The sequence below is a fragment of the Lepidochelys kempii genome, chromosome 17 (assembly GCF_965140265.1).
Source record: "Lepidochelys kempii isolate rLepKem1 chromosome 17, rLepKem1.hap2, whole genome shotgun sequence".
In the NCBI taxonomy this organism is placed as follows: Eukaryota; Metazoa; Chordata; order Testudines; family Cheloniidae; genus Lepidochelys; species Lepidochelys kempii.
This window is the reverse complement of record NC_133272.1, coordinates 13,605,503-14,182,218: the sequence shown is the minus strand read 5'-3', so window position 1 is coordinate 14,182,218 and position 576,716 is coordinate 13,605,503. Positions and strand designations below refer to the sequence as shown.

The 576,716-nt window shown below is 42.4% G+C and overlaps 2 protein-coding genes and 1 long non-coding RNA gene across 14 annotated transcripts in view; all 3 read left to right on the top strand.

The window, feature by feature from the left end:
- The window catches only part of AUTS2 (activator of transcription and developmental regulator AUTS2), a 990,679-nt gene extending 867,139 nt beyond the window's left edge, over positions 1–123,540 (top strand). For 4 of the 10 annotated variants that reach the window (XM_073315300.1, XM_073315295.1, XM_073315291.1 and 1 more), the window contains 15 exons: positions 31,792–31,840; positions 91,862–92,339; positions 94,817–95,070; positions 96,040–96,281; positions 96,733–96,777; positions 101,457–101,552; positions 102,890–102,961; positions 104,695–104,763; positions 105,325–105,354; positions 107,180–107,251; positions 111,528–111,669; positions 112,247–112,324; positions 113,872–113,955; positions 115,224–115,446; positions 120,398–123,540. In XM_073315300.1, coding sequence (XP_073171401.1) covers positions 31,792–31,840; positions 91,862–92,339; positions 94,817–95,070; positions 96,040–96,281; positions 96,733–96,777; positions 101,457–101,552; positions 102,890–102,961; positions 104,695–104,763; positions 105,325–105,354; positions 107,180–107,251; positions 111,528–111,669; positions 112,247–112,324; positions 113,872–113,955; positions 115,224–115,446; positions 120,398–121,640 — 3,177 coding nt within the window. In that variant the 3' untranslated portion in view covers positions 121,641–123,540. The remainder of the gene's footprint in view (positions 1–31,791; positions 31,841–91,861; positions 92,340–94,816; positions 95,071–96,039; positions 96,282–96,732; positions 96,778–101,456; positions 101,553–102,889; positions 102,962–104,694; positions 104,764–105,324; positions 105,355–107,179; positions 107,252–111,527; positions 111,670–112,246; positions 112,325–113,871; positions 113,956–115,223; positions 115,447–120,397) is intronic. The other 6 variants (XM_073315293.1, XM_073315294.1, XM_073315297.1 and 3 more) reach the window with 6 other exon arrangements.
- Positions 123,541–130,424: 6,884 nt separating this feature from the next.
- LOC140899567 (uncharacterized) lies at positions 130,425–133,745 on the top strand. The gene is made up of 3 exons (XR_012155384.1): positions 130,425–130,594; positions 131,523–131,675; positions 133,677–133,745. It is a non-coding gene; the product is annotated as an uncharacterized lncRNA (long non-coding RNA).
- Positions 133,746–216,393: 82,648 nt separating this feature from the next.
- Positions 216,394–505,364, top strand: GALNT17 (polypeptide N-acetylgalactosaminyltransferase 17). Of its 3 annotated transcripts, XM_073315115.1 has the most exons (11): positions 216,394–217,404; positions 286,348–286,531; positions 329,913–330,079; positions 340,361–340,535; positions 345,830–346,027; positions 410,208–410,325; positions 486,817–487,002; positions 490,045–490,182; positions 491,864–491,959; positions 501,327–501,494; positions 502,151–505,364. In XM_073315115.1, exons 1-11 carry the CDS (start codon positions 217,167–217,169, stop codon positions 502,277–502,279), a joined length of 1,797 nt encoding a protein of 598 aa, XP_073171216.1. In that variant the 5' UTR covers positions 216,394–217,166; the 3' UTR covers positions 502,280–505,364. The 3 variants fall into 3 exon arrangements, with proteins under 3 accessions (XP_073171216.1, XP_073171217.1, XP_073171218.1); XM_073315116.1 differs by lacking the exons at positions 216,394–217,404; positions 286,348–286,531 and adding an exon at positions 305,510–306,525; XM_073315117.1 differs by lacking the exons at positions 216,394–217,404; positions 286,348–286,531; positions 329,913–330,079; positions 340,361–340,535; positions 345,830–346,027 and adding an exon at positions 387,636–387,722.
- Positions 505,365–576,716: the final 71,352 nt, after the last annotated feature.

Sequence of the window (576,716 nt, the reverse complement as noted above, 5' to 3'; positions counted from 1 at the left end):
TAGCTTAATCGGAGTCCACCTCCCACAGAGAGAAAGTAGGAAGGAAATGAAATGTATATGTAAAGTTTCATATATTAGTTATTTTAAAAAATAGTCATAGATAAAATCTGACTTTAATGACACACTCAGAGCATAATGCTGAGAAATACTGCATGGCTAATGCATTGTTTTGTTTTTGTTTATTCTGCAGAAATGGAGGAATTTCATTTTTTAGCAGAATTACTAGCACTCCTTTTATTATTGACAAGTCTTAAAATGCATGACAAGCTGAGCTACCAAGTCCTCAGTGATTTTAATACCAGCTTCTTTGCAAAGCTAAACTGGTTTTCCAGTCCACTACGTGGTGGGCCACAGGGGTTTTACTGTAGTGTTATACGTATTTAAAGCTTCTTATGGATGGACTATAAGGTGGGTAGAAAGCTGGCTAGATTGTCGGGCTCAACGGGTAGTGATCAATGGCTCCATGTCTAGTTGGCAGCCGGTGTCAAGTGGAGTGCCCCAGGGGTCGGTCCTGGGGCCGGTTTTGTTCAATATCTTCATAAATGATCTGGAGGATGGTGTAGATTGCACTCTCAGCAAATTTGCGGATGATACTAAACTGGGAGGAGTGGTAGATACGCTGGAGGGGAGGGATAGGATACAGAAGGACCTAGACAAATTGGAGGATTGGGCCAAAAGAAATCTGATGAGGTTCAATAAGGATAAGTGCAGGGTCCTGCACTTAAGACGGAAGAATCCAATGCACCGCTACAGACTAGGGGCCGAATGGCTAGGCAGCAGTTCTGCGGAAAAGGACCTAGGGGTGACAGTGGACGAGAAGCTGGATATGAGTCAGCAGTGTGCCCTTGTTGCCAAGAAGGCCAATGGCATTTTGGGATGTATAAGTAGGGGCATAGCGAGCAGATCGAGGGACGTGATCGTTCCCCTCTTCGACATTGGTGAGGCCTCATCTGGAGTACTGTGTCCAGTTTTGGGCCCCACATTACAAGAAGGATGTGGATAAATTGGAGAGAGTCCAGCGAAGGGCAACAAGAATGATTAGGGGTCTGGAACACATGAGTTATGAGGAGAGGCTGAGGGAGCTGGGATTGTTTAGCCTGCAGAAGAGAAGAATGAGGGGGGATTTGATAGCTGCTTTCAACTACCTGAAAGGGGGTTCCAAAGAGGATGGCTCTAGACTGTTCTCAATGGTAGCAGATGACAGAACGAGGAGTAATGGTCTCAAGTTGCAGTGGGGGAGGTTTAGACTGGATATTAGGAAAAACTTTTTCACTAGGAGGGTCGTGAAACACTGGAATGTGTTACTTAGGGAGGTGGTAGAATCTCCTTCCTTAGAGGTTTTTAAGGTCAGGCTTGACAAAGCCCTGACTGGGATGATTTAACTGGGAATTGGTCCTGCTTCGAGCAGGGGGTTGGACTAGATGACCTTCTGGGGTCCCTTCCAACCCTGATATTCTGTGATTCTATGGCTACACCTGCAAATAAGCACCAAAAGCAGAAGAGAAAATGCACTGTATTATCTGGGGTTGCATGGGGAGGGAATTATCATAGGAGGAAACCTGCACAAGAGGTGTAATAGACTAAAAGGGCTGACTTGAAGAAGCACAGGCAATTTCAAAAGGATCATAGAGTGAAGAATCCAGCCTTCACTCATCCTTACAAGTGAAAGGACTTCTAGCTACCATCTCACTTCCTGTTTAAAAATAGTGTTGGTAGAAAATGTGGATAGTTAAATCATTACATGGGTTTAATTTGGCGGAGGGGGGGTTAGGCGCTCTTTCAGGGAATAAATGTAATGTTAATCTGAGTAAAATCAGGCACTGTACACCTCAATGTGCTGTAGTGTCTTGGTAATAATTATTTTGGGGGCTTACGGATTAAGCACAGGTCTGGGAGTCAAGAGACGTGGGTTCTATTCCAGCCTATGCTCTTGTGGGTCACTTAACATTTTGGGGCCAAAGAGACTTCAAGGGAGTTATTTTGGGTTAACACTGGAATAATGGAGATCAGAACCTGATGCTTGGCGCCTCAGTTTCCCTATCAGACCCATCTTTGTAAAACAATCTGACAGATCAAAAGTCTTCCAGAAGTATTATGTTATAGCTGTGTGGGCCTATATGCATGCAGTATGGTATTATTAGAATGAGTGCCATATTTCTTATGTGCAGTGTTTATATTTCAGTCAGCTAGGATAGTAAAAATGATTTAATGAAATCCTCAGCTTTTGAAAGATATTATCACACTAGAGTATGTGCTTGAAACTTTCTAGGAACATTTATAAATACATTTAAATAAGCATAGACTGGTAACATATGGTCTTCACTGCTGTGTGACGTTAACACCCAGGTCTTGTTGCATTCAATGATTCCGTGACTACAGCCCTGGAAAGTGATCCCCATGAAGTTGAGTTAGTGTTTGAAATTGTAGCCAGTTCAGCTGAGGATCCTGAACCCATATTGGCATTATGAAGAGAAAGATGCCAAGAGGTTGCATTGGTGCCTTCTTTAACCTATAACTGTTGTCAGTGCATAGAGTAATAGTTACACAGCCTGTGCTCTGTCAATAAGCCCTTCATTCTTGGCAGGTGAAACCAAGCCAAACGAACAGAGATGGCTGTAGAGTGTGTGAATATGTGTTTGTGTGCGCGCGTGCATGTATTCGGAGAATTGACATCTTGATTTAAAACTCTCTTAAACAATTGTGTTGCCCAGTGTTAAAATCTGCCACCAGATTGAATTATTATTGAAATCTGAGACCAATTCTAACAGTAGGCAACACAGCATGAGTACTCTATAGAGGCTTGAATAAGAAGATTCTGCTAAACATCCCAATTATTCATTTCTCATACAAGGGCTGTCATTGTCCAGTTCTGGTGTGCGGGTGAATGGTATGAAAACGCATGACCGTAGGAGTGACTCCAGACATTTAAGAGGGTGGGGCGGGGGGCGGAGGAGCAGTGCCAGTTGTCAGCTACATGATATGCCAAAGCAACATCATGCGGACATCCTTCTTTCGGAAATCCTGGCTTAGTGAGAGGATTCTGCAATGAGCTGGCTCCATGTACAAATCCCACAGTGAGAATGTTTCTTTTAATTCCACAGCTGAGAGTGCATTTTGCAGCCGAGAATGTGCGGCCAGCTACACGGTCTCATTAACGCTGCTGTAGAGTCCAGGAAAATATGGCACCATGGCTAATGTAACCTTGTCATAGATTTTGATTCCACAGTGTCTCAGAGATGTAGGGGAAGATCCTCGTAGCTACTGCAACATTCTCAGTGTATGATACCAGTAGTCTGGGGAGATATTGGATGGGTGATTACTAATTAAAAAGCTCATGAAAACCCTGAGATGGAATATAGCTTCATTATCACCATGTATCCATGTGAAAAGACAGAGGATTGTACTTTGCTTTATCTGTTTTGTTTGGATGTTGCTTTTGTTTGTTTAATCATCTAAGGCCTGAGAACAAGAGGTCTCAGTACGTCCTGCAATGTGGTGAACAACCTAAATTCCCACTGCGTTCAGTAAGACTTGGGGGTCAATCAGGATCTTCCAGAATGCAGACCATCTATGCAGAATGCCTGACTAATCTAATCACCTTCTATGATGAGATTACTGCTTCTGTGGATGAAGGGAAAGCAGTGGATGTATTGTTTCTTGACTTTAGCAAAGCTTTTGACACGGTCTCCCACAGTATTCTTGTCAGCAAGCTAAAGAAGTATGGGCTGGATGAATGCACTATAAGGTGGGCAGAAAGTTGGCTAGATTGTCGGGCTCAACGGGTAGTGATCAATGGCTCCATGTCTAGTTGGCAGCCGGTGTCAAGTGGAGTGCCCCAGGGGTCGGTCCTGGGGCCGGTTTTGTTCAATATCTTCATAAATGATCCGGAGGATGGTGTGGTTTGCACTCTCAGCAAATTTGCGGATGATACTAAACTGGGAGGAGTGGGTAGATACGCTGGAGGGCAGGGATAGGATACAGAGGGACCTAGACAAATTGGAGGATTGGGCCAAAAGAAATCTGATGAGGTTCAATAAGGATAAGTGCAGGGTCCTGCACTCAGGACGGAAGAACCCAATGCACAGCTACAGACTGGGGACCGAATGGCTAGGCAGCAGTTCTGCGGAAAAGGACCTAGGGGTGACAGTGGACGAGAAGCTGGATATGAGTCAGCAGTGTGCCCTTGTTGCCAAGAAGGCCAATGGCATTTTGGGATGTATAAGTAGGGGCATAGCGAGCAGATCGAGGGACGTGATCGTCCCCCTCTATTCGACATTGGTGAGGCCTCATCTGGAGTACTGTGTCCAGTTTTGGGCCCCACATTACAAGAAGGATGTGGATAAATTGGAGAGAGTCCAGCGAAGGGCAACAAAAGTGATTAGGGGTCTGGAACACATGACTTATGAGGAGAGGCTGAGGGAACTGGGATTGTTTAGTCTGCAGAAGAGAAGAATGAGGGGGGATTTGATAGCTGCTTTCAACTACCTGAGAGGTGGTTCCAGAGAGGATGGTTCTAGACTATTCTCAGTGGTAGAAGAGGACAGGACAAGGAGTAATGGTCTCAAGTTGCAGTGGGGGAGGTTTAGACTGGATATTAGGAAAAACTTTTTCACTAGGAGGGTGGTGAAACACTGGAATGCGTCACCTAGGGAGGTGGTAGAATCTCCTTCCTTAGAAGTTTTTAAGGTCAGGCTTGACAAAGCCCTGGCTGGGATGATTTAATTGGGGATTGGTCCTGCTTTGAGCAGGGGGTTGGACTAGATGACCTCCTGAGGTCCCTTCCAACCCTGATATTCTATGATTCTATGACCATTGATGTGCTACAAGAAGGCGCAGCTTGTGGTTTAGAACCATGTAACGTGTCCAGTTCTGCAGCCCAGTCAGATGCAAAGGGCACTGGAAAACTCATCGGAGAAGCTAGTCTTATAGTCACATCCTAGACACTAGAACCAGAAAGTTCATCAAAAGTACTTATTCACCCAAGATCTCCAAACAATTTTGTAGAGACAGGCAATCTGAATAATCATCCAGATATTCTGGTGCTTATCCAATCCCTATTATTGGATTACTATGAAATTACAGGATGTCAGTACATTCTAATTTTGTAATTTCTATCTGCTGTAGCATTGTGGGTCCTTCCAATCATAGAATATTTCTAGCTGGACAGCGTAGTGTTGCTTTCCACCAAAATGTGGTGTGGTTGACCATATGTACAATTTTTTAAAAAGACAAAAAACCTGTTTAGCAGCTACAAATGTTGTACTTTCATTAGAATCAGTCACAGCTCTGTAATTTCATGCTGTATTATTTCTGTTACATGTATAAGGGAAATTACTAAACCTTGTAATTTCTCTTTCTTTCTAAAAAGATACAGAAATAATGGAAAATGAGATGCCAAGATACATTAATGAATGAGATCTAGCCTGTAATATACAGAGTGCCTCAAAGGGACAGAAAGAGGAGGAGCAATCTTGAATGATAAAAATGGGGTATTTAGTTAACAGATTCCAAAAGTTAAGAAGAATAAATCTATCTTGTCATGCTTGAGAGAAAAACATCTCATGAATGCAGAAGGCCTCAGTCCTAACTTTAATCACATGAACAGTCCCATTAAAGTCAATGGGTAATTTGCATGTTTAATGTTAAGCATGTGCATAAGTGTCTATACAAGACTAACATCTAAGTCAAGAAGATGGAAGCCATCTAGGTGTTTGTCACTCCTATTACCATGGTATCTGAGTGCCCTGTATCTCAGCAAATGAATCCAAACTCAATATTGTGGTGTTCACTATCCTTCCATTGATGACAGATGGTTTATTTTTAAAGCCTCATATTATTGGTATAAAGATGGATGCAAGATATATTTAAAATGTGCTGAATATTATTTCTAACATTACACTGTACTCAGTTACACCTGTACAACCATCCTCTTTTCTCCAGAGCTACCAACATCATAAACTCTGATATTATTTGTGTGCAAGGGGACAGAGATGGTTTCCCTTGTCCATGTGTTCCCTCTCAGCAGAAACCCCTTTCTTAAAATGGAAGGCCAACATTTTCAAATTAGGCACCTAAATCCAAAGGTAGGCACCTAAATGAAGTGGCCAGATGGAAGCCAATAGCCAAATCAGGCCCCTTATTTAGGAGCCTAAAATATGGATTATGGTGTGGGATTTTCAGATGTATCTAAGTAGTATAGGAAAACTGAAAGTCAGTTGGACTTTTGCTTCTAAACCATTCCTGTTGGGAGTGAAGTTTGCAAACGTTGGCCTAAAGAGAAACATAACAAGGGGGGAAAAAAATCAAGACTCAGCATCCAGCCTTCCCCACCAAAAGGCAAGGAATTCCCGTCAGAATGCCATTAATAAGGTAGTGGCAATTGACTTCAATGGACTATTTAGGTGCCTAAACCTGTATACTTGTGTAAATGTGTTTAGAACCATGGTCTTAGATACATTTGGCCTACAAGTTAAAATATTTTAATTTATTTTTCCCCTTTTATCAACCATGGTGGAGTTGGTCAGAATTAAAACCAGCTTTAATTTTAAAGGTGTTCTTTTATGCTCAAATTTTAGAAACTTTTTATTTAGTCATTAGGCAGGTTACCCTGCTTGGGTTTGTGACCATTGATCTCTGAATGGCTAATCACCTGGAAGTAAATAGAAACTTCCTTCCATATAACTTCTTTGACATGGATAGCAAGAAATGCACACTGGAGCATCTGTGATCATTTTGCCTATTGAAGTGGGGTAGAACGGGGCATGGGTGGTTTTTTTGTTGTTTGATTTTTTTTTTTTTAAGTCAGATATGGGGAATTTTTCCTCAAAAGCTGGAAGGTTGGAGAGAGGTGACAGAGAGTGGTATTAATCTGCTCTTTCTTCTTGGGGATCCACCTCACCAATGCAGCTGGGGAAGTCCTAGTGGGACTTACAGGTTCAAGGCATTTATAGATTCAAAATTTGACCTGCCTTACCCATCTGCATATTTTTACCTTATAAGGTCTGGGGTGTGGGTATGGGTAGGTGTGTACAGCGGATTCTTGCTAAAGAAAAAGGGTTAGTTGAAAAATATAAAAGCATCTTGGAATTCCAAACATGGCTGCTGTGAAAGAAAATCAAATTTGGGACTTTATAAACCTGGACAGTATCACTTTCAAAGGCGTATTCAGCACGCTACTTAAGATGCATTAATCACAACAGCTGCTTTAAGTCCCTTATAATTTATTAGGTGTAAGGGAGGAAAGGTGAAAGTAGCTGTTAATAGGAGGACAGAAGTGATGAAGTTCAATCCATAAAGTTTCTGAAAGCGTGGGTGAGTGTTGTGTGCATACATCACAATCCACATGGCAGAAGTTGGGTGAGAGTAGACAGATACATGATGCTCGTCATGTTCACTTTTATCACCTGTCGTTGTGTTCATAGTAAAGTCATAAGAACGTAGGTGTCACATGTTGATCTCTTGTTCGGGGGTGGTTAGTGTAGATTGTGAAAAGGTTATGAAGCATAAATATGAGATGAAAAGCTGTGTGCGCATGTATGACCAGAGAGATTTTTAGCTACACATTCCATATCGTAACTACATTACTAACCATATTAGGATGGCAAATAGAAAAAAAAAAAGATCTATTAGCAAAAGCTGTCATTTTTCAGTAAGACAAAAAATCACTGTATCCAATTCCGTTGTATTTTCTTTCTCAGAACAACATATGTGGAAACATTTTTTTTTTCTATATTGTCAAATGGGAGAATTCCTTTTCTCTGTCTGTTTAGCTATTTTGGTCATGCTCATCATGATGCCTGATTATTCCCTTCATCATATTTTTCCTGAGGTTTTCTTTATTGGCATGAGCCATTACTCCTCGGTACAACTTTTGGATGGAGCGTCTCCGATCAAACTGGCACTTGTGTCTCAGGCTGTTTCAATAAAGGGGCTCACTCAAGAATAGAATCTTGCTTCTTCTCACAGGGGTTGTCGAGTGACATCCTGACAGGCAGTTGCTTTCCCTTGTTGTGTTCTAATAGCATTGTAAAAACAACAACAACAAACCCCCACCACCCCGTCTTTGTACCTCCTTGCCCCTCCACACACGCGTGCACGTTGTACTAAGTACTTTTTCAGTCCTGACTTTGTGCACACACAATGTTGTGCTGCAAGCATTAAAAGGCAGTTTAGTACTCAAAGGATTAAAAGCTCATGTTAAATTGAAGACTACACTTGGCATAAACATTAAAAATTGACAGAACACCCTGCACATTAACTGCACCAGGGCTCCCTAATTAGCATTTAAAAGTAAAACATCATTTCCTTACTGTTTCCTACTTATCATTTATAATGCATTTATTATAATATGGATGTGAGCATGAGGCTTTCCACTGTCGTCAGTGTGAAAAAACATACATTCGATATATGGGCCTATTTGGTGTACAGAAAGAAATGGGGGTTGGGGCTTTCTTAAGCCAAACTACAAATGCATGATGAATCAGCAGCAGTTAACTGACTTCATTTGGGGGTCTAATGCTGCCATGTGAGAGGCTACAGAATGCTTGTAGTGCTGGCCTTTCATTCACTTCCACTGGCACTGCGGTTTGGTTGTCAGTATTTTTACTATAGTAGGGTGTGCTGTTGTGCAGCATGGGGAAGCAGGCATATGTGTGTGGATCTCATGATCTGTCTCATCCTGAGATGCAAAAAATTCTTTCCACACTCAAATTTGAATGCACTGTTTGTAAAGCACCAAGTGCAATGGGGTGTTGGTCCATGACTAGGTCTCCTAGGCGCTACGGTGAAACAAAAAAAAAGAAAAGAAAATCCAAGCCAGGGAATAAGAAAACAGAAAATATCAAATATTTTCTTCCTAACTTTATTCTCCTATAACTCAGCACCTGCTGTGATGACAGTTTGCTCATGTATCTTAATACAGGTCCTTTTGGTATTTGAAAACATTAAAATAGCCAAATTCAAACACTAAATCCTGTGGAATATCTGTACTACTACGTATATAGTCTGTATAACACCTTGGCATACTGTACCATGACTCGATGATTTCTGATTTACTCCTATTCCTCATCCCTTAAAGCCACTTAGAGCTTTACTCATGGTTTCAAAACAAAAACAAACAAAAACACACAAAACCAACAAATATGCCAAAGGGCTTTAGCAAAACTTCTTACCACCTATGCATTTGGAGATCTGTATTTGGGCTACCTAAATTTTGCTGGATGTAATTTGATTAGGTTTGCAATTTGCTGAGAAGAGTGTCTCAGCAGCAAGACCTGGGTCAGTGAGCAAAGGTTCCCTTTTCAAGCACAATAAAATGTGTTCACTCTACCGGTCAATGCAACCGTCTTTAGCTGTGAATAGCTTTCTATTGATGTTGCATATTGGATCAGTCTCAGGTCCACTTGTAATGAGTGGGGAACCCTGTTGGGATTTTCAAAGTGGTGCAGGGGATTTAGCTACACCATGTCTGTTAAAATGAACCACTGTATATTCACAGACAAATCCAGAGCCAGAGCCTCATCTAGTTGCACTAGTCTAAATCCAGAGGAACTCCACTGAAGTCAATGTAAATGAAAAGAATCAATGAAAGGAATTTGACCTACACACACAGATTGCACAGCACAGAACTATGATGTTTGCACTTCAGAAATAAGCATCTGTACAGGCAATTTGCCCTTTTAAAAAGACTGTTAGACACACATACGAATACACACAGACACCTGAGATGACCCAAATGAGTTTTAATAATATTTATTCAGTTATAGTTAAGCAAAATGAATATGTCTGACCTTCAGCCAACCAGTTATTGGCATTGTTCTTATTTGTTCCTTGTATTATGGTCTATTTGGGGGCAGGGACTGTCTTTCTGTTCTGTGTTTTGCACCTATCACAACAGGGTCCCGGTCCATGATGGGGGCTTCTAGAGACTACAATAATACAAATAAATAACAATGGTAGTCGGATCCAGAGGCCCCAATCAGAATCTGGGCAGCAGATGTGAGGTGCGGTACGACTATACAGTAAAAGGTGTTCTCTGCCCCAAAGACTTTACATTCTAAAAGCTGAAATGCTGCCTGGTGTGCAGTGAGAGGGAGGGGATAAGGAACCTCCTGACACCCTATATAGCCTGCATAGGGACTGGGCAGGATGGCATCCATGTGCTGGGTGGTGCTCCTTCATTACTCCCTTCTGGGTACACAGCACCCTGAAGTGAGTGGAGCTTTGGTCCATGCCATTCACAACAGCTGACTAGCTGTGGCGGGAGTGGGGAGCAAGGAGAGTTGAAAATGCTTCCCCCCAGTACCCGGGAGCTCTGGGAGGCTGATTTAGTAAATGTTTTCCTGAGTTTAAATGTATGTGATCTGTACCTAAGTAATATGGTTTGTACCGTTTTGAGGGATTTTTGGTATAATAGTTTCTATTTCTTGGCTCCTCTGTGTCTGTTTTTTGAGGGTGGTGGGGAAGTTACTTAAAATGGTAAATCAGGGCCAGATCCTGCAACTCTTACCTGTGAGAGTAATCTTTGCTCCCCCAAATGGTCAGGTTGATAGTAAAGGAACGGCTTGTAAGAGTAAAGTGTACATTTGTGAGTAAAGGGAATAAGCCCGGTGCTTTTACTCTGAATGTAGTTTACATACCTTATCTGACTTTTGCATTTCCCTTACAGACTGTCAGATAGGTGAAAATGTATGTTTAAAACAGAGCAAGTTTCCACTTCACAATTCAGAGGCGTATGGTATTTCTGATACCAGGCCCTATCCGCTCACCTGAACTACTCACAACTCTCTATGCGTGGAAGGGATTGCAGAATTGGTCCCTTTTAATTTTTAAATCCATCTTCATTTTTCAGTATTCACTATTTATTTATTTATTTTTTTGGCCGAGGGGCTGAGGAGGTTTACTGAGAACTTGAACACACAAAGCTCAATTTTTCTTACTCCAGTAGGTTTAATGATATGTCAAGCTTCTTTTAGCTTTTTGTTTTCTTTTGCCCAGTTGGCACCATTCTTGCATTACCCAAGAGGCTTCCTCCTTATCTTTGCATGACTTGTTGACACGATAAATTCTTTTTGTTACCATTCTGAAGTCTCAAATCCTGTCCTGTTTCCAGTAGGGTCACTGCGGTGTGGAAGACAAGACTGCGTTCTGTTCATTCTCTGTGAAATGCAAATAGAAGCCCCTCCAGAGCCAGCAGGAACTTCAGCTGAAAGGAAAAAAAGGACCTCCCTGCTGTCCAATAGTCTGTTGACTTTGAAGTCCTGGGCCATCTTTTGTCCCTCCTAGAGGTCCTTTAATCAGGACCTTTGTCTTAGCCATTTGAAAAAAAACCGACACAGCTGGTGGAGTTGTCCCTGTGTGTGCCTAGCACAAAAGTCTTTGTCACACATTTCCATTGACCTGGACACTTTGTTTCTTTGTCTCTACCAGACAAATTGTTTGAATGAAAAAGAAGAACATTGTCATAGGAAAATGGAAGACTTCTTGTGAGCCTTCCTGCCAGGCCCAAGATAGAGATGAGGCTTTCAGTTTGAAGCCCTCTTAAAAAAAACCCTCAGCCGGCTTTTTATAGCCTTTTAATCTGTGCACATGTAGGGTGATATACAGAGGCTCACTGTAGTATGGGAACACCCTGCTAAATGGAAAATTTTATTATTATATTACTCATGATGTTTCTGTAAACAAAAAGATGCTGAACTTTCTAATTGCTAACATTTTATTTCTCTTGTTTACATGGCAATAATCTGGAAATTTGTTAAAATTTCCTAAAAAAGTAAATAGTCATAAAAAGACATCATAAATGTTACGTAAGTATTGCAAAACACTGAGGCACTTAGGTCAGGAGGACTGGGTATGGACTGAGGGCCATAAACTGGATTCTAATCCTGGCTTTGCCACTGATGCATTGTATGGCCTTGGACAAGTCACTTAACTTCTCTGGTCTTGGGTTTCTCGTCTGTAAAATGGGGAGGATGAATTGTGAAGATTCATGAGTTAATGTTTGTACAGTGCTTTGAAGATGAACTAAAAGCACTATAGCAATGCTAAATATTGTACCTAAATTCTGACTGCCATCTTGTTTTTAAGTTGGAGAAATCTACTTAAGTAATTCTATTGCAGAAGTTTTAGAAATGTATTTGTTCCAGTTTTTCTCTCCTTCTGAACTATGTACAGTTGAACTATTGCTTTTATCCCTCAAGGGTAGAGATAAAAAAAGGCTCCAACTTTTTAAAAACTCCCTAAAATATCCTCCCCCCCACCCCCCCACCCACAGGCAGTTACATGAATGACATGTACAAAATACTTGATGGGGTGATGCAGTCTAAAGGTTGTATTAGCAGTTTTTTGGAATGGCCTATGTAACTTATTCATGACTTTGCCACTTACAAGTAATGTGACCAAATCAAACTCATTTAGATAAAATCTGTTTACCAAACACCACCATCATATATTCTCTCTGATCGAATCCAAAGCCTGTGGAAGTCTTTCAGCTGATTGCTTTGGGATTTGAATTCGGCTTTATATGCAATATGGACTTGATCTTCCATCATTGGAGTCAATCAGTGGGAGTTTTTCCACTAACTTGGATGGGAACAGGATCAAGCCCTGTATAGAGAGGTAGTTTGGTAACAAAATATTATTTCAAAAACATCATCTACCTGAGTTTCTTGACATGTACGTTTTGATCTGTTACACATCTTCCTGCCATTAAATGAGCACCCTGCTCGGAAAAGCAAATTGTTAAAAACAATTTTTCGTTCTTTCTTTCGTTCTTTCTTTCGTTCTTTCTCTTTCAACATTAATAACCAACTGTGGTCAGTTCTGACAGTCTGTCTTAGAGCTATGTGTAAAGTAGACCATGCAGCGGTGTTATCAAAACCGGTTAAATTTTTATCATCACTCTAATGTATGATATTAGATACTCTACATACATCTCCTTCAATAATGACTGGAATAATCCTATCTGGATATAGATCAACTGATTAACCAAATCTCATGAACCAGTAGTAGCTCATCTCTAGTGTCAAGTTGACTATTACTGTTCGCCCACCTTCATGGTCTTATCCTTTAATTTTTATTTGTCTTGTTTTCTATCTGTCCCGTTCCTATTGTAAACATTCAGCAATTTACTTTCCAGTGGATATGAAGCTTTCATGGTTACAGATCCTTAATATACTCCATTCTATTTATGAAACACTACATGGGGAAAAAAAGAAAACAAATCTGTTCATTTTGAAGCATACGTTCTTGAATGGAATAGCAATAAAATATATGCTAGTACATGGCAACATGATTGGCATATTCATTAATAATAGAGGGACCTTTCATAATTTATCTAAAAACTCTTCTGTGCATTTCCTAGCTTTTCATTAGACTGTACAACATACCTTATGTACTTCTCGCTTATTCGCTTTGTACCTAACTATAAACTCAATCCTGCAAGAGGACTGGCCCCGACCTAGCAAGGCACTTAAGCACATGCCTTATTCTGAGCATATAAGTAGTGCCATTAGCATTAAAGGGGCTGCCTTTTGCTTAAAGTTAAGACAATACTTAAGTGCTTGGCGTCGGAATGCTCAGCACCTCATAAGATTGATCCCTACGTACCTCCATAGTGAGGGCACATCAGAAGATCTGGAACGTCTTTGTGAAGCACAGAGGTGCAGCCAATTGACTTTATGCAACAGCTGAAAGCAAAAGATCTCAAGGATGCTTGAGAGACAAAGAACTAGGGTTTTGTTAGAATCTTAAATGAAAGAAAAATAGGACTTTCTGAAAGCTAGCAAAAATATTTCTGGTGTTAGGGGGATTTTTTCCCCCAGAGGATGTTAGAAAGGTCCATTGATGTAGAGGTTTGGATGCAAGGATGAGGGTTAAAAGGGAGAGAGACTTGACTTTTTGACCTTTCGTTATGACCAACATGTATCTTTTTGACCTCCCAATGTGCCTTGAGTGTACTCTTTGTCAGTGGAAGCTGAGGCTGTGCATACTGAGAAACAGGAGCCTTGAGAAAGGAGGTCTTAGCAAGGCTCAAATATAATTTTAATAGGTGCCTTAGAAAAACTAAGATGATTGATAGATTTAATCCTAGAGGAATTTTTAAAATATCTCGTTCTTAGAACAAGAGGTAGACCTGAACTAATACTGCATCGGGACACCAGCCAGCTTCCAAAGTCCTGAGGCAGACCAGAATTTTGTGTGTCGAATGTTGATTTGAGTATTTCTTGGCATTACAAAATAAAATGAGCTATTTTCCTTTTGCTCATTATTGTGCCAAAAATACCTGTTGTCTACACAAACCTTTTCTATGGCCATGCTTTCCCCTCTCCTATGCTTTAGGAAGAAGCCTGAAAGTGTGATCACCCAAGTTACTTTCCTATCAGCAGACTGTGATATCCTAAACACTGAATTATGATCACACTGCAGGAGCAAACAATAGAAGCAGTTGGGTGGTAAGGTGGAAATCTCTTATTCAGATCCCTATCTGTGCAGCAGCAAACTATGTGTCTGAGGTTCTTTGGGTAAGGAAGAGGCTTGTCATGACTGGGAAAGGACGGAGCTGGAGAGTGCATCCACTTTATAGGATGCTCCCCTCCTAATCTGGTGGATTTCATTCTGCCCCAAGAAGCATTGAAACCTTTTTATACTTTCCTTCTAACCTATTAGAATGGGTGTGGAGTACTGGCATGTTGCCAAGAAAGAGAATACTAATACAGCAGCCAGGGGAATCTCCCACCAGAGGAAGAGAGTTCCTGTTAAGGCTGGGAATCAGATCTGGGTTCAGTTCCTGGCTCTGAACAGACTCCCTGGTGGCATTTGGGCAAGTCACTTCATCTCTGTGCCTCATATATGTGAAATATAACAATAGTTCCTCCCCATCCTCTGTCTTGTCTGTTTAGATTGTAAGGCCAGGGACATTCTCTTCCTGTGTGTTTGCACAACACCTAGCACCGCGGAGCCAGTAAAAACATGTCATACATACCATAAATAATAATAGTAATAAACCATTCTGCTGAGGAAAAAGAGGCAAGTGTCAGGTGCTCAGATGACATTAGGTTCCTGAAAAAATATAGCCTGACTTCCCCCTGGAAGCCCTGGACACTGAGAATATGATTCACCCATTGTGAGCTCAGAACCCCCGTCCCTTTGGGATGAGGAGGGAGGGCTGGACCTGATCTCCTCTGCTGACTTTTTACCCACAGGAGGAGACTTTTCCACACTAGATTGTCTCTCCTCTCTCTCTCTTTTCACCCCCTTGTCTTAGATCCAGCCAGAAAATCCCTCTTTAATAAAAGAGCAGGCAAAGATATAAACTAGGTGAGTGGCAGGTTTGCATTTATCCTTATAAGGCACATCAGCAGTAAATGTGGGTTTCTGGTAGGCTTATTTATTAAAGAGTTATACACTGCAAAGGAAATATAGCCAGTGTTATTTTCAAGCTCAGTGAACTCAAGAATGTATTTGTGAGCCTTCCAGTTATTATGACATCATTGTATAAATGCAAGAACAGGGACTTTGCAATGTCAGGCAGCTTTCCTGTCAATGTTAATTTACTGTCTTTCTGAGAACCAGATACTAAACACTAGAAGTATTAACATCATTTCAGCTCTTAAGTTAAACTAAAGAAGTCTTTTCATCTCTCCATTGACTGGCAGCTACTTAAGTAGATCACAAGCTTTATGCTGCTTTGTCTGAGCTAGAAGAGAAACTTTAATTGTTCCCGTCTTCCTATTGCAGGTATTGATTAATAAAATCTATTAGAAAAGATCTTTGCCTACTTTTTGCACCATCAAACAAGTACTTAACGACTGTATTACTCTGCAAATGGCATCACTTTAAAGCACTGGATTGAGCCCCTTTGTACTTACCTTTCATTCAGATTTTTTCATCCTGTTAGGAACAGGGAAGTTCCACCTGCACTTTAATATTCAAGAAAGAGGGGGTGGGGAAGGACGGAAAGGCTCTGGGTTTAGGAGTGGCATATTCAGCCTGTAGTTGGCAGCAGCCATGTTTATGGATGTCCTTGGGCAAAATTGCATGTTACAACTTGGGTGTAAACTGAGAGGCATTAAGTGGTAAAATCTGTGTAACTTGTGCATTTAGAGGGTATGCAAATGACCGTGACTTATGTGCCAAAGGGGAGGAGGAGGATTTATTAGAAAAAGTAACTCACCGGAGCGTGTACGGTAAAATATTCTTCTCTGCCACCTCATTTAATTATATTCCCTCCTTTGAACCTCATTCCCAGAACCCCCACTTTATTTTACACCCTTTTGTTAGTTGCCTTTCTTGCTACATTCTCCCTCCTTTCCTTCCCCCTTCCCCCACCTCACAAATAAGGTACACTTGTTTTACAGGCTCACTGAATGGCAAATCAGGGCCAGTTACACTGATTTACCACTTCCTTTCAGGGCTATTTAATGTCATCAGGTTTAAAGCAGAATTCCCCCAATTATTTCATTTGGGAGTTCTGCTTGAAGACCCATAGCACTATATAGTCCCAATGTGCAATTTTATGCCACTCTGTGTCACTGCGAAATTTGGCACGTGGGCGGATTTACATCCCGGTGACTGTTTTATATTTAGAACAGTTTGGGTGCTGGCCAGAGGTGGTTATGATAGTTTGGTGCTTTCATAGATTCATAGATATTAAGGTCAGAAGGGACCATTATGATCATCTAGTCTGACCTCCTGCAAAATGCAGGCCACAGAATCTCACCCACCCACTACTGCGATAAACCTCTCATCTATGTCTGAGCTATTGAAGTCCTCAAATCATGGTTTAAAGGCTTCAAGGAGCAGAGAATCCTCCAGCAAGTGACCCGTGCCGCATGCTACAGAGGAAGGCGAAAAATCTCCAGGACCTCTTCCAATCTGCCCTGGAGGAAAATTCCTTCCCGACCCCAAATATGGTGATCAGCTGAACTCTGAGCATATGGGCAAGATTCACCAGCCAGATACGCAGAAAATAATTCTCTGTAGTAACCACATTGGTATTGAGTTTAAATAATCCCGGTGACTGTTTTGTATTTAGACCAGTTTGGGTGCTGACCAGGGGCGGTTACGATCTGACAGTAGTTTGGTGCTTTCGTTCTCATTCCTACTGGAAGAGCATCTGAATGACTTCGCTCCTCCAACCAGTCTTGGTACCCTAAGCCAACAAGGGCTCATCTAGCTTGAGGTTACTTCTCTGGGGCAAAACACTTGGCAATCTTGTAAATTTATTTGAATTAAGACTTTCTCTGTTTTATAATGTCAATAATGGGAGTGCCCTGTCCACAACAGACATGTGTGTAGAAATAAAAATAATACTCAGCTCTGATCTACTGCTTTTATCCACAGATCTCAATGGTAGGAAAACTGAGGCCCAGATTGGGGAAGTGACTTGTCCAGTGTCACTCCAGTGGGAATGTGATCGAGCCAGGAATAGGCCTGATTCCCATTTCAGTGCTACTACACCACACTGCCTCCCTGAGATGGATGCATCTTTGGTCAAATCCAACCCAGAGTTGCCTTTTGGTGTAAATGTTGTAGGATCTCTGCATAGTAAACACACTATTGTGCAACACAGAAGGTGCTTGGGTGAGAGGAGTAAAGAAATGCACATGCATCTATTAAAATAGCCAGAAAAGGGCCCTTGGTCTCTTTCTTGTCTTGTTCTCTTCACATTCAAAAATGTTCACCTCTCTCTCTCTCTCTCTCTCTCTCTTTCATCTTTCCTAAGGGCAATGACTGACAGATTAATATATGTCTAGCTACGTGTCTTAGAAATCAAAAGGAAGGTGCTGTCAGAATCGCTTGTCAGAAAATGAGATTAGGCGCACTTGTCATTTGCTGAGGATTGCAGTGTTTCAGAGATAAGGTTGCATTTAATGAGTGTAAAAAGCCTCCTTGTGAAAAAGTGGGTGGTGCAGGGGAGAGAGAACGATTACTTTTCTGGTGTCAGCTGAGTGCTTTATCATATAACTTGATACTGCGGCACCCTGGTAGGTACTGATAATGGCTGCTGGGGCTATTGCACCTCTTTAGTTCCTCTGCAACTTCAAAAGTGATGACTTGTTACCTGATTTTAAACTCTTCTTGGATGTTGAAACCCACTATCCTAAGGGAAAGAAGCAAAAGCCTGTACACTATGGTTTAAAGACAGACCTGTGAAAACACACCGCATAAAGGAAATGTGCTAAATATATAGTCACTTTCCCCAGCAAACTATAAAGAATACTCAGTGGGTTTCAGTGAAATATGGAACTTGTCTGACAAGTGAAGGATAACTAATGAGAAACAGAGCTGTATCCCACTGAAACCAATTGTGTTTTGTTATGGAAAATATTTATCAAGCCTTTTTTTTCATTTGTTGGTTCTTCAAACAGTGCCATAATAACTCCTCTTACGTGCGGTGTAATACAGCTTTGCTCATATGCATTTCAGTTATTTGAATTCTGAAGAAGTTATTATGTTGCCCATTGGATCTGATCACACTGTATATGAATATTTTAGATGGATGTTTTGTTCATCAGTGTAACGGTCATTCTTTTGCCACGGGAGCTGGCTTCTACATGGTGCAAAGACACCAAATGTACAGCCTGATTATTTATAATTTCAGATCGAAAGATGAAGGAATAGTCAAAGCTGGAATTTATCTGATCAGTGAAAGAGATCATACAGTTGCCACATGTTTTTGGAACAATACTTCTGTATCAAGTGTACCTCTTTTATAATTATCCAGAAAAGCTGAGATTTATGTCTTATAGTCTCTTTGCCAAATTAGACACGATTTTCATTATTTTGCTCAAATTTTAGAAAATGAAAGAAATGACTCAGTTGGTTCCCAGTGCTGATTCAGCATTCCCTTGATTAAAAATGGTCTGATTACCAGAGAGCGGGATTATGGCATTCAGTGATGGCTGCTTTCTTCTGTTTTGTGAGATTCTGTTACCCTGACTATGGAACAGACTATGACAAATATTGAATACGTGAGCTAGGATATTAGTAAACAAATGTTTTTGAAATATTCTTTTAGTTTCAGAACTAAATGGCAGCTGGAAAATAGTGATAGATGATGCTCAGAGTATAATTTTTTTGAGTGGTGCATTTATAACACCTGCTTACCTCAGAGTTGGTGGGGGAAGGGTTTTAACGATATCTTCTTATTGTGAGAGAAGAGTTTACAAATGTACATCAGTTAAACTATGTAATATATCTGGTTAAAAAGCCACAAGAAATTCTCAAAGCAGTGAACCCAGGTAAATAGCATTTTGTAATCATAATGAAAGGTATATAGAAGAAATGGGGGAAGGTATATATTCCCTGGCTGGAAAGCTGTAGCCAGAAAACAGTTTGGCAATTTTTGTTTTTCATATTTGGGAGAAAAGAAGGAGAATGTCTGTCTTCACTCTAGCCTAAATATGTGACTATATTGGGAGAAGTTTGGGAGGGAAGTGGCAAAGTGAAATGTCTCTACAATTGTAGGAGTACTTGTGGCACCTTAGAGACTAACAAATTTATTTGAGCATAAGCTTTCGTGAGCTACAGCTCACTTCATTGGATGCATTCAGTGGAAAATACAGTGGGGAGATTTATATACACAGAGAACATGAAACAGGGGGTGTTACCATTTCACTAATAAATTGGTTAGTCTCTAAGGTGCCACAAGTCCTCCTTTTCACTAATAAATTAGTTAGTCTCTAAGGTGCCACAAGTCCTCCTTTTCTGGTTTAACTTGGATTTTAACTTGAAGAGTGGTCAGTTTGGATGAGCTATTACCAGCAGGAGAGTGAGTTTGTGTGTGTATGGGGGTGGGGGGGATGTGAGAACCTGGATTTATGCAGGAAATAGCCCAGCTTAATTGTCATGCACATTGTGTAAAGAGTTATCACTTTGGATGGGCTATCACCAGCAGGAGAGTGAATTTGTGTGGGGGGGTGGAGGGTGAGAAAACCTGGATTTGTGCTGGAAATCACTTCAGATAAGCTATTACCAGCAGGACAGTGGGGTGGGAATAGGTATTGTTTCATATTCTCTGTGTATATATAAAGCCTGCTGCAGTTTCCACGATATGCATCTGAAGAAGTGAGCTGTAGCTCACGAAAGCTTATGCTCTAATAAATTGGTTAGTCTCTAAGGTGCCACAAGTCCTCCTTTTCTTTTTGCGAATACAGACTAACACGGCTGTTACTCTGAAAACTGTAAGGAGAGTGATCTGGTAAGGTGAGCTATTACCAGCAGGAGAGCTCGGCGGGCAGAGAGGGGGGAACCCTTTGTCGTGATAATCAAGGTGGGACAGTGAAGCTTCCTTTCCCAGGCTGTTAATGGTTTGGGGAGAGAATCCATCATCCCTGAAATTAGTGGAAAGCACTCGGCATTATAGAGGATCAGGCCCCGCCCTTAGCAAGGAGGAGGAGAAGAAAGCTCTGCTGTTCAGCTCTGCCTCACTTTTATTCTTTGTTTCCATTTGAAACCCAAATCATAAAACTGCCTGCAGAGTGGCTGCCTCGCTGATGCTGTTCCTATAAATGAGAATTCCAGCTTTTATGCTAATTCAGTTTCAGGTTTCTTTGAACCTGCAGTTTATGGGCCTCTGCTTAAAACTGCAATCTGTTCTGCCTAAAAGAAGGGATTACAAAGTGTTTTTAGTTCTGCAAATGCTGCAGAAAAATAATAATAAATAAATAAAAGTTGCACTGTCATTAATACTCCCCTGTGAAAGTTTTCTGCTTTGTCAAATTGAAAACTTGTCTTGAATTTAAATGTTATTCTGCAACACTATGTCAATTCTGTTTCTTTCTAATTGCTGCTGTCAAGAATTTACATTTTGCACAGCATTCTCCCCCCGCACCCCCCGTCTTCCCTTAGTGTAAAGACCACTTTCCTCCCCTCCCCTTGCCCCCCGAAAGGCAGTCGAGCTTCACTTTCATCTCATGCCAAGAGCCCACCTGGGGAGGCAGTCGTTTACCTTGTAGGCTGAGTGTGTAACCACAGTAGAGCAGATTCAATCCCCCTGGCAAAATCCAGCCTATTTTTTTTATTGACATCTGTTGCCACCTTTTAATGTATACAAGAGCTGTAATTTTGTTTGTGATAGCATTCATCTAGGTCGTTACTAGGGACAGGTTTATTTTGTAAAACATTACATTATCTTTGGGTTCTTACTCTTTGGGACATTATACCATCAGACTAGCTGTGTGAAGCCGTTTCTTTAAAAACACTTATAGCTCCATAAATTCTTTCCTCATAACCCCCCCCCCTCCATCTCATATTCTCTAACAGATAAAATTATGTATATTTTCAAAGCATTATTAAGGACTTTATAGGGTATCATCACATTCACAATTCAGACACTGTAATGCTTTTTGAAAAGATAAGCCACTGAGAGGAACCATAAATGTTTCCAGTTTCCAACAGAATACCTAAGTATTGGAATAGCCAGTTTTCACATGGCCAGGAAATAAACTGCACAGCTTTCCAGGTGAGAGAGAGCTTGCCATGTATGATTTAATACAATATAATCTGCCATAAATTTAAAATTCATTTGCACGTTGCTACAGAGACGGGTAATTCTTTGGAACTACTGCACCGTTTGGAAGCAAAGCTGTCCACGTATTGCTCAGCATTTAGGCTGCTTCAAGTCGTCCTAACTAAGCTGCATTGGACCTAGATACCTCCAAGCATCTTTAAAAGACACCACAAAATTCTGGGGTCAGTTCTGACACAAGTTCATTGGGTCTCATCAGATGGCTGTAGGCCACAGCTGCTGCAGAAACAGTGATAACCTTCTCAGAGACCACAGATAAATTAAAATAGAATTTGGGCAAGGTCTTACCAGGGCAAGGGACAGAAATGTCTTAAAACCTAGTCAATCCAGATTTTTATTCAATGGAAAGGATTGGTATAATTGAAGACCTATTTTTCTGAGTCTGTAACCCTGATCCAAAGCCCACTGACGTCAGTGGAGTTTTTTTTTGTTGACTTCAGTTGGCTTTGAGTGAAGCCCTAAGATCTGATCCTTTCATTCTAAAGATTAAAGTGCGCATGCAAGCAGGAAAATTGGGCCCCACTACTTATCCACAGGACATGTATGATGAGCACAGGCATGCCCACTGCCCTGCCAATCTACTTTAGGGAGAGGAGAGGGTAATTCAGTGTTAGATTTCGTGTAGACTAAGGTTTCAGGTCTGAATAATACGTTTGAAAAGTCTTGTGTAGACAAGGCACAGTGGCTAAAGAAAAGTATACACTGCCTTGTCCACAACAGAACTTCCAAATGTGCTCAGATATGTTAGCTAACTTGGTCTAATTTTACACCTTTAATCCTAGACCAGGCCTTACTGTCCATGCAGTCCTTGGATACTTTGCTTATAGTGCTTACAAAAGCTCTGTTTATATTATTTTTGTAATGGGGATTCCTGTCCCCTAAGAATTGGACATGAAAGAGCCATTAGAGAGTAATGACTTTCAGTCACTGCCCAGCTCAGCTAGACTTAACCAAGTAGCTAGAAGTGAAATCTTCTGCATCCCATTACCAGTAGGAGGTCATGTAATCCATTCCATTGCCAATGCAAGATTGTTATTTACAATACATGTATATTAAGAGCTTCAAAAAGCTGTAAAATAGTGAGGGTCAGATTCTGTTCACTGTTATAGTGGAGTCCCTCTGGTAGTACACCAGTGTGACTCAGATCAGAATTGGACCATGAGACTGATCCTATCCTGAAGGATTAAAATTTCTATCACAGTTTGACTAAATAACACCCTCTGTTTAACAGCCATGTAATAATCACCCTGCATGTTATATTTATAACCACTGTGTTTATATGGGGCTGTCGTGAACACATTGTTATTATTATTACTGTTAGTACTATTTGTTTTGTTGTTGTGCACATTCCCACTTAGTTGTCCCAGGGGAAACCACTGTAGTGCATGCAACTGTACCTGAAATATCAATTCTGGGGCAAGGCACAAAATAATGTTGGGGAAAAAAGTCATCTTTCAGGGATCATACAGTGGAACCCTCAGGAACTGAGTGATCTCTGCATAAAATCCTATAATCATATATCAGAAACCAGTAGGAAGGCTTTTCTTAAGCAGTTGACATAGCTCTGCTAGCTTGCATGGCTTACTACCTCCCTACATTTTTATGTTGCAGCTTTTAGGAATCAACAGCTTTATTCATATATCCAAATGTTCCCCTGGGGCCTCATCCAAAGCCCATTGGTACTAGTGGAAACCTTGCCACTGACTTCTATAGGCTTTGGATCAGGCTCCAAAATTCTTAGGCCAGCTTGAGTCTGATAAAGAGTGGCAGAAGGAGGACAAGGAGTCTTCCCTGCCTTCAACTGCCCCCTGTGGGGGAACCAGTGCAGTCAGTGTGGAGAACATAGGCCCAAGGGGAGGGGCAGAATGAGACCATGAACCTGCTGACTCCACACATCAGCTAACAGAGCTGAGTCCATCAGAATTCCTCCCAGGCTTCTGCTGCTGCTGTGTACCCCCACATCCACTTAAACTGCAACCTGGACCTTTAAAATATAGATTTGCTGGGCACGGGCCTGGGAAACTGGTTGGTCCTGCAAAGCCACTGGAGTCCATCATGCTGTTATCCACAGATTCCTTTCTAAATAGCTGTTGGCATGATACACAAGTTACTGCCTTATTGTGTCTATATAATCTTTAGATTCGACTCCCAGTGAAGAAATGTTATGATCTCATTGCAGATGCCATAGTATAGACATTGTACTTGGATACGTATTGTTCATATGGACTACTAGTTTTAGCATAGTATAGAAATCAGTAGCAAAATTCCCATGGTTAAATCAGACCTGTCCTTGCATGGGTGTGTACTGGGAAGGTGCATATGTATAAACCTGCCGCCCCCTACCCTTCAACATACGTGAGTAGGAGGCAGCTATAATTTACTTCCCAGCGCCCACTCAGCCTGCTTTCTGTGCTCACCATCCCTAGATGGTAAAGGCGTAGCCAGGGATGCTAGCTAGAGCAGTGGTTCTCAACCAGAGGTACCTGTACTGAGAGGTCTTCCATGGGGTACATCAACTCATCTAGATATTTGCCTAATTTTACAACAGGCAACATAAAAAGCACTAGTGAAGTCAGTACAAACTAAAATTTCATACAGACAATGACTTGTTTATCCTGCTGTATATACTATATGCTGAAATGTAAGTACATTATATTTCAACTGATTTATTTTATAATTGTCTGGTAAAAATGACAACATAAGCAGTTTTTCAGTCATAATGTACTGAGACACTTTTGTACTTTTATGTCTGATTTTGTAAGGAAGCAGTTTTTAAGTGAGGTGTAACTTGGGGGTACGCAAGACAAATCAGACTCCTACAAGGGGTACAGTAGCCTGGAAAGCTTGAGAACCAATGAGCTAGAGACCTCCCCACGATACCCATGAAACATTGATATATACCTTTCAGCATCTGCACTTCTTCCCATCTCCAGCTCAGCTAACTTCGTAGGAGGCTTAACCGCTACTGTGTAGTTTGAGTGAATTATTACAGATGTAATCATAATAATGTATTTGTGTTTTTATTTTTGTTGTGGATCTTCCCAAGTGTCTGTGGGGGGTGTACAGTGGCTAGATTAATAAATATAGTTCCTGGTGGTCCTAACAGTTGGTGTTGGAACTAAAATAGCAGAAGTCTATGCAAAAACAAAAGAATCACTGCAGTGTCTGCTTAATCTCAGAGACCAAAGTGTCTCAGTTTAGTCACCCAAAATCGAGGCACTCACAATTTGTCAACACTTGAGAATTCTGGGTTTCATTTTTAAAACCAATGACACATTTCTCCTAGGGGATAAAAATGTCTAATTCTTTATACAATAATAATGTGTTCAGTATGTTGGTGCATGTATGGTATTAGTAATATACAATGCAATTTCTAGCATCTTTTCTTGTGCAGATTTTCAAAAGCTTTACCAATTGACGTTTACCTTCGTCTGCAATCTTAGCTGTAGTGGGCATAACCCACAAATGGGCTCACTTCATCTACCACTGAAACGTAGCCAGCTGTGGAGTTGAATGTGGCCGCTGTTTAGCAGCTGGCAGCAGTACTGCACAACAGTTTAGGTCTGGAAGTGTCAAATCCCTTTTCCTCATTGAAATTAATGGAGTGCTTTAGACAGTCAGGCAAAACTGGAGCTCAAGTTTGAATCTTGCCAGGATAGTAGGAATAAGATTCCTACATTTGCAAAAAGTGCCATGAGATCTTTAATGAACACAAGTGATCAGGGCCTTGGTTTTATAACTCCACTGAAGCAGCATGCACAGATGTTTAGCCCTGCTCATGTGCTGTGCCTCACATGAAGTGGAAAATGAAGAGCTGTTGTGTGAGCATCTACCTGTCCCTGCAACTCTCCTCTGGCGTTTGAGCCCTGTAGTCAGAACATCCATCCATAATTCATAGTCTCATGTATCCTATCCAGCTTCACTTATTCCAGAAACTTAGTCACCCTGGCACCAGATAAGCACCTGCACCCAAATGTTGAGAAAGCCATGCAGGGGAGCTGCTTCTGGTCCCAGAGTGGGACAGCACAGTTGCAGGATAGTACAAAGTATTAGGTAGGTAAGTGCTGGAGTCGGGGTGGGGGGGGTGGGCAGTTGAGCAGGGGTAGGGTCAGGCTGGTGTGTAGTAGGACAGGGCAGGCCTAGGGCTAGAGGGGAGCAGGTGCGTTTAACCATAGTGGGAAAGCATAGGGTAGGACGGAGTGGAGGCACAGGGAAGACAGGCTGGGGCACAGTGGGTCAGGGTGCCGAGAGGTCAGGCTGGGGCGCAGTGGGGCAGGGTACACAGCACGGAGAAGGCAGTCTGGGGCGCAGTGGGGCAGGGCACACAGCACGGAGAAGGCAGGCTGGGGTGCAGTAGGGCAGGGTGGCCAGGCTGGGGTGCAGAGGGGCAGGGCCTGGAGAGGTCAGGCTGGGGTGCAGTGGGTCAGGGCGCAGGATGGCCAGGCTGGGGCTCAGTGGGGCAGGGCGGCCAGGCTGGGGCATAGGTGGGCAGGGGGCAGGGCGGCCAGGCTGGGGCGCAGTGGGGCAGGGCGCACAGCACAGAGAGGGCAGACTGGGGTGCAGTTGGGCAGGGCGGCCAGGCTGGGGCGAAGAGGGGCAGGGCACAGAGAGGCCAGGCTGGGGCATAGGTGGGCAGGGCGCAGGGCGGCCAGGCTGGGGCGCAGTGGGGCAGGGCACGGAGAGGTCAGGCTGGGGCGCAGTGGGGCAGGGCGGCCAGGCTGGGGCATAGGTGGGCAGGGCGCAGGGCGGCCAGGCTGGGGCGCAGTGGGGCAGGGCGCAGGGCGGCCAGGCTGGGGCGCAGTGGGGCAGGGCACGGAGAGGTCAGGCTGGGGCGCAGTGGGGCAGGGCGCAGGCGGCCAGGCAGCGGTGCCGCGGGCCGGGCTGGCTGTCAGGCTGGCGGCGGAGCAGAGGAGCAGGGCGGGGAAGGCGGGCGGGAGGGGAGGAGCAGAGGCCGGGTGGGAAGTCCCTCTCGGAGCGCGGCGGAGTCTCTGCCTGTGGAGCGCTCCTGGCTAGACACGGCGCGGGGGGGGGCGGCCGCTGCAGCGCGCTGGGGCGGCCCTGGGAGAGGGTCCTATGCCGCCGCCGCCCGCCGGGAGCCCTTCGGCAGGAGCTCGGGGGCCGCTCGGGCGCCTCCTTTTGTGCGGCGCAGCGCCGGGGGCTCGCGTCCGGCTCAGGATTACCGGGTGCAGGGCCGCGGTGTGGCGGGGAAGGAGCGTCGGGGCTGGGCGGCTCTCACCCCCCTGAGCCGCTGTTTCCAATGGAATTCACTTGAACCCGGCCGCCGGAGAGCCAGGGGCCGGCGCCGCGCGGGGGGGGACTGGGGCACACCCGGGGGCAGCCGCTTTGTCTCCGAAGAGGGGGGGACGAATCCAAAGACTTTTTTTTTTTAAAAAAAGACACCCCCCCCACACACACCTCACCCCACCCCCGGCTTCCGCCTGCCCCCCCAGCCCAGGGAGGAGTGTGAGAGTCCGGGGTGGGGGAGCGCCTGGGATCCGGAGCTCCTCCAAGCGGCTCGTCCCCGGGGCACCGGGCGCAGGTTGGAGCGCGGCCCGACCCCCCCCCGCGGCTTGCTGCTGCTGCTCCGCCTGGGTTTCTTTGTCCTGCTGCCGCAGCTCCTTGGTTAGCTTTCCGCGGCCGCTGCTTTCCCCGCGGCCGCTCACGCCCGCCCCCCTCGCTCCCTCTCCTCCCTGGGAACCATCTTGCCGGGAGAGGGGGGCTGTTCCGCGCTCTTCGCTCGCTCTCCAGCAAGGATGGCTGGCTGTGTGCTTCGGGTTCCCCGCCTGGAAGGAACTGGCCTTTGAAGGATTAGTTTGGGTGTCGCTTGGAGACTTTTTTTTTTTTTTTTTTAAAAAGCCCATCTGGATCGGAGTTCGCTGGAGACGGGAGCACGCGCGTTCACACGCACGCCAGCACCAAAAATGCACTTAGGGCTGTCAGTAGCGCTTTACCCTTTGCGATCAGGTAAATCCCCCCCTTCCCCCCTTTGCATCTTCCGCTCTCCGCTGGCGGGTTGGACCTGGTTGAGATCTGACAGCCGGGGCAGTGCGGGGGAAGCTTGCACCGGTTCGAAGACTGTTTTGCCTGCACTTCGCTTTCTTGGGGCTTTATTGATCCCCTCCCTTTGGGTGGGGGGGGGATGTTCTCTGTGTGGTTCGAGGGGGTCCTCTGTCCGCAAGCACCGTCTCTGTTCCCACCCCACCCTCCCAGCAGGATGTGGGACTCTCTGGGCAGTTCAGGCATGTGCAATTTCAGATTCGCCCCAGTCTGGATCCCGTTCTTCACAAACGTGTTCCCTCCCCGGCGCCCCCCGGCAAGCCGAACTGGCGCGAGTTGGAGGAAGGGGCGCGCGGATCCCCTTCATATCCCCTTCGCCTCGGGGATCCCTGCTTGCTCCCTCGCCGAATGAGCTTCATGCTGCTTGGCACAGGACTGTCGGGACGCGCCCGGCCCGGACGCCTGGAAATGGCAAGCGGCATGGGTGGGTGGTGTGCACTTGGGCTGCGTTTGGGATCGCTGCTCTCGCGGTCCAGACCCGGAGCGGGGAGGGGGAGAGAGAGCTGTTGACAGGTCTGAGGTTGCTGGGTGTTTCGCAGCGTTATTTGGGCTGAAGCCTTTGGCTCGTTCCCTCACTGTTGACATTTGGTGGAGTTTGCGTGTGAGAGAGAGAGAGAAGGTGATCGGAGGAGGGGGAATTGGGGGAAGGTGCCCCGTACTCTGGGGACTACCGCTGGAAATAGACCACCGCTGGGGGGGGGGGGACGGACTCAAAGGCTCCCTCTGAACATAAGAGTGAGGGGTCTTCACTGCCTAAGTTGGGGCTGCGCTTCGGTTTCCATGCCCCTCGCTAACGGGGGCTTTGCATGCGGGTGGAGAAAATGGCAAATGCGCCCCCGCGCTATTGAGGAGTGAGCGGAAGCGAAGCAGCCTGAGCCCTTCCGTGTAAACCCGGCGGGTGGGGTGGACAGGTGCGCGGGGAGCCCGGTTCGGAAGTATTTCATGTGAGAGTGGGCGGGTTTGCAAGCGCTTAAACAGCCTCTGTGCCAGGGCGCCTGCCTGGACAGGCCAGGGTTTAGGAATACATCCCCTTGAATGGAAGGATGTTCCGAGATGGGGGGAGCAGGTTATTTTTTTGTCGGCCCCCGAGATTGCTGGCTTCTGTCGTTCGTGTTGTAAAGGGCTAAACTGGGCTTGGGAACTGAAATAAGCAAAGTACAAAGGGGCGGTTTATAATCCGCTTCAGCAGCATTTCTCACGCTGCCCAAGACAAGGCTAGAGGATGATGCTCAACAGAAAAGAGACGTTTTCCTGGCAGAGTGCGTGTTCTGCATGCAGGCTCTCACGGGTTTCCAGAAATGTGATGACACCACCAGAGACGGTGTCTTTCCAGTAACTCCTCAGATAGGACTCGAACAGTGGAAATCATCCGGATGGTAGTGAACGAACACACATTTTCTCATGGAAAGGAAATGTCTCAAATATCCAAGTCAGTCTCCGTTTCTTAAAAAATCAAGGTCTGACAACATACTTCCCTCAAATCATCAGTCACTAAAGTAGAAACACGCTATCGTTTCCTGCCAATAGATTTTCATTGTCGTCGTGCAAGAGATTTTAAGTCAAGAACACTTGCAGGCGTTGTATTTTAGTGGATTTTTTGCGTTCGTATTGAATGCTTTTTGAAAATGGTTTGTTTTTGTTAGGTGTAGGTGCCACTCGATTGGGCTAATTAATTATTGTAAAGAAAGTAATAATTGTATAGGAATTAGTTAATTATTGGACCATGTTTGGTGACGATTTTTTTTTTTTACTATTAGTTGTGTACTTTGCTGTTCACCCAATGAAGCTTCATATTTAAAAACAAAGTTCTAACTTGCTGTTCGAGCTAACCAGGCAGTTCTTGTCTATATGCATCCTAACACATGCGGTGTTGATGGGTTTTTTGGTTTTCTTTTCTTTTTTAAGTTGGTACTGTTAGAGTCAACAATGCAGTTAATAAGGCAAAAGAGGCATTCACTTTCCAGTAACCTCTGTCTTTGTAAAATTATCTTTAATTTATTGTATAGCCGTGCTAATAATCACATCCCTAATTTGGGTTGAGGTGTAAAGGTTGTTCATGCAGAATGTATTATGTACCACATTAGGTCTAACAAATGTCACAGGCAGACTTCACAGCAGAGTTTCTTGTGTTTTGTAATGAACCGGAAAAAATTGTCACCTGGATATTCTGAGCTTGGAAAAAAGCTCCCCCCCTCCCCATAGATCAAGCTTTAAAAAAATATTTCTCTCTTTTCCCATTGTTGCGGGGGGGAGTTATTAAGAAGCACACACATTTTCTGGGCTATTTCATTTTGAAATGCTGGAATAAAAGAATTTCAAAACCTATAAGCAATTTTTTACAATAAAAGTAGTTCAGGCTTGATTTTTTTCAAAAGCAGGATGAATTGGGAAGAACTTGACTTTTAAGGGGAAACTGATTTTAGAAAGGCAGTTGCAGATGAGATCCAGCCTGAAAGGCTATTGTTTGTAATCAGAGAACAGGATGATTCTCACGTTTATGAAAATATGGAAAAATCTCCTAATGTGTTGGAATAATGTCCAACTGTTCTTTAAAACACATGGCTTCCTTGATCTCTTCAATTTGTACTTTGTTCCCATGTTTTCATTAATTTCAAGAAGGGCATCACTGGATAATAAATCCAGTGTTTACAAGGTATTTAATTAGAAAGAAATATCCTAGCTTACCTTTTAAATAATACATACAACATTAATCTGGCAAAATCCAATTAGAATTGGGAGCAAATAGAGCAATTTTTAATAAATAAGAATATAAAAAAGATACTTTAACTTGATGTTAAATTAATGAATACTTGCTTGTTATTACATTATAATACATTGTATATAAACTGACGTGTGTATCTCTCTCTCTCGATAGATTTATATATATATCAGTTTATATATAATGCATTGTGTAATATAGTATATGTCTAATAAATTAATTTTGCTAGACACAACTTCAGAAATGACCTCCTGATTTAAGTATATATGTATAATTATTTGCTTTCCAAGTACAGGATGTTTTTAAGCTTTGTTCACTGAATGAAAATGGAAAACAATGCTGTATCATAGCCAAACACCAAGAAACTAAAAATATTTTACAAATTTTGCTGTCTGTATTTTCCCCTATGTCCTTAATAGAATATTTTGTTAATAAGCACATTTAATTGTATAAAATGTCAAACAGCTGATTATCCCAAAAAAATGTTGTACCTGAAATATGGTTAAATTTTAATAGCTTTATTTTTTGTATAATTTGTAAATTCAGATATTGTATAGATTTAAACTTTAAGTGTGTGTGTGTGTGTGTGTATGTATGTATGTATATACCCATATATGTACACACGTGCACAACAGAAACATAAATAGACTTGAACTTTTAAATGTTAGGGGAGTAAGTTGTTGGTAAGGAGAACCTTTACAGGGATATTTTCCCTTGGCTGACTTCTTAACATTTAGTTCTTGGAACAGAGATACACAGTTGTTTTACATGAAATTTAAATAAGGTTTCAGTTTTATTGATAAAAAATTAGTCAGCCTACTGATGTGAAAATTGTAGTAATAATTATGAAATGGGTATTTTTCAGAATAAGCAAAGATCAAGCTGGCATGATGGAAAAAATACAAAATAGTTATCAGTTTATGCAGATAGAGTAGTGTCTAGATTATTTTGACCAAAGTGAGTCCAATGCTGAGATATTTCCGTTAAACATTAATAATGTCTTGTTTAATAAACAGCACGTTATAGCAATTCAGACAAACACTGGCCTAAGTCTGAAATGATAAATACACTGGGTCTTAAAAGAAGAATTTTTAAAAAGAAAGAAACGCGCAGAACTGCAAACACATGAGACTGGAATGAGTAATTCAAAATTATGGTATCTGTCATAGGCTGCAAAATCATTGTCAGAACAAGTTGGGTTGCCTTATGTATCACAGTACAAAAATATATTTTGTGTGCAGCTAATATGTCGAATAAGGAATCATTTTTTAATTTATTAACTAGAATCTTTCCAAATAAATATCTGCACTGCAGGACAGTGAAACACAGCCAAATAGCACCATCTTATGGATGTTTTTTTCTGGAGCTACAGCTTTCATCAGCTTTCTTGTTTTGTCAACCTATTTTGGTTTTTCTAAGGTATATAAATATACACATATTTTAATAATATGTATAACGTGTACCTTCTTTTTCATTGGTATTTCAGGCATCTGATGCCAGCTCTGAAAAATTATTCAACACTGTTACAAATAAAGGTAAGACTGCAATCCCCATCATAAGCATATATATTTTTTCTACATGCATTTCTTTTCATGGCAATTTCAATTTGAGATAAAATGTAACTTGTTGTGCAGGAATGTAGCAATCAGCTTGTTAGTGCTTTTTATGTTTCCCTTGGTTTCAGACATGTTCTATATGCTTCATAATTGCTTTGCTAGAGCAATATAACATAAAGACTTTAAATAATGCATTGCCTGCCCGGTCAGAATTAATTTAAATAACAATATTAGGGAATAGTTTATTTTACAAATGGCTTTAATTTAAGCTCATTTAAATAACGGCAACTGTTTTCAAAATGTTTTAGCATGATTGTTACTCATCAGTTACATGATAGACATGGAATTATGAATAGCCAATTTGTACTGCTGACAGTAATAACCAGCCAGCATTTAGTATTCACAGGATAATAGTAATAAACCATGGCTTGCTGTGCCGTATGCTTTCTGTAAAGTTAATAAACGATATAGAGACCACTTTTAAATATGCAATATCCCATTCATATCTCCCAAACAGCAATATAAAGAGAGAGTGGCTAATGATTTAACAGTACATTAAAGGAATACTTGCCTTAAATCAGTGTCAGTGGGCTTCTGTGTAGTGCTTATCTGAAGCAGCATTGTTGAAAATAATGTGGGGGTGCTTTTCTTTTTGAGGGCAGAGTGGGGAGAGAGTCCTGAATCACTAGCTGAGCCAAGGTGTATAATTCAAAGGCTTTAAATTGCATAAAATCTATTTGATCGTTTCTCTCAAATCCCCCTCTCCCCCAACACCTGTTTAGTGGCAGTGCATGATAATTGCTTAGTAAGAAGGTGTGCGCTTTCAGCTCTAATCTCATACAGTCTTAAATTATAATTTCATTGGGGCACTGGAGCAAGGGTTGAGTAGAAAATACAGGCTTGATTATACTGAAATTTAAGCCTTTTCTGTTATCTAGGTGAATAATTTGGATGGTGACTTATACTGTGTCCTTCTCACATAGAGCTTTTTTGGTTTGGTTGGTTGGTTGGTTTTTTGTTTTGGTTTGTCCTGTTGGATCATTTTTAAATGTGAAAAATGCCACATCCTGCCAATTTCTGTACCTTTTGATTCCATAGAGCTGCGGAAGGTGTACCTGAGGGCATTAAGCAGCCCCTTATATTTGGGATTCCCATGCTGATACACTACTTCTGAAATTACTTTGATGCATATTGAATTATATCTATTTTTAATTGCCTTATGGACCTGTCTTCCTGTTTTATGTATTAACATCCTTTTGAAGAACAATCTGAAGGGGTTGGGTTTTTTTGGTTGAAATAGGTTATCCAACTTGGCAAACTTATGTTATCTATTCTATTTAAATTTGAATTTACAGCCATCCTTCCTCCTCCCTGGAAAATATAGGTCACCAAAAGAAATAAAAAAGAGGAAGACTTTTGTGTGTTCAGGGACCCCAGACCTCCAAACTACATGTGACTGCACCTTTATTTTGCTAATTTGCTGTAAAAAGCTTTGGAATTTGAGTAGTCCTTTCTTGGGATTGAGCCAGAATAGAATAGAAGCCAATCCAGTGAATCAACATTCCTGACTGATAGCCTGTAACTAGGCTGAAGGGATCTCTTCAATTGAAGGATGAAAAGTGATTGATGAAGACTAGGCCCTTGTTCCTCTTCCTTTCGTTTTCTTTTTAGAATCAAACACATTGCCCACATTCTTATTTTTGTTTACTTACCCAGTTTGATTTGTGGCATCTATTAGGTTGTGAATAACCATGCTTGACAGGGAGCCTTTTCTTCTGAGGTACTTTTCTTTGGTGATTTAGTTCCCTTGAAAGGATTAGGGTTTCTTTGTGTAGCCTAAAATCAACATAGGCTTTTCGAAGCTTTGCTTGGGAAACCATACACAAATAAGCTTTTTAGTTGATGGTAGATTATTCCTTTGCCCCCTTATTTCCATCAAAATGGCATCTTTCTTTTCTCCTCCTGAGTTTCCCCTTCAAGCCATATGCTAATTCCTGTTGGCAACATGAATGACAAGGGGGAGAATCAGTGCAAATCCAGGTGCTGAAAAACTAGGCTGACTGGTTTCATTTTGTTTTGGGTGGTTTTTTTTTTCCCCACTGGAAGAAAGAGATTAAGGGGAAGAGGGTGGAAAAAGCACAGGGGACAGTTTTGTTAAAGGGATTAACATTCAAACCGCTAAATATCAGGAAAATAATCTCAAAAAGATCCACTGTTTAGAGATAATGTCAATAATTGCTTCCAGACAGGTGCAGGGATTCTCATTATGGGCTGGGGTTTGTTGTTAGTCTGTCCTCTGAGTGTCTGCTGGATGTATGGTTGAGTAGACTGTCAAAGAACTGTCAGTTTGATGCATTTCAAGTTCAAGTTCTCTTTTTTGCAAAGTGGGCTGTTTGCTTTAGAGCCAGCTCTTCTCCTGTTTTGTCCAGTGTTCCTTTTGCCAGAAGCAATAAAAATCAGCCTAAGAAAGGTCAAATTTGCATTTGGTAAACCGCGACGAAAATCTTCAAAGCCCCTGGCTGATTGAACAATCTGACAAGGTATGGCAAAATGACAAGCATACATCCCTGGTCTGCCTCTCAAATATCCCTCAAAATTATCTACATGCTACTCAAATGTGGTGTTCTCTCACATTTATTGTTTTAAAATGATTTGCATCGGAAACAAAAGATTATGAAACTGATATGACAGAAAAAGTTATTTGCACAAAAGGAATGACTTCCACTGCATTTTAATTATTAATCGGTTGTGTCCTTCATTTTGGGTATTTGTCCTATACTGTATTCCCTTTTATTATGTGGTTAGTTATTGTATTCCAGTAGCACCCAGAGGCCCTTGTGCTAGTCTCTGTACGGACACACAGCAGGACACAGTCCTTGCTGCAAAAAGTTTAGGGCAAAATTTTCAAGCCACTTAGAGGTTTAGTAATCTACGTTTCCTTGAAAGACACTGAAAATAGGACTTAAGCTCCTAGGTCCAGATCCTTAAAAGATATTTAGACCCTTCAGTCCCTACTGGGGATTTAGATGCCTAAATACTTGCTGTTAAGTAACAGGTGCTTTTGAAAATGTTACTCAGAATCTAAATAAACAAGACAGCCAAAGAGTACAAGAAAGGAAGTACCATTTTAGAAATAGGAAACAAAGGTATAAAGAGATGAAATGATTTCCTCAAAGGCATACATGAAGTCTGCGGTAGAGCTGTGGCTTGAACTCAGATCTCCTGAGTCCCAGTCCAGTGCATTAACCATAAGACCTGCTTTCTCATTTGGGATTTGGCAGATTAAGAGGTATGTCCATGGTTATAGTCTGCTAGTGATGTTTGGCAGATCTCCCAGTCGATTTCAATCAGTATGTCTGAGTACAAAAATCAATTGCAGGATATGCCCTTTAGGTCAGTGGTCACCAACCAGTTGATCCTAGAGGATCGACCAGTCGATTGTCATCTCCGGTGGTGCAGTGTGGCTGCCGCTAAGGCAGACTCCCTACCTACCCCGGCCCCAAGCCACTCCTGGAAGCAGCCAGCGCAGCTCCGCAGCCCCAGGGGCGGGGAGGCAGGGGTCTCCCTCCACGTGCTGCTCCTGCCTGCAAACACCGCCCCCACAGCTCCCATTGGCTGGAAGAGCAGCGGAGGCAGTGCTTGCAGAGAGGGGCAATGCACGGCAAAGCCCACCCCAGGGGCTGAAGGGGCATGTTGGCCCTTTCCGGGAGCGGCGTGGCGTCGGGGTAGGCAGGGAACCTGCCTTAGCCTCTCTGCGTGCACTGCTGACCGGGAGCCGCTGGAGGTAAGTGCTGCCCAGCGGGAGGCCGCACTGCAACCCCTGAGCCCCCTCCGAGAGCCTGCACCCTGAACCTCCTCCTGCACCCCAAGCCCAGCCCTGAGCCCCCTCCCAAAGCCAGAATGCTGTACCCCCTCCTGCACCCCTACACTCTGCCCCAGCCCAGAGCCCCTTCCTGCACCCAAACTCCCTCCCAGAGCCCGCACCCTGCATCCCCTCCTGCACCCCAGCCCCCTGCCCCAGGCTCAGCCCAGAGCCCCCTCCCACACTGCGAACCCATCGGCCCCAGCCCAGAGCCTGCACTCCCTTCCAAACCCCAACCCCCGCCCCAGGCCGGTGAAAGTGAGTGAGGTGGGGGAGAACAAGCGACATAGAAGGGGGGGATGGAGTGAGTGGGGCGGGGCCTCGGGGAAGGAGCAGGGTAGATCCTGGTTTGCCCTTAGATTCAAAAAGTGATCTTGGGCATTAAAAGGTTGGAGACCACTGCCTTAGGTGCTTTAAAAGGACATACCAACTTTCCTTTGAGGTCTGAAAGCATCAACATTAACATCATTAATCCTGGCCCATGTATTGAATGTTGTTAACCAAATTTTGTAGTGTAATTTCCCAGAGTAATGAAGTTCCATTATCTTTCGATAACAGACACACTTCAAAGTCACAGTTCTGGAGCCGGCAATTTCTCCTACTGGCTCTGTACTCAATGTATGTTAACCCCTCTCCCCAGAAAATAGCCTTTCCTGTAGGGGAAAAAAATGATTCTCAAACTGTTGAAGTTTTATTCTGTATACTATACTGAAGTTTTCTTTGATCAGGAGCCCAGTTAGGCTGTTACAGCTTTTTATGTTCAAATTGTTTACAGGATGTTCATGTAAACTTTATGAATCCATCTGCCTTAGTGCCAAAGCCAGCTGTCAGGGAAATATTTAGTCTCTCAGCATGAAGTAGATAGATAGGTGTGGGTTACCAGTTGGCCATAGCAGCTGAAATGCTGCTCATGGCAAGCTCTGGCTTTTTAGGTTGCTCTGGAGAGAGATTGTCCTCCAGAAAAATAGGCACAAGTTCTTGTTTCTCCCGTATGTCTGTCTGGTACATCATTTCTTTAAGACCCCCTGCCACATCTGTTTTTGCAAACAGACAGGGAAGTGAAACAGAGAAATATTTCTCTTCCCTGATCCGGTTCACAGGAGTTCCTGTAGTGGAAGAGAGGTGCTTCTCTCTCCAGGTGAACCAATCTCACCCCATTTCCCATAGGGAGTGTAATTGGGATTCACCACTACATACAAAAAGCATGGACACAATCTCAGCATACCTAAGTATAGCAAAAAACCACCACCACCACCCCATACTGGGCAGACAGACAGCCCCCCTTTCTGCCCTTTACCCTCTCTTCTCAGGAATCCAGAGCAAGCTTCCCCAAACTACTCACCCACCACCACCTTCTCCTCCTTTTTTTGGCTGCCACCTTCACATCTCTGTAGATCTACAGAGGGCGGGTGGTGTGTGCATCCCCAGCCTGCTACTTCTGTGCTGTGTGTGTGGTGCCTCCACTACCCTTGGAAACTATCCAGTCGGTTGGCCAGAGAAGCCCGGGAATTATCGTACTGCAAGAGCAGCTCCCTGCCCGGAAACATTTTCTTTGTGCTTCCGAAGAGGGCTCACTCCGTAAATGGGACTGCGACCAAGGCATGTCCCCAAAGGAGACTTTGTGAATTGGGTCTGTGGGCTTTGGGTCACAAAGGAGTCCCTGATGCAGAATTAGACGGCGAACTCATCTGGCAGGCCATATCCATGACATTAAATGTTGCCATCCTGTCTGTTAGAGGCTAGGCTGAAAATCACAAACCATTTGATGAGGTTTGCTGTTTCGAAGACCCCGATGTTCTTGTAATGAGGCAGTGCTGCCAACTGGACTAGGAGAAAGACTGCTTTGTTTGAGTCTAACTTCAGAGTTTAAAAAAAAGTGTGTGTGTGGGGGGGGTTGTTTTGGGATTGCCTTTTGCTCTAATTTCTAGAAGAGAGTTAGTTAGCTTGTGTTCTGAAGGCTTTATCTGAACAAAAAGCTTGTTGCGTAGTGTTGCAACTGTGCAGTTCATATCCATCAGCATGAATACATTTTGCACTACTGAATGCAAGATGCATTGGCAGAGCCAGCTGTTGTCATGGTGAAATTGTTCTGGTGCTCTCAGTAAGGGAGCATAGGTCCACCTCTACACCTACATGCCATCCTCCCTCCTATGCTCAAATCACAGCCGCGGCCTCCTCTGTACACTTTCACTCTATCCTCTCCCCATCCGCAGTTACACTGTGTTCTTTCCCCACAGCTAAAGTTCTAGAGGAGAGTTCTCCAGGGCAGGAGAGTGAGCTAGGGCTGCCAAGTGTGGAAGAGACAGTAGCTATAATTAGCTATAATTTCTCAAATTAAGCTTTAAAAATACAATACAAGTAACTGGTTTCAGAGTAGCAGCCGTGTTAGTCTGTATTCGCAAAAAGAAAAGGAGTACTTGTGGCACCTTAGTGGAAATATTCCTTGAGTTGGAGATGTCAAAAATAGGATTCTAGGTCACCACAGAACTGTATTATGTTCGTGGGGGTGGAGGGGCTGAAGGAGAGATCCCGAGATAGGACAGATTCTTCTGCTGGGCTAAGAGTATAGTTGGATAGATTAACAATATTGCTACGTGGGTTAAGGGAACCACTGTTGTGGCTCCTTGTGGCATGCAGTAGTTTAGAGAGTTTAGTGTCCTTTTTCTTTTGTAGAGAAGCAAAGTGTGTGTTGTAAATGGCTTGTCTAGTTTTTGTAAAGTCCAGCCACGAGGAAGTTTGTGTGGAAGGTTGGTTTTACTAACCCACAGAGACCTTCCTACCAAGACTACAAAAAGAAGGATTCTGGGTGGACTCCTCCTGAAGGTCGAAACAACAGACTGGACTTCTACATAGAGTGCTGCCACCGAAGTGCACGGGCTGAAAATGTGGAAAAGCAGCATCACTTGCCCCATAACCTCAGCTGTGCAGAACACAATGCCATCCACAGCCTCAGAAACAACTCTGACATCATAATCAAAAAGGCTGACAAAGGAGGTGTTGTCATCATCATGAATAGGTCGGAATATGAACAAGAGGCTGCTAGGCAGCTCTCCAACACCACTTTCTACAAGCCATTACCCTCTGATCCCACTGAGGGTTACCAAAAGAAACTACACCATTTGCTCAAGAAACTCGCTGAAAAAGCACAAGAACAAATCCGCACAGACACACCCCTGGAACCCCGACCTGGGGTATTCTATCTGCTACCCAAGATCCATAAACCTGGAAATCCTGGACGCCCCATCATCTCAGGCATTGGCACCCTGACAGCAGGATTGTCTGGCTTTGTAGACTCCCTCCTCATGCCCTATGCTACCAGCACTCCCAGCTATCTTCAAGACACCACTGACTTCCTGAGGAAACTACAATCCGTCGGTGATCTTCCTGAAAACACCGTCCTGGCCACTATGGATGTAGAATCCCTCTACATCAACATTCCACACAAAGATGGACTACAAACCATCAGGAACAGTATCCCCGATAATGTCACGGCAAACCTGGTGGCTGAACTTTGTGACTTTGTCCTCACCCATAACCATTTCACATTTGGGAACAATGTATACCTTCAAATTAGCGGCACTGCTATGGGTACCCGCATGGCCCCACATTATGCCAACATTTTTATGGCTGACTTAGAACAACGCTTCCTCAGCTCTCGTCCCCTAATGCCCCTACTCTACTTCCACTACATTGATGATATCTTCATCATCTGGACCCTTGGAAAAGAAGCCCTTGAGGAATTCCACCATGATTTCAACAATTTCCATTCCACCATCAACCTCAGCCTGGTCCAGTCCACACAAGAGATCCACTTCCTGGACACTATGGTGCTAATAAGCGATGGTCACATAAACACCACCCTATACCGGAAACCTACTAACCACTATTCCTACCTACATGCCTCCAGCTTTCATCCAGACCACACCACATGATCCATTGTCTACAGCCAAGCTCTATGATACAACCACTTTTGCTCCAACCCCTCAGACAGAGACAAACACCTACAAGATCTCTATCAAGCATTCTTACAACTACAATACCCACCTGCTGAAGTGAAGAAACAGATTGACAAAGCCAGAAGAGTATCCAGAAGTCACTTACTACAAAACAGGCCCAACAAAGAAAATAACAGAACGCCACTAGCCATCACCTTCAGCCCCCAACTAAAACCTCTCCAACGCATCATCAAGAATTATAACATTAAAAAACCAGTTGGAGAACACTTCAATCTCTTTGGTCACTCGATTACAGACCTAAAAGTTGCAATTCTTCAACAAAAAAACTTCAAAAACAGACTCCAACGAGAGACTGCTGAATTGGAATTAATTTGCAAACTGGATACAATTAACTTAAGCTTGAATAGAGACTGGGAGTGGATGGGTCATTACACAAAGTAAAACTATTTCACCATGTTTATCTCCCCCCCCCCCCCGTAATAGCTCACCGTAAGTGATCACTCTCTTGTTACACTGTGTATGGTAACACCTATTGTTTCATGTTCTTTGTGTATATAAATCTCCCCATTGCATTTTCCACTGAATACATCCAATGAAATGAGCTGTAGCTCACGAAAGCTTATGCTCAAATAAATTTGTTAGTCTCTAAGGTGCCACAAGTACTCCTTTTCTTTTTGCGAATTCAAGTAACTGTGAGCAATGATATTTTTTTATTGGGGTGCCTGAAATTATTATTTGCAAATGTAATTTTAAGAGGCCTTGCCCATTTTTACTGATAGCTTAATAAAACTATCAGATACTCCTTTTCTCTGAATTTCTGATCCTGTTCTTTTAAGAATTTATTGGAAATGTTGATTTTAGCAAAGTCAAATTAATCCGGTATCAGTGAGCAAAATGGCAATATTTACAAAAGCATAATTTTATCTGTTCTGGCTCCAGTATTTATTTTGTAGATTAAGCTCTATTTGATTTTCTCAGAAAGACTTCTCAGCATTGCACTGCAAAATAACAGAAACCACAAAAATAAAGTCAAAATAAGATGGAAAAATTCTTTGGGATAGAGTGTTTTGATTACAAAGATTTTGACGTGAACTACTTCTAGATTAGTGAAGTCCAAGTTGGACTCTGGCATAAAATTTCATAAATGAAAAGGCCCGTCGACCTCCTGTATCTAGACTATTGTGAGTCACTCCACTGTAATAAACCGTTGTTTTCTCGGAAAATGTATGTTTATTTAACTGGGTCTCTTTTTGCTTCACAATCTGGATTCTATTCAGTCAGTTACCACTCCAATTAACTAACAATTATTTAACATTAACAGTAATTACAGACGCCAGTTAAGCGCCTACAGATGTCAACTGTTAGCTTTGTACCTAATCACTCAATGAAATGGAGAAAGTTCAACAAACATCAATTAGCCAAGCAATTAGTATGAGTTAGGAAAGAGCATGTTATCATGTGTGAGCTGATTCAATTTATTTTATTTTGTCAGTAAAACACACACAGAGAGAGACAAGCAGCAATAAATTATTGAGATTAGATAAAGCTGTATTGTTTTGTTGTTTACCCAAGATTTTCCCCCCATCTCTTTTATTTTCCTTACATAAGTTAAATATACTTTACCATGCATTTGTTATCTTAACAGATATATTTCATTTCAATCGGAAAAGCACAACAATGTTCTTTTAAGACTACAGACTCGAGACTATGGACCCAGATCCTCAAACATATTTAGGCTCCTAACTAGTATTGAAATCAGTGGACGTTACGAGCCTAAATACCTTTTGAAGACCAGGGCATGTGAGCCTGATTCTCTTCTCACTTTCATCAATTTTACACCTGCATAGCTGTCGACCTCAATGAAGTTACTCCTCTTTTACACACTAGAGGAGAATTAGGGAACATACACAGCTGTAATGTATATGTGATTTAAGAAAATATTGAACAATATTAATTGATTTCCCCCACTGTATTTCCTTTAAATTTATTTATATTTTAAATGCTATCTGATTGATTCAGTTAATTTCGGTAAATAACCTGGGCCCACCCAGCAATATGCTGTGTGGATGTGTTCTGTGCTTCTTTTGCCAACTCTTGAGACTTGGCCCCCTTCACACCAGTGGAAGATCACTCTCTCTGGCAGCCCAGTCTCCTCCTCCTGCAAGATAAGCAATTGATCAGCTATTTGTCAGTGCCAAGGTGGGTGAGGTAATATCTCTTATTGGACCAGCTTCTGTTGGTGAAAGAGACAAGCTTTTGAGCCTATACAGAGCTCTTCTTCATCTGCCTTGTCTCTCTCATGTCCTGGGACCAACACAGCTACAAACAACAGTGCAAACAGCTATTTGTTACTGATTAAGGAGTAACACCTCCTCTAACTGCACTGCATAGTTAGGCTCCATACTGCAGATTTACCTTGTGTCCTGCTCAAAAGTACTGATTAGGAATGGACCCTAATTTATCTTTATCTTTATAGGAAACAGCTTTCGTATAGTGACCAGCCTGACTCATTACCGAACAACCTAATTTAATTTTTTTTAAAGTGCCCTACTTGATAAACGGCCTTTTGTCCAGTAAGGATGTATTATATGGCTTTCTCCAAAGGTCTCTTGAGAAACATATATTGTCCTAATATGTTATACATTTTTTATGCCTCGCATATGAAGTATACCATTAACCTAGCCATACGAATGAATCTAACCTTCCTCCTCAATGGACTCTGTGGATTTTAATATCCCTCTTAACTTAAAGCCCGGCCATTTTGGGGCCATTACTCATGTTATTTTGTATTAAACTACCATCAGTTAACCAAAAAATAGATCGAGCATCACACTGGCCTACAGCTATATAGCAAAGTCTCGCAACCCTGGGTGAAAATATACATTTAATGTCAACAGATTTAGGGAGCAGTTTTAAATACCTTCAAAAGTTGTTTCAAAAACCAAATCAGATAGGCTTTTTATTTCAGTTGTCAACTGTACTCCTGAACAGAAATGCTGTTTAGCCTTGTCACAGCACCAGAGTATTTGTAATATGATTCTTCATGTAAAATAATCCCATAGAGCATGATGGTATGTATTCATTCCGGCTGCCCCATGGAAGTCAGTGGGGTTATTGATGTTAGTATTTACCAAAGTGTGGGAAAAGGAGTGAAGGTAGCAAAGACATACCTCCCTATTGCTCTCCAGCATGTATGTCTACTGTAGGAATACTTTACCAGTGTGGGAATGCTGATATACTGTACTGGCAAAGTGCTCCCAGTGTGGACACAGCTATACTGGTAAAACCACCCCCCATGAGCTATATCAGTAAAAGCATAGTTTTGCCAGTATAACTGCATCTACACAAAGGCTACTGCTTCCACAGCTGTATCGGTCAGGGGTCACACCTCTTCTCTCCCCTTATCAACACAGCTATCCCGGCGGAAGTCTGTAGTGTAGACCAGACCAGAGTCCCAGGGCTTGTCTAAGCTGTGTATTATGCTGCACTAGAGATGTAAATTCTAGTGCTCACTAACTGGCCCACGTGGAGCCTGCTAGCATGCACTGAAAGTTCCTAGTGCACATTAACATAGTACTGTTTGAAACATGCAAACATTAACATGCAGTAGGGAATTTTCAGTGCACGCCAGCAGGGTCCACACAGACAGTGAGTGACACTCTAGTGTGCACAATAATTTACTCCCCTCTAGTGTGGACTAATGCATGTTGTAGATAAGCTCTCCGCTTCTGTTTGAAGAGAGAGGGGGAAAAGAAGTAAGTCTCTAGATATTATGGTTGTGAAGAAACCCTTAAATGTGACCCAGCAATGCAGCAATATTTGCCTAAGTGTGTGAAGAGCCTGAAACAAAGGCTCTGAGGCGTGAACAGCTCTATTTATTTCAGTGGCAGCTAACTCAGATACCAGTGATATCTTAAATGTCAAAAGCGTTAACTCTTACACTGCTCATCAGGGCATGTAAGAAATGAGAGAAGGTTCATATTATAAAGACCTACACTAGCTTGTCCCAAAGTATGCAGGGGGTTGAAGGATTGAGTACTTATTAAATATAGCTGAGTAAATGCTCCCTAATTTGTTCTTATTTTGGGCCCCGGTTCAGCGAGGTACTTCAGTATGTGCTTATTTTTGAGCACTTGTTAAATTTAAGCCTCTACATTAGTGCTTTGATGGATCAGAGTCCTAGTGACAAATCTTGAGAGGCACTGAACACTTTGAGCTTCTCATGAATCTCTCATTATTTAGTCCTACTGCAGGTGTAGTTCCCATTGACTTCACATGAGACTGCACTTGTGTAACCGAAGGCAGAACTTGACTCAGGCCTGATCTACACCTAAACATGAGATCTACCTAGCTGCATCGCTCAGGGCTGTGAGAAATTTCACACCCTATGTGATGTAGTTAGGTCGAGTTGTAGATGCTGCTAGGCGAACAGAAGAAATCTTCCATCGACCTAGCTACCATTTCTTGGAAAGATGGATTACCTACATGGATAGAAAACCCCCTTCCATCCATGTAGGAAGTATCTACACTACAGCGGGACAGCCGCAGTGCTGTAGTATAGACATATCCTCAGTATCAGGCTGCATGTGAAATTTATTTGCTGTCACAAACTGTTTTCTAAGCTAAATTTAACTAGTTTGTCAGGAGCACACAGAGGAATGCATCAAGTGGTGAGTGATTGTGTTTGTGAAAGGGGTGTTGTACACTGCTCAACAAGCTGTTTAAATGGCCAGTGTAAACTTATACTTAAGAGATAACAAATAAATTGCTTTAAAGGCCATTTTGAACAGTAAATGGCCTTGAGTTGTATGTGCTAATAGACTGATGCAAGAGGTGGTTGTCCTTAGTTTTTTTTTTTTCTTCTACTGTCATCTGAAAAATAGTTTTTCCCAATCATTTCTTTCTTTCTTAAATATTAAGACCTGGAGTTTTAAGTGTCAGCTAGCTTTTTGGATGCTTTGCTTTTTGCACGACCAACTTCACGCCTCATTTTCAGAGGTGCGGAGCAGCCATGGCTCCCATTGATTTTAGCTGTAGCACTCCCATTGTGGAATTGTGGGAGCTTAGCACCTCTGCAAATCAGGCCAGTAGGTGCCTCAAGTTGAGGACGATAGTAACAGAGACACTTAAATATAGTGACAGGTTTCAGAGTAGCAGCTGTGTTAGTCTGTATTTGCAAAAAAAAAAAAAAGGAGGACTTGTGGCACCTTAGAGACTAACACATTTATTTGAGCATAAGCTTTCATGAGCTACAGCTCACTTCATCGGTTGCATGAAGCGAGCTGTAGCACACGAAAGCTTATGCTCACTGAATGCGTCCGATGAAGTGAGCTGTAGCTCACGAAAGCTGATGCTCAAATAAATTTGTTAGTCTCTAAGGTGCCACAAGTCCTCCTTTTTTTTTTTAAATATAGTGGATACTTTTGAAAATTTGAGCCTAAATACTTTGTGGTGAGTGGCTTAGAATAGAAAACGTCTGTTGCACATGAAATTGCATTCTAAGAAACATCTGTAAAAGGCTATCTCAAGTTAGTAATAAAAAGGAAACGTTTAATTTAGTTGATTTATTTTATTAGGTCAATCATGCAAACATTTCAACTTTATTTTTTAAAAAGAAACAACATTTTAAAACTAATTTGGTGGTTTAAAACACTAGTTTTACCTTTGCTTGCTGTTTCATAATTTGCTTGTTCACACAGTCATGCTGCCCTCAAATCTCACTGGGTTTTCTACCACAAAGGGGGTATATAATTGCAGAGTTTGATTCCACTATTGTTTGTAATAAGACATTCCAGGATTGGGTAATATTAAACAACACTATAGCACCTTTGTATATGATAATACTTCAGTAACTCTTTCTTTCTTCGTTCCTGATGCATTATTTCATAGTTGTTGAGTTGTGGATATGGATGATTGTGCAACAATATATGTGTTAGGGTTTTGACAGTGCATTACGCTTTCTCTGAGAGAATGGGAGAGAAAGTATACTAGTAGTGCAATATATTAATTGAAATATGTTTCACTAATTTGGGCTAGTTAGAACATTGAGGCGCAGAGCTGTTTCTCCCCGGTGTGAGCCCCTGAAAGGAACTGTGACTCAGGGAGTTGCTTCTGGGAGATGGAACTCAGATACTATGGTGATGGGCAGCAGTATAAAAACCTAAGATCAACGGGAGGGATGGGAAGAAGAATAAGTTACTGAAGCCTTTGAAAGGGTGATGCTAAGTTCTTCCCATCATATCTGGCCATGCAGTAATGGGGGTGTGTAACCAGAGCTCTGCCTACTCTATATCTCCTTCCTGCCCACTGACTCGGAGGCGGGAGTATCTAGACAGCAAGGGCTGTGTTCTGTACCATACCGAAACTCTGGGTTTCTCTTGCTTGGCAAGTTGGCTGATTGGGAAGCAGGAACTGTTGTGTACTGTGATGATTCTCAGGGTAACCAGGACTGAGAGTCGCCTTCTTACATCCCTGCCTCCAGCGTGAGGAAGTCTTGCTTGCTTGTGCTTCACTGGGCGTCAGTGCCCTGACACCACCAGCCTGTTAGCCACCCAAGTGCTCTCCTTTAGGCTGTGCCAGCCCTTACTTTACCTTGCAGGTTAACAAGTTCCTTTGAAACATTCTCCTGTTGTGTCTGGTTGCCAAAATGGTGAACAGTCCTTAGAGTACACAAGTTTACCTGTTTCAGAGTAACAGCCGTGTTAGTCTGTATTCGCAAAAAGAAAAGGAGTACTTGTGGCACCTTAGAGACTAACCAATTATAAACATAATAAACAATGGTCACATAAACACCACCCTATACCGGAAACCTACTGACCGCTATTCCTACCTGCATGCCTCCAGCTTTCACCCTGACCACACCACATGATCCATCGTCTACAGCCAAGCTCTGCGATACAACCGCATTTGCTCCAACCCCTCAGACAGAGACAAACACCTACAAGATCTCTGTCAAGCTTTCTTACAACTACAATACCCACCTGCAGAAGTAAAGAAACAGATTGATAGAGCCAGAAGAGTTCCCAGAAGTTACCTACTACAGGACAGGCCTAACAAAGAAAATAACAGAATGCCACTAGCCGTCACCTTCAGCCCCCAACTAAAACCCCTCCAACGCATTATTAAGGATCTACAACCTATCCTAAAGGATGACCCAACACTCTCACAAATCTTGGGAGACAGGCCAGTCCTTGCCTACAGACAGCCCCGCAACCTGAAGCAAATACTCACCAACAACCACATACCACACAACAGAACCACTAACCCAGGAACTTATCCTTGCAACAAAGCCCGTTGCCAATTGTGCCCACATATCTATTCAGGGGACACCATCACAGGGCCTAATAACATCAGCCACACTATCAGAGGCTCGTTCACCTGCACATCCACCAATGTGATATATGCAATCATGTGCCAGCAATGCCCCTCTGCCATGTACATTGGTCAAACTGGACAGTCTCTACGTAAAAGAATAAATGGACACAAATCAGATGTCAAGAATTATAACATTCATAAACCAGTCGGAGAACACTTCAATCTCTCTGGTCACGCAATCACAGACATGAAGGTCGCTATCTTAAAACAAAAAAACTTCAAATCCAGACTCCAGCGAGAAACTGCTGATTTGGAATTCATTTGCAAATTGGATACTATTAATTTAGGCTTAAATAGAGACTGGGAGTGGCTAAGTCATTATGCAAGGTAGCCTGTTTCCTCTTGTTTTTTCCTACCCCCCCCCCCCAGATGTTCTGGTTTAACTTGGATTTAAACTTGAAGAGTGGTCAGTTTGGATGAGCTATTACCAGCAGGAGAGTGAGTTTGTGTGTGTATGGGGGTGGGGGGGATGTGAGAAAACCTGGATTTGTGCAGGAAATAGCCCAACTTGATTGTCATGCACATTGTGTAAAGAGTTGTCACTTTGGATGGGCTATCACCAGCAGGAGAGTGAATTTGTGTGGGGGGGTGGAGGGTGAGAAAACCTGGATTTGTGCTGGAAATGGCCCACCTGATGATCACTTTAGATAAGCTATTACCAGCAGGACAGTGGGGTGGGAGGAGGTATTGTTTCATATTCTCTGTGTATATATAAAGTCTGCTGCAGTTTCCACGATATGCATCTGATGAAGTGAGCTGTAGCTCACGAAAGCTTATGCTCTAATAAATTGGTTAGTCTCTAAGGTGCCACAAGTACTCCTTTTCTTTTTACAAGTTTACCTGTGAGCTGCTGCACTGCTGAACCCATACAGATAGCATGTGACCTTACCCATTCCTGCTCTCATATGAAATGAACACTTCATCAGTGGAGAAGGGCCTGCTCCATAGCTCATTGAAGTTACCAGAAAGATTCCCATTGACTTCAATCAGCTTTGAATCAGCCCCTCAGGTGAGGTTTTTTTCCTGTTCGTGTAGGAGGATGTAATTGAGCGCCAAATTACCTAAAAGAAATTCAAATGTCTGAGAAGTCTTATTTCTTTGCTGGGAGGCTTCCTTACTTAAATCGTAAGCTTTTGTAGGAGAGAGCAGGGACAGTCATTTTGTTCTGTCTTTGTACAGCGCCTAGCACAATGGGATCCTGCTCTATACTATTAAATGCTATTAATTCTTTGGCAAGGTGTTATAATTGCCTGAAAAGGCTGGTGCTACCTAGCATGGCCTATACCTCAAATCTCTTCTGCTGTACATGCTTTTGGGGTAATATAAATTCAAGTTTGTCCTGTGTGTAATACATGATGACCTTGTTTTGAATATGTAGCTGCCTACTTCAGGGTTTTTGCATTTTAAAAGTTAAGATGGTTTTCTTTGCCTTCACATATTCTCCCCGGTATCTTATCTTATTCTGATAACCTAACTGCTATTGAGTCTTTCAACAGCACATCCTCTTAGCATCTAGCTGAGGAGATGGGTATTCACCTGAAGGCCTCATTATGCTTTGCCAGCACATTGTGGGGCCAAAAATAACTTGACAACACCTGCTCGACACCAAGGACTTTAAATGACAAACAAATAATTGGGTGAAACAAACCCTAAGCACAGTGCAGCTGACACGGACTGCTGTGTGCAGAGTCCTCAACAGTAACAGTTACAGCTCTGACTGGCTCATGTCAGAGCAAATCTTTGAGCAGCAGATAGGGATGACACACAAGAATGACAGCTTTGGAAATAGCATGCTAGTTATTGCAGCAAGTCAGGTAGGCCTCTCATGCAGGCTATGACAAGTTGCTGTCATTTTCATACAGGTGAATGGCTGACATCCTGCAACAGAGGTGGAACAATAGCATTTAAAAAAAAATAAATAAAATCAGAAATATGTGGTCCTCTAGGAAGGTTTATGTCCGGGGCAGGAAATTTCTCACCTCGTTTTCTTTTTAATCTGGCATTGTAATCTGTTTAAAATTGAGTGATGTGAAGGCTGTATATATGTAAAAATCAGATTGCCCAGTAAAAAATCACAAATAATGGTTATTAGGGCTGTGGTGTTTGAAACAAAAGCAATGTGTTGTTTTGTTTCCAAGGGCGCATGTTTGACAGTGTATTATCCCACAGAGAAAACTAAATACAGAAACAGGCATTAGTGCAACATTGAGGTTGTGGTCATCAAGCACTTAAAAAGTCAGGAAATCCCCCCAGTTGAAGGTTTCTTCACCGTAGCATTAACTCTGGGACATTGTTCCTGTTCATCAAAGGTCATTGAAGTCAATAGAAAGACTCCCATCGACTTAGGTGGACTCTGAATCAGGCTCCATGTTGTGCGTACCTAGTAGTTTCAGTTCCTGTTTTCTTTGTTAAAGGTCAACCTTTGCGTATGTGCACAGGGAACAGCACTGATCCCTGCTGCCTGAACGCAAGAAAAAAGGGTATGTGAGTGCTGCTAGCAGTGTCAGGCGACCTGACGGGGTAGCGCCATGGCCCTGTTTGCCCCCGCATATGGACAAAATCCAGGGCAGGAGGAAGTGTGTGCTACATTTCCAGAAGTCAGCTACCGGAGTCATTTATCAGCATAGCCATGGAATGATAGCCTTCTCCAGGGGCAGAATAGCCATAGAACCTGGCAGTAGCGCCAAACACATCCTCACCTACAGCAACACACCTGCCCCTAGTAAAGGCATGAGAGAAACTTTCATATATTGCTGTTTATGGGCCCAATTGTGCAGATCTTGGGATTTTTTTCTGAATTCACTGGGAATTTTGACAATATAAGGAGTGCAGAATCTGACCCCATGCAATTTTCTCTATGTAGTAAAGTACACTGGATATATAACTATAACTGTTGGAATTTCTTGAGCTTTGAATGCTTGATTTCTCAATGTCAATGTTACATTTTGCATTTATTGTGTGTGTGTGTATTTATATAGTCAAATTTTTAAACTAGAGAAATACCCTTTCTGTGTGCAGACATGAATATTGACAGCATACTAAAGAAATGATTATACATTCTGTGCTAACAGCATGTTTTGCTCTCTTTAGGGGTAGCCAATACTAAGCGTTGGGAGGGCACCATGCAATGTTGCAAATAGTTCTGAAAGATACTAACACAGACAGAAATTGTTTATTTACACAAGCGTACAGCAGTGCACTCATGACTTCCTTTTCTGAAATGTTTTGTGCTGCTTCGATATTTTACAGCTCTCAGTAAAAAGTGCAAAGGCAAATTCAAGAGAGTAATTAAATGAACTTCAGGGACTGGACTAGGTGACCTACTGAGATTCCTGCCAGTCCGACTCTTCTATGTTTCTGTGAAAGCTCAGAAAAACCTGCAGTCTAATTTTTAAATGATGGTTTGGGTTAGCAGTTTACTTGTGTTCATACTAGTTTTCTTCTTTCTAATAAACATGCATAGGTAAAGAAACATTAGCACATGTCAGAAATATCTGCTGCATATTCTTTAAGTTGACTTCTCAGGATTAAAGTAAATAGAAGTTAATAGTTCTTGCTCCCCCCCCCCCCCCCCGCTTATGCCAGCAAATGGGATGTTAGGAATCATTGAAAAAGGGATAGAGAATAAGACGGAGAATATCTTATTGCCCTTCTATAAATCCATGGTACGCCCACATCTTGAATACTGCATACAGATGTGGTCCCCTCATCTCAAAAAAGATATACTGGCATTCAAAAAGGTTCAGATAAGGGCAACTAAAATGATTATGGGTTTGGAACGAGTCCCATATGAGGAGAGATTAAAGAGGCTAGGACTTTTCAGCTTGGAAAAGAGGAGACTAAGGGGGGATATAATAGAGATATATAAAATCATGAGTGATGTGGAGAAAGTGAATAAGGAAAAGTTATTTACTTGTTCCCATCACATAAGAACTAGAGGCCACCAAATGAAATTAATGGGTAGCAGGTTTAAAACAAATAAAAGGAAGTTCTTCTTCACGCAGTGCACAGTCAGCCTGTGGAACTCCTTACCTGAGGAGGTTGTGAAGGCTAGGACTATGACAGCGTTTAAAAGAGAACTGGATAAATTCATGGAGGTTCAGTCCATTCCTGACTGTTAGCCAGGATGGGTAAGGAATGGTGTCCCTAGCCTCTGTTTGTCAGAGGGTGGAGATGGATGGCAGGAGAGAGATCATTAGATCAGTACTTGTTAGGTTCACTCCCTCTGGGGCACCTGGCATTGGCCACTGTCGGTAGACAGAATACTGGGCTGGATGGACCTTTGGTCTGACCCAGTATGGCCATTCTTATGTTCTTCTCTTCTTCCCTCCTGCCCGCCCGCACACGCCCTTTACAATATAAACTGTTTGGTAGAATCACGGCTGAAAATCAGTTTATTAGTGTATGTTCATTTTCCTGCTGCAACTTAAACTCTGTCTCTTATAGACAGAGTGTGAATATGTTGTGTTCGGCTGTTATTTTAATGTATAATAAACATGCAGATAACTTGCTCTGACAGGCAAAAGGTAAATGTTTCCAACAAATCAGACAGTTTCTACTTAAAAAGAAGAAGAAATAAGAAGGAAATTGCTTAAACCCTATTTACCTTTTTCCCGGAGGACAAACAGAAGGTGTATGCATCCACATATACTTTTTGACATGGTGTGTTTGGTTTTTCTATTCATTGCAGGAACACTTGGCCTACAGGCAAAGGTTTCAAAGGCTATTTGATGGAGTAACATGCCACTCCCTGCCCTTTAAACAGGAACACTACTCACTTATGTTATTCAATAACAGACATTGTGCTAAATGCATAACAAACTCTACAGGGTAATGATTCATTATTGACACACCATCAGGTCAAACTCTGCTTAGTTTTAGCTCCTACCTGTTTAGATACAACATTTTAATTTAAGAATAATGTAAAAAATATATCTCTTAACATTACAATATGCAATAGACACAGCAAAATAGCATACTTGGAAGGAGACAAACTTAGAGCTGGAAGTCCATAGGAAATTAATTATATTAAGAAATAAATCCTACCGCCCTATTAATATGAGATTGGTTTGTAAAATAAGATGAGACTTAAGTAACAAACCAATCATTTGGTAATACTGTACGGCTTATACAAATTATTATTAGACACTGAATTCTTCAAACCTTGCCCAGGGAAAAACTGTTATTGACTTCTTTAGGACTTTTGCCTGAATTAAAGACTTCTTGATATGGCCCTTAGAATTCCAAGGGAGCTTCATTTAATATTGTCCAGGATTTGTCCACACACAAACTTGCCCTGGGTCAATTAAACTGGTTTAGTTAAACCTGTATAGACATTCTTACTTCAGCTTAAGAGTGGCTTATTTTGGTTTAGTTTAAAATGGTTCCTTATCAATTTAAACTAAACTGAAATAGGCCTAGTTTAATCTGATATAAAGGTATTCACGTAACCTCTCTTACCTATTTAAAATTACATCTTGATATATTGTGATAAATTCTGTTTGCAACGTCACTGACGCTATCCAGAATAATTTGAGTTAATTTACACCATATTTCTGTGAGTATAAATGAAATCAGAATGTGGTCCATTATATCATTACAGATTCTGTTTTCTCGCGTTTGAAAGGAATTTAAGACCTATTCTAAGGAGTCATAACCTGGATAGGGTGACCAGGTGTCCTGATTTTATAGGGACAGTCCCTATATTTGGGGCTTTTTTTATATGGGCTCCTATTACCCCCTACCCCCGTCCCGATTTTTCACACTTGCTATCTGGTCACCCCAAACCTGGATGATACCAGTTGGTGTTCAGGGCAATATGTTATGTAATTACCTACTATCATAACTCTGATTTACCTAGAAGATACGCTTCACTTACATAACTTGAGCTTTTTCCTTTTTTCCCTTTAATAAAATACAGTCAGTGGGAAAAATGAAGGCAATGGGAATAATGAGCTCATTAGCGAAGGAAGTAGTACATGTTCTATCCAGTCCTTTTAGACAATTGTTTTCCCCCATCTAGTCCTCTCATCCCACTTTGACAATATACATACCAGCGACAGTGCATTGGTTCTTCTTTCTCTTCATACACATACCTTTTCCAGAGACTGAAGATTTGGCCCCATTAATGCTCACACTACTATAGAATTTAAGAGAGCGGTCTAAAAAAATCTCATAATTCTTCCTGCTAGTTCTGCGGCTGGCACTTTGTGAGAACTACAGTTAGTTGTTATCAATGGAGTGTTTGTACAATACCATGAATGATCCATATTGAATATTTTCACAGTCATCTTGCTGGATAGATCCTGAAAAATAAATTTTCAGGGTGTACAGATCCAGTATTTTGGTTTGTGAACATTTCTAATTAATAGGGTTGTGCATATCAATATTATAGATTCGCAAGCACGCCCTTCTAAAGCAGATGAAGCAAAGGATCACTGAAGCCAAATACAGCTCTAGCTTTTCATACAGTAAGATGCAAATAGCTCCTGTGTTGCAATGGGATACAAACATAAAAAAAAAATCATTATACTTATCCGCTAAAGCAAGAAAGAAGAGTTTTAGTTTGCAAAAATGATTTTTGTTGAGACATGCTCCTGATTGTTAAATGATTCTGGAGCTGGCAAATTCTGCTCAAGGCAGACTCTTTTCATTAAAAAGGGATTTAAGTAATTAAACTTGGCTGTCAACTGACAGGTTAATTGATAAGGGAAGTGGGGCCCAGTAACCTGGAGGTGAGATTATACTATGACTTTAAATCTTTATAGTCCCTGAGAAAACTTAGCCTTTCATTGGTATGTCAAAAAGTCATGCTGGCTCTTTTACAAGACTTAGTCTCTGGAACAATTTGCAACAAGTCCTTCATGTTTCAAAGCTGCAGTTCTTTTTAAATCATAAGGGTCTGATCCTGCAAATCTTTACTCATGTGAGCAGACCCATGGACTACTTACTCATTCACAGGATTGGACCCCAAAGAACTTTAATTTGGGCTGTCAAATACTTTAGAACCCAAAGGCAAATATGTATGATTTTAATTGCAGTTTATTTGTTTTAACAGTTTAAATGAGTAATCAAGTAGTTCAATGGATCTTGCTTGTAGAACCTCTCCTTACACAGAATTCTTTCTTAAAATGATAAGGTTGAAGTTGGAGAAATGTTTATTGATTCATAAGAATGGAGCTTTAGAACTGAGCATACTCAGTGATTTACAGAGCCAGGTTGGATGAGGATTTAGGCTTACAGACAGACTTGCTCTTAGATGGAATGTACTTTCTGAATATATATGGTAAGCGTGAATGACAAGCAGGATAGACCCTGAATGCTGTGGTACATCCAAGTGGAAACCATGTTTCCTGCAAGGTAGCAAGGAACTAATGAAAGACACAGCAATCATGTCAACACGAAACATCAGAGGTCTGTAGAAATCAAATTAACTGCAAAACTGCCTTAAATATTGTAAAAAGAAAAGGAGTACTTGTGGCACCTTAGAAACTAACAGATTTATATAAGGTGCCACAAGTCCTCCTTTTCTTTTTACGGATATAGACTAACATGGCTGCTACTCTGAAACCTTAAATATTGTAACAGCCCAACAAAGTGATTAAAAACAGGTGAGATTGAACATTAATGCTGCTCGTCCGTCTTTAGGGCTTTGTCTACACTACTCAGCTTTTAGTGACATGCCGTGCCGCTAGAGCCGTGCTGCTAAAAGGCGCGCGGTGTAGCTGCTGTTTGTTGGCGGGAGAGAGCTCTCCTGCTGACAAACACTTGCGCCCCCAACAAGCGGCGTTAGCGTTGTTGGCAGGAGAGCGCTTGTCATCGACAAAATTTTTGTCTTTCGGGGTGGGGTGTTTTTTTAACACCTCTGAACAACAAAAGTTTTGTCTTTCACTTGCCAGTGTCGACAAACTCTTCCTATTATGCCCAAAGTCTGGCAGTGAGAATGTCAGGTGTCCTCTAATATCTAGGTACAACAAGATGAATAAAAGTTGGACTAGCAACCTTAACTGTGGAATCCCTCGCAGCATGTGTGTGTAGCCCCAGGCCAAAGGGGTGTGCCAATGGCTCAGTATGCTGAAAGAATCAAAGGAGTGGGATGCACTGCTGACTGGGGGCATCTGTTTTGCTTTCATTGCTGTAAAATTCTGAATATGTTTTAACCTAACTTTTTATGTATATTTTTAAAGAAAAAGAACGAACGGAAAGGGACAAATTTTGTTCTCATGTACGTGTGCATAGCTAAGAGCAGAATGTAGCACACAAAATTTCAAGGACAGATGTGGCTCAAAGTGTAGTTACAAAAAAAACTCCTATGGATGTATAATAAGGGTTATTTTCATTGGTATCCTAAGGTCTCAGTGCAAGCTGATGAGACATGTAATTTACAATCCCGCACTCTTTGACAGAATTAAGTCCATGAGTCCTGGTGGATTGAATGTACCATTAAAATCAACAGTGTTAAAAGATAAAAGATAGAAGATAAAATCAACAGTGTCAAATCCCACCATAAGGTCTAAAACTGCCTCTTCTTTTTTTATTGTGCTTCATCTAAATGACTGAATAAATATCCATTTTTCAAAAAGGAAAAAAATTGCATTCAGATTTCTAATGTGCGTGCCAAGTTGCAGCTTGATGTGAATTACAATGAGCAAATTATAATCTTCGGAGACAAGGAAGGGATTATGGAAACTATAACTGAACCTTCCTAGCAGGCATGGCCAAAATGAAACTAAACTTGGCAAATGATATACACTTACATCGGGCAAGAGTTATTCCTCCAGGCTGTAGTTGAAATGCATTGATTTAGGAGTGTGAGGAAGGCTTGCAATGTGCTCAGATGGCCTGAGGTTGAAGAGAGGTCTGTCTCAAGTACTATCAGCCTTCTGCATACCACAAGCTGTACGCATCCTCCCATGTGTTTAAAAACAAAAAACAAACCAAAAAAAAAAAAAGTGAGAGAAATCGAACTTAAAGTTTACTTTTTTTGCAATGTTATATTTGTAAATCCTTTAAACAAATAAATGGGATTAGTAGGTGTAACCGCAATACTAAGATTTGAAAATTTGCCGATGATAATTTTGGTAACACTTGTATTTTTGCTGTTTTCCCTTGCGTTAGAATATTCTTTTAGTGCACTCTTCTGTGTTCATTTAGATTTGTTTCATGCCATTTCGACTTGTTCACATGCTATGGATAAGAGATCACCATAGTTGTAGTAGAGTAACATCCAGTCTCTGGGTTCCTTAGCCTTTTGCTTAAATTTAGAGCAATTTAAATATATGTTTTGGACACGTGGCATGGATATTTAACAGATGTATTTCAATGATTATACAGGCTTTGTCAAAGGCAGAGAGATTTCAATAATTAGAGTGTGTTTCAGATGGGGTGGTTATGCATTTTGTCTATTTTTTGTATCTGGTTGACTTCAGGGACACTCAGTGAACCGGGGACTGTGTCTGCACTGCAGAGCAATAGGGTTTGAACCCTGGGTCACGGCTTGACTTGGGCTCTGACCCTTCAGCCCTTCAGGGCGCTATGACTGTAGGTCTCTGAGCCTGAATCTGAGAGATTTGTGTGTAGACGGAACCAGGGTCTGGGTTCAAGTTTGAGTCTGAGTTTACATTGCAGTGTAGACATGACTCAGCCACAGGGAGCAACTGCAGTACCTCATGGGAGATGCAGTATGTCTGGGAAGCAGGGGAGAATGGAGGCATGAAGGCCCTGAATTAAAATCCCATGAGGCACAGCTCAGGTGGATGCAGAGATGAATATCAACCTGACCCAAAACAAAAACTTTCATTTTGACTTTCCCATGTAAAATTCCCCTGAAATTTAATTTGTGCCTTGGAAAATTTTAAGATCAAGGAAACCTTATTTTCTGAGGGGAAAATGTCAGAGGTCTTTGGCTGTGCCAAAGTAAACACAAGATGGTCTTAGAGTTTCCCTCATTCTCTCTTGTTATCCCTTTTGCTGTTTATTATGTCCACTGGTTACATCTTGTCTTAACTATATAGTCCTTGCCCAAAATAGCATACAATCTTGTGCTTTGTATTTGGAAGCTGATTTTAAAATTGGCAAATGTGTTTGTTAAAATGTCAGCCACATATGGCTGTTTTGGTGAAAACATCCAACTTTTCGGAATTTTCTGTCCAGCTGTACAGTGCCTAAAACAATAATTTCTTGATCCTTGTTTGAGGGCTCTAGGGCTTTACTGTAATATAAATAACACCAATATTTACACAGAAAAGTTGATATGTCACTTGGTGGAGAGAACAGACAGCATCTTACTATGGTTCTGTTAAGCAAGCAACTACTAAAGAGCAGCCCTAGAAAATCTAAAATTCATGTTTCTCCATTTAGAATTTCTGCCTTTGGAAATCAGTTCTCTGTGGTTACTGATACTCCATTTGCCCTAAATTTGTGTGAATTAACTACTGCAGTGACATAATCCACTGACATGGGCAGAACCTTCCTCTGCAAATCCAAGTGCTGCAAAAATCTAGTCAAGAGCGGATAAAAATGTAATAAAAAAATCCCGTGACCTAGAGTTACCTGCTCAGCTCGTTGCTGTTTGAGCAGTCCCAAAATGCTTGAATCTCCCTGCTTAAGCATCATGATGTCAAGTCAGAAAGATTTAATGAGCACAGTAGCATCTATGAGACTCTTAGTGATCTGTGGACAGTGAAACTTATTCTTTTGAGAGACAGGTGCAAAGGGTAACAGGCTGGATTAACTTTCTTATTTTAAAACACATAAATGCCTACATCTGTCTCTTAGCCCTTACAATAGTTTGGTTAGGTCGAATCATTTTTGTATTGTAGCTCAGTTGATTTCTTTTCCTTACTTCCTGCACAAAAATCATGATAGAGGTACAATAGACTAGGGGAGAAGAGCGTGGTTAGTAATTTTTATTTCATGGGATCCTGCCACACACAGAAGAACTGTGCAGGTAAACTTATACTGGACATGAAATGATGTTGCAGCTTTCAGAGCTGGTTTTAGGGGAAGGCAAGAGCCAGCAGAGAGTGGTGGAAGGAGTTTTCCCTTGTAAAGCACGTGTACTGGCCTTGAGAAGAATATAAAGCCAATAACTGTAATTGTTTTCAGAGTAGTTTTTGTACACTTTGTTTTTAAGCAGGGCAAGACATATGCCATTTTATAAAGTTGGCTTAGGGAGCTGGCAGCATGGACTGTAAGGGTTTATGAATGGAATGTAAAACAATTGTTTGTTTGTGTGTTCCCCACCTTCCCTTAGGAGTCCTCCTTTTTATATTTTCTAAACAATACAAAACATCCCTGGCAGCAGAATTCCTGAGGCGATTAGTGTCAGCTTGTTATCAGATTTGACAGTGGTTGTTTTCTAATCATGTGTTTGTTTTTCCCACGTAAAAGGGACAGTTTGCTGAAACTTGAGAGACACAAAAAGAAAAGTTGGTGCCGGCCATTGAGAGCATTTAAAAACAAATAGTCTAGTTAGCTGGAATCTCTTTTATTGTTTCGCTGCCTTTTAGTCACCTGGAGGGAGGTTTTGTAAAACATAGATGAGGTATGTGCTGAATTCATATTGGCTTTCAATGGGACTTGGGTGCCTAACTCACCTTTGGCCTGGAGAAAATCTCTTCGCTAGAGTCTTTAACGAAAAAGTATGTGAGCCTCCATACATATGGCTTTTCAGATAGCACCTTCCATCCAAGGATGTCAAAATACTCTAATTAATTAAGCGTCACAGCAGTCTTGTGAGATAAGTCTTACTATTCCATTCATAAACCTTTATATACAGAAGGGGAAACAGAAGCACAGAGAGGGATGTGACTTGCGCAAGATCACAGAGTGGCCGATTCTGGCACCCTCAGTAGTACCCTGGTACCCTAAGTAATACCTTGTTTCAAGTACCGTTGGTTTCAGCTGCTGTTGGAGTAAACTGTTACTCAAGGTGGCAAGCTTCTCATACACGAGAAGTCTGTGACAGAGTTGGGACTAGGATCCAGATCTCCTGGCTTCCTGTCCTGTGATGAGCTACAAATCCAGTATTTGAGACTGATTTAATCAAGTTCAGTATGTATTTTCCACTTGCAGTCATAGTCTCTCAACTGGTCAGACTGTGCAGGGAGTGAAGAACAGAGATTATTGTTATCTTTAGCCATGTTTCTGTGAAAATACAACCGCTCTCAGAACCATCAACATTTTTGCACACCAGCTTGTTTTCTCAGCATACTTCTCTGATTACAGACTATTTTACATTTCCCAGAGGAAAGCTGCCTACTCCCATAGCTGCATTTTCCTCAAAAAGTGAACATGAAAGATAAACTGAATCTGACCCTGAGGCAGGATTAACAACCTCTGATGTGTCATATCAGAGTGGAAGGGGCAGCTTTTAGGACCTCTGTCATCTGTTATGGCAACAAAATGAAACAAAACAAAAAGTCGTTAAATCTCAAATGCAGTGTCTCAGAAAGGGATTAAGTGGCTGAATGCACTGTTTTGACGGAAAGTAAAACTATGTCAAATATGGGCCTCTTTAAATTACTTCTTAGTGGGGATTGTGTTGGCATATCAATGCTGTTTTTGATCAATAACCGTTCCATGATGCGAGCAGTATTAACTATAAACAAGAAACATAAGCAGTTTTATCAATCGTCATTTGATTATCATCAAAATGACGTTCTCTTCTTGTGTATGTGGAGGATAATCTCAGCAGGAAGATTATCTATTGTAAGTGTTTTGCACTGTGATTTGGGTCTGTTAATGAAAAATATGAAGTGTGCATTTTGTTTTAATTTGGATGACTCTAGTCCAGTTCAAAATAGAAAAGGCAAATTATATCCTTTAAAAATGAGAGAGGATGTGTTTTGCAAAATCAATTTCTTATTCAGAACTGAGTGGTTTTAGCAGAAAAAAGGTTATGCACATTACGGAAAAGATATATATCTACTCTCTGAATCCTTAATGATGTATGACAGGAAGTTAGTAATGAAAGGATTGACATCAGTTTAAAGATTAATTCCTTGCATATTTAATTCCAAAATATATCAAATGATGGGGGGAAATGTTAATTGACGTGTAATACTTTCTTCTCTCCGATGGGTGCTGTGTTTTACTGAGAGTTAAATTGTGATGTTTGATGACTGATAACATATTGGTAAACTACATTCAATGAAATTAAACACCCCACTTACTCTCCTCGTAGCAGAAGGATGGGGACATTAACTTCATTGAATTGTTAGCCAGAGCTGCTCTGCTGTCCTTGCTGTTAACCAAAGGAGTTATGCAAATGTAAATTTCAAAACTGAGCATTAGGATTACCTCCTGGAAAGAAATATTACAATCCTGACCTGGGCTTTTCTCAAGAACACACCTTCCAGGTTGTAAGCACTTGGGTGTTGCGATCTTGCCTTTCTGTTTGTATTGTAAAGTTCCCATCATACTGTTGGAGAATAATAAATACTACAAATCACTTATAAAAAGGCATTCTTGCAAATATTCCGTGCTGGCGCAGAGGAGGACAAGGACTTTATTGCAGTCTATGGCCCTAATTCAGGAAAGCATCCCTAACCAGATCAACACATTTAAGCTTAAATTTTATACTTTTTAAAAAATTTAAGCACCTGCTTAGTCTCAGTGTAGCCAATTAAGGAAGGGTTTAAGCACGCACTTAAGTGCTTTTCTAAATCAGGAGCTAATACAGTAGGTTTTCAATTATGAGAGCTTGTGAATCAACCTGCCTAAGGCCAACAGTTGATTTCAACTTGCAAGAACCTTTTAGTCCACTTAAGACTGAGTTTAATGTTTTGCTGTTTTACACACACCAGTTGGCTTTCTGAGTCCGTAAAAATAATTCAGGATCTTAAATTATGCAGTCATGTCTAAGGAGCCAGTTTAGGAAAGCATTCCTATGCATCCGATGAAGTGAGCTGTAGCTCATGAAAGCTTATGCTCAAATAAATTTGTTCATCTTTAAGGTGCCACAAGTACTCCTTTTCTTTTTGCGAATTCTGACTACTATTCAGGTCAGCCCTTAAGCATGTGCTTAAATCATAGGGACTGTTGCATACGTTTCAATGCTGAATAGGGATCAATGTAAGCATGTACACAAGTGCTTTCTTGAATTAGAGCCTAATATTGAGCCATAGTGTGTCATAACATTTTAGCAGAACCCCCCCACTGACTGACCCAAAGTTTTTGGATACATCACATTGGTGCCCCATAAAATTAAAGAACTGTGAACATTTTTCCAATAAGTAAACCATATTTACACGTAGGGGAGAAGAAAAATTCACTCTCATATATATGGTTGAGAAAACATTTCTGTTGTACATGTTTATTACAGATTAGAAATATTTTTCATGATGCTCCGGGCCTGTAGATGCATATTTTCTTTGTGAGTGTTAAGTTTAGTAAAATCCTGATTGGTTATATTTGAGTTATCCAAGTATGAATAAAGGAGGGTTTCATCAATTAGGGTATTTGTCAGGCATTTCTGTTTTCTATACTGACATCTCAACTATAGCTTATTTCTAAAGCTTTAAGCATGGCTCAAGATGAGAGCTAATGTCTTAGACACATTTGGTGACATATTTGTTTGGTTTTGAAAAGATGAAGTTTAAAGGGGAATCTATGTGGTTTATTGGATAGAGCAAGTGATGTGGGACTGTGGAGATGTGGGTTCTCTTCCTGGCTTTGCCACTAGCTTGGTTAAGTCACTTCCCTCCCTGGCCCCAGTTTCCCTCTCTGTAAAATGGGGATAGTGCTACTGATCTCTTTTGTAAATTGCAGTGTTGTGTCTGTGTTGGTCCCAGGATATATGAGAGACCTCACCCACCTTATAATATCTTTTATTGGACTAACTTCTGTTGGGGAGACAGACAAGCTTTCGATCTTACACTGAGTTCTTCTATGCTCAAGGCAGACAAACTGGTTTTTGCTTGCCAAAGAAGAGCTCTGTGCAAGCTTGAAACCTTGTCTCTTTCACCAACCAAAGTTGGTCAAAGAAAAGAGAGATCCTCACCCACCTTTTTAAAGAACTGGGGTTCTGTGCAAGGAAAATGCTGTAGAAGAGCTAGGCATTACTAGTATTATTTGTAAAACATCAGACAAATCACATACAAATATGGATTTTCTCTTTTAATGTAGCAAGTGACGATTCTAGAGAGGTTCACATGGATGTGTGTTTCTGGACTATTACACATTGAAATAAAAATAGCTGCATTTATTTTGATGATTACGCATTCAGATATAGGTTATCAGTGTTTGTTTGAATGTGTTTCCATATACAACAGATGTGTAATCATTTAAATACAGTCAACGGAGTGGTATCAAAGTTCACTCTTGCCTGTTCCATCTGCCTTTTACTCTTAATAGAAGAAAATTGTCAATACAGCATTAGGGTGACTTTCAAAGGCATAGATTTAAAGCGATGGCTCCTACCGCAAACACCGTTTGTCCCTGATGAGCATATGGAATGTTTTGTGTGACACTGTATGATGCTAACTTCTGTGGTTTTACATATAACTCCGACATCAATTTGAAATTGCTGATTTTGTGCCTTTAAAAAAATCTCAGCCACAATTTTGTAGTAATTTGTTTGTTTTTTTGGCTCATAGTTCTACATCTGTTCTGCCTGTGCCTGTTTCGGCTGCCACAAGCCATATGCAGAAATACTGTAATCCTTCTGTATTGTACTTAAACTCTGGAGTTGGGATAGGAGGAACTGAGCATCAGATAAGGCGTATTTCTCTCGCGGATTGTTTATTTTAATTTAATGGATACGTCCAATTCAGCTGAAGCTGCACGGCTTTACTGCACATTACTATAGGCAGAAGAGAACAGTAGGCTGGAGAAATGGAGGTGGAAAATTTCCTATCTGCTGTGTTACTCAGCACTGCAAGAGACCGCATGAACCTGCTAAGGAAGTACTGAAGAGCACCTGGTTGAATCCATATGTCTTTCCAGCGACATAGATTGCATGCAGGGTTTTTGACAGCCTTGCAGATTATTATTTTTATTATGGGAGCACCTACAAGCTCCAGTCGCGGACCAGGGACCCCACTGTACTAGGTGTTGTGCAAACACAGAACAAAGAGAAGGTCCTGCCCCCAAAGAGCTTTCAATCTAAATAAGAACACTACCTTATTCTTTGCTGGATTGGGAAGATCATCATGACCTTAAAATGAAGAAGAAATATATTAATATAATAATATAACTTTGGTTGGCTCAGTTCATTGCTTATTGAGTAATCTTTCACCTCAAGACAGGTAAAAGTTGGAAACACAGTTAGTGCCTTGCATCTACCAGCCAGATAAGATGTAGTGAAAGGGTGATATAAACACATGGTCAGTTTAAAACAGAATCTTGACAACATCCCATGTATTTGTATTGAATAAACAGAAAATCTCTGTTTTTAAATCAGTGCAGGCGTGATTGCTAGATGGAGGGAGTCATGTTGAGAATGAAACTTTTAGCAGGATTACTAGTTTATTCAGAATTAGTTATCTTTTTTCGGAGAAGCATGTTACGTTTATAACTGGCTAACACCATCTATTTTCATTGCAATCCAACCCCTGGCTTGCTAATAACATGCCACCTCTTCTGCTCACTTTGGGAATCATTACCTGTTGTTACCAGATGACACTATCTTAAACTGGCATTCTAGGTGGCACTTTTCCCTTTGAGTAGAGCTTATTCAGTGCGCCCATCAGGAGTTAAGGAATAGTATGGTGCTAGAAGGCTAGGTGTACACAACGGGTTCAAATTTTGAAAAGCATGAACGCCTGTGATGTGCATGCATAGTGCACAATACATATACTCAAGTGGGTGATTTGCAAGTCATGTTTCTGCATGCATTTTTCAAAATAGGGGATGTATTTTGGATGAAGCACAAACAGAAGTCCTGGGCTCTTACTATCATTGAATATTCTTGGGTGCTTTTTGTTAGAGTTGGGCTGCTAACGCTGGTGTTCTGGTCCAGTTCAAACTTGGTTAATTATGTTCTGCCTACCTAAATTCTCCCTGCAGTTTCAGTTAGTGTTGCAATGAACTTTTAAACAACTGCTGTAATGCCTCCCTAAGTCTGGCTGCTTTGTGTGTGAAATATTTTTGCCTAATCTCTTTCGGAATTCTCTATGGGCTACTGACATTTTTCTTTCTTTTATGTATTAGTGACCCCTCTGAATAATTTAAATTTTGCAGGGCAGCACTTCGTATTATCATGAAGTATGAAAACCCCTCTGTTCATTTTTAAAAGGGGTGTAAATGCTTAGAGAGATGGAGAGAGAGGGAGAGCTGGGAAGAGGAAAATGTTCCTTAGCCCTGGTCTACACTAGGACTTTAGGTCGAATTTAGCAGCGTTAAATCGATGTAAACCTGCACCCGTCCACACAATGAAGCCCTTTATTTCGACTTAAAGGGCTCTTAAAATCAATTTCCTTACTCCACCCCTGACAAGTGGATTAGCGCTTAAGTCGACGTTGCTGGCTCGAATTTGGGGTACTGTGGACACAATTCGATGGTATTGGCCTCCGGGAGCTATCCCAGAGTGCTCTTTTATGACCGCTCTGGACAGCACTCTCAACTCAGATGCACTGGCCAGGTAGACAGGAAAAGAACCGCGAACTTTTGAATCTCATTTTCTGTTTGGCCAGCATGGCAAGCTGCAGGTGACCATGCAGAGCTCATCAGCACAGGTGACCATGATGGAGTCCCAGAATCGCAAAAGAGCTCTAGCATGGACCGAACGGGAGGTACGGGATCTGATCGCTGTTTGGGGAGAGGAATCCGTGCTATCAGAACTCCGTTCCAGTTTTCGAAATGCCAAAACCTTTGTGAAAATCTCCCAGGGCATGAAGGACAGAGGCCATAACAGGGACCCGAAGCAGTGCCACGTGAAACTGAAGGAGCTGAGGCAAGCCTACCAGAAAACCAGAGAGGCGAACAGCCGCTCTGGGTCAGAGCCCCAAACATGCTGCTTCTATGATGAGCTGCATGCCATTTTAGGGGGTTCAGCCACCACTACCCCAGCCGTGTTGTTTGACTCCTTCAATGGAGATGGAGACAATACGGAAGCAGGTTTTGGGGACGAAGAAGATGATGATGAGGAGGAGGTTGTAGATAGCTCACAGCAAGCAAGCGGAGAAACCGGTTTTCCCGACAGCCAGGAACTGTTTCTCACCCTAGACCTGGAGCCAGTACCCCCCGAACCCACCCAAGGCTGCCTCCTGGACCCAGCAGGCAGAGAAGGGACCTCTGGTGAGTGTACCTTTTAAAATACTATACATGGTTTAAAAGCAAGCATGTGAAAGGATTACTTTGCCCTGGCATTTGCGGTTCTCCTAGATGTAGTCCTAAAGCCTTTGCAAAAGGTTTCTGGGGAGGGCAGCCTTATTGCGTCCTTCATGGTAGGACACTTTACCACTCCAGGCCAGTAACACGTACTCAGGAATCATTGTACAACAAAGCATTGCAGTGTATGTTTGCTGGCATTCAAACAACATCCGTTCTTTATCTCTCTGTGTTATCCTCAGGAGAGTGAGATATAATTCATGGTCACCTGGTTGAAATAGAGTGCTTTTCTTCAGGGGACACTCAGAGGAGCCCATTCCTGCTGGGCTGTTTGCCTGTGGCTAAACAGAAATGTTCCCCGCTGTTAGCCACAGGGAGGGGGGAAGGTTGAGGGGGTAGTCACGCGGTGGGAGGAGGCAAAATGCGACCTTGTAACGAAAGCACATGTGCTATGTATGTAATGTTAACAGCAAGGTTTACCCTGAAAGAGTGTAGCCACTGTTTTATAAAATGTGTCTTTTTAAATACCGCTGTCCCTTTTTTTTTCTCCACCAGCTGCATGTGTTTCAATGATCACAGGATCTTCTCCTTCCCAGAGGCTAGTGAAGCTTAGAAAGAAAAAAAAACGCACTCGCGATGAAATGTTCTCCGAGCTCATGCTGTCCTCCCACACTGACAGAGCACAGACGAATGCGTGGAGGCAAATAATGTCAGAGTGCAGGAAAGCACAAAATGACCGGGAGGAGAGGTGGCGGGCTGAAGAGAGTAAGTGGCGGGCTGAAGACAGGGCTGAAGCTCAAATGTGGCGGCAGCGTGATGAGAGGAGGCAGGATTCAATGCTGAGGCTGCTGCAGGACCAAACCAGTATGCTCCAGTGTATGGTTGAGCTGCAGCAAAGGCAGCTGGAGCACAGACTGCCACTGCTGCCCCTCTGTAACCAACCACCCTCCTCCCCAAGTTCCATAGCCTCCACACCCAGACGCCCAAGAACGCGGTGGGGGGGCCTCCGGCCAACCAGCCACTCCACCACAGAGGATTGCCCAAAAAAAAGAAGGCTGTCATTCAATAAATTTTAAAGTTGTAAACTTTTAAAGTGCTGTGCTTAAAGTGCTGTGTGGCATTTTCCTTCCCTCCTCCACCACCCCTCCTGGGCTACCTTGGTAGTCATCCCCCTATTTGTGTGATGAATGAATAAAGAATGCATGAATGTGAAGCAACAATGACTTTATTGCCTCTGCAAGCGGTGATTGAAGGGAGGAGGGGCGGGTGGTTAGCTTACAGGGAAGTAGAGTGAACCAAGGGGCGGGGGGTTTCATCAAGGAGAAACAAACAGAACTTTCACACCGTAGCCTGGCCAGTCATGAAACTGGTTTTCAAAGCTTCTCTGATGCGTACCGCGCCCTCCTGTGCTCTTCTAACCGCCCTGGTGTCTGGCTGCGCGTAACCAGCAGCCAGGCGATTTGCCTCAACCTCCCACCCCGCCATAAACGTCTCCCCCTTACTCTCACAGATATTGTGGAGCACACAGCAAGCAGTAATAACAGTGGGAATATTGGTTTCGCTGAGGTCTAAGCGAGTCAGTAAACTGCGCCAGCGCGCCTTTAAACGTCCAAATGCACATTCTACCACCATTCTGCACTTGCTCAGCCTGTAGTTGAACAGCTCCTGACTACTGTCCAGGCTGCCTGTGTACGGCTTCATGAGCCATGGCATTAAGGGGTAGGCTGGGTCCCCAAGGATACATATAGGCATTTCAACATCCCCAACAGTTATTTTCTGGTCTGGGAATAAAGTCTCTTCCTGCAGCTTTTGAAACAGACCAGAGTTCCTGAAGATGCGAGCGTCATGTATCTTTCCCGGCCATCCCACGTTGATGTTGGTGAAACGTCCCTTGTGATCCACCAGAGCTTGCAGCACTATCGAAAAGTACCCCTTGCGGTTTATGTACTCGGCGGCTTGGTGCTCCGGTGCCAAGATAGGGATATGGGTTCCGTCTGTAGCCCCACCACAGTTAGGGAATCCCATTGCAGCAAAGCCATCCACTATGACCTGCACATTTCCCAGGGTCACTACCCTTGATATCAGCAGATCTTTGATTGCGTGGGCTACTTGCATCACAGCAGCCCCCACAGTAGATTTGCCCACTCCAAATTGATTCCCAACTGACCGGTAGCTGTCTGGCGTTGCAAGCTTCCACAGGGCTATCGCCACTCGCTTCTCAACTGTGAGGGCTGCTCTCATTTTGGTATTCATGCGCCTCAGGGCAGGGGAAAGCAAGTCACAAAGTTCCATGAAAGTGCCCTTACGCATGCAAAAGTTTCGCAGCCACTGGGAATCGTCCCAGACCTGCAACACTATGCGGTCCCACCAGTCTGTGCTTGTTTCCCGAGCCCAGAATCGGCGTTCCACAGCATGAACCTGCCCCATTAGCACCATGATGCATGCATTGGCAGGGCCCATGCTTTCAGAGAAATCTGTGTCCATGTCCTGATCACTCACGTGACCGCGCTGACATCGCCTCCTCGCCCGGTATCGCTTTGCCAGGTTCTGGTGCTGCATATACTGCTGGATAATGCGTGTGGTGTTTAATGTGCTCCTAATTGCCAAAGTGAGGTGAGCGGCCTCCATGCTTGCCTTGGTATGGCGTCCGCACAGAAAAAAGGCGCGGAACGATTGTCTGCCGTTGCTCTGACAGAGGGAGGGGTGACTGACGACACGGCTTACAGGGTTGGCTTCAGGGAGCTAAAATCAACAAAGTGGGTGTCTTTACATCAAGGAGTATTTCAGGCAGGACTTCACGGAGGGTTCCAATAAGAAATGGTGCACCTAAGTTATCATTCTTATTGGAACAAGGAGGTTAGCCTGGCCTCTGATTGATACATGGCTAGATTTACCTCGCTGCACCTTCTCTGTGAGTGACTGCAGTGTGACCTAGAGGAATGAGTCCCCTAGACAGGGGAGGAGGCAAATGAGTACAAAACAAATCTGGTCTATTTCTTGTTTTGACCCACTCCATCTATCTTTTACATCTTTGGCTGGCAGCAGACGGTGCAGAAGGACTGCATGCCATCCACATCTCATGGCTGCACGGCAGAAGATGGTACAGTACGACTGCTAGCCATCCTCATCTCTTGCCTGCCTGGCAGAAGATGGTACAATACGACTACTAGCAATCCTCATCTCTTGCCTGCCTGGCAGAAGATGGTACAGTATGACTGCTAGCAGTCCGTATCGCCTGCCTGCTCACCATAAGACGGTTCAATAGGACTGACTGCAGGACTAAAGAGAATGACCTGGTCAAGTCACTCCAAATTTAGTCTCTGTGCCCATGTCTGCCCAGGCGCTCCCAGCCGACGTGGCCAGGAGCACCTCGGACACAACGAGGACGACTACCAATCGTATTGCACCGTCTGCTGCCAGAAGGCAATGGGTTGCTGCTACTGTGCAGCAAAGCCGTACCGCGTCTGCCAGCACCCAAGAGACATAGGGTGACGGTTACCTGAGCGGGCTCCATGCTTGCCGTGGTATGGCGTCTGCACAGGTAACTCAGGAAAAAAGGCGCGAAACGATTGTCTGCCCTTGCTTTCATGGAGGGAGGGAGGGAACGGGGGCCTGACGATATGTACCCAGAACCACCCGCGACAATGTTTTAGCCCCATCAGGCATTGGGATCTCAACCCAGAATTCCAATGGGCAGCGGAGACTGCAGGAACTGTGGGATAGCTACCCACAGTCCAACGCTCCGGAAGTCGACTCTAGCCTTGGTACTGTGGAAGCGCTCTGCCGAGTTAATGCACTTAATGCACTTAGAGCATTTTCTGTGGGGACACACACACTCGAATATATAAAACCGATTTCTAAAAAACCGACTTCTATAAATTCGACCTTATTCCGTAGTGTAGACATAACCTTAGAGTCTCTAATAAAGCACCTGGAGAGAAACAGCAATTCAGTTGCTCCACTCTTACATCATGTAGATCATTAAGATTTTAGAGGGCATTAACATTCTTACCTGCTACATGGCATTGCCAATATTAAAAACAAAACAAAACAAACTGAGTCACAGTGAAGTGGCATGACTAATTCTCAGACCAAAAGAAGATGCAGAATTACCAGCTCCCATGATTTTATTACTAGGCTCATGATATTTGGTGTTTTTCTTAAAACTCAGCTCCTGGAGTCAAATGAATATGTGAAAATCGTGACTTTCATTTTTTTTATTTTTAATATACATTTCTAGGGTTTCTTCCTGGTTTTGGAGAGAAACTTAAAAATGTGAAACCTAAAGGGTCAAAAACCAGAAGGAAAATAAAAAAGTTCCCAAATTTATTTTATTCGTTTATTTATTTATTTTAAACTCAGGATTTTTTGGTGGGCCTGTCTCAAAATATTTAAATGCTTGAGGTTGGAAATATTGGAAGAGCTTAGTCAAGCATACACAACCAAATGAAGCATGTTAGGTAGGTATATTGCTATGACTTGGGTATACTAGCCAGTGGTTACAGACAGTCTTTGTGTCACAGGTAGCAGCCAGTATGTCTCAAGCAGCCAGGAGTGAGCAGTGTGTTTTGGCTGTAGTTCTTTCTTGCAGTCGCTACAGTTGACTCTTGTGGCTGTTGCTGAATTGTAGCGGTTTATTCTTCTGTTCCAGCCCAGCTGCTGTTTAGTGCTTCACCTGCTGGTCCACTGCTGTGGTTTTTCAGTGCAGTTCTGTGGGGAGCAGATAACTAGGGAGAGGAAGTAGTTGACCATTTCTCCGCAAACATGTCAGAGGTGAAACAGACCTACCCTCTACTCTCAATCATAAGAGCAGGCCACTCGTCTTTCTTCCTCACTACGCCCCCCAGAAGAGAGACCCATAGATAAAAGTGAGGAGCCAAAGCCTGTTGTAGGGGGAAATGGTAAGGCCTTCCATAACTTTGGGATAAGCATCCTGCATTTTGACTGGTCAACTCCACTGCTTTTTTAAGGCCAGTGCTGAGGCTGAGTAACTATGTTCCCACAGGTGGTGCCCATAGTACGCATCTATTGAGCAATCAAAACGCAGGATTGCAGTAATATTTTGCCAGGTTTCCTGACGCTAGCAAACCTGTAGAATCCTAATTTTCAGAGTTACTATGCTTCCACTGACTCGCTCTGGAGCTGTGGGAGTTAAGCATTTCAGAAAATTCTGCCCTTAATGTTTTAATTAGCACGGGCCATCCACATTAGTTACATGCTGAGATATAACTCCTCCCTGTAGCACCCTCATGTTAGTCAAGTCCTCTTTGTGAAATGCATCCATTTATTTAAGTAAACATAACAACTACTTTGCTTTGAACCATAGGATTATTTTCTTCATGGCATATTTAGATGTAATTTCCAGGACAGATGCAAACACTGGTAGTCCTTATTCATAGTGTTTTACCCAGAATGGTGGGGAGTGGTAACAGCAACAGAGATAGACTTTCACCCCAATGCTTTGCGCAGCCTGTGTACATCGTTTGGTTTTAATCTGCTGTGTGATTAAAAATAGATGAATGTTATAGCAACAAAAACAGCTGAGGATTTGTTCTGTTTTGACGTATTCTCTAAGGTGGTTCTCTGTCTTCTAAACCTTTGCCTAGGGAGATTATTTAAGGGGACTTGGGGTGAAGAGGGCAGCATTGAGAACTGTGTGTATGAATTTCACTTCTGAATAGCTTTTAAAAAATTCATAATGGAGTTGAAATACCAGTAGCTAAATGCTATTTTGTGTAATGTGTAGGAAGTCTATCTAGTGATGGGAGAGGAACAGGCCTTTCTTTCTGTGTGCATCACATCTTCAGAACAACTTATAGAGTTTACTGATCAACGTGGATCATTGAGATCTTGCAAACTAGTCTTTAAATTTTCTTCAGTTTTATGTAAACACCTTCACCGTGTAGAAGAGTGGATTTGGCTCCGTGTTACCCAGAAAATCTTTGTATTTCGCTGTCCATCAGTATCACGTTCTGGAGGAGTGTGCAGAGTAAAAGAAGGTTTAATGGTAATTAAATAATCTTTCATCTATTATCCTGTTATATGGAGGAATTAGGAGCAACTACTCAGGCCTAGTCAACAGTGAATTTCATTCAAGTCATAATAAGACTATTATGGTTTGCCTTTGTCTCTCTTGGGTTGTAGATGGGGAGGCTGTAGATAAACAGCGTGCTTTTCCATAAATTCGCTGTGGTTCTCTGCATGCTCTGTAATTTTTGCTCTTCTTTGGTTCTGAAGGTTTCTACTCAATTATGTGAAGGGGGAACGCATAGGCTGTGCATCTTAGAGCCATACATGCCTTCATTTGTGCTTTGTATATTTCGGTTGGTGAATGCCTTACTTTGTGAGGGAAATTTTAAAATCTCAAGACATCAAATATAAATCCACCCATTATCAGACTGCCATTTTCAACCTTTTGAACATGAATTTTGGTGTGCAGCCCTATCTCTCTACTTGTGAAAGATCCCTAGCACTAAACTGGGAGGCCCACATTCTATGCCAAATTGGGGGTCTGCCACAGCACGATCTGGAGGCGCATGTCACCAGAATTGTATAAGATTGTGTTTAACATGCCTTGTGCAGGCAAGTTGGAGGAATTTAATTCACAGATAGGACTCTACGTCTAATTGGTGAGCTTGTTACTTTGCCACTCAGAATATACAGCAAAGGAGGCAGGTTGAAGACTTGTCAGCGCATCAGTCTGATGGATCCAAAGCAGGTGACTGCTGAGATTTGGTTTGTGACAACAAAAGCCCTATTTACAGTTAATGACCCCCCTCTAGCAGCTACAAAGAGCAACAGCGGTGATCCCTGCTGCATGTACATTCCCAGGTTTGTGAGAATATCTTACTCCCTCAGCCTTATTTTGGCAGTCTGGACTGCTTTCTATCTTCACGTGGAGGCATCCGAACGTCCTCGGGCTATTTTGTAAGATTAACAGCTTCTCTGGGTATTCTGACAAGGAGGAAATTTAAGGAACAAGAGTATTTAACTTAAAGCTAATCTGTTTTTTGTGAGAGCGGGAGGATTGGACCATTAAATTCTATATGCCTGGCGGGTTTATGCCACTGATGAGCAAAACATGCTGCAGAGAAAGCGAGCTGAAGATTGATGGTGTGTTAGAGCTGGACAGAAGGAACAAGAGCTTTTATAATGCTAGGTCTTTAGGCCTTTGTCAGTCAGGCTATATGATTTTGGGTTAATCCATGATCCTAAACATGGTTTTACGTATATTACGTGACCCTGCATTTTTTAGAGGAAGGACATGACGTCAGGAGTAGATTGCTCACAGCTTTGCATGGGAAAGGAGAAGGGTGTAAGGTTCACCGCCTGCAACAATGATTCTCATGTAGTTGAAGTTATTTCCCTTATCTATTTGAAGATAGTGTTGGAATATCAATCTACTCAACACATCTTCTAGAGGTGTTGCTAACAGCTATTTACAACCTAGTAAGAAATGTGTGCTTTTGACAGTCTCTTCCCTGTTAAACCTGATATCTTCGTGGCAGTTATATAGCTAAATAACAGGGTTTTCCTATGTCGGAGCACATCATTCTTGTGCTAAAATGGATGCAAATGTTCTCTTATGACTTTTAATGGGATCCTGCTGTTTTGCAGGGGTTCAGGCATGGTTATTTATCATTCCTGTTGTGCAATACAGCATTATATTCTGGAAACTGACTCATAAAAAGAAAAGACAGGTACAAGTGGAAGCTGATCACACTCTGTGTCTACATATGAAGAATTTGTGATGCTGATCCATGCTTTACTGGAACTTAATGTTTCCTCATGGTGAGTCAGTGGTTCATGGATGCCCATCTTCCTACCATATATATATATGTTGAAAAATGAGAAATATTTGTGGTACTTTTGGGATATGAATGGAAAATTATCCAGCTTGTGAGGTCTCATGGGACTGGCCTTAAGGAGAAATGCACAGCAGTCAAGCTCTTCACATGGGTATTATGGATATGCGATATTCATGCTTTGTGTTGGAAGAAGTGTCGGTTTATACAGGTTAGCAACCTCTGCCCTGAAATGAAGCACAGAGGATCTTTCCTGTCATGGCACATGGAATAAAAGGAGTTAAGGTCCACTTTGCTATTTCAAGAGCTTTCTTTGAACAAGCTTCCATACCACCATAAAAAAAAGTGCAGTGTAAAATGTCTGAATTCTAGCAAATTGGACAATATGGCGGTTCTTATGCTTTCATATAAAGTTTTATGCCTCCAGGCCTGTGACAAAAGTCAATAATATGAATTGGAAGACATTGATTATTTTTGGGGCTGCTGTTGAAACATCATATATGCTTGCTTCGGTCTCCCATCATCCAGTAAACATTTGTTTTCAGTTTGGCATCCCTTGTGGAAGGAATTTAAAATAGCGTCAAATTTAAAGTAATTTCTCTAATTTTAAAATAGTCTTTTTGAATAAGTAGACAATCTTATTTTTAAGAGGCATTTTTCTTAATTTAGAAACGTAATTCTACATATGGGTCTGTTTTTAATTACTGTGGAAACTATGGACCCTAGGTTGCAAGCTAGTCTATGCAGTGGGACCCCTGCTCCCATGTGGAAACCCATTGCCTTCAGTATAGCTCTGCATAAGCATAGGAGTGTGTCTGCATCAAATAGTTTGCAGGATTGGGGCCTTGATGTAGTTTAGAGCTTCTAGGATATTATGCAACAATATTATGTTGTTCCCTGGTATCTTTCTAACTAGCCATTCTGCTTAGTTTACCATACCTAAATTCTAAAGAAATTAAAACCTCCTCAACTGTGGGAAACTCTGGATCCAAACTTTGTGGATGGGGTCTGGTCGTAATCTTCCTTTTTAGAGACCCCAGTCCTGTGCCAAAACCCACTGTTGTGGATCTCTGTACCTCAAGGAGTCCCAGTGCAACCTGTCGCAGGATCCAGGCCTTTCACTTTCATTGAGTGCTTTTGCTTTGTACTGTTAAGCAGTAGCCACGTTCCACCCCAGATCTGGTTGCAGGAAAGTGAAGTGAGTCTTGTGGATATTTGTCAAATGCTTCAGCATTAGAGGCAGTATATAAATATAAGTTTATATACAAATATGAAGCACCAATAGTATTCAAACGGAATATGGTAAAATGCCTAAAATCCCAGGTGGTTAAACATCTGCCCTACAAGTCTATTTACATAATTAACTTCAAACTGTTTTATGTCTCCTCCTTCTGGAGATTTAAAAACAAACCACATAGTTTTCATATTTAAGGTAAAGGGACAATATTCAATCTTTGGCTAATTTCACAGATTTACCTCTTCTAACTCTTTATCCTTTACCTTTGTATTGTTACAACTGGGGGTGGGGGGGGCACTGAAGGGGCAGGTAAATAAAATCGTTTGGCTTTTATTTTCATAGGAAAATAAATATATTGGAGGGACTCTAGTATTAGCACAACATGCTATCATAAACGGATCAACGTTCAGGACCCTGGCATGATGTTTTGCAGCTTCTGTATGGGAGCAGCAAACTCAACTCCTTTGGAGAAGTTAGATCTTAGATTCATTCTGTAGTGGCGAGGCGAGTCACTGTCAGGTTTCAGATGGAACAAAAACAGAATTCAGACCAACACCAGGCCTACCCACTGATTCAGGAAAACCCATAATCAATGCTTTAAGTCCATCCCTATTCAGGATATCCCTTGGAAGTCAGTGGGATTTAAGCACATACTCGAAGTTAAGCACATGTTGAAGAGTTGTCCTGAATGAGGATGCGTTCCAGAACTGAGGTCTTAGAGAGGAGTGGTATAAAGAGGGGGAGAATAAAACAAATTGTTACAAAACTATTTAGATACAAGTGAAAACTGAGCTAGGCAGAAAATATTCACTGACTCTGAATTTGACATCCAAATATTAAAATCCAGATGCATATAGCAGAGGACTGAGCTGAATAATAATCTGTGAATAGACTTTTTAATATTTGTTTTTGATGAATTCCAAAGACAGAATTATTCAGGATGACAGAGAGATTAGTAAATACAGCATTGCAAAGTTCTTTTTGCCCACTCACCGCAGGCAAATTGATATTTTGCTTGCCTATTTTTTATATATATATATTTCATTATTTCTATCATCATGAAGGATGGGCAAGGAGATTTTATGCATGGCCTGGTCATTCTTCATCACAGTTTTGTTGTACAATTTAAGCATTATGTATAATATATAAACCTGTAATTTGTTATAGATTTTAATCCCAATACTGCACATTTGTATGTATGTGTTCACATGTGTATTTGCAAGATCTAAATGTACGTAGTACAGATGCACACAGAATCCATGAAATTGTTCAAATGTGTTTTTGTGATTTCTTTCTTCAAACTGAAAGTTACTAAGAAGAAACCTGAAATCTTAAAAATGATGATTGAAATATCTGAAATTCTGGTGCAACAGCCAGGAATCTGTAGTAAATGTTGCAAATGAATTTCCATTATAAACCCAGTTTTTGGTGGCTTCTGCTAAAATATCCCTTCAGTTTGAAAGCATTGGTAGTCAGTTTCTCCAAAGTACCATTCAAACTGCTACTGACAGCCACCTTGTTAATCTATTTTGGAAAATCAAAAATTGGCCACCAATCCATCATTACAAATAAGGTCTTGAGCCTGTGCAAAGACTTATGCATGTGAGTAATTTTAGGCACATGACTAGTGCTGTTGATTTCAATGGGACTACTCACATGAATGAAATTAAATAGGCCCTTAAGCCTTTGCAGGATTAGGGCGTATAAAGTTGGTAGGTTGTCACTGCTATGAAGATTATGACATGAGAGGAAAATATGCAAGAGGATCTCACCAATCACGTTTCACTATTCAGCATTCCTGAAGTTACCAAACCATCTCCCGCTAATGTAACAGGAGAGAGCATTATTTCTGAATCAGATCTGTAGGACTAAAAAGCCTATAAATGAAACTCTGACCTATATTAACTTACCTAACCATCTAACCTACATTACAAGAATAAGGGGACAGCCCATGAAATTTAAAGGCAACAAATTTAAAGTCGATAAAAGGAAATAATTACACAATGTGTAATTAACCCACGGATCTTATTACCATAAGATATTGTTAAGGTAAAGAGCTGGAGAGTTCAAAACATATTAGGCATTTATATGAATAAAAATATGTTATCCACAGTTATGTAAGAGAGAGATCACTCTCACAGATCATGATATAAGCCAACCACTAACTGACAAATGCAGTAGGAAAGTCCCTCAGATGCATGTTATCGCCTAATTTTTCATGACTGGGGTGTTTACATCCTTCTGTGAAGGATCTGATACTGCCCTGTACTGACTGGACTTGATGGAGTCCCATTGGTGTGATGCACTACTGGCCAGTTCCGCCATCAGATCCTGGAATAGTTATTTGTCGTTCCTGTTTTCTCATCCAGTGGACGATGTATTTTTTACTGAGTTAACACGCCTAGAATGTGATGCATTTTTGAGACAGAATATACATTGAAACTCTTAATTAATTAATTAATTAATTAATTTAAAGGAAGCACTTCTGATTAATGGAGTGGCTTGTTTATTCATATGGAGAGCCTTGCCTCCAACAGCAGTGAAACCAGCTCTCAAAGCATAGAACTGCCCAGGATTATCATGAAAATTCTTGTTTTCCATTAATAGCATCATAAGGAATTAGAAACCTATTTTGTTATGGATTCTCAATGACAGTTGCAGCACAAATTCATTACCACACATACTGTATATTCCACATGACAGCTGAGCAAACTTATGAAATAACCATTGAGGATGATTATATTGGGTATGAGGATTAGCACAGCAGGCAGCCATGTTGGCACAGGGCAGGGTTTGGGCCAAAGGATAAATATACATTCTTTGATTACTGTTATTAATGGGAGGCAGCTAGACTTCAAGCAAAGACAAGGCTCACTGGCCACCTGTGAGCTAATCACATGGATTTGCCTCATTCTGTGATTCAGCTCACTTGGAACCTGTAATCTAATTCACAAAGAGAGATGAGAAGAGTAAGCAATTCATTTTCTGCCTCACATTGATGTGCTTTGTAAACTTTTAATCCTTTAAAAATTACAGTTCTGTGCAAAATGGAGAAAGCACAGTATGCAAGTCTTGTGTCTTTAAGTGCACCATTGACGGGCTACTAATTAGCCTCAGTAAGGGGCTACAAAAGCTACATCAAAGTGAGGAGCAGATGACATATTCAAACAGTATACTAGAGCATATATAGATTAAAGATTTAAGCTAGTAAGGAAAACACTTACCCTTTGGATTGGAAAAAGGACCTCCAGTAGGCAATATTGTCTCCATATTCAGGCCTTATATTCCATTGGTAGTGCCCCTTTCAACACACAAGGTGGTCGCTTTCCATAGAAATGTCAGATCCAGCCAATTGATCCACCTTATTATATTTATAGCAGAAATAAAAACATGGGTGATCATACTTGAAACTGGTCTGGATTGCATGTCTTTTACCTTGGGAATGTACATAGGATTTATTGGTTTATTTTTAGCCAAGTATTGAACTCACATTAATCAGAAGATGATTACTTTTCCTAAAGGCCCCATGATAATTCATGCTGATGTATTTTATGAAGTCTTTGTATGTGTATTTCTATTGGAATAAGGTTACTCTGCCAGACAGTTAGAAGCTGTCATTACTGTACCACTCTGCTACTTTAATTAACATAAAGCCCATGAACGACTAGAAACAAGTAAGTTGTACAATTTAGGGATGATTCTCTGTCATGCTACGGTCCCTTTACACAACTCTGGCATACATGCTATGCTTTGGCTGCGCTCTTCTTCCTCCATATGGAGGTCTGGGATGAAGAGCTTAAGTTAGAGCATACCTGAGAACTACATCATCCAGTTTAAAGGTGTCGTTAATCTCCCCTGAACCTGCTATTGGATCACTCCCAAAACATTAGATCGAGAAACAAAAACTAACTCAAAAAGACAAGGAGTACTTGTGGCAGCTTAGAGACTAACCAGTTTATTTGAGCATAAGCTTTCGTGAGCTACAGCTCACTTCATCGGATGCATACTGTGGAAAGTGAGCCGTTGCTCACGAAAGCTTATGCTCAAATAAATTGGTTAGTCTCTAAGGTGCCACAAGTACTCCTTTTCTTTTTGCGAACACAGACTAACACGGCTGTTACTCTTAAAAACAAACTCAGATAGCGGTCAGTGAAATGTTAACCTACTCCGTGCAGCAGAGGAAGATGATATTAAAGAGGGCACGCATGTCTAAAAGTGATATCCATGGGATTATATGGGTACCCAAATTCCATGCTTTATATTGTAAACTGATCACCCAAAGGGGTCAGGAAGGAATTTTCCCCTATTGTATGGCATTGTTTGTTTGGGTAGGCACATTGTGGTTTTTTATTCCTGCATCACAAGCATCAAGTACCTAGCCACTGCTGGACTAGATGAATCAAAGGTCTTGTCCCGTGTGCTAGGTCCTGTTGTATTATACTTGTATGTATTTCCCCGCCTTAGGTTTTGTAAGGCTAATTCAGCTCATTCCAATAACATTTGCTTTATTATATAGAACTTGTTATGCCATAATGCACTCTTCGCTATACTGGAGGTTGCTGTAATAGGAGCCTTGATCCTCCTCTGAGGTCTATGAAACGAGAGCCAGCCTACGGCGCAGCCTCCCTGATTGTGATTAACGTTTATACAGATGGACATGCACAAAGTGGAAATTCTCTGTGCTCCCGTCATCTCCCTGCCTCAATGTTTGAAAATTAATTTGACTAAAACAAATAGTCAGGTTCCCCTCAATTTGTTTGTACCGTTTCAGTGACAGAGGACAGCCGCAAGCCTGGATGTCGCCTGTCAGTGCCAGTAATTGGAACAAACCAGACAGTGCTCAATAGATTTAAAGAACAGGGGAGTAGGGAGAGAGGTGCAAGGAAAGGAGATGTCTAGGTGGAGCAAATCCTTGTAGTTTATACTTGGTGCTCCTTCCGATGGAGAATGACCGTGAAAGACCATAGGACAGCACAGGGCCCTCAGAAACACAGGTGTACCTCCCACTGAATTATATGGAAGTTCTTTGGGTAACCTCATGGCAAATCCTGTAGGATTTTATAAAAAATGAGATCCTTTCAACAGATGTTTTTGAATAAGTCTATGGAATTTCCTAGAACATTATGTCCCTGCTATATTTCCTATAGGGTGGGTTGTTTGGTTTGTTTGTTTTTTAAGCTATAGAAAGGAACTTATTTTCTGCTACATTTTATAGGGTTTTTTTATTATTATTATTTCTGTAGAATCTTACTTGCTTAATCTCTTTTAAATGCTATGAATGTTCCCCTAAGGACAGAATTTGGCCTATGAGGACATTTTTTACATGCTGAAAGAAGCTTTAAATGACAATATCAGTGATCTTGAAATAAAGAAACAGACAAAAACAAGGGGGACATATATCTGATTTCAGTAGAGCCACATGTTTTACACCTTCTGAGGATTTTCTATACAGGAAACTTGGCAAAGGGGAAATTAAGACTGCAGGCACGTCAGTCATTTGCATCCCAATTGCCTTTCAGTTATAATAGAGTTTTTAAAAAATACACTTAAATGTTACCAGGCTTTCACTTGGAGAAGTGGAGGAAGTTGATGTTCTGGATTACTGGAGCTCCAGAGAAATCTTGCGAGCCAGAGAAAACATGCATATAACGTATAGGCCTCAACTTACCACCAGCACATAGTTCTTTAAAAGGATGCTGTTAAGTAGCTTCACAACCCAAATTGAGACAGTTTAAAAAGGGGATAGGGATGGAAGGCTGGAGACGGTTGGTTTACACACCTAATACAATTAGATGTACTTGTGTGAGGTCTAGCCCTGTTCCCTTTTCTCACATGAATAGCCCCATTCAATTCACAGGTTTAGCTGCCCCCCCGATTAGGTGAACAAGTTTCTGCCCATGAACTCCTGAATTTACGTGGAAAGAGTTTTATTGTCATTTCAGACATCTCCTCTGCAATGTTGGAAGCTTAAGCAGATTAGTATTAAGCTAGTGCATGATTACACCTCACAGTGATGCTGATCAGTGGAGTTTCACTGTGCAAACCCAGTGTAACTTCCGGTAAAAAGCAAGCCACTGAAATTGTGGTAATTACTGTTTGATATTTTACAGTTAATTTCATAGAGGTGGTGATAGCCAGAGAAGCAAAGCAGTTTTAAAACTATGGTTTTGTATTGACACTGTCTTTAAAAATTGCTCTGAAACCCTTCACTGTAAGACCTAGGGGAGAAAATTCTTGGCGCTACAGAACAAATTCACAAAGGAAACACAGTGTTATGTGGCTAGTGAGTTATGGCTATGACACCTCTCTAGGGGAATAAATGTGTTATTCTTCCGTATAAACATATCACACAGCTCTTTTTGTCCTCAGTATATTAAACTGAGCTGCCATGCTAAATTCGATCAATGTTCATAAGGTGATACTTTTCAAGCTGCTTTTGAAAGCCAGTTTTTATTCAAGCTCATTCAAGTAATCCTGTCACATCCAAGCTGGGTGAGCTAATGTCATGAGCATTTTATGTAGCTGTGTGGCTGAAGCAAATCAATGGGCAAGGAAGGGGAGATAAAACCAATCTATTTTTCATCTCAGCGAAAGTTACTTGTATGTTAAGGTTAGCTGGAACCTTTTGAAAATGGGACATAAAAATCCAGCCTTATCATGGTGTCTGTTTCTGTTTCTTCTTCTTCTTCTTCTTTTTCCCTTTTTTTTTTTTTTTTTACTATCTAGTATTCAGTGTTTCCATTGATTTATTTTTATTCAGTATTTAAAAAAAAAAAAAAACCAAAACCCCTCCCTTCACACTTCTCCTTAGTGGTAATTGCAGTAGGTAAGCAGTATTATGCTATGTATAAGGATTGTATATATGTTATGAGAGGGAGCGTCCTATCCCGAGCAAACAAAACTCAGTGTTACATGTATTGGAATTAATAGGCTGAGGGCCTCACAGTGCAAGCGTTAACTACTCTCCGAGAGAAGGAAGGAGGGTCTTATTGTTACAGCATTGGCCTGGGACTCAGGAGAGCCAGGTTCTGTTCCCAGCTGTGTTACAGACTCCTTGTTCTCTGATTACAGCTGGTTCTGGTTTTTTAGGGTATCCAATTTGGGACACCTTGGACCTGATTTTCAGAGGTGCTGAGCACCTGCATCTCCCACTGACTCATTATAAGGTATTGGTTTTCAGTGCTTCTGAAAATCAGCCCAAGAGGTCTCAGATTCGGCAGTTGCACAGTGAGGCACCAGATTCAGACACTACTTTTGAAAATGTTGACCTTAGTCTTTCTGTGCTTCACTTCCCCTCCATCAAATGGGATAAATGCTCCTTTACTTCACAGAGACTTTCTGATAAATGGGCTTTTTCATTACATGCATTTAATGCATGAAAGGAATTCAGAGCTTCTATGTTGATGAGGGGTCACTAGAAAAGCCTCCAAACAAATAAATACAGTGGTCCTGTAAAAGTCAATGGGACTACTAACAGTGGTATAAGTTATGCTCAATATGTGTTATCAGGCCCTAAAGTGCATGGATGCCTGATAATAAAGATGAGGTACTCTTAGAGACTGAGGTGTCAAAAGAAGAGGAGCAACTTGTTAAGTTAAAAAGCAATAAGTCACCTGGTCCAGATGGTCCACCAAAGAGTTCTGAAGACACTCAAGTATGAAGTGACTGAGGCACTAACAAAATGTGCAACCTCTCACTAAAACACTCACTGTTCAGAGAAGTGGGGGGCAGTAAATGTTGTAGCTCTGTTTAAAAAAGGCTTTAGGGGTGATTGAGGAAATTTTAGGCCAGTAAGCCTTATGTCAGAATGTGGCAAATGGTTAAAGTCATATTTAAAAACAGAATATAAAAAATCTGGAAGATCATGATGGGGTCTAACCAGCATGGTTTTTGCAAAGAAAAAATGTGTCTCACTAGTCTCTTGGAATTCTTTGAACATGTCAATAAAATAGTGGATAGAGGAGAACCAGTTGACAAGGCCCCACACAAGAGGCTTTTAAAGAAGCTATGGGATGAAAGGCAAAGTCATCATGGGGTGAAAGGCAAAGTATTTTCATTGATCAAAAACTGGCTAGGAGACAAAGAACAAAGAGTAAGATTAAATGGCAGTTTTCACCATGGCAAAAAGTTGACAGTGGGGGGCCTCAAGATTCAGACCATGTCCTATGTCATTGGGTTTTTTTTAAGTGGCGGGGGAGAGGTCAGTAGTGAGGTTGAAAAATTTACAGATGGCACAAAGTTATTTAGGTTAGTGAGGATCATAGAGGGGTATGAAGAACTTTAGAGAAACCTAAACAAGATAGGTGAATGGGCAACAAGATGGCAAATTTCAGAGTAGTAGCCGCGTTAGTCTGTATTCGCAAAAAGAAAAGGAGTACTAGTGGCACCTTAGAGACTAACCAATTTATTTGAGCATAAGCTTTCGTGAGCTGCAGCTCACTTCATCGAGTGGAAAATACAGCAAGGAGATTTATATACACACAGAACATGAAAAAATGAGTGTTATCATACACACTGTAAGGAGAGGTTTCAGAGGAGAGTGATCACTTAAGATGAGCTATTAACGGGGGGGGGGAGTGGGGGTGGGAGGGGGAGAAAACCTTTTGTAGTGATAATCAAGGTGGGCCATTTCCAGCAGTTAACAGGAACGCTGGAGGAGCGGTGGGGGGTGGGGGTGGGGAGGGAAATAAACATGGGAAAATAGTTTTACTTTGTGTAAAGATGGTAAATGACATTCAAGATGATAAATGCAAAAAATGTACATGGACGGGGAAAAATGAACTACTCATAGATCTTATGGGGTTCTAAATTAACGGTATAAAGAAAGGGATCTGGGTATCATAGTTGACAGTTCAATGAAGACCTTTGCTCAGGGTGCCGCTGAAATAAAAAAATAAGCTAGAAGTTAGGATGCATAACGAATGGGATGGTGAATAATAAAGAGAATATTAAAATGCCTTTTTATAAATCAGTGCCGTAGCCTCATGTGGATAATGTGTGTAGTACTGGTCACCCCATCTCTAAAAGGATATTACTGAACTAAAAGGGGGGTCAAGAAGAGCAACAAGAAAGATCAAGGGCCTGGAAAAGCTTTCATATGAAGAGAGATTGAAAAGTTTGGGATTGTTCACTTTAAGGAGGGGATGAATAAATGGGGATATAATATAAGTATATAAAATGGTTACTGGTCTAGAGAAGGGAGATAGAACCACTTCTGTTTTCCCTGTCTCAGAACAAGACATATAATTCAATTAAAAGGTGGAAAATACCAACCTGATAAAAGGAAATATTTTTTCACACAGCGCCACAGAAAGCTACTAAGGCCAAGAACTCAGCAAGATTGGAAAAGGGATTGGACATTTATATGATTATCAAGAATATACAGTGTTATAATTAACACTGACAAAAACTTTGCTGAAGGGATATTAAACCTTATGCTTCAGGGCTTAAAGCAATCTCTAATATGAGGGGCAGATTACCCCACATCTGTTTATTGTGTACACATTCCTTTGAAGCATCTGGTGCTTGCCACTTCTCAGATATAGGATACTGAACTAGATGGCTGTTGAGTCTGCTCCAGTCTGGCAATTCTTGTGTTTCTATTTTGCTAAATATGCTGTACAAATGGTGTGGTTTGAGGGGACCCATATCTCTTTAACTTACATGTTAAATGAAACAAGGAGAGAAAGGAGACCCTTAGTACTCAAACAGTTTATTAACATTGAATGTTAATTTGCCTTCCTTTTCTTCCCACATGGCAAGTTTGTCATCCCATTTGAGAAAAGTTTCTTTTAACAAACAGTCTCTGGCTCTTAGCTAGCTATTGGATGCTTAACAGAGTTGCAAAGTTAATTATCAGAGTTGTGGCCGTGTTCCTATGTATCCACAAAAACAACGAGGAGCACCTTAAAGACTAACAGATTTGTTTGGCCATAAACGGTAAAAAAACAAACAAAAAAACCAAACCCCACTTCTTCAGATGTTGCATCTGAACAAGTGATTTTTTACCCATGAAAGCTTATGTCCAAATAAATCTGTTACTCTTTAAGGTGCCACCAGACTCCTCGTTGTTTTTAAAATTAATTATTTAATTTACAGCTTCTTAGTTGGATAGGTTAGAAAATCAAGAGGTGTGTCTGTTAGAAATTAACCTTTTTGCTGTGGTTATTTGTTTCTATAGGCGGTTGGAGCAGGACTGAGTTATCATGGTGTAGTTTTCTCTTCAGGGATTGCATGTATGTACTGTACAGTATTTTCCATTTGACAAGATTTTTGCGATAGAAGGAAATTTAGATGTTATGCACGTCACCTCTACTCTGAAAAGCTATGACCCTGTGTTAAGTAAAGAGGCTTTTTAAAAGAAAATAATCTAACATCAAGGGCTTTCAGTATTATATTCCTGGTAATTTAGGTAGCACATTTATGATGTGTCTTCTGTTTAATGACTGGATTAAATAAATTGTTTCACGTGAAATATTGGAGCGTTCTGCATTCTCAGATCAAGGCTAGAAGCAGCTCAATGACTGAAGGAGTGTCAACAAGTTGTTCAATTTCACTAAGTGGTTCTTTTCATTGATCTTCAGCTTTATTGTTTACAATTAAATCCATTTCAATGCAAAAGATAAACATTTTAACAGGCAATAGCAAGGTCTTTTGTACCAGATGACATTCTTCTCTCTTTGATAATTAAGTACAAATTGCGTCACAAGGCTTGCTATTCCCTTGTACAAATACTTGCGTAATACGGACTAATTGGTGTCAGCAGATGACAGAGCTGCAAGTTTTTTCTATTTTCTAATATGTTTTTAATTTGCATAATCAATAATTTTATTACTGTCCTTGGGACTCAGGATGAAAGATGGTTATGTGCTGAAAACAAAAAATTCTGTTTAAGGTGTACTTTATCCAGTACAATTGATGAGTGACTCTGAGGCCATTGTTCTGTATGATAGGTGAGATACCTAACAGGATGTCCTTTGTCCTTTCCAATAATAATTTCTGTTACTAGCTTATTTATCCAAATGTTTGATTAAGCAATGTATAATCAGATTTTCAATCTGAATAACTGTTGCAACATAGAATCATAGAATATCAGGGTTGAAAGGGACCTCAGGAGGTCACCTAGTCCAACCCCCTGCTCAGACATATATGCCTATATCTCAAGGCTAATCCTCAGCTGGTGTAAATTGTCACAGCTAGACATAATAGAGCAATTTACACCAGCTATGACAATTTATACCAGCTGAGGATCTGTCCTCTCTAGAGCTGGGTGAATAATTGATTTTTTGGTTTGCAGGCAGTTTCAGAAAAAAACAGGTCAATCTGAAACCAAACATTTTTGGCAAATTGAAAAATTCTGCAAAAAAAATTGTTTTGGGTCAAACAAAATGTTTTGTTTTCTATCTGGGCATTTTTAAAAAGGAAGCAAAAGAAACTGCCAGAAGTGGAGGAGAGGCCACTGCCACCCTTTAGCCCAGTGGACTCACATGGGAAATAGGAGAACTGGTTTCAGTCCCCCCATCTCTGTGATGCAGAGCAGGGATTTGAACGTGAGTGTCTCATCTTGCCAGTAAGTGCCCCTATCCATTGGGCTATGGGATATTCTGAGGGAGGTATTGCTCAATCTCTTCTGTTAAAGCTGTTCCATTGTGTGTGAGTAATTAAACAGTCTTTGGAGCATGGATTTGAACTTGGGTCTCCAACCTCTCAGGTGAGTCCCCCTGACCACCAGGTTGTAGAGTCCTTCTCACTCTCTTGCCCAATGACTATTCGAGTATTTTAGACAAAATGAAACAGCTTCAACAGGAGAAATGGAGACACATACAACCCAGACCACCATCTAGCCACCAGGCCATAGCACTCTCCTGTAGATGGGAGACCCAACCTGAAATCTCTTCTCCACATCAGACACAAGGGAATTGAACCAAGGTCTCTCACAGCCCAGGCGAGTGCCCTCATTACTGGGTGAAAGATTATAAACCTCAGCTCATCTGGCTGTTTTATGAATGATATCTAAGGCCTTTGCGAATGCAGGCTAAAAAAAATAAAATAAAATTGTTTTTGTCTGAAACTAATCTGTGAATTCATGCCAAATTTGTGAATCTTTTTGAGTCAGCCGAAACTGCAATTTTCTGCAAATAAACTATCCATATGAAAAAAATTAATCTCACTCTATGTCAAAGCTGAAGGAAAACAGAACAATAAAAAACAATAAAATGAGTTGTATATTTTCGAGCGGCCAGCTCTTTATCCTGTCTTAGAAGATTTTACAGTAACATGCCTGTGACACCACAGAGAATAGCTTATATTATCAGAGAAAGAAAAGAAAATTAATACTAATTCAAAATAGAAAAATGCTATGGAAATGTGAGTGAGGTTGCCTTGGGAGGCATGTTTGATCTCAAAGATGGGTATAACAGTTCTACTTCCTCTATTACTATGCTCTGTGATATTAGAGCTTTTGGGGCTTAGTCCAAAGCCCTGGAATGAATGGAAAGACTCATTATTGACTTTTAATCAGTCCCATAAGGACTTCTTAGCATGAAGCCCAAGAATGTGATGGAGCTAGTTATGGATCTCTGTTTCTGAAGCTGCAGATTTTCCAGAACTAGTCCTATAGATTTTCCAGAACTAGTCCTATAGATTTTCCAGAACTATTATAAATTAGAGTAACCAAAGAATTGCTCTAATCTATGCCATCTGAGGACTGGAGGATCTTTGCCGCATCAATGACATGCCTTTCACTGGTCTCAACATGCTCTCTGTGCTACCAGAGAAGTTCAGTAGGAGCAAATTGTATATCTACAAAGAGCTTCCCCTACAAAATGAACTCTAAGGTGGCCAGTTATGTCCAGGTTCCAACTCCTTCATACTGCCTGAGTTGTACGAAGGAGCCAGATTATAGAAGAGGACCTGGGCCCATATTTCCATGTTTTCTTCTATGGAGATTAGAAAGACTGACAAAGTGATTTCGGGAGGATGCCACATACATACTGTATTCATTGTACAAACCTTGGTGCTTTAATTAACATGTGTTTGTGGGCATTGTGTCGTTCTTTTGTATGCACATAGATATTTACAAGATATATTATGGATACTGATAGATATGAAAGGGATAAATACATATGCACACATATATTACATATTACAGATACACACACGAAAACACAAGTGTGTGTATTTTTATATATATATAATATCATAAACTCATAAATACAGAGTGTCAGTATTTCACATGCAACTCTGTGTTTGTATTACAAGTCTTCATTTCTCGAGGGATGTTTCGCTGATAGAGTGATAATCATGTTCTAACAGCCAGGCCTATTTCTCTGGTGTTATTGAGATGACAGAGTAATAATCATGTAGACACAGCAAACTTATTTGGTAACTTCATTTGGATTAATTTGGGATCTGTGTCCTATACCTTGAGAAATCACAATATTCTCTGCTTCAAGTGAAAAGTGGTGACATTAGAGAAATGGAAGGACAGTGTGAGAGAGAATTGAATGCAGATTCCATGTGCATGCCATTTGTCTGTAAGCTTAGCAAATGATTTTTTCCAATACTCAAAGAATCATCAGCACTTTCTTTTATTCTTCTTTTGATAAAACTCTCATAGCTGATTGGCACAACATCACGACAATAATGAAAGGAAATCTTATATCACCATATCAGAGACATAATTATTATTTTTGTAATTTACTGATTCAGCAAGCTGACTTTCCCCAAAACTGTCTAATGAGAGTGCTTTTTAAAAAAAAAAAATGGGACACCCCTGATTCTTTAATTTGCGTGGATGGAAAGAAACTCCTTTGTGGTCTAAAGAAGAAAAGAAAGCTGTGTATTGAGTGGCCAATGTCATGAAGAAATAAAGGGCTCTCTCCTTCCAGTTTCCAGTGGCTAGTGAATTAAATATTCAGAAATAATTATATGTGTAAAAAGTCTTAGAAAATTAAGGGAAAATGTGTATCTATGACCTTGAAATGCTGCTGCAGAAGATTTAAAACTCTCCACAAAAATCATAAAATAGATCGCATTGCTGTGGGATTTGAACTCTCTAAACGGATACTGTGTACTACAGTGTTCTTGCTGGACTATATACATTAATTATTGGTTGTGCAAAGATACATTTATTAGGAACATTGACACAAGAAAAACTCCTGGACCTTTGATACCATTTTGTGATAGATGTATAGTTGTATAGTATAGATGTAATGGTTTGAGAGAAAGAGCAGGTTCAATGTTTGACATCTCCCAAATAAAATAAATTGAGAGCAACTAAACGTTATGTCTTCTAAGCTGTTAACTAATGCACATGGGAATAGTACTTAAGGGGCTGCACATTGAAGATATACATACCAATGTGGAAAAAATACACAGGGGACACCACGACTCATAATGTCTTTTCTCCAGGGGAGGAGTAGGTATTGTATAAGGAATTTCACTTCACAGAAGAGGGATGTGCTGAATAAATTTTGTGCACCCAAGAGACACTAAAAATATCAGATAAGAAGGTTAAATGAATGGCTCCGAGAGCAAGGTATTTCCCCTGGAATTGAAGGTGTCACCTCTGCTGTGTTTTCAGACCACCACTGTATTCACCTAGTAGGCAGTTTCTAATGATAAAACAAATCCCTCAAAGCCACAATTGGCATGCCTTCTCACTAAAACTCTAACTAATAATTTAGCTCTTTGGGGACTGGGGACACGTACCATGTCATCCTAAGCAATCTGTTGCTTATTTTTTTCTCTTTCCATGCTTGGGACCTGTCTTAACAAACGTGATGATCTTATTCTGTTTAACTTTTAATAGTGTTTGATCAAACAAAACTGATCCAAAGAATTAATGCAAACTGAGTTTCAGTTATTGATAACCTACAATTTAATTGCTTTGAGCTACACCTTGGGCACACGTCACAGTCATTACTTTTTATTCTTATAAAGTCCCAGTACTGCTGTATTTTTCTGATCCAGATTCCCTGGATCTCTTATTACAAATAGCAAAGTTCCCTGTTGGTCAGCTCCAGGGACAACAAAAGTTTAAATGCATCAGTATCAACCAGCTCAAGTCACAATTCCCCCTGAGACAACGGCTTTCTCCATTTCCTGTCTGTACAGTTTCCAGTACCCTCCTAGCTTACTCCACCAAACTGCTTGCCACTCTGCTGATCTAGCAAATTGCTCAGTGCCACTGACGTACAGATTCCTTCCTGGGACACCTTTGTCTATGGTCTCTTTATTAAATTAAAGACTGATGATATCATTATGATATACATTATAAGGGCCACTCCAATATGGCAGCACTTAGAGGAAAAGGTCATTGCTACGCCACCTGAGCTTTCTGAACATCTGCACAAAAAGGAGCCATAACTGAGTTTGGCTTCACTGATGGGCATGAGGAAAGGGAGGCTGGGTCTTTCGGGGTTGGAAGGAGCTCTTTTCACTTGCTGAACAGGAACAGCAAGGAATGCCTCTTCCCAAACTCCCTCAGAGCCAGAAATAATAAGCAAAATGTCTGTAGGCGCAGTTGCTGCTCCATTGTGCTTCCCTCAGTTCCACAGCAAAGGCCACAAGAGACATACATTTGAGCCCACAGAGTATGAACATATCAGTAGTATTCCCCCACCCCCATCCGTTCAAAAATCATGAATCTGGTCTGCAAAATGATGGGATTGGCTAAAAAAAAATCATAAGATTTAAAAAGAAATAAATAAATGTAGGGGCTTTTTAAAATTGCCTTCTGGTTTCTGAGCCTTTAGGATGCACTCACGTCACGATTTCAGACTTTTCTCCCTAACCATGAAAGCTAGAAACTTATTCTTTTTGTTTGAATGGAGGGTCAGATTCTCTTTCAATCTCATGAAATCAACAGCTCGGGCTTTAAAAAAAAACAACACACCAATCCCATAAAACAAATATAGAATCACAAGAAAATTGAGTTTGCTGGCCATAGTAGACTTTATGCATAGCTTGTTTTCCATTATTTTTATTCGCATCCCTTCTTCAAGAAGTTAGAAACATAGCTATGAACAATTTCTCCTTCAATATACTGTATAACGTGTTATCATTTATGTATTCGGTTGTATTTTCCCCACCTAAAAACTGGGAAAAGGGTAAGGAAACGGTTTCCTCACTAGGAAGTATCTAGAACCTCAAGTACACTTTGAACGGTATATTCATCCTGAGCCCTAGGGGCTTTTCAATAGTTTTGCCTAAATTTCTTTTTCACGGTATTGGTGGTTGTCGAAGACATAGCAGGCCCAATTACTAAGCCCCAATTGGCTGCAGTGAGAATTGCATGGGCTCAGCACTTCTGAAAATCAAGCTCCCAGTGTGCAAGTGCAATAATTTTCCTTTAGAATCTCCCTCCAACCTTTTTATCACACTTGGATTAAATACACCTCCTTAAAAATTAAGGGTAGTATGATACCTTTCAGGTGAGAGATTGTTGTTGAGAAGTGATGAGCATAGGCTCCGCGGTACTAAATGTATAATAATAAGTCACTGATATGAATGGGACATGCCAATTTAAAAAAATCACATTGTGCTCTCTTATCTTCTGTAGCTATTATTGTGACAAGTAGCTCCTAAATAACTGTCACTGAAGGAGGTCACAAGCAAAAATCTTTTTCGTTTCCCCCACTATTTGATAGCACTCTGTGAATAGTTGGTTTCATTTTTTTCTCCTGTATAATCAGTCAGGCCAGGATCTTGCAAATACTTCTGCACGTTTCATTTTATGCATAAGCAGCGTTGCCAACTCTCACAAATGTATCCTGAATTTTTCCTAAACTGCAACTCCTGGGGTCATGGGATTATATGAATTTCTCAGTTTTATTTAAAAAAAAATGTTTCCAGCCCTCATGGCTGCAGAGAGAAGCTTGAAAATATGAACCTCAAATGTTTGAAAATGAGAAGACATATAACTCCCCCTCCCCCCAAAATGTATTATTAAAAAAATAATTTTCTTTAAGCCAGTTTGATGATTTTGGGGGGCCTAGCTCATGATTTATGAAGTCTTGGGCTTAGCAATACCACATATGAGTCGCCCTATTAAATTCAATGAGACTACTCATGTGTAGCTCTAAGCAGGTGCATAAGCGTTTGCTGGATCATGAATGTGGTCAATTTCTGCTGTTTATTATTTGTATTTTCATAGTTCCAAGGAGCCCTAGTCATGGACCTAGCATCCCATTGTGCTAGATACTGTGCAGATCTTTTGAGAAATAAAGGTGGCAGGGGGAAGATACTTTGGTACAGATCTATTAATGGTAAAAAGTGACTTTAAAACCACAAATATCAGGAACAGGTGTACTACAGGAAATTACTTTTAACTCATTTTTGGAAGTTGACTGCATTTCAAGTTGACGTTATCCCTGTAAAAGTCTACTATGAGAAAATACTGAAACTGCCTAGAATGTAATGGGTTCACATGGTTTTTCTCACTTCTTTGCATGCGTAGACATTTTGTCTTTCTTTCTCTCGGCGTTGCAGGTAAAGAATTAGGTGTCAGCACGCTAGCTGAAAATGACAACCAAGATGCTAGGGGGCCGGCTGTCCCGAAAATATCAGGCTTAGAAAGGAGTCAAGAGAAGAGCCAGGACAGCAATAAAGAACCAATACTCGAGCCTGTGGTGCCTAAAGACGCTTGTCCTCAGGTTTCTCAGACTTTGGCCCAACATCTTTTGGAGCCACAGCCTGAAGCACCTTCCCCAAGCCCTGTACTGGTTCAGCGTACAGAGGCTCCTGCCCAGCCACCACAGCCTCAAGCCTCACAGCCGCTGCAAGGCTCAGAAGAAGCCCAGCGTCCACCTGCACCTCAGCCTCAAGTGCAACGTCCACCCAGGCCACAGTCCCCTCTGCAATCTGTCCATCAAAACCTGCCGCTGGTGCAGCCTCACCCTTCCTCACAGAGTCTCTCTCAGCCTTTATCAGCGTATAACAGCAGCAGCCTAAGCCTCAACAGTTTAAGGTAGGCAAACTGTTATTTATTATGGCAAACAATAAAGGAAAGCCTATTAAAATGTGGCGAAGATGCCCAAATTGTTAGCTGAATATGCACATAGGAGGACATGCTTTTCAGGGCTTGTCTGCCTGGGACATTTAGGAAAGTTCAGAGGAATTAACTAAAGGTGCATAGTTCAAGCACATTAAACCCTTCAGAAGTAAAGCAGCCTTAGCTTGCTTTGGCTCAGCAGTTCTCAAACTTCACTGCACCGTATCCCCCTTCTGACAACAAAAATTACTACCTGGCCCCAGGGCGGGGGACTGAAGCCTGAGCCGCACCAGCCAGGGCTGAAGCCCTTGGGCATTGGCTTCAGCCCCGGGCAGTGGGGCTCAGACATCAGCTTCAAGTCCAGGCCCAGCAAGTCTAACGCCAGCCCTGGTGCCCCTGTTAAAAAGGGGTGGTGACTCACTTTGGTTTGAGAACCGCTGTTAGCTTAATCTCCTTTGCTGCTTTGGGGTGAAGACCTTACGACAAAGGAGGAGCTGCTACACTGGCCCTGTATATCTATCTTAAGTACTTACAAGACCCCCATTAGTGTAATTTCTGAGCACCTCACAGTCTTTAATGTGTTTATCCTCACAACACCCCTGGGAGGTATTATCCCATTTTTACAGCTGGGCAACTGAGGCACTGCGAGGCTAAGTGACTTGCCCAGGTCACACGGGAAGTCTGTGGTGGGGCAGTGACTTGACCCCAGGTCTCCCCAGTTCTAAGTTAGTGCCCTAACCACTGGATCCTCCTCCATCTATCCAAGCTGGGATTCCCCTACGCAGGAGCCAGTTAAACTAGCTTTAACTGCGGATGATACTAAACTGGGAGGAGTGGTAGATACGCTGGAGGGGAGGGATAGGATACAGAAGGACCTAGACAAATTGGAGGATTGGGCCAAAAGAAATCTGATGAGATTCAATAAGGATAAGTGCAGGGTCCTGCACTTAGGACGGAAGAACCCAATGCACAGCTACAGACTAGGGACCGAATGGCTAGGCAGCAGTTCTGCGGAAAAGGACCTAGGGGTGACAGTGGACGAGAAGCTGGATATGAGTCAGCAGTGTGCCCTTGTTGCCAAGAAGGCCAATGGCATTTTGGGATGTATAAGTAGGGGCATAGCGAGCAGATCGAGGGACGTGATCGTTCCCCTCTATTCGACATTGGTGAGGCCTCATCTGGAGTACTGTGTCCAGTTTTGGGCCCTACACTACAAGAAGGATGTGGATAAATTGGAGAGAGTCCAGCGAAGGGCAACAAAAATGATTAGGGGTCTGGAACACATGACTTATGAGGAGAGGCTGAGGGAACTGGGATTGTTTAGCCTGCAGAAGAGAAGAATGAGGGGGGATTTGATAACTGCTTTCAACTACCTGAAAGGGGGTTCCAAAGAGGATGGCTCTAGACTGTTCTCAATGGTAGCAGATGACAGAACGAGGAGTAATGGTCTCAAGTTGCAGTGGGGGAGGTTTAGATTGGATATTAGGAAAAACTTTTTCACTAAGAGGGTGGTGAAACACTGGAATGCGTTACCTAGGGAGGTGGTAGAAGCTCCTTCCTTAGAGGTTTTTAAGGTCAGGCTTGACAAAGCCCTGGCTGGGATGATTTCACTGGGAACTGGTCCTGCTTCAAGCAGGGGGTTGGACTAGATGACCTTCTGGGGTCCCTTCCAACCCTGATATTCTATGATTCTATGATTTGGCTGCTCTGTGCTTTGAGTTGAGGGGTGGAATCTGACCCACAACTGCTCAAGTTCTTGAGTTACTTTAAACCAAAATCAGGCTGTTTTTCCTTCAGAGTCCCATGCAGCAGAAGCGTGAATGATTATTACATGACATAGTGAAAAGTAAAACGTGAGCACTAGCTATTTTAAGACATTAAAAAAGTCATGTTGGAGTATGTTAAAGGGGGAAAAACTTCAACCAGTACATACACAAATATTTATTGCTGGGTAATCTACCTAGATCTTTATGTTGTGGGAGAAGAGAGGGAGTCATTAATTATATGATAAGCAGGTAGACATCACCATTTTCTCCAGCCTGTCTCTCATCTTCTACGATCTTTCATTTTATTTAGTGATAACTATCTCTATTAGTGCAAAGATCACTAATTTGAGCTTCAGTTACCTGGAACAACAGTTCAGAAGCATTCGTGCCGAAAGGAATTGACAGTGAAGTAATAAATGTACACAGTGGATTGTTCCTTTGTGTGCCATTCATGTATTTCTTCAAGGCTGATACCATTTAACTTTGGAACTCAGCCTCTTGCAACCTCAATTTCTCTGACTAGAGAGTAGATTGGAAATAAAAAGGGAATTTCAAAGTTACGGTTTGTTTAGCATGTTCCAAAAGTAACTTCTGGTGTGTGTGCAGGGAGGGGTGTGGGGCGTGATGAGGCTTTTCTTCTTTTCCTGCATTGCTTAATTATTCCCTCCCGCCTCTTTTCATTAACAGCAGCAGCAGGAGCAGTACTCCAGCCAAGACTCAGGCCCCTCCTCCACACACAGCCCACCACCCCTCCGCTTCACCATTTCCCCTCTCTTTACCCAGCCACAGCCCATTGCACACCTTCACGCCCACCCTCCAACCTCCTGCTCACTCGCATCACCCCAATATGTTTGCCCCTCCTACGGCTTTGCCTCCTCCACCTCCATTGACTTCAGGGACACTGCAGGTTGCAGGACATCCAGCTGGTAGTACTTACTCAGGTAAGAGTTGGATGTGTTACGGGAGAAAAACGTTTTCGTGGAACGACATACAAAACTAGCTCTTGGTTTTAAGTCAAATTATTTATTTTGACCAATACAACAAGGGTTGGCCGTTTGACAGAGGATGTACCCACTGACATGCTCAGGGCTGTGTTAAAAATGGAAACCATCAGTTCAGCCTGTCCCAATAATATTCCTTCCACCCTAGGAAAGAATATCTGTGGGAGGCTAAATTTTGTGTTTCTTTTTTCTCTCCATGGTAAAATCATATTTGAGTGCGTGCTCCCATTACATGAACCCTCTGGGCATCTGTCTTCACTGCAGAGTTAACCTGAGTTATCTACACGTGAGTTACTCCACTCGAGTTAGCATAGAGTGAGAGCAGCCACACTGCTATATGATACTTGAGGTACTGTGTCCACACCTGTGCGGTACTCACTCGAGTGTGGCAGTAAGACTTCTGTGAAATATTAGGAGAACCTCTCTCCTTCCTGGACCCATGGGAGGAATTGTGGGAAGGCACTGGAGGAGTAGCTTCACTCGAGTGACATTAGCCTGCATACATATTACGGAGTGGTCATGTTAGAAGCTGACAAGTTAGGTTCAGTCAGTTTTTAGCCTGTGTAGTCTTGCCAGTCAACGCTAGTTAAAAACAGCACAGTACTTGAGATAAGGACTTTTGTGTGTTGACCTGTCCCGATTTAGAGACAACACTCAAGTTATAGCTTGAGTTAACTTTGCAGTGAAGACAAACCCCGGGAGAAAGGGGAAATTGAATGGTTCTATTGCCTCCAGTGCATTTTGGGAAGATCCAAGGAAGACCCTCATGTTTTGTGACGCGGTAGTTGGGAGAAGATAGTTTTCTCCTCATAAGGGAAACCTAAACTTAGTTCTGGCAGCCAAACCCAGCAACCACCAGGGGGGACTGCAGAAAAGCTCCTGAACTCACGGCTTTATTCTTTGTTTCAGAGCAAGATCTTCTTCGTCAGGAACTCAACACACGATTTTTGGCCTCCCAGAGTGCAGATCGTGGGGCCTCTCTGGGGCCACCGCCCTACCTGAGGACCGAGTTCCACCAGCATCAGCATCAGCACCAGCACACACACCAACATACACACCAGCATACCTTCACGCCTTTCCCACACGCCATCCCGCCCACTGCCATCATGCCAACGCCGGCACCGCCCATGGTGCGTACCCCAGGCAGAAATGTGAGGATAAGTAGAGCACGACTCTATTCTTTATTACAAACTACAAAAATCTCAGTTTTAAGGGAAAGACAATGCTTTTGGGCCGGATACCCTTAGCTAGAGGCAAAAAGGCCTCCTCCTTCCTCAAACGTGTACTGATAACTAACAATAAGTACCGAATGGCAGCATTTAGGCTGATGAATTTAGCCTGTTGACCCAACATACTATAGTGCTTGGAACTTGTGATACTTCTCATGTGCCTGTTCCTTTCCTCTATTGCCTAAAGACGTCATGTTACTCCGAAGGATGCAAAATCCAAAGCACAGTCTTATGCAAGACTTGCTTATTCTGTTTTTGTTTATCTCTGTTGGTTGCTAAATAGTAGAAAGGCAGTCTTTGATATTACCAACAGAAGCGAAGGTATGAACAACAAAATACAAAGTAACTAGTTTGTGCTTTGATCCCTTTGCAGTTTGACAAATACCCTACAAAAGTTGACCCCTTCTACCGTCACAGTGTGAGTTTTATTACTGTGTTTAAAAATTGACTTAATCGCTTTTCCATAGTGGGCTGGGATTGCCGCTCAATAACTAGCAGAATGTTCAGTCTGTTCTTAATCATCACTCCAGGAATTACCATTATCGTTCTTGGTCACTTTAGCTTTGCCTTTTAAAGGCTTGCCTTTGTGGTGCTGGTTTCTGATAAAGATGCAGTATCATCTTTTTTAATCAAAAGATCTTTTGCTTGACCAACTTGATGTGAAGATGCGGCATAAGAGCTTAAATATGCCACATAAAGCAGGATACACCAGTAATTTCATCACCATTTTTCAGTTGTGTCATAAGCCATTAGACTAAATTTCTTCCTAAGAAATTTGTAATGAAATGACAAACTATCATACATACCCTTCAGGGTTAGATAATCCAATAGTTTTACTAATATATTTCACTGTATAAAAACTAAATCCTTGTCTTTTGTGTGCTTCAGATTTCAAAAGTCGTAACTGTGCCACTGGGCTTGTTACATTTTGAAAGCTCTATTTCCTGACAGCAATGAGAATCTAGCACTGTGGTTAAGAACTACAAAATAAAAACCTTGTAATTTAATAGCTGGTGTGTTATAAATCAAAAATATATTGTAAATCAATAGATTTCACTTAATTGTCAAGCTTTTTGGTTTTACAGTTTGTATCATTGATTGATTAGCTGCTGAAATCTAGGTTGCTTTTCTCCATTGTCAGGAGCTTCATCGTATTGGTAAAAGACAAGTTCTTGATTGGCTACGGAGAGAATTTTCTCACTCTCATAATGATATTTTGATTAGAGAATGAGTTACTGCATCAGTATTATTCAGAACTCTGCAAAGCACTTGGCTTTTCATGTTGGTTTTGTTTAGAAGTGGAACTGGGCAAGAAAAATGAGATGATGGTTGGATTCTTTTATTGTTTGTTTTGCTCACTTTGGAACCTATTTAGGCCCAGACGCTGAAAAAAATTTACTCACATGCCTAACTTCGAGCATGTGAATACTCCCATTGATCTTCAATAAGACTCGTCTGCGTAATTTTAAGTCCATATATAGGTGTTTTGCAGGATTGAGGCCTTTGTATGAAATGTTAGGGCTCAATCCTGCAAACATGCATGCATGGGAGCACTTTTACTCACATGAGTGAAATCACTCACATGCTTATATGATTTGTTTAAAGCAGGACTCCACCCTTAGTCACTGGGTTTCACATCAGTTTATAAGATACGTTATCATCAATGTGGCATGTTGATTCAAGCAAGAATGCAGAACCGGAGAAATAGATAACCGTGCATTAGGAAAATAAAGCACAGCAGTCAATGGTGATTACAGAAAATCATTGAGTGACTTATCTATATAAGCTTTTTCAAATTGACATTGACAAGTTCTCTTATGAAAACTGCAGTTACTAGAAATCCGACCAAACTAAATCATGCCATTTTCCTTCTAAATGTTAACGGAGGGCATTGTGTTGTTATCTGCTAGCCTATGGGGCAAGATCCTTAGCTGGTGTAAATTGGTGGGTGTCTGTTGAAGTCAGTAGAGCTGCACCAATTAACAGCTGCTGGAAATTTGGCCCATTATGTTCAATGATGTGTCAATAATAGAATGTGACAGTAAAAAAGGTGTAAAATATTATTATTCTTTATTATTTATATTATTATAGAGCCTAGGAGCTCCAATCTTTGACCAGGATCCCATTGTTTTAGGTGCTGTACAAACACAAAAGATGGTCCTTCCCCCAAAGAGCTTACAATCTAAGGCTATGTCTACACTACAGACCTTACAACGGTACCGCTGCAGCTGTAAGGTCTCACATGTAGCCGTTCTCTGCCGGCAGGAGAAAGGTCTCCTGCCGGCATAATGCAACCACCTCCAACAAGAGACAGTAGGTATGTCGGCAGGAGAGCATCTCCCACAGAAATAGCGCTATCCGCCCCGGCACTTTTGTCGGTGAACTTATGTTGGTCAAGGGGTGTTTTTTCACACCCTTGAGCAACAAAAGTTTTACTGATAGTAGTGCTATCAGTAGACATAGCTTAAGTAATCATGGCCTTTCTGACTGATGCTTTGTAAACTCTTAGATTTTGTTGCCTTTTTGTCACATACTGCCACTGGATTCATATCCTTATTTAAACTAAGGCCTAGTCTGCAGTAGAAGAGGTGCTTGCTGATGTATACTGGCAAACCCTACTAGTGTAGACGAAGCTTATACTGCCAAAAAGGACACTAGGGCTTTTGGCAGCATGGAAATGTCTGTAAAAAAATCACACTCCAACTTTACCAGCAGAAGTGTCTAGTGTAGACCTGCCCTGATAATTAGACTTACGTTGAGAAAATCTGGCAATTGTCTTAAAGCCAAAAGAAGAATCATTCACCAAATAAACTAACACTGCAGGAGAACAAATGTAAGGCCAGTTTTGGATTGAATCCAATCTGTCATAGAATTGAAAATACATGGGGAAGAAAGATACATGTGGTCTAGAGCAGAGGCTCAAATAATTTGTTTCTCCTTTCTTGACCTCTTTGGTCACAGTATCTCTCTCTGTTTCAGGACCTTAAAGCAATACAGTAAGAAATTACCCTTATGAATGGTTGATGCTGGGTCAAGATCAGAGAAACAACCACTAGCCTTTGCATTATCATTGGGGTGCATGTCAGGGGAGCTGTAGTCCAATTTTACAAGTGGCCACTGAATTTTCCAGTGAGGAAAGCTGAAGAGGAAAAGATTGTGCAAATTGAGGATATTCAAGGGCAAAAGGAAACACTGAAGATGAAAAATAACCTATAAACGCTAACCTAGTTTGACTGATACAGAGATAATTGAGAAATATCTGTGTTTTATAATAATTCTGACCTTGAGGAACGATAACGTATATTTAATTATAGAACTGTAAGGAAACCATTCCTTATTATTAGTCATATTAAATAATATGTCTCTCTCCACCTTTTGGAATGAACACATTATATGGAGAATTAAATGCAGTAGACACTAGCGTATTTCAAACACATTTTAGGCATTAAAAGTTACTGTAAAGGAGGACACTTGCCTAATAATGACTTCTCAAATGCCTTCAGTTCAATATTAGCTAATCCGGAAATGTTTTCTGCATCTTTGAAAAGAGCAGGTTCAAATAAAACATAATTAAAAGCAACGATGGGAATGTGCTATGAAAGGAGACTTCATACCATATTGTTTAGATAATAAACCTTTGGGTACAGTTATGATATTGAAATAATTTATCAGCTCTCAGTCACTATAATATGATTAACTGACCTTGTGAGAGAGGATAATGGAGGGAAAAGGGACTCAGAAAAAAGGTCTATCTTTATGTACATATGTATATTACATTAAATAAATTGATGAAAACTCTTGAAACATATGGTTTACACGGGAATGTGGTTTCCTCGTGTGTGCCCATTCTGCATGTTCAATCTTTTACTTTGCCCAGTCCCACTTCTATTCAATTAGCCAATAACTCATGAAAAACAGCATTTATTTTGATCTTAAAAGTAGCATATACAGAGGATTTATCTTAGAACAGCTCTATTAGGAGGTAGATTTTTAACAGTCACACATGACACACACGCCTGCCAGCCTGGGTTTAAAGCACCACCAAATCTGGGTCAGAATTTTTTGTATGTGGACAGGAAAAGGGTTAGGAACAACACCCAGGTAAATCCCAGGCTAAGTCTTCAGTGAAGACAAACCCTTAGGTCACACTGTCAACCCCTGACTCCCACAGTAGGCAGCTGCCCAAGTAGTCCCATTGACTTCAGTGGAACTGATTACATGAGGAACAGCTCCTCCATATGAGTAAGGGATTCACAGTCTGATCACAAAGGCAGGATGAGGTTTGAACAGTATGGTTGATTTGGTTTGTTTTCCAGTTTGCGCATGTGCACGACACAGAAAAGCTTGTGTGACTGAGCTCATTTAAAACAAGAAGGTACCTTGAGGCCAGCGGAGTATATTTCAGGCATATATTCCCTAGAGATTTGTGTGCCTCTGTGCTCCAGGGCTCTATCATTATAGAAATTGGTACTCTAAATTTAGACTTTTTTGCTGCCACAACAATTTGTTTAAATGATGGGTTTTGGCAAATCAGATTATCTCTATTCTAATATTAGCTGTGACAGGATATCCTCTAAGACAGGCTAATGAAGTAAGAATTGTGTATATTTTCTGATTTCCTACAGATAACTATTAAAATCTAAAGTACTAATTGAGTTTTAATGGAGTAAAACCTTAGAAAATTGTTTTTTCAATTAAGTAGTAATTTTCTGAGAGTCTTATTTGGCTTAGCCTTCCTCCCTCCTTTTTGATATAGTTTAAAATCTGCGACTTCTATCCAATTTAAAAATTAACAATTGCAAAAGATCCTTTTATATTATGATGTCCTAATCCAGGGAATAGTTTGCTGGCTGTTTGATTTGTAAACTACTTTTAAGTTCTAAAGTAAACATTCATGACATTTGTAAACATTTCATTGACTGCTTTAACTAACATTGTTGCAGTGAGATCATGTTTTCAGTGCTTTTCAATTTTCTCTGTCTCATTTCCTTAATATTATACAAGAATGCTTTCTTTCTTCCTCTCTCTCTCTCTCTCGAATTACTAGATTTGTATTTAGAAAACGTCTCCTTATTTTCTTTTATCTTTTGATTACAGCTGTTTCACTCCTATCCTCCAGCTGTATCAGGTATTCCTCCCATGATTCCTCCCACTGGTCCTTTTGGCTCACTACAAGGAGCATTTCAACCTAAGGTAAAAATAAGAATTACTTGTGCATTTGTTCACATTTGGTTTAGGTTTAGGGTTTGAATGCATCCGATGAAGTGAGCTGTAGCTCACGAAAGCTTATGCTCAAATAAATTTGTTAGTCTCTACGGTGCCACAAGTCCTCCTTTTCTTTTTGCGGATACAGACTAACACGGCTGCTACTCTGAAACCATTCAAATATCAGTTGCACTAATGTAATTCAGGAGTAATCCCACTGACGATAGCTGGGTAACTCCAGTTTTACATTGGTGTAACTGAAATGAGAAATAATTTAATGGAGTTCAGGTTTATACTGTGGTAGCTCAGTCCAGAATCTAGCCAACTAATTTTCAGATATAACTGATCTGAAAACTGATGCAAGTTCATTTAATAAACAAGTTTTTTTTAAATTCATTTCTTGATTTACTGTTACCTGATAGTTCCACCATTACCGAAAACCATGAACCTGGTTCTCCTCATTTATATCTGCTGTGAACCAATGTAATTCTTCTGGCTTTAATGAAGTCATCCTTGAGTAAGAAGAGAATCAGGCTCTATAGCCCTGTGGTCTTTGCTGGATCAGGGCGTAAATCTCTGCAGAGAAGATTTTGTTTTTCTTAAATAGGCCCATCCAGTTTATTGATTGAATATGTAGATTGCAGTTCATTAGTGGAGTTCTTCATATGTATGGTAATCAGGCTGTTAACAACACTGCTGCTTAATTGTTAGTTGTACTGCAGCTGATTTCTATTCTTTTTGTTTTTTTTTAATGTGGGAAGTTACAATGCCTGGAGTGATGCATTTTGTTATAGTGGATGAATATTTAAATCTAAACCATGGGAAAGGCTTTTTGTTTGTTTAAAGAGGTGTTGCCATTTTATGATAGCATTGTAACAACTAAAAAAATTACTGATAAATTGTGTATTGACAATGAAGTTAGAATCCTTAGTCTGTTTCAGTGTATTGATGTCACTGACAGCCATCAGTGGATTATTTCCAGGTGCTAAAATTGATGAGTAATACAGTACAAGCTTGATGCTCCAAATACCACTGCGGACATTGTATAAGTCTGGCTAATCAAGTTTTGGACTATGGACAGAACTTTCAGTGTAACTATTGCTCTTGTGTTACATGATTCTGTTCACCCTGTTTTGAATAACCAGAAGACCTCAGACAATGAAGTTTGGAAAATTGAGGCTGTATTATACATTTTACTAAACCATGATGTGTTCCTTCCCTTTTAAAATGCCACCTTTATTCTTTGGGGAATATTAACGCTAAACAGGGAATTTTTACCCACTAATTTTGTCACAACTCACGACATTTTCTTGTAACATTTGTAGACTTCCAATCCTATTGATGTCGCAGCCAGACCGGGAACTGTCCCACATACCCTCCTGCAGAAAGACCCCAGGGTATGTTGGAAATGTTATGCCATTTTAGATGAGAATGCCACTAAAACTAATAATCCAGATAATTTAGTAATACGAGAGACTCTGTCATAGATTGATAGAAATGTAGGGCAGGAAGGGACATTAGAGGTCATCCAGGCCATCCCCCGTGCTGAGGTAGGACCCGTCAGGTACCTAGAAGAGCATCTTAAGTTAGGTCTACACTTATGGGAGCTTGTAGAGCACGGGCACTGCACACCCACCTAGGAGGGGTATAAATAGCAGTGTGGACGGTGATGCGTGGCTTAGGCAAGTAGAATAGAGTGCACTCCACATTTGAGCCCTAGGGTATATACCAGACATTGCTCTTTACATAACCAAGCAGTGCCTCCCACCTGAATACTGCTATTTGTAGCAGCATCGTGTCCCACAGCCTTCCTGCTGCTGGGGTCTTTCCCTGCTGTAGTGAAAGGCTCTGGTAGCGGGGAGAGGCTCTGGCAGCAAGGAGGCAGCTGGGAAAAGATCAAGCTCCCCGGTGCCGGAACCTTTCCCTGCTTCTTCCACCTGCTGGAGCCTTTCACTGCCTTGTGCAGCTACACACTGCAGTGATACGCATGGACGCAGCTGGCCTTTCACAGCAGCATTTTGCTACGTACAAAGTGCCTATACTCTGCACACTGCCATAAAGTGTAGACAAGGCATTAGAAATGCTTAATCCTGCACAATTAAAGTCAATGGGAATTTTACCATTAACATCAATGGGTGGATGATCAGGCTCATAACAACTTAAAGGAATGGTCTTTAATCATTAGCACAAAGCATATACCATGCAATGGAAAAGCCCTTTCCTGTAACATCCTCATGAGTAAAAGGATAAACTCCAAATCTATTATAAGGTTTATAAACATCCACAAGTTTTATGCTGATAGGCTATAATTGGATTATGACATGTAGTCCCATATTTACTATAGTATTGATTATGCTGATGAAATATTGATGCACTTGGTTGATCGTTTGGCACTCTTGGATTTTTAAGACCAAATTGCACATTTTAATTATTTATTTTGGTCTTGACCGTTCAGCTGTCGGCATTTTTCCATTTTACAGGAAAATGAATCCTGGTGATGAATGTCCATAGGCAGGCTAGGAATTTATATTCATCTGTTAATTGTTGTTTACAATGAGTGATGTTATCCTGTCAGTTGTTAAGCAGAACTCCCTATTTGAAAGCAATGAAAAAAATCCATGCTGCTATAGGTGGCCCAGCTTTTATGTATTGTAAGGCTATTTGCAGGTGTTGAATTATGAGTTTTATGCTGGGTCCCAACTCAGCTGGTGCCGCACTTTGGCTTTGTACCAAAACAAATTGTGCATTTTTGTTTCTGTGTATTCATCTAGTTGAAAAGATAACGAGAGCATCTTCCATTAAGTCATTTAGCTGTATACTTCCTTTCAACTTGTAGCATAGTTTTGATTGTTCCAAGATAATATAGTATGCTGTCATTGCTTCCTGCAAAGCATCCTCTTATATCTGTAATCCTCCCTTCCCTTTTATCACGGCATTTCAAGAGGGACATCCAAACCTGTCAGAAATAACTAATGAATTTATTTTATATTTTCATTGCTATTTATTGAAGCTAGTCAAAACATAAATAGCTGAAGCATGAGCAAAGGAGGATGACCGAAAATATCTGGCCAAAAACAAACAAACAAAAAATGCTTTTTGTGTAAACATTCTTTATCCACATTTGTTCCAGTGTGAAAATCCCTCTTTTAAGTCAAAGCTGATCCGTTGCAGAGAAACCATCGACAACCGGTCAATGCCAGTCTGTATTGTCTATTCAAATTTTATAAGTAGAGCACCAGGTGCCCTTTTTTAAAACCATAGTCACTGAACGGACACAGTTGCTGGTTTGTGGTGGCACTTTCAAAGTGCCATTCCAGCCAGTTCCAACCCAATCCTTTCCAGCAGATCTGCAGAAAGGTGGCCAAGACCCCTTCCCAATTTCCTCCCGAGTTAGCCACTTTAGAAATATATGAACAGAAATTTGCCCAAAGGCATTAGCCATGTTTTTCTCCAAATTAGCAAAATTTCCATTTTTATAGTGTTAAATCAACAAATTAATAATAGTGCCGGAGGGCAGAATGCTCTTTATGAGACTTGTTTAGTTACTTGTCAACACTTATGTACAACAGTCATGGGGGAGGGGGAAGGAGATTGGTTCTAATACCGAGGAAAAGGACTAATTATTCTCCAAAAGGACTTCATTTGAAAGTAAAATGATAACATTTTAATTTCATCTCCTAATGAGGCAATACAAATTTGTTAATTAGAGCAATTGTTTGAGTGACAGGCATGTAACCAAGTTGTCATTTTTTCTTCACAGTTGACAGATCCGTTCAGGCCCATGTTGAGGGTAAGACACTTTCCTCTGATACACTCCTCCCAGTGGGTTAAAAATGCAGACTAATTATGAAGGAGTGCCCTGTTTTATCTGGAACATGTGCGACATGTTTGTTAAATAGCGTGGTAGGTCCCTCTATACCTCTATCTTGTGGTCGCTCAAGTGAAATATGCATGGTTTTGAAGTTAATGTTTGTGCTTCTCACAGAACCCACTAACACAATGAATTCTGGAGGTTAAATACGATGAGCTTTCTATCTTTCTGACTCACAAGGTTTACTGAGCCAAATCCTGCAATACTAGCCAGGCAAAACTCTGTTTTTGTTTTACCTGAGAAAAGACTGCTGGATTTAGTCTTTTATTATCTATTTTGCAATATCAGTGTTGCTCAGTGCTGTACCAAACTTGAACTGAGACAAGGGTCCTACCCCCAAGAAGCTTACAGTTAAATTTAGACAGACAATCCAGTTCAGACGTGAAAAGCCAGGAATTAAGAGATCACCTCAAAGCAGTACTGTTGCCTTTTTAATTTTTATAAGTTTCTTTGGCGGTCTAACTTTTTGAAAATACGGAGACAAGAGCTCCATATAGTCACTAGCATAGCTCGACTCAATGGATGTGCAGAAGGTTGGGTGTTTTTGTTTTGTAATAATTGCTTGCTCTATAAAAGCTCTAAAAAAGAAAAAAACATAGAAACAGAAAATAGAGCTGTTTGCCATGTTATGCTGCCTATGAAGTTCAGGCTTATAAGAATACTGCCAGATTGTACAGCCTTTAAGCCACAGGTGGCTTGAAGAATTCTCCTCATTCCTATGACTGTTTTTGTATCTGAACAGATGTTAGATGTGGAGTACATATGGTTAATTAACAGTGTTTGGGAAGGAATATCCTAGATGTGTCCTTTTAAGAAATGACTTCCTGAACTCTTAGCAGACAAACAAATAGCACTAGCAGGTGTTTTACAGCGTGTGTTTCAGTAATAATATGAAATACAGGTTAGAGGAGAGATTCAGAGGGTGAGGTTAAACAGGGTTTCACCCACACAACAAGGGTGAGTTGACTGGCCTGCGAACTTCTTCAACATATCCCACAGCTAAAAGTAAATTGTGGAAGGACTTGAAGGCAAAGTTGACGAAGTTATAGTGGGGAGTCAGGCTCATTTTAAGCGCTGGGGTGATTTAAAAAAAAAGTGATTTCTTTTCACCTCTTTGTTGATGAAGCTAGTGTTTTAGAATCATTGCACTTGATGTACAGTTGTGAAGTGCTCTACTTATGCAAAATAGCTGATGTAGATTAGCATATACCGCATCATTGATTTTAGCTGAGATAAGCCATGTTCTCAGCCAGCTGAGTAGCGCTAGCTGGCATTAGAAGAGCTGATAAAACGAAAGATGGATTTTTGTTTTTTTGAGAAGGTGATGACCCATAGTGTTTCTGGAGGGACAGAGAAAGCCCTAATCCAGGGGCAGAATCTCTGCCCCACTTTGCTCCTGTGGCGGTGCAAAGGAAGCAAAGACGACCTGCAACATTTTTTATCTGCCATTGTCCTGATGTGAGGGATTCCCCAGTGGGCCTCACACTGGCAAAGGCATCTCCTGTGCCACCTTCCTAATGCACGGGACAGGAGTTGGGAGGAAATGGCTGGCTATCTCCAGCAGGAGATAGTTGCCTAATCAGGGTCTGTGCCATGGCAGAGAATCAGGGAGCCAAAACCAGGTCCCTCATGGCCCCTTTTCTCTGGATGCAGTGAATCAGTGAAGCTTGTAACCTATAACCACAGAAAAGTGTCACGTGTCTCTGATGGTTCTTGATTTCATGTCACTTCTTTGTTTCTCCAGAAACCTGGAAAGTGGTGTGCTATGCACGTTCATATCGCCTGGCAGATATATCATCACCAACAAAAAGTCAAGGTCAGTCCTTTTGGCAGTCACTCCTCTGTGGGGAGCTGCTTAGTGCAAATCTGTGGTGGAAAAGGTTCACCACTCATCCTGAGCTCTGCTCTACCATCATTGAAATGACACTGTGGAGCACAGAAACATTTTAGTCTCTTATTTCTGTTTCACGTTGAAGGCTTAATTGATCTGTAGGATCCTAGACGCAATCACTCAGGAAATGTCTGTGTCATTAGTGGCCAGGGACATTAGAACATAAACTTTCAACGCCAACTGGTGACTGGGAAGAGCTAAGTGGAGGATGTGTATGAACTGCGAGATTTGTTCTATTTATAGACCAGAAGTGAAAATACAGTGGTTGAGATGTTAAAAAGCAGTCTGGGGCTTAAAATGCATATCTTCTGTTGACTTTAATGGTGTTCCAGGATATTAGAAGGCACAAGGAGCTTCCCTCTTCTCCCTCTGCCATGCTGTCTAATATATCTTCACCAGCTTTAATTATTGTTGGCTGTGGCACTGAAAAAGCACAACCAGGTTGGGGCCCCATTATGCTAGGTGTTGTACAAACATAAAATAACTAATGAATTTAATCGTTAGGGTTAATTGTCATTCATATTATAATGGTGTTTTGATTGTCCAGTGGCTTGGTGAGTGTGTGATTTTGTTTTTGTTTTTTTCCTTTTAGGATATTTCCATTATATTTTTCAAATAATTCCTGAACCTCTGAGCTAATTAATAGTCAGTAAGCCATTGGGATTCTCTGCTGTGAATACTTTCAACTTCAGATGAGTCCGTAGGCTGAGCTGATTGTGTGTTAGAAACTTGTACATGTTGCAAAATGAACATGGTTTTCATATCACTTTAGAGATCCTGAGTATGTGAGTCAATTGTAACAAGTCATATCTATACAGTATATGGAGATGTTGAACAGTTACTAAAGCCTGGAGCTAGCAGAGTTTAAAAACAACCCTTTTAAACAAGGTTGACAGGTTAATTTGCTGCAGTAGATGAATCTCTCCTCTTTGCTTCCTTATGTTTCCCCTGCCAGTGATCTTCATTCATCTTCCCATTACCAAAAAGAGAGACAATTATTGACCTAGAGAGTTATGTCTTTTTAAAAAAAAAATATTGAAAGGATTTTTTCTAGAAATGAAATTATCTTTGCCATTATCTACATTCTTTGAATCCTCTGTGATTTGATGCTCAGTGAAAGATCATGTAGGCAAACTTCTAAATCATACGAGGTGCTGTTTTTGCATTGGTGAAGCATTTATCTAATGCTTCAGTTACACTCCCATGTTTAAATATGCAGAGTAGAACTATGGAGGCTTTTGCTTGTCTGTGTGAGGCTGATTCTATTCACTTTTCCAAACATGCCCAGAAAATACGTTTCATTATTCAGTTCCAAAGGTATTTTTGAAACTTGCTGGTGGCAATCGCCCTCCTCCTTACACACAAACCTTCATTGGTCTGTCTTTTTTATCATTTCCATAAGGCACAGTTTGCTTCCTGCACCCCAAGAAGTTAATGGAACTGTGCTTTGCAACCTAGCATATTAACATCAAACAGCACTTGTGCTCATACAGCTTTCTATGACTAAACCAGACTGGGCCTTGCCCAGGTGTAGCTGTCAGGCTGGGGCAGGACACAAGGATCCTTGCTCCCATGTGCAGCCTTACATAAGGTGCTAGGTGCAGTTGCAGTCTCAGTGGCTGGAGGAGCACAGAGACTCCTAGAGCCCCAGGTTTGGGAAGGAGAAAGCTCTCCTCCACACTATCAAATAAGAGGGGAGCAAACTGCATCATCCTAAGGTCTTATGCAGCCTGTGCATTCTTCCTGAATACCAGGGAGCTCCTGAGGCATAGTCCGGCTGATTAAAAGCCTTGCTAAAGCTCCCACGGTAGTTTACATTGCCTCTTACACAGGCCAGTGTGTATATGCCATAATCTGGCCTATTATTATTATTGACTATGTGTATTCCCACAGCACCTAGGAGTCCCAGTCATGGACCAGGATTCCCATTATGCTAGGTGCTGTATGAATATAGAAACAAAAAAACAGTCCCATTATGGCCTGGATTCAGGAAAGCACATGCTTAAGTCCATCCCAATTCAGGGATGCACTTACAGCCTGGTCTGACACTCTCTGAAATCAATAGGAGTCTTTCCAGTGATTTCAGTGGGCATTGGATCAGGCACTTAAGCATTTAATTAACTTGAAACACCCGGGTGAGGGCGTTCCCGAACAGGGATATTTTCCTGAATCCAGGCCTAATGTACTTTACATTGGGGCGCAATGTAAAGTATATCAGCTCTTCTTCAGTGCTCTTGTAAGGTAAGCCAGCACATTCAGCAAATGGTGCTTAGTTCTTAATCCATCTGTGGTGGTCCTTTATCAATACAATTTGGGAGTGTTGTGGTTTTTTTCATTATTATAGCCACACTGTTCATACTGCTGCAACTAACATACCTGCCAGCTTTTGCTAGTATGAGCAATTATCTTCAGGGGTTTATAAATTAATTGTTCTGAAAAAAAAAGTTTATAAGCTAAATATCTGGCATGCAGGGACTCCGCTGACAAGTGTGTATTTCTCTTGACTATTTTTTAATTATTCAAGCCCTAAAATTGTACTTCTTGCCCTTAAATCAGGTGTCATTTGCATTTTAATATTTTGCAGACTATTAGATCCAAACATGGATGAGCCTTTTTTTGTTCTTACATCTACCTGGACAAGTTACTAGCACTTGAAAAGCAGCCACGAGGCGTGCACATTAACTTGGTCATAACTTTTAAATATGCATATTCATGTCATTGTAAAGTCCGTCCTCGGAGCTGGCACGGTATTAAATACTGATTTATAAACCGTGACATGCTCCGGCATTACCGTGAAGATTATTGGTTCAGTGTTCTGCATCTTAAAATTCACTCCGCTGGACTTGCACAATTAATCAGCAAATTCCAATACCACGTAAATAACGAAAATGGAATACAACGCCTTGCTTTGAATTTGTGATACACACAGTCAGAAATCAAACATTCTTTAGATTTTAAGACTCGGTCCATCCTTTACTGGATTCCTTTCAGGCTATGTCTACGGTACGAGCTAGAGGTGTGATTTCGCTGCTCCTATACGCATACGCCTGCTAGCTCGCCTTGAGCTACTACGGGTGTAAATAACAATGGAGAGGCAGTAGCACAGGGACTGGCAGCTGATGTACAGCTTAACTGTGCCGAATAGGTACCCACCGGTTTCAGGTGGGTTTATACACAGCACAGCTAAGCTGTGCCTCCCCGCCATTACGTGTCCGACCACAGCGACTTAGACGCTCCCTCGCTCGTGTCAAGGTAGTGCAAGTATGTGTGCGGGAGTATGGGAATTGCACCCCTCGCTCGTAGTATAGATGTAGCCGCAATCCCCAACTTGACCAGTTCTGCCTGTGTTTGCAGTCTGGGGTCGCTGCCGAAGACCGATGTTTATGCAGTGGGGAGGTTTCAACATTAAATTTGATACTTCTGGCTTTTGTAGGTTTAAGTTACAAACTTAACATTACTGGTATACGATTCCTGTCATTGTGAAAGCATATGTTGACAAGATACACTTGTAAACTGGTGGTAGTTCCACCCTGCTCTTAGCACAGCCCACACCCTGTACAAACACGCACAGAATATGGTCCAAACTAACGCCTTCCCTGGGTTTTGCTTTTATTATTCGGTTAGGCCTAATTTATTCACCCAAGCAGTTAAGCAAGAGCTGCTTAAATCTCATTGCCTTGGGTGGGATTCAAACACACGCTTAAGTGCTTCACTGAATTGGGGCCTTTGAAGGTACGTCTACACAGCAAAAATATCCTGTGGCAGCAAGTCTCAGAGTCCGGGTCAGCTGATTTGGTCTTGTGCTACAGGACTAAAAATAGCAGTGAAACATTCAGGCTGGAGCTCAGGTTTTGAAACCCTCTCCCCTTGCCGGGTTACAGAGCCCAGGCTCGAGCTTGCTGCCATGGGGATTTTTTTGCTATGTAGACGTACCCTAAGAAAACATCAACCTGAGCCTGAGATTGATTCTTGTTCTCGCCCTTTGATTGTTCCGCCTTTTGTGATTATCTAGAAGAATCACAAGAATCTCTCTGCATTTCTGTTCAGGATCCCAGTATCTGACACCCTGTTACACCATTCCCTGGCAAGGCATCTTTCCATTTTCAGTGTTACTACTTCGCTGCAACCATATGATTCTGAAGGTGCCTTTTACTGCTCCTTCTTAGGAAGGTCTCGTTTCGAATCCCATTTTCCATTTCAGAAACAGATGCAGTCTGATCCACACAAGCTGGACTTTGGCCTGAAACCTGAGTTTCTGAGCAGACCACCAGGTCCCAGCCTCTTCGGAGCCATCCACCACCCCCATGACTTGGCCCGCCCTTCAACTCTCTTCTCTGCAGCCGGTGAGTACTCAAGAAGCTCAGATGTTTCTTCTTATGGAATATTAGTTGGATGGCCGATCCCATGGGTGCTAACAGGAAACGTCCAATCAGGTTTGCTCTCATGAGCTTAATGATTATTGGTCCATTGAATCTTGTAGTTATTTTCCACACTTAAAGCGAGGATCCTGATGAGCTGCCAGACGTACTCTGAATGAAAGAAAACTTCCACACAGATGTAGCTTACATGCCATGAAGATAGCGCATTAGAAATATGACAGATCAGAGTCTCTCAACGTTTTCCATACTGCAACTTTCTGCACCCCCCCTTCAATCTAGCGGAGACCCCTTATTTAGCAATATGGGAAGGACAGGATGGCTGTGACCTGAGGCATCTGTTTGTGACCTCTACCTGAGGGTCACAACCCCCAGGTTGAGGACACCTGAAAAAGAGAGTGAGTCAGGCCGCATACAGGGATTAAGGTAACCTCTGCCATGTACATGTGCTGTCATTTCATAACAGACAACAGTGAATATAGCCAAGAGCACTGTGGTTCATTTACTGATTCAGGAAATTGTTTCCTTTGGCTTTGCTTGGTAGGTGCTGCTCATCCAGCTGGCACCCCTTTTGGTCCTCCACCCCATCATAGCAACTTTCTCAACCCAGCTGCTCACTTGGGTAAGTGCAAGAACTAGTTACAGATTCTCAGTAAAGAATTAACTGTGAACAGAACTGGGAAATAATGTATAAGCATAGTTTGTGTCCTCACCAAATTCCAGTGTGGGCAGGTACATTCTGCCTTCCTAAATACCCACTGAAATGACAACTGGCTACGTTGTATTTCACTCCCTATTCTAAACTGTTCTCCAGTGATCACAGAGTATTGTTAAACAGCTGTCATGCTTTACCCCTCTCAAAAATAATTTCTTTCTGTCTTTCTTTCTTTCTTAAAAACTGCCCAGACAAAGACTCTGCGTGCCCTGCCAGTTATTCAAAATTTACAAAACTAAATAAAAATATCAATCAGTAGACTCTTTTCTACCATGCAGCAGCCCTAGGTACAAATAACAGCAAATCAGAAAAAACACTTGGAAATCATCCACCTGGAATTTTGAGTGAAGTCAGACAATACTGATTCAGCTTCACTGTAGTCATGACTACAGTAGACTTAAACTCTCTTGCTAAAATAATGCTAAGAAGTGTAATTGCCTGCATTGGTGAAAAGCAGCAACCATGGTTTTAAAAAAGGAATAATTCAAGGCATTAAATGAAAAGCTACATTCTGTGTCGACATAGAGTGTTGCAATAATACAACATGCCACCGCCTGTGAATCAGAGTTTGAGACTTTAAATTAGTCTTTCGTTTCTGGACGGGCAGGGTTTGGGAGGGTCACAGAGATGTCACGCTGAACTCATGGAAACGGTTTGTCATTCTGCACCAGGAATCCTTTAACTTACCCATTAGAAAACAGTGGGGCTGGTTCGCCTCTCATTTGTACCAGTGTAAAACAGAAGTAACTTCACTGAAGTCACTAGACTTCCCCCACTGTAAAGTGAAAAGAGAGCCAGACCCACAAAGCTTACCTGTGTCCTACACACATTAGATACTTAAAAAGAAAAATAAAATAAAAAGACTGATTGCAACGCTTTCCAAAGGCTCTAAACTACTTTTTCATATATAACATTAACAGTAAACCTCGCAGCACTGGAAAATGCCCAGGTCAATCTCATGATTCTATAGCATAGTAAATGTGGACATTCTGTCCTAGCTGGGTCCTGAATGTGGTTTAGAAGACGTGACCAGCACACGGCGTAAAAGTATTCTATAGGATCAATGGTGCCAGCAATGCCTGTTAGCCAGGAGCATTTCATGAGCGAGCACGTGGAATAGATATGGGATGGGAGTGGAATAAAAAGGGAGGTTTTTTTCAGCTTTAACACATTGGCAACCACTCCCAATAACGCAGGGGCCCCAAGACTCTGTGTTCTTGAAGTCTTGCTTTTGTTTTAAAGCAGAGACTTTCTAATAAAATGATCCCTTTGTGCTGGCATTGAAAAAAGATTTCTTTTTTTTCTCTAAACACTGCCATATTTTGGATCATGTTCAGCTAATTATAGTTGTGGACTTCACTATATGCAAACATAATACAGTTGGATATTTCACTAATGCTTCATTGCAGTTACCAACATGCCACTGTTTTTCAATTGTTTCCATTTGATTTCAGAGCCTTTTAATAGACCAGCTACGTTCACCGGTCTTGCTGCAGTGGGTGGTAATGCCTTCGGGGGACTTGGGAACCCGACAGTTAGTGAGTAACCTCTTTCTCTAGAAATTTGCCTTTTGATTATTTTTGTTCATTGCGTGACTCAAAATTTTGAGTGAAGGTGACTGTCTGCTGTGTCTGTACTAGTTACATAGATCACACAGTCACAAAGGACCTGATTTTCAGAAACAGACGTTATTTTTTAGAGGATGCAATTTTGTGCTCAGAAACAAATTATTATTCTTTATGTATTTCATAGTTCAGGTTAAACATACCAGCAACTGGTAACAATACCTTATGTAGTTTAAAAGACAAAAGTAATCTAGAACCCATGAATTTAATTAACTTGAGAAATTCCTAAGAGTTCCATTGTAATGGTCAAAAACAGTTAATATGTGCTGCTTTATCTAGCCTTAGATGGGAATATTTTTTTCTTTCTGACTACTTATCCAGAAACTGAACTTGAAAATGCTTACTGGTCCTGTGCTTATTTGCACTGAATCACCTAAATCTTTCATAGTTTTGGCCAATCACAAAAGATCAGTCCCTAAAAATCACATCTTTCTTCCTTTTGTCATGCTTCCTCTCTCCCCCCCTTCAAATCCGACATTATTTTCATCATTCCCATCTTGAAAAACTAGAGCTAGAAGGCTCTAGTGAATTTATGTGTCTAGAAAGCTGAGGATCTTAGCTTTCAAACAGTAACAGCATGTTAATGTCTAATTATGACATAGCTACTCACTGCCAAAGTCATGTTGAAATTTAAGTAGAGAAAATGAAATAAGCAGGATGGTAACCAGAAAGACATGATTTTAAGAGCTGCTCACTAATGACCAGCCAATGGTAGAAATGAATGCTTTGTATACTTTTGAAAAGCTGAGAATGGCTGTTTTCCAAATTTAGTAGTATACAGTATGTGTTTCGAATCTGAAGGTTTTGCAAGGTATAGGATGTTAAACATGTATTCTGCACTGGTCCCAGACTGAATATAGCAAGCCCGTATCTTGAATTGGTATCATTTTCATTCCCTGATGCCTCCAATATGTTTGGAATAAGAAACATGTCAATTTTGCCTGATCCTTTCTCCCCTTATATACAGAATTTCCATTTTGCAGTTAAACAGCTGTCAGTTGCCTGTCTAGTGTTAGGAATAAGAGCCTCTAATGAATCTCTGTTAATCTCCTTTCCTTTTCCAGCCTCCAATAATATGTATTCATTTTAACTCTGAGTGCTGTAAAAGTTTTTTTGGTAAGTACCTTCACTAAAGCATACCTTTTTCTTAAACCTTTTTGTTTTCCACTTCACCATTTCAGCACCCAACTCAATGTTCGGCCACAAGGATGGCCCCAGTATGCAGAGCTTTAGCAACCCTCATGAACCCTGGAACCGACTGCACCGAACTCCTCCTTCGTTCCCGACCCCTCCGCCCTGGCTGAAGCCAGGAGAGCTGGAGCGCAGTTCATCTGCTGCAGCTCATGACAGAGATAGAGATGTAGATAAACGAGACTCATCTGTTAGTAAAGATGACAAAGAAAGGTACGAAAGAACGCTTCCAAGAATTGTCTAGTTCAAAGCGTGGGGGCTCTGTTCAGCTTTTAACCCTTCCCAGCCTGGCCCCTGGTTAAAACACAGCTTCCACAGATCGAATTGTGCACTTAATCCCTGCAGAACTAACACTGTCAATGTGGATGGTACTAGGCTAGTAATACAGAAGACATAGTTCTTGTTCAGGTGCTTCCTAGAAGGCCTAGACAGGCTGATCCCCCTCTCATTTGCACCTGGGTTAATCAAAAGTAACTTGACTGAAGTCAGGAGAACTTTGCCAGTGTAAAGTGAGGCTAGACTGAGACCCACAGAGCTTACCTGTCCTTCAGGGCAGATTTACAAAGGTATTTAGGGGCCTAAATATATAGACAGGTGTCCAGTGCCAATGTGATTTAGGTGCTTTTTTGAATCACGCTAGGCACCTATCTGCATCTTTCAGCGTGTATATATCTTTGTAAATCTGGGCTTACATGCATTAGCAACATTTTTCAAAGGTATTAATCTTCCATTTGTAATATTTAAAATGAACAATTGTAACACTGGAAAATGCTCAGGTATGTCATGGTTCACTGACATAGTAAGTCTTAGTTTTCATACAGTACATTACATTTCCTTGAGTCCTTTTTTAAAAAAAAACATATTTGCATTGGTTTTGTACATTTCAGAACATGGTTTTAATTCAGTGCCTTACGTGGACTCGGACACTAGTGTAAACCTGTCCAAGTTGGAAAAGGTTAATGAAAATTAAAACGGGTCAATTTTTTTTTTCAGAAATGTTCCCATTATAGTTACATCAATCACAATTCTTATTAACATTTAAGAACCAAATTATAAGATTTTGTCAGCCAGCGTCATATCCTGCTGGAAAAACATGCAGAACGGATTTCAGCTTTTTCAACAAGTGTAGCTTAACAGCTTTCCTGCTAAGATGGTATATTCGTTATTTTGCTAGGTAATAGCTAACTTTCTTTCTTTCTTGAATATTAGGAAATGTGTTTTTTTGGCTACTCCACCGAGTATACTCATGAGTAACCTCTTTTTTAAAGGACGTTACATGAACACATTGATATTCTAAAAATACATTTTTAAGAACTTTTTAAGTAAGTCAAGCTACAGATTTTTTCAACTATATTTTTCCATTTGGAACATTTTCTGTGTGATCGCATGGCCTTGTTTTGTTCAGCTCTAGTTTTAATGCTTCAAAGGGAATTGGGGAGTCAATCCTGCAGACACTTAGCCATGTGAATAATTTTACTTACTGTGGATGTGGGTAGATTTTAGAACTACATAAGTATTTCATTTGGTATTTTGTTGTTTTGTTACAACGTGTGTCTCTGTTGAAGACAATCCCTTTCAGAAATATATTTCTTGCCAGCTGCTTTTGCATCGCTCTGAACTCCATGTCATAGTTCCAAGCATATTTCTTTTTAACGATCAGCCTAATTTCAGAGTCTGAAAAAATTAAGCTTCATTCATACATCATACTTCTGCACAGTTACAGTTGTCAGCTTTATAGAAGTAGAATACTGATTTCTCTAACCTAGTATGATAATGTATCAAACAGAAAAAAAGGTGATTTTTTTTCAAGAGCTTTGTTTTGCAATATAGTAATGCTATTACCTGTACTTGAAGATGCTGGAAAATCCAGTCTGGAAACGTACTAGCTATCCAGATATTTCTGGGGCCACCATACTATCTGCTCACTTCAAGAATGTTAATTAATTTATCCTCGCAACATCCCTGTGGAGTATGGACGTATTAGCCTCGTTTTATAGTTGAGACCTGGAGGTCCAGAGAAATAAACTGATTTCCACAAATCTCACAAGTAGTCTATGACAGAGCCGGGACTTATTTCCTGAGTTCCACTACAGTGCCTTTATCACAAGACCATCCTTTCTTTTCTACAGGATTTAGGTATGTGCAGATAATTACCAAACCTCATGCAGCAATTATGTTAGCCTGATTAGGCGATAGTGCCTGATTCTAATCTCACTTACACCAGTGTAAATTACAAGTAACTCCACTGAAGTTGACGGAGTTGCATTCATATGAAACCAGCATAGGTAAATCACAGTCAGACCCAAAAATTGCTCCAATTTTACATTGGTATATTCTGATATAGTACACTCTTTGTCCTTTAGTATCAGTGTCACTTTTCTTTTCAAGAAATCCACCATTGCATTACAGCATTTAGAAAGAAAACAATAGCTAGTGAGTACAAGGTGAGAACCCTTGTGCTCAGCAACAATAGGTAATCTAAAAGGCACCAGAGAACAAGTTCCATTCTTGCAGATGACATTCAGGTGATTGTAATCCCAGAGCAGAAAATATCATGAGTCTTGTTGACTCTTTTAGCAACATAAATGCAGTAGAATAATCATAGTGAGATGTCTCAATAGGTGCCTGGCAATATACAGTTTGGCAACAGACATTACATGTTATATTTAGTAATAACAATACTTTGCATGTTCACTTGAGGATTCCAAAGCAAATGTTGCCTGGTCAATATACTGGAAACTGGGGCACAGAAACTAGGCCAAGTTAACACAGCAAGTCTGTGACAGACCGGAAAGTAGATCTGAGGTTAAATGACTCCCAGTCTCCAGCTGTACCCACTAGACTACATTTTACTTAGCTGAGTTATTGTGTAATGATAGAATCTTAGTGCATCTTGAGATAATTTCATCAGTATATGCTGGTTGCTTAATTGAATAGGACAGAATCAGCAGAGAAAATGGTTATTTCATTCATCCAAAAGTATGGTAATTGAATATATTTATTCATGTTGGTTACAGAAAGCATTTATTTCAAGCACAATTGAAAATATATAAATTACAAAGCAAACTGATTTAGCATTAACTAAAGAACTCAGCAGGTTCCCCTTAAAATAAAAATACCAAGAAGTCCCTAAATCACTCTCCCAAGCAAAAGCTGATATTAATAGGTCGTCATTGCAGAGTGCCATGGAAGTCCACAAACTTACGCTCTGTTGGAGAAACAAAGGAATCATGACCGCAAGTTGAGGGGCATTCATTAAAATCCCCGCCTCCAGATGTTCAAATCCAGCTTGTATGGCTCAGCTAATCTCAGTTGTTGGTACAGAACATGAGGAGAGAGACTGTTTCTAAAGTATCCAGGGTCCCAAACATTTAAGGTGTAGTAAATCAGTGTGGGCATCAAATTCACGCTGTTAGAAACACATTGCTGAGCAGTTCCATTTTGCTGTAACTGAAGTTTCCGAGCAGTCTTCCGATGTGTGCCTATGAAGTTAAAGTTGCAATAATCTAGTCTGGAGGTAGCAAAGGCATGAATGCCCGTGGCGAGATCCGTATCCAAGAGGTTACGCATAGATGAAAGGATATCATCCCCTTGATTGCTGCTGCTAAGTGACCTTTTGAAAGCAGCTACATTCTATACACAGGAGCCCTAGACACGGTGCCTTATTAACAAAAGGCAAGCCAAACTGCTCAATTGACAGGGAAGATAACCTCTTAAATATCTCCTCTGGATGTGTCCTCCAACCTCCAAGGCCACATTTCCTGTCTTTTCTGGATTGAGCTTCAACCACCTAGCCTCTCGCAAGTCCCAGTCATGGCTAGACACTGAGAAAGCAGAGAGACAGCCTCACCCAGGTCTGATAACAGAGACTTAGAGATGGAGGGTGACACTGCTCAGGCTACCTTGTTGTCCTTCCTAATAGCCTAACCTACACATTTAACAGAAGAGAATTCTGCAGTACCCTACATGAGAGAATTCCCATGGCCGATGGCCCAACACAACCCCTTTTACAGAGTACATAATGAAGCTACTCTGTGTATCACTGCCAGAAACTGCCCCGGTGTCTACTCTACCTTGTTGTTGTTGTTGGTTTCAAAGGACAGCTGATACTGTAGCTCTAAAGGGATCAGCATAGACATCTGTCACCAGGAGGAGATCGTTGTCTAATGCTATTTCTGTACCATATAGAGATCTAAAATAAAATGGGTCCAGGAAAGATGGAAAGATTATGGCAACTCTATGGTCTTCCTAAAAAGGCAGGCTAGAAGCAGGGCTCTTATTAGCAAGATTATCAGGGTCTAGGGAGATATCTTCTTGAGGAGGGACATAGCTGTTCATAAAGGGTGAAATTCACCCCTGTGCAGGTAGTCAGCTCAAGATTTATGGACCACTGATGTCCCACTTAAGGCCTAGTTTGAGGGTTTCAGTGCTAGGCCCTTCTGACCTCTTGGACTGGGATCAGTTTCACCCATAGAGAGATGCTGGCACATTAAGGGAGATGCTGAAAGCCTCCATCAAGTAGTACTATGGAGGGTATATTTTGTTATGTTTTCAAACTCTTCAATGCAAATTGTAAAGCAAGAAGGATGCAGAATATATACATAAAGAAATTAGATATGTAGGGTGTAGAGATTTTAAACAATAAATCAATGCAAAACAAATGCTGTCTCTTCATTTCTCCCCGCCCCCACCCCGCAACTTCTATTAAAATACATTTGGGAGGAGTCAGGTAAAAATCATATAACTCCTGCCATTTAAATTTAATTTCTTCACTTATTTTTGAGGCTAGAGTTAAGTTGTTTTTATTCATTGCTTATCTTCTTACAAACTGTTGAGGCTGCTGTTTAAAACTTATACAGATAAAGGGGGCCAGGATCTCTGTTGGTATAGCTCCATTGACTTGAGTGCTGAGGATTTGGTCAGATGGTTTGTAAAGCAGCTCTAGGGGCCTTCTTTCTCCCGGGTCTAGATAAATAGAACAAGCATAGTGTAGAGAAGGGGTGTTCTAGCAATGCCACATATGCCTCTGCCAAAGGAAATAATGCATTAAAATAGCACATTACTAGCTTTCCGCACAACAGTGAATAGGGAGTCAGAAGCCCAGTGCTTTGTTTTATTTTCAGAGTTTCTCAAATCCTTAACCTTTACACTTTGCTCTCTCTAGGGAGAGTATTGAGAAAAGACACTCCAGTCATCCTTCGCCAGCACCTATCCATCCAGTGAACTCCCTTGGACATAACCGCAGCTCAGCTGAGCAGATCAGGAGCCATCTCAATCCTGAGGTTCGAGAGAAAGAGAAACCCAAAGAACGAGAGAGGGATCACTCCGAATCTCGGAAAGACATGAATGTTGAAGAACACAAGGTGAAGGACAACTACTCGTCAGAGAAAGAAGGCTTGGGCCATGAAAGCAGGGCAGTGGAAGAGTCTAAGCAAATGTCCAGGGTACCTTCACCCTACGCTAGGCCCCCTGTTGTGGAGAGCACCAGGCCTAGTAGTACTTCCAACCGTGAGGCTGAGAGAAAGATTGAGACTGCATACGATAATCAGAAGAAAAGCAGTGAAGTCAAAGTGAAGGAGGAACGGAAGGAAGACCACGATGTTCCACCTGAGGGACCTCAGACTCATAGGTCATCTGACCAGCCACCACCAATATCTACAGCCAACGTCCATCCAGGTTCCTTAGTGTCTATGCCTATGACTGTAGGTGTAACTGGTATACACCCCATGAACAGCATCAGTGGCCTGGACAGGACTCGCATGATGACACCTTTTATGGGAATAAGCCCAATCCCAGGTGGAGAACGTTTTCCCTACCCGTCTTTCCACTGGGATCCGATGAGGGATCCCTTGAGAGATCCTTACAGAGAGCTCGATATTCATCGGAGAGACCCTCTGGGCAGAGACTTTTTGCTAAGAAACGATCCCCTTCATCGTCTTTCCACGCCAAGATTATATGAAGCCGATAGGTCATTCAGGGACAGGGAACCTCATGACTACAATCACCACCACCACCACCACCACCATTCTCTGTCCATGGATCCTCGACGTGAGCATGAGAGGGGCAACCACTTGGATGAGAGGGAACGGTTACATATGCTCAGAGAGGACTACGAACATGCACGCCTGCACTCAGTTCACCCTGCCGCCTTGGATGGTCATCTGCCTCACCCAAGTTTAATCACACCTGGACTTCCCAGCATGCACTATCCCAGAGTCAGTCCCCCGACAGGACACCAGAATGGCATTCTCAATAAAACTCCTCCCACCGCAGCTCTCAGCGCCCCTCCTCCTCTTATTTCCACTCTGGGACCTCGGCCTGGGTCTCCCAGAAGGACTACTCCTCTGTCGACAGAGATGAGAGAGAGGCCTCCTTCTCACACCCTTAAGGACATTGAAGCTCGATAAAGAGAATAAAAAATAAGGAGATACTGAACACGATATAAAGAGCTTCTTGCTAGTCATTGACGCAGACTGTGGATGTGATTCCGCTGTACAAAATGTATAGACCCAAGCGCAAAGATTTTGAAATGGGTTTTTTGTATATGCCATGTTGAAATTTTCCAGATCTTTTAGCCAAGTCCATACGTTCCTTGTGTCTCCTACTCTATTTTATTTCTAGTTTAAAAGTTTCAAAATTTGAACTGAAGAACAAGGCATCAATCATCATAATTTGGTTAAAAACAAACCAACAACAACCGTACAAAGTTCTTTCAGACCAGAAGTGAAGACAATTGTAGATATTTGTGTAAAAAGATTGCTTCATGGGGTAATGGTTCATATATGCAAAAAGGGTAAGATGAAAGCTTTACTTTGTACAAATGTAAATAGATAAAATTAAGTCACATAAAACATTAATACTTCTTAAACTGTGCTATTTGCAAACTTAATATTGATCAACACAGTTTGCTTATACTGTGTTACATATATTGTTATAGACAGCTAAACCCCTTCAACTATGCAATGAATTTTAAGGCTTTTCACAAAAGCCTGTATAACTCAAAGGAGCCTTTCAACACACAACCTACTTAAAGTCATATTTTCCCTGAACAAGCTCATCTATTATATAAATCTGTTTTCCTTGCTTGTTTTGATGATGAAACAATCCATTAGAAGTGTAGTTTTCCATATGAACCCTGGCATCAAGATACTAATGTTACTGTAGTACATGTCATTTCTTAGGCCTTGTGCAGGTTAGCAAAATATAATCACTGACACCATAGTGTCTAATATGATGGATGGTTTTTCAGTCCTATTAACCTGGGTTAAACAGAGTAACAATCAAATGTGGGATACTTCCTGGAACTTTTGTCACTTAACATGTCAAGTTTATTTTTGGAAAAACATCTCGTTATAGCTATTTGAGTCTGTTGTTATGATCAGTGTGTCATTTTTATCTGTACACACACTTTTTTTTTTTTTTTTTTTGGTTAAGTGAATTTAGCTACACTGAAACAAATCCTACAAGAAAGCTAATACTTTCCTAAAATGATGGATATATTTTCACTGTGGATCAGTAGTTTAGTCTGAACTCCAGTGCAGATTTCATAATGTAATTTATTGTGTTTCAGTTGGTAATAAAGTCTGTGAATAGCTAATAGGTCAGCTTTGTTTTTCCCTGATCACAGGAGAAATGGCCCTTTTAAAAAAAATGCACCAATCTTCTGAAATTTCTGTCTTTTCATAACACACTATTTTATAATGCATTACGTTTCTTGTCTAAATATTTGGAGACAATATGACTTTATCAGAAAGAATACAATATCTTGTCTACTGGACTGTAAAATATATGTATGAAATAAAATTAGTTCCATTGGTCTTCTAGTGTATTAAAGTGCTATCTGAAGTTGTTATCCTGTTTTGGCAAAAAAAAAAAAAGAAAAAAAAAGAAAAGAAAAAAATGTCTAACGACAGACAGTTGTTTCTAATGATCAGAGATCTATTTTAGTAGTCAACTGAAAGTTTAGTTGTGAGCTTCAGATTTTGTGAACTCCAGATGTTGTGCGGTGTTTTTTTTTTTAAAGAACAAAAGGGAAAAAAATTTAAAAAACAAAAACAAAACAAAAAAAAACAAAAAAAACCAACCCAGAAGAATATGTACACTGGAACCGTAGTGGTAGCTTTCAGTATTGTAAAGAGATTGTTATATACAAACCTTTTTGCTGTTTATCCTGTATGTAATAAAAGTCCTTTCTAGATCCTATGTGAAAAGAAAAGTGAAGCGGCTCTGAATCTTCAGCATGTTTCCTCATCAGCGAAGACTTGTGTAATGTAAATTGTGCCATGTTATTAAAAAATGTGAACTAAACTGCCAGGTGCTTCTTTGTGTGGAGTGCCCCATCATTGCTATAGGGAAGAAATCATATTTCTTCCCAAGACTGGGCTTTTGTTCCTAAGAAATAAGCAGCCATGAGAAAAATATAAAAGAAACTCTCTATGGGTCATGCTGTAGAAATAAGCCTGGTACTATAAGGAGGGAGAAAGAAAGAGGAGGACAGATCTTTGGTGAAATCCCAATTGTGCAAGGTATTTGAATGCCTGCCTTACTCTAAGTGAAGCTGGTGCCATTAATCAGGTGCTCAAAGTTAGGCAGGTGCATAAGTACCTCGATGAATTGGAACCCTTGTGTAAACTGGCACAGTTCCACTCAGGTCACTGAAGTGTTGCCGATTTACACCAGCTGAGGATATGGCCTTAAATGTTTTCCCTCCATTAAAATCAACATTTTGTGCATAGGAGATGGTTTTTAATCTATACATGAATATTTTTTGTGGTTTAAAAATGGTTCAGCCCCACTTAGCACTGCTCTTTACTGTTGTCATTCTGCTTAGAAATGTCAGCTCCTGTTGATGTCTGACTTTCAGGTTTTTAGTCTGCATTTGTTGGAAGCCCTTTGCAAGCCTTTAACCAGGTAACTTTTGGCAGAAGTAATTGTGATACTTAAATTTGTCATCTTGAACAAGATCTAATACATCTGTCCTTCCTCTCTAATACACACAGCACATCTCTCTTTGTAAGCATAATTGCTGTGTACAATTGGTGTATACAAGCATACGTTCAAGTCATTTTGCTCGTCAAATTATACTCTTGTACTGTAGATCTTTCCTCCCGTGAAACGTTGTCCAAATTCTGCTGTTACACTCATCTAAATCTGATGTTTAACGCCTGTAACGCTGGATTTTCACCTGTGTAACTAAGAGCAAAAGATGGCCCTATCACTTATTTAAAATTCAACTTTGTGTGAACTCTGCATATTCTCAGCAGCATGTACAGTTGTTGCATAATGAAACAAAATTGCTTCCTTTTCTCTTTGTAAGGAGATGGTCTTGGTCTTTGCATGTGTGTCATTAAAAATCATTCTGACTTTCTGAAGGAAGCCAGAGTCCTAGATGGATCAGGAAGAATGGAAACTACTGAAGGAAGCTTGTGGAAATGGAAGCATCTACGTGCACAAATCCATGGAGAAGGGATCTCAGAGCGAGCAATGCCTAATGACTTTACATTTACGTAGAGTCTTTCTTCCAGACATATCCCAGAGAGCGCTTTGCTAAGAGTCATGGAAGCTTTCTCAATGATTTCAATGGAAGAAAAGTTGATCCCTGACTGATCGTATAAACTATGATCCCAGTCATGTGAGGTGCAAAGTATGTTCCTGCTGATGATCCTCACTTTCTACTGAAGCCAGTAGACAGTCCTTATCAGGTGTGGCACACACAAGAATGTGCCCTTACATATAAGAGATTAAATGAGATTTAACATGTTTTTAAAATAAAAGTCTGAAATGGAGAAGTTAGCAGCTGCTGTAGACAAATTAATCATTTTAACAGGGTTTCTCCATTCAAGACCCAATTCTCTTAAATCCTATTTTTGGACTATCTAACATTAAAGCAATAAGGTTTATGCAAAGCCCAGTACAAATAGCTGTGAAAATTATATGGACCGAAAGGGTATCGTATCATAGAGCATGAAACACTCCAAGTGTATAACATCCTTGTGTCAATGGACTACTATGCCCACACAACACACTGTCTTGGATTCCTTTGTCAATCCTCTCTCCTTCCCAGCAGTTTGTTGTTTTGCAGATTTCATCACACCACCCAACTGGAATGCCAGATAATGCAGCGTGTATAGGAAGTGATTCTTTGAGAACAGTCATAGCATTTGGTCCCTGACGCAATGTTTATCTTGTTCCTCGCATAATTTTTTACTAATTATCTTCATTGTCTTTGATTACTAGGTGTCTGGTTTGCTACTATCAAAACTTTATTGATACTGTAATTTACTCTTGGCCTTTTTTGCTGATTAACAGCTCATCACATTTAAAGCCACTAATATGCAATAATTATAATTTTGGGTGATTTTTTTTCCAAAGACCCTAGCCATTTACAGTAGGTTTTTATTCCTTATTGCCTCCATCCAGATGAGGTAGTGAAAACTGGACTCAAGGAAAGACAAGTGAAGGTTTGGTAAGATTTTTGCTAGTGTTTTCACGCTCTACGAATGTGTCTTGTTACATAAATATATATCTTCATAGCATGCGGGAGCAAGACTGTGGACTCTAACTATCTCTCTGTACATGCAGGTTATCTGTGCTGAATGCTGCTTGAGGTGCCGGAACAAGGTAATAGATTTTTAGTAGTATTCTATTTAAAAAATAGGTGACTTGTGTAATCATTTTGTGCCCCAATTCTCCACCTGTAAAATACAGCTAATACTTTTCTCCCATGTGTTGTCCTGTCCTGCCTACTTAGATTCTACCCTAAAGGGCTTATAATCCCTCTCTTAGTATGTATCTAGCACTATGGAGCCATAATTTTGAATGGAATGTCTATGTGCTACTGTGATGTAAATAACAATAATTAGGCAGGACCTGGGACTCCAGTGGAGATTGGGGCCCTATTGTAGGCATTACACACACACACTGAGAGAGACTCTGTGCAATCTAAATCACATTCCATTTTCCGCACGACTCATATATATGCTTCTCAGTTTTCTTGTGCATTTGATCCCAGCCCAATCCCTTGCCATATATGATACATTAAAATGATTGCTGCACAATGTAAGATAGTTGCCTGCCAGAGAGAATAAACCCTTCTGCATAGTGCAGAGTAGGTCAGGCATCTATATTAAATGCACTCACTTGGGAGCAGTAGTGATGGGCACTTAAGCAACACACTGCAGAACATAGGACTATATAAACCCCTTGCTGCCCAAACCCTCCTTTCTAACTGCCTGATAGTGCCTCTCCATGCTCTGATGATCATATTTGGTGGTACCCAAAGTCTTCAAGTAATGGGGATTCTACTGTGTCATTATCCCCATTTTACAGATGAGCAGACTCAGGAAGGTGAGGTAAGTGATTAGCCTAAGCCACAGACAGGAGTTAGTGTTAGAGCCCAGTAGAAGATCAGGACTTCTAAGTTTCTACTCAGAACCCACTCCCCCACCCTATTCTGTCTCCCCTCCATGCACCCACCCAGCTCTCTCTTTCTCTCTCTCTCTGGATTGTAGTGACTTTTACTTTCATTTTAACAGATGGTTTTCTTGTAAGAGTCCATTGTATTTATTTAAACACAATGGGCTCCAGTGATGTAAAATTACCAGCAGAACTAAAACAGCTTAAAGGGGGCCTAGATTTGCTTCTGGAAATAGTGTGATGGAACTCCAGGCAGCCTGATCATTCCTTTTTTTAAGAGGATAATACAGTAGATGCTAAGCGTAGTGCAGCATTTACTGGAGAAGTAGAAATGATTTACTTGTTTGAGCTTGTAATCATTCTGTCAGTAATTTACGGAGGACAGATACAATATAGTTCCCAGCATGGATTTGTAAGTTATCGACATGTCTGAGTGTTCCAAACCAAGTCACAATCTAGTGGTCTGTTTGTTTAGATTTATTTTTAAAAAAGCCTATCCTATACTCTAGGCACCTTTGCCATAAATTTAACATACAATCACAAGCAAGATGGCAGCAGCTGCTTTGCACGCTAGGACCAGAAAATAATTAAGCAACAGTTAAGTGGAAACTCAAATATCAGGTATCAAATATTACTCTCATCACAAACAGCTTTCAGCTGGCTTTTTTCTTCCTTGAAGCCCTGATCCAGCTCCCATTGAAGTCAATGGGAGATTTTATTTGACTTCAGTGGGAGTTGAATCAAGCCCTAAAAGCCTAGGATTCAGATTTCTAAAGGTATTGAGGTGCCTATAGTTACAGATAGGCATCTAGTGAGATGCCAATCTGCACCTTTAATCTGTAACTATAGGGACCTAAATATTTTTAGAAATCTGACCCTGGGTAGGCCAAGTCTACAGGATATTTTAGACTAAAGGCCTGAATTTTCAGCCATGGCTAGTGATTTTGGGTGTGTCCAACCTGAGATACCTTGAAGGGGCCTGGTTTGCAGAGAGTGAGTGCTCAGCACTTTCTGAGTATTAGACCCTTTCACGGTGTCTCATGTTGAGGACCCAGAATTGAGCCTTGTCGACTCACTCGTCACTATTGAATAGCTCGGCGGTGGTGGTGGGCAATGGATTCTAAAGCTGAGGTCATTCACTGCAAACACCGGGCCAGAAGTTCCCTTTCTTTGATGCCAATCAGGCTCCCATATGAGCCTCCCTTCTGCCAGTTGCTATGGCAGGGAGGAAGTGATTGTTGCTGTAGGAAGGCGGGTCCTATGTTGTTCAGAGCTTTAGAGAGTAAAAGCAGTTGCTAATTTTGCCCAAGGATAAGAAATTAGTGGCTGGGCAGCGCTAGCAGACAGAGTCACTCACTGATACCTGAAAAGGGCTTTGTGTGTCCTGGGTGGATGATACAATAGAAATGGAAAGTATACTAGTGGTTGGGTTGAAGTACCTCAGCCTGCCTGAGGCAGATTCCCAGAGCTAAGGCGCTGCTCTCCCCCGGAAAGTAATATTTTATTTGAGTTTGGTATAGCAGAATGCCCAAGTATGGTTGGATTTATTTTGTTCTCTCAAATTCAGGTGTCATTCTTCAGAGACACCACAAGAGGGTAGCTTGAGCAGAGATTTAAATATCATCTGGATGGGGGCTGAGCTATCTACATTCAGTGCAAATCCAGGTAGGGGTGAGATGAATGTGGCTGTAAGTTAACGTTATACTTCCCCTGCTCCTGGAGGAACCATCCCATCCCCCAGCACAAAACAGAGCAGTCCTAAGGCTGCTGTGGCAGCCAGTGATCATCCAGAGTAGGGGTGACCTCACCATGCCTCCTTGTATTGCAGGGACCAGGAAGGAGTGATGAAGGAGCCATGATGAAGGGAATTCCCCCAATAAAGACAGGTTTCAGAGTAGCAGCTGTGTTAGTCTGTATTCGCAAAAAGAAAAGGAGTACTTGTGGCACCTTAGAGACTAACACATTTATTTGAGCATTTTCCACTGAATGCATCTGATGAAGTGAGCTGTAGCTCACGAAAGCTTATGCTCAAATAAATTTGTTAGTCTCTAAGGCACCACAAGTCCTCCTTTTCTTTTTTCCCCCAATAAAGAGACTCATCCATTGGCCAGCTCAGCCAGTTTGAAAGCTGCTTTGCTCCACCCTAGGCATAGATTGTTACAACCTATCAACAGCCTGTAGCATTAAGTTAAATAGAAAGGCATCTCTCTCCATTCAAATAGCGTAAACAGCGTGACCCAGCACATCTGTGCTGCTCAAAGCCTCAACAGCATCAGCTACTAGCTCCTAAGAGCCTCTACTTCTTGCATCCACTCACCGGGCTCTGGAGAGGGCTGGCCCAAGGTTAAAATGTGGCCATCACAGTCTAGGTGGTTTAAGCTGGTTTGGACATTAAGAAAAAAGGGGGTCAAAATATCTACTGTCTTATGCTACTCTTCCACGGCCAGCAATGGAGGTACCCATTTTACACCAGCAGAGCATTTGGCCCTTCTACATCAACACTCTACGTACACCTGCATCGGACCTTGACTATCTTGTTGGCCCACCTCAGGAAAGCAGCAGCGCTGTCCTGAGTTTGTAAAATTGCTCCTGCCTGTCCCCGGAGGGCTTTGGGAGAAGAATGCACTGGAATGGGATTGAGTTCCCTCAGTAAGGCACTGGGACAGGAGCAATAGTCAAGGGCCAAGACCGGAGAGGATGGGACGGGTCACCAGGCCGGTGGTGACCAAACTGGGCTCCTGGCAGATTGTGTCCTGGGGGGGGGGGCAGCTCTGTAGGGTCTGAGGGCGGAGACGGGGGGTGGTTTTGCCCCATGAGGGACATAGTGGTCCCTTGAAACAGCTCTAGCTGTTTGTTTTTCTCTCTCCCCCAAGCGTGTCTCCAGCATGTCTGGGGGGGGGGAGGTCAGGTCAGAGGGCCAGGCCAGGCATGAGCAGCAGCTGTCGGGCTGGGTGCAGATTGCTGAGCGGGGAACGCGAGGAGCAGAAGCCGGCAGAGGAGCAAAGCGGAGGAGGCAGCCGCAGGCGGGAGAGCTCCGCTCCCTTGGCGGAAGGAGGGTGCCTGAAACCCACCTTGCTCTGGTAAGGGCTGGCGTTTGTTTTCATGTCCCGGGGAAAACTATCCCACAGCTCCCCCCTCCCGGGGGGGAATCCCCAAGGCAAAGTGCCGCCTCTCCCCAGCCAGCGGCTGCAGGGGGTGAATTTCTGGGGAACCTGCCCCTTGTTCTCTCAATGCACCGCCCCCGCGAGGAGAGGGGGCCTGTTTCCCTCCAGGGGCGTGTTACAAGGAGGGCGGCATTCATGGGAACCTGGGCGAGCAGCCAGGCAAACCCGCCTCGCCCCTTCCTTTGGAGCGGGCGGCCAGGTGCGTTGCCCCTTCCCCGCGAAGCGCGCCGTGCCCGGGTGTCAGCCAGGGCCGTGCAAGCCGGCTGGCTCGACCCACGAGCTGGGTGTGACCCGTTTGCAGACGCCTGAGAGCAGCCAGGTGGCCAGTTTGCCGCGCCCCCTCCTGTGCGATGAAACTCGTAAATGCAGAGGCAGGAGGGTTGCCGGGGCCTCTTCCCGCTCCTCCGCAAGTCAGCAGCGACCTAAGCACGATCTCTAGCAAACGAGGCGTCTGGACGCGGTGCGCCGTTCCCAGCCGTGTTGGTGTCATGTGGTGGTCTCGCCACGAGATGGCGCCAAACCAATACAAATAACCGGGCGCGGCGCCCCGCCCCGAAGCGCCGGGCACCGGCAGGCTGAGTCCACGGCGGCTCTCTTGTGCCCGAGCGGTGAGAAACGTGCATCTGGACCTGTGCCGCTGCTTTTAACCCAGAGGGCCTCAAAAGTGGTTTGTATGAAGCTAAGCCTCGCTACGGCTGGTGTGAAGTTGACCAGAAACGTCCCTGCTTCGCAGCTGGGTCACTGGAGACTCAGAAAGGGGAAGTGATGCACCCAAGGCAACGGTAAGTCGGTGGCAGAGCCAGGAGGAGAAGCCCCAAGTCACGAGGTCCAGTACTCTGCTTTGACAGAGCACCCAATTCAGACCTTTGGACTCCGCCTCCTTTATGTGCCTCTTACCCCCTGCATCCCCTTTCGCCGCCATTATTGCAGACGACATCACTGGGTGCCCTCCATGGCAACTGTCGCGCCCTCCTGGTGTCTTTGTGCCCTTGCCCCTGTGATGCGCTCAGGCTGCTTCCTGAGGCCGTTATCTTCTTGTCAGAGAAACGTTATTAGAATCACTCTGGTTTTAACTGGTTTCAGAGTAGCAGCCGTGTTAGTCTGTATCCGCAAAAAGGACAGGAGGGCTCGTGGCACCGTAGAGACTAACCAATTTATCTGAGCATGAGCTTTCGTGAGCTACAGCATACGATGAAGTGAGCTGTGGCTCACAAAAGCTTCGGCTCAAATAAATTGGTTAGTCTCTAAGGTGCCACGAGTCCTCCTGTTCTTTTTGTGGTTTTAACTGACTCATATTCCACTTAACTATATTTTCGCTGCTTATAGACCACTTAGAGCTTTGTAATGGGGTCCACTGACTATGGTAGTGACATACTAATTTACTTGTGTTTCTTTGAAGAGTATCTTCAGCAAAAATACTGTGGAAGAAGAAATTTGTGTGTTCATAATATGTACACACACACTTTCCATAGTGTTCCCGTGCTCCTTCTAAGACTCCTTGATCATGTCTTTTTAGACTACTGTATGAAATCATCATTATCTGAGTTACAGTAGTGTTCCACTTTGGATCGGGTCTCATTGTACTGTCCGAGACGTGTGCACAAAATAGAAGATGTTTAATATTGTTGCTCCCAGACCTCACTGGGGTCCAGGGTGTCTCCTTTTTGTTGGCTGTGTGTTCCAGGATGATTTTTTGTTTTTTTCCCATAGACGTGAATACAACAAGAAGCGGCAGGCTCCCTGTTCAGCTATGACAAACCTGGAGCTGGGTTAAATGCAGCTTTAGTGCAACTCCACAACAGCCCAAATTCATGCCTGATGACCGAAAACCTTCGTTGGAGAGAGAGCTTCGTGGGGTCTAAGGTATAGCGCAAGTTTAGATGCCACTGGTGTTGGTGCGGTTTCATGTTCTTTAACTTGAGCACTTTCAAACTCATTGCAGTTGTTATTATGTACTTGTCCTTGAGGATCAAAGTTTCAAGGGATGGGTCCCCTTATATGCCCCAAGCTGGAGGGAATGTTTTTGCAGGTTTCAGAAGGGTGACTAGGTTTCTTTCCATTTCAAATAACTATGCTATCCCAGACATGTGCAGAGGATTTCTGAACTGCAAGAGACTGCAACTGTGTCTGCGTTACAGAGCCAATGGCAGCATACACCAACACAAGGAGTGCTCCTGCCATGTAGGAGCACCCTGAATGACATTAGCTATGCTGACTGTAATGCTCTATTGTTGGGATAACTGTGGCTACGCTGGCAGAGATATGTTGGTCAAGGCTGTTCCCCCCTCCCCTCCCACGCCGAATAACTGAACTGTGCTGATATGTCTTAAGTGTGGACCGGGCCTGTAACTAAGAGAGTGTCAGTGAATTTTTCCATGCTAAAACTATATTTTTATATAAAACTATATTTTTGTAGTTTTATATATAAAACTATGTTTTCATGTATTTCCTGTGAAAGGGCTGACAGAAATGGTTTATTTTTCCAGCCAGGCTGCAATGAAGCATAGGCATTTTATGGTTCAAAAGAGAACATCATTTTTGCTTGGCCCGGTAGATCAGAGGACCAAGCTTTCATTGAAATTATTGGTTTCAGAGTAACAGCCGTGTTAGTCTGTATTCGCAAAAAGAAAAGGAGTACTTGTGGCACCTTAGAGACTAACACATTTATTTGAGCATGAGCTTTCGTGAAGTGAGCTGTAGCTCACGAAAGCTCATGCTCAAATAAATTGGTTAGTCTCTAAGGTGCCACAAGTACTCCTTTTCTTTTTATTGAAATTATTGCCCATGCAGTACTGGATGATGTGCTGCAGAGGGCAATGTGGGTGAGTTTAAATGTCTTGGTACAGAGCTTTATGTTTTCAGGCCAGAGTATATACAGTGTGCTCGGGGTCCTGCAGGAAGTGTTCAGACAGTAGAGGGAGTCTGCTTCCCAAACTTGTAGGCAAAACTGCTAATTACAGTACTGCGTATAACACAGCCTACTCAGACTTTGTTCTTTTCACTGATCACATCTAATCATTTCTCATGTCTATGTGACTGGTTTTGAAGTGGAATATCTGGAATCTTAAACATTCATTTGCTCTTTTTTAATTTTTAACCCAGGCAGCTGTGCACCTTCACACACCTTTTTGCAACATGCCCCCTCCTCAGAATCTTGGGCCAATTCCAACTCCTCTATTGACTTGCACCTGTTGTAGTCTTTCAACCCCATTCAAAATGGGTGTGAAATGCTACCACTCTGGCCCAGTAAGAAATATGGTTGGTTATCTGTGCCCTGTCTAGGCAAGCCTGAGTTATCCCATTCTTCTGACTTCTGCCCTTCATGGGATTGGAGTAGAACAGACCTTCACCAAAGTGCTATCACTTGTTTAGGATTGGATGTACATATGCCTATATTAAAAAGTGTCTTGGAAACATTTCTGAACACGCTAAATCCAGCTGCTAAAATCTCCAGTTACCCATCTCCTTGGAAGTAATAAAGGAAAAGAAGACACGCAAGTGCCATTTGTTTTGTCAGTAAAAGGCAAACAGAAAATCCCTTCTTCTATGTGATATTTTATTAAGAATTTCATCAATGCATTTCTGGGGAGGCATGGCCTAGTGTTTGAAGCAGAGGACGGAGAGTCAGATCTCTGTTCCAGTCTTGCCATAGACTCATTGTGTGACCCAGTGCAATCTATTGAGGCTTCTGATACAACACAACAGTTAAACACAGGTATAGCTTCAACCACATAAGTTGCCCCATTTAGAGCAGGTGGGGGGAAAAAAGTATGTTTTTTTTATAAAGCAGTTTTCTATTAACGTGCAATTCCAAATTGTTCATATTAAAGTTTTTGTTTTTGTTTTCCTTTCCCATTTTGTCAGGAAAAGGGGGAGCAAGCAAAGGGAACACAAACTGAATTTTTTTTCTGCGTTGAAAGATTTTTCTGGACAATTGCAAGAGTGAAAATTTTCCACAAAATTATTTTGTTTTAGAAAATAGGCCATTTTTTGGTTCAAGTTTTGAAATGTAAAGCTCTTACCCCTTCTATTTCCATTGCAGCCACTGGGTCAGTCTCATGTATATACAGAGATGCCAAAGGTGAAGTGCTTTGCTAAATTAGGTCTGTAGCCTAACTTTGTATTTGTAAAATGGATATATTATTTGTTTACTTTATGGGGGTGCTGCAGTTAAATTAATCTGTGTAAAGCACTTAGAGATCTGGTGATGGGTCATATAGAACAGCAAGGTAGTATTATAAAGCACTGGACTGGGACTCTGGAGACATTGGTTTGATTCTGGGCTGTTCCACTGGCCTGTGGGTGACATTGGGCAAGTTGGGTCTCTGTGCCCATCAGTGGCTATTAGCTAAGATGGTCAGGGATGCAACTCCATGCCCTAGGTGTCCCTAAATCACTGACTGCCAGAAGCTGGGACTGGACAATGGGGTAGATCACTTAATAATTGCCTTGTTCTGTTCATTCCTTCTGAAGCATCTGGCACTGGCCACTACTGGAAGACAGGAAACTGGACTAAATGGACTATTGGTCCGGCCCAATATGGCCATTCTTATGTGCCTTAGTTTCTCCATCTGTATAATTGGGATAATGATACTGACCTCCTTTGTAAATCGCTTTTAAGTCTACTGATGAAAAGTGCTTTCTAAAAGCATGACGGTGGGGTTTTTTTTGGAGTTCTGAGTAATATTTGCTGCCCAATTTGTGACCTAAACAATTTTGATTAACGATGCAGTAAATAAGTTTTTTGGGGTTGGTTTTGTTGTTTTACTTGTAGAATTGTCTTCAGGATGAGCATCAGATTTTAAGAATGGCTCTGCAATAATTGCTATAGATTCATACCACTCATCACTTACAAAGCATGAAATCTGTGATGTAAAATTCTGCACTGGACAAATGTCATAGAATGTTTATTTAAAGGTGAGGTGTCATTTTTGTCCCATTCATCATAGATTTTAAGTGACTTTAATTGGCATCCAAATTGCTGTCTGCATAATGAGAGGAAGCATAGTTAGTCTCCATTAGGTATTGTCTGAAATGGACAGATCCATTTCCATTTGAACACCTAGCTGAATTGCCATGTGCTTCCTGGGTACAGGTACCCATGCACTATATCAGTGGTGACCAAACTTACTGACCCTCTGACCCACATATGACAATCTTCAGAAGTTCTAAAGCCGGGGCACACCTGTCGGGGCTGAGGGCAGCCCCACGGGAAGCACCTGCTGGGGCTTCAGCCTTGCTCCTGTTGAAGCCCTGAGCCCCGGCAAGTGTGCCCTGCAGGGCTGAAGCCCTGAGACCCCCGTCCCTGCTGGGCAGAAACCCCAAGACCCCCTCTCCACTGGGCAGAAGCCCCTAACCCGCCACCCCACTGCAAGGCAGAGGTCCCGAGCTCCCCACCCCAGTCTGGTAGGTGGAGAATTGGGGAGGCGTGTGGGCTCCTCAAGCCACACTTCAGTGGTAAAAGAGTCGCATGTGGCTCGCGAGCCACAGTTTGGCCACCCCTGCACTAAATGTTCTGAGTCAAACAGAACCTTAGTATGGTGCGTGTAAACTCCATTAACTTCAAATTATGCCTGAATATGCAAGGGCTGAGCTGGTCTGTCTTTATATGGTAAGATCATGAGTGCCGTTGTGCTCCATCTTACACATGGATGTATGCCCAACTGTATGTCTCGATACATGCATGCATGTTTGTGGGGTGCAACATACAAACTTGTGTTAGACAGAGAATTTAAATGCAAAATAAAACAAAGATCCTACATTATTGTTTATCTAGTCACCTGTCTTCCCAATGCCAATGCGGGTTACCAAAAGCCAATAGGCTTGATTTTAATTGGGGTGGGGGCAAGGAATCACAGTACTCTTGTTTTCTTCCATACCTGACAGAATTACTGTGGCTTCTGGCACCTATTAATTACTTATTGCTTCTGGCCTCTAGTTAAAGTCATCTCATTATTGAAACTCCAATAAATGGCAATCCTAATCCACACGAAACTCATCAGACAAGAGCTCGGCCTGAGAAATAATATTGTTCAATCAACTCTAAACAGAGAGATGTGATAGGTAGGAAAGAGCCATCATGATTGTTGGTGGGGTTGTTTCTCTGTGCTGCTTTCTCTGTGGTGGTGGGTTTGTTTGTTTTTTTCAAATGGGAAAGCTCCCTCTACCCCATTGCCTAGCAGCACGTTTGTTTTTGCCGCTATTTTCTTTCTCATTCGGGGCACTTGTGTTTGTAGGGAGAGCTTTGAGACTGCAGGTGCATTGGCTTAAATGCGGAGCAGAAAGCTGTTTACCTGAGAGTACGACAGGTGTATTTTTAACATGTTTCCTTTTGAGCTATACTGTAGTAGACGGAAGAGGTTCTGAGGCTTCTGTGGCACTGGCTGCTAGCATTTGTTTTGGGAACTGGAAGGGGTGTTAGCCAAGCTGCCTAGGCAGTTGGCTTGTCAGCACTTGTGCTAGCTCTTCCAGTCATCCAGGTCTGGTGCTCTATGACAGCAAAACATTCAGTAACCCTTTCTGTGGGTGACTTAAGTTTTGGGAATGGTGGACATTTGCTGGTTTGCAAAGACCATGAAAGAACCAACTTTATCCAGAGTGCTAAAGAAATGAGATTTCTTAAAAGTCACCCTCGCAGCAGAGGATTTTATAGCATTATTATTAGAGGAGGCTTCATTTCATTAGTCAGTCATGGCTGCTAATTTCAGTCTGCCCAGTCTGCTCTAGCACTTGGTTAAAGGAATCTGATGCAACTGCGGATCAACAGATTTGGGGTAGAGGTGTACATGTGAACCAGTCAGGCTACTGTAGAAGTCTTTGCATGTACAATAAGTCTCCTTTGCAACATGAATGTCTGAACTGAAGCCCTGTACGAAAACCTGCAAATGATGGGTTAAAAAAATATCGCCCATGAGTATAAAAGTGTTCTCACTGAAGCTTGCTAAGAAACTTCCCTGTAAGCAGCTAGCGCCCTGTCAAAAATAATATTAATACCTTTTGGCTATTGAGTATTAGAGAAACCCCTGGAGTTTCTGAATCTGCCAAAGCTATAAAAGATTTATTAGAAATGTTCTTGGAAGAGTAGGGCAAAACTGCCCTTTCTGATCCGTGCTACACAGCTGCTATTTTATAGACTCCAAACAGGGAACAAAAGGGAGATGGATGGTCTCATGGCCAAGGCACTGGAAAGAGAGTCAGGAGAGCTGGATTAATTTTCCAGGTTGGCCACAGAATTTGTGTGACCTTGGGCAAGTCATTTAATTTCCCGGGGGCTCCATTTGCAGCCTTCTGCTTGTATATTGGATTCCTTTTGTTTGTCTGGTCTATGTAGCTCTTCAGGGCAGGACTGTCTGTTGTTATGTGCATGTACAGAACCTAGTGCAGTGGGTTCTCGAGATACTATTGTAATGCAAATGGTAATCTTGTAAATTCCATCTATAGAATGAGTGCTAATGATTTGCTACAGATGAGAGAACCACGATGTGGATTGCGATTTATTTCCCATCCCATTCCTCCATCCCTCACCCAGATGTATTTTAACACTGTCTACAAATTACGAGGATCTGGTGGATATTTAAGGAGCCTGCTAGGCCACAGGGAAATTAAGGAATTGCTGATCTCACAGCATTTTATAGTCCAGTTTGAAAGAAAATATGACCCTGACATTTTGAGGCATTAAAATTGGCCAGCACGTGCATAGCTGTTTTACAGTTAAAACTGCATGAACCTTGACTTAGGTATAGCCTCCCCTGGTTACTTCTGTGTAACTCCCATGAACAACCATGAGAGTTTGTGCCTGTACACAAAGTGAAGAGGGAAATAGACTTTTCTGTATGACTGCATAGGAGACCAATCTACTTTCAGACCATAGTAGTCTATCCAGTAATGCAACACACTACCACTTTATTCTGTACAGCCACTTCAGTGCAAACTTTATGCCTAGGTTGCGTAACAGTGTGGGATGAATATAAATTAGAGAACAGCCATGTATATCCCTGGAATGGTGAATAAATTAAAGTGCTCAGTCATAAAATCAATAATGGGGGGGAGGGAAAGAAGGTGAGGAACCATGTGTTTGGAGATGCCTGGAAATAGATATAGGGAGGCTGTCCTACTGGGCAGGAGCTGCAAAGGAGAAGGTTTGTGAAGTGACCGTGATGAGATTGTAGGAGCGGGGAGAGAGAGAGAGAGGCTGTATGCACTTCGAGCTGGGATGTGGTTTCCAGCTTGAGGAGACATACCCACACTAGCTCAATGAGGCCTCGTGAGCTAGAAGTAGAGCGTAGCTGCAGGCACACAATGGTGGGCGGGGCTAGCTGCCCCAAGTGCCTGCCCGTCAGAGACACGAGGGGCGTGTCTCGGCAGATAGCCCCTCCCATCACTTGTGCCACTGTAGCCGTGCTCTATTTTTAGCATACTAGCTTGATCAGAGCTAGTGCAAGTATGTCTCCTTGAGCTGGAAATCACATCCCCAGCTCGAGTGCCCTGAACGGAGAAGGAAGCAGGAGAGAAAGTCCATAAAGAATTCTTTGAATCTTACGGCTAAGGCATTGGACTGGCATCTAGGAGTGGTTTCAAGATCTGACTTCCCATGCCACTGACTTCCTATGTGACCCTCGACAAGTCACTTAATCTCTCTGTTCCTCAGTTTCCCAATTTGTCAAGGAGAGTTTGAAGAAGGGATTTGAAGGAGGATAATGAGGCAGCTGTACAGGGAATGCCTCTCAAGTCTGAGGGGTAGCATGGGAGAAAGCACAAAGGCGCTTGTATGAAAATTTAACAAGTGGGCAATGGAGGCTGGGTTGACTTGGATGGTGTAAGGGATTGATGAGGGAATTTGCAGTTACTTTCCCTCCCGCCCCCAAGTCACTGGTACAAATGCAGTTTAGTCCAGTACCTAGTGGGCAAACGTGGCCCCAAATGCATTACTAGTATCAGCAATTTTGTGTAGACTTAAGTTTTCAGATATCTAATAACACATTAGTCAATTACCAGGTACGAGGTATGAATTCTATCTGTCTAGCTACTGATGGGGCCCTGGTTGCTGTAATATCTGAGCACCTCACAACCTTAAATGTATTTATCCTCCCAATACCCCTGTGACGTATTATCCTCACTGTACAGATGGGGAATTGAGGCACACAGAGACTCGAGCTGCGTGTGGCAGAGCAGGGAATTGTTCCTGGGTTTCCCAAGTCCTAGGCTAGTGCCCCAACCCTGTCGCCCTCTTGCCTAATTGGCTGTAAATATTGGGTCACCCTAGGGCTTGGCCTCAGTTAGCTCAGGTGTACAGGTGAGCCTTTGGTGAACCAGGGTCAGGTGCTAATGTCTGTGAAGTGCCTATTTCATCATTTACAATCCTTTACACTTGAATGTTCAGTCGTGTTAAGGCCGCGGGGGCAAGGCAAGTGAATGAGCAGGGTCACTGATCATGCTTTCATCGCCAGATCTGGTCTCTCCAAATCATGGCTGGGGTACTGTGTAGGTGAACTCATTCTGATGCTGCATATGCCCTGCCTGCTCTACGGTCAAATGAAGGAATTCTGTCTCCAAGGTTGGCAGGCTGGCACCTTTCACCAGCCCTAAATTCATTTAATTTTAACATAATCTCTCTGTGTTTTTAATAAGACCAACCTCTGGTTTTTTCAGCAATAATGATCAGAAGTTGGAAGACGTTAATCTGACTCTGTAGCTCCATGGCCTTGTTTGTTAATAATAAACCATAAGGCAAACACTGTGCTATGTTATCTCAAATGTGCAGTTAACTTAATTCCTAATCCTTTAAAGAGCTGCTGCTGCTCTTAATAATGTCCTTCGGCTTCTGCTTTGCTTTCAAGTGACAGGAGAAACATAAAAGCAAAAATGCTAAGTGCTGGGGAAACTATATCATATATATGTTTCCGTTAGTTTTTGGTTGCTTGTGCATCAACACACAGGGAGAGGGAGTTTTGCCTAATAGCAGAGCATCATATTGGTAATAAAACTGTTACAGGCTGCTATATTGATGATTGTGCATATCTAGCATCTGCTGGTGCATGGGCCAATGTAAATAGACCCTATAGGTGAGAGATGGAATATTAGTCCAGCCTTCTGTCTTCAACACTGGCAACTTTGTGACTGGTTGTATTGGAGATGTCTGGTTCCAGTCTAGTGGATAGTGCTTCTCTGAGCCCAGCCTCGTCGTCTTCATTATTTTTACAGTTGCATGCTAAATCGGAATGTATACATTTGAGTAATTGTCAGGGACTGGGGGGCTGTGGCACAACTTAATAAAACTTGCTACAGGCAATCAATTCCTGCCCTTGTGGTGGTGGTGGTGGTCTCTTTCTTTTCAATGGATTTTAGTGCAAACCTAATTAACCAACAGATTAACTGTGTCAACGTGCAGAACTTAATGCAGGTGGCTTACAAGGGCAGTATAAGTGATCTACTTGGTAATGCTTCTATCTACTTGACAAGACAGAAAGACAAACTATTTCCCAGATTCTGCTCTAGGACTCTGAAAGCATACTCTTTGCAATATGCAAAGCTACATGCCTTTACCTTCATCCCATTGAAACTGCTCGCATCTGCTTTTTAATTCTTGTTGGGCTAGTAACATGTGACAACGGGAATTTAGCATCACAAGTCCTACTGAAAATCATGCTGAGTTGAAGCACCCCTTTTGCCATCCCCTCTCTCTGCTCTGCCCCCTGCCCCTTCCACATCGGTAATCTCTCTCCTTTGCTTTCACTTCTCTCTCCTTTGCTTTCACTTCATTTTTACAGTTCGCCAGCAAATTAGCCCCTTGCAATCTTCCAGCTTTACTAATATCCCCAACACACCTCTTAATCCACTCAGCTAATTGAATAGGATTCACAAACCCAGTAGGTTTATCCTTCACAATTGATATGATAATACCTACATTTTGTTCTTGACTCTACTGTCAAATTTTCTTATTAGCCTTTATTGGCTCCAGATGGCCCTATTAGATTTTATTTTCCCCCCTTTTGCTGCATGCATGCCTCTGCTCCATACTCTTCAATCCTCACTCTTCCCCCACCATTTCACAAGCAGTGAATGCAAAATGTTAACAGGGTTTTAAAAAAAACCTGCTATACACAATGGGTGCCCAATTCCCCATTGTCTTGCAGGCTTCTTATGTTACTTAATGATAGTTGAAGTTGGTGTCAAATGCCACCAAATCAGAATGGTAGGTTTAGGGTTCCTATGGGTAGGGTACTTGGAGCTATAGATAAGGTTTGTGTGGGTTCTCTGCCCTAGATTTAGGTTTCCCATGGGTAGGACTTCCCATCCTGGGGTTAGAGTTCCTATGGGTAGGGTGATTGGAGCTAAGGTTAGGGCTCCTATCAGAGGGGAAAGTAGGACGGTTCAGCGTACCGGTAAGAAAGTGACCAAAGCATTCAGTACAAATGGGTAAAATAGTCTAGGTTTAACTGTAGTAAGAACAAAAAGTCAGATTTATCACTTGAATTAAATATATTTTACATTCTCTAGAAACAAAATGCTCCCCTTCAGTTTTTACTTTTTGTTAGGTGGAAGATGTTCACGTGGTTCCGAACGTTAGTTTTTGAGTGCCATCATGGTAACCTCTTGCTTCTTCTTGGTCAAGTCTGTTGTGTCAGGTGTGCAATTTACAGTAGAAAGCACCTGGTGTGACTGTCCCCTCCGATGGAACAATGTAATTAAATGTAGTTGATTTGCAGAATCACACACTGCATAATTCAGCCTTCGCTAAGAGAGTATGACTCACCGGAGTGGAGATGTTGCTGGAAGGGGCCCAGTGTTGTGAACGCCATGAAGGCAGAATGGACTGCGGCAAACATCCCTCTCTACAAGCAAACCGACCACCCCTAAGCGTAGTTGGAGAGGGAATCAGAGTTGATCTCGGAGATTAGGGGAGCTGAAAGACGGCAGGCGGGGAGGGTCTAAGGAGCGCAATGTATCAGGAGTGTGGATTGTGCAGAAACCCCTGCTCCCCACCTGGTTCGCTCTTGGGCTGGTTCTCCTGCGGGCCACCTGCTTTCCAGCATGCATATTCACACGTGCGGGCCCTTTGGGAACGAGGCAGCTTGGGGAGTGAGTGTTGTGTGCACGCTGCAGGATGGAGGGGTGGCTTTGGGCTCCATGCCCAGGGGGCTGCGCTCTGCTCCCAGCCCTTGGGTTTGTTCATTATTCAGCCAGCTCTGGGAGGGAGAGCTCACCTGGCTGCAGTTGGGGAGAACCAGAGCCAGGGACCCTCCTTCCTTTTCCTGTGCCCAGGCTCTTTGGGGGAGTCTCTGCAGCAGTCCCTGTTGCAGGCAGCTGTGGGGTGCCAGAGGCAGGAGCCAGCAGCGGGGGAGGGTCTTGGCAGCGCACGAGCTGGATTCTGAAGCATCTGACATCCTGGGTGAAACTTCTCTGTCTTACACCTCTTTCCCACTTGGGGGGCTTGCTGCTGTTTGCTGGTCTGTGACACCCCCCCCAGGCCTTTGCCTGTCTTACACGCTAATGGGTAAAAGGGAGGAAATGGGGGATTGTCAGTCAAAAAGAACAGCAACAAATGAAGAAGCTGAAAGTCATCCACAAATGGGTATGTCTTCTGCCACTGCAGTGCTTTAATGTGGCTGTGTAGTCTCAGCTGTAATAAAACCACCTCCGTGAGAGGAATAGCAACCAGCTCTGGGAGCAACCAGCTCTGTCTACGTGGCCAATTTACAGCACCGAAACTTGCATTGCTCGGGGGGAAACTGAGGCACTGTGTGGCGAAATTAATCTGGTCCTGAAGCCACGATTATCTCCACTGACAAGTGACTTGGGGTGCCTCAGCTTTAGCTACATAGCGGAGTCATAATTTGTTTTAAAGGACCAATGCCTAGAACACTTCATCGTATCTAATATTGGGCACCCAAAAACTTGAAATACCCAAAGTCACAAAATGATTTGTGAAAATCTTTGCGTGTCTACAGTAGGGAAGTCTTTGGCCTCTGAGCATGCAAGCGTGGTGTGTGTCCAGCCGCAGATGAAATTTCCAGGGTTTATCGCATCAGCAGAATCCATACTTATGCAGCTGATGCTTCCTCTATAGAAAGACCCCCTTGAGGCAGGGATTTCGAGCAGTGCAGTGATGGTCTGTGGTGGATAACAGCCGACTTGCAGATCCCCAGACAAGAGTGGGTTCAGACATGTGTGTCCTCTGTAGAGTTTGCAGCCCACCATCCTTATTCATTGTAGTATTGATTTAACCAAGCATAAGCAATGCCTGTCTCACAGGGCTGTATTGAGCTGTCATGCCTTGTACTCCTTGGCAAAGGGCCACGTGCCAGTGTCCTGTTGGAGGGTCTGCCACAGCCCTTCAGTTGGGCTGAGGCCTCTCTCCTTCCCAACTCCTTATCTCCAGATAAGTTTCCTCTGTTCAGAAGTGGAGGCCTCAGCTGAGCTCCCAGCTGTGTGAGGGACCAACTCCCTCAACCCCAGCAGAGGGGAGGTTGTATAATAGTTGATGATTAGATCCTCCAGGAGATACAACACTCCCTGCGGCACCTGGGGTGTTCACCCTGCTCCTCCAAAACCTCACTCTGTGGCACTGATTCACTATTTTGTTAGGAGGGGGGAAATGTTTGATATCTGCTCTGCAGTCTGCTAATGGCTGGCCCAAAACTTTTAGAAAGCAGAGTTTGTCCAGGGTTTCCCCATTCAAATTTCTTGTGGCTGCTGCTGCATGGTCTGGCAGAGGTTAATGATTTCTTAAGCAGAATCCACCTGAATAATAATCAATTCTACCAGCGTAGGCAATTTCACGTTCTACCTCATTCTGCAGTTGTCATGGAATTTTAAAGACACATTTTTCTCATAGTGTGACAGATATAAGACATTTCATCTGTTTGACAGTTTCTACAGAAGCACACTATTTTCATCACACACACATGCATTTCTTTTTCATTTTTAATATCAACCTTTCACCTTTCTTTTTAAATCCAAAGCTGTATTGCAAGGGGAGAGGATGGGGGAACAGACCAGAAGGAACAGGCTGTCAACAAGAGACTTTTGGGAAAGCTGTCAGACTGAAGTAACAAAGGAAGATGAAATTGTGAGGAGAGAAGAAAGGTTGCATATTGTGTTTGAGGATTCATCAGTTTCACTTTTAGCTCATAACTTTAAGGAAAAAATTATTTTTAAGCTAAAACTTGAGGACTGCAATGTTGTAGTTTGTTTTTTTTTCTTTCCTTTTTCCCCCCCACTTTACTTGCACTAGAACTGGGTCAGAACCTCAAATCTTCCTTGAAACTCCCTGGAATCACTTACAATATGAAAGTACGGATATCACTTTGTCTCAGCCATCCCTCTCCTGCATTTAGGGGTAAACAGAAGCCATGTGTTCTGAAATTTAAGGTGCTTATATAGCCCCCATTTCAGTATTAGCTGAGCTCCTTGCAATCTTTAATATGTTATCCCCACAACACACCTGTGAGGTAGAGCAGTGCTATTATGCCCAGTTTACAGATGGGAAACTGAGACACAGAGTGGCAAGGAGCTAGATCCACGAAAAGGTCATAGACTCAGTGTTGCAACACCTAGCATTTAGGTGCCCTGCCACCTCATGGAATCCATAGCTCTGAGTTAGGTGCCCATATAACATATGGTGATGGGAATTGCGTTATGCTTAACCCATAACAACAAGGTTTAAGAGCTAAGTGCCCCTTAAAACAAAGGTATATGTGAGTACACCCCGGCATTTGAACTGTGTGGGTGGAGGGCTTTTTGCTGGGTGGTATTTGGATAAGGAGGGGACAGTGGAGGGAGAGAGAGCACACAAAGCAAGATCAGAGAGACGGAAGCAGAAAGCAAGACAAGAAGTCCCAGTGTAGGAGCATAGTTTGTGGCCCTGTGAGAGGACTGGAGAGAGAGGTTTTGGGTTGGTGGTACTGGCTGAAAGAGGTTTGGCCCATTGAGTAAGGACATTGTTGTCACAGCTGCACTGTATTCCTCCTCCATTGTCCCCCCCAAGGGCTCTCAGCTTCTCGGCCATCATCACCTTTATTGGGTAGAGACATGAGTGTCTCTCCCTCCTGACTGCGGTTTTTCCAGGCTGCATAGTTCCCTGCCTACACTGTATTATTCCCAGAAAGCCAGATTGCCTGGACAGGCCAGAGTCCATGCTTTGCTGTCTCCTCAGAAGCCATGAACCATGTTATTGCCCTCCGTTATAGGTTAGTACACAGCTTTTTTTTAAGCAAGCACATTTTATTCTAAAGGTGAAAGCATTACAGAGAAAACCTATTTAAAAACAATACAAAGAACCTACACGCGTGCTAAGAAGCTTACCGGAGGTCACCCTAAAAGTCTTATGGGGTCCTGCCAACCCCTTCCAGCCAGGAATGCCACCCTCCCCTTGGACAGACGGGCCTGTCCGTTGGATGGATCAGAAAGAAGACCCTGAATCAGTTTATACTCAGGCTATTTATCCAAAAGTCCTTTCTTTGTCGGCTGGTCATTGAACGATCCTGTTTAGCCCACTGTGTTTGAGCTTTTCCAAGGCGTGGTACCTCTCTGGAGTGGTTACAATTGGAGTGAATTTGCCTAATCACCCTGCACTATTCTCAGTTCCTGGCTGTGGTCACTGCCCCACCCTCCCTATGGAATTACATACGCTGCCTGACCCACAATGGTACAGAAAGTTAATACAGGGCAAGGTGGCATTAGCAATGGTAAGAGGTCAAGAGCTATGGAGGTTGGAGTGGAAAAGCCTGCTAGTGGAAGAGAAATGGATCGAGCTGGAGGCCAGGTGTCTGGATGGGGATGTGGACGGGCTGCTGGCGTCCCCTCTTCTCAGTGACAGCCCAGGGCGTGTGCACACTCATTGTGATCTGCGTGCTTGTAGGCTGACTGTGAGCGTCCAAGCTTGGGAGCGACAGCAGCAAAGCATTATGGTGACGCAGCCTGGTCTGGGTTGCAGCTTTGACCCCATAACACCCTCCCACCTAACACCTTTTTGCCATGCGCCTCCTGTCATCGTTTATACCAATGCAACCGTTCTGATCTGGTAGCATTTTTAGATCCAACTTGCACTTTGCTGTGGCATGAATAAGCTTGCACCGTGCAGGGCAGCGATGAATTGGGCCTTTGATATCAAAGTTAGCGTATAGCACAACATGAGGAGACTTCACTATAAGAACAGCATCTGTGGGCCAAGTGACTCTCTCACTGGTATTGTAATCTGCAAAGCGCAGTGCTTGCAAACAAGCTTGGACTTTAAGCAGGCTTGGACTCTATCAGGCTGCTCGCAAATTGGCCAATTCCATGTTTCCTTTACAAAGACCCTGCTAGAATTCTCACCCTGATCATTGCTGTTCCTGCATTGGATACGCTGAATCTTTTTCTCTACCCTACTGCCAGTCACCCCTCTGGTATGCACTTCTGAGACCTGGTGCAAAAAGCAACAATGATAAAGGTCTGGGTGTGTGTGCGCGGGGAGAGCAGTTCAATGCTTCCACGCTGGTGCCCTCAACCTACCCCATTATTTCACAAACAGCTTTCATTTTATTTCCCTTACAACAGTTTAATTTTACTTGACAGTTCTGTTGGGTTGATTTCCTCCCTGTGAAAAATTAATTACTTCTCCAGCTTCCTACCCCCGACCCTAATAGGGCTGTCATGAAATAGTGTGTTCATTCAGGGTGTTAGGTAAACCTTGGAAGATCTGCCACGGTGTTTTTAGGCAATTCAGGAATTGCAGGCAAATATATCTTTCCAAATGAAAAAGCCCCTCCTTCAAACAGGGTCATGTAGCAGGAAGTGGTAGAGGGAGCAAGTCTTTAACACATCACTCTTCTGATGTCACAGAAGAAATACATACTCCTCAGGGTAATTAGGCTTATAGAAATGTAGACACCTCAACTATGACTTGAAGTGGGCATGTGATGCACGAGGAGAGCTCGAAACATTAGAGGACTGATTGTGAGAGTGGGCAGTGTCTGAAATGTATGCAAACACGAATCTCAAAAGACTTGTCCAGAGCATCTCCTAATCAGATCACTGGCTCTGCTCTTTTAGACTGATGAGTATGGCTTTATTGTTTTAAATGGCATTGCTTTAAAACAAAAAAGGCTTGTTCAAAACCCTGAATTCACAAACTGGGTTTATCTCTAGCAATATCTTCCCTAGAATTTTTAAAATCTTGCTTAGCAAGAATTTGGACGTGGAAATAGTGGATCAGATCCTCAGCTAATATGAATTGGCAATGAAGTCAACAGAGCTACACCAGCTAAAGCTCTGGTGGTTTAAGATTAAAGAATAACTCTGTTATCCATAGCTAAATCATGCTAAATCCATAGCTAAAGGGCATACACTTATTACGGATTTATTATAGGTCTTCACAGTGGGTAAAATTCATTTCTGTGGAGGGCCAAATGTGCTACTTAAGCTCCTGTTACATCTTTATTAAGGACTTCCGTGTTGATGTGGCTTATGTTTGGAATTTCATTGCTCGGAACATACTGTGCAAATTACATTCAGAACCCCAAATGTTCTGTGTTCCCTCTTGATGGCATAGCATAGCATAGCTGTCTCAGACATTCAAACCTAGTCAGCTGAGTTCTCCGGCTTCTGGAGGGCTGTAAGTTACAGCTACAGATGAATGACTTTTGCTGCTCTTTGAGCTGCACCTCTGAAAAGCTGGCCATCTATTTAAGGGCTTAACTGTTGATTTGGTGCCAAACTTTATGTGCCCAAGGTTTTTAAAAAAAAAGAATGTTGCCCTTATCTGCAAAATGCTATTTTTAAACTAGGTCATTAAAAAAATTATCAAATGACCCAGGCTCCAGCCCAGACTTGGAAGTTTAAACAGCAATGAACCAGCCCTGCATCCAGAGTTGGCTTTCATGGGTTTCATGGGTTTAGCGTTGCTGTGTAGATATACCCAGTAAGGTCTCAGTGCAGGATTGTGCTCTCTACAGGTAGAACTAAATTTAATTAAATGGGGCCAGGTATGGATACAGGATTCCACTTGTATAGAGCACATTGCAGGCTTAGGGCCAAAATTACGAATGTAATCTACTCTAAGTGGCGATAAATAATTACTTTACATGACAAATTGAACTCTCTTTTAAAACCATCCTAAGTTTACATCTTCACATCTAACTTCACCTGAGATTTGAGATGGTTGTGCCAAATGGCAGTTGATGAGGAGCTGTCTGAACACATCCAGCAGTGGGAAGTGCTACTGAAATGTTTTTGACACTGTGGTCTCGAGATGTCAAGTTTGTTTCTAATTCAATTTTGGTGAATTTACTTGTGATTCAAGGTTACTGTCCTACCAACTAGCACGCCTGTTTCAAAGAACACACCAGTTCTACATAAAATTCTACATGAGGTATGAGTATTTCGGTTTTTTTCAGAAGCAGAGAAAAGCTAAACTGGGTATTGGAGTGGGTACCTAGCTCCATAACCCACTTCTGTATGTGGGTAACACCATGTTATTAGTAAGCAACCCAAGTAAAACTATGCCTGCAACCTTAAATATTAATGGCAAAATCTGTGGATGTGAGAGAGAGAAAGATCATTTGGAATAAGAATTCTATTCTTTGCAGTATTTACACTCAGGGAGATTAAAAGGGCAGCAGAGAACTTCAAATAGTTGTTTAGAAATGAAGTTGAATATGGTGCTGAATAATATTGCTAAGGGTAATTGGTATCCAGTTACATGAAATATCAAGGAAGATTGACCAGTAGAATTCCCTGAACGTTTGGGGTAGATCTCATGCAGTGAAGATGACTTCTGCCTCACAATTATATTTTTCTCCCTCGGATGCTTCATCTGGAGGTTAGAGGGGCATGTTTTAATAAAATGGAGGCCTTTAATTTACCATCTTTTGGGGAGGAAAGTAAGCAAAGCTTTAAGCTTCTATATTAAGCACAAGCTGAAATCACTTAAACTGCATCTTGCATATCAAATTGTTCTCCTTTTCTCAGTGTTAGCTCAGTGTTTGTCCAATTCCATTTAACTTGCCCTCAGGCTTGGGTGTAAATTTCTGCTGAAATGTAATGCTATAATTACCTTGCTGTTTAACTGTGTTTAAAATATATAAAAATGACCTATTGATACATAATAAACCGAGATACCATGTCATATTTTATTAATGTTTTCAACTATTTCTGTTTGGGAATCAATTGGATTTTGTTTTTAAACAGGATTCAGAGAACTGTCATTCCATCCACTTATTCTCAGTTAGTGTGTTTCACTTGATTTCAATTGTGTGTGACTACTTACAGTTAGTTGAAATCAATAAGTTTGCGATGGATTTTTACCTCCTGCTGTCGCCTAAATGTAATAAAATCCCTGTTTAGTCCAGAAGGCATAATTTCTTATGGTAGGCTTAATACATTCTTATAAGATCATTGGATGGGCACAGTTTTAACAATCAACATTTTTTTTAAAAAAAATTGCTATACAGGGCAAACACATACAAATGAATTTAACTCCGTGGCCTCAAATGCAAATTAATAGAATACTCATTTTGAGAGGATCTTGTAGACTACATTCCCATTTGGATTCCCTATTATAGATAATCAGACCCTGGCACACACAATTTATACCACCTTTAATCCAAGGCTTGGAAACTTAAAAGCTGTGCAAGATAGATACAGAAAATTATCGGCATGTTACAGCTGAATAAATTGAGTCACAGAGTTGAAGTTACTTGTACCCAAGGTCATCCCGTAAGTTCAGCAGCAGCATTGATATTACAGAACATCAAGTAATAAAAGTACCCTGGAGTGCTGTATTGATTTAATGTTGTATTGGTGTTTCCATTATGAACCTTTCAGGGATTCATAGGCCTGCTATAAAAGTCTGTCCCACTGTGAAACTTAGCTTATACCAGGGGTTCTCAAACTTCATTGCACCGTGACCCCCTTCTGACAACAAAAATTACTACCCGACCCTAGGAAGGGGGACCAAAGCCTGAGCCTGCCTGAGCCCCACCACCCCTGATGGGGGGGCCAAAGCCCGAGCCTCTGACTCAGTGAAGTCATGCATTATATATTTTTCCTCCTCCCCTTTCCACAGCCAGACCCCTATTTATAGTAGCTGCAGCCTGGAATAATATTGCTTTCCCAAGGCTGAGCTGAACTTCATTCTGGATATTTAAAGAAGCAAAGTGGCATTTGGGTGGGTGGTATTTGTTTAAAAGGCTTGATTTTAAGAGGCTTCTGTAGATCATGAAAAGCCAAGGAATGGAAGATATGGGGGGAAGGGGGAGAGGGGAAATAATAAGGGTCAAACACATGGAGGATCTGGGGTGGGGAGCAGAAGTATGCAGTATAAAATAGGTATTTGCTATGGTCCTGAAGTGCTTGCTTAAGCAAAATTTCTGTCACAGTCAAGGGGAGTTCTTTGTAAGTCTTGGAATCCAGGTTTTATAAGTAGACATTGTGAGAGTCCAAGGTGGATGCAAAGAAGAGCTGATGGCTAAACTAGCCATGAGGAGATATTGTACACCTGTAAATAAATTCTTTCCTCCTGCAGTCATCCAGAGTGACCGAGTCCTCTCCTGAGGGTTGATTAAAACTGATTGTGATAACGGACAGGGCCTCAGTTTATATTATTGTCCATTGTCTAGATAGCCCTGCAATGAAGAGCTGTACTTTCCACTAACCGCTTCCCTAAAGGTGCCTTTCAGTGGCCATCTTGTATTTAAACAGGCTGTGCTTTACTTGATGGGCATTATATTTCCTTGTGTGAATTGGCCCGTTTCCCGTTCCGATTTCTTGTGTGGTTGGGTTACTGAGCAAATTGGTGGTAATTATGGAATGCTTGTAGCAGGGAGTAGTGGTGGGGAAGGAAAATGCTATGGTATGGAGTGTGTTAAGAAAGTTTTGTGTATCCGCAACCAGGCTTGGTAACAAATTCCACCTGTTTGTGATTACACCCCTTCCACAGATTGAAGTGTACTGGGCTGTGTATTGTGTTGATTCATCCACTTCCCCCAGTTGTTCCATGGAGCATTGTTTAATAGACTAATCCACCACCCGTGTGCGTGTGTGTGTGTTTGCCTCCCCATGCTGCTTTGCAACAGCCTGTCATTAGTGTCTCAACACGAGGGATTGTTTTGTATCTGGGTTACCTGAGCACTCTAATTTGTAAAGCAGTTTCCACTGAATCCAGGCTTCACCCTTTCCTAGTTTGTCCTAAGATTGTGAGAGGTATAGGTGCATTTGTATAATTTTATGCTTTAATTCATTTAATTTAGCTGAGGCTATTAGTTCCCTGTTGCTCACAGCATGTCTGGCTATTTATGGACTACACAGATTCCTCTACGGTATTATGTGACTTAGTGATTAAAACTACTTAACTGCATTCTCCCCTGTAGCTCATTCATTAACTCCTTGATCTTGGAGGTCAACCCAATGGGGATGAGAGCCCAGTATGGTCCCTTTTAAATGGATCTCTTCTTTTATAAAATGCAGTATTGTACAGTAATGATCCAAATCACTGCACAGATGCTGTCTGATGTGATGGTGGTTAAGTCTTAAAGACTCTTTGCTTTGGGAGACCTAAGCATCCACAGATGATTCCTCTGTTACAAAAACTCAAAACCACCAGCTTGAACTCCTCATCCTCGGTTTTTCCCTCAGACAAAGCGGGACATTCCGATTGGTCCCACATAGAGAGTCTTTTCTTTAGGGATTATGGTTCCTAATATGCCCACTTCTCACTGAAATAAAGTTGGTTTTTCTTCACAACTGAGTCTCTTTCTCCAATTAAGTCTGAATATAAAATCCTATGCCTCTATTCCTTGCATTTTTCCCCCTAGGGTGGTGATTAGATTCTGAACAAACAGTTCACTGGTGAACCTCCATAGGGGACCAAAGCCCAGATGTATAATCTATCATAGGCAGTGTACTATTGTTAAAAAGTTAATTCGTACAAGGGTTTTTGCTGTTACCTTGCACCAATATTCCTCTTTGGGGACCATCACCTTCTTGTGGTGAAGGGGCTTGCGTGTTCCAATGATACTCAGAGCTAAGTTGTCGGGATCTTCATGTTCCTGATAGGGTCCCCCTGTTGGATCATATTAAAGAAGTTCTGTATTAAAATCACAAATGAGTTCGATTCCTCATAGTTTAAATTCCAGGGTATTACTAATTAAGAGGTCTCTTGGTTTTTGGTACTGTTTCTCTCCCTCTATGTGTGAAACTTGCAAGCTGCTAATTGCGTTAGTACGTTCTAAGACAGAGTCTATTCTCAAAGCAATTCACACAGAGAGAGACTCAAAGCAATACTCTGTAACAACAGAAACAGCACCCAGAGACTTCCCGTCCTTTTGTTGTATTAACAATTGTGATTCAAATAGAGATAGAGGATGTATGTGGATGGATGCTTGGTGTGCTTGGTTTCCACGGTATGCATCCGATTAAGTGAGCTGTAGCTCACGAAAGCTCATGCTCAAATAAGTTGGTTAGTCTCTAAGGTGCCACAAGTACTCCTTTTCTTTTTGGTGTGGATAATAACTGAATGATCAGGGAGGTGCCAGCCTAAGAATCCAGTGTCCATCGGCTGAAGAAGGCGTCAAGTGGAAATAACCAGAGGACCCCCGGAGGGCAGACTGGAATCCACCCAACAGCCTCAAGAATGTGAGAACCAAAGAACAAGATAACATCTGGCAGCGTGGAGCCGTCAGGAATGTGCTATCTGCTGGTTGATTTAGCAACAGCATGATGAAGCAATTCCCATAGACTGGCATAGGAAGAAATTCCTATAAAAATGGACTCTGGAAAGTGAGAATTTTGAGGGTCTGATTCTGCAAACCAACTTCCAGGAGCATCAGATGAGCATCTGACAAGGCCCTGCTCCCTCCTCATGTCCAGGGCACCTGGCCAGTGGCTTGGCATGAGCAACTCTAAGGCTGGTAACTATGATAACAACCTTGCAGAACCTGTGTGTGTGTGTTTGTGTGGTTGTATGAATGAATGTGTGAATAAATATGAGATTGAATGGAATGTGATAGCTATAACTAACTGCTTACTATGATTCTTTCTGTGTTCACAATAAATGTGGTATTTTGCCTCTTCCTCTTTAATAAGATCCTGCTGGTTTTTATTTTATTGGTATAACGTTTTGGTGGAGAATTGCGAAAAGGGGAATATTGGTAAAAAACCTCAGTTATTGTAAATATTGGTGTGCACACCACCAGCTCTATTGAACTAGGCATTTCTATTAGGTTAACCAGACCTGCTGGCCTCCGGGAAGGTAGCAGGGGAGAACAGATTAACCGGACCTGCTGGCCTCCGAGAAGATAGCAGGGAGAAATAGGTTAACCGGACCTGCTGGCCTCTGGGAAGGTAGCAGGGGACCTGCTGGCCTCCGAGAAGGTAGCAGGGGAAACACGCATAGATTAAGCTATGATTTCAGAATCTAGGCTGTGTCACTTGCTCAGTAATACCAGGAGTGACAAAGAGATTGAAATATCCATGTTAAGATGTTTAAAAGAAAACAGAGTAAGCCAGTACCAGAGGGAGGAATGGAGTCAGAAGGAACTCCAACCTCGCCTTTTGTTAAAGAAATTACACCTTTTAAACAAATCCTTCAAAAATTTGGGCACAGTCCTTGGACTAAACAAGCCCTAGCTGATGTCTGCACTATTTCGGACCTAGAGGATAGATTGGCTCAGTATATCCTCATATACAAACCTTCTAGTGCTGCCAAAAGAGATGCAGCAGCAATTTGGTTGTTGTGGGAGGCATGTAAGGATTCTTACCTCCGCTTGTCCTCATGTAAAGAGGAAAAGGCACAAATGGAAAAGGGAGCAGACAATTGGAAGGTGCTGGCTACAAATACCCAAAGCCAGCTGAAAATAGTGAAAGAGGCACTTTAGGAATACAAAAAGAGTGAAAAAGTTAACTCTGCAGAGGCTGGAGGGACGCAGGTAAAGGGGGAGAAGGTCCTATGTACGGCACCCCCAGGCATAATTACAAAGAGAAAAGAGAGTAAAAAAAAGTTAACTCTGCAGAGGCTGGAGAGAATTAAGCAGCTAAACTTTGTGAAAATGTTAAAAAGGAAAAGTGTTGGAGAAGGAGCATTTTTGGTTTCTTTGCAACCATTCTGAAGGAAAAATGGGCCCTTTTCCAAAGGAATGTCTGTAAATTAGCCAGGCAGAAATAAACTATCTGATTTAAATCACTTGACTGGACAATTTAGTCAAATTTGCTAAAAGAACATAAGAGGGTTCTATTGGAACTTAACTGCCTCAAATGTATAAAGGGAATGTAAGATGTAAAAAACAGAGCAGTGTGGAAGGGATGTTAAGGAAAAGAAAATGTGTATGTAAATATGTAAAGTTCTAAGGACCAATTGGTTTTGTTTTTGTTTTAAATAATGCCACTAAAAATCCATTTGACTCTTTAATTCAAAGTTGCAAAACTGACAGACCTTTTTGCTAGACACAGGTAATTAGTGTTGTTTGGCTTTGGGATTTGCCATTTAACCTTTAAAAGGTAACTCAATGCTTTACAAAATTTAAAATGTTATTAAGTTGTGGCTGCAGCAGGGAAGTCAAAATCAGAAAAAAAAATTCTGGTTTCTTTTTGTTTGTTTGTTTTTGTAACAAAATAGCAGATGAGAGCTGTAGTAAAAAAATAAATAAATAATTTTTTTTTAAAAAAGACAGCGCCCATCTGAAGCAACAGCAGGGGTGAGGTGCACAAAACAAAACAAAAGCAATGTTAGAAACACTGAGTCTTAAAATGGCTCTGAGTAATCAGACTGTCACTTTGATAAAGGTACATGAAAACTCTGTAAGCAAAAAAAAAAAAAAAAGAAATAGTTACACCTTATGTAAAAATTGATATGGATAATGTTATAGAAGTTAAACTATGGAAGGAATGGTTTCAGAGTAACAGCCATGTTAGTCTGTATTCGCAAAAAGAAAAGGAGTACTTGTGGCACCTTAGAGACTAACCAATTTATTTGAGCTATAAGCTTTCGTGAGCTACAGCTCACTTCATCGGATGCAAGTGAGCTGTAGCTCACGAAAGCTTATGCTCAAATAAATTGGCTAGTCTCTAAGGTGCCACAAGTACTCCTTTTCTTTATGGAAGCAATGTGCATTTGCCCCAGAACATGTGCAGGGTATATTGTAGAAGGGGCAAAAGAAATGCAAACATCTTGGTACTTAATTAAAATGCTATTAGGGCTCCAAAGGGAGCCACAATAGGTTGGGTTTTCTTTTTTTAGATTGCTGTGTGTTTTGGAAGCAGAAGATGAAAGTAATCAAAACTCTGGTGAAAGTTGATTGTGTCCCTTTTAAGATAGAGTCTCTGAGCTGCTGATGGCTTTAAATCCAAAAGCAGGAAGTGTCTGTGAAAATGCAAATTACCTAAATGATAAAGGAAGGAAAGAACTAGCAGCACAAAGGAGCTGCAGATAAAGGACACACCTGGTCAGCAAACAAATTGTCTAAATAAAAGGCATGGGATAACAAGATAATTTTAATAAATTTAATGATAATAAGTACCCTGTAACACTGTATAGTGTGTATGATTTTTGGAAAAATCCTTTAAAGGTCATATGGTAATGATGCTTCTCAGTTATTACCTGTAAATAAACTTAAAGCTTAACACAGCAGGAAAAATGTTATAAACTTGGTCTGCTGTATAAGAAGGGAAACTGAGGTACCCCACCTCAGGGATTTAATGATTAAACAATGGGATAATTTCCCCATAATCCGTAAAAGATAGAAGCCATTGAAACCTGGCCTGCCTATAGAACAAAAACAGGAAAATGTGGGGGCAATTCCTCTGTTTTGCCTGCAATCAGCAAGGGTATTTGTAAAAGAAATATTTTAAGCAATAATCTGCCACCCCAAAAGGGGTAGAAACATGTTCTTTTTGTCTTTCAGAAAATCAGGAAAAGCTGATGCCAGCTGAAGAGCAACCCAATAGCATGAATCTTCTGTCACAATAGAAATTGTGTTTTGTGTTCTATGTTTTGTCTTGTGTTTTGTCCTGTTGTGTGTTTAAAAAAAAAATACTGAAGACCTGCAGGTACTTTAAAAATAAATTAAGCTTTCTGTCCCAGCTACAGGACAGCCTGATACAAAAACAAGTACATGCCAATGTAGACTTGGTCCAAATTGGTCTGGGTAACCTAAAAGGCAGATGGAATCTTTGGTAATGGCTTCATACTACCACATGACTTAGCCATAAGGAAAAAAATTTAGAAATAGGAAACTGCACAGCCGTAGCTATGGGATGCACTGAAATGCAGATACTTGCACTAGCTACTTTGGAACACAAAATGTTCTGCGTCATACTGGGAAATATTAAGGGTTTGATGCATTTGGTAAAACAAAGGAAGAGATCATTGTTTGATACTTATCAGTATGAATGTATGCAATACATTTCCAGTATTGTAAAACCAGACTTGTTAATGGGAGAAATTGTTGTCAAAATTGCACACCAACGTCCCTGGAGGCAAAGGTATTGAAAGTTAACCCACTTCCCATATTACACATGGGATCCTTCTGGCTACCCTGGACCTCGAGCCAGTGGGCTGGGGAGGGAGGGAAGCTATTGGACACTAGAGGTTATACTGAATGGACTCCTCAAAAGTGGGTGTGCCTCACCTTGCCTGTTGCCCCAGAACCTTGTAGTAAAGATACATCACTAGGATCATGTATGTGGCATGAATTGGAATCACAAACTCAAATTGCCTCACAGTACGTTCTCTTAAATAGGCTACATAGAAAGTGACACTGACGATTATAAATCTTAGAGTCAAAAGGGGGATTATGTTGGATCATATTAAAGAAGTTCTGTATTAAAATCACAAATGAGTTTGATTCACCATAGTTTAAAATTCCAGGGTATTACTAATTAAGAGGTCTCTTGGTTTTTGGTACCGTTTCCTTCCCTCTATGTGTGAAACTTGCAAGCTGCTAATTGTGTTAGTACATTCTAAGACAGAGTCTATTCTCAAAGCAATTCACACAGAGAGAGACTCAAAGCAATACTCTGTAACAACAGAAACAGCACCCAGAGACTCCCCGCCTTTTTGTTGTATTAACAATTGTGATTCAAATAGAGATAGAGGATATATGTGGATGGATGCTTGGTGTGGATAATAACTGAATGATCAGGGAGGTGCCAGCCTAAGAATCCAGTGTCCATCGGCTGAAGAAGGCATCAAGTGGAAATAACCAGAGGACCTCCCCCCCTCCCCCCCCAGAGGGCAGACTGGAATCCACCCAACATTCTCTCTCAAGAATGTGAGAACCAAAGAACAAGATAACATCTGGCAGCACGGAGCCGTAAGGAATGTGCCATCTGCTGATTGATTCAGCAACAGCATGATGAAGCAATTCCCATAGACTGGCATAGGAAGAAATTCCTATAAAAATGGACTCTGGAAAGTGAGAATTTTGAGGGTCTGATTCTGCAAACCAACTTCCAGGAGCATCAGATGAGCATCTGACAAGGCCCTGCTCCCTCCTCATGTCCAGGGCACCTGGCCAGTGGCTTGGCATGAGCAACTCTAAGGCTGGTAACTATGATAACAACCTTGCAGAACCTGTGTGTGTGTGTTTGTGTGGTTGTATGAATGAATGTGTGAATAAATATGAGATTGAATGGAATGTGATAGCTATAACTAACTGCTTACTATGATTCTTTCTGTGTTCACAATAAATGTGGTATTTTGCCTTTTCCTCTTTAATAAGATCCTACTGGTTTTTATTTTATTGGTATAACATCCCAAGGCAAACAAATCTGAAGGGAGATCCAAGAGAAAGCACGGTCCAATCCCCCAAGTCCGGTGGATCAGGTGGAAGAGGGTCCTCGGACCTCAATGGCTGCGAAAGCAGATGAAGGCTGCAGCAAGTGGAGATCTCCAGTCGTCTCGGACTTTCGCTGCCACTGGGCCCCAGACCTCCAACTTATCATAATTGTGTGGTCTCTTTAGGCGCACCAGCTTCCCCATGTTAAAAGAAATCACGCACAGGCTTCTACTGTGTACCAATATTGCTTTGAGATTCACCCTATTTGGTATTTTTAATTTTTATTTTTCCTAATGTGGGTGTTTCTTTCGGGTAAGGAGTGTTTCCTTTCTGTTCTTTGGCCTTTCTGATGGGTATACAGGGTGTTACATCCAGCCACAGTGCTACGCTTCTGGCTAAAGAGATGCACCTACTTGCACACCTAAAACTAACTTCATAGTTTGTGTTGGAAATTAGTTATCTTATGGCAGAAAAGAGAAAACTTGCACAACTGCTTGCAGCAGGCCTCTCGACTTAATAGACCCAAGATGTATCAACTCATGAAATATGCAGAAATATCCGAAAGTTGTATATCCAGGTTCTAGAGTGCACTAGAACTGTCTAGGAGCAGGACTTGCTGGTTCACCTCCAGAAATGAGTCTGATGCAGCTGCATCAGAATATGTACATCTCGAGTAGCAGATTTTTTTTTTTTTTTTTTTTTTTTTAAGAACAGTGTCTTTCTGTGTAAATCCTATTACAAATGTGTGTCTTAAAATTGATGCCCGGCAGCTTCTGAAATGAGAAAAACTTTCATTTCTGGCCACTTAAGGATTCCAGTCTATTGTAGTAGAAGTGATTAATTACTCTGTCGCATGTCATGATATTTACATCTGCTCTGAAATACACTTCTTTCTCATTTCATCAGGGAAACCTTGGAAATCTTGCATTGTGTTGAAGGCAACTCAGGGATCACTAACCAAGATACTTTTCCCAGCTAAAAACCTTAAAACTGGGCTATAGCAAGGAGCAGAAATGGGAGCTAGCTGCCCGTAACCTTTCTTTTCCTCTTCTTTTCTTCCTTTTTGGATGTGTTTGTTCTGTTTGCGTAAAATATGTGTGCGCATATATGTGCATGGGGCAGTCAGACAGTAAGTTTCAATGTTTATTGCAGGTGTTCTCCGCCTAAAAAACATTGATGAAAATGGGTCGGGAAGCTTAGCTTAAAATTGGTGCTGACAGATCAATGTAGGAGGGGTATTTCTGAAGTTTGAGCACCTCCCCCTCCAAATATCTGTCGTGATATCATTTTAATCAGCTCACTTTACTGTAGGTTCCCTTGTGCTGAGGAGTTCAGGCTTGTATAGCTTTAGTTTTGTGATGAAGAGAAGAGAACGTAGTAATGATTATTCACAAATAGAATGTACCTCAGTGTCTTCCAGGGCAAGGCACTCGCAGCCTTTAGACTCCTGTTCTGCTCCCTTCTGTTCTCTCCCACTTGGAGGCCATCTGCACAACTTCCTTCCAGACAATAAGTGCATTGTGCTCTCTTTTGTTCTATCTCTAAAACCACTCTTCTGCTGACCCTAGGGCATGTCTTAGGACAATGGAAGACATTCATTGTCCCCTGCCACTCCCCAGCACTGCTACTCCATGGTAATAAGAGCCACCGACAAGGGGCCATGTTAAATTATCTGAAATCAATGTAGTTATAAGGGCGGCACATGCAATTTTACCTATTGCCTTCAGTGACTAAGGATCTGCAGTTAAATAACTTCAGGATATGCCACATTCAGAGCAGAGCAGGTCAAAATTACTACTTCTAACGAATATTCATGGGGCATTTAGCCTCCTCCCCCACCTTTTTTCTGCTCATAAACCATTTGCAGTCCTGTCACAGTTCTCCATTTCCTTTGCCTTCTAGGCAGCTATCTGATTGAGCGGATGCGCTTGAGCAGCACACCATGGTAGGTTTTGTAAAAGCCTGTTAGCAAAAATCTACCCATAGCCTCCCACACTCCTTGCTGGAGCTTCAGTCTGTCACATTTCCTGATCACTGGGGGAGAGTAGTACTGAGACAGGCAGCTGTTCTGAACCCTGAGTGTCCTAACAAGGCTGCAGTCAGAAGGGCTGTGATGAAGAAAATGGTCCAACGACCGTCCGTAGAAGCTGCTCCCAACGACAGGAATGTGGAGGAAAGGAAGAGCTGGTTCTAAACATGCTGCATTAGCCTCCCCAGAAAAATCACTGTGGGAAGAGAAAGAGAGCAGGGCACTGTGTTCTCCATGGAGCAAAGCATTTCCTTTACTCTTTATGGACAGAGCGCTGCAAATCCGTGGTTAGCTGCTTTATATCTACAGATGTAGGTGCAGGCCATGTTTGCGGATTGGATGCGGATACAAATTTTGTATCTACGCAGGGCTTTATTTATGGATGCCAGTTTGCCAGGCTTCTGCAAAATCCCTTGGGACATCCCTTTGGTATGTTATTGATCTGAAAACCCAGTAGCCTTTATGGTCTTCAGGGCAATGTCTTTTCAGAGGAATAGCTAGTACATTCATATACCATCTCCTAGTTCCTTTCATCTGCAGGTAGCCATTGCAGATATCTTTATTCCAGCTGTTACATCATTGCTGGTCTCCTAGCACCGTCTCAGCTGTTGCAGATTCCTGTAGACTGTTTTGCATTTAAATTTAAAGACAGTTTTTGGGATGTGCAACCAGGCAGTTGTAACGTGGGGTTTTAACTTGCCTTAGTCCTATATCTGCTTATTAGTTAAGGCACTTTTGGAAATACCCTTTACGGCAGTGTTGGGAATGATAAGCTCTTCTGCTATGGCTTTGGTGCACCCTACTCGAAGAAGCTCATGTAACATCCAACAGTGACACAGGCATCCACCTAAATCCTTCATCTAAAAGAACTATTCATAAAAATTAATGACTGCGAATGATGTGTAGAATTTGAATGAAGACAAATTGCTCTGACTCCGGTATTCTTTCTCTCATGAGTGGGGCAATATCTCAGTTGCCCTAATGGTAGAGTCTCTCCTAGGTGCTTTTATTCTCCCCATTGAGTAAAGAATGAACAGGGAAAGTTAGAAGAGAGTTAAGAGGGAAACTGCATGACCTCATCACACAGTTCACTCACTCCAAACTTACTGCAACTGCACTTGCTATTCTTAACTCACTGGCTACCAGATAAATATCTGAAACCCTTTTCAGATCTCTCCATCTGTTCTTAAACTTTTTTTTTTTTGGTCTCCTGAGCAATGCCAGGCTTTATATATTGTGCTGAAAATGCCTGATCTGCTGGCACAAAAAAACCAATTTGTTCAGAAAATATATAACTAAAATTTATTCATGCAGAACAATTGTTTGATTTTTTTATAACTTATTTGTATTTGTGCAGAGTTATTTAGAATCCTTCTGAAAGAAAATCCTATATAAATGTGCCAAGTATTATCACAGCTTGAAGGCTGAAGGACTGTATTGGAAACCCAAGTCTTCTACTCCACTGAAGGCAGAGCTTAACTAACTACTATTGATAATCTTGACTTTTAAACACCCTTATCAATATAGAGATGGGAAGTGTGTTTTTTCTCTTTCCCTAGATCCCATCACCCTATTGAATTTCTAATACAAGGGCAGACTTGCAGAGCTGATAGCTTAGTATGTCTGTCTCATGAAATGGTGCATTTTGTTTTGAATCCTAATTCTTTAAGAACTTCAGGTGGGAATTCATAGCTCTCCATTTTGGGAAAGTGATAGCTTTATCCATACAGCTACACTTTTAGTGATTATGTAACCAGCTCAAATTTGAGAGAATGCTTGGGGCAACAATATGAACTGCAAATGGGAACAGGTTATTTCTTTTCCTAAGTCACACATGCTTGTGTAATAGTTAATCAAGTGTGTTGTGTTCCCTCCCACACTCCGACCCACCCACCCTATGGCTGGTCCACAGCAGACAGCTGCCTGCTAATTCTTCCAGCTAATGGAGTTACTCCTTTTAGGTCAAGTGGTGGAAATCCTGCGTTTTGGTATTGAAGGTTCTGAGTTCAAACCCTGCTTGGCACTATGAGAGGTGGCATTGTCTAGTGGAAAAAGAGCTGGGCTCTGTCACTGATGTGCTGTGTGAAAGTCACTTCACCTCTCCATGCCCCTGCTTCTCCTCTCGTCTCGTCTGTGTCTTCTTTTGTTAGGCGGGTAGACTCTTTGGGGAAGGAATTTGCTGAGCATGGTCCCTACCATAAAATGGTTTTAATCTTGGTTGAGGGCTCTAGGTGCTATTGTAATACAAATAACGAAGGCACTCTGTCAAGGTTCCTTCCCCACTCTGAACTCTAGGGTACAGATGTGGGGACCTGTATGAAAGACCCCCCCTAAGCTTATTCTTACCAGCTTAGGTTAAACGCTGCCACCACCAAAGTGTTACACAAAGAACAGGGGAAGTGCCCACTTGGAAACGTCTCCCCCACCAAAATATCCCCCCAAGCACTATACCCCCTTTCCTGGGGAAGGCTTGATAAAAGTTCTCACCAATTTGCATAGGTGAACACAGACCCAAAGCCTTGGATCTTCAGAACAATGAAAAACCAATGAGGTTCTTAAAAGAGAATTTTAAATAAAGAAAAAGTAAAAGAATCACCTCTGTAAAATCAGGGTGGTAAATACCTTACAGGGTAATCAGATTCAAAACATAGAGAATCCCTCTAGGCAAAATCTTAAGTTACAAAAAGACACAAAAACAGGAATATACATTCCATTCAGCACAACTTATTTGATCAGCTATTTAAACAAAACCGAATCTAATGCATATCTAACTAGATTGATTACTGACTCTTTACAGGAGTTCTGACCTGCATTCCTGCTCTGCTCACGGCAAAAGCATCACACAGACAGAGAGAACCCTTTGTCTCCCCCCCCTCCCCCAACTTTGAAAGTATCTTGTCTCCTCATTGGTCATTTTGGTCAGGTGCCAGCGAGGTTATCCTAGCTTCTTAACATTTTACAGGTGAAAGGGTTTTTCCTCTGGCCAGGAGGGATTTAAAGATGTTTACCCTTCCCTTTATATTTATGACACACTCCTATTCCTCAGTGATGGAAGTGACATAAGAGCTGCAATAGCTCAGACATCTTCCATTGGTCTTGGAAAATCTGATGTCCTCTGCCTTGTTACAGTTCAGGAATAGCTCCTAGATTTCTTGAGCTTATGTTATAGTTGTCTACCAATACTATTCAGGGGTGATTTTTTTTTGTCCTGATCTCTATTATCTATTTTCCTTATTGTCAGCCCAACTGAATCTTTCCAGTGTCTGTCTACTAATAAACCAAATGGGATCAATTTACTGCTTTAAGGAAGAATTCCCTCCTTTATTCAGTTTGCTAGTTTGTATAAAGTGCCTCCATTGTGGAATGGTGAGGGGAGAGGGCAGATGGTGAAGTATGGGGACAGTCCTACTGTGTTTTAGGTCTGTGTCTTCTCCTGTGGTTCCCAAGTAACCGTACTCTGGCTGGCGACTGGCTTTCTTTCTTTTGTCTTGACTGACCACAGTGACAGGTCCCAGTGTTACTTGTTCCCTGTCTCTGACTCATCTGTGCCAGTTCTCACACAGTGGATCTTGGCTGTATCCTAACCCGGGTGTCCTCCAAGATCAATTATATATTACAGCCCATGTGACTTAATCAGAGTCATCAGGTACTGATTAGTTCAGCTGAAGCCTGGAAAGAGGTCCAGCTGCCATTTGTCACGATAATGGGTGTAGTTGGAGAACCTAAACAGTCTGGGATGCACTGACAGTAATGTATTGCACCTTGCCGATGCGCTTCCTTAGGGGATATATTTCTAGTGCTTTCTCTAGTTCTGTATTAAATGTCCCTCTTTGGTGATTGATTTGAACTAAACTTCAAAGTTTCCCTAACTGCTTGGTGTTCCTGTGGGCAAGGCTTTCTAGATCTGTGATCTCTCTGCAGCACATTGCTTTTAGTATAGAAAAGTTGTATTTACCTTGTTTACTCTCCCTTCCTTCCATTTTTGTGACAGCTGAATTAGGCTGATTGTAACAAAACAATTTAAGCCCTCTGTCTAGCCCATCTGAAGACTTTTTACTTTTTTAAAAAAATATAAATTCAAAGCAATTATTACCTTTCAGGTCTTACCTTTTCTATTTCTTTTGAAGCCGTCATCTCTGTCCTTCTGCGGAATGAAAATATTCATTTTCAGCCTCACAGTTGATGTAAAAGGCTCTTGCTTATAAAAATGGCTTCCTCTGCTCTGAGTGGAGAAGTTACACGAACTCAAATAATAACTTGAAAACAACAAAAAAGATCACAAATCATTTAACCAACTCTTAACCTCTATTAATTGCATCAGTGTCCAGCGAGATTTGTAAACCAGGGAGTGTCAAAACGTGAATTCTGTGGAAAATCTTTTCTTGGTGATTATACTGCTACAAAGTTGTGCTCTAAAGACTGATGAAATCCTCTGTTAATGTGGTCTACGGAGCTGCTTCTGTTACAATGGGGGGAAGCATCTGTCAATAACAACCACTACCTGTCAAACATAATCCAGCCATACCCACTTAAAGGCTTTTTAGACCAACTAAGCCTCTTATATGGGTGTATTAACCAAACACCCTCAGCAACTGATTATGTATTGCTTGAGATAAAGATTAAGGTTGTGGTTGCATGGATAAGCACTCAAAAGAGGAAATGCAAGAGTTCAGGGTGCACATATAAGCTTAACTCTACCTCCTTTTCCTATGCTTTGAGAAAATATTTGAGAAACAGGATGTTATCATGTTAATTAAACTGTACAATGTCAAACAATGTAAATAACTTGTATGGTACAACCCCCATTTGAAAAATGGTGCGACATAGAACCGATACCATGGTGTAAACTCTGAGGAACTAATTTGAGTAAGAGCTGTGGAATTAGAATCTTAACCTGAAATGGGTTCTCCGTTGCTTTTAAAAGCTTGCAGGATTAACTCAATAGCCATTTAAAAAAAAATAAATAAAAAAAAGTGCGGTCTAGAAACTTTGATCACGATTCTTGAGACAACTCTTTTGAGTACGATGGTAACAGACAATAAGGGCCAAATTTTACTTTCCTTTCTCAAGTAAGAAGTCCATTAATCATTTTTGGCTTTCGAGCTGAGATGATCTACAACTAAAAAAATATTGTAGGATAAGATGGTGACTCCCCTTATTAGTAAAAGCACTTACTGATTTGACGTTTACTTTTATTATATTTTTCCAGTCTCCTGAAGCCGTGGGCCATTTGAAATGTTGGCAGCATGATGCATGTTATTGAAACACAACCTCTGCCAATAAGGAATGGGTTAGAGGATGGGCAAGCTAGGTAGGTGGTATTCTTCATGTTCGATGCTGAAAAGAGATGCCTGAAAATCTAAAGTTCTGATGGTGTATCTCTAACAAACCCATTAATAGCAGAGAAACGGGTTTTTTGATGTCTGGCTTGTTCTAGATATGACAGGGTTACAAGTTGACTCTGTAAACAAGCATTAGGTCTCAATCCCTCCCCACACCTTCAATTTGCAGAGAGGGCTCTGTGATGGGGTCTGCTTCCTGCACTGGCCCTGCAAGAGCTGAATTAGGCCAGGTGGGCCCAATCAGCTAATTAGCCTACAACTCTCCTGTTTTCAGCCTGGAGACAGCTAATTAGAGAGCAGCTCACCTATGTGGGACCGGCATGGCCTATATCAGTGGTTCTCAACCTTTCCAGACTATTATAATCCTTTAATCCTTTCAGGATTCTGACTTGTCTTGTGTACCTCCCAAGTTTCACCTCACTTAAAAACTACCTGCTTACAAAATCGGACATAAATATACAAAAGTGTCACAGCACACTATTACTGAAAACTTGCTGACTTTCTCATTTTTACCATATAATCATAAAATAAGTCAATTGGAATATAAATAATCTACTTAAATTTCAGTGTATAGTATATAGAGCAGTATAAACAAGTCATTGTCCGTATGAAATTTTAGTTTGTACTGTCTGCGCTAGTTCTTTCTCTGTAGCCTGTTGTAAAACTAAGGAAATATCTGGATGAGTTGATGTACCCTTGGAAGACCTCTTTTACCCCCAGAGGTATGCGTACCCCTGATTCAGAACCACTGGCCTATATAAGACTGGAGATGGGAAGCAGAAGGGGCTGCAGGGAAAGAGTCTACAACCCCTCCCTGGGAGAAGGGAGGGATATCTGAGGGGTTGCAGAGATGAGTTGCCTAAAGATACTTCTTGGGAGGAGGGAGTGAAGAGACTGACAAACCCAGAGGAATGGGGAAGGCCAGGAGGTATGGATGTGGCTCAGAGAAAAAGGCAGCAAGGTGCAGGGAACAACTGCAGTTACTGAGAGAAAGAAAGGGGCTGCAGAGGAGAAACTGACAGGTTGTACCGGATGGAAGGGGTGTCAGCCTGACCGAGCTAATTCCCAGAACCACCAGGAGGTGGTGCCATCCAGAAGTGAGTAGAGCAGCCTATCACAGGTTCCATTTAAATTACCACTAGTAATATGTAAAAGAGTGAGTGGGTAGAGACTACGATAATGCGGCTTCTTGCTAAGTCATTTTATACTGTGAAAAGTTAGATGACCTTTGGCACTGGAAGATGTAAAGAACTTGAAAATTATGTTGATTTTGGCATCAAAATATAATTCTCTTTATCCTCTTTTGCAAATATCAGTAATTAGTAGTTTGTGGGGGGAGCTACCGGACTAGGAATAAAGATAGTCACAATTTCTCTTGATGTCCTTATTTTTTTTCCATTTAATTTTATTTTGAGATGATGGCCTGTCATTTCCGAGACTGCCAGCTTCTAGAATTGAAAGAATAAAATAACCACAGAAATAAACCCTGAGTGTTTGACTTGCCCCTTTAGTTTTGATGTCCCATTTTAGAATGTGATGTCAGATATCTTACGTTTGCGTAGCACTTTAACAGCTCTTTCACCACAGTCACTTCACCCATTCCTACTGAATACAGCACCTGTGCAGGATAGCACTGCTGTGGCTTGGGCGTGGAGAGGCTGCAAAATTATTACAGGTCAGAACATGAAGTGAAGAAAATTGTGTCTAGCTGAAACTACACATGGGGAAGTTGGGTAAACAGAATGCACCTATTCATACGAGGATTTGAAATTGCACCAAGGGTCTTCCTTTGAAAATGTTCCCAAATCATGAGTGTACGGACGAGCCAGCTGTGGTTCTCTACGTGTTTCTTTTGTAAGAGAGAAGAAACCAGTCACTAAGCTGGAAACTAAAATGAATGGGTTGTATTGTATTTTAAGGTGTTGCTTTTAATACTGTCAACCTTGACTTGCTGCTGACGTAAAGTTTTGTAACTTTGGGAGGAGGAGATGAACAAAGGCAAAACCAAAATGGGGTCAGGGATAAATTTACAAAGCTCTTAATCAAATATAGAAATGAGAGAGGAATTGTTTTTAACTGGAACGGACATTGGTATCTTCCCATACAAATTACCATATTTAATTGACTTGTAGCGAAATACTCTTTCTGTGTGGTTCTCTGCTGTGGTGGTGTTGCTAGGAAATGTTGCTAGGCAACTGTTCATTGACTGAACAGACTTAAGATAAATATATTTATTTGTCCTTTGATGCAGTAAAGCATAACTCTACTATTTCAGTCTTGTACTCGTCACTGGGCAGTGGAGAATATATGGGGGCTAGGGGGCTGCTTAAAATATTTGGCAAAGCTGATTTGCAGGCATCAACCTTTTTTTGTGAAATGGTCTTAATTCCTGGTAACTCCAGTTCCTCTTTGCAATGCTAACAACTAACTCTGGTTAGATAATAGATGTTGAATAATTCAATGAATTCTGTGATCTTTATTGAATAAATCGCTGAATGACCATTTGCCATTATTCACCCCAGCTGCCCTGGTAGTGCATCTTGACAAATATGATTTTAAAGAACCGAATGTTGACTCGGCTGTCTACTAACGAGATGTGTATAGCAATATCTCATAGCACACCCAGTGATATTTCCTTACACAAAAGGGTTTTTAACTTGCCTTTTAGGCATGTAAGTCTCTTGATTATAACATTGTTCAGCTGAATCATTTTTTCTAACGTTTGCTCATTCCAAAACTAGTAATCAAATATTTTTCCCCCCAAAGGAGCATTTAAAGAATTCACTAACTGCATAATTCTAAAGTACTGCTAGTAAATTCTAGTTTGCAGATAGCCAAGAAACGATAGCTTCTCCATGTGACCAGGGCTAAGGTTTGAAAGGAACTTACTCTTGCATTCTAAATATTTGTGCAGTAAATTGCCTATGCAAACTGTAGAACTTGCACATGGACACAGGATACGTGCATACAAATTGGGTAGGGAGAAGTCTACTCAAAGACACTCTCATCCTTCCATGATCTTCTTCCGTGTGAAGCTCTGCAGGACTGGGGTCTTGAAAGCTGTATCTTGGTCCTGTTGTTTCAAGTACTTGGGGGGTTTTCATCTACTTTTCTGCATGCTCTGCATTTAGAATGCATGGTGTATTAGAGCAGAGCATGTTATAGCAGACACATGCCTTGGAAGCAATGTCAGTTTGAGGTGGTGATCATGGATAGCCAACGTTATCACAGGTAAGGTCATTCAAAATTATGCTGCACCCCAGTGCAGATGCTAATACCCATCTCTAATGTACATGTCATCCAATGCCTATGTTCAGACGCAATTAAACGTAAAACAAAAAAAAAGCGTGTTCGTGGTCCATTTCTAATACAGAGCAAAGAAATAACTTATCTCCATGGGAATTTATAGTGGTTTCCAAATCTCTGCAGTGGTTAAGTTCTTGCTCTGCATCTGGGTTTGCCCACCTGGTACCCTTTCACAAGGAGTCCCTCCCCACTTAAACAGCAAAAGTAAAAAAGAAAGAACAAACAAACATGTGTTTGAGTGTTTCCAGTGTTCCATTACATAATGATAAAAGCACAGAAGACTCCAGTTCCATATAGGAAAGGTGATGGTGACAGTGGTCAAGAATGAATGTGTAGTATGGTCAGTTGATGTCTTCAAAAGAAGCCTACGTATGTATAAATTTTAATATAACACATAATTACTACTCTCTACAGTGTCTCTTCCTCTTCTGCTCTGTTATTGTGGGGAAAGGCTTTCTACTTCACTCCCATATCCCACCAAAGTTTCTCACTTTGCTCTCATCCTCCTGGCTAAATGCTGAAGACCCAAAACTATTTCATTATAGGAAGTGACACAGTGTTGGTGCCGGCTGAAATCCTGTCCACATAGAAGTCAATGGCATAATTCCTACTCCCTTAGATGGGCCAGGCTCTCCCCCGCATTGTATTACATGTACTTTCCTAGAATAACTTGCTGAATATGATGCAGTACTGAAAAGTGAGGTCATGGCTACTTTTTATAAGCCTGATTTAAGAGGCGCCCTACAATGACGTGTCTTTCTTTTCAGTGGTGGGTTTGTTTGTTTTTTCTGAAGAACCGCGGGTAGTAGGTCTCTCTCTCTCTTATTGGATGGTAGATGTACTGCTGCTGTTAGTCCTATAGCATCTGCACCTAACACCTGGAGTGGTTATGAGAAATGGATTTTAACATCAGCAAGAGGAATCAGAGGCTAATCACTAATGGTTTAGCACGAATGTCTGTGATAGTTTCTGCACTATTTATGCGTTGCGTACGTAGCACACATTTATACCACAGAGTCGATGTCCCTGACTTCAATATGGCGCACCAAAGGCATGTGTTGATTACTATTACAGACCGGGCTGTGGGCAGTCCTGCCTAATGATCAGGGTGGGAGGCTGACCTAGAGTTTGGATCAGAGGTGACCATGCCTAGTGGCCAGAGCCCAAATCAGGAGCTGAGTTATCAAGTGCAGGGAGTGCGCTGGAGATGAGAGTCAAAGCCATGGTCCGAAGCAGAGAACCAAGTCCAGGGAGCAACCTGGAGCTGAGCGTCAGGAATTAAGGATCAGCAGGAGCCAGGAACAAGGAGTAGAAGGTGCAGAGATAAGGAAGGAGAGGAGCTGAGAGCGGGAAGCAGGGCCAGAGAAACAGCTGCAGGAGTGGAAGACTATTGAGCAGCCTGGCACCTAGGCCTGCTGCAGGATTGAAGAATGTGCCTGCTGGAGTCTTCAGCCAGTCAGGAAGCCATGGTCACTAGCTGAATCTGGGCAATGAGCTGGGTCTGGGTTGTGCTGGGTTGTCCCTGGCCCTTAGTATGGAGTTCAATTTGCACTATTCAGCCTGAGGCAAGGGGAGTGTAGAATTAACTGACTGCATTATTTTGGCTCTCTTTAATAATAGTAAAGTGATGCCATGCGAACTTGAAGAGGAGTTCATTAGAAGTTGGCTGTCCACAGAAAAGAGCCGACGCCATGACTGGCCTAGGTAGTGCAAATTGGCAAACGAGTGCAGGGTAAATAAATCAGCTGGAACCTTTGCTCAAAAACTCAGGCTGAGGCTGAACCAAGCCATCTTTGTGATTCAAAACTCCCTCCCTCATTTTTCATCTCCACTTACTCCTCCCTACTCCTCATCCATAAGCACTACCGTTGTTCCTATTTCTAGATCACAGTGGGAGCACCAAAAACATTTTCCAGTCCAATTTTGCAAACATAAGTAGTTCCAGTAGCGTTGATAGAGGTCTTTCTAAATCTGAATTTGAATACATGTGTGAATTTTAATTACTATTCCACACTTCTAGATAGCATCATACATGTGAATTACGCTTTACAAAGATAAGAGACCAAAGACACAGTAAATTCCTTTTGGTAGGGACTATCTATGGCCCAGGTCCTACAAATATTTACACACATGCTTAACTGAAAGCACATGAGCAATCATACTGAAGTTAATGGGACTGCTGACAGCTCCATATAAATGTCTGCAGGATCTGGGACTTAGCTTACCCCTGGACTTAGATCCTCTCCTCATCAGTAATGAAATATTGGAAATAGTTTCTACATTTAGCTAAAAGGAATGGAAACATGGCGAATGTCTTCCAAAATTTCTGAGTGATCAGATTGGGTTGGACCTGTCTATAATACTTAACTATTGTCAGGAGAAATTAAAAAAATGCAATTCATGCAGGGAAGAAGTTTTAGCCAAAGTTATGTAAATACGCTTGTACTTCAAATTATGCATTCCACAGCCCCCGCCCTGCACAATAGTGTTCTGTCATGGAATGAGAATTGGTGATTGATGTGGGTAAGTTTAGTACTTAACAAAAAAGTATTGTGAAATAAAAATAAGTGTGGTGCAGTTTACCACAAACTATGGTAGCTTTGAGAGAATAACGCACTAACTTTGCAGCTTTAGACAGTATGTGCCATGGCCTAAATTGAGAACATTTCAGGATGAATAATTTACCACCTAGAGAGAATGAGCCTGTCATTTTCAGCTACACGAGTAAAAGCAAAATCAGCTTTGCAAACGGGGATTCTTTGTCTTCCAAGCTGAGTGTTTTCTTAGGGTGTGTATACCCAGCCAACGTGGCTGTGTAGTCGCAGCTCCAGTGCTGTAGCACTTGTCTACACTGACACTTTACAGTGCTGAAACTTGCCCCGCTCGGGGGCGGGGACAGTTTGTACCCTCTGATCTTGAAAGACCTCTGGAGACTGAGACTTGTGAGATATTCTACACATCAGGCAAGAAGAAATGTGCCTTTTTCTCCCCCATGGTTTCCTTCCCCCTGTATGAAAAGATGAAAACTTCAACAGATGAGGTTGTTTTTCTCCTTCATTCCCCCCCCCCACCCCCGCAAAACTGTGGGCTATGCTTCTTGGTTTGGGGTCTAAGTTCAAACTCTTACCACTTCATGTGGTCCTGACTATTCGCTTGTAAAGGGGAGGCAAATCACATATGCATCAAAAGAAAACAGAATTTCCTAAAAGCTAAGTCCTACAATTTTTGCATAAGGGTTTATGGCTATAGGCATTGTCAAGGCAGCCATAACTATGGTATCTGTTCATGCTTTCCATGGTTCAGATTAAAGAATAAACATACCCACTGCACTTGACTAGCTATCAGCGCAGGTCAAAAATGGAATTTCCATCCCATGGGAAATTCTGAGATTTTCTAATGTGATTTTGTCTCAAGTATGGCTGAAACGATGAAACCTCAGAAATTTTCAATCAAATTAATATTCTGAAATATTTTCTTCTGACCTTATATAAATGTAACCTTTTGATGACTCCCAGCAAATGTTGATGAAATTAATATGTTCCAGTGAAACATTCAGCGTTGTTGAATCAGCATGTTCCGTCGGGAAATTTTCAACTAACTCTACTACCCAAATTAGCAGACAAGTCTGACCATTTTTTAGTTACTTAAAATAAGGCCCCTTTCCCCGTCTCCACCCACCCACATTCTAGCTAACCTTCCCCCCTTTTTTGCTCTTATGATGGAGGGCAAATTGGATAGAATCAAATATAAAGGAGTAATAAGAAGAGGTGGGAGTGCAAATTAAGTGCCAAATAATCCAATGTTCTTTCTGTAAATGTAGTAAGTAAATATACGGTAGTAGCATGCGTGTCACATGGCCACAGTCATAGGGTGATGCTTGAACAGGTGGTCACACTTGGCCAATGAAGAGGATGGGCTATAAAGGATCAGGGAGAGACCTGGTGAAGAAGGCATCTCAGTGAGTCAGAGCAGACTGGTTCAGTCAAGAAAGGCAGGTGAGAGCTGCCAGAGACCAGGGGACTGGAGGAGGTCCTAGAAGGAAGCAGCAAACGTTTCCTTGGGGAAGGCTGAAGAGGGGTTTGCTGGCTGGCATCCCTAAGCCAGAGCACTTGAGAAGGCTGAAGGCAAGAGAAGCAGCACCAGAAGGAGTTGCCTGCTAGCTCTAAGCTGGAGAGCCAGAGCCAAGGGCCAGAGCAGGCCTGGAAGTAGGAGACCAGCAGAGGCGCTCATCTGCTGTCAACTCCAGGGCTGCAGAGCTGGTCCCAGAGCAACCACAAGAGGGCTGGGGGAATGAGGGATGCTCCCCAGAAAAGAGGCCTTGGGGGGGTGGGGGGCGCGTTCCTACTGGGAAGAGTGGGGTTGCACTCCAGTTGAAAGGGTTAGGGGGTGGCTGTGCTGGTACGAGAACAGGAGGAGACTCTGGGGCTGTGCCGGAGAGCCGGGGTGTGGTGAGAGATGCTGGGGCTGCGTGTTGCTTGTTCAGTTTGCGTGATGCTGGGGGAATTCTGAACTGTGGGTCGGGACTTGTTTTTGTTATGATTTATGTGCGCAGGACTTCAGTAATAAATTAACCCCGCAAGGGTTACTGGCCCTCAGAAATACTCTGTGGACTCTTCAGGAGGGAAGCTAGGCAGGCATGTTTGTCATGCCCTGGTCTGCAGCAGGACAGCGCTCCAGTAGGGGCCGCCTTATGACCGTCACATCAAAATCACAACTTTTGTTGTAAAAGTGCTTGTGGCGATGGGAACCAGTGTGACCCAGTGGATAGGACGCCGTGCTGAGAGTCAGAAGACCTTGATTCTTCCCCTGGCTCTGCGGTTGACCCTGGGCAAGTCTTTTCACTTCTCCATGCCGCAGCTTCCCCAACTGTGAAATGAAGTAACCCACCCACCTTTGTAAAATGCTTTAAGGTCTGCATATGTGAAGAGCTGTATAAGACTATTTCTTAACTTTCATGTAGCCTGTCAAGATTCAAGAACTCCGCACTTAAACAGATAGGCACTTAACATGTCCTTTGAAACTTCCTAACCAAAATTACCGATGGATATTTCTGTATGTATCTTTTTGGAAAATCTGATCACCTCATTATGGGGACGCACATCAAATGAGGATTCTGTGTTCTGAAGCTGCTCTGATGCCCTGGGCTGATGCAAGTTGCTGATGTTTTGATGTTTGTGTAGTTTGCTGGCACTCTGGATCTTCGAGTGTTTTTTTGCAGTCCAGTTTCCTGCTTTTCTGATGGATCCTGCAGAATAAACACTGCCTGCCTTTATTCTGTGCATGGCTTTGTCCCAACTATAAGAGTGTGTGCACAGATAACCTTTTCCATAGTCCCAATTAGCATCATAAAAACAATTAATTGGAAATACTCACTATCTCCCTTCAAATCTTACAGGACAGAAGAAAGGACCTTGAATAGCAGTTCTGGGTTCAAGCACTGTTATGCAATGGTGAAGACTTTGTCTATTATTATGTATCTCCTTGTTGAATAACTTTTATTGGCAGCTGGGAGGGCAATAGCATGAGTGACTGGGCATGCTGCTTTAAATTCTTTTCTATAACAATATTTTTCAGAAACCCACTGCCCTGGAATTTGTCATTTATAAATAGTGTTTTTTTTCCCCCGCTTCGTTTCCCAACTTTTTTCCTTCCTCTTCTTGCACCAAGAACTGCCTGCCTTGCATACAGGCCCATACCTTCCCCCTGGCCAAAACTTCTCCACCTCTCCTCCCCTCTCCAGCAACCACCCTAAATGAGTCCATCAGTAGTGGTTGGCGAGGGGAAAAAGGAAGAGGTCATGGGGCACCGTATCATCTGCCCATCATGCAGCATTGTATCGGGCAATTGTGTGACTGCTCCACTTCCTTAAACTTGGATTGTTTTAACCATAAAATTCCTTACATTACAGGTTGGAACAAGAGTAGTGCTTATAAGACTATATAGCTTCTGCCTCTGACTTAACACAATCTGCGTTTCAACAGAAAAGGGAGTCTCCAAATTAAAATACTGTATGAGATGGGAATTTCATATCTACGCATCAGTTTAATACCCACTCAACATACCAGCTTTGTCATGATAGTAAAATAAAGGCGTTCCGATAGAATTGCAATTGGTCCAGTTTCTCAGTGGTGCTGGAACAATTTTTATACGGGGGGTGCTGAAGGCAGAAACCATGTATTTGGGTTGTTGTTACTACTTCAAGCCAGAGAGGAGCAGCAGCACCCCAGAGCCCCTAATTCCAGCACCTATGGTGTGTTTAGTATATACTGTGGTGTTGTAGCCATGTTGGTCTCAGGATATTAGAGAGACAAGGTGGGTGAGGTAATATCTATTATTGGACCAACTTCTCTTGGTGAGAGAGACAAGCTATCAAGCTTACACAGAGCTCTTCTTCAGAGTAGTTTCCCTGACCTGAAGAAGAACTCTGTGTAAGCTCAAAAGCTTGTCTCTCTCACCAAGAGAAGTTGGTTCAATAAAAGATATATTACCTGACCCAACGAGTCTCTCTAGTATATTTAGTGATTATTTGTTTCAAACACATTACACTTCAATTTGACCCAATATTTTAATAGTAGATGATAAAAATTATTTCTTGCCAAAATTTTTCTAAATATGGAAAACTAGAAAATATCTGTAAGCCTAAAGATATATACATGTTATTTAATGGATTCCTAAAAGTATATTGAATCAAGATGTAGCATAGCGTATGCTAATTCCACTTTTTCTTTTAAAGGAGAAGTCTAGTTCTGTAGGAGACCAGGAATAACCCTTTCTAGTAACACAATTAGGCAAACATTTTCAAATCTGACTAGAGATTTTGTTTGCCTCCATTTTTAGGTGCCCGTCTTGAGACACATTAAAGAGGGGTTGATTTCCGGAAACTGCTGATCAATGCCCTCTGACAATCCAACTCCTTTAAGATGTCTCAAGCTGGGTATCCAAAATCACTGGTTGCTTTTGAAGTGGAGACCAAGATATATCAGCAACAGTTCTTAAAGTGAAATCTGATGTTGGGCAAAGAAATCCATTCAGATCACTGACAGATGGCTTCACTAATTCAGGCTGCCTTTTTCTAATAGCAACAATTTCTTCTTGAGTAAAGGAACCACTTTTACTCTGTGGTGACCATTGTTTCATTGTTAGCGTGGGTTTATTCTAGTACATACTGAAGAAATGTTATGGCAAAGGATATGCATATACAGAATGCACACACACTCTGTTTTCCTTCTTCCTAGGAGGGTTTTCACTGCTTCTTCGCATTAACATATTTTTGTAGCTTGTACGTGTGTTTTTACTGTAGCCAGTGTATATATATTACCACAAAAAAGGGCCAATTGCAAACAAAGCACCTGAATGCTACCTAAAACTCATTATTTTAAAATCATAAATGCCAATGACTCAGCTCTATCTTCACTTCCATCATCTGCTAGAAGACTACATAGAACAAAGGAAGTCAAACAGTCCTGAATAAAATGATGGAATTACTATTCTTTGTATTCTATCTACTTTCTTATACTATGCTCCATCACCAGGTAGTCAGAGTGCCTTCCCATAGTGCATTAAGCAATGTAACATCTGTCACATGTTTGTTCTCTCCTCCTGTCACCTTTGGGTTTTTTTAATAAACATATAGCAGAGAGTGTGTGTAATATATAAATACATTGAGAAGACAAGGTCACAGAAATGTGCCTTGCACTTGGAAAGGAAGGTGCTGAGGTTGGTGATGGTCTTTAGTTTCTGTGGAAGTTCGTTCCATAAGCTCAGGCTGGCCACCGAAAAAGTTCAGTCCTCTGCACAGACAAGCTTCACCTTTATTGTAGAAAATTCTCTTGTGCCAGATGAGCAAAGTTGATGACCAGGGTCTTCAGTCCAGAACTTTTGCTCATCTTTTAGAGCTCCTTGAAGATAAGGGCCAAGACCTTGAACTAGATTAGATATTCTGGAAAGCCAGCACAGGGAATGGAGGACAGGGTTTGATGTATTTGTGGGAGCCAGTGTGGCTGAAGAGACATGCTGCAGCATTCTGTACCAGCTAAAGTTTACTATTTACTGAAGGCTTTATGCCCTGATATCATAGCATATCAGAGTTGGAAGGGCCCTCAGGAGGTCATCTAGTCCAACCCCCTGCTCAAAGCAGGACCAATCCCCAATTTTTGCCCCCAGTCCCTAAATGGCCCCTCAAGGATCAAGCTCACAACCCTGGGTTTAGCAGGCCAATGCTCAAATCACTGAGCTATCCCTCCTCCCCATACCCAGCCCAATAGCTCTAAAAACAGCCAAAGAAGGGACTGTGACTTGCTCTTACCTAGTGCTTCTAGTTCTCAAAGTGTCGTTATTCCTAAAATGGGGATATGGAAACTGAGACAAGAGACAAATGTTGTGCCCAAGTTCACATAGGCAAAGTAGGGAATAGAGTCCAGCAGTCCTAACTCCCAGTTCAGTGCCCTATCTAGGCTACCTCTCCATGCTTAGGGAGGGGATGCCACACAAATCACTATGAGGGAGAAGGTTCTCCCCTGGTGCATTCCAGATGGAATCCTTGGACAGGAAATAAGGAGAACTCTGTTTTGGCAGGACGTAGGCTGAAAGATTCTAGGCTCCTAAGGGCTTTCTATGATGGTGGTAAAACCAAATATTACGTGAAATGATACCTTGGAAAATGAGATGTACATACTAAATCTTTAGTCTCATTCCCTGTTGCATTCCTGAACATTCAAAGATTTCCACTTCTATGTATCTTATTGTTCTAGGGTCACAAAGGCTCTAACCAGCTTCTACATCGGGCTGGTTCGGTCACCAGCCATGCACATCTGACAGAAAGGGTGTTATTAATGGAGCACAGAGCTTTTCAAAATGTCCTGCTCTACCATATTGGTGGTGGTGGGTTTTTTTTTAAAGACTCCATGGTTCTTAGTGCAGTATGAACACCACCTACAAAGCTAGACAAATAGAATGAAGCACATGCATACATACATGTATGTTGAAAAGAGCCCTCACGCAATTGCGAGATGCTGACAGATATGCTTTTGTTCTTCGTCTATACAGCACCTAGCACAATGGTGTCCTCCACCATCACTGAGGCTCCTAGGCATTACAGTAATACAAATAATAAGTAAGAGGCTGAGTTTTTTCCACATGAATGAAAGGTACTGTGACCACTAGGGCGCATTTTTTCTTTACTTGCTGAGGGGAGAGGGCTATAGTTAGGATAATTTCTTTCGGAAATCTAGGGCAATATAGAAGATATAAATATGTACATAAATACAGCCAATCTAATGTACTGTTTACGTGCATAGAACAAGTCAGATTTTAAAATTATCTTCTTTGTGGGTTGTTGTTTTTAGTCCACAGGGAGAAACATAAATTCTTAATGATCTGTATCCAGAGTGTGTGTAATAATTTATTATAATACGTCATATGCATATTCCTCTGACTGTAAAGGATAAATATTTTAGGAGCTCTAATGAAGAAAGTTATCTAAATGTCTTTCTCACCCATAAGGGATACTTCCCTCTGTGGAGAGGAGGTTTCATGTGTTTAGAACATCTACATTCTTTTAAAAATATCTGGATAAGCGTTTGTTACATGGGGCCCAAGTGACTTTGCTTATGAATAAGGAAGAAGCTGTTAATCTATATATCCTCTTAAATAAGAGACTAAGCAAAGCCTGAAAGAATATTGTATCCTGTTTGAGAACACATCAAGTGAATAGCGCTTAATGTTGTTCATAACCTTATATTTTCATCTGCCTTTAATATACCTTTATAGAAACTTTAAAAATCTATTATCATCACTTAGAATTATTCTTACGTTTAGGTTACTGAAACAATTTGGATCACCATTTTCTGCTGTGGATGAGAAAAATTATGCTGGTGGTGGTGCTAATTAGGTAGATAGTTGTGGTCTTAATAGTTATGTTTTTGTGTGAGGGTATACGTATTAGATCTTGAAGAAACTGCTTGTTGTTAACTGTGAAGCAGTTTTTTTAGAAGTTGAGTATATTGCCAAAACATTTGTGTTCTCTCTCTCAGAATCATTCTTAGGCATGGCTGCTGCCTAAATGCTATAACCACACAAGCAAACAATGGAGGCAATCTATGGATCCGAGCCTCAGGCAAGTTGTACCTGTTCCCTTGCTGCCCGTAAGGTATTGGTGGGCATAGGGTTTCTTTTGGGTTCACAAATTTGTCCCTAATCTGCCCTTGGATACATGGTTTCAGCTAAAATCTGTTTGACCACTGAAATGATAGTAGTAACTTTCTTCTTCTTAACCTCTCTCTTTTTATATTCTATTTCTGACATAATGTCAAAACAGTCAAAGAGCACGTTGGGTTAAGAATTGCTAAAAATGCAAGGAATTAAAATGGGGAAAGTTTTTTTGTTTTTGATGTTGTTTTCTTTTTTTCTTTCTCTGTACCTAACATGTTAATTAAAATCTGCAATTTCACCTAGCAATTAAGGTTTCGCGTTACTACTAATCAGCTGTTCCTGGGAAAGCAACCTTTAGAACCCTCTAGGACCTGCTTTCCTTTTTAAAACAAAAACAACTTTGATTTTTGACCTACATAGCTTCTGATTTTTTTGTTACCTAAATTGTTACACAGGCCACTAATTATAGTGTGCTTAAAAATAAATTAGGAATTCATCAGTAAAAATAACATTAAAGGGCAACAGTAATTCCTGCAACACTAATAGTATTTGCTTGTGATTTATTTTTGAAACAATTACTCTGAAGTTTCCTGGAAGCTATATTTCTCTGTTAATATAATATACACAATTTTCAGTTTTGCCACCTATTCATGGCTTTATGTTTCATCTATATTATGCTATTCTTATAATTTCCTCTGGGTTTCCAGAAAAGGCAGACATTAAAGGAAAACTGCTATGGCCCATCCTGTCGGAAATACACCAAAAACAAAACAAACCCACCCAAAAGTAGATCAGAATCTAAAAAAAAAGGGCTGAGTTCAAGTAAACTTGCATCATGTGTATTTAATGGGGTTCCAACCTTTTTAAGATCTGCAACTGTTGTTTTATTGAAGTATCTTTGCTTTTATGTGTTTCTCCAAGAGGGCAGAATTCTAATTGTGAACGGAGTCCATACAGCTTTAAAAGAAAACTGTATCCATTTTGTTCTATCTAGGAGTCTATGAGTTCAAAAGGTAAAGATGAATGTTTCTAGGCATAAATTGCATTTATTTGAAAACTTAGTTTTTAAGATATAATCAGCCCAGGGAAGTAGTAGAAGCCTTATTGCTTGAGTCATGTGCCTGAGACAAAACACTTAGATTGCTGTCGAAAACAGTTCTGCAGGGGAATGGACAAGATGACCCAATAGATTTCTTCCATCTCTAGCTGATTGTGAGCTGACTGGTACTGTTGAAAATCTTGTTTAAATTAAGATTTAACATAACACTTGTGACAGTGGCATTTTGGAAGCTCCGTGGGGGAGGGGGGGTTGTTTTGTTTTTTTTTCCAAAAGATTGATTGATTCACATTCTTCTTTCCCCTTTAAAAACCTCATGGTTTCTGGGAACCTGTGCATATCAATAGGACTAGCAATAATATGGTCCCATGTTAACAGGCATTGCACTGATGCAGAAATGAACACCTATTTTGAAAGCATGTGGTTTCTGTCACACACACAGTAAAGCTCTGAAAGACCCAGGTTCTGTTTTCACTTACACTTCTATAAATCCAGACTAACAACGCAAGAATGAAATGATCTTCATAGTTCTTTGAGGTAGGTTAAATATAGTGATTAACATTAAAATGTCATCGCTGGCTCAGAGTTAGCATCCTCCTCTACATAGACTGGAATAACTACGGTGTCCCAGTTGCCGTGGAATGCTAGCTGTTGGTAAATGCTACTTGAAATACTGAGGTTAATTCATATTATAAAGATAAGGGGAAACTGTGATAACTTTTTTTGTGTGCCATTTCAAGGGTGAAACTTTAATACTTGTATGGCCAGTGGCTAATGGTAGCCACTACCTTCTTGTCCCCACTTTGCCAGATGAGAGAACTCAGATAGAGGACTTAGTCTGGGTCACTGTGTGTAAGAGCTAAAATTAGAACACAGGAACTTCTGGCTCCTACTCCTGTGCTGAGAACGTGCTGCCCCTCTGTCAGGCTGAGATGGGTCCATAATAATCTCTCTCCTTTTTCTGTTGCACTTTGAACCCAGGCGGTATACCCACCCCCCAACTACCCACGATCTCCCTCTTGGCCCCTACTTAAACAGCTATCTGTCCTTCCCACCCCAGTGGATTTTAAGAAATCATTCAAGTTTTCTTTGTTTTCTATTAAACGTTTCTAACAGCGTTGCACGCAAATGCCCCAGTCTGGATCAGAGCCGTTTTGTGCTGGGTGCTACACAAAGATACAACCCTTGCTTTGGAGAGTTACCATCTAAAAGCCATAAGAACAGGAGGTCCAGGGATGGGGATGGAACAACCAATCGACACCTGGTTTATTTGCTTGTCACAGGCTGACTAATTTCCAAACTAGTTGTACAACTTCAACTCATAGCTGTGAGTTTTTATTAGAACAACGAGCAGCGATATGAAATATTGGTGTCCATGCGGACCGTGTTGGGCTCCAGCAAGTCCTTTGTCCCATGTGAATTCCCTTATATGAGAAGTAGGACTAACGAAAAGGGTTGTCAAAGAAATTAATACAGAAAACACTGTTGTGCAACACAGTCTGTTAGAAAGAGAACTCTAATACATTAGAGGTGGGAGAGGGGTTAAAGAGGACATATGGGCAATATAGAAGTAAAAGGGGAGAGCAAGGAGATGAAAAAGTGGGCAGGAAAATGAGACCCTTCAACAGCGGAGAGAGAGAGAGTAAGGATTGTATCTATCCTAGGCCGAGGCTTATTGCTTTTGCAGTAGCATCAATGTTTGAGAGTGAGCCCCCTCAGTCTCGTCTCTTCGTATCACAAGGGAAGCTTCATGTGGGAGGGAAGAACACAGATTTAGGCAAAAAACAGAGCAATCTAAGCCAGCAAAGCTGTCTCTGGCAGTAATAATAGTCATGCTTAGCTCTTATGGAGTGTTCCTCCATAGATCTCAAAGTATTATCATCCTCATTTTACAGAGAGATTGAGCAGTGGTGTGACCTGCCCAAAAATCAGAGCCAGAAATAAAACCCAGGTGTCCTGAGTCCCAGTCTAGGGCTCTATCCATTAGACCACACTGGTTAGGAGGGGATTTGTGCCTAACTGCGATGCAGTTGTATTTTGGTTGGCAAGCAGTGGGGGTAGCATTGGCCTTTGTTATAGACAGCATTCTCTTTTGTTTCAGGGCACACTCAGCTTGATTTCTCAGTGCTATGGACCTCACAATGGGCTGAGAGGGAAATCCAACTAGTGCATCTTGCTATCTAATAACTCGAAAACAAAAACAAATTCCTCCTTGACTGCTCAGAAAAGGCTATAGCATTATAAGTGGATTTAGACAAGTGATCCAAACTCAAACTTTGGTTAAACTGATGCAGTACAGCCACAGATGAGACATATGTTTTTTTAAACCACTTTTTTTTATAAAGCCTTATCACAGGCACATTTAGTAGTACTATTTTTATCTCACTCTAGCACTCATGAAAAGAACCCAATAGTCAGCAGTGGAGACAGAAATATTTTATCTACAAAGCATAGCATGGGCACCAGCTGTTTTTTGCTTTCACATTTTCTGCACGCTTTCTGGTCTACCCAACATTACTAGTCGAACAGTCAGGAGTGGCTCATGTATTTCATTAGTCTGGGGATCCCACTGATACTGGGCCTTTCCTCTCTTGTGCTTCCCACTTAACATTTTTCATGTATGAACCTTGTAAAACACAACTCTTGATCTCTGCTATCAGCTGAGCTCTAACCTTCTCTTGTGTATCAGTTGTGTGCTTCATAAGCTTATTGTTCCCTTGCAAAGATGGAGATTGTTTTGTTGTTGTTACCCGGTCTCCGTCCTTTATGAAGTCTGCTGTATGAGATAACAGCTATGATCCCTCCCAGTAACATTCTTTGGAGTGACTCCTACTGGTCATGGGGGAACTTGGAGCTTTGGAGTCAATGGGAGCTTTTCTATGGACTTCACCTGATCTTGGTCATGCTCCAGCTCTAAGAAAAGCCATGCTCAATCCCTTCTTAATCCTGTGCAAAATCTGTGGCTGAGCCTCTCTTTGGTAAGCAGTGCTGATGACTTCCCAGGCGTCATCTTGCCTCTGCCTCTCTAATTCTTGGTTCTGGCCAGACGTTCTGAAATACCCCAAGAGGCTGGTCTTGCAGGTTTTTCTGGCCTGAATGGAAGGGAGAAGTTACAGGAATTGCCTTAGAAAAAGTGTTGTCATGAGACTACCCTACCCAGTTCTGCAGCTTAAAGAATGTCAGGTAGCAGTGTGCTTAACCTCTGCACCTTTTCAGAACCCCCATCTTCTGTTGCTCATTAGCTTTTTGCCATTAAATCCCTTTGCAAGAGAGGGCTGGTCACTATTTTGTTGGCAGTCTGGTTGTTTGGGTCCCCCCGCCCTTTCCCCTTACCTTTTTGTATAGTCTGTTTTTGCTATTTCAGTCTCTTACCTTTTGTGAGCCACTACACTTAAACCTTCATTCAGATCTTGCAGGGAGAAAAAACAACTACTGTCATAAGTGGGGAGATGAGTGGGGTGGAGTGAGTACTGGGTAGAACTGTCAGCATGGAATTCACCTGTCCTTAATCCTTGGGCTTTATCTTTGCTGCACAATGAGTTCATTCGTCAAATAATTTTCTTGTTTTCTGCAAGAGGAAATGCACAATGAAGACAAACTCACAGACTTCTCTTCTCACTGTCGCCCTTTTTATTTTCATAGAGCAAAGGGGTGGGAGGGGTAACGTTTAGAGGGCCCACAAGGTTATGTCCTTCCTGATTAAAAACCTATTTGGGTTTAAACTGTTGCCTCTTGTAGCTTGCAAGGTGAAAAGGCAACAGAGTTTTATTATATTACTGATTTTAGTTAGAACATATTGTATCAAAGGGCATTCTTTATGGGAATGTGCTCATTATGTATAAATGCTTTTGGGTAAGGTTGTCATAAATGTAATAAAAGCCCTAAATCTTCCTGAAAGTACTGCCATGTCAAATATAAATTAGAGCGCATATGAAGGAATAAGGAGTACATCTCTCCAAGCTCTCGGCCCTGACTCAGTCCCACCGTCCAATATTACGAGCTGTTCCTCTGCTCAGTGACCTGTGTAAATGAGTTGTTGGGGGATAGTTGCCTATATCAGAGCTGGCACACATGGAGGCTTTCTCAGCAGAAAGTCTAAGGCACGGATGTTATCTCAGGTCACTCTGGATCATTGTGTTTGCTGGTGTGATGGGCTGGGAGTGGGAAATTTTCATTGCCCCTATCTGCAGTGGACCTGATCTGGGGCAATACAAAAAACTTCAGTTTAAAGGGCAGTGTGGCTATTTTTACCAGCACTTTAATTCAGTTAGAGCCATTTGAGTTCACAACACTAGAAACCACAAAGTTATGGAATTGGGTGCAACTGCATGTCACCCCTTCCCTCCAAAATTACTTGCAAGTAATTATCGGGACAAATATGGAGATTGAATTACTTTTGGGACAAAGCTTTCTCAATTCTAGCTGAAGATTAAAAATGTGCAGTTTTGGGCAGAGAATTCTGTTATGATGATTCATGGTCAAATAAAGCGTGACGTTCTAAACCTCTGAAAGAAATAAGCTGTATTAGCTCTGGTATTCTTTTGTATAGAAACCAGTATTTCACATTCATGAACCTCTGTAGGGCAAACCTCATATATGACATTCAGTAGTTTGCAGTGTGGATGAGATTTCTGGCACGAAATGTGAGATCTGTCTGTGTCATGGCTGATTCCCCTCTCTGGCACTTTGAGTGCAGAAGTTGGGGGCCCACAAGGATTCTAAAAATTAATACTGGCCACTCCAGGCTTGTGCTAAACTCCCAAGGTTACAACTTGGATGGGTAGATGCTGCCACCACCCACATGCAAAACCCCTTGGAACCCAGGAAGGTACACTTGGGAATTCCTTCCTGTGGGGTACCCTCAAGCCCTTTCACCTCCCCCCCTCCAGGGAAGAGCTGAGAAAGAAAGCAAAGTAAATTAGCTGTTGCCCCCAGCTATCATATGCACAAATCTCTTTAGGACAAACAAAAATCCAATCCTGTTCTTAAAAAAGGTAAATGTTATTCTCAACAAAAAGAAAGAAAATACATCTGGAACTTAGGCTTTTGCTAGATTTAAAAAACCCACTTACAAAAATTAAACATCAAAAATAACCTTCTTGAGGTCCAGCTTAAAGGTTACAAGCAAAACAAAAAGCATTTGGGGTTAGTACAGAGGAGTCCACAAGCCAATAAGAAATAAACCTAATCACGTCTTTCTAAACATTCCTGATCTACTTACATCTCTGGGTTGTTAAATAAGTAGTTCTAGATATGCTCTGATGATTTTCATATCTGGCCTTCAGCTTCTCACAGCATAACTGCTCCCTGTTCTCCTCTTCCCCAGAGAACAACAGCAGCACACAAAAGGAAAGCTTTTTTCCCAATTTTACAAAGTTCTAGCCTTCTCATTGGGTCTTTTGGTCAGGAGCCCACTCCCTTCCTTTTACCTGGACTTTGGGGGGAGGGATAGCTCAGTGATTTGAGCATTGGCCTGCTAAACCCAGGGTTGTGAGTTCAATCCTTGAGGGGGCCATTTAGGGATTGGGGGCAAAAATTGGGGATTGGTCCTACTTTGAGCAGGGGGGTTGGACTAGATGACCTCCTGAGGTCCCTTCCAACCCTGATATTCTATGATTTTACAGGTAAAGCAAGTAGAGAACAGCTACCAAGAGGGACTTTATAGCGAACTGGCTGGATGGGTGTCCATAAAAGGGAGCTAGCCCGCCCCTTCATTTATCACAGTCTGGTTCCCAGTGGGCCAATCACTTATGGTATTCTTGACAGGATAAATCTACTTGGGTCATAGCAATAGATGCAAACATTCACTTCAGCCCACAGTCAATTGATAGCCTCTTCAATGCTGCTCCTGTTGCCAAGTCTGCCAGCCTACCAACAATGTTCAGGTTTGCCAGGAGTTGTGCTTCTTCATGCCATCACTCATCAGATCTGTCTCATACTTATCACTGACTCTGCAAGTGCGAAGCCCTATTTTTCTGTTCTGCATCAGCTGGTGAGCAGCACATCAGGATAAATTCTTATGGTGAATAACTCTTTGCGTTCTGGCATAAGGAGAAAGCTGAGTAATTGAATTCTTGAGATGACAGACCTGTGTGTGTGATATTTTTAAAGGACAGGTAAGATAGGAAAAGTGTATGAATTACTGTACACATTTTCAACACCTGGAGAAGTAGGAACCTAAACTAATCTGGAATTTTTGAGCCAATAAATGTGCAAAGTGCTAAAAGCTCTCTCAGTACTAAATTATATTTTCACCTGCCTTGAAATGGAAACCGCACATGAGGTAAAGGGAGGAAGAAGGATATTTATAAATAGATCAAGTGAGAAAAAGAACTAGCAAGAAAGTAGCCTTATTAATAAGGAAGGGACTAGAGCTGTGGTTTTTATTTTTTTTGGTTTTGGGTGTAAATAATTTGGCAAATTTGACAGACATTTGTCAAATGTTTTGATTGACCTGCATATTTTGTTGGAAAAAAGTTTTGCCCAACTCTAGTAAGGATGAAAATAATAATGCTTATCTTTGAGATGCTGAGCTCCCTGCAAAAATTAATAAGGAAAAAAAAGTAAGTTTTGAATTCAGAAGTAAGACTTATAAAAAGTAACTATTGATACAAGCAAGTGGTAGGGAAATGTAATCATTTGCCTTCATTGATATCCATGCTAGGGAATTAGTGAAATTAAAGCGTACTCCTGAACCATTGTAGCCAGTGGGAGTTTTGACATTGACTCCAAGGAGAATAAGATTGGGTCCTTTCATCCTGATTTGAGCAAGGTACTGAAGACATTATCTGCCTTAAGTACAGTTCTCATTGCAGATCCTTAGAACCAGCTGTTCCTGCTCCTGGCTGGACTAAACTGCTTACTGCAGAGTTAGGAGGAATTTAAATGGCACTCTGTGTGTGTGTGTGTGCGCGTGTGTTGAATTATGAATCTTGTGACAGGGTCGGGCTGGATGGCTATAGGAGAGTAATAGAAGGCAGATATATTAGCCTTAGGTTAAGTAGGTCCCTTTTCCCTGGGTAAGGTAACAGGAACAAAACAATCAGGAACCTCCTGGAGACAGTTAAGACAGGCTGATTAGAACACCTGCAGCCAATCAAGAAGCTGCTAGAATCAATTAAGGCAGGCTAATCAGGTGTTGGGAGGAGGCCATGGGGAAGTAGCCCAAGGAGTTGTAGCTGTGGCACAGCTGTTCCAGGAGGCACCCTAGACAGCTGCATTCCACAGGGCCCTGGGCTGGAACCCGGAGTAGAGGGCGGGCCCGGGTTCCCCGCAAACCTCCCAACTCTTGGTCAGACACAGGAGTTGTTGACCTGGACTGTGGGTTCATGAAAACGGCCAAACTGAGGGCTGCCGTGAAGCTCCAAGGCAAGCAAATCCGCCAATAAGTGCAAAACCCACCAAGGTAGAGGAGGAACTTTGTCACAATATGTTTTAAATAATCCAAACAAAAACCCACCGAGGTTGTTTTGTTTGAGGGGAATTGTGTTTTAGCAAGGAGAGCATATTTTAATTTTGCTGTTATTGTTACGTCCTTGGGCATGTGGAATTGACTTTAATATGCACTGAAACTTCCACAAGATGCAGGTATTTGAATATGGAGATGTTTGGTTTACTTTCCTTTGCACACACCCATCTTATTTAGTGTGTCTGAGTCCTGTAATGTGCACTTTCATATCATCTGGATATCTGTGTTCCATTGTTGTTCCCTGACCAGCACCCAGAATCTAGGTGTGTGTGTGAAGTTACTTTGTGTGTACGCAGTTCCAGGCTGTTCAATGTCAAATATGCCCTCACTAGATATGTGAAATATGAGTGAGATAAAGAAGTGGGACAAAAGTCCCTTCACAGTGGGATCTTTTTTTAAACCACTTCCTGTCAATAGTTGGAGACTGGTTCTGAAACTGTCCCAACTTCCTCCCTGTGCATGATACAACCTCCTTGAGCTCATCCACAAAGCCCATATCCAACCCTCCCTTAGGTCCCACTTAAATACCTACTTTGGCCATCATGCTAGCTACAATGAATTGAGTGGACTTGCATGTAAGTAGTCTGGTGTTTCTGCATTCCCTAGTCTGTCTCTGTCTCTCTCTCTCTCCATATGTGTGTATCTGTCCTTAGACTGTCAGCTCCTAGGATCAGGGACCATCCTCCCCTGACAGCACCTACAATAAATAAATAAATCATTCAGATCAGAACTGCACAGCTCTGGCCCATATTTATTTCTCTGTTTGCCAGATTTATCTGGCAGCACAGCTCTGCTGAACGGTTTAGCTAATTAACTGCTGCTCTGGAGCCAACAAGGTAGTTCACTTTCTCGTGCGTGCCAGACTGTGGGTTGTTTAGTTTTTTTTAATTTTCAGTGAAAAAATAGTGGGCTAAGATTAGTGAGGAAAACGTGGAGTGCATAACCCACTTTTTTGAAATCATCGGAGTATACATATAATCCCCCGTGCACATCCCTCGGCACTCCACCTTATGTTATCACAGCACTTACGCCGTATATGATGATTTAAAGTAAACCACACTTTTAATTAACCTACTATATCACGGCTCAATCCTGCAATTTGCTGAGCAATCTGGGGTCCCCCTCCCACAAAGCATGAGTATATGAGTAGTCCCATAGTCAAAGAATAAAGGCCCCTTATTATTTTTATCCTTTGCTCTACATGCTATATAGTGCTGTGTACCCTCTTGGTGAAGAAATAATGCTTTGTTTTAAAGAAAGTGTTCTTGGGTCATTTTAATCAGCTGCTGTTGCAGGCTTCCAGAGGAAAAGATCGTAAACACTCTTGATGAGCAGGGGGCTGCAGGCCAGAGATCAGATCTAAGACTGGCATGTGCTTCCACTGAGAAAGGGGTGAAGATAGTGTAACCTGTCCCCAAAGGGGTGTACTCAAGAAGGGCTAAAAGGGATCTAAAGTGCAGCCTAGGATTGCCACCTATGAGATGCCAAAAACATGGGACATCTGGGATGATCATGAGCTCTGAATCCCGGAGGGGCAGAAGCACACTTTACGCTGAAGGTATCTCGGGTTGCTCTCTGGTGGAAGCTTCTTCCACCTTTCCTTAGACCAGTGATACTCAGACCTCAGTGGTTCAGGAGTCATGTGACTTCATTGTTTCATTTACTATCTATTATTATCACAGCAAAATGAATAACCCAAGTATTATTATTTTATCAGCTACAATTGGTTAATAACCTATTAACCAATCAGAATGTTGTTACTAACTGAGATGGGTTAATAATTAAATCACACAGTGTTTTTTTATATCATGTGCTGCGAAGAGCCACAGGAGATATGTTAAAGAGCCGTTTGCGGCTCAAGAGCTTCAGTCTGAGTATCCTTGCTTTAGATGCTCTGCCTTAGAACGCAGATCATTCTTCTCACAAGCACAAGCAAAGGGAGATGCGGTCTTTGAGAGCTGGCTCTCAGACCAGTCCTGGCTATAGAAGTCCTAGGGGAAAACCTTGAATTGCCCATTCACGTGAATAAGCAATGAGTGAGGACCAGCCGTACTAGTGATGTGTCCACTCACATAATCCATTCTGAATGCCTATAAAGGGATGAATTGTAACCTGTTCTGGAGGCATGACATGTTGTTTTATCAGCTGGAGTCCATCAGATAAAAGTCACGATGCCCCATTTTACTCTCACGATGCAACGTATGTGCCTGGGAGAAAGGCTTGCTGGCCACCGTTAATAAGTACCGTGACACTTACTATTGGTAGAAGCATTCGGAATCACAGCTTGTGCGCAACTTAACCCAGTGCGGCTTTCAGATCTTGTGGCTGTCTTTCTCCCAGTTTACAATACAGAAATCGTTTTGCTGGTAAACGATGCATAGGGTGAAATGAAATGTTAACATTTCTATATATTGTAGGAAATTACCCAATCGCTCACAGTTTTGTGTTTTAATTGTGAATAGATGGAGGTGGAACAAAATGGGCACAGCTCAGGGCACTGGTAAATAGGCCACTGGCAAGTTCAGACACAGGCCCAGGGTGGTAGTAAAACAAACAAGGTTTTAGTAGATCAACAGGTCTTCTTCCTCTTGCCGTCCATGGTGGTGGTTTTTTTTTCACTGCTTCGGACAGCAAAAACTGTAGAGCTGGCCCTGGATACGTTCCACTGAGATTGTGTCCCTACAGCAGGGGATTGAGACAAAGGATTACTCTTCCCTTCGCAGCTGTGCTTTTAGGGCCTGATCCAAAGCCCACTGAAATCAATAGGAGAGTTTCTATTGATATCCGTGGGTTTTGGATCAGGCCCTTCGTCCATTTTCCCACAAGTGCAGCCCAAGGCTTTGATCCCTTTTTCCGAGTACTGTGTGCACAGGTCAGCAGGACGTAGCCTTTAGCTGACAGTGCAGCATTTCATGGCTCTGGACCGCATACGGTTAAATCCTGTAATTTCTTAGCTGAGCCGTTCTTTAATACATCTCTCATGTGAGCATGAACAAAACCAGTCTTAGTGAGGATGAGAGCTGGGCTAGTACCACATTTGTGATATTACCTCTTATTCAAAGCCCCACTGGTGTAGTACAAAAGAGTACAACTCGGAGGGTTGCCTTGCCCTTAGTCAATGGCTGACTCAGACTTGGATGAATAATTCATTTTGAGGCTAAGATTAGGTACTAAATACTATCCTGGAAGGAATTTGTATTACGAAGTTGTATAAATGATTTTAAATAGGGGTATGTAGTGGAAGGTCAGCTCATTCGCTACTGTAAACCAGACAAAGTCCCAAAAGTTAGCATAGACTTGAACAAAGGAGAAGTATATTTGGAAGGTTCTCTGCTTTAAGCACCTGTCTCATGTTTCATGAGACCATTAAAGTTGTTTGTTATATCTATAACGATATTGCGTCCACAAGGGATCATCTCTCAGATGTTTTAACGTGGGCCATGGCATTCTTCATGACAATGATCTGGTATTGGAATAAGGTGATTTCATTTCATGAAGTGAGAGGAAGCTTTTATACATTTAATGTAGAAATAGTTATTGTGGCCTGAGCTAATTTGAGGCCCGACTTGGAGAGAATATTACATTTATTCTTGAAAATACCCAAGAGAAACTAAAGGGCTGTCCTAATGGTAAAGTTGAAAAAGTGATTATGGTAAATCTACAGTTCAGTGCATCTCCGATCATTAGCTGCAGCCTCAGGTATACTAACCTTTCAGTGGAATAAATTGAAAATTTTTCAAATTTTTAGATATGCTGGAGGCAACTCCCACCTTCTGCAAAGGAAAAACATCAAGAGGAAAAAGAGGGCTTGGTGGTAATGAAGTTTAGGAACTTGAGAAATTATGGAGGTCACTTAGGATCCCATTGGCCCTCAAGCAAAACTATTTCAAGACATCTTAGTTCTTTGACCTTCCTGGTACATATTTGCAAGTCACAGATTTTTTTACCCAGAGCAGTCTGAGAAAGATTAAACAGCTTTCTAACATCTGCTGTATTCATGGCATGTAAAGAACTGCCAGTTTCAGTTGTTGTTAAGATGAATGGAGTCTTCTCAATTTAGAAAAGGTATTTAAACATATTTTTTTTCTCTGTTTGTGCATTCTGTCACCAGCAGCACACTCAATAAGTCAGCTTGCTTTAATATGCTTCCTTTTCTTTCAAAAGGAAATCAGGCTTTAAAAACAATGGAAACTGTATACAGGGGTCAGTTCACTTGCTGGGATGAATTGCAGCATCTGTTTAACAGCAGGCAGCCACCCTTCAGAATGATTTAGTATATAACACACCAGCTCCAACTGAAATTTCGAGGGAAAATATCAGGAATAAAAATATAAGTTAATTATTTGAGTTGGAAGGACTCTACAATTAACTCTCATGCTCTTAGAATTAACTCTCCTGCTCAGGGAAAGTGCCATGGCATGCTTAATAATCTTGTGGAAAATGAAGGAGTTTTGTATTTTTCATATGTGCCTCCATATACCTGTTTAATATTATCCTATCTGACTGCACAGGGTTAAAAATCAAAGGTGGCAGGTGGGGTGAGGGGGAGAAACCAGGAAACAAAACAATGCAGAGATCAGGCTCTTTAAGGGATCAGTGGGGTGGAGCTATTAACTGGGGAATGCCCCTGCCTGGCTCCAACTGGGCTAGCAAGGTTTATTCTTCCCAGAACCAAAATAGGATTAAAGGGGATATTAAAACCTTCAAATTGCTGGCACAGGAGAGAAGGGGGGTTGAGTTGTCCATCAGCAGCTGCTCAGTCTGGAGACACTGACAGACACACACAGAAGGAGGAAGAAAATGCAAGAAGGCAGAGCTTGCAAGGGAAGAGTAAGGTTTAGTTAAGGGGAAGTGTGCATAGAGGCCTTTGTTTTTTATCCTGTTGCTCTGCATGCTATGTACCCTTTGGATGAATAAATAATCCTTGGTTCTGAAGTTGCTGTTTTTGAATGACTTCAATCAGCTGCTGTCACAGACTCCTGGAGGAAAAGGGCTTACATGTGCCTAAAACACTTGGGCTTGTCAAATTAATGTGGTTGATAGACAGGAGAGATCCAGTCCCAGAGTGACTGAGTGACCCTTGAGAGACGTGCAAAAAGCCATGCCTGTCACCTGAGGGGTGCAATCGAAAAAGACTAAATGGGGTCTAAAGTGTAGCTTGCCCAGTAAACTTGAAAATCTCACAGGATCAGTATCATGTTTATGCCACCATGAAACGTTCTGTTTGCTTGCTTGTGTATAGCCTGTAGAAAGCTGCTGCACATAAAGAAAGATTTGGGCAGAGAGCCTTCATACCTGATCCAAAACCCAGTGAAGTTAACTGGAGTCTGTCTGTTGACTTCAATGGGCTTTGGATCAAGCTGTAAGGCAGAAAATAGACTTAAAATGAATTGCACCTAAACTAACAGTAAGCATTTCTCTTAGCTATGTCTACAGATAATTTGTAAGATTCTGTAATAGTGTTGTTATGCTGGAAGGTTTTAATGACTGCCATCAATAGAATCGATAAAATATCGCAGACCTGGGTGTGCTAAATGCCATTCAGGCCAAGTGGAAGGAGCAATTAATCCCTTTTTATGTAGTGATATCCAGAAACAATAGAAACGACTACACAAGGCGGAGAATAGGGTGACCAGACAGCAAGTGTGAAAAATTAGGACATGGGGTGGGGGTTAATAGGAGCCTATATTAAAAAAAGACTCAAAAATCGGGACTGTCCCTATAAAATAGGGACATTTGATCACCCTAGCAGAGACCCATGTGGCAAAGAGCCTGAGCAAGAGCTAACCCAGGGAGAATAAGAGGAGTTTCCCTGGGACTGGCTGAAAATGTAGGGGCTGAAGACCAACTGTGTGTTCGTAAGAGGCAGAAAGCCAGCATGAAAGCAAGAGAAGCAGTCATGAGCTCAGCTCTAAGATGAAGCAGTGAGCTAGAGCTCCTTCTTTGGGCATAGAACATGTTGGAAAAGCCACCCTGGGGATTTCTGAGCAAGGAAGCTGCCTGCTGCTGTTCCTACTGTGTTCAGGGCAACGGACCTTTAGAGTTTATTCTTTGAAAACAAATAGGGTTGCACCAGAGAATATGCCTGACCAGTATCATCCCTTTCTCCTCCTAATGTAAACAGTCTTGCAAGGCCTTGAACATTGGCTAATTGCTCGTATCAAAGGGGCAGTAGTACCTTTTAGTGACTCTGTCAGTTTCATGTCTGACCTGAAACAGCACTTACAGTCGCACATCATGCTTGGCATTATGGGGTGGCATTAGTTTGGTCCTGATTCCAAGCGAAGAGCTCCCTTTACTGCATTGCTGTCACACCTTCTTGCAACATAAAAGTTTTTCTTGGAGATCCTCCTTCCAAGTGCTAACCAAAATGCAGGGCACTCCTCTGGTTAGCTTGTGACATCTCCAGGGATCACAGCCAAAAACCGGGTGGCTCTAGACATTGAAGAGAAAACGGAATTATTTGTAATATATTCTAGGGATGCTCATTGGCATCAATATTGTGAATCTCTCAGTCTTTGACTTTATATGTAAATCCCTATTTAGGGTTTATGACTCCGGAGGACAAAATGCTCCTGCCTGAAATATGTCTCTCAACTAGTTTGTGAGAAATCTTTTTGCAGAACTTGAAGAAAGGGTTATGGATTTCTGAATTGCACACAGGAGGGGCCAGTCCCTTACTCAGAAAAAAAACTCCCACCGACTTTAATAAGAGATTTAACTGAGTCCAGGCTTCAGGGGTTTGGCCTGAGGTTTTTGAAATTCTAATTTGCCGTTGTCTGATACCCATTGCCTTGCATTGAGTTAATTAGTCTGTACTGAGGCGGAATTGTTCTTGCTGTTCAGTACACACATACCTTGCACTGAGGTTGCTTTTGCTGGGATTAAAACATGACCCTTCTTGAGCTAGTGATAATGGGCTCTAAAACTGTGAAGCAGAGCAGTACTAGCTGTGAATGAGGCATCCTGTAAGTTCAGTGAAAATTGTCCTGTGAGCAGGGTTTCTACTTTATACAGTGCTCCTGTGGGAGCATTGTTGTAGCTGTATAATGATGCTTTTAAAGCAAACACATGGCCCTTATGGGGATAGAATGTTCCATTTAGATAGAAGTGGGGTTTGGTTTGAACTTCCCTGAATCATCTTATTCTTTGGACCCAACTCCTATAGGGTTGATTCAGCCCCCTCAGTCTTCCCAGTTAGACCAGTGAACTATGTAGGCTTTTAATGTGTTCAGTTCCATGGATAAGGGCCTTAAAACTGACATCCTGACTGCTTTGCAAGTATATTAAGGACCCCATGGCACTTCTAGTACTGAGGTAAGGGGCCACCCTGGTGTCTGAAATTAAAATTTCATCTCCTTTATAGTGTTGTTTGCACACACAATGGTTACTGTGAATAACGCTAACATTTTACCAGTGTTGGATTTATTTAATATTCTGAATACCTCATACTTAGATATCAAAGGCTTTGATCCTGCAAAGACTTATGCACATGCTTAATTCTTTGCAGGATTGAGACCACAGATGTAACTGTAGAATTTTTGGGTTCGTCTACACTGCAATGAAATACCCTCAGCTGCCCCGTGTCAGCTGACTTGGGCTCACAGAGCTTGGGCTGTGGAGTATACAGTTGCACTGTAGACATTTGGGCTCAGGGTGAAGCAGGGCTCTGGGATCCTCGCCCACTCATGGGGTCCCAGGGCCCAGGCTCCAGCCTGAGCCCAAACTGCAATTTTACAGCCCCACAGCCTGAGTACCAAGTCAACTGACATATGCCAGCTGCAGGTACCTCATTATGCTGTAGACATACCCTGAATGGTGACTACCATACACTTGCCTAGAGAAAATGAAAATATTACTTTTCATATTTTAATTTTCAAATTACAGTTCCTGTGTTTCAAATAAGGCTCAGAATTTGCGGAGTAGGAACATTCTAGATCCACACTGCTAAAAACTTCCCTAAAATTAGGGCACAACTTTTACCATCTTTCTCTTTTGCTTTAGCTGTTTGCTAGAGTGTTCCAGCTGACTTGAGCTGTTCTGGTGACTTGGAGAGGAGAGGAGAGGGGAAATGCCAGATATTTGAGCATAGCTTCGTGTTTGTCACATGAACGGTTTGAGTGATAGATACTGACTCCACAGTTATTGTCTTGCCCCAAATCGAAAAACACGCAACACTCTGAAAGAGCCACTAAGATGCTCAGGGTTATTTTATGTATGGCTTTTCTTACAGATCAAAATATAACAATAGCTCCCTCCAGACCTCTCTTTGACCACTGTTAATGGAACAGGTCACTGGATTAGAGCTGGGTGAATAACTGATTTCTCAGTTCACTGGCAGTTCTGAAAAATAAAAAATTAAAAAAACCCTGAATCGAATCCAAACTTTTTCAAAATTTTCAGCTAATCAAAAAAGTTCATTTTGGGTTGAACTCAGTGTTTTATTCCCACTTAAATGTTTTGTTTTGCGGCACTTTTAAAGGGTTAGATTCACAAAATGGCCAGAGGAGGAAGTGGTGGCTGGAGCAATAAAAGAACCCTCCTGTTCCTGGCCCTTTCGTGAATCTAATCCCCCGATTTTACTAAAACCGTTCAGCAAATTTGTGACTAGCTTAATGTTGACTGAAACTGCATTTTTCGGCAAGTAAACTATTCATCCAAAATATTTCACTGTGTCCTACCCTAGATACTCTTGCGTGGGATGGCATTTCACCCACCCTTTCATTCAGGGTCATATCCCAATATATTTTCATTCTCTTCTAGCATAGAAGTAACCATTATTCAATTGCTTCTGATACAGTAGTGACAGTTTGTCTCCTCACCTGGCTTTTCCTTGAACTGAGGTAGATCCTGGGTCAGTTCTAAGCCCTCAAGGAATGAGGTTAAATGACCATCTCCAACTGAACCAATTGGGATTTTGGGCCTCATCCTATTCCACTTCAATTCAAAGGTCCAGGCTCAGGCCTCATTTGAAAAACAACCAATTATAGTTAGTGTAGCTTAACATCCCTTGCATGTGTCATGTATGTCTTCTAAGGCAAGGCACATTCTTTGCATTAATCTCCAGTCAAACATCACTGCACATCTCAGAATCATAGGATTTCTCAGAAGACTTCAAAGCAGTGGGGGCTTTGTTTTGTTTGTTTGTTTGTTTGTTTGTTTTTTGGTGAAAGTCCAGGTGCATGGTTTTGTGGTGTGGTTTGATAGCACAAACAGATAGCTCCCTGGAAATCACTAAACACCAGTTCACCCCATTCGCGACATAATTCTGGGTGCCTTGCTTTATTGAAAGTGCAACCAGAGTTGGCCAGGAAATGTAAGGGCAGGACAACATGTTTCTACATAGTAAACAGAGTTCCAGATGGATCATAGATCTGCAGTAATGGGTCTGCAGACCCACTGATGGGCTGCAGAAAGAGCTAGGGTAGCTGGAACCCTAAGGGGAGAAATGTGCAGAGGAATCCTAAATTATTAAAAAAAAAAAAAAGCTTCGTTTAGATGCTACTGCTTCTGTTGAGTTAAATACGTCCTTTCCAAGGCTTTGGTTTGAGGAGGGCTTCTATGAAATGTCTGCATTTTCCGCTTTACTTTGCATAATAAACTGCACCTACAGTATTAGGGCAGCTAATAACCTTGGTTGCAGTCATGCAAAATGAGTTCCTCTCTCACTTCCTGCTTCCTGTGTGTCAGCTCTGCCTTTGTACACGGCCAATACATTGTCCCATTGCTTCCATCATCAATGCTATTTAGACCTCATCTTGCTAGGAAATTGGCCTTTCCCTCAGTCTGACTTACCTGAAGAAAACAGCCAAATCAGTAATCTCGTGACAGACATTTATGAGCCCCATCAGGAAATGTGTAAAAAAAAAAAAAAAAAAAATGCTTCCCACGTATCACTTTTTTTGGTAGCTATAAATTCTGTCATATAAATTAAACTTGTATTACTTAAACACCAGGAAGGTAATTATGTTTTGTGAGATGTGATTATTTCTGCCCCATTCCCCTCAGATGGTTTAAAAAAAAAAAAAGTTTGAGATTCTACACCCCCTCCCGGATCCCTTTTCTCTCCCCATCATCTCTCCCCAAGTTTATTTTGTTGGAGAAAAGTGACCTTCCAGTTCAGTTCATACCACTGATTCAGGACATTTGAAACAGATATTTTGATCTTTCTGATATCAAGTCTTCCTGCCTGGATTCCCAAATAACTGAACCAAAAGGTATCCATTTCTATGAAGAGCGAGATCACTTTCATCTATCACTCTTCTACCTAAAGTATCTCATCTCCCTCTATACTTACCATTGTTTTCCTTCAGTCAGCAATTTGCTAATAGTATCCTAGAATAATATTTTATATTCTACAATAGTTTGGACCCAGTAATCTAAGACACCTCAATGGTTTGGGATTTCATTACACACGTATCTCTTTGTACAGTACCTCTGCAACTGAGATCATTAGAGGTGCTCAAAAGCTGATGACCCCTTGCTTTTAAAGGGATCAGCTGGCAGAGAATTTTCAGTGACGGGGAGGAAGGAAGGCCTAGTGATTATGACACTGGACTGAGGAGATCATAGAATATCAGGGTTGGAAGGGACCTCAGGAGGTCATCTAGTCCAACCCCCTGCTCAAAGCAGGACCAATCCCCAATTAAATCATCCCAGCCAGGGCTTTGTCAAGCCTGACCTTAAAAACTTCTAAGGAAGGAGATGTAGGTTTCTGGCTCTGCCATAGACTTTTTTGTGGGAACTAGGCAAACCACTTAATCTACCCCATGCCTCAGTTTTCCATCTGTGAAATGGGAATAATACTTCGAAACGGTGTTGTAAGAATCAAGCTAATTACTGATGTGCGGTGCTCCATTACTCCAGTGATGGGCAGCATGGGTCTGTGCTTTGGAAGCCACCCCCTTGTTGGTCCATCAGAACCCAGACTGGTTAATGTTGCGGGCATGATGCAAAGCCCTCCTTTTTGCAGGAAGGGAGTTGTTTAAATTGTCTCAGGATATGGAGGTTTGATGCAGGATTATAATTATTTTGATGACTTGGTGGGATTGTTGGATTCTCAAGAGCACTGGGAATCCTAGAAGGATGATGGTATTAACTTTACTACTTAAGATTGTTTCATTTGTATGAAGCCCCCTAATGCTAAGTAGGTAGTTTAAAATCAAAATAAAAAAATGTATATTCTCCCACTGGGGAGGAGACGAAGTGCACTAGATAAATATGTACTGCTGGTTTAATTGTCTTGATCAAAAGAAAAACAATCAATATCATACTCCGTTATTAAAGAGTGCAAATGGGTATGCCGCCTGAGGTATAGAGGAGGCTGGGTAGCTGCTGCTCTTTCTAATTGGTTATCCACACAAATGCATATTGTGTTTCCCAAGTGTATTACCTCATTAAAATGTCTGCATTTCAGAATATAACATTAATTGTAGATACTGAAATTTAATCCTGTATCACGGCCCCTACACAATGTTGGCAGTTCCTAAAATGTCAGTATAATCAGTAGTGTGTCTCTCTCTCACACAAATATATATACATGATAAAAAATCATCAGGTGGGAAATCCTGGCCCCATTGAAGTCAGTTTGAGTTTTGCCATTGACTTCAATAGGACCAGGATTTTGCCCCGGTGTGTGTTTAAATTGGAGAGTCTGAATTAAATTCCATCTAGACTCTTGGGAGCTGAAAACTGTTGTTGTAGTTCGTGGCAAAGGTATTTTCCACTATGCTTGACCTCTGTTCTCAATGCCATGGTCTCCAGGTAATAAACGGACAAAAGAAATCTGACACTTGGGTAAATTTGCTAGATTTTTATCAGTCAATAATCATCAATTGAATTAGTAGAACTCCAGATTCATTGCAAACTCCTTATTTACATAACCTTTATTTGTTCTACAGACAGTGAGCAACAGTATTAAAAAAGAGCATGTGTGTATCTGAATATATGAATTCTCCGTCTCTCCTCTGTCAATGCAAGACCTTTCTCCATTGCTGCTTCTATCTTCTGAAGCAGCTGTCCTGTATTTCTCCTTCTCGATAACTCTTCATCATCTGATTTCAAATACCTGCCAAAACGTCATTGTTCCTTGTCTGGGCCACTTATAATATTTCCTCTTGCTGTGGTTTCTCTCTGTAACTCTGTTGTTTTGGAATATGGTTTAAACATTGGCTTCTTTAACAGGACATCTCATGCCATGTTTGGGTGAACAAAATAGCAGTTTGGAATGTGAAATAGGCATTTATGCATATAAGTATCAATTTAAGATGCTAGCTGTTATATATAGGTTGCATCCTAGGGATATCTTTATGAACATGGGTAACATTGCCGAGTTTAAACCACTATAATGGGTACTAAGCATAATAATGATGCTTTGCATTTGATGTATTCATAGAGGACTGGCGTCTGACACCCTCACTCACACTGAGCTCTACCTTACTCTGTGAGAAGCCTCGTGATGTTAATGAAATTACTCCTGGAATAAGGTACTACTCACTAAATAAGGATGTCTGAATCTGACGCGTTATAAAAATGCAAATGATGTGTGGGTTGACACTTCTTCCCATTGTGACTCTGTACCCCCTACATCTAATAAACCATAAAAGTATTGCATTTTATGGCCACTGCTTATGCCAAGGGTGAGAGATGTTAATTTTCTTGGCCTCTGATCTTCCCTTTAAATATATCTTTTATCTGCAGCTATATACCAAGCAAATGCACAGGCTAGTAATAGTTTCCTCCCTTGAGAGCACCATTACCAAGAAACGCTCGGGAAAATATTCCACTAAACAGCCTTTTCCTTACATACCAACTATTCGGGGGAGGTGTTTTTTATTGAGGACATTTTATGGGTTTCATCTGATCTTCCCCTCCCGTGAAGTCCTCCTCCTCTGTTTGACACCACCATTTGTTTGCTGGGAAAATGAGAATGATAACCCTATTGGGGAATAAGCAGCAGGCGCAAGCAAGCTTCCTAAAAAAGATTTGCTTTCATGCAAATGCCCTTAATGATGCAGAACGAGAGGAGATCAATAGAGATCATGTGACCTAGGTATTTTTTTTCACAAACAGAATGCTACTGGAGTTGTCTCTCCCTCCACCCCCAGCATAAGCAGCTCTTTAAAGGAATGATGAAAGCTCCTTGTTTCATATGGCAATAACACATCAACAAGCTTAGTTGCCTGACCATGCTCCCTAGTGATTAAAGCTACCCCTAGAGCAAGAGCCAATACATCTGCCCACAAGCCTTCCCGCCTTCTTCTGAACGTAGCTAAAATATCATTATTTTCCTACCTAACCTAAATTGTAACAATAGGTTAAAATGCCAAGTTTTGCTGTCTTGCAAAACTGGATCATGATGTAATCTTGTTCAGAGGCAGGAAGGCAGGGAAAGAAATGTTAGACCTGCTATATTATCCATGTTTTCTCCTCTTTTATTCACTTTTCGTGGATATTCACTTGAGTGCAGATTTGTTTGTATGAAAGTTCACAGAAAACTAATAGTCACACTTTATATTAAGGTTCAATTTACAAATGGTTGATAAAGAGTTAATAGATGTTATAAGCATGTTATGGACATGAGTAGTATGTGTTGTAAGCAAAAAAAAGAAGATATTAGAGTTATAAGTGACCCGTAAACCTGTTGGACTTTAAAACAATTAACGATTTATTATAGATTCATAGATATTAAGGTAGAAGGGACCATTATGATGATCTAGTCTGACCTCCTGCACAACGCAGGCCACAGAATCTCACCCACCCACACCTGCGAAAAACCTCTCACCTACGTCTGAGCTATTGAAGTCCTCAAATTGTGGTTTAAAGACTTCAATGAGCAGAGAATCCTCCAGCAAGTGACCCGTGCCCTATGCTACAGAGGAAGGCAGTCCTTTAGACTTTATGATCTATTTATAAATGGGTGTAAATTACCCAAGTAATTTATCCCCAAACTGAAATTCATGTAATCACAAAACAGAGTTTGCCTTGTGACTCAATCATGATTTAGAGCTGCTGGATCATTCAGTAAGTCAGCAGAAATGATACCTGGTGACTCCGGTGGCCAGTTCAACAACTCAGACATCGAATTGCAAATATTTAGAACTGGCAGGATTCAATTTAGTGAGCAATTGGGGTGAAACTTTAAATGTAGGGCTTAAACGTGACTTGAATGGTGCATAGGTCTTGTGCTGGCGCTTTGCAAGGAGCAAATTTCACCTTTAGTGAGCAATCCAGGCTGCAATTTGTGTCCCCAAATATCCACTGAATTATAGAGAATATCAAATAAGTGAAATCAACATATTTACAAGCAATTCATGAACAGAAAAAAGGGCTAAATCCATTGAATAATTTGTTCTCTTTGAATGATTTTCCCATCTCCAGTAAAAGGCTTAAATGGCATCGGTATGGAGATAAAATCTCCATTACCGCGCTCCTCCAAACACTTACGCACATGCTTAACGTGAATAGGCCCATTGACTTCCCTAGGACGATTCATATGCCTAATTTTAGGCACATGCAAAACTGTTTGCAGGATCGGGGTCTAAAGCCCCATTTCTGCAAGTTCTTTCTTGTGGGTGGACTCCCAATTACTTTCATGGGGCTCTATGTGGGTGTATAGATTCATCCACAGTGAGCAGCACTCAGGACCCAGCGCCTAAGAGTTCCAACAAGTAGCTGTAAAAGGACATCCTTGCTGCTGTGCTTGATAATTTTACTTAAAAACCTTTGCCAGAATCAAGAATGGTCTGTCTGTATTGATCTAAATCCTATTAATCTCTGTGGTTCAGAAAGCAATAGCTAGTATATTTCTGTGTACTTTCATAATTTGTCTTCATTGAGCATTGCCTGCTGATCCTGCCTGTGGTCCCTTCTTCATCTAATGCAACCCCTGCTACAGGCAGCTTAGTGGCAAAACTGAGTGAATAGAGGCTTTTCTGCTTTAATTTATACACAAACACAATTTCCAAAATGACTTAGTCAGTGCTTTCCTTTACCTAAATTTGACCAGGCAGAAAGAAATCAACCCCCACAATTTTTCTTTTGGAAATTGCAAATGGACAGTTTGAAATCCACTTTTCACCCACGTGTGTACACAAGCAGGGTGTGTCAGGCGTATGTGCATGCTCAGATCTGTATCCATTTTAAATCTGTTGTGTATCTAATTCTCTGTCTGTGCTTACACATGTGCCCGCCTTTCTCCATGGTTATGTGCAGATGGTGTAAAAAGGGGCTTAAAGGTTTAACCCAATGAACTGGAGCTAGAGAAGGCCAAATAGATAGCAAAGAATCACTCGTCTGCCTTTCAGAAGTAGATTGTTCTGTGTTCGACTACTAGAACGAGGAACTGTACGTTTGGTAAATTTAAATGATCTGTAGTAGCTTTGGAGAATATCAACTGAAACAACCACACAGCGTTCTGTTTCCCCAAGTACATCGCTGTATAATACAAGTTATGTTTAAACAGCTTAACCTTACAGCTTTTCGGTGTGTACTCTGGGGATAGAATATTTACCAATGATGGCAAAATGGTTGGCAAAGTTACTGTTAGAATCTCTTCAGTCTCCCAGGCTGCTGATGTTTGAGTGCTTATTTACTAGACATCTGTGGGTTGAATTAAAATTTCGTAGAGCTTGTCTCCTCCTTAATTCAAATACCTCCTGTTCTGTAACATTTAAAATGCCGTGACAGCGACATTAGAATGAACCAGCTCTGTATTGCTTATGCACTGCTGAATGTAGGGATGCCACAGGCATAAATTTTGTATCAGTATAACCTATTTCTGACTAGATCTAAAATTCCTGGTGAAACTCTTGCAGTCCTTTCACCATTATATATACTGGCTTTAGTTCTGGTATCGTACATTGCCTAAGCTGATCAACGTACAGCAGAGCAATGTTCCAAGAACTGCATATTGGAGTGCAAATTCTATTTTTTGCACCAAAGGAAATCTGGAGTAACTCCATTGAAATTAATACAGTTACTCCAGATATACACTTGTATAAAAGATAGCAAAATCATCCCACCGTGTTTCAGAAAGTTCCCTAATCTGTATCCTGCTACAACACAATCCTATTGTACCCTGTTGCTCTATTTCCCAGCTCTCTTTACGGTGTTCCCAGTCTGTATCTAGAACCCTCCAGATCACTCTTAGCCTGAATGTTAGGTGGATGTTCCCTGATTGATTCATTACACACCATCCAACTTCTGTAACAAATAATAATGATAGTAATAATCCCCGGTTCTTATATAGTGAATTTCATCAGTGGATCGCAAAATGCTTGACAAAGGAGGTCAGTGAGGCAGGGATCCTGCAGACAACACACAACATCCTCAGTTGCTACACAACCCTCATTAATTCCCAAAGCATTATCCATTATCCAGCAGAGGTCCTGTGGGGGAAGAAATGAGATCATTGTAAGTAAAGTCTGTATCATTATGCATACATACAAGTGGGCCAAATTAAAGTTGCTCAGGCAACCTTAATTCAGCCATTACCGAAGTTTTGAAGCTTGACTTTGCAACCATAACATTCTTTTAATTTTTTATATGTAATTAAAGTCCATATTGAACGTACATCATAGCATTTGAACTTTCCTGATTTTCATAGTGCTTGAATCCATATTGCACAGTATGGATTATTGCATCTACAGAAATAACTCAAATATATAGTGTCACTTTTTGTGAAAGTTCATGTAAAATACGTAACCATATTTCACTCTTATACAGCATATTGGACACAAAAGGCTTCTGCAGTGTTTTGCAAACTATGTACATAGAGCATCACTAAAGTTCTATAGAGGGTGGCCAGCAGTGGTCAGCAAACTGTACACGAGTGAACGATGGTAAAATATTTGGGCAAAAGCAGTGGATCAAATCCCTCCACTCATGAAGTGTCATGTACTGTTTAATGCCCACAAAGAGCAGGCTGGCCCTTTGTTTTTCAAGTCTCCCCCAAAAGAGACTGTAAACTCTATGGAATTTAGTGTATCTGCCGATGAAGGGTTGAGTCATATGACTCTGCTGGAAGGGACAGTTATATATGGGAACCCATGTGCAAGGCTCAGGATTCAGTGTGTAACCTTATCTCAGGGGATAAACCAACAGGTACAGCATAGAAATGTAGGGTTGGAATGGACCTCAAGTGGTCATCTAGTCTGTGTCCCCCATGCTGAAGCAGTATCCATTAAGATCATCCCTGACGAGTGTTTTGTCTAACAGTTCTTGAGTGATATGCTTAGAATGAAATTTTCTCTATCTGCAAGATGTTCCATAAATGTCTACTTTGAGAATTCTTGCACCTTCCTCTGAAACATCTAGTCACCCTCAGAAGCTGGGTACTGGACTAGATGTTCTATTGGTCTGATTCATGGTGGCAATTCCTTTGTTCCTCCCTGCACCAAACACCTTTCATCTTGAGAAAGCATGGGAGCTGGGACCTGCAGAGGGCTGAAGAGAGGAGAAGAACTTTGTCCAAAATTGGTACACGTTCCTGGAGACAACTGTAGGAAAAAGCGAAGGGAGATTTGCTTCTAAACAAGAGGAGCAGAAAAGAACCCACAATTCCTTTCCTGCCAGAGCCGTGACAAAGGAGATGTCTCCCTGGCCACAAATTATTGTCCCCATAGAGCATACAGCCAGCAGAAAGCAGGTCATACTCCACACAATGCAGCACTTGAGCAGTAAACATTATGTTATCATTGGTTCCTACGTCCCAGAGACCCGCTGTGGCTGCAGCTTTGGCAGTAATTTTGAATTAGTCCGGCTGCTGGGATTTGCCTCTAGTTGTTGCAGCCTGATGCCTGGATCCCTACCCCACCATGTCAGATAGTATGAATAGGAACGTAAACACACACTGCTGAAAATGGAGGTACATTGTAAACTAAAGCACTTAGTTTGGTCCTGCTCTCTGATAAACAGGTGCATGTTGCTTCCTGCCTTGTAAAATCAGCCACGGCTTACACGAGCACAAGGGCGATGCTGGTCGCTGACTTTACAAGCGGCTCAGTGCTCAGGCTCAAACTGTGTGTGCGCGCGCGCATTTGTAATCAGAGCGGCACCGCCGAACTGTTAATTTTCATGCCCCCAAACTCGCAGGTGCAGCAGCACAAGATGAGCAATCACTCCTGTTAATTATCCATGCATCCTCCTGCCCCCTGCATAAGGCAGTAGGGATGAGCTCATTTTTGCAGTAAAAATGTATTTTTTTTGCACATACTTGGCTGCCTCCTTGCAAAATACCAAAAATATGTTTTCCCACAAATATTGTCCCTTCTGCAGTAGCCACTTGAGGCTGAGAATGCAAATGTGCTGCACAAGCCAAAAATAAACCCACACAGGAATGCGGTCACTGACGATGCTCCGACTCGGGCCTGCTGATGATTTTCACCAGTCCTAGCTCATTGCAGCTCTGGGACTACCGCTGGAGCGAGAAGAGTGGTCTGAGCACAGGCTTAGGAGCCGGGAACTTCTTCTGAGTTGTGCTCATGACTGTTGCAGTATCTCCCTCTGTGGCCTTGGGAAAAATTATTTGAAAGCTAAGTCTGAGCATGCTACCCCCTTTCCCTCATGGAAAACATTAGAAAGAACCCCCTTCCCTCTGAGATGTCAGCCTCATGTTTCACACCTGCCTTACCTCCCCAGCTGCCTGGCCTCTGTACCTAGCAAGAATTCCTCATGCCCAGAAGTTGAGGCTTCAGTCTGTTCTGTCCACTCCTAGCTTGATCTTCCCTGACAGCTGAGAAGGGTGGGGCAAGACTTGCAGGAAGAAGAAGGGAAGATGGAAATATCCAGCAAGGTAAGCCAGGACTGGCTTCTCACTGGAATCCTGAGCTGGACTCTCCTTCCAGCATCCATATACATCCTTCCTACTACAGCAGCCTTATAAGCCAGCCTGTAAAGCAGCAGCAGATTTGACTGCCCAGCATTCTAAGGGTTAATATAGGTGCTTCTGTAACATGGAAATAATAATCCTTATGTCTAAGAATTAATTAGTTAATGTTTCTTATGCTCTTTGAAGATGCAGTGCACTGTGTAAATGCAAAGGATCGTTATCATTTATTATTTTAAATATATATTTACCACCTGCCCTCAAATACCCGTGCTATATAACAAAGGAGAATTTTTTTCCAGCAAATCCATATTGTTTGACTTGTTCAGCCATTTTTCAAAGTGTCTGTTTGAAGTACATTTTTTGTATATGAAGATTTCAGAGACTGTGTAAATAGACTTTATATAGCAGAACGAAATAGGTACCAGTCTCTTCCAGCTCTTCCACCTGCTTACCAGGTACGGTTGCCAAACAGTTTCAGTATTTTGTAGTGCCTTCCCCCAAATCAAATTCTGTGTTGCTTTTGGTTGAAAAGGTAATAATTAGCTTTTTAAAAACGTGTCAGTGGCTGCTGGTGACGGATTGAAGATTAGTTACTTATCCATAGTTCCAGGAGGTATTCGGCAATTAACCCTGTAGAGGAATAAACTTTATGTATGGGGAGTTTTACAAGCTTTCCTGAGTATATCGTGTTTTTAAAATGCTAAAAAGGCAGTTAAGGAAAGAAGAACACACAGCACAGCAGTGTTTCCATCTGACAGTGCAAGGTTCTTCCAAGAATGGCGTTGTTAGCAAGCAAATACTGACTGTGGGTGAGAAATCCTTCCTCCACAACAAGCCAAAAGACCCCAGCTTTTCAGGACTAGTCTCCTAGAGGCGTTTGAGTATAACATGATTAACAGTGAGGGTGGTGTCGGGGTCATCTGTGCGTAAGTAGAATCCACTCATGGGGACTGGGAGAAAACGTGGACATGACACTAGAAATCACAGCAGTGCCAGGAGAAATGACGGATATGTTGATGCATTTTCATAGACTTGCATTTAGTGTACTTTTTTTTTTAATGGCTGTCAGAATGAACCCTTTTTGTTGTTGTTTTGCTCTTCTCTGGTTCTTTATTGAACAGGATGGTAGGGGGGTGTGTGTGTGAGAAGGGGGGTTGGGGGAAGACAGCGAGAGAGGTTTAGGGTGCTAGTCGGGGACTTAGAAGACCCACGTTCAAATCCCTTCTTTGTCACAGACTTAAGGTGTGATCTTGAGCAAGGCTCTTAATCTCTCTGTGCGTCCGGTCCTTCAGCTGTAAAAATAGGGACAATAGCACTTCCCTACCTCACAGCGGTGTTATGGGGATAAATACAAAATTGTGAGGTAATTGTGTGGTCTAATCAAAAATTAGATGCTATGATAATGGGGGATAGACTTTATGTGCAGCATTGGCTGATGTAATGTACTGGCTGGCTGCCCTCAACTAGAAGGAATTATTCCTGCCCAAATATTTGTCTAGGTCTCTAGAGGCTGGAGTCCCAAAAGAGGATACAAGTCCCATATTTATGAAGGAAAAATATTCCAGAAGCAGGCCAGGGTCTAGTACCCATAATGCCTTGCCTGCACATCCTGTGAGCTTCACCGTTGGGACAGCATGCTCCAGCACTCTAAATAAGCTTATATTTTATAGTAGGTCAGAAATAGTGAAGCAGCATTTTGCAGTTACCTGGCCAAAGGCGTAACAACTGTTCCATCAATTTGGGCCTAGTTCATTTAGAGCGTTGAGTATACTGAGTTTCAGCTAGCAGTCTGATTGGCAGTTGCTCTGGCGAGTGGAGCACAGATGTGCGGCTTGGGTGTTGCTTTTACAATTCGTCTGTGCTCAGACCTGCTGCAGCAATTCAGATGAAAAGCTAGGAAGGTCTGTGGATGTGATTATATTGGTAGTTGGGCATAAACCCTCATTTCATGGAGCAAGTCACAGATTTTGCCAGATTCTGGAAAGCACGGCCCCCTACCCTCCAGTGACCAGGTTCACCAGAGTCTTGACCAGATTGAGTTGTAGCCAGCTGGCTTTCACCCAAGTTTTCAGTTGCTTCTAGGTTTTGAATAAACCTGCTGACAGCAGTGTAAGGGACAGAAGAAAAGGAGACTTGGAGTTGAGAGACATCTGCAAACTGGTCATGGTGTTCCCTGTATCATCTTTTAATTTCTCCCAGTAATTTCATTAAACAGAAGAGAGTGGCAGGACTTCGCTCCACAGGCAAGAGAACACCTGGTGATCAAAAGCAGATATTCATCACCACTCTGAGGAACTACTCTAAGGAAAGTCCCTCCATCCATACCAGGTCCTGCAGGCACAAACTACCTTCTTCAGCTAGTGCTTTGCAAGGCTGCTTAAAGATGAGAAAGTGGCAATAGAGAGAGAGAAGCTCAGCACACAACTGGGGCCAGATCTGCAAAAGAGCTCAGCTCCCCTCTAAGCACCAAAATAAGTGGCCAGATTTTCAAAACAGCTTAGCATGTTGGGGGTGCATACTGGGATATGAGCTCCTTTGAAAATCTGTCCCCAGATGTAGGCGCTGTATACTTGGTAATCTGACCTGAACACCTGAAAATATGAGTTGCTCAAGGTTACAAGAAAACTGTGTCAGAGTTAGGAATAGAACCCAGTTTGATGCTCTAACTGCTAGGCCACTGTCACTCCATGTACAGAAACATTGCAGAGGCACACGTACGTATCTGTCTGTCTCCTACATGTGTGCACATGAACATACTACATGACGAGGACATGCAACTCTTTAATCGAATGTAAACAAACATATTTCTTTTTCTTGACCTACTTGCACCTCTAAATCTTAGGAACTGCTTTGAAGTATTTCTTGCTGGAATGCAGGTTTCTTGAAATTTGTATAAGAAGCCTCTTTAAAGCCTGAAACAGGAAGTTTCTTTGTAGCTCTCATTGAGATGAAATTAGAAAAACGCAGTTGCACCAGCGGACTGGTATTGGATTACTAGTTGTTGCAATTTATGGTAACTTTTTATTGGGAGGGCTTAAGTTTGTAGGGTTAAAATGATTTATTACTTACAGATAGTCAACTAACATTCAGCATCACAGTAGGGTAAAAACTGCCCTAGCATTACTATAGCATAGCTTAAGCACAAATGCAGGGCAAAAGATCCTTTAATTATCTTCTAAAGGATCTCATTAAAAAAAATATAGAAACAGGTTATTCACAATTCCAGCCTATAAAATTAGTTTAAAAATACTTAGCAACCCTATTTAACAGCTGCCAATCTGAAAATTATTCCCTTCATATCTTAGGCAATAACATATGGAGGGCTTTAGTAGATAAGAAGGCAGAATTAAGTATCTGTTTTCTTTCATATCTGCGTCCACAGAAGAACGATGCCTACTCCCTGTCTCTTTCCCACTGCGTTCTATTGAATGCTCCCACTCAAAGCGGAAGATTTGCAATGTCTTCCCACTCGCCTCTCCCCACAGCATAGTATCAAATGGCCCCAGCTGCAGTGGGACCAGTGAAATTCCACTGTCTGCACTGGAGCGTGCTGCATAGTGGGTGTACATCACCTGCACACTGAGGAACCCATGTCACCGAGAGCTCAATGCTCAGCCCCAACAGCTAGGGCCAGGGGGTCTGTGATTATGTGGACCCATTACTCATTGACCCTGCAGAATTGGTACACAAGAGTGGCAGGGACTCAAAGCTGCATTACTGGTCGTGGAGTAGCTCTGCTAATCTGCACCTGCGGGATATGATTTCTCTCCCCAGGCCCTGTGGAATCCCCTTGTGCCACACCCGACTGCTTACGAGAGGGTAAATGGTGGAAAAACATTGTAAAACTTGACTGTTGGCTGCAGTATCAAGAAACCACCTCTGAGCCCAGTAAACAGCTTTTCTTACCAGAAAGGATTTAATTCTGCAGGTGCTGGAGTGGTTTTATAGGCACTACAAAAGTATTAACAATTCCATATTGCTGCCATGATAAGGGGACAATGCTGTGTCCCATAACTCCATTTTAGCTGAGGTCTGACCCTAGTCCCACTGAAACAGGGGCCGAACTCCCAGTGACATCAGGGAGGGCAGGATTAGGTCCGTAGTGACAGGTTTGATTATACTCTGCACTATCAGATCTCTGACTCTGCTGAAAGTCAGGTTAAAGGGAATTTTGCCATTAGCCTCAAAAGGAGCAGGATTGGATTCTTAGACCAGAACTCTCAGGAGAATTAGTTTTCATGAGGTTCTGGATTGCCTTGTTTTCTGTTGGCCTGGAGATATTGTTGTGAAGAGAAGAGGGATGCTCCAGTGGTTAAGGTGGTAGCTTGGAACTAGGGAGACATAGATTCAGTTCCCTGCTCTGTCACACATTTCCTGTTTGACCTTGGGCAAGTCACTTAGTCTCTCTGTCTCTCAATTCCCAATCTGTAAAATGGGCATACTTAGCACTTCTTCCACCTCACAGGGGTGTCGTCAGGACCACTACATTGAGGACTGTGAGGTGATTAGATACTATGCTAATGGAGGCGTGGTACAATCTGTAGAGCTGGATGGGAAATGGTTTTCCTGTCATGTGAGAATTTTTGAGATTTCAAACATTTTTCCCCCCATCCCGATCATGATGAAAAGTCAAAATCTTGAAAATGTTCATGAATCAGTAAACCAAAAATATTTTTGGACTGGGCCACCCTAAATATTTCCTTAAAGATCATTTTAAAACATTTTGTTTTGATTGTCACATTTTCATACTATTTTATACTTTTTGTTAAGTTGAAATGGACTAGAATTTCAAAATGAAATGTTTTGAACAGACAAATGAAATTTTTTGTTTCAAAAAGTCAAAGCACGACATTCTCAACGAATTTGAAACTTTGGTTTCCTTTGTCCCGTTGAGGCCCAATCCTGTGTGAGAACTAAACAACTTGCAAGACTGGACTTTAAAGAAAGCCATATTAAAGTTTTCCCTTTCTGAAGTCTTTTGCCACTAACTTGTGCAGGTATTTAACACCTGAGAGTAAATCCCTGAGTTCCAGCCTTCCAGCTTTCTCTCTCCACAGTAGCAGGTACAGCAAGAAAGAAATATTACTTACAGCTAAGTCTTTAAAGCTTTGGGGGTTCATTTTGTTTCCATGCTACAAGCGTTCTATTCACATTTTATTAAATTTTAACTAGAGCATGTGACCGTGAGCTGCTCATCAAATTATGACACATTAGTGAAATGGGCTGGAATATGGACAATGTTTTGCATTCTGCTTTTAGGTTGAGAAATTAAAACAGAAGTTTCACGTACTTCTACCAATATCTATAGGGATCAGCACTTCTGCGGTTTCTTCGAAAGATTTGAAGAGGCTTCGCTCAGATAAGGGATGGACGAACCCATTTAGAAACAGTGAGAACTTTGCTAACACTGACCCAAAATTTAACTTTTTCTTTTGCTGCTCTCCGTGTCAGTGTTCCAGCTAGAATAAGAAGCAGACATGTTACATTATCAGTGTATAATTAGAGCTGGTCAAGAATTTAACAATTTTTCATAGGAAAATGCTGATAAGCTGAAACTGTTCATGGGAAAGAGCCAGTTCTGATGAATCTCCCAATTTGAATTATTGTTTGAAAACAAGTTTTGAAACTGCCTACTGTATGTGCAACAAGAAAAGCTTGACACCCACAAAGCCACATTGCTGCATAACTCTGTAGGTTATGCAAGGGGTATAATTTCTCAGATTATAACCATCTTGCCCTGCAAACTACTTTGTGCCTTCAAATCCCAGTGGTTTTGGTGGAAGTTGAGCAGACTTGACATCTTGTAGAAGTGTCACATCTTTTAGGACTGAATTCTGAGTCCAATAAATTTAAAAAAAAAATCCACAGATGGCGGGGGAAATTTGAATTCTCCAGAACTGTTGGGGGAGAGATCCTTTCCCCAATGGCTGCACGCACTAGGGAAGTAGAACTACATTTAAACAGTAATAAGGAATCCTCAAGAGTCTCATGGCAGTGTTAGAGAGGGACAAATCGTGAACATCAACTAAAGCTAATGCACCCCTGAAGTAAAAAAAAAAAAAAAAAAATTAATTGCACTAAACCAATCATCCAGGCAGAACTTGTACTTTGAGTTTTGGAGGGAGAATTTGAAGACTTTATTTCTGCTGCTATTTTTCTTCTTTTATAATGGCTTTTGTAAGAGGTTTTAAAGTCAAAGTTAAGTAATGCAGGCCAAGTGGATTGATATATAAAAGACCTAACTGTCCTTTCGCTTACACTAGCTTTACACTGCTGGGTCCAATGTATGTCCAGGGAGCCAGTTATAATACCCTTATTCTCTCCTCAGCCCTGAGACCAGGTTAGAGCAGACTGGAGGCTGTTGCAACCTGAGCAAGATGACAATGGCCCCCAAGGGATTGTTCACCAACTGGAGTAGAGAATGCTCTGGCCTATTCCTCAGTGCCCCCTTCCCCTCCCCAGTTCCTGAAACTTCCTGCAGAAGCTGTGGGGAGGATGTGCAAGGAGCTGGCTCTACCAGCTGTATCCCTTCTGGGAACTCCCTAATGTTGAGGGAATCCCCAGCAGCTCGCTTGAGGGCAACATTTGCACCTTGAATGGTGCAGATGTAGCAGAGCAGTGAAGAGCAGCTGTCCCAGTTACTTCAAGTCCCTCCACATTGCTAACCATTAGGTGAGAGGAGAATCAGGACTGCATAACCTCAGAAAGCCAAGTTACTTTGCCAAAACTCTTGTAGCCATGCTCGTTGCATTCAAGGAGCAGAGCTTTGAGCTAGAAGATTTTAATATCAGTAATTGAACCGCCGAATAATGATATAGTGGATTTTTTTCTCAGATACAGGGAAATAATAATTTTGGCCAGCATATATAGAGGCTATACATTACTGCTATTGACTTTTGATACCCTAGTGTGTTAGGCAGAAATAGAATTTTTCCAGAGCATTAGAGACACACATTAATGGTAAATGTCCCTTTGTTCCACTTCTTCTTTGCTTTATAACATTTTTATGCAGCAATTTCTAGAAAAAAAATGGAAATAGGCCGAGGGAGAAAAACAAAGCTATGATTGGTCTCAGTCTTGTCCCCCTGTGAACCAACATCCTACGTCTGTGGAGTTGTGGAAGATGTTTTCACATTTTCCCCATACGTTAAAAAATTCCCTATTTGGATTTGAATTCCCACAGTTCTTTTATAGTATTGTACGGTATTAATGGAGCGCTCGTTTGTTAGCCACACTTAAGGTAGCCTGTGTGTGTGTGCACCTGGTATTTTTCTTCTAGATTTCCATGCCACAGAGCATAACCTCTTTTCTGGTCTCCTTCAATGCTATATGGCACCTTCTGTATGCTTCAGTGGAATTTTCTCGTATGTGATCCAGGGTATGTTCCTTGCCTCCTCCTCACCTAGGGAATACAATGGCATTAACGGAAAGGTATGCTAATGCAGCAGCTCTCAAGATCACAAAGTTCACAGCAGACTATTTGGAAGCAGTTGTCCCTCTCTGTATAACAAAATCATCCAGGTCCTCCTGTGTAATTCATATTGAAGGAGGCTGCCATATTGCTGCTCAGTATTTTGGACTGGATATACTTAAAGCTGCATAATGGTTTTCTAATTCCAGGCTTTTCAGTCACTCTCTATTCCTGAAAGTTTTCAGACTGAAATTTCCCAGGCTTAGCATCTGCCCCAAAGTGAGTGGTTCTGGAAAGACTGAGCAAAAGTGGTTCAGCCGCTTTTGAGTAAGAGGAAAATAGAAAATTTGAATAGAAATTAAGAATTAGCATTTTACTTTTGAAAACACTAACAGCATTAAGGTCATATTATAAGTTCGCAAAAAGAAAAGGAGTACTTGTGGCACCTTAGAGACTAACCACAAGTACTCCTTTTCTTTTTGCGAATACAGACTAACACGGCTGTTCCTCTGAAATCTGTCATATTATAAGTTGTGTGTCATTCTTTTTCTTTTAAATCTAAGCTTTTATTATTAGAGCTTTATAATTAAAACTCCACTTTTGCTACATGTATATAATGCAAGTATGTTTACTTCAGTGAGAGTTCTGTGCAATGAAGACCTTGCAGGATGGGTTGGGTCCTATCTTTCCAAGACTGAACCCCATCTTTCAAAAAGCAGCAGTTAAAAATATGCAGGTGAATAGGAAATTTTCTCTGCTTTGAGTGCTATGCTGCTTTTCTTTTTGGTAAACAGCTCTAGCAGCTCTAATTATTATTTTTTGAATCAGTACATTTACTGCTGGGGGAAAGTGCTTGGATTGACGTCTCTGGAAACCAAAGTCTTCTGTTTCTTCACATATAAGGTAAAAAACAGGCAGATGCAATGTAGACTTTCTCACACTTCCTTGCCAACCTCCTTCAGTCCTTATCTGAAAAGGGTGGAGTAGTTCATTCTTCTTGGCAAACACAGCCATTCACAGCTTGGCCTTTCTGGTGAATAGAGGAATTGTGGATGGTGGAAATGGATTTTGAAATGTGGACACCCGAACACTGGAAACTTGAGGAGGGACCATTTCATGCAGTCTATTGTAGCAATGTTTGGTCATTTATCAACCTTAGACTGGATTTGAACCAGCAATCTAGAAGCAAAAGATTTTGTATCCCATCATCTGAAATGTCAAATCTCTTGAAGGTTTTTGTTTGTGTTGTTTTTTTTTGGGGGGGGGGAGGGAGAGGCGGGGAAGGGGGAATATTTTTAAAATAAACCCTCTCCGCCCAACTCTACTTTGACACCATGCTTCAACCTGGATTTGAATTTCTGCTGCATTTTTATATCGTGATTTCATTGAAAATAAAGTTTAATAATGGCACATTATTCAATAATGACAGCTGTAACTATATGGATTTGTCCTCTTAAGAGTTCATGATTTTGGGATAAAATATTATAGGCATTGAAATACGACTTATGGAGTTTTATACTGGAAGAATTTTACCATTCCATTAACCCCTCACTCCCATCCTCTAGGTATTTATTTCAAACCCATCCCAGTGACTTCCACTCTGAAGAGGGTTGAGTGCCACAGTGGTCTCCAGCTAGTGACTAGCGGTCACTATCACTCAGTCCATTATTCCAGTTGATACCCTTCCTGGCTTTCCACCAGAAAGGTTAATGACTGAATGAACATGACATCATAAAAACGTAGGACTGGCATGGGCCTCAAGAGGTGGTCTAGTCCATCCTCCTGTTCTGAAGCAGAAACATGGAGATTTGAAGATTGAACAACCCTCTCCAGATCTGGATTAAGGGTCATCAGATTAACAAAACACAGAAAGCCTGTGTGTGTGTTTAAAAAAAAGTTATGTTTGTGTGTACGCATGTGATTGGTTTTCCCCTTTTCTCAATACATATCATTATACTGATATTATATAATTTGCTGTTATGTTAATCCAAGGTGATTTTTATTATTATGAGAATCAGAATGTTATGGTCACTTGTTTCTAATTAGGACAATTTAAGGAGGGGAAAGGGGGCTTTTGGTCACTCTGCATCAGACTGGGAAAGTTTCTCATCTCTATAACTAATAATGTCTGTTTAAAAAAAAAAAAAGAAAGAAACTGGAAAAATACCTTCAGGTCTGCCTCCATGTAAAGATAAAATGCATGAACTCAGAGTTTTCTCTATATGGGCCCAACGCTGAATTGTTCTGAATAAATGTAGATCTGTTGATTTCAATGGAGCTACACCAATTGAGGATCTGGCCTGTATATATTTTGAACATGTATTCATTTGGTTTGCCTGTTTTTGAACAATATTTTTGCAGTGTTTTTATTCAGACATATGCTCTGCGTTTGACTGACTTTGCTGCCTGTGCTGCTGTTTGTAGTTTTAAAGCCAAATCTAAGTCTCCAGTGCCCGGCACTCTGCAGATGACTTTTAAGAAAGGAAGGGGCGTCCCCCAATTTAACTGTGCCTTAAAAGAAAATGCAAAGGTCTAATGCTGGGAAAAACAAAGCGAACTGAAGAAGGACGGTCTCCGGGGCTGGGCTGACTGCAGAACTGGAGTCACTTCTGCTACCTGGGCTAGAGGAAATGTCCCTCTCTAAGTGTTGCTTTGGAGGAGCCTGAGCTGTGACTTAGTTTCCCTGACTTTGCTCTTCTCTCCCCATGTATTTTTGTACCGGGGGAGACACGGGCAGGGCAATACTTTATTTAAAAAAAAAAAAAAAGATGTGGGTGCTAACTCTGCCACCAGCCGGAGGGACACACAGGCCAGACAGACGGTCGGACCCGCTCCCTTATTTTCCACCCAGCAGCCTCCCCCTCGCCAATATCGTACCAACCGGCAACACATCCCCTTTCTCCAGCCCGGATTTTCCCTCCAACCCTTCCCCGGGCAGGCCGCGGGGCTTCGGGCACACAGGCGGGGAGGGTCTCCTCCGCTCAGGCGCCCCCAGCCCGGGAAGCCCAGAGGCGAGAGCGAGCCGCTGCCCCCGGCCCCGGCCCCGGCGCCGGCGCCTGCCTGGGACCGGAGGGAGCGCAGCCGCCCTCGCCCGGGCTTCGCGCGCCGCTCCTGCCCCGCGCGCGCCGCCGGGCTCGGGGGGGGCCCCACCTGGCCCGCGCGCCCCGCTTGGGGGGGGGGCGCCTTTGCCGCAGCGTCCGTCCCTCCCTCCCTCCCTCTCGCCTTGCAGCGGCGACTCCCGAGCGCGGAGCAGCCGGATGACGGTGCGGGGAGGAGGCGTAGGATGGTGGCTGACTTGCTGCGGGGCCGGGAGGGACCCTAGGTCCGCCGTGCACCGCGTGAGAGGGGAACCACCCCAGCCCCTCCCCGGCTGCGGCTGCAGGGATGCAGTGGGGAGGATGGAGCGGGGCTGGGTTTACCTTCCGCCTGGATTGAGCGAGCGAATGACTTAAAGGGGGGACGGCGGGGGGGGACCCAAGCTTGTGACATTTCGCCCCTTCGTTCGCAAGCCACCTTCATTCCGGAGTTGCCGTTCGGCATGAAGGACGCCCTGTGCCAGCCCTGCGGGGATCGGCTCCTGGAGCCCAGCCCGTCCACGGGAAGCTGGCCGGCGCTGGGAGTCTGAGCTGTGCGGAATAACGGGGGGCAGCAGGCGCAGGACGCATTCAAGGGGACCAGGAGTTGCGGCTCTGGCTTCCCCATCCCGGGGGCATTTCCCCTCCGGGCGCCGCGGCTGCCGCACCCGGACGGTTCTCTCCATCTCTTCTGCACCTGCGGGGCACTAGGAAGCCTTCCTGAGCCGGCACCTTTCCGTACCACCCAGCTTTGCGGCTGCCGCTTGTCCTGCACGCTCCCTGCTTGGGCTTGAGACCACAGCTCCCGGGGACGTGGGATGTGCTCTCACCTGCAGCCACCTCCCATCCCAAGCCACCTTTGCATCTCCAGCCAGGCGCCTCCCCACACGCCACCCCTCATTTGCTAAGCAGCAGCAGAAGCGGCCACACTGGGAGTTTGATGGCTTCTTTGAGGCGAGTCAAAGTTCTGTTGGTGTTGAACTTGATTGCAGTGGCTGGCTTTGTCCTCTTTCTGGCCAAGTGTAGACCCATCACCGTCAAGAGCGGGGATTCCTTCCATGAAATTCATCCCAGGGCAGAAGTGGCCAACTTGACAGCCCATGGCATCAGCCCTATCCAGGATGCAGTACTGAAAAGGCTCTCCCTTCTAGAAGATATAGTCTACAGGCAGCTAAATGGTAGGAATAGCTGTCATTCTTTTGTTACCTTTCGGGCACAGACATACTTGGAAATACAAATAAAAATATAATAGAGAACAATGATTCTTGAAGTTAGCAAAAGTAGAGAGCTACTTACCTATCTTTTCTGTGACAGGTTTCAGAGGGGTAGCCGTGTTAGTCTGTATCAGAAAAAACAACGGGGAGTCCTTGTGGCACCTTAGAGACTAACAAATTTATTTGCGCATAAGCTTTTGTGGGCTAAAACCCACTTCATCAGATATGTTTTCTGTGTTCTCATGCAAGCTATATCTTTAGGAGACATAACTGGGTGAATCAGCGTAGTCTCTAATTTCTAAGCTATGTTAGTTTCTTAAAAGATTGCAAGTACCTTGCACAGAATGGGAGGAATGTGTAATAATATAATGCTGGCTCTCAGTTTTGTTGTTCCGGTCAGGAAATTATACCATCATGACTTTTTCCTCAGGAGATCAGAAACTAGTTCAGCAGCCAAATATAGGGTTGAAGAAGCATGCTGTGTATTGATTGAGGAAATGGCTTTTTACCACCAGAAATTTGTTGTTTGCTATTTTTTAAAAACTTTTGGGGAGAGGGGGTTCAAAAGTCTAAAGCATTTTGTGTCATCCAAGTGCAGACAGCCAGACAGTAAATGCACTTTTCGGTAATAAGTTAAACAAACAATTCAAACGTTTCCTATGGCTCAGCCTTGACAGATGCTAATTAAAACCTCCCGTAATGCTTCTCTTTATAGCACAGTGCAGGGATTTCTATTAAAATCTCACCAGGTTCAATAGTTCGGAGATGTAGAAAGGGAGCATAAAGATGCCATGAGGGATACCGAAACATGTTGTGGGGATGTAAGAAATCGAGGTGAGATATCTAATTAAAACACAGACTAAACAGCTATTTTTTTTAAGTGTTCCCCATAGATTCACTAGTAGCAATGTGATTTAGAGCTTCCAGCCAACCCATTTGGAGCTTCCAGTCTCTGTGGATTTAAAGACTATAGATTTTAATATTGCAAAATTAACATAGTTAATATTTTCTGTAATGTCGGTATGTTCTCCCCTCCCCTGATTCTTGAATACTAAACTAAGGCATGATTCTGTACTGTTGAATGGAGCACCTTGTGAATTGCATTTGTGTACTGACTCAGAACTATTACTGATGGATGGCAATACTAGGCAGTGGATGCTAGGCATATACTGGAATGCAGCAGGCATATGCTGGTGTTTTGTCTTTAGTTATAATCATCATCTTGGTTAATCTCTGGGTTTGGGAACAGTGTTGTATAAATTGAGATGCACTAAGCCAGTCGAGAACGGATCATTTTACATTGCTACTCCATACACATGTGTGAGAAGAATTTCCTGCTTATAAAGGTGGATGACACCTAATCTAAACCCCAGTGTTATCCAACAGAAGCTGCTGAAACAGTGTTGCGTGGCAATGTGAGGAGTGAAGTAAAAGGATAACAAGATTCTATACTATTCGGTGTAATGAACCTGTGAAATGCATTGCTGCAAGATAGCCGGGCAAACAATTTAATACTTTTCAGAAAGGAATAGGCATATCTGTAAATAAGACAGTCCGCAGTTATATTTAACTTAAAAAATCTGTGGGATATCAGTCCTCAATCTTCAGAGCATAACAACCAGCAAGATATTTCTTCCCACCACTATCATTATTATTTATTAAATATGGGCATTGGGGTAGCTCCTAGCAGCCTTAGTGAGAGGTTTTCCTAGGCACTGTACACACACTGGAGAGAACTACATAATGGAGTGCTGACATTAGCCACCATGAGCGTCAAGATGCTCAACTAGGTGCAGCAATGGTCAGTTCTACTATGGCAACTGAACGGAATTGTAAAGGACAGCTGGCATATAGTGTATCTAAATGATAGTGCTATAAAAATGTTTGGTAAAATGAAATCTCATTACTCTGGTGCAATATATAACACTACCTGCACTACCTAGCAAGGGAGCTCAAAACAAGACCTTAGTTGGCATTTGTCTCCTTGTGTTCCCAGAAATAAAAAGTGGGAGTTCATCAGAAGTGTTTCCATTTTCCTTAGGATTAAGAGCTGGGGACCTGTAGGACTCCCTACTTTTGGCCAATCCTTGAGGGTGCAAACTAGACCTTTTGGTGCCTATTGATTCCCCCAACACACCATTGAGTGCAAGAGGTGCCTTTCTTCCTAGGTCTGAATTGGCCGTTTCTGTAGTACACTCCCAGCAGGTGTGCATTTGGAATGTAGAGTAAGAGACAGCCTGGTGCTGGAAAATGCTGCTATGCACTTAAACGCTATGAAAGGGGATGGAATCAATATGTTTGTCCAAACCACAAATGATTTCCCGGATGGACTGCAACTCAAGAGCATGAAGGTAGCTACTTATCTGTATGGCCATTACAAGTACAATTTGTAGCAATATTGATCGATGAGTCTGGCTCAACAATAGGCTCAAGTTTAACTGTGGTGTAAGTTAGGGGTGTTGATCAAGTGTATTTTGGGGTTCACACACAATTTATTTCTGTTAATTTTGCTTATGCACACTATCCACTGAATACTGTGTCAGAGTTGTAGCTGTGTTAGTCTGTATTAGCAAAAAACAACGAGGCATACTCGTGGCACCTTAGAGACTAACAAATTTGTTTGCGCATAAGCTTTCGTGGGCTAAGACCCGCTTCACCAGATGCATGGAGTGGAAGATATATATACATAGTCCATGAAAAGATGGGAGTTGCATTACCAATTCTAACGAGACAATTCAATTAAAGTGGGCTATTTTCAACAGGAGGAAAGTCACTTTTGTAGTGGTAATCAAGGTGGCCCATTTCAAACAGTTGACAAGAAGGTGTGAATAACGGTAGGGGGAAAATTAGCATGGGGAGATTAGTTTTTAGTTCTTGTAGTGACCCATCCACTCCCAGCCTTTATTCAGGCCTAATCTGATGGTATCCAGTTTTCAAATTAATTCCAGTTCTGCAGTTTCTCGTTGCAGTCTGTTTTTTAAGTTTTTTTTGTTGAAGAATTGCCACTTTTAAATCTGTTGTTGAGTGTCCAGGGAGGTTGAAGTGTTCTCTGACTGGTTTTTGAATGTTATAATTTTTGTTGCCTGATTTGTGTCCATTTATTCTTTTGCGTAGAGACTGCCCAATTTGGCCAATGTGTGCTTTGTGCTTCAGCAAGGCATGTGATTAGACCTGATTGAATGAGAAGGATAAAGAAAATAGGAAACACCATCTCTCTCTAGAGCCTGTCCTCTGCAACTGCAGGAAGTAGTGAGATGTGCCCAAATGATCCTTGCTGTGATGATCCCGAGGAAGATGGAACAACTCGTCTATGGGAGAATTTCCCCATGTCTAAATTTGGAGTTAAAATTAATTCCATTCACAAGAGAAAGAGTTACCAAGACTGAAGCTCTACGGTAGAACCTCAGAGTTAAGAGCACCTTGGGAATGCAGGTTATTCATAACTCTGAAATGTTCATTACTCTGAACAAAACATTATGGTTCTTTCAAAAGTTTACAACTGAACTTTTAACCATCTTAATTTAAATGAAACTAGCTCAGAAATGGTTTGCTTATCTTGTAAAAAAAATGTAATTTTACATTTTTTTCAGTAGTTTACATTTAACACAGTACTGTACTGTGCAGTTTTTTTGTTTTGTTTTGTTTTTGTCTCTTCTGCTTGATTGTATACTTCTGGTTCCAGATGAGATGTGTGGTTGTAACTCTGCTGTTTGTTATTCTGAGGTTCCGCTGTAGTACCAACTTGAGACGTGCAGGTATCTAGTATAACTTCACTTATGCTTTTTTTTTTTCTAACTTTTCATCTTTAAAAATTGCATTTTGGTGTCAACTGACTCGCCAGCCCTAATCCATGCATTTAGAATAGCTCCCTCCAAAGTCCATCAGCCAATTACATTCTTCTTTCACAGTACCCATTAATATTTTATTTTATAATTTGCCCGAGGCCTTGATGTTACGTTTTGTGCCAAATTTCGACTATTACAGAATGTAGCATCCTCTTACTTTAAGGGAATCCTGTGTTTCTCCTATAGCTTCACTTGGTTGGAGGAAGTAGGAGGTGTTTGGGCAAACCTGGCCCATGACTAGGGCTTCTAGGTGCTAAGGTAATATAGATAATAATTATAAATTAAATCTAAACTGTTGTGTGCTGCTCTACTTTGCTGTGTTGCACTCAGAGTTGGCTCCATTTCAGGGGTGGATGAAGCAATTCCTAAATAAGTGCACCATTTATAAAGCTCTGTTGTATAAATATAAACTTGTTATTGTTCTGATCTAGTATGGCAATTCCTGTGTTTCTGATTGTTGCAAGATATGGTATAAAGCAGGTCAGAAATGCCAGCCAAACTGTACACCCACCATCTCTCCTTTGAAACTTTTTTGGTGAATGTTGGCCTCCAAGACAGAATAAATGGAATTCTGTGCTGATGGTCTAATAACTGCATTGTGCTACAGAATTAATATTTGATTAGTAATGACATTTTGTAACCAGCACAACACCTCCCCTGCCCACAATGGACATGTCTTTATGCAAGGGTTGAAGGGCTGGGCAGACATGCAGGCTAAGGGAGGATGGTCTTGTGGATAAGGACTCAGTAAAAAACATTTAGTTCTTAGACTTTCCTGCAAGACCTTGGGATTCTCTGACATGAACCAGAACTGCCGTCTTAAATGACTCTGCAGACCAGTAGGAACAGGAGAGACCATACGAGTTTCTGAAAATGTAAACCGCAGCTTAAAATTGGTGAGGCAGTTAGAGCCTACTTGGCCTTGCTTTGCAGGTGTTACACATGGCTGAGGCTGGGTGGAAGTGGGGTTGCTTCTTATGTTCGGCGCAGCACAAGCCACTATGTAATTTAGCCCTTGGAATGCTGACCTTTTCCAGACTGCCAGTCAGATGAATTCTGTGTGTGTGTGCAATATTGTATTACAGCTTAGTAACTATTCATTGTAAAGGGTAGATTTGATTAATTCACTCCCTTTTTGTTGTTCTCAAATTATCCATGAGCAGAGTTAGATCTTTACAAATTTGTTTGTTCAGAATTAGTCATAAGCATACTTCAGCCTGCGGCTTGCTTGTGAACTATTGGCCATAAGTATTGCTCTTTCTGATTTTCTATTCCTGCTGTGTGATTCATCACAGAAGGGGTGTGTGTGTGTGTGTGTGTGTTTTCCAGCCCCCGATCAGATAACTTTATACTATCAAAGATCTTCCATAAGTGTGGCCATGTGTTCTCTCTCCCCCACATGGGTATTTTGGGGAATATATACATTTGTAAGAGTATTTGAGAGACTTTTAAGTTCTGCAGACTTTTTTTTTTTTTTTTTTGATAAGCAGATGTTTTCTTTATACTGCACATGTTCAGGAAAAGCTAATGAAAGGGTTGTGAATACTGCTGAAAGGAACCTATGGCTTTTATTTCAGTTAGTGTTTGCAATTTTATTTTTTACTCCTACTTAATCTCTCTCTGCTTCTACATTTACATAAAATTTAGCAGTGGTTGTGGTCCAAATAGCCTCAAAAGTTGTGGAAGTTCATGCAGAAATATCAGAACTTTGCAGTGTGAACCCTCTCAGAGAGAGAGAGTGTGAGAGAGAGAGTGTGTGTGTGTGTGTGCATAATAGACATAGGTTAAGGAGGATGGTCTAATGGATAAGGACTTAGTAGAACGCATTCAATTCTTACCTCAGCCATGGACTTCTCATGCAATCTTGGGATTCTCTGAATTCTTCCGTTGACCTAGCTACCACTTCTTTGAGGGGTGGATTAACCTCAGTGATGGGAAAACCCCTTCCATTGCTGTAGTGAGTGTCTACACCAGTGGTTTCCAACCTTTTTGCGCACAAGATCACTTTTTGAATTTAAGATCAGCCCAGGATCTACCCTGCCCACTCCCCGAGGCCCCGCCTTGCTCACTCCATTCCCCCCTCCCTCTGTCACTTGCTTTCTCCCACCCTCACTCACTTTCACCAGGCTGGGGCAGGAGGTTGGGGTGCAGGAGGGGGTGCAGGCTCCGGGAGGGAGTTTGGTGCAGGAGCTGGTGCAGAGTGTTGGGTCTGACCTGCCCGGCCCCTGAGCTCCTAGCCGGGGAGGCTCGCCCTGGCCCCTCCCCTGCTGTCCCGTTTCCCCCCCTCCCCCCAGCCACCTGGGCAGCGCTCTAGGTGGCAGGGCTGCGCTCATGCAGGGCAGCGTGGCGGTGTGTCTGGCTCCGGCCGGGTGGCACGGCGGCCAGGCATGCTGCTCTGAGAGGCAAGGTAAGGGGGCCAGGGCCGGGGGGGTTGGATATGAGGCAGGGAGTCTAGGGGGCAGTCAGGGGATGGGGAACAGGGGGCGGTTGGATAGGGCAGAGGTTCTGGGGTGGGGCAGGGGATGGGGAACAGGGGGGGTTAGATAGGGGATGGGGTCCTGGGGGATGGTTAGGGGATAAGGAGCGGGGGTAGGGTTGGATGGGTGGAGAGTTCTGAGGGGGGCAGTCGGGGGCGGGAAGTGGGAGGGGTTGGATAGGGGGCAGGGGCCAGGCTGTTTGGGGAGGCACAGCCTTCCCTACCTGGCTCTCCATACAGTTTCACACCCTGATGTGGCCCTCGGGCCAAAAAGTTTGTCCACCCCTGGTCTGGTGGGTAGGCCACGGAACTGGGACTCAGGAAACCAGGGTATATTTCTTTCTCAGCCAGGCTCCCTGTGTGAACCACTTAGTCTACCACTTAGACTGTGCCACAGTCCTTCAGGGGTAAAATAGGGATAATACTTCGCTTCCTCACGAGGGGGGTGTTAAGGATAAAACCCATTAACGATTGTGAGGTGCTCAGATACCGCAATAATCAGGGCCATGTAAGTATGTAGATAGGCCCAGAATGAAGATCCTGATCTGAACATCCCTCAAGTTGGGAGTGTTAGAAACCATCTGTATTATTAGCAGGTTCAATGAGTAAGAGTTCTGAATAACCAGTTCTGTTCAGTGCTTTTTTGTTTGATTTACACAAATGGATCCATCCAGTAAGCTGTTCAGTGTATGAAATTAGTGGGAGTGAAAGTGGTCAGTACGCTGCTGAACAGAGCCCTCAGCAGGGAAAAATTAATTGTTTAGTATAAGAAAGTTCTGTGCACAAATCCAGATGTTTAGGAGAATACTGACGAACGCTCTAAAGGGACACCACAACTCATTTTAGGCCCAACATTTAAGATTTTGTTTGTAAAAACAAAATGGATATTTTACAAAATGTAATAGGAATAGAAATTATTTTAAAGCTGTTTTTAATATGCGCACCTCTGAATGTTAAAGAGTAAACATCCCTCTGCAGTGTTAAAATTTCAAACTGCACCCTTATGCCAGTGTAGGACATGAAACTGGCTAGAAAGGAACATGAAATTGCCCAGTAAAGTTAGTTGCCCCCATCTGGAAGAAATGCACAAAGGCAAATAGGTATTATATAAATGTTAAAAAGCAAATTAGAACTTTAAACTACTTTCCAATTGAATAATGTAGGGTCATAGTTTGCAAAAAAGTATCCATTAAATTTACATCTCCACCTTTGCATGTGCAATAATTTGCACACATTCAGTTCCAAACTGGTGCAAGCAAACCACATTTGTGCACACAAGTTGCATAGTTAGCTGTTTACCCAATTTGTCCTTGAAACTTGTGGGGATTGCATAAGCAAAATTGAGGCACTTTTTGAAATGTGGCCTTTTAGATGATTTTACTGAAATATAGTTTTGTCTTTTTAAAATGGCACTCATTTAAAATACTTTAAAGAAATGTGAATTTGCTCACATATTACAGAGCATAATAATGCTTGACACTTACAGCACTTATCTTTAAAGTACTTTACAAACATTAGCTAACTACTGACTATGACAACTGTACATGTAAACAAAAGCCGATTACCATCAGATCCATCAGCTATTACTGGTATGAAGCAGCGTGGCACCCGCAGAGAGTAGTTACATTCAGATTTCCTAATCGGTAAGTAATATACCACTAAAGGGATGAAAGAGTCTTTGATTTAAGATAAACAGATAAAAGCAAAAAGAGAAGAATGGGGATATGCTGTTTGTAAAGAACAAGGGCCCAATCCAGAAAAGCTTTACTCACAAGTTATGTCAAAAAAACTCCTCGTAAGGGGATGATCTTGCTGGGTAAGGCCCATAGGTATGGAAAATGGTGTTACGAGTAATTATATAGAATGATATGGTGGATGCTGCTGCTAAATTGTGAAATTTCACCAACAGCTGTCACACAGTGGTATATGAGATACCTTGATTTTCCCCTCACCCCCAAGCTGTGCTTATAATGTGAAGTGATTCTGGTATCTCATATAGCATTGATTTTCAAACTTTTTAGGCTGCATACGCCTTTCCAAATAACACAGCCTACCGGGTGCCCCCATTTAAGATAGGCTCATAATATCTTATATCACATTTAGATTTAGATTGTCAAGTCTTACTAAAAAAATGTGTTGTCTGCCATTACTGGATATTTCTCACGTACCCCAGTTTGAAAACCACTGTCCACATAAAGCATAATGTTGTAACTCCATCCTAAACACTAAAGCTGAGGTTATTCCAAAAGGTACCTAAGGAGATTTGGATCCCCAATTTCCATTAAATTAATGGAAATTGTACATCTTCATCCTGTAGGCACCTTTTGAAATCTCAGCCCAACTTTTAAGTTGCAGGATAACAGGTTTTATAGACTTCACTCATCCCCTGAAGCAACATGAGAGCTGTTGACTTTAAAGTAAATTGTTCTTATCAGGAGCATCTAAAGGAAGTCTGATATCTATCACAGAATGATAAAAATAAATACTTCTTAAAGGAATAATAGAGTTAACAGACTAGTCTTCTGATAGTCTGTCAGTTTAGAAGTTAATGTGACATTTGGATGACAACCAGGCTGACAAGGAACTGATAGATAATTTTGTTTTCAATTATTGTTTGGCATTATTATCCGAATATTTTCTGGTGTTGGCAACGGATGAGTAATAAATCGGTGACACATTCATCACGCAGAAACAACACACTGATCTTGAGCTGTAGCAGCAGGGACTAGGTCACAGACATAACTTTGGTATTTTATTCTTGCATATTAATCTGAATGCACATCAGCAAAAGTTTAGATACATGGGAACACTTTCAAAAGTGCCTGAGTGTCTTAGGAGCTTAAGTCCCATTGAGGTAAATGGGATTTAGACGCCTACATGCCGGAGTCCCTTCTGAAAGTGGGATCTAGGCTCCAAACTCATTTAGGCATTTTTGGAAATTTTACCCAAGGGGAAAACCTCCCTTTTAATTATTATTTAATTATTTTAAGTAATTTAATTAGTTTAATTATTAAGTATTACAGTATTATTTTAAAGCCCTAACGCAGATCAAAGCTCCATTGTGATAGGTACTGTACAAACGCATCATAAGAGAGAATCCCTTTATAGGAAGTGATAGAGTTGGGTGTACAATCCAGGTCTCCTGGACCCTATTTTAGTGGCCTGTCCATTGGACCATTCGATCTCTTCCTAAAACAAAACATAAGAGAAAATTGAAGTGGACATTTGTAAGCATTGCTTGTCTGCACTGCTGGGCCTTAACTTACATCTAGGGTCTTAACTTACAATACCCGCAGCTGTGTGAAGTCATGGCATCTCTTGAGGAATGACTGTTAATCAAGCCAAATTGGGAGCTGGTTTTGTCTTGTGCATAAACAAAAATATGAATGAGACCACCACACATGTTACTATTGTGTTCTGGGAGCCAGCATTTGAGCGATGGATTCAAGGTGAAAGGCCAGTATGTGATAATCTGGCCCTACAAGAGGTCTTTAAGAAAATCTGCGAAGACCTCTTTCAAGTGTATCCCCATAATACACCACCACAAGTTGACAGTGGTGATTTAGCTTTAGTAATGTATTCTAGTTTTGCTATGTTATTTTTCCTAAACAGTTTTGTCAGTACAGGCAACCGTATTTTATAACCCCAGCTCCCTGTTGTCAGATTTTCTCAACAAACTGTCATACACTTTCTATCTTATTGACACATTTGCTGCTAGTTCTGGCAATAAATCTAATAGCCATCGACCCCTGTTCTGACATTACAGTGACACATTATCTAAAAATAACGTGGTAATGAAGTGACAAGAGCCTCTATGGAGAAGGTTAAATTAAAGCAAAGTGCAGACTGGGGTGAAGAGCCCACACTGTACTTGGGCAATTACACACTCGACTCCTGATGCTGTCCAATAGCTTTTACATTTCTGTCAGTGGGAGATGCAAGGAAGAGAGATCCTTAAAACTAGGAGGGGGTTGAATTAAATCAGATCCTTTGCCTCCCCTAGGCTTTGCAATGACTGCTTTGCAGTTCCCCTTTACTAAATAAACAACACAGTGGCCTGTGGATCTGTCTCCCCTAGGTACTTATTCTGTGCATATCACCTGGCCCCACTAGTCGGCCTGCCGTAGGGTATCTGATACTGCATATTCATCTGTACTTGGGCTAGGAAATAATTGCAGCTGCTTAGTATATGCAGCGTGGAACAGTTCATGTTAACTTTTGCTAAGGGCTATTTTTTTTAAAAAGAGGGCCATTCTAGAGTGTCATGGCATATTGTCACAGCTGCTGGTTGGTGAAAATGCAGGCTTTCCTCAAAGCCAGAGGCAAATGTATGTTGTGTTGGGATGATTTCCATGCTTGGGTAGTTAGGCACAAGGTGTGCAATACACTGGTATGGTGTTGCATCTTATTGCTTAATTCTTAGCACAGTGAGGACCAGTGTACTGCATCTCAAGGAGTCCTCAATACCTCAGTTTCTCTCACCTTTCATAGCCTATACCTTTCTACAAGCTATCTCCTTCCCCTTACGGTGTATGATTATTTATTTAGTTTTAAATCTGTCCGACTCTCATGGCTCCTTAGTTAACAGGAAGGATGGTCCTGTGGTAAAGGCACTGCACTTGAACTCAGGAGATCTGGGTTTAATTTCCCAGCCTTGCCACAGATTTCCATTATGACCTTGGACATGTTACTTAATCTCTTTCTGCCTCAGTTTTCTGAGTACAAAGGGGATGATAATGCTTCTTTTCTCTTTTTTGTGTGTGTCTCTCTTTAGATGGTAAGGTCTTCGGGACAGAGATTATCTCTTGCTATGAGCTTGTATAGTGCTGAACACAATGGGCCCCTGGTCTTGGTTGGGGGCCTGTAGGTGCTACTGTAATGCAAAATCATAATACACCATTGATTATTGAATAATCCAAATACAAACAATTGACCAGAGCTGTCCCTATTATATTATCTTAAGTATTTTCTCAGTCTGAGAGTGAGTGGCCAGGTCTGGGAATCAAATCCAGGTCTCTTGCATGACTGTTGGCAGAACTTATTTTACTCTGGTTTTAATCTTAGATTCTTGAGTAGCATTTCAATCAGCATAACCTCCTTATGTGGGTGTTGATGTTTTCAGAACAGAAAGATGAAGTGAAAGGTTAGTTTAAAAATGGAACAATTAGATTGTCTTTCTGGCTCTTTGCATGTGTTGTACTTTAAATTAAATCATGAAAGCATTTATGTTTGTGCCCAATTACTACACTATCTTTCCAAACAATTGCTTGATTGTGCTCTCAAGATAAAAACAGAGTTAAGGGAAGAAAATTGTGAAAAGCCATTTAGCAATGCTGTGAGCTTGCTAATTTACCATGATTGGTTTTCAAATAACTTTGGTCGACCTTTGTACATTCCAACTGTGCCACCTCCTTTCATACAATAAACCAAGTGCTAAGGGACGTAAAATAGGCTAACTATAAAAAGCCTATTCTGTTAAACTTTACTTCTATTTTTTCATGTGTGTATTGTTAGGGAAATGATGATGATGATGATTCATTCATTGTACTGGCCAAATTACTCTAATGGGGCACCTTTGTGCCAGGCCCTGTACAAACACAGAAAAAGCGTGAAATCATGGCCCCATGGAAGTCAGTGCGAGTTTTGCCATTGACTTCAGTGGGGTCAGGATTTCATCCATACTCTCTCTCCCTGAAGAATTAGAAGCTAAGCTCCCGGACTTGCAACGTACAATGTGCAGGCAAACCTCTGCACCTGCATAGAGCCTCCCTGACTCGGTACAGGCTCTGCAGTCCACCGGCGAAGACAAAGAAGGATGGTCCAGTGCTCAAGGTGCTGACTGGAAGATTTAGATTCAATTTTCTGCTCTGCCACAGATTTCCTATGTGACCTTGGTTAAATCACTTAGGGTAAAATTTTAAAAAAATCTTCTAAGTGACTTAGGAGCTGGAGTCCCATTGTCAAAAATGACTGATTAAAAGACATAAAGAGATGAAGGGTTGGGATAGGAAGCAGATGAACAACAACCTCGGTTTTGATAGTTACGTGTTTTGCTTCTGCCGAGGTTCTGTGGTTGGCTGACAATATTTTGTATTAGTGGTAGAGTTAGGGTGAGGATAATGTCAGGAGTGGGGGTGATAGGGGACAGGAGAAGGAAGGAAGGGGAAGTGGAACAGTTACCACTCCTCTGCCTAACCATGATAAACAGCCATAACTTATAGCTAATTTTTTGATGGTCATTATTATTTATTTTTATTAAGGCAGTACCCAGTGGCTCCAATCAAATCAGGGCTCCCTTATGCTAGGTGTTGTACAAACAGAAAGAGACAGTCCCTGTCCTGAGTAGTTGACTGTCTAATAGATAAGACAGACGAAAGAGCAGGGAGGAGGACTAGAGAACTTTGTAACATCCATGCAGAATGGTCAGAGTGATGGTTGGCAAATGTCATGTTAGTTCCACGTATGTAGTGTTGTTGTAGCCGTGTTGGTCTCAGGATATTAGGGAAACAAGGTGGGTGAGGTAATATATTTTATATATTATCTCGCCCACTTTGTCTCTGTAATGTTAGTTCCGTTGTTTGTTGTTTGTTTTAATTATTTTATTAAATATATTTTGGGGTTGTGATGAGGGAGGAATGCAGAAGAGAATGACTTAATAGAGCAAAAACATGTGAATGAGAAAGTAAGGTAGAGAGGGAGGAATGGAAGGACAGAGCAATGATGGATGGCAGGAGGGGTGAGCGTTTCCAAATGAAATTACTTCATTGGTGTCAAAAGGACCCTGAAGGCATAATTCTGCCAGAGAAGTCACTTGGGTTCTTGAGACTTTCTTCGCTTCCAGAAACATTATTTACCCTGACCAACTGGGGCATAGGGGACACTTGGGGCCTGCCTCAATGTTTGGAAAGTTTCTGTTGTATATCAGTTTGTATGAAGGAAATGGGGGATAATGGAGGCATATTGCAGGGACATACATTCAAGTTTATCATTTGGTGGCCGTGGTAGAGAAGGTGATAGTTGGATAAAACAGGTTTGTGTGTATGTAACGCCTAAGAAGTCAGAGCTGGTTTCTAAACCAGTCAGTAAAGGTCAGAAGAAGAACTCTGCATACACAGATTGATGAGTAGGTAATTGAACCTGAAGGTTTGGGGATAGGTTGGTTAATTATTCAAACAAGAATGATACAATTCAAACCATTATCAGCTGATGAATCCTCAGCATGACAGATATATTAAGGGGGGATCAGGCGAGTGATTGTTATGATGATACTTTGGCCCATGTTAGTAGTGACTGAAGGTAGTTACTGGCTGTTCAGTGTTATATGTGAAAGATATTAGTGAGGTCAGGGCATATTGACTTCAGTAGTCTTCAGAGTCTTGAGATCAAGGCCCAGTTCAACAGGTGACTTTTGGGGAGAACTGAATAGCTGTTGCACACACAACTAAAAAAAGGAGATGATCGAATAGTGGGAGGAACAATGAGATCAGACAAGGTGCTGGGGGAGGAGGAAGGCTGGCACTGGCTGGACAAGGAGCCAGGGAGGAAGTATGGAGAAAGCTCTCTGTTGGATGAGCAGCTCAGGGAGGGAGAGTGGGACTGGGAGCTCGTGGGAGGAGGTGAGAGAGATTGGATGAGATTGGAGCCAGGAGGGGGAACAGGGACTGGCTGTTCAAGGACACTGGAACTGAGTGTAGGGAGGGAAGCAACTGGGAGTCGGGGAGATTGAGAATTGGACAACAAACCCTGACCAGGGCAAAGAGACTGGGGTGAGAAGCCTGAGGAGTAGAGACTGGGATTGAGTAGGCAACGAAAATAGGCCTGAAACAAGGAGCCGGGGTGGGGGAGAGACAAGACAGGGACAGGGCAGAAGGGGTCAAGCTTGGGGCAAACAGACAGAAGAGGCTGTGCCAACAATAGCACCCTGACCACCAACGTGGAATGGAACCCAAAATTCCTGAGTCTCACCACGCCTCTGCTGTCAGCAGACCTCTGTGAAATCCACTGGCAGTGTCTCTCTCTCCACCTCTAGTGCTGGTCCACACAGAGGATGAAAGTTTGCAATTTCTATCAGTTACTCCATTAGCTCAAATGGCAGAGGCCTGTGTGGTGGCTCTAAAGGCTCCAACCCTGCTGATGAATCATGTGCATTGCAACAGGATGCTTTGTGATGGAATTTCTGGTTTTTCAGTTTGCTTTTCAAAAAAGCCTATGAAATTACACATATAAAATTATGTTGAAATAACATTATTAATATGACTCTGCAACCTGAAGAATGTTCTTTTATTGTATTTTTGTTACATAGGGAAATTCCCAGACAAAAAACTTAGTTAACTTAAAATTAAGATTGCTACAGTAAGTAACAACCAAAAGAATAAAGCAATATCAAGGGTACTACAAATAATGCAACCTCAGCATTATAATATATGGAAATGTAAACATAAGGTAATATAAATAATTATTCTCATATCCATGCAGTCCATACATTCTCTAACAAAAATCTAGATGTGAAATTTCATGTTAAACATCCCGATAATCTTGATTCCGACCTCCATGTTCTTTTTAATTTTTGGTAGGGGAAAGATTAAGATGTCATAATATTGTTCAGTAGTTTTTATAGTAAGTTGTGGAAGGACAATAAATGCAAGGATTGTGTGTTATTTTTTAACCATATGTTTTATATCAAAGCAATACACTAGAAAGATCTTATCTACATTAATATCAGTTAGAAAACAGAGTTCTTGTGTCATGTCTCCTTAATTTGATGATTAAAATATTTATATTCTGTACAATTCAAAAGATGTGTGTGCATTGGACCATGAAGGATATATTTGTCATGTAGTACAAGACAGTTGTAGAATAGTGGTGTTTTTTGTATTGAAACAATTTGAATAAAACTTTAATAATGAAGTGCTATGTTACTTGTATTGTTCTGCCTTGGTGGTCAGAGTTAAGGTGGTGGGTGGAAAGTCAAGTGTGAATTTTCACATTTCTATGTATGAAATGTTGTGGTATTAGAATAATCATCTGAATTAGATTTTTCCATATTTTCTAATCCTTGGCTTTCATTTATTTAATATCCTCAGTAGTTCTCATTTGTAACTGTTAGGATTTCTGCAGTAAGTAACATAACTTCAAGTTAATCAAGTTGGGTTTTTTTGTCTGAGAATTCAGTGGTATCACTTATTTTCTCAGACTGGCATTAAGCACTGACCTCCTACTGTTTTTCATGAGACGGTCTTTTCATGTACAGCGTCCCAGTGACAGTAGACTGAGTCGGACTTGGCAGAGGAACTGCAGTACCAAAAAGCTTATAGTCTTTTAATGAGCTTTGATTATGTCTCAGAACCACGCTGAGCCTGTGAGAGCGGATGTGGATCACTTTCTGATTCAGGATTCCCTTTTCTATTTCTCTTTTTTTATTTTTAAATTTTCAGTTGAACTTAATACTAGTGAAATGTGCTGGATTGGACTGGCAGCTCTAAAGGCTGAAGCCCTCTTTTTCACTGACTAGAAGATACAGCCAGGCAGTAGCAGTGTGAACTTCCTTGCCTCACCAGCGAGGCTCTCACCTGTTCTGGTGCAAGAGGGAACGAAAAGATTGCTTATTCTCCATAGTCCCTTTGATGCCTGGGAAGGGCCAGCATGGATGCCAGTTAGGTGTTTTTGTGACGTGGACCAATGGACCAGGAGAATTAGTTTAAGACCATGTGCTCATTTTGCTTGGGCCACTGATGTTAAATTCAAACAGGCAGGCAGAGTTCGCTGCAGAAGAGAAAAAAGGAAACACGTAAAAAGCCGCAGTGGTACGGAAGTATTAAGGCTTACGACCTTAAAGGGAAACCTAATTAAGAAGAGTGGCACATTCAGAGGGAAATCAGGAAATCGGCCGTTAAGAATATTGGAAATACTAGGAATAAGAGAAGTCCATCTAGCCCAGAAGGCGTGTCCTTTGTATGGTTCATTGGCAGTTCACCTACCTGCTTTTTTACTGCACTTTTCAGTTGCCTTTTTCAGATCAGTGCTTTGAGTCCCAAAAGCATTGAGTCCTGATCTTTATGATGGACTCAGTGCACTTGGGCTTTGAAGTGTGGATCTGTATTTAGGTCTGAGTTTTGCAGCTTAGACTCCACTATGCTCACAAGTGAGGCCCTATAGAATGCTAGATGCTACAAATACTGGCAGGGTGTTAAATGTGGCAGCCATTCTTGATGACCCTCTAAAAAGATGAGACACAATCCGCAATGCCCCTTCTCCTGCTGAATCCAATCCCACCTACTCACGCCAGTCCAAGTGCCCAAAGAACAACATCCCAAAGCGTAAATAGACCACGTTCCTTTTCTGTCTCTAGTGTCACTGTGATAAGGTTATGTGGCTCTTTGGAATCATTGCAACTTGTTAATGATGTATGACAGGAAGAATTGCTGCTCAGTGCACAGAGAAGAGACAATGCTGTGCTAAAATATGCTGTATGCTCAGGGGGTTCTTTTTGCTAATAATGAGCCAATACAGAGGCACAGCCAAACCTTTTAATCATAAAAATTGAAATCCTGGAGATGGGTGTGTGCAACAAAACTGAAGCCTAAATTTCAAACCCACAAAGCTCTGAGGTGGACAGATACTGTATTTTGCATTGGCCCGTTATGACAATACAGGCAAATTTTCAAAATTTGGATCTGGAGTTCGAATCTGAACCAGCCCAAAATTTTGGGGGTGTTTTGGCTCAGGGGTTTTGTTTTGGTTCATCTTTTAAAAAAAAAGTCTTAAAGTAACTAGAAATATTACTACTATTATTACTTTTACTATTTCATTGCAAGGAACCAGTTTGAAGTCTGGACACAAATAGGCAAATCATTGTTTCCTGCATTACAGTTCCTGGGCCAGATTTTCAAAAGTAAATGCTGAAACTTTGGCCCCAAAATTGTCCATCTCACCCATTTGCTTGTGCAGTTACCTAATTTGCCTCTGTCAATGTAGGAATAGCTCGGTGTGTCTTTTAGCAAGAGACATTTTAATCCATTTTGAGATTATGACCCGAAGTGAGCTGTCGCTCACGAAAGCTTATGCTCAAATAAATGGGTTCGTCTCTAAGGTGCCACAAGTCCTCCCTTTCTTTTTGCAGATACAGACGAACACGGCTGCTACTCTGAAATCAGTGGGTTAAGTAAATCAACTAGAATGTTCAAGAATTTGCCCACCCAGTTGACGGCAAGTACAGTGTGTGTGTTTGGTAGTGAAATATATGGCTCTGTATGGGCCTCTAAACACCTGCATGTGAAGAGATCATTCCCAGATGGAGTTCACGCTGTTTTATTAACCTGCATACTTAGACCTAAGTACTGAATATGTTCCTAGTGTATACCATCTACCCGGCCTCTTCCGCATCGCATCCCTTGAAATGCTAATTAATTATGACTTGAGAGAGCAAGCTGTTATCAAGGCCTGGGGTGATGTGCTGCAGTCCTTCTGTGAGCCAGCCATAACTTCTGACGTACACACTGGTTTTCTTTAATTCAGTTATCTATTTTCAGTGCTTGTTTCTAGCCTTCCCACCCACTGACTTCTTTGCCATAGACTTCATCTAGGTATAGAGCTTGAGTCTGGACCCATTGAAGGATCAGGGCTCTGGTTTCTGCTTTTCAATACATATGTATTTTTTGCCTGCTCCTGCATTTGCCTTTGTCAAGTCTCTGTACCCAGCCTTAGCACGAAACCTTCAGAGCTGAAACTCATGAAACAGAAACCTCCCAGATCAGCTGTTGTCAACCTGCTGATCAGTGAAACAAAGGAGAAGGCTGAAGTTGCACAACTGAGAGCTCAGAGGACTTTGCTGGATGCCCTGTGTCAGGATCTTGCACCACGCAGAGATCTTGCGTGGTGAATAAACTGAATGTTTTTTGTCTCTGGAAATGCCCTTGGACACTCAGGTTTTAAGATGCTGCTATTTAAAGTTGCTCACAAGAACATGGGCCTAATAATGATAATTAACAGTGCAGTCATTGTTCATCTTCTTGGATTTCCTTTCCAGTGTTCTAAGATGGATGCCTTTAGTATTTGTCTCTATGCACACTGGAGTTTCTTTGCTGCTCTTCCTGCGTAGCATTTACTGCCATTTTGGTGCTCAACCCAGCCAAATGCTGAGTGCCATGGACAGTCATGGTAGTCAGTGAGAGTTGAGGGTACTCAGCACCTCAGTTGTGGGTGCTGACTTGAAAATCTGTCCCTTAATATTTGCTTTAATCAGATATAGTGAGATCTTGTGGGATCTTTTGATATAAAGAGTTATTATATTCTTTTTAAATTATATGAAATGGAACTGGTGTGACTGCTACTGGAATCCTGTGTCCAGTTCTGGTGGCCACCATTCTAGAAGGATTTTGATACATTGGAGAGGGTTCAGAGAAGAGCCACAGGAATGATTAAAGGATTAGAAAACCTGCCTTTGAAGTGATAGACCCAAGGAACTCAATCTATTTAGCTTAACCAGAGAAGGTTAAGGGGTGATTTGATCACAGTCTGTTAAGTACCTACATGGGGAACAAATATGTAATAACGGGCCCTTCAATCTAGCAGAGAAAGGTCTAACATGTTCCAATGGCTGGAAGTTGAAGCTAGACAAATTCAGACTGGAAATAAGGCTTACATTTTTAATGGTGAGAGTAATTAATCACTGGAACAATTTACCAAGGGTTATGGTGGAGTTTCCATCACTAACATTTTAAAATCGAGAATGGATGTTTTTCTGAAAGATCTGCTCCAGAAATTATTGTGGAGACATTTTATGGCCTGTGCTTTAACTAAACTATGGTTCCTTCTGGCATTAGAATCTATGAAAATCTGTCTTTGAGTTACTCAGCAGAAGAATGAAGATTGTTTTTCCTTTTTAGTTTATATTTGATTTTTATCTTGATTCAAAGCTATTAAAAAAATCATAAGGCCCTCCTACCCATGTGAATGCTTTCGTGGAGAGAGACTGCATATGTAAACATCTCAAATGGTAGTTTCCACCTCATGCCTTCCCTGGAACAGCAGATCAAAGGGGCAGAAGTACATTTACATCTTTTTAGATCTATTAGGCAGTGGAGCAATCTCACAAGGAAGAGTGTGCTAAATAATATACTGTAGCTTACAGTTCTGCACTGGTGGGAGGATGGGTTAGGCATGCAGCTCTCAAATTGACATCTGTGGAACCTTTCCTGGTGGGCCTCAAAATCAAATATTTTTGAGGACCGAGTGTGACAGATAAGGCAATTTCCAGCAATGTCTTTGGGAGATTTTACTGTATTAAATGTATGTATCATTGTGGGCCAGAGATTGTATATCATTTCATGGGGGACAGTGACCACAGCCTCCAGGGACAAAGAATATGGGGAGTGATTAGGCAAATTTACTCACATTATAACACCTCCAGAGAAGTACCACCTCCTGGGAGGCTTGCATATACCGGTTCAAACTGGTTTCTCCAGAAGCCAACAGACAAAGAAAGGACTTTTTGGATAAATAGCCTGAGTATAAACTGACTAAGGGCCTTCTTTCTGATCCAGCAAACAAACAGGAACTTCTGCCATGGAGAGGGCCCCAGTTCTTAGGGAGAGAGATATGGGTCTTTGTGCAAGAGAGGTGATGGCTGAGAAGCCTAGAGGGGATGTCCTTGCTGGACCCAGCGGCATATTAACACCTAGGCCGACAAATTTGCAGGGGCTGCAAATTTATAACAGCAGCCAGAGGCTGCTTTCCCCAGTGCTGGTTTGTGCCCTCCATCCCCGGCTCTGCCCCCATTCCCCACCCCCTCCTTGCCCCTATTTGTCCCCTTCCCCAAATCTCCACCCCAGCCCCGCCTCCTCTTCTGAGCACGCTGCGTTTCCACGCCTTCTGCCCCTACTTCACAAAGCTGTTTCACGCACAAGCACGGGCAGGGAGCGGGGAGAAGTAGGACCCGGGGGTGCGCTCAGGGGAAGAGGCAGACGTGGAGCGGAAGTGAGCTGGGGGGTGGGGGGGCAGCAATTATTTCTGGGCCTAGGGGCGGCAAAATCATTAATCCGCCACTGGCTGGACCATGAGGGGGAATAAAGGTGCAGTTGCCCTGAACTGTGACATCTAGCATTGGAGGACTGAGCTGTTGATGGATCCTTGAGATTCTCTCTCTTTCTCTCATGAAAAGTTCCACCGCCTGAAAATAGTTTGAGAACAATTGCACTACATGCCCTAAGATGTCTCTTTTAGCTCTTATTTCTAGGATCCTCTCCAAGTATCTCCTAATAACCATGTGTTTACTGCCTTGGCTCCCTATTCCTAATTTTCTGTAACTTATCCCTGGGTGTCCTCTTCTGTTCACATGGCTTCACTTGTCGTATGTATGTTGATAAATCAGATAGCCTCTTTTCCACACCTGACATGTTTCCCTCTCTCCAGTCCCATATTTGGGGCTCAGTCTGCCTGGATGGATTCGTGACAACTCAAGCTTGACATGGCTACAAATAAGATCTTCTTTACCCCTTTTCCACTTTTCCCACCTCTGCTACCTCTGAACATACCACGTCCTTATCACGCAGGGGCCCAACCTGGGCATAGTTTTTGACTCCTTCCTTTCTCTCTCCTCTCACACTGAGCTTGTGATGTTCCAATCCTGCTACTTCTTTCCCATCTTTTCCCATCTTTCCCTTACTGCTCGTGTGTGAGTCATCATAGCAAGCTAAGTGAAATTTTTCTTCTCTGTTCACTCCCTGCTTTGTATATAGGACATTATAAAAATTGTAGGAGGTGTGAGAACATAAAGGGATGGCTGGAGTGAGTCTTATGTGTGACTCTTCTTTGCTAACACTTCATTGCTGCTGTGGGAGGACTGTAAATAAGCTGCTGCTGTAGCTTGATTAAAGCTGAGCAAAAATTTTAGTTCCTATCCAGCTGGTCCTTGGCAGAGTAAAAGTGAATATTTTTCTCTCTGTCTACTCATTGTCAGTCATATACCATTGTACAAACCTGTAACCGGTGAAGTCTGGATTTTAAATCCATCCTAGTGACTGGATCCTGACCTTCCAAGTAAACTTTGTGATTCATGTGGAAAATTAGGGAAAACTTGCAGAATTCTAACTTACACCTAAAGATGCATGCTGCATTACAGACAATCGATGTAGGGCTTGACCCAAAGCCCACTGACATGAATGGGAAGACTCCCATTGATATCAGTGGCATTAGGACCAGCCCTGTCCTAAAAGCTTTATTAACCATCCATTCAATTAGTAATGAGACTTGTGGGGTTATGATATCTTGAAAGTTTTAGGGCCTAATTCTCAAACTTCAGCTATAGTTCCTGGGAGCTGTGGGTGCTCAGCATCTCTAAAAATCGGCCCCTTAAAGTTTTGCGAATTGATTCAAGTGATTATTTCATTAGGTTCTCAGAAGCACATATTAGTCCATTTGCAATGTGCTAAAAGTTGAATGCTTGGATTTTTTAATCATGCATCAAATTCAGAAATAGCTGTTCTGGAAATAATATTACAAGTTTTCATTTAATTTTCTAACAAATGTTTTTTCCCCCACAAACAAATACTGTTTCATATTTATAACCATGCAGAAATAAATCAAATGAATCTGAAATTAGTCTTTGCTGTTATTATGCTTTGCACATTTCTAGCATTAAGGAGATAAAGAAAGAAGCAAACCTGCTTTGAAGAGAAGCTGATTTCCATAGCTAGCAGAGTGACCTACTTAGAAGGGGGGAACTATTTATTAATGTATTTATTTTAAAGATCTGCTTTGAGGCTCCCATCACTAAGCCCTCTCCTGACATTCCTGCTGCAGAAATCAGGACATAGAGCCAAAACACAAATGTGTCCTTCAAGAGCTTCATTTGTATTACAAGGTTTCTTGTTTGTATTGCTAGAATTTGTCCTTAAAGAGCTTCCTTTGTATTTAAGAGGGTTTTGCTTGTATTGCTGGCTGTGACAGGACCACATAGCACAGCACCAAGGCATTTGGTAGCTTACCGACATCCATGTTATCTGAAATTTTAGGAGCAGGAGGTCAAAGTGACCCTTTGCTTTCCTAATCCGAAAAGATCCCCTCATGCAAAACAAAAAAAAATCATTTTTTTTAAAAATCAAATCACCTTATTGAAAGGCCATAGAAATCCCCTGATCTCCATTAATCAAACATTTGCACAACACATAGGGTACACAATGTTAATCTGTTTGTTTGTCATGTATATTTCAAAGCCTCACCACGCAATCATTGTGTTTGCCAAGGCTGTATTATATAATGCAGCATTGTGAAGGCCACATGTTTTCTGTTGTTTCTCCTCTCTCTCCATTTAAAAAAAAAAGTTGATTATAATGTTGCCTGGCATTAGGGATCTAGTGATGTGACTCTACCTTTTGTCCAGAAGGCTTTCCACCCAGCAAGCCATTTCATCTCCCACCTAATTATAGGAAGAACATGGTGTACCCTTTTGTTGCTGCTGGGAAAACATGTCAAAGGGCTTCTCAGATCTAGGAGAGAAGGGAAAAAGTCAAGGATATGACTTTGGGGAATGTTAATCAGTTTAACATTTGTAGGAAATCTAATTAATTACTTCACTTAAATGAGAAGTAACAGAGTGCCCTGTTTCCGAGCTCATGGATATCAAGAGCACGGACTGTTCAGTAACAAATTCTCAAGGAGTAAAGGGGGAGACTTGCCAAGTGATGCAAGCGATCCTATGGACTTTCCAGTGGAGTTGAGCAGGATTTCAGCAACAGATAGCTCATGATGTATATGTATAATTTTGGGTTTTGCACTAGCCTTAGTCTGTTAAACAAGGGAAACATGACTTTATGTCTATAATCAAGTAAGCAAAGCTGGGATGGAGCTACTATAAGGAGGGTGCAAAACTGGTTGGAAAACCATTCCCAGAAGGTAGTTATGAGTGGTTCACAGTCATGCTGAAAGGGCATAATGAGTGGGGTCCCGCAGGGATCAGTTCTGGGTCCAGTTCTGTTCAGTATCTTCATCAATGATTTAGATAATGGCATAGAGAGTACACTTAAAAAGTTTGCAGATGATACAAAGCTGGGAGGGGTTGCAAGTGCTTTGGAGGACAGGATTAAAATTCAAAATGATCTGGACAAACTAGAGAAATGGTCTGAAGTAAGGTTTCAGAGTAACAGCCGTGTTAGTCTGTATTCGCAAAAAGAAAAGGAGTACTTGTGGCACCTTAGAGACTAACCAATTTATTTGAGCATAAGCTTTTGTGAGCTACAGCTCACTTCATCGGATGCATACTGTGGAAAGTGTAGAAGATCTTTTTATACACACAAAGCATGAAAAAATACCTCCCCCCACCCCACTCTCCTGCGGGTAATAGCTTATCTAAAGTGATCACTCTCCTTACAATGTGTATGATAATCAAGTTATGAAGTAAATAGGATGAAATTCAATTCAATAAGGACAAATGCAAAGTACTCCACTTAGGAAGGAACAATCTGTTGCACACATACAAAATGGGAAATGACTGCCCAGGAAGGAGTACTGCGGAAAGGGATCTGAGGGTCACAGTGGATCACAAGCTAAATATGAGTCAACAGTGTAACACTGTTGCAAAAAAAGCAAACATCATTCTGCGATGTATTAGCAGGAGTATTGTAAGGAAGACACGAGAAGTAATTCGTCTGCTCTACTCCGCGCTGATTAGGCCTCAGCTGGAGTATTGTGTCCAGTTCTGGGCGCCACATTTCAGGAAAGATATGGACAAATTGGAGAAAATACAGAGAAGAGCAACAAAAATGATTAAAGGTCTAGAAAACATTACCTATGAGGGAAGATTGAAAAAATTGGGTTTGTTTAGTCTCAAGAAGAGAAGACTGAGAGGGGACATGATAACAGTCTTCAAGTACATAAAAGGTTGTTACAGGGAAAAAGAAGAAAAATTGTTCTTCTTAACCTGTGAGGATAGGACAAGATACAAGGGGCTTAAATTGCAGCAAGGGAGGTCTAGGTTGGATATTAGGAAAAACTTCCTAACTGTCAGAGTGGTTAAGCACTGGAATAAATTGCCTAGGGAGGTTGTGGAATCTCCATCATTGGAGATTTTTAAAAGCAGGTTAGACAAACACCTGTCAGGGATGGTCTAGATAATACTTAGTCCTGCCATGCGTGTAGGAGACTGGACTTGATGACCTCTTGAGGGCCCTTCCAATCCTATGATTCTATGACATATATACAGTTTAGTTATGTGGCCTCCTTGCCTGAACAGAAATATTGCCCCTGCTAATGATCCTGTGTGTGATTCTGGAAGATTGTGTTCTGAATATGGTGGGTAACAGCTTTGTGAAACAAAATGAGTGTACTGAGTGCTCATACTGTGCATGGGACTCTGGGGAAAACTAACAGCAACGTGTAAAGTAATTCCTGGGCCTGGGCTGCTCTGCATCTTGTGCCGTCATTTACACCAGTGCAAAGTGGATGTAAAATGTGACCAAATCAGACTGTCTATGCACGGGTATAAATGGCTACACAAGGTGAAAGGCAATGAATCAGGGTCACTGATTGCATAACTTATTTAAGGGACCAGTGTTTGGTTGGTTAGTCAGGGCTGCTGATGTGCTCTAAATGGAGTTGCTTGTGCTCTAAAGGCTCTTCACTGTACCATAATTCTGCTAAATTTGGTTTGATTCAGCAACTCTTATTGCCAAATTGAAAGTCGTGAGTGGCGGAGGTCGTTTGCAAGATTACCTGTACAGTCTCTCTGAGTCAGAACTGGGTCAGGTGCGGCATGTTCCCTGCAAGAGAAACCATCCTGATCTGAGCCTTTAAAAGATCAGAAACGTATTGATATGCTGCTGTTGCACTGAAACAAACATTTTGTTCTGATATGTATACTGGAGACAGAGGCTTATCGGTCTAAGCTTCTGACTGAGGCAGTCTTGACTGAGTTGTTTATCCTAACAAGGTAGGAAAGAGAGACTGAATTCCATGCAGCATTTTTAAGGTGATTCCTTCAGATGAGACTTCAAAAATCCTTTTTGTTCTGTATTTACAATGACCTCATGACATCCTTCTTAAGAGCAGAAGTTTGTCCCATTGTGGTGGTGGTGGGGTTGGTTACCCCCCTCACCTCCAGGCTTTTAACTTTGATAATTTATTAAGAATTGCAAATTGGAGGCATTTCATGAGTGGGATTTTTCTTTTTAATAGACTCTGAAACCTAAGTGACCCATTGCAAAGGGGAAGTTATCCAAAGTCACAGCTAGGCTTATGACATGATAGGAAAAAATAATGCCTTTCTGCAACATGAACTGTTCAACTGGCTGCATTGTTCCATGTACCTTTCTCCAGAGACTTAAGCTGGTTCCCAAGGATTTGTTGGTTGCACCACTTTCTACTAGGACGTGGACTCTTTAACTAACTACAGCTCCTGAAAATGTTTCTCTGACATATAATCCCACTGCACACCCTCCTTGTACTTCCAGTAAAAATAGTGAACAAACAATGTGGCTAGGTTCCATGGAAGGCTCCACTGAAGTGCCATCCCAAGCATACAAAACTGATCAGGGCAGAGGTGTCCAGAACAGGAAGGGAGTGGTGCCAGCAGCGGGAGAGAAAAGGAGGTCTGTAACACAAGCGCATAAGCCAGTAAGGACTCAGACCTGTGATGCCCTCTACTCTTATTGTGAAGCCAGTGGAAATGGGGGGGGGGGGGGTGACCAGTAAATTTTAGGATTGGGCTCCAAATCATGAACGCAGGAGCTAGGACATACGTTGGCAATATGACGCTGTACAATTTCTAGGAAAATGGAAGGAACCCCCCTAAATATATCACCAAACATTACTGCATAAAGAAATCCAATCCTCAGGCGCCAGACACATTATTTATTTCTGTGATCTCTTGTAATTTTGTTACCTTTGAATTGTTGGGTTTTCAAGCTGGAAATCCTGAGGGTTTATTTTAGAAGAAAATAACTTCCATGAATTTTTTCCCCCCATGTTGCTTCCCAAGTCTTTGTTTCAGCCCATGGGTTTGCCTCAGCAGTGCCTATAGCATCTGATGTGTTGGGACTGCTGACATAGCTTGTGCTGATGCAGCCGCATGTAGCACTGAAGAATCAAAACAACATGCAGAGTGGCCAAAGACAATGCATATTAGGCATGTAGGAGAAGGAAGGGAAAGGGTAAGGGAAGGACAGCTGGAGGAAGGGCTCAAAATGGGTAAAGAATGTAATGGCGTCTTCCTCTCCTTTCAGTGCAAAAGCCACATTTTTTTTCCAGCCATTTTGGCCCATTTGGGTTAGAGTGTGATACTGCACTTGTTCCAAACAATGGCAAAGTTCCCACTGACTTCAGTGAGTACAAGGTCAGGGACTTAACTTCTGGAATAATAACACCCCTACAGCTTTTGTGAACTTGCACACCTCTGTGGCTTCACATCATGAACGAGAGTATTCTTGTAAATTACAGATGCAGGGTCAGAGTCTCATTTACACCAAGGCACCTTTACATGGCGCTAACTGTAAATGTAATTCCATCCAAATTTTCAAAAATGGTCAATGATTTTCAGTGCCTCCATTTTCAGGCGCCTGATTTCATACCCCCAGGGCCTTGGTTTCGGAAGTTGATGAGCTCCAGATGAAGTCAATGAGACACAGGTTTTTAAACAGTGAGGGTAATTAGCTATTGGAACAATTTACCTGAAAGTGGGGTGAATTCTCTGTTGCTTGAAGTCTGTAAACCTTTCTACAAGAAATTGGTGTGCTATAGCTCAAGAACACGTCATGGACCTGAGACAGAAATTATTGGGCTAGGTTCTTTGGCCTGTGATATTCAGGAGGTCAGTCTCTTCAGGCCTCAAAATCTATGAACCTGTGTAAAATTTATGAATAGGAGCTGCAAGGTCTCATATTTGTGAAAATAAGACCTAAGATGCCTTAGGCTGGACACTCAAAATGGAAGGCACCCAAAACCATTGGCCACTTTTGAAAAGTTTGACCTTTATTATTATTATTTAAATGACAGCTTTTGGATTCTGCAGAAGTTGATGCCACTATCCAGGAAAGTGTCTTATCCATTACAGATGAGGAGGCAAATGGATTTTTTTGAAGCCCTGAGTGTATAGGATCTGGAAATTTCTGTAATTCTTGATGGTTAGATTTCTGCAAGTCTGATCTTGATCCGTTCACAACTGCACAACAGTTCCTCTTATACACATAGCTATGAGACTCAAATGCTACCAACTCATTCTTTTCAATATCCCACAATCCATTTACTCCTGGTATAATGGTGGAAAACAATACGTTATTGAATTCTATAGCAGTTATCTATAATATTTATATTGACATTCTGTGCATGCATACACAGCAGAATATAAACAATCCAACCCAAAACAGATAAATCAGAACAAGCTCTATAATATAATTCCATACCATTAAAACAAATGTTTCTACAATGGAATGATTCATTTCAATTGCATGTAATTTAATTTAGTACTTACAAAAGTGGACTTTCATTAGCCCAAATGCCTGAGAGATAACAAGACAATGTTTTTTTAAATCTATTTTCCTATTTATTTGAGTGGGAAAACAGGCACGTTCAGTATTATTAAGAATCCTTGTACATCTATGGGGTTCTTAATTCTCCAGGTCCTTTATCAATGGTAACTAATTCATCCCCATAACACCTCTGTGGGATTGGTAAGTATGTTCAATGATACAGATGTGGAAACTGAGGCAGAGCATTTGAATGAGCTGCCCAGGGAGTTGGGACTACATTCAGCATTGATCTATGGCTCCTTAGTGTCAATATGACCAACACCAAGAGGCTGTAGGATAGATGTCTGACACCCATGGTGGACAAGGGGACTCTATTGTAGACAAAGAGCCAGTTTTGCACTGTCCCTGTAGAAACCCCACGGGGCTATGCCACCGGTGACTCACAGGAGGAAAGAGTTAGAGGTGGGGGGAGCAGAGTTGCAGTGGTCCCTGTCATTCGCCATTTTTGCAAGCCCAGTAGGAGCTGTGGCAGCAGGGTGTATAGTGTTGGGGATGTTGTCTGAGTCTGTGCCCAGGGCCAATCCTGATCCTGAATAGGGAAGACCAAGATTAATTTGGCTCTGAGTGTCAGAGCCAAGATTAGAACTCAGAACATCCTGGGCCTCAGCCCTGTGCTCATACCACTACAGCTTCCTCCTCTTGTCTTTCCGTTTGAGTCGACTTAGTTCATGCTGGGTTGCAATCAGCCTTACATTTTGAAATGTCTTTCTCTTTCGAACGCTTGTCAGTTTCCTTCCATATGGATTAAGTAACAAGGCAGATTGAATCAGTATTGTTGCTGCTAACTTTCTGCCTTACCTATTTACTGGTCAGTGGAGGTGGATTGAAGTGAGAATGAGATGAAAGATTGCTTTGTAAGGAAGAGGGACCATGTAGAGATTGCAGCTCCGGCATACGAATGAGAGGCAGAAATCCCCCAGAAATGCTTATGTCAAAATTGCAGTGTTGTGGTGTCATGGGTGAGTTTAGAACTGAGCCCGTTACCAGTGTGCACTCCAGGAGCACACTGCTGTAACCTTGCGCAATGGGGCCCCAGTCCTGACTGGCGTCCTTAATCGTAAATAACAGTCGGTTATTTTGGCCCAGCCACAGAATTGATAGTGCACCATTGTGCCCACACAGAGCTCTGTTGGCCTCAGTGGGATTCCCAGTGGTATGGCAACCTATATCCTCCGTCAGTTGCAGAGTTGGAGCCTTCCTGCCACTGGTCCCAGTAGACAGTTATCTGAAAACCCACGTTTTCCTGATATCCACCTAGAAAACTGGTGAACTAGGTTGGTTGTGTTGTGTTGTGTTGTGTGTTGTTTTGTTTAGTGCATTTTGGGCTGGCAGCTTGTGTTGTAATGTATGGAGTCCAGCATCAATGGTCCATACTGTTTCCTCTCTTTTATTCCTGAGTTAAGGGCCAGCAATTACCTTATCTCCACAGGTAGTGAAATTACAGTGCCAGGAAATCCATGAGTACGATCTCCAACCTCTACCATGGCTGCAAGGAAAACACAATTCTTTCTTCTCTTGTGTTAAAGAAATGCAGACTCTTGGGAGTGATTGCTTGAATAAATGATGCATGAAATGAGACGTAAGTTAAATGACCAAGAGATCCCACCTTGGTAGGGAAGGTATACAGAGGGCATGTTCAAAGACTATCACCTAAAATAAACTGGTGCTAATGAGCAACAAAACAACCCCCTCTCTCTTCCTGCTTCTGTTCTTTAAACCTGTTAAACTGTGAAGTTTGAGCCGGGATGAAGCTGCTGAATACTAATCGAGACCTGCCTCTGCTGCATTCCACACGTCTACACGGCAAAGAAAAATCTGAGATGCCGAGTCTCAGAGCCTGGGTCAGGTGACTCCGGCTCGGCCTGGTGGGCTAAAACGAGCGGTGTAGACGTTCAGGCTCGTGAACCTGAGTCAGTTGACAGGTTTCAGAGTAACAGCCGTGTTAGTCTGTATTCGCAAAAAGGAGTACTTGTGGCACCTTAGAGACTAACCAATTTATTTGAGCATAAGCTTTTGTGAGCTACAGCTCACTTCATCGGATGCATACTGTGGAAACTGCAGAAGACATTATATACACAGAGACCATGAAACAATACCTCCTCCCACCCCACTCTCCTGCTGGTAATAGCTTATCTAAAGTGATCACTCTCCTTACAATGTGTATGATAATCAAGTTGGACCATTTCCAGCACAAATCCAGGTTTTCTCACCCTCCGCCCCCCCACACACAAACTCACTCTTCCGCTGGTAATAGCCCATTCAAAGTGACCACTCTCTTTACAATGTGTATGATAATCAAGGTGGGCCATTTCCAGCACAAATCCAGGTTTTCTAACCCCCCCCCCCCCCCCGGCCAACTCACTCTCCTGCTGGCAATAGCTCATCCAAACTGACCACTCTCCTTACAATGTGTATGATAATCAAGGTGGGCCATTTCCAGCATAAATCCAAGTTTAACCAGAACGCCGGGGGGAGGGAAGGGGAGAAAAAAACAAGGGGAAATAGGCTACCTTGCATAATGACTTAGCCACTCCCAGTCTCTATTTAAGCCTAAATTAATAGTATCCAATTTGCAAATGAATTCCAATTCAGCAGTTTCTCGCTGGAGTCTGGATTTGAAGTTTTTTTGTTTTAAGATAGTGACCTTCATATCTGTAATTGCGTGACCAGAGAGATTGAAGTGTTCTCCGACTGGTTTATGAATGTTATAATTCTTGACATCTGATTTGTGTCCATTTATTCTTTTACGTAGAGACTGTCCAGTTTGACCAATGTACATGGCAGAGGGGCATTGCTGGCACATGATGGCATATATCACATTGGTGGATGTGCAGGTGAACGAGCCTCTGATAGTGTGGCTGATGTTATTAGGCCCTGTGATGGTGTCCCCTGAATAGATATGTGGGCACAGTTGGCAACGGGCTTTGTTGCAAGGATAAGTTCCTGGGTTAGCGGTTCTGTTGTGTGGTATGTGGTTGTTGGAGAGTATTTGCTTCAGGTTGGGGGGCTGTCTGTAGGCAAGGACTGGCCTGTCTCCCAAGATTTGTGAGAGTGTTGGGTCATCCTTCAGGATAGGTTGTAGATCCTTAATAATGCGTTGGAGGGGTTTTAGTTGGGGGCTGAAGGTGACGGCTAGTGGCGTTCTGTTATTTTCTTTGTTAGGCCTGTCCTGTAGTAGGTGACTTCTGGGAACTCTTCTGGCTCTATCAATCTGTTTCTTCATTTCCGCAGGTGGGTATTGTAGTTGTAAGAATGCTTGATAGAGATCTTGTAGGTGTTTGTCTCTGTCTGAGGGGTTGGAGCAAATGCGGTTGTATCGCAGAGCTTGGCTGTAGACGATGGATCGTGTGGTGTGGTCAGGGTGAAAGCTGGAGGCATGTAGGTAGGAATAGCGGTCAGTAGGTTTCCGGTATAGGGTGGTGGTTATATGACCATTGTTTATTAGCACTGTAGTGTCCAGGAAGTGGATCTCTTGTATGGACTGGACCAGGTTGAGGTTGATGGTGGGATGGAAATTGTTGAAATCATGGTGGAATTCCTCAAGGGCTTCTTTTCCATGGGTCCAGATGATGAAGATGTCATCAATAGAGCGCAAGTAGAGTAGGGGCGTTAGGGGATGAGAGCTGAGGAAGCGTTGTTCTAAATCAGCCATAAAAATGTTGGCATACTGTGGGGCCATGCGGGTACCCATAGCAGCGCCACTGATCTGAAGGTATACATTGTCCCCAAATGTAAAATAGTTATGGGTAAGGACAAAGTCACAAAGTTCAGCCACCAGGTTAGCCGTGACATTATCGGGGATAGTGTTCTTGACGGCTTGTAGTCCATCTTCGTGTGGAATGTTGGTGTAGAGGGCTTCTACATCCATAGTGGCCAGGATGGTGTTATCAGGAAGATCACCGATGGATTGTAGTTTGTCTCTTTGTACCTTAGTTCCCCCATCTGTATAATGGGAAGAACAACACTTCCATACCCCACAGGAAGGCTATACGGATAAACATATTAAAGATTGTCAGGTGTTCAGATTCTACAGCAGTGTGACAAGTAGTGTGGTGAAGTGTGTGTGTGTGAGAGAGAGAAAGAGATACTTGGGGAGGGGTGGCATATAAATGTCTAGCCTAGACAGAACTTGTATTGCTGATGCCTGAATTATACAGGAAGGATTTGAGCACCTTAACAGCAGTACACTTTCACTATTATAAAATGAATGATAAGTAATTAAACCAATTCAGAAAGGTTGAGAACATATTAAACTACCAAAGGAAAAACCTGCACCTATGACCTGTTGAGTGAGTCTCTTTATATCCACTGAATGCATCCGATGAGGTGAGCTGTAGCTCACGAAAGCTTATGCTCAAATACATTTGTTCGTGTCTAAAGTGCCACAAGTCTTCCTGTTATTTATATGTTGAGTATCCCTCACATCTACTGCTAAGATTTGTATAGTTGTCTCTTTCTTCATTCAGTTAAATTGCTCTCCGGATGTAGCAAACGTGGGGACTTTTGGTTTGTATCAGGCCTGCGATAAACAGCTTCCCTTTGGCGAGAGATCTCTGTGTCCCTCCCACCCCTTTTGCTGATGGCTTAATTTCTTTTGGTTTACCACAGTTTGATTTTATTTTACAGCTTGCAGCATGAGGTCCCCAAATCATTTGTGTCTGTTAAGCAAACCTATATTTCTGGGATGGATGTTTTAATTCAATGAAATGCATTCTAATTTGGGGTCAGCTGCAGCCATGAATTTTTAATGAGCAGTTTGTTGGAAACCATCTCAAATGGCACCGTTTAGCAGGCGGCAGAGCTGTGCTGCAAGTGATCTTGTTCCAAGCCTGTGCAGATGGGTGATTTGTTGCGTGTGCTTTGCGTGACTCCTTTTCCATGCCATGGTGTTTACTTTGGATCAGTCACCCACTCCTGGGCTGCCTGAAAGTCTGCCTTTGCCATTTCATATATCCCCTGGGCTCTGACTGTTCCCTTGGACTGATGTGGGTGTAAAAGAGGATGGTGTAAGATGCACAGAGAGAGGCTTCCAGCTGGACCAGTTCCCAGAAGGGAAGGGCAATGTGCATGCAAAGAGACTTGCAACTAAGAGGAGCTTAGCACTGCTTCTAGTAGCCCAGCCAAGGAACGCTCTTTTTTGGCACCCGTGTTAAAGATCTCCTTATGGTGATCGAGAAGATCCAGGTTCAAACAATAATGAGCAGGACACGTGCACAGAGTGCAGGTACCACATGGGGGATTCTGCTAAGTGGTTTAGAACTACTTTAGTATCTCCCCCTCCCTCCCCACACACACACAAAATCCCATTGGCTGTCGACTATCATTCAACTTCAGGAGGATGAGGAGCAGAATGGAGGACCACCTATCCAGTGGGACAGTCACTAGACTAGCGAAACTCTTATTGTCTTGTCTGGGTGGTGGAGGGCTTCCTTTTGGCTCCTTCCTTCAGCTGCTGCCCACCTAATGGATAGAGGATGATTTAAAGCACCAACTGTGAGTGTCTCTCATATTTACCGTTGAGGATTAGAAATAGCCCCCAAGCCACAGATCCAGATCCACAGTTTGGATCTGTCATTTTGGTTCTAGCCCATTTCTGATGAGGTTCGCTGGACAATTGTTTTATTTCCCGGAGCAGCTTAAGATGGATGCCAGCCTGCTGACTTTGGTTTTATCATGCAGGACATGTCAGCAGTTGCCGGGTAGGCAGAATGATATGGTATACCGAATATAAGCACAAATTTTCATCTTGTTTAATCTAGTCTGTGTACTCCTGCTCTATTTCCTCTCCCATCTCTGCTAATTACTGATAATCAGTATGTTGAGAAAGAAAACAGAGGTACATAAATGACATTGTAATGGGCTTTTAGAAAATTAACTCTCCTCCCCTATTGTTGTTTTTAATTTTCTCACCATCCTTCTGTCATTCCCTTCTCCACGGTTTGAAACCTACCTTCAACACTCCCCCACTTTGCCTGCCTCCATATTTTCTCCCTTCCCCACCAGCCCCGTATTGAAAAACAAAGTGAAAGTATGTCTCAGAAAGATGAAGATGAACCGATAAGCTTCCTGGCTGAAGTCCAGCACTGGTGTTGGCAAGGCAAGCGTCTCTCACGTTGCTTTTTCATGTGGGAGGGAGGAGTCACCCTCATTGAAAATTTCCCATCCAAACTGTTTTTTGCTGGCAGATTAGGTCTCTGAGAAAACAAACATTTTTGCAAAAAGCGTTGGCTCTCTGTGGAACATTTTGAATTTTAATTGAAAAAATTAGAAGGTTGTTGGATGAAAAATGTTGCATGTTGATGAAAATTTTCCATTAGGGGAAAAAAAAAAACCCACCACTTTCCAAGCAGTTTGATCCCAGGCTTCTCTGATGAGATTGCAGCCAAGGTTCCCAGTTCATTCCAGTGGTGGCGCTGGTTTTTAAAATGGGAACTTCGGCTTACTAGGAACAGGACTTAGATCCCCATTTCAGCCAGGCTGTCAAAGAGCTTCCTTTCTGACTTTGACTGAATTCAGACTGGAAGCCTTGCGGTGAAATCTCTGCATCTGATCACTTGGTTTCCCCCTTGTTCAAATTTTAAATCCTTCCCCCAAACTTGTCTTTCCTTTCCTCATACTCTTTTCTGTCCTTTTTCAGAGGTGGGCGTGGGTGTGAGACTGCCTCTTTCCTGGAGTTGGACCTCTGCCACAGATACACCGCATATCTTCTACTCTGTCACCCTCACTGGTTTACAAGCTATATTGCAGAGATGGCTCTTTCTGCCAAGCCATTTAATGCAGGTGATGGGGTGGAGCAACAGGGCGGACAGGCAATTTAGCTCATCTTTAAATCCAGGAAAGAGCGCTCCTTTGCTGAACCTGAACTTGCCAACGTTGGCAACAAAAATGTAATTGTTCCTTTGATTGGTTTAATTCTGTGAGTATTGAGACAGGACGAACATTTAGGGAGATATCAATGGTATCTCATGGTATATAAATAGGATTGGATGCTTAATCATACTGACTGTTGATAACACATGAGCACTGATTCTTCTACAACAGATTGGGAGAGAGACCTTCAAGAGAGTGTGGTTTTTTTTCCCTTCTTGCTGGAGCATTGAATTCAAGTAGCCTTTTAGGAGCAGGTAAATGTATCCTGTTTAACCATGCTCCAATTATTGCAAGGATCTTAGTCCTTCCTATCTTTAACCTGCGTTTTTCTATTTGGGGCTAGTGATCATCCTTGCAGCTACTGGTGTGGCTGTGCAGAGAAATCTCTGATCAGTATCTCCAGCCTTTACCCTTATCACGACAAGAACGAATTTCTCTCTTTGTGTGTGTGTGTGTTAAGGACATGTAGTGACTTCATGGAATCACCACAGGAATAAATGATGTATGAAATGAAAAATCTCTGCCCAGTGCATACAGATATAGCCACTGCTGTAAAATGTTCAGCTCAGTTGCAGCCAGAAAAGGCCAGAAGTATTAGACAAGACTCTTTCTTCCTCGTCCTTCATTCAGTTTTTTTTTGGTATTGTTGAATTAAATCTTTTCTCCTCTCTTGCTGCCCTCACATAATCTGACTGAGCATTAGAGGGAGAGAAGTCTCTCCCAATCTATCCAAACCACTACTTGAAAAGGTCTTAAAATACTTTAAAAAGACAAGGTAGGTTAGGTAGTATCTTTTATTGGACCAACTTCTGTTGGTGGAAGGGAGAAGCTTTGGGGCTTCCCAGAGCTCTTCCTCAGGTCTGAAGAAGGTAACCAGAGTGTCTGAGCTAAATACAAGGTGGGACAGATTGTTAAGCATATGCTGTAGGAGACCACTCAAAATGAAGTGGGCAATTAAGGGTTAGCAAGCAGCAGGGTGTGTTACACATCACGGTAATGAACTATAATACACTGTCTCTGTTTAAGGTTACCAGATAGCAACTGTGAAAAAACGGTATGGGGTGGGAGGGTAATAGTCGCCTATATAAGAAAAAGTCCCCCAAAACGGGACATCTGGTCACCCTATCTCTGTTAAGTCTGTGGTTTTTAATGTCCAGCAGAGTTATGAATGTAAGTGTAAAGGCTCATCTTTGGAAAGTGTTATGCAGGTTTCCTTCGAGGATGAGGACTGACAGGGCAGATATGGAGTGACAGTTCTGTGAAAAGTGTTTGCCCATGGGTAGCAGGGTGTTTTTGTCTTTTTATGTCCTTTTCTGTGCAAGTTCATTTGAGTGTGTAGTGCTTGTCTGGTTTCATCAATGTCGTTGCTGTTGGGGAATTTAATGCACTGGATGAGGTACAACACAAGTTCTCATAGGCATGTATAGGTCCGATGGATCTTGAGAGATGTGTTGGAGGGTGGGGGTATTGCTCATCGTAGCATTGGAGATACATCTGTAGGTTTTGCATCTGTTGTTCTGGCAGGGTCTGGTGCTGCTTTGAGTTGGTGTGTCCTGGTCTGTGAGGATCTTGCTTCTGATGATGAGCTTGAAGAGGCTGAGGGGTTGTTTGAAGGCTGGAAGAGGGGGTCAGGAAAGATTTCCTTCTGGGTGTGGTCCGCATTGAGTAAGGGTTGTAGTTTGATGAGACCCCCATATGGGTTCCTCTGTGGGGTGGTAGGTGACAACTAGAGGGGTGTGGTCAATGGAGTTTTTTTTCTGTATTGAAGCAGATTCTCTTGGGGTATTTGGGTGCCCTGTTGCATGATGGGATCTACTTCTCTGGTGGAGTGTTCTTTTTTAGGGAAGGCAGTTTTAAATGTGTATATGTGTAAACCCTGGACTTTCTCTTCAGAGCAAAGAGAAGAAAGAGCCCTGAGGGGGCGGAGATGTTGTTGTTATCTGGCTTGTTACTCTTAGTGCCACTGAGATAGGTGCCATTCTCAGAAACAGATGAACATTGTGTCAAGAGGAAGCTTCTTTGTAGAAAGCCTACCTCTGCATGTGCCCCAGCTCCAAAGTTCCTCCTATGCCAATGCTGGTTCAAGTGGTCGGTCCAAACTATCCACAATGGCAGCGTGGTGTTGAGATTGCAAGTGCAGTCAAATGCTATGTGATTGTTGGAGGGGTGGTGGATTGGTGATTGGTGGAGGGGTTTTGGAGGTTTATCTGCTCTTTTAGGTATATCTGGATAAGCCTCTGGCTTGATGTCAAATCTTGGAGCACAGAACAGTCATCCTCCTTTAACCCTCTCCCCTTTTCTTCTCAAAACAAACAAGCAAAACAAAACAAAAAGAGTGAGTGTTTAAATGATAGGCAGAGTGTGTTTCCCTAAGCAGTATTGATATGAGTAGTGGATTGTTCATGACTTCACAAGTGACATTGGCTTTGTTTTCTTGGCATGATTGATCTGACAAAGGATGACAAGGATGGGAGAGGCTAAGTCATAAGAAAAACTTGCTGTAGTGATTTTTGTAAATATGATTTACAGCCTTTTGATAGTGATCATCCCCTTCCCTAATCATATCAGCAAAGCAAATAGGACTGCATGAGGAAAAAGCAATTCTATAAGAGAATTGAACCCATAACAACCTACCATTAGAGGGACTAGTCTTGCATTATTAGCTTATTAGCACTGGTGTGGTGCTGAGAGTACTGCCACGGACTTTGCGTGGCAGGAGGCCTCGCCTAGTAAAAAGTGTTTGCAGAATCCAGCCTCGAGTGACAATCTTATCTCATCAATGTTCCAGAGTCACTATCCAAGCCAATAGAGACAGGTCAGACAAGTCCATGAAAGGCAGGAAGGTGGGGGACAGCATCTCACATAACTAAAGAGCAGTGTCTCTGCCTATTATTGCAGCATAAATCCCCACCCTTGCGACTTTTGAGGAGCAGAATTGGTGGAGAATGTGGGAGCAGTACAGTATTGAAGTATTATTGAAGTTTTTATTTTTTCTAACCATACAAGGCTATTGTTGCTGCAGATACTTTCAAACGCAGCATTAAATTATCTACACTGTTTATGCGCTGTTGGATGTAGCGGTTCAATAGTTAGTTTCCAATTAATTTCACTTTGGCCCTCTTTTAACCTACTCTTCACATGTAGTTTTGTTGTACCAGATAATACAATGTCATGCCATACTCATGCAATGACTAACTGAGCAGATGATATCATATAAGTGGGAAGATAGCTACAGTATTAGCTCTAACTAGAGACCTGCACATATGGGTTCATCAATAAACCGCTGTGGCCGCAGCACGGCATGATGAGTTTCAGCTAGTACCTGCCATTCAGATTTCTCCTACTTGAAATTTCTGCTTATGTGAAGGGATGGGAGAGTCCAATAGCTAGAGATTTTCATAGCAGTCCAGGAGATTTTGACACACTGCTTCCCTTAAAATTAAATATTAACCATAGAATTTAACAGGAGTGAAGTGATAAAAGTTTCTATAGAAATGTAATAGGCTGCATAGATCCCTCTAGAAAGGTGTAGAATTTAAGAGAGAATGAGATCATTTCTATATGGTTTTGAACCATAGTGAGCATATAATTCTCTCTTCAGTTCTGCAGGATGGGCCAATAAACATTGTGTGATATTAAATCATATAGGACTTTTCCATAAGGGGAAATAAACAGTGTTAGAGACCGGAACCACTCTTTTAATAATCCACAGAAGATGCATTGCATAGTCTGCGGTTGTACAAACTTCTCCACAAAAGTGATGTCTTTCTTGAATTTGTGACGTACCCCTGGTTGCAACCTGGATTTGTGGCACCACTGTGTCCCCTTCACTCTCTTCCCTGGATTGTCTCTTACAATGCCTTGCTAGTGACAAGCAGCAAACTCCACCAGGTGCTGTGATCACTCAGCCAACAGCATGCAGAGACACCCCAGCTAACTTGCATGAATACTCTCTAAGTCACTCATGAACTATGCAGAGAGACACCAGCAAATATCCCCAGCCCCCAAGCCTTGCACCCCAGAAACGTGCCATCTTATACTGCTCAAGATCTTCTCTTGAGCAATGGAAGCACGTTAATTAGTTCGCCACTTTGTCAAAGGATAGTGGTGTGCAACAGCCTTTGTAATCTAAGCAGATTCCCCATGCACTTTAGACAAACTCACTGGTAAGGATGTTCCAGGTAGTTTACAGTTCCTAATACACAGGATACATACTGAATACTCTTCTTATCCCAGGACCAATCTCTTCAATTCAAAGTCTTTATCTTCGAAATGATCTTCCAGGTGTTGAGATGGGGGAGGAGTCAGGCCCTGGGCTGATGGTACAGACTCCAATTTATACTCCCCAATCCACAGGCATGGAAAGATACTGTCTCAGACATAGAGTCAGGGATCACATGCATAGGAGACGTGTGGGAGGGACACAAAGGGGGCACCAGCTAAAGGGGGTGCACGTGACCCCCCCCATGGCTACTCCCCAGCCCAGAGACCCCGCGCTCTCCCTGTCCCCTTCCCCTCCTGCGGCACCGGCTCCCCTGGCGTGTTCGGCTGTTCTTCCTGGCGGCCAGACTCCGGAGCCAAGCACAGCAGCTGCCTGGGAGAGTGCCTGGCTGCAGCGGCTTGGCTTCCGGGACAGCGGCTGAGCGAGTCGGAGCCCCCCGCTCTCCCTGGCATGTTCAAAGTCGGCTCCTGTCCCCAGAAGCTGAGCCTGGGTGGGAGGCACTCTCCCAGAGAGCTGGGATGCTGCTCTGGCCCCGCCCCTTCCCTTCCAGCTCTGGCCCCACCCCTTCGTCTCCCCGCCTGGGCCGGCTGCTGGTGGGTCACTTGACCTTGGGGCGATGCCTGTGGCCATTCGTGCAGCTCCCACGAGTTGCCTCTGATACACGTTCTATGTCCCCTGCTGAGTCACTGGGTTAAGCAATCCCCATTAAAACCGTTTCCTGTCCTCATTTGCATTAGGAAGAGCATTCTATTGGCTACATATGTGGAGCCCAGATTTAGAAATGGCACCCTTCCTTCCTGATTACGGAGATGGAAGAGGGAGAGTCTTGAAAATACCACCCAGAGTTCTTAACTCCTGTTTGTGCCTTTGGAGATCTCTCCCTAAGTCTCTCAATATTGGGGGGGATAGCGGGAGAGAGGCGGAGGGGGACTGAGGGGAGTTACTGAGACTAGGGTGGTGGGGTCAGCCAGCTCCATGCTAGGAAACAGGGTCCTATCCTGGGAGTTTCCACCTACTCCCTCTTGGTCCTGCTCCGTGGTCCAATCCCAGGCCCGGCAAAGGCCGTTCCAGCCCCTGAGGCAAGCACAAGTTTACAAGCTTTTGGTGCCACCACAATATTTCCATTGCCGCAGCGCTAGCTTCCCCTGTTCCCCCTTCCCTCCCGCCACCTGTTCCACCACCCCGGCTAACTATGATTTGAGGTGTTCTAATGTAGGCACCCAAGTTTGCAAATATCGGCTTTAATACCTGAAACAGATATTATTTTTATTTATAGAAAGTTTGCTACATTGTGACCAAAACATTAACATAAAACGAACTCTCAGACTTCTTCTTTTTCCCTATTGCTCTGTTCTGTCACCACAAACAAAGCCAAAAGATTTCAATAAATTTTCTAAAACGTTTGCTCCTGGGCAGAAACTTGTATGTCAGGTTTCAGCCTGGAGCAAATGTATATGTTCAACTTAAAAACATGATTTTCATGGAAAGGCTGACAGCATTCTATCTACCAACCCCAGAAAGCAACACTGGAATAATGTATGCTTACTTAGATCTTTTATGATGTTAAGGAGCTAGAGACTCAATAAGTCCCACTACGCCAGTCCTCAGTTGTTAGGTCTCTCTGTACCCATAAAGATAAATGTCAGGCAATACCTGAACTATCCTGTGTTCTTCAGTCTATCTTTCTGAATTACTTACATACGTGCACACATTTTTGGTACTATATTATTTCTAAAGGCTGCATGACCAATGATTCTATCTGTATATAAAACTCCAAAGCCAAATGCCAATTTGCAAGCAGCCGTTGCTGAAAATATACGTTTCTTTATCCATCTACTCTATCTGTTCTATGATGTTACTGCTTTTTCATGACTATGCAGCAGTAATTTATATTTCTTTTTCTTATCCATCAAAATATTACCCATTCTACCTCTGCTTTCAGGACTGCATTTAAGTATATGCTAAAAGTTAAGCATATGCTTAATTGCTTTCCTGAATCAGGGCCTTCATTTGACTGTATATCTATCTGTTTATCTGTGTACTTACATTTTTTGTCCTAGTCTGTCCTATCTTCCCCCTTTTTCTCCCAGAAATTCTGCAAGAGAAAGTTTGGACAAACTCTTATTTGAGTTTCTTCTTTGAGTGCAGAGCAGACTGGGAAACATATTCAGGGTATATAACATGGAACATTACTAAAAAGGAGTTAGTCTGGTAGAAGTTTTGGTTGTGGAAAGACTTATCTGAATTTAAGAGACCAGGGCCTGGTAAGGGGGACCAAAGTCTGGCCATCTGGGGTTATTGCCTCATTTTTTCCTCCTCTTGTATTTTGTCTTTATAGTGGATATTTGTATGGCAATGTTTTTGCTTGAACGACTTGAGTCTCTGCACTCTTTTATGGCTTCTGGTATCCTGATGATCTCACACATCTGTCTCTCACACTCAATTTTGTGATAGTTGAGAACCTCTTTTATAATTTTATTCCATTTTTTACCTTTATTATATCTTTATTCCTTTGTTATTTCCCCTTTTTAAAAAATATGACAGTTGAGTCCAGTTGCCCCTGCCAAGATCAGTTCCCCATTATGCTAGGCACCGCACGGACATAGACTATGAGAACTGCTTCTCCTTGCATCAAGGAGTGCTGAATCTAAGGGCTTGACTACATGGCGCATTAGTCCGCACTAGAAGGGTGTCAGTTCTTGTGTGCACTCGTGTAGTGCACTGTCTTGCGGACCCTGCTAGCAGGCGCTAGAAGTTCCCTAGTGTGCATTCATCTAGTCCCATTTCAATCAGGAGACTATATTAAAATGCACTAGGGAACTTTTTATGTGCACCAGCAAGGTGTACACGGACCACTTGGTGTGAAACATGCTAGCCCACTAAAATTTACACCCCTTTAGCGTGGACCAGTGCACTGCGAAGGCCCAGATCTAGCAAACACTTATATATGCACTTAACTTCAAGCACGTGTGTAGTCCCGTTGATGTCAAGGGGACTACTCATGTGCTTTCAGTTAAGCATGTGAGTTACTTGGATCTGCGTCTCTAGCTCTGATCCCACAAAGAAAACTGTGTGGCAGACACCTGCATCCAGGCAGAACCCCGTTGCAGGCACAGAGTTCACCTTCACTCTTTGCAGGCCCCTGGCCCAAATAAACAAGGTACAATATTGGAGAAAGGAAGTAATGCAATCCCCATTCTGTAGATGGGGAAGAGAAGCACAAAGGGAGGAAATGATGTGCCCAAGGTCCCATGCGAAAGTCTGTGTGGCAGAGCCATGAGGTGAATCAGGATCTCCTGGATCCCAGACCAGTGTCTTAACCACAAGATCATCCTGTGTGATGCATCTAGACTTAGTTATTCTCATGTCTTATAGAGCAATGCTCACCCAAAGTCATGGGGGCATTTTACAGCTAGGCACGGCTGTCATCGTCCCCTCTTGAGACAGACATACTGCCATGAAGGGTTTAATGTATTCCTTTGCCTCCCAAGGTACACAAGTCCCATCCTTTGTCTTCTTTCATAACCAGGACACTCACTGCTGTATTGTTTCTTCATGTAGATTTTCTCTTGTAGCTTTCCACTGGCACCTGTCTCAGTCTGCGGAGGCCTCCATTGTGAGGCAGGCAATACATAATACCCATATTACCAGACAGGGCAATAAGCATATGTTACCTCCAGCTTGAAAGGAGCATGTCTGAGTCATGTCACTTTCTGGTGACCTGCCTTAACTCCAGGACCTCAAGAAGATAATTTTCAATCTAGATACATAAGTCCTTAAATATTATCCATATGTTCATTTCACAGTGATTGTGATGACCAGTGGGCTTTTGGTCGAGACCTCATATGTCATGCTTTGATGAATTATTAGGCATATATCTGACCCAAGGGATCTCTGTAAAACTCTATATATCCTCTGTGCCCTGTGCCAGTTGGCACCAAAAGGTCCCTGGGTCGCATTGTCCTTCTTAAAACTGAAATCCTGCAAAATGATATCAGTCCATGCTGGGGGTTTACTCAATGGTCTTTCCCTCCTTTCTCCTCACGCTCCCTGTCAAGGTGGCAAGAAAGTGCATGAAGTATAGAGTGCCATGAAGTGTATAAACACAAATGGACTTTTTAGTTTGCATTCACTCATGAGTTACAAGTGATCATGCACCAGCCATTGTGGTTTCACTTTGCTCTGCCCTGCCATTTATGAATTATACAGTTACCTCTTCTAAAGTGTATTAAGCTACTTCCCCTCAGCACGGACTAAAAATAGCTTCTGTGGCAGGACTCTTTCGGGTTTAGGCTTCCAGAAGTGTCCGTGCTGCCTCTTCCCCCAGAATTAAATGTACTTTAAAACCACATGACAAGCTGTACTATTGTGGGCAGCATTAAAACAAAAAACCGAAACTGATTTAACTGGGAATTGGTCCTGCTTCGAGCAGGGGGTTGGACTAGATGACCTTCTGGGGTCCCTTCCAACCCTGATATTCTATGATTCTAAACGTTTTCCTCTGTTGGAACGCAGAGTCTCAGAGAGATCTTCCCCCATTTTAAGAATACAATGTTGTATACAGAAAAGTTGCATACATTTGGTGCATAAATTATGTGCCTCACATCAGGTAGCTGGTCTGATTTTTGAAGGTGCTAAGCACCTGTTGTTTCCATTGAAGTTAAACATGTGCATGATTTTAGAACGGGTTGGTATGAGTGTTAGGCAAAGGTTTGGGTGGATTATTTTTCCTCATCTGAACAGATTGCCTATCCCAATTGTACAGTAAGGTAGATTTTCCAAGGCATAGATGACAGCTGGGTGCATAACTGCAATTGGCTTCCACCTAGGCAGGCACCTGACTGCCTTGGTAAATCTGCCCCACTATGAATACTGTCACGGAGTCACCAGGCCAATGCTCTGGAACTACTCCGTACAAAGCCAGTCAGGACTCTGGGGGAGCATGACTCCTCTCTCTGAGCATACTGTCTCCAGGACAAGAAGCGTACACAGCTTTGACCTTCCTGGGGCTGACCTTGGAGCATTCAGCATCCCCTTGCACACTGTGTGCTTCCTACAGTGAGTCTGCCTGGGCTGGGCTCCTGGGGAAGCCAGAGGGCCCTGCACCCCAGCTCTTCAGCCAGCATGTAGAACAGAAGGTTTATTAGTCGAATGAAACACAGCATAGAACAGAGCTTGCTATCACAGAAATAAGTGACTTTCAGCCAAGTCCAGCTTGGGGAATCCTGTGCCAGGCGGCCAGTCCCCCCCAAGCAGACTGCCAGCTTCCAGTGACCCGACCTCACACACCCCCATCACTTCTCCTTCTTGTCTTTGTCTCGCTTCCCAGGCAAAGAGTCAGCTGGTCGTCACCTGGTTGCATCCCCCTCCTGGGTCTCAGGTTGCTAAGAGCATCCCCCTCCTGGGTCTCAGGTTGCTAAGAGCACCAGCCATCGCATAGGTGCCGGCAGCTGGAGCTGCCTCACCTGCCCCAGAGGTCTCAGCCAAAGTCACACACCCCTATTCCCACCACGAAGTATTGGTGCAGCACCCAGGGAAACTGAGGCACACACAGTATTCATACGAAACAGTAGAACTCACAGAGGCTCAATAGTAAGACTGTCATACAACATAACAAGGGAAAATCCCCACTTCGTCACAAATACATATTCCATTAGCTCATGATAATGTTTTATGGCCCAGATCCAGCTAAGCACTTAAACATGTGCTTAGCTTTAAGATTGTGAATGGTCCCATTGAAGTCACATGCTTAAAGAAAAGCACATTCTTAAGTGATTTACTGGACCTGGCCCAAAATTACCACTTCACCTGCACTTGCATAGCTTTCCACATAACCAAAATATTTCTTAGAAAAACAAAGACTTGGTTAAAGGGGAAAAAGACCCCTTATGGGTCTCATTCCAAAATGCTAATGCAGTTGAGAATAAGAGAATTTTCATTTATTATTTATTTTCTTCCAGTGCTGGCTATATCAAAGTTGTAACTGGCTTGGTGCAGCAGAGTAATCATCTAAATTACTTTAAAAGTGATCTATATACCTCTGTACATAGGTTGGCATTCTGCTGCTGGTGAGGCTGTGAGTAGGTCCTCAGTGGTTCTCAGAACAGGGCTGAGCAGCCAAAGAAAGGAAGGCTGGCCCACTAGTTAAGACATTAGTCTAGAATTTGTGAGCTCTGCATTCAAATCCCTGCTTTGCCACAGACTTTGTATGTGACCTTGATCAAGTCACTCAGCCATCTCCTGGCTCCCAGGGATGTTATGACAATAAATGCAATAAAAATTGCAAGGTTCTTAAATACTACAGTATCGAGGGCCATATGAGTACCATAAATAGTGTGGGATGAGTGCCTAAATAGATAGACAGAGCTGAATTCTAGTCACTTGCACACCATTGAGGTAAAGTCTGATGAATGGTGAAACTTAGCTGGCACTTTGCAGTAATCTTTGTATGCAAATAGGATTGCAAATTGTGTGTTCTCTGTTGAGATCATTATGGGGGAGGTGGCCAGGTTTTGTATGAGGTCAAGAAAAATCTAAGCAAATGGAATGATTCTACCAACTCAGATGAAATTGGGTGGCTCTTCAGTGACATGACATGCTGCCTGTGGCCTTCAGTCACTCGCATTTAATACAAGTCTGGGTTAACTGTCAGCACAATGGGCCCAGGCCCACAGTCTCATGATGTGCAGCCTGGGCCCTTGACACCCCAAGTTGTGAATTGCATCTGAGGCAGGGCTCTGCTGTGACACAAGAACCTGAACCACCAGACAGTTCTCCCCTCACCGTAGCAGAGGTCTTGACACCACCAGCATCCAGTAAAATGTCTGCCTCTTGAATTTTCCACACCGAGTTCTGCAAGCTGTTGCTTTTTCAATGGACTTTCTCTTCCTACCCACTCACTCGTCCTTGCCCTGTAAGGTCTCTTAATGTATAGAGAAGAAGGGTGGGCCAGTGGTTAGGGGGCTAGCATGTCACTTGGCCAACTGGGATTCAATTCCACCTGCTTCCTGTGTGACCTTGGGAAGCCACTTCATCCTCCTATGCCTCAGTTCCCCACTTGTAAAACCTCACAGGAGTGTTGTGAGGACTAAAATAAGTCAATTTCTGTTTTGGCCAGAGTACAGGGGTTGTTTGTGTGTAACTGTCTGTGCTACCAGACATCAGAGTTCTGTCTCTGAAGCAGACACTCAGTGAGAAGAGAGCTGAATAGGCGCTCTCCCTCAAACACCACAACCACCTAGCGGCTGTGCGTGCATGCGGTTTGTATGCAGTGGACTTTATGCAGTTTACAGTGGACTTCCTTCAATAGATTCTTGTCTCCGTGGCAATGAGAAACTGTCACTTTGAGGCATTAGGCTTCTGCAGAATGCCAGATCTCCCTGGCAATGTGAGCCTCGTGCTTAGACGCAGGATGAAATGGAAACAAGTTCAGAGCTCCCTACGTGACAAATCCACTGATACACACAAGTTTAGAAATGTGCAGCTTGATGCAAGCCTATGTAACAGGCTCTGATGTGCTTCTGCAATCTGATGAGGAGATGATACAGGAGATCACTTAGGATCTATGCAGTTGAAATCCACTCTAGTAAACGTCCTTTTTGACCTTTGTATCTTCCCATAGTGACTCTTGGCACGGTTTTCACATTTCCTATCTTAATTGTGTGTTAAGCAAGGCCTCCTATCCAGTAGTATTTAAACAATGTTTTCATATGATTGGTGTTTTATTTATTATTCTTGTGTTACCAGTTTGATGACAAGCTCTGCTTTGTTTTTCCAGAGGGTTGCTTTAAACTGCCACTGAGGGTTAGATTAAGCCTTTGTTCAGTGCCCTGAATATGGGGCATCATTAGAACGGATTTGAAGACCAACATTTTTTCCCTGCAAGAAATGTCTGTAGAAAACTCTTCCTCCAAAACTTTTCATTCCAAAAAAGTTTGGCTTTCCCACAGAAAATTTCAAAAAGTGAAATAGCAATTTTCATTTTGGGGTTTTTAAACTGAAAAGCCAAATTGGAAATTTTTGTTCTGACATTTCCTACAGGAAAATTTATTTGCCAGAATTGCTCAGTGGTTTGAGCAGTGGCCTGTTAAACCCAGGGTTGTGAGTTCAATCCTTGAGGGGGCCATTTAGGGATCTGGGGCAAAAATTGGGGATTGGTCCTGCTTTGATCAGGGGGTTGGACTAGATGACCTCCTGAGGTCCAAAACAGAGTTTTTGGCCAGAAAAAGTCTCTTGTGAACGATTTTAACCAGCTCTAGGCAGTACTTATCCAGGCCACTTTAGAAGGACTCGGTGACCATACCTGCTCTGCTCTATGGTCTAAGATCTAGCTCCTCAGTGTGGCTCTCTGTGCATGCATTTGTGTGTCACTATCTCTAACTGGAAGAAGCAGAAACCAATATTAAGTGAAAAGACGAATAATCAGAGCTGTTCTTGGCTTAATCTGGTTTAAAGTGCTGACAGTGTGCTTGACCTTGAGTTTGCACAGGGTCATCTCTCCACTCCATCACTAGTCTGCTGTCCTAGTAGACTGTATCAGCAGAACAATGCTGGTTTTGCTGCTAGAACATGATACCGCTGCAGCTAGCCCATCTCTGCTGTTGAATGGACTTTGCTTCCGAAGTAGAGAGAGGCCCATTTTTCTATTTTGCAGAATCTAGTAACTGACCGGATGGTTTTGTTTTTACCAGGGCTATCAATTAATCGCAGTTAACTCACGCGAATAACCCCAAAAAATTTAAATTAATTGCGATTAATCGCACTGTTAAACAATAGAATAGCAACTGAAATTTATTAAATATTTTTGGATTTTTTCTACATTTTCAAATATATTGATTTCTATTACAACACAGAATACATGGTGTTCAGTGCTCACTTTGTATTATTATTTTTATTACAAATATTTGCACTGTAAAAAATGATAAACAAAAGAAATAGTATTTTTCAATTCACCTCAGACAAGTACCGAAGTGCGATCTCTTTATCATGAAAGTGCAACTTACAAACGTAGATTTGTGCGTGTGTCACATAATTGCACTCAAAAACAAAACAATGTAAAACTTAGAGCCTACAAATCCATTCAGTCCTGCTTCTTGTTCAGCCAATCGCTAAGAGAAACAAGTTTGTTTACATTTACAAGAGATGCTGCTGCCTGCTTCTTATTTACGTCACCGGAAAGTGAGAACAGGCGTTCGCATGGCACTGTTGTAGCTGGCGTTGCAAGGTATTTCTGAACATTGGTATGCCCCTTCATGCTTTGACCACCATTCCAGAGGACTTGCTTCGATGCTGATGATGCTTGTTAAAAAATAATGCGTTAATTAAATTTGTGACTGAGGAGAGCTGTATGTCTTTGGCTCTGTTTTACCTGTATTCTGCCTTATATTTCAAGTTCTAGCAGTCTCGGATGATAACTCAGCACACGTTTGTTTTAAGAACACTTTCACAGCAGATTTGACAAAATGCAAAGAAGATACCAATGTGAAATTTCTAAAAATAGCTACAGCACTTGACCCAAGGTTTAAGAATCAGAAGTGCCTTCCATAATCTGAGAGGGAGGAGGTGTAGAGCATGCTTTCAGAAGTCTTTTAAGAGCAACACTCAGATGCAGAAACTACAGAATCCGAATCACTAAAAAAGAAAATCAACCTTCTATTGGTGGCATCTGACTCATGATGATGAAAATGAACATGCATTGGTCCACTCTGCTTTGGATCGTTATCGAGCAGAACCCATCATCAGCATGGACGCATGTCCTATGGAATGGTGGTTGCAGATGAAGGGATATATGAATTATTAGCACATATGGCACGTAAGTATCTTGCAACGCTGGCTACAACAGTGCCATGCAAATGCCTTTTCTCACTTTCAGATGATGCTGTAAACAAGAAGCGGGCAGCATTATCTCTTGCAAATTGTTACCAAGTTTGTGTGTCCGAGCGATTGGCTGAAGTAGAAATGGGTGGACTTGTAGTCTTTAAAGATTTACATTGTTTTATTTTTCAATGCAGTTATTTTTTGTACATAATTCTACATTTTTAAGTTCAACTTTCATGATAAAGAGAGTGCACTGCAGTACTTGTATGAGGTGAACTCAAAAATACTATTTCTTTTGTTTTTTACAATGCAAATATTTGTAATAAAAATAAATATAAAGTGAACACTACACTTTGTATTCTGTGTTGTAACTGAAGTCAATATATTTGAAAATGTAGAAAACATCAAAAAATATTTAAACAAATGGTATTCCATTATTGTTTAACAGTGCAATTAATCGCCATTAATTTTTTTAATCGCTTCACAGCCCTAGTTTTTACCAATCCCTAGGCCTGTCACAGAGGAGCTCAAAAGGAATTTGTGACTCCTGCACTTGTCCATTTATCCCTTTATATTTCCTGCGTTTCCATCTGGCAGCAGTCTCCAATACTTGAATGGTGACTATAAGACTTTTATGTTCCCTCACATATATCCTGTTTCCTTGCTGTAAATCATGATGTAGCCTTTGTCCAACAATAATTTAGGATGGGTACCTCAGACTTGGCTTTTAGTGAGTGATTGTAACCAATTTGGACAAGAATAACTTGTGCAGTGCTCTTTACTGTATTTACAGATGGACTCGTACTTATATTATTATAATTGGTGGAATGCTAGTGACAGCTAAAGGAAGGTTGCCAGAGAATTTTTATTATAACAGATGTTTTTAGGCATTTCTAAATTTCTGAAACGTTCGCCTCTCGGGCTGACGTTTTCCAGATTTAGTCTTTCTGTTTGTTTGTGTGGTTTGCAAAATGTCATGAAATACTGGACCTTAAACCAATTACTAGACTATTGCCAATCTTACACCTTAGATGAAGGTGACTTTGTGTGTATGTGTGGACGATGGAAAAACATGTCCACTGCAAGTAGGGTGACCAGACAGGAATTGTGAAAAATCAGTACGGGGTTGGGGGGTAAAAGAAGCCTATATAAGAAAAAGACCCCAAAATCGGGGCTATCCCTATAAAATTGGGACATCTGGTCACCCTAATTGCAAGAATTAAGTTGTTCAGAGCTGTGGAATGTTAGGTTAAGTCCTGGGGAGGCAGATGATGGATTACTGGGCAGAATATAATTGAGAGACATGATCAGGCTCTGCATAGTATGTATCCAACCACTGAAATGATACTATTAGATATTTTCCCTTCCAAGCAGTTGTAGGTAGCTCTGCTATAAACCTGTTGGATAATACTAATCTGCAGGGTAGTAACTGGATCTTCTCATTAACTCATTTATCTTCTTTTTCTTATTTTACTCATATATTTTCCTTTCCTTACCTTTCTTATTAAATTAAGGTACAGCCATTGCATCATGGAGTATTAACATATCTCACAAGCTAAGTAGGGCTAAACATAGCTACTGCTTGGACGAAAGACCTCTAAAGAAACTCACAGTACTGCAGGTAGTGTTAATACATAATTCATTAGATGGCACTATGCCCTCTGAATTAACACTGGATCAGTCTACACTCTTTGGAAGATCAAGTCCCATGAGTGCTGGGATTCTTATTGGTGATAATAGTATGTTATTGAAGATGACATCTTTTGGAAGAGACTTTAATGACCACAAGCAGTCAAGAACATGGATTTAAGAACCCAGAGTTATTACTAGAATAGTGATGTCAGTTCAACTCGCTGAATTCCAGTATCATTCTGTCTCCCTACAACTTTGGGACACAGTATACAACTTAAGATACAAGATTTTTTCACTCCTTGTGTAGACTATTGCATGGTGTTGCTTTATGCTGTATTCATAAAACAGTGTTCTTCAGAAGGTTAATGTGTTGAAAGCAGGTTAAAATTAGCTTTACAAAGCCATTGCTAGTAGTCTTGGAGCCATTCAGGATTTCTGTTCGGTCCCTGATTCTATTTTTTTTTCAAACTTAATGTAACAATGATGCATGTTAATGTAAAAACATAACAGACCTATTTTGGATTGAAAAACAATAACTACACTAGTCACAGCACTGAAATACGTAAGTTGTACCAAATCCCAAGAAGGACTTTCCTAAGTTTTTACATAGTCATTACTCAGGATTAAATGAAAACTCAACAAGGATCTCAGGACTTGAGCTCTTGGCAATAGTAGCAAACACTATGTAGTACTTTATTTTAAAAGGTCTACGATTCTGTTGGGCCAGACCTTGTATACTTGCAATGATTTTCAGCTGCATGTCACTTTATTTGATTAACCTATAAAATTAATAGCAAATTCACACTGGCGGTTTTAACTGGAAGTATGCACAATAGGGGGTTCTTTTTACAAACAGTGGGTCAATTTCTGCAATTGGTTATATCCCTATAACCTCAACAGCAAATGAGATAATGAGTGCTGAACTCGGATTCATAAGTGCATATGGAAAGCATTTATCCTACTCTGTTCTGTGCAGAAATTTTATGGAATCAGTATAGATGCTAAGGGTTTTGCATTGCAGTCATGCGTTCTCCATATTACTGGCAAACATGCCACACGCACAGAACTGCATTAAAGTGATGTATCATTGCTGTAAGATTTTTAAGGGAAAGATTTCAGTTGCCTTGAAAATGCCCCACAGAGCTTTTTATTCATGTAATAGAGTCTTTGAGATATTGACTTTAAAATTCCACTGCCTTATTACAAATGTTTTTGTTTGTATTACTAGCTTTCTTTTTTTAAACACTGGGACTGCTTACCCCAAGTATTCACCAATAGTCTCTTCATAGAATGCCAAGAAATAGTTGCACACTTCTCCCAAGCTATGAAGAATATAATTCTGGTATTTCCTGGAGTCCTGGCTGTTGGGCAATAGTAATGTAGGACAGAAAGGACATAGGCTTGAAGACATTGTTTTCTATTCCAAATGAGGAACAGCTGTTTTTTTCCCAACTCAAGAGAAAAGACTCATTCATTTGTTACAAAACAGGTCAATGGAGTTGCAGCCAACTGGTGGCTGGAGATGTAAATTAGGAAATCTTAAAGGATAAGAATATGTTTCAGTTAAAGTGCTGTTAAATGCTTGAAGCCAGAAATATATTGATGCAATTATCAATTTCTGTACAGTTTAGAGTTTCACTCCAGTATTTTTTATTGGCATCATTATGTATGTATTTGTATTGAGGTAGCACATAGAGGTCCCAATCAGGGATCAAATCCCCATTGAGAGAGACATTTTACTCATAATAAAGGAGACAGCCCTTGTCCCTAAGGTCCAATTCTGATACTTTTTACACTGATTAGCAGCATCTTACTCCATGAATTGTCCTACTGTCCCTAAACATTTTGTATTTATTATTATTTATATTGGAAGAGTGCTTAGGAAACCCACTCATGCACCAAGATCCTAAATTGTTAGGTACTGTACAAACACATAATAAAACATTCCTTGCCCCAAGGAACTTACAATCTAATTAGTCAACTAATAGCTAATTAGACTAATTAATCCATCCAGAAAATGCAGAATTTACTCTAGAACCTTAAAAAAAACCCAACCCCAATGTATTAAATCCCTTCTCATACCACAGTCCCCGAGCTGGCAGTCACATTTTTGCAGGTGGACTCTGATGTCTGGTGGAGCCTGTTGATTTCAATCAGACTTGCTCAGGTGTAAGGGATCTGCCTGTATGGATCCAGTTGGAGGATGAGGGCCTTATTGTGTAATTCTTTCTTTGTTTATGTGTAGGATATGTTAATTTTCTTGCTTTCAAATGAGTCTGCTCTGGGAAGATCAATTTTAAAAGAGTATAACTGACCCCATGGGAATGGGGACCATGTTTCCTACAAGAATGTACAAATTCAAAAATACATTCAATTGTTTGGCCTAAAGGACTTGACATTGTCCTTTTAAATTTATCATTTTAGAAATCTGACCTTTTAAAAATGAATTTTTGGCAAAGTTTTAAATACTAAATCATATTAAAGTGCTTCTTGATTGCCAGCATTGTAGCTAGAGCCATACAAGAATGTGCTTAGAGCTTCCAAGGAGAAAACATATTTATTATTTTTACTAATATACATTTATATCTGTCTGTGCACACACTGAAAACTATGGTTTATGGTGTTGTTTACCTGCTAGTAATAGAAGCTGGGGACTGTTTGGTCTGATTTGCAGCTTCAAGGTGTGATGATGAATAAAAAGAGATAAAGTGGGTTAGGTACAGTGGAGACAGGGTCTGAAATCAGATTGGTTTAGCTATGCTATAATCACTACATTCATCCCTAAATTGATCTACAGTGGTAATCTTTGCCAAATTGCCTATTGGTTTTGGGCTCGCCTAGACCAACAGTTAATGAGCAGCAAGCAGGGTGTAAATCTGCAGCATGCTAGTGTGCCATGTACTAGCTGTCCATGTGAAGCCTGTTACCACACACTAAAAGTTCCCTTGTGTGCACTGATGTACTCCTGTTTCAAAGCAGAGTATATCCAAGTGCATCAGACCCTGTAGGTATGCATTCGGGGTGGCTAGCCCATGCTTCAACCTGCCATTGGTCATGCTACTGTGGTGCACTAGCTTTATGATAGCGAGCGAGAGCATGTCTGTTCCAGCTGCGAATCAGAGCCCCAACTCCAAGTGCAGATGTAGCCTAAGTAACCTTGGTTCTGTATTTTAGGCATTTGTTTTAGTTTGCATAGGAAAGTATAGAGACTGCTGGCAAATACTGAGATGACCTCATATATTATCATTAAATTTAGAGCAGGAGCCATTTAGCACATGGGCTCCTCCAAATAATAATAGTCTATTTATCTAAGGTAAAGGTTGATTGTGGGAGGGTGTCAATGTCACTTAAGGATACCTTGTCACATCAAGGTTATAGATGGCTCTCAATATTTGCTTCACCTTCCCAAAGACTACAAAGCAGATATGGGTCAAACCCCAGATTTAAACACCCCCTTCTGTTTCCTAATCTGATGGGTATCCAGATGATAAATCATGGGCCAAACCAACACCCTGTGTCTCAATGGGCCTGAACACTGGGATATTTGAAATCCTGATAGGTCTGCATTTTTTGAGTTAAGAAAGTGGAGTTAGAATGAATATACAGGAGAATGAAATCATGTTGGGTGTAACATTGGTAAAAGAAGAAGAGGTTTAATGCCTTTGGTTGCCTTAACCAACTCTCATATGTGGATTCAAACCAGAAAGAGGAATTTGAAAAAGAAGAATGAAAAAAAGGAGAATGAACTCCAGTACCCCACTAAAGGCGCCCATTCTTGGCAGTACTGCATGAGCACAACTCCTGTTGACTTCAGCATAAGTGCCACGTGTGCAGCAGCTCCAGGAGAGGTCCAAGGTACTGAAGATGTGTTGCCAGTCATGGTACATGTGGTTGAAACATAGGCACACAACAGCCATAAGAAAGTGAAGCAAAAGGGACAGGATAGATAGCAAATCAAAGAAAAATGTATGGGTGGTATTGCGAAGAGAGGCAGTAGGACAAACATGGTGACCAAAGTGAAGGGAGCTTGTAAAGAACATGAATTGGCAGAAGATGAACCATTGGATAGTAATCATCCTAAAAGCCAGCAGTGGTTAAAGTGGAAAGACAAGCTTTCCGCTATGTTGTCATGTCAGGATTAAAGAAGCCCTTTCTTCTATCACGGAGAGAATGAAAGTCGCAATGACCCTTCCAGAGAAGCTATTACAGATGCCTTACTTTTGACATTGCTCCTATAAGTGGATTTTCCAAATGCTTAAAACTGGTTTGGTTTGTACACGTTGGTCTAAGAATATATCTGAAAAACCAAAAAATCAAGTATAAAAGACCTGTTGGTAAAACTGCTGGCTGCCTCCTCTCTTGTTCCCTTGCTTACTCCTGGTCATTTGTTATTCCCTTTGAATTGCAGAACTGAGGAGCTGCTAGGCATTGTATGAAAGCAGTGTCTCCTATGTAAGCAAATTTGTACCACTCGGACTTTTCTTCTGACCTACATCTGCAGCACGAATTATGTCCCAATTGGTAAATAAATCACATACAAACAGAGAAACAATAAGTAATGGTGTTTCTTTAGGCTAATATCAATAAGGAATAAATAGAAGGCACAGCTCTTTCGAGCCAGGTATTGGCCAGTTTAAGCATTATTCGGTAGAGTGGGCTGAATCCCTATACATTATCTACTCAAAGATGAGATTTAGTCTCCATATATTTGTTTAGATTCATGTAGATCAGAGGTGGGCAAACTACAGCCCGTGGGACCCTCCTGCCCGGCCCCTGAGCTCCTGCCCCTCCCCCACTGTTCCTCCTCCCCTGCAGCTGCAGCTCACTGCGCCGCCGGCGTGATGCTCTGGGCGGCGGGGCTGCGAGCTCCTGGGGCCTGACCCGGTGCTCTGTGCTGCACGGTGGTGGCGGCAGCGTGGCCCAGCTCCAGCTGCCAGTGCTCCAGGCAGCGCAGTAAGGGGGCAGGGAGCACGGGGGATTAGATAGAGGGCAGGGGAGTTCGGGGTGGTGGTCATGGGGCGGGGGTGTGGGTAGGGGTCGGGGCAGTCAGAGGGCAGGGAACCGGGGGGTTGAATGGGGGCAGTCAGGAAGGAGTGGGGGTTGGATGGGGCGGTGGGGGGCAGTCGGGGCAGGGGTTCCAGGGGCAGTCAGGAGACAGGGAGAAGGGGTGTTTGATAGGGCAGGGGTCTTGGGGGGGCAGTCAGGAAGGAGGGGTGGTTGGATGGGGTGGCGAGGGGCAGTCAGGTGCAGGGGTTCCAGGGGCAGTCAGGGGACAGGGAGAAGGGGTGGTTGGATGGGGCAAGGGTCCCAGGGGGGCCATCAGGAATGAGAGGAGGGGTTGGATGGGGCAGCGGGGGTTCCGGGGGTGGTCAGGGAGCAGGGGTGTGTGTGGATGGGGCAGGGGCCCATGAGGGAACAGGGGTGTTGGATGGGACAGGAGTTACGGGGGGGCGTCAGGGGGTGAGAAGCGGGGGGGGGAGTAAATGGGGGGAGGCGGGCCACACCACCTGCCCTCTATACAATTTCCGAAATCCAATGCCACCCTCAAGCCAAAAAGTTTGCCCACCCCAATGTAGAACCCTGCAGCATCTACTTAGGAATTTGAACGGTTCTGACTGCTGTGAAACAGCAGTTGAGTTGTGGAGGACATGTACTAAGATCAAGGGGCTGCTATGTACCATGTAAACGAATTTGGCTAAGCAAAATAACTGGGATTTAAATGTTCAAGGAGACTAGAACTACAGTACGTTGCAGTATATTACCTCACCTTAAAATGCAGCAATTTACAAAGATAACCACAGGAAGAAGGCATGTGTTGTGCAGAAAAATTAAGTGTAGTTTGGAAAAGAGAATATCTTAAGTAGAAGTATTGTCACCAAATTATAACATTATACACTCAGGACATTTTTCATGTATATAAGATTAAATGAAGTCCAATTGCCCAGGTTTTTATTCTGAATGTAGAACACTTTTTAGATTTCATAAATTGCTTGTGTGGTTTAATGGTTTGATCAGAAGATTTGGAGACAGGCCTCTTGCGTTCTGTTCCTACACATTGCATTTTCTGACTGAATGACCTTGAACAAGTTATTCAACCTCTGTTTGACCATCTGAAAAATGGGTGGAATTTGTTGTTGTTGTTGTTTATTTGTATTGCAGAAGCATACAACTCGGGTTCCAAACATGGACCAGAATCCCAGTACGCTAGTTGCTGTACAAATGCAGAACAAAAAGATGGTCCCCGCCTCAAAGAGTTTAAAATCGAAGTAATATATTTAGCTTCCTTGAACATGAATTATGTGTTAAAGCACTTAGAGCCTTTTATCAGACACAAATCTGTGGCCTTCTAGGAATTCCATATTATCATTCTGCTGTGCAATCTCACCATTCATAATTTTGCATTGACAGTAGAGAGCAAATGCTGAATTTCTTGTTTCAAAACCCCTATCTTGCAAAGCACATATACACATGCTTAACTTTAAACATGTGAGTAGTCTCATTGACTCCAAAGCTCTGGCTCCTAGTACTTGAGCTATATGACACTCTACTTTCACTGTAAGTAGTACAGAGATTATAATCCAGTTGAACGGTTATAATTCTGTCCTACAAGGGGTGCTGATATGCATATACCCATATATATATATATCTATATATACATGTACTGTTTCATTACTAGTATATTTTTATTACATACAACATCTTGATTAATTAATAATGTGCATTTTGGATCCTATATGGTTAGTATGCATTTCATACTATGTGTGTGAGAGGGGGGGAGCTAAGGGGAAGAAGAATCACAGTACAAAATGTTCCTCTTCTGTTACTGAATTGCATCTCTTATAAGTGCCCTCAGATATTACAAGTCTTGCCATGTCACCCTTTTGACCTATTTGTAAGCACAAACAAATGAGAAGAAGGAAAATTACTCTCTAGGGTGCCCTTTGTATCTGAATGGTCCAAATTCCCACTGGTGAACCACCAATGAATTGTTAAGTCTCCAAGTGAGACTTGGTGTCCAAGCACAGCCAGAGAAAAGCCTATATAAAAGATTAAATGTACTGAGCAAAACCCTGTAAAATAGATTTTCTTGACCTTAAAAAGTAACAAGTCGATAGCTCAGTAAAGGAATTAGCAGGAAAACACATGTAGGTGATTGCAGAAAATACATATATTGACCCAAAGTTTCTCTTTCTGTGAATAAATTTGCATAACAATTACATATTTGAATTGAGATGCTCTTATTTCTTTTCGGACTGGCCATTCTGGGAGACACTGAGTCCAAAGTAACCAGCACTTTAAAGAGCATTTTAATGAGAAATGTTGAACTGTAGACCTGGGAGGATGATATGGAACATGGCTCTGTTAGCCTTTTGCAGAAACTTCAAGTAGAAATATATGCTGAGTCCCATTGTAAAACTCAATGTATCTTAGGGTCTTTGTAGCTAAATTAGATCTGTATGGTGAGAACTCCAGTGAACTTTGTGGAGTTCTCTGCATTTTTTCTTTTCATGGTTATCAAAGGCTCTGTTATGGAAACATAGCTTGGCTTGGTGTGAACAAGAATGTATTATGTGTGCCCATTCACATAACAAAGGGAATGGGGTGAGTTATAATGCGTGCACTAAAACGTGGCATTTCCTTTCTTGCCAGATTAAAAATAAATGCCCACATAATATGTGAGGTGATTTCCCCCCCCTGCAGACAACAAAAGTGGTTCACAGAAAAGGGGGGAAAAGCTATGTGGATTTTCTAAATTAACAACTTCTCCTGAGAAAATCTGACCTGAAAATAATAGATTCTGTGGGAGGAAAATATGTAGAATAATTTCTGTTAACCACTTGGACAGAACTTCAGAAAGAAATCAAAAACTGATCGCCTGATTTTTAATATGAGTGCATATTCATGGATTCTAAGGCCAAAAGGGACCATTGTAATCATCTTGTCTGACCTCCTGTAGAACACAGGCCATACAACTTCCCCAAAATAACTCACAGTTCCCCTTGAAAGTCACACTAAGGTCTCTTTACACCATTCTGGTATCGTAAAGGGGCTTTGGAGAGGGTGAAAATGTAATCCCCACCCATCTCTTCTGGGTAGGCAGTAAGCAAGCAAGTTGTCATGCTTACTCTTAGAGCTAAATTCCAGGTAGCTCAATATGGGTGTGTGTAAGGTGGGTCTTAGTTCCTTGCACAGGTACTTAGCCTGAGTCAGAATCTAGCCTGTGATTATTACATTAGAGCAGGAGTGGGCAAACTTTTTGGTCTGAGGGCCACATCAGGGAATAGAAATTGTATGGTGGGCCATGAATGCTCACAAAATTGGGGTTGGGTGTGGGAGGGAGTGAGGGCTCTGGTTGGGGGTGTGGGCTTTGGGTGGGGCTGGGGATGAGAGGTTTGGGGTGCAGGAGGGTGCTCCATGCTGGGATATGAGGGGTTTGGAGAGCGGGAGGGGGATCAGGCCTGGGGCAGGGGGTTGGGGCGTGGGGAGAAGCTCAGGGGTGTAGGCTCCGAGTGGTGCTTACCCCAAGCGGCTCCTGGAAGCAGTGGCATGTCCCTTCTCCGGCCCCTACACGTGGAGCGGCCCCCGACCTTTGGAGCAGGGCCACGCGGCTGCTTCCGGGAGCCGCGTGGTGTGGCCCCCAACCCTGTGCCCCAGAGCGGGGCCATGCCGCGGCTTCTGGGAGCCGCATGGTGTGGCCGCCACCCTGGCTGGAGCACAGGAGCAGAGCCGAGCTGCATGGTGTGGCCCCCAACCTGGCACCCCGGCTGGAGTGCCGGAGCGGGGCAAGCCCGAGAACCCACTCCCCAGCGGGAGTGGCTTTAAATGGCTCTGGCCTGCGGACCGTAGTTTGCCCACCCCTACATTAGAGAAACCTTTTTATGGGAATGCCCAGATATGCACATGCCTGAACATAGTAACCACATACTTTAACCCATGGCCTTCCTACTTTAACCTCATGGCCTTCTCTATCTGTAGCTGCTACTGTTTGTTAACTCCTCTCATCAAGATTAGGTGCCAAAACTCACATATGTGAGCAGATCTGGGACACTGCTGGAACTAGTCATGTGCATATGGTTACTGGTTGTACATGTTTGCTAAATAGGGGTGGAAGACTGTCGGCTGCATGGGGCAAGAGCCTTGTCTTTCTTTTTGAACTGTAAAGCACCCAACGTGTGTCTAGGCATTATCAGCCTAGTTACGTTGTCTGTAATGTAAAATACTATAATGTTACACATTTGATTATATTAAATATAATTAAAAACAATCTCTCTGTATAACATTTTAGAGAGCATATAATAAATATATCTCATTCCAGAGGCTTTGCAAGAGAAATCTTTAGCATGGCAGTTTAAACTCACTGTTTCAATCAGTGTTAATGGGCGCCATGGGGTCTAACTCTCTGTGCTGAAAATTTACCCTGACAAGACAGCAAGGTTAGTGGATCATTCACAGTTGCAGTTGCTTATGTTGGACTTTCCTTCCCCCGCCTCCCTCCTCCATCTTGGAGCCTCAACAAATAGCCAACAGATTTATATTTCAGAGAAGAGTGTGAAACAGACCAAATCAGCCATGATTAGAGCTGTCCAGCCCTATGAGAAAGAAACTAGAGCGAAGGGCTTTGTAGGGATTTCTTGCTGTTTGCCATAGAGGAAACAAATTGTCACACTTATGAATCAGCCAAGTTAAACTGCACAATAAATGGAGTGAGAAACCTTGGAAAAACAATACACAGAGCCAGCTAAGTGTCCTAGAGGTGATGAAATGCACTGACAGGTAGATAGTGTGTCAATACTAAATGGGACCTGGATCGCCAATATTTTTTATCCCTCCGCACCTTTGACCTTCCCTCCAACATCTTCTCACCCACCCTCTCAGTAACCCTTCCATTCCTCATGCTTGTCCTCATGTTTTCCTTGATTCTTGCTCTCCGACCTCTGCAGGACAGACTCTTAGAGTCACCTTCTGCCCTCTGATACACAGGTGCTTCTCCCATTTAAATGAATAGGGGCAAGAGGGAGAAATTTGCCTTTTTTTAAAAAAAAAAAATATGCTGATACCATTAGCTCTGGATGCAGCCTGCCAAGCAGAACTGTATTCCATCCAGATCCAGTGCATTTACTCTGAGCTGGCAGGGACTGGGAGTATTGTCCTGATAACTCTTTCATACGCTGAAAGAGTAGGCTAGAAGAGAGGGGTTGAGAAAGGTGCATGTTACATCTCTCAACAGCAACAATTGTGAGTAGAATTATTATTTATTATTTGTATTATGGTAATGTCTGGGGACCCCAATCATAGACCAGCCCCAATGACTAGAGCTGTCTGAGAACCAGGATTCACTGGAATTTCTGCCATTTCAGGGGGGGGAAAATTATTCCAACTCGGAATGAAATATTGAATTTCAAAATTTCCCAAGACACATCAGTTTTGAAACCATTTCATTTTGGGTCAGTTACACCATTTGTTATTATTTTTATATCATTTTATTTGTAATTATTTTATGAAAGAAAACAGAAACATTAAAAATATAAAAATACAAATAAAATAATAAATATAAACTCATAAAATATACATTATAAAGTAAAAATAAAAAATAATATAACAATAAAAATAAACTTCAAAATAAAGTCATTTTGAAAAGGAAGATCAAAACGTACCATTCTAATAAGGTCAAAACAAATATGATTGAAACTGAACCTTTTGACCTTATCAGAATGATTCATTTCCATTTTTTTCCTAAACAAAATTTCATCAAAGTTGACATGATCCCGTAGAATCTTTCAGTTTGGACTGATCATTATTTTCTGATGGAAAAACATTCAGTGGGAAAATTTTCAACCAGCACTACGCACAACACAAGACGGAGTCCTTTTCCAGAATTGCTTACAAAGAACAAACAGAGCTCGGGAGCACGGCAGATAGGGAAAAGTTAGAGAGGACAAAATAATAAGTGTAGCTGGCCAGAACCTCAACTAAATGGAGCTATACCAATAGATACCTTCTAAGGCTCTATCCCAGTACTTGTACTAGAGGAAGTCTGCCAAGTTCATTAATACATAGGCAAATCTGGACATCGGCACATGGATGAGGAAGATATGTTTCTGTAGGGCATCAACATACAGTTGTGTCAAAAAGTTGGATTTTACTGACCCTGAAGGCAATTTTGTGCCTTTAGAAATGACAGTGCAACACGGGCACCCGTATTTAATTTTTGTATGTCGTTATTGCTTTCAGTTTTTAACGAGAGGCAGTGTGCTGTAGATTTTTTCCTACTATCAATATAGATATAACTATTTTCCCCCCTTTTGACACCTGTCCATGTATGATAGTCTGTTAGACTGGCTTAGACATCTGACATAAATTCATTCCTGTAGAAGGGGAAAAAATTGGTTGTGCCTATATCCTACTACGAATGAATGTCTGTGGGCTGGTCTTAGGCAGAGGCTGACTAAGGTGAACTTCCTTGGTTTGCATTTGGATGCCTTGGGTTTTATGTCAGCAAAATCCATACAGATCTTGGCTGTGTTTTTGACGCTGAGTTTCCTTTTAGTTGAGCATTTCTTGCCACCACTTGATCAGCTTTTTTTTTCTTAAAACGAATAGCACTTAAGTAATATTGCCAGGTTAAGGAGTTCCCTTACCTTGCCCAGTGCTGTGAGCTTTATTCATACAGTCATTATAAATAGGTTGGATTGCTGAAATATGCTCTTTCTCTTGGCCTTCCTGCAAATGCACTTTCTGAATCATACAGATCCAAACAGAGTATCTAGGTGCCTGGAACAGACAGTCATCTGATCATACAGTATGGGTCACTCCATTACTTGTCAGTGGCCTCAAAGTATCAGTGCATGGACTGTATAATGTAGAGCCTTTCTTTCAAATAATGTATGTTGTACCTTCTGATTTAATATGACTTATTACAGCGTATGTTATCCCATTGAGCTTTACAAACTATAGACCATCTTCAAGGATCACTTCACCACTGGTATGTAGGCACTTTGGAATGGAATATAACAGCTGTTCAACCACCCCGCAACAGTACACAAGAAATTAGGAAGAGCAAAGGAATACTATATCCATTTGAAACTACATGGAAAATTTAGGGTGGTGGTATGTAATTTATTCAGAATTTGTCTGGGACAGCGGTTCTCTTGGGGGAAAAAAAGGAACATGCATCTTTAGTGACCAGAAGTGATCAGGTGCATTTGAAAGATGGCACCTCCAGAAGCACAATACCTGCTGGGGGCAATTGTTTCAGTACATGCTTGGAAGGAAGAGGGTCCTTATTAAATTACTTGCACCACTTCGTGCAGTGTCTTGGGGTTTCCTTCATGGTGTCCCATCAAAGTATTGTCTAGTCTCCCTGCTTAGCTTATGAGACCCATTGAGATCTTAGCTCCAGGTGGGATGGCTGCAGCCCTTCTTGTGTGCTCTATTCCAGCCAGGTCTCTTAGGTCTTCCAACTCTGAGTTGCTTTCTGTTGCTAAGTCCTGCTTTTATTCTGCTAATAACAAGACCAGGGTATGAACAAAAATCCTGGATGCAAACAGTCTCAGACTTCGGAGAAGTTTGGAATTGATCCAAACTTTTCAGCTGGTCCTAAGCTCTATAACGGTCTGAACTGAACCCCAGAATTTGAACAGTCCTGACCTTTTAGAGAAACTCAGTTCTTAATTTGGATCCAACGATTATGGCTTGGGACAATCTTTGCCAGTAAATGATCATTTGCACCCTTAGGCCTTTTCTATTGCAAACTCCCTGTCTAAATGAAGGCAGTTTACTCCCTAAATATTTATCCAAGCCAGATTAATGTTAATTTTCAGTTGTGCTGAAATATAGCAAAAAAATTTTCCTAGTTGCACTGTGCATGGGCTGTCTGTTTGACTGGGTGCTTTATAAACGAAGATTGTGTATCACATTATATTGTATTTTATTGTCTGAGAAAGCTACTGTCTCGTTATGAAATATACTGCTAGTTTAAGAGAAGAAGAATATAGCTACTGTAACTGTGTTAGTGTAGGAATAATTTTGCTATAGAAATTAAATTTTTATACTATCATTAAGAAAACCAACACTTTGCAAGTCCTTGGAGAATTTGATTTCTGGCTTTTCAGCGGGAGTGGCTCAGATATTTAGAGTTGCAGGCATAGACTTATTGCAGCAGTGTAAGAGCTGGATGCTCCTTTGCCCCAGAATTCAAATAATGGGGGAGACTTTGAGTAAAATACCCTTTCTGAGGTGTTATTTGGGAGAATGTAATTTAATGATGGGTGTAGCTCAGAAATATTCAGAGATCTGGTCCAGATCAACACCTGACGTTTATCCAAACTGTCTGAATCTCCTGAGTTTGTAAAATTGGGCAGAGAATCACCTAATATCAGGCTTTCTTGGTGAGATTAATGGTGTTTATCACTTCTAGACAGGATGGAACCAAAGCAAAAAAGCACCTTTCTGGCAGCAGTTTGGCAGTTATGTTTCTGTGCCTGGCCAGAATAATAAAGATTTGGTTTACATGTTGGGAAAGGTTCATGTCAGTTCTATTTTTATCAGAATCAATTCACTCTTCCCTGCTTCTAAATCACCAGAAGCATCTAATGATTCATTCTCTGTCAGCAGCATGGACCTGGTAGGGGAGATCACTCACTCTTTGAGACCCAGACATAGGGTCCCTAGAAGCAGTGAAAGGCAAACAGAGAATTAAAAATATATTTACTACCTATAAAGGCCTTAAGCACACGTTTTACTTTAATCATGCAACTAGTCCCATTGAACTCAATGATACCACTCTTGCTTAAAGCTACAGGCATGTTGTATGCGCCCTACTGTCAGAGCTGATATCAACAGTGGTGCGAAAACCACAGTCCTATTGGTATAAATGAGAGGGGGGTCCTGGCAGACTGTTCTCTTTAATGGCCTTATATCTTTGGAAATAACTTTCCTTATAGTCCAAAATAGCCCAAATCTGATGATCTCCAGCACACTTATTCTTTCTTTGTCTTGCAGTAACACCTAGAATTTCCAGTCACAAACAAGGACCCTGTTGTGCTAGGTGCTGTAAAAACACAGAACAAAACGATAGTTCTCGCCCCTAGACAGTTTATAATCTGAGAACAACATGAGAAAAAATAGGTGTGGGTTTGTGTGGTGGGGGGAGCACAAGCAAACAATGAGGCACAACTGGTATGTTGGAATGTTGTGTAAAGACTCCTCTCTTTTCCCAGGCATTTGAAAACGGAGTGGTTGGGAGGAGGAATTACGAGCTTGGTGAATTGTTTGAGGAGGATTTGAGTTTTTAAGTTATTTGGCTTCAGTGGAGTTGTTAGCTGAAATTGTACTGCTGCACTTAAGCTGTATTTTTAAGTTACCCCAAGGGTGCCTAAAGGTCCTTTTTACCTAAATAAAATAAAATGAAAAAAGGCTGAAGTGATTTGCTGGATCAGGGTCTCTATCTGACTATTTCTCTTCAATCTCATCTTTTTGGAGACAGCTTTTCAACCAGCTGGAAACAAATGTTGTCTCTTTCATTTTCCTGTTAGAGCTGGGCTGTTAACATCCTCGCCAAACATTTCTTGATCCTCAGTTCCAAGCACCTTAAAACAAAGTGACACTTTAGCTGCATTGGTGAACCTTTCTGACAACTTAAGCTGGGGGAGGAGGCATGTGACCGACCCTGAGTAAAATGCATAGATCCTAATTGTCACATCGCACCTGGGGATTTTCATTTTTTCTGATGACCCCTTTGGGTGCCTTGATATATCAGGTAGGACGGCACTGAAAGAGGATATTTGCTCACTGCAGATCCCTTGCCTAGTGTGTGCAGAATGATTGAATTACATATTTTATTTATTTCACTGATTAAATGGTTTGACATCAGTTTATCAGCTTTTGCTGTAACACCATGAGCCGATGGAGGAGTAGCGTAGAAAGATGTATATCTGGAAATTAGCTTCCGTGGTTAGTTGGTCGATATGAATCAACACTTGTGTGTCTTTCTATCATGACTCATCTCTCAAAATAAAATAGTTAATGACAGGATGAGCTTTTTCATTCAGAGATGATGAGCGGGAGGTCAGTTCTTGCTATTTACTCTGTGGAGCTTCCGCAGTTCCGTGAGGCTTCATGTTCACAAGACACAGAACCTTGACGACACTAGGGTTCTTTAGCAAAGATGTCCCACCGTTGTGAGCACCGATACAGATCCACCACTGTTAGTGATGGTGGACACCTCCTGTGGCTGCCAAGATTTTTAACACCATGTGATTTAGACCTGCTCTGAGTTGGGTGAGACAGGATATTAAAAATTCTGACAACCATTCCATACCAGTGAGTTATGCTGGGGCTAGCAACTCTAGGGAGCTTTTGCTTAAACAAACCCCTAATGTAGATAAAGTTCTAAACCCTGTCAACATGTAGCCTCAGGGTCATCTAAGGGGTCTCCAAAGAGGAAGAAAAAAACTTTAGCTCAGTACTTTTGCATGGAGAGCTCATAATTCTATTAAGTGCTTCTTAAACCTATATTTTTAAAAACAACATTGGTAAATGTTGTAAGGGAAGAGCACAGCTGTAAATTAAGTAAGTAAATAAATAAAACCCAGGCAGGTTAAGGGGTCAGCACTTTAAAAGCTAACTGGCAGGAGCTTAAGGCACCTATAATAAAATGTGACTGCACGCAAGACATCCTGGGAATATTTCATAACTCTGTGCTATATTCTTACCAGCCAGGAAATAGCACTGGTAGAGAGTAGGGTAATTTCACTCATCACAGAGAGTTCTCAGTAGAAATATTTCATGAACAGGGTAAAGAAGAATGAATTAACATTATGGGTCCAAATCTGGAGTATATCTATCCATTGGGGAGTTATTCTGAATTTTCACTGGTGTTAGTGAGATCAGAATATGGCCCAGGCTGTCCTAAAAGCAAAGTGTGAGACCTGGTTCTATAGTATTGCTAACCCCAGGTATTATGAGTCAGTCCCCAAAAATCTCAAGTAGCTTAAAATCATGAGGGTTTTTAAAAAAATAATAAATTATTGGGGGGGAGGGGTTCAATTTGCTTTCTGGTTTTTTGAGATTTTTCGTGTACTTGCATGACTCCAGCCCTTAAATATCATGAGATTCATGATAAAATCTGGAGAGTTGGCAAGATAGAGATCCCTTCTCAGAAGCTGTGATAATAATAACACCTCCTGTCAGAGGATTTCATGGTGATTTATGCTCACAAATGATTTTCATTAAGCCTGGCAACAACCCTTTAAGGTAGAGAAGTATTTAAAATCCCTGTCTTGAAAATGGGGAACCTAAGGCATAAAGAGGCTAAGTCATCTGCCCAAGGTTACACATGATGTCCATGGCAAATTTGGGAGCAGAACTCTGATCTGTGAATTCCAACTACTGTGCTTTAGCTACAAGACCATCCTCTCTTGTCTTAAGCATTAGCAGGGTGATGGAGAGCCCTGCTTTGCGAATCAGGGCTCTCGGAAATAAAAATGAAGAAGGAAATATCAAGGTTTTAAAAAAAAATTATCCATCAAACTTCTTAATATCTGCCAAAGAGAAAGGTCTGAATCTCCACTAGTGAAAAATGTTAAAATGTCAGGTGCTCTATATCACGAGTGAAGCAAGTCTTAACTTGGCTTCCCACAACCTCCCCAATCATTATTATTCTTATTTTCCTTGATTCATTCTTGAACCTTGTTTAATTCCTACAGCTACACATATATGAATGAATAAATCCTTTTGATAAAGGTCTAAGAATGTGGTTACACTTTAAGAAAGCTAGGAGGGAAAATTGTTTTTAAATCAACAACATTTGTATGCTATTCACTGTTCATACTAAGTAAAAAAATTATTCACTTGGCAGTTACCCAACTTGTTTCTGTTCTTATTCTGTGTTCAGCCCATTCTCCTCCTAGGGACATCTAACCTTATATATAATTACCCCACTGAGAAAGAGAAGTAGGTATAAATAACCATAACTTCCCTAACAACTAAATAGAGTTTGCAGTATGTACAGTTCTCCAGGCGGGATCATCATGTTGGTTACTGATGGGAAACTTTTTTCCAGGACTGCATTTTAGTTAACTGTTGGGGTATATCCCTGCAGATGATGAATTTCTCAACTCCCTTGCTTGCATGGCTGGGAAGCACATACTTGCAATAGTGATGGACACTAAAATCTATTTCCCTAAGTTAAGTATCCTCACACCTTCTGGTCAACTGTCTAAATGGGCCATCTTGATTATCACTACAAAAGTTTTTTTCTCCTGCTGATAATAGCTCATCTTAACTAATTAGCCTCTCACAGTTTGTATGGCAACTTCCAACTTATCTGTATGTGTGTGTGTGTATAATATATATATATATATATATATATATATATATATATATATATATATATATATATATAGTGACAGGGTCAGGCCAGATGGCTGTAGGAGAGTAATAGAAGGCAGATATATTAGCCCCAGGCTAAGTAGGTCCCTTTTCCCTGGGTAAGGTAACAGGGAGGGTTCCAGAACAATCAGGAACCTTCTGGAGACAATTAAGACAGACTGATTAGAATACATGCACCCAATCAAGAAGCTACTAGACTCAATCAGGCGAATCAGGGCACCTGGGTTTTAAAAAGGATTTCACTTCAGTTTGTGGTGTGTGTGTGAGGAGCTGGGAGCAAGAGGCACTGGGAGCTGAGAGTGAGAACGCATACTGTTGGAGGACTGAGGAGTACAAGCATTATCAGAGACCAGGAGGAAGGTCCTATGGTGAGGATAAAGAAGGCGTTGGGAGGAGGCCATGGGGAAGTAGCCCAGGGAGTTGTAGCTGTCGCACAGCTGTTCCAGGAGGCACTCTGGACAGCTGCATTCCAAAGAGCCCTGCGCTGGAACCCGGAGTAGAGGGTTCCCCCCAAACCTCCCAACTCCTGGTCAGACACAGGAGGAGTCAACCTGGACTGTGGGTTCAGAAAAACGGCCCAGCTGAGGGCTGCCATGAAGCTCCATGGCAAGCAAATCTGCCAATAAGCACAAGACCCACCAAGGTAGAGGAGGAACTTTGTCACTATATATATATATCTTCTTACTATATGTTCCATTCTATGCGTCCGATGAAGTGGGCTGTAGCCCACAAAAGCTTATGCTCTAATAAATTTGTTAGTCTCTAAGGTGCCACAAATACTCCTGTTCTTTTTGCGGATACCGACTAACACGGCTGCTACTCTGAAAACTAAAATAGTAGATATATGAACAAACAGACACATAACAGTATATCCTTTGTGAAAATGTACAATCCCTCCAAACAAATGGGATTGTGAAAATGAGTATGACAGACTCTGAATATCTAACTTTAGTCCTTAATTAAAGTACCTTCATCTGATTTGCTGGTCTGTACAGACATTCACTTATTGCCGGGAGAAATGTGTAACTATTTGGCTGCAGCTACTAGGAAGAGCATCTACCTACCGCCCCAGAGAAGGGTGGTGGTGGTGATTTGATATATAAGCACTCTACAACAATTATCTTTCTTTTCTTTCCCAAGGTTTGTCTAAGTCGCTTGGTCTCATTGAAGGCTACGGTGGGCGTGGTAAAGGTGGGCTTCCTGCCACCCTTTCCCCGGCAGAGGAAGAGAAAGCTAAGGGGCCACATGAGAAATATGGCTATAATTCCTACCTCAGTGAGAAAATTTCACTGGATCGTTCCATACCGGATTATCGTCCAACCAAGTAAGTATCCTTTATTATCGACATCTCAAAACCATTGGTGTGAGTGATAAGCCAGCAGTGTTGATTTCCTCCATAGAATCACAGAACTGGAAGGGACCTTGAGAGGTCATCTAGTCCAGTCCCCTGCACTTGTGGCAGGACTAAGTATTATCTAGCCCATCCCTGACAGGTGTTGTGTCTAACCTCCTCTTAAAACTCTCCAATGGCAGAGATTCCACAATCTCCCTAGGCAATTTATTCCAGTGCTTAACCACCCTGACAGTTAGGAAGTTTTTCCTAATGTCCAACCTAGACCTCCCTTGCTGCAGTTTAAGCCCATTGCTTCTTCTCCTATCCTCAGAGGTTAAGAAAAACATTTTTCCCCTCCTCCTTGTAACAACCTTTTACATACTTGAAAACTTATCATGTTCCCTCTCAGTCTTGTCTTTTCCAGACTAAACAAACCCAATTTTTTCAATCTTCCCTCATAGGTCATGTTTTCTAGACCTTTAATCATTTTTGTTGCTCTTCTCTGGACTTTCTCCAGTTTGTCCACATCCTTCCTGAAATGTGGAGCACAGAACTGGACACAATACTCCAGTTGAGGCCTAATCAACATGATATAGAGTGGAAGAATTACTTCTTGTGTCTTGCTTACAACGCTCCTGCTAATACATCCCAGAAGGATCTTTGCTTTTTTTGCAACAGTGTTACACTGTTGACTCATATTTAGCTTGTGGTCCACTATGATCCCCAGGTCCCTTTTCACAGTACTCCTTTCTAGACAGTCATTTCTCATTTTGCATGTGTGCAACAGATTGTTCCTTCCTAAATGGAGTTCTTTGCATTTGTCCTTATTGAATTTCATCCTGTTTACTGTAGACCATTTCTCCAGTTTGTCCAGATCATTTTGAATTTTAATCCTGTCCTCCAAAGCACTTGCAACCCCTCTCAGCTTGGCATCATCTGCACACTTTATAAGTCTACTCTGTATGCCATTATCTAAATCATTGATGAAGATATTGAACAGAACCAGACCCAGAACTGATCCCTGTGGGATCCCACTCGTTATCCCTTCCAGCATGACTGTGAGCCACTGATAACTACTCTCTGGGAATGGTTTTCCAACCAGTTTTGCACCCACCTTATAGTAGCTCCATCTAGGTTGCATTCCCTAGTTTGCTTATGAGAAGTCCATGCGAGACAGTATCAAAAGCTTTACTAAAGTCAAGATATACCATGTCTACCACTTCCCCCCATCCACAAGGTTTGTTACCCTGTCAAAGAAAGCTATCAGGTTGGTTTGACATGATTTGTTTTTGACAAATCCATGCTGACTGTTACTTGTCACCTAATTATCTTCTAGCTGTTTGCGAATTGATTGCTTAATTATTTGCTCCATTATCTTTCCGGGTTCAGAAGTTAAGCTGACTGGTCTGTAGTTCCCTGGGTTGTCCTTATTTCCCTTTTTCGAGATGAGCAGTATATTTGCTTTTTCCCTGTCTTCTGGAATCTCTCCGGTCTTCCATGACTTTTCAAAGATAATTACTAATGGCTCAGATAGCTCCTCAGTCAGCTCCTTGAGTATTCTAGGATGTATTTCATCAGGCCCTGGTGACTTGAAGACATCTCATTTGTCCACCTAATTTTTAACTTGCTCTTTTCGTGTTTTAGCCTCTTCTGAACCTACTTCATTTTCACTGGCATTCACTATGTTAGACGTCCAATCGCCTTCTTGGTGAAAACCGAAACAAAGATGTCATTAAGCATCTCTGCCATTTCCATTTCTGCTTTTCTGTTGTTATTTCCCCCCCCCCCCAATTTAGTAATGGGCCTACCCTGTCCTTGGTCTTCCTCTTGCTTCTAGTGTATTTGTAGAATGATCCATGATCTCAGTTGATGCTTTCTCCCTTCCCACTTAACTCAGTCACTAGACAATCTCGTTCAGTAGTGAACAATTTAATTGGTTGGGATTAAACTCAAGAGACAGTTTACCAGGACAAAACTTAATATGTTACTTTTGTAAAATTGTGGGTGGTAATGATAGGAGAGGCCAAGATCCACTCCAGGCAGCAGAGCATCGCCCACTGTGGTATCAGACACAGTTTTTCACAGATGTCTGTTGCTCTTTAGAATTGGGCAAAGAGCCTCTACTTTCTTTTTCTGCCAGCTCCTTAGTCCTGCTAGAGTTCCCAGAATAAACTATTTGCCCCCTGCACTATGCCTCACTAGTCTTCTAGCTGAGTCAGTCTGATGGGCATCCCTTCAGTGCCAGCCTGCACTGTGCTTTAATCCACCCAGAGGCCCTTCTCTCCCATCACCAAATGGATAGATGAGTATTCTGCCTTTGCTGCACTCCCCAAGCATGCTAGCCCAAGGAATGAGAATTTAGTCCCAAGAATTGAACCCGAGGTACCCCACATTAAGTTTATGAATGGGATTACTGTCTCTTTGTTCTGTATTTGCACAGAGTCTAGTAAAATGGTGTCCTGGTCCATGATAGGGACTCCTTGCTAGGTGCTACAATAATACAAATAAATAATCTGATGGGGTTGCCTGTGACAGCAGGGGATTGGACTTGATGACCCAGAAGGTCCCTTCCAGTCCTATGTCCTTATGTTCCTATTAAGACAGTCACCAGACACTTAACTTGTAATACTGCCATTTGGCTTGGCATCTCGGATTCTCATGCAGCTGTCAATTGCCTTCCTCACCAACTCCAGGCTAGTTGTTCAACCACACAGTTGTAGCAGAAGGGAGATATGAGGAAATGCCTAACATATGGGTCAAAAGAGTGATCTTTGCAGGTTAGGTTGATCCAAATATTATTTATTTTCTTTTCAGGTTTAGGCTCTGTAGTCAGGATGGGATGTATTAGCAGGAGTGTTGTAAGCAAGGCACGAGAAGTAATTCTTCCACTCTACTCAGGACTGATAAGGCCTCAACTGGAGTACTGTGTCCAGTTCTGGGCACCACACTTTGAGCAAGGTGTGGACAAGTTGGAGAAAATCCAGAGGAGAGCAATAAAAATGATTAAAGATCTAGAAAACATGACATATGAGGAAAGACTGAGAAAAAAATGGGTTTGTTTAGTCTGGAGAAGAGAGTACTGAGGGGGGACATAAGTCTTCAAATATGTAAAAGGTTGTTATAAAGAAGAGGGTGCTATATTGTTCTACTTAACCACTGAGGACAGGACAAGAAGTAATGGGCTTAAATTGCAGAAAAATAGATTTAGGTTAGACACTAAGAAAAACTTCCTAATTGTCAGGATAGTTGAGCACTGGAACAAATTGCCTTGGGAGGTTGTGGAATCTCCATCACTGGAGGTTTTTAAGAACAGGGCAGACAAACACCTGTCAGGGATGGTCGAGATAATACTTAGTTCTGCCTCAGTGCAGGGAACTGGACTAGATGACCTATTGAGGTCCCTTCCAGTCCTACATTTCTATGATTCTATATTAGAGCACAGTTAGCTCATGGGGGAATGCTACTTCAGCACAGATGCTTTTAAATGGAGGCTCCAAATGTCTCTGAATGGCGATGTACTCTTTTTTCCAGATAAATTTTAAGATTATAATGATGAGATATTACATTTACCTGCTAAGCACATAGAGAAGGGTAGACAAATGAAATGCCAAATCATTTTGTTAAGAGTCTGGGCACAGACATTACTGGAGCTTATTTTTATTAAACTTAATTTTAGATATGTCTTACAGAATGTTCTCTGAAATGGGAAAGCATCAGTTTGTCTGTGATGTTAGTGAAGGCTCCTATCAAATGTGTCTAGAAAGATTAAGACACAAAAGATATATATCCACATTCCATGTCATTAGGTTAGTGACAGAGATATTACGTGGAATCTGCAGACCACTGATAATCATGCGAAAAGGAGATATGGTTAAATACATACAGCATGCTGGGAAAGGGTTAAGGACTTAATGTCATGACAAGCTGAAGTCCTTTACTTATCTGCATGCTGGATAAGTTTCAGGCAGCCACCAATGGTTTCCAAGTCCCCCTGAACAATGAAAACAGAAATATTTAGATGATTTTTTCAAAGGGATTGAAGCCGAAATCTCCTTTGTGCAGGCACAATTTACACGTGCATCAGCAAAATGAACTGGAGATACACATCAAAGGGTTTGCACCTCTAGCTACCTGATTTACAAATCCTACTACACTGAAAAACCTTGGTGAGGAGCCTTCTCTAACACCTGAATATGAGCTCCTTACACAAACTTCCCCATCCAGAATTCTTACCTCTAGCACAGTTAATTTGTGAGTTGAGTTTGGGAATTAATGTTCTTTGAGATGTTGGGCAGGAGAGGTTGAATTCATTAACATTTTTAGCTTATCACAACCCCAGTTGATTCTTCTGCAGAAACAACAGTCACATCTGGCGTGTGTTATTTTGTATTTCCCTCCCATTGAGTTTTTGGGTTTGTTACAAAAATGATTGTGCGACTTGGCTAATATTTTGGGAGAGGGTGACCTGGGGCATTTTTGGGTACAGTAATTTTGTGTTTGTCTCTGTGAAGCATTCCATAGTATATTTTTGCACTTGCTTCTTCAGGGATTGAGTATCCTGGCATTTTAGGTGGGTGTTTTGTCTGATTGGGGAGTGGTTATGACTTTGCTAGAGGATTTGGAAATTTTCATTTCCCCCCTCCCATCTTGTTCCAAGATTTGTTCTCTATTTTCCTAATGCTCTTTTATTGCTGATTTTTATGAAGAGTTTTATAAAACCAATTCAGTCAAGTATCCTGATCTCTGATTAAAATAGATTCAAGTCGAAGGAAATCAGCCTAAATGGATTTAAAATTGCGACATTAGTAAGGAAAACTGTTTAAAAAAGCCCTGGCTGATAAGCATTATAAAGCATGTATTAATTTTAAATATCACTGTAAAAACATACTCGTCTCTACTGGAGACTACTTGGCAATTATAATGCCCACAGACTCAAACTATTCATAGGTAGCAATTTGTGCTACTCAGTGGCACTTGTTCTTTCTTTTGTTATTTTAAGAAAAAGATAAAAAAGGAGTGCATGGCTTTCTCCTGAATAAAAGTAGCTCAGCTCCAGAGCTGAACTGTCCTGGGTTTTAAGAGTTTGGATTCAGGGTTTCAGTCTGGATCCCTTTCTGAAAGGAGGGTGATAATAATATTGGATCACGTCAGGTATAAAACTGGCTTTGATGCCATGCAAACATCCTCAAGATAGATCTGGTTGTGAAACTTCAATCCTGATCTTTTGCGACACTGATTCTTCTGACCCCAGTCACCTACTGAGCAAAAGCTGCTGGTCATGTCAATAAAGCATGCTATTATGAAGTGTAAATTACATCTACATGGAGGATAAGAGCCTACTACTTCTGTCAGCTAATGGAGCCTTAGGCTTGACTTCCATTAGACCAGAAGTGCTCAAAGTGCTACCCAGAGTCTCTACGTGACCCACAATGCCCTGAAATGCAGGCCAGTGTTACTCTCTCGTTGTATGTTCTAGCATGTAGTTGGTGCTGAAGGAAAAAGCTAATTGTTTGCAGGGTTGATTGCTGATGAACTCAAGCAGCAATATCTATTCGTCTGTGAAGGAAGATAAGAGTACAGGAAAACAGGATGATGAGAGTTTTATTTTATATTAAACGTAAGGCACATTTAAATGCAAATAAGATGTAATTTTTGGGCTCCTGGTGGATGGCCACTGTAGCGCATTGTGGTGCCAGATTTGTGCACCTCTGCTTTATACAGTGGTGCTGTGATACATGAACACTCTGATTTAATAGAACATAACACCCTCCTAAATTTACTGGAAAAGTAGGAATTGACAGACTGGATCAGACCAGTGAACCATGTAGACCAGTATCCTGTCTCTGAAAGTGGCCAGCAGCAGATGCTTCAGAGAAAGGTTCAAGAAACCATACAATGGACAAAAAGAAAAGGAGTACTTGTGGCACCTTAGAGACTAACCAATTTATTTGAGCATAAGCTTTCGTGAGCTACAGCTCACTTATGAAACCATCTGCCCTTCGGTTATATTTCTTTCTCACCCCTGTTAGTGAGTGCCCTTAACCAATGGGTTTATATCCCTAATTTATATTGTTTTTTTTTATCCTGTCTAATATAACTATGTGGAGTTCTAATTATCTAGATAAATGTCTAATACCTTTTTGAATCCTAATAAATTCTGGTCCAATGGTATTTTGACATGGGAATGAAGACTAGATTTAAGAAAAACAATGCCCACAAGTGTTGTGTCTGCCCAGAACTGTGACAAGTTGTGGGAAGGTGAAGTACTCCTGCTGTACTTTGAACATCTGTTGTTAGCATAACGACACTGTTAAAGCCAACAGAATAGGTTAAAGTGAAGGGAAAAAATCCAAAGGTAAGGAAGGAGAAAAAAAGCACATAACTTGTTTTTTAATTATTCTGAGTATTTCCTCTTTAATGGAACACTCTGCTCCACTCACCAGCTGCCATGTGGTCCTTGCAGGACATGGGTAAGGCATGGCACAGATAGACTTGTGTCTTTTCCAGTATGCAGCTGTTCGAGCTTGTATTTGCTAGCTAGCCCACATGGCTTTTGGGGACTGGAATGAGCAGGAGAAGTGGATCATCATCCACAGTCATTTTCTAAGAAATATCCAATGACATATCAGGGGCACTAATTATTGTAATCATTCCAAGTAACGGGTTCAGGGTTTGAGTCACAGCCATTAGCCTCAGTTCTCCCCCGATTCTGAGTCACCAACACAGTTCATTTCTGTAGCTGCCTTTACTGATAGTCTCTGAATAATGGGCTCTTTGCCACCATTTGGCCTCATATGCTTTTATTCCTGTGGACTTTGCTGTAGCTCTTGGGCTCCAGGGATTTTCTCTGAGTGGAAGATGGAAGAAAGCACCGAGAGTTTAAGAGGTTCAGGGAAGCTTTTTTCTTCAAACTGGCATCCTGGTGAAGGTGAAGCATGTTGCAGAAGATGTTTTTGCTGTAGCTGCAACGTGAATGCAGATGTCCCAAGATAGATACACCAGTGAGTGAATGCGTTGCTGCTCTCAATCACCCCCTCGCCTCCATTTTCCCCTTCAAGGGGCTCCTTAAATAAACACCACAAGGGTTTTGTTCCAATAACGCTCCTTCTCCCAGGGTCTAATTTAGTGACACAAAACTCTTCTCTCCCAGTTGTACTCTCTGAAATTCTTCCCTGCCTTGACAGGCTGCTCTCAGCTCTACCCGACTAAAATCTTGTCTTATTCCTGTGGTGTTTTGCTCTCTTTTTTTCTTACAAAAGAAAGTCTCCTCAAGTCTGTGTACTTACCCTCTGATCAGGGCTCCTCCCAAGTCTTTCCCATCTGTAGTCTCAGTCCCAACTCCCAGGCTGCTGGAACCTACTCGCTTCTAAAGCAGCCTCTGATCTCTGTTGAGCTGTGCCTCGTTAGTAATAAGGATTTGCTGGACCCAGGATTCTATTCCTGAAGGGGCAAGCCCCCCTGTTACAAGGTATTCATTGTCTGATTGAGAGTCAGAAAATAAAATCAGGGTTGGATCTGTCAGAGATAGATAGAATTGGAAGCCAGATTCCTTGGCAGTTGATTTCAAAACATTATGATGAGCTGGTTTAAAAAAAATTAAATATAAATTTTCCTGGGCATTTAAAAAACAATGTTTAATTTTTGGTTTTTGTTTCTTCAGAATTCCATCAGCAATTTTTGATTGTTGAAAAATTTCAACTGGCCCTGTAGTTGGTTGAAACCCCGCAATGTTTTCAACAAAGTTTTGCTTAAAAATCAAAAATATCTGTTACTAACCTAATGACATGGAATGTGGAATATATATCTTTTGTGTCCTAATCTTTCTAGACACATTTGATCGGAGCCTTCACTAACATCACAGACAAACTGATGCTTTCCCATTTCAGAGAACATTCTGTAAGACATATCTAAAATTAAGTTTAATAAAAATAAGCTCCAGTAATGTCTGTGCCCAGACTCTTAACAAAATGATTTGGCATTTCATTTGTCTACCCTTCTCTATGTGCTTAGCAGGTAAATGTAATATCTCATCATTATAATCTTAAAATTTATCTGGAAAAAAGAGTACATCACCATTCAGAGACATTTGGAGCTTCCATTTAAAAGCATCTGTGCTGAAGTAGCATTCCCCCATGAGCTAACTATGCTCTAACATAGAATCATAGAAATGTAGGACTGGAAGGGACCTCAATAGGTCTTCTAGTCCAGTTCCCTGCACTGAGGCAGAACTAAGTATTATCTCGACCATCCCTGACAGGTGTTTGTCTGCCCTGTTCTTAAAAACCTCCAGTGATGGAGATTCCACAACCTCCCAAGGCAATTTGTTCCAGTGCTCAACTACCCTGACAATTAGGAAGTTTTTCTTAGTGTCTAACCTAAATCTATTTTTCTGCAATTTAAGCCCATTACTTCTTGTCCTGTCCTCAGTGGTTAAGTAGAACAATATAGCACCCTCTTCTTTATAACAACCTTTTACATATTTGAAGACTTATGTCCCTCCTCAGTATTCTCTTCTCCAGACTAAACAAACCCATTTTTTCTCAATCTTTCCTCATATGTCATGTTTTCTAGACCTTTAATCATTTTTATTGCTTTCCTCTGGATTTTCTCCAATGAAAAATATTGTAGGAAATAGGAAACTACTGAAATTTCAACTGGTTTAATTATCATGCAATTGTTAATGCAATCTGTTGATAGGCATTCATTTAACTAAGTGTAAGCTATATCTTGACAGGTTCAAGCCCTTAGTAGGATGGCTCTGGAATACCTCTGACATTCACAACTATGGGACCTCAATGTGCCTTGACATCTGCACTCCTTAGGAACCCAGAACCTGTGACCCCTGTCGTGTGTGCTGGAGTCAGGGCCTTTTAAATCTCTGGAACTTGCTCCCACAGAATCTAAGACATACAATGGGATGGCACTTAAACAGTCCCACCATAGAACGCTAGTATTCCTAAGAGCTGGTTGAGATGTTTACGTTCAGTTAAGGAGAGAAAGGCACTTCTGTTTCCTTGCTGTGGGGTTTTAGGCAGACGTAAGCATGAGTCTTAGTAAAGAAAACACACTTTGAGTATTGTGACAAAGTTCCTCCTCTGCTTTGGTGGGTCCTGCGCTTATTGGCAGTTTTTCTTGCCTCAGAGGTTCACGGCAGCCCTCAGTTTGGCCACTTTCGTGGCTCAAATCTTCCATTCACTCAGTTAGCCTCATCACTGGCCAGCATGGGGAAAGGAAGAAGAACGATCCCCGCAGTGTCCGCTGATCCACCTAGTGGATCAGGGAAAAGGCCAGAGACCTTCCCCTCTGGTGGAACCCACAGTCCAGTTCAACTCCTCCGGTATCAAGTAGGGAATTGGAGGGATGGGGGGCCCTGTGGATTGCAGCTGTCTACAGTGGCTCCTGTGACAGCTGCGTGACAGCTACAACTCCCTGGGCTACTTCCCCTTGGCCCCCTCCCAACACTTTTTTTATTCTCACCACAGGACCTTCCTCCTGATGTCTAATAATATTTATACTTCTCAGTCTTCCAGTAGTACGCCTTCTCACTCTCAGCTTCTTGTACCTCTTGCTCCCAGCTCCTCGCATGCGCACCACAAACTGAAGTGAGCTCCTTTTTAAACCCAGGTGCCCTGGTTAGCCTGCCTTAATTGATTCTAGCAGCTTCTTGATTGGCTGCAGGTGTTGTAATCAGCCTGTCTGCTTTAATTGTTTCCAGAAAGTCCCTGATTGTTCTGGACCCTTCCCTGTTAAGGAGCCGGAATCGTTCTTCACTCGCTCCTGAGCTATTTGCTTTCCTTTCTTTCCTAAAGCCCCCCGGCCCGGATTTTTCACACTTTTCCTTTTGCTTAGCTTCCCCCCCCGCGTTTGGGCCGGACGCTTTGTTTTTTTGGTTTCGTTTTTTCCCGTTTTTTTGAGCTGCGTCAGTGTGCTGGCCGGTCGCCAGCACCCCCCCCCCCCGATGCCTGCTTTTGGACTTTGCTCCTTGCTTACTTGAAACCCCCGGAGGAGGGGGGAGGACTGCCAACCTGCTGTCCGGAGAGGGGAGTGGACCCCCCCAGACCCAGCTGTTTTGTTTTTTGCCTGGACTTTTTCCGAGAGCCTTGGGACAGTGCCAACAGCTGTAGCAGACGCCAGAGGCCGGAGAACTCCCGGGCAGCTATGAATCATCGTGGAGAGAGGCCGTAAGACTGAGGGATTTCTTTTGAATTTCTACCCTCGGGGGGGGGAGTTGACTGCATTTCAGCTGCGCCTGCGGCGGCACAGGGTGTAGCAGGGAGCTACCCCCAGATCCATCGGTGCCCCCAACCCCCCCACCACTATTACAACTATCACGGCCCCCGCTGCTTCGTCCCTGCTGGCAGTCTGCCATCTGCCTTCGGATCCAGCTGTTTGCTTTGGACTTTGCCTTTTGGACCAGGCATAACAACCAACCAAGCGAGACTCTTTGGACACTTGTGGTGGGTTGTCCTCCCCCCCCCCCCCCGGATTGTTTACCCCATAGCCTACCCCTCCTACCGGACCCCGATTTTTGCCCCCCCCCCCCTCCCAGTGTTTCCCTGTCTCTCCCTGCTTACAATGGCAGAGAAGGAGGGACGCAAGGCCCCTCCACCGAAATTGGTTGCCCCTTCCCCATCTACCCTCCTGCCCACCCCTCAAGATTTCCCCACCGCCTCCGTTGTTAGAACCCCTGCCACCGCCCCCGCTGGGGCATCGGCAGTGGGAGGCACCGGGGCGATTACTACTGCTGCTCTGGTTCCTGCCCCACTAGATTCTAGGAACCCCCCCCCAGTTAGACGGAAAAATCGAAGCGGGCCAAAAGGGAAGGGCCCCGCTAATGCCGCTGGACCCTCCGTGGCAGAGGCCGCCCCCACCACAGTGGCCTCGTCATCGATCGCGGCACCCCTCCCAGCTATTCCCTCCACCAGCTCTGCGACCATCCCTCCCCCGGCCCCCAGGACGTATGCCCGGGTGGCGACAGGCCCCCCCTCACCTGGCGCCTCCTCATCTCGCCCACCCACTGCCTCCGCTGCCATTACTAGCAATCGGGGCCCTCTTCCCGCCCTGACCAGGAAGCACGGTGTCCGTTGCCTCCTAGTGCCCGCCTCGCCCCACGTGGAGGCATACGTGCAGGCGTTGGCGAAAGTGGTAGGACCCATGGCCATTGTGGCGGCCTCCAAGATGTATGGGAAGGTCGTTCTCTTTCTGGCCTCGGAGACTGCCGCCCAGGAGGCGGTGGAGAAGGGCCTAGTGGTGGGGGGGGTGTTTCTCCCCCTAGAACCGCTAGAAGATCTGGGCGTTCGCTTCGTCCTCACCTCCGTTCCTCCCTTTTTACCTAATGTTGCCCTGTTACCTGCTCTTTCTGCCCTGGGGAAGCTTGTTTCTGTTATTAGCCCTCTCCCGTTAGGCTGCAAGGACCCCGCCCTCCGTCACGTCCTATCGTTCCGCCGGCAAGTGCAGATTTTACTGCCGGCGGGGGTGCGTGACGGAGAGGCGCTCGAGGGGTCCTTCCTAGTTCCCTACCAGGGAGCCCGCTATAGGGTCTTTTATTCCACCGGAGAGGCCCGGTGCTACCTCTGCCGCTCGGCAGGGCATGTCCGCAGGGACTGCCCTTTGGCCCGGGGGAGAGGGGCACCTGAGACCCCCGAGACCCGGCGGGATATCGGCCCTGTTGTTGCCGACACCCCTGGCCACCCGGCACCCGACACCACCCCCCCTCCCACCCGATCCACCGCTGCCCCCGTCCGGGCCCAAGAGGCACCCCTCCAACAACGCCCGGGCGACCACGGGAGTCCTACTCTTGCCGTAACCACCTCGGCAGAGCCTATGGAGGGGGGTGTGGCAAAGCTTTTACCGGGTGCAGGAGAGGGCTCGCCCCAAGGAGAACCCCCCGCCCCTAATGTTGCCTTGCCGCTACCCCCCCAAACCCCTGAACCTCTGCCTCCGCGCCCCGCTCCGTCCCCTGCTACTCAACCCCCGGACGACGCCATGGAGGGCTGGACTGTAGTCCAGGGGAAGCGAGGCAAGCGGAGGGCTCGAGCTCCGCTGCATTCATCTGACGCGGAAGCCCCCCGGAAGACCAGGAAGGGAGGTACCGACCTTGAGCCTCCCGCCTCGGCCACGAGTGAGATCCATTCACTGGTGTCGGGAGGTGAAGATAGACCAGCATTGGAGGGTGGAATCCCCCCTCCGCGGGGGACCCTCCCCTCCGAAGCCCCGGGGGAAGCCCCTTCTAACCAGATACCACCTGAACTCCCAATGAACCCCGACGTGACCGCCGAGGCGGGCCCTAGCGGAGAGGCCCCTGGGGTGGTGGGAGTTGGCCTCTCCTCTGTGTACGCAGAGATTGAAGCCCTGGATTTGACCCCGGTCACCCAGGGAGGGGATGACTTACTGCCGGCCGGCCTCGATTTGGGCAATCTCACCCCAGGCCCCCTCTCCCCATGTTCTTTCCCCCTGACTGCCTTTCCGGGTGAGCACCCCACGGAAAGTGGTTTACCACCTGAGGCCATGGCTGCCACGATCACCCCGGAGCCAGTACCTAGCATTCCTCGGAGCCCCCTCCCTTGCCCCTTAACCCCCGACCCTGCTCGGGAGGCACCTTCTTTTTGCTGCTCGCCTCCTGAAGCCCAGGGCCTTACCTCTGCCCCTGCCCCCACCCCTATTCCGGTTCAGTTTCCCTCCTCCTGCAAGGCTACCGCCGCCCCTGGGGTTATTTTTTTTCCGCCTTTTGCAGATTCCCCCCAGGGAGCAGTCTTTACGTTTTCTAGTTGCGACTCCCCAGGAGTTGCACCTTTCCCCCTGCCATCCCCGTCCGCCCCAAGGCACGAGATGGAGTTAATAACCCCAGCCTGCCAGACACCCCGTCGGCGGTCCGCACCCTGCCTACCCGCCTTAGCGGACCACGACGCTGTATTAAAAGCCCCACCAGGGACTGCTCTGGGACTTGTAACCCTACCCCCCCATGAGCTGCAGCATGCACTACGGGAGTTCTTGAAACGATGCCGTGGTGCCCGCGATAGGGCACAGCTGGCTCTCCAGCAATGGGGGGACTTTGATCGACTCCTTCGGGCCGCGAGAGCCCTTATGAGGGAGGGTAGAGGGCAAGGGAAGGGCGGTGCCGCGGCCTACGAGCGGGCCCGCAGCTTCCGGAAAGAGTTACTTACTCACGGGATGGGACACGGGTTGCTACGCGACCCGCCGGGGGCCATGAGTACCCCCACCACTGAGAACTCCCCACCCCCCCAGCCCTTCGCATGACACCTCTCATCATTGTAACCCTGAACACCAGGGGCTGTAGGATGGCTCTCCGCAGGTCCCAGGTGCTCTCCTACCTTCGGGAGGGGGGGTACTCTGTGGTTTTCCTGCAGGAGACCCACACGGACCCAACCGCCGAGGATAGGTGGCGGCTGGAGTGGGGGGACGGGGTATACTTCAGCCACTGCACGGCTTGGCAAGCTGGAGTGGCGACCCTGTTCTCCCCCACCCTGCGGCCCGAGGTGCTAGGAGTCACTGAGGCCGTGCCGGGCCACTTGTTGCACCTCCGAGTTCGTCTGGAGGGGCTCGTGGTCAATTTTGTTAATATCTATGCCCCGCAAGTGAGTTCACAGCGGCCGCAATTCTACCAGCAGGTGTCCGAATTTCTTGACACCCTAGATCCACACGAGTGCCTGATCCTGGGAGGGGACTTTAACACCACCCTCGAGGAGCGGGACCGCTCGGGGGCCGAGCCGAGCCCGGCCGCCGCGACCATTCTCCGAGACATAGTCGACTATCACTCCCTAGTGGACGTCTGGCGTGACCATCACCCAGATGATACTTCCACGTTTACCTTCGTTCGGGTGGAGGCCCGTCGGTCACACCGCTCTCGGTTAGACCGTATTTATCTATCCCGTCTCCATCTTTCACAGGCCCACTCCTCCACCATTCGGCCGGCCCCTTTTTCCGACCATCATTTGGTTGCCGTCACGGTCTCCCTCCGTGCAGAGGGACCGGGGCCGGCTTACTGGCATTTTAACAACAGCCTGTTGGAGGACGAGAGCTTTGTGATGTCCTTCCGGGAGTTTTGGCTGGCCTGGCGGGAACAGTGGCGTGCCTTTCCCTCGGTGCGGCGCTGGTGGGATTTAGGGAAGGTACGTGCCAAGCTCTTCTGCCGCAACTACACTCGGGGCACCAGCCGACGGAGAAATGCGGCGATAGAGCAGTTGGAACGGGAGGTCTTAGAGCTGGAGAGGCGCCTGGCCGCCAGCCCCGGGGACCCGTCCCTCTGCGGAGCGTGCCGGGAGAAGCGGGAGGAACTTCGAGCCCTCGAGGACCACCGGGCCCGAGGTGCCTTTGTCCGGTCCCGCATCCGCCTCCTTCAGGAGATGGATCGCGGCTCCCGCTTCTTCTATGCCCTGGAGAAAACGAGGGGGGCCAAAAAACACGTCACCTGCCTTCTAGCGGACGACGGCACCCCCCTCACGGATCCGGAGGAGATGTGTGGGAGGGCCCGTGACTTCTACGCGAACCTTTTCTCCCCGGATCCGACCGATCCTGGCGCTTGCGGGGTGCTCTGGGAGGAACTCCCCACGGTCAGCGTGGGCGACCGAGACCGGCTAGAGCTGCCTCTCACCCTGGCCGAGTTCTCGGAAGCCCTCCGTCGCATGCCCACCAATAAATCTCCGGGCATGGACGGGCTGACCGTGGAGTTTTACCGCGCGTTCTGGGACATCCTTGGCCCAGACCTAGTCGCTGTCTGGGCTGAGTCCTTGCAGGGCGGGGTCCTCCCTCTCTCGTGCAGACGAGCGGTGCTCGCCTTGCTGCCGAAGAGGGGGGACCTCCGCGACTTACGAAACTGGCGTCCCCTCTCACTCCTTAACACGGATTACAAAATCGTAGCGAAAGCAATCTCGCTGCGGCTAGGGTCCGTGATGGCGGACGTGATTCACCCAGACCAGACCTATACTGTCCCGGGTCGCAGCATTTTCGACAACCTCTTTTTAGTCCGAGACCTTTTGGAACTCGGGCGGAGAGATGGTTTGTCGTTCGCCCTCCTGTCTCTCGATCAAGAGAAGGCTTTCGATAGGGTAGATCATGGGTACCTCCTGAGCACCCTGCGAGCGTTTGGATTCGGACCTCAGTTTGTGAGTTTTCTCCGGGTGCTGTACGCCTCCGCGGAGTGTCTGGTTAGGCTCAACTGGACCCTGACCGAACCGGTCAGCTTCGGGCGAGGGGTGCGGCAGGGGTGTCCCCTCTCAGGCCAGCTGTACGCTCTGGCGATCGAGCCTTTCCTCTGTCTCCTCCGCAGGAGGTTGACGGGGTTGGTGCTGCGGGAGCCGGAGCTGCGGCTGGTCCTGTCGGCGTACGCCGATGACGTCCTCCTCGTGGTCCAGGACCCGGGCGACTTGGCGCGAGTGGAGGCCTGCCAAGCCATCTTTTCGGCAGCCTCCTCCGCCCGAGTCAACTGGGTCAAGAGCTCTGGCTTGGCGGTGGGGGGCTGGCGGCAGGTAAGCTCCCTCCCACCCGCGCTTCAGACCATCCGGTGGAGTGCCGGCCCTCTGCTCTATCTCGGCGTTTACCTTTCTGCCACGCACCCTTCTCCGCCGGAGAACTGGCAAAATTTGGAAGGCGGCGTGATTGAGCGGATCAGGAAATGGACGAGGCTACTCCGATGTCTCTCCCTTCGGGGGAGAGCACTGGTGCTTAACCAACTAGTCCTGTCCACGCTCTGGTACCGGCTCAACACCCTAGCCCCGGCCCCGGGTTTCCTGTCCCACCTCCGGAGATTGATTCTGGAGTTCTTTTGGTCAGGATTGCACTGGGCCCCTGTTGGAGTTCTCCACTTGCCCCTGAAGGAAGGAGGGCAGAACCTGAAGTGTCTGTACACTCAGGTCCGCGTTTTCCGCCTCCAGGCCCTGCAAAGGCTCCTTTATAGTGCAGGTAGTTCGACGTGGAGCATATTGGCGCATGCCTTTTTACGCCGTTTCCATGGGCTCCGATATGACCGACAGCTCTTTTATCTTTGCCCGAGAGGTTTTCCGCGAGACCTCTCCGGGCTGCCGGATTTCTACCAGGACCTCCTCCGGGCCTGGAAACTGTTTTCAACGACCAGGTCCGTGGCGGCCATCGTGGGGGCAGATCTCCTCACGGAGCCCCTGCTACACAACCCCCAACTTTGTGTGCAGGCGGCGGAGTCCCGCACGGTGCGCCAGAGGTTGGTCCTGGCGGGAGTTACGAGGGTCGGGGACCTCCTGGACTACGACCGGGGGGACTGGCTGGATCCCCTGACGCTCGCTCGACGCATGGGGCTCTCCAGCCTTCGCACCCCCCGGCGCGTGCTTCAGGAGGTGGAGGCCGCTCTGACCCCCGCCGCTCGGGCTTATGTTAGCCGAGCCTTGTGCGAGGGCGCACCCCGCCCATCCCTTACCCCAGGCCCGCCGGACCTTTCCATCGGGCCCCTACCCTGCCGATCCCAACACACCCCTCATCCTTTCACTGCAAGCCGGCTGCATGAACTGCAACCGGTCGGTTTTCAAGTTGCATCACGGCAATGTTTATATACACTCACACTCCATACCCTTCATGCCCGCACCCTGGTGTCCCGCCCCGATACGAAGTGGCGAGATCTCTTACCACCTTTGGAGGGTGAGCAACCTCGGTGGGCCAGCCTGTACTCCACCTTGGTCCCGAGGCCCGTCGGGGACATCAGTTGGCGGCTCCTTCACGGGGCTGTGAGCACGGGCGTGTTTTTGACGCGTTTTACCTCCCTTCCGGAGACTTGCCCTTTTTGCAACGTGAGGGAAACCCTGGCGCACGTCTATTTAGAGTGTGCCAGATTGCAGCCTCTTTTTCGGCTCCTCACAAATATTCTTTTGCGCTTTTGGCTTCATTTCTCCCCCCACCTCTTTATCTATTCACTCCCCATCCGTGGCCCCACCAAGTCGCGGGATCTCCTGGTTAGCCTCCTCCTAGCCTTGGCTAAAACAGCCATTTATAAGACCAGAGAGCGGAGGTTGGCTCATGAGGCGTCCTGCGATTGTGAGGCCGTTTTCCGACTCTCAGTACATTCACGTATCCGGGCGGAGTTCCTCTGGGCAGCGTCCACCGACTCCCTTGACACCTTCGAGGAGCGGTGGGCGCTGTCCGGGGTTCTCTGCTCGGTGACCCCGTCCGGTTCCCTCCGTCTGACCCTCTGAATGAGGGAAAGAGCGAGAGCCGCCGGCCACAGCCGTTAGTTGCTGTGAATACCATTATTACTGTCTTCTAGGAGGGGTCGTATAATACATGGGTGTACCCCCCTCCCTCCCAACCACCCACCCCGCAGCCGTGCCCATCTTGTCGGGCACTCTCAGGAGAGGGTGGGTCAGTGACCCTGGGCGCGGCACTAGGTAACTCGAGAGGGTGGAAGACCACGAGTGTCGAGGAAGCCCCCCCGCTCTAGGCCACCAGGTAACTCAGGAGGGTGGAAGACCACGAGTGTCGAGGAAGCCCCCCCGCTCTGGGCCTGGGCTAACCTGAACACCTCTCCCTCCTGAAAGCTGTTGTATACCTTCTGATTGCGTTGTTTTGTTGCTAAGTTTTTTTTATCCTTTTGTATTCTTTGTAATTGTTACAAATAAATTTCCTTTCTGTTTCAAAAAAATAAAAAAAAAAAAAAAAAAAAAAAAAAAAAAAAAAAAAAAACCTTCCCTGTTGCCTTACCCAGGGAAAAGGGACCCACTTAGCCTGGGGCTAATATATCTGCCTTCTATCATTCTCCTATAGCCATCTGGCCCAACCCTGTCATAGTATCCTGAGGAATATATTCCTCGAGATGTGTTTTGGCTTGGGGTGGGAGCATCAGGCCAACATAGTTCTGTACTGATGACTAAAATGAATGAATCTGAAGACCCCCATAGGATTTGTAAGTGCTTCAGTGCAGGAACACCCTCCAGCATTTTGGTGCTGTTTCTGGCTCAGACCAGGAAGTAACTGTGTTGGGAATTAGGTATGTTTGACTCTGGTAGATGGAACTTGAGACTGACCTATTGGGCTACTATATATAACCTTTTTTTCCCTCTCCCTGTCAAAATCCTTCTGTGTCCAGGTATCTTATTTCTCTTTAAAGTAAGAGGTATACAGGCCCCAGTAGATTGTTGACAAAGTACTTTTGTCTGTTACATCTGCAAGGACACAGGTTCCTGTGGGCGATTTAGTTCTGGTGAATTTGGGTTCAGACCTGCAATAGATATAGATCTGGTGTAGCAGGCAGGAGCATTATTCTCTTAGCAATTTCCTTAATTTGTTTAATGGATGGAATGCTTCCTCACTTGAATACAGTAACTCCTCATTTAACGTTGTAGTTATGTTCCTGAAAAATGCAACTTTAAGTGAAACGATGTTAAACAAATCGAGTTTTCCCATAAGATTTAATGTAAATGCTGGGGGTTAAGTTCCAAGAAAATTTTTGGGGGGCAGACAAAAGGCATTATATACTGTACAGTACTGTACTGTGGTTGGGGAAGTGCCCCGGCTTACCCCAACAGGCACAGCCCGCTGCAGGCAAGGACGCTAGGAAGCACCTTTGCAGCAGCAGTGGCAGCTTACTCGGAGAAGAACAGGCGCCGACTTTGCTGGGGGATGCTCCAGGCCCACCTCTTCCCGTCCCCGCTCCACCTCGTCTCTGGAGCATGCCGCATCCCCGCTCCTTCCCCACCCCCAGAAAGTCCTAAGCGCTGCCAAACAGCTGTTTGGTGGTGCTAAGGGCTTTCTGGGGGGGGGGGGGGGGAAGGGGAAGAGTGGAGATGTGGCGCTTCCCCGCTGCTCCCCCTCCCTCCCAGTGCTTCGCACTTAGGACTTTCTGGGAGGGAGGGGGAAGAGTGGAGATGCAGCGCTTCCCCGCTCCTCCCTCTCCCTCCCAGAAAGTTCTAAGGGGGAAGTGTGGGGAGGAGGCAGAAAAGAGGAACTTGTGCAATGCTCCCTTGTAAAGTTGCTGCTCTTCCACAAAATCTTACATGCAGTGTACAGAGCAGGCAGCCAAACAACATTATAAGGGAGCATTGCACAACTTTAAATGAACACGTTCCCTAATTGAGCAGCGATGTAACTGTGAAACTACATTAAGTGAGGAGTTACTGTATATGTGGTATTGTGTCAAGTATGTAATACCAACTGACCCCAGGCGGGATCGAACCTGGGACTTCTGGAGCTGAATGCATGAGCTTCTACTATGGCCCTTCACTAAGACTGTAGCAGACTCATTAATTGGTCTCAGTATCACTAGATGGGATGGAGCACCATGCCCACGAGGTGTGCAGGTTACAGTAAATCAAGTCCTGCCCATGTGTCACAGCTCCTCGTGTTTAAAGCTAGCATTCATGAGATGAGGCTGAGGGGAAAGAGAGCACATTTTTTACCTTTACTTCAATTCAAAATTGCAAGAATGACATTTGCCAGGGAATGGAGCTTCAAGGCCGTTTCATCACAATCTTTGTTGTTCGTTCATTGCAAACAGTAGAAAGAACTCTCCTGATCTCTGTCTCGTTCTCACGTTGCATTCTGATGACTCTTATGAAGGTTTTGTGCTACTCTACATGCATAAAGCAGCAAGCGAAAGCATTCTAAGGCACAGTGATTTCTCTCCTGCAGTCAAATGCAATAAAAATTTTTTTTGCAAGGAGTGCAGGAAAGCCTAATCAGGGAGAAGCCACCACAGCATTTACAGGATGTAAAAGCCCATTTAATTTTCATCTGGAGCTGTGGAAAACTGGACCTCTGCATTTTCAAGCATCATACACTCTATCAGAGCAAAGTAAATAGAAGAACCAAGTTTATAGCTCCCCTCACCCCCTCCGACAGCACTCAGGTAGCCTGTGATTTATTGAAAACTGTGTTAAAATTACAAACTATTATATTATGTGTAATGGCTTTTTTGGTCCTGATTGCAGGCTAGGGGGGTTCTGTAGGGAAGTGTGTGATCTGGGTTTTCAGCAGCCAGTCTGCAAAGAGCCAGCCAAGAGCAAGTTGTGGTGAGTTGTGCATCACTTTGTTACAGAGCAGACTTGTTTTTTCTCTCGGTTTTTGTTTGTGCATGTTAGGGTTATGGGTTCTAAGAAATAAAGTAGTGTCACATTGTAACCTTCCAGAAAGAGTATTTTATGTTCTAATGTAACATTCCTGTGGCTATGCTGTGAATTTAACATAGACAAGGTAGGGAACCTTGGAAAGGTCACCCTAAAATCAAACAGTTTCAGCTTTTTCAAGGCATTTCTTGGGGACAAACGGTGGAATCAAATACAAAGGTTTGGCAGAAAAGGAGCAGGTTGGGCATTAGCAGCTATACATTAATGTTATCCAAATGCAGATTGCTTCTGGAAATATCAGAGTAGTGTGAGTGGAGGGATATTTGCTGCTCCCCATTGTATTCTTTTAGACCTTTGGTGATGCGTACAAGGAAGGCCACACATTACAGACTTTGGTCCAAATCCTTTGCTGGTGTAAATCGGGGTGGGTCTATTGATTTCAATGGTGCCATATGCCTATTTACACCAGCTGAGGTGTGGCCCTTACTTAGACTCTGAATGCTGACTTGAACATTGGAGGTTTTCCATATTTATCCCTTCTCTGTGATTGCCAGAGCAGATTTGCTCCTTACCAACTGCTAGCCTCACAAACGCAACTTGAGATCTGAAAATCAGTATGAGTTCTTTCCTTTTCATGCATCATCACCAGCAAATTGTGCCCTCTTTTTCACATGCAAATGCAATCTGAAATCTGAAAATCAAAATGTGCTCTATCTGCCTCTTAAATAAAAATTTAGCAGCTTCTTTTGTTGGTTATGCATAGGGCACAGAAGACTGCAGCTTTCTCATAGGTTACCATGTTGGCTCTGCAGCTCTGATACTAATAAAATCTTTATATTAAATAAGTAGCAGTATTTTATCTTTGTTCTTAAATGTATCCAAATTTGTGTGCATGTAGAGAAAGTTATTAGATTTTCAATAATTCCCCTGTTTGAACAATATGTGCACACAAACTTTTAAAGAATTGGACACTTGTAATTGGTGTTGGTACCACCTGTTTTTCATTTGTAACTTCGGGCTATATCCATTAATGTTCAGAGTTAGCTACATGGTCTATACGAGCACAGAGTTCTGAGACCTGATTACTTGAACTTGTATATAACCCCATTTAAAATGAATAAAATTTAAAGATCATCACATAACTAGAGGTTTTTATTTTGTGCTTTATAACACCTGTAGATAAAAACAAATCCTTAGTTTTAAAATCTGAATATAGCAGTGGATAGAGAACAGGTAAACATAAAATGAGCCTTTTTATTTGAAGTTGGGAGTTCATTGTCTGGCTTTCACCATTATTTTTCAACCAGAAGTTTATATACGTGTGTCCAAAGATACTGTATTTGGCAAATATGTATGTGCATTGCTGCCAGCTACAGGATGGAATCAGAATTGCTTTAACTATGGGTCTTAAGCCCTCCACTGCTAACAAGTGCTGGAGGGTCTCCTTTAGCTTAGTTGGTAGAGGACTGCTTTCGGAATAAGAATCTCTGGGTTCTATTTACGTGGCTGTGATGAAATGATCTGTGGTCATGTTGTGCAGCATAAGTAATAACTTTTGAAGTTTTGGGAAGACATGAATTTTCATTTACTTAAAATAAATATATATATATACACACATACACACAGCTATACAGATATCTTACGCACAATAGATATCACTAATGGTCAATTTTCTGATCAGTACTACTTATTGACAGCAACAACCAATGTTTCCTACTTCTTAAACATTTCATAGCAGAATGGTGCCATGAAGTCTCATATTACCAAAACAAATGTTATTTTTACAAAACATACTATAGGACATTTGCTAGCAGAGGGCCTGATTCAGTTAAATTAAGTGCTTCAGTGCAGTGCTGAATAGGGATAGGATTAGTCATGTGCTTGAAGTTAATCACATGTTGATAGTTTTGCTGAATCAGGGCCATGAATGGAAGTTACTATATTATCATAAATAATTACAACGAAACTATAATTGTGAAAATAAATGAACAACGCATACTTTGTGATATTTAGTTTTGATTTTCTTAAAATTTTGCTTGTTCATTTACTTTCAATTGATAAAATTCAGTGACTCTCTATTTTTTCCAGTCCTTAATACATTTTAGCAAAGTGTGTGGGAGGGGGAGGGAGTGGGGGCGGGCGGGAGACGTAATTGTTGTTGGTAACTCCATAACGACGGTGGTGCCTTCATTACGGTTTTCTACTTGCTTTGTAGCAACTTTGTTTCTGTAAAATGTTTCCGTAATTATCTTATTTTTTATGTTTTTACATATTGCTCAGGATACCATTTCTCAATGGAACATAACTGCTCCTATTTAGTAAACGTACATTTTAAAATGTCCCTATATACCTGTATAGTTAAATTATAATGCATATTTCAGTACTTCCTTATTTTATAATTTGTCACATAACTTAAAAAATATTACTGTGTGCTGGAAATAAAATAGGTCCATTAAAATGCAAATTTCATGGGGAAATCTTTCAAACATTTCTTGCTTAAATTTCTAATCTATTTACCTAATTTTTAAAAATTTTCCTTATAACATTTGCTAAAGATCGGAGATACAATATTTGCTGGAATACATGTGTTCTGAATTCTTTAAGTATTAAGCTATCAGTATACCATCCTATTAAGCCATTTAAAAATATGTTTATGTGGAGAAAGAGGTTCTACTTTTCCCTCTACTTCATAAATTATGTCATTGATTTTCTATTGATAACTCCTTTTACAAGAAGACATGTGCAACTGAATCAGCGAAATACAAACTAAAATAAGCCTCCACATCAGAGAATGCAGCATGATTAGGAAAGTACATCATGAATAGCAGTCTGAAGGTTTTCTTTCTTTTATGCCTGTTCATAATCTTTACAGATGAAAATGAGGATCAATTAATATCCTGAGTAAACTTGATATTTGTGTGGAGCAAGTGAATTGAACATTCTTCAGATCAATAGGTTTAATTTATGGAATTACATATGTACCTATAGTTTAGGGAGAATTGTAAGGATTTTGCTTTTCTGCTGAGATTTGAAGACAGCTCACAATAAAGATGCCCTAGTTCATACATGTGCAACAATGTATTACAAGGGTGGGGTAGTGGGAACTGGATTAGAGAACATAAAACAAACATACCTTTTTCCTGGTGGGGGAAAAATAACCAGCCAAATTCAACCCCTGAGTAACTTCATTAGGGTAGGGAAGATATTCTGGATTTAAACCTGTGTCACTGAGAGCAGACTCTGTCCCAATGGAGTTTTTGCGGGGTTGATTTTGCCTGTTATTTTTAGAACAGGAACCTCAGAGGAAGCATGTTGTCTGAGAATTTACAGCAAGGGGATCAGAAGTCAGAACTCTTGAGATCTTGTTCTGACTCTGCCATTAATTAATGGTATGATCTTAGGGAAGTCACTTGACTGCTCCATGCCTCATTTTCCCCAAATGTAAAAGGGGGCGAGGGAATACCTTTTACTAGTCAATTGATTAGTTAACTAATAATTTACCTTAACTAATGTTTGGAGATCCTTGGAAGGTCAGTTGAAGAACAAGTATTATTATCACCAATCACAGCATTTCTATTTGCCAGCTTTCATTCCAAAGCAAGCTTACGCAGGTAGCGTCTCATTAAACTATGTGCTTTTGTGATGCAATATGGCAATTAGTTATGATGAGCTGATAGTGATGTATGAGGTGAGGTGTGAGAAATGGAAATATTTGTGTAGATCATGTCAAGACTGGCTTCCGTTGGTTGACTCTGTTTTTTAAAGACCTTTTCGATTTCAGATTCCACCAGGGGGCAAATTGAAAGCTTGCCAAGTATCACTCAGCAACACCACAATGGTACAGACTTACCTGTTCGATGATCAGGCTTAAGTGAATTTATATGAAAACTTTTACAGACACCAGTAGAAGGCAAAAATTAATCCTGCCAGTCCTTAAACCATCCTCTAGGCACTCAGTAATGTGGATCCATTATTAGAGAAAATAATTTTCTATGAACTCAGTTATTTCTTTTAAATTTATCATCAATACTTATTACAGCAATGGCATCATTCCTCACACTATTCCAGTCTATGCAAACTTTATAGTCTCCTACTTTATACATTTGTCCTTACCGCATATGGGATATGTTCCAAAATTACATGCCCACTAGGATAAGAAGTTCTTATATAATGGTATATACAAATAATTGCACTTTAAATTTGGCAGGCAAATATTTCAGTAGTTGTATATTGATCTGCAAAGCAAAGAGGCAATGAGCTGCTTTTCACTAAACTCCCACCAATATCACTGCTAACCTAGAGTAAATGAACTGGGTTTCTCAGGCACCATATTACGTTTAAATTACATGATGAACATCTGATGTGCCCCACAGAGAATGTCAAAGCTTAGATTTGTTCAATTTACACCTCCATAGATCTCAAAGCACTTTAATGTAAGTCTCAGAAAACCCCTCTGTGGTACAGTCAATATTCTTCCCACCTTAATACTGAGTACGCTGATGGGATGCAAGTCTTCCAATAAACTGAGCCAGGGAGCGTGTTCAGCAGTTCAGTAGCAAAGCCAGGAACAGAATTTGGAAGTACTGGCTCCAAGATTTCAGTGTTGCAGCCCAGTCCTTCAAGGTGCTGAGCGCTCTCATCTCCCAATTAAATCAAATGGGAGCTGAGGGTGCTTCGCTCTCTAGAGCATCAAGCCATGTTTTTGTAAAGTACTGCACGCAGACCTTCATCAAGACCACCGGCTATATTAAGTGCTTATTTTCAAAATAGCAGGTCTGTGTTCAGCTATTTTCTGATAGAGCATTTTTCATACTTTAAAAAAAATTTCTCATCTGTAACCCCAGTCTGAGAATTAAAAGTTCTCTAGTGATTATAGCAGGTAATCTGGACTCCTGGGTTCTATTCCTCCGCAACAGTGACCTTGGGGTTAACCACTTAATTTTTGTGCGCCACAGTTTAAAGGGCTGATATGCTAACCTCAGACAGGGACTTGTGGAGCTTAAATAATTCATGTCTTCGTTAAAGGGGACGAAGGCTGTGGTTAAACTCTTGAGTGAGACTCTGGCCTTGTCGGTGCTCCAGGAGCTACAGCGGCACAGCGAAAGAGCTGTCACTGTGCTACCATAGTGCGAGAGTGTAGATGCTTCCTACAGCAACGGCGGAAGGTTTAGTTCCATCGTTGCAGGTAATCCACCTCCCTGAGTGGCGGTAGATAGGGTGACGGAAGCATTGTTCCACCAGCCTTCCTGTTTCTGCACTGCGGGGTTAGGTTGGCATAGCTTTGGTGCTCAGGGATGTGATTTTTTTTTTTTAACATCCTTGAGCAACATAGCTACGTCCATCTAAACCAGAGGCGGGCAAACTGCGGCCCGCGGACCACATCCGGCTCACGGGACCGTCCTACGCGGCTCCTGAGCTCCTGGCCCGGGAGGCTTGCCCCTGGCCCCTCCCCTGCTGTTCCCTGTGCTTTGCTGCTGCGCGGGCAGCAGGGCCGCAAGATCCTGCCGCTCTGAGTGGCCTGGTAAGGGGGTGGCAGTGGCAGTGTGCACGGTGGTGGGAGGGCTGGGTAGGGGGGACAGGGAGCAGGGGGCGGTCAGGGGCGGGGGACGTCGGGGGCAGTCAGGGAGCAGGGGCCGGTTGGATGGGGCGGAGGTTCTGGGGTGGTCAGGGGTCGGGGAATGGGGGGATTGGATAGGGCATGGGATCTGGGGGGGGCGGTTTGGTGCAGGGGCGGTCCTAGGAGGGGGCAGTCAGGGGACAAGGAGCGGGGGGGGGGTTAGATGAGTCGGAGGTTCTGAGGGGGACAGTCAGGGGGCGGGAAGTGGGAGGGGGCGAATAGGGGGCTGGGGCGGGGGCCAGGCTGTTTGGGGAGGCACAGCCTTCCCTACCGGGCCTTCTATACAGTTTCGCACCCCAAAAGTTTGCCCACCCCGATCTAAACTTTAAATGTAGACCTGTCCTCAGAAGATGTAAGTTCAATTCCCAGCTCTGTCACAGACTCCCTGTGTGACCATGGATAAGACATTTTGTCTGTGTGCCTCAGTTTCCCGTCTGAAAAACAGGGAAAATAAATCTTCCCTACTTCATAGGGACGTTGGGAGGATAAATTCCTGAATGCCTATGAGGTGCTCTGATATGCTGATGGGGGCCACCTAAGGACAGAGATTACTAGATAGTGAAAAAGACTTTGGCAAAAGTGCAAGGTATAATTAATAATACATCTTTTTATGTATAGAATATTCTCTTCCTTCATGCATTTGTTCATGGTTAAGTATGAATCTATATTAAATTATGATAATTTCTGAGAGAATTCCACTGTCAAATCTACAAAAGTTCTTTGAGGAGTTCTTTATTGCACTTTACTTTACTCTTGCATTTTAACACCAGATGTCATTGAGAGACACAAGGAGAGGCATAAAAATATTATGAACTTATGAACCTGAACTCTCTTTATGCCATTGGACCAAGTTTTATAGAAAAACTACAAAAGTTTTAGCCAAATAGTTCAGCACTTACCCCACTTTATTGATGTTCTCAAACACAATAAGTAACAAATCATTTATTCCAATAATCAAAATATCATTTGCCCACTTAAATATTCAAACCTTCAAGCCTCCCACAAGAAAGGAATGTGAGATATTATCTTTTATTGGACCATCTTCTGCTGGTGAGAGAGACAAGCTTTCAAGCTTACAGAGAGCTGAAGAAGGCCTCTGTGTTGGCTCGAAAGCTTGTCTCTCTCATCCAAAAGAAGTTGGTCCAATAAAAGATATTACCTCACCCACCTTGTCCCTCTAAATCCTGGGACCAACATGGCTACAACAAAACTGCATGCAAGAAGGGAATGTCCAAGGATATGCCCTGGATAAGCATGTTAGGTTGATTTATTTTGTATAGTGACCAGCAAAGAAATGATTAATAACTAGATTTCGATGGCCATCTGGGTGCTAAGCATTTTAGAAAATCTGGTCTCTTGGTTTAGATGCTGAAATGGACGAGGAGTGCTTTGAAAATTTGGACCCAAGGGACGTATTCCACTAAGAGAAATTGAAGACAGTTCGATGGGGGACGAGTGGTGTACGACTGGCAAGGAAGGCTTTGAGCCTCCTAAGGATTGCACTGTGTCTGGGGGAAATCTTTCCATCTGCTTCATGCTGATGAAGCAGCACAAGGAAAAGGAGGACAACAAGGGACAAACTTTACCAAAGAGGGATCCATTTTTGTAAATAGCCTTTCTCTTTTAAGGAGATCTACATGCTTTTCTATTTCCTGCTCTGAGAATGACTTGCTATCTCTTGGGCAAGTCACTTAGCCTTCCTGTGTCTCAATTTCTTCTTCTGTAAAACGGAGGTAATAATTCATGCTTCATTGAGGCTTAACATTTGCACAATCTTGGTTGATCCTCAGAATGAATATTCTAATTTGCCCAAAGTACTCTCAGTAATTAGTATTAGGTAGCAATTCTTCTAAGTCACTGTCATGAATGCATATGCACATCTGGTGAGCTATTGTATGATGGACTTTTACCAGCTGATGTGGGGGATCCTCTCCCCTTTTTATTTAATGTTTCCACTGTGTTTTGGAGTTTTGGCATCCTACCTGGTTTTTCTGTTGGGCACTGACTCTATAACGCTTGAATGCTGCTGTTTCTCGCTGAGTGTAAATGGTTTGTGCAGTGCTCCAAGTGCTTCAATAGAGAACGCTCTGCAGATGATTTCTCCTCATGGGCAGGGCTGTGTCCAGTTCTCATCCATTGGAATGTTTGTTAAATTTGCCAATAGCCCCAGAATATCTGGACGGTTGTAAACATTCCCAGTTCTGTTTTCTGGAGTCAGGGACGCTGGCAGCCTGCTGGGTAGATGGAGAGACGAGGCAGGGATGTGTTTTATAATAAAAAAGTTTGTATGTATTTACAAAGGTATTAAACATGTCATGACTTGTATGGGAGTGTGCAGGTATTATGCATCTCTGGTGCCCTGTGCTGCTTTATGGAGTGGGAAAATTGCACCATGAATTTTCTAACTCTTCCCATTTCTCCCATGCATGCCAGCTAGCCCTATTTAAAATGAACAATCTCTACCTTGCCTCTATGGTGGAAGATTGGCTGGCTTGTGAGTTACTGAATCAATATGGGGCCATAGGGTGCAGAAATTGCAGCCCCCCAAGTAGTTGGCCTGCTTGGGAATTATGACACTAGTTCAGGCCAGTATCCTGTCTGTAATGGAACCCGGTACCAGATTCTTCAGAAAAAGGTGCAAACAAAACATAGTGCCTAAGTTGGGAATAACTGTAGAAGTATCTAATTAACTTCCACCAGTTTAAAATTGGCTTATGCCCTGCAGCATGAGGGTTTATATCACTTATAATTAAATGTAACTCTGGATGGTCTGATTAATCATATAAATGTCTAATCTTTTTCTGAATCCTTCCCAGCTCTTGACCTCACTGGTATCTAGTGGCAAGGAGTTCCACATGTTAATGAAGCATTGTTTTAAAAAGTATTTCCTTTCACCAGTTTTAAATTTTACTGTCTTTCGGTTTCATTGCTTGCCCTTTTGTTCTCATATTGCGTGATCTGAATTACACATCCTACTAACCCTTACAATCAAGATTAGGTCCTAAAAAGGGGTTGGAGAAGCTGTTCAACCAAACTTTGGCCCCTATCAAACTTGCCTCCATAATGATGGAAAGATTTTTTTCTTAAACCCAATGTTTAAAAATGGTTTCATAACATGGCAAAAATGTAGTAGAGTTGGGACCAGAGTCTTACAGTTATAACCACACCAACATAAGCAGGAGGGGGATTTTGGATTTATATGTAGTGCATTGACAACAACATTCCACGTTTGCACTGGCATTTCTTAGACTTGCCCTTTGGTTCAGAACTCACTAATGCTGATCAGTCAGCGTCTGGGATGTCAAGAAGATGAGATATGGATGCAGAGTTGGAGAGGAGCTTTGCAGAAGGGGTCAGGCGCAAGTGCTTTAGGCCTTTGAGAGCTCAGAGTAAAGATGGTGAAAACTTTTGATAGCCTCACTGGTGTTACACCTCAAATTTCTATAGTTTTGGGTACGGATGAGCAAATTGGTCCAGAGAGAATAAGAACTCACGCAAAATCTTCAACAAACCCAAGCCAGAAACATTGTGGTTTTGCACACGCTCGTGTATGTGGTTCCAGAGATTCCAAAAGCTTATTTTGTACTTAAAAGCATCTCTGTGCTTCTTCTTTACAGCAGCCACAGGCAGCAGACTCGATCCACACCTCGCTAGTACTAGTAATGTTGACAGATCCCGTTCTCATAAAATTCCAAGCCCAAATTCCATAGCAAAAAGGTACAGAAAAGAATCCAAACTCCTTGACACTTAGCAGAACTTATCGATGTATAAATACTCTGATGTTCATCAGAGTCTAATTTTATGTTCAGTTAGCATTTTTATTCTACAAGGGTTTTATTTTATTCTACATCCTACAAGGGTGTAACAACACAAGCAAGGACCTCACAGCATATACCAAGAACACTACACCCCAGTCATGACCCCACTTTAAATACAAGAATATGATTTTTTAAATACAAAAAATAGCGTTAGAATGTTTTTCCCAGGGGTGGGGAGAATCTCTGTCTCTGCTGCCCACTGAGCTGGGCTCCAGCCGTCTGGCTAATTGTCCCTCCAGTTTTATCCCCTTCTGGGTGGGGTTGAGGAGCAAGAAGAACGAAACCTAGCTTAATACTGGACCATCCCCAAGTCTTCCAGGGGGGCGTTCCTGCCCTTCAGGCTTGCTTCCCAAGCAGTTTCCGATTCATGCGTTGCTCGCTGCTTGAAATCTAATTGTTCCTCCCCAGTGGCTGCTCCAGCTATCAGACTTATGTCTCCACAACTCTGCAAGCGACTCTCTCTCTTTTTATTCCCCCTCCAGGTTTGGCATTGGTTACAGATACAGCAGGATGGGGCTAATTAGGATCATAGGATCTCGTTAATCCTTTCTCTGCTGGTTTGGAGGCCTCTCTGTCTCATCACTTGTTATTTATTTAAATAGTATGGTAGCACCTGAAAAGCCCATTTAAGGATCAGGGCCCCATTGTGCTTGGAGCTATACAGACAAATAGCAAGGAAGGCAAACTGTCATAAATATAAAGGGAAGGGTAACAACCTTTATGTATGCAGTAACATCAAATCCCTCCTGGCCAGAGGTACAGAATCACTTGCCTGTAAGGAGTTAATCAGTTCCATTAACCTAGTTGGCACCTGACCAGAAGGACCAATGGGGAAAGAAGATACTTCCAAATCTGGCGGGGTGGGGGGTGAGTGTGTTTGTGCTCTCTGTGTGTTCCCTCTCAAGACAAAGAGAGAGAACAAACAAGTAATCCAGCTTCTACTGAAATGATACATATAAAATTACAGAAATTGTAATTAATAGCAAGGAAATGCATTAGATTATCTTTTGTTTTAGCTTGTGAATTTTCCCTATGCTAAGAGGGAGGTTTATTCCTGTTTTTTGTAATTTTGAAGTTTTGCCTAGAGGGAAATCCTCTGTGTTTTAAATCTTATTACCCTGTAAAATTACCTTCCATCCTGATTTTACAGAGGTGCTTGTTTTACTTTTTTCTGCTTTTAAGAACCTGATGGGTTTTCAGTGTCCTAAAAACCGAAGGGTCTGGTCTGTGCTCACCTTGTTTACCTATTTGGTTGGTATATTATTTTCAAGCCTCCCCAGGAAAGGTGGTAAAGGGGCTTGGGGGGATATTTTGGGGAAACAGGAACTCCAAGTGGTCCTTTTCCTGAATCTTTGTCTAACTCACTTGGTGGTGGTAGCAGTACCATCCAAGGACAAGGAAGGATTTGTGCCTTGGGGAAGTTTTTAACCTAAACTGGTAGAAATAAGCTTATGGGGGGTCTTTCATGTGGGTCCCCACATCTGTACCCCAGAGTTCAGAGTGGGGAGGGAACCCTGACACAGCCCATGCCCTACATTGCTCACAATGTGTGTAGCAGACAAATTGCAATACGTAGATGAAGCAGGACAGATGGACTGGATGTGGATTGGGAGTATGAAGAAATAATCTCATCCTCAGATGGCTAATTGTCTAACCAATGCAGGAATGGAATGATTTTTTGGGCTCATGGTAGAGATAGATTTTGTGACACGGGCATGGTATTGCACCCTAGAACTCCGAAGATAACTCAGAAGTACCAAATGGGGCCTTGTTAAATCAGTGAGGAGGCCTGAGTAATTTTAGGAGGCTGCTTGCTAGCGTCGAGTCTCTCTGTGCTATAAGAACATTTTCTGTGATACTGAGATATTTTTCACCCCAGCAGGAGGACCAAGCAGTAAATTATGTGATATCCCCTTTACTGTTACTGGGACAGTCAGTAAACATTCTGATCTCACATGTTGCACTATATTTACAACGACATGGCAAGGATAAAAGTGAACGATCAGTGGATCTCATGACAGACTTGTCCAGCAGACACAAACATACATAGTAACAAATCTTTATTTTATTCTGAAATTTGCTGATGTGATTCATATGGCCTGATATACCCAAAGCTGTTCAGCATAAAACCAGTCATATTTCTCTCTCACTCTCCTCCTCTATTTTGCACTTGAATGGTTATTTCTATAAAGGAGTAGTGTAATATGTGGAAAGAGCTATTTATAAAAATATCTCTCTTCCTATATTCAGCTGTATCCCTCCTTTCCAGCTGCTTCCTTGTGTATTCTACTGGTTACAAGTTTGGATTTGATGTAAAAATCTTTCATACCATCTCTAGGACTGCAGTAGTAGCTGTTCAGATTGTGTAGGCCTATGTCTGTGTGTATGCAGGGTTGTGGGGACATTTACCAGCTCCTAGCAGGCCCAACTCTGTTATTCCATTTCTGTGCTGAACTTTAGGCAACTGTATTCCTGCGGTATAGTGGGGCTGTTTGGGGATGGTGCAGCCCCTGGCATACATTCAAGCAACCTCATGGCTGCTCTACCTTACAGTCTGCTTCCCATGACCCCTCCTTTGGGCCTTGTGAAGTGGAGAATGGCTATAGTCTAGTGCGCATTGGCCATGCCCATGCTCCTGGCTTGATCTCACCTTCCAATGCCCTTCACCCAGCCCATCTCAATATACCCTTATACCAGGGGCTAAAAACGGGTTTGGTGTAGATGCTTCTGTCCCCTTTAGGGCTCCTTTCTTCTGCCAGAATGGTGTGAGGGGGCCTTAGTGTAATAGAGAATCGGACCCAATGATACAGTAACACAAATTTGGAATAGGTGACAACACGAGTTCACAGTTTAAATATGTTCTTAACTGGATCCCCAATAAAATGTGTGCTAGGGGCAAGGAGCATTTGCCAAGAGTTGTAGCCTTTGTCAGTCATGATTTAATGGGGCATAGAAGTGCCTTTCATTCAAACCAATGGTTGCATCTGAGTAAGAGGCAAAACTGTAAGTGATGCCAGCAGATAAATTTTGGTTTTCCTTATTGATTTTCAGTGTTTTTATTTAAATCCTACAAGAAGGTGCCATAGCACATTTGACTGTGGGGGAGGAAGGGAAGCAGCAGGATTTATTAGTAAAAATGCCATTGTGTAAAGTGTATTAATTAGCTAATGTGGTCTGTTTGCCAACTTTGGTAAGTGCTTTGCAGACGTAAAGTGCTAGTTAAGTGCTGAAGGTAGGGTGTGAGCAATCAGATCTGAATCTGAACTCTTCCAGAGTCTGATATTTAGATCTAATTGGCCAGGTCCTAGATTGGTGTAAACTGGCATAACTCCAATGACTTCTGGTTTTGGCTCAGGTCCATCTTTGATTATCATGGTCCATGAGTACCTAAGTGGGAGGAGATTCTGGTAGTATGGACAGCTTCTTAATCTTGAAGAAAAAGGCATAACAAGATCCAACCTTTGTAAGATGAAGCTAGACCAATTCAGACTTGAAACAAGGTTCACATTTTTAACAGTGAGGTTAGTTAATCGTTGGAACAATTTACCTAGAAATGTGGAAGACTCTTCATCCCTTGAATTCTATAAATCAAGACTGGATATCTTTCTAGAAGAGGTGCTTTAGCTCAGCCAGAAGTTATGGGCTTGATGCAGAAATTATTGGGTGTGGCTTTTGGTATGCAGAAGCTTAGACTAAACGAGGAGTACTTGTGGCATCTTAGAGACTAACAAATTTATTAGAGCATAAGCTTTCATGAGCTACAGCTCACTTCATCGAATGCATTCAGTGGAAAATACAGTGGGGAGATTTTTTATACACAGAGAACATGAAATAATGGGTGTTACCATACAGACTGTAACCAGAGTGATCAGGAAAGGTGAGCTATTACCAGCAGGAGAGCGGGGTGCGGGGGGTGGGGAGGACCTTTTGGAGTGATAATCAAGGTGGGCCATTTCCAGCAGTTTACAAGAACAGTAGGAGGGGAAATAAACAAAGGGAAATAGTTTTACTTTGTGTAATGACACATCCACTCCCCGTCTTTATTCAAGCCTAAGTTAATTGTATCCAGTTTGAAAATTAATTCCAATTTAGCAGTCTCTCGTTGGAGTCTATTTTTGAAGTTTTTTTGTTGAAGAATTGCCACTTTTAGGTCTGTAAGCGAGTGACCAAAGAGATTGAAGTGTTCTCTGACTGGTTTTTGAATGTTATAATTCTTGACGTCTGATTTGTGTCCATTTATTCTTTTACATAGAGACTGTCCAGTTTGGCCAATGTACATGGCAGAGGGGTGTTGCTGGCACATGATGGCATATATCACATTGGTAGATGCGCAGGTGAACGAGCCTCTGATAGTGTGGCTGATGTGATTAGGCCCTATGATAATGTCCCCTGAATAGATATGTGGACACAGTTGGCAACGAGTTTTGTTGCAAGGATAGGTTCCTGGGTTAATGTTTTTGTTGGTGTGTGGTTGCTGGTGAGTATTTGCTTCAGGTTGGGGGGCTGTCTGTAAGCAAGGACTGGCCTGTCTCCCAAGATCTGTGAGAGCGATGGGTCATCCTTCAGGGTAGGTTGTAGATCCTTGATGATGCGTTGGAGAGGTTTTAGTTGGGGGCTGAAGGTGATGGCTAGTGGCGTTCTGTTATTTTCTTTGTTGGGCCTGTCCTGTAGTAGGTGAATTCTGGGTACTCTTCTGGCTCTGTCAATCTGTTTCTTCACTTCAGCAGGTGGGTATTGTAGTTGTAAGAACGCTTGATAGAGATCTTGTAGGTGTTTGTCTCTGTCTGAGGGGTTGGAGCAAATGTGGTTGAATCGTAGAGCTTGGCTAATAAGCAATGGTCACATAAAAACCACCCTATACCGGAAACCTACTGACCACTATACTTACCTACATGCCTCCAGCTTTCATCCAGACCATACCACACGATCCATTGTCTACAGCCAAGCTCTACGATACAACCGCATTTCATAGAATCATAGAATCATAGAATATCAGGGTTGGAAGGGACCTCAGGAGGTCATCTAGTCCAACCCCCTGCTCAAAGCAGGACCAATCCCCAATTAAATCATCCCAGCCAGGGCTTTGTCAAGCCTGACCTTAAAAACTTCTAAGGAAGGAGATTCTACCACCTCCCTAGGTAACGCATTCCAGTGTTTCACCACCCTCCTAGTGAAAAAGTTTTTCCTAATATCCAACCTAAACCTCCCCCACTGCAACTTGAGACCATTACTCCTTGTCCTGTCCTCTTCTACCACTGAGAATAGTCTAGAACCATCCTCTCTGGAACCACCTCTCAGGTAGTTGAAAGCAGCTATCAAATCCCCCCTCATTCTTCTCTTCTGCAGACTAAACAATCCCAGTTCCCTCAGCCTCTCCTCATAAGTCATGTGTTCCAGACCCCTAATCATTTTTATTGCCCTTCGCTGGACTCTCTCCAATTTCTCCACATCCTTCTTGTAGTGTGGGGTCCAAAACTGGACACAGTACTCCAGATGAGGCCTCACCAATGTCGAATAGAGGGGGACGATCACGTCCCTCGATCTGCTCGCTATGCCCCTACTTATACATCCCAAAATGCCATTGGCCTTCTGGGCAACAAGGGCACACTGCTGACTCAGCTTCTCGTCCACTGTCACCCCTAGGTCCTTTTCCGCAGAACTGCTGCCTAGCCATTTGGTCCCTAGTCTGTAGCTGTGCATTGGGTTCTTCCGTCCTAAGTGCAGGACCCTGCACTTATCCTTATTGAACCTCATCAGATTTCTTTTGGCCCAATCCTCCAATTTGTCTAGGTCCCTCTGTATCCTATCCCTGCCCTCCAGCGTATCTACCACTCCTCCCAGTTTAGTATCATCCGCAAATTTGCTGAGAGTGCAATCCACACCATCCTCCAGATCATTTATGAAGATATTGAACAAAACCGGCCCCAGGACCGACCCCTGGGGCACTCCACTTGACACCGGCTACCAACTAGACATGGAGCCATTGATCGCTACCCGTTGAGCCCGACAATCTAGCCAACTTTCTACCCACCTTATAGTGCATTCATCCAGCCCATACTTCTTTAACTTGCTGACAAGAATACTGTGGGAGACCGTGTCAAAAGCTTTGCTAAAGTCAAGAAACAATACATCCACTGCTTTCCCTTCATCCACAGAACCAGTAATCTCATCATAGAAGGCGATTAGATTAGTCAGGCATGACCTTCCCTTGGTGAATCCATGCTGACTGTTCCTGATCACTTTCCTCTCATGTAAGTGCTTCAGGATTGATTCTTTGAGGACCTGCTCCATGATTTTTCCGGGGACTGAGGTGAGGCTAACTGGCCTGTAGTTCCCGGGATCCTCCTCCTTCCCTTTTTTAAAGATTGGCACCACATTAGCCTTTTTCCAGTCATCCGGGACTTCCCCCGTTCGCCACGAGTTTTCAAAGACAATGGCCAATGGCTCTGCAATCACAGCCGCCAATTCCTTTAGCACTCTCGGATGCAACTCATCCGGCCCCATGGACTTGTGCACGTCCAGCTTTTCTAAATAGTCCCTAACCACCTCTTTCTCCACAGAGGGCTGGCCATCTATTCCCCATGTTGTGATGCCCAGCACAGCAGTCTGGGAGCTGACCTTGTTAGTGAAGACAGAGGCAAAAAAAGCATTGAGTACATTAGCTTTTTCCACATCCTCTGTCACTAGGTTGCCTCCCTCATTCATTAAGGGGCCCACACTTTCCTTGGCTTTCTTCTTGTTGCCAACATACCTGAAGAAACCCTTCTTGTTACTCTTGACATCTCTCGCTAGCTGCAGCTCCAGGTGCGATTTGGCCCTCCTGATTTCATTCCTACATGCCCGAGCAATATTTTTATACTCTTCCCTGGTCATATGTCTAACCTTCCACTTCTTGTAAGCTTCTTTTTTATGTTTAAGATCCGCTAGGATTTCACCGTTAAGCCAAGCTGGTCGCCTGCCATATTTACTGTTCTTTCGACACATCGGGATGGTTTGTCCCTGTAACCTCAACAGGGATTCCTTGAAATACAGCCAGCTCTCCTGGACTCCTTTCCCCTTCATGTTAGTCCCCCAGGGGATCCTACCCATCCATTCCCTGAGGGAGTCGAAGTCTGCTTTCCTGAAGTCCAGGGTCCGTATCCTGCTGCTTACCTTTCTTCCCTGTGTCAGGATCCTGAACTCAACCAACTCATGGTCACTGCCTCCCAGATTCCCATCCACTTTTGCTCCAACCCCTCAGACAGAGACAAACAAGCAAATTTCTGGACTGCAGTATTAGCCTGGAAATATGCAAAAACATATTTTATCATGATATTTCCTCTTTCTGATTAGGTTCAGAATTACCATGAGAAGATCCTTTGTCATGGTATTATAGTACTTTCACTGCTGGTCCCATAAGAAATGCTGTATAGATACATAAACTATAGTTAGAGATAGGCTCATTCCCGAATTAGGCCCAGAGATCAAGATCTGGACACTCCTATAAAACGTTAAATTCCAGATCTGGGGTTTGGGTCCTGATTTCACTAACAAGCTGAACCAAAGTCCCAAATTAAACTCCCATTGACCTGGGGAGCATTTCAGATCTGAATCAGAATTTTGTGGCTTTGTCTGGAAGTCAGCCACCTTGAACCACGTCCAAGGATTGTGTTTCCTGTATTAATAGAGTGGTCTAAAACAGTGGTTCTCAATCAGGGGTCCGGGGCCCCTTGCGGGCTGCAAGCAGGTTTCAAGGGGTCCACCAAGCAGGGCCAGCATTAGAGTCGCCGGGGCCCAGAGCGATTGCCCTGTTTGCTATCCCCAAATGCCAGCCCTGGCTTTTATGTGCAGAAAATGTGTTGGTTTGGCACAGGTGGGCCATGGAGGTTTTTACAGCATGTTGCAGGGGGAGGGCTCGGAAAGAGAGAGGTTGAGAACCACTGGTTTAAAAGATCATTTTAATAGCTTGAGCGTGGTTGAAATGTTGCAGTATTATTGAGGTTTTCCCCCAGGCACTGTTCATTCTGCTCTTGGTGAGCTTCTGAAGGGACAGTGGCCATTGAAGACTCATTCTTCTCAGTTAACGAGAGGCACAACAGCTCTTTTATGTAACATGTTTCTCTTGTTTTTAAAGGGGCTGAATTTTCTTATAACAATATAGTTCTATCTGCTAAGATGACAATAAGTGCATCTCATGCTTCAGGGCATAGTCATGTTCCAGGTTGGCAGGGAATTCTTCTCTCACCCTATCCATTACAGACATTCCAACTTCCTCTCATTATCTGCCAGTAATGGCTAGAGGTCACGGCAGTTCTCTGGTTCTGACAGACTGATGAGCTTATAGCGTATAGCAGACCCGTTGCTCCTACACTAATATCTCAAAATGTGCAAGAAATATTTCTGAGTGGAGCTGCCAACCTCCCAAACCACAGCTTGTAACTATACTGAGCCACATGCTCTGCATAAATAAAGCATGGAGCTCAGATCAGTCCCTTTTTACTGCAAGTGCTAAGAAAAAAATAAAACGGTCTCCAATGTAATGTACCTTTCATTATTTCTGCTGCTTTTAATAAGTTCTCCATTGGCCCCTCTAATTATGGCTGAGGTGAAGCACTGTGGGGTTTTTTAAAATCTTTTATGTCCTTCAGCCCCATGAGAGAACAAAAGCACCAGGTGTTTTCTTGAATGAACACATGAATATTTGTTGACATGTCAGTCTGTCAGTAACAAACTATTGCGGTGTGCCCTAGAGGAGTTGAAGAACAATAGCACATGGCTGCAGGCCGAGTGCTACACTTGGACCAGCTGCTCCTTGTGCCAACAAATGAAGGCAGAACACTGAAAGAAGACTGATGCTTAAGTTTGTTTTACCTGCTTGGAAATTGTTTGTTTTTGACTTTCTACCTTGCCTCCTATTGTGGCTGCAGCCATGGCCACATGAGAGCACTGTATTTATGGAAAGACCTTGCCTCAGATTGCCTTATGAGGATTTCACTATTATGCACATTAAAGATCCTGGTAGCTGTTGTCCCAGTCTCTATCCATTTGTCCTCCATAATCAGGGGCAGACGGAATATGACAGGAGTGGTGCATGTAATTTAAATGTAAATTAACAGTGGGCAAACCTTAAATCACTTGGTTTGGATGTTTCTCTGAGTAGTCACAAACTGAGCTGGTTATACCACCAGAATAGCCTGCCTGGAGGAAGAACAGTGCAGAGGTATGCAAATTAAAATAAAGCATTATCTCTATATCTCTCTGTCTCAATCCATTTACACGGTTTATTGTGTTTTGGAGGGCACAGGAGCAAATCAGAAAATTGCTTTTGTTCAGTTTGACATTTTGAGGATCAATTCTTGTTTTAGCCCATTGCTGATGCATTTTCAAAAGAAATCCTTCCCAAAAAGCTGTTTTAGCATCTGTTTCTGTTAGATGATTTTATGTTCCCTTTGGAGAGGCTGCATCAGCTAGGGTGAAGGCAGTTGTTACAATGGAAAAACGTAGATTTATTTTCTTATGAGGTACTTGTTCTACTAAAGAAGGTTCACATATAAGCCATCTGGCAACTGTCTTGCTGTGGAAGTCTTTCTGAGTTCCTCTCTCCCATTTCAGAGCATATACAATGCCTGTTGTGGCCTAAGAAACATCTAGCAAAATTAAAAATAAAATAATTGATCATGAGGAGCATTGCTGTATAAGTAGGAGCATTGCGAGCAGATCGAGGGATGTGATCATTCCCCACTCTTTGGCATTGGTGAGGCCTCATCTGGAGTACTGTGTCCAGTTTTGGACCCCACACTACAAGGATGTGGAAAAATTGGAAAGAGTCCAGCGAAGGGCAACAAAAATGATTAGGGGGCTGGAGCACATGACTTATGAGGAGCGGCTGAGGGAACTGGGATTTTTTTAGTCTGCAGAGGAGAAGAATGAGGTGGGATTTGATAGCCGCTTTCAGCTACCTGAAAGGGGGTTCTGAAAAGGATGGATCTAGACTGTTCTCAGTGGTAGCAGATGACAGAACAAGGAGTAATGGTCTCAAGTTGCAGTGGGGGAGGTTTAGATTGGATATTAGGAAAAACTTTTTCACTAGGAGGATGGTGAAGCACTAGAATGGGTTACCTAGGGAGGTGGTGGTGGAATCTCCTTCCTTAGAGGTTTTTAAAGTCAGGCTTGACAAAGCCCTGGCTGGGATGATTTAGTTGGGGATTAGGCCCTGCTTTGAGCAGGGGGTTGGATTAGATGACCTCCTGAGGTCCCTGCCAATCCTGATATTCTATGAGAGTCAATTAATTTTAAACTCTACGTCATAGAGATTGTTACATTATTTCTTTGTTTTATCTGCACAGGATTCATTTGATAAATAAATACTAATTATATTGCAGCTAACATTAATGGGTGTTCTACGTCTAATCTGTCGCAGATGATATTGAGAATGACTCTTTGCATGATGCCCTTTTCTTTTTCTTCTTTTTCTTTTCCTTTCCCCATTTAATTAAAGGAAAGCAGGAGAAACCATTACCTAAAGGAGTTAAATAATCACTTGATGTATTTTCGGTGGATATATATATATATGTGTAAAATGTTTCTGTACGTAGAAATGATTGGCTAGATCTTCATCCCCTCTTAACATACCAGCAGTTCCCATTATGACACTTCAGGACAGATTTTTGAGAGAGCTCAGCACCCAGTGTGCTCCTATCATGCTGAGTGCTTTTTAAAATCTGGCCCATAATAATGAAGCATTATGGTTCCCAGTAGGGGGCTCAGGAATGAAGACTTGTTACTGAACTTTTTCTGAAACTCAGTGGTTTAGTTCTCTTCGGGTTGTTTTGCACAATGGTCCAGGTCAGGTTTCATTTTATCCCAATAGGCTCACTTAGCCCTAGTAGTAAGTGGTCCTGCATAGTTCACAAGGGCAAACTTCATGTCCCAGACTTGGCCCTATGGTGATAGAATCCTCCCAACAGGGTTCATAAGGAAGAAGATAAACCTTATTTAGAGGGTTATAGAAAGGCAGATGAGAGGGGATTAATGACCTGAATGTCCAGAGCTCCCAGCTATTGGGAGGCTCTGAAGGCTTGAGTATTCTTGTTCATGAGAGAGACCCTATTATTAGGTCTGTCAAGCAATTAAAAAATTAATTGCAATTAAAAAAATAATCGCTATTAATCGCACGATTAAAAATAATAGAATACCATTTATTTAAATATTTTTGGATGTTTTCTACATTTTCAAATATATTGATTTCAGTTACAGCACAGAGTACAAAGTGTACCGTGCTCACTTTATATTTATTTTTATTACAAATGTTTGCACTGTAAAAAACAAAAGAAATAAAATTTTTCATTTCACCTCATACAAGTACAGTATTGCAATCCCTTTATCATGAAAGTTGAACTTACCAATGTAGAATTATGTACAAAAAACTGCATTAAAAAGTAAAACAATGTCAAACTTTACCGTCTACAAGTCCACTCAGTCCTACTTCTTGTTCAGCCAGTTGCTCAGAGAAACAAGTTTGTTTACATTTTCAGGAGATAATGCTTCCCACTTCTTGTTTACAGTGTCACTTGAAAGTGAGAACAGGTGTTCACATGGCACTGTTGCAAGATATTTATGTGCCAGATGCGCTAAAGATTTGTATGTCCCTTCATGCTTCAACCACCGTTACAGAGGACATACATCCATGCTGATGATGGGTTCTGCTCGATAATGATCTAAAGCAGTGAGGTCCAACACAAGTTCATTTTCATTATCTGAGTCAGATGCCACCAGCAGAAGGTTGGTTTTCTGTTTTGGTGGTTCGGATTCTGTAGTTTCTGCATTGGAGTGTTGTTCTTTTAAGACTTCTGAAAGCATGCTCCTCACCTCATCCCTCTCAGATTTTGGAAGGCACTTCAGATTCTTAAACCTTGGGTCGAATGCTGTAGCTATCTTTAGAAATCTCACATTGGTACCTTATTTGCGTTTTGTTAAATCTGCTGTGAAAGTGTTCCTAAAATGAACATGCTCTGGGTCATCATCCGAGACTGCTAGAACATGAAATATATATGTCAGAATGTGGGTAAAACAGAGTAGGAGACATACAATTCTCTCCCAAGGAGTTCAGTCACAAATGTAATTAATGCATTATTTTTTTAATGAGCGTCATCAGCATGTCCTCTGGAATGGTGGCCAAAGCATGAAGAGGCATAGGAATCTTTATCACATCTGGCACATAAATACCTTGCGATGCCAGCTACAACAGTGCTATGCGAACACCTGTTCTCACTTTCAGGTGACAATGTAAAGAAGAAGTGGGCAGCATTATTCCATAAATGTAAACTAACTTGTTTCTCTTCACGATTGGCTGAATGAGAAGTAGGACTGATTGGACTTGTAGGCGCTGAAGTTTTACATTCTGTTGTTTTTGAGTGCAGATATGTAACAAAAAAAATCTACATTTGTAAATTGCACTTTCAAGATAAAGAGATTGCACTACAGTACTTCTATGAGGTGAAGTGAAAAATACTATTTCTTTTGTTTATCATTTTTAGAGTAAAAATATTTGTAATAAAGATAATATAAAGTGAGCACTGTACACTTTCTATTATCTGTTGTAATTGAAATCAATATATTTGAAAATGTAGAAAAAAATCCAAAAATAGTTAATAAATTTCAATTGGTATTCTATTGTTCAACAGTGCGATTAAAATTGCGATTAATAGCAATTAATTTTTGTAAACTGATTAATTTTTTAGTTAATCACATGAGTTAACTGCGATTAATCGACAGCCCTACTTATTATATATCTCCTTGGTAATCTGTAATGCTCTTGTATATGGTCACCTGTTTGCATTATGTGATGAATGTATTAAGATTGGATAGGATCAAAAGCAGCATTAATTTAATATCTGCTGTCTCTCATGCAGACACTATCTCCTGCCCTTGCGGGGAACAGATTTAATTATCTTAAAGATCTCGTCCACTTCTAACTACTTTAATCCTGTTCATCATGCTCCTATTCACAAACTCAGAGTGTAGCTGTTCATGTAACATAAACGTGCAGGTTGTCAGTAAAGAAGTTGGCTGCAGAGTGAAAACCTCCTAGCTCCAGCACAGAGAAAAGTAGCTAAATAAATGTCCAGCCATAAAAGTAAAGCTCATTTTGAGCAATTAATGCTGAAACACTGCAAGGTACTTATGGAACTGCATAAAAACTCACGTACAGATGTGAAGTGCAAAGACACCAGTTCAAGTTGACATTCGAGTAGAATGTTCCAATGGAAGAGAAAATGCATAAGAAAGCCAGCAAAGAGCATTGCAAACATTTGCTAAAGCTGTTTGACCATAGGTCACTAAATTAATTTCCTTCTGGCAAGTCCCAAAAACCAAACAGAAAGAAACACAGTAGTGCAGCTTAAGAAAAAGGCAAATTTCTGAGCATCCATTCATCTTAAAACTAAATCAGAATGGAGACTTCACTTTGAATTATAAAATCAGAGGCTTTTGCCATGTTGAAAGAACATTTGAAAAATAAATATACAAAAAAAGAAGTCTGTGTCTCTGTAATTCTGTCTCTGTCTCTCTCATCCCTGGTTTACCCAACTGTAGTTAACTGTAACACTTAGTTAGCCATATTCCCTGAGGTTCCTTAAGGGGAAATTTTCCCCAGCTAGCTATATTTGGAGACAGGAGACTAGACTAGATGGGCCACGGGTCTGAGCAAGTGTGGACATTTCTATGTTCCCAAAGCACAAGGGCCCATGCCTGTAATGTAGAGCATAGCTGGTACATGGGGTCTGCAAGAATATGCAACTTTACACAATTGTAAAGCTTGATAAATTGCCCTTTAGAATATTTTGCTTGTGTGCTCAGCTTCTAACACTGCAGCGGTCCAGCATGCATCCTGTTAACCCACTTTCCTTTTCGTGCTACAGGTGCAAAGAGCTGAAATATGCGAAAGATCTGCCCCAGATTTCCATTATTTTCATCTTTGTGAATGAAGCGTTGTCAGTGATCCTGAGGTCCGTGCACAGTGCTGTTAATCACACGCCAGCCCACCTCCTGAAAGAGATTATACTTGTGGACGACAACAGCGATGAAGGTAAGGCTGGCTGAGCTCTTAACGAAACATGGAGCACTTGATCCCCAAAAGGTCCAGTAGGACATTTGTTTCCAAAACCACATAAAGAGGTTCAACATGATAAGAGGACAGTGGCTTCATGATGTGAAGAGCCGCATGCATTGGAAGATCAGGTGCTGTTCAGCATACAATTCTTCCCACCCCTCGGTCAGCATCCATTCCATCAGCTGCAGTGGTATAAGTGGAACCAAAATCAAACCTCAAATTAGACTTCTAAATAAATTTGCAAGCAATCCGTATTTCAGGAGAATAAAAGGAACTATCTCAGTGGGTTGGAAGGATGCCAGAGAGCATTAATTAATTATTGTTATTATTGTAGACACTGTCAAACGCATAGTAAGAGGCAGTCCCTGCCCCCAAAAGCTTTAACTCAGATGCTCAAAAGTATATGGTAGCCTAACACCCATTGATTTCAATACCTTTGAGGATCTGAGCCTTACAATCTAAATGTGATAGGATGGCCTCATTCATTGAACACCACACTAGAACTTAGGAGGTGGGGGTTCTATTCCTGGCTCTGCACTGACCTAGTGAGTGACCTTGGGAAAGCCATGTCCTCTCCCTGTGCCTCAGTTTTCCCATTAGTGAATTGGGGATGACGATACCGGCCTCCATTTGTAAAGTGCTTGGGGACTTATGGATGAAAAGCACTGCATAAAAGCTAGGTGATACATTACAACTGGAAGTGAAGAACTGGGGGAATGATAGCTGATTTTCCATTCCAAAGAAGCCTGAGAGGTTGCATTTAAGATGTGACAAGATAAAACTGGAATAAAGTAAGCATCTCAAGCCTGTGAAAATAGGAACGACAGTAATAAGCACCACAGAAAACTGATGAATTGCTCAGGGGAAGGCGGAACTGTGGTCAGAGCCTCAGCTGATGGCAATCAACAGAGCTTCATTAAAGTCAGCAAAAATAATTGATGATTTACACAAGCTGGGCATTTCTCTCCTCATCTGGCCAGTAAAGAAAGGTGACGGTGATTTGTGTTTGCAGTCTTTGCTATATCCTCTGTTTTACAGGGAAAAAAAAATCTTTGAAAATATCAGAATGAAATCCTGCACATACCCCACAAAGTTACACTGCATTGACTTGACAGAGAGTGAAGTATGGCTTAAAGGAGAACCCATGTGTATTAATTACTTATCTTCCATAGTCCCTGCCTTGTGCAAAGCAATATGCAGCTAAACAGTCTCTGTCAGCTACTCAGTATGCCGCACTGAAGCTAATATGGTAACAAATGCTATTGGTAAGCTCTGGAGACACGTATGAAAGGAGTCGGACAATGAAATGAACCCTTTTAAAAAACGTCGCTCCTTGAATAGCAGAAACTGCAGCTGGCCATGAGCATACAAAATTAAATAACTCTCATTCTTTATCCGCTGCTAAGATTAAAAGGCACCGTCTTGACTAGCGTCTGCCCTGAGGAAGACTGGGCTAACTCAAGCAGTGATTTCTGTGGGCAGGTCAGAGGGTGGATAGAAACCTGAGCAATATTCAATATGTGTGTGGGGGGTGGAAGGAGGCACAAACTGAGTTTGGTTAACTTTAGTGCCCCAAAGAGCTTTGGAAAACGTTGGCTTGTTTCAGTGCTGCTTTGTCAAAGCACTCCGACTTACATCAGAGCCCTTGCAGCATCCCTCAGCCAGAGTCACAACCGTAAGCCAGATAACCTTGACTCTGTCCTCCTGTGAGATGCCAAAATAATAGTAAATTATACAAAGCAATGTACATACCAGAGCTCCACAAACCATGCTGCTGATATATACCCAAGAAGCCTCAGTGACAGAAAATAGTTCCTCATAGTAAGAACAACATCTTAGGGTTCACTCTTCTAATATTACAAGCAAATGGATATTATAAAATGAGTAAGGTTCTGACAGGGAAATTATTCCACATTGTAAACTACAGGTTATAGTAAATAATGATTAATTCTCCAGGAATCCTAGGAGTAAACAAAGGTCAGAGTTAAAGTTTTCAGAGTTAAAGTTTTCAGGATATGCCTTTGTGGTTGAGTATGGCTGCTTTATTGTTGATGCTTATGAATGGGCAGACTGTATTTCTGAGGGGCTGAGTGAGAAGACGACTTGTAGGTGTGCGGCTTTAATCACTGACCTAGAGATCTTGGATGCCAAACTTCCGATACCTGAAAGGAACCTGATTTTCACAGGGCAGATGCTCTGAACTTTCTGAAAATCAGGACCCTTTCAGGTATATCCAGTTGGGCACCCAAAAACTGAGGAACCTAAAATCACTAGTGGCCTTTGAAAAGTTAGTGTTCTACTTCCTGGTTTTCAGATTTTGGAGTTGCGTGTGTCTGTGTGTCTGTATAAAATACAAAAAAACCTGCGTAACTACATTAAGATGGAGTTGAGGTTGAAAGTATATCTCAGTAATTTAAGAGTAAAAGACATTACAGGGATGTTTTAATTTTTCCCAAAATCAACAATAACAACACCAAGGAAACTGAGAATTAAGATTACATTTAAAAGAAATCTCAACATATGCAAAGGTAAGAAACACACAGTTCAGGCACTCAAGCATCCTTAACTTTGCCTTATAGGTACACCATCCAATGGTTTGATGTTTGTGGATCCAGATTAGAATAAACTTATTTTTAAAGACACATTAGATTTTTCTTCCTCCTGGCATCACTACATGGTGATATATACAATAAACATGGCAAACATAGATTTACACAAATATATTACAGAGATATATTAAATGTAACAATTCTTAATGGGTATACCTGAATTGTAAACATAGACAGAAACTCAAATGTACTGCAACAAAATGTTCCTCCCCTAAAGGCAAATGCTGAGAGAGTTTCAGTTTTGAAACTTTTTTCCCTTGCAAGTCACACTATACTTCTATGTAAAGACTTGTTTTGTACTTGCCTTTGTTTTTTTTTGTTGCACTGGTTTATAATTGCAAAGACGCTACACCGCTTGTGTTTCTGAGTGATAACACATTTCCTAGGTCGCTGAAGGCATACAGAATATGCCCCTTAGACAATATGCTATCTCACAGTCACATACCTTGTTTGAGACTGTTGCTTGAGCATCGCCTGCCTTTCTGCGGTCTCCCTGTAAATGTTTTTAATCTGGAATAACATCTCTTTGAAAAGAAAGCCTCATTTTATAAAAGAAAACTGCAAGATAAAAGGCTACTTAAAATACCTAGGTACATTCAGTGATCCATGTGACTGATTGTAATTTACTTCAGCGTAACAATATTTGCTGTGACTGGATATATCATTATCTTGCTCTGCAGCTCATTTCAGCAACAACAATGCTTCCTATGTGTTCTTTTGGGAGCTGACTGTTTTACGGGTTTGGAAGAAGAGTACATTAAAAAGGGGAAGGTTTTAATAGACTTACATGAAGTTAAGAGCCTTCCAAGTCTTGTTAGGCATCAAAGTTGCCTTAGCCAACACAAATCCCAAGGTACCTCAAATCTTCTAATTGACAAGTTGTTTAATTACAGCTAGTGTTATGCTGGCTAGATTGTGTCCAGGTTAGAGTTGTGCAGACCGTACCAATGTACATAGGGGCTTGGCAAACCTTTTAGTTTGGTTTGTATCCCTCTGGGTTTTGCTGTGTGTTGGGGTCTATGGAACCCAAGGCTTGATACGTAATGCGGCCTAAGTCACCACATTTTGCACAGTTTAATCCATATGTTATAATTCTCTCACTGGCAGCTGCTTCCCTTCCCTTAGCTTCACCTAAAAGGTATACAACTAAATATGAAAACTCACAGAGTTTTTCCCATTTCCAAGTCTTGTTACAAAAGCTCCCCCCTAACTCTAGTTCAGTGATAGGCCAACCTAATCAGTTAGATGACCCTTCTCATCCACTGTCTACTGTTCTTCTGTGCTTCTTGCACATTACTTTGGCTGAAAATCAAACCAATATTCTCAAAGCCAAAATCTTAGTTCTAGCCAGAAGTAACCTTCTCAAATGCCTATATAGCTGGCCAAGCCTTCTGTATTATCAATTCCAATTGATAGTATAACTGATACCAGTTGGAAGGTAACAGCTGGAGACCACGTGGTTGCCAAAAGCTTTGGTGGCACAATAAAATTGCCAATGACAAACATAACCTGAATATCCAGCCAGACAAGTTTTTTAACAGAGCAGCAGATATATTGGTTTCTAGGGCGTCTAGCTCCTGGGACTCATCTTCCACGAGAGAATAATTGAGTCAGATAGGAATCAAGAGATCATTGAAATGGAGTCTACTGGCATGTTTACCAGGAGCATCCGTCTCAGTTGGAAGTTGCTCATGGAATGTCAAATACCAAAAATTCACCTCCTCTTGTACTAATATTTATTATCTCCAACTTGAACATGATTTAAAAAAACATGTGGATGTGAGCTGAAAGAGAATCCATCCAGCCCTCTTCAAAGGGAAGAGCAGAATGGACACCAATGTGGAGAATAGGGTTATAATTAAGAGAGAATGTCTCAAACTACCCATCTGTAAGGCATGTAAGGTCCATGTACTCAAATACCATGGTGGGGAGCAAGATAGTTAGATAGCCCAGTAATTAGAAAAATGGATCTGGAACCAGGAAGCCTCAGTTCCAGCCCCAGCTCTGCTCCTGGCTCACTTTGTAACTTTGGGCAAGTCGTTTTGCTTCTGTGATCCTCAGTTTACAAACGGAAATGGTGAAATGGAGATAATGCTAAAGTGTCTCGTAGAGATACTGTGAGACTTAGTGTTTTTGTGAAGCTCGTTTAAATCTTCTGGTCATCAGTGGTGTTATGGAAGAGCAAAATGTTATAACGAAGTGCACAAAAGAACTGATCAGAACTGCAGTCAGTTCTCTGAACTGTATGCCATTTTCTCCCCTACTCTAATTAGCAGGAAGCCTTGAAAATAGTGAAGCCCAGGGCAGGGTAACCAATTTATGTGAATGCCAACTTCATAGGGGAGGCTCTCCCCCACCCCTTTTTTGAAATCATCTAATTTCTGGCATGCTATTTCTGAACCTCCCAACCTTGTTACATAATGTGAGCTCTGGGCTACGCTATAAAAATGTAATATTTTGGGATAAAGCAGCCAGTATTTGGGATAATTTATAAGACAGAGAATAAATTTCCTGCTACTGACCTAAATGCAATAGCCCTCTGGATTCAGAGCCTAAAACTACATGTTCTGACGATGCCATGTTGGCAGGCATTGAGTTATTTTCCTGTTATGCTAATGTCAGTCACTAAACACAACAAACGCAAGATAAAATTAGGAATAATTTACCATGATTTAGTTAAGATTAGATGTGAGAGTGACTTCTGATTTACAATCCAGCAGAGTTCATCTAGAGGGAATGGTACAAAATCAACCTCTGCAGAAACTGAGCAGTGCGGGCTTCACATATCCCAAGTGAGTGGTAGGCTGCAGTTGATTGCCAATGGGATGGACATACCTGTGTATTTAAAAGCACCTAAGGGACCCGAAATCTCAGATTACTACCAGCCCCCACTCATCTATTTGGAGGAATGGAAATCTGGATCACTGGGTGAAACTGTGGCTCCAGTGAAGGCCATAAGAGTTTTGCCGTTGATGTCAGTGGAGCTAGGTTTTCACTCCTTACACTTGCACCTAAGTTTTACAGGTAGGACCTGTCTTTCTAATGAGACAGCCTCAGTTCTGGATGGGCTGAGAGTCGAAATCCAAAGTCCAACCCCCACCTGAGTTTTCTTCCTGGGGTCCCATCTCAATATTGACCATCAGTGTTAGCTGAAATACAGTTACTATTTATCTACCAAACGAACCGTGCACAGATAAAATAGAGAAAGAATGTAGCATTGCACACAGGTCTGTTCTTGCAGTTTTGCCAATCCAAGTCATTTGTATAATCATTTTAGGTGATTATCTGTACCAAACCAGAACTCTAAGCCACTTGAGGTTCACCCGTCACTAAGAATATGTCTACTTTGCAGCTGGGGATGTGAATGGCAGCTCAAATATGTGTACCTGCTCTAGCTGGACTCTAGTGAGCTTGCTAAAAATACAGTAACTCCCCACTTAACGTCCTCTTGCTTAACGTTGTTTCGATCTTACATCCCTGCTCCATTACAAAACATGCTCATTTAAAGTTGTGCAATGCTCTGCTATAATGTCATTTGGCCACCTGCTTTGTGCACGGTTGCCAGCCCACCGATCCGCTCCCCTACGCCTGTCCCCAGCACCTCCCGCCCGCTGGCAGACCCTGCAGATCAGCGCCTTCTCCCTGTTCCCCTCAACTCCTGCCCGCGGCAATCAGCTGGTTTGTGGTATTCAGGAGGGAGGGGGGAGGAGTGAGGACGCAGCGCGCAGGCTCCCCCTCCCTCCCCAGCCTCCTGAATGCTGCAAGCCAGCTGATTGCAGCAGGCAGGAGGCGAGGGGAGCAGGAGAAAGGCACTGATCCGCAGGGTCTGCCAGTGGGTGGGAGGCGCTGCGGGGAGGTGTAGGGGAGCTGATGGGGGGCTGCCAGTCTATTTAATACCTGTATTAAATTGCTTGTTTAAAATTGGGGAAAGTGGATTCACTTAACATCGTGTTGCTTAAAGTCGCATTTTTCAGGAACAGAACTACCACGTTAAGCGAGGAGTTCCTGTAGAAGCGAGGGCGTGGTGACCTGGGCTTCAGCACAGGCTGTACGAGCAAGTAGATGCTGTGCTGTAGCCTGTACGGCAACATCCTCACTTCTATTTTTAGCAAGCTTGCTAGCATACAGCTCGTGCTGGGATGTCTGCATGAGCTGTCATTCACCCCTGGCTGCAGTATAGATGTATCCCAAATTGCATATTAACACTCCTTCTCCCTCTGTCACTCTTGGGTACATTAAACTTTCGGCTTCCTCATCTAACTCCCATTAGCGTTTTCCCCACTTGCCTTCCTTCCTTCCTTCAGCAGAGAAACTTAAACTCTAGTCGTGAAAGTCTTGTCATTGTTTAATGCAGAGGTGCTGGAATTAAGGGTGCTGGGGGTGCTACCGCACCCCTGGGCTTGAAGTAGTTTCCATTATATCCCTGGTTTATAGTTTCGTTCAGTGGCTCTCAGATCCCACACTATAAAAATTGTTCCAGCACCCATGGTTTAATGTGGCCTATAAATCCATGATAATGCAACATTAATGGCTTACCTTCTGACAAAAACACTTCAGAAACTGATGCTATACATGTGGGGTTATGTCTGTCAAAAAATTTTGTGTCTCTGTTGCCTTGAAGCCTCTCACAGAGGGGATGTCACCTCCATAAAATATTGGTTTCCTATGAGTGGCTCAGCATGAAACCGAAGTTGCCACAATAATATATGTATGTGATGCAGAAGCTTAGGGTTGCAAGTTTCCTCCCCTCCCCCTTCTTCCCTATTTCAGCATAAGAGACAGAGACTCTACCTGAGGGAAACAAATATGTGAGGAGGAACAATGCCAGAAAGATAGTCTCACAAAAGCACTATTTTTAAGTGCTTGGAAGAATGCATGAGGAGAGGGAATAGCTGATCCCATTTCCTTTGACTTCTCTGGCTAAGCATAATAGATGGGGTTTACTGTTTACTCCTCTGTTTTCCATTGCTGTGTTTTCTTAAAGTAGCAACTTACTTTCCACTCATATCTCAGCAACTATTCTGACCTTGTGTATTGCATTAACAGTGATTCTTCTGAAAGGTGGGGGGCAGGAATAGGTCAATAAGCCTCGCATAGGAATTCCTAGCCATGCCATAAGATAATATCATGGAGCCCTTGAGTTCTGCAGAAATGAGGGTCATTCTCCAGCAATTTGTTTTAACAATATGATGCCTGCAGTCTGTCTCGGTACATAATAAAACTTAGCTCTGATATCACACTTTTCATCAGTAGATCTCAAAGTGCTTTATAAAGGATGCAAGTATCATCATGTTACAGATTGGGAAACTGAGGCACAGAGAGGTGACGTGACTTGCTCAAGGATACAAAGCAGAGCTAGGAACAGAACCTGGATATCCTGAATCCCAGTCAGTCCTCTATCCACTACATCACCCAGCCTCCCTTACCTGGCATGTTTCGGTTGCAGTCAGAATTGTAAACTAATTTTGTTCAATTCTCAGCACAATAGAGGCCTGTTTATGATTGGCACAATATCAAAGATTGTATCCAGTATTGTGCATTTTATTTTAATTATTCTGCATTAGTTTATTTTGTGGACAAATCAGATATACTACCCCATGTAAAGTTTCATGGGAAAGGGCAGAATTTCTGATACAGTCCTGCATCCTTAAAATTCCTCTTATTCTGCAAAAAGGTAGAGCATTTTTAAAAAAACAGAGAATTCAGTAGTATTCAATGGAATATACCTTGCAAATCAGGGGTTTAGGCCCCTAGCCTGAGTGTTTTGCATGTTGTTAACTCGAAACCAAACCTTATTTTGAGAATCAAAAATACTTGCTACAATTTCTCCTTTTTTTGCAGGCAGGTTGTATCCGGGGCTAGAAGCAGGACTGCCGAGTGTTTCTAATTTAGTTGGAAGCAGGAAGTAGTGGAAATCTCCCAGGAGAGTCTAGTCTCATGAGACTTCCAGTCCAGCGCTACAAACTTAGGAGCTTTGGTCCCAGTACGGTGTGGATAAGCACCCAGATTTTGGGGTGCTTTTCCATAATTGAACTGACACTCCAACATTCAATATTTATTTATTTATTTTTGTATGCTTCCATGTGCGTACCCTAGAGATTGCTTTTACATTACATGTCTTTTATACACCACAGGCATCAGAAAGTACTAATAAGTTTGGTACCAGTAGTGACTCTAGAAACTTAGAGCCATTATGTACTCAGCAGTAGAGCGTACGCCGTCTTAAACAACTTAATTAAATGATCAGCAGTTTCCCAGTAAGTAGAAGTACTTAGAGTGCATGATATTTAGGCTCTGCTGAATGAAGCAGAAATCTCTTCATTGCTATAAATAAAAGTGGAAGGATTTCAGGTAGTCGAAGGGCAAAGTCTGTATGCAACCAACACGGATATTGATATAGCAAGGCTGAGCCACAGGAAAGGGAGAAACGGAGGGGTGCCGTTTGCAGCAATTTAAATGACACCGGCTGATTAAGCCAGTCGACTGATCTCATTTTGCAATGTTCACAGCAGTCCACTCAAGCCTACAGGAGGCAAAATCACTAACATCAGCCACAGTATTTCTTTGATTCTTTTAACAGTATTGGTGACATTTTATTTTATAATGAAACAGTGTCCCAAGTACAGCAGGGACGTTTACCTGGTCTCTCGCTACTCTGCGGAGCCTTGTCCCTTCGTATTTGCTCTAAGCCTCTCAGTTTTTGCAAAGAGGACAGAGTGATAAAAAACCTGGAAATAGCTGATGAGAAAAAGGTAAAATACATTAAAATTGCATTTAGGAGAGAGGGGAAAGCCAATAAAGATTAAGATTAATTTTCTCCACTGTTGGGAATTACTTGACACAGGAGAGTTTGGATGACTCCTTCATCCTGTTGGATTGATCTGCACCAAACCAGTCCCAATTGTAGCATAAATCAGTGTAGCCTAGGTACTGTCCTAAGTTATGCAAGCTGGCCACGATCCCAAAGAAAATGCTTCTCACACGCCCCTGAAAGCACGTCCTATTCGGTATCAGCATAGGAGCCAGCGATGCTGGCTTTACACCATCTACGTGGTGGCCATACGTCCACATGCCAGCTCGTTAGTGCTGTCTGAATGTCACAAAGGAACTGGTTGTGGGCAAAGAATCTGGTCCCAAATTTACAAACAAGTATTAAAAAAGGAAATTGTGTAAAGGGACTTTCCAAGACGTTAATGGGGGTTAAACAAATGCTCAGAAATTAGGAACAAAGATTCAGAAGTAGGGGTATAATTTCAAAAGTGCCTAAGTCCCCTTTTCAAAAGGCAGCTAGGCACTTAAAAGCTTAAGACTCTTTAGAAAATGGTACTTAAGTGCCTTAGTCACTTTTGAAAATTTTGCCCTAGATGTAACACAATAGCAACATCCTGGTCAAAGACTTGTTTCTTGTCCTTTTAGTCACTCAGCTCAGACTTCTAACAGCTCCCTGAAATTCCCTTTTCCCCAATTAACATTGACTAGGCCTAAATCCTTTTCTACGTATTGCATTTCCTACTAGCCTCTTCCCTAAGGTATCCTGTATCAGTAAGCTCCGCCAATGTTCACCAGTGATAAGAGTTGATTAATGCACTAGATTCCCTATGGAAACTGTTGCTCCTTTTGAATTGGCTCTCTGGGTTTTCTCCTCTAGAGGAATTGAAGGCACCTCTGGAAGAGTATGTCAACAAACGATACCCGGGGCTCGTGAAGGTGGTGCGCAACCAGAAAAGAGAAGGCCTGATCCGAGCTCGCATTGAAGGTTGGAAAGCCGCTACTGGCCACATCACTGGATTCTTTGATGCCCACGTGGAATTCACTGCTGGCTGGTCAGTATAATAAAAAAAAAAATCAGATGTAATGATTTCATGGTGTGGTTAGGTTATAAGGGAATAAATCAGGCATGCTGAAAATGTATAATTTAGCCTGGACGTTCTTGCAAATGTCGCCATTAAATTAGTAAAGCTAGATTCTTCCTTTTACCCCAACGTACCCTGGATTGGGTGAGGCAGTACGCTCTAGGACTGCTAAAGTCCCTGTTTTCTGTACTTATCCTACCTCCACTCACATTTTATTTTGTTCAGATCAGTGCCCCCTCCTTGACCTGAGTGAATTCTGTAAGCTAAAAAGACGAGACAGCCGGGAATTGAAAAAGAGAATGGTTCCAATGTTATAGGCCTTTCTACTTTCGTCTCTCTGGGGAAGGCTTATGTTTTGTATTGGTTTGATTCTTCTTAAATTGAAAATAAGTTCAAAAGTGCAAGGATAGCAGAAAGTGTTTCAAAGGGACTCTTTCAGAGGGATTGATGCATCCAGAGCACAAAGTATCAGAGGAAATTCTATTACGTTTCTAAGTCTGCACAACAAGAAGGTTCCATGAATGATATTTTGCAACAAAATGTGTTTTTTAAAACACTGTGTGCCATGCTTAGAATATTGGAGGCTGGAAAGGCTAATGCATGTTTCATTGTGTGATATGAAGGGAGGAAAAGAAAAAATCATTTACCAGGAAAATGTGCTATCACCTGCAAATAGAAAACACATTCTGTGTAGAGTTATCGCATTTTTCGTATGAATAAGGACATAGAAGGCTGTTTCTCACACCAGTACCTGTATTCCCATCTAAATACTGCAGTGATTAGGCTGCTAGCTTTTCAAAACTGGATTGTATGCATGTGTACGGGAAAGTATAATTTACTGAACTCACTGTTGAAGCAGCTTTTCTGATCAGTAAGGAATGAGAGTAGCAGATTGCTCCTTTGACTGCATTATGAGCTTGATCTTGGCAGACACTGAACATCCTCAGCTCTCACTGATTGCTTAGATCCTAGACAGAATGAGCCCTGTCTGTTCAGTGGTTCTTGTTTTCACAAAGGGGAGGCTGATCCCAAACCCCAGCTCTGAACACTCTCAGCTGGAGCAGAAGCAGGGTTCCAGATCAGAATTTTGTGGCTTGGGTCCATATGTGGTTTTCCGTGTGCATGTTTCAAGGAAACGCTGTTGGGATAGCGGCACAGCCATGCCTATATTTACTTTTATTTCTTATATTTAGAGACACATTTTCAGAAGTGGGGGTGGGGGAGGAGGAAGCAAAGTGCAGCCAGAAAATTTGCCTGCACCTACTGCCAATATCCACTTGTGGAAGCAAGTCGAGGATCTCAAGGGCAATTTAAGCATTCATATTGGGAAATCTGGTCTCTGTTGGCATGCTTTCAGAATGGGCTTCCTAAATTTCTCCAGCAAAGTGTGCATGCACAGTATATGTGCAGAAGTGCCACCATTGTGTGCAAAGCAGGTAATTGTACTCCCAAATGAACACTATTGTGCAATTAGCCAATCTGCATATACAGATATTCACTGTACGCATTCTGACTTTGTAGGTGGAATGTCAGAAGACGGTATTGAAAAACTAGCCCTTATTCACCACATTGCCTGGTATCATACCTTCTTGGTTAAAATGATGGGGAAATGCTCTTTAAAACACAAAAAGAAAAGGAGGACTTGTGGCACCTTAGAGACTAACAAATTTATTTGAGCATAAGCTTTCGTGAGCTACAGCTCACTTCATCAGATGCATGAAGTGAGCTGTAGCTCACAAAAGCTTATGCTCAAATAAATTTGTTAGTCTCTAAGGTGTCACAAGTACTCCTTTTCTTTTTGCGAATACAGACTAACATGTCTGCTACTCTGAAACCTGTCTTTAAAACACAACTGAATTCATGTTTATAACACTTTGTAACCACATCAAGCCACTACAAAATGGACTGTCTCTGTTGTCTCTGCATGAAAGGGACATATCCAGCTCTGGAGGGTCTCGTAAAGCCTTTATACCTTAAATTCTTCCTGGTTTGTGAAATTGCTTCTTTGTGTGTACTGTGGTATTCTCCACTGGGTCCATGAATTTTGCACAGGAATATTCAATTGCGTAAGAGAGAGCCTAACCCTAACACATATGGGTATGTTGCTATTTGAAATCCATATGCAGCAGCTGTCCCCTGTAGCCTAATTGATAATAGTTCCACATAATTGATATGTCCATGCTTCTCCCAGGCAGGAAATCCCATGGAGTGGAAGCTCGGAAACTTCTAAAGCCTTCCTGGTGGCTGATAAAGCTGCATTGCAGACCTTAAAAAGTATCCATTTAATCTCAGGAAAATGAAGAACTTTCCTTTGCCTCTGGTTTTTGTGTTCACTTTCTACTCCGAGTATGTTTATAAGAGGGTGGTTTAATGGATTGAGCACAGCATTGCGAGCCAGGGACTCTCAAATTCAAATATAGGCTCTGTCACTGAGGCCTGGTCTACACTAAAAAATTAGGTTGAAGGAAGCCGCCTTAAGTCGACCTGATAATGTATGTGTCTACACTATCGGGTCCTTTACGCCGACCTAAGTTGCTTCTAATGTCGACTTCTGTAATCCACCTCTGCGAGAGGCGTAGTGCTTAATTCGATGTTCATGGGTCGACTGCGAGGTAGTGCAGATGCAGCATTGTGTAATTCGACTTAATTGGCCTCCAAGTGGTGTCCCACAATGCTCATCTGTGACCACTCTGGAGATCATTCTCTACTCTGCTGCACTGCAGCCAGGTACGCAGGAAACAGCCCCTCCTCTACTAAAGTCCTGGGAATTTTTGATTTCCCATTTCCTGTTTGATCAGCACTGGGAGCATGCCAGCTTGAGCACAGCTGATCATGGAGACTACACGCCCCAAATGTGCTCCAGGAGGTGGTGGATCTCATTGCTTTGTCAGGAGAAGAGTCTGTGTGCAGCAGAGCTCCGATCCAGCAGAAGAAACGCCAACATCTATGCAGAGATCGCTCGTGGAATGGGGGAGAAGGGCTACACGAGGGGGACATAGCAGTGCCGTGTGAAAATAAAATAACTTTGCCAAGCTTACCAGAAGCCAAGGGAGGCGAACAGTCATTCTGGGGCTGAACCCCACACGCGCTGGTTCTACAGCAAGCTGCATGCGATTCTCGGTGGTGACCCTAGCAGTACCCCCACAAGCAACATGGACACCTCACAGGTGGTGAGTCTAGGGACAATGAGGAAGACGGTATGGTGCATGAGGCGGAGGAAGAGGAGGAGAATGGGAGACAGGCAAGTGGTGGATCCATTCTCCCTGAGAGCCAGGAAATATTTTTAACCCTGGAGCCCTGTGGGTTGCAGGACATCACGGTGGCCAACCGTGATGCTGGGGAAGGCACCTCTGGTGAGTATACAGTTACAATCAAAGTCCAGTTAAACTTTAGTGGGCGCACGCATTTGGTGGTATTGCACATTTACTGTGAAGAAAAACCGAGGTGCTGTGGTTCTCTGCTTCCAAGAGGCTGCTCCAGCTACGCAAAGGGTGGCCCCCGAAAAAGAGTGTTTATGTGGAGTGGGATAGCCCAGGAATCCTCCATGGATATCTCTAGGAAACTTTCATGGAGGTACTCTGCAATCCTTTGCAGAAGGTTTCTGGGCAGGGCAGTCTTATTTCTTCCACCATGGTGACTCATTATTGAAACGGCTTTTCAAAGCCTCGTGGATACGCAGCGCCCTTTGCTGTGCTTTTCTTATTGCCCTGGTGTCTGGCTGCTCAAAAATGGCTGCCATGCGATCTGCCTCAACTGCCCACCCCTGCGGAAAATTTCCCCCCTTTTTTTCCACAGGTATTATGGAGCACACAGCAGGCAGCTATAACCATGGGGATGTTCTCTTCACAAAGGTCCAACCTTGTTAGTAAACTTCTACAGCGCCCTTCCAAATGACCAAAGGTGCATTCAACCTCCATTCTGCACTTGCTGAGCCTTTAGTTGAACTGTTCCTTACTGCTGTCCAGATGGCGAGAGATTGGCTTCATGAGCCATGGGAGCAAGGGGTAGGCTGGGTCCCCCCAGGATAACTATAGGCATCTCAACATCATCAATGTTCACTTTGTGGTCTGGAAAGAAAGTCCTGGATTGCAGCTTTCTAAACAGACCCAAGTTCCTAAAGATGCGCACGTCATGAACCTTTCCTGACCATCCTACATTGATGTCGGTGAAACGCTCCTGTGATCCACCAGTGCTTGCAACACCATTGAAAAGTATCCCTTTCAGTTTATGTACTCTTTGGCAAGGTGGTCTGGTGCCAAGATGGGGCTGCTTGCAGGACATCGCCGTGTTCCACACAGCAACCCTACTTCAGCCCTGGAAATACTGCAGGAGAAGGCACAAGGTGTTTGAGATGCTCACAGCAAGAGTGCACAACTGAGCAGGCTCCATGCCTCTGGGCTTACGGCATACGTGCGGCAGTTTTAAGGCACAAAAACCTCTGGGTTGTTTGCCATTGAGCACAGTGCATCATGCGATGTTGGCGCAGTGTTCCCTTTCTCCCCTGTGACAATGTTTTGATCCCATGGGGCATTGCACAAACTTCCCAAAACACACTGTGGCAAGTTGCACTTTGGGATAGCTACCCACAATGCACTGCTTTGTGCATCGATGCAGGCATTGCTAGTGAGGACACACTCCATCGAGACAATGAGCATGGTGTGGCCATGCACAATCGACTTAATTAATTCTGAGGCTCGAGGTCGAATTAGATAAAGTCAACTTAATTTTGTAGTGTAGACAAACCCTGAACAGCTGTGTGGCCTAGTGCCAGTCACTTAACCTCTGTTGGTTGGATTCTGCTGTCCCTTGCATCTTTGTAACTCCAACAAGTCACTGGAATTATGCCATCTTAAGTGAGAATAGAAATGGGTCCTTCTTCTTTGCCCTGTCCTACAGGGGTGCTGTCCGAGCTAGCAGAAGTAAGGCATTCACTAGGGGTATGTCTACACTGTAGATGGAGGTGTAATTGCTTGGGTTTTGGCATGGCCTGGCTATGCCAGTATGGATGGAGGGTACCTGGCAGACTTGGATAATGCACACTGAAACCCATGCCACCATGTCTTTACTGCTATTTTTAGCCAGTAGGGTAGATTAAAGTTAGCACAGGTGTGCCAATCTGTCCTGCAATCAAACCTTCGACTGCAGCATACACATAACCTAAGTGTTGCCATCAGGTACGTGGGTTGTTAAAGTGCTACTGTGTCCATCTGTGTTGTAACAGCAGTTCATGTCCCTTTTCTGTTTCCTTCTTTTTGGCCTTTTAGGGCTGAGCCAGTTCTTTCACGAATCCAAGAAAACCGGAAAAGGGTTATTCTTCCATCCATCGACAATATCAAGCAGGACAACTTTGAGGTGCAGCGTTATGAGAACTCTGCCCATGGATACAGCTGGGAGTTATGGTGCATGTACATTAGCCCTCCCAAAGACTGGTGGGATGCTGGTGACCCTTCACTGCCAATCAGGTATGTTGTGGAGCCAGGACATGCTCAGTAATCAAAGAGAGCCAGTGAAATGGAATCATAGAATCATAGAATATCAGGGTTGGAAGGGACCCCTGAAGGCCATCTAGTCCAACCCCCTGCTCGAAGCAGGACCAATTCCCAGTTAAATCATCCCAGCCAGGGCTTTGTCAAGCCTGACCTTAAAAACCTCTAAGGAAGGAGATTCTACCACCTCCCTAGGTAACGCATTCCAGTGTTTCACCACCCTCTTAGTGAAAAAGTTTTTCCTAATATCCAACCTAAACCTCCCCCACTGCAACTTGAGACCATTACTCCTCGTTCTGTCATCTGCTACCATTGAGAACAGTCTAGAGCCATCCTCTTTGGAACCCCCTTTCAGGTAGTTGAAAGCAGCTATCAAATCCCCCCTCATTCTTCTCTTCTGCAGGCTAAACAATCCCAGCTCCCTCAGCCTCTCCTCATAAGTCATGTGTTCCAGACCCCTAATCATTTTTGTTGCCCTTCGCTGGACTCTCTCCAATTTATCCACATCCTTCTTGTAGTGTAGGGCCCAAAACTGGACACAGTACTCCAGACGAGGCCTCACCAATGTCGAATAGAGGGGAACGATCACGTCCCTCGATCTGCTCGCTATGACTTGTAGAATAAGGAAGATGGCCCAGAAGTTGTGGCAACGATGTCATAGACTGAGAGTAGAGTCTGTGTTCATATGTTACTGTGGTGAGGGATTTCACTTTTCCAAGTGGAGGACCATCATATTATTTCACGTTGCATTCATACTCAGGGAACCGGTAAGGAATCAGGACTCCATTGCACTATACAAGCAGAGGTTTTAATTGTAGATTTTAAAATGTCACTTTACTAGAAAATAATTCAGGTTATTATATTTATTGTTAACTTTTTAAATTCACAGGAATGAGCTGATTTTTCTCATATAATGTAATTTGTCGGACAACGTCTAAGCAGCTACAGGACTGTTTTTACCTGCTACAGTATATTGCTCTTTTATAATGTGCTGCTATGGGCTTGGCTGCTGAGGGGGTGTTACCACCAGGCATATTTTGCCTGCTGTTACAAATGTAGGCATGGGAAAACACCTTCGTTTTCTCTCAACTCCAAGAACACAATATCTAGGCCTATAATCTATTTTCTTTAAATATGATTTTAAATCCCTGCTGACAACAAAATGATCAGGATATCATCTCACTAAACAGGTATATCCTGGAAAAATCCGTCTCGGGAAAAATGGTGTAATGGAGATAGAGCTAATGGCTGGAAGCTGAAGCCAGAGAAATCTAAATTAGAAATAAGGCAGGTTTTTTTTAACCGTGAGGGTGATTAGCCATTGGAACAAACTACCAGGAGAAACTGTGGATTGTCCGTCTCTTGACTTCAAATCAAGACTTAGAGCCCTTTCTGAAAGTTATGTTTTAGCCAAACACAAGTTATTGGGCACAATACAGGAGTAACTGGGTGAAATTTAATGACTTGTGATACGTGGGGGGTGGGAGGGGTTCAGGTTAGATGATGTAATGTTCCCTTTTGGCCTTCAGCTCTAGGACTCTGTGGTCCTAAGGACATGCTAACAGTGTGGTCACCCCTATAATTTCCTATTCCACAGTAACTTTTCAGTGACCGAAATGTTGGACGTGGAAGCACTAGCAATAGAGAAGGCCACAAATGTGAATTAGATGTTTAGCTCCCATGGACTTACAGTGGAACCTGAGCACCAAACTCCCATACGTACCTTTGAAAGTCTTCCCCAAAGTACTTCCCCAAGAATGCAGTGGGTGGGAATGGAGAACTGTTATTGCTATTGTTCACTTATGTATAGCATTATTGTTACTGATAAATTACTGATCTTTTACTAGTGCCCCAAGGTCCCAATATTGATGTTTCTTCATAGTATACAGAGACAAGCGTGGTCCTTCCTCCTAAGAGTTTACTATATAAATAATATGGGACATAGGAAGAGTGAGTGAAAGGGCAATAACCCGTCTAATCTATGTTAATGTACAAATAGACATTTTATTATTTCCCCCTCCCCTAAGCCTAGCTGTCATTGGTTGATAGATTTCTTATAGGTGTCGAAGGGGATTTGAAGGGTTGGAGCTGAGTACCATGAATAGAGAGCAGCCTGGAAGCACAAAGACATGGGTGAAAGGTGGACAGGAGAAGACTGGCATTGTACACAGCATGGATGAGAAGGGGGGAAATGCAATAAGAGGGAAGAGTGTAGGATTGTCAATTTTATACTCGCACAAAACTGATCACCCTTGCTCCGCTCCTGCCCTCCCCCTTCTCAGAGGCCCCACCCACTCCATCCCCCCTCCCTCTGTCGCTTGCTCTCCCCATCCTCACTCACTCATTTTCACCAGTCTGGCTCAGGGGGTTGGGCTGCAGGATGGAGTGAGGGCTCTGGTTGGGGGTGCAGACTCTGGGGTAGGGCTGGGGATAGAGGTTGCTCCAAGCTGGGATCGAGCGTTTGGAAGGTGGGAGGGGGATCAGGGCTGGGTCAGGGCTGCAAGCTCCGGGCAGCACTTACCTCAGGCAGCTGCCGGAAGCAGCCGTATGTCCCCTCTCTGGTTCCTACGTGGAGACGCGGCCAGGTGGCTCTGCGCACTGCCCCGTCTGCAGGTGCCACCCCTGCAGCTCCCATTGGCCGCAGTTCCTGGCCAATGGGAGCTGCGAGGCTGGTGCTTGGGGCAAGGGCAGCGCGCAGAGCCCCCTGGCTGCCCCTATGCCTAGAAGCTGGAGGAGAGGACATGCTGCTGCTTCCAGGAGTCACGCGGAGCCACTGTAGGCAGAGAGCCTGCCTTAGCCCTGTTGCGCTGCCCACTGGACTTTTAACAGCCCAGTCAGTGGTGCTCCCCGAAGCCACCAGGGTACCTCTTCGACCGGGTGTTCTGGTCGAAAACCAGACTCCTGGCAACCCTAGAAGAGTGGCTGATTGAGGAAGGGGAGGGCTGTGGAGAGCCGAGGAGTCAGTGGATAGATATGAAAAATGGGGATGATGTGGTCAGAGCAATAGGCAGGGAAACTGTAGGCAAATATGACAGGTTTCAGAGTAGCAGTCGTGTTAGTCTGTATTCGCAAAAAGAAAAGGAGTACTAGTGGCACCTTAGAGGCTCACTGTATTTTCCACTGAATGCATCCAATGAAGTGAGCTGTAGCTCATGAAAGCTTATGCTCAAATAAATTGGTTAGTCTCTAAGGTGCCACTAGTCCTCCTTTTCTTTTTGTAGGCAAATAGCAGCTGCATGGAGATTGCATTGGAGTGTGTGTGGGAGGGGTGGCAAAATGGAGAGATTGCAACAGCTGAGATGTCAGTGACAGGGGCTCTGAGTGAAGTGCAGGCAGAGAAATAAGGCCCAATTTTAGATGCAAGTCAGACATAGTCTGAATGTGTGTGCAAGGGAGAAGGCAGAGTCAAAGATAACACACAGTGTATGGGTCTGAGCAATGGGGAGAATGGTGCTTGTGTCAGTGATGGAGGAATGGAGCGGGTTTTGGAGGAAAGATAAGGAGTCAGGCTGATCTGTTACCTCTCCCTCCCTCACCCATCACCTAGATGAGCTAGAGAGCTGCTGCCTTCCATATGAGTCAGGAGTCAGTCGTTCACCTGCTTTGTCTCGCCCTATGGCAGCTGATCCGCAGGGTCCCTGCTAAGTAACTCTTGCGCTTCTTTTAAAATAATGTAAGACCAGAACAGGCCTCCTTTGATCCAATTCTGCATTTTCTTGCCGTTGCTGCTGTTTATGGATATGGTGTGGCTCTCCCACGTACTGTAGGAAGCACAGATACTTCCCTGATGATTAAGAGCTTGTTGTTTAAAAAAAAAAATTCCACAAGAAAACAAATGACTAGCACAGAAGATCATCCAGTAATGACCTCTTCTGTTAAGATGCGGGAGCCCCGAGTGGGGGCTCTGCCGGGGGGCGGGAGGTTCCCCAACTATAGAACTCACTTCCATAGGAAATCGTTGAGGCCAAGAATGTAACAAGATTAAAAAAGGGTTTGGACGTTTACATGGATATTGAGAATATCCAGAGGTCATAATTCATTCTATGGATGCAATGACTCTGTGGAGTAGTGGAAGGCATTGTGCTTTGTGTGCAAGTGTTCATTGCCATCTAATCTGTATCGGAGCAGATGAATATTCTCCACAGAATTTAGGGGCTTGATGCAGAAATTATTGGGTCAGGTTCTTTGACCTGTGTTATTCAGGAGGTCAGACTAGACTGTTGTCATGGTCCCTTCTGGCCTTAAAATTTATAAATGATAAAAAAAATTGTGGAAGTGATATTAAACCCAATTCTTCAGGATTTAAGACAGTCTCAATTATCCGAGATCAGGATAAGCCCTTATGTGGAGGGCAAATGACCTCATATCTGCCTACTGCAGGGTTCTTACGTCTGCCTCTGGAGCATCTAGTTCTGGTAGCTTTTGGAGACAGGATCCTGGACTCAGTGCATCTCAGGGCTCGTCCACTGTGACAATTCCGATGTTCGTGACTGCCACCTTTGCTATTGTGCAAGAAACTTAGGAGGACTAAACAGAAAAGCAGAGATCTGTGAAGACTGATGGAGATACACTACAGACCCACATGAGCAGTAGCAAGAGGTGCCTACATAATCATTTGTCTTCACTTCATTAGAGAGTCCAGTAACATGGACACTGACCCCTCAAGCTGAGAAGAGTTGAATCACTTGAAAGTAAGAGTCAAAGGCTTAGAGAGAATATGGATTGCAGGGCACAATGCTTTCCAATAGCTATATGGAAAAGAAATGCCAAAACAGAGACAATAGCCTCAGAGAAATGTTAAATAATTTAACAACTTGCTAATTATTAATATGCATTATTAATATGCAAAAGGAGAAGCGTTATGAGGAAGATAAATGTGTAAAATACCGCCTCTTTCCATTATAATGGGTATAATTCTGTATACAGACAGAAATAAACTGCTTCAATTATTATTATTAATAAGATTATTTGCTGTATAGTGCTCTGCACTGTACATTTTATGGCAATGTTTACTTGAAAGGAATGGCTGTGTTTTACTCTGTAATTATGCAAGGAAACATGGGAAAATTTTAAATTACAATATGCAAAACAAAGTTAAAAAGATCTTGCCTATTTCAGATAGTTGACCTTTTAGGATAAAGGAAGGAGAGTGAAGTAAGGAGTTAAGTATTTTTTGTTGTTGTTTTTTTCCTTCAGTTTTGAATTTTTGACATGCTTGGTTTTTAACAGTCCTTGAAGAGCCTGATCAAGACTTATGTGTTAAAAGAGGTGGAAAGGAATGGTCTGACTTGCTCCTGGGTATCTGGTCCTACACAATCTTTATTCTAGACCTACAGAATATGCAGCAGCAGAGGCTGGAGACAATGTGTTCGGAGACAATTTTCTCCCCTGTTTAATTCATAAGAGATAATTATCCAGGCAAAGCAAGATGATAGCAGGCAACTCATCTAAAATATGGCCCAGCCTCAAGATGGCTCCAGGCTCCTGCTTTATATCAAGCAAATATGCTCAGGGCTGGATTTAGGGGCAGGAGACCTAGGCAACTTCCTGGGATGCCAGGCTGGGGGGCGACACCGGGCTTGGGGTGTTGTTTTTGTTGTTAGTGACAAACAGGAAAATAGGATGTTTGAAGTAGCATGATTCAGGTATTCCATATGTGGGTTCATTTTTCATTAACCTCCTAGAATGTTCTGGACCTTTGTAGAATCTTGTGGAACCTTCCAGACTTTCTGAGAACTACCTCAAACCTCCTAGAATGTTGTCAGCCCTGCCCTCATGGGTATATAAGGGGTAGAGTGTTGCCGGTCCGTTTAATATGACAGGGATAAATCATGCAGGCAAATTGTGGGTCAAAGTCGTGAAATGGGCTACAAATTCAATACAAAATAAGGTATTCAAAAGTTTTACAAATGAAGGGGGGCAGCGCCATTTAGCCTGTGGCCAGCCTGGTGATCAGCTCTCTAAATGTTTGTCTAGTCTAAGCTTTAAGGAGGCAGTTTCTTCTTTAATTTCGCTGGTTTCAATGGGTGTCTTTTGTAGCTCATCTTCCAAGCAAGCCATTCAGGATTTTACATCACCTACACCTTTTGAGATTGAATCCTATCCGTCTGTGAGGAATTCTTTCAGGGCTGAGACAGCTTGGGCTAGGTTTTGCTGTGACCTTGTCGTCTCTTGCTTCATCTGTGTAGGGCAGAGGTGGGCAAACGACAGCCCGCGGGCCACATCCGGCCCACAGGACCATACTGCCCGGCCCTTGAGCTCCTAGCCGGGGAGGCTCACCCCCGGCCCCTCCCCCGCAACCTCAGCTCGCCGTGTGGCCAGCGCTGTGGGTGGCGGGGCTGCGAACTCCTGCCGGGCAGCATGATGGTGTGGCTGGCTCCGTCTGGGCTGCGCGGCTGCCAGTCCTGCTGCTCTGAGCAGCTTGGTAAGGGGACGGGGAGCAGGGGGATTGGATAAGGAGGTTCCGGGGGGCAGTCAGGGAACAGGGGGCTGTTGGATAGGGCGTGGGAGTCCTGGGGGGGGTCTGTCAGGGGGTGGGGGTGTAGATAGGGGTCAGTGAAGTCAGGGGACAGGGAACAGGGGCGTTGGATAGACGTGGGAGTCCTGGGCGGCCTGTCAGGGGGCGGGGGTGTGGATAGGGTTTGGGGCAGTCAGGGGACAGGGAACAGGGGATGGTTGGATAGGGCGGAGGTTTGGGGAGGGCGGTCAGGGGATGGGGAGCAGGGGTGGTTGGATAGGCGTGGAAGTCCCGGGGGTCGTGTCATAGGGTGTGTGGGTAGGGGGTGGGGCAGTCAGGGGACAGGGAGTGGGGGGTTTGGATAGGGGGTGGGATCCCGGGGGTGGTGGTTAGGGGCGGGGGGTCCTGGGAGGGGGCAGTCAGGGGACAAGGAGCAGGGGGGTTGGATGGGTCGGGGGTTCTGAGGGCGGCAGTCAGGGGGCAGAAAGTGGGAGGGGGCGGGGGCCAGGCTGTTTGGGGAGGCACAGCCTTCCCTACCCGGCCCTCCATACAGTTTCGGAACCCCGCTGTGGCCCTCGGGCCAAAAAGTCCCCCCATCTCCGTCCCCCCCCCCCCCGGCGTAGTGGATTCAGGCTTAGATATGGATTCAGGCTTAGATATTTTATTGCCTCTCATTTTTTCATTTGAATCCTTATTCAATCATTTGATTTTTATGCAGGAGATTAATTTAAATGTTTATGACAGAAACTTATTGCCCATTTGCTAGGAAAATAATTATTAGAGATGAGGAGTCTTTCAATAGGTGAGGAGTCAAGAAGTCTGGGACTAAGTAGCCATCTTTCTCTTGAGTACCATGTGACCCTAAAGTAGGCTTTTTAAATGACTAGGCAGGATAAGGTGTAATTTTTGGATTCCATGAAACATTTCCTCTTTCATGTTTCTTCCTATAATGTGAAAGAATCTGCTATATAAAGATGTCCTGACACTTAGCACTCTTTTATGCATGCAAACGATTTATGAATAGACCTTCCTTGCCAAGCTAACTGAGCTGCTGTTGACCAATTCTGCCAAAAAGATAAAATCATGATTACAATATAATGGATTACATCTAAATTAGAACTCCCACCATGAGAAGTCAGTAAGTGATACTTGAAACAATCATCTTATGATTAGATCATCACCATTGGGCTCTCTTGATTTGCGTTTCTTGATGGAGTATTTTTTTTAGTTTGCGTGTGTGTATACACAAAATATTGTGTCTGTGTGTATCCAGTTTTTTTGTCATTAATGGTTATTGATCAGCATTTACTGGGAGTTCAAAGAAACATAATACTTCAAAGAAAAAGAAAATAACCTAACACCTCCTGTATTGTGCAGGATGCACCAAAAGGTCACTTGGAAATGCTGTGAAATCACTGATTGATTATCTTGTCTAAAAACAGCACATTCCAAAGCTGAAATTTATCTTCTCACAATGCTCAAAGAATTATTAATTTCATAGCTGGCAGAGTTTGATTTCCAGGCCTTTTACAGTACAGTGGTGGGACTCTCAGCCTCCCACAATTGGGATGCTATTTCAAAAGGTACCAGTTTCTCCTCTCTCACTCTTTCAGTTCACTGAAGTCAAACTCAGTGAAACAGAACCATTATATCAGTGACCAATATTGGGAAGATTTATGGCCAGACACGCTCATCATACTCTATGCAAGACAGCCTCATGGTTTGTTAGGATCTGTATATTTGCAGGACATCTCAAACCCTGGGGCTCCAATTCAGAAAAGCAATAAAACACAGGCTTAAATCCTTCCTTATTCAATATAAGAGCACTTCAGCAGATGTGTAAAGTTAAGTGCCCTTCTCAAACAGGGATGCTTGCCTGACTTGAGAGTTGGAGTTGTCATTTTTCTCTGATAGTGATTGTAGAATATGCTAGCCCCTATGCAGAAGGAAATGTCTTGGAACTCTGCTGTACGGTCTGTGGGTCCATTGACAGTGTTGTGAACATAACATTCCCAAATGGTTATAATGGGATTTCCTGACATTTTCAGTGTACCTTCTACACTCGACTGGACAGATCAATTCTATCTGACATGCAGAAGCACTGCTGCTGAATACCTTTACTTACTTTGCAAAACACCCACTTAATGTCCTTGAGCTCTGAAAGCGCACTTCTAGGGCTGTCTCAAAGATGACAAGCAAAGGGTCCTATTTAAACAGCCTGGTGTACATTATGACAGCTCTGAAACAGCTGGTTGATTAAACTGGATAATGCTATATCATTTTGTTGTTGTTTTACATAGTATTTCATTTCTTTGTGTTGAGAGACAGATGACTATTCATTTAAATGTAATTTTTTTAAAATGGAAATCATTGTTGGGAGTTATTGATTGCCAATAACTAGGAATGCAGGATAGATTTCTTTCATGAGAAGAAAAAAAATGGCCAAGGTTCATTCCGAAATAACTCACCTGATTATCCATCACCACAATATCTGAGTGCCTTACAAACATTAATGGCATTATCTTCACAATGTACCTGCCAGGGAGGAAAATATTATCCCTGTTATACAGATGGCAAAGAGGCCAAGATTTTCAAGAGACCAATGACTCTGGATGCCTCAATTTTTTGTTGCCAAGCATAAGACACCTTGAGAGGACACAATTTCAGAGCATGGGTGCCCAGCACTTAAATCAAGCCCCATTAAGGTGTCTCCAGTTGAACTGCTAGTTAATCTTGAAAATTCTGACCAGGGAAATTAAGTGACTTGCCCACAGACATACACACCCATTGACAGAGCTGGCAATAATAATAATTAATACCTACCTATAATGTAGTGTTTCATCAGTAGATCTTTAAGTGCCATCCCCATTTTATAGATGGGAGAACTGAGGCAAAGAGAGGTGAAGTCACTGTTCAAGGTCACCCAGCAGGCCAAGCCAGGTGTGGAACCCAGGTCTCAGACTGGGCCTGAAAATCAAACCCAGATCTCCTGAGTACCAATCTAGTGCCCGCAAGACAATGCAATATTCTATGGTATTATGCACTTTTCTAACACAATTACGTTTCCCTTTTGGTGCAAGGGAGAAAAATCACACTGTAAAGCCCCAATGAGCATATATATATAGTTATATCCTACCCCCACTGAAGTCAATGGGAATTTTGCTTACCAATACTCTGTAAAGCTTGACATGACTAATCCTTCCTCCTTGAAGTTAGTGGAAGCTGCAGCTGCTCAGTACCTATGAAACCTTGCAACCTCTTTTAGTACATAAAGCTAGTGCAGGTCCCAAAGCCCATTGACTTCCTAATGCTTCTCCCAATCCTGACTTGGTGGGTTAATGGGAATTTGCACCCAGACAAGGGTGTATGCTATCAAAGATGCTGATGCAATATTGGGGACTAAGTGTGGATTTAGGTGTCTATCTTTAGCCATCACCCACATTTTAAAAGATGGACTTTGTGTTTATTGTATATTGTTATAGTATCAATCATAGGGCTTAAGTGGCATACAGATCTTGTGATGAACCCCTGCACAATAATGAATTTCACCCAGAATGAGGGGATTATGTGTGTGTTTATTACCTTTACATAATGTTTTATTATAATAAATTTTTCAGCATTTATCTTGTGTTTTTCCCCTATGTTTTCCTCTTAGACTTTGACTTTCAGATTGAATTTAATGATAGTGAAAAGGGCCACACTGATAACACAGGAAAGTGGAGTTCTCCATTTTATGCGCCTGTTACACGTAGAAGGTAGGGCAAGCTTTCCTTGAAGTTCTCAGCTAATGTACCACTGTGAAAAGTGCCATCTCCAGAGGTAGAAAGATATTTCAGTCATCATATTCACTCATTCAGCCTCTTTGCTGAGATGGCCAACAAAGTGGTCAGTATGCTTATGGTGAGGTGACTGCTTTCCCATTAGGTTCAGCTCTAAATATGTGATCCCAAGTCCACTAAAGTCAATGGAAAGCCAGCTGGTTTTTGGATCAGGCCCTAAGATTCCAGATCCCAAGTCTTTTCTAGTTCTCGAAGCACTCATCTGCTGATGTTGATCTTTACTCTGGACTTGTGCAGATTCAATCCTATCAGTAAATGTGCTTGCTTTTTCGCCACTCATTGGTGGATTCCGTCTTCTCCCAGTCTAGCCCTTGAGAATCCTTGCAGGCGACACTTCAAGTCTGAAGTATTTGTTTTGCACAGGACAAGCACATATTTTTAGATTGGTCTTTACTATCAAGTAGATTTCACAGAATAACATCTGTAGTCATGCATTTTGATGGCAAATGAGTTTTCAGGCTCAGGGGAGCTCACTTCCATTCTGCCTTGTAAGCTTTTACAGGTTAACCTATTATGGCAGCACATCAAAACTGCAATATATTGATTTAGGCAGGCTTGCTTAGCTATTATGAATATTTTACCCAGCATTAAACTATTAGTGTGGCATTTTTATCAGAAGACATCTAGTAACTCTGAGTTTATGCAGACCATTAATCGTAGATGACAATGGTTGGACCTCATAAGATTAGGCAGAATTATTGTGATTATTTATTGTTTCTTTGGTGTCAATTATTCTGAACAGTCCCAGACCATCTCTGGAAACTGACTTTAGACAAAACATAGGAATACTTTATTTTTTGTTCATTTCTGGCAGGATTACTGCTTTTAATGAGATGGTACAAACTGCAATAAGATTTTTATTCCTTTGTAAACACAGTGAGTGGAATTTTCAGAAGCTTTCAGCTCCAGCCTGACGATGCTGTCATTGAAGTCAATGGTGAAACTTCCCTTGATTTCAATGTAAGACAGTGATAGACCATCATCGAATGCTTTTGAAATCCCAGCCTGGTCTTTCTGAAGAACACTTTGTGTAGCTTTTTGCTTGTGTTATATGTGAGACGTATGAATGCAGTGACAGCTTCATAACAACTGTAGAGCTATCATCTGAACTATTTATATAGATTCGTACCCAAAGAGGGGGAGGGGCACCTATCCAAAGCTCTATGTACTCGTGCAATAAATTGCTACAACAAAATCAAGCTGTTCACAAGCCCCCAAAATCCTCTCCTCCCAAAGCCCACCTCTGCAACAGCCTGCGTATATGGCTTGGCCTTGCACCTTGTCCTGAAGGTCAATAAATCTGGGTAATTTCAGACAACAGAAGAAGCCTGTTTTAGACCAAAGGGCCCTTCACTGAGTACACTCTCTTGCCATCTCCCGCTTGTAAACTGAGGCAGGTTTTAAATCTTAGTGCAGTGGCATCATGGGGCAAAGAACTGTTTATTTAATGAAGATGGAAGACTTATACTGGGCTATAGAAAGTGAGGTAACAACTATACCATACGCGTTGCATGGACATTGTTTTAGTGTTTGATCCTGCACCAATTGAAATCAAAGGCAAAATTCCCATTGACTGCAGAGTATGTAGGATCAGAGCCTTAGACCAGGCTGGGAAGAGCACTTGCTTGCAGGCTTATGCTTGATTTCACTGTGATTTACTGTTGCTGGAGAGGCCTTTGGTAATAAGCACCTACACATTTAAACTTTTTAATGAATAAATCATACAAGAGCCTTATTTAATGCAATTTCCAGTTATTCTGGTTTCCAAATGGGCCAGTCATACAGCTAGGTCATTCTTTTTTAATGTATTTCAGAACTTTCCCCTGGCTGGAACGAAGCAGAAGAGAGGCATATGAAAATAAAAAATAATGGAGGGTGGGGAGGAAGAAGTGAACTGATTTATTTTTTTTTAAACTCAGAACAGGTTGGTCTGGTTTCAGCTCACAGGACGGACAGATTTGGGTTAGGATCTTACTTTTTCACCCATCCCAAAGTTAAACCACAATTATACATTTTTTTACCACCTTCAAAGTACTTTATTTTACAGGAAGCTTTCACCTCCCTTATCTTGGATTTATCTTTCGGTGATAAGCTTTGCAATGACAATCCAAGCTACGCGAAAAACACAGCCTAGTTGATTTTCTTGATTTTAATTTTAAATTGATTTTTAAATGAGAGAAAATAGCGAATGACTTATTTTGACGAGAGAACTGAGCAAGAATACCCCCCCACACACACACACCATTTATAAAAGGTGACTTTACTCTGCAGAGGGATACTTTAAGCTCCCAAACTTTGCAGATTCCCTAAGGAAATTCTGTGTGAGGTTTGGATAGTTGAAGGCTATCACAGCTTTGGTTGTCTGTCATGCATTTTATAAAGAATTCTATGTCCGGTCATTTTATAAAGAATTCTATGTCCGGTCATCTTTAATGTTGCGGAATTTAGTGCAAAGTGTCAGGAAAAGGAGCATCTGATCGTTTGTAATGTTGTCTGGTTTAATAAGATTAACAGATTTGTCTCATTGCCCGAAGAGCTAAATACCCTTCATCACTGAAGTATCGGGACTGTGACTATGTGTAGCTGTTCCTTTTAATTAATAGAGGGAGATGTTAGTAATAGACCTATGGGATGAAAAACAGTACATCCTTTCCAAGAATATCAATATTATACCTTTTTCAAAGATTCTCCTCTTTCCTAAGGCTGCTGTTGTGATTAGGAATGACAGCTGCAGGTGGGTCTACTTGGAAGCCAAGGGCCTGATCCAATACCCACTGGAGCCAATGGAAAGACTATCAATGGTCTTTGGTTCAGGGTCTCATACATTGTCTGTATGTCAGCACAGGTGTAGCAATGACAGAGATTCTGACATAAACTAACCAAGATTAAAAAGCTGCAGAAATAATGGACAACGAGGTCTTCTTAAATGCGTCTCAAGAAAGGCATCTCCTCCATGCCTCTTTTGACAAAACATTCCTAGGTGGAGATTTGGGGGGTGGGGTTGAATTCGTTCTAAGGTGCTGGGTAGGGTGTTAAATAGCTGGCATGTTCACCCCAGAGGTGGCTGCATTTCTACAGTGAGTGAAGTGATTCCTCTCTCAGGCTGCAATTCAGCAAACCAGGCAAGCATATGCTTAAATTCATCCCTATTCAGCAAAGCATTTAATTATATGGTCAATTTCAGACACGTGCTTAAGTTCCATTGAATTCAGTGGGACTTAAGCTTGTGTATAACTGCTTTTTGAATTGGTAGGACCAAGTCTGGAAGTCGTTACTGAAGCAAAGCTCCCACTGATGTCAGCAGAAACCTTTCTTGAAGGCTTTAAAACTGGGCCCAATACAGGGAACCTTTAGGGCTTGTACCTGGTATAACAGTCCAACCCTTCCAGCATGAACACAGTTATGTTGGTATAAAAGTGCTTCTACCTATATAGTTTATTCCCGTTTGGGAAAGGAAATAACTATACCAGTATACGTCACTTTTACACCAGTATAACTACCCAGATTAGGGTTTTTCCTGGTGTAATTATTGCAGTAAAAAATTATTTCCTCCCTAATTTTACCAGTAAAACTTGTAAGGGTAGACCAGGCCTCAGTCACACAAGTAGCCGTACCGAAGTCAAAGTTACTTGGAGAAGGAAGGCAATCAGGACTTGGCCCATAATTTGTAAAGCGTTTGTGGGATAAAAGTTACTAAATAAATGGAAGATAAATAACAATAAATATTCTCAATAATAATTAAACAAACAAACAAAACAACCCAGGGCAAGAGAAATGTACTGAATTTGTGTCATGCTGGAAGAATTGCTTATAAGTTGTGCATAAAGTGGATGTGTAAGTCAAAGTCAAACTGAGCCTGTTCTGTGGTCTGTTCACACTTCCCCTAGGAGAAAAGCTATCTTTGATTGATTATACTAATGTCTTTTAGTTTTAAAACATAAACGAAGGAAAATATACTGGGGGGTGAATTGGCTCTTTGAATTTCTTTTTTATTTGAGCAGATGGCATTTAAATGATTTATTGGCTAAGAATAAGCTATTCTTATTAAGAAGCCAAGTATTTAATGACTTCTGAGGTGGGTGTTCAAAACAAAGAAGTGATAATAGAGTCGATTGCACTTAGTGACAAAATATAGCAGCCCTTCATCAAAGAGACTTAAAAGTGAATCTTTGAGAGAGAGTGCTGGGGGCTATGATTTCCTTTTATGTGCACTTTAATTCACTGTCTTTTTCACTCAGTGTTGCATAAATAGGTATAGTTTAAATTAAAAGATCCTTATTATCATATCCATAAGTGTTTGCTCCCTGAATGCTCCATGCTGCCTCTATACTGGAATGTTGGAGGCTTTACAAACTGTATTGGCCCAGTTTTGCCCTGCGCACCTAACTCTTCTGATCTCTGTATTTGCCTGTCTAAATTGAGCTAAATTTTGAAACAAGTAGCTACATTGTGCCTGCAAAATGTACTCACACAACTTACATGTTTTATGGACAAAATGGGTCACTGGAAGGTAGCAGGAGCTGTCCTTAGAGCACAGAGACTGGGATTCAGGAGACTTGAGTTCTAATCCCCGTGCTGCCAATAAATCCATATGTGACTGTGGCAAGTCACTAAACCTCTATCTGCCCTCGTGTCCTCACTAGAAAACAAGGAGAAGTTTTTGTTACCTTGGCCTCTCTATTCAGACTTGCGCTAATAGTGATAGTGGTTTGCAGGGGTTTTTTGTGTGAAGTAACTGAATGGGGACCACCAAATCTTTTCATCAAGGACACCAACACAGTACTTATGACTGTATACATTTTGCCTGCTTTAAAATCTTTAGCATCAAAAACTGACCTAGGATTCTCGGAAACAGCAGCTGCTGTACATGTCATCTCTCTGGGCCTCTTGTTCAATAGTTCTCAGCTAGTCAAAGAAAACACTATTTTTTTTCCCAGTGAAAATATTTTCTTTCACCAGTTGGCCTTACTTCATAGCCTTCACGTAGCCACATTGATTCTAGGGAGCTCTCTTTGTTAAACAGTTCTTACTAATGGATGAACCCGTTCAATGAGCAGGTATATGAAGCATACTCCAGTAGAGGTGACAGTGAAGCTATTGGTCTAATCCAAGAGTTAAGCAGTAGCACTTCTGAGTTTATTTATTTAGTTATTTAAAGTCCAGATGGTCCCCAATGCTTTCTCCTTCTGAGTTCCCCTCGTGGCTCATTGCAGCTATAAATCTGAATCTATGCCTGCTTGATTGGTTTGGATCAGCAGTTGAGAAAACAAATATATGGGATCTTGAGCACCTCAGTTATATGGAAAGACAGTTATTAAGCTAAAATTTTGCCCGTTAGCTAGTAAAGGGAGAAGATAACACTGTATAGTTAGATGTCCTTGGGCTGAGTAGTCGTGGTAGTTGACAGAAGAGTCACACCCCTGACAGGCCAGGTATACATGAAAGATGGTCAAGCTGCAGGCTTTTTCAGAGTAAGTTGCCATCAATGGAAGATTCAGACATGTCTCTCCTGCTGGGCGCAAAGCACTAAATCAAATCAAACTGAAACATTTCATTTTAAAATGAATTTAAGGCTGGATCTAGCAACAGCTATCAAAATTGCTATTATTGAGGGCAAGCGGAGGCTCCTGCAAGGCACTGTTGCTATGCCCTGTGGGCCACGCACTAGTCTCATGGCTGAAAAAGAACTGAGCTTTGAAAGAGACAATTTTCGGAACTCTGGAACATAGAGTCCTTGTTGCCAGCATTTTTGCCTATAGGTCACACATCAAAACATTCCAAACGTTTAACAGAATATTGCAAGGAATGCATTTCAGGCTGCACCAGCAGGAGCTGTATTTTGGAAAGACACTGGGAGCGAGTCAGCTCTTTTTTTGTTACAGGGTCATCTTTTTCCCCAAAAAGGAGAGACTGGCATCTGGCTAACTTCTGTGCAATTAGTTGGTACCCTTGAGAAAGCCTGATAAAGCAGAGCACTTAGCATGTCCTTAAAAAAAATAACTCAGGATTGTAGGATATTTTTGCTGATGGTATCCATTCATATGTAAATGAAAACATGCTCCAAAAAATGCTAACTGCATTTTTGATTATCCAAAGCAAATCTCTTTCTAGTAAATACCACAAAATTATCTCTTCTAGAGGGACAGCATGTAAAGTGCGTTGGCTCTGAATAGACAAAGCAAGTATCCGACGAGGCAGTTATGAACTCTGAATCTCCCCCTGCCCATTTAATGCTCCAATGCCACGGTACTGGCTTTAGAGTAACAACATTGCTTTTGATCCTAATTATTTTATTAGGGGGCTGAGTCCTCGTTGCGCTCTCTGTTTTTCCCCTCAAGCATGATGAATAGCACAGCACTCAACACTGAGTATATTAAGACCGTCCTGCCCTCTCACTGCTCACCATATGTGATTTCAGATGCTATGTTTTGAGCCCTACGCCTATTTAAGTTCCCAAGTGCCCTGGAGACAATCCACTTTTAAGAGAGAGCAAATTCTTACTAATGAGTGATAGGGTTACAGTTGTTCATATTTGTCTCTAAATAGCACACACACTGTTCTTCTTAATTCCTGAATACATGCATCATTTGCTTGACTAGTTAAAGCCTGCCACTCCATATTAAAGCCATTAACATATGGGGGGCCACAACACTTAGGAGCTCTGAGGTTCACTCCCATACCATAGCCTTCTCAGACATGTTTGTCTCCAGTTTTTGGTCTGATGAGGCCCTCATCTTGTATTTTGTTCTATAACTTATTAGTCCCACAGCAGTCAAGCCTCACTGAGCAAAGTATTTACCAGGTATACCATTGCTTGGGGATCAGAGACTTGCAGCTGACTGGCTGGCTGATTAGCCCCACCCACTGCACCTGAGCTAGAAACCTTTATAAAAGAGGGCAGGAGGACCTGAAGGACCAGAAAGCTATGGGGCTGGGTGCCAGGCTCTGAACGGACTGCTGCTGGAGCTACTGCAGAGATGAATTGTTCCAGGAACTGAACAGATAGAGGGAGACTGTGTGGAGTCTTTTATTGCTGAGGCTCTGAGGTAAGAGCCAGGAAATTTGGGTTACTGAAGTAACTGCAGTGAGGGACAGACTTGGGGAAGGGATTGCTTGGCCTGCATGGACTTTGAGGGAAGAGTCTGCAAGGTTTGGTTGGTTTGTTGAGAAGACTTAAAATAAAACAACTAACCCTGCTGGGAACAGCTTCCCTGGATTCCTTGAGAAAGCTCAGGAAGGGAGCTTGTTCAGCAAGAGCAAAACCTGGTCTGGTAGGAGGAGGGTACTGTAAAATAGGTCCCAATCCTTTTACACACATGCTTCAATTTAAGTATGGTGTATAAAACTCCCATTGAAGCCAGTGGGATTAGCTATGTGCTGCTTGTGCTTTGTTGCATCTGTGCATCACTAGGGAGAGAGCTGTCTTGCGGTGGGTTGGACTCAGATGGGCTTTTCCATCTGCGTTTCCTGCAGTTCTATGAGCCCCTGTGTTTTCACTGAGGTGTCTGGTTCCATGGTATCTCCCTACCCACCCATCTTTCATCCATCTTTACTGCATGCAGTGCAGTCTGCTGGCAGGAGAAGGAAAAAAAAACCATGGTACAACTTCTGAATTTACCCAACACAATCCTTTTGTGGTGGCATTTACCAGGCACTAGTTGATGACTCAGCAGTTGTAACCTCAATTTAGTACCCCCTCTTTATCTCTGTTTTCCCTCCAAGTCAAGTAATTCAGAAAGAAATTACATAAACTATTCAAGGAAATGACTGTCAATCTCTTGGATTGGTGCAGCAAGATATGAAAGTTCTGTGTTAATTTTCAACAAGCCCATTTTCCTAGAAAATGAGAATAAAGTCACCAGCTATGAATATTTGTAAGTTCTTTCTTTCTTTTCTAAACCAGTGGATTGACATTAGAAAGGGAAATAATCTGTTTCCCCACAACCACCATCACCACTCTGCTTCTATTTTTCCCTTCACTTAGAAAAGCCATCAATCAATTTCACAAATGGGCACTGTATAATTGTCTTCTATCTCATTTGCTATTTAAAATAGATGTTCTTGTCAGGTCCAGCCTTGGAGAGAAAAGAATGTCTGATAGGTTTCCAGATGCTCTGCTGAGATTCTTCACAAATATGTTTTCCACATGGGATTTCAGCTTCCTGCTTTTTTTTAAAAAGAGGAAAGAAGTTTGGTGGTTGTCTTTTCTTTTCTTTCTAATAATAAAACTAGTCTCTTATTGACCAAGACACACATCTCCCATGAAGTGTGAAAAGTGAGCAAAGATAGTGTGTCAGGAAGCCATGTCACATGCTGCCCAGAGTGTCAGCTATGACCTTTACAGAGTGCTGAGTGAATGAGAAAATTTGAAAGTCTCTGACTCTACTCAAGTGGCCATTCACCCTTTGGAATTAGAGACTGGTCCTAGGTGCGATGTTAGGATTTGGATCTGAACTGCTCCACAGATCACAAGTGTTTTGGAACAACCCAACACACAGCTAATGGCCTAGAAGTGCGTAAAGGGCTTGGGGATTTGGACCATTATTATTATGTTAGCAGTTAATGGAGAATTTTGTTTGGCTGTGATTCAATGGACTGCTTGCATCTGAAGATAGGAAAGGATGGAACTTGACAGAGCAAGCTTGTTCTGAGATACTAATTCAATTGATACAATTAAGTAATTACACACATGCACACACACTGCATCCAGTTGCCTGTTGTAGGAAGCTCAAAATGAAAGGTGCCAAATAAATTTGCACCATAGGGTGTTGATAAGTGAGCTTGAAAAGTGTGTGTTGATTCACTCTGAAATGGAGCCTGGGATGACAGAGCAGTTTTCCTATATGTTTTTCCCCTCATTTTTCTGTGTATAGTTGCAAACAACTTCTGCATTGACAAAAGAGGTCTTACTGCATTTTCTCTTTCTCGGAAAGGAAACGGACACTTTGAAGGAAAGGAATATATTCTCATCTATCAACTCAAGTTCAAGCTGATGCAAGTTTTTTTTTTTACCCATCCTTTTTGATTGGTTGACATTTTTGACATGTATACGTGTGGGTGTGTATGTATGTATGAGCTTACAAAGAGCTCTTCTTCAGATCTTGGAAAGGTACGCAGAGTGTTACAGATGAAACAGATAAGGAATTAACAAGAGACCATTCAAGGTGCAAGAGACACTTCAAGGTGAAGTGGACAGTTAACACCTCTACAGTCATAGGACAAAGGAGGGTTAGTGGGTTACAGATTATTGTAATGAGCCATAAATCCAGAGTCTGTATTAAATCCATGAGTTCTGGATTTAGTAGAGGCCATGTTGCAGAGTTATGAATTTAAGTTCTCAGGCTCATCTTTTGAAGGTGGTGTGCAGGTTCCTTTGAGGATGAGGACTGAAAGGTCAGATATGAGGTGATCATTTTGCCCACAGAAGATATCATTTTTAAAAATAATTTTATCAGTTTTGCAAAGCTAGCCCTTCATCCTTTGGCACTTCAGTTCCCCACCTTCAAAATGAGGATGATGATCAAAAAAAGAAAAGGAGGACTTGTGGACCTTAGGGACTAACCAATTTATTTGAGCATAAGCTTTCGTGAGCTACAAGCTCACTTCATCTGATGCAGCTCACAAAAGCTTATGCTCAAATAAATTTGTTAGTCTCTAAGGTGCCACAAGTACTCCTTTTCTTTTTGCGAATACAGACTAACACGGCTGCTACTCTGAAACCGATGATGATCATTTCTTTCTTCCACCTTTCCTTGCTCATCTGTTTCAGCTTCCATTCAGCAAAGTATGTAAATGCCTGACTAACTTTGAGTACAAGAGTACCTTAAATGGAATTATCACATGCTTAATGCGAGGCATGTGCCAAAATATTTCACTGAGTCAGGGCCATAAGCTCGTCAGGACTTGGACTATCTCTTGTTGTGTGTTTATAAAGCACAAGCACATTGAGGCCATGATCTCAATCAGGGCTCTAGGTGTTACTGTAATACAAATAATAAATTATAATTATTATAGCAGCATTAATGGCAGTTGTATTTTTCTTCAGTAACAAGGATCATAATAATTAAAGAGAGGTAAATAAAAGCCAACTCAAATTCCCACTTTTTTAGTAAAAATAAAAACAAATTGGTGAAATTTTTCTTTAAAAGTTTTCAGCTGAAAGATTTTGGTTGCCAAAAAACCAAAAATAGTTTGTTTTTTGAGTTTTAAGTTTCTTGACCGCCTCACCGCCCCCCAAAATCTCGCCTCTTGGAACTTTCATTTTGATGATTTTTTTCACTTCAAAAATGTTTTGATTAAAACTGTTGACCACCTCTCACTACATCTTCCGCAGACTCGAACCAAACTTAGCTAAATGCTTCCAGCACCCCCGAGAAGCATTTGTATGGTGCCATGACCCACTAGCACTACAGTATGTGCAATTACTCAATTTCATATGCATGAATGAACAGCACACCGCGATCATTTATTTTAATGGAAAAATTATTTATTAAAGGCAAACTGCAAAGCTAAAATGAAAATAGAGTTATGCCTAGAAATATATACTGAGCAGGTTGTGATACCATTACCTCCGTGCAACTCATGGCATGCCATCCAAGAGACTAATCAGTGATGTCACAGGAGGATGGCTCATTAAAATGTAAATACACACCATGGCTCTACAGGTGTTATCTTGCCCCTGTCTGTCTTCCTGGCACCACTTCAAACTGAGACAGGTTCATTTGACTAAGCCATTTACAAGAAAATTGGACATTATGCTGTGCTGCAAGCATGCATCTAAGGTAAGGCAGCCTGTGTCCTGAGCATTTGATCATACTGTCCAATGACTCAAATCATCCTAAAATGCTAAATTTAAACCAAGGATTATCTGGCTTGAGCATATATTCAAAACTTGGTTCATATGATGATGGATGCAGAAAACCTTATTATTTTTAGTTTTAATCTTACTCTTTCCAAATGGATTTTATTTGTTATTGTGACATCCTCAGAACCCTAATCCTGTGCACCTGTACTTTACAAAGCTTTGAAATGGAGCAGGGCATAAAATATGTCAATTAGAATGTCAAAGAAATAGGTAATGGATCTAAAACTTAGAGCAGGGGTTCCCAAACTTGGTTCGTGGCTTGTTCAGGGTAAGCCCCTGGTGGGCCGCGAGATGCTTGGTTTACGTGAGCGTCTGCAGGTATGGCCACATGCAGCTTCCAGTGGCCGCGGTTTGCCGTTCCCAGCCAATGGGAGCTGCGGGAAGCGGCTGCAAGCGGCCGTACCTGCAGACACTCAGGTAGACAAGGCATCTCGTGGCCTGCCAGGGGCTTACCCTGAACAAGCCATGAACTAAGTTTGGGAACCCCTGATTTAGACACACAAATCCCAGATTCACTCCAATTACTTTGATGAGACTTAATTTGGACCAAAATGGACCAACCAGACATGAAAGCGATTTATTCTGCTTCATCTTTATTGACTTGGCTAATAATGCATAAAATACCATCTACAGGCATCCAGTAAAAGAGATTATCACACACACGTGCACGTGTGCACACATGCAAAAGTGCCCACAAGCTGAATTTAGATAGAGGTAGATGAAATGTTAAATCATTCTATTTCAATTATGTTTTATCTTCCCATATGCCAGTTTCCCATCCACCATCATCCTTTATTTGGCTGTTTCATGTAATTCAGGCTCTTTCCGAAGGCTCTTCTCATGCAGGGCACAAGTGTTTCAAAGTTTCCCACAGAACAGTTGCTTTATCGGGAGCTATATGGATCAGTAATTTAAATGTTTTAGAGGATTAAAATCCAGCTCATTCCCAAGGGCTTCTTGGAGGCAGGATTTGGTGGGCTGCTCAGTGCTAGAGAATGTGGAAGAGCAGAATCCCCTGTGCTGTGCGGAGTCATGCGCAGTCTCCCACCTGGCACTGCTGTGGGAGGAGGGGAGTTGGGAATTGGGAGCATATAATTTTCCGCGGAGGCTACTTTATCCATAGGACTGATGATAGAGTGGCTCCTAAATCTGAATTCATGGCTTGGGGGAAGTAATTCCCCTTCTTCCCTGCATCTGCTCAGGCTGCTCAGACCAGATGTGGAGGTTGAGATTTAGGCCTCAGTAATTCAGTACTGTTAAAGTAGGCCTCACTTTGTCCTTATAGATAAAATTACATCTTTCTCTCTCTCCTCACATCTAACTGCTATACAGGAACTATAGGAAAACTATAAGGACTGCCCAGGAAGGATAGGCAATCCTCTGAGCTATTCTTTGGTTTGACTACAGGACAGATGGTACCCTCATTTCCACCTGTACAACTCCATTGTCTTCAGATTGTGTCCTCTGTGACCTGTTCAAACCCACTTAAGGTTAATGGGGTTGCATAGGTATCACTGAAGTCATCACTGGTCCTGCAGCGCCATGATTTCTGGTGACGGTCTCTGAGGTGGAAAGACTCTCAGAGCCCAAGGTGAATTTGCCAAGCTGGTATTTAGGAAAACAATCTTTTAACTTGCAAATCACTGGGAGACATGAATATGGGACCCTGCCAGGCCTGTTGACAGTTAAACCACACATTATTATTGGGAATGGAAGGATTTAAAGTTAAACCCAAAAACATGTTATTTAGCAAAGCAGGTATTTATAAATCACAGTGAATGTCAATAGAGATTGAACAGGGTTTTTTTTTTACTGTTGATTAGGATAAATCTTGGAATTAAGTTTTCTTCTTCTTTGCCTCTGAATTGCACTATCAAGGCCAATATCAAAAGGGCCATGTGCAAGTGACTACAGCTGCCCAAGATGCTGTTATAATGAGAGTAGTCCAACCCCATCCAAATTTGCAGTGTAGCATCAATTCAGGTTAAACTGGGAAACTGAGCAGAAAATTGCTGTCTGGTGTTTTGAATGGTTTTGCATCTTAACATTATCTGATATTGGATCATTATGTACTGATGCAAAATGCCAGCAGATAATGGCACAGCGCTGCAAGTAATGACACTGGGACTCAGGAGAAGGAAACAGTGAGTGTAATTTAATTTCTTATGCAGTTTCATGGACTAGAAGTCAGCTCCACTACACATTTGTTCAGATTAAATATAATGATCTGTATCTGCAACCTAACTCTGTAGGGAATGCATGTCTATAACTAGGGAGGGAGAGGGAGAGAGTGTTACCATGGAAATTTGACTGATGTCATAGTTGCCGTGAATTGCAAATGGCTCATGTGTCGTGGCTCATTTTCCAGATGGAATTAGGAGGACTGAAAATTCAAAGAAAAATGTCTCCAGATGTTTGCAGCAAGAAACATCAACAATTGTACAGGGATGTTTTTAATAGGCAAATGTTGTGAGTCTTAAATTCCCTGTTAGGATAAGCAAGGTGAAAATACTCCATAAGGGAGAACTTCACAGCTTTCATACACAATCTAGTGTAATCTAAGCAACAGAATAAATTCTGTGCTCTCCTGGGAATGTCTGACATTCAGGGTCAGTTTCTCTTGGGCTAGTGCAGAAAGAGATAAAGCCTCTACCCACTTGTCTCTTTGTATCTCAGCAGGAGATTCAATCTGAGGGAGGGCAGCCACTGCTGTAGTGTCCTCCCTCCCATCAAGTTTCCATTAGGTAGAGACAGCTTTAAATTCCACTGGGGGTTCCATCTGGAGTGATTGTGATGCTTCCCAGGGATACCCAGGGTTTGGAAGCACCTCGCTACCACTTGCCCTTAGCATGAAGAACCCTTATCTTTGCCGGCTGCGGGTCAAGTCCCCAACTCCACTGGCCATGGGAAACACAAGCACTCCCTCTAGGCCTACGTGGGCCCCACTCTCTCACTACAGGTTAGTGATACGCACACTCCATCACCCAGCCTCTGATTGTCTCCCTGGAATATCCAGTCTTTGGTCCACTGGATGCAGTATTCACAGATTCGCTGCTTCCAAAGAAGCAGGACACCCCAGCTTACCAGTTACAACTCAGTTCCTCTTAATACACAGCACTTAGATATGTCTATAGTGAAAACAAATAAGAGTTTATTTGACAAAGCACAGCAATTCAAGTGATAGCAAATAGAAGTATTGAAACAAATGGTTACATATAAAATAAAATCATAATACGCATCCTGGAAGCTAAACTTACTCAACTAGATACTTTCATGTCTTATACAGCAAAGCTCTCCCAAAGTCCTTCCAACATTTTACAGTCAGGCTTGGCTGTGATCCATTCAAGACAAATCACACTGTCAGCTTGCCTCCAGGGTGAAAGATTCGGGGTGTCTGTTTGCACCCCCAGATGTATCAGAACAGTCCTTTGATTCCCCCCCGTGACTTCCCTCTCTTGTAGATTTTGCAATGTTTTTATCAGTGTCATGTTAAGAATGTAAATAGACATCAGTTGTGAGGCATGATAGCCAGTGCACTTGACCAGACAGGGAAATAAGCATCTGTTACCTCCTGCTTGAAAGGAACCTGTCTAGGATGTGTCGCTTCCTGGTTACGTGCCTTAAGAACATAATTTTCAGTATAGATACATAACTCCTTAAATATTATCCATACATACATTTCACACTGAGTATGATGATCAGTGAGCTACTGGTCTCAGTAGAGACCTCAGATGACACCCTTGAGTGAATTATTTATGTATATATCCAACCCTGTAAAATTCTGCACACCGCCTGTACCCTCTGCCTGTGGGCATCATGAGGTTCCTGGGTCACAGTGATGCATCCGCATCTGTGCCTATGGCTAGGTCTGCACTTACAGTGGCATGTAGAGTACAGATCCCGCCTGCCCAGCCAACATGGGTATAAACAGCAGTGTAGATGATGAGGCTTTGCTTAGGCAAGCTCAGACATGCCAGAACCCTAGGATATGTACCCTACATGGCTCTCTACTCACCCAAGCAGTGCTTCCTAAATGTACACTGCTCTTTTTTGCACTGTAGGGTCCTGCTGCTGGAGCATTTTCCCAACTGCCTCCCCCCATTAGAGCCTTTCACTGCCATGGGTAGCTACACATCGCTGTGTGAATGCAGCTTGCCTTTCACTGCGGCGAACAATACACGCCACTGCAAGTGTAGACAAGGCCTGCGATGAGTGCCACAATGACCTGTTTCTGTTGCAACAACCTCCCAGAACAGCTCCCATCTAGAGGGTATTCCAGCACTGATGTGTCCTGTGCTTTAGTCCACAACATCTTCTGCCAGCCTGGACCTTGCAGTGCATCTAGACCTAAGAGCTCAAGATGTTATTTGCAATGTGTTTTAAGGCGTTTATTTTGCAAAGATGAGTGTGTGCTGCAAAGTTAGAATCCAGCTCCGTTTCTGAATTTCCTCCAGTGTCGTGACCTTCAACTTCATTGTACTGGCTAAGCCACTTCTCTAGTTATGCTATATCTAAATGTAGGGCCCTGGTGGTCTTTCCTATATGACTTACTACCTTAGTTTTGAGCCCCCTAACTTTTTGCCAGCCTAATCTCTTTTTAGCTGTAGAATGGCTTTCTGGTCTCTCCATCTGTCTCTATCATTCCCTTTCAGTCTGTAATAAATAACAAGAGTCTTTACAGAAATGAAGTTTATTAAAATGGCAAATAGAGCACATTTATCTTTCAAAGTTGCTTGCAGTATGAAATGGTCTGAACCTCTTGTCTGATTTAAGCCTGTAGTTGACAATTAAATAGCTATGTGATCTAATGTTGTACACATTTTGTAATTGGATGAGATATTTGGCTTTTTTCTGATTCTTTGGGGAATCATTTCCTTGCCACTAGAAAAACAGCGCAGGTCTTTGCTGCTTTTAAATATGTTTTTATACTAGAGTTCAGGTATCCCGAATGAGCAGCATGCAAATAAAGAAAAGCTCAAGTTCCCTTTATTGTATTGCACTCATCTTCTAGTGTGCTGAGGCTGCATTCACCAAAGTGGTTGGAACAACAAGATTTCCAAGTGTGGCTGAGTGTTTAGAGAGCAAAGGATTCAATATCAGAACTTCTGGGGTTATGGTCTCATCTCTGCTATTGACTAGCTCTGTGAACTTGGGCTAGTCACTTTGTCTCAGTGCCTCAGTTTCTCCTGAGGTATAAGAATACCTACCTCACAGAGGATTAATTTGTGTCTGTAGGGTGCTTTGAGACATGTGGATGAAGGCTGCAGTAGGTAAAAATTTTCCTAAGAGCATCAGTGCCCTTTCTTTGCATCAGCTACACTAAATGTATTTAGATAATGATTTTTAATGTGTATATTAGTGATGAGAAAGGAAAAAATATCTTTCTCATGTCTTCCGTAGTAAATGAGGAACAAAGAACTACAGCTATGAAGTAATCATGCAGTCTAGACTAAGGACTAAGAAATAAAGCAGTGCATTTCATTAAAAGAACTGTAACTATAGCTTCTAATCAGATTGTCATTTTTCAAGTGTCTTTGTTGTTTAAACTTCTTTTGAAGTCTCACTTTTCCAGCCAAGACAGACCCTGTCTTATGGAGCATTACTGCATGATTGCAGATAGGATTTTGTAATAAAAAACCAAATTCTGCCTTCCTTTTGACCTGTGCAAATTCAGTGGGAGTAGTTCTAGCCTCAGTTAAAAATCGCATAACCTGTATGACTTCAGTGGGGCTGCAACAGTGTAACCGAGCCATGAGTTAGCCCAGAGTTCCTCCAGTGTGAGGCATAGATGTGTGATAGATGAAGCATTTATTGTTTGTACCGTGATTTGCCACACTCCACGTAACTCCATCAGTGTCAGTGGGGTTACATGTGGCATGAGTCACAGCAGAATTTGGTCCCATGTTTCTTAGTCACCTCTTAGCTGTATGTGTCTGGAGAGAGAGCAATACCTCTTCATAAAATTCCTTAGTAGATGCAATGCCCACCCCACTAATAAACCTGCTGAGCCTAATTCTGCCTTCAGCTTTATATATGTGTCTGTCTGCCAGTCCCATACTGCCTGCAAACCTCTGCTGACTTCTGAGGAAGTTGTGTCTGCCTGCCCAGGGGTAGCATTGGCCACACAGTACATGTGTTGTGCTCATTATTAACACTAGACAACAAATGTGTCATACAGTCTAATCCCATCTGAGAGTGAAGCTGTGGACGGATAGTCCTAATGCTGGAACCCATGAGTCTAATTTGTTAGTCTCTAAGGTGCCCCAAGTACTTCTTTCCTCTGAAGCAAAATCTCTCAAGATCATGTACCACTTCTCTTTTCTCACTGATCTATTTTCTCTAGCTACAAATGGAAGCTGTAAAAGAAAATGAAGTGGAATTTCTACCTGGTTCAAGTACTCTAGAATAATAAATAAGGCTCAAAACAAACCACCTTGTCTTCACAAATCAATTGATCTATTTTTGTCCCATGCTCTTGCTCCTAAGGATTTACTTTTCCATTGAGCTTTAACTAACTAGCACAGTATGCATGATTCCGCACTTGGGTAAATAAGTAGTGGCATTCTTATTTTAAAATAGGACAGCATAATCTTTCATGCTATGCAGAAGCAATTGAGAAAACAACCTTCATTTTTTTTTTCAACGAAATCGCTCGAGATTCGTGGCACAGGCTATCATAGAGACCATTCACAGCCTGGTCCTGAGAGGAGCTGAGCACCAGCAATGCTCACTGAAGTCAACAGGTGTTGCAGATGGTCAGCACCATTCCAGATCAGACTCTTGGTTTGGAATTGCTCCCTGACTGCTTATGTGCTGTGGTAGGTTTGAACTTTTATGTTAAAGGTCACCGTCATGTTCTTCCCCCCGCTCCGAGTCTATGGCTTCCTGTGTTTTCTGTAATGTTCTTAAGGAAATTCATGCTTGTCAAAGTGAGGGAAGAGAGAGTGTAAAACTAAGCATAGTGCAGGCAGCTGCCGGATCCTACACCTTTGTTGGTATATCTCAGACCTGCTGTGTAAACGTGCTGCTATCCCAGTGCTGGGCATCTCCTGAAAGGAGGATTTCAGTCATGCTGAATTGTGTGTTGTTTTTCAAAGGTGATCAAATGGCCACCGGGGGCTAATTTTTTTTCATTCATGACATACTGTGATGGGGTGTACCCCCCTTATTGGCACTGCAAAGAGCTGAATTGGGCCAAGTGGGCCCAATCAGTCAATTAGGCTGCAATCTGGGAGAATTAAGCCTGGGAGGAAAGCTCTAATTAGGGGTAGCTCACCTGTGTAGGACCAGGGGGCTTATATAAAGACAGGAAATTGGAAGCATGGGGGGGGGGGCTGAAGGGAAGTAGTCTGCCCCGGGGGGAGGGAGATGTTCGGGATCTATAGAGACAAGTAGCCCACGGTTGTTCCTTGGAAGGAGGGAATTGAGAGGCTGGCAAATCCAGAAGAGTGAGGAGAGCCAAGAGGTAAGGAAGAGGCTCAGGGAAAGGCAGCAAGATGCAGAAAGGAACTGCTATTTAGAGAGTCCCTGAGCCAGAACCCAGACTAGAAGGCAGGCCTGTGTTCCCCTACCAGCAACTGAGGGAGTGGCACCTGGGGCAGTGAATGGGAGGACTGACTGAGACTGCTGGTGAACAAGGGACTTTGACACATATACGTCTCTCCATATCCCACCAAGTATGACATCTGTTAAGAATCCTTCTGGCAAATGAGTACAACAGGCAACTGAATATTTGGTTGGCCTCCTACATTCATGATAATCTGTTGCCCAGATTTGGAGGGCAGGTATAGGGTGAGAAAAGTGTAGTCAATTGTGTACACTGCCTTTGAAATGTCACACAAAGCAATTGAGTGATGGTCATTATGAGGAATCTTCTTTGCGGAAAATTGTGTGGGTTAAATCTCTTGCTGGTCAAAACTGTCATAGATCCATTGTTTTTTACACCAGCTGTGGATCTGGCTCATTAGATTTTATCTAGCTTCCACTAGTGAATGCTAATTGCTGAGAACTCTGTCAGGGGGCCATGTGTACTTGGGGGAAAAAGCTGTGGACTGTAACAGGAGATGAATCAGGTATGTCATTTATTTCCTAAAGAAGAAGAATTTCACTAAAGGCAATGTGAGTCATATGAGCCAACATTAGCTTATAACTACATAAAACACTCTTAAAAACTACAAACATTATCAACTGAAAACATTAGTTGCTTTTATAGCTGATCTAAAATCGTAACAGCTGGTATATAAAAGCATCGTATCTGCTGAAAAATGTTCCCATGATCATAGTTTCTTAATTTCCTCATGAGAATCCCAGGCCTTTATTTTCAAGTTCACTGGTTGAGCCTCATTCTGGTCCGTTCACTTTTTCCACAAAAAGATGAAGAATTATGATTAATACATTTAAAAAACCTTCATCCTAGTTGTTTTCTTCTCTGGAGTTATTTTTATTTATTATTTAATTTATATCACAGGAATGCCTACAGATCCCAGACAAGATCCCCTTTTGCTAGGCACTATACATAGTGACAGTAATAAGTTAACACAGTGAGGCACAAGGTAGGTCACATCTACATCTTGGCAGTCAAGTGGTGGAATGAGTGAATAGGGTTCCCTGTTTGGGTGGTGTAATAACATCAGAGCGAAGATGTGATGAAGAAATCAAAAGAAGGATGCAGTGAGGAAAAAAATGTATTTTACAACTTCCAAAGACTTCCAGAGCTAAAGCTGCACATCGACACTAGATTGCTGAAGTGCTACAGATGGTCCACTCTGCTGTACTGATGTGAGAGCTGGACACTTAAAAAGTAAATGCTGTATGTCATAGAATGACATGACCTGCTCTTTGTGGAACTGTGCTGACTGAACTAGTATAATGGATTCAAAGAAACATGGCCTGCTTGCCATGTATAATGCATGAGGCTCATTTTGTGACTGTGTACAAGGCATCTTTGTCACTTCTGAACTAAGTCTCTCGGGCCCTGATGCAGTGAGCCAGAGAGACTGTCAGGTATCCCATAAACAGCTTGTCAAAGCTGTATTCCACACCACCAGCATAACAGGAGTCACAAATGAAACAGGCAGAACATTTTACTTCCATGATAGTAGACTGGCTACACAACACACTTTCGCAATGCACCAGCGAAGACTAGTATTTCTGCCTTTTTTGCTCCCATGGTACTAAAGGCATCCTACCTGGTAGGAGACAGATTTAAGAAGTTCAGCAAAGCAAAGTGAGTTTTCATTTATTTCATTCAAATGAAAAGCAGTGAGCACTGCCACAACCCCATTTGCTAAGAATGGAGGAAAATCTTATGCTGTGGTGCTATCTCCCTATAAAACATCATTCCCCAAGGAAGCGCTGAAATAGTTCTTTCCAATTTGTTGGCCTTGATCTTGGACCCTGCTAAGAGGTCCGAAAAGCATAGATAATTGACAGAACTTGCCCAAAATCAATTAGACCTAGGTGCCTAATTCACTTTTGAGTTCCCAAGAAGCAGAATTTATTTTTTTTTAATAACAATTATACTTTAAAATCAAGCATCTTGATTTTCTTATCGAGAGCAGTATATTCTAGAGCCACACGAGAGATCCCTCTTTGATGCATAGTGCTGCATGCTCAGGTACGGAGTGTGCAGCCTCTGAAACGAGAGAGGTCCGATTCTGATTGCAGTTATATGGGAATATAGCTGGAGGAAGAAATTTGAAATCAGTAGCGTCTGGGTTTGCACTGGTATAACTTGAGATCAGAATCTGGCTGAAGGTTGCTTTGTCACACTGGCACAGCACAAAGTGTCCTTAAAGATGCCCGAAAAGGGCACCTGAGGATACTCCCAGCAAGGGGAGAACCGGGGTGGCATAAAACTGGTGTAGAAGATGTATCAGGGCTTGCTGCGTTAAGCGGAGACAGATCTGTGTTATGAGGGGAGACCAGAGAATGGTGCACTCCACCGATCATTGTCAAGCAGAATGGACCATGAAGGACTTTTCTACTTGTAAGTCGGAGCAGCCATATGGCTGCTTTAATTTGTTCCAGATGTCAATTCAGCACCAACCCCTCACAGCCAGAGCAGGATCATGGGGAAGCATAATGCCTTGATCCCCTCATAGCGCCATGGAGGGAAAAAAATGAAAGAATTGCACGTGACAAATGCTATTACCATCACTTAACACACATCTGGAAGGGAGTCAGCTCTACAGTAGGAAGAGCAGTATGACAACCAGAATAGAATAGAAGGTGGCTTAAAGATAATAGCTAGTTCTTAAGCAGTGCTTTTCCATCCATAAATTCAAAGAGCTTTACAAAAGGAGATTCATTATCCCCATTTTACAGATGGGGAAACTGAAGCATAGATAATTGACAGAACTTGCCCAAAATCAATTAGACCTAGGTGCCTAATTCACTTTTGAAAATGGAACCTACGCTCCATTGAACATTTTTTTCCCCCTCAATAATAAATTAAGGCATATTTCAGAGTAAAAATATTTTTTGCTGTAAACACTCCATTTGTTTCTGGGCTTACAAGCAGTTTTTTTCTTTTTGCTGTACAGAGTTCCCAAGAAGCAGAATTTATTTTTTTTTAATAACAATTATACTTTAAAATCAAGCATCTTGATTTTCTTATCGAGAGCAGTATATTCTAGAGCCACACGAGAGATCCCTCTTTGATGCATAGTGCTGCATGCTCAGGTACGGAGTGTGCAGCCTCTGAAACGAGAGAGGGGGAAAGAAATTAGGCAGTGAGCTTGAAAATGTACTTTGACAACAGCAAGGAAAGCTAAACTCTCTCAGCATGCATCAGAAAAGTTGCTATTGGGGAAAAAGGTGCTGAGCAATCTCCGCTCACATTAACTTAAATGGATTTTTAGCTGCTCAGCAGCTCAGATGAGGGGATCATCATCTTGCAGGCTCAGGCCCATAGGTACTGTACTTTCCTGTTCTTTATTGCTGAGGCTTTCTTTTCCCGATGAAATCTTGAGATGGATTGTGAATTATTCACCATATGCTTCCCATGTGGATGTCAAGTCCGGATTCATTTCCCCCTTGCCTTAGGGCACCTGAGAAATAGAACAAGGGCCTATCTCAAACCGCATTACCATATTCTTCCTGCTTTTGCTCACAAGCTTTGTAAGGTTTGTGTTGTGAATGTATTGATTTCCCTTCCTCCTGCCACTATTGCTCCTGGACCTGGGCAGTCAGTACTTTCCATGGCCCCATATGTAGGGCAGAGCTGGCTTTTAATTAAAAACTAAAAACGGGAACTATTTCATGCCCCCCAAAAAGGAGGAAATTTCAAAGGGGGGAGAATAGTGAAAGGAAGGGGATTCTATCTGAGAAATCAAAAGTAACTTCATATAAAGTAAATTTTGTATTTTATTAATCACCACTAGTATGACAAAGTTTTTTGGGCAGCAAAGTTCATCCAATGCATTGCATAATGAAAATGACATTTAAATAATTGAGTCGGGGTGAATCTCTTGGGCTCTTGGTCACCCCAACAATAAAATTCAACTTTCCTCCCCCCCCACAACTTGCCTCCCCCCCACAACGTCACAGAATTTGCAGATCGCTGAAGAAAGATAACTAACAAATAATCCCAGTGGAAGAGACATTCAGAGATTATAGAGATTTTTTTTTAGATGAGATATGAAAAAGCAATAGAGAGTCATTAAGATGGAGAAATGCCGGAATACTTGTCTAGATGGCAAGGGAGAAGGTTCTCCCTTTAATGTGAGCAGTATATAGGGAAGCTTTATTTTGCATTTTGGTACAGCTCTGCCTTGGTGGGCAGGATAGAAATACACTGTCCTGTCTGGATCTCTGTAGTCCAAATCCTGACGTTGTTACTCATGGATCTGCCCTCATTGGGGATATTGCCACAAACCCAGCGCACATGTGAACCCCATAAGAGACTGACTCTGCTAGGAAGGACTGCAGGAAGACTGAGATGTTAACAGCTTTCTGGGTGTGATCGTAGCCAGGACAAAGAGAAGCCAGTAATGTATGATCAGTCTGTTGACTTGAACTTGGGGCTGTAGAAGCCCTTTTGCTTATGCTCTTTAGACTGGGCCTCCACACCTACCTCTCCTCTCAGCACAGTTCAAAACATTGGGCCAGACTTTACCCTTGGCATAAGCAAGTGCAATTCCATTGACTTCAGTATATTTAATGCCTATTAGCATTAACAGTCACACGGTAACTGCGCAGAGAATCTGTGCGCTTCAGAATGAGCCATGGTGATTTTGTTGCAGGAATAATGACCTTGGGTTACAACTCCCAGCTCTGTTCTGTAGGATAGGTCTCCCTCCGCCTTCTCTCCTCAACTTGAAACACCAGTGATCCAGGAGCCGTACTGTTTCCGTCTGGTTTGCCTTGTTCCCAACACATTCCTCTGTACTTTTTATTTCTCTTTACAAAAAGGGGGTCATGTCACAACCAGAACAAAGGGGATCATTTCACAACCGCTTTCCCAAATGGTCAGTAAAATCATTTCCACAACAGAAGACTGAGGAACCTCTGGGTCTCTTTAGTTCCTGGCATCTTCAATGCTTTCCCTGAAGACTGACCCGCTAGTTCACCAATATTACTGGAGAAGATGGTTTGGGGGCAGGGGAAAGTTGTGTACATGTTGTTTCAGTTTTTCATGCATAGTGCCCCAAACAAAAAAGTTCCATCGATAAATTAAATCTGAGATCTGTTCAGTCCTATTATTATGATTGTTATTTGAAGGTTTTTAAGTTAACCAAGCACATGTTATGTGCTTCCAACATATGGCTTTAGTAAATAATTGCCCTATTTATATCCCTGGAGTTTTGTAAAGCATCTGCTCTAAGGGGAGAGTGGCAAGCATTAAATCTTTGGTCACACAAATGTAGTGTACTGTACATATTTGCTAAGAACACAGATGTGATTTCTAGGTCAAATGTCTGGAGCAAACAGTTTTATTTAGTGATTTTTTAATATATATTCATGTGTATACTAAATACCTTTCTGCTTATGATAAGACATAAACCTGATTTGCTCTTAGATAAACCTAGGCAATTCACAGTGCAGTCAATGGGAATTATGGGCCAGGTTTTCAGAAGAGCAGAGAAACTGGCCATAAGCATCCCAGTGGGAGCTACTAGGCATTGAGCATCTTTGAAAATATGGCCCTGGTTTAGGTGCCTTAGTGCAGCTAAGATCTTCTGAAAATCTGGCCACAGTGAGAGGTAGTAAACTCTTGGAAATCTGGTCCCAGATGTCCACTGAGGCATAGACCAAGCCATTAATTTGTAAGAAGGCTTTTAGATAACTAATGCTCTTTAGTTATTCCCAACATTTTGCTCCACATGCAGTGCTGTTGCCATCAACTCAGATGTCAAGTAGCAATGATCTGATTGAAATAGAACGGCAATTCTCAAGTGTGGAAGTATAACATTGTATAGCCTTGTATAAGGGGACATGCTGGATACATTGTATACGAGAGGGCATGCCAAAACATGTTACCAAGTATCTGAGGGAGCACACCTAGGGACAGTTAGCGTTTGAATGGAGAAGCAATTAAGATAGAGCCAGCACGTCTAAGAAGCAGGCATCAGAATGGAAGGTGTGAAGGGCAATTAGTTAAGTTAACTGGAAGCTGTTAAAGGAGATTGTTAAGGGTGGCAGGTAATTGAAGATACGTGACTGGTCTCAGGGATCTCGAAGGGTGGTGACTAAAATCTTTTTCTTCTTTTGTCTGTAACTTCTCTGTAACTTGTTCTCCAGCAAGCTTTATAAATTAAGAGACACAAGCCCCACTCGGGGGGCTCACTTCTAAATGTATTAGCAGAGCAGCTTTGCTAATAAAACAGAGTGGTCTGATAAATTGTGAGTCTGAGTCAAACTTTGACATAAGAAAAGTAACAAAAAAATCAGAGCGAAGACTGCCTGTGCATCCTAAACTCACCTGATTGGTGCTGAGCAGAGCTGGTTGAAATTTTACCAAATTTTAATTTTTTCAGCTACCTTTTTTGTTGAAACTTCATATTTCAACCACAACAAAGGGATTGCTTTTTTCTAAAAAATTCCCCCCAAAATTAATTCTGTTTTCTGATCAGCCCTAGATCTGGTTGGAAAAAGGTAAAAAAGACAACATTTTGACACAATTTTATATTTCTTGAGGGGGAAACACAACAAGAATGGAATTTCCATGAAAATGTTCATGGAAAATGTTCCCCCCTTTTTGATCTAGTGATGAATGACTGGAGTAGGAGCTAAGGGCACTGAAAACATTACGGGACTGTGTCCTTATTCCCTCCCCGGAGTGTAGAGGTCATCCCCTGAAGGGACTGGTCTTAGGTCTTGTTCACTGTGCAGTATTATACTCAATAGCTCAGCATAGTGAGTGAGTTAGGCTGAGGTTTACACAGGAATATAAGGAAGTTAGGTGTTCAAATCCCATTGAAAATAAGCACTTATCTCCCTCGGGCTCATTTATCTTCAATTTCACTTTTATGGCATTGCGGTAGACCCTCACTTTATTCCAGGGCGGTTGGAGAACTTCCTTTAAAAAGCTGGCAGTTGTTGGTTTCTTTTCTGTGGTTGCACCCCAGAAATACAGATGTAGCATCCCATCTTACTAATTAAATTTTACAACTCATTAGACCGGAGTCTACTTGGGCCTTTTTGTTTTTGACACCAGTTGGCGTTGGGGAAGAGTGGCAATAGGAGAGAGAATTAGCTGATAGCAGTAATTTTCCATAAAATTTTTTTAATCATTTTGCATATTTCCTGAGTGTATACAGTGCAGAACAGAATGTTAGGATGTTATTTTCTGAAGAAGCAAGTTCCATTGTTACTGCTTGAAGCCCTTAGGTATATCATATACATAATTTACCAGTGGAAGGCTCTTCAGCTATGCGCTAGTATTATAAATCATAGTCTGAGTTCCTTCTTGCCGTTGTCCTTTGGTCGATGGTAGCATCTCGTCTCCGTTTAAGATGTTGCTTTTTAAAAAAGCATCTGATATCCCAAAGCACACTCTTCTCTTTTATATATGTGGTTTAAAAATGCTAAACCAATTTAAAATGAAGACTGCAACTTTGTGTCAAGGTTCAGCCCAGGGTCAGTTTTTATGGCCAAGTCATAGAGCCTCTGAAGTTTGGGGCTCATGATGAAAATGTTGACACTGTGTGCCTTGATAATACAGAAAATAACCTTTATTGTCTTAACAGTGCCTGTAAACTAGGCCCATATATAACAAACATTCGTATCATAAATCCTCATTCGCCCCATGGGTTCTAAATCTCCATGGAACCAAACAGTGGACTTAAAAAAATCCTGCTTCCAGGTCCAGCCAGTAGAGTATGGCAAACAGCTCAGAAAAGTACACAGAAGATAGAATCAAGTAACCTAATAACATTGATTTAAAAGCTTCTAAACCTGCAGGGGAATTCAATGGCAACAAAAGATTCATCCTGTTCCTTGAAGTGATGAAAGGAAATGATCAATCACCTTTATCCGTCTTCCCTTTTTTTTTCCTAACCTGAGGGAAGGAACAGCTTTCTTTGACTATCAAATTAATCTTCTTTTAAAAGGTTCATTACTGAGTGTTGTGGGTTTTTCTTTTTCTGTTTTTGCAAGGAGTGCATCTCTTGTTACCCAGCCAGCCTGATCTTATTTCAGAACCTTGTAGCCTTTATTTACATTTAGAAGTTCCCAGTGCTGTTTAAACACTGGGAAGTCCGTCTGCTCTGTTTGCCCTGATTACATCTAGCACTATAGCTGCAGCAGTGCCAAGCTCTAGTGTAGACAGGGTAAACCAAGTTTTTAATGGCACAAAAGGCAGTTAGGCACCCATCTCCCGTGGATTTTCAGTGAGATTTAGTACAGAAAGTGTCAACTCACCAGATTCCTCTCAGCAGTTGTGTAAGTCTGAGGTAATATCAGCATTGAAGCCAATATCTCTTCTAGATCTGTGTTAAGATCTTGTGACAAGCATGGGACTATTCCAGACAGGCTTTATCTCCAGGCATATACCATAGCTGGCCACAAGCTGAGTGTTGTGTATGGGCTTATGACATCCTGTTGCCACTTAGCGTTATCTATCGTGTGTGTTTGTAACATGTTTGTAAATAGTGTGTCATATTTTCACCCCAAACTCATGTTATGCCTTGTCCACATAGGTGATAAGTCTACCACTACTGACAGCTAATGGAGTTACTCCTTTATGTTAAGTGGTGGAGGTCTGTGCTTTGGTACTGAAGGCCCAGATTTCAAAACCTGATGATGATCTGTGATGGGTCATCACACAGTCACCACAAAAATCCCAACAAATATCAGCATCTGCTTCTTTCCACCAGCAGTCAGGATTCATTTGTGTATAATTTGCCAAGCCTGACAGTATACAAAAAACATACATCTGCCAGAAGTACAGATGAAGTCAACAGGGAATTGTTTCAGCCATCCAGTCAGTTTTCTGGAAGAGAAGAAAATCCTTGTTTGTTTCTTGACAATGGCGTATAGGGACTTCAGTACTGCTATTTATTTTACATGGAAGGTACTCATATACTACATCAGTGTCAAACTGATAGGTAGACAGGTAGATGTGATGACACAGACATTTTGTATTTGGAAGCAGATCAAATAAAACCTTGCTGAACTGTCTTGGGAAACACCTGAATGTAGATTTGTGTTTCTTCAGTATCCCCATTTTTCTTGCTTTTGAATACCGTCTATAAAAATTAAGTTACATCTATGGTTGTAAATCCATTGTTTTGGTGTTGCTGTTGGCACTTGCCTCTACATAGATGGATCATGATTATTTTGCCTCATTCAAAGAGCCCCTGATGAAAAAGAGGTGAGCCACGGGACAGTTTGAATCAAATGTTAACATTTATGCCTGTTCAGGATAAAACAAAACAAAGCACTATTTGTGCCTGCTCCTTCTGATAGCTCACTAGAGGGGACCCAGACTGAAAGAATACCAGAGTGAAATCACTGTATGACAACGCAGCTGCAGTTCAGAAACAATAGGATAAATCAGCTGCATTCGAGGCTTTACTGATTTCGTTCTTTTGGTGACTCTGGTTCTAGGACCATCATTCTCAGTGTGGGATGGGCAGAGTGACAGAGACACCTTCTTTGGCCATGATGGAGTCAGGTGGATGAGAGAGTTTTCCAAAGCAAACCCAAAGCTCCTCTAATTCCAGCCTCCCTATGTTTTTAAATAGGAATGAGCTGGTGAATGTATTGAATATAAATTCTCTAGGCAGCAAGGACTTAATCTAATCCAAACCTACACCCTACTAGGAACTGAAAGTTAGAAGCCCTGCTTTAGGAGCAGCAGAAAACAGCGTTCTTCTGTGTGGTTCATGACTCTCATAAAGGATCTGTGCAAAACTTTACCTCTAAGTGAGTTAGGAGCCTACATTCCACTGAAAGTCAACATCCTGCCTCAGCTGTAGAAAATTTTTACATTCCAGTAAGAGTTCAGTACTCATTGTTTATATTGTTTGAAGTAGGTGCTTAATAAAAGTATAGGGAATAATGCTGCAGCTATTGTTTTTAATATGTTCCTTATAAGGTGATGGGCCAAATGCTGATCTCTCTTTTGCTGGTGTAAGTTCAGAGTAACTCCATTGTTGGTAATGGAGGTTCTCTGCATTTATGTAACTGAGATCAGGATTTGGTAGGATAGGTTTCTGCTTTAATGAAAACATTATGCCATTAGTGGTGGTGGAGGCATCTGCTTCAGATATGGGGGGCTCAGTTTTCAAATGTGGATATACCTATATAAGATGTTGAAATCTGGTATTTAACAAGTGAAATCTTGTCCCCGATTGAAACCAATGGCAAAACTCCCATGGACTTCAGTGTGGTCAAGATTTCACCATAGGTATCTTAATATACACTTAGGCACCTAAAATGGGCATTTGCACTCATAAGCGCTGACTTTAACATCCAAATGCAAAGTTTTGTTGTCCCATTTTCATGTCTGTATCTGACAATTGGGACTCCTGGATCAATTCTCCGCATCGACTGGCAGAGAAATGTACCTGATCATTTTCAAACAACCTCGCAAAGATCAAATCCACACAACCTTCAAGTGTGGGAGTATTTGAGTTCTTGGATTTGGTTCAGCTCATTATAAAGAGAAAGGCAGCCACAAAGTTTGGAAAAGCTGGTATCTAGATATAAACTTTTTTATAGTTCAGAGATGTTCAGGTTTGGGATTTTGGTTTGGACCTATTTCTGCTCTCAAGAAACATTTGTATAATGGGTGTCAACAACTGAATTTAAACCTAGTCAACAATTCTAGTTAACCACTGGGAAAGTAGCTAAAACTTTCTGCCTCATCTGTGAACTGCCAGTGCCTGAACAGAATATCTGCCTAAACTTATAAACACCAGTAAGAGTAATACAAACAAACAGAAGGATTTAAGAGCTTGTATACAAGAACTACTACTAAATTCACACCGTCCTGGGTGTAAAAAGGTCAGTGTTACAGAGTTGCAATTTTTCCATTAAGGAAATATTTGTTGTTGCACTTTTATTTATTTTGAAATAGCAGGATTAGAATTTGGTTTAGACTACTGGTTCTGTGGCGTCAAGAGGAAATGGGGTAGAAGAGTGTGATTACATGATTAGTGACCTACTGCCAAGTCTACTGTGAATGCGTAATTAGGTAATCTTACAAAAATAGAAAAGTATTTAGAAATGTTGTCACCCTTTTTAGCCTACTCTGAGGAGGAGGGATCCTAGCCAGCAAGCCAGAATCTTGAGCCAGATTCTGTGAATATTAAGTGCATTCTGAATAATTAATAGGCAGTATACAATGTAGTGTGTTAACTTTGCCTTACTAAAAAGTTAAAAGAAGTTTTTCTACTTAAATCAAAATCATCTAAACCAAATACCAAATATAGGTTGAAACAAATGTGCACGCACATGCTAGGTGTAAAAAACAGCCCTATTTTAACATATAAGGCACAGGAAATTTGATTGGAATAGGAAAAGCTGCTGTGTAGAATAACACAAAAGGGTAGCCACAGGCCTCTTACTTTGGCTTAAGTTTCCTTTTGCCTTGAAATATTTCTACTGTGTGTCCACTTGTCCCCATGGGAACCAAAAGCCTTCTTGCTATTTCCTGTTAAATTAAATTAATGGGAAAAACATTTGAGATCCTCTGAATGCCAGTTGAATACCACAGTGTTTGGACCCTTGCAGCTTTTCTGTTTGGTTGAATAGCATCACTGGAGGATTCTGACACACAAGAAAAAGTAGCGATATTTGCATTATAACTCTGAGTTATAATTTGTATGTGGTCCTGGGAGGTGATGTGCTCGTAGGGTTGGACTGTGAGTCCAGAGATGCGGGTTCAAGTCCTGGCTGCAGGGACAGTTTACTGCTATTAACTACTGAACTCCAATTGTTAATGCAGAGAAAGGCCTCCTTTTCTTTGAATGCATTGGGCACCCTAAAAGCTAGCTCTTTATTTGGGATATTGCAATGAGTCATTTTTCTAAGTAAAAGGAAAATTGAAAAGTAAATAACAGCACAAGTGATAAATTCCAGCCCAGTTTTTGTTTTATTAGGTTATTGCTGTCTTTAGATCTTTGTTAATTATACATCTACCAGTTCTGCTTAGAATCCTCCTTCAGAGTGTCTGATTCTGTCTCTGTGCTTGAGCTCTACCAGAGAAAGTTGTGATTTTCCCTTGGGCTAGGATGAATGTAGCAGAAAGAAGCCACCTGGGAAAGAGCAAAGATTGGAATTCCTCTAGTTTCAAAGAGCAGTGAACAGTTATGAGAGGAGAGCCGATGGTTTGGCAATTTTACTGACTGGACCAAGTTTCCAGGAACACTTATAATCTTATCCGTGTCCTGTTACTGTTCACAACTTTCATGAGTGCCATGAAGTGGCTCCAGATCAAATAGCCCCAGTAACAGACATCCATTGGCACGAGCTACTGCAGCTGCATAATAATGATGCTGTTAATGTATACCATGGACACAAGTGTTATTTCACACAGAAGAAATAATTAAGGCAAAGGTAATGATAGTTGCATTATGTCACCAAAGCTTCTGTTTGTTTTAATTTTATTTTTAATCGCAGAGAAAACTGGGGGTGGTGGGGTGAGGGAAAGCAGGAATGGTCTGTTGCTTTGCCATATATAACAAATGAAGAGACTATCATCAGAAAGAGGAAAGCACCCTATACATCCTACAGGAGTGTAGGAATAATTAGGTAAATCCTAATGTGCTTAGATTAATGTCGCAATATGAAAAATAAAGGTAATAAGGGACATAGGATCATTCTGCTGTAAAATCCTATTTTTACTTTGCTCTTGCTACAGTCTAGACCTTATCCTGATATATGCATCATCACATCTGTCTGATAGTTCACATTCTTTTGTTTTAATCCTTCTCTTCCTACATTAGCTCTGCAGCACTCATTATGCAGATTACTGTATTGATTGGAGACCCTCTGGATCCAAATTTAGGGTCTGATCCCGCTGGCTTCAATGGGACTCTTCGCATGAATAAAGTTACATGTGTAAGTGTTTGCAGGACTGGGGTTTTTTTGTTTGGCAGTCTAAAAAAAGCTTTACAAAACTTCATTTGAATGGAAGTGGTTTCGTGATTAATTGCAATGAACTGTTTTGTTTAATTTGAATATTCCCTTGTAGACTTTGAAGCTAAACTCTGCAGTACTGTGCTAGGACATGAGAATGACCAGAAACAGGCCAGTGTAAGTTAATCATACAAGCTGCGGCTTAAATTCAGGAAAGCATTTAAACATGTGCTTAACATTAAGCATGTGATTTCTCCCATTTATGTCAATAGAGCTATTCATGTGCTTAATGTTAAGCCTATGCTTTGCTGAATCAGTACCTGAATGAAGAGCAGATGTAAATAAATATCTATACAGTTAAAAATAAATTCAGCATTTAAAATCATCACACTTTAGACCTTATTTTAATTAACACAATTCATTTTAAAGTAGGAATGTCATTGCAAGATCAGGACCCAAATTTGTCAAATTGTTCACTACTCTTTATTTGCTTACATCTAGGTATTAATGAAAATAAAGAGCCTTTTGGGGTTAAATACAGTGAGCAGCTTTAAAATTGGCTATTGACTAAAATAAGGATCCATACCTCATTTGTGGTGTTTACAATAATTCATGATGCTAAGAACAGAGTACCACAAATTCCATAAATGATGTAAATTGTGTTAAGAGCATTACATGATTGGCTTTTAAGACTCTCACTCTATATGATTTGTAATTTGACAATATCCCATCTTTATTTTCTAGACCAACTTCTAAAGACATATATCAAACCAATCAGTGTGCTTTTTAGACTGTTACCAGAAACACATTTTTTTCTTTTGATCTGGCGACCCTAATTACTAGAATTAATTTTTTAGTCATATCCTACAATCCTGGATTTGGCCCCTCTAGTTTTAAACTGTCAAATTCTTGCTCTTTATTTCAAACAAATATGGTAATATTAAGAAATGAATAAAGAAGTTTCTTCAGAATAAATTCATATGGTTAATGTACCCATACAAAGTGCCTGGTTTATGTATTGTTTGTATTATCATAGCACCTATGAGCCTTACTCGTGGACTAGGATTCTATTGTGTTAGGTTCTGTACAGAGTTTTGTACGGGTCCTACTTCAATTGCCCCTTCAGTTTCAGTGCGATATGTTTTTGCTATTCACTCTCTGCATTGCTGTCTGTGGTGTTGTGTGCTGTTAAACAGCAGCTGCTTTCCACTCCGAGAAAGTGCTGCATTTCAGCAGTGGGTGAAGTTATTACAGACCTTGCACCCGCTGAGTCAAATCTTCCCGAGTTCCTCCTCAGTCCTTACTCGGATAAAACTCGTGTTACGGTCAGCAAACATTTGGCCTCATTAAAGACTGAACAAAAACAGACTGAAAGTGCTTTTGAGCCTTTTGGCAAGAAAGGCACTATATAAATAGTGGACATAATTCTCATTCCAGGCAATATCTGGCAGTGATTTCTACCATGACTTCTTTTCTCCAACTGTTAACTTTGTCCAAGCAGGAACCTACTGCAAAAAAATTACAAAATAGAATTTAAACCAAATTTCCCCCCCGCCACAGAGAATCAGGAGTAAGTCAGGACTAGAATTTTGGAGTGTGTGTTAACAATATGAATTGGAATCAAAGACAAACCCATCATTTGATTAGACAATCTCTAATTCATCTTAGGTTTGCAGGACTCCTCAGATGATCCTCTGATAAAGGCTTCCCTTTCTAATCAGAACAACTTCTCCTTTTGTACGAGTTCAAACACTTACATCCACCCCCTTCAGTTTTTTCTAGGCTGTGGATTCACTCACAAAGTCTTGAGTTGTTTAAAGCCTGCAGCATGCTGGAGTGCTGCCAGGGCAAACTGCAGATTCTCTGTGCCAAGGAATCTGGTATTGCTTAAGTTTTAGGCAAAGTACAAATAAAAGATTCAGTCCTTTGGCCATGAATGTATTGTAGTGTGAGACAAAGGATCTGTTAGCAAAACACAAATGGTAAAGCACTTAGGGTTCCCTTTGTAAAACTTTAATCCTTCTTTTGCTGTAAGAAAATATGAATCACTCCCCACTCTGCTCCCTTCAGCAGTTCTTTGTTCCTAATGGCAGGACTAGGAAACCACAATGTTCAAGCCAGGGACTGAGCCATCACACCATGTGTGCCCTTCCTAAAAACTAATCACATTGGGAACCACAAAAGTCTTCACTGTCCCTTCACTTTTCATTTCCAGCCACCGTTCCTCCTTAGAAAGAAAGACAGTGTCACATTTCAGGACAACAGCACCTGTATTTCCCCTCCGTGATCTAGCAAAGGCACCCACTCTCAGTCTTCTAGCTCCCCAGGAGCTGCCTCTCTTGGGTGGAGACCTGCATCTCACTCCCTTCTGAGTGGTATTTCCAGGCTGCACAGTTCCCTACCTTCACTGTGGTGTTCTGGGCAGAGACAGGCTGCCCAAGCACACCTGCTGTCTTTCTCTTCGGAGACAGTTAACAGCACAGTTGCCCACGGTTATAGATACCAGACAGCTCTTTTTGGTGCAAGCCTATTTTATTCTTGAGGTAAAAGCACTACAGAGAAAACCTACTAAAAACAATAAAAGAACTTACATGCATGTGAATACATTTACCAGACTTCACCCCACCTCCAACATGGGCTCTGGCAGGAGCATTCCTTCAAACCCCCACCCAAAAGAAGGGCTTTTCTATGGACACAGGTTCATAATAACATCAGTTCAGAATTAGCATCCATCTTATAGGCCTTTGTAGACCAAGTACTTCCAACCATATTCTAAGGAGTGGGGCTCTCCGTTGACCAGAGGTCCTGGCCGTTTCTGGATCAGGAAGAAGGCCATAAGCCAGTTTAAAACTAGGTTATTTATCTAAAAATTCTTTCTTTGTCAGTTGGTCCCTGGAGAATCCAGTTTGAGCTAGTATATCCAAACCTCTAATTCGGCAGTGTTTCCCTGGAGATGTTACCATCTGAGTGAATTTGCCTAATCCCCCTCTGCTGTGCTCCTGTTTACCTTTCCCGTGGACATACATACAATCTCTGAATAACGACAACAATTTCATTTTTAATACAATGGACCCCAAAGGTATTAACACCTCATTCAGTGAGAGTTAACTTGATTCAGTAAAGTTCATTCAGGATATTGCGGGATATTGTCAATCTGTCACAACAGGGTCCTAGCCAAGCCAGGTGTGCAGAATACGATGGGGGGCAGGGAGGGAAGAGTGGAGGGGAATGATATTGCCTCAACCTTTCTTTGTCCATATCATTTTTCATTCTATGAACCTCGGCTAGGGCTGCACACTCCAAAATGTGGCTGCCGATGAAAGATGTGCTGACTTACCTGATTCAGTTTTGTGCAGTCAATAAACAGTTTGTATCCCTTGTGAGATCAACTTGAAAGGGCAAAACGGTCCCTTTTCGCAGATTCATAGAATCATAGAAGATTAGGGTTGGAAGAGACCTCAGGAGGTCATCTAGTCCAACCCCCTGCTCAAAGATTCCTCTGGTTCCTGAGGGTGCTGAGTACAGACTAGCTTCCCCTACACTGTGCTCATATTTAAACCCCCAAATAAAGGGCCTCATTCTGCAACTCTAACTTATGATGATGCCCAGTTCCTTTCTCACCCAGACCAGTTTTGCACCTGTGTAATTCCATTCACTTCGGTGGAGAGAGTGGCCTGATTTTCAGCAACATGAAAGAAGAATTTGGCGCATAGTGTGTGGTAGTTACTCATATCAGTCTCCCGTAATTACAAGCAATTTTTATTTTGCCATTAACTTCTTTAGGGCCAGAATTTCACTTTCCATTTTTAAATTTTGTGTGTGTATATATATGTGTGTGTGTGTGTATATATATGTGTGTGTATATATATGTATATATAAAAAGACGTAAACAATTGTCTTCAAGTGTGTGTTAGCTCTACCAGGCCACAAACCAAGTGTGGCTCATGCTAATAGAAACACCTCAGATAACTTATCAACTTTGAGCCTGATTCGCCTGGGCTTCTGCAAGCAAGTCACCCCACTGAAGCCAGTGGGACAGATCTTTAGCTTGTGTAAATCATCATAACTCCATTGTGGTCAATGTTGATGTACACCCAGTTGTGGATCTGGATCAGTGTAGCTGCTCTTGTGAACAAAGTCTCCTGCTGTTAGGAAGAGTTTGCAGACTCGGGCCATTTGTTAAGTTGTGTGCAGACAGATCTGTTTTCTCTGTGATGGAAATGAATCCAAATCTGAACCCCTTTCAGTCCCTCCCCCGCCCCTTACCTGTCAGTGACCACTAAGAGGATCTATGTCCATTCTTCACTGTATCCTCCATCCATTCCTCCAGGTTCCGGTCTCTCCCCTCCCCCCTCATCTGCCTTAGTCACTGTTTCTCTTTTTAGATTCTCAATACATTCCTTCCCTTGCCCCTTCTTTCTTTTTACAGCTACCAGGGAAAACTTAATTATGCTGTTAAATGTGCATACTTCATGTCTAATTAGAGAGAACTGGTCCTTAAAATTTCAAAAAAGAAAAATGAAAGAATAGGAGTATCACTGACAACTGGAGGCCCCAAATATGCCTATTTATGATTTTCCTGATCAGTCCCTCTTGTTCCGTGATACCATAGGTGTGTGAAGGGTAAAATAAACCTGAGTGTTACCCCCTCCCTGTGAACAGAATCACATCCGGTATTTGTCAGAATAAATGCATTACTCAGCTTCTTTCAGGTGCTTACAGGGCTATTTCAGTGCACTCTTATTTCCCCACAAAGTGGGACTGCTCCATCTGTCAATATCCATTACTCATTTTCCTATCCTTAGTAACAGACTATAGCAAACACAAACACAGTGGGCTAAATGCAGTCTTCAGATATACCTAGGAAATTCTCTCCCTGCACTGTTGACTTCTATATCCATTACCTGTACATATCTGAGAGCAATGCTGGCTTGTATAAGATAAATTAATAATAAAGGGTCAGATTGTCAGCTGTATGTCTGTGTAGTTCCACTAAATTCAGTGTACATGAGCTGGGGATGTAGCCCAAAATATTTTTAAAAAAGCAGTACCACTTGTTGAAAAGTTACTATGCAAAATAGTACCTTCTTACTCAACAGATCTGTTCCTTGTGTGTGTTCAGAACCCTAGCTACTAATTTAGTGACAACATCAAGCCTAGACTGCTTTTTATTCCTTTTAGTTCTGCAGAGCCAATAAAGCAAACAATGTCAATGTCAGTTTTCAGATTAGTACTACACTTTAAGTGGCATAGGACAAATATAATAAAAGTATTGTTTACTTTCATGGTCAATATGGTTTTCTTGTGAGAGATTTGGACGGTGCAGATGATTGTTAATGGGATATAGAGCCATTGCCTTCTGAGATATTGATTCTGATTCAGTCCTGGTCATTGACTATACAGTGCCGTGTGTGAATATGATAGGTTTATCACTGCTCAGTTATCCAGGGAAGATTTGAAAGGCCGTGGAAACTTAACTCACCCCATCTATCTAAGGTACTGATATGGTCCCATTACTACAGGGTGTGAACACCTCACAAACTTTAATGCATTTATCTTCACAGCATTCCTGTGAGATACTGAAGTGCTATTATCCCCATTAAACTAAGGAAGAGAGGCTAAATGACTTACCTAAGGTCACACAGGAAGTCCATGGCAGAGCAAGGAATTGAATACAGATCTCCTGTGATCCATCTACATCCCTAACCACTGGATCACCCTTTCCCCCACTTAGAGTATGGTTGCCCTTCCGGATCACCCCTGATACACACTGTTGGGCAAATGTGAGAAATGGGCTCTGCCATTACCTGGGGTTTGTGTGCTGGGTGGATAAATACAGGCTATCCATTTCCAAGTCTGTCATTCTGGCATCTTTAACAAGAACTAAATTCACATTAAAAAGAGCAAAGTAAATAACATGTTCCTGCAGAGTACGTTAATTACACATATTACATCCAAAAGCAATTCTCCTTTAATCAGCAGTCTGGTAATAATAGAAGTACAATGAAGTGGAAGTTGCATTAAGTTCATTACCACTACCAAATAAACCGATATGTTCATGGTAAAATGATGATAAAAGTATTTTGGACCAGGTCTTCAACTGGTATAAATCAGCATAGCTCAGTAAAGTCAGTGGAGCTACCTGCTGATTTTGATGGAGCTACGCCAACTGAGGCTTTGTTTTGAGGTGGTAGCAGAATTGCTCTAGTTTAGTGCCAGATGCTAATTTGCTGTATGTGGGGGTTTGCTTCTTCCATAATAAATTAGGTGCTTTGATTTGAAAAACTCACAGATTAGGACTAGATGATCCCTACCCCAATAACATGTGCCCCCCCCACACACACACACACAAAGATCTCCACCCCAAACATTTCTGAGATTAAAAAAATTTAGATACATATTTTCTCTGCTATTTTCCATTCTCATTTGTTGTGTTCAGTCCAGAAGCGGAGGTGATGAAACACCATGACAGAGGTTGTTCTCACTGTACTTCCAATTCAAATGGAAACAGGAAGTGCCAGAAAGCTCACAAGAAGGACTACTTCTCAGTTTTGCAGAACTATGAATGTCAAATAAGCATCCAAGCTTTTGGGTACTTAGCCAAATCTCTGGAATTTTGGGGTTCATCCAACACTAATTCTCATATGGGTTGTGGGAAATTTGGGAAGAAAAAGAAGTCCTCCTGAAAAGTATCTGGAAGTGGTGTCCTGTTGTGAAATCTGAAGGGTTTGCTAACTAGGGACATGTACAAATACAGTTATCTTGGAGGTCTATTGTAGCCACTAATTGTTATTTGTGGGAACTGCTTGAAATGATCAGTTTTAGAGCTTGTTTCATGGGGATACTCGGGAAAGTTAACCTGCATTAACTAAGGCTGGTCTATACTTAAAAAAGTTAAGTCAACCCAGCTACATTGCTCGAAGGTGTGAAAAATCCACACCCCGAGCAACAGAGCTAAGAATTCTTCCATTGACCTAGCTACTGCCTCTCAGGGAGATGGATTACCTACACCAGTAGGAGAACCCTCCTGCCACTGAAGTGAGAGTCTACACTGAGGTACTGCTGTAGCATTTCAAGTGGAGACAAGCCCTAAAGATGTGAATTTAAAGTGGATTAATCAAACTGCATTAAATTTATGTGGACACTCTGATTCAGAATTAGAGGCCTCAATTTGGGTTAGCTTAATTCCCTGTATAGACAAGCCCTTAGTCATTGTCACCATTATGAAATTAGCTTTTTAGCCAGATTTTAAAACAGGCCTCAACTCCCTCCCTAAATTTGTGCTCAGGAGTTCTGTTTCTCACAAATCAAATAAATAACCCTGATTTGCATATGCCAACACACTCTTGTGAATGGAAGGTTTGTATGTGTAATAGATCCCCCACCTAAGTAGTCAACAGGGTTTGAACTCTTGACATTCTGTACCACAGCATGCACTTCTATCACTTGAGCAGAAGAAGTAATTCCATTAGCTGATGGCAGTAGTTGGCTGTTATCCTACAGGAATGAAGCTTCACTTGGAAAAATGGTACATTCTTTTCATGAGTTAACAGGTTGAACTAAAGACTATGGAGGAGTCCAAGGTTTATCTTGACTATCTAACTCAGGTTAAAACTACAAGCTGACTTGTCTTCACTAGGAATTTATGTTGTGTTAGTTACCATATGTTAGCAAATACGAAGTGAAAAACACACCTTTAGCCTAGCTCACTCAAGGCTGGTGGACTAGCCAGTGGAGCTAACTGCAGTACACACTTTGCCAATATGTTACACATGCATGTAATATCCAGGAGCAATTTCAGAGGCTGTTTTTCAATGTTTGGTCCTTTAAATCTAATACCAGTTGATGTTTGCTGGATTTTTTAGGCGACCAGTGATACAATGGAATTAAAAACAAAAAGGCAAATCACAACTTTCCGAGCACAGGAAAAGTCTCCTTTTAAAGCTCTCTCTTTTCATGATTCTTGCTGTTCAATAACTTCTCAGACAGGAATGTATTGTTCCTGTCATTCTGCATGTATTTTTCAGTGGCTTCATTATTATTTGGCATATATATTAAAATGATGCACTATTTATCTCCATCTGAGACTCCAAGACCTCTGTGTAGCCTTCTCCCCTGTAGGAATATCGCTAATAAATCACGGCTTATAAGGGCCGTATTACTTCCCACAACTCTGCCTTTGAGAACTGGGAGATTGCAAGAAGAAGAAATCTTTCTAGCATGGTGGGAAATTCTACTGCACAGCCCTATTACTGGTTTCAGAGTAACAGCCGTGTTAGTCTGTATTCGCAAAAAGAAAAGGAGTACTTGTGGCACCTTAGAGACTAACCAATTTATTTGAGCATAAGCTTTCGTGAGCTACAGCTCACTTCATCGGATGCATACCGTGGAAACTGCAGAAGACACTGTAGCTTTCAGTGGTTCCTGCATGTTGTCAGTTCTGTCAAAGCAAGCACAGCCTTTCCCTCTATGGTCAGAGGCCAGCACATGGAATCCCATAACCTCAGGCCAAAGCTTCTGTGTTAAATTTAAAAGGATTAGGTTCTCCCTTTTCGTTTATCTTCCCGTTGCCGTAAGGAGTCACTTGTATTGAAATAGCCCTGGAACATGGCTTAAAATTAGCTGATGTTGAATAGCATCTTTTAAGTTTATCCTGAGGGAGCTGGGCTTTTAAGAATCAGATAATTGCTGTAAAATTTTCTCAAGACCTTTGCCAAACAAACAGTCTCATTTTAAAGGGTAACTATCCAATGAGCCTTATCCACTATGACTTTTCACAGCAGGGCTGCCATACAAGTGTCTTGTGATGTCCTCAAACTCATAACAATATCTTTAAATTAATTTGATGCAACATTGCTCCTCTCTTGTCCACATATTAACAAAGCATGGAACTGAAACTATGGGAAAAAGGTGAAATGCCTTGCTTAATGTTACACAGTGAATTGGCAATAGATCTGGGAATAAAACCCTGGGTCCCTTTGCTCAAACTGCATGATACAAATAATGCCTGCTAAGGGCCTTGCTTTAATCAGCAAAAAGAAAGGAATTCAGAGATAAGGCCAACACACTTTTCGTTCAGCATTGTAGGTCTGATTGTCCCTGGTATGCTAGCGGTGTAAGTGGGTGAAGGAAAGAGAAGAGAATGGTCCAAATGATCAAGTGGCTGTTAATGGTGATGCAATAAACCTCCATTTATGAAAATCTTGTAACACAAGACTATTTCGGGTTGGTTATTGTAACACTTTTTGGGAAGGAAAGGTCTAGGGAAAGTAGATCTGGGAGTTAGCACTCCATCAAGGGTAAAAGGCCAGCTGGGAAAGGGGTGATGAAGAGGCCGAAGCTGAGAGCATTTGTGACAGCAGGTCTGGATTATAGACAGCCCATTGTTTAGGGTTTAGGATGTGTGTGGGGTCCCCCTAGAGGGCTATCCTGTGCAAAATTCAGATCTGGGAACTCTTTGGATCTAGGTGTTGGTTCAGATTTGTAGTAGGATTTCTCTAAATCTAAGTCGGGCCTCTGCCTCAGTTTCCCCATAGTGTCAATCATTCACCAGCTCCCAGTGCTGCAGGGTCATTGCAGAGATTTAACCCTTTGGCTAAATCTAAAAGAACATCACTTCCAGAGTTTTACTCAAACTCCAACATAAACCCCAAACCAAATCTTCTCCCTGCAACTTTTCCACAGGCCATCTGGAGGTTATCTTCTTTCACTTTGTCTTCAGCCCTTTTCCTGGGCTCTAATCAAACTTCGTTTTCCCTGTTGTATTCAGGTGCTGCTGCATCTCTTCAGGTGAGGCTCATCTTTACTCATGAACACCTATAGGTGTAATTTACTATGTGCAGCCGCTGATACATCAGTATGTAGGGCTTACTGGCAAATTCCATTAAAAGGGCAAATGGAGTCAGATTTGATTACTCTGTATTTGCATTCTATTGCATTTGAATAGACTTTTGCTAGAAACTGGACCACAGGGTAAAAGTAAGGAGGTGGAAAGAAAGGGAGAATCTAAAAGATCAAACAGTAGCCTGTGACGGGTTAGCCAATAGAAAAATTGAGTAAGAATTGGTGCCTGAAAAGTTAAATAAAAGGAAAGCCACAAGAAGCAGTAAGAGTACAAAGCAGTAAGATGAGACAAAGATTTAATGTGTTTTATCACATAAATATGGGCCAGAGTCTAACATCCTCATTCAGAAGTATCTTACTCCACAGAAAGTCTGATTGTTTTCAGTGAGACTTCTTGCTGATTCAGATACTACTCAGCATGAGCAAGGTGCCAGAGACTCTGGCCTTGTGAATTTACAAACCTTTTAAAATAAAGGGTAGATTCTTAGCTGGTGTAAATTGTCATAGCTGCATTGACTTCACTGGACAAGTTACACCAAATGATGTTCTGGACAGAGTTTATAAATCTAATTGACTGCAATAGACTAGAATCAGGGACTCTATATAACCTACCATATGATGCCAAGAAGTAATCCGACATTTTGAAGTCTGTTATGGCAAGCATGTCTGCACTAAAACCCTTGCTAAATATCCCTAAAAATATGTTGGTGTGCAAGGAAATTGTGAGTGTTTAAGGGTGTCCTGTCATAGAAAATGCTGGGACTGCTCTGTTATTTTTGTTTTGTTTTTAAATTATAAGGAAAAAAATGCCCTTAGGCTGTGACCTTGGTAGCAGTTGGATGTGAAATTTTATGTTGAAAGCCTGAAGCTTGGAAATTTCATAGAAGATTTGCTACAGCATCAGCTGCTGCACCTTAATACACCATGGGTATAGAAAGAATAAACATGTGTTCCACCATTGTTACTGGTTGGCTAAAGCAGTGCTGGAGTTGGAAGACCAGGAGTGACTCCTCAGTCATAAGGTTACAGCTCACACTGTCCGAACTACTGGTTTTTTTTCTCGTCACAGAAGTAGTGCATCTGTGTGCGTGGCACATGTAACCATAGTTACAGTTACTGTAACAGCTTTAATCCAAGAATCACAAAAGTGCTTTATAGATGTTGGCTCGCCATAGATGTTACACTCATTTGACAGATGGGAAGGAGAGGCACATGTGGTTAAATACTTTGCCTAAGGTCCCAAACGGAGTCTGTTGTAGAACTGGGAATAGAACCATTTACACAACACTGACCAGGTCAAATACATAAGTAGAACTGACAGAGACTTTCAAAAATATATAGTTTTCAAGGGTTCCGTTTCATGAAAAGTTTCTTTAAGGCTTGTTAAACTCATACAAATTTCAAAAAAGACACTAAATCTAAGCTCTTTAAGTGATAGCTCTTATTTTTAATTTGTTTCTCGGATACTAGCACTTAGCAAGAGTGGAAAAATCAGCCCCTTTGAAACAGACAATTAAGCAAGGTCGTTGGCGCAAGGAAGCTAGGATCATTCAAGAAACAACTATTTTGAATGCTAACCCGGGGATACTATTAACCAAGGTACATTGCCAGTGGCCAAACCGTCATTCCTTCTGTGCACATTTTATTACACTCTTATGAATGAAATCTAGCCAGTGTCTGCCCAAGCCGTTATGGAGCGAGGCTCAGAGAAGTTTCTCATCTGTGTAACTGCATACCTTCATGTATGAGGTCGGAGGAATATTTGAGCTTTTCTTGGAGAGGTAGCACTCACAAATGACTGTAATGACATAAGTATGCAGACTCCCATGTGATCCAGATCACATCGCACCTGTGGACTACTATGCAATGGTCACACTGAAAGCTTCTTGAATTGCTCAAATTAATACACTGAAGTTTTGTATGGGCTTCTTGTAAAAGTTGGGACTGGATTCTTTGGAGTGTCTCTTTTCTGTTATTCAGAGTCTTGGTTAGGAAGCTGGAGGGCATCACCAGAGGACATGAGTCACACTAAATCAAATCCGATTGAAAAGGTAGTTTGAGTCTTTAAAATGCATATAATAACATTGCAGTGAGACACTCCAACATATCTGATTTTAGAGTAACAGCTATTAGTCTGTATTCGCAAAAAGAAAAGGAGTACTTGTGGCACCTTAGACTAACCAATTTATTTGAGCATGAGCTTTCGTGAGCTACAGCTCACTTCATCGGATGCATACCGTGGAAACTGCAGCAGACTTTATATACACACAGAGATCATGAAACAATACCTCCTCCCACCCCACTGTCCTGCTGGTAATAGCTTATCTAAAGTGATCATCAAGTTGGGCCATTTCCAGCACAAATCCAGGTTTTCTCACCCTCCACCCCCCCACACACAAACTCATTCTCCTGCTGGTAATAGCCCATCCAAAGTGACAACTCTCTACACAATGTGCATGATAATCAAGGTGGGCCATTTCCTGCACAAATTCAGGTTCTCTCACTCCCCTCCAAAAACACACACACACACACACAAACTCACTATCCTGCTGGTAATAGCTCATCCAAAAAGTGACCACTCTCCCTACAATGTGCATGATAATCAAGGTGGGCCATTTCCAGCACAAATCCAGGTTTTCTCAGCCCCCCACCCCCATACACACACAAACTCACTCTCCTGCTGGCAATAGCTCATCCAAACTGACCACTCTCCAAGTTTAAATCCAAGTTTAACCAGAACGTCTGGGGGGGGGGGTAGGAAAAAACAAGGGGAAATAGGCTACCTTGCATAATGACTTAGCCACTCCCAGTCTCTATTTAAGCCTAAATTAATAGTATCCAATTTGCAAATGAATTCCAATTCAGCAGTTTCTCGCTGGAGTCTGGATTTGAAGTTTTTTTGTTTTAAGATAGCGACCTTCATGTCTGTGATTGCGTGACCAGAGAGATTGAAGTGTTCTCCGACTGGTTTATGAATGTTATAATTCTTGACATCTGATTTGTGTCCATTTATTCTTTTACGTAGAGACTGCCCAGTTTGACCAATGTACATGGCAGAGGGGCATTGCTGGCACATGATGGCATATATCACATTGGTGGATGTGCAGGTGAACGAGCCTCTGATAGTGTGGTTGATGTTATTAGGCCCTGTGATGGTGTCCCCTGAATAGATATGTGGGCACAGTTGGCAATGGGCTTTGTTGCAAGGATAAGTTCCTGGGTTAGTGGTTCTGTTGTGTGGTATGTGGTTGTTGGTGAGTATTTGCTTCAGGTTGCGGGGCTGTCTGTAGGCAAGGACTGGCCTGTCTCCCAAGATTTGTGAGAGTGTTGGGTCATCCTTTAGGATAGGTTGTAGATCCTTAATAATGCGTTGGAGGGGTTTTAGTTGGGGGCTGAAGGTGATGGCTAGTGGCGTTCTGTTATTTTCTTTGTTAGACCTGTCCTGTAGTAGGTAACTTCTGGGAACTCTTCTGGCTCTATCAATCTGTTTCTTCACTTCCGCAGGTGGGTATTGTAATTGTAAGAAAGCTTGACCGAGATCTTGTAGGTGTTTGTCTCTGTCTGAGGGGTTGGAGCAAATGCGGTTGTGGTCAGGGTGAAAGCTGGAGGCATGCAGGTAGGACCATGACCGCTATTCCTACCTACATGCCTCCAGCTTTCACCTTGACCACACCACACGATACATCGTCTACAGCCAAGCTCTGCGATACAACCGCATTTGCTCCAACCCCTCAGACAGAGACAGACAAACTTCAAATCCAGACTCCAGCGAGAAACTGCTGAATTGGAATTCATTTGCAAATTGGATACTATTAATTTAGGCTTAAATAGAGACTGGGAGAGGCTAAGTCATTATGCAAGGTAGCCTATTTCCCCTTGTTTTTTCCTACTGCCCCCCCCCCGATGTTCTGGTTAAACTTAGATTTAAACTTGGAGAGTGGTCAGTTTGGATGAGCTATTGCCAGCAGGAGAGTGAGTTTGTGTGTGTGTGTGTCCCGGAAAAAGGGGGGGGGGGTGAGAGCCTGGATTTGTGCTGGACATGGCCCACCTTGATTACCATGCACATTGTAGGGAGAGTGGTCACTTTTTGGATGAGCTATTACCAGCAGGATAGTGAGTTTGTGTGTGTGTGTTTTTGGAGGGGGGTGAGAGAACCTGAATTTGTGCAGGAAATGGCCCACCTTGATTATCATGCACATTGTGTAGAGAGTTGTCACTTTGGATGGGCTGTTACCAGCAGGAGAGTGAGTTTGTGTGTGGGGGGTGGAGGGTGAGAAAACCTGGATTTGTGCTGGAAATGGCCCAACTTGATGATCACTTTAGATAAGCTATTACCAGCAGGACAGTGGGGTGGGAGGAGGTATTGTTTCATGATCTCTGTGTGTATATAAAGTCTGCTGCAGTTTCCACGGTATGCATCCGATGAAGTGAGCTGTAGCTCACGAAAGCTCATGCTCAAATAAATTGGTTAGTCTCTAAGGTGCCACAAGTACTCCTTTTCTTTTTGCGAATACAGACTAACACAGCTGTTACTCTGAAACCTATTTATATACAAAAAGAAAAGGAGTACTTGTGGCACCTTAGAGACTAACCAATTTATTAGAGCATAAGCTTTCGTGAGCTACAGCTCACTTCATCAGATGCATATCGTGGAAACTGCAGCAGGCTTTATATATACACAGAGAATATGAAACAATACCTATTCCCACCCCACTGTCCTGCTGGTAATAGCTTATCTAAAGTGATCATCAGGTGGGCCATTCCAGCACAAATCCAGGTTTTCTCACCCTCCACCCCCCCACACAAATTCACTCTCCTGCTGGTGATAGCCCATCCAAAGTGACAACTCTTTACACAATGTGCATGACAATCAAGTTGGGCTATTTCCTGCACAAATCCAGGTTTTCTCACATCCCCCCACCCCCATACACACATAAACTCACTCTCCTGCTGGTAATAGCTCATCCAAACTGACCACTCTTCAAGTACTCCTTTTCTTTTTGCGAATACAGACTAACACGGCTGTTACTCTGAAACCTATTTATATACAGTAACCCTTTGTGGGACCTCAATTACCAACATAAATTCCATTATTGTGCTTGTCCACTTGATGATCCCAATGACTGTCCTAAAAATTCTAGCTGTGATTGTGGGATCGGGGGACCAAGAGTTTATATCTGGGAATTACACTAACACAATAGAAGTTTTAAAATTCATTTCACTTCCAACAATGATGATATAGTAACCTGGGAAGATGCAGCTTCCAGATCAGGATTTCAGAACAATCAAACAAAAGGCTACCCCTGATGAATCCATGCCTGGTTTTAAACCAGGCCCAATGCATGCTGGGATGATCTTTGGAAGAAGTAGTTAGGCTCTGCAGACATATTCAGTAAAGCTAATGGTCTCATCCTGAGCATGAATTCAAGTATTCATAGCCTGAGACACTGAATTGCCAAATACAAGTCTCCAAGAAGGAAGAGACATCCTTGACATAATTGACATACAAGCGAAGGAAGCCTGAAGCCCATAACTCTGGTTCAAAGTATACCTTCTCTATCTAGAAGCCCTCTCTCCTACAGTCCTTGACATGGCACATTAAATCAGCAAATCGTAATGGAGATAGTACCTAGTTTCTTCTGAACTGGTTTTGACCAACCGCAGAAGTGGATGGACCCTGTGAGAGAAGCTGTCCTCTCTGGTATTTGTAGACCAGCGCAATACCAAAAGTACTGAAATCTCATGAGACAGTCTGATCGTGTGATGTTTCCGGAATGACTTCCTCATCAATACGTTTGGATGGGAAACTGAAGTTTGTCAGGTTTCAGAGTAGCAGCTGTGTTGTCTGTATCCGCAAAAAGAAGGTACAGGAGACTTATTTCCACCAATATGCTCTCTCTTTATTTTTAATCTAAGGAGTTTTGTTCAGAAGAAAGTCTGTTGTATTTAGGGGTGATGGATACGCAAGAAAACTGTTATGACTGATCTCTTTTTCTATAGCCTTGCTTTACGCAAGCAGAAATAGGCAGCTAGATAGCTATTATCAGTTGCTGAATAAGCATCTGTGGCCAAGGTATTAACCTTGCTATAAACTGAAAAAGGCTTTCTTCAATACCACATGCTGGGATTTGATTTTTGCTATACTGTGTTAAGAGTACACATTCCCTGGAACAACCCCCTATGTTATGCATCCAGTTCTTTATTAACTCTACATTCTGTGCACCAGACACCCCGTGAGTAGAAACACACATATACAACAGTAACAAGTCATTTTTGTTTACAAATTAGGTCCTTAATTTTGTCCATCGCTAAAAGAAAATTAAATACTATAAATAAGCATATACTGTGCATATCTACTGAGCAGCAAGAACAGTACATGCATAGTCCGCAAAGCAGATCAGGAAGGCTTTCAAGTATAGATTACTGTTAGCCACTGATTGAACTGTTTATCCACTCTGCTTTAATACTTAAACTCAAAGAGAAGTTTGTGTTTTCTTGATTTGTTGATTTCTGTTCCCCATGGCTCAGAAAGATCGGAGTTTACAAACAGAGTTTCAGTGATGTACAGGAGACTGACCAATGATGTAGTTAATTTAAAATCTCTTTGGTTGTGTATAGTGCATGCCCATAAATACATGCTCTTTTTTTAAAAAAGCAGTCAAAGATATGACAGAAAGCAAATGAAAATTTGGCCCAAGACCAGCTGTCTATAAAATCTGTTTTTCTTATCTCCAACATAGACTTCCTTTAGGGAGAAGAAAATAATTGGTGGTCCACCACATGGGAGCCACTTTGTTAATACAACCAAGTTAGACAACTTACCTGAAGCTTGCTAGATAAGTAAGCCTGATTCTGTTCTCACTTCAATATAAAGCCAGATGTAATAGCAATGCAGTCACCATAAATCCAACTGTAATCCCAATGTCCCAATGTAATTGAGAATGGAATTCATATTTACCCAAACCAGCTGAATCTCCTTCTGAGTTTGCAAATTTGGGCCAAAAATTTTGTGAGAACAGGCTTTTTAATGATTTTCCCAGTCTTTTCTCATTCCATACAAACTTTGCAATACCTCCTGGCTGCAACCCAAAAGTGCAGAGATAGGCAAAAATGAAAGATAGTGGGTGCAAATTTCCTATGGTTTTGGAACCTCAAAATCGAAATGCTTGTTTGAGTTTGGTGTGCGGGGATGGGCAAAGGGCAGGGGATGAGGCAGACGCAGGGCAAGAAGATGTGTTTCTAGACAAACTCTCCAGGTTTACCCCCAAATGGAACAGCTGGGAAACAGCCATGGGGCCTGCTGTGGCCTCAGGATTAGAGCACTAAACATGGAGTGATTCCAAGGCTGAAGTATCGTTTTAGTGGAAGCTACATACAGCAGCTATATTCAATAGGTCTCCTTCAGCCCGCCTGTAAGGTGATGAGTCATCCCTGAACTAGAGTTTGAATAAATGAGGCCTTCCTGTGCTAGGCTCCAGCCAATCCACAAGCCAGGACCTGGTCTGGTGACACTTGGGGCGGGTATATAAACCTTGTGGCAGAAATAGTAGCTCATTTTACTCAATGTTGCTTCATGGATTGGAACTCTCCCCTGCCTGTCAGTGGTAACACACTCCGTAAGCCTTAGCTACCTCCTGCCTTGCTCTTGCTTCAGCCTCGTTTCTAGTCCTGCTCCGGCCTTGTTCTTGCTCAGGCCTTGTTCCAGCCCCACTCTGGGCTCCTGATTCCAGCTCTGACACCCCCTGCTCTGCCCACTCGATGTGATTGCCATGGCTCTGACCATGCCCATTGTGGTTTCTTACACTGTCAGCCTTTACTTGTATGGACATGAAAATTTTAAAAAACACAAACCCAACCAAAACCCCTTACTTGCTATATACGTATTGTAACTTGTACTTTAAGTCTAGTGCTAATTGTACAAGAGAGCTCACTAGGCTCTATTTCCTCTTCAGTTCAAGAGACTGGTTTAGAAGTCTAGAGTATAACTGTGAACCAGAGAAAGGAAGAATATTAAAGTCACTTAATAGACTAGGATAAATGTTTGCCTCTGTCTTATTTATCTGTATTTAGAGATTCATACTGAGGATCGTTCAGCCAGCTTTTTTTGATCTTTTGTCTCTTATTTGTGTATAAGAGCCAAGTGAAATAATAGCAAGAAACTAACAAGCCATGGAATTCAGGATATAAGGCCAATAATTCCACTAAATATGAATCATCTCTGTTAATATTCTTTCTGCCAAATTCTACTTTTTGCTGCACATTAAAGAAAAATTAGCTATCATCGGGACAGATAAAAAATGCACTGAGTGCGAGTTGATCTGTGTGTTTTCAAAACAAACGGTGCTAATGCTTTTAATTAAGGGGTAGGGAAAATGAAGGGCTTTATCATCCAGTCTCCTCGGGCTATTATTTCATTGTGGATAGGGCTTCTGTTGTTCTAAATGTCGACCTTTTTTGAAGGATTTGCTGTTAAATCTAATGTAGTTTGCATTTAAATTCCAGTGTGCCACATGAGCCCTCATTTATTTGATAAGGAACCATTGTTATGAAGAAGAATGTAGCACTTAATTTGTATTGCTTAAGGGAGCTCAGGAATGCTGCATTTGCTCGTTTTGCATGTTAACGATATCATTGGGTCGGAAATTAATATGCAGCGTGATATAGTTGAGCAAAATTTGGAGGTGAAATTATAAAATCTGTCAGATTATTCACAGACAGAGCTTCTAAAAGGACATGTTTTCTGTTGTATATCCAGGAAACATGCACACAAAGCAGTGCTGACAGCTTCATCACTGTTTCTGAGTCTCAGCTGGCTTTGGAGGGAGTGGCCATTAGCAGGGATGAGAGGATAATTTCAGTTTTAATGTTCATTTAAGGTCTGATCTAATGCTCAGAAAGATCAGTGGAAAGACTCCCATTGACTTTATTGGATGCTTAGGTTGGACCTTTATGGCTTGATCCAATAAAGTCATTGGAAAGACTGCCCACTAACTTCAGGAAGCATTGGATTTGGTCCTGCAAAGATGTGCATGGATGTTTAATGTTGTGCACTGCAAATACTCCCACTGATTTCAGTGGAACTACTCACAGTACATTAAGTTAAGCACATGAGTATTAGCGGGATCAGAGCTTTCTCCTTAAAATATTTGGCTGTTAAAAAGGATAACAATTTGTGCGGGAGGGGGTGTGCACATGGGCGGGCCACTGTTCACTAAGAACTGGTCTGTGGCCACCAGCTGATTTCACTCAAGCCACTCGTGATGAGATTTTAGTATTAGAGCTGGTTAGAAAACTGGGGGTTTTCTTCTGGGAAAAAATTGATTTTTTTTTGGTTAAAAGTGTTTGTAAAGCTAACTTGGTGCTTCAGGGGAGTTGTAGTTCATGTGCCTCATGCCCCTGTTCTCCTCTATAGGCCGTGCTCCTTCGTCGGACTGCATCTCCCATGATGCACCGTGTTTTCTCCTCTTGGTATGGGAAGGCGGTGCATCATGAAGTCCAGTTGGTCAGCCCTGCCCATAGAGGAGAAAGTTCGGATACCTCATACTCTCTATCCCACGAGTCACTGCAGCAGCATTTCAGAATCCAGATATTTCAGTTATCAGGCTTTCAGTTTTTTGTCAAAAATGTTGTTTTGTAAACACCACCATTTTCCATTGATAAAAAGTTTCACTGGAAAATTTTTGACCAGAACTAATTAGTATCTTTCTGTCACTAATGACCTAAACTAAATTTGATGTAGAAGCAAAAGGCCCCAGAGCTCCCATAACTAGATCCCAAAGGGTACATCTACACAGCAACTAGACACCTGCAGCTGGCCCGTGCCCGTCAACTCAGGCTCACCGGGCTCAGGATGAGGACTGTTTCATTGCTGTGCAGATTTCTGGGCTCGGGATGAGGCCGGGCTCTACAACCCTGCAAGGCGAGAGGCTCACCCGGAAGTCTACACAGCAATGAAACAGACCCACAGCGTGAGCCCAAGTCTGTTGGCCCAGGCCAGCCGCGGGAATCTAGTTGCTGTGTAGACAGACTCGAAGTGTCCATGCCAGCTTCCCAGGTCAGAAGACAAAAGAGAAAAGAGGTTGTGCACATTCTGTGACAGAAAGAGTGTGACTTTTCCTTTTGTTTAATTCCTGATGCTAATCCAGGATAATAGAGCTATTAGATGTTGGAATCTCTAACGTGGTTATCGTTTCAAAATGAATTGTTTCTGCTAATGTAGTAATCTTGCCACAACTAAAGCAATGAAATTGAATTCTTAAGTACTAGAGTAGAACAAGCCATGAAGTATTGTAGTGCTTATTGAAACTAAGGGTCAGATAGCTGTCTGAAAAAGACTCTATTTAAGGTAGATTATTGATAGTTCCTATATTAACTAATTTAACACGCCAATTGTTCTGTTATTCTATGTTAAATTTTATAATGACTATAAATAATAGAAATGATCTGCACTTAATACATATCACCTTTCATCCAAGGATCTCAGATAATTCACAAAAATGAATTAGGCCTCATACCATCTATGAGTCAACGAGTGATACCTTTACTTGGGTAGCGTAGTATTTGCCTCCCGTTGACTCCCATAGGATGACTCATGGTGTAAGGTACAACCCAACCTGAGTCTCACTGTCTGGCCCTAGACATGGTAGAGAAGTACTGTAAATAGCAACTTTATAGATTGGGAAACCAAGGCACAGGGATTTTCTGTGACTTGCCTCATTTAAAGCATGTTTGTTAAGTATGACCCAGCATATCAGTGGTCAAGCCAGGAATAGAAGCCAGACTTCCTGACTCCTGCTGCCTGGCTTCTATCACAAGACCAGACTGTCTTATAGGAAACAACATGTGCTTATGGGGAAATACAGTGAGTTTTCTAATGATCATATATGACAGAATTTGCATTAAGGGGTGAAATTCTTCCCTGTGCAACCCAAGGCCTATTTGCTTAGTCATGGGCTTAACTGCTGCGTAGGCTTGTGCTGTCCCTCTGTTCAAGGGTGAATTTCACCCTAGTGAGGACAATACCACCTCTTAAATACTAGGCTTATTTCCTGATTTCAAAGGATATTGGGGACAGAACTCTGTTTGTGTATGGGAATAATTTAAGACTGAGGTGCTTTGGTGACTCTTCTGCACCCCTAAATACTACAGGTATATTTGATTTTTTTTCCTTGCTGATATCCATGAGGGGTTCAGGCTTTGCTTCTACAGCTAGGATAAGAGTCTAGGTTAGATGGGGAGGGAGGGGGAGTGTCTTTTATTATTCCATTTTACAGTGGAAAATACCCCAGAGAATTCAACTTTCCATATACCACAACCACAACAGATTTGCAAACCCCAAAGTAGCAAGAGCATAAAAATCTAATTGTTTTAAGCCACATGCTGTGTGGTAAATCATAATTTTAGGGATGGGGTTCTGTTCAACCATGCCAAAATAATGGGTCAGATCCTCAGCTGGCATAAATCAGAATAGCTCCCTTGTTTCCAGTGAACCATCTGTACCAGCTGAAGATCTGCCCCAATGTTTTCAAACAATATTTACAGTTGTTCTATCCTAGTTATTGAAGAAGAAAGAAAGAAAACTGGCACCAGCAGTAAATACACCTACCTATGAATGCCCTTAATGTTTTATAGTTCTTAAGAATATATCCAGTGGGACCATATTTCTTCTATTATCTTTTTGTGCATATGTTAATGCCAGCACCTGACACACTCTCATTTTTCTTAATCCTGTTCCCTTAATGGATACCGTGAGCTTGGCTGGCCTTCCACAGGATGAGAGTAATAATTTTGCTTCATCAATTAGAGAGCAAGAACTTTTGCAGCATTCTGGAGTCAAATCTTTCGCACCCACCCACTTGAGAGTAACTCTGACTATTGGTAGAGCTGGGAAAATTATGCAACAAAATATTGTGTGAATATTTGTCCAATGTTATTAATGAATTTGATTCAGCCACATGGTTGTCGTTGTTATTCATTAGTGAGGCATATTTCCTTCTCTGGAATTATATTGTTGTTATAATTGACATCACCCTGCAGATCCCACCCACGATCAGGGCGCCATTTGATTAGGCATTGTGCAGATGCATAGCAAAAAAACCCAACCAATTGCTGTCCTGGAGAGCTTATGTTCTAAATAGACAAGAGAAAAAAGGGGGAGTGAAAGGTAGTAGTATTATTCCTACTCTGCTAGTGGGGAACTGAGGCACAGAGAGATTAAGTGACTTGCCCAAGGTCACCCAGGAAGTCTGTGGCTGAGCCAAGAATTGAACCCAGCTCTCTTAAGTTCAGTGCCGTAACCACAGAACTCTCCTTCCTCCCTTTAACGTATATAGGCAGTTGAATTTTGTGCAGTCTTACTTCAGTGGCAAAATAATATCTCCCAAATAATGCTCCAATTCTATAAGCATAGTGCTTACTACTGTGAAGCTGTTGGCCCCACTGAAGTCAATAGGAGTTTTCCAAAGACTCCAATGGCATCAGGATCAGGCCTTATTTTAGGTATTTGGTAACTTCCATTGATTAAATAAACCTATAGTCCTTTAAAAAAAGAAAAAGAAAAATGACAACTAATAATTTTGCATTGCTGATAATGCTGTTTCTATTGTTTTTTTTCTCTTCCTGCAGGACACCTGCTATGATTGGCTGTTCGTTTGTTGTAAACAGGAAGTTCTTTGGAGAAATAGGTCTTCTGGATCCTGGAATGGATGTATATGGAGGAGAGAACATAGAGCTAGGAATCAAGGTTTGTGAAATTATTACCATTCTATGCAGTTTTTCTTGAAATTGTATTTTTAAAAAACTCATGCACAAGGATCTTTTTTAAAGACCAAAATCAATTAGAATCTGCATGAGAATCGAGCACGATACTTTCAGTGGCACCTTAAAGAAAGAGTCCAGAAAACATTTAATTACTTCTTGGGAGCATATATTTTCTCCTGTTCCCCAACATTTGCATATGGAGCCTATGTAATGCCTGCTAAAGCCAAAGGGAGCATTTTCAATTATTTAAGTGGGCTTTGGATCAGGTCTATAGCATCAGTTCATGATAACAAGTTATAGATATGCAAAATATCAAATCCAGTGTCAAAGAAAATATCATGCCTGTGTCTCTCACAGAAATAGACTCATGGAAGGTGATGGGGCTACTCGTTGTGAATACCACAAGCATGATTTGAATGCTAAAACATCTTTTACAGACATTTAACAGCCACAACATAAAGTACATGTATAAATTGGTGTAACCCACTTTAATTATGATATATCAATAGACATATTTTCAGTAACTGCCACAATAAATCTACACAAGAAACTCCTACTTACAATATCTACCAGTGCAACTTCAATTCATTACTATAAAGATATTAGATGTGGTTTAATGATTTGATTGTTTCCATAATTAGGGCCCTACCAAATTCACGGCCATAAAAATGCATTATGGACTGTGAAATCTGGTCTCCTTCCCCTCCCCATCCCATGAAATCTGGTCATTTGTGTGGTTTTACTCAATACTGTACAGATTTCACGGGGGAGACCAGCGTTTCTCAAATTAGGGGTCCTGACCAAAAGAGACATGCAGGGGGGTCCCAAGGTTATTTTAGGGGGGTTGTGGAATTGCCACCCTTATTTCTGCGCTGCCATCAGAGCTGGGTGGCCAGGGAGCAGTGGCTGTTGACCAGGTACTCAGCTCGGAAGGCAGCGCCCCGTCAGCAGCAGCGCTGAAGTAAGGATGGCAATGCCATACCATGTCACCCGTACTTCTGCGCTGCTGCCTTCAGAGCTGGGCGGCCAGAGAGTGGCAGCTCCTGACTGAGGGCGCAGCTCTGCAGACAGACACGCAGAAATAAGGGTGTCAATACCATACCGTGCCATCCTTACTTCTGCACTGCTGCTAGCCGCAGCTCTGCCTTCAGAGCTGGGCTCCCGGCCAGCAGCCGCCGCTCTCCAGCTGCCCAGCTCTGAAGGCAGCACCGCCGCCAGCAGCAGCAGTGCAGAAGTAAGGGTAGCTGTATCGCAACCCCCTGCTACAATAACCTTGCAACACCCCCACCTTCCTCATCACCCCCCCACACACACACACCTAATTCCTTTTTGGGTCAGGACCCCTACAATTACAACACCATGAAAATTCAGATTTAAATAGCTGAAATCATGAACTTAACAATTTTTAAAGTCCAATGACCTGTGAAATTGACCAAAATGGACCCTGAATGTGATAGGGCCCTATCCATAATATATCACAAAGTGGTTCATATACAAAAGATTTCAATGCTTGCAAAGGCAGAGTCTATGGAGATCCAATCAAGCCTGGGCTTAGAACATACTGTTGGTTAGATAAAGGAACTGATAGTGAGAGAGACTTGAGACTTGCTCATATCTGAAAAGTTGAATTAACTGTTTGCTGTTATAAAAAATGAAAAATCATTGTTTATTTCATAGATTTTCCAACTTGTATTTGCTTTGCTAAAAAATAAAAAGCAATTGATAAAATCTATTTTTATTGGGTGTGAGGAATAGTAATCTCATTTAAACAAGAGAATAGAAGATAAAGCCTTTAAATATGCCATGCAATTCCACTCTTTATAGGGTAATTATTGCACCATGAGCATGCAATTGACGCTCTTGGTCTAGAGGTATCAGACTCTCTTGTCACCACCTTCATTTGTTACTTTCACTTTTTTGTGTTGCTATCATTCAGTGATTGACAGAGATGGTATAGTATTTAGTAGAACTATTTTCTTCTCCTAGTTAATAATTCAACCCGTCTCTTTGGTCTTGGAGGATTTCATGGGAGATTGCTGGAAAAATAAGATAGATGTTCAAGGCACAAGCAATGATCAGAGATGTAATATTTTTTTTGACATTGTGGATCTATTAAAAGGAGAACTAGAATATCTCTAGTTGAAAGATTTTGAAAATTCCCACCACCCCTATCCTAATTATATATATATATATATATATATATATATATATATATACACACACACACACACACACACACACACTCTGGCCAAGATTTTCAAAAGTAATTAGTGGTTTTGGGTGTATAAACATGTGGGGCTGAAACTTATGACACTTTTAAAAAGGCCTCCTTTTCAAACGGTGCTGAGCTTGTCCCCTCTGAAAATCAGCCTCCTTTAAGGTGTCTCAAGTTGGGCACCCAAAAGTGCTGGTTAATAAAATCTCTAGTCACTTTTGAAAATGTTGGCCTTCTTGTAAAGCTTACAGTTACACCATTTGGTCCCAGTCTTGCTCACAGTGAAGTCGATAGGTTTTTGCTCCGAAATTCAATAGAGTGGTGGCTCTTGTCATAGTTTGGTTTGGTTTGCACTTTATATCAAGATTCCATTTATAGATGGTTTATACAGGGTTAATAAATAATTAATAGACATTTTAATAAATGGTTCATTAATTATAGATTATTATAGCATCCAACCAACCAATACATTGTTTTAAACTCTGGCTTACAGCCATCTATAATATGCTTATAACACCTATTAACCCTCAGAAACCATTGCTAAAGTTTATCTTAATATAAAACGTTTGATTGGTTGCTGAATAATTTTAAAGTGTGGCAGTTGTCAAAAAGTAATTGTGTGGTTCTTTGTTTTACTCTGTCTCAATGCCTCTCAGCTCAAAACTGGCTCAGTTTACAAGTCCAAAGATAATGGTTTTCTCTTTGGTGATGCTGCAAGTTCCACCTTCTTTCTGAAAATCATGCTGTATTTTAATATAGTTTAATATTTATATCACTAAAAACCCCATCATATGTTTCTGGGTGCATGTATACATTTGTTTTAAAGTACAAAAATTAGACAGTCGACCAAGGGACAAATAAACCCCACCATCTCAGACATCCAGCAAAAACATCAGTTAAACAAACCATGGCAGAGGTTCTCACAACAAATATTTTGGTGGCCTCTGATTGCGGCCACCAACTCTTGCTGGTGGCTGCTGTTACAATTTTAACTAAGTTTAGGAAAGACAAATAAATATGCAAATACTTGTCCAAATCATTGAAATGTATTTATGTTGGGATTTTTTTGCAGGCTTAATAATAAAAATAATGTACACGTCTCTGTTCTTTACTGGACCTAAACAGAATAGAAAACACAAATAAGGGCATATCTTGTCTTTTTTGTTGTTTGTTTTTACTTTTTTGGTTTCTGTTTTAAAGATTTGCTAGATAGTAAGCTGCTGCTGTGAAAATGATAATAACAAACATACAAATATCACTTTTCACAGCAGCACACTTACTCAGCCCTGGCAAGCCCAAGGACAAATTGATCTCTGGATGGGGAGGAGGGTAGGAAGGCATTGGGTGCCAGAGGCAATGGGGAGAATGGATAGGGGGCTGGGGGAGGCAATGGGGGCCAAGGGAGAATGGACGGGCGTGAGCCCAGGGCCAAAGCCTGTTGCCCACCACCACAGGGAAGGTGGGGAACTGAGTAGGAGCCTGTTCCTCCAGCATTTGTGTCTCCCCTGCTGGCAGCCTCAGGGGAGGGGGCACTGCTTTGACCCCCTCCCACATCACTGCCCAGGAGGCTGTGGCCTCAAGAAAAGCCCCTGGTGGCATGCAGCCACGGTGGCCACATTTGAGAAACACAGTTATGGTACAATTTAAATGAAGGTGATCTAAACAAAAAGGATAACAGTACTAAAATAATGTTTTATGTTGTCCTATATTTAAAAAGAACATATACTTTACAAGAATCTGATTTATAAATATGTCCAGATATAGATACAGTACATATGGCTATAAAATGCAATAAAGAAAACTATCTATTTAATTGCTGTTACTAATTAGCTCAAATGAGAGCATTGACTGATTAGCTAAGTGGTTCACTTTAACAAAAAAAGTTATCCATGGTTAGGGCTGCAGATAATCCTGGCGCTAGGGTTTTTGCTGCCCTGTACAAAGTGGAAAACATCCTCCTACCCTGTAATCACTAAAATAATAATAAACCCACTAAACATTTTGCTGCCTCTAATTTCTAGCTGCTCTAGGCAATTTTTTGTTCTGCTTGCAGGGTAAACCTGGCCCTGGCATAGAGTACAGATTGTTCTTTGTATTACTGTCATTCCTTTTATCTCACTACAGTGACTCTAGAAGGAGTTCTCATCTTGTGCTTAGTCTTGCTCCTCGTCCCTAAAGTGGACGACTTCATATCCTGAGGCAGCATTAAAAAAAAAAACAAAAAAAAGGAATAAAATCGCTATCAGCCTGTTCTTGGCAGAGAAAATGGTGGTGTCCATTAGGCAAAGGAGTTCAGGGTAATATTTCAACGGAGATGTTTTCAACAGCATTCATTTATTTATTTATTCATTCATTTATGTTAAGCTATTCCTGGACATTGAGTTATCCCAGTGCTAGGTCTTACCACATTTGTCGCATGCCAGGCCTGTATATTTGAACAGCATTCCCTAGAGTCAGCAACAAATACCTTCCACAGCAGGCCATTTTATCAAATTCTACTCTTCACGGTTATTCCACAACCGCAGAGTTGGTCACAAGCTCTACCTGCTGTGGCTGGAGAATATCGAAGCCCTAGATGTCTGAGTGAAGGGCAATTGTAAGAGTGCGTCAGCTTTTGAACTCTGTGGACATTTTCACTTCACTAATGTAAAGCCCTTGAATGTGGTCTCAGAATTCCCCTTGACTTCAGAGGTAGATTTGGGCATTTATCAATGTCAAGGTTGTATATTATGCATGCAGTTCCAGCCTCGATGCAGGAAAGAACTTAAGCACATACTTTTCATGAAAAATTTAATCACAAATCCAATTTTCCAACATCAAAAATTTTATATCAAAACTGTTTTATCAGCCATAGTACTGCTATAGTGGTGAGAGGAACATTTGCTCTGGTAGCTTCTTTCCTGAGGTGGCCAGCAATATGGCAAATCAGTATGAGTTTTCCATTCATTGCTTAATGGAGACAGATTTAGTCCAGTGACATTGGCCTGTGAGAATCTATAACGCATTACCCAATTCCCTCAAATAACTGGTCCCCTCAATACGCACAGACTTTTCTCCACTCCAGTGAGGATGTGGGGAATCTGCCTCTATAACTTATGGATTCTGTGTATGATTATGAACGCTTTGCAGCTTTATCAAGCTGCAAACTCCATTTTGAATATGCAGCCCCCCTGCCTTCTCTGTTGTCTGTTTGCCTCCTTGTTGAATTCAAATTGAAAAGGCTGGTGACAAAGGTATAAGAAAAGAGGATTGCTGACTTAAAGTGCGCTCCTATTGAAATGGAATAGCTCTAAAAATAGACTGGCTCCTAACCAGCAGAATTGGTCTATCAGAGGAGAGGTCGCCTTGGCAATTAAGTCACTTGAGGAGGCTAAAAGCTATAAAAGGGCAGGAGCTGTTTTACTCAGGGGACCATTTTTCTCCCGCTCAATATGAGGGAGAAGCAGCCCAGCATGTAGAAGTTTGTTGAGATAGGGAACTGTGCCTTCTTGCCCCCAAGGACTCCCAAGGGAATGGTGAGCTAGTGGTGGGCATTGCATTTAGACTGCTGATTGTTTTCTAAATAATTTGTACTTTCTTGTGCTTAGTTAGGTGAAAGAGCAAGGGTGTTAAAATTCTGTGCAAAGTCTGTGTTATAAGCTTTAGGCAAAATGTGAGAGACTTAACCAGTAAACTGGAAGGCTCACCACCTTTGGTGGGGTTCTGGGAGAGTGTGTGTTTAAGCTATGGGGATAGGCAGCTGGATAACAGGTACCAGCTCGCACAAGGAGTACTACACACTGCGTCTGGATAGTAGCTGGGCTCCATCCAGGTTCCTGGAGCTGTAACAGTGCCCCTTCTGCTTTTGCAAACTTTGGCAAAAAAATCTATTCAGAAAACTTCCATTCCCACTTTTGTTTTGTGTTTTTTTTAAATGAAGATTGTTTGTGGATACGGTTTTTAGTGAATGTTTGAACTGCAAGGAAACCATTTGCTTTTAATATGCATCATGCTGTTTCTTTGTGTGTGAGGGTTGTATGGATTTTCACGGTTGGTCACAGCGAGTTACTGAGATGCCCCAGGAAACTATATATGGTGTTTGTTTTGAACAAAGGATTATTTTGTGTGTGTTGCCATCATTTTAAGCCCTGGGGATGGGTTACAAGGTTGTTTTCAGCAATGTCATGCATTGCTAATTAAACTCATTTAAGCTGTCTTTTAGAGATTAATTTAATCAATAAGGATATTATTACTCCTTTGATAGTATCATTTGTACAAATCGTCACTTGATGAAGACAATTAACTCAGAATGCTTATTAGCTGATCCATCCCACACCTTATTTGTATACTAAGAATCAGTCATAGATTTAATTAAGAAAAGTACAATTCAAGGATTTCTTTGAGGCTCAGTGGATGACTCTGTCTTTGTTTTATGTGAATGTTTAATCGATTGTAGTTTGGGTTTGGTCATTTATTATCTATTTCTTTTTTTAGAGGGGAAAAAAGAGTGTTCTCTCATTTCAAACGCCAGGTTTTCCTAACTAGTCACCTAAATGTCTCATGTCAATCTCAGATGTGCGCATCCAAATGAGCAGCTGTGCATGCAAAAGAGGTAACCCAGTGAACCCATTTGAACATTCATATGTGCTAATGGAGGACTGATCTCAATAAGGGTAGCGAATTCTGAGCAGTTGGCTCCTGGTAAGATATGCACATGCGGGGAATCAAACATTTTGGGGTGGTTGTTATTTTATTAATAATTATTTAGGCTCTAATTCCACAACCATTAATACACATTAGCAACTTTATAATTAGGGGTGAAATTCACCCCTGTGCAGAGGGTGCAAGGACTGTGCACCCCTTAACTCCCACATAAGTTCTCAAATTGGCACTTCAGTGGTACATAAGTCCGGGGTGTAAGGTGAGCAGATAGCAAATGAGAAAAATCAGGGTGGGGGTGGGGGGGAATTGGTGCCTATATAAGACAAAGCTCCAAATATCGGGACTGTCCTTTTAAAATCAGGACATCTGGTCACCCTACCGGGGTGGGCCCTGTGCACAGGGTGAATTTTACCCATAAATAGTCTCATTGAATTTATATGAGTAAAATTACTCTCAGGCTTAAGTGTTTGCAGAATCAGGGCCTTAGAAACAAAAAAAATATATTTCATTTCCTTTTTAGCACAGAGGAGCTCATGTATTTCTGTATTTAGAAAATCAAATGTTTTTTTCTCTGTATATTTTGCATAAAATTAATGTAATCTATCACTCTTTACTAAGAATAAAATAAAGAAGTTTGGCTGGATTTTTGAAAGCAGCTGAATCTTTCGGCTTCCACTGAGTTCCTCTACGCTAGCTTGAGAGTTCATCGATTCCAAAGCCAGAAGGGACAACTGTAATCATCAAGTCTGACCTCCTGTATAACACAAGCCAGAGAACTTCCCCCATATAATTCCTGGAACGAATCTTTTAGGAAAATATCCAATCTTGATTTTAAAATGGTCAGTGATGGAGAATCCACCACCACGACCCTTGGCAAATTGCTCCAATGGTTAATTACCCTCACTGTCAAAAACATATGTCTTATTTCCAGTCTGAATTTGTATAGCTTCAGCTTCCAGCTGCTGGTTTGTGTTAGTTCTTGCTCATCTATATTGAGGAGCCCGTTATTAAATATTTATTCCCCATATAGATATTTATAAACTGTAATCAAGTCACCCCTTAACCTTCTCTTTGGTCATTGAAATATAATGATAGACTCAAAAACTCAATCTAAAGCAGGTTTTCTAATCCTTTAATCATTCTCAGTTCAAACACTCTCCCCTATTTATCAACATCCTTCTTGAATTGTGGGCATCAGAACTGGACATCGTATTCTAGCAGCACCACTGCCAAATACAGAAATAAAAGAACCTCTTTGCTCCTATTCAGGATTCCCCTGTTTATGCATCCCAGCATTGCACTAGCTCTTTTGGCCATAGTGTCACACTGGTTGCTCATGTTCAGCTGATTATCCACCAGGACTCCCCAATTTTTTTCAGAGTCACTGCTTCCCTGGAGAGAGTCCCCCATTCTGTAAGTTCCTAGGTGTATACATTTACATTTAGCCACATTAAAATGAATATTGTTTGTTTGTGCCAAGTTTACCCAGTGATCCAAATTGCTCTGAATCAGTGACCTGTCCTCTTCATTATTTGCCCACTCCCCCAATTTTGTGTCATCTGCAAAGGAGGAGTGTGGTGATTTCATGTTTTGTTCCAGGTCATTGATAAAAATGAGAAATAGCATCGGGCCAAGAACCAACCCCCTGCAGGATCCCACTGGAAACACATATGCTTGATGACGATTCCCAATTTACAATTATACATTAAGACCCGTCAGTTAGCCAGTTTTTAATCGTTTTAAGATGTGCCACGTTAATTTTATACTGTTCTAAGTTTTTCAATCAAAATTTTATGTGGTACCAAGTTGCAGCAAGTCTCCGGCCATTTGTGCCATGTAAGCGGAGCAAAGGGAGAGGAATAGGACAGAGAATTTGCTCCATGATGTTCTGTGCATCAGTGAATACAGGAAGGATGGTCCCATATTTAAGGTAATAAATAATAAGGGTAGTGAATTCTGAGAGGTTGGCTCCAGGTAATGTATGCAAATAGGTGGAATCAAACATTTTGGGGTGGTTTTATTAGCCCTGTGAGTGCGTGAAGAGACAATTAGAATGATGTGCAATTTTTTTACCCACCCAACTCTCACTTTGCCAAAACGAAACTGATCTGCTTGAAATTCCACCTGCAAGATCTTCAATCTAGGGATGAATCAGAGAAAACTTCTGAGAGAGATGGAGGTTCAAATCTTAAGTGGAGTTCACTCTTGGAATATATCCTTAATTTTATTTCTTAGTGTGCTTGGCTGGTTTTTGGTACATCTCAAATGGCTTGGCATATATACCTCAAATTCCATGGATTCAGTCAATCCTGGAAAGGAGATGTGCCATAAATGAGTTTTGCGGGTTGATGCTGGAATTATGAGATATTAATTACGTACATTATGATGTCTTCATGGCCTAATGCAGTTGGTGTTTGTCTGTCCCGTCTGTCTAATCAGCTGATGTATCTTAGCATGTATACTGAACAGCTATAAACTTTATAAAGTGGGTATAGGCCAGATGCAGATAGTCATGATGTGAGGGGTGGCAAGCAGGGTACCACATTGGGCTGATGAAGTCTTAGGAGTGGGAGAGCCATAAATGGAGTGGTCTGGTCTGGGGAATAGCGCAAGCTTTATGGCAGAACAAGAAGCAATGGTCTGAAGTTGCAGTGGGGGAGGTCGAGGTTGGATATCAGGAAACACTATTTCACTTGGAGGGTTGTGAAGCACTGGAATGGGTTACCTAGGGAGGTGGTGGAACCTCCATCCTTAGAGGTTTATAAGGCCTGGCTTGACAAAGCCCTGGCTGGGATTATTTAGTGGGTGTTGGTCTTGCTTTGAGCAGGAGATTGGCTAGATGACCTCCTGAGGTCTCTTCCAACCCTAATATTCTATGATTCTATGAATGGGAAGAAGAAAGCCACATATGAAGATGGGTCCATTTCATCCCTGCTTTCAAGGAACAAGGAAGCACCTGCATAACTTGCAGGATCCATAAAAGACCCTGGATGGCTCTCACAATACCACAGAATCTATGTGCAAAAGCCACAGGGACTACTGAAAGTGGGAACTTTTTAAACAAAGGACATTTCCAGATAAAGATATTGTTAACTCAGAGCAAATGAAGAAATAGAATAAGACTGACCTTGGAAAATGTCTTAGAAGCATAGCTTTAGAATAAAGCAGCACACCAATTCGCATGCGCCCATGTGCTTGGTCACATGCTATTTATATCGGTCGGTATCCCCATTGTATTAAGATTGATTTTATTCTTCAGCCAGCATTATTGTGTGGTTGAAAGAAATATTTCCACTGTTGACAAATAGCCAATCAGGAAAAGTTTATTTTAACCACAGAAATTGGTACTATTGTGAATTTAGAATGTTTGCTCCATGTTGTTGTCAGTGCCGCATTTACTGTAGGTGCTGGAGGATGTTTTATAGGAAATGTTACTCTAATTTTCTGATGCATTGTGAGCCAGACATTTACGCTATTTTCTTCTATTAGAGTTGCAGTGGTGTGAGCAATTTAGAGCTGTCTCTTTTAAGAAAGGGAAATTGCAAGCAGGCAGTCATGTCGCTTATGCTGCTCCCTCGCTGTCTCCTGATAGAAAATGATTTATTGTCCCTGCCCATTATCTCCATTCAAATAAGGAAGGGTGAAAGGAGCATTCTCACCCACTCTGATTCTAGTGTTTTTACCGACAATGTTCTTTTTATGCAGGGAAAAAGTTCATCATTTTCATCGAAAAATATTAGCTCTTCCCATCCAACCGGCAGTATATTGCAGATGAAATTCACTTCTGTGTACAGAGGTCCTGCTCTCAAGACTATGCACCCCTTAATTTCCGCTTGAGCTTTTGGCGCTTATAAGCCGCCTCTTGTGAATACTAATTGAAAAATTGCCAAAGGCCTAACTTAATGCTGGACGTACAGAATCAGACAGACAGCCCCATCTTCCACCACTGTCATTGCAGGCTCCAGGCCGCTCTTACAAATGTTCCAGCTGTGGAGAGCAGCCCTCTGCTGAAGGGCCTGTAGGTATGTGGGTCTGCAGAACCCAAAGAGAGTAGAAAACCACAAGGCAGGATGAAAGCTGCAGCACCATCTCACCTTCCTGAGTTCAGGGGATTAGATAGCTCAGGCCAGGGATGATTTACACCTCTCATTACTGGCTCGTTTGGGAGAATCTGGCCTAGTGTCTAGGACGGGGTGGGCAAACTACAGCCTGGGGGCAGCATCTGGCCCCCCAGATGTTTTAACCTGGCTCTTGAGCTCTCACCAAGGAGTGGAGTCGGGGCTTGCCCCACTCAATGCGTGCCGTGGCACCGCATGACTCCTGGAAGAGGCAGCGTGTCCCCTCTCCAGCTCCAGTGTGTAGGTGCAGCCAAGGGGTTCCGCGCACTGCCCCCGCTCCGAGCACCGTACCCGTTGGCCAGGAACTTGAGGTAAGCACCAGCCAGAGCCTGCACCCCTGACCCCCTCCTGCGCCCCAATCCCCTGCCCCAGCCCTGATCCCCCTCCTGCCCTCCGAACCCCTCGGTCCCAGCCTGGAGCACCCTCCTGAACCCACAACCCCTCATCCCCAGCGCCACCCCAGAGCTTGCACGCCCAGCCAGAGCCCTCCCCCACATCGCACCCCAGCCCGGAGCTCCCTCCCGCATCCTGAACTCCCCATTTCTGGTCCCACCCCAGAGCCCGCACCCCCAGCCAGAGCCCTCACCCCCTCCTGCAACCCAACCCCCAATTTCATCAGCATTCATGGCCTGCCATACTATTTCCATACCCAGGTGTAGCCCTTGGTCCAGAAAGTTTGCCCGCCCCTGCTTTAGGATCTGTACTCTATGCAGTGGTATTTTCAAAAGCACTCAGCACTGGTCTAACTCTGCTCCATTGAAGTCAATGGTAAATAATTCCCATTAATTTCAATGGAATCAGAGTTAGGCCAACACTGAGCGTGTGTGTGTGTGTGTAAGTTATTTAACTTGCCCTTTGAAAATGCAGTTATGGTCAGAAAACAAGAAAAGTTCAACAGGTCTGGTCCTGCAGTGCATTGCGAGTTAGATCTGCTTGTATTTCTGACTCAGATATGTTTTTACCATTCCGGTTAGCCAGGGGTGAAAGTAACTAAAAGGACTTACCGGTATGCCGGAGTCCTGAGCAGGGGTGTGGCCTCAACCGGAAGAGGTGTGGACTTTAAAGATTTAAAGGCTCCCAGCTGCAGCTGGGAGCCCCGGGGCCTTTAAATCACCCCCGGAGCTCCCAGCTGCAGAGGCAGCTGGGAGCTCAGGGGCAATTCAAAGGGCCTGGGGCTCCAGCCACTGCTACCTCAGGAGAGCTCCGGGCCCTTTAAAAGCACTGCCTGAGCCCCACTGCCGGAGCCCCGGGGTAGTGGTGGCAGGGCTATGGCGGTGATTTAAAAGGCCTGGGGTTCCTCGCAGTGGCTGGAGCCCCGGGCCCTTTAAATCACCACCAGATCCCTGCCACCGCTACCCCAGGGCTCCGGCAGCGGGGCTCGGGAGGCAATTCAAATGGCCTGGGGCTCCGCCCACTGCGGGAGCCCTGAGCCCTTTAAATCACCGCCTGGGGAAGCCAGTCTGGTGCAGCATGGTTTACCAGCTTACTTTCACCTCTGCTGTTAGCCCTTCTGACTCAATGCAGTCCTGGGAGATTGAGCTGCATTCCTGTCCTGTCATCATCTACAGAATTGTTAAATTTCACTTGCTGAACATTTATTACTGTGGTCATGGTGCATGAGCCAGAATGAACCCAGCTCTCAGAGGACAGGTTAAGATTGTTGGAGATAAACCTCCTTTTATTAGCAATTCAGTCGAGAATTACTGAGCCACCACAAAGATGGAACGCCACAATGTCGTTCTTACAGAATCCCTTTTGAGAGTACAACTGTCCTTTAAAATATCCCTAATCCATGAAACAATAATCCAACTTTCCTCCCTTGTTCACTATTACAATGGGCTAGCAACTCATCTTAAGTTCCTGGAATGTCTGAGATATAAATTGCCCTATAAAGTGGAAAACGAAACCATTAAAAACAAACTGAATGTTGCCTTCTTATTTAAAAAACAGTGCACGTTGGGAAAGATAAGAGAAAATTTGACATGAGGTTACACTCTGAAAAGTGTAACTATATAAATAGCGATGTGGGGTTTCCTATCTGTCCTCTCTCAAGGACTTCCCAAGCAAATCTGTTCATTTTCGTAAGTCAGAACACAGTTTTCTAAGTGCCAGCACTGCAGACATAAACCTGGGCTCTGACAAAAACTCAGGCTGTTCCTTCTGCCTCTTAAATCATCACCCGTAAAGAACAGTGAAAACATTGCTGATAGTTCGGTAGGTGATGCTTCTAGACAGGGTAGAATCAGGCTTCCTTGTCCATAGATGTTGGCTCTGCAATTCTAGCAGGATTAAAATATATCTGGGTCATATCTGCTTCCCCCTTTTTTTTTTTTCTAACAAAGAAGCCATGCAAGGAAAGTAGTATGTTGAATAATAAGGTGACATTTCCCTCCAACCAGCTTTCTGAAAATAATTGCACAGTATTATTTTTTAAAGGCTGGGTGCCACCCATGGCCAAATATTCTCATTATAGGGCTCAGAAAATGGGGTAGCACATACGTGTGCTCCCCCAGGAGGAGTTCTGGGAAAGAACTGTGACTCTGATCACAATTCCCCTCCTGCTCCTCACTTGTTCTGTAGGACTTCATCCCTTTTTGCAGGGCTCAGATTAGTCACCTATTATTACCGACCCCTTTTTAATGTGTTGGTCTCAACCTTTTTTACTGTTGAAAATTTACATTAGAGCGGTAGATTCTTAATTGGTGCATCTTCTCCCAGAGTTCCTGTGAACATGATGGTCCTTTTCCAGACACACATCTAATTCCCTCTCAAGTGATTTTTGGCACTTGTCTTACAACGGCTTTCTCCTGCTGAATTCGGCAGGTTGTTCCAAGCTTCCTCTGTGCAAAGAAATTTCGTCTGAAGGGTTCATATGCCAATCTTCTCCTCTCTTTTTGTTTTTCATTTAACTACTGGGCGTGATTCTCTGTTGCCTGACACCATGTGTTGTCATTTACATCGGTGCACTATGAGAGCCAAGTGGGTATAAAACACTTAGGCCCAGATTTTTAATGGTATTTAGTGTTGCTGTGCTCAACATTGCAAAGCCTACCTGATTTAGGAGCCTTAGTCTCATTTCCAAAAGAGATTTAGGTCCTTAGAAGCATAAATCCAATGAGATAATTTGGGTTTCAGTCACAACAGAACAGGTCAATGGAGAATCAGGCCCACTATCTCCAGCAGTTGGGTGTTGGTTCAGTTATTCTTCAAGATTTCTTTTGTGAAAAGTGGATTCCTTCACCCATCCGCTCACATTTAGTTTGCTCTTACTGTGATACTTATGTATTTTCCATATAGACCAAGCTCTTTGGGGCAGGAATTATGTCATCTTATGTATTTGGAAATGGTCCAGAGAATTTTGGGCACCACCAATAATGACGACAAACCTTTCTTTATTAGTCATCTCTTCAGATTATTTGGTCACTTTTGCCACCATTCTTACAATCCCAACAATCTCAGGTGAGCTTTTCAAAGGCACAAAGGGCACATAGGCTCCCATCAGAATTCAGCAGGAGTTGGTTGCTTCACTCCTCAAGCCACCTTTGAGAATCTGTCCTCTCCTTGAGATAGTAAATGACCAGATCAGCATGCGTTATTCTTAATGTGATATAACTTGAGACTTGTTCTGTGTGGTATTTAGAACAACAATAGAATAATTTCTGAAGGTGTATGTCCTGCATCCCTATGAATTTATCCTCCACCTTTGTGTGTCCCTGTTATGTTTTGTGGACATCACAAGGGTATTGCTCCTGGGGACTCATTTTTAATCACAGTCGTAGGCAAAGTTCACTATAATATGAAGGTAGCAGAGTGCCACACTAGCTGGCTTCCCATTGGTGTTTTTATTATTCAAGGCAAGGCTTCTAGTTCATACAGAATCAAATCCATGCAGTGCACTTGTTTCCATGATACATGAAAGGTGGTTAACCTCAATAACTCAATGCACTGAGTTCTCATTTGTCTCCTTGCTACTTCAGAGGTCTCTTTCTCATCACTGCTTTCCAAGCAGTTCCAAAGCAGCAGAAAATACTTACAACCCAGCTATTTCACTGACGAGAGAGTGCTCAGCCTTATTTAATAACTCTGTAAAGATAAAGGCACGCTTTTATATTATTTTTCACATGTGTAGTGGGTTCATGGTTTTAGTGTGTCAGCCATAACCTCCCTCAATTCTGTACTATGGTGTGCATTGTGCTTCCTTTCTTGCTGTCAGCATGAGAATTGTTGCTGTTTTCCAAACGTATGAGTCCATCTCCTGCCTTGCACCTCTTTGGTAGTAGGCTATAGGTCATTGTCCACCCTTAAGCTCTGTAATGACTCGGGGCTTGACCAACAGAAGCACCATCCTTTTATTGGCTTTGTTTAAAAACTCAGACACTGTGGTGATGTGTGCAGTAGAAGAACTAAAATAGGGAAGAATAAGGACCTCAGGATTTGGCCCAGTATTAGGGCCACACATTTTCTCCCTATGCTTGTCAGAAGCAGAAGGAAAAAGAGTTTGGGTGAGCTAGTCCAGAACTCTACCTTTGGCCATATAAGCCCTGATCCAGCCAAATGCTTAACTTTTGAGCACACGAGAAGTCACGCTGACTTCTTTAAGACTAGTCTGTATGCTGTAAATTTAATCACATGCTTAAGTGCATTGTTGGACCGATGCCTTAAAGAGTTAAACTTGAACCAAAGCATTTTAAGAACCAATATTTGTGAAGCAAAACACTCAACCTTATTTTTCTTAGAAGTGAACATAGGTTTGAACAAGTTTTAAAAGATGATAAACAATCTTCTGCCTGATGCCCTAATTACCTGGCTCTGGCTTTAAATTATATGTGCATCCTTCTTGGATTGGGTCATGTGGCTCTACTTTTGAGAGTTATTATACATCATTTGCACAGAAAATGCAGGGATAAGACACCAGGAAGCAAGGTAATCTGTATTTTAAATAGATTTATACTTAAAGCTTCAATGCAGTAACTATTTCATATTCAGCTGAAAACCCAGAACATGTATTAATTAACCCCATTGTTGTGAATGAGCACATGCAAATGAAGTAGTATAAACCAATATTTCAAGATTAGCATTTCTGTTACATTTTCTACCTTTTAAAGAAGGTTGCTCTGCGCTAGGTATATCAGATCTATGCCTTGCAGCCCAGTGTGGGTGGGTATGGAGGGGTTTCACCACTCTGCAGAAGTTGCTGGAAACAATACAAGCGTGGCAACAGAATATCCATATGGGATCCCACTTGAGAAATTTCTGTCTGGATTTCCTACAGGATGGAAAACCATGTTTCCTTCTGCAACAGCTGTTTTGCTGTGCCAAAGCCACAGGGTTAAAGTAGGGGAAGACAGCTGAACTTAAGTTCAAGTGTAAACTTTAAACTGACGCCTTTTTTTTTTTTTAAGTCCAGTAAGTCCCTACCTTTCCAAGACTTCTCGTGATCACAGTGTCCAAACAGTAGTAAAATAAGGATTTCTCCATGTTGACTTGAGATGTGTTCAGTTTATCTGGGATAATATCCTTTCCCGTTGTGATCCATCCTTACTTATGGGGTAGCTAGAGTGCTGTGATAGCTCAATCCCCAGTGGCTGGCCAGGAGTCCTACTCATACACAAGCACTGTAGATGCTTCAACTGCTAATTTAGCACCTGAATGACATCCTGTCCATTGCCACACTCCTACCGGGGCCTCTGGACACACGGTGTCTCTGGTCTGTTTCTTCCCAACTCCCATGGACCCTTCACCTTGAGCTCTGGCTCGCTAGCGCGGGAAGAAAAGGAGTAGATTCACTGATTGGCAAATTCATCTCAGCATGTTGGATGTAACATTGCTTTTCTGTTAGGTGTTTGCCGTCTCTGCCTCACTCACGCATTGACTGTGTAAAAGAATACCGATATTTTCTGTGTTTCTTCCAAGGAATACAACTTATGTTCATTTTCCAATGGGAAGAAATGAGATGTATAAACCACCATGTTCTATCAGTTGTGAGGTCAAACCCGTGTAAAACTACAACGTTCCATTTCAGTTCCATCCAAAAGCTTATATTGGCGGCTTTCATTTGAAACTAGATACCTGTTCGCAGAAAGCTTAGGCTACTGAAAAATCCACACCCCTGAGCAGCATAGTTAAACTGACCTAAGTCCCTGTGTAGACAGCACTAGTCCAATGGAAGAATTTTTCCATCAACATGGCAACCACTTCTTGGGGAGGTGATTACCTACCTCAATGGGAGAACCCTTCCTGTTGGCATAGGTAAGGTCTAGGCAGTGCTGCTGTAGTGTTTCAGGTGTAGACAAGCCCTTAGTGAATCTTTTCAGGACCTTGAACTGTGTTTTGGGTTGGGCTAAAACATAAAGGGTTCTTTGTGGAATGTTTGCATGGTTCTGGTTAGCAGTAACTCAGCGGAAGGTTCTTTAGTGTCTCATTGTGGGGACTTCCTGGCAAACCTTGAATTTGGCAAGTATTGAAGTGTTGTTCTATTCCTGCCAGCATCAGCCCACAGTCAGACATGCTGAGTGACTGGTGCTAACACTCTGTGACCCCCCTACAGTTTCTCAGGAGTATTTTAATGGTGATTACAGATGATTGTATTAAGTAAACATTGAATTAAATAGATTAGCATAAAATAAGAGCGTTCCTGAGATTTTCCCCAAATCTTGAACCAAACTATCTTTAGAAAACTAGAAAACTTCTGCTCATTCAACACCCATTAAGGGCTAAACTTTGGCTTTGCTGTCGCAGCCCAGGAAGCAGACTGTGACTGAGAGACTCGCATGCTGCTTCCAGGTTTCCCTCTGGCTCTGGGGGCATGGAATGATTCTCTCCAGACTTGCCCCAGTATGCTAGCATGTGGAGCGGGCAGGGGCTTTGCCCTCTCTCTTCCCCAGTTCACTCCCTCCCCTCACACCCTCTGTAGGCATGGGAGTAGAAGCTCTGGGAAGGCTGCTTTCTCCCTTGCACTGTCTTGAGACACACGGGCTCAAACCGTAAACATAGTATGTGACCGTATCCTTCCTGAGTGGGTCATACCTGCCCCGACAGACCTGGTATGGGGGTCTACACTTTGGCAACACTTGCATAGTTTGTCATGCCGATAAAGTCTCATTGAATTGAACTTGAATGGTCCACCTGGGATGCCTGGAGCCCCCTTGCTTCTCTGCCTGGGAACATTAGACAGGCCACAATCGGGTCCAGAATTTCATTTCAATGTATCTCTGCACTTTTGAGAACAAGGAGCAGGAGTTCCAAAATACTGCAATGAAAAAAATCAAGCCCAGCCCATCATTTCTTCATAGTTTATAAGTTATCCAGACTTGTGAAAAGTTAGTACAGCTAAAGCAATAGTGAATGCACCTTTCTGAGCTGGGACAATGCAACAACAGTGTTGGTGTCAGTGAAAACATAGAGACTGAGCCATTTAACAAAGCCTTTCAGAACTGTTCATTTAGATCATCTGCTACTTTTGCCAAATTTAAGGCGGAGTGTCTTGTCAGAGTTATGTTGTCTGCTTAGATTACATAAGAGTAGCAAATGGCTGTTCACTGGGGATTAGCATTTATACGATATAAAAGCAGCATTTGCGAGCATTAAAAAGAAAACTACCTTTTAAGTTGAAGAACTGCCATTAAATAATGTTTTTTTCCTAGAGCATAAGCATACTCAGCAATAGCTAAAGCTGCACAGAATGTTAACTCTCTGCTCCCCTTGGGTAGGAGGAGCAATAGGTAGTATTTAATACTCGTATTCATTTTCTGGTGGCCTAGACCAGTCACCTGGGGTAGGATGGAAAGATTTCCTTTCTGTGTGTGTATTATTTGGGGGAAGGGGAGCATGAATTCCCACTGCATGTTTTGTTTGTTTTAAATTTTGTGATTGATTTATTTGTATTCTTCAGTGTGGGTGGGAAATGCTTCCAGATGAGGACAAACAACAGGTGAATGGGCTGAGTGAGGGAGCTGAGAGAGTGTGAGAGCGTGTCCTCGCCTGGTGGGCGGCCCCTCAACTCTGGTCACAGCATTGCATGGAGTTCTCAACTCTAGCAGCCCCTGCTGAGATCTCTCTTGGATCAGCAATGGCCTTTCTCTGACTGTCTCTTCTCCTGACTCCCCTTCAGAGTATTCTGTGGCTTGACACTCTGGCCAAGTCGCAGAAAAGTCTAAGCCCCTTCCGGCCTGAACAAGTCTAATAAAGATTCAAACAAATCTTCAAATTAATAGCCCTTCCACCCCTCTCAGGCTTCACTGTAGTCCCTGGTGTACCCTGCCTGTTTAGCCCTAGGTTGATACCTTTTTTTTTTTCTCAATCAGAGAGACCTGTCTCCCCATTACCTCCCTCAGTCTACCTCTAGCCAAGAGATAATGAGTTCTCACCCCCAATACTTGTGCAGAGCATGATTATTGAGTTCTTTCCTTTGCCTTGCAAGTGCTGTGGGGTAAGCCACATCACAGAGAGTTTTGAAGGGTAGCTTTGCGTAAGAGGAGGTAGCAGCAGGCATTTTATGTCTAAATCCACAGGGTCCTCCAAAATCTCAACCACTATTGTTAAACATTTTCCTAAATGCCCCCATTGAAAGCAAATTTACTTTCCATTCCATGGGAGTGACACTTAAATGGAGTCCCCTTCTCCCCACCACCACCCTTTTTCAGAATTAAAAGCAAAATTTATGCTCTGAAGGAAAATATGAATAGTTGTAAACCTCGCATAAAAAATTGCCAGATTAGGAATTGGCATTTAAAGTTTGGTCTTTAGTGTGTATCGTTTGTCTCCCCTGAAGCCCCCGCCTCTTTCAGACAGACACAGACAGTATGAGAGAATAAAACTTATTGACCGTTAGGGCCCAATGAAATATAATACATATCTAGTTTCTGAACCATAGGAGTCTATGCAAGGTCAAAGGAACCTCTGGTTCTATATTTTCATTAAGTCAGCCCCTCACTTACAAAATAATAAACACATTTCCAGTTCAGAGTGACATGATGTAGATGAGGATGATAAGCTTGTACCAAGTTGCTCCTCACAGCCAAGCTCCGGTTATGAAATGCTATGAATTTCACATGCACTCAAAAACATGAGAAGTGCAAATGTGAGCTAGTTTGATTTAATCAGAATTGTGTTTCCTAGTGTTTGCATAGTAGTACATACATTTATGGGCTTTGCATAGAAGCTTTTTTGTGACATTTTAAAAGTGAAAACAGCTTTTTTTGCTAATGGAAAATTCTGAAGACTTGTAACATTTCAGATGTTTTTTAGCCTTTTGTACAAATTCAGTATAAAGGCAGAAATGGTCAGCTTTGCTGTCATTACAAAACTTTCTCACAGTTTTACTGAGCAGAGTTCTGTGACATGGTTATTAGCCAAGCCCTATAAAGCTGAATGCATAATACAATATCTACAACATGTCATTATTTTCAGTTATATTTCCACCACTCGTGTTTATCTAAAACCAGTCATAACTACTGAGTGTCAGGGAAAATATATATTTAAAATGTAAAGTCGTTTAGATGTTAAAACATCTGCAGGAGAAACAGGAATAGTAATAAGCTGTAAACCACATTCGCTCCTTTGTTTTTTTCATAAAACTAGCTCCCTCTTTTTCCTCTACAACTGATCTGCTTTCCACTATATAAGTTTAAGAAGAAAAATGATCATTAACAAACCATCATAAGCTATAAGCCCATAAAAATAACCTATTTTAGAGCAGGAGTACTTGTGGCACCTTAGAGACTAACCAATTTATTTGAACATGAGCTTTCGTGAGCTACAGCTCACTTCATCGGATGCATACCGTGGAAACTGCAGCAGACTTTATATACACACAGAGATCATGAAACAATACCTCCTCCCACCCCACTGTCCTGCTGGTAATAGCTTATCTAAAGTGATCATCAAGTTGGGCCACTTCCAGCACAAATCCAGGTTTTCTCACCCTCCACCCCCCCACACAAATTCACTCTCCTGCTGGTAATAGCCCATCCAAAGTGACAACTCTCTACACAATGTGCATGATAATCAAGGTGGGCCATTTCCTGCACAAATCCAGGTTCTCTCACCCCCTCACCCCCCTCCAAAAAACACACACACACATTCACTATCCTGCTGGTAATAGCTCATCCAAAAAGTGACCACTCTCCCTACAATGTGCATGATAATCAAGGTGGGCCATTTCCAGCAAAAATGGTGGGAGGAGGTATTGTTTCATGATCTCTGTGTGTATATAAAGTCTGCTGCAGTTTCCACGGTATGCATCCGATGAAGTGAGCTGTAGCTCACGAAAGCTCATGCTCAAATAAATTGGTTAGTCTCTAAGGTGCCACAAGTACTCCTTTTCTTTTTGCGAATATAGACTAACACGGCTGTTACTCTGAAACCTATTTTAGAGCAAAATTTAAAGTGATGGTGCATTATACACAGACATAGAGTACATATTGATAGGGTAAAGCTAGAAGAGTCCACAGTGATCATTTGATTTGGCCTCCTTCGAAGGACTTCCCCGTAATAATTCCTGTTTTCACTAGAGCATATCATTTAGAAAAACATCCAGTCTTGCTTTAAAAATTGCCAACGATGGGGAATGCACCACAACTGTAGGTAAGATTTTCCAATGATTAATTATCCTTACTATGAATGCTTTATATATTACTTGAAATGCTGATATAGATATACATACATACATCACATCTGTGTAAATACTGATATTTATTTTTATTTATAGGGTCTGATCCTCAGCTGATGTCAAAGATCTGGCACATAGCAGCAGATCTCCAGAAACACCGAAATCTTTATGGAACTTGTATTTTGAGCGTGATCCAAAGCCCACTGAAATAAATGGAAAGGCTCCCATTGATTTTTCTGGGGTTTGAATCAGGCCACTAGCTGTGTAAATGAGGCATTCCTGCATTTCCATACTTCATTCCCAGTGAGAAATAGTTTAACAAATAGTTCTATGAGAGCAGGGGGTACTGAAGCAGTGCTTACACTCTCTTAAAAAAGAAAAAACCCAAATCCTGCAGAAAGAATACCCTGTGGAGAGATTCATATGTCCTGGAAACATTCAGGACTCCCTATCTTCATTATTGCAAAATGTCACTGTAAAGAAATACAGAGGGGTCCCTTCCAAACCAGTAACATGTAATGCATTGTTCTCACTGAAAGCATTTTCCTGTTGGTAAGTGTGCATCATGTAAATAGAACAGACCGAAATGAATAGCTGATAACTTACACCACAGATGCATGAAAAGCCTATTTTGTTAATGGCGAGTGTCTCAAAAGGAAGAGAGTGTGCTGCTTCTTTACAAAAGTTTTCAGATGTCTGTACTGAAGTTACCCTTTAAGCATTTGATACTGCAAACATGGACGTTGACATTAGAGGGCACCTGGCACACCCACTGCCTGATGCAGGATCAGATGCACCAGTTAGGGTTCTTTCTCCCTCTCAGCTTTTCTGTATGGTTATGCCCTGCATTAACTTTGCACCCAGTTTCCTTTGTGGGGGAGGAGGACAGAGAGGCCCCTTATTCTTCAAAAAAAAAAAAAAAAAAAAAGACGAAATAAATAAAAATAGCTCATTTTTACCTACTTGTTTTCCATGGGTTCTAAGTATCTGGGTACGAGATAAAAGTAACAGGAAAGTATCAAGTAAAGTGTCAAATCCTTGTGCTATCAGAGGCAACAGGAATCACAGTGCAACCAAGTTTCGGCCCAAAGCAGAGGAAAGACTTGCTTTATCTTGTGCTCTCTTCTTCGTTGCCTTCTTTGCTGCAATTCCTTTCTGTCCCCCGGTTTTAATGCGCACTCATTTTACAGTAAATGCCAAATCTGTGCAACTTGCAGTGTAACTGTGTCCAACTAAGTGACCCCTCTATTTATGTCACTGCTGAATTAAGCTGTTTTAATTTAGGTTTTCTTATTGCGCCTCTCACTGTAGCATCCAAGTGCCAGTCTTTATGTTGTCCCAGATTCCAGAACTTTGCTGTATTTACAGAATAACTGCAATCTAGGAAACACATAAAGCACAGAAAATGCCCAGAACTTTACATCAAGTGATTTTCAAGGAGGCTTTGTGCTCTGCCACCAGCAAGTGTTTATATGTATGGGAAGGTGCACACCAGTAAGGATTTCTTCTGACAAAGCAAATAATCTCAAAATTTCTTTGCAGGGCAGGTTAAGCACTCCAGACCCAAATCTGTCAAAGCTAAAGTCATTTCATCATCGAGGCAGAAATAGTCCTCACATCTGCAACTGGAATTGTGAATTTTTGTTAACCCTTTACCCATATCCTTCCTATAGCTCTGCCCTTCAGTAATCCGCTAATCAGATTAGCGTGCTTGGCTGCACACGACATGTGTTCTCTGCACGGCTGCTCCATCACCTGTCTGTCTGAACCAATAATAAGTGGGTGTCGGCAAACATCGTGGACTTTTTGTTTGACTTTTCTCCTGCTGCTGCTGCTCATCATCTCACCTTTCCTCACCAGAGATTCCTCTGTGTGTGTGTGTGTGTGTGTGTGAGAGAGAGAGAGAGAGAGAGAGCGCGTGTGCACAAAGGGGAAAATACAATTGATAAGCGTACCGCTTATGGGACTCCTGTTCTGCAGCCAGAGATGGTGTGTCAGCCTTTTCATTTTAAGCCTCTTTAGCGGGTATTATCTGTGCCATAAAAAATGTGTGCAAATCTGAAGACATGTACATACACACACACAGAAATGTGTTATAGAGAGATTGCAGGCAAAGAGGTCAAAAAGCAAATTTTTTCTGGGACATCATGAGGTCCAAAATTTCAGTTTATCACTTAAAAAATATCATCAATGTGCAGTTTGAGTAAAAATCCAACATATTCTGGGAAATAAATACAGCTGCAATAACACCAATTTGAAGTCTCAACAGCAGCTTCTAGGGAATGTGTCGTCACAAAGAAGAGTTGTGTGATTGAAATGTTGTTAGAAAAAATTAGAAAAAAATCAAGTCAATATGAGAGGTGGAGAAAAACATAGCCCATCTCTAACTCTCTAATCTCAAATTCAGTTCAAGGAAAAGAGGTCTGAGCAGACTTTTTACTCACAACTCACAACAGACATGCTACCTTGACACTGAACTAAAATATCAATGCAAACTGATTCCAGACTCCCAGGGGAACAACATGACACTTAGGGGTTATCTACATTGGGCAGAGGGGGGTAATGCTCTCTACAGGGGAGTGATTTCTAAAGCTCACTAATGTTCTGTGTTTCAAATAGTAACGTGTTAAAGTGCACTGGGGAACCATTAGTGCACGTCAGCAGGGTCTACTGGACCAATTAATGTGTGGCACATTAGTTTAATTTAGAAATCACACTCCCATAAGCACATCACTCCACTGTGTAGGCAAGCATTCACTCTACATATCATATACAAAGAGCTAGGCTTTGTTGTGTATAAGAGTGCTATGCCAAACTCTGAGAATAGACTTACTCACCTGTGTGTCTGCCTGCTGCTTGTTGATTTATTGGTTTAGTGTGCCTTAGACCAGTGTAGTATTTGACTGTGACTATCCCTATGTTATATCTGTTGGGATTCCCTCCAAGAGCTCTTTCCGTTCAGCTTCCCAAGAACTCAGTTTGACACCAGACTTCATCACTCAGGTATCTTTATTTAGCATACAGCAGTGCTACACTGAATTCATCAGACTCAAACCCAGGAGTGGAGGCGGATGGAGCGTACATCACGGCTCCAAAGTTACACAGAAACTGTCTCTCTTTATATACATTTTCACATCTCATTGCATTTACTATACGTTGTATCATATGTTTTAGGATTGGCTTGGTTACTTAGCAGGAACCAGTCCCTGAACTACATACTCTGTCCATGCACTGTCCATGTTTCAACTTCCAGACCTCATCTCTACATTTCTAACTTATTTTGTCCTTTGTTATCTAATTCATAGTAAATAAGTCCCTGGCTGTTTCTCCCTCTTATCTTAGTTGACTCAAACATTCTGTCTTCTTAGCTTACTGACCCTATTTACTTATTTTATTTAGCACAAATGTTCTGTTTTCAACCCAATGATTCATTTATCTCCCTAATTCTGTTTTCCAAGAAATGAGGCATCCCTCCATCTGTTAATTTTATTCATGTCAGGCCAGGCCTCAAGTAAAATATCCTGTTTGTATCATTTACCTGATATCTTATATATTCTTTGTACCTCAGGACTTGTGTAGGACCCAGCCCTGCAATGAAATTCACTCAGGTGGACCCTGGCATCTGCATGCAGCTCCACTGAAGTCTGTAGGGCTCCACACAGATACAGAGATCTGCCCATACACTTCTCATTCTGAGAGCAGGACCTTAGTTCCTTAAATGCTTCCCTGTTCCTGTGTATAATGGGGTACATAAACCTCCCATAAGAACATAAGAATGGCCATACCGGGTCAGACCAAAGGTCCATCCAGCCCAGTATCCTGTCTGCCGACAGTGGCCAATGCCATGTGTCCCAGAAGGAGTGAACCTAACAGGTAATGATCAAGTGATCTCTCTCCTGCCATCCATCTCCACCCTTTGACAAACAGAGGCCGGGGACACCATTCCTTACCCATCCTGGCTAATAGCCATTAATGGACTTAACCTCCATGAATTTATCCAGTTCTCTTTTAAACCCTGTTATAGTCCTAGCCTTCACAACCTTCTTAGGCAAAGAGTTCCACAGGCTGACTGTGCGCTGTGTGAAGAACTTCCTTTTATTTGTTTTAAACCTGCTACCCATTAATTTCATTTGGTGGCCTCTAGTTCTTATGTGATGGGAACAAGTAAATAACTTTTTTCCTTATTCACTTTCTCCACACCACTCATGATTTTATAGACCTCTATCATATCCTCCCTTAGTCTCCTCTTTTCCAAGCTGAAAAGTCCTAGCCTCTTTAATCTCTCCTCATATGGGACCCGTTCCAAACCCCTAATCATTTTATTTGCCCTTCTCTGAACCTTTTTGAATGCCAGTATATCTTTTTTGAGATGAGGGGCCCAAATCTGGATGCAGCATTCAAGATGTGGGCGTACCATGGATTTATATAAGGGCAATAAGAGATTCTCCATCTTATTCTCTATCCCTTTTTTAATTATTCCTAATGTCCCGTTTGCTTTTTTGACTGTCTCTGCACACTGCATGGATGTCTTCAGAGAACTGTCCATGATGACTCCAAGATCTTTCTCCTGATTAGTTGTTGCTAAATTAGCCCCCATCATGTTGTATGTATAGTTGGGGTTATTTTTTCCAATGTGCATTACTTTACATTTATCCACATTCAATTTCATTTGCCATTTTGTTGCCCAATCACTTAGTTTTGTGAGATCTTTTTGAAGTTCTTCACAGTCTGCTTTGGTCTTAACTATCTTGAGCAGTTTAGTATCGTCTGCAAACTTTGCCACCTCGCTGTTTACCCCTTTCTCCAGATCATTTATGAATAGGTTGAATAGGATTGGTCCTAGGACTGATCCTTTGGGAACACCACTAGTTACCCCTCTCCGTTCTGAAAATTTACCATTTATTCCTACCCTTTGTTCCCTGTCTTTTAACCAGTTCTCAGTCCCTGAAAGGATATTCCCTCTTATCCCATGACAACTTAATTTACGTAAGAGCCTTTGGTGAGGGACCTTGTCAAAGGCTTTCTGGAAATCTAAGTACACTATGTCCACTGGATCCCCCTTGTCCACATGTTTGTTGACCCTGTCAAAGAACTCTAATAGATTAGTAAGACATGATCTCCCTTTACAGAAACCATGTTGACTTTTGCACAACAATTTATGTTCTTCTATGTGTCTGACAATTTTATTCTTTACTATTGTTTCAACTAATTTGCCCGGTACTGACATTAGACTTACCAGTCTGTAATTGCCAGGATCACCTCTAGAGCCCTTCTTAAATATTGGCATTACATTAGCTATCTTCCTGTCATTGGACAGGTAGCTGATTTAAAGGACAGGTTACAAACCATACTTAATAGTTCTGCAATTTCACATTTGAGTTCTTTCAGAACTCTTGGGTGAATACCATCTGGTCCCGGTGACTTGTTACTGTTAAGTTTCTCAATTAATTCCAAAACCTCCTCTAGTGTCACTTCAATCTGTGACAATTCCTCAGATTTGTCACCTACAAAAGATGGCACAGGTTTGGGAATCTCGCTAACATCCTCAGCTGTGAAGACTGAAGCAAAGAATTCATTTAGTTTCTCTATGATGACTTTATCGTCTTTAAGTGCTCCTTTTGTATCTCGATTGTCCAGGGGCCCCACTGGTTGTTTAGCAGGCTTCCTGCTTCTGATGTACTTAAAAAACATTTTGTTATTACCTTTTGAGTTTTTGGCTAGCTGTTCTTCAGACTCCTTTTTGGTTTTTCTTATTACATTTTTACATTTAATTTGGCAGTGTTTATGCTCCTTTCTATTTACCTCACTAGGATTTGATTTCCACTTTTAAAAAGATGCCTTTTTATCTCTCACTGCTTCTCTTACATGGTTGTTAAGCCACACTGGCTCTTTTTTAGTTCTTTTACTGTGTTTTTTAATTTGGGGTATACATTTAAGTTGAGCCTCTATTATGGTGTCTTTGAAAAGTGTCCATGCAGCTTGCAGGGATTTCACCCTAGTCACTGTACCTTTTAATTTCTGTTTAACTAACCTCCTCATTTTTGCATAGTTCCCCTTTCTGAAATTAAATGCCACAGTGTTGGGCTGTTGAGGTGTTCTTCCCACCACAGGAATGTTAAATGTTGTTATATTATGGTCACTATTTCCAAGCGGTCCTGTTATAGTTACCTCTTGGACCAGATCCTGCGCTCCCCTCAGGACTAGATCGACAGTTGCCTCTCCCCTTGTGGGTTCCTGTACCAGCTGCTCCAGGAAGCAGCCATTTAAAGTATTGAGACATTTTGTCTCTGCATTTCGTCCTGAGGTGACATGGACCCAGTCAATACGGGGATCATTGAAATCCCCCACTATTATTGAGTTTTTTATTTTGATAGCCTCTCTAGTCTCCCTTAGCATTTCATCGTCACTATCACTGTCCTGGTCAGGTGGTTGATAATCGATCCCTACTGTTATATTCTTATTAGAACCTGGAATTACTGTCCATAGAGATTCTATGGAACTTGTGGATTCATTTAAGATTTTTATTTCATTTGATTCTACATTTTCTTTCACATGCCATAGTGCCACCCTCCCCCCACCCCCTGGCACGACCTGTTCTGTCCTTCCGATATATTTTGTACCCTGGAATGATTGTGTCCCATTGATTGTCCTCACTCCATCAGGTTTCTGTGATGCCTGTTATATCAATATCCTCCTTTAACACGAGGCACTCTTGTTCACCCGTCTTATTATTTAGACTTCTAGCATTTGTGTACAAGCACTTTAAAAACTTGTCACTGTTTATTTGTCCACCCTTTTCTGATGTGTCAGATTCTTTGGTGAATGTTTCTCATCTGATCTGGCCCATACTTTGTCCTCTTTCATCCTCTCCTCCTGACTAAAACCTAGAGAATCTCCATCAATAGACTCTCCTCTAAGAGAAGTCTCTGTCTGATCCACGTGCGCCCCTGCAGCAATCGGCTTTCCGTCTCTTTGTTTAAAAACTGCTCTGCAACCTTTTTAATGTTAAGTGCCAGCAGTCTGGATCCACTTTGGTTTAGATGGAGCCCATCCTTCCTGTATAGGCTCCCCACATCCCAAAAGTTTCCCCAGTTCCTAATACATCTAACCCCCTCCTCTCTACACCGACGTCTCATCCACGCAGTGAGACTCTGAAGCTCTGCCTGCCTACCTGGCCCTGCGCATGGAACTGGTAGCATTTCTGAGACTGCCACCAAGAGGTCCTGGATTTCAGTCTCTCTCCTAGCAGCCTAAATTTGGCCTCCAGGACGTCTCTCCTACCCTCCCCAACATCATTGATACCTACATGTACCACGACCACCGGCTCTTCCCCAGCACTACAGATAAGTCTATCTAGATGCCTTGAGAGATCCGCAACCTTTGCACCAGGGAGGCAAGTCGCCATACGGTTCTCCCGGTCATCACAAACCCAGCTATCTATGTTTCTAATGATCGAATCTCCCATTACTAACACCTGCCTTTTCCTAATGACTGGAGTTCCCTCCCGTGGAGAGGTAACCTCAGTGTGAGAGGATACCCCAGCATCATCTGGAAGGAGGGTCCCAACTATGGGAAGGTTTCCCTCTGTTCCTGTTGACTGCTCTCCTTTTCTGTGCCTTTCATCCTCCTTAACAGCACAGGGGATGTCTGACCAGAGGTGGGACAAATCTACAGTGTCCCGGAAAGCCTCATCAGCATACCTCTCTGCCTCCCTTAGCTCCTTTAGTTCTGCCACCCTGGCCTCCTAAGCCCATACACAGTCTCTGAGGGCCCAGAGCTCCTTGCACCGAATGCACACATACGCCACCTACCCCCAGGGCAGGTAATCATACATGCTACACTGAGTGCAATAAACAGGGTAGCCCCTACTCTGTTGCTGGGCTTCTGCCTGCATTTTCTCCTACAGCTACGTAGGTTAATGATAGGGTTTTTGTTTAAATCAAGAAGTTTTGATAATAGTTTAGTGTAAAGGTTTTAAAGAATGGCAGGTGGACCTTGCCCCCTTCCCAATCCCCTTCCCAACTGCCTCTCGAAACTCCTTATTAGCGGCCCCTGTTTGCAAACCTCCCTGGTTGCTTGCTCACTGCTTTATAAAGCCCTGGCTTCCTAGATAGCCCCGCCCCCTGCCTAAGGCTCAGCCAATGAACAGAGGCTTCTAGATTTCAACTCTTGTTTAGAAGCTCACAGCTTCCAACTGCTGCCCACAGCACATGGTCCTTCAAACAAACAGGGCAGAGAAAGAGTTAAGGAGCCTAGGAGCTCACATGGTACAGCTGGGGTGGGTGTGGTCAGGTTGAGGTAGGAATCTGAATAAGTGCATGTCATGAGGAATCATAGAATACCAGGGTTGGAAGGGACCTCAGGAGGTCATCTAGTCCAACCCCCTGCTCAAAGCAGGGCTAATCCCCAACTAAATCATCCCAGCCAGGCCTTTGTCAAGCCTGACCTTAAAAACTTCTAAGGAAGGAGATTCCACCACCTCCCTAGGTAACGCATTCCAGTGCTTCACCACCCTCCTAGTGAAAAAGTTTTTCCTAATATCCAACCTAAACCTCCCCCACTGCAACTTGAGACCATTACTCCTCATTCTGTCATCTGCTACCACTGAGAACAGTCTAGATCCATCCCCTTTGGAACCCGCTTTCAGGTAGTTGAAAGCAGCTATCAAATCCACCCTCATTCTTCTCTTCCGCAGACTAAACAATCCCAGTTCCCTCAGCCTCTCCTCATAAGTCATGTGTTCCAGTCCCCTAATCATTTTTGTTGCCCTCTGCTGGACATGTTCCAATTTTTCCACATCCTGCTTGTAGTGTGGGGCCCAAAACTGGACATAGTACTCCAGATGAGGCCTCACCAATGTTGAATAGAGGGGAACAATCACGTGCCTCGATCTGCTGGCAATGCCCCTACTTATACATCCCAAAATGCCATTGGCCTTCTTGGCAACAAGGGCACACTGTTCACTTATATCCAGCTTCTTGTCCACTGTAACCCCTAGGTCCTTTTCTGCAGAACTGCTGCCTAGCCATTCGGTTCCTAGTCTGTAGCGGTGCATGGGATTCTTCCATCCTAAGTGCAGGACTCTGCACTTGTCCTTGTTGAACCTCATCAGATTTCTTTTGGACCAATCCTCTAATTTGCCTAGGTCCCTCTGTATCCTATCCCTACCCTGCAGCGTATCTACCACTCCTCCCAGTTTAGTGTCATCTGTAAACTTGCTGAGGGTGCAATCCACACCAGCCTCCAGATCATTTATGAAGATATTGAACAAAACCGGCCCGAGGACTGACCCTTGGGGCACTCCACTTGATACCGGCTGCCAACTAGACATGGAGCCATTAATCAGTACCCGTTGAGCCCGATAATCTAGCCAACTTTCTGTCCTCCTTATAGTCCATTCATCCAGCCCATACTTCTTTAACTTGCTGGCAAGAATACTGTGGGAGACCATGTCAAAAGCTTTGCTAAAGTCAAGGAACAACATGTCCACTGCTTTCCCCTCATCCACAGAGCCAGTTATCTCGTCATAGAAGGCAATTAGATTAGTCAGGCATGACTTGCCCTTGGTGAATCCATGCTGACTGTTCCTGATCACTTTCCTCTCCTCTAAGTGCTTCAGAATTGATTCCTTGAGGACCTGCTCCATGATTTTTCCAGGGACAGGATGGTGAGGCTGAAACCTCAAACTCAAGAGGGGTCAAAGAGGTGCAGGGGTATTTATGGTTTGGAGTCTAGTTTGGTTGGAGAGGGGAAGTCCCAGAAGAGGTAGAAGACCTTTGGAGGATTGCTATATTTGCTTTAATGCTGGTGGAGGACATTATTTGGAACTTGAAGGACATTATTGCCCTGAAAGAGGTGGGAATCTGTCTGGAGTCCCAGGGCCTGAATGCAGGAGATCACTGGGAAAGGTCACAAGCGGGACCTCTGGGATGGTAAAGTTGTTACACATCTCAAACTCATCATCGGAACCAAGCTCCCCACAGACCAGGACACACCAGCTCAAAGTAGCACCAGATGCTGCCAGAACAACGGATGCAAAACCTGCAGACCTATCTCCACTGCTAGGATGATCAATACCCCCTACAACACACCTTTCAAGATCCATGGGTCCTACACATGCCTCTCACAACATAGGGTGTAACCTCCAGTGCACTAAATGCCACAATAGCAACTATGTGAGTGAAACCAGACAATCACTACGCTCTCAAATATACTGACACTGCAAAACTATAAAAGACAAAAATACCATATCACCTGTGGGTGGACACTTTTCACAAAGCAATCACTCTATACCTGGTTTCAGAGTAACAGCCGTGTTAGTCTGTATTTGCAAAAAGAAAAGGAGTACTTGTGGCACCTTAGAGACTAACCAATTTATTTGAGCATAAGCTTTTGTGAGCTACAGCTCACTTCATCGGATGCATACTGTGGAAAGTTTAGAAGATCTTATTATATACACACAAAGCATGAAAAAAATACCTCCTCCCACCCCACTCTCCTGCTGGTAATAGCTTATCTAAAGTGATTCACCCTCCTTACAATGATTATGATAATCAAGGTGGGCCATTTCCAACACAAATCCAGGTTTTCTCACTCCTCCCCACACACAAACTCACTCTCCTGCTGGTAATAGCTTATCTAAAGTGATTCACTCTCCTTACAATGTGTATGATGATCAAGGTGGGCCATTTCCAACACAAATCCAGGGTTTAACAAGAAGGTCTGGAGGGGGGTGGTAGGAAAAAACAAGGGGAAATAGGCTACCTTGCATAATGACTAAGCCACTCCCAGTCTCTATTCAAGCCTAAGTTAATTGTATCAGATGAATTCATTTGCAAATTGGATACAATTAACTTAGGCTTGAATAGAGACTGGGAGTGGCTACAATTAACTTAGGCTACCTTGCATAATGACTAAGCCACTCCCAGTCTCTATTCAAGCCTATTTCCCCTTGTTTTTTCTTACCCCCCCCCCCCACGTTCTTGTTAAACCCTGGATTTGTGCTGGAAATGGCCCACCTTGATTATCATACACATTGTAAGGAGAGTGGTCACTTTAGATAAGCTATTACCAGCAGGAGAGTGGGGTGGGAGGAGGTATTTTTTTCATGCTTTGTGTGTATATAATAAGATCTTCTAAACTTTCCACAGTATACATCCAATGAAGTGAGCTGTAGCTCACGAAAGCTTATGCTCAAATAAATTGGTTAGTCTCTAAGGTGCCACAAGTACTCCTTTTCTTTTTACTCTATACCTGACCTCCCGATCATCGTCCTCACGGGAAACCTGCATGACACCATCAAAAGACAAGCCTGGGAGGTTAAATTCATAACTTTGCTAGACCCTAGAAATCATGGCCTGAACATACACACTAGATTTAAGGCTTATTATAGCAATATGTAACCCACTAAACCTCACTCCCCTCAGCTTTTTTCCCCCCCTCTCTCCCTTCCCCACTATGACTGGAGAGGTGTTAACAGACCACTTCGCCTTGAATGGTACCTTGAATTATGTGTTAACTCCTTATGCTAAACAATCTGTTCTGTCTTGTAAAAAGAAAAGGAGTACTTGTGGCACCTTACACCTGTCTTGTAGTTAGCTGTGACACTCTTAAGTACCTTTCCCAGACCTGAAGAACAGCTCTGTGTAAGCTGGAAAGTTGACTCTCTCACCAACAGAAATTGGTCCAATAAAAGATATTACCTCACCCACTTTCACGTGCTCCCTTTGAAAGACAAAAAGGTTTTAAAAAAATAGGGATGCATTGATGTAAGGATCCTCCTCTTCACCCTGAACAGCTAAGTTTCTGAGGTAAAAATATCTTCGATATTTTGTCCTGAAGTTGCTGTATATTGTCGATTTACTACAATTGCAATGAGTAAGGAGTTATAATAATGAAATATTTCTACATTAAAGAATAAGCTAACTTATTTTACTATGAACATGTACACAGTTTTATGTTTTTGCAGGCACAGTAAGTGAGCAGTAAGTGTCCACTGTCATTAAAGTTAAAATGTAACTTTTGTTACAATTCTGCTTTTTCAGCTGCTCACTACAACTTCTTTTTGGAGTAAAATTGCCCCATTTCCTGGTCTCAGCCAAGAGGAAATTTTGTTGTTGTTGATAGATTCAGTAAAATCTATCCAGCTGTGTGCTTTTGAGTTATGCACGTGTAAAAAGCAGGAGGAAGAACGCTTTTCCCAAGGTTCCACTTAGATATGTTGTGCACAGAAAACCATGGAAACAATTTTTCCCCAGCTTGGTTTGTTTTGTGGATCTCATTGAGGAACAATCCTTCAAATTTTTATTGAGCCAAATCCTGAAGCCTAAGGCAGCTTTTATTCAGCAAAATTCTTGTTCCCTTCAGTTACTATTGCCTTCAGTGGAATTTTCCCAAGGAAAGACAGACAGTAAAGGTTTAAATATTTGGCTCCCTAGGATTGTTCTTAAACCCTTAATTATTAGAGAGCTCCCACATCAAATAGCTAGAGGAAGTAAACAAACAAAACACCACATCTGGGTGCCACAGAAATTAGGGAAAGTTCAGATCCAGAACCAAACTTTACAGCCCAGGCCCATTTCTTCAAGAGTGATAAAGAATTTCTAGGCAATGGAAATTAAGGACCCAGTCCTGCTCTAGGAACCATACACACAGATCCCTGTTTAACTTTTAGAGGGGCTTAGCATGAGTTTGGGACCTAAGTGTGTGAATAGGAAAGCCTGCTTTTTCATTTTGCTCTGTTACTCTCTTTTCAGCCCTCCCCTGCAGATAGGCTAACGGATGCTAAGGGCTGGCCCACACAGTGCTTTAGTGCACACCAGCTGGGGGGGAAGGGTAAATTCTCAAGTGCACAAGTGTGTCACACACTAAAGGGACCCTGCTGACGCACACTAAAAGTTCCCCCCAGGCCCATTAATGTAGTATTGTGGGACTATGTCAGCGCATGCTAAGGAACTTTTAGTGGGCATCAACAAGGTCCACACGGATCAGTTAGTGTGTGACTTGCTGGTGGGCACTAGACTTTACACCCCTGCTGGTGCACACTAGGACACCATGTGGGCAAGGCCTAAGCGAGGTAATGTGGATGTATAATCATATCATCATTCTTTTATCATCTGGTCAGTGAGCCATAGTGACACTGTTTCATTGGTAAAACAGGACTGTGCTCTAATTGCTAACGCACAGATATTATAAATAAAATTAAGATGTGGGCATTAGAGCATTCCATTCTCAAAGTCTCAGTCAGATGCTTGAGGCTGCCTACCTGTGACAATAACAACAACCCCCTTGGGTGGTAATGATTTAATAAAGTGTCTAAAGCTATATTTTCCCTTAACATTTGAGCAGTCCTTAAGCCTCTGTTTTCATATTTGCTTGTTCTTTCAATTAATTTTCACGGATGGTGATTAAATTAAATCATCAGTCCTAGTGGAATTGGATGCTCCTGTTGGTCTTGAGATTGATGATGATGATGATAATAGGTTGAACCTCCACAGGTACGACTTTGCATCAGATAATGTTCTAGTTCTTTACAAAGCTGTGAGGTAGCCACAGTAAAAGAGAGCGTGAGCCTAATCCAATTTCCACTGAAGTGAACAGGAATCTTTCCACTGGCTTTGGTGGTGATGAGATTGGGCCATTATTCCCATTTTACAGTTATGGAAACTGAGGTACACAGAAGTTCAATTATGTCCTCCGGTTCACATGCATAGCCAGGATTTGATAAAACCCATGATTCTAAACACTTAGATGGTCCTTCCCTCCCACCCCACCCCCACCTTCCACAGGTGTGACCTTGAGATCTTTTCTTGTTTCTTTGCAGTGTTAGCTATTCAAGTGTGTGTGGCGTAACTTTGATCTCCAACATGTTTGTTTGCATTAAGGATTTCAAGTGCGGAAGATACTGAGGTGAGTTAGGCTGATTTAGGAATTTTTCCTAAAAGCAACTCAGTTTATCCAGCGGTGTCTCAATTTGTTCTTGTGGCTAGCCCCACCTCACTGATCTTTCAGCCATACCTCTGTAGGATTCACTACTTTAACAAGTGGAAGTTGACTTGTTGTGTTAGCCAACTGATGACTGGGCACTAGAAGCAGACTTAATCAGTTAGTGGAACCTCCCCAGTTGGATATCTGGGCTTTCTGGGTGAGGTCAGCTGAGTTAAAAGGCCAAAGAGGAATAAAAGCTCCTGATTCAGCCAGAGGAAGAGGAGGACTTGTGGCACCTTAGAGACTAACCAATTTATTTGAGCATGAGCTTTCGTGAGCTACAGCTCACTTCATCGGATGCATACCGTGGGTGCAGGCACTGCAGAGGACAGACTCTTATAGCCAAAGTCACTTCCCTTCTCCCTGGGCTCTGAGTTCCAATCTTGTGCCTCTGTGTATGCATCCCACACATGACCATAAAGACTTCCATCAGGTCTCTCCTTATCTTTCCACCAGACCTGTCAGCTGAGCTAAATGCCAGTAGGAGCTCTGCTAAACTTTTCACAACTGGACAGCTCTTGCCACTTTTTCCAGAAAATGTACAAAGCCCATACAATGATCTCTTATCCTACCCAATCATGGGCCTGTGGTCTGGGACAGTCTATGGATTAGTGGTCTGTGCAGTGTTGATATTGTAAATGTATATGATTGGAAGGTCTAATAGAAAAGTAACAAAACACTTTGCTCTGAAAGCGTGCCATACTTCAGGAATATTCATATTCCAACAATGTATTTGGCTCCTCTCTTCCTGCTAATGAAGCAGCCAGCAGTGTTTTCTAACACGATCTATGGGGAAGCGAGGGTGCTAGATGCAGCATCATGTTGCTGTATGTTTACCCAGCACTCTGATTTATACAGTGGGATACTGGGGAAATACAGTCACGAAAATTATTTGTGTGCAATGTTTAAAAAATTATTGTTGTGAAAAATAAAAAGTAAGCTCAACTGAATTCAATATTAATTTTCCCTAAAAGTACAAGAATCTATTAAATCCATTCTCTCCCTATATGTCTACTGTGGCGTCTAGGTGAGAAACTCATTTTTATATTAACACAATAGCATATTTTATAGTTAGTTTCCATTTATAAATGATGTATGAAGGAATAATGAATGCTTAGTAGATCTTTTAGTCAGTGGGTGATTGTTTGTTATAGACTTCAACCGGTTGGTTACAACCATCTCTAACACCTTCTACGGATGTGCTTATAACTTTCTAATAGAAAGAGTCAGCACTAGGCACAAGCAGACTAAACACTTGCTTAGGCCCCTGAGCAGCTGAAGAAGGCCACCTATTAATTATAGTGTGCGGCCGGGAGAGGGACACAAAAATATTCCTGCTTGGGGCCCCCGATGGGCTAGCACCAGCCTGCTTTCCGTGACACATACTGCTTGTGTCTGTAACATGCTTATAACATGTATTCATAATTTATTAACCCTTTATGCATGTGAACCTAATACAAAATGTGACCAGGAGAACTGTGGGAGATTGTCTCTAGTACAGTTCCACCATACCACGATGTCTCAGCGCACATTTGCTTCCTATTTTATGTAACTCGCTCAGTGTGACTCTATCCCCCTCTAGTGGTGGGAGGTCTTCACATAGAGGTTGATGGGCCTACTTACAGCCTCGTCTAACTGAGCATTTAGAATCAGAGATCCCAGAGTCAATCCATGCTGATGAATACCCACCTACGGGTGCAATGTTACATTTCCTTTTACTGTTAATAATCTACCAGCATACAACTGAATCTTTTATAAAATGACTACCATGTGTATACAAATCCAGCTAGAATTTGGTGAATACTACAAAATAATGTTCAATATTCAGATACTCATGCTGGGTTTTTCAAAGCTGCCTAAGGAATTTGGTTTCCCAATTCCCCTTAAAATTAAAGGGAATTGTGCATCGAAATCCCTTAAGCAGTTTTTGAAAATCTCTTCCTCGAATTACAAAAAACGGTTTAGATTACGGTAGTTTTTCCACTAACATTTGTGCTCCTGGGCTCTCATTCAGATGAGTGACATTGGGGAACCGCTACTTTTCATGCAAATACCACTATTTGCTGGTGATCCAGGGTATCCATTAGCAAATATTATTTGCACCAACGGTGTTCATCCTCATTTCATGCAGTTTTAGTCATCAGTTCAAGGAGCTGAGACAATACCATGTAATTGAAGCAACCAATCACAGACCACAAATAATGAACAGTAGAATACATAGTTGAAATGAATAGTTCAATAATTGCCCTACGGTTAGCTACTGTTATTACTTAGCTTGTAAACTGTATGGAGCAGGGTCATCTTATTGTTCTGATTATGTACAGTGCCTAGCATAATGAATCCTGGGCTATGATTGGCACTCCTAAGTACAACTGCAATACAGTGCATGCTAATACCCCTGGGTTACAGTATGTTAACATAAAGAGCTCACAAAACAATTATATGTATCTGTTTGCTGAAAATTCATAAGCAGAAAAATGGGGCTTAAATACATTGGAGAAGTTATTCCCTACGAATAGCTTGCCCAGCTCTATTACTCGCCAATGTGGCATTTAAGATTAGTTAATGTGCTTTGCATTAACTTGCACTACCTGCATATAAATAAAGGACCTTCATAAGCATGTTGAAATCAGTTAAATCAAAGGACTGAGAGAAGGTGCCATTGTTCAGCAAGCCGTGGTGCTGATTTTCTGATTAAATGTAAGCTTTTTAACATACTAGGTAGATGAGATGCGCTGTCAAATTAATAAACTGTGAACTCTAAATAATTACTTGAAAGAATGAGGAGTTTGGAATGATGGATTACTTACTAGAAGACAGATTATTTCCAGAATGGAAGGCAGACTGTTGTTTTTCACTATATTATTTCTCCTTGAAAGTAAAAGATTTTTTTAAAAAGACTGTCTATTGACTGCACACAGTAGTGCAGATTCAGTTATGTCTTCTTCTTTAAGTATTTGTTTAAACTATTTTAAACAAAATTTGATAACCTATAGAAGGATGGTTTAATTATTTAGCACATTTTTCTCCCTGCAGTTTTCTTATCTGCAGTGGTGCTGGAGCAATTTTTATAGTGTGTGTATGTGGGGCGAGAGGGTGCTGAAGGAGGAAATCATGTATTTGAGTTGTTATTACTAGTTCAGGCCAAGGGGGTGCGGTAGCACACCTAATTCCACCACCTGTGCTCATCTGTTTGTGATTTGCAGAACAAATTATCTGGCTTATCCATTGCTAAACAGAGAAATCTGATTCTGAGCCACGTCATCGGAACAAAGGATGCTTTTAGTCATTGCATCTTCCAAATTTCACATCTTTTGTTGGGGTATCATGTTAGGCTACCCCTAATTTCAGATCATAAGGGGATATTTTTATGCCATATGTTTACAATACAGTAGGCATAAACAACCCAGAACTAACACTGTCTGTTTTACCCAATTTAGGGCAATTGCATTACCAGAGATCAAATTCCCTGCCAGAATAAGTGTGTCTGATATATAGGAAACCATTTCAAGTGGCAATCACTGTCTAACAGACCAGATGCAGTGAGTGATCATTAATGGCAAAAATTAGCATACTGAAATGATTAGGAAGCAAAAGAAAAATCCCTCAAAGTGGGGTCTTCCTTTAGAGATTGCTTTGCAGTAGAACTGTTTTCCATATCACAGTGCGAGCTTATTAGGAGAAGTGAAAAAACAGACTTTCTTTCTGACATCTCAAAACCTCTCTCTAACACTAAAACCAGGAAAGAAAATCTCAAACAGTAAAAAGTAATGTGAGTCTGAGCACTCTGGAGAAATGCCATTTAGAAAAGTTGCAGTTCAGGGAATAAGCATGTCTGATCTAAGAACCAGATTCTGGTCTCCGTTAAATTGGGGTAATGTAGATTATCGTGATCTGTGAAAATGGTATCTCCTGGTCAATAGGCCAGAATAAATGAGATCATACTCTGGCCCTAAAATTCTAATTTCAGACATCTGGAACAAAACAAGGAAAAATGAACTTTATGGCCTATTGAAGTCACTGAGAGAATCAGATCACTTCCTGAGCAGCTTCAGCTAAAAGGTGTTTTATTCTGTGACAATAGTGAGAATCAGAGATAGAGGCACTTTCTTCTAACCCTGAATGGTGTTCCCCCCCATAACTATTGTCTATCTCTCCTTTCTTCACTGGAGAGCTTTTGCTCAGAACCTTCCTCAGACCCACCTCCTGCCTGCTGTCCACAACAGACGTAAAGGAAGAACATCCCCATAGGGTCATACAAGCTTTTTTTAGTGGGCTTGTACCAAAAACCTTGAAGCAAAACTCACTCCAAACATCTGAATTTTCCCTTACTTCAGTTTTGCACTGCTGAATTTCATGTATTTTCCTGCCTATACGAGCAAAAGATAACACATTGTTAGGTTCCTTGGGTGTTTTTCGTCTTGTTTCTGTAGTACTGGAGATAGGTTGATTTCAGGCGAGCTGTGTAACTTCTCAGTGCCTGAAGAGGTTGAAATAAGATTCTGCATCTGAAGAAGTGGGTTTTTTACACACGAAAACTTAAGCTCAAATAAATCTGTTAGTCTTTAAGGTGCCACCGGACTCCTTGTTGTTTTTTCCGATTCTGAGAGCTCTCATGAAGCTTCCCTAGAAGTTAAAAACACATTGCAACCTCCTAAACCCACTTTAAATGATGTGCCTCACCTGGACTATGAAATCTGTTTGGCAAAGCCAGATATGACATTCCTGAAAGGGAACTGGAGGCTTAACTCTTAGAAATGTGTGAACTATTTGCAATGAAAGTAGAAGATACTTGGAATTGGATTTTACTTTTTTGCTGTTGTTGTGCACTAGAAAATGGACCCAATTTTACCTAAAAATAAACCGTGATCTGCGAACTCTTCACTTGGGAAGAAAAAGGACCCATTACTGAGTGAAAATGAGCTCATTCCAATTTTTCCGTTTTCATTGAACGAGCTGCAAAATTGCCTGGAATAAAACAATGAAACTATTATTTTTCAATGTGGAAACTTTTTCATGAGTTTCACACAGTGCTTCAGGAGGTGGAAAAACTGTGCCAGTAACAGACTCCTTCCTGTGTCAAAAGAAAAACTGGTGCAGACTTTCTGTAAAACTTTTCAGCTCTTGTTTTATACAATCAGAACCTCTGTCCCAACAAGCAATGCCCCCTACCATTTGAAGTACAGAAGAGTTTCCAGCAGCTGTAGGTTCTATGACACAAAGGTGAGAACTTCTGATTCTACCCAATAGAGGGCAGTGGTGCATGCGTACACACACACACAAAATGATGTTTATTTGTTTGTTTTTTTTATTGGGGTAGCACCGTCGTGGACTGATTGTGCTAGGCGCTGTACATGTACAGAACATAAGGATGGTCCCCTACTCCAAAGAGCTATCTAAATATAAAACAAGAAACAACGGGTGGATATAGAGAGAAATGGAGCAAAAGGAAACTACAAGACAATATGGGTCAGCATGACAGCCAGTGGTCTCAGCACTCCAACTGCCTGTTGTCAAGTTTTTTTGTAGGCAGCACAGCAAATGAGAGTTTTAAAGAGGGATTTGAAGGAGAACAATGACGCAGCTTTGGGATTTTTATAGGGAGCTCCTCCCAAGTACGAGGAATGCCATGTGGAGGAAGCACAAAAGCATTTGTTTGAAAACCATAGCCATTTCTGGAAATATATTAAGTATTTCCCTCCCTGCCTCTCCCACTCTATGCCCACAAAATGAAAGTCTCTAAGATGGCAGCTGTCCCATCTCTTCTTCTGTTCACAGTTTCACCCAGCACTGGCTTTTCAATGAATCAATCTGAAAAAAATCCATCACCCCAACATTGCATGCAAAAGCAAAACTTTGGAGCTGAAAAATTACCTCAAAGAAATATTTTTACAGAAAACTTTGCGCACACACAAAAAAAAAGTCCCAACTTGGCACAGCTCTAGTTAATATAAAAATTATTAGACTATAATTAAAGTATAGAACAGCAATTAGGAAATGAAATTCAATTTTACATTCAGTCTTTAGCCTAATTATTCTAATGTGAATGCGGTAATAAACATGGAATATGCAGGTGAATAACATGCAAGTTAAGGTGAGAATGAAATGTTTTTAATTTTATCTGGGAAAACAGCTTAATGATTACAGCAGGTCAACCAGTATGTAATATTAATCACTGGCAATGTTCCTTTGCAACCCTGCTGGTCGTGCTTTTGGGGCATTTGAACAGTTGCCAACACTATCAGGGAAAATGACAGACACACACCACTGTTTCAGGCATTTTGCCTAGCAAAAACAAAAGGTGTAATTAAATGGAAGCTTGTGTATATTTTCTCAAAGTTTGGTTTCTTGTAATACTTTTTTATGGAAACTTTTATATATATTTAAAATAACTAGAGTAAAGTGCTAAAATGCTTGCAGTTTGATTATTCCTTGTAATCTTTATGAAGTTCAAACTGATACAGAAAAATATCCAACTCTTACACCCAACTAGCTTAAGCCATCCCTCCCCACCCCCATTATTATAACAGCCAAAAGTTAGCTCCTTGGCTGTCTCTGACACCATTTTTCTCTGTCGTTGTTGCAGAGAGTATGAACTCCAGTTGACTCTCAGACTTTATATTTGCCAGCAGAAGAACAGACACATTCATTTTGAGTTCTGTAAGCAATTGAACTTTTACAAAGAGTGGTCAGTAGCAACGACACCTGGCTTCAACTCTGGATCTGTTGCATAAAACACTTCTTTGTACAGAAGGATGGGTGAAGGGCTGGTTTAATAAATCAAAGAACTTACTTTACAGAGGGATAAGCAATCTGGTTTGGGATAAAATAAGAAATCTACAGTATATCATGGCAGTCGCCAACTATGAGTGGACCTGGAAACTCCTATTAATCTGCTTAACACCATGTATCTTTGGGAAAGTGATCCATGACTGGTGTGTTAATTGTCTGCTCATCCAGAGAGAGAGAGAGTGTGAGTGGACAAGGCACTGGAATATGAGTCAAGGGACCTGGATGACTGTGTGACAAGTCACCTCGTCTCTCTGTGTCTCAGGCTCATCATCAGTAAAATGAGAGTAATAATATTTTATGTGTTAATCACTTTGAAATCATTGGCTGAGATATGCTAACAAAGAAGACTGGTTCACTAGCTAGGGCATTAGTCTTGGATTCAGGAGACCCAGGTTCATTCTTTGCTACACCAAAGACTCCCTTTGTGACTGTGGGCAAGTCATTGGGTGTCCCTGTGCTTCAGTTTCCCATCTGTATATGGGGGTAATAGCACTTACCTGTCTCACAAGGGTGTTATGAAGATAAACACATTAAAAATAGTAAGTACCTTAGAAATACCTTAGAAATAAAAACTAGGTATGTTACTATCACTTTCACAGCGTTCTTCGGGGTCCTGCCCTGCTCTTTGCACAGAGGAAAGATGCTTCTCCACTGTGGCTTTTTTCTCCCCAAAGCATCATTTCTCCTTCTAACAACCATCACAATGTATCCAGCAGTCAGTTAAAGTAGTCAGATAGATTGCACAGAGTACACAGCATCGTCCTGTTCATATTTAAACTCCTCCTGAGTTGCAGCAGAGGTGCTGATGCCCTGGGTCTATGTGGTTTCCATCACATACCTGAGAACTGCTTGGAGCTGGTGGATTGCCGGGAAAGAAAAAAAAAATCATCTCGCTTTGGGGCTTGCCTGAAGCCCTGAATAAAATAAGCTTCATGGCCACAGTTAAATCTTTAATGAACAAATGTCAACTGGGCCGCATAGAAAGTCACCACACATCTGAAAGGACATTCTGATTAACAGTCTCAGTTCTAGAGAAGTCTCAGAAGTGAAACACAAAGCAGAATAAATGAACCCTGTCACCCTGCTTCACCTTTCTCATAATATTGAACGTGAAGCTTTAAGTATTAGGAGTTTAAAAAAAAAAAAAAAAGCATTTGTCGCAGAAGAATTTACTTTATGGAAAACTACAAGGGCTTCAGTTCCTTCACTCTCATTAGCAGGTTCATCATCATTAACATGTTCCAAAAGCCTCCGCTAATGTCAGGATTACTCATTAAAAGCTTTTTTTAAATAAATGGAGTGAAAATACGTGAAGAGAGATGAAAATGCAGGTAACCAAATTCAAGCTAGAGTACATTGCAAAGACGATTGCTTGACTTCAAGGTTATTTAGATTATGTTGTTCTTTCTGTGCAGCTCCATAACCTCCCATTGCTACACGCGCCTGTTTCCTTCCCCCTCTAGCCGCCTGCTCTTGTCATTTTCAAGTTTTCACCAGGTTCAGCATCTTGCACTTTAAACACTTGTTCAGGCTGGTTTGGCTAATGCTGACAGATAGGCTGATCGATTGGCAATGGCCTTTGTCTGGAAGCCGAATATGAATTTTGGTCAGTAGAGAATGAGGTTTTCTTTCAGGAGCCTCGATTTCAATATATATTTTTTCTCCACTCATCTAATTGTGGGCAGAAATGGATGGGCCTGTCTGCGTGCAGCTTTGTGAGAGGGAGCATTCCAGGGCTCTAACAGAATTCTTCTGTGCAAGGAACCGTTTGTTCTGTTAAAAATCTAGGGCCTGGTGTTGGCAGCGAATGGAGGTGACGGTGCTCAGCACCTTGCAGGATTGGCCTCTTTGCACTACAGAACCAGAGCTTTCAACATCTGTCTCTGTCTGGCTCTGTTGCTTTCCTAATCCTGGTTTCTGATGCATGCAAAGAATCATTAACAATTACTGCAAAAGCCACATCTGCTTTGGTGTGTGTGTGGAGTGGGGACACAGGATTAGGGAGGAATGGCAGTTAAAATATAGGGGGAAAGCATATGCTATGATTCACTGTTAGCCTGGCCAGATCTATGGACCTACGGTAATTTACACCAGCTGAGGATCTGTCCTGTGTGTGTGCGCACGTGCGCTGAAAGGTAGCGAAGCTTATCTAAGCTGTAAATACTGAACCAGCATGACAAATCACTTTCTCTGCCTTTTCCCCTGTCAGAGTGTAATAGCCTCTGAGAGTAAATGTTGGTTTTTGCTAATCCATTGAACCAACTTGAAAGGACTTTTTCTCCTTCCCCCCCCCCATCACCCCCAGGTGATATTCAATACAGTCTAACTTCTTGGCCAAGTCCAAGTCTATAACCCATTCCAGGGACATCATAAATTTCCTGAAACGAAACAGTCGCATCACACTTTCATTGTAGGACAAACTGAACATTGTCTGTGAGCCTCGTGATAGAAATGGCTGTTTTTCTGATGGGGAAGGGAATGGGAAAAGGAATCCTCCCCAAGATTTCTCTGTCCCTCCCCTCTTCAACTCCCCACCTGCCCCCTTCTAGACGGTTGTCCCTCTGTCGGGGAGCGCTGGCTGGCTGGCTGGCTCTTGCTGGGACCCACCAATGGCCATACTCACCCGCTCCTTTGTTCCAGAGGAGGGGGGCAGGAAAGTAATGCAAGGCTTGTCCCAACTCCCCTCCCACCAAGGGATCAAACATACCATCTCCTGGTGATGGGTCTTCACTGTGATTAAAAGTATGCACTTCTTGGAAAATACATGAGATATATCACTCTTTGGACTAGTGGTAAGGTGGCCTATGGTCTAGTTACTGAACTGGTACTCAAGCTCTGGGTTCAGTTGCTGGCTCTGCACAGGTCTTCCTCTGTGACCTCACGCAAGTCACTTCTTATCACTGTGCCTCATTTGCTCCTCTGTCAAATGGGCATGTCAATGCTTCCTTTTTCCCACCTTGAGTTTGTGTTTTCTTTTTCAACTATGAGCTCTTTGTGCCTCTCAGTGTGTGTCTGTACTGCACTGAGCACCCTGGGCCTCCAGTCTCAGTTGGGATTTTGAGGCACTACTGTAATACAAATAATAAAAATAATAATATGCATTTGCTATTAATACAAACCATGTGGCTTCCTGAGCCCTAGCGAATGATTACAAGTAAGGTTGTGTTAGCATACTGACTGTCATCCTTGCAAGTTTACCAACACTGCATATATAATATTATGGGCACTACCGAGGGGCTCCCAGTGCAAATACCCAAAATAGCCTTCAGGCAGGTTCTATGTTGTACTCTTGGCAAGTTAAATTCTGTCCTGTGCAGCAGAACCTTCCTAATTCTCACTTCACTTCTCAGCCAATTAGATTCCACAAAAATTAATCCAGCCTCACCCACTCCTCAGCAAACACTGCAACAGAGGAATGCCACAGTGAGGTCTCAGATGACTAAGAATTTATTGTTCTTAGAAGTTATTCTGTACAGTGTGTTTACCATGATCGAGTGAAATATTCCTGTAAATAAGACATTGCTCTTCTCTGGTACCTTCACCTCAAAGGTCTTACAATGTTTTACACCACTAATAGCTCCCCAGGGTGCAAATAAGGAAAACTGAGGTGCACTCAGGTTAAGTGTCTTGCCCAGGGTCAAGCAAGAGGTCCGTTGCAAAGTCAGGAAGATGACCTTTACTCTCTACATAATCTGTAACTGCTAGACAGTATTCTCCTTCTCCTAAATGAAAACGAAACACATGTCAAGATAAACCAGCACAGTACCTTTTGTGAGGTGCTGTCCTGGGCCTGGTCTTTGTATGACCACATGAGACCAAGTTTTCAGAAGGACTTGCTGGAAAAATCACCTAATGTAGAAGGAGACACTCCTTCTTTTAAATGAGACTTGTGTTGTTTGGAGTGCCTATTACTTCAGGAAGATCCTGCCATCCTCCTTCTCTTTTAATCTGTTCAGGATGCATTCCTTTGACTGTCTTCATATGGTGTTTGGCTATGGACAGAGAAGCCTCTGTAAAGGAGGATGGGGGCTGTGTAAAAATCAAACATATAAATACCCTTCAGTTTGGGGAATGTGCTCCCCACACCAGCCTTGCCAGAGCTGAATTAGGGCAGGTGGGCTCAACCAGCCAATTAAGCTGTAAAGGGTGGAGATTTAGGCTGTGTGGAGGGAGCTAATTAGAAGGAAGCTTACCTGTGAGGGTATAGGCAGGGCTTCTATAAAGCCAGGAAGACAAGAAGCAGGGAGGAAGCATGTGGTCCTTCTCCTTAGGTAAGGGGGAAGAAGTCTAGGGTTCTGAACATGATGTTCATATATTAAGTGTTCATTAATATATGTGTTCATGATGATATTAAGTGCAGATATTAAGTGTTCATGACAAGGCTGTGCAGTAGAGCTCATGATAGAGAGAGGCCCTGGGTTCCCCCACCAGCCACTGGAGAGCGCTACTGCTAAGGGCAGCGAATAGGAAGACAGCAGGAGTGACATAGGGCAGTGGGTATGAGGATTGTCAGATGTTGCTCGTGGAGAGAGACTTTGAAAGACCACCACAGAAGAGGAAACCGCTTCATGGCCTGGCTAGAAGGCTGAGTCGCGAAGAGAAGGCTGCAGCTCCTGAAAGGAGAGGAACCGCAGAGAGAGGGAAGGGGTATTGGCCTGGCCGAGCTAAACCCCAGAACTTCCAAGAGGAGGAGCTGTCTAATGGTGAGTAAACACTCCCCTGTCACAGAACTCATTTTCAGATTGCCTTTAATTTGAGGGTTTGGGTTTTTTTAAAGTCTTAAAGAGCTTATTTGCAGAACCAGGCAGCAGCAGAATGCTTAATTACAGGTTCTCTCATCGCTGTAGCTTCACTTATTATTGTTTGCAATACCTCATCATGGGCTAATTAAGCAACTCACTTTATAAAGCAGGCATGAGGGAATTGGGGCTGCAGAACACTTGTTTAAAAAGTACAAAGCAACTCTTTATTTTAGCTGACCAACTGTTATGGTTTTCCCTGTAATTTTGGCAGTAGCAGTAGGCCTAATAAATGTATGTGTTGGTAGTGTGGGTGCTCTGACTATAATTGAGTTTCAGATAACAAACGCTTCTAAATGATTTATTGTGCCTTTGATAACTGAAGGAATTTTATTTTCAAAGTGATGTGTGGATAACACTCGCTTAAGTTAATACAGAGCCTTTGATCCTGACGGATACCAGTGTTGTGTTACAAACTATATGCAGGGATCATTTCACCCACCATGAAAATGCAGCCTTCTGTTTTGAACACAGTAACTGTTGAGCAGCATATAGTAATCCTGCCCAGTAGTTTAGGAGAGGAAGTTAAGAAGAACTGAATTGAGTTTAGCTAGGCTGACTATTCACATGAGTTTGTGTTCGGCCAGCCCACCGATGGTTAACATCCCTTTTCTTATAAAAATTGTCACAGGAACACTAATGATCACAAGTGGTCGGAACATCACTTTTTAAATCTCATCCAACAGACACACGGCCATATATTCAACTGGTGTAAATCAGGGCCAATTTACATGACTGAGGATCTGGACCAGTAGGTGCACAAATCTTCCATTTAATTTTGGGGGCTTTTAATTGTCTCTCTCTGATACTGGGTGAGTCTGACATGAAATTCTCCAGGGAAGGATAACAAGGAAATGGGGCCTCTTTCTAAATTCTCCTCCACCCCAAACTGTGCCAGATCCCTGTGAAAACTGCCAAGACACCGAGATAAGCAGCACTCACATCCAGCTATGCTGTAGATACTTGTGCAGCGAGAGGTGCCTCTGAAGATTAGTCAAAGCAAATGTTAAAATTTTGGCTAAAATTCTGCCACATACTGATTCCCAGTAAGATTTCACTGCTACACTATTTGGAAACCATACCCCAAACTATCTAGGTATTCTGAATCTATCTAGTAGTTTCCATTCTGGCTGATTCATCTGGTATGTAGTCGCCCACATGCATTATGTGGGCGTCCTATTGAAAATGCATTTTGTTTACCCGCCTGTAATAGACAATTAGAATCAAGTGTTTCCACGGAATGAATAAAGGAGTTCACAAGTAAGAATGTGAGATATTCCAGATGTCTCTGCTAGTAAGCGATCATTGGCAACCATAAGTGTACACGAGTACTGAACACGTAAAATATTTTGACTACTCAGACTTGGAAAAACAGGCTAAATTTTTTAACAATGATTTTATAAGAGCCATGATGTTGAGGGAGGGGGGGGTTGTTTCGATGCTCTAATGCAATCCAGAGTGCTCATTAATGTTTCATTTTTGGATTAAAAAAAATAAAATAGCCTCTAGGAGTGTAGTCTTAGGCTCAAGAAAAACAAATCAAACATCTGTCTACAGTATTTAATCCATTTGTAGTATGTATGCCCATTACTGATGGCATGTAAGTGCAGTAGAATTGGTAATCCCGTAGACATTAGTGTTGCTGTACTTGTCTAGGTGGTTTTGTTCATGAATGAACTGTTTCAATAAGGTTCTGGGAAATGGGTGTGGAATATGCAATTTTTCACTCCTAGGTCACTGCGTTTTAGAATCATGGAAATGTAAGACTAGAAAGTACCTCAAGAGGTCATCTAGCCCTGTGCTGAGACAGGACCAAGATACCTAGACCATAATACTCAAGTTGGAAGTGAGTCAAATACATATTCATGAGAAAAATTCATTTGTGTTTGTTAAGTTTCAGGTTTTCTGAAATAAAAATATTTTAGACTTAGGGTTTTTGTTGAAAAACTGAAAAATATTTGCAGGAAATTTTGAACATTTCCTGTGAAAAATAACTGCCATTTTTTAACCAGCTTTAGAAGTGAGTGACCAAAAGCCAGTGTCTGTTTTTCATATGTCCACTCATCAGTATCTGAGGTCTTTCACAATGGCTTTTATCTCAAGGACTCCCTCCTTTGATTCTATCTACCTACTTAGCTGCTGTTTCAGTCGATCCTCTTCCTCCTTTTCTTTCCTCCTACTCTACTCCTTTGTCTGTTCCCATAATTTCCAGTGTTTGTCCAAGTTGCATGTTTTGTGAGGCAGGGACCTATTTCTGCAGTCATATGGGGCTATGGGAATAATTGCTGGCATATGTGGAATGAATTTTTGGTCTCCATCAAATTCCTAGTGGACAACATCTGTGTCATGGAAAGCACTTCCATCACAAGTTCGTCCATTGTTCCCAGCCTCAACAAGGTCCAGGAACCGAATGGTCATGGACGATTGAGTTGGTTGCTCTAGTAGAGTTTGGTGTACGTTGTCAATGTGTGGTATGGGCGGGGTGATCAGAAAGCAAGTGTGAAAAGTTGGGGTGGGGTGGGGAGTAATAGGCATCTATATAAGACACAGCCCCAAATATTGTGATAGGCCCTGTAAAATTGGGACATCTGGTCACCTTCCCTCAGGTATGGGGAACTTTGCACTGTCTCTGCCTGCGCTGCATCTGTTCTGTAGGTATGTGTAGCCACAACTTTCAGGATCACTAAATAAATGTCTGTTTTGTTTTGGTTGGTTGGTTTTTTTTAAAGACAGTGCTCCTTCTCTCAGATCCGCAAACTGAGGCAATAGGAAACTTCAAAGGCTATGACATTTAAATAGATTAGCTTAATGAATAAATATTAATGTAGTTTTGAGAATCAAGCTTCAAAATCCTACATTTGGTCCCTTTAGACACTGCGGCTGATGGTTTTCTATACGACATTCAGCAAGAAGCATTGTTCACTCAAACTGAGCCGAGTGCCTTCATCCAATTGAACAACAAAAGTTAATCTTTCTCCTTTCATCTGTTACCACTTTGGTTCTAAGCAATAGCTTTGTAGGCCACCACCCTTTTTAGCATGCCAGGCATTTTCCCCATCTCTTTATCTTCCTATTTTCCTTTACGTCCTTATCCTTCTTCTTTAGACAGACTCATTTACGGTGACCACTGTGCTGGGGATGCAGAGCAGCCAGACCAGGGAGTTTTAAGAACAGTTATCTGAAGATTAAGCAGGGATGGCAGACTGTGTGCCTTGGCTTTATCTGCCTTTGCTCCCTGTTAATCACCATTGCAGAGAAAAGGGGGCTTTATGTTTCCAGTGATGGTAGGATAAAGCAAGTTATCAGCACTCCATCTCACTTATTCCAGTCTCATGATTCACATTGGAAAGTGTGAAAGTTAGTCCAAAAGATCGCACTAGATACCAGCCCAGCAAACTCTTTCACTAGGCTAATCCCCTCACTTCGCAAAATTGAGGAAAAGAAATAAGACACCACACCAGTGCCAAGTGGCCCAAATCATACTTGGGTGTGGACCAAGAAATCCACCAAAGTGTTTGTTCACTGATCCTTTTTTATCTTCAGCACAGTCACAAAGCTTAAACACTTCAGTGAACACGTGCTCACCTGCGGTGCTAAGGGAGGTGTGGATAAGACTTCAAGCAGGACTGGCACAGGGAAATGGCTTTAAACAGATGGCGAACAAGACTGTGACCTCACCCAAATCCTTGTATTCCCTTTAACCATTGCTTTGGAGGGCCTACTCCAGCATCATGATATGTATCGTTTGATACTCTTCTCACTTCACTTACAGTATAACTGCATTGGCTTGAGGGGAATTACCTGGTCTGAGTGAGTGGCGAATCAGGCCCAGAAACCTGCACTAGGGACCCTATTTCTCATGGAGAAACCCCTTTCTTAAGCAGTGCCCTTAAAGTATCCCATTGTGCTCTCCAGAATAATTTGGTGCAATCTTTGGTTAAAGACCAATCAGGCAGCCAGTTTGTCCTGGGTCTTGATTTGGTCATTTTAATCTAAGTTCCACTGTATTACCTGTTCTGGGACAGAGTCATAAACAAACCTCTTCCCCTTATTTATAGGGGTACATTCCTTCTGCACTGGGATTCTTGCAACCTGTTTGTTGGAGGGAAATGCTAGTTTAATTAGACCTGAAGAAGAGCTCTGTGGTCTTTCACTGACAGAAGTTGGTCCAATAAAAGGTTACCTCATCCACCTTGTGTCTCTCTGATTAATCAAATGTGTGTATCAACATACTGTAAAGGTGGCAAGATCTAGGCATATAAGTTTCTTTGGTGCTCATTACTGTAGTACCTGAGCATTTAATAATATTAAACATGCAGCAAATTGCCTCTGCAGCACAGCTTTTCTCCATTTGTCCTTAAGCTGGTCCCGTACAGCGAGATGGTGATTCTTTCTCTGTTGGGTGTCTCATGCCAGCTGCTAATTTAGGCAGATAAATCCTGTGACTAATGCTAAAAGGGGCAAGATCCGGGGCACAAAATCCTGTTGTGTGCACTGAAGAAAAGTTGTGAGGTGAAATTTCCTATCAATAGGTACACGTGGGTAATTGCTATACCTGGAATCTTTTTCCTTCACTTAGGCCTCTAATAAGTCCAGTTAAAAGACTTTAGGTAAAGTATGTTTGCCCCCTCTTACCATTTGCACTTAATTATTTTTAGGACTGCTAGGTAATTATTTGCAGATGGCAGTGGAGGACCAGGAATGTCTTTCATGCTTTTTTTATGGTCTGCAGCCAATAGATTTAAGAGTTGGAATGAAATCACCAGGGACTGAGCTGAGACTGCCAAACTCATTCCACTTAGATCCAGATTGTGTCTCCTTTTTACTTTGGTGGGTGGTTACTCATGAGCAGCCCCACTGCATACCAGATGACCAGTGGCAATTAAGGGTTCACAGTCAGGCTGTAAATTGGTCATTCTCAGCTCATTGCTATAAAACTACACCCACTAACTTCAGTGGAATCGCTTATGTGAGTAACTGCTCACCGGTGTGAGCTGCGGGTTCGCCATTCAGCCCTCATAGAACCGGCTACATTTGAAAGCTTTTATTCACTGAGTAACCCAGTTCCCACTTTTTCTGCCATCTTCCAGTTTCTGTGAACTGACATGTCTGAAAACTTTTAAAAAACAAGAAGTTTTACTCTGCACTCTGTCAGTTTTCTTTTACTGTGTTCTATATGCTGTATATAACTGACTTTATACATGAGGTCAGAAAATCCGTAAGCATTAGGACAGCCACAGTTGTGGCTGTGTGATTCTGATTATGCATGTATTTGCAGCTTGTTTTGTTTCTGTAGTTACGGCAAATACAGTAATATCTGGGAGGGGGCTGTGTGAAGTTACCACTGCCCTAAAATACATTCTTCTTCTTTTTTTAGAGGCAGAGAACAGAAACAGAACTTTTTTCCTTCTTTCACAAAGCCTGACTCCTAAGTGAATCGGAACTGTTGTGCACTATACTGTGGGATTATTATCCTGCATATTTGTCACTTAAATGAACATACAGAATGAAATAAAAAATTTAATTTTGAAAGTGGGCTTCAGATAATTAGCATGTACCAGACAAAGGTCATTATTTTGCTGAGATCTGAAATCTAGCTCTTTGTTAACCATCTGTCAATGAAGATGGTCTTTTTTTTTTCTTTGAATTATTTCTTGTTTACAGTATTGTTCATATCTTCAGTAGGATCTCTTGAACTCTATTTATTTACTCTACTTTGCTGGTCTGATCACCATGTTTCAAATTTTGATGTGGTAATGATCATATGTAATGATTACATTTTGTCAAGGGATAATTGTCCATGAGAATTGTTCCCGCCCCCCTCCATTTTTATACCAATTTCTGTATATTTCAGTGAGAATCTTAAAAGGATTTGGAAGTCTTCCATTGATTGGACATCTTAGTCCTTATTCAGTGTTTATTGAAGTCATTTCACTGGGGATTGCCTCAGGCCTAAAATGTGCTATTTGTTGTATAGGCACATGTAAACCACACTTACTACCTCAAAGAGCTTATAATGTAGAAGACAAGCCCTCACATGTGTAAATCACTGCAAATTGAGGGCTGGTCTACACTACAAAACTCAGGAGATTCCACTGCTTCACTCAGGGTTGTGAAAAATTTCATGCCTTAGGTTGTCTAAATTTCATCACACAAGCCATGGTGGAGATGGCACTAGGTTGATGTAAGAATTCTTCCAGTGACCTACCGGATGCCTCTGAGGTGGATTTACTACAATGACAGAAGAACCCCTTCCCTTGCAGTGATGTGTCTGTGCTACAGCAGAGCAGGTGCAGCCATGCTGCTGTAGTATTTCTGGTGTAGAGATATCCTAAGATAGGGTGTGAATTTAAGGCAGTATAGCCAGTCCTGAGTAACTCCATGTGGTCATTCTTATTCTGGAATAAGAGTGTCTTTTTACAGTTGAATCTATTTAAAAATGGATTCAACTACATTCTGGGCATCTATCACAGTTATTCAGGAATAAGTCTGTGGACAGACACCAGAAATATAGGCGAAGGGTGGTGTGGGTGTGTGGGCAGAGGGGGAATTGGGATTCAGCATACAAGTAGAGTGGTCAGGTTGATGAACGCACGCATTACAAACCCAAACGCTCAGGTGTAAGGCTCTAGATTGATTGATTTATTTTTTCTATAGCTACCAACATAGTGCAATACAATATCTTTAAAGATATTTGAAAAATGCTGTATTTCTATGGAAAATGTCAAACTATGTTCAGTATTTCTGTTTTTTGACAACTTGGAAATAAAACCTTCAGTTTTCTTTTCCTTTTCTCCTTTAAGAAGAAAAGGGGCAGAAAAGTGAAGGGTATCAAAAACAACCAAACCCTGAAGGCAAGTTTTTCCATTTTCATCCAAAAATAGAAAAACTGACTAAAATGAAAAATTTAACTTTGGTCAAAAAACCATCTTTTGGCTAGACATTTGTATTGGTTTTTGAAATAAAACAACCAACCTTTAACCAGCTGTAATTGTCTTAAATAATATTTTATAGCTAGGTATACTCAATCCTGCCTCAGCATGGAGGGGTGGACTAGAGGAACCTCTGAGGTCCCTTCTGGCCCTATGTTTCTGTGACTTCATGATTTGGGAGCTATGTAAATTCAGATTAATTTAATATTTCTGTGTGGGCCCAAGTGCCTGCCCATACAAAGCTTTATGCAGGACCAAAGTCCTAGACCAGTGATTCTCAGACCTCAGTGGTTCAGGAGCCAAGTTAGTGTTCAGCATTACCCAAAAGGGCATCAGTCATGTGAATTAATTTTCATTCACTACAGTACTACAGTAGAACCTGTTTCAAACACCAGAGTTATAAACTGACCAGTCAATCACACACCTCATTTGGAACCGGAAGTACACAATGAGACAGCAGAAAGAAGGGGCAGGGGGGAGAAGAAAGTACAGTACTGTTAAACATAAACTACTTTAAAAAAAAAAAGAGAAGCAGCATTTTTCTTCTGCATAGTAAAGGTTTCAAAGCTGAATCAAGTCAATGTTCAGTGGTCAACTTTTGAAAGAACTATAACGTTTTGTTCAGAGTTACAATCGTTTCAGTTACGAAGAACCTTCATTCCCAATGTGCTCATAACTGAGGTTCTACTGTATTCATGTTTAAACAGTATGATAGGAAATATTTAATGTATGTATATATTCTCTCAGCAAATAAGTTAATAACTTAATTGGATAATAACACAGAAAAAGCATCCTGACTGGTTGTTAATTAAATCACATCATTTTAATATTCTGTGCTGCAAAGAGCCACAGGAGACACATTAGAGGGCCACTTGCGGCTCACTAGCCACAGTCTGAGTATCACTGCCATAGACAAAGACAATGGTTCTGGCCCCAAAGAGCTTAGTCCTGCAAACAAGGTTGCTAGTGCACCTCAAAGAGTGTCTGAGGCATATAAAGAGCATTAGTCTTTGAAAGCTGAATCATCTTTCCATGTTAAGGGTATCTATCTCCAAGTAATTATACAGAGATCAACACAGTCCGTGACAACCAATGTGCTAGCAATTCAAGTTCACCTTCTCATTTCATGGTAGCATGGGGATGAGTAATTCTAAAGACATTTAAAAGCACCCAAACCATGACAGAGTACAGCAAATGAGAACAAGGTAAGTAGTTACATGCTTTGTGAACATGTACAAAAACCTATTATCCTTGGTACAATGTGTAATGTTAATAACCGCAAATTCTGTGTGTGCACCTGCACACACGCTTGTAATGCACTGCTTTGCCTCAGACTTTTGCTTGGTGGTAACAAGTCTGATCTTTTCTTTTCCTTCAAATGTTAAAGGCTTTGGCTGCCTTATCAGGAGATGGGCCAGCTCAGGAATGATGAAAATAGACACATGGAAGCACAGTGATTGGTTTAGGGAATTAGGCATTTGAAAATATTTTTTGAACTACTTCATTATTGGAAGGAGATTCCTTCTCTCTAACTTCAGAAAGAAGGCTTGAAATTGAGAGAGACTGTGGAGAAATAATGACAGGTTTCAGAGTAGCAGCCGTGTTAGTCTGTATTCGCAAAAAAGAACAGGAGTACTTGTGGCACCTTAGAGACTAACCAATTTATTTGAGCGTAAGCTTAGTCTCTAAGGTGCCACAAGTACTCCTGTTCTTTTTGTGGAGAAATAGTCAACACCCACAGGCATCTCTGCTAAAGCCAGAGCAATGGCAAGCACACAGATAGCCTCTTCCTCTGCCCCCCGTGTGGCATGCATAACTGTGCTTAAATTCTATTGATTGCTGACTTACCGGGAAGGTCAGTGTGTGCATGCTTCTAGTTAAACTAATGAAAGAAGTTCACAAATTACACCTCAGACCCAAAGCAGTGTGTCCCTCTATGGATCTCCAGACCTGAAGAACTCTGTGACGCTCGAAAGATTTTCTTCTACCAACAGAAGTTGATCCAGTAAAGATATTACTTGTTACCACGTTGCGATTTAAATCTTGTTACTGTGATCCAAGCTTTTGTCACCTCTAGACTGAAGTGCTGCAGTGTGCCATATCTGCAGCTACAGCTTAGGGGCCTGATCCAAAGCCCAGTGAAGTCAATCGGAGTGTTTCTATCGACTCTGACAAGCTGTGGCTCAGGCTGGAAGACTTTTTAGAGGCTGGTGCAGAATGGCTGCCTGTTTAAGGGCTAGTCTACACGAGAAGCGCTACAGTGGTGCAGCTGCACCCAATGCAGCTGTGTCACTGTAGCAGGTCTGGTGAAGACGCTCTATGCTGACAGAGCTCTCCCACTGGTGTAATAAAACCGCCTCCGAGAGGCAGTAGCTATGTCTGCAGGAGAGGCTCCCCACAGACATAGCACCGTCCTCACTAGTGCTTAGGTCAGTGTAACTCTGTCGCTTGGGGGGGGTGGGGTGGCTTATTCACACCCCTGAGGGGGACAAGTTATAGTGACATAACCTGTAGTGTAGGGAATCCCATGGTGGGCATATGACATCCTGTGGTATGCTGTGATAGGCATTGTGATGGGGTATAAAAACCCTACACTGGGCAACAAGGGGTTAGGGAGCAGCCAGCCCTGCCCCACCACAACTGCAAGAGATGCATGGAGTGGATGAGGAGTTAAAAGGGAGCAGAACAGCTCCTATGTGAGCAGACAAGGGAAGGGACCTCTACCTTGCAGCTCCTGAGAAAAGGGCTGAGGGAAGGCAGAATCTCTCCCTCACACTTGCCTGAAGGCCCTTCCCTGATGGAAGGTTATACCTGGAGAGGAAGGCATTTCCCCCTCCCCTACTAACCCAGTTTTGGTATTGATTCCCCATATTTATGGATTACCCCTGAAGGGGAAGGCCTGGAACTGACCTGGCCAGAGGGCCAAGCTGCATTCCTCAAAAGGGGGAGAGCTACCATACCATGCTCGGCTGTGAAGAGATGCCAAGTGGTGAGCTGACGCCCTTCACTGCCTCCTGTGATCGACTTCAAACTTCAGGCAATGGTGAAGTGATAAGAGGTGACCCAGGGAGGGCAGCCTTAAGGCATTCTTGAGCGTCAGACCTTGTGTGGCCTTCACAAGGCCCTGGGCCAGAGCCCTGTAGAGTGGGAGGGCCTAGGCTTCCCTACCAAACCCTCTCACTGCATGTTGAAGGGCCTAAGCTCAGACCACTAGGCAATGCTTCCCATGACCAAAGACCATCACAAACATGCAATTCTATACTTGCATGCAAATGCCATGCTCCATCTCTGTATATCCACAGATGCAAATATCAATCAGTATCCATGGAACCGCAGGGCTCTCCCAGGAACCACAGCAGGGAAAGGAGCAGAACATGGGGCTGCCACTCCCAGGAGCCAGTGCCCTGCACTAGCAGCTCCTACAGTGCAGCTGTACCCCAGCCCCAACCACTGGGGCGGGCACTATGCTCATTGGCAGCTGTCCCTGGTCACACTCTTGTGTTCAAGCAGCTTGCACGCCCCAGACAGGAGACAAACGTCCATGTGGAAGGGGGGGGGGGGTTAGGGCAGTACCATGCTGGAGGAGCTGCCGGCCTGGGGCGCTGGCCCCTGGGAGTGGCAGCCCCACGTTTTTCTCCTTTCACCGCTACGGCTCCCAGGAGAGCTCTGCGGTTCCGCGGATATAAAGTTGTATCTGTGCAGGGGTCTAGTGATCTCACACAGACAGTGTGTGCTTCGTGATCTGCAGCGGCTGCCCACTGGCCTCCAGGTGGAATGTAAGGTGATGTGTTTGACCTAAAAGTCCCTGAATGGCCTAGGACTGTCTTACCTAAGAGACTATCCTTGTCCTGTTCAACACCACTACAGCAGAGCTCAGGGGAGGTACTTGAGTTGGGGCCTTTTTGCTGTATGTAAGCGGGGGAATAGCCCTGCTATTGTGGGGAACTTCCTGGCTTCTGCACTATCCTGGTGAAGTGGGCTAGCGAAAGGATCTGAGTCCTCACTCCCACTTCCTTTACCCAGTGGCCTTGCTGCCCTTGAGGACTCCCCTTCCACTCTCCTGTCTGGCAGAGTCCTTGTAACCCCAACAAGGCTGGGCCCAGGATTCCTGGGGGGCTCGACCCCCCCCCCAACCCTGCTGTGGTCACCTAGGATAGGGGCTAGGGTGTCCCCACTCCGGGTTACTCTCTCTGCACTGGGCACTTCTCTGACCCACTGACCATTACATACAATTTAAAGCAAATGCAAGTTATTTAATCAACAATTACTTTTAAAAAGAATAAGGAAAAAATGGGAAAGGTTAAAGGAAACACATCACCCCGCTCTGTGGCAGGCAACATCACAAACAGTGTCTCTGGAATGTCAGGGCGGTTCAGTCTGCTCCTTGTAAGTCCCAGGCCTCCTGCTCAGGCCCTGGCTGTGCTGCAGGGATGCTGTGGGTTGGACACTCGCTCTGGTGGTGGCTACAGACTCTCAGGCTCTAAGCGGTAGGACCCTTCTGCCCAGTGTCGCCCCCTCCCTGTTGGGGTTACGATGTAGAGCCCCTTGGCTGAGGCGTCTCCCTCTGCTGGGCCCACTGCCCAGGGTCCCCCTCGCTCTCCTCAGCTGCTCACGCACCCAGCTCCGGACTGCTCCAGTCCCAGCTCCACCACTCTGTCTCTGCACTGCTGCCCTGCCTCCAGCTCCCTGGGCCGCTTCTCTGGCTCCTCTGGCTCTGGTTGCTACAGCTCTGCTCCCAGGACAGGTCTGCTCTGCAGGCTGCTTCTGTGACTCTGCTTCCTGGGCTGCTTTTCTGGCCCCTCTGGCTCTGGTTGCTGCCGCTCTGCGCCCAGGGCAAGTCTGCTCTCTCTGGGCTGTGCCTCTGGCTTTGGGGCTGCAGCTCTGCTCCTAGGACAGGGTCTGCTCTCTGGATCTGGCACAGCTCTGCTCCCCAGCTTAGCTTGGGCCCCTGCTTTCTCCTTAGCTTGGCCCTGCTCTGTCTGACCCAGGCAAATCCAGCTCACACTGGAGAACAGGACCTCCCTGGCCTCCTGACTCCCTGATTAGCCTGCCCATCCTGTCATTCAGGTTGACCTGGAGCATTGGCCTCTCCCCATTGTACCTGGGGACTGTCAGTCTCAGAATCCTGATTTCCCATTGACCCTTCCCCTTTTGGTACTAGGAGCTAGCAACTAAAAAACCCCCACTGAATGTTAGTAAGGGGGCAACAGTCCCCTTACATGTAGAAAAGTAGGTGCTGCTCTGGCAGGGAACTTTCGCTGAGCACCTCTCAACTTTGGACTTCACTTTCTCGCTCTGAAATAGCTCTAGGCCTGCTTCAAAGTGCATCTTTTCTAACAGGGCACTGGAATGGTCTTGAGGGGGGTTTCCAGTTGCATTTAGGAGGAAATATTTTAATTTTGTTTTCCCTCCCCTGTTGATTATATGGATTTGCAGGGGTGGGGAGGGAAAGCATGTGCTGCTGTTTTGGATCTCAGTGACTAGGTTATGAGTAGCAAAAATGCTTAGAGCCTGGAATAACTCATTGTCCAGTTATTTAAATATGAACACATGACAGCCAACTGAAAAGGAATCGGATGATCTCATAATAGCTGGAGATAATAGGGTTTACTTGTTGTTGTTTTCATCTTTTCATCTTTTTCTCCAAAGTGATTTACTGATAGAGTTCCAGTTTCCAAGTAGAGATGGTTAAAACTCAGAATAGCTGCTTCTGTTCCAAATCAGAAAAAAAACCAAAATCTGTTTCTGATGAAATGAAATTGAAATTTTTTTTGCTAGGTTAAGCAAAACTTTCTGCTGGAATAATATTGAAATAGATTTTGAAACAGTCATTTCAAAATGAAAAATCTAAACGCTACATACCAATAAGGTCAAAGCACAACATTGCTGACCTTATCCAAAGAGTTCATTTTTACAACATTTGAAATGAAATTTCATTGACAGTCCTGTAGAAAGGTTCAGTTTTGACACAGTACATCTTTTCTGACATGGGAAAATTTTTAAACCAGCTCAGTCTTCAAGCTTTTTCCAGGATTTCACAAGCCAAGTGCCTGACAAATATCCAAAAGTACTGAAAGGATACACTGTCCCTGTGTGTCGCGTGTATCGGTTGTGCAGCAGAGTCTCCTAGTGGGAAAATGAGCAGTGACACTGCCGAACTATTGCTGCTGTTAAAAACTGTTTTAACCAGCAGCCTCCATTTTTCAGCACACTTTAAAATGCATTTAAAAGGAGTTAAGTCCTGTTGGCCCCTAAGCAGAATTTTGCTTTAGTACTGCTAGGCACAGGAAGAGAGAATGGAGTATTAAGAGACAGAAGGTTGAAATGAGGGTCCTTCATTTTGCAATTCTGGCTCAGGAGAATTTTCTTTTGGTCTTTAACTACAGATAGCTCAAAATTCACGAGCTGGCAGTCAGTGCTTGGAAGAGGCAGGAGTAAAAGCTTGAACTGGATTCTAAAGCTGGATAGAGCTTCTGTTTGGGCACAGACAGTAGTTGGAATGGAGCTGGGAAACCCACACATGCTCTGGTTACTCCAGCCTAATTATGTCTATAAGTCATCTTCATAAAAATATCTGATATTTCATTCATAATAAAATATGGGCTTGGAAAATGTTCTGTACACACCAAACAAAATGATGTGGACTATATTAGAGGTGGTTGAAATTTTTATGGCAGAGTTGGAAAGTGGATCTGTTTATCTAAATGAGAATTTCCTTTGGAAGTGACTGGTTTGTTTGTTTTTTTTTTATTTATTTTTACTATTAAATTTTTCAGGTTTCCCTTGAAAAACTGAACTCCAAATATTTATTGGAAAACTGACATTTCCCATGGAAACTTGCATTGAGACATAATAGCTATTTTCAAACTCTTTGTGGTTTTTGGTTTTCAGTCACTCGAAAATTGAACCATTTTGCGGGGTTGCATTTAAAAAACTGAGCGCTTTTTTTTCTTTTTAAAGAAATCCAATGGAAAAATACTCCTTTCCTGACCAACTCTATTTGCTACTCAGTAGTCTACATGGAATCAATTTTTAATCTTTAGTAACACAAAGAAATGCAATATAAAAAATAGGAATTTAAATGCTGTTGTCTTCTCAGTGATTACTGTGCATTTGGGAACTTGGAAGAAATTTTTAAAAAAATCTATGAAATGCCTAGTGGGACCTTAGAATAATGTTGTACGGGAAAGTGCCTGCTTGCGTGATAAGCAGAATGCTATTAAGGGAGTAAACAATACATTCTCACCTTCACAGATATGGAGGTGTTAGTACATATTTTTGCCACTGCTTCGCTTCTGCATATTTCATGCAAGGAAAATAATGTTGGCCCCAAAAAACTTTTCAAATAAATGAGCTTAATCTTGGAATGGGCCAACTGAATAAAATAAAACACCTGAATCTGGAAGCACTGGAAGTTTTTTAGGAAAAGACTACTTTCACAGATTTCTAACACAGGTTCACCCAAGAAATTTGAATAGCTCTGACAAATACCAAGACATTTTTGGTGCAGATCTGATCACCTTTTTTTAAAAAAGGTTTGCCCATAGATTGCTTTGGCACATGCCCATGTTTCATCACTCTCCCTGCAAAGTAGTTGAACCAAATTCTCTATTGGTGTAACTTCTATTGAAGATCTGTGTTCTGTTGAAATAAGGGGTAGAGATTTGTCTAACCTTAAAAAGGGAACCTTTCCATTTATATTCCCCTCTGAACTGTTGTACCTATAGACCCCAGTCACAGCTCAGACCCTCTTGTACTAGGCTGTGTGTGTGTACGTACGTACGTACACACACACACACACACACCGAAAACCCAATACCTATCTGAAATTGTTTGTGTACAGTAGCATCATGAGGCCCAATCAAGATGAGAGCTCCATTGTTCTAGGCATTATCCATACCTGTAATAAGAGGTAGCTCTTGCCCCAAAGAGCTTTGACTTTTAATTAGACAAGACCGATAATGCATGGAAGGGGAAACAGATACACAGCACTGAAATGACCTGTCCAAAGGCAGCCAAATGACTGGCTACTGGCAGTGCTAAGAATGGAGGCTAGATCTCTAGGATCCTAGTCCAATGTCTACTGGACCACACTGCATCTCACTTACTGCCTGTGTACACAGCCACATCAGTGCTGTAATCGGTCTTCACCATCCTCCATTCCCATGGCTTTTATGAGTTGAGCTTCGTATGGATCATTTAAAGAGCAAAATGCTGGAGCAGACCCATATCTAGAAGAGTAGTACTTTGCTACTCTATAGGACCTATGCAGAGAAAAGATTCTTGTAGATATTAGTCTGACTATTGAGACTAGATTAAAAATATAAAAAACCTATCTGCATGAAAACTACATATTTTTTATCTTTTTTTATATCCCTGTGAATCCACCAAGGGTAGGAAAGTATTAAAAATAGTTATTCTAAATATTACTTGCTGTAAATTAGTTTCTTGTCTAGTTTAACCTTCAGCCAAACATCCCGACAATGGCCACACATTGTGACAGCATGGAGACCAAGCTAGCAACCTCATCTGAGGCAGATACAAGTGGCATCCTAACATAGCAGAATGTTTAACTGAGCAGACTAATAACAAGAAGTCATCTAGGGACAATGGAGAGAACATTTCCTTTGGATCTCAATGCCATTAAATTCTACTGAAAAGATCTGGCATAATGAGCACAACAGTGTCCCAGCATTTGCTACACAAAAAATCATTAGTGATGATGCTCAACCAAGTAGGGTCCATGCTGTGACCATACCCCAAGGTAAACAGAAATATATTCAGTAAGCCCCTGTTGGCTGAGGTTTCTGGAGTGAGATAGCAAGCAAACAGCTTTCGAACATGTTACTGAAGAGTAGGGGGTCAGCTGTAAAAAGCTAATGAAGTCAGCCAGTGGGAAAAATGTTTAAAAATAATTTTGATCTCTACCATGGCAATTTGGTCCCGGAGATCAAAGGAACAATTTGCAACGTAGGTTATAACGGGGCCTAACAAAGCAGCATGATTTCTGTGCAGTCATGAAAGCAATTTTGTACAAGAAGCAGTCTGCCCCACCTTCTCAATCTCAGGCAGTGTAATGGGCTGTCATTTAGTAGGTCATGTATCCATTGACTTCTTTAACTAGCGAAGGATCATAGTATCCAAAATATCAGACCTTAAGAAGGTCAAACTTTCCAGCAAAAAAGCTACAAACAAATGGAGCCCTTGACCCTAATCCAGGGAAGTATCCCTGTTCAGGAAGGATGTACACATAATTTTAAGAATATCTTCAAGTCCCATTCAAGTCAGATTCAGTTTTCAACAATGTTTTACTGAAAGCCCAAAAAGTATTGGGTTTGGGGGGGGGGTTGGTTTTTTGTTTGGGGGACAGGTACTCTCACAATTGTGAGAAATTAAAGACATTTCCTGCAAGAAACAATTGGCATTTTCCAACCAGCTACAATTATTATAAGTTATCATTATCCATATGAAAATTCAATGTGGATGGAGATCCAAAATCATCTTTTGGATACTAAGAAGAAGATATGGCTCTGGAGCTCAATGTCCTGCAAGATCAAGATGAACTTGTCTTTTGTTTCTAGAGAATGCAACCGAAGACTCCCTGTTTACACTGATCTTCCCACAGTAATAGGGAAGTCTCTCTCTCTCTTTCTCTCTCCTGCCACCCCAAGTCCTAACTAGGACCATGCTGATACTTAAACACATTGTATTTGGCAAACGTACTGTGGTTATTGGCATTATAGAAACAGGAGGACATCCTGATCTCCCTTAAGTCAATGGGAGTTTTGCTGTTGACTTCAATGCAGCCAGGATTTCACCCTCAGAATCTAAACAAGCCTTAATTCGGAACTCGATTTGACAGAAAGTGTTGAATATTGCTCTTAATAAAAATGAGTGCTCTTTAGCCAATAAGCCAAAAGGTGGAAAACCCACTATGCTAATATATGTTGTTTGTCTGGAACAGACACATTTTTATGTCCACAGACAAAGTTAAAACTCATTCCAAATGCCCCTCACAGCCTTCAGCCTTCTTTTCTGTTGCTTGTGTGATGTTCGAAGGCCAGGGGCCAAATTCTTAGCAGCTGTAAACAAGTGAGGCCCCTGAAGTCAGACTTGCATTCAGTCCATCAGGTCTGAGTTGGGCACCAAGCAATTCAGAATCCAGTGAATAATAGGGACTCCATCAAACAGACATGTATCAATAAATACTGAACTAGCTCATGAGCCACGAGCTTTGGAAACCTTTCAAGACAACAGAATCTAGATAGCCTATCACCAAAGGTAATTTGTAGGCCATGGAGAGGACCATCAGTACATCCAATGGCTGCATTATCTTCATTACATTAAGCGCTCCCCTGAAGATAGTACTTCCATATTTAAAATCACAGTTCCAGCCTAACTGCTTTTCCAGTGCTAATTCTGGAGGTAAATGCTGTCTGGGTTGGCTGTACTTTAAGGAGTGGTCAAGATATGACCGTGTCTACTATTTTTAAAAGTGCCGCTGGTGGTTTATTAATCTTACGAGCCTCTGGATGCTACTTGATCACATGTGCCTGAATTTTTGAGAAGTTTTTTGGTTGAGCTCTAATACTCAGCGGAAGTGTAAGAAATTAACATTATTTCCATAGCTGATAACCTCAGAACCACAGTGATTGCCCATGCTGTGCGTTTGAGGAGTCATCTTGTACTTAACTTCCATTTTAAGCAAGTCATTTTTTTAGCCTGCTATAGAAGACGGGCAGAATGAATGGCAAAAATATGACAGAACTGCTACAGTCCCTGGCCATCTGTTTAGGACCTTTATAGAGTCCTGATTTTAAAACTGCACACATCTGAGGTCTCTAGCAGACTTTTTGCTTTGCAGAAGGCCATGTATTAGGCTGTGCCGTCCATACTACTGTCACTACAAACTAGTATTCTTTACGTACAGTTGTGAGCAGATGCCTTTCTCAACCTGCTCTTAAACAAAGACAGATGTGCAGTGCTGAAACTCATCCATTTCTTGTTACAAAAATGCTCGATACCTGTGCATATGTAAGAGGGGGCATTAATAGATATAGTGTCAGTAGATGGTGCTCATGAATATGTAGGATAGTTTCTGGGTTTTGGACAATCAGTAGAACTTGTTGTGTACTGCAAATAGCCATTCTTAATACTTCCTAGGGTTTGGCTTTATTAACAAAGATGTTAACAATAACACATGCTTGGGTCTGAACTTCGCACTGCTTCCAAGGTGCTTCAGCACCTAGGGTTCCTAGTTCAGATTTCTCAACTCACACTCCAGAGCCTCTTTCCTCTAGAGCACCATTGCCTCCTCCTTTGTAGTCTGTTACACCACTTGGATACATGCTTCACTGAGCAGGCAGAACCCACTTAAACCTTTCCAAGTAGGAACAGCACCTACAGGCAAGGTGGGCTGTTCCAGAGGAAACCGTTTAACAACCTGCTAAACCCTGACTGAAACTAATAATCAAGGGAGATGGTAGAAAGAACTTGTAAGAGCCTATGGAGCATTATTGTCAGTTGTGCTTTAAAGTGTTTGGAAGCCTTAAGTATACGTACATGCTAATCCCATTCTCTATCCTTCATGGTGAGTTACCTGAGCAAGTTTTCTGTTTTGGTTTTCCGTTAGAAAGAATAGATCTGAATCACTTACATGAAAACAGAGAGCCTATCATCCGATCTGAACAGAGAATGTGTTGAATGGAAGCTACTGAATGATTTCATAGGCTATCTATAATTACAGCTAGCAAAAGCCACTTTAATGATGCGCAGGAGTTGAGAGGAATAATAATAGGCTGAAGGATGTGGGCACACTGTCAGCACAGGAGCTGCTATATCACACTTGGTGCCTGTCTCTGCATAAATAATTCTGTTTCAGAACTGCCTCTTCTGATTAAAACTTAATATGACATGTGCACACACAACGTTGAGCCCCGCTATCCTAAATAACGGGTTATGGCTAATTTGCTCTGCAGCCTCTTTGCATCAAAAATACATCAAAATTCTGTTAAACATCTTCTGCCATTTTTACTGGTATCACTATGTGACTGGATATACTTACTGGATGCAATAATAGAAAAATAAGATCAAGGTTATTTTGGTGTGTGACCTGCAATAAAATTGCTGTGTAGATTAGGATCAATTTCTGGAGACTATTTTCTATCCTGGTAACACACAGGGTTTGGCTATTTCTGTCTGTTCCATAGGGGATAGTGATTATGGTTTACAGTGGCTTTTTAAATACTATCTTTTTTATAAGCCTCTAATGTTTGTATTGTACTGTTAAAACATAATAGGGTCCTTGTTATGATGAGACTGGTCATGTAACCTCAATGTGTTGGGGAATTTAAGTACTGTGCATATCTGTGGTAGATTTTATATCACAATAGCTAGGAATAACTTATGCACACAAATATAGTTTTGCTCATTCAAGGACCATAGAACTTGGCCATATATTAGTGGGCTTGTCTAACTAGTTAGTGCACAGCAAGCCAGGATGTAGATCTACAGCACGCTTATGTGCCATACGCTAAGTGGTCATGTTGGCCACCCTACCATATACTAAAATGTCCATAGTGTCTTTCACATACTCACGATAGCTCAATGAGACCTTTTGAACAGCAGTATGTGTACTCAAGCTGGGAGTCACACCACTGGCTCATAGTGTAGACGTAGCCTTAGTGTGCAGCAGGCTAGCACGTTGCACATTCATACCATGGCTTGCTGCACACTATGTTACTGTGTGGTCAAGGCCAGAGATGTGCTGAGGAGATGGGTTTTTGGTTGCAGTTTAGGTTTCAGGCAGGATTTGGGATTCCGGTTTCAGGCTGAATTTAGTTTATATCTTCAGGTTAGATAAATTTGATACCTCCCCAAGATGCCTGCTTAGAAATAGTCTAATGTAAAAGAGGGATAAACTATTAGAGTTAAGATTACAAAATTCTGGTCTGATCATGCAGTTGTTCTAGATGCCAGTAGTTTAACTGTGTAACAATTTAAGTATCAACCCCAAAGGGGTTAAGAAGTGGTACATTCTTTTTCTAGTTTTTTCAGAGCTGAGAGTACAGAAATTCATCATAGCAACTAGTGCAGTGTATCTGCGATTGGGAGTCTCTTAAATATAGACTTCCGCCAAAGGTCATTCTTTAATATTTTATCTTTTGCTGATGCAGTCAAATCAATGCACATGGTAGCTGGCACTGGTGCACTTTTTAAAACTGCTTGTTTTGGGGATTGTTGGAGAAACACAACATTAATTCTTAATTTTGTACAAACCCAATTACCAAGTGTATGTATCATTCTGATTGGACAGGGGGTGGCACAGAGCAATAATTGCTTCAGCTCCACCAACTGTAGAATGCATAGACCTAAAAAGTTTTGTTGTAATATTCTCCAGTATGTCAAATGTTAAGCTGGTTATATTCCTTGCACAGTTTCAGCGATAAAATATACTTTATATTAAAATACTGTGGGCTTTGTATAGGGAGTTGCTGGTCCCAATCCAGTTCCTACTGGCTAGGTGGTTACATCAAATGGCCACCACAGATGGCTTTAATATGGTAGTCTCATCAGTAAGGCCAGGAATTATATGGGCATTACTGTTGTTTACATGGCACCAGAAGAGACCCATAATAGAAGTCTCCAGCCCCATAGAGCACGCAGCTTAAGGATAGGGGAGAGAAGCGGGAAAGCATCACAAGAATATATTATTTTGTGTCTGTTTAGTATATTACCCTTTTTTCCCCCTGCCAGCCCTTTAAATGGCCCCTTCAAGTGAGGATTTGAGGCATACTAGTTTGGCATGAGTTGGCTGAATCTGACACTACCATTGCCCATCCTGTACTTTTGTCATCCAGGTTTTCAATCTGGCACCTTTCAGAAACATTAAATAAAAATTAATAATCCCTGTCACACAACTCATGTCTCTGTTTTGGGCCTTATACTTCACCCTGAGCATGTGCCTGGCATAGCCTTTGCAACACCTCTCACTTTGGGAGGGACACATGTTTGACTAAGAATAGGCATAGAGGCTCAGGCCTCAGATCTCACCTTTTGCCTTCTCTGCTTTTCCGTGGAGGTTGAAGGGCTTTGCATTTTCCAGGGAAATCTCTGCGCAATACCAACCCGCTAGCACCCTTCTTAAAAAACAGGATTTGTTTCGAAAACAGAGAATCTGATTAAAAGAAATGGTTTACATATCAGTATATTTGACTAAAGCCCAGTGAGACAGGCTTTCCTTAGCTTAATTACAGCAAAGAGAAGAAAATCTACATCTCTAGAAAGGGAGGCCTTTTCTGACTCTTCCACTTTTAAGTCCAGAGAGCATTTCTCTCCCCCATCCACCCTACCTCCCCTCCGCTTAACAACCAGAACTGAGTACATAATGGATTTCTCTCTCTTTTTTTTTTTTTTTTTTTTTTGCTTCAGGAGCCAAACCAAAAGGTTTGGGGGTTTTTTTTTGGTTTTTAAATAAAATAAAATTTAGTTCAAATCAGAACTAACGTTTCCAAAAATTTTCATTGACTTGAAAAACTCAAAAGTTCATTTAGAATCAAACAAAACATTTCAGTTGACTTGAAAAGAAACTTAGACTTTTTTTCATTTTGATTCATGTTATTTTAAATATTGGCCAAATGAAATGCTGTTTCTAAGTCCAGTCAAAATAACATGTTTTGACTTTAAAAAAAAATCAATTAAAGCTATTCGTGAAATTCAACCTGAATTTGCAAATAATTTCAGAGACCCCCTAAATGCATTTTTTTGGCAAAACATCTATTTGCCAAAAAAAGATTTCACCCAGCTCATTATCAAGCCCAGGTGTTAGAGTTCATTAGCTAATCAGGGTGAAGCTCCATCAATGTTTCCACAAGGAGTGTTTTCTGTCCCGTTTTCTGTCCCATTTTCTTCTCCCTTCCTCCTCCCCCCGCCCTAGTATTGTCCCCTATTTATCTCTGGGAAATTCCCTCAGTTTCTTGTTTCCAAATCCAGCATTCCAAAAGTTACGTTAATTTCCACTTCTGTAAACACTTCTAACTAGCCAAGGAATTGACTTTTGATTTGTCTGCCTGGTGTTGAGACCAGGCTTCTCTTGACCTACTTGTGGGCATTATGCTAGTTGCCATTTTCCTTGGAGGGCTGGGAACAACTTTTTCACTCATCACCATATTGGCAGGGATGGGGTGGTTTTTTTGTCTCCCAACAGCAGGTCTGGCTGTCAATGGGGTGGAGTAGAATTTTACCCATGTTAGAACTAGTATTGTTTTCTTGTGAATTGCTTGGGAGATTGGTTTCTATAAGCTAGACTCTTTTAATTAGTTCACTTCCTAACTTTTTTGATAGGGCTGGGGAAATACCCCTTCCGTCTGCCATAAAATCATTGTTTGAGAGAATCAAAACCACTCACCTTTTCATCTTGCCTGTGATGGGGTGGACTCAGTGTGCAGGCCCTCTCTTGGAGGCCTCATGGGTCTGCGTTACCCCACCCCAGAACAGAGTAGAGGAGAAGTCCTCCAGGCAGCCAGAGTGGCCACAGAGAAGCAACCAATTGGAGGGGCTGCTGGAGTGACCAATCAGGTGTCAGAAGGGCCATATAAAAGGCAAGCAGGCGAGCAGAGTTCAGTTTCTTCCTGGAGCTCCAAGAGGACCAGGTGCCTGGCTGGTTGAGCAGCAGGATTGTAGACAGGTCAGTGTGGGCAGGCTGAGCCCACAACCTGGTAAGGGCACTGAGATGGGGTCTGGTTGCAGATTGAGCCCAGGGAGGACTGCTGAAAGGACACTACCTGCAGGTACAGAGATGAGCCTGGGTTGGGTTGTTGAAAACAGGGCATCTGGGAAGAAACCTTAGAGCTATGGCCCCATACCAAGGCTGGGGAAAGAACCTGAGACTGTATACCCTGGAACGGGGGATTGTGAATGCAGCTCACTCAGAGGGCTGAGTCACTGAAGACCTGCTCAAAAGAACTGTGATTTTAGGCATTATTGGCCAGGGAAGGGGGTGCTCACGAGAGGCAGGTGCTGACCGCGTTACATGGCCGTTTATGCTTCGGCACAATCCAGCAAAGTACTTGAGCATGTGCTTAACTTGAAGCACAGGAGCAGTAAAGCACGTGCTTTGTAGGATTAGGGCTCAGTTGACCTACATACCACACAAGTTGTGTATTAAAGTATAAAATCACTTCAATAATATGCGCAAAACAAACCTGTCTGTCTCCTTCCTCAAAGACCGCATCTGTAACAGTAAGAATCTTTTGCACTTTCAGTGCGTCTTCCTTCATGGATCTCAAAGGATGAGCTTAGCTAGTAAATCAAGCACACATTGGCCCCATTTTACAGATGAGGAAATTAATGTACAGGGATTCAGCTAGGGTGAATCAGTGGCAGAACAGGCATTAGAGTCCCAGTCCAGGGAGTTCACACAATGTAGCAGAGAGTACTGAAAAGATGTACAAACCCTGTACTCCAGTGCTTGTGCAGAGGGATGCTCCCACTAAGCTTGGAGTTTTACCTACTTCATGAGAGCAGGATCAGCCCTGATCACTAGACCTGGATTATGCTTTTTGCTTGAAGTTATTTTGATCTTAGACTGATTGTGAAGGGTCATTTTGTTTAAAGAACATTCCTTTTAGGGTGATGGCTGCTGCTGTCCAACAGTAGCAAAGCAAATTGATGGCTTGTTAGCCGACCGCCAAGGATGTTTGGTGAGGTGCCAGCTATGCTCGTTTATACCATCCGTGACTTTAACCGCTAGGACGCACTGTCCCTTCGCGGCGGGCAGCCCGGGCTAGGCTGACGGATGCCCCAAGGTCCTAACCACCCGTGACTTTAACTGCTAGAGCTCAGAGCTCCTTCGCAGCGGGCAGTCAATACTGACTGACAGGTACCCCAATGGCAGCACTAAGAGCCTCTCCACACCCGTGACTTTAACTGCTAGAGCTCAGAGCTCCTTCGCAGCGGGCAGCCAGGATTGACTGACAGGTGCCCCAAGAGTTTGCCCCGTGGAGGCGGCACAACTCAACGCTAGGCTCTTAGTACTCTCACCTAATGGCCAGGCTTTAGAGCCAAAACGGCTGAGGTTCTTTAATTGTGTTGGCTGCTTTACAGTAAACCAGAGAAAACAAGTCAGGCTTATGCATAAATGGTTACCAAAATTTATTAAGCTAGATTCTAATCATGTGGTTACAAAATTGCTAGTGCCTACTTATTTAAATGTAGAGATGTTACACACACAAACAAGTTACAAAACTGAAGCCACAATCCCAAAGAAAGAAAACAAAGTATAGAGCTCTATTTCAAAATATGTGTACACTAAAGATAGGAGATCAGGTGTGGGTGCTTCTTACCCTCCTTGCATCTCTCGATTCCAGCGGTGCCAAGCCAGGATCGGTCACTCAATTCCGCGGAAAGACGAATAAGGGACAAGGCGTAGGGACCCTCTTAGCTGCAGAAGCCTTGGGAGGCTGTCACTTATCTGACCAGCAGATAGATAGTGAAATCTTAGCAGGTGGCAATCAGACAGCACAGAGTCTTTTTTTCTCTAACAGGCTACAGAGTGCTTCATCTTCCAGTCCCATCTCAGTCCTGAGTGCATAGACCTTACACTCATGTGAATATCCTGAAACATAAAGATACTGACAAGCACAGTGAATGATTCCTAGCTGTCATTTGAGAGAAATAAATGCAAATGGCTTCCCTTTCCAGCAAGAGCAATGTAAAAATGCCTCTCCTATTTTGAAAATGCAAACTGAAACGATTGCATGGAGCCTTCCCAGATGCACACTACCTGCTTGTCAGGATGAATTCCATTGAAAAACGCTGAGGTCTGGCATAACACAAAAACAAAAAAACCCCATCACAACCAATAGTGCAAGTATTTTAACTCTGGAAAGAACCTGCCTGACATTTCCCATAGAGTGGTTCTTTCATGCTTCAGAGTAACAGCCGTGTTAGTCTGTGTTTGCAAAAATAAAAGGAGTACTTGTGGCACCTTAGAGACTAACCAATTTATTTGATCATGAGCTTTCGTGAGCTACAGCTCACTTCATCAGATGCATACTGTGGAAACTGCAGAGGACACTATATACACAGAGACCATGAAACAATACCTCCTCCCACCCCACCCTCCTGCTGGTAATAGCTTATCTAAAGTGATCATCAAGTTGGGCCATTTCCAGCACACACACACACACCCCCGCCCCACTTTTTTTCCTTCTCACATATGACAAACGTCTAGAGAAGAGATCACTGATATCATTTCAACATCATTAGTAAATGTCAGTATGCAAGACAAATCATTATATATTCTTCTCATTAATTCCTAAGGCAATAAATTTTTGTTTGGAAGATAATTGGAAATGCATCACCCACCACTCTTTTGTTGTGTATTTCAAAGGTTTGTGGGTGAAAGATTTATTTTTTGATTTGTTTCTTTGAGATTTGCTCTATAGAGCTTAGTTCAAAAAAATTATTTATGCATTCTAGTATCCCCATGACCTGGCTTTCTATGCTTGACAGACAAGAGGTTACATAGTCACCATTATCAACTAGTGGAGGGAGATGCATCCAGTTTTACTTCTTTCTGGATGGATGAATGGTTGGCTAATAGCTGTTGCATATTTGAGTCTTATGCTGAAAAATAATGACTTTCATGATTCTTTTTCCCACCAGGAAATATACCATAGTAAACTTTTGAAACTTGCATTCTATCCTAAGCATGCATATTTTTAACACACACAATTTGCTCCTTTTGTAACTATATGTACAAAGGACACTGCCAAGTTAAATGGCCAAACATGACTTAATTTAAAAGTGGATTTTTCCCCTCATTGATCTAAGTGTTGTGATTTGGTTTATGTTCTCCCTTTCAGTGGATCAAACATTAGCTGTGAGTAATGGAAAAATCCTCCATACAGTCAACATAACTGTGTGGGACACATTAACTAGTTAATATGAGTTATTGTAGCAAACAATGCCTCATGGTGGCACAGGGTTTTTTTTGCTATGATCTAGACATTTAGATTTCTATACACTTAACTGGGAAATCCACTTAAACTGGTTCCCTGGGGACCATCCCCATTATTTGAAAGCTTAACTGAGAGACACTCAACAGGGATATAAGTGAAGAGTAAATGAAACACAGCCCTTTCCAATGAACTTCTCAATTACATGTGCAAAGCTGTCTAAAGACTTAAGGCAGGTTAAGACACAGCAACATATAGGTGGCTTTAAGTACTAATGTGTGTTAAAGGCTTATGGCATTTCAAGCACTTGCGTCACTTTAAGACCCACATTAAGTGGCTCTTGGGATCATTGGGAAGATGGCTTAATTGGAAGGTTAGTCCTGTACTTCTCAGTAGGAAGATGTCCAGATATTGTTCTCTTTGCTCCAATAACACCTATATGGAAACTCCATGTTCAAAGTAAGTTACTGTTAGTCCTTTGTAAACAGGGTATAGATATGCATGAAATAGATCGATTTGAACTTACTGAAAGAAGTATATCTAATGCTTAGTGTACAAGAAGGGAAGGCAAGACACTTGGATTCTATTCCCTGCCTAGTCCCTCTGGGCCACTTCAGTGCGGCCACTTCACTACCCACCAGTGTCAGTAAGGGAAACCCAATCTGGCTTTGTGTGAGCAAGTACAAGTGACAGCTGCTCTGTGCCTTGTCCTCATTGTTCAGATGGGAAGACTAATAATATTTGCCTACTTCACAGGAGTTTGGTAAGGCTTAGATACAAGTGTTTCTAGGATGAAAAGTTCTATAAAAATACAAGTAGTTAAACAAATTTTGGTTTTAAATCACATTGGAATTATTTCTCTCTGCTACCGTTCTCATCAGGTAGGAAATATCTGGTAGAGATGTGTCAATTTTTATTTTATTATGACAGCTTGATCTATTTGTGCATAGAGCATGGTCATCCATATTATAATTCCTTTTTAAAAATAAACCTTATTGATCTTACTGCAACAGACTTGTGTGTATACATACACACATCAGTGCCCTTCAAATGATACCTGAGACATTATCCCTTAGTTTACTACCATATGTTTGTGCATTTTTTGTACATTTATTCCTGAAACAAACTTTGTCCTCTATGAAAAGTTTGTGATTGTGAGTAAAACACAAGACCATAATAGTTGCATCCCAAGCCTACTAAGTAGTAGTGTTTGCGGAAAAGAATTTTAGTTCTGTGAACACTTTCATGTTGTCAGAATTATTCTGTCCTCAATCAGGATGAAAAGCCAAAATCTGAAAATTTGTCTTGAAACTGAAATCCCATAATATTTCCTTTTGGAAACACTGAAATGTGGTGGTTCTGAAATAAAATATGCTCGCAGGGATGCTCAGATGCATGAAAAGTGACACAATTCTGAATTCTGTCTTTGTTTTGGTGGTGTTTGAAGTCAAGGGCAAACCTCAGGATCAGGGTATATTTGGGGTGTGTTGGGGGGTTGTTTTGTGCAGCACCTAGCACAGTGGGACCCTAATAGGTGCATTGGGCTCCTGGGAACTTCTGGAATACAAATAATACATAGGGTGTATGTGCTGCTGAGAGCAAGGAAGGTACAGCACTAGCTACAGGGTGTTCCTGGAAGATGCGCACTTGCTCACTGTAGTTCTGCATTTGTGCATGAAAACAGGCGTTTGAACCTATCCATTTGAATAAACAGCAGAGGTTCTTAAAAATTGGCTAATTGCCTTGGACAACTAAATATTTATTTTCAGTTTGGGCATTATTAACGTAGGAAAGTGCAAGGGAATAACTCCTAGAGCAGCTTACTGTAGTATCTCCTAGATACAAGTGGTGAGCTCTTAAGGGCCACCTCCGTGTAGCCATAGAGTTCTGAATGGATACACATATATGCTCTTTTCGTATGTCTCCTAGAATCGTGTGCCTTTTGGGCCAATGCAATTAATCTCGATTTTTACTGCAGGGTAATGGAGATCAGAATCTGACCCAGCAGGGCTGGCATGGCGCAACTGGTATCCCAGCACTATCTAGAGCCATACAGAAAGAGGCCAATGTAAATTGGAGAACACAGATGGAATAAAAAGTGGTGGGCGTGGAAATAATATCAAACTGTGGGTGCTGTAATAATTATGCAAAACATTAATGAATAACACCACAAAATAGGCCCAACCATGATCATTAGGCATCCCTGTCATGTGTTTGTGCCATAACTGTCCAGTGCCTAGAGCCCTGGGTATGATCCATTATCAATTTAAGATGGAGAAAAACAATGGGGGGAAAAAGCAGGGATTGTAGAGTACAGGTATGCTAAGACTTTACATAAAGGTTTCTGGGAAGAATATATTGTGTTGTATGCCTCAGTCCATTTCTGTGTGAGAGAAAAGACTTGAAGTTATTGTAATAAAATATAAACTGTGATTTAAAGAAGTTTAAACCATTAGGTGGGGGTAGGGTGACCAGACAGCAAGTGTGAAATTGGGACGGGGTGGGGTGTAATAAGAGCCTATATTTAAAAAAAAACAAAACAAAAAAAAAACAAAAATCGGGACTGTCCCTATAAAATTGGGACATCTGGTCACCCTAGGCAGGGCGGGGGAAGCATGAGCAAATGTTTCCTAGAGAAATCTGTCCCTACAATCTGTTTCACTGAGTTACCTTTCTTGTAGATTCAAACATTGCCGATATTCCATTGGTCACCCAGAATGCCGTAGGCACTTACAGCTGTGGAAAAGGCTTAGCGCTTTGCTTCCTTCCCAACAGATTCCCAGGTTTGGACATGGCTAAGAATTGAATTCAAGGCCTGATCCAAACCAATGGAAAGTCTCCAGTTGAAGTCAGTGAGCTTGGATTGGGCCCTTTCCAGACCTCTGGTGCCGTTGACAGCATCAATAATGCTGATACGTCACACACCACTATGACTTGAATAAAAAGTGGTGTGTACACTCTATTGGTCAAGAGTAACAGCCATGTAAACTAAGGGCCCAATCCTGCAGGCACTTACCAAATGTAGTGCAAAATCTTGGCCCCACTGAAGTCCATTGGGAGTTTTGCCATTGATTTTAAATGGGGCCCAGATTTCTCCCTACAGAATGCTTGCTACGATGGGTAGTCTAATTAGGATTTACAGTGGTAAGCACTACGCTGACAGTATTTGCAAGGATTGGGCTCCAAGGTATTACAGAGCCTTTTCAGTTTATCAGACGACACTGCCATCCACGCTGGTCAACAGACTGTGGTAGTTCATGGGGTGGGGGAGTGGAGAGGGAGAGAAACAGCCCTTCTCTCTCCTTCTCTTCCATTTTTGGATGATTGAACTCTGAGAGCAGCAGAGATTAACGTGCTGGATTCTGATCTGAAAACTCAGTCCTTAAACCAATGTGTTGCATGTCTTATTCTGGTCTGTTTCAGGTGTGGCTGTGTGGTGGCAGCATGGAAGTCCTGCCATGCTCCAGAGTCGCTCACATTGAACGCAAGAAGAAGCCCTACAACAATAACATTGGTTTCTACACCAAGCGGAATGCTTTGCGAGTGGCCGAAGTGTGGATGGACGATTACAAGTCTCACGTTTACATTGCGTGGAACTTGCCACTGGAGGTACAGCCTTTCCCTCAGTTCATGTAGTCTTACTCTTATCTTTTTAAGATCTTAAATAAACAGTACGTAGCTGTCTTTTTGCATCATGGTACTGATGGTGTAAATAAACATACCCTCAACGGAGCTATTACTGGAGGACATAGGAGTCCGTGGAGCTATGCCGATTAACACCAGCTGAGGGTCTGGCTTGTTGTTTCTGAAGATTAAACACGCAATTTATTTGCCTCATGCTTCAATTCATATTTGTTGTGTATTTATATCACTGACGTTACCCAGTAAATTTAGTCTTTCTGTGGGATTAAAGATAGCAAATGATCAAATCTTTCTGCACAGTCAGTAAATGTCTTTTTAACACACTGTTTCATGTGGTGAATGTACATTGCATGCCTTGCTCCACAGACCCATAGTAACAGGAATCCATCACTTCCATAATAACACCATTGTAAATTCTCCAACTTGTAGCCCAAGCTCATTCTGTTGAGAATGTATTCTACAAAAATTGTTGGAAAAACCATTTCTATTCCAAGTTCCCAGCCTTGAACACAGTGCTTCACAAACATAGGCTAAGCAGGGTCTCTGCCCTGAAGATCTTACAGTTTAGAGACAAACAGCATTTAGAAACCATGTTTACAGATGCCTTAGATACACAAACATCCAAGACAATGGAACAGCTATTCATGAAATGGGCTCCAATTCCAACAGATTAGTGTTTGTGTAGCTGCTCTAAATAGTACAATACATTGTGATATCCTTGGTGGCTATGTTTATTTCACATAAATGCTTGAACACTGAGTTTTAACAAAAACTTCTTAGTTAAATCCTTTCTTGTGACAACTTCCTGTGGCTTCCCTGCAGAAGCTAGAAGCCAGGAGCTTCCGAAACTCTGCTTTGCAGCAATTTTGTTACTCACAAAGGCTACATTCCTGCAATCTGATCTGTGTGGGTCAACCTCTGCTTCTGTGCAGAACTCCGTTAACTTCAGCAGGACTTTGCACAGGCATAAGTGTCTGCCTCTGTGGGCCAGTTTACAGACTGTAGTCTGAAGAAAGGTTAAGTCTGAGGAGATTTACTGGCATTTGGACACACAGTAACATAGCCTTTGTTCTTTGTCAGAGAACAAAGAGTATTTCCTCAGTGCAGTTGATTAGGTACTAACCTTCTGAAAGGGTTTCCTGATTTGACGTGCTGGGGACTGCAGATGGTCTCTAATTAAAATGCTGTTAAACAGATGAGCTGGGGCTTATATGATCTGAGTGTTGTGAGTACTCCAAGTGCCTGTGATGAAGAAGGAAAGATATCAGGAGTCTGACTGCTTTCTGGCTTTTCTTAGGCTGTAACTGCAGTCATTCCTGCCTAACTTGGGACAGGGTTCTAAGCAAGTTGAGTGGGCTCAGACCCAAGCCTTAGACCTTTCTGTGTAAGAGGCAAGTGAATAAAAGTTTCTTTGGGGGGCTTGCATTTGAGTTGAGTGGTTTTGGTTTTAGGAGCACACCAGGGAGAGTAGAAAATTAGATCCCAAGCTTTGAGGGCAGTAGGGCTCTATGCTTAAGGAGCAGAGGGAATCTCACTAGAAATGGTCTTAAAAGAGCAGCTGAGTCTTTTTTTCAAATGGTTCAGGAATTTTCTTTGGGCATTATTAGTCACCCTGTGAGGGTTTAATTTGAAAGTACCTTGTTCATAACCATTACAAAACTTCCTCAGTGCAAATATGTATTGACCCCTTCTTTTTGTTTTTATATAAAATGTGGAACATGTTTGCTCAGTGTAAAACGCCATGCTCTGAATATTTCAGTCTGACTGGTTTATGGGCCTGCTTAGCACATCATCCCAGCTCACTTCATCCAGATTTTATACTAAATTGAATCATATTTAGTTTTACTTATTGGTACCATTTTATAATGCTCTCTTCTGAAAAGCAGAGTGAACAATTCCTTAGAAGATCATTACAAGTGTTGTCCTAGAAAATTGCTTTCCTGACTGAATCTAATGAACTTTGAAAATACAAAAGTATAAAAGACACCTGTTTAAAGGAATAAGGATGGTTGTATCATGCCTCTAATTTCTCAGACCAAACTATTACTCTAGTTCTTGAAATTACTTAAAGAAGTTAAAGATGGGAATAATCTGAGTCATTTTTCCTGGCCACTGTAGGATTGTTCACATTGGGACATATACAATAGCTTTACTCATTTTCAAATCAACACAAGTAATGGGGCTTCTACTGTTTCCCTTGGGAGACTATTTCAAGTATAATAGTTGTCAGGAGGTTTTCCTGAGGTTCAACCTAAATTTAATTGTCTCCATAATTTTATTCTATTACTCTTGGGTTTTTTTCCCCCCCCATGATGCCCTGAGTCTCTTTTACACCTTCCTAAACATGCTCGCTCTTCAGCCATCTGTTAGCAAAGTTTCACAAATTTCATTCTTTTAGGAGGGACAGCTTTTTAAGCGTACAGCCCTCACAACTGGGGCCAGATTTTCACGAGAGCTCAACACTCAGTCCCTCCCACTCTAATAACCTATGGCCAGATTATCAGCCCGTTGGTCACTGAGCTCTTTTGGAAAGACGGACTCTTACTTGGGTGCCTAAATGGGAACTAAGTTCTTCTGAACACTTTGTGCACTGATCCAAAGCCCACTGACTTTAATAGTCTCTTAATCTTTCCTCAAAATCAGTTCTTCCAGCTTCCTAAATCTTATTTGTCTTCTCTGAATTCCTGCCCACTTCACCTCAATCTGTCGAGTACTGAGGTGTTGACAATTGAAAGAATGATTTTAAACACTTTTTTTAAAATGTATATTTCTTCCTGTTTGTGGCTATGAGGTACTTGCCTTTCTATTAACCTGCTTGGACAAGGGTTTTTTTAGAAATGGATGGGGTGGGGGGTTGAAAATAGCATAGTTCACCTGTATGTAGAGCGGCGCTTGGAAATCTTCAAGCTGTTCAGCAACCATATCAAAACTCAAGGAAATCCAATCCCTTAAATAACATGGCAAGAATAAACTCTTACCTAAGGTGCTGCGTGTGTCTGTCTTTTTCAGAATCCAGGCATTGACATTGGGGATGTCTCGGAGAGAAAAGCATTAAGAAAAAGCTTAAAGTGTAAGAATTTCCAGTGGTACCTGGACCATGTTTACCCAGAAATGAGGAGATACAATAATACTATTGCCTATGGGGAGGTAATTAAGACAAAGCATGTTCTTAACGCACACCAATAAGTATCGTACTGTATAGAGAAATGACACATGAGCATGCCAATGTGTATCTAATCAGAAACCCATTTCAAGATGAACTTGAAGAGCTGCATTTTAGAATCTGTTCACCGTTCCCTGTAATGTTTTGAGCTTTAGGTTCATTCCCAATTTTGGGGTCCCATACATACTCTAAAATGTAAATAGTTACCACAATACTGTGCATGGTCCCTTCTAACTCCATTGGATAAGCGCGTGTGTGTAAAAAATATTTTTTGGAATGTGCTGTCCTATTGTAGTAATTTCTTAACTTACACTTGACCTATCTTTTGCCAGTTTGCAGGGGCCTGGACATATGTGCTCTATAGGGTGTAATCCTTTGCCCCAAAGCCATACCTTTGTGCCATGTAAAGAGATGGAATTCAGTATTGACTGGCATTAGGATCACATGAGAATTATAAAAACAGCTATTCACAGTAATTAAGTAATAATGATCCGTTGCAGTTCGTTTCCCATGGAATAGTGACTGCCTGGGCAGAGTTGCCAAAACTGCCCAGGGATCCCAGCTGGTCATGAATCCCAAGAACATGTCCTGCACCAATGTTATGTCTTAAGCCGAAAACAGAGACAGGAATTTTTAATGTGTGTTATAACTTCACTTGGTCTGTATGGGGAGATTCTGGAGAACAAATGACTACATGAGCAAATCTCATTGCTTGACTCATGTCTCAACACTTCATTCACTTTACAGTATAAATTTAACACAATGTCTGTATTAGTATGTGCAAGCTTCTCCTTGACCTTAAAAGCTCTTTTCAGTTTCCTCAATTTCTCTTCTTCCCCCCCACCCCCCCTCAGACCAGTAGCATATGTGTACATCATTGCCCACCTCTCCGTTACCACCCTTCTCCTAAGTTCCTTAAAAATGCCTGACTAATGGCAAGACTGCACCAGTTTCACTCACAGCCACAGCTTAGGTGAGCATTATGATCTGGATGATTTAAAAGCTATAAAGACTCTGCAGTCTTGCCCACAAGAAGCACTGCATTGACCCCTATGCCCTCTATTACTCTTCCAAAAAGGGGTGTTGCCAGTGCTTGCTGCCAACTGCAACATGGGCACAAGAGCAGAGAGCTCTGACCATGTATCCAAGATGGCTGACTGCATCCTCTGGGCCCCTGGGCAAAGGAGTTGGGACTTTTGCCTAATCGCTAGGCCTGGATCCCATCCTGCTCTCTCATGGTAGCATGAAAAGGGTTCCTGGTGTCCTTCTTCCCCCACACTCCATTGCACCCACATAAGACACCCTGAATTTTATTTCAGGGCTTCTAGAGCACTTCAGCATAAGGAATAAAGAGTGCTACCCTGACCCCCACACCATACCGTGGAAGACTTGAAAACATATCACCACACATGTCTCATATCCTAAATACAGAGGCAACTGAAATCATTGCAACTGTCAGTAAACAATAGTTTTTAGTGGTAGCTATTGTATAAATGCAAGTTATTAAAACTATCGCATATGCAGCACACAAACCTATTGCCAACGATGTGTAAAGCATCTTCTTTTCCATAACACTAAAGGCCAGGGACTTCACTGTGATCATGAGTTCCAGTCTTCCCTCCTGTAAGGGACGGATACGTAAATATGCAATGTTTGTTTCTACAGCTTCGTAACAACAAAGCGAAAGAGGTATGTCTTGACCAGGGTCCGCAGGAGAACCACACAGCAATACTGTATCCGTGCCACGGCTGGGGACCTCAGGTTAGGATTTATTTTCTGTCGTACTGTGTGCACAAATAACAGAGAATCGGCCGAGATTGCTGCAAAGCATAATAAAGATGTGAGGTGGGGTCTGATCCGTTCAGACTTTCAAATGACAAGGCTGGTCTTCCTGTTAAGAATGAAGAGGGCGGGGGGGGTATGTTTTTTTTTTCCATTTACTTAGAGCAGTTTTCTAAATTAAATTACCGTAATCTTGAGAGAGCTAGGCGAAGCAAATAGCCAATCGGCAAAATCGAACATGCCTCATGCAACACATTTTAAGGCATTTTATTTTTCTGTTCATATGCCAGCAAGACAAAGAGACCCCTGGGAAAACAAAGCAAACGGTGGTGGAATTTTTTTTCTGATGACATAACTAGAATGTGGTTTTTTTTGTTTGTTTGTTTTTTTCAACTAGGTAAGGCTTAAGATGAAGCCTTACTAGACCTTAGCCTCATGCTTGTAGGACACCTCTTACTTGCCCAAGAAAGTATGGGCCAACCAAAAGACTCTTTGGACCATTGTCTTAATTCAAATCACCTTCTGGGCTAAAGATCAGTTCCCTAACTTTTGTTGTTGTCATGGTGTGCGTTTGTGATATGATGGCTTACCTTAGCCTGTGATATAATTTTATCCTTCGATACTTTAAAAAGAAACCTAGTAAATTCACTACAGTTGAATAGTCCTGGCTGGACAGCCTTGGAGTTGGAAATCCTATGTTTTGCCATAGAACAGGTACAGCACAAACAGTGCCATTGCATCCATCTTTAAAACTGGGGGATTATGCTGTGCTTCCAAGATCTGCAAGCCTCCAAGAATAACTTGCCAAGGCTCCTTTGTTACTTTGCATCCTTCTCTCATTCTGACCTGTGTGTCTACTTTTGTGCTTCCTCTTAACCGGGGATCACAGTCCTGGTCACATGTGCCAGGTAGTCATCACCTTCCTTCATCTCCATGGAAGAAGGGCATTTTGAGGTGGGATATGAATGAAGAGTCCTAAGCAAGTTCATGATACTTCTGGCAGTAAAAGAGCCATAATACAATAGGCCACTTGTTTCATTTTTTTTTCCTGCTTGACTAAAAGCAGGAGACACCAGAAATCATGAAATTCCTGCCTGACCAAACCCAGGGTCTGTTGGAGCTTGTTCTCATGGGATCTGCAGCCCAATCTCTATATATACACCCAAGAGGTTTTTCAGATAATTTAGCTAAAGATCCAAGTTTTTGGGTGTGCATCAAACTTCAGCCTCCTGAAGTGCTTGAGATTTACCCATCGTTATATGAGCATAATCAAGTGAGAGGTGAGGTGGAAAGGATACAGATCACATGTTCCACAGTCAATGTGCTCAGAGAATGAATGCACCAGTAGATACTGGCTACAGATAGAATTGGGAAGGCAAACCTGCCAGCATCTCATCTGTCATAATTCTCTCTTCTTCTGTTGCTCCCCTTTTTACCTTACTAAAAATTTGTGCATAGCACTGAACAATCAGGTCAGGCATTACTCACCCTACCGCCTCTGGCTCAACATCTGAACTGAAGGGATTACATCATTTGCCTTTTGCTAGAAAAACTTTTCCTGGACCATAAGTGTGCCAAGATCCACTCTATCTAGGCATATTTAACATCCAGGTAGAGTTCTATTTATTAGAAGGCAAGTCATCTGCCTTTGAGTGGGGTTTTTCAGAGAGGAAGGACTGACTATCCTTCCAGAGGCTCTGGGAGCTTTATTGCATGTGATGTATATTATTATTTCCCTTGCTCTACTATGTTGGTTTTAGTTTTTTGATTCCCTCTGTCTTCCAGATGGACAGCATCATGTATATCACCCTATACATGACCATGTCTTCTAATGGTAGATTTAAAAACAACTCTACCCAAGCAAAGCACTACACTGCCACACAGTTCTTGCCCTGGGCAGAGGATGAGCAACAAAATTAGCCACACATGACACCTTGATTAATGCATCACTGAAAAGCATTCCGATATGACAGGAATAAGGGGGTATAAAAAAATATGCAGAATAGAATCTGAGCTCCAAGGTGCCTTTATAAACTGCCACTGTTTGACAAGTTCACTCCTACCTACAAAGTAAGTTCCCTATCAAGCCTTCTTCATCTCCAAAAAAAAAAAAAAAAGTGCATAAGTATCCCACAAGGACTCCGGGTGAAGTCTTAATTCCTGGTCCCAGTTGTTCTGTAAGCCAGCATCTCTATTCTCTGGTCAATGAGGTTCTCATTAGAAGTTGTGAGAAAGGGAGGCTCTAAGGTTTATTCTGCTGTTTCTTCCATCAGTGTTACATGAGAGCGCTCAGGGCTGCAATTGCATTCATTAAGATCAAAACTCTGAAATATAACACAATAAAGACCATCACAGTAAGTGCTCACCAGATATTTGCATAATAAGAAGCTTGCCTAAGGAAATCAATTTCTCACATACACCAGAAAGGAGTGCGAGGGGGGCAAAAAGGTCTCCTGCAAGACCAAAAGGTTCCTAAACTTGTTTGAGGTAATTAATTAACTGAAAAGATTTGCAGCTAAAGCATTAGTTTTCTGGCTGAGCAAAAGGCTGTTCCAGCCTATTTAACTGATTCCAGCCATGCTCTGGCTCCATACTGTAGCTTTAGCAGTGGTAGGATAGTCTACCAGAGATGTTTGTCAAAGTCATGTTTGAAAATAGTCTCTCTTCCTCCCGCTTGTGGTAGCACTTGCATATAATAATCAAGCTCTTTTATAGTATTTTCCCCATCTGTCCATAATAGAGCTCTTTACAAAGGAGTTCCCATTTTATGAAAGGGGAGATGATTATGGTAGCATTCAAGTTTACAGAAAGGCCCTGGTGTCAGGTAGACTTGATCCAGTGACTGGTAACTTGCCCAAAGAATGGGCCTGATATTGGCCCTCGTGGTGTGCCCAGCAATGGGCTCAGCTGCTCAGCTCACCTTTCAGGGCACCTGGTTCACCAACACTATTACCATAGAGATGGTACTCGAGTTAAGGCACTAACCTAGGACTTGGGGGGACTTGAGTTCAAGTCCCAGCTCCAGAACAGATTTCAGTTGTGACCTTGGGCAAATCACTTAGTCTCTCTCCCCCTCCTCAGCTCCCCATCTGTAAAATTGGGATAGCAGCACTGAGCTACCTCAAAGGGGTCTTGGGAAGATAAATATATTCAAGGTTATGCAGCGATTGGACAGTATGATGAAAGGGGCCATATAAATACACAAGAAAATGAATAAATAGAAGCCTCCCTTGCTGTAAAGGCCCTGGTTAATCTCGGGCTCTGATGTGTTCAGATACAAGTAGTCTTCCCTTCTGGCCTTCAGCTGGAACATTTGCCCATGTGCCAGAAATGCCGTAAGAGAGCCATCCTCAAAATATTTCCAGCCTGACCTTTGAAGATTCACCAGGGTAGAATAGTGATGGGATACAACATCTCCGTGATGAGATACTAGCTCGCATTGAAGCTGAACTGAAAACTTTTGTAGGGCCACCTGTACCTAGCATGGGATCAATTCACAGTTAAGCCTTAAGGCGAAGATGGATATCCTGTTCTTTGTACAAAGGGAAGGATAAACTAGATCACCCAATGATGTAGCTCTCTTTACTAAGTATAACTTAGCCACTGTTGTGAATGTGCCATTTAATAACAAATTATGCACAAACTGCATATTGCACTTTGTAGACGGAAGCTTATGCCTTTAAGTTTCTGACTATGAGAAACTAAACTGATACTGCCTGCTAACCTTGGACTTTGAGATGAATGACTAAAAGCAGGTTATTTCTTCCTTCCACTGGGGTTTTTTTTTTTTTATTAAACTTAATGATGTTTTCTTTTCCTGTGTGGTGATCTGCATTAAAATGTTGCATTACTGTTTGTTTGACTGGCAGGCTCAAGGAAACCAGCTCAAAGCAGATTTTTCTTTCTGATCCACGTTGTTCCTTTCCTCTCCAAACCATGAAAGAAACAATGAGCCCCAATTAATGTGGGCATCTAATGGTATGCCCAGCTGCTCAAAAAAAGAGAATGGCATTTGGGCACATAAAGCAAACATTTACAAGCCAAAGCATTAGATAGATATGTCTGCTCAGTGATTTTGGTGTTCTGGTAAAATGCAATCTGGCTTCAGAGCCTTGCGGTCAGATGCATAGTGCAGCTTGTATTGCCGATAAGATTTTTTTTTGCTTTTGCTCAAAGTATCTCTATGGCCGCATTTGTCTCCCTTTTTGTTGTTTCCTCTGTTTATCTTCCCTTTAGCGTTCCTTCCTCTCTTCTTTCATATAAGGCTTTCATTCATTTCTAGGTTAATTCATCACCAAGAGTGAATGATGAAGAATCCCTTTATCCTGTAATTAAATTGAATCTGTTCTTGGACTCACTTTCTGTTAGCTGCATCTTTTAAGTGATATATCATTACTGCAAAGTATTTTTGATGATGTATTACAGTAATGTCATTGGAGTGACAGAACTGTGGTGATATATTGGCATAATAGAAGGCACTATAAAACAAGATAATGTCCATCCAGCAGTGCCTTCCTTCCCTTTAATTATAGGATAAAATGTTTTCCTCAAACAAACTTGTTAAGCAGCAGGACCCTGGGACAAAGCCACTAATACTGAAATAATCCAGAAGAATGGTGTATCATTGGGGGACAAGTAGCATTTAGATTGAGTTGTTTAAAAAAGAAAATACTGTACTCTTTTATGTATTGTGGCTAGTTGAGAAGCTGGCCTCTGCAGAAAAAGCTAAACAACTCTATATTATTTTTTGATAGTCAAGGAACATCATCACGACTTATTTCCCAGGTCCGAAGAAGTCTAACTTTCTTCCATCACCGAGGAGCAATCAGCCAGAAATAGTAATCAAAGAGTGTATATTGTTAATGTCAGGTTTACAAATGAGGAGATCAAACTGAATGATGCAACAGTGCATTTGTAGAGTGTGAGGCTTACCCAACTGTTTAAATTTGCAGAAGCTACAGGTTAGCTAAATTATGTAATCTTTACTTTACCCCCTCCTTCCCTCTTAAAAACACAGGCAGCTGCCACCCCCTTTCAACAGAGGTATGGTTACACCATCCCCTTCTGGATTGGAAAGAGATTTAGAATAGTGATACTTGGAGGTTCTAGGGCCAGGCTCTTAGCACATCCTCACTTATTAATCTGAGGGTTAGGTTGTGCAACCCTTACATTGGTGAGCATTTGCTGAGAGGTACAGTCTTATGGGGCTACTTGTGGACATGTTCAACCTTCTCCAAAGTCAGCAGTGAGCCTGAGGCAGTGTCACTCCATATTAATTTCCTTTAACGGTTTGGTCATTAGATCGTTGTTGGTTTTCTTAAGGGTTCCTCTTGGATTTCTTCCCTTTTCCCCTGTTTCTCTCTCTCTCCCCCTTTCTAGAACTCCTCACATCCTAGTGGCCTGATAGGGTAGGTCTGTACTGCACGCTAAATGCAGGCTCAGGTCTGAGTTCAAGCCCCCCTTCTGTCCACACTGATCAGTCTCACTCAGGTCAGCGTACACTCAGGACCTAAATTCTCAGACACTGCTGAGGGGGTTGATCAGTGCCCCCAAAATCCCACTGAGACGCCGGTCCAAGCTCTGTTTTACAATGTGAACGCAGGTCAAGCCATGGCCTCAAGTCAGAAGGGTCACATGAATATGACTGAGAGACTCGGGTTCAGCAATTTGAAACCCAGGCTTTCAGTGCTGTATAGATGCTCGAGCACTAGCTTAGAAACACCAAGTCCACAAGCCTGGGTCTCACTTGGGTCTGTAATGCAGTGTAGACCTACTCATAGAGGTCTATATGGTAATTCCTATGGATTTACTTCCTCTCCTTTTCCCTAATCCCTAGAGATGTCCATACTCCTCTGCAACATGGTCAGTCCTTGCCAGTGGGGGACCCATTCAAGAATATGAACAAGGTGGCCTGTAGAAGTTAGCAGTGTAGAGTACATCCATTAGAAGTAACATCTCACACCCTGCCATTTTGATCTGTGGAAAGTGTGACTTCCCACACTCCCCATGACTTCTATGCAATCTCCTTGTTGAAATGTGGGCTGGTGCATATAGTCCGGGGGGAGGAGGAGGGGCAGTGGTGGAGGCAGATGAGATGGGGAATGGGGCCAGGCTCCCTGTGAGAGTCAGGCCTAGGCTCTGCATGCAAGTTGCAGCCAGGTTCCCTGGGGGACTTGCTGCCCTGGCTCAGGGGCAAGCTCTGCTGCCACCTGCATGTGGCCATGGCCTTGAATGGTTCCTCTCTGCCAGCTGGTGTGGGCCAGGCCCCCCAAGCAACACAGCTCCTGCATGACCACAGGGCCTTCATCTTCCACTTCTGCAGGTGAATGGGGCCTGGGAAGAGCAGAGGGCTGGGACAAGGGAGCCCTGGTGGTGCCAGCCCCCTACAATGCCTCCAGGGGTCTTGGAGCCACAGCTGGCTTTGGGACTACAGGAGTCAGGCCCCCCGCACCTTGCTGTGGGGATTGGAGGAAGGCAGAGGGTGTCCAACCCCTGTTGCAAGCTAAAGGACCCTGCTGCCAACTTGCCATGTAGTTAGTTATAAAATAGATTTTAGGTCCTGCATCCCCTCCCCCCAGTTTGCCCATATACACTTGTCTCCTTCCCCCCTACCCACACCTCTACGCTGAAGGCAGAGTACGTTACTTCAGTTGAGGGCACCAAAACTGCAACTTCAACAATAGTGGCCCTAACTTTAGAACCAAAACATCACACCTTTCATGCATCCTTCATTCAGAACACAAGGGGATTTGTACTCCTCAATCACTGGAGCTTATTTGAAAATCACACCCTTAAACTTATTTAACTCATCAATGCACGTGCACAACGTTAACTCTCCGAAACAGCCTTTTCCAGCAGTGATACTTTCCAGGAATAACTGTCCTCCGCTTTGAGCTGATGAAAAAGACTGAAGAGTAAAGCAATTGCAAGCTCTGTTTTGGTTGACAGTGAGGTAGATCAAATAGTATGCAATACGCTGAAGTCAATCCAGAAATACAATCTGGGCTTTATTTATCTGGCTATTATACCAAATAGGTTGCACATGTAATATATCCATTTTGATCGATTTCTCATAAGATCCATGTTTGTTCCTCAGATTATTTCATTTTCCCATTGTCCCTTGCCTTCAGGACCTGATCTGATTTTTGCTCTAGTTGCTTTTCCCACCTCAAAAGGAGATAACATCTAAGCACAGAAATTTTATTGCCTTGTGGGCACTAGGCCAACAGGCTAAAGAGAAGCTGCCAAACATAATGAAAGGAAAGATGCCTAATACAATAATTGTATACGTGGTCACTAAGGTTTTAAAAGCGGCATAAAGAAAAATACTTGCACTGCATGCATGCGCTTGCAGATGGATTTTTTTAGTCCTTGAAAAATTTGTGAGCTACTGTTCAAATACTAATTCAGTTTGGTTGCTTTACTAAAACACAAACTGTCAGTCAAGAATTTCACTGCTGAGGATTTGAAACAAAAACATCAGCGCCAATAAAAACAGATAATCCAGAATTTCACCATTCTGCAATACTTGATTTGCTCTTAGAGTAATTCTACTGCTTTGTTCATATGGTAGCCCTGTTGCCAGACAGTCTCATCACACTTTGCAGAGTTGAAGTAATTAAGCTTCTGTGATGCAGGTGAGCATTATACCTGTTTTGCAAATGAATAAACTGAGGCACAGAGAGGTTAAGTGTCTTGCCCAGGGCCTATTCAATGAGTCAGTGGCAGAGTTGGGAATAGACCCCAGCAGTCCTGATGTATATGGTGCTGCATTAACCTCTAGAAGGCGCTCCCTCCTGTTCCACAGACCCAACCCTAACACAACTGAGGGCTCTGGCCAAAACCACAGGGAAAAAGAACTTGTCAATGCACAGTCAGGGGAAGTTTGATCACGATGTTACAGCTAAAGGGTCATGTGTTTCAGCCAGTTCTAGTCAGAATCCAGCCCCCTTTGTCCCAGCTGGAGAGCAAACCTGGGAACTTCAGCACCAAACACACCACAACGCTGCCAAATGATCTGAAGGAGTCGATGAGCTGTTGATAAATAGCATGCTGTTATAGTCACAAGCCTCTAGAGACACAATCATGCACGCCAACCCAGAGCAATGCGCTTGTATGTCTAAATCCAACATAGTGAAGTAAAGATGAAATTAGAAACAAATACCTTAATCAGCGGGATCTGCTTTTATTGGTTCAAGTCAAACCCCTTTACATCGTTTTTAACCTGATTTTGGATGTTTAATTATTCCAACAAAGATAACCACAACTCCCAGTGTGATTTACTGCCTCTCTTTAAGCATCTGGGTCACAGATATATTCAGTTAATTAATGTGCTGAATACTTCTCATTTGTCTGCTGGATAATAGATTGATTCATAATTTAAATAAGCAGCTGTGTATATCTTTCCCCTGAATTATAAAAGGCAGGCTGCTGTCATTCATCTCTTTTCACTCTGTGAATTTAAATACGTCTAGGGAAATATTTTTTTTTAAACTTTGCAAATATCAGCCTTTTCTTAAACAACAATGCAGATCGTTGGACAATAAACAACAGGAAGGGACGTGAGGGGGGCAGTTGTCTTCCTATAGCTAATTTCTGACCAGTAGCAAGACTTCACTCTTTCCATGGCTGAGGACAAGACAGCTCTGATGCCTTCCTCTGGTGCTATCATTCAACATTTCCTCCAGAACAGACAGAATTTTCAGGGTGCATGGGGGAAACGAGATATACAGTTATGCATTAGCAGGATACTGACGGATACTCTAGTGTGTTGGAAATGGTCACACCAGGAGGCTTTTATATCATCTATAGCTGTACACACATATGGTGAACAATATGGGGGATCTAAGATTGGATCAGTTCGTGAGGGACGTGATCACAAATCAAATCCTTCACTTGGCTACCCTTACCTATTGGCTGCTATTTTCTAACTATGCCTAGCATAGCTGGAGGGCTGCTCTGGACACACCGACAAGGCATTTAGTTGTCAGAAGAAGAACCCACAGCTAAGCATCTCAGAATCAATAGAATGGTCCAGCATGACCCAAACTGGCTACAGTCTAAAACCACCATGACTAGGATAGTATCAATACCAAATAAAGGCCAAAGGATCCCCCCCAGGGGGTTGTTAGTTATTAAAGCTCAGATCCATAAAGGTATTTAGGTATCAAACAACCCCCACCCCCGGTCACCTGCATGTGTCTGCAAAACTGAGCTAGAAATTTCCTGAGTACAGGCTTTTGCATGTCATGCCCATCTCCTGTACTCACTAGCTCAGTCCCCTCTGCATCTCTTCTCTAATGACATTCGAGAAACGCTAACAGTCTTTTTCCTCCCATCCCCTCAGCTTGCCCGCTACACCAAGGAGGGATTTCTTCACTTAGGGGCCCTTGGGACCACGACTCTCTTGCCAGATACCCGCTGCCTGGTGGATAACATGAAAAGCCGGCTCCCTCAGCTCCTTGATTGTGAAAAGGTCAAGAGCAGCCTCCATAAACGCTGGAATTTCATACAGGTTTGTGAGGCTGGGGCTTTCGCCTGCTTCTCCTCCCTTTACCTATGCCTCGTCTTTATAGCAAGGAGGAAGCATTTCTTCAGAGGTAGGGGCTACGAGCCAACATGCTGCGAGAGGAGATGTTTTTGTGCCCCCTTTGCTACTTTTACTCTCACAGAAATTGCTCAGCCTAAGAACAATTTAACGTTGGTGAAATTAAGGATGTTTCTCCTTCTTCCTAAGTCTTGTACTGCTGGTGCATAAGGCCCAGAAATCGATATTCACGCCATGCAGCCATAGATTCGTCACAAAATGGCATCCCAGAATAGGATCAGGCAGACCTCAGAGACTGAAAATTGCCTTTGTCTATGTTGGGAGTGTGTAATATATTGGCTAAATGTGTGTGATCATGTCTCCCTCACACAGAGGTTAAGACCCTGCTACTTGCAGATTACAGATTTTCTCAGTTAGCTGAAGTGGCAGGGATGTATGCACTGAGGGCTGAAGGATTTCATGGATTATTTTAATGGACATTATTTCTTAGTTTGCCTTAGTGCCCGCCCACCAAGTGTTAAGCACTTACCAGGTCCAGAGGAAGACATAGTCCCTGTCCCAGTGATGGCATGCAGTCACCTGTTGGCTACACAGAAAGTTCTTACCTATATCTTTGATTTTAGAATGGTGCGATCCTGAATAAGGGGACTGGGCGCTGCTTGGAAGTGGAGAGCAAAGGAATGTCCGGCATTGATCTAATTCTTCGCAGCTGCACGGGACAAAGATGGACAATTAAAAACTTCATCAAGTAAAGGTGTAAGGGCCAGAGCAGTCTGAAGAGCTTCACTCACAACACAAGTGACTTGGACCAATCAGACAGGGATCCTTTTCACAGCTTTGGAAATAAATATAAAAACAGAGCTTTATTCACGGTATCAGGAGAGGACCTTGGGGGAAGTGGGCATTTGTGGAGTTTTTTTTATTGTTTATTAGTCTCTCACAGCTGATTCCAACTGGGTGAAATTGGGTCAGAACTGTTAGTTTCATCTAGCAAGAGCTCTCAAGGTATCACTTATTTCTGCTGGAATGAAACCTGTGCAGTCTTATGGATGGTTTATTGACGGGGAAGAGCTGCTTTCACAAATGACTTGAAGCTCTTAGCAAGGGCCATCAAGGTTTATACCAGGACCAGAGTTAAGAGACCTTGGACAAACCCACTTGTCAAGCAAGAGCATTTGTCTGTCTAAAACAGAAAAAGATTGCCAAGTTTGGAAGCCTAAAGTGAGCTGAGTTAAAGTCATTAGGTGTTTTTAAATGTCTCTTCTCTCCTATCCACCTTCTTCTTCATCCTGGGACAGGCATGCTTTAAAGTGACAGGTCTCAAAGGCATCTCCAAATAGCCCATTGATTTCCCTCTCCCAACAGCAGGATACCAACTATACATACAAAATGATGGGGTCTCAAGTAGCTGTTACAACTCAAGAAAGAGATTTTGGCATCATCATGGATAGTTCTCTGAAAACATCTGTTCAGTTTACTGGGGCAGTCAAAACAGCTAACAGGAGGTCAGGAACCATTAAGGAAGGGATAGATAATAAGACAGTAAATATCATAATGCCAATACAGAAATCCCTGGTGCACCCACTTCTTGAATACTGTGTCCAGTTCTGCTCCCCATCTCAAAAAAGATACATTAGAAGTGGAAAAGGTACCAAGAAAGGCAACAAAATATAAGGGGTATAAAACAGCTTGCATATGAGGAAAGATTAAACAGACAGAGACTGCTCAGCTTAGGAAAGAGACGACTAAGGGAGGATGTGGAGAAAGTGAATGAGGAAGTGTTATTGACCCCTTCTCATAACACAAGAACCAGGGGGTCACCCAATGAAATTAATAAGCAGCAGGTTTAAAACAAACATAAGGAAGTACTTCTTCACACAATGCAGTCAACCTGTGGAACTCGTTGCCGGGGGATGTTGTGAAGGCCAAAAGTATAAGTGGGTTCAAATAAGAATTAAATAAGTTCCTGGAGGATAGGTCCAACAATGGCTGTTAGCTACAAGAGTCAGGGATGTAACCCTGTGCTCTAAGTGTCCCCTATATTCTGTTTGCAAGAAGCTGGCACTGAATGACAGGGATGGCTTACTTGATAATTGCCCTGTTCGGTTCATTCCCCCTGAAGCACCTGGCACCAGCCACTGTTGGAAGACAGGGAACTGGGCTAGATGGAGCATTGGTCTGACCCAGTGTGGCCATTCATATATTCTTATCTCATGCCAATTCTTTCATTACTCTAAATCAGCTGAAATAAAAAAAATATGATCTTCTGTTGCTTCCCCCTCCACTTAACACGTATGCCTCCTCCAGCAACAGCAAAACCCTGCTTCAGTCTATAAGGCTGTTTAAAGTAGTTATCTCCTGTACTTTCCACCTTCTAACAATTGCAGTAACCCACCACATGCAGAATGGATCTCCTTTTCCCACGCCTTTGCCAAATGGCAGCCAAATCCCACCACCACCCTCCTGAATGCGTTCTCCTCTAAAAACACCTTCCAGTTTTCCCCCCAAAGTGATTGCTGCTCCTTCACATTGATTTCAAATGATTACCCCATTGCAGGACCAGTCCAGTGTGCTCTTAGTGAGGATGGCCAATGGAAGTCTTCTTTCCCAAGGGGCAGCCAATCAGCTGAACAGCAAGATGCTGACCAGCCAACAGCATGCTGAGCAGCTGACTTGCTTTGCTCCACACTGGAGTTTCAGCACCAGAACTGCCTCTCCTGCAATTCTTCTTTATCCTATTGCTGTTCTTTTGAAAGTGAGGATAATTATGCTTGTTTGCAGGTCATGCCAAGAACAAGTAAGAGGAGAGAAGATCCTACCAAGGCAATCCTCTGAGTGAAGCAGTGGGATTAATTTTAAAAATACACTCGTGACAAATGAAGACAAAATAATAATAAAAACCCCTGATCTTCGTAGTGCTTTAGTCCTACTCCCTGTGGTGGGTGTTTGAGCACATTCATTGTACCATGTCTGGTGTATCCCTGCTTGCCACAATCCTGGCCTCTGTGATTCTTCATGAGCTTTGGCTAAGTCAGGGGAGGGAGGTAAACAGATAAATGAATGTAGTTTGTTTCAATGCTGATTTGCCACAAGTTCCTGCTCTGGCAGCCATCAAGGCTAATTACAGCAACACAGTGAAGGTGGCATTGTCACGTTCTCAATTTTCAACCACAAGAATATGCACTACCCAATTTATTCAGCCATGATAGGTGACCCCCAGATATTGCGTTTGGGTCCCAATGTCAGGGTAATTGAGAAGGGGGAATAGTGACAAACCAAGTTACCAATGTTCACATGAACGTTAAAAGAATTCATTTCACATCAAGCTGTGTCTGTTGTGGGGAGGGGGGAACCTCTTTTCTTTGTCTTTCTCACAGAATAATAATTTTTCTGGTTGCCCTCTGGTCAGGGTAAGTATAAAATATATTAATATATGAGAAGTACGTGTAAATATCATTCCCAAAGACTGGATGTACCCAGAGTTGTTTGCTGCAGAGCACTCGTGCCTGTCTTCCATTCGGGTCATGATGAAGCTACCTTGATGTTTAATGAGTTTCATTTTCAATGCCATGCAACAGGTTTATAGCTGATGTTTTAGTAATTTATTGAACAGAAGCAGATGTATTTCATTGTTCCTTCTACAGCAATGAACATCATTGTTCAATCATGCTTGACAAGACTCCCCATTGGCATTTCTCTGATTTTTTCACCCTTGCTGTCCTTAATGAAGTGAAATCTTTCAGTTATCCTGAATTGCACAGTACGGAGTCATTGTAAAACTTTGCTCTCTTATTAGCTGTTGCATCATCTCTTGTGTAATAAATTTTAGCACTTACAAAACCAGCATGATGTGTATGTTTTAAAATGTCTGTAAGTTTCCCCCTCTTGTTCATTGCCACCTGGTAACGAAAATAATTTGCCAAGAAACTTTTCACTGAAAAAACTTGCGGTGGTGGCGGGGGAGGGTTATGCGACAAAATTAATGATAAATGCAGTACAATTATCTCTAAATGAGCAATTCATTTGCTAAAGGTCAGCCGTGGAAATCATGTATTGCGTAGTGTTGGGAGAACTCAAAATGTTTCAGCATAACCACCCCAAAAGTTCGCATGTTTATCTGAAACTTTTATGACTATTCCAAACCCAGAGGCCAGTCCTGCCACACTTAGGCATGTAGAATGCTTTACTCACACATGTAAAGTTACTTATGTAATTGAGTCAGTGTTTGCAGGACTGGGTTCCGAGTGAGTCTTGATATTTGGACTGCTGATCTCATGGTGAAGACAGTTCTCTGTGAGAGTTTGGGTACTTCTTGTTGACCAGAAACAGCTTGAGAAGAACCTGTTGTTTTATCGCTTCTGCTTCCAGTTCTGGATAGAACCAGGAAGTAATACAGTCAGCCACTAAGACCCATCTCTTTGCATCGGGCTTTGTCTGAAAGAGATGATTCTGGGGAAGAAACGGGACTTATTTTGTAATGGGATTCCATTTAAGAAGAGATTGTCAATGAGTATTTTGAAGCTCTTTGATATTATCATTTTATAAATTATCATATAAGTAAATGTAAGAAAATGAAAAGTGAAGAGGATTTTGGAAGTGAACAAGGCATTTCTGATTTGGTATTCAAATGGATATAGGTTTGGGAAGAGGGAAGAAATTCCCCTAAATTGGTTTCCAATCAGCATACATAGAAGGCTTTAAAAAGATCAAGAAGAAAACTTCAGCAGACAAGCACCTGGGTGCAATCCTGGCTCTACTGAAGTCAACAGGAGTTTTACCACTGACTTAAATGGAGCCAGGATTTTACCTCTTGTATTCATTTAAAGTTCTTACATTTAGGATTGTAAAATGCAGAGACAGGCCAAAAACAAAACCTGAGATTCAAACTTTGGTGCTTTTACAGATCTGGATCTAAATGTTGCATCTTGCATCTCTCTCTCTAGTTAATTGCTTCAACAAGCAGTGTCCAGGTGGCTTGCCTCTCAAGTAATTTAGAAAGGATTGGATGCCACTGAAATGTGGAGGGACTCGTTATCCTCTGCTCCCTATTTAACACAAAGGTGGGTTGTTTTTTTTATAGAAATGGAACTTAAATTTTAGAAAAAGAAGAATGAAAGGGAGATTGCTTATACAGATTAATTTGCCATTCCATCCCTCCATATGGTCTGTCAGTCACAAAGATAATGAAATTATATACTGAGGAGATGAAAAATCACCTGGTCAGAGGTATTGTTTGTGAGTAAGTCATCACACACACAGGGGAGGGGCTTTTGGGGTTATGCTAAAAGCTCTTTTAAGGGATATTACAAGACTAATGGAAGAACACCTGCATTGTCATTGCCATATAGTTTTGTAAGTTTCTAATTTTATGATGGACCAGTCTAGGCCAGAGAGAACTATACAATCCAACCTATTTTATGGAACTTCAAAGTCAAAAATGAGCATTTATTCCTACAGTCAAAACACTTTAGCAGTAACTTTATTGCCACTGCCCTGGGCAGATAGCCAAGCTTTCAGAAACTTCACTGTTCGACTGCTTTCAAAGTCAGGTTTGACTCATGAACTCCCAATAGAAAAGCCTCTTTGCTTGACCACTAAGTAATTTGGGCATTCATCCACTGCTAATGGGTATGGAGTTAAGCACTCCATTATGCAGTGTGAAATTAAGCATTGTGAAATCCCTATACCGAGCGCTCGGAAGCAACTACGAAAACTGTAGATGAGACCTTGGTTTTGCTTTTGTATGCAACGTACAGAAAGTTCATGTGACCATTAGGAATCCCAGCTGAAATTCCAAGCCTAGCTGAATAATCCACTGGGGGCCAGACCTCCCTCATTTGAACCAAAGTGTTTTGTAAATGTACATAAACAATCAGATTACGTTTTTGTCAGGTTCGCTGATCTGAATTTCTCCCCCTTGTAGCCCCATTCACCTGACAAGTGAAGAAAGGCAAGGTTTTGAGAGATTCCCCAGCTTTCCAGAATTTTCAGCTTTGGTAGAAAATTGAAAGTTGGGTTGAGCACTTTGGAGGTATTTATTTGGGGGAGATGGTTGCCAAAATCAGTCCTACAAACATTTACAGGGAAGAGTTACACAGCACTGTAAAGTCAATGGGGCTACTCAGGTGCATAAAGATACTAATGTGTGTAAATGTTTGGGGGACTAGGGTCTACAATAGAAGCAAAATAATTACGTTGCTTCAGAAACAGAATGACTAAATAACTTCTAACAAAAAATAGACTCAGTTGCTCTAACTATTTGTGCTCATTAAAAATCCTATGGTTCTTTTTCAAGAACACAGGTGTTAACTGCAGTGTCCTGGATGGATTCCTTCACAAATTCCCAGTATAGTTTCAACTGGATGGAGGTCCCTTTACTGTCTGTCTGAACTATGGTATGGCATTGCTGAACATCGTTAAACTCTGTGCTCTGGACCTTGGTGACCACGCTTTTTTTCTCCAGAGGTGGGAGCACGGATAAATGTTTCTCTCCAAAAAGTGGTTGCACTTCAGTGGTGGTTAAAGTGACTTCTATATTGATTGGGACCAAGCCTTCAGGCCTAAAACAGGCAAAACTTCTATTAACCCCAAAGGGAGTTTTGCCTAAGGACTGGACTATTTGGTCTGTAGATTATAAGCATGAATGGACTTGATTCACATTTACCCTCTGGCTGCTTTCCACCCACGTAAAGCCCCTTTACAATGCCAAATTGGTGTAAAGTGGGGACCCTAATATAAATGAGAATCAGACCCTATAAATCCAATGTAGCTATGCTTACTTATGCCAGCTGTGGATCTGGCCCATCTTCCAGGCCGAGATCTTTGGTAGTTCATTGTCTGCCATATATTATATGTACTGTCAACAAATTAACAGTTGGGGCACTAGCTCTTATATCTCCTAATATGCTAAATGTTTGGTTGGAAGGAATATAAGAATTGTTACCCCAGAAGAGACTAACAGTCCTTCTACTTCAGTGCAATATCTTCGGCAAGGGCCTATGTCAGATGTTCAGAGAGAGGCAAAATAATAATAATAATAAAAGATAATGCATATGAGTAACTCCCTAGGGATTTCTTTTTTAATCCCACTTGGTGATCATTTTATGTTCTGAGACATGATGGATAATAGCCTGAAAACTGGTTTCCTAGCTATTCTAACTAGGTTTTATTGTTATGTTTAAGTGTCTTATAGGTAGCCGAGAAACTCTGCGGGAAATGCTGGAAATGGCCCAACTTCATTATCATACACATTGTAAGGAGAGTGATCACTTTAGATAAGCTATTACCAGCAGGAGAGTGGGGTGGGAGGAGGTATTGTTTCATGGTCTCTGTGTATATAATGTCTTCTGCAGTTTCCACAGTATGCATCCGATGAAGTGAGCTGTAGCTCACGAAAGCTTGTGCTCAAATAAATTGGTTAGTCTCTAAGGTGCCACAAGTCCTCCTTTTCTTTTTGCGAATACAGACTAAGACGGCTGTTACTCTGAAATCTGCAGGAACCAATTCCTTTTTACGCTCTTCAGACAGGGTGAATATGGGAATACCAGCATGTTTTGCAATACTAATATTCAACTGGGTGGAAACCTGCAATGAACCTCAAACAACTCTGCATTTTGAGCGGCAATCTCTGAGGGTACCATAGCTACACTGAAAAAAGAAAAGGAGTACTTGTAGCACCTTAGAGACTAACAAATTTGTTTGAGCATGAGCTTTCGTGAACTACATGCATCCGATGAAGTGAGCTGTAGCAGCCGATGAAGTGAGCTGTAGCTCACGAAAGCTTATGCTCAAATAAATTGGTTAGTCTCTAAGGTGCCACAAGTCCTCCTTTTCTTTTTGCGGATACAGACTAACACGGCTGCTACTCTGAAACCTAGCTACACTGAGAATTTTATAAGCCCTCCAAGCTTTGTCTGTGTTTCGGGGCCATTTTTCACTACTCCTCTGGTACAAAGGGACCCTACTGCTGAGAAGCCATGAGACGATCAACCCAGTATAGGGGAGATCATCTGATGGAACAGAGCTAGTATAGCTGCTCTTCCTCTAAGCCCCCTCCCTGCAGTTAGCGGGGATGTGGCCAGGACAAAGTGCAGCTGGCAGAGGGCATCTCTGTGACCTGATGAGTCCCAGGAAGCCATAACAAGCCCCTTTGAAGGCTCTGTCATTGACTGAGCAAAGGCCTGCAGGATAGGACCTCAGGAGAAGAGAGTCTGACATCTGGGCTGGCATACTGGCTGGTTCAACCTGGGCATGACTGATACACACCTGTACTTTCTGATTTACAGAAGTGAATTATGTGGGTGGTGACAAGTTTATTATCTGACGGGTGATTTGTTTTTCTTAATTGTGGCTGGCAATAGAGGAGTCTCTTTGTCGCTCCATTCATTGCTTTATGGTTCTACTGATTTTAGAATGGCATGAGGCAAAAGGTACATAAAATAGCAAGAGGAAATCCCCTTCTGCTGAGACAAAAATGCTTCTAAATTCAGGTCAGAAATAATGAGTCATCTGCTGTGAAGATGACAGAGAAAAACTTTAAGTCCTGAGAATTTTTTAAGTCTTCCAAGCTTTGTCTGTGCATCGGGGTCATTTTTCACTACTCCTCTGGTACAAAGGGACCCTACTGCTGAAAAGCCATGAGATGATCAACCCAGTATAGGGGGGATCATCTGATGGAACAGATGGGCCTGGGATGTAAAAATGCACCACTCCTGAGAGAACTCCTTGCATATACCTTTTGTGGCCCTATTTATGGGACAACCCTTTCTCACTGCAGCCTATGGCTCACAGACCCAGTTAGAACTAATAATGTTATTCCAGCAGTGCCCACCCATGCTGCTAGCACCCAGAGAGCTGTCTCTTAACTCTCAGTAATAAAACGTGAGGGCACATGTGGAGAACAACCCTTGCATTTTCTTGGGAGCAGGGCGTTAACGTGACTTGGGTCTGGTCCTGAGCTGGTGTAAATCAGCACAGCCCTATTAGCTTCAGTAGAACTACACCAGATCACACCAGCTGATGATTTTGTATATATTCACAGGGATTGTGCTTTGTTCTGTTGTTTGGGTTTTCTTGCGGGGGGGGAGAGATTCCCCCCTTGTCTTTAAGGCTATGTCATTTTTACCTTCTCTCCTGTCATGTCTTCAGCTTTAGTGCTATTTTTGTCCTCCTCTCCCTTTGCCTTTAGCTGTCTTGTTTTATTTTTAGTGACTCTGGCTGCCTGAGATTTGGCTCTTTGTTCTCAGCATGGATTTGTTCCATCTACATCCTCTTCAGTCCCTTTATTTTCCATGTATCTTTCTTTGTTCAGTCTTTTTTCTCTTGCCATTTCTCTTAATTGCTTATTTCCACTCATCCCCTTCTGGTTATTTTGTTCCTCTATGTCTTGTCTCCTCTCTCTTATTTTTCTGTTGCTCTGTTTTCTTTGTAATTAGGTTCTCTAGTCTAGTTGCTTTGTTCTTTATATGTCATCATTTTGCTCTTTAGATTTCTCCTCTATTGCCTCTAAGTAACTATGCCTCTGTTTTTCCTCTTAAGTTTCCCTTTGGAGGTTTGCATCCAACCTAGGTATAATGATTAAATATTTTTCTCTCTAAATTTTAGTCATTAGTGTCTGTATTCCAAATGCATTGACTTTCTAATGCTGATCAATGGGTGTCCACACAGCTACTCGTGTTCTCAGAGTTACACAAAACCGGCCTTACATCAACGCTGAATTGCTCTCGTGCAGTATGCGTTGGGTTTTTAGCTTATTTCAGTACTCCTTCTTCCCACTCTGGGGTTTCTCTAGAATGCTGATGAATGTAGCAGAAGCTCTGAGAGAACGGATATCTGCCCAGCTCTGATGAGCCAGCACCATTTGAGATCAAGATATATAGCAGAGTAGGGAGGTACCAATGAGCATATTCTTATTGTATTTAGTCCCACTTTGGCAGCGTACTGGGCACCCACTTTACGGTCCCTTTAAACTGTCAGCATGGAAAGGAGCCTTAGTGTAACTGAGAATCAGCCTCTAAAAGATTTTAAAAGCTGCTTCCTTTTGCAGGGTGTTAGACTCTCTTCCCTACAGTGCTGCCCCAAATGTTTACTACCGGTGACAATGGACTGCACTAGAGCAGGACTTGATATCATGGAATACCGCTTCCTGAGAAGAAAAAACAAATGCTTTCGAAAAGGTAAGTCCACTCCTAGCAATCCAGGCCATTATTATGGAGGTCAAACTTTCCAGGATCTCCCAGCTCTAATAAAATATAGGCCATAATACCAAGGTCTGTGTCTACAATGAACAAAATAATTCCCAACAGTGCTCTCATGGGGTTAATAGGCAAGGCTCCTAAAGTCAGTCTCGGTTTTACCACCACTTTAGTTAATCCTATTATGCATGTAATTTAATGGTAAAACCAAGCCAGTCCTTATATCAACATTACAGCACTATATCAACATCCTGCCAGCACTAACACCAGTAGCAACCACTGTAATTTGTTTGTTAATTTCCCAGTGTAGACAAAGCCAAGAAGAGACAGACCCATGATATTACACCATAGTGGGGGGGGGGCGGAAAATAAGGTGGCATTTTATTTGGCTATCTTAGAGTGAGAACACTTATTTCAATTGGAGCCATAGAAAACCTCATTTGTCGTGCACTTGGCAACTCAAGGGAAAAGACTTTCAAGCTTTACAAAGCACTGAGTTTGAAGACAAGTCTCTCTCCAGAGAAACTGCTCTCTGTTGCTTTTCATTACACTGATAGATTCTAAGGCCAAAGGGACCATTGTGATCATCTGCTCTGACCCTCTTGCACCAAGACAAGCCAAGACCTTCCCCCAAATAATTCCTTTTTGAACTTGAAGATTAGAACTATTGGTCACCCACAGAAGAAATATCTAGGGTCTGATTTCCAGAAGCACTGGGAACTCTTAGCTGTGGTTGTTGCCAGCAGAGCTTCAGAAAAATGAGGTTCCCCTCACTTCCCAGAAGCTGCATGTGGGAAGAGGATGGAGATGCACACAGGGGAGAAGGAAATTCAGAAAAGGTAAAACTAAGCCTGCGGTGCTGATCCCAGTTTCCAAGAGAGGGGAAATCATAAGCTGAATGAAATGTGTGTTTGGTTGTGAGGCTCACTTCTGAGAAGGGGAAGGTGGGAGAACTTGAATCTAGTCACGGTCATCTCTAAAAGCTCTGTGGACCAAATTCCGTGGTCATGTATAGAACGGCCCTGCAATAGGGTATGCAGTGCACAGTTTCCCACATTAGTTTTACAGCAGCATTTCCTGATGCAAGAGCAGCAGTGTTTCTCTTTGTTCATCGGTGACCACTTAGGGGCCCTATCCTGATCTCAGCCAGAAAGGAGCAACTGATCTGGGACCCTGAGTAGGAGGATGGAGGGATAGAGGGGAACATCAGCCTTGTGATGGAGCTGCCAGGGACTCAGCTGAGAAAGTCAAGCCTTTCGTCCTAATTCTCAGCAGTGCTTAGATGAGTTTGGCACCTCATAGGAGGGGCAAGGTAATTATAGGCCACCACTGTGGCCCCTTGGATTCTAGGAATCTAGGAGAAATGGAAGAGTCAGTAACATAAGTTCCAGAGTAACAGCCGTGTTAGTCTGTATTCGCAAAAAGAAAAGGAGTACTTGTGGCACCTTAGAGACTAACCAATTTATTTGAGCATAAGCTTTCGTGAGCTACAGCTCACTTCATCGGATGCATACTGTGGAAAGTGTAGAATCTCTTTTTATATACACACAAAGCATGAAAAAATACCTCCTCCCACCCCACTCTCCTGCTGGTAATAGCTTATCTAAAGTGATCACTCTCCTTACAATGTGTATGATAATCAAGGTGGGCCATTTCCAGCACACATCCAGGGTTTAACAAGAACGTCTGGGGGGGGGGGGTAGGAAAAAACAAGGGGAAATAGGTTACCTTGCATAATGACTAAGCCACTCCCAGTCTCTATTCAAGCCTAAGTTAATTGTATCAAATTTGCAAATGAATTCCAATTCAACAGTTTCTCGCTGGAGTCTGTTACCAGTAGGAGAGTGGGGTGGGAGGAGGTATTTTTTCATGCTTTGTGTGTATATAAAAAGAGATTCTACACTTTCCACAGTATGCATCCGATGAAGTGAGCTGTAGCTCACGAAAGCATATGCTCAAATAAATTGGTTAGTCTCTAAGGTGCCACAAGTACTCCTTAACATAAGTTCGAGCATGTTCAGAATAGCTGGAGCAAAGAATGCGTCAGACACACTTTGCTCCCCAGCTGTCTCCCCTATGCCAGGGATTGGGGGGGAGGTAGAAGAAGGACTAACAGAAGTATGGCATAGAGCTGTTCACCAACCCTCCTCCCCCTGAGCAGCCCTTCACAGGAGCAGTGTGAAAAGCCGAATTAGGCCCTCTGTGTTTTTAGGAATTGTCCTAATGTCAAAACTCTAGTGCCTTGGGCCACGAGTCCTTAGAGTGGAGGCAACCAAGAAAGGGAATCACCCCCTGTGATAGCTTTCCGCTGGAAGTTGTTCTGTGTTTGTTCAGCACCTCACACAATGGGGTGGTCGCCCATGACTCCTAGGGACTACCGCCACCCAGATAACAAAGATAATGTAGACCATGCTGGGCGATGAGCCTCGTGATAGTCTCATAGTTTCGTGGTACATTTCCCACGAGTGTAATTTTGGTGACTTCCGCAGCTGAAGTGCAGCAGCTCATGCTGAGCGGCTTTGTTGCAGTTGATAGCAAGATAATTATAATCCCATCAGTGGGTAAACTGTGTTTCAATAGGCAAGAGAGGCGCTCTTCAGGCCTTTGATGGATCTCTAACAGCTCCTAGAGATCTGATATTAATCAGCTGCTATCTCTTGACTGCCGCTAGGCTAGTGATCACTAACAATAGCAATTGAGGGAAAACACAGTTTTTCTGAGACGCGCACTTTTTAAAAAATCAGGCTGATTTCTGAAGCTAATTATTAACTGTTCTAGCCCCAGTCGTTGTGCAAGTGGTCTTGGTGTGCTGGGAAAACTTATGGCCTTGACACCACCTCTGGTGATGAGATTTAGCACCAGTTTTCTTTGACCAAAGTGTAGGCTGTCAGTGAATTGATGTAAATTACAGTTGCCACCCATCCTAATCAGAAGAGAAGGGGTTTTCTCTTTAGCCTCTCATGAATTATTTAAGTGCTACAATTGCAAGGGGAAGAGTGGAAAGTGCCTGCTAAAATGTTACTTAATATTTAATTCCGTACAAAGTCAAGGTTAGTATTTCTAGGTATTTGATTTTCTTCCTAGATACGTGACAGGTAAAATACATTAATTATTCACAGCCTATCCTTAGTCCTTAAGATCAAACAAGCTTCCCTCTGTATTTTAATGAACAATTTCTTCCACACTGCAAATTTATTTGTAAAATTAATGAAAGTAATAGGTTCATCCAGTTCTCTTCAGTTATGCCATGAAATTGCAATAAGACAGACGTTCTAGTCAACAATGCTAATAGTCATCACCCAAGAAGCCAATTGTGATTAGGAGTGAGAATATTTCTGGCATTGTCCTTTATAGTAATAGGGTAAAGTTACTGATGGAATAGTTTGGTGACCAAACTACATTTCATTAAAATGTTAGACTCTCGTGAGGCCTGGGATAGAAGTACAATACAGACAAAGTGTAATTATATTTTGGGAGTGATTTTACCTTGCTAAAAGTGCAAGATATTTGGCGGCTTTGGTTTGTTTGTTTTTTTTTGTGAAGATTTATAGGGCCCATGGTTGATACTATCTAAATAGAACACTGGTTAGAATGTAGGATGCATGCTGATGAACGTAGCTCTTGCTGCAGTGTTTAAAGTTACATAACAATTACCTTGAAGAGTAAAGGTACACCGTATCCTGAGACTTACTGTTATCACAGTATCATCTATAGTCCCTAAATAGGATTGTGCAAGGTGCTGTACAAACACAAAGGAAGAGCTAGTTCTTGCCCAGAGGAGCTTATAATATAGACAGACAAGACAAAGGAGAAACAGAGATAAAACCACTTGCCAATGGTCATACAACAGAGCCAGTTTTTCTCAATCCCAGACCAATTCCCTACACGTGTAGCACAGGGATACCTGAAAGATAAGGATGAGGCTAGATAGAACAGGGTTTGTGGCATACTTTAGTGTGTAAGATGTTATTTCTCTCTCGTTCTGCGATGCTAAGCCCATGAGCCAAAGGGCTCTCACTGCCCCAGACTAATACAGCCACAAAGCGGGGGCTCATCTGAGACTTTCCGCATCCTGCTCGTAGTTCTTTTCATCTGTTCCTCTCCCTCCCATAAGAACGCCCGCAGGGTGAATCACTGCCGTCATCTTATGCTGCTCTCTGGGCTTGCTGCACAGAAGATTAAAGGCAATGCAGGCACTGTGTGTCTTCCTGCCCACTCTCTCTTCTCCCAAAGGAGAGGGACTGTGCTCCGCAGAGTTCTAAAAGCATCTCTTCCTGCCCCCTCTACTGATGCAGGGACAGTAACGTCACAGCTGCTCCAGAACTCAGCTCTTCTCCTACAAAGGGCTGAATAAGCAGCTCTGCCAGAAGCCCTCCATTCACCCACAGGGCAGGGTGCAAAACAGGGGGCTTGACCCAAAGCTCACTGAAGCCAATGGGAGACTTACCACTGGCCTGAGTAGACTTTGAATCAGGCCCTTCGTGCATACTTCCCCATTTCTTTCCTCAGCCTCAGAAAAGTAATTGCCGTCCTATCCGTTCGATCCTCAGGCTCTCTGCAGAGGCAGCTAAGCGTCCATGATGAGGAGGGTGGCTTTTGATGTAGATCCCTATCCAGTGAGGACTGGACTAGGACCACCAGCTCAGCTTGCTCCAGCCTCTAAACAGCCAGATGGCAACAGCTTCTCTGTTGAGGGAAACGAAGGTAGCCGCCGTGCTAGAGGAGTGTGCCAAGGATGTTGGTGGAGTGTCTGCCTTTCTTGAATGATGCTCCATCTATGAGCTGAGTGCTCAGCCTGTGGGATGTGTTGTATCTCTAGCATTTGCTCTGGTTGTTGCCTCTTCTGGGAGTAGTCCGAGAGGGAAAATGGGAATCAGGACGCTTGGATTCTAATCCTGGGTCTGGCAGTGCATGCTAATGGTTAGAGCAGGGGTGGCCAACCTGTGGCTCCGGAGCTGCATACGGCTCTTCAGAAGTTAATATGCGGCTCCTTGTATAGGCACCGACTCCGGGGCTGGAGCTACAGGCATCAACTTTCCGATGTGCCGGAGGCCTAGGGGGCTGCTCACTGCTCAACCCCTGACTCTGCTACAGGCCCTGCTCCCACTCCACCCTTTCCCCCAAGACCCCTACTCCTTCCTGCCCCCTTCCTGAGCCTGCCACGCCCTCGCTCCTCAGGCGCTGATCAGCAGGGCTGCTGGCAGGCAAGTGGGGAGTGATGGGGGGCTGCTGACACATTGCTGGGGCTCTTTGGCAAAGTACACAGGTAAATTTTGGCTCCTTCTCAGGCGCAGGTTGGCCACCCCTGGGTTAGAGCATGGGCGCTAGGCGCCAGATCTCCTGGATTTTAATTCTGGCTCTGGGTGTGTGAGGGTTGCTATGAGTCAGGACTTCTGGATTACATTGGTCCAACTCTTGCAGAGAGTGTTGTCTAGTGGTTAGAGCATGGGGGTGGATGAGTGTCAGAACATCTGGTTTCTATTCCTGGCTCTGCTACTGACTTGCTGGGCAACCGTCAGCTAATGACATTGCAACAACAGCTGTGGCGGAGTTGACATCTGCAGGGGATTGAACTCTGGATCTAAAAGCTCCTAATGATTTAATGATGGGATGAGTGTCTCAGGAAGGGCAGCTAGATAGCTTTAAATATTTTTTTCTTTAGATGACAGGGGGAAACTTACCCCCACGAGGCTGCCCATAAAACTGTGCCATCAAGCATGTTTGAGAACAACCTGAATTCCCCCACTCTGTTTAAATTAGAGCCTAATCCGGTTGCAGGGCTGGAGAGATGAGATGTTGGAAATGAAGTGAGGACATAAAGGGAGGCTAGTCCAGATGAGGGAAGCTGCAGAGGAGGTGGGTCTCTCACCCGCAGTGGAGAAAGCAGGGATGGAAGGGTCCAGTGCCCAGGCAGGGCAATTGGCAAGCCATGATTCAGTCTGAGAAGATCCATTCTGTTGGTGGTGCTGCCCTCCTGCTCTCCTATACACTAGGGAGCAATTGTGTCCCTCTTCCTTACTGCCCTTGGAGACTGTTCTGTGTTCCCTCCCAGCCCAGGGGCATGATGCCCTCTCTGCACTTGAATTTCTCCCCCACAGCACATGCCATCTGGATCTACCTGCTGGTGCTTGTCCAACAACCAAGCTATGGAACCCCCCCATTCATCTTCACCCTCCTCCCGCCCACTTTGCTCCTTTAATTTCTCACATTCACTTATTGAACCCTTCAGCAATTCTGGCCCCGATTCTGAAAGCTGCCCCATGTGGGAAGATATGTGCAGCCCTCTGGGGCTCTGTGAGGGTGCAGAAGTCTGCTTGCATGCATCATGTTGCAGGATTGGGCCTTAGATTACAAACTCTTCCGGGCAGGTGCTGGGTCTTTCTGCGCATTTGCACAGCAGCTTGTGCACTGGAGCCCCCCAGTGCTGACTGAGGCCTCTGAATGCTACTGCAGTTCAAATAATAAGTATTAATAATCAAATAAGTACCACTAATAAGTACTAATAAATTCACTGCCATTCTGGATTGCCTTTGACCTGAGCAAATAACCTCTAAACTGCAGCTTTATTGCTCAGCTCTGAACTGCTCTGGGAATTGTATGCACAGCATTGCTTTAAATCCATGCTAATTCCAAGGGCATGAATTTCAAGCCCTAAGTAAATCACTTCAGACTAGAATTTAGAATCTATTCTGGTTTTATGGCAACTTCTAGCGTTGTCCCAAAGGGACCCCCAATAAATAATCATACGCTATCAGTGATGGTGCAGGGACTATGCATGCAAAGGCAGCAAGATCATAACTGTGCATTCACTAAAAGGTTTCACACACGGCACTGGACCTTAGAACCTGTTTTACTAACAGAGAAGCGTTGAGCAGAATGCAGAACCTATTCTTTGACCTTTTCCAAAAGCAGTCGTGAGTTCAGGTTCCGCAGTTCTTTCAGTGACCTTTAGAGGGGGCTGTGTGCTCTGTTACTCCCACCCCCTCTGACCCTGCAGGGAATCCTCACCAAGCCAGACAGAGATGTGGGTTTTGTTTTGTTTGAATCCCAGCAGTGGGGGAGGAGGGTTGCTTGCACAGTCAGCTCAGGGAGATGACTGCCAGCTGGCAGTCATCAAGGGCAGCTGAGCCTCCTTAGGCTCAGAACCTTGAAGAGCAGCTCAGCTCAGTCAAGGCAGAGAAGGGACATTCTGCTTGTTGGAGATCAGGACAGGGTGCTCTAGAGATGAATATTGTTTATGGTACTGTGTAAGGATTCCTGCTGCAGGAAGAAAATGTGGCTAGAAGTAGCATTGTGGTTTGGTTTCTTTGGCTGTGCAAGTCCTGAAGTCTCAGAGCGAGTAGTTCAGCCTGGACTTCCTGGGAAACTTCTCTCCAGCTATGTACCCCAGACTCTGCCCTGTGTGGGATTCTTCATGCGATGCTCACCAGAGACGAGTAGAAAGGATTCCATTTAGATGTGCCTTCTACCTGAGCACCCCTCTAAACATGCAGTGATCCTCCTCCCAGCTGTGACCCAGCATTGTTGGCAGCAGGTAGGAGCTTAAGAACTATTAACGGTATGCTAATGTGAGATTGGTTGGCTCCTTCAATCTGAACTGCTGATAACATCCTCAGTGCAATTTATCCTTTGCTTTTTCATGCTTCCTGTTAACAGTTCAAGTGTGTATGTCTGAGTCTCTTCCTTGTCAGGGCCTTGACTGTGCCATAGGCAATTGTTTGAATCAGTGGCCATGAGACTTTGAGACCCCTGAGAGAGGCTAGTGGTGTCCCTATATCTCCATACACCTGTGGGTAGAGAGAAATTAACTTTTTGTGCCAGTTTAACTGTTTGTTTTTCTAGTTGTTTGGTTTGAATAGTTCTGCTTGTGAAGAAGTGTTGCTCTATCACAACCCATTGTCTGAAGTAGCCTTTGGGTTGTGTAGCTCCTGGCATTGTTTGTGTGGGAAAGGGAATGGTTCTTGGAATTTGCTTTGTGAAATTCAGTAGTTGACTCAAGGCCATTTTCATAGTGCCACCGTGTGGCCAAAAATCAAATCATCACAGATGGGCCTCAAAGTAAAAAAATAAAATAGTCTGGCTGAGAAGAAGTCCGCATCTGTGAATTCTCCTAAGGAGCCCTGCAGATCCAGAGTCTGGGCAGAAACTGAGCTGCTTTGAAAATCCTGTTTAATGTTTTAGCCATATTAAACAGGGCATTCAGAATTTGGCCAGAGACTGTGTATGTGCACACACAGTGGGTTTGATCACTAGCGTGGGACTTGGGAGACCCAGGTTCAGTTTCTGCTCTGCCACAGGCTTTCTGCATGGCCTTGGGCAAGTCACTTAGCCTCTCTTTGTCTATGTGTAAAATGGGGATAAAAGCACTGCCTTACCTCACTAGTGCTAGTATGGATCGATACGTTAAAGATTGAGGTGCTCAGATGCTGTGGTATTGGGGGGGGGCGCATTACCTGAGAGGAGTTTGGGGATTCTCCTCTTTCCCCCGCCCCTCCCCCCAAACCCTGTGAAACAACAAACCTGAAGTACAAGAAGTGAGGAAGTGTTTTTTTTTCCCAGCTGAACAGATTCAGGTTCTGCTAAGAAGAAGGTCTTGAACAAAAGGCAACCACCAGGTAAATCTTGGCTCCACTCAAAATGTGAGAGCAATGCATGTTGCTCGTTGAGTACATCGTGTTTGCTAAATGCATTAGGAAACCAGGAGGCAAAATGTCTTGTATTTTGAGCTTTCTAGTAGGGCACCATACGGTGCAGTTTTTCTGTTTTATTAAAAACAAACACAATCGTTCACCCTCTCCGAACACACCGATTCTTTTCTTTTTGGGGCGTGGGAAGGAAATGTTGGCCATGGTACAGCTCCTCTCAAAGTTGGATTGATGTCTATACGCTAGAGCTGGGGTTTCCCAACCCTGGGTTACAATCCTGGGATTCAGAAAAAGCAATTGGGAGGATTGCAAAGTTTCTAAAACTTTATTATGCTCTAAAGCAAAGAAAATCTCACTGCCCCACTCTCCTCACACCGTTATCCTTCATGGTCAAGTGTTCTGCTAGTCTCTCAACACACACATGCAAAGTATATAGGCTTAGCATTGTAGTAATTTTTTACTCTTTTAAAGTAAACCTAAGTGGGTCATGAAAAATGATCTCCAATAAAAGGTTGCCAACCTGAAAAGGTTGAGGAACACTGGTCCAGAAGAAGCTGTCATTTGTATCTAATCAGTGGCTTTTTTTTGTTTGTTTTTTGTTTGCTCTTTGCCAGCGGGTGCAATTCTAGGTTCCTTACAGAACCAGCAAAGGAATTGTCTGCACTTGTGAAACATGATTGTGTCTAACCTCCCACACCACCCCCCCCCAAAAAAAAAAGAATTAAAAGCCTGGCTGACTTCTTTCTGTAAAAGCTGACAATCCTAAGCATTGGCTGGGTAATTACCCACTCAGATGCTTTCTGTCTGGCTGCAAACATGAAGCTAACTTGAAGCTTTCACTTCAATTAGTCTCATATCTCTCGGAGGGCACTCAAGTGTTGTTTGAGTGACAGGGTGTATGAAATGGGCAGGCCAGCCAGCCACTGTTCCAGCTTTCTCAAACCTTCATCCTATGGAGTCTCTTTTTTGTTGTTGTTGTTTGTTTTTTAATTCTGACAGACATTCCCAAAAGTGGCATTGGTCTCTAGCGCCAAGTTTCTGCTCAGTTATTAACCATGCTTGGTTCAGCGCTTCCTTATCGTCAGAGCATGCCTCCAATCTGTGCTCATTCCTTATGGCAATGACAAGTAACCCTCTGGACGGGATCTAGCAAGAAGCTGTGTGTGGATGGGCCCTGAATGGAACTCCAGTAAAGCCAATGGAGCTTGCCACATGTGTCCGTTTCAGTGCCAGAGAGGGGCTTTTATTAGTAACCCTGCTGTGATGCTCACAAGAAAGGGTTTTGTGAGGGTGGGTGGGAATTTAGGCTACTACTTCCTCTGGGTCAGTCTGCATTGTTTCCTCTGTTTCTTGTCTTCTAGGGATTTCACTGTTTCATACCTCTTACAAAAGGAGGCAGAGTGCCTAGTGATTAGAGCACTGGACGGGGACTCAGGCAGCCCTTGGGTAAGTCATGTCAACTCCCTGCCTCGGTTTCCCATCTGTGTATCTGTTTAAAAAAAATACTGACCTCCATTTGTGAAGTACTTTGAGACTTACTGAAGAAGAGTGCCACGTAAGAGCTGGGTGGTGGTATTATTACAGTGGCAAGCGCAGAATCTGTGTTTAGTAATGAATATCCCTGGGATCTTGGTTAAGTCCCTGAGGTGATCTGCCTCCTAGTCCCATTCAGAGCCGGAAGTGTGTGTCAGTCACATTCTGAGAGCATTAGACTGTGATTTACCCCCCGCCCTTTCCCCATTAATTCAGGAACTGCTCTTAGTCTTGTGACTACACTTTTCTCTGAAAACTGCCCTTCTCTCTCTCTCTCTCATGCCCTACATGCAGAACAGGTTAATGCTTTGCTTTGTCTCACATAGCTGGATATTGCTTGCAGGCATGCTGCCCTGTCAGCTTGGTGTTGGATTGAGATGGTAATGGGGGGGTGGGGGGGTGGGGTGTGTGAGAGAGAGAGAGAGAGAGCACACATCACCTGTGTAATGCTGCTGCCCTCTCATCACACCAGTTGTTCTTATCTAGTTTCTGCCATAACAGCACCCAAGTGAGGCACAGCTGCCATTTTGCAGTCGCAGATGTTGCTCGTTGCACAGCCAAACGTATTTTGAAGTTTGTTTGTTTTTTAAATGTCTAGCTCTTTAATTGGATTTCTTGAATGTGGCTTCTCTGTGGCATCACCATCTCATGCCCACTAATGTTAGTGAATGAAAGTCCCATTATTGTGGCAGAACAACGGCGATGCAAAGTCTTGGAGAGCTGTCTATTTTTAATCCAGGAATGATCTTCATCCTAACCTAGGGAGCACTTCATAATGCCAAATGATATGGCAAAACCCCATAGGGGGTATCCTCAAACAATTAAAACGCATACTTGATGGGGGGCTCTATCCTGAAAGAAATCTTTCCTGAACCCCCCTCTTCTGGCCTTCAAACAATCCCCAATCTAGACAAATTCTTTGTCAGAAGTAAGCTCCACAGACCAGGACCCTCCAATTCAAAGTGGCACCAGACTTGCCGTAACCGATGCAAACCCTGCAGATATATCTCCACTGCTATGGTGATCAATCACCCCACAACACACCTTTCAAGATCCAGGAGTTCTACCCATGCTTATCACAACCAGTGGTGTACCTCATCCAGTGCACTATATGCCCCAGTAACAACTAGGTGAGTGAAACCAGACAATTGCTACACTCTCAAATGAACTCGCACAGAAAAATTCTAAAAGCAAAAAACACCATATCCCCTGTGGGCAAACACTTTTCACAGAGAGATCACTCCATATCTGACTTCCCAGTCTTCTTCCTCAAAGAAAACCTGCCCAACACCATCAATACATGAGCCTGGGAGCTTAAATTCATAACTTTGCTAGACACTAAAAATCAAGGTCTTAATAAAAACACTGGATTTACAACCTTTTGTCTGTAATCCACTAACCCCCTTCTTTTGACCTATGACTGCAGAGGTGTTAACACAGGCCACATCCCCTTGAACAGTGTCTTATGATGTATGTTAACTTCTGCTGAACAATATGTTCCACCTTCTGTTTAGCTATGACACTCTGAGTACATTTCCCAGACCTAAAGAAGAGCTCTGTGTAAGCTCGAAAGCTTGTCTCTTTCACCAACAGAAGTTGGTCCAATAAAACATAGTACCTCACCCACCTTGTCTCTCTGAGGTGTTATTGCCTCTTTGTAAAAGTAGCAGAAGCCTCTGGAGAGAGAGGTTGACTTGTTTTGAGTAATATAAGTACACGCTGGTTTTGGATTATTGAAAAGCAAGAGGAATGAGGCGTGGTAATGGCAGATGTGTTGTCACAGCACAGTTGGGGGACTGCATCAGCTAAATTGCATGAACGCAGCTAAAACGACAGTAAATGCTTTTCTAATATTAACTTCCTTTTTATTTGCTGTAACACGAGGATAGCATTTGATTGCAAGAGAGGTGATCCATGGGATCAGAAAATGGGAGGAGAGAAGTCTTGAGCGCATTTCTCTATTAAGATGCAGTTCACACCATGAAAACTTGCTGCAAGCCTACCTGAATTCACGTTCAAATGAGCTTTTATTCAAATGAAGAGGCTGCAGGTGTGGGGGGAGAGAAATGGCAGATGATGCCTAGGGCAGGTCTACACTTGGTGCAACTGTGCCACTATAGCGATTTCTTAATATTTATTTTGGCTGCCTTCTGAGGGGACCAAGAGCTTCGCATCAGCATATCCGATAAAACTAATGATCGGAGATTGCTCTGGTGACAAATCTTACGTTTGTTTCTGTCTTGTTAAAGCAATGTAAAATCTTCAAGAAGTAAAATGGAAGTTGACCTTTCACAGTGTTTTAATCATTAATCAATCTTGCTCTAGCCCTGTGATGCAATTTAAATATTTATTATTACACCTGTTTGACAGGCAGCTTCTCCATAATCAAGTTTTCCTAAGATCTAGATTTTTTTTTTTCCAGGAATGCTGAGCACTCTCACCTCCCAACTAAAGCCAATGGGAACGGCTGGCACTCAGTACCCATAAAAATTGGTCCTCATGTGACTTGCCAGAGGTTGCATAGCCTGTCTGGTCTGGGGCAGAGCTGGGAATCCCTTCATTCCATTCCTGAGTCCCAGGCTTGTTCTTTACCCACTAGAGGTAAGAACATAAGAAGGGCCATGCTGGGTCAGACCAAAAGTCCATCTAGCTCAATATCCTGTCTCCTGACAGTGGCCAGTGCCAGGTGCTTCAGAGGGAATGAACAGAATGGGTCATCATCAAGTGATCCATCCCATGTTGCCCAGTCTCAGCTTCTGGCAGACAGACTAGGGATACTGTTCTTGCCCTCACTATGCTAAAGGAGACATGACACAAGGCTATACTGGGAGTATTTTCTACTGGGTAGTTTCCTGAGTGACTGCTCAGAGTAGGATTGGAGACACTAGCATAAAGAGCTGAGCAAAAATCCGAATTTCCCTCCCCTCTGCGTATGGGTGGGGGTGCAGCTTTGTACATGGGAGGGTGGGAAGGTGTATGTGCATTGGGAAGAAGGGTGGTGTCAGCTGTGTTCATAAGTCTGTGGGTGGGGGGCGCACCTGAAATCAGTGGAGGGTTTGTGTGGAAAAATGTGGTCCGGGGGTGGGAGTGGGGGAAGGGCTGGCTGTGTTCACGTGCTGGATGGGGCGGCTGCTCTCTGCTTACAGCTGGGGAAGCAGTTGTGTTTATGGTGGGATGGGGGGAACTGGTGTCTGTGTGAAGGATCCTTGGGGGGCCAGTGGCTGTGTTTATGGTTGGCTGGGGTCTGCACATGTGTCTGGAGGGGAGTAGTACCTATATGTGCATTCAAGGCGGGGGGGGGGAAATGACATTTTGGGCGTGTCCTCATGGGGGGCTGTTTGTGCACACATCCGTGGGTGGGGTGGCTGTGTTTATGGGGGAAGTCTGTGTCCATAGGGGGTGTGGTTGTCTTCATTGCGGGGGCTGATGTTTAAGCCATGGAGGGGAGGATGGGGAAGCTGGGGTCTGCACATGTGTGTTTCTGACGGATTGGCTGTGTTCCTGGTGGGGCTGATTTCTGTATGTCCACTGTGGGGCGCTGCCTGTGTTCATGGGGATGGGAGGGGCTGGTGTCTGCATGTGCATCTGTTGGGGCGGGGGGTGCTGAGGCTATGTTTGAGGCGGGGATGGTATCTGCACGGTTGGGGGCCTGTGGCTGTGTTCAGGGGGCTGGTGTCTGAGGGGACTCTGTTCATGGGGGGGGGGGGGGGGGGCTGATGTCTGTGGTGGGGGTAGCTATGTTTGCAAATGGGCAGTTTCTGCATTCTTGTCCTATAGGGCGAAGGCTCTGTTCGTATGGGGGGGGGGTATATTCATGCATGTCTGTGGGTGGAGGGAGGACAGTGGCTGTGTTAGGGGGCTGGTGCCTGCATGGGGAGGCTGTGTTCATGGGGAGGGCGGGGGGAGGCTGAGGTAGGTGTAGGGCGATTTTTTTCTATCACCCCTCTGTGTCTTGTCTGGGTGTGTTCACATTGGTCAATGGTCACAAGTCTGGGGTGGGGGGCAGTCTCTGAGCGTGTTTGGGGCTGCTGTGTTTGTACTGGCCGCTGTCAGTCTCTGCATGTCTTTCTTCTTCTCCCCAAAGGCTGTGAGCGCACAATGCTGCACGGGAGGGTAATAGTAAACAGCATGTAGTACAGTAATAAGTCTTTGACACTGTTGGCCTGAGAAGCGATGAAATCCACCACAGGGACAGGAAGCTAAACCAGACATTTCTTGTGAGGAGTTAGAATCCTAGAATATCAGGGTTGGAAGGGACCTCAGGAGGTCATCTAGTCCAACCTCCTGCTCAAAGCAGGACCAATCTCCAATTTTTGCTCCAGATCCCTAAATGGCCCCCCTCAAGGATTGAACTCACAACCCTGGGTTTAGCAGGCCAATGCTCAAACCCCTGAGCTATCCCTCCCCCCAGTTCAGCATCTTAGAATGAATTCAGCCCTTTGTGGATCAGCATTTCTGTTTGTGACTTGATAAATATTGGACCTGAGGAATATTGCCTATTCAACTCTGTGAAAGTTAATGAGGTGACACTGGAAGAGCGGACAAGTTGTAGAACCTCAACCTTATTGAAAGAGGCCCAAATGTTGAGGGGTTTAAGCTCTGAATCTAATCTTGATGCTCTAAGTGCTATTTGTGTGAGGTAACGATGCTCCCATATGCCTACCCCACTCCCATGGGGCCATTACAATGGACACTGTATATTATACACTGCTTAGACGGACTGTGGCGGTGCTCCTGGACAGCTTCCTTCCTTAGGGTTTGTTTACATACAGTTTTTTGGAATTCTATAGAAACAAATGTAAAGTGGTACGACCACCTAGAGTGGATACAGTTTACTGGTATTTTATTATTTGCATTGTGGTAGCTTCCAGGACTGCCAGTCCTGGACCAGAACCCCATTGTGCTGGGCACTGTACAACACAAGACAAAAAGGCTGTCCCTACCCCAACCCAGTACAAGACCAGAGACAACAGCACAAGGGAAGTATGAGACCATATCAGTCAGTACCATGGGCAGCGGTCTTAAAAATCCACCAGTTGCCTAACTGTTTCACTCTTTGGAGGCATCCAGTCTATTTCTTCCCTCAACAGAGTAAGCAATACCAATATGACCACTTTTATACTAGTAGAAGTTTATCCACATTAGGCAGTTACATCACCTTAACTATCTTGCTTTCTAAACTTGTGTAACGGTACAAAAATCATCAAGAAGAGAAGTGCTTGTAACAACTCACTGCAAAAGGACTCTTCTGAAGACGTTCTATACAGAGGTAACGTTAATAGCCAAAGAGAAGTAATTTAAGCAGCCATCGACAGAAAGGATAGGTAGATAAGCGTGATATTTTAAACAGGAGCGATGCATTGTCTGACTTCCCAACAAAGAGAGCTTGTTAGATAGTGATCAGTGTTTAATTGTAGCTGTAAACACAAATCTCTTTCTTGGGTTTAAAAAAATTGCTTTGAGGAGAGATGAGTTTGCTCTGAATGAAAAAACAGATTCTAAAGAATAGGCTAATGGCTTTCTTTTTGAAGAAGTTTCTGCAATAGAAAGACTGCTGTAGGAGCAGAATCAAACCCAAGTTTCTTGTGTATGGGACTTGTCCTTTTATTTCTACCACTTATTTTATGTGCTGCACAGGGTGCATATTACAAGGACTCACTTAAGAGGTTAACAAACAACTATGTGAACAAGCCAACTGTATGCATACGTAAGTTTTATGTGTAGGAATGTGCACCTCTATTTCATCATGCATGGGCTGATGTCAGTTTCCTGCTTGTGATATGCAGGGCTACTTCCATCCTATTGCAGTTAGAGTAATAGTATTTTAGAAAGTCCAGAGAGAGAACCTGGAAAAATTACTAGCCATATTACTCGTGTTGCAATATTGCCTAGGAACTCCAGCCAGCACTGAGCATTAACTCCATGGGGGCTGAGGATTTTCATTACCTTGCAGGACTGGGCCTGGCTGTGAGGCTTAGTTCCAGATCCATGCTGCTCCAGAGTTTGTGGGGTGGGACGGAGGAGTTTCAGATGTAAGGTTTTGGTTTTGGTTCCAGCCTCCAGGTCAATGCCACAAATATATATATGACTCGTAACCAGGATGAAAATGACTGTCATGGTTACAGGGCTAGCTGCACCTCTGTCCCCTTCCTGGTCTCTCTCAGTGCAACCCTCAGGGGTCAGGCCTCATGCCTTTGCTTCTCCTGGGTGGAATGCAACAGATCTCCCACTTGTGAAGGGTGCTGTGGCCCAGGTCCCAGTCTATCAACTGTGCTACCCAGCAGGTGTCACTGAGCATAGACACCATAGACATTTTTTCTCTGTGGGTGTCCGTGATCATTGCTATCCAGTGATAAACCAGCCATCTTACAACGAAGGGGTGTGTCTATCGTTTTCACAATAGAAATAAACCCGTTAGCCATGGGTGTAGATTGTTCTAATATCCTCTCTATCTTGCCGACTGGCTTACCATTGCCTGATGGCAGCCTAGGCAGGCCTAACTTCTTCAGATACTCCAATGGTGCCTTCCTCTTAGTTCTACTCTTGAAGGACACCCTTTTTAAACTGCTAGAGTCCTTTTGTTCTCATGTGTTCCTGAGCTTTGGTCCTTCTGAACTAAACTAGTATAGCAGGTTGGCTGGGAAGTTGGAAATATCGTCAAAGCTAAAAGTTCAGGCAATGTCCCTTAGTAACTCTTAGGTCTTCTTTCAGCAAAGACTATCTTGAGCTGTTCCGCTGCCTTATTCGTATCCTTGTTCTTTAGACCTGAAATATAACACATTGGTTTGCCAACTAAAGGCCACCCTAGTCTACAGCATATAATTTCCCTCCAATTCTTATAAAGCTTCACTTGGTTAATATATTTCAAAAGTAATATCTCAATTAAATCTTGGTATAGAAAAGATGAGTAAATGTGATTTACTGGTGCATATAGAATTAGAGGGGTATTTTTAATAAAAAAAAAAAAGGTAGAAAAAAAATCTAAGAACTTCTTTAAAGAATGATCCAAGCTAAATAGCCAGGAAAGGCAAACAATTCAACCAGAGCAGGCCTCTGACTGCAATGTGTAGGATAATATCCTAGCAATGGCATGTACTGCTCCTAATCTGTATACACCTACTATGCAACCCTTAATCTGGGTACAGGTTCCTTTGTCTACGTGGAGAGAGAGTCCATGCTGTAGCCAAAGCCACTCGTTAGTAATTCAATCTGCCCCTTGTATGGAAACAAATGATGATGGCCTCATGTCTTTACCAAAGTGAGAGTTACAGAGCTACAAGCTTTACTAATTTGCCCTGTGAAGTAAGACAGTATCTTGCTCACGAGGGCCCATATTTTTAAACGTATTTAGGTGTTGCTGTGCTCTGCATTTAGGAGCCTAAATTTGATTTTTTCACAAGGGATTTAGGCACTTAGCTAAGTGCCTAAATCCCATTGCAATGCTGAGTTCAACAATGGCAAAATACCTTTTAAAAATCTGACATTTCCCCTTTTATCTCCTTATCAAACACTTTTTTTTTTTTTTTTTTTTAACGCCACCAACCCTGTTCTGTGTTTCCATCCATCTGTAGTGGTGATAGGGCATATAAGGAGAGGTTTTGGTGTCTATAAGCCAATACTAATGATAAATGCCATTTTTCACCACAAGAGGTCCCCAGGTTCCTAAACAGAAGAATAGGTCAACTAGGCATAGCTCAACCGTTTGAGGACTGTTCTGAAAATCAGTATTGGGAACCACAAAAGCTCAAATTTGTTCGGTTGCAATAACAAATTTTTAAAGACTTAATTTTTAATGCTTTTTGTTTGCCTTCTGTTGGGTGTTGTTGTTTTGTTTAAAGCAATCATGAGGGCTGTTTTTTAAATGAAAGCTGAGGTTCTTAATCACAGCTCTCTGAGAGCTGGGGTGTTTAAGAGAAGCACCAAATATTGCAAGCCTCATGATAAAATCGTGAGAGTTTGCAATACTGGGAAAACATAGCGCGGAAATACTTAATGTAAATGTTTTTGTTTTTTTAGCTGTGCTATAGTAATGAGGGGGCGGTCTCCTGTTAATGAGAAATGGTGGGACGTTTTTTCTTTCTGCAGTTGCCCTTAACCAGGGAGTGAAGTTTGGTCCCTGCAGTTGACTTTACCTGATTATTTTAAAAGTCATGTAGAACAGATCTCTTCTGTCTTTTCACACAACCTCATTGATATTAGTGTGTCTGAGACTCTTCTCCTCTGTAGTTCAGACTGTGTGGAGTGCGTTGAAGGTTCATGGCCAAAGATTCTTGTAACTTCCTTTTGTATTAAAGATTTATTTCTGTACGAGCATGGACAGTGTGTGGTGTGTTGGTAAAGGGCGGGGTTTGTAATTAAGTGTTCTGAGTGGTTCTGTCTCTGTGATCTTGGGTGAGTTACTGAGACAGGGATTTTTCAAAAGAACCAAAGGGAGTTGGATGCACTGACTGTACAGTGTGAACCAATGGAACTTTGTAAAAGCAATCCAATGGGCACTGCTAACATGTTCCGTGTCGTCGCTGCTCTGAAGATTCAGAGGTAGCAGCTATAAAAGGGGGCATGATGCACCAGTCACCTCAAATCTTCCACTGCCCGCTCATATCCAAAGCTGGAACTAAGACTCAAGGGAAAGTGTGTGGTGAGTATGAATGTGCAGAGTCCATCCTGAAAACCTCTGTTTACAGAGGAGTGACCTTCATTTCTTCTTCAAATGGCCTTGGCACATTCCTAGGTATGAATTTTTTAAAAAAGGAGACCTTAACAGGGGGCTGGATATTGGAACGGTGCGGGCGGGGGAGGGAGAAAGAGAGCTGGAAAATAAGTGCAACAGGGGGATATCAGTGTAGGAATTTGCTCCACATCTTACAGGTCTATATACAAATGCAAGGCTTATGGGGAATAAACAGGGAGAACTGGAAGTATTACGTCATAATTTAGCTTATGTATTAACTGGTGTGGGGGGGGAGTAGGGATGTAAATACTATTGAAAAGTTTAACCGTTTAAACAATTTTAGAATATTTTTTTTAAATGGTTAATGGATTAAAGGGACATCCTGCTGGGGCTGATCTGGCCAGGCGGGGCCACTCTGGACGGGGTTGCTGGGGCCAGCGGCTGGCTGGCATGGGGCCACTGGGGCCGGCCAGTCCGGGGGTAAACATTTTACATCCCTAGTGGGAGAAGCCTCATGATTAGAATATTGGTATAGGGAGAATAGCTTGCTTAGGGAGGTGGTGATGCATTATACATTTAAAATATATACACTTGTTTTGAGGTCCAGAAGGAGGTGGGAGGCAGACAGTTGAGTCTCTGGATAAAGAGAAAAGGAGTTTAAAAAAAAAAAATCAGGAAGAGGAGGTGGATGAATTAATAACAGAAATAGCCAAAATCCAAGACCTGGTAGTAAGGGGGGACTTTAACTATCCAGACCTCTGTTGGAAAAGTAAAATGGCAGAACACACATTTCTAACAAGGTCTTGGAAAGTATTGGGGACAACTTTTTTGTTTTTGTTTTTTAACACTATTAACCTTTTTAGTGACATACTCAACAGAGTAAATATGAATGACAAAGGGAAAGGAATGGAAGACAAAGTAGGGAAATAACAGGTTAAAGAATATTTAGATGGTAGAGCCTAATGAAATTCATCCTAGGGTACTTAAGGAACTATCTGAAGCAATCTCAAAACCATTTGCAATTATCTTTGAGAATTCCTGGAGGACAGGTAAGGTCCTGGAATGGGGCAAACACATAGTATCTATCTTTGAAAAACAGGAAAAGGAGGACCCGGGGAATTATAGACCAGTCATCCTAACTCTGATATCTGGAAAGATACTGGGACAAATTATTAAACAATCAATTTTGTAAACACTAGGAGGATAATAGGTTTACAAGAAATGGCTAGCATTCATTTTTGAAGAACAAGTCATGCAAAACCAACCTAATTTCCTTCTTTGACAGAGTATTAGCCTAGTGGGTGGGGGGAAGCAGTAGATGCCCTATATCTTGACTTTTAATAAAAAGAAAAGGCGTACTTGTGGCACCTTAGAGACTAACCAATTTATTTGAGCATGAGCTTTCGTGAGCTACAGCTCACTTCATCGGATGCATGCCGTGGAAACTGCAGCAGACTTTATATACACAGAGAATATGAAAAAATACCTCCTCCCACCCCACTGTCCTGCTGGTAATAGCTTATCTAAAGTGATTATCAGGTGGGCCATTTCCAGCACAAATCCAGGTGAGAAAACCTGGATTTGTGCTGGAAATGGCCCACCTGATAATCACTTTAGATAAGCTATTACCAGCAGGACAGTGGGGTGGGAGGAGGTATTTTTTCATATTCTCTGTGTATATAAAGTCTGCTGCAGTTTCCACGGCATGCATCCGATGAAGTGAGCTGTAGCTCACGAAAGCTCATGCTCAAATAAATTGGTTAGTCTCTAAGGTGCCACAAGTACGCCTTTTCTTTTTGCGAATACAGACTAACACGGCTGTTACTCTGAAACTTGATTTTTAATAAGACTTTTGATACAGTTCCACATAACATTTTACCTAGTTGCTTATGATGTCGTCTAGCTGTAACTAGTATAAGGTGTGTGCACAACTGGTTGAAAGACCTTACTCAAAGAGTAGTCGTCAATGGTTCGCTGTCAAACTAGGTGGGTATATCAATGGAGTTCTTCGGGGTCAGTCCAGGGTCCGGTAATACTCAAGATTTTCATTAATCACTTGGATAATGGAGTAGAGAATGTGCTTATAAAATTTGCCAATTACACTATGACGGGTTGCCCCCTGCGTCCGGGGTGCCACCTGATGTATTGGGGTCCCACTGGGCCCGCCTGTTCCACCAGCCTGGGCTCCCTCACCCTGTCCTGCTGTGTCAGACCCTCAAGCCTCCTCTAGCACACACCCAGGTATGGACACACCCAGCTGCAGAAAGACACAGACACTGAAATCAGCTCTACAGGGGAAGAATCAGCTAGGGGATTGCCCAGTTCTCAAGTCACACCCCTTCTGGGGTACAAACCCAAAATTGTATTGTCTTGTGTGTCACAGAAATCTGACAAGGGTCAGTTCATGAAAATCGCCCCCCCTCTGTCAATGTGGAGGAAGATATGCACAGCTTTTTGCCTCCCTCCCCCTTTATGAATTTCACAAACTGGGTTTTATAATAAAACAAGTTTATTAACTACAACGGGTAGATTGTAAGTGATTTATAAGGGATAGCAGACAGATCAAAGCAGATTACTGAGCAAATAAAACAAACATGCAAACTAAGCTCAATACACTAAAGAAACTGGTTACAAGTAGTAATTTCTCACCCTACGTGTTGTCTAGGGCATTTCTTTCACAGGCCAGACACCTTTTCCAGCCTGGTCTTCTCCACCCTCCTCAGTCCTTGTTCCCTAGATGTTCTCAGCAGTCATCCTGGGCGGGGATTCAGTGAAGAAAGAGCCCTGATTGACTCATTTCCCTGCCTTACATAAGATTTGCATATGGTGGGAATAGTTTGTTTCCCAGTTTGGTCCCTATGAGTGGAAAAACACTAGTAGGACAAGATGGGGTCCAGTACCAGGTGACATGATCATGTGACCTTGCAGCATCAAAGCAACATCTCAGGAAGGTGGGAGCTTAGTATTTTCAAAGCCCTGTTGTTCTCCCTCATGGTTCATTGCCTAACCGGCCAGACTGATTGTATTTAGTCTGGTGGGTGTTCCCCAGGTGCAAATACTTTGGTAATTGATATATAGTTAATATTCCTCATTTGATACAGAAATGATACATGCATACAAATAAGATAATCGCATTCAGTAAATCATAACCTTTCCAATGTACCTCACGTGACCCACCTTGGATAAAATACATCTTAGTTATGCCATATTCATATAGAAGCAAATGTCTATGAAGACGATGGGGTGTGGTGTCACATAGTCCAAGCTGGGAGAGGTCGCAAGTACTTTGGAGGACCGATTGAGAATTCTAAAGGACCTTGACCAATTGGAGAATTAGTCTGCATTCATCAAGATGACAGTCAAGAAAGATAAGTGCAAAGTACTTCACTTGAGAGAGAAGGAAAACTCAAATGCACAACTACAAAATGAGGAATAACTGGCAAGGCCAGAGGTGGGCAAACTGTGGCACGCGGGCCACATCCGGCCTGCGGGACAGTCCTGCCTGGATCTTGAGCTCTCGGCCAGGGAGCCTAGCCCCCAGCCCCTCCCCCGCAGCTACACTACCACGCGTGGGGCTGCGAGCTCCTGCTGCTCAGAGCTGCATGGTAAGGGGGCAGGGAGCAGGGGAGTCGGGTAAGAGGCAGTTAGGGAGCGGGGGTGGTTGGATGGGGTGGAGGTTCAGTGTAGGGTGGTTGGATAGGGCGGAGTCCCCGGGGGCCTGTCAGGGGGTGGGAGTGTGGATAGGGGTCGGGGGGCTGGAGAGGGAGTGGAGTTCCGGGGGGGGGTGGTTAGGGGTAGGGGTTCTCGGGAGGGGGTGGCCAGAGGACAAGGAGCAGGGGGTGTTGGATGGGTCAGGGATTCTGAGGGTAGTCGTCAGGGGGTGGGAAGGGGCAGGGGCCAGGGCCAGTCTGTTTGGGGAGGTACAGCCGTCCCTACCCGGCCCTCCATACAGTTTCGCACCCTGTCAAGGTTCTTTCCCCACTCTAAACTCTAGGGTACAGATGTGGGGACCTGCATGAAAAACCCCCTAAGCTTATTTTTACCAGCTTAGGTTAAAACTTCCCCAAGGTACAAACTATTTTACCTTTTGTCCCTGGACTTTATTGCTACCACCACCAAGTGTCTAACAAATATAACTGGGAAAGAGCCCACTTGGAAACGTCTTCCCCTCCCCCCCCCCCCCAAACCCTACACCCCCTTTCCTGGGGAAGGCTTGATACAAATCCTCACCAATTTGCATAGGTGAACACAGACCCAAACCCTTGGATCTTAAGAACAATGAAAAAGCAATCAGGTTCTTATAAGAAGAATTGTAATTGAAGAAAAAGTAAGAGAATCACCTCTGTAAAATCAGGATGGTAAATACCTTACAGGGTAATCAGATTCAAAACATAGAGAATCCCTCCAGGCAAAACCTTAAGTTACAAAAAAATACATTCCATTCAGCACAACTTTTTATCAGCCATTTAAACAAAACCGAATCTAATGCATATCCAACTAGATTGTTTACTGACTCCTTACAGGAGTTCTGACCTGCATTCCTGCTCTGGTCCCGGCAAAAGTATCACACAGACAGAGAGAACCCTTTGTTTCCCGCCCCCCTCCAGCTTTGAAAGTATCTTGTTTCATCATTGGTCATTTTGGTCAGTTGCCAGCAAGGTTGTCTTTAGCTTCTTAATCCTTTACCGGTGAAAGGGTTTCTCCTCTGGCCAGGAGGGATTTAAAGGTGGTTAGCCTTCCCTTTATATTCATGACACACCCCGATGTGGCCCTTGGGCCAAAAAGTTTGCCCACCCCTGGGCTAGGTGGTAGTATTGGTGAGAAGGATCTGGGGGTTACAGTGGATCACAAATTAAATATGAGTCAACAATGTGATGCAGTTGTGAAAAAGGCTAATATTCTGAGATGTATTAACAGGAGTGATGTATGTAAGAAACAGGAGGTAATTGTCCCACTCTGCTTGGCTCTGATTAGATCTCTGCAGGAGTACTGCCCCCTGTAAAAAGATGTAGACAATTTGGAGATGGTCCAGAGGAAAGCAACAAAAACGATAAAAGGTTTCGACAACCTGACCTCTGAGGAAAGGTTAAAAAATCTGGGCATGTTTCGTCTTGAGAACAGAGAGACTGAGAGAGGACCTGATAGCAGCCTTCAAATATTTTTAGGGCTGTTATAAAAAGGGCAGTGATCTGTTGTTTTCCATGTCCTCTGAAAGTAGGATAAGAAGTAATGAGCTTACCCTGCAGCAAGGGAGATTTTAGGTTAGATATTTGGAAAATCTTTCTAACTATAAGGGGTAGGTAAGCTCTGGAACAGGCTTTCGAGGGAGTTTGTGGAATTCCCATCCTTGGAAGTTTCTAAGGACAGGTGTTTGTCCAACCTGTTAGGGATGGTCTAGGTTTTCTTGGCCCTGAATCCATGCAGGGGGCTGCACTCGATGACATCTCAAGGTCCCTTCCAGTCCGACATTTCTGTGATTTTTTTTTTTTTTTTTATGATTCGCGCTCTTGGCATCTGCCGGCATGCAGTTGGGAGTTAAGTGTCCAAATCCTAGCGTAGCAGTAAGGCTCCCAGGCTTTCTGAGATGCATAAATATGTGATTTACTGTAGTGAGGCTAGACTGAGTTCAGTTCAGAATATTTTTTGGTGCTGAAATGTAGGTCACATTCATGCACAACCAATAAGACTGGAATAGAAAGTGTTACTGGAATACATTTAACTCCAAAACTGGCTACAGGATAGAGGACCGCGTATGTCATTAACTAGAAACAGTGGACAGAGGCCTGATGCCCTTGCAGCATGTCTTCATTTCCCTTGTATAATAATAGGAAGTAGTGGGTAGCAAAGATGGAGCCAGCTAATTTGCAGTGCATTTCGCAGATTTGGTTTGCTGGCAGATAAATGGCTCATACAATTTAATGTCATAAAGTAACGACGCGGAGACTGGACAAAAGAGAGCCTAATGCAATAATAACTCTCCTGGAGTCTGACTGTGGATACCACATTTAAACTAACAGCAGCAAGAAAAGGGCAAGCAAGGGCTGTGAGGATATTGTAGCGGCTTCTTACTGGAACTCCAGCGTGAGCAATTCTGGTTACCAGCAATAAGAGGAGACGGCTTTTGCGATCAGTTCTTGACCAACCGCAAGTCGGTGAGAACATCTATTCTATTCTGCTCTGCTACCATATGAGACTGATTAGGGATGAGTTTTAAACCTGCTGCCTATTACAAATGCATAAATGACCTCAAAAGGCCCCAGAAGTAGACTTGTGTGTGCGTTTAAACTCCGCCGTACTTATCTCTTCATCTTGTTCTCCGTGAAAACCTTTTTGCATCCCCTTTTAGTCCCCTGTTTTGAATCATATTCATTATGATCTTTAGTTGCTTCTGTAAATTGACTCAGTCTGTGTCAATTTTGCCTACCTACTGTCACTATCCTCCATTGCTTCATCTTCCTCCACACTCTCTCTCCTTTGTGTCCCAAAAGTAACCTCTTCCTCCAAATTACTTAACCAGTGTTTCAGTTTGTAAAGAAGACTCTTATCTCTAGCTTCAAACACCAGACTTCTTGAAGGAGCTCCTGGATTATCCCATTATCAAAGGTAAACCTCCATCTCTTTTTACATGATTTATCAGAATTCTTCACACCTCTCTTTTATTAAACCCCATAATCCACCATGACAGCCTGGTTTGTCGGTGCAGCAAACCCGTGACACAAGAGATGCACCTAGGGGCTCATTCTACACGTATTGAAATCAATAACAACAATCAGTCAAGCTGTTTGGTGAGGAAAAAATTGATTTATTACTAGGCTAATTGGTTGCAACTATAGTAAAGAACAGAATTATCAGACAGAGAAGAACATGATTTGTTAGAGAGGAGACAACACAGCTATTTTAAAGACCAATCATGCTTTGCCAGTCTAGTAGAATTCTTTGAATGGGTCCACAAATGTGGACAAGGGTGATCCGCTGGATATAGTGTGCTTGGACTTCCAGAAAGCCTTTGACAAGGTCCATTACCTACAGCTCTTAAGTAACGTAAGCCGTTAGGGCATAAGAGGGAAGATCCTCTCATGGATCAGAACAGGTTAAAAGACAGGAAACGAAGGGTAGGAACAAATGGTCCGTTCTCAGAATGGAGAAAGAGAAACGGTGGTGTCACCCAGGGACCTGTACTGGGACCAACCTATTTATAAAAGATCTGGGAAAAGGGGAAAGTTTGCAGATGATGCAAAGTTACTCAAGATAGTTAAGTCCAAAGCGGACTGCAAAGAGTTACACAGGGATCTGACAAAACTGTGCAACTGGGCAACAAAATGGCAGATGAAATTCACTGTTGATAAATCCATATTGGAAAATACAGTCCCAACTATACATACAAAATGAGGGGATCTAAATTAACTGTTACCACTAAAGATCTCTTTCTTGGCGTCATTACGGATAGTTCTCTGAAAACATCCACTCAATGTGCAGCGGTAGTCAAAAAGGCTAACAATGTTAGGAGCCATTAGGAAAGAGAGAGAATAAGACAGTAAATATCATAATGCCACTATATAAATCTATGGTTTGTCCACACCTTGAATACTGCATACAGTTTTGGTCACCCAGGGGTGAAAGTAACTTAAAGGACTTACCGGTATTCCGGAGCCCTTATGAGGGGACAGGGCCTCAACTGGAAGAGGCGGCGGCTTTACATCCCTGGGCCCTTTAAATCAGCAGCTGGGAGCCCCTAGGGCTCCGATGGCTATTTAAAGGGCCTGGACCTCCGCTGCGGTAGCTGGAGCCCCGGGCCCTTTAAATCACCCCGGAGCTATCAGCTGCAGAGGCGGCTGGGAGCCCCAAGGCTCAGGGGTGATTTAAAGGGCCTGTGGCTCCAGCTACCGCAGCGGAGGTCCAGGCCCTTTAAATAGCCATCGGAGCCCCGGGGGCTCCCGGCTACCACCACTACCCAGGGGCCCTGGGCTCTGGCGGAGCTTTAAAGGGCCCGGGGCTCCGCTGCAGTAGCGGCAGCTGGGAGCCCCTGGCCCTTTAAATCACCGCCAGAGCCCCGCTGCCACTACCCCAGGGCCTGGGTGGCGATTTAAAGGGCTCCGGAGGGTAGCGGCCATGGGAGCCCTGGGCCCTTTAAGCCACCACCCGAGCCCCCTGCCGGAGCCCCGGGGTAGCAGCTGTAGCGGGTCTCTGTCAGCAATTTAAAGGGCCAGGGGCTCCCAGCCGCCGATACCGCAGCGGAGCCCCTGGCCCTTTAAATTGTCACCGCGACCCCCGGGGCTCCAGCAGCAGGGCTCGGGCAGCAATTTAAAGGGTCTGGGGCTCCGGTTGCCGCTACCGCCCCGGGTCCTCTAAATCGTCCCCGGAGCCCTGGGGTAGCGGTGGTGGGGCTCTGGTAGCTATTTAAAGGGCCCTGGGCGGTAAGGGTGGCCAGAGCCCTGGGGAGGCAGTGGTGGGGCTCCGGTGGCGATTTAAAGGGCCCATGGCTCTGGCTGCCCTTACCGCCCCAGGCCCTTTAAATAGCCACCAGAGCCCCGCTGCCGCTACCTCAGGGCTCCTGCAGGCTCCAGGGATGATTTAAAGGACCCGGGGCGGTAGCGGCTACCGGAGCCCCGGACTCTTTAAATCGTCCCCGGAGCCCTGCTGCCGCTCCGGTGGCTATTTAAAGGGCCCCGGTCAGTAGCTGCGGCAGGAGCCCCGGGCCCTTTAAATCACCGCCCGAGCCCCACCGCCGCTTCCCCAGGGCTCTGGCAGCAATTTAAAGGGCCCGGGGCTCCAGCCACTGCTGGGAGTCCCAGGCCTCTTAAATTGCCACCTGGGGAAGCCAATCCGCCCCAGTATGGCACACGGGCTCTTGCTGGTATGCCGTACCATGGCGGTACCGGCTTATTTTCACCTCTGTGGTCACCCCATCTCAAAAAAGATGTATGTAATGGAGGAGAAATTAAAAAGACAGACTTTTCATCTTGGATGAGAAACAACTAAAGGGGGATATGATAGAGATCTATAAAATCATGAATGGTGTGCAGAAAGTGAATAAGGAAGTGTTGTTTGTTTCTTCACATAACACCAGAACGAGGTGAAATTTAATGGGCGGCAGGTTTAAAACAAACAGGAGTACTTCGCACAATGCACAGTCAACTTGTGGAACTTATTGTGAGGGGATGTTGTGAAGGCCAAAAGTATGATTAGATTAGTTCATGGAGGATAGGTCCATCAGTTGCTATTACCCAAGATGGTCAGGGACACAACCCCAAGAACTGGGTATCCCTAGCCTCCGACTTCCAGAAGCAGAGAGTGGACAACAGGGGATGGCTCGCTTGATTGCCATGTTCTGTACCTTCCCTGGCATTGGCCACTGTCGAAAGACGGGCTATTGAGCTAGATGGACCTTTGGTCTGACCCAGTATGGCGTTCTTTTATTCGTTTGTTCCTAACTAGCCCTGGATCAGATAACCCAATTAGCAAGTGCAAAGCCTATCTTCCTGGTCTCCAGCTCTCCTTTGTAAAGGAGTATCCATGCTAAGCTTTACAAAGGTGTTAACTACCTTGAGTTCACTCCAAGTTAATTGATTGGCAATTAAAGTATCTCTAGTGTAGTCAAACCCTATTATTACCGTTGACTAGTATTACCAGAGCACCTAGGAGTACAGCTGGATAAACGTTTTTCAGTTACAGTAAATTTACTGAAAAATACTTTTGTTGTTTCAGGGCACTGAAACAATTTGCAGATTTGTGTTGAATTTGATGAATAGTCTTGGCCGAAAAAACAAACATCACACTGTTTTGATATTTTGCTTTGGCTCAAACATATTGTTTTGGAAATGTCCATTTGAATCCATCTCAAAGTATTATTTCAAATGGACATTTCTTTAAAAAATGAATTTTTTTTCTTGGTTCAGGGAGAAATTTTTGTTTTCTTGTGTTTGGAACTTTTTTTTTTTTTCAGTTCAGCTACCAAATCAAAAACTAAATTGTGCTCAGCTTTACCTTGGAGAACCCACAAGCGCATTGTGCTGTATAAACACAGAACAAAAAGATGCCCCTTTCCCCCAAGCAGCTTACAATCAAAGTCAACCTGAAGTGTCATGCTTCTTTCCAACTTAGAGCGAGTGAAATGGGGATGTAAGTTATTTAAATCTTCTGTGCCACAGTTCATTAGATTGTCGAAATGGTTAGAAAACACTTTGTGTGTGTTTAAGGGCTTTGGTAACAAGCAAAGTGGTTTATGTGCTGTTTGGTTTTCTCTGTAAATCTCTGGTTTGTCTTGGCTGTTGCCATTGGCTCTCACTGTGTTTAGTGCATGATTTTGGGGCCAACATAATTCAGCTCCGAGGACACACTGTGACTGATTACAAATGGAGCCCTTGGCTATTAACCCTGAAGACCATTCAAGTTGTTTGACTGCCTGAGGCATTTGTTCACATTTTAAAACCTCCTAAGAGCTTTGAATGTTTGAAAGGGTCCATGGCCAGAATTGGGAGTTTTGAATTCATGATCTCTTCTGTGCTGTCTTTTCGCTCATTTGCCAGCGTAAGTATTACCACAACGGGAATGCTATTTGTGTGTGAAGTGCTGGGTTGGGGATATCAGCAAAAAGGCTGTTCTTTTGGTGTAGCTCTTGGGAATGCCCTAGAATTATTTTAGTTTTCTTTGCCCCAGAGCAAGTATCTTCCTCCTCCTTGCTCCCTGAGCTTGACGGTCATGGCTCTCTTCTCAGTCCATTCTCTCAAACTAGCCAGTGCGGATGTGAGAGTCTTCTCTGCCATCCCGAACCACCTCTGTGCTTCTCCACCTCATCACTGAATCTCTTTCTTCAAAACATATTGGAAAACTTCCGCTTCTCCCTTTTGGATACCACTTAATTTCTCTGTAGGTTACAACTATGTTTAACGTTGTACATTTTTCTGGAATGCTACTGTATGAAAATGGTAGAGGGTGACTGCATTTTTGTTTCTGTCTGTAAGATGAACCTATCATCTTAGGCCATGTCTCCAGTATACAGTCAGGTTGACACAAACTGCCTTATGTTGACTTTGCCGTGTGGACACCTCCACGGCTATGCGCCTCTCACCACTGTAACTCTCCTGCTTCGCCACCGTAACAAAATCACCTAGTCGAGAGGTATAGCGCATATGGGGCCGGCGTTAGAGCAATGCAGTGTCAGTGCGGATGCCACATTGCTTATGTTGCCCTAGGTGGTGTCCCACAATGCCCATCGTGGCACTCTGATCACCAGTTTGAACTCCACTGCCCTGCAGCCAGGTACACAGGCATGCGCCCCTCCCCACTTTTTATCCCCGGGATTTTTAAAAATTCCTCTTCCGGTTTGCTCAGCCTGGAGAGCTCACATAGCATCTTCCCAGCTGACCATTAGATTCCATTTTCTTTATATACTGAGCTGAAGTTTACATTGTATATTGAATGGGAATATATAGCTTTCTGTCAATATAGGACTGAGGCCCATTGTTCTTACTCTATTTAAGTGCCAAAATAAATCTGATTTTAACACTGACTCTCCCATTCCTTTCATGGATCAATTCTTGATCATTTTGCAAATCTCCTGTATGCCTTTCATTTCTAGTCCACAGAGACTAATTTCATTCATCAGCTATCTAAAAAACCGTAAGTTTCCACAATCTACTCATTGCCTGAAGTCTTTTTTAAATTTTCAAATATCTCCTTGCATTGTCATCACAAATTAGAGAGAGTAATTTTAAACATAGCCTTAATATCCTTTTCCTACCCACTTCTCCCCACACCATCACCTGCGGTTCCACCCAACAGTTGCTTTTACACTGTTGCCATGTGGCATGCTAACAGATTAGCAGCAGAGGAAGATCTCCCATCATTCTAAGTCACGACTACAGTGTCTCCAGCAATAACTTCTCAGGAAGTGAAAGGTGCCAAATCGACAGATTTGCAGAGAGCCGGGCTACGTCTTCCCTGCATCGATGTGCTGTCGGAAACAGCAGCGCTAATTCCCTTAAGATCCCTTGCAAAGATTCCTTGAAAGTCTGGAAGGATAGTATCAATTTGAGGAGCCACACCCCTCCTGAATTTCATTTTTAATAATGTATTGGGCGTTACTTTAAAATTAATCACAAGAATGCTAATATGGATTTCATTCTGGCTATGATTGGCTTCACCTCATCAGTAGGCAAGTCTGAAACAACTTTCCCTTTTAAATGTTAATCAGGGTTCTTTTGAGTTCTTATCTTGCAGGTAGACTTAGTGATGTGTAATTTATTCCCTTTACCATTGCTTTTTTTCTATAGTGTGGTCTGAATACTGCATTTATTAGTTTCTTTTCTTTGAGTTCTCCACTTACAGACTGAGGGAGAACAAGAATGAATGTATCTGGTTTACTTCCAGATCAGCTCTGAATACTCAGGAGGGTAGCTCACGAAAGCTTATGCTCAAATAAATTGGTTAATCTCTAAGGCGCCACAAGTACTCCTTTTCTTTTTGCGAATACAGACTAACATGGTTGTTACTCTGAAACCTGTCAGGAGGGTTAGTTAGTTTCTGAGACACTTTTAAAATTGTAGGTACTTGCTAGACCTTTAAGAGGTCAACCCACATATTGCTTGTTCAAAAACTATCCACCTTCAGTACTTCCTTGGCCACTATTACTGTACTATCTGAATGCCTCACAATTTTGTATGTATTTTTCCTCACAACACCCCTCTGAGACATGGCAATGCTATTTGCCTCCATTTCCTATATGTAAATAGGTAAAAATAAGGATCAGAGAGATGAAGGGACAGATTTTTAAAGGTCTTTTGTGTGGAGTATAGGAAACAGCTAAAACCTGACAAGCTATCACTTTAAGAGTGAGGGATTTCCCAGTCCTGCTTGCAGGCTAAGGGGCTCTGAGGGAAACAGTGTCATCTGAGTTAGTCAGCAGAGCCACCTTAACATAAGTGAGGGTGTTATACCTTGCTGCCTTATGAAGCAGCCTGTTTTTTCCTCTCTGTTTTTAGATTCTGTGTGTTTATCGTTCTGAATTCTAAGAAATGAAGTAGCTTTACATTGCAACCTTCCAGCAAGAGTAATTATGTTTATCTCTAACTTCTCTGTGGGTAAGCCTACACTACAAACTAGGGGTGTGATCACCCCACTTACATACACATACTTGCACGTGCTCTCATCGAGTTAGTACCGTGGCTACACTGGTATTTATATGTGTACTCTGTTCCTACTGGTTTCAGGTCGGTTTGTGCTAAGCTGTGCCTTGCCTGCCCATGCTACCATGGCTACACTGCTATTTGTTCTCGCACAGGCTCAATTAAAAGCTAGCACAAGCGTGTATATGCAAGCAGGGGAAACACAACCCTAGCTTGTCATGTAGATGTAGCCTGTGTGTATGCTGTGAACATAATATTTAGGTGACTTGTAAGTTCCTAGAGGCACCTGCAACGCATTGTTCTCAATAGCTATTAGAAGTCTAAATACCTTTAAAAATCTTGCCCCAAGTGATTTGCCCAAAGTCACATAGGAAGTCTTTGGCAGAGCAGAGAATTGAACCCGAGTGTCCTGAGCCCCAGGCTACTGCTCTAACTACAGGGCCTTAATAGAGGTCACTTTTGGGCGATGTCGCATTAGATACACCCATCACATCCAAAGCCAAGACCTCACTTCAGCCAGTACTTTGCAGTGATTGTTGAGTGTGTAGTTTCCCTTCAGATTTGTAGGTCAGCTGTCTTTATATCTGACAGTTGTGCTCTGTGACATATAGAGGTCAATAATTCATAGCTGATAAAAAATTCCTTCATAACTTCATTCTGCTTTTTAAGAAAATATAAGCCGCACCTCTCCAGAAAGATAAAAGCATCCCTGCTAAATCAAAAAGCAGACCGCTCTTGGAGGGGAAAACTTGTTTGGAAATACAATGCAAAATTGGCCTTGAAGTGACTGGGGTGTGTGCACGCACGCACACCTTCAAAAGGATTCAGTTTAGGATCTGCAAACAGACCGCCCGTCATGTAGATGCTTCAGGCTGGCAAGGCAGGTTCAAACTGCCAGCTGAAAAACTGGAGAAAAAATTCTAGAGCCAGCTAGTAAGACAGCCAATAGCCCTTGAACAGAGATGTTTTATCGCCACAGCAAATATAACGGAGTGGCACTGGAGCTTGTAATCGAGACCTCGATGCCATATAGAATGGGTTCTGTTTTACCCTTGAGAGCCACAAAGGGGTCGCAGACTATAAAGAACTGGGATCCAAGGGAGCCATGAGAGGGTAGCATATGGCACCCTATACCAGATGCTGGAACTGAATATACTGCCCAGATAAAGTGTGTGGTGTGGGGAAATGGAGAAGGAGGAGCTTTATTTAAAAAAACAAATAGTCCGGAGATGCAAAGGCATTGCCTATTCAGAGGCGCTTTTGCAGAGTTTCAGAGTAGATATTCTGTGCAGGCACTTTTTTGTTGTCTAATCCCCCTCCTCCCCCCAATCTAGTCTCAATCGTATTTTAATTCAGAATTCAAATTTTCATTGTTCAGAGACAGTCGTTGTGGTAGGTTCTGGGAGGGAAAATAATCTTGTAACCTCTTGTGGAGACCAGTCAGGGAGGAAATGGTATTTATCCTGGAGAACTTGCTGGAGGCAGCATGCTATGAAGTGCCCTCTGAATCTGGACACGGTCTGGACACAGTCGTGGCTAGTAGCTACAGGGACAGCCAATAGCCCTCCAGGTGATGGGGCCAAGGGTCACATCTGTGGCCATTATGTGCCCTGACTAAGTTGTGGAGACTCCTGCACTGCACAGTGGATGTCTCATGCTGCATTCATTCACTGTTGCTTTCCTGCTGTGATGGTCGTCACGCCAAACCTACAAATATTTTTATGCTCCAGTGAGGCTAGGAGACGCTAGCTCTGCCACAGCAGCAAAACAACCTGGGGGGGAAATGGCTGCAGCGGGAGGCTTCGGCCCCTGGGAATGCCACTCATCACATGCTCAAATGGCTCGTGGCATAACAGAAAGCTGTGCTTGACTGTGTGGGTAAATAGAGAATAAGTAAGGCCGATACCATCCTGATCTCTGCTCCCTGGAATCTGCCAGTTCGGCCTTTCCACTACCTCCTCTTTTTCATCTTCAAGCAGTTAGTTTTGCTCATCAGGAGGGATAGGTGAGCCATGTGGGATAAGATGAAGAAGTGAAGTAAAACTCTTCTGAAGTACAAGGAGCTTTGGGTTACTCTATTTTTCTCTTGACCCCCTTTCCCACCTTACCTCCACCAAAATTACTGTTCACTCTCATACACCTTTGTGCATCCAGTGTGTGCTGAGAATGGAAGTTATATTGGTTTGTCTCCTGGAATTCTGACACGGCAACGCTTCCAGTGAGCGTGGACTTCCTTTTTCATATATCAGAGGGGTAGCCGTCTTAGTCTGTATCCACAAGAACAACGAAGAGTCCGGTGACACCTTAAAGACTAACAGATTTATTGGGCGTAAGTTTTCATGGGTAAAAAACCCACTTCTTCAGATGCATGGAGTGAAAATTACAGATACAGGCATAAATATATATTGGCACGTGAAGAGAATGGAGTTGCCTTACAAGTGGAGAACCAATGTTGAAGGCCACTTTCTGGACACTACAGTGCAAATAAGTGATGATCACATAATCACCATCCTATACAGGAAACTATACTGACCGCTATACTTACCTACATATCTCTAGCTTCCATCCAGGACACATCACGTGATCCATTGTCTACAGTCAAGCCTTAAGATACAACTGCATTTGCTTCAATCCCTCAGACAGAGGCAAACACCCACAAGGCCTCTATCAAGCATTCTTAAAAACTTAAATTCTCACCCGGGGAAGTGAGAAAACAGATTGTCAGAGCAAGATGGGTACCCATAAATCACCTACTACAGGACAGGCCCAACAAGGAAAACAACAGAACACCATTGGCCATCACATATAGCCCCCAGCTAAAACCTCTCCAGCGCATCAACAATCTACAACCTATCCTAGAAAATGATCCCCCACTTTCACAAGCCTTGGGAGGCAGGCCAGTCCTCACTTACAGACAGCCCCCAACCTGAAGCAAATACTCACCATCAGCTACACACCACACCAGAGGGACACTAACCCAGGAACCAATCCCTGTACCAAACCCTGTTGCCTTCTCTGTCCCCATAGCTACTCTAGTGACAACATCATAGGACCCAACCACACCATCAGAGGCTCATTCACTTGCACATCTACTAATGTGACACATGCCATCATGTGCCAGCAATGCCCCTCTGCCATGTACATTGGCCAAACCGGCCAGTCTCTGTGTAAAAGGATAAATGGACACAAATCGGACTTCAGGAAAGGTAACCTACAAAAGCCAGTAGGAGAACACTTCAAACTCCCTGGACACTCAATAGCAGTTTTAAAAGTAGCCATTCTTCAACAAAAACAACCTTCCAAAACAGACTTCAAAGAGAAACTGCAGAGCTACAATTCATTTGCAACTTAACACCATTAATTTGGGTTTGAATAGGGACTGGGAGTGGCTGGCTCACTATAAAAGCAAATTTTCCCTCCCTTGGTATTGACACCTCCTCATCAATTATTGGGAGTGGACCACATCCACCGTTTGGCCTTCAACATTGGTTCTCCACTTGTAAGGTTGCTCCCTTCTCTTCATGTGCCAATATATATTTATGCCTGTATCTGTAATTTTCACTCCATGCATCTGAAGAAGTGGGCTTTTTACCCACGAAAGCTTATGCCCAGATTATTAGTCTTTAAGGTGCCACCGGACTCCTAGTTCCTTTTTCATACCACTTAACAGGGTAGGTGGCTCGTTAGCAATAAGCATAAAGTCATTCACTACAGCATGCAGTATACTGTATACTGTGGGGAAAATCTTTGGTCCTATTGCATCACCTTAGGATTTCTTTCCCCCTATTTCCTTCTCCAGAAGGAGCTCTGTGTAACAATATAGAAAACAGCAACACATGATGTCTGGAGACTTTGTGGGTTTCCTTGACTTCTCTCCCACTTGCTTCATAACATCCGTTCCTTTTTAGTACAAAAAGTTCATATACTGAAATGCTGCCATGTAGCACCGTGGAAGTTGTTAGCAACCATAAAATCCCTATTGTCTGCAGGTATATTGTGAATTGGGAGGTTATTAGAGTGGAGGTGGGTGGAGAAAGACCATTTTTAAAAGTAGTCTCCTGCTGGCACACTACACTCATGTAAATACTGTATATTGAAGCCATATGATTCCATTTAATGGGACTACTGTCTCAGACGCAATAGTTATAGGAAATGCCACATCTCCGTAAAATAATATGTACAAGTGAACACTGGCAAAAAACTGCAGACCATTTCAAGAGGGAACTGAGGTCAATCATTCTATTAAAGACAGCATTTCTACTGAGCCCTTGAAGTTAAACTCCTCATCAGCTTAATCAATAGTTTTAAGTTTGAGCTTGCCTGCAAAGAAGAATTCAGAGTTAGACAGAGTTAGACATTTCACGCAAGGTGAGGCATCCAGAGAATATGAAATAAAATAGTTGAGCCATTACCTGCAATTTCTATGTGAAATCTGATGCTAAAGACTTCTTAAAATTCTCAGCTGAGGAATTCCAACAGAATATTGATATGTGCCTCTTCTTTCTTTTGCGTTATGAACCTTTTCCATATCTTTGCACCATCATTTTAATATGAAGGTCCAAACCAAACTCCTCTAATCACAAGACTGAAATCCTCTTTGAGGATTTTGTTCCCATTATATATGGGCAAAGACTTGTCTAAACCATTACCCATAACGTCAGTGTTTGATACCTCCTTTAGTACAAAATCTTTTTTTTGTTTTTGTTTTAGAGTCTCACAAAGCAAAGCGACGTCTCTTTCACCATTAGATTCCTGTTTATCTCCTAGCAAGCTAGGCAGACACTGTTCACCACAGTGTGTTATTGCTGGAACACATGGGCAAGGGTGCTAAGCATCTGATGGGTCTAATTCAAGGAACTTGGCTTGCTCTTTCTATGAGCAAATCACTGGCACCCCCCCTCTCTTTGACAGATACAAGAGTTGAGGTGCTTTCTTCACAAAGGGTGAACCTCACCCCCTGCAGCCAACCCTCCACAATGCCAATGCACTACATAAGCCTTTTTGAGCCCTATTTTTGAGGGCTTAAGTTGTGTGTAGACTTGGGGAAGAGATGAACTTCATGGAAGACCCCATCCTGTGGGAGGCTGAGTAACCTCAATCCCCGTTGATTTTATCTGTGCTGCTCCATTGGCCTCATAGGGGTAGGGTTGCAGACCTGGATTCTTACAGTGCTGAGCACTTGCAAGCTTTTATGGAAGTTGGCAGCTCTGGGATCTGGCTTGAAGCCCCCCCACTCAGGCAAAACTGTCTTTGATGTGAACATATGATTGTGACTAATAATGGAGGAAAGATTTCGGCTCAGAGCTGGTATGAAGGAGCCCAAGGACTGCACTGTACATCCAGGTTTCATAGTCTAGAAGCATGTGGGTACGACTGCAAATGGAAAGCATAGCTCCAGCACAGAGAATACCTCTTCCTCACCTAAATTATGCTTGCCACCCTTTCCAGAAGGCTCTCTTACACTGGGGCAGTGGTTTTCAACCTGGGGTATGCCTACCCCTAGGGGTACAAGAGCTCTTCTTGGGGGTATGCAACACAAATTGCATGTTATGGCAGACAATGCATTTTATTTAGTAAGTATTTTATTTTTTATTTTATTTGGCACTCTAATCCGTCCTGTCCTGCCTGCCTGAGCTCCCAGCTGTGGAGGCTCCTCTGGCTGCGAATCCCTTTTTTTTTTTTTTTTTTTTTTTTTTTTAAATTTTCACTCACCCGGCGGCGCTCCGGGTCTTTGGCAGCACTTCGCTGGCAGGTACTTCAGTGCCACCGAAGACCCCGAGAGACTGAAGGAACTGGTTTTTCAGATTTTGGCAGCTCGTCTCTGGTTGGATCCTATGCTGATGATCAGGCCTATCAGCCTTTGGGGAAGTTAATGACTCTGAACTCCTTGGCTCAGGCCCAGCACTACAGGGAGCTTTTCTGAATGTCGTTCCATTTTAGCGGGAGAAAGTGACCCTGCCCCTCCCAAAATGCTTGCTTTTCCACCACCACGTTCTGTACCAATACAGGAGCTGTTTACAGCTCACAGGTAGTATGCAATTTACCGCAGAGTAGAAACAGACTGCCTTTTCTCACACCCCAGGGAAAAGGACTCATGGTGCTGATTACCGATGATCATTCAGACTAATCTCAGCCAGAATGCAAAAAGTGGTGTTGTTCTGCCAAGTTTGTACCACAAACTCATTTATTTCATCTAAATGCATTATCCCATTTGCTGCACAGCTGCCTTGGAGTCAATTTGGTTACAAAAGCTAATTTATTTATTATCCGGTTTTATTTCATACGGACAGTATGGCTGGTGAGAGAGGTGATGAACTAGAATTTTGGACCGAACCTGGCACATCCAGAACTCTGAATCATATCCTACATTGCATCTTTCCCCCACTGGCATTTTCCTTTAGATATTTGGAGACACATTGCTTCAGACCTGAGTTGAAAGAGAATTCCAGGGACTCAGCCCTGTTATCAGTGTAAACCATCGCTTTGGGGAAGCATGGGATATGATGGTCATGCTGCTGTACCCAACCACCCAGGGTAATGGAAATTGGCCTGGATTTAAGTTTGATCTGTTCACAAACCATTGATTGCAACTTGTACATGTGTTCAGTGATGGAGATCTCTGCAGACGTATTTGTTCTGTCAGGTTATCTGAATTCCTGAGTCCCTAATCGGTGCATTTCAAGTGGAGCTCTTTAGATGATCTCACTGTGTCCAGATCTGGCGTCAGAAGGAGTGGTCCAACTCAGAAATTCTTTCCAGTGGCCTTCTGATGGTTTAGTTGCGTCTACTGGGAAAATGAGGGCAGGGTGGGGAAAAGCCTTCTACAGTTGCTCTTGTGCTTTTCTGACTATGCAAACATTATCAGAAGATAATGAGTAAATAATTGGTCATTGCTCACAGATTTCTAAAATGGAGGAAGGCGGGGTAGGGAACCCATGTTCCCAGAAGCTCATAGTCTAGAGCAGAGGTGGGCAAACTACAGCCTGGGGGCTGCATCCGGCTCTCCAGATGTTTTAATCCGGTCCTCGAGCTCCAGCTGGGGAGCAGAGTCTGGGGCTTGCCCTGCTCCGTGCAGCTCCCGGAAACAGCAGCATGTCCCCTCTCCAGCCTCCTTTGCATAGGGGCAGCCGGGGGCTCCGTATGCTGCCCCCACCCCAAGCGCTGCTCCCGCAGCTCCCATTGGCTGGGAACCACTGACAGTGGGAGCTGCAGGGGTGGTGCCTGCGGACGTGGCAGCACGCGGAGCTGCTTGGCTGCACCTCCGCGTAGGAACCAGAAGGGGGACACGTTGCTGCTTTTGGGAGCTGCTTGAGGTTAGCACACCCCTGCACCCCCAACTCCTCAGCCCCATCCCAGAGCCCACACCCCTAGCCAGAGCCCGCACCCCAACTCCCAATTTTGTGAGCATTAATGGCCTGCCGTACAATTTCCATACCCAGATGTGGCCCTCAGGCCAAAAGGTTTGCCCACCCCTAATCTAGAGGAACTTGTACATTGTAACGTTCAGTAAATTTCCACATTATTGAACTGTCCCATCTTTTTATTTTTTTATATTAGCATCATAAGTATTTCTGTTTTTTTGTTTGTTTGGTTCCCCCCCTCCCCCAGGTAGTGTTTTCCCCCTCTAATCTGATTTAGGTTGTTGTATCGATGCCAAGCCTAGTGCAGGGGTAATCAAATTATTTTTGTCAAGGTCTAGGCAAGGTCCAGACTCCAGAGAAAATAATACCAATAATGATGATAATTTTGTATTAAGTAAATTAAAAAATATTTCACAGTCCATTCAAAAGCATCGAGTGGTCCGGATTTGGCCCGGGGTCTGCCTATTGACTATCCCTGCTCTCGTTCCACTTCTGGGTCTAGGAATTCTCCCCGAATCCATTCAGAAGCACATGAACCCAAAAGTTGTCTCTGGTCTGGCAAGGGGGAAACCCAAATTCCTGCAAACGTCAAGTCCCATGAAACCATGAGAATTCTGGGGAGAAATGTCTTGAACCCATTGTAAGCCCCTCTTGGAAGTGTTGGTACAACTCTAGCTCTGCTTAGTGTCGGGGACGGAAGCTTGGGTTTGCTCACATTGTCAAAGTGAATAGGGGAAACCTAACAATGCCAATTAACTCGCTTTCTCTGTCATGAGTTACCAGTGAGTGCTCAAGGTAAAGCTAGAGAGAGAGAGATTTGGCATTACAGATACCCAGCGTGATATTGGGGGATGCTGCTTTGGGAGAATGCTTTCTCTCTGACCAGAGAAAATTGAGGTCACAACTGCTTGTATTCACTCATGCAAGAGGAGAGTTGTTAACTCGGGTGCCTTGGCCAGATGCTTGCTTGGGAACTAGTATTCTGTCTACATATGTTCCCCCATTTGACAGGCTACAATATATGTCTTTGCTTCTTGTGCTAAAATAATTGCTAAAAGCTGTTCAACTGCCATGCTCCACTTTAAGCCGTCATTTACACTAGCTCCTAAAATCCCAGTGTATCTGCATCAGTGCAGTCCCCTAACGCATCCGTGTTTACACCAATGCAGCCTGATTTGAATCCGTGAAGCTTTATCAGTTCTTCTGCACTGCAAATCGCATTCCACTGGTTAAATGGTATCTTTGTTAGCTTCATTGAGCCAAATCCCTATCTCCATAAGTAAAATCCCTGTGTTGACCCAGGCCTTAGTGATGGCTGCATGTCAGTGGTGAGTTTAGCCATTTGTAAAAAGAAAAGGAGGACTTGTGGCACCTTAGAGACTAACCAATTTATTTGAGCATAAGCTTTCGTGAGCTACAGCTCACTTCATTGGATGCATACTGTGGAAAATACAGAAGATGTTTTTATACACACAGACCATGAAAAATGGGTGTTTATCACTACAAAAGGTTTTCTCTCCTCCCACCCCACTCTCCTGCTGGTAATAGCTTATCTAAAGTGATCACTCTCCTTACCATGTGCATGATAATCAAGGTGGGCCATTTCCAGCACAAATCCAGGTTTTTTCCGTAATTGTGTAAAATGGATATTTTGTTATGGTGGGAGTCACCAGATGGCGTTGTTGCAGTCTAGAAGGTTTTTTTGTTGGCATACAAGCGGCGGAGAGTTTTTGAAGAAATGCTGTATTGTTGTTTCTGAAACGTGTAGGGTCTTTTGGAGATGCTGTTACAAACAGCAAAAGCCTATGTGCTCTCCATTAATCTCTAGAGTTAATTGTTGGTTTGGTGTTGCCTCCTGGAAACCAAGCGTAGGTAGTTGGGCTGAGATTTTTGAAAGGGGCGGGGTTGCCTGCATGTTGTGTGTGATCACCTGTATTCAAGAACTAGGGTGTCTATATTGCTTTTTTTTTTTTGTAGTTCAACTTGTTTTATTTATAGTATATAAAGCAAAGACTCCATGTCACTGATTCCTCCTCCAACAGGAAACTGTTCTGCAAAACCCCAACCTCCTCTACTTCAGCAGAGGGGCAAAAATATTTTGTGTGCGTGTGAATTAATTTTTCTCAATACGGTAAAAACTACACAGCAAAGGTTGTCTTCATTTTCTCTTTTTGTTCAGCTCAGAACACAGTGTTAGTGCTCAAGGTGGATAAATAACAATGATTTATAAAAATCAAAATAGTTTTCTCATGAAATGTTTAATGTAAATAATTTTACTAGATTACACTATGTTCTGGCCTTAACCTAGATTGTAATAATTTCAAATTGGATTTATTTTATTTTTTTTAAAAATCCAGCAGTACATGCCTGCTGCCAAAGTTTTTTAAAGAAAGTCAAACCACTGAAGTGGTGGATGTCATTGGCTAAGTACCTGCAACAGAGTTTGTTCATGGGCTAAAACCGGCTTTTGACAGCTGTAGCCTCTTGTGCAGGTGCAGAGAGACAGTATTTTCTTCATTTCAGTTTATTTAACTAGTTCAGTGCAATGACTAACTAGTTCAGTCAAAGTTGACAAATTGATTAGAAGTTGAAAATGCAGGAAGGCTTGTTTTCCACTGGATCAATAAAAACAGGCATGCAAGGATGAGACTTACTAGTCCAGAAATCTTGAAAGAAATGGATGATGAGAACTACAGTCAGTTCAGCTCACCAACTATAGCCTCTACTTCCATTGTTTAATACAATCAGTTTAAAAAGCAAAACTTGTGATAAATGTCCTTTTTTGTTTGTTTGTTTGCTTGTTTTTCTTGTATATCAACCATTTAAGCTAGTTTTACCTAACTAGTAAATGTTTTTAAATGTTCGTTTTGTATATTTTTAATTGAATTCCAATTTCTATCCCAGTGCATCTTGACACACATTCCAAGTAAATGACCCTAATAAACAAGAAGTGTACCATCAACCATTTTCTAACCCATTTTCTAACCCATTTGATTTTTAATTTTTACTTTTACTGTATGTCAAAGTATATACTTGCTTAAATGTATACAGATACACTATATCCTTGTGATTGGCAAAAAAGTACCAAACTTTGTATAAAGGCTTGTTGCAAATCAACATGTTTTAATGGTTACCAGACAGTGAGAATAACTTTTGCTTTAGAAAAACAACTAAAAAGTACGAGTGCAATACAAGGTTGGAAATAAATTATTTAAATCGGGTTTCTCACTTGCTAATTTAAATGATCAAATTTAATCATGGTTTAAATCAGTTTACTTTAAATCAATCCATCCTGTCTTCACTTACCAAATAGTGTTGAGATCCTTGATGATGAGCCATGTTATAAATGCATCCAACTGCCATTTTATGATATAAATATTCTACATGGCATAAGCTCTGGATCATTTGAACTTGTTCTTTCTCTAAACTCTGGTGTTGGCTCAGGAAAAACATTGCAGTTACACTAAGTCTGAGCCCTACGTATAGCAGATGGGACTTCCTAGTTAAAAGGTTTCTAGCAATAAAAAAACCCCAGGTATTTCATGGCTTTTTAATGGTACATTTTATAGCACGAAGAATGGTTTGAAAAGCACCCAGGGACCTAGATTTATCTATGTAAACATTAATATCTTTCTAAATTGGTCCCATGTAATTCACTGTGAACAAGTCTTAATTCAATATTATTTTGTTTGTACAGAGCTATTCCACTTTCAAATGCACTCCTTCCTCTTGTCTGACAGGGTGGCTTCTCTCTGGTAGCTGCCTTCTGTACCTACAATCCAACTGTGGGCATATATTGGGTAGTTTAAAGGAGTGACCATTTAGATTTGCCCCACTTTTGAAGGGCACAGACTGTGTCAGCTTTTTGATACCATGACTCGTAACTCAAAAAGGTTATTTTTCATTCTGAGTTGTTACAAGTGCTAGCAACTGCGGCGGTCATTAACCAAAACCTCAGGTAATGAAGTATCATGTGTATGTACTGAAACATGTACTATAGCCCTGTTCTGGATATGATGAGTGCTGTGTGTGTCAGAGACCATATATTCCTGGGCATAGTGGAGATTCTCTCTTGCCTCTGGTGGCAGAGTGAATCCTATCCTCCCTGCTGCCTTAAAGTTCTGAATGGCCAGCAGCACAGTGGCATCTAAGCAGCACGAGAGGGCCAGTGGTTTAATATGCAGGGATATGAATACACCTAAAACTTGGGAGTAAGACCATCTCTAATAACTGAAGCATCATGGACATGCATAGTGCTGTATAAATGCAGAAGACAAGGTTCCTACCCTGAATAGCTTGCTATCTAAATGAGAGAATGATAATGACCCCTAGCTGGAGAGTGGATGAATACTACTTAGAGTAATACAAGAGGTATTACTATGAAGTATGATCTATCCTAAATAAACAAATAAATAACTCACAAATTTTGAGTGAGAAGAGGGTGGATGCTTCAAGCCTAGAGAGCAAGATTTATGAACAGCAGTACAGTAATGCCTTAAGGGCCCAACCAAGATCAGGGCTCCATTGTGCAAGGTGCTGTACATACAGAGTAAGAGACCATCTCTACCCCAAAAAGTTTAGGTTGGAATTTTCAAAGGAGCCCAAGGGATTTAAACACACACTCCCATTTGCATCCTATGGGAGTTGGGCACTCTACCCTTAGGAGTGTTTTGAAAAGCCTCGCCTAAGTAAATGAGGCAGAAAGGATGGGAGGACAATTGTGTGCTCAAGTGAGGGAAAGAAGCCAAAGGTGACTTAGGAAAAATTGACCAATCTAATATGTATTTTAGGCCTCTGTACATGCTAAGCACCAGCCTGTTCCAGATGTTTCCCAGAAGCCTGAGCTGAGCTGGACTGAGCAGAATACTTGAGCATGTAACAGAATGAGCTGTGGCTTCTGTCCAGCCAGTCTGGCTCCTGGGCATATTAAAGATCACATTCCTTGTTGCATTTGAATGCTTTGGATTGCAGTCCTAGCTGGAATCAGGAACGAGAAAAGGGGAAAAACTTTTTTTTTTTTTTTTTTTAAGATCATGAGTACTTAAGCCTCATTGGTTGCTTTTAAGCAAAAGTTCTGATTTTTATGCATCTAGGGAGAAATTCAGCCCTGCAGCAAAAGACCTATTCCACCCTCCCAATGGGGCTTCGGGATATCTGTCCTGTGGTGAATATCACTAGTGCTGGCTTCTTTGTAGTGGTGAGGAGTGAATGTCATAACCTCATCTCCAATGCCTAGTTCAAAACTTCCTCCAAACAACCCCTTACCCTATACCCAGCTTCTACTTTCCATGTGGTCTTTATGGATGAAGTGAGGTTTCAATGAGAAAACTATAAATACTGCTTACCAGATTTTCGAGTGTTTCTCTAGCTCTGATCTCTTACAAAGTGTTTTGTACCGAGGCTGCTATTTCATACCTGTAATGACACACTCAGTGTTACAGTGGCTTAGCTCTGCTTGCAGGCTAAATCATACAGTTTAGCTGTTTATCATAAAGAACTTTTAATGATGATATTTGGCAGATAGTATTGTAAAGTCTCCTGGCCTTCTCAAAAGTATCAAGGGCACAAATAAATCAGCGTCTGCTTGTGTTATGTATGGTGCTGTCCTCCTATCAATTACCACCTTCTACAATTCCATTAAAAGAGTAGGATGACCAGAGCTGTAGTGGGAATTTGCCTGATTTTGTATCTTATTACCATCTCCGAACTGTGCTCAGGTTCACTTAAAATTGGATGACCTCTATCCTGTTTTGCAGGGTTATGGTTTCTGAGTTGTTTAGTATTTAAAACTTTTGAATTCACAGGAAGATGCAGGTGTCTGGTTCCTGAAAAATCAGATCTTATATTTACAATATGAAATCCCTCAGGTTTTCTCTTGGGCTGAAAGGTATTTGTAAATATAACCTCCTCCTACTTTGAGTTAGCATTGATTCCTGCTTTGTCTGTTTGGTTCTATGTGCAATATTTTTGCTAGTGCAGTAAAAATGTTCATCAAACTGAACACACTAACCAATTGCATGCAGAATGTTGAATTTCAACAGATGAGTTCAGTTAAGAAACTGCCTACAATTTGCATACGGCCTATTGTCAAGTGGGATAGAGGTCAATTCAGCATATTTATTGTCATCAGGAAAAAGTCCTAGCTTCCTCTTGGCTGAAATCCCAGTGTGATTCCTGTAATAAATTTCATCCTGATTGCTTGTACTATGAAAACCTAAATCTTCCTTTCCACCACTAGATGTCACACACTTGATTCTCATTTTATTTTTATATATATATATAATTTTAAAGGTGCATTCAGTTCATAATGACAGGTTTCAGAGTAACAGCCGTGTTAGTCTGTATTCGCAAAAAGAAAAGGAGTACTTGTGGCACCTTAGAGACTAACCAATTTATTAGAGCATAAGCTTTCGTGAGCTACAGCTCACTTCCTCAGATGCATATAGTGGAAACTGCAGCAGGCTTTATATATACACAGAGAATATGAAACAATACCTCCTCCCACCCCACTGTCCTGCTGGTAATAGCTTATCTAAAGTGATCATCAGGTGGGCCATTTCCAGCACAAATCCAGGTTTTCTCACCCTCCACCCCACCCCCCCCCACAAATTCACTCTCCTGCTGGTGATAGCCCATCCAAAGTGACAACTCTTTACACAATGTGCATGACAATCAAGTTGGGCTATTTCTTGCACAAATCCAGGTTTTCTCACATCCCCCCCACCCCCATACACACACAAACTCACTCTCCTGCTGGTAATAGCTCATCCAAACTGACCACTCTTCAAGTTTAAATCCAAGTTAAACCAGAACATCTGGGGGGGGGGGGGTAGGAAAAAACAAGAGGAAACAGGCTACTTTGCATAATGACTTAGCCACTCCCAGTCTCTATTTAAGCCTAAATTAATAGTATCCAATTTGCAAATGAATTCCAATTCAGCAGTTTCTCGCTGGAGTCTGGATTTGAAGTTTTTTTGTTTTAAGATAGTGACCTTCATGTCTGTGATTGCGTGACCAGAGAGATTGAAGTGTTCTCCGACTGGTTTATGAATGTTATAATTCTTGACATCTGATTTGTGTCCATTTATTCTTTTACGTAGAGACTGTCCAGTTTGACCAATGTATATGGCAGAGGGGCATTGCTGGCACATGATGGCATATATCACATTGGTGGATGTGCAGGTGAACGAGCCTCTGATAGTGTGGCTGATGTTATTAGGCCCTGTGATGGTGTCCCCTGAATAGATATGTGGGCACAATTGGCAACGGGCTTTGTTGCAAGGATAAGTTCCTGGGTTAGTGGTTCTGTTGTGTGGTATGTGGTTGTTGGTGAGTATTTGCTTCAGGTTGCGGGGCTGTCTGTAGGCAAGGACTGGCCTGTCTCCCAAGATTTGTGAGAGTGTTGGGTCATCCTTTAGGATAGGTTGTAGATCCTTAATAATGCGTTGGAGGGGTTTTAGTTGGGGGCTGAAGGTGACGGCTAGTGGTGTTCTGTTATTTTCTTTGTTAGGCCTGTCCTGTAGTAGGTAACTTCTGGGAACTCTTCTGGCTCTATCAATCTGTTTCTTTACTTCTGCAGGTGGGTATTGTAGTTGTAAGAAAGCTTGACAGAGATCTTGTAGGTGTTTGTCTCTGTCTGAGGGGTTGGAGCAAATGCGGTTGTATCGCAGAGCTTGGCTGTAGACGATGGATCGTGTGGTGTGGTCAGGGTGAAAGCTGGAGGCATGCAGGTAGGAATAGCGGTCAGTAGGTTTCCGGTATAGGGTGGTGTTTATGTGACCATTGTTTATTAGCACTGTAGTGTCCAGGAAGTGGATCTCTTGTGTGGACTGGACCAGGCTGAGGTTGGTGGTGGGATGGAAATTGTTGAAATCATGGTGGAATTCCTCAAGGGCTTCTTTTCCATGGGTCCAGATGATGAAGATGTCATCAATATAGCGCAAGTAGAGTAGGGGCTTTAGGGGACGAGAGCTGAGGAAGCGTTGTTCTAAATCAGCCATAAAAATGTTGGCATACTGTGGGGCCATGCGGGTACCCATTGCAGTGCCGCTGATCTGAAGGTGTACATTGTCCGCAAATGTGAAGTAGTTATGGGTAAGGACAAAGTCACAAAGTTCAGCCACCAGGTTAGCCGTGACATTATTGGGGATAGTGTTCTTGACGGCTTGTAGTCCATCTTTGTGTGGAATGTTGGTGTAGAGGGCTTCTACATCCAAGTCACAAAGTTCAGCTACCAGGTTAGCCGTGACCTTATCGGGGATAGTGTTCTTGACGGCTTGTAGTCCATCTTTGTGTGGAATGTTGGTGTAGAGGGCTTCTACATCCATAGTGGATGTAAGCCCTCTACACCAACATTCCACACAAAGATGGACTACAAGCCGTCAAGAACACTATCCCCCGATAATGTCAAGTCCTCCTTTTCATTTCAAGTTTGAGGTTCATTTTTCTTTTTCCTTTTTTTTTAATCTTTGCCAGACTAGTTCACCAGCTTCCATAAATAAGATTGTTAAAAACAATAACTACTGAAGAGTTCACACACCAAAGGATGTCTGAATCTTTAGTTCCAGTTGACAGTGTCCACTCTACATCCCAAAGAAAACATTTCTGCTATATTAGCTCTCCTGGTGGCAGGCCTCGCAGGAAGGCTAAGTGACTAAACCATGGAGACTGCATTTCCCACCTCTTTTTCAATCTGTCCCCTTGTACACAGAGTTAACATATGTTAGTAATCTGCTGTGCTTACAGTAGGGTGACCAGATGTCCCGATTTTATAGGGACAGTCCCGATATTTGGGGCTTTTTCTTATATAGGTGCCTATTACCCCCCTAGCCCCGTCCCGATTTTTCACACTTTCTATCTGGTCACCCTAGCTTACAGTGACAGGGTTTACACTTAAAGTCAATGTAATGTTTGTGAAATGATTAGGGTTATTTAAAGCAATACACTGTTGCTGCAGTGTTTGGAATTATACAGATTTGTATCAGTACAAAGTCCAGGCAGGTGTACCATGCTTTATACAGGTACATTAATGGGAGAGAATGAACAGCTGTTAATAATTCAATAGAGACTGCTAGAATCCTTATTTCCTGTGAAAATGTTTGCAATGTTAAGATTTGTTTTAGAAAGGGTTTGCATAGTCTATAAGTGTGTGGAGAGAAAGAGAGACGCATACACTTGGCAGGGATCAGAGACATTCCTGCAGAACCAATTAAGAAGCCAGTGCAAATAAGTGAGGAGGTAAGTAGCACTTTCTGTAGGCGTTCCAGCTTCATCATTTTTATCTTCACCAGCGCAGAGTAGCTGTTTTATTTCTCTAGGTAGAAGGAAGTTGAGTATATCAAAGAAACATGGGAGGGGGGAAGGTGTCTTTATGCTATTTCAAGATATTTCCATTGCACATAGTGGGCAAGAACATAAAATGCAAGACTAATTGTTTCCCACTGAAATAAGCATATATCTTACATCCAGCTGCATGGACTGTTCTGAAAATGGCTTAGAAACCTCTTGACAATCTCAAGAATATGCTCACTTGTTTCATTTTGAAGCAGTGGGCAAGGTTATTCAGACTTTCTGATCTTCACAGAAACACTTGAATGGTGAGCACCAAAAAGTGATCGGAATGATGCCTTGTGTAGGAAGGTCTACTTCTGCCCCTTCCCAAACGTAGTCACATCAGCATGTCCTGCTGCTACTGAAAGGAAAACACACATCTGCTGTAACCAGCACAATGCTAGACTAATAAAGCAATAGGAACCATTTTTCTATGGGCTGTATTTTCCTGTGATTTTTCCGGAACATGCTATACAGTAGAAACGTGTATGGTAACACATAGTGTAGCCCTATCCAGTAGGACTGCTAGAGATACTGTATGGCATTATTTTGTCTGCTCCACTAGGGTTCCATCTTCGGGGAGGCCCTGTGTGCATGGAGTTAAAATAAAATTTAGCTGTATTTTTTTGTTTGTTTTTTAGAGGAGGGGGGTAAGCTGAAATTGGATTGTACAGATGGACTTTACTTCTGCTTCAAACCAAACTATATTTCACCAGTGCCAGCAATGACTTTGCCTCTCGATACTATGTGTAACATTGATTCATTTCCCATGATGTGGCCAACAATGGCTATAAACAGGGACACATTTTCAGTCTTGACAAATCCAGTGTATGTATGTTTATGTAAATGTATGCAAATCAAGTTGCTCTTCTGGGGGGGGAGATGAGAGATTCTTTTAAATATAAGTTCTAAAGAAACTCAGTTAACAGACTTCCTTATTGATAAATTAACTTAATTACACTGAATGTGTTTCCCTGGGATCAGTAGAGCCACTGTGTCAAAAATTTAAGATATAGCAAAAGAGAAGGCTGACAAGCAACAAAGAAAGGGAAAAAACCTAATCTAATTAGGTCCCCAGAGATGTGTATTCCCAGCTCCATCTGGCAATTAATATTACCATTCAGTCAATATTTAAGAGTTCAATTGTATTGACTTAATTAAAACCTTGATTAAAAAGCCAATAAACCAACCAGCTAAACCTCTCTTTAAAAAAGGGGGACCAATCTAATTAATACTTGATTGTGTGGTGCTCTAATTTAATAATAAGCTTGCATTAATTAAGGTAGATCTTGCATATGCCAAGTGTAATTGGAAAAGTAAAGCAAACCAAAAAAGTTTTTCCCATTCCTCAGAAAAGATATATGGACTGTACGATACCAGAATTTATTTATTCTGGTTAGCAAGGAAAAAAATATATCTGGATTTTGGCTTCTCTGACCATTACAATCTTGAATTCTTCATTCATCCCTTAGATCAACTCTCTGGATTAAGTTTAGAAGTGTGAGCGACAAGAGTGATGTAGTGGTGGGAGTCTGCTATAGACCACCGGACCAGGGGGATGAGGTGGATGAGGCTTTCTTCCGGCAGCTCGCAGAAGCTACTAGATCGCATGCCCTGGTTCTCATGGGTGACTTCAATTTTCCTGATATCTGCTGGGAGAGCAATACAGCGGTGCATAGACAATCCAGGAAGTTTTTGGAAAGCGTAGGGGACAATTTCCTGGTGCAAGTGCTAGAGGAGCCAACTAGGGGGGAGCTTTTCTTGACCTGCTGCTCACAAACCGGGAAGAATTAGTAGGGGAAGCAAAAGTGGATGGGAATCTGGGAGGCAGTGACCATGAGTTGGTTGAGTTCAGGATCCTGACACAGGGAAGAAAGGTAAGCAGCAGGATACGGACCCTGGACTTCAGGAAAGCAGACTTCGACTCCCTCAGGGAACGGATGGGTAGGATCCCCTGGGGGACTAACATGAAGGGGGAAAGGAGTCCAGGAGAGCTGGCTGTATTTCAAGAAATCCCTGTTGAGGTTACAGGGACAAACCATCCCGATGTGTCGAAAGAATAGTAAATATGGCAGGCGACCAGCTTGGCTTAACGGTGAAATCCTAGCGGATCTTAAACATAAAAAAGAAGCTTACAAGAAGTGGAAGATTGGACATATGACCAGGGAAGAGTATAAAAATATTGCTCAGGCATGTAGGAATGAAATCAGGAGGGCCAAATCGCACCTGGAGCTGCAGCTAGCGAGAGATGTCAAGAGTAACAAGAAGGGTTTCTTCAGGTATGTTGGCAACAAGAAGAAAGCCAAGGAAAGTGTGGGCCCCTTAATGAATGAGGGAGGCAACCCAGTGACAGAGGATGTGGAAAAAGCTAATGTACTCAATGCTTTTTTTGCCTCTGTCTTCACTAACAAGGTCAGCTCCCAGACTGCTGCGCTGGGCATCACAACATGGGGAATAGATGGCCAGCCCTCTGTGGAGAAAGAGGTGGTTAGGGACTATTTAGACAAGCTGGACGTGCACAAGTCCATGGGGCCGGACGAGTTGCATACGAGAGTGCTAAAGGAACTGGCGGCTGTGATTGCAGAGCCATTGGCCATTATCTTTGAAAACTCGTGGCGAATGGGGGAAGTCCCGGATGACTGGAAAAAGGCTAATGTAGTGCCAATCTTTAAAAAAGGGAAGAAGGAGGATCCTGGGAACTACAGGCCAGTCAGCCTCACTTCAGTCCCCGGAAAAATCATGGAGCAGGTCTTCAAAGAATCAATCCTGAAGCACTTACATGAGAGGAAAGTGATCAGGAACAGTCAGCATGGATTCACCAAGGGAAGGTCATGCCTCACTAATCTAATCGCCTTCTGTGATGAGATTACTGGTTCTGTGGATGAAGGGAAAGCAGTGGATATATTGTTTGTTGACTTTAGCAAAGCTTTTGACACGGTCTCCCACAGTATTCTTGTCAGCAAGTTAAAGAAGTACGGGCTGGATGAATGCACTATAAGGTGGGTAGAAAGTTGGCTAGATTGTCAGGCTCACCAGGTAGTGATCAATGGCTCCATGTCTACTTGGCAGCCGGTGTCAAGTGGAGTGCCCCAGGGGTCGGTCCTGGGGCCAGTTTTGTTCAATATCTTCATAAATGATCTGGAGGATGGTGTGGATTGCACTCTCAGCAAATTTGCGGATGATACTAAACTGGGAGGAGTGGTAGATACGCTGGAGGGCAGGGATAGGATACAGAGGGACCTAGACAAATTGGAGGATTGGGCCAAAAGAAATCTGATGAGGTTCAATAAGGATAAGTGCAGGGTCCTGCACTTAGGACGGAAGAACCCAATGCACAGGTACAGACTAGGGATCGAATGGCTAGGCAGCAGTTCTGCGGAAAAGGACCTAGGGGTGACAGTGGACAAGAAGCTGGATATGAGTCAGCAGTGTGCCTTTGTTGCCAAGAAGGCCAATGGCATTTTGGGATGTATAAGTAGGGGCATAGTGAGCAGATCGAGGGACATGATCGTCCCCCTCTATTCGACATTGGTGAGGCCTCATCTGGAGTACTGTGTCCAGTTTTGGGCCCCACACTACAAGAAGGATGTGGATAAATTGGAGAGAGTCCAGCGAAGGGCAACAAAAGTGATTAGGGGTCTGGAACACATGACTTATGAGGAGAGGCTGAGGGAACTGGGATTGTTTAGTCTGCGGAAGAGAAGAATGAGGGGGGATTTGATAGCTGCTTTCAACTACCTGAGACGTGGTTCCAGAGAGGATGGTTCTAGACTATTCTCAGTGGTAGAAGAGGACAGGACAAGGAGTAATGGTCTCAAGTTGCAGTGGGGGAGGTTTAGGTTGGATATTAGGAAAAACTTTTTCACTAGGAGGGTGGTGAAACACTGGAATGCGTTGCCTAGGGAGGTGGTGGAATCTCCTTCCTTAGAAGTTTTTAAGGTCAGGCTTGATAAAGCCCTGGCTGGGATGATTTAATTGGGGATTGGTCCTGCTTTTGAGCAGGGGGTTGGACTAGATGACCTCCTGAGGTCCCTTCCAACCCTGATATTCTATGATTCCCTCTGACATCGGGGGAGTTTTAGGTCAATAGTGTATTTAAATCTCAGACATCAGCATTTGAAACAAACATGACCTGAAAGTAATGGAAGATAAGTAGGGTCAGTGAGAACCAAGATGCCCAAACTTTAAGGAACTGGAATCCAAATGCTACTATTTAGTCCAACCAGCCTTTGAGAACTTGTTTACTATCATACCATCCTAAATCAACATACCAGCCCACATGCTGGGGCAAAGTTTACATGGATCTCTGGCACAGGGAACCTTGAGCTGTTGTTACATTAAGAAATTTACCTAAGCGCTGTTGCTTGTATAAACATGGGTTAACAATTTATATAGTCTAGTGTGACGGGGTGTGCATACCCCACACTAGGCAAGAAAGGGTTAACCCAACAATGGGCGGCGGAAGTCCCACCCCTAAGACCATGCTGGGCATGCTCCAACTGCTGCCTCAGTATTAAAAGGGAGCAGCCCAGCTCATTCTAAGCTGACCACCGAGGAGGGAGGACGCTTGGTGGAGGCTCCTGCCCAGAAGTTGCTTCAGCACTTGACTGTGGGAACCAGAGAACTCAAAGACCAGACTAGAGGCCTGTTGCCTATGGCCAGCCAACTGGAGTCAGAATCCCAGGGACCTACGTACAACAAGGGGCTTGGAGACCCTGACAACATACAGACCTCTGCTTCAGGAGACATGGTAGGAAGTGGCTCAGAGAGGCGGCGTGAGTGGTATCTCCCACCCGAGGAAGGTCAGCATGTAGCCATAGGATCCACGCTGACTGCATGATGACCACACTCATCACTAACAAGGCCCTGAGCCGGGACCCAGTGAAGAAGGGAGGGACCGGGTTCCCCTACGCTGGCCGCCCCGCCCCCCAGATGGCGGCCCCTTGTTCTGGCCATTGAACCGCACAGCCCTGATCCCCAGGGCAGTCTTACTGGCTCTAGTTGTTAAGCTGCACAGCCTGGATCCCTGAGGGCAGCCATCTTGGCTTTGACCATGAGTCCATACAGCCCTGATTCCCAGGTCAGCCATACAGACTCCGGTCATGGAGCCAAACTGCTCTCAGGCTAGGGATAGTCGGGTAGACTGTAACCGCAGTAGTATCACAACCCCGACATGACCCCAAAGGGGACGGGGTGTGCATACCCCGCAACTGCTAGTCAATGTTAGAGCTTTCTGTACCATTGATATCTATTAAAGAAACTTCCTCCTGCAGTCTAAAGAAATTAAAAACACCAAGGCTTAGTTTCTAATTTGTGGTGATATTTTTTTCAATGGCATTGATTATATTAGAGTGAAATAAGCATTTGACCAATGCATCTTAATAAATAGGCAAGATGCAACTGGACATCTAGTAAAGTACCACTTACCCAGTACATCCTTGTAGGTGCTTTTGATAGATGGTATTTGTGACAGTGCTAATCAAAGCCTGCCTTGGGCATGGCACCAGAAGGGTTAAATTTCAGAACTTCTGAATTCTCTAAACTCCTCCAGCATCCTTCTCCTAAACTGTTGTGGTTTTGTGACTTGTTTTAACCCTGTAAATGCTCTGTTAGAGATTATGTATCTTAACTGGACACCCTAGACGCTATGATTAGGAAATTGTAGTGGGCAAAATCTTTCTCTCATTTAAACCCACTGAGGTAGAATGGGTGTAATCAAATGTGGAATTTAGCGACAACGTGAAAGATAACAAATAATCTAACAAAAGTATTTTAATCCAGTGGGTGGAAAGTCGCAGATTGACTATAGACAGGAAAAAGCTTTTTTTTTCCTCTACACCAGTCAGTAACCAATCCATCTCTCTAGCCTTTAAATGTAGTTGTATTGCTTAGTTACCAAGGTGATGGATGCCTTCTGTTAGTCCCTTGCGTTTATAGTTGTTCACCTTTTGATATAGCTTTGTCCCACTTCATTGCGAGTCTATAAGACCACCGAATATCTCTTAAGCTTTAAACTTTTGTTATAAAAACAAATCCACTTTAATTTTCAGGGACCACTTTACTGCATGCACAACTTGTAGACCAGTGGAGTCTAAAGAAATCCTGAAGTGATAAGTGTTTAAGAATGATCTTTAACAACATAGAGATTTGCAATTATGTAAATAAATGCAGCTAATTATAATTGCTATTGACAAGCCATCATGTGTACGCAATTGTTGCATTCAAAGTGTCTAATGAATACTTACTGTGCAAGGCGTATCAAGAGGTTATTTATCTGAAATAAAGATGGATTATTTTGCTGTAGTTTATAGTTCCTTTTTACCTTTAATGTACAGTAGAACCTCAGAGTCACAAACCACTTGGGAATGGAGGCTGTTTGTAACTCTAAACAAAGCAATTATGGTTGTTTTTGCAAAATTTTACAGCTGAACATTGACTTAATACAGCTTTGAAACTTTACTCTGTAGAAGAAAAATGCTGCTTTTAATCATCTCAATTTAAATGAACAAGAACAGAAACAGTTTTCTAACTGTGTCAAATCTTTATTTATTTATTTTTTTAAAATTTTACTTCTGGTTCCAAATGAAGTGCATGGTTGACCGGTCAGTTTGTAACTCTGGGGTTCTACTGTTCTAATGCTTTGCCCCTCTTTACAAATCCGAAACCAGGAAAGGGAAGATTTGGTACACTTTTGTAGCAAACAGGCACTCCAAAGGTTTTCAGCTAAAGTAAAAACTAAACTAAATATCAGTCCATAACATTTGAAGTTGCCTCTGGCTTTATTAGCTTGGGGAGATGCCATACTTTTTGACAGAACGTGTACTTTTTTCACTTATAAATGCAATGGATCCTTAAATTCTTATTTTGTGCCTTCCATTTTAACTTAAGCCTCTGTAGTCAGACATGCATATGCATACATGCAAACTCTGTTCTATCCACTAATCTCAGTGATCATGAAATTCAGTCCAGTAAACTCTTCATATGGATTTCACATTTTGACAGAAATCACATACCCTTTCCAATAAAAAGTACTATTGAATAGTATACAAATGATTCTGTAGTTGAAATTTACTCTTTTATGTAATTGTGGTACTGAGGAGCATTGTTGTAATTTGCTAAAAGGGGTGTTCTGGATTTGAATAGGATTGAATGACTGGTTTACTCCCAGGGATTTAAAGCAAAACCCATAAGAATCTGTAGCAGTTCTTTATAATTATAGCTGGTCTTTATATCCTCTCTCATGTGACCCATTAGTACCATTAAGCAAAGAGAGTCTAGGTGTGAGAGAGAGAGCTGTAAGTGCTTTGAGGTGTACAGGGCAAAGTATTTTTGGTAGACAATATCAATACATTGATGATTGGATCATACTGAGGTACTATGCCAGCTTTGATTACTTTAGGTCACTGGCAGTTAGGAGGAACAGGTGTACTAGGGGGTGTTGTAAATATAGTATACTACGGTAGCACCCTGAAGCTTTCTTTGGGATTGAGACCCCATTGTGCTGGGATACTGTACAAATATAGAAAGGAATCTCTGCCTCAGAAGGTGTACCATGTAAAGGCACAGGCAAAAAGAGCAGGAGGGAAGGATAAGCCATTCAAGCAAATGACTACGGTGAGGAATTGATACTTCTGGGTAGCAGTAGTTTTTTGTTTTGAGAGTGGTGGTGTTTTTGTAGGATTTTTTTTTTAAACTTTGGTTTAACCTTGGGCCAGAGGTAGGGTTTAGAAAGAGAACCTGGCTAGCCATGATCATCAGGCTACAGATTGCATAGGATTCTCAGCTTGCCAGTTTTTATGCCACCTTGCTGGTTAAAAGATTTTAATGTGCCAGGTTCCCTCCCCCCCCTTGGGATATGTCTACAATTTACATTCAGTTAGCCTGCATTGCAGCACCATAGTAGGGTAAGGTAAGGAAGTGATAAACTAACCTTTCATACACAGACTGTTCCATTTTTTAAATGGTTCTCTACAGCTAATTATTGAAAAGTTTTAGTCGACACTAGGACCCCTTTTCTTAGTGGCAGGGGGGTGGCCACCGACCAGTTTTTCTGCATCTTGGAGGTGGCAACCCCACATCCCACCACAGGTGTCTTAAGGAGGTTAAGACAGAGACTCTTTGGATGTTATCCGTGCTTTTCCCATGTGTAAGAAGAAAATGTCTGAAAAAGCAGGGAGATGTTTAAGGCAGAAGCTTGCTGATGAAGCCAAGGCATGGATCAGCACTGCATTAGGTTATAGACCAGCTAGATCGAGTGGAGCTGAACTGTTCAGTCCCTGAAAGGTGAAACCAAGAAGTTTGTGGTTGATGTGGGAGTGAAGGAGGAAGCTCGTGGTGGGTGGGGGCTGTTACGCTGTGAAGATGATCACCACCTTAGCTCAGCAGCTGCACTTTTGATGAATGGAGCAAAGCCAGAACCAAGGCAGTTGCCGTATTCAAGATGTGAAATGATGAGGAGGGGAAAGTCCGGATTTTAGAGAGATTGTGAAAGAGAAAAGCAGAAAGATTTAGCAATGGCCTGACCAAGTGGGTCAAATGAGCGAATGAGGTCAAAAGTAACTGCCCCGGTGACAGGCCTGAGTGGTAGGAGGGTGGTTGTAGCATCTGAGTTGATAGAGAAAGGGATAGTCAGGGAAGGGGGTAGTAGATCAAGCATAGTGGTTGCATTTTTTTCAGGTGAATTTAAAATATGGGGAAAGAATTCTATGAAATCAAGGTAGGAACACTGGACTTAGAGCTGTATGAGGAAAGTGTGTGTGTGTGTGAGAGAGAGAGAAAGTTTTAGTGCACTGGGACACTAAATTATTATGGATGGACAAAATCCTTCCCCCCCCCCAGCCCACAAAGTAACTAGGCCAACAGACATAGGATAGATCAAGATGGGAATCTGAGAGTCTGATCTTATAAGGTCCCACTGACTTTAATAATTGTATGTGTGTAGGTACCTAAGATATGTAATTGCATTTACAATTGTAATAGTACATGGAAAATAAGGCATACAGATGTGGGTACTTTTAGCATTGGATATCGGTATACACTTAAGGTTTGGCCCTATATATATGGCAGACCCAGCTTAATGGAATCACTTATGCCTACTATCCATGACTTATTAAAATAATCAAGCCCAGGTAGACTAGTATTATAGTGACTTTCTTCTTCAAACTCCAAAGCACTTGAATTACAGTCTGCACAACAGCCCTGTGAGGCTTGTAAGGCTTGGTCTATTTTTTCAAAGTGATCAACTTAAACTGAGAGGTTAAAGTCCTGTCTATTGTAGGATTTTATACTGCCACCCATCATTTTAGTATCTGAGTGTCTTCCACATCAAATTGATACAGTAGTCCCTAGTGGACTGCATAGAATCTCTGGCATGTCTTCCTTTTTGGGGTAAAACCTCTGCCTAGGGGAGGGATTTCTCAATTATTATTTAATTTCCCTCTATCGTTAAGGGTGATTTGTTTCAGTGTTTGGTTGATTAGAGTTTTTTGGGGCATAAGGGGGTGCCAATGAAAAAATGACACATCTTTGGAAGAGTTGACTGTACAAGCCAAGAATCCAAACTCTCTCTCCCAAACATGCTCCCTCTGCGTATGTTCTTATGATGTCTGCCCAGTTAATACAAACTGTATGGTCTATTTAATTTGTAAAATTCAGTTTCTGAAATCAATTTATAGCCTTTAAAGTATTTGGGATCAGGGACTCTCTCAGACTTTTCACGAAGTAGCTCAGACTTTTGGAGCTGTTGCAGTTACAATGAGGCTTTCCTGCAAAGCAGGTTAATGACTAATAGTTCTGTTGAATGTGAAGGCTGCTTCCCTGCTACTGTACCCATTAACGATTTTTGTCAGTGCCATTCCCGGCTCTTTACTAAACGATGCTCCAGATTTGGAAATGGCTGTTTTTCATCCAAATAAAACTGTGAGTGGATGCTGCTTCCCTCCTAAACAGGAATAGAACGTTTGGGGATGCACTTCAAGGAAAGTACAGGACTGGGTCTCTGAGCAGGAATTGCTTATCTGTTCACTTTATGGTAGGGGTGTGGACAGCTATGAATCTGAATCGGTTATGCAAGAAATCAGGATCACAAAGATACACACATGACCTGAAGCAAACAAAATTAGATAGCAATGCAGCAGTGGAAGTACAAAAAGTTACACTCGGACCACCATGAAAAACATGGGAATAACAAAAATAATAATTTCTTCATACTCCATCTAAACTCATCATTATGCATGTGAACATGTTTTTTTTTTAATTCTGATAATAAGCAGATGCCCAGGTTGTTGGCATCATTCCAGAATTCCTACAGCAGCCTCCCTCTGTCCTGTTATGCCTGGTCATTAGACGATCTTTGCCAAACGTTTAGCAGTACTGAGTGGAGCTGATGGGGAGAGATGCCTTAGCAATTCCATTCACGTCTCTTGCTGAGCATGCAGATGAGTTTAATTTATATTTAATCAGACTCTGCAAACAGCAATCACTTGAGAGCCGTTCCATGTAACGTGCAGTGATTACCCTTATTATAGTAGTACAGTTCATACCACTATAGTTAAGGGTCTCTCAGCCTTTCCATTATATATCCTTATTTTTGGGAGTTTTGCAGCCTAACTGTAAAAATGCTTTTGCAGGCTGGCACGTGACATAGTGCGTACAAGGGCACAAGCTTTTTTAGACTCATCAGGAGGTGGCTCATTAGCAATTACTTACCTTGTTTTCCTGTAGCCGTACTGCGCAGTCTCCTTTCTGAGCGCGCCAAAACTCATGGGCTTCCTGTTCTGTGATCTGTAGGATTTTTGCCTAAGGAGTCGAATCTCACTTAGGCTAGGAACGAATATGGCCCATAGAAATTTAATCCTTGAAAAATCCCCGAGACAGAGATTTTTAAGTGATTTACCCACAGCCACAGAGCGAGAGTCGGTGTTGATGCTCAGAGATGAACTCTGGAGTTACTGTCTGCAGGCTGCTCAGCAGTAGCAGTTGCCAGCCATGTAATTACAAAATATACTTGTGGTTTTTAAGGCTATACACGCATCTTGTAAATATTTGGAATACTAAAGATTTTTCCTGCTATCTTTTTGTTTACTTTCAACTCTCCCATTCTATTAATAAGCTTCTGTTTTTAAAAAGTGAATGTGATCTGCTAATGGCGAACATCTTAAAATTTGCCAACTGTTCTTATCCTGTGCTGTTAGCGAAAAACTGTAGCATCTCCGTTGGCGTACGAAATGTTTTATCATGGCAAGATTACTTTTCTTCCTTAGTTGCTGTTGTCAAGTGAGCAAGTTAATGGATGCAGCGATTATAAATGTTGCAATACTGACTTGCTGTGTGGTCAGTTAAAGGACAACGACATTTTCAATTAATTGTGCATTTTCCTTTCCTTGGAGCTACTTTACCAGATTTGGGGGGATTTAACTGAATGAATACCCTTTTTTTGGGGGGGGGTAATAAGTGGCTGCGGGATTTTTGTTCCACATCCATCTAAATGGTAATATAGCTATTTATTATTAGTCTTCTTTATAGCCACTTGTAAAGATAGGCTCAAATGATCTCCGCTTTCATTCATTATACATGAGATGTATTTTGAGTATGTATTTTCAAAGCCACTCGTGATGGACAAGTAGCAGTCTAAATAGCTATTGGGGTTAAGAGGCATTTATTCTAGTTTGGCCCCAGCACTAAGGCTGAAAAGGCTGACTATGCATAATTACCAATAAATTGACATTGTAGAGTATATTTCCCAGTGCTGTGTTCCAGTTTAGGTTGGATTTATCATATTGCACTACAATAACCACCCCCACCTCCCCAGGCCAGTATTATGATGTTCATTGTAAATCTGGTATAATACTAGGGATTAAATAGGACATACAGCATTTTTAGCCATTCTTGAATGAGTAAACTCGAATATTTTAGTAGAAATCCATAAATAAATGGTCTTAACGCTGTGACTGCCTGGATGTTTCCTAACAGTGGTTATTCCAACTGTGGCAACAGAACACTGATTCACTGGAGAATGTAAAATTTGGCTCGAGTTCTGCCTAAATATCTGGGTACCACTTGTGATAAACTGTAAAGACCAAATCTGCATCCTGTTGAAGGCAACCGGAGTCTTGCTATTTATTTTAGTGGGAAAAGGATTTGAACAGAAGTATTATTCTCTGCTATGTTGTAAAGGTGCGTTTGGTATGTCGCAAATTGATAGTAAATTAATACATCTAATTTAAACCGCAGACAATCCCATGCACCACTCCTAGAGGAGTTTCATTTTGATTCCAGATTTCCTCTTTCAAACTTTTTTTGTTGTAGCCTGTTCAAATGACTAATGGTATTTTTTCCCCCTACACATACATTTTCTAACTCAAATAACTGGAGGGAATTTGTTCTGAGTCCAGCGCACGTGCACACACCACATTTGGGTGAGTGTGAGAAACGTTCAGTCCAAAGGGGAGATGCTGCAGAAAGTTCTGAGCAAGTGAAAATAAGAAGGCTAATGAAAACTGTTCAACAACAATAATGTATAGAAGCTGTGCTCAACATCTCCTGTAATTACTTGCTTAGAAAATTACAAATGTTTTGATAACTTCTGTGGGTGGAAGAATAATTGGAAAAAGATATGGAAGGTAAATCAAAAACATTTTAATTAAAAACCTTATCAAGAGTAAGAAACAAAGAGCCAATTTAAAATGGAGGACTTGAAACTGCACTTAATACAACAAAGAAAACTTTCCAGTATTAACTAGCCTTTATCAAAAAATAAAAAAATACTACATCTGGATTAGCATTAGCAAATGAATGCTATAGATGTAAATCAGGTGGAGGAAGAGGGGGGTGATGGACAGAGTATACATGGGTATGTGGAAGTGTCATCTCTAACTAAGTTCTATTCATATTGAGATTTGCTATTTGTGTAGTGTAATAGGCAAACCAAATGGTGGTTGTGTTTATAAAGTTTTGGTCATCCAACAAACAAAAGTAAAATGAATTAGTGGATGGATAATCATTCATGGTAAAACTGATGAACCTTCCAAGTTTAAGGAACATCATCTGAAACAGCAGACTTTTGTCCAAATAGTTGTGTAATAAATATATGAACCTGAGTCGGAGAGAGACTAATTCTGCAACTTTCTTGAAGTTTTCCCACCTGTTGTTGTTTGTCAGAAGACGTGGGTAAGCAACTTCAGAAACTTGTCAAATTCTAATTTTGACGGCACAAATCAAGCAGTCAGGTGTCACTCCAGATAGCTGTAGTCTCATTTCAGACTTTCTGATCTGTCTCTGGTCAAGAGTTAACTTGAACACTGTTCTAATAGCTCTGGGGATATTAAACACTTCTATACGGCCCTTCATCCAAAGATCTCGAAGCACACTGTAGATGTGAGTCGGGAGGTAGGTGAAGAAGAAGATCTGTAAAACTGATCAGAGTAAAATGAAGAGCAGGTTACGTGACTTCATGCACCAAAGCTCCATTCCTACAAGCTGCTCAATGGCTGCATAGAACTTTGCTGGAGTCAGTGGCCCCCTCCAGAATACCAGGGTTTTCCTGCCTGGTGCGGCTTTCGGTATTGAAGCCTATGTAGCGGCAGAGTCAGGAGCAGAACTGATGTCTCAGGTACGCTCTCTGTTCTTACTGCTAGTACATACATTCTTGCACAGTAATGATCTGATCTGGACCTGCACTGAATTCAGCGGTAGTCATTCCATTGATTTTGGTAGGCGTCAGATCAGGCCATTAAGTGTTCAGGAAAGTACTGCAGTGCAACAAAGTCGGGGCCTCATTGTCCATTTGCTTGCATCACTAACACTACTGATGGCAGGGAAATTATTTCTGACCTCTACAAAGGGAGTTGAGCCCCGTCTCTTAGTACCCTACTAAGCTCTATGTAATGTTGCATGCTGCTTATCTCGATCCTAGCATTAAACTGACAGTGCCAGTATTCAGCCCAAAGCACTGTTTGTAATAACAAGCTTTATAATATGTAAATCTATTTTCAAAGCCAAAAACAAATCTTTTTTTAATCTTCATGTATTCCTCAGAAGAAAGAAAGGGTCTCAGTCTGTATATTTTATGCAAATCTTGCTTTCTTTCTCATTCTTGGGCATGAATGACTATCAATGACTGCTTCAAAATGAGAACAAAAAAGAAATTTCATCCCTCATCAAAAGAAACGAAAACTTTATTTCTATTGCATAAATAATGGTAAAATTAAAATCTTTTTATACACATTATATATTTACAGTGGTGTTTGGTTAGAGGAAACAGCCGGTACATATGGCAGTCTGTTTTTCTTTATACACTTCTTTATACACTCAGATAACATTGTAATAACATAGAATTTAAGTTGCATGCCAAGTTCATTTATATTAATATTTACATTGGTTTGTACAAAGGTTTTTTAAATTTTTTTTAACCATTATGGTTTTGAATGTGTGGACGGTGATTGTTCTTAATTAAAATACCATGTCTTCAGTTAATGAGCAAAAATGACTCTTTTTTTTTAAAAAAAACTGAATGAGAAATGGAGCAGAAATAATGACTGATGCAACACTGAGGTATATAAATTAAACTAGTAATGTTGGATTTCATATGGCTGAGCCAGTAGGCATCAATTACTCAGGTCCTACAATAAAATGAATGTCAGCGTGGCTGATTCTGATCTCACTCACTTGACTTCAATGGATTTACTCTTGATTTCACCCATGTATGTGAGAGAAGAATCACACCCCATATGTTTACTGTAGTTTGATGGGATTTGTGAGAACAGGAGCCACTGAATGAAACAGGAACAGTTTGGCATGTCTAGACAAGGATGGCAGGAATGCTAATACTGTGTGTTAGTCTGGAAGAATATGAAAATAGAAGCTCTTGTTCACAAGTAAAATCAAAACAGATGTACAATATGAGGGTCCTGATCTTTTAGGCCCCAATTCTGCAAACCTGAGCATGCCTAATTTTGAAATCAGTGGGCTAATCACAGTAGTAAAGTGAAGCACATGCATAATTGTTCGCAGGGTCAGGGATTTAGTCACAGGAGCCATGTGAGGAAAGGTTTGCTGTTTCAGACACAGGACTAGCAGATGTGAGTCCATTTTAAGAGGAATGCAGTTTAAAAGAAGAAAGAACAGCCCTTGGGGCTGGCTATTTGTGATAACAAAGCAAAGACAGACTTCTCTTTAGGATCCTGTTAATGATCACTCTTGAATAGGACTGGACAGAAAACCAACAATACCAGCCTGTGAAAACTTTCAAGGCTTCAAAATCTGGGTTTGTTCTGCATTGGAACTAAACCGAAATGTTCTGAAAGTTTTTGTGAAACAATTGTCGAAACATCTGTTTTCAGATCAAAAAGGTCAGGTTATGCTCTCACGTCCACCCTGTAGCTGGAAAAGTTCTTCAAAAGCTGTGTCTTTCTGAAACGGTTCATTTTTGACAATGGCATGTTTTGACAATACTTTACTGAACGAGTAGAGCTGGTCAGAAAATTTTCAACAAATAAAAATGTGACACTAATATAATGATCTCTGGTTGCTGCTGCATCTTCCTGGAATGACCTTGGTATTTCAAATCTCTCCTTGGATGGCTCAGAAGAAACTCACCACTCCAACTCTTCCCATTATCTCTTTCCCCACAATCACTCATGTTACTTCCCGAAAAAGGGGAATTTTCAGTGTAGCTGACCATAGGGCAGGGAGGGGAAGTCATGCATTCCCAATTCTGTTCAACTGCAAGCAAAGTTGCCATGGATTTTAGCTGAATACTAGGGTTTAACTTACCCCTCTTCCTTCCAAATGAGAGCGCATTAGAATTTGCAGACTTAAATTGGCAAGTCCATTCAGAGATGCTGAATATTTCTGAGATTTATAGGAAAGATTTCTGCCAGAAATCGGAGTGTTGCCTTTGACCCAGAAAGTTAAAATTCATGTACGTGAATAAAAGAATCAATGATAGGCCTCATGAAAGTGGCAGCCAAACTAGAGATGAAAGTGAATTCTTAGAATGAAGCCCATTACTTTCCTAGAAACTGACAGCTCTGCCACTAGATTTCCTGACATCAATTAGAGTATAATCTCTTATTTCACTAAGATATGGCTGCTATAAGACGTGTTGTTCCTCCATTTAAGCATGAATATATATGAATCAAGACACTTGGTCAGACTTAAGATGACCAATTTTTTAAGACCCGAAACTCAATAATTCATTGTATCTGGTGGTAAAGTAGAGAGCCTCATTCTTATTAATTGTAACTCCTTTCTGTGAATGATCAAAATACCATTTCTCCTGTCGCAGACCTACAGCTAAATTGGGACTGTTAATTTCTTGCTTCTGAGGAACAA

What these genes read in the sequence shown, in the direction of transcription:
- GALNT17 (XM_073315115.1), top strand. Translation starts at nt 217,167, where the DNA reads ATGGCTTCTTTGAGGCGAGTCAAAGTTCTGTTGGTGTTGAACTTGATT. An exon ending in GGACGACAACAGCGATGAAG is followed by an intron (nt 330,080 to 340,360) that starts GTAAGGCTGGCT and finishes TTTCTCCTCTAG; the next exon opens with AGGAATTGAAGGCACCTCTG. An exon ending in ACATAGAGCTAGGAATCAAG is followed by an intron (nt 410,326 to 486,816) that starts GTTTGTGAAATT and finishes GGTCTGTTTCAG; the next exon opens with GTGTGGCTGTGTGGTGGCAG.